At 35.6% G+C, this 513,313-nt stretch overlaps 9 protein-coding genes and 1 long non-coding RNA gene across 23 annotated transcripts in view; 6 read left to right on the top strand and 4 right to left on the bottom strand.

Moving 5' to 3' along the window:
* Positions 1 to 1,174, top strand: part of LOC138706286 (girdin-like) — a 17,078-nt gene extending 15,904 nt beyond the window's left edge. Inside the window, exons 9-11 of the mRNA XM_069835391.1 lie at positions 1 to 151; positions 321 to 459; positions 575 to 1,174. The exon at positions 1 to 151 is cut by the window's left edge and continues 61 nt beyond it. Of these exons, the coding sequence (XP_069691492.1) occupies positions 1 to 151; positions 321 to 459; positions 575 to 704 (420 nt within the window). The 3' untranslated portion in view covers positions 705 to 1,174. The remainder of the gene's footprint in view (positions 152 to 320; positions 460 to 574) is intronic.
* Positions 1,175 to 6,632: 5,458 nt separating this feature from the next.
* Positions 6,633 to 58,916, bottom strand: edl (ETS-domain lacking). Its single transcript, XM_069835390.1, has 3 exons — positions 58,854 to 58,916; positions 47,520 to 47,617; positions 6,633 to 10,966 (listed from the first exon to the last, which is right to left on the bottom strand). Exons 1-3 carry the CDS (start codon positions 58,880 to 58,882, stop codon positions 10,749 to 10,751), a joined length of 345 nt encoding a protein of 114 aa, XP_069691491.1. The 5' UTR covers positions 58,883 to 58,916; the 3' UTR covers positions 6,633 to 10,748.
* Positions 58,917 to 112,453: 53,537 nt separating this feature from the next.
* Positions 112,454 to 305,639, top strand: LOC138706280 (serine/threonine-protein kinase SIK3-like). Of its 3 annotated transcripts, XM_069835381.1 has the most exons (19): positions 112,543 to 112,658; positions 155,698 to 155,822; positions 250,098 to 250,214; positions 256,036 to 256,099; positions 258,833 to 259,119; positions 261,298 to 261,421; positions 262,721 to 262,812; positions 264,020 to 264,151; positions 264,545 to 264,692; positions 265,176 to 265,294; positions 266,547 to 266,690; positions 267,662 to 267,827; positions 267,938 to 268,050; positions 271,758 to 271,912; positions 272,874 to 273,046; positions 278,808 to 278,981; positions 288,026 to 288,231; positions 288,635 to 288,815; positions 289,992 to 305,639. In XM_069835381.1, exons 3-19 carry the CDS (start codon positions 250,173 to 250,175, stop codon positions 291,542 to 291,544), a joined length of 3,873 nt encoding a protein of 1,290 aa, XP_069691482.1. In that variant the 5' UTR covers positions 112,543 to 112,658; positions 155,698 to 155,822; positions 250,098 to 250,172; the 3' UTR covers positions 291,545 to 305,639. The 3 variants fall into 3 exon arrangements, with proteins under 3 accessions (XP_069691480.1, XP_069691481.1, XP_069691482.1); XM_069835379.1 differs by lacking the exon at positions 155,698 to 155,822 and having other exon boundaries at positions 112,454 to 112,658; XM_069835380.1 differs by lacking the exons at positions 155,698 to 155,822; positions 278,808 to 278,981 and having other exon boundaries at positions 112,454 to 112,658.
* LOC138706284 (uncharacterized) lies at positions 267,824 to 314,318 on the bottom strand. Of its 2 annotated transcripts, none has more exons than XR_011333948.1 (3): positions 313,535 to 314,318; positions 280,999 to 281,172; positions 267,824 to 268,024 (listed from the first exon to the last, which is right to left on the bottom strand). It is a non-coding gene; the product is annotated as an uncharacterized lncRNA (long non-coding RNA). The 2 variants fall into 2 exon arrangements; XR_011333947.1 differs by lacking the exon at positions 313,535 to 314,318 and adding an exon at positions 288,065 to 288,198.
* MFS16 (major facilitator superfamily transporter 16) lies at positions 312,567 to 375,224 on the top strand. Of its 6 annotated transcripts, none has more exons than XM_069835383.1 (14): positions 312,567 to 313,145; positions 325,441 to 325,619; positions 335,225 to 335,303; positions 338,775 to 338,910; positions 340,453 to 340,534; positions 340,873 to 341,069; positions 342,355 to 342,447; positions 354,393 to 354,437; positions 358,961 to 359,059; positions 361,907 to 361,997; positions 366,883 to 367,031; positions 371,693 to 371,894; positions 372,303 to 372,400; positions 374,291 to 375,224. In XM_069835383.1, exons 1-14 carry the CDS (start codon positions 312,979 to 312,981, stop codon positions 374,351 to 374,353), a joined length of 1,680 nt encoding a protein of 559 aa, XP_069691484.1. In that variant the 5' UTR covers positions 312,567 to 312,978; the 3' UTR covers positions 374,354 to 375,224. The 6 variants fall into 6 exon arrangements, with proteins under 6 accessions (XP_069691484.1, XP_069691486.1, XP_069691489.1 ...); XM_069835385.1 differs by having other exon boundaries at positions 312,568 to 313,145; positions 342,355 to 342,435; XM_069835384.1 differs by having other exon boundaries at positions 312,569 to 313,145; positions 342,355 to 342,435; positions 358,958 to 359,059.
* A 15,782-nt stretch (positions 375,225 to 391,006) lies between these two features.
* On the bottom strand, positions 391,007 to 396,716 carry pen-2 (presenilin enhancer). Its single transcript, XM_069835389.1, has 3 exons — positions 396,455 to 396,716; positions 395,698 to 395,802; positions 391,007 to 393,389 (listed from the first exon to the last, which is right to left on the bottom strand). The coding sequence occupies exons 1-3, from the start codon at positions 396,513 to 396,515 to the stop codon at positions 393,250 to 393,252; spliced, it is 306 nt and encodes a 101-aa protein (XP_069691490.1). The 5' UTR covers positions 396,516 to 396,716; the 3' UTR covers positions 391,007 to 393,249.
* A 2,389-nt stretch (positions 396,717 to 399,105) lies between these two features.
* Pex19 (peroxin 19) lies at positions 399,106 to 414,850 on the top strand. The gene is made up of 8 exons (XM_069835378.1): positions 399,106 to 399,249; positions 402,251 to 402,355; positions 405,976 to 406,155; positions 407,797 to 407,969; positions 409,288 to 409,446; positions 410,199 to 410,375; positions 413,139 to 413,327; positions 414,168 to 414,850. Exons 2-7 carry the CDS (start codon positions 402,253 to 402,255, stop codon positions 413,274 to 413,276), a joined length of 930 nt encoding a protein of 309 aa, XP_069691479.1. The 5' UTR covers positions 399,106 to 399,249; positions 402,251 to 402,252; the 3' UTR covers positions 413,277 to 413,327; positions 414,168 to 414,850.
* A 12,934-nt stretch (positions 414,851 to 427,784) lies between these two features.
* Pgk (phosphoglycerate kinase) lies at positions 427,785 to 448,261 on the top strand. Of its 2 annotated transcripts, none has more exons than XM_069835377.1 (8): positions 427,785 to 427,993; positions 428,087 to 428,290; positions 439,619 to 439,763; positions 441,655 to 441,854; positions 444,113 to 444,251; positions 444,860 to 445,116; positions 446,469 to 446,668; positions 447,959 to 448,261. In XM_069835377.1, the coding sequence occupies exons 1-8, from the start codon at positions 427,932 to 427,934 to the stop codon at positions 448,006 to 448,008; spliced, it is 1,257 nt and encodes a 418-aa protein (XP_069691478.1). In that variant the 5' UTR covers positions 427,785 to 427,931; the 3' UTR covers positions 448,009 to 448,261. The 2 variants fall into 2 exon arrangements, with proteins under 2 accessions (XP_069691478.1, XP_069691477.1); XM_069835376.1 differs by having other exon boundaries at positions 439,565 to 439,763.
* Positions 448,262 to 457,273: 9,012 nt separating this feature from the next.
* LOC138706277 (U-scoloptoxin(16)-Er13a-like) lies at positions 457,274 to 498,883 on the bottom strand. Of its 3 annotated transcripts, none has more exons than XR_011333946.1 (3): positions 470,339 to 470,535; positions 459,690 to 459,819; positions 457,274 to 458,711 (listed from the first exon to the last, which is right to left on the bottom strand). XR_011333946.1 is itself a non-coding variant. In XM_069835375.1 (3 exons), the coding sequence occupies exons 1-3, from the start codon at positions 498,840 to 498,842 to the stop codon at positions 458,600 to 458,602; spliced, it is 264 nt and encodes an 87-aa protein (XP_069691476.1). In that variant the 5' UTR covers positions 498,843 to 498,883; the 3' UTR covers positions 457,274 to 458,599. The 3 variants fall into 3 exon arrangements, 2 of the variants coding, with proteins under 2 accessions (XP_069691476.1, XP_069691475.1); XM_069835375.1 differs by lacking the exon at positions 470,339 to 470,535 and adding an exon at positions 498,821 to 498,883; XM_069835374.1 differs by lacking the exon at positions 470,339 to 470,535 and adding an exon at positions 463,990 to 464,161 and having other exon boundaries at positions 457,278 to 458,711.
* Positions 498,884 to 499,178: 295 nt separating this feature from the next.
* LOC138706276 (natterin-4-like) lies at positions 499,179 to 509,723 on the top strand. 3 transcript variants are annotated; one of them, XR_011333945.1, is made up of 5 exons: positions 499,579 to 499,818; positions 500,418 to 500,626; positions 503,108 to 503,251; positions 509,011 to 509,209; positions 509,315 to 509,723. XR_011333945.1 is itself a non-coding variant. In XM_069835372.1 (4 exons), the coding sequence occupies exons 2-4, from the start codon at positions 500,468 to 500,470 to the stop codon at positions 509,399 to 509,401; spliced, it is 390 nt and encodes a 129-aa protein (XP_069691473.1). In that variant the 5' UTR covers positions 499,179 to 499,333; positions 500,418 to 500,467; the 3' UTR covers positions 509,402 to 509,723. The 3 variants fall into 3 exon arrangements, 2 of the variants coding, with proteins under 2 accessions (XP_069691473.1, XP_069691472.1); XM_069835372.1 differs by lacking the exons at positions 499,579 to 499,818; positions 509,011 to 509,209 and adding an exon at positions 499,179 to 499,333; XM_069835371.1 differs by lacking the exon at positions 509,011 to 509,209 and having other exon boundaries at positions 499,583 to 499,818.
* Positions 509,724 to 513,313: the final 3,590 nt, after the last annotated feature.

The following is a 513,313-nucleotide window of genomic DNA, read 5'->3' as shown; positions in this document are numbered from 1 at the left end:
GACACTCTTGGACTAACAGATGTGCTTTCAGTGCTGGAAGCTGGGACATCCACGTGTCCTCAGGGCATTGTGCTGCGACTGATAGAGAAGCAGCTCTTTCTGGTCTTCCTTAAGACAATGCAGTTTGATGTCAACTGGAGTTCAACTCTTGGTGAGTGTCTCGAACTGTAGATGGTGCTGTTTCGCTAGTTCGTGTTGTTGTTGTTGTTATCTAATGCCGGGCTTTGGCAACGAAGCCATTAGTGTTTCGCTAGTTCGTTGAATGTATTATTGTGTGTGTTAGTGAGTGTCATCTGATGAGATTGTGAGTTTCATTTCAGTGCCTTTGGATATCTCTTCTGTGAGAAGCACTGAAAATGGAGTTTTGACATCAGTGACAGAGACTGTGGGTATGTTGGAGAAGTCCCTTGAAAGCTGCAGACTAATAGCAGAAAAAGCAGAGGACAGCCTCAAAACATGGTATGTAGTCGTCATGAGTCCATCTGTCTGTTTAATCTAATCTACCCATCATCTCTTTTTTCCAAAGTTGTGTTGCTTGTGATGTACCATATGCCTAAACTTTTTCTTTTTGTAGGATTGAACATCCAATGCAATGTGCAGTGCCCAGCAGCCTACAACATGATGGGAAGAACTTCCAGCAATGGAAGCAAGAATTTGATGCTGCACTGAAAATACTGAGTGAACTGGAGGACCAACAGCTCTAGATTTCACTTAATTGTATCTTCCTTAAGCATGTGCTGTTTAAATTGTGTTGTCATCTATTGGAAGATTAACAATGGAATCTTCTTGCTTTCCACTATTTCTCACAAATCATCGCTTAAGATGGAGACCTCATGTCGCATTTTGTCTGAAAGTGGCTATTTGACTTTATTGGATTTTAGAATGATAATATGAATAGGATATAAGAAAATTTGATAATGTCATTTAATGCCCAAAACATAAAAACAGTACTATATTCAAATTTACAGCTTCATTTTTTAATTTTTTGCAATAATAATGTTTTATTATTTGTTTTTGCTGTAAAATCATGAAAATGTTGTTACAAGGTCTCCATTCTGAAGCAACACATTTTATAATTATAAAGTAAATGACATTTAGCAATAATTATTTGTTCATATAAGATGTGAGGATCATCCTAAAGCTTGTTTTAGAAATAAACACTTTCTTCTTTCATATATTACTTACTTACTTACAAATGGCTTTTAAGGAACCCGAAGGTTCATTGCCGCCCTCACATAAGCCCGCCAGCGGTCCCTATCCTGTGCAAGATTAATCCAGTCTCTATCATCATATCCCACCTCCCTCAAATCCATTTTAATATTATCCTCCCATCTACGTCTCGGCCTCCCTAAAGGTCTTTTTCCTTTAGCATTTTTAAAGTAATAACAATAATATTAAAAGAGAAATGACAAACTTGTGAAGAAAATAGCTATCAGGCCGTATGACGGCATCATTAACAGAATTTATGTTAGGAAGCAAATAGAGGACATTACTAGTTCATCATCTTCTGGCCTTATATAGGGATAGATCAAGAGAAATGACATGGGAAAAACAGGTATAGTGCGAATATAGGTCATAAGAATTTAACTTGATCATTTAAAATCTATGTATAAGAAATGTGAAGGTACGGCTTATATGATGAGTTAGGTTTATATGTTATAAATTTATTAGGCTTAGGAGAACAATAGAATGTCTCATTATAGCCATTCGTCAATTGTGGTAAAACTTAAAATATTTTCCAATTTTATCATTTTAAAACAACGAGAGGTAATGGATTATTACCAGTGTAACACTTACTTATTTTAAAGAACCCAGAGGTTCATTGCCGCCCTCATATAAGCACGCCATCGGTCCCTATCCTGAGCAAGATTAATCCCATCTTTATAATCATATCCCACCTCCCTCAAATCCATTTAACACCAGTATAACACAAAGGGAAATATTTTATACATTAACTTGTACTATGCAGAAAATTCACCGAGAGGTGACATACATATTCACTACAGCAGATGGTTTACCTATTTGAGCAGTTTTGAAGTAATTTTATTGTCTGTAATTTATTTATTTTTTCCTCCTTAATTTGTTGTACAAGTTACTACTTAATATTAGAAATAAATTTCATCTTTATTATTTTTGTTAGATATTGCTTTCAATAAAAACCATAACTATAATCATAAAAAAACTAAGTATAAGATTGGTTGCAATATTCTACTTATCAAGTACATAACCTAAAAATAGTGAGAACTATTAAACAATGAGTAATTTGAAGGATAACTACAATGAGAAAGTGGTCTATTGTTTTCTAAAACCTACTGAATTCATAAAGATGAACCACTCAACACACATGCCATAACTTTATAAATTGTTTATATATTTATTTTAAATAGCATTGTTATTCCCTATGCCCTACATTCAGAAAAGTCACGAAAGATTTGAAAGTCATTTGATTTTGTTATGAAGTAAGTTTATAAGAAAGTAATAATATAGTTTTGATCATAAAAGAATGAGGTTTATTCCACAGAAGAACAATATAAAAAAGTGTATGCTGCATGTTTCGACAGGGAAGCAGAGAACTACTGATACACTTCTGGTGGCCTGGCTGTGAAGCTTGACAATTGAGCATATCAGCTCGAAATTGGTCTTGTTGAATACTTGATTTTGCGAGAAGTTGCAGACTTGTAAAATACTTGCGAGATCAAAATAGTAATGATGATAATAATAATAATAATAATAATAATAATAATAATAATAATAATAATAATAAATGAATATAATATAATAAGAAAACAGCAATGTGCTAATACTGACAAACAACTCTTATGTCATTAATGTACAATATATACAGGGAAAGGTAAAAAATTTAGGATACGATATCTTAGGCCATTTAGAGTGAAAAAGTTCATATGAACATAGGTCCGTTTTTGAACGATGGCGGAGCTAGATGCATTTTTTTGATAAAACGTCTCGCTCCAATGTGAATCAGATGTTACCATATGCTGCTGACATGAGACAAAATCAAGTTCGCAGTGAATGATGTAACATTGGAATCTGCATTGTGAGCGATGTGGATAAGAGAAACAAACCGAGTGGTGGGGCATTACAAATGTCCAATCGCCTGCCCTTGTCTGATGTAATGACACAAAACCCGCAGATAACACAAATAACCTACACTATCATCAGTTCACAGCAGTTCAGTCAGCTATCTACAATACAGTAGTTATACAGGTACAGTTATCAGAAGTGTTAAGTTGTGTTTTTCAAGATGCCTTATAAATTTTCGACTACAGAATATGCCGATATTGTGTATGTTTATGGTTTGTGCGATGGAAATTCCTTGCATGCCGTCACTGAATATGAACGTCTCTTTCCGAACAGAAGGGTACCATATCGAAGAGTACTTACTGTCTATGGGGTTGGATGAAAGACTTGGTATAGCAAAGGAAGGGGGAAATGAGAGAGACACTAATCGACCGTATTTTGGATGCGGCATAAACAACAGCTACATACGTGCAATTCTCCCAAGCAATGAGCGCGATTCACGTCCTAGCGCAGCAGTGCATTGAAGCAGAAGGAGGTACCTTTAAAAATGTGCGAAAACATCGTATCCATACATGAATATAAACTTTAAATTTGTCCGTTATCTGTCTCTAAATGCGAGTTAGTACAATGGAATCTCAGAAGTTTTTGTGAAATCAAAGAGCCATATCTCCGTAACCATTCGAAAACGGACCTATATTCATATGAACTTTTTTACTCAGAATGACTTCAGAATTCACATCCTAAATTTTTTACCTTTCCTCGTGAATCACCCTGTATAATTTTAGTCTACTTAACAACTACAGTACTTTCATGCTCTGAAACCCACCCTCAAGTAAACTAGACCTACATTTTATTTTACTTTATGTTTTTGCTGAAATATAATATTAGGATTATTGAACAAATAGAGAATACGTAACAAATGAAATGTAGGATAAGTATTGAATGGGAGGCTAGTCCGAGTAATAAGAAGGTACATAGTGTAAAATGGAGTATTTGTGTAGACGTTTACTGCAAAGAATGTGTTAATGATGGCACCATATACAAGGAATGTGAAATACACCATTACATGTAAAGAAATGCTATTGACGTAAATAGGCCTATACATATATCATATCATAATGTGTGTTTTTGATATGAAATGTCTTTAGTCAACCTACAGGAAGGGAAAAATTGTGACATGAAAGGTTTTTCTGTAAACTCTGACATCACTCGTACCATGGAAATGGAAGTGTAAGATGAACTTCATGCCTCATCTTGCTCAATGCTGTATTAATTTTAATGTGCCTCGAGTTTTTCACATGATCCGTTTCACTCCATTATTATCTTATTTTTGGATAGGATGTACTCATTCTTCCTGTGACAGTATTTATTTAATCCTTATATCCATTGTTACCTAACCTAAAAATTAGATACTGATACAAAAATTAAAGATGCTTCACCCAGTCAAAGAGAATGCGAATTGGTCTTATTCAGTGTTCGAGGTATGGATCCTCCAATTTGTTGTCGTTGTGGAAGCTTGTAAAAAATTTGAAGAGACCAGTTCCATAGCAGATAAACAGTGTGGTAATCCAAAGTCCGTAGAAAATGATGTGAATGCTGTTATGGTTGTATTATTTAATCGGTTTATACCTAAATTAATCCTATTTTTATGAGTAAAAATGTATTTTTCTGTAAACTTATTTCTTAAAGTTAGAGGACGTCAAAATTTTTCCTGACTTGGATAATCTTATGAAAAGTTTCAAACCGGACATGACTAATCCACATGAAATACTCAAGGTTTATGTACAACTGCGAATGGTTAAATTCATATGCTGTCAAACTTATCTCACAATTGCAGCCTTTAACTTCCCTACCCCTTAATCTCCTGGCTTAGTTGTCTCATGAGTGACGTCTTATTGCAGTGGTCAGCAAATGTAGTACAGTACATTTAGTACAAGTGGAATGTGACTTCTCAACCCCCACCATCTAGTTCACCTGTACAGGTAGAATTGGTTGACATTTAGCATACGAGATGAATTAGTTAGGTTTGCTGCAATTGCTGTAGAATGGCTGAAGGCATAAAATGCTGACTACTGCCTTATTAGTATCACTTAATGAGGTTCAAACCTGCCTTAAGACAGGTGATTAAACAACAACAGTTAAATGAAACATTTATGCTTACTACAAAGCAGTGGCGAAGCTACATTCATGCAACTGGATATTCTGAAGTTCATACCTTATATTTTTTGTAGATAAACTCCAGTTGTCGCGTTTTTCGCTCAGCAAAGATGTCAATGATGCGTTTTTTGAAGGTGTTGTCCCTGGAAATACTGTTCAACAAACCCTTCTCAATAGCCAGAGTACTCAACTTGCTCAGTCTAGGAGTTCCTTAAAAATGTCTTAACTCTCTTCAGTGCACTCATACTTCCTTCACTCGAAGCAGTAGATACAGGGAACATGAGAATCAATCTTATGAGCCGCATGTTTCTTGATAAATTTTTTGTAGGCCATTGTTAAAAACATATTTCAGCAACAAACCTGCAAGGAAGTGCTTTGTTTGGTCAGAATATATATCTGTCAGTTCATTTTGAAGCTGTTCACTGTCAAAGTATGAATACTTTTTATCAATGCACTCAAACTGTTTTTCATCGAATAATTCAACAAAATTAAAGTGTTTAAAATCTTCAAATCTCGATTCCATCTGTGTCACTATGGTATCAATTATTTCAAAAGCTAGGGCTTTTAGTGTCAAATGATCCTGATCCTGCCTGATTGTTCAGTGACTTGACATCTTTGATGCACACCTCAACAGTTTCCTGATTTCTAAGAGATTTTACATTTGTTACAACACCTGGTCATTCCATCAGAATCTGGGTCTTCTCAGAGATCTCCTTTCATCTGGTAGTTTTTTCCAAGTAACTTTTATGAGGGATTGTTCTTTTCTTCTTATTAGATATTGTAACTAGCCCAGTTTTCTACTTTTAGCTGTTGCTACAACATCTGGTTCTTAAATATATGCTTCTTATTTCCCAATTCATCACTGTCCAGTGGGTCTTAAATGGGGCCAAATATTTTTCTCATTATTTTGTTTTCAAAAATTATTAGTGTACTGTCTGTTTTCTTTGTTAAAATCCAAGTTTCTATTCTGTATATTAAAATAGGATGAATTATTGTTTTGTAACATCTTATTTTTGTAGCTGTAGTAAGAATTTTGGAAATCATTAATGATTTGAGATAAAAAAAAATCATATTTTTGCTTTTGTGATGCGATGAAAAATTTCAATTTAAATTAAATTTTTTATATGTGATTTTATATCCCAGATATTGGAATTAGTTGACAAATTTTTATAAATTATTTTGGACAAAATGGGAGATGAACAAATAATTCAGGATTTTTTTCAGAGTAGAAAAAAGTCATATCTGTTACCGTGAAATGAGCCAGAGTATTTTATTGTCTTTTCATAAGTGTTGAACTCAGTGCTGAATAGAAGGTGTATCAATATGGTGTTGAGGATACTGATAGGTTATTGTTGTCTGGAGAGAACCTGCAGGTAATGGGTATAAAATGATAATTCCATGGGTAGGTGATGTGGGTTAATCATAATGTTGTAAACCATTGAATAAGGTAAAATTTAGGCTATTAAAATGTACAATATTTTTTTATTACTTTGTCATATACATAATACTGTTATACATGCTTACTATCTACGAAAGCTGAAGATAATCTTACATATACTCTCTCAAATGTGAAGTCGGAACTAATAATTCTTAACAATGCTAAAATATTTTGTGGATAAAGATATTGATGACATAGGCTTAAGTTTCAAGTGCAGTAACCTTCCACGAAACATGTGAGTTCAGAAAGATGTTAACCCTTTGTGATCGTACATTCAATTCCAACATTTTCTTTCCAGCAGTCAGTTGAGCAGCAGCTTATAGATGTCGATGAGTTTTAAGTGCTGCTAACTTCTAAGTTATTCTCGTCACTTTTTTTTTTTATTTGAACAGACTGACTTTTTAGATTAAATACTGAGAAATCAGATTTTCCAACGAAATGAATGTCATTATTCCTTGTTTATTGTGTGAATTATACATATTATTTTTTACCTCTTTCATTTTCCAAAATATAAATTTAGTTGTAACATTTCTTAGTTCGTATGAAAACAGATCACTAAGGGTTAATGTCTTACTTTTATGGTTAATATTATGATTTGTATTCATATGCAAAATTCATGAAATACACACACATTAAGTGTCATCATCGGTGGTCTTGCAGTTACCATGTCAGTAGTTCTCAGATTCAAACCAACCTAGAGTGATTAAATCCTTATCATGCTTTCACCATAAATCCTTATCATGCTTTCACCAGGACAGAAGTAATGCTGTGAGTCTCATGTAGAGTAATGACATGTTAAAGAACTCTGTCCCTGATGTCTACAATCAAATTTGTTAGCCATTTCTCGTCCACATTGAATTTCCACTTTGACATGGTATGAGATTTTAGATGGCTGAGTGATTAGACTGTGAGGAATAATTTGGGATTATTGGAAAAAGGTCATAATCATTTTAGACTTTGGCAGCCCTGCTCTTTCTCTTTGTGTCATGTAAAGGTACCAATAACATTTTGTGGCAGAACATTTTGGTTGTACAATACATTTAGTGATATAAAACTTAACAGCGACTTTCATCACATACTGCTACACCAGAGAATAAGTTGTATTCATATTCAAGAGATCCATGATATTAATTATTGTAATTGCGTATTTATACTACCGGTACATATTTCACTATTTGATTTTGCTTAAATATGTTTGGGCTGTCAAGTGTACCAGCAATAGGCCTAAAGTTGTCATCACAGTTACAACCGTTCTTACGAGATTATGTAAGCTAGCACATAGCATGATCAAGAGTGGGTCTCCGAGCATCATGACAATTTCTGCCACTAGAACCTAGCCTTGCAGTCTTATTAAATGATGAATAGTTCCATTACTAAGCATTGTGTATCGTGAAAATTCTTGATTAATTTTGCATTACTGATCAAATACGAAGATTATAAACATGCCAAGCATATTACAGTCTTCTTTGAGATTTATTGATGACTTGTTAAATAACAGTATGCCTATGCAAATTTTCAGTGTAATTTAATGGAATTTACAATTGTGTTGCCTGAAAGTCTGGATTTGTTAAATTAAAAATTTTGCTTTCAAACTACATTCTTCATCTGGTTCATTTACTTTGGCAAGTTGGTTGTTTTCAGTTCCGTGTTTTTCCTTCAGATTTCTTTCCCTCTAATTCGTTTTAATTGCTGAAAGTGAACTACCGGTGTCTTCTTCTTTCAGATATTATTATTATTATTATTATTACCATCATCATCATTATCATTAAAATAATACAGTAGAACTTGGTTATAGTGACCTCGTTTTGTGCGACACCTCGCCTATAACGTCAAATATTCTGTGGTCCCAACTAATTCCCCGTAAGACATATGCTTTTCTACCTTGCTTAATACGACAAACGCATATGCATCTACCTCGCATATAACGTCATTTTCAACGTCAGTTTGGAATACAATTTTTTAAGAACCAAAGTATTTTAAGAAATATTTTGCTGAAATCTTCAAATCCTTTACTGTTCCCTTCTATCACAGACCTCTGGAATGCAGGCAGATTCCCCAGCCCATTGTAACCTGCCCGAATTCATGCGGTATTAATGGTATCTGCATGCGGTCAGTTTCGACAGGAAGTTTTCACTAAGTTCACGCATTTTAACGCAGTATGGCCACTAAAAGAAGTGAGTGACACTTTAGAAGCCATTAGAATTTTGAACATTTCTATGAAGCTAGGAGAAGGAGCAGTGAAATTGCAACTGAAATAATGAACATAGAATTTAATTTAGAAAGTGTATATTGGGCAAGTAAGAGACAACAAAGTAAAATGACTGATTACTTCACTCCTCAGTAAATAAGTTTGGAGAGTAATGAACAAACTGTTTTAATACAGAATACTGTATTTATAATTGTACATGTATTTTATTGTGTTCATGGTATGCCTAAAAGTGAATACATAAATCTAAAATAAGCCTAATTATGTTTATTATTTTTCATTTTCCACCTCACTAGACTGATAATATGAGTCTCGGTTGCTACGACACTCGTTTATAACAACATAATTTTCAAGATCCCTTGGATGTCGTTATAACCAAGTTCTGCTGTACCAGGTCTTAGTTTGTCTTGCCTTAAGGCAATCAGTAGCGTTATTCAATACTTTCGAGAAAAGAGTATGATTAAAAATCATTTGTAATGGCAAAATATTCTACGACAATGCTTAATTATTACTACTGAATATTGACACATGCGATTTGCATTATTTAGGATACAACATACGCAGCAATGTGATGTTAATGTTGCGCGTGCCGAGTTTAGTGTAACTTACTCCCCTCATCCTCCAAGCCAAATCAAATATTATTACGACATTAGGAGTAATAAATAATAATTACTACAATATTATTCGTTGTGATAAGGTACAACTATTGCCATTGGTACCAATGTCAAGCCAAGTTCAAATCTTGGAATCCTACATTCAGAAGAGTAAAATTTGGAATTCCTTTATTATTCTTCATTTGACCAAAAAAATATGCCAGCCAATGTCAATGAACGAGCATTTTCTGAGTGGTTACTTCAATTAAGAAATGGAACACATCAATCTAATAATCTCGGTGAAAATATTATTAACTTAACATTCCAAATAATTTTATATGCAAGGAAAACTCGGTTGTCAGCCACATTTTTTGGTACTACATTAAATACTGGTATTTTTGATGATTATTCGACCCAATTTATTGCGTGACGATAGCCCACACCTGTGGAGTAATGGTTAACGTGTCTGGCCGCGAAACCATGATCTATTACCAGTTTCATTTTCATGCAGAAGTTACCATCCATCCTGTATGTGTATATGTGTGTGTGTATGTGTATATATGCGTGCTAAATTTAAAGATGGCAACAAGACCACTCGTGATCAATTGATCATATTAATGTGCTGATTAATGTATCGGTACGTCTGCGCTACACAATATGGGAGCAGAGACATTAAACATAACAAAAAAACAACGCTCACATTTAAGTCACTATGATGTATAGGTTGTAGATAATTTGTCTGAACAAAATTTGATGGATTGCATCTCTAAGCGGTTTTCTGTGTCAAAGAAATGAACATAAATCATTTGTAACAACATTGTGATAAAGATGAGTAAGAAGAATCACAATTAACTGTCATGAAAGCTGATGTTTTTCCTAAGAAAGTGATGTTACGCATCTGGCGAGACTTCTTTGAAATGAACTTCAAAGAACGAATGAAGTTGTGGTACTGCTCGCAATTGGAGAAAATGAAGGCTTCAGTTTAAGAAAAAAGTTCAGCGTTAGTCTATATAAAATGTTATGGTTTTCATCAGGACACTGCTAGGCCTCAGTTTTGTTTGTTTGCTGGATTTTGATTGGGATGTTGTACTGTACTGCCATATTCATCAGATGTCACATATTTAGGTTTTCATTCTGGTATCAGTATTTACAAAATGCCACTTTTTAATAAAAACTGGCTAGTACTTATTTTCTTAAAAATCGGCACGAACTTTCCTGACTACTTCAATATTAATATCTATTTCAATTCTTACATGTTACATCTTACAATATTAAAAGCTCTAATCTAGAGCTCTATACATTTCGAAAATATATGTTAACTTGTGTACATTGCTTTTCCTAACCGAAGTTGAAAGTCTTTATAAAGTAGTTTTCCACCCAGAGGTACTCTTCCCAGGAACATGTCCATGCTCATGAGACATAAGGCCTTTCCGTTCATGAGAAATCTGTCTGTTGGAACTTGGGGTAATTGATGCAATGCTGCCATGTGCCTCAGCCATGTTGCTACATCATCACGTGACCAGCAGCGAGGATCTGGAAGCAAATTGCATGTAGAATCAAATTAGGAATTGCTGCTTACTCTATGTGTAGCAGATTTATATAAATATAATATATTTATTTATATATTTGTATCAAATTGGGACATTTCTTAAATGCATATTAATGACCAAAATTTTTCATGACTATAATCTGTCATGAACAACTCAAGAAATAATGCAGTAAAAGCCTGAAATATAACAGAGCCATTTGTATTTATTTACCAAATCTTGAAACCAAAACACTAGAACAACAAGAGTCCACAAAATGTAGAAATTGACCGTAGAAATGCACATGTAAATAGAGAATATTGTGGTTGAAAATGTACTTATAGTAAGACTGAACTTCTGTATTAGTAGAGCTTGTATCATTTATGTAAATAGCAAGAATTAAATTAAGTACCTGAGAAAAACAACACGATATCTCAGATTAAACAAAAACAACAACAAACAAACAAATACACGCACTATTCAGGAATTAAACACTGTACCATACCACATTTATAAAATACGGATGCATACATCAAAATTCGATGGAAAGCAGTGGGTCTAGTTATGAAGGTGTATTAAAAAAAAAAAGGAAGTTTCACAAGCATACAGAATAACTAATCATATTAGAGTTCTGTACAGTTTTTGCGTAACTTAATATGACTTGCAGTTTTTTTCTCATTCCATACTAGCATTGCTAGCCATTTTAAACTGTTACTTTTCCAAATGTTAATATTATTACATGATATTTTAAAATATTTTTACATGTATAAATCTGCACTTGGCTATATTATCATTTCAGAGGAAATCACACTAAAAGATTTCCATCACCTCTTAAAAATTCATTACCTTCTCCTGATTCTGAACTCGCAAACTTTTGCATCAAAAAGTGGAAGATAAGTTACAGACATGCCTCGTTTGTCTTGGCATTTATAATTAATGATGCATTATATTTGCTTTGTAATTAATTATAGCATCAGCACACACTACTGACTACGTAGATTGCTGAAATTACTTATGAAACTTTCGTCCTTTCTCATGACTTCTTTCACGTAAAATTCTAAACTGATTCTTGGTGAAAGGAATTGCAAAAAAATAATAATAATTTTGTTGTTTCAACGAAAATACACGGCTTATGCTTGATATTTTTGTAAATATTTTACAGTGTTCTTTGTGATCTCGTGTGACTAGAGGATGAAATCTGGTGATCATGAACTAGACGGAGAGACAACCGTTTCCTTGTGCTTACCACTCCTATTCTGTGAATGATTGGGTAGCCGGACGGCCGTGCTCTTGTACAAGTACAGCACACCACACTGTGAACTTAACCCGGGCTATTGTATGGATGATGATATGTGAATGAATCCGAGGTCCAACACCAAAAATTACCCAGCAATTCTGCTTCAATTGGTTGAGGAGAAACCCGGAAAAATCCCAACCAAGTAACTTGTTCCAACCAGGATTTGAACTGGAGCCTGCTTGTTTCATGGCCAGATGTGCTGATCATTACTCCACAGCGGTGGACCAATTTTACATTTACTTTATCTGTTTATTTAAAAAGCAAGATATCATATGAAATGTAAATTATAATTATTTTATTTAATCTCGTCTTTAAGTTTACACTTTATACCAGGATCACTTTTCTTTTTTCTGCATTATTGTGCAGTATGTTATTCATATTTCTCCAAGTGGCTGCTTGAACACCTGCAGAGTTCTAACACATCTGTACAAGCTGTTACAAAAACATTACAGTGCTTCCATTCCTCAAATGAGGTATAGAAATTCTTATACATTCAGAAATTTAAAATAAATATTATAGTCCAGACACATGGTCTGAAGATATTAATTCGTCAATTTAAGCACAGAAGCCTAATCATAAGTAAAAGCAAGAAAAATCTTCAGAATTCACTATTTTCTAACGTTAATAGAAAAAAAAAAGAGTTAGGTCAAGTTTGGGGGGGGGGGCAATGCTCCCCATAACTCTGCCTGTAGTCATGGAAACTTAAAAATAAAATTGCCCACAATTCTTTTAACTCAATATTGAAGACTTTTATTGAACTATCTACATCTGATGATTTTTTGATAAATAGATGGTCTGAGGGCCTCTAAACACGTTTTATCTAATTTCATAGCGATGCCTGTGGTCACAATAACTGAATATACTAGTTAATTGCAATCTTGTAACTTTGTATTTAACACTTTCATTGAAGTGTTCAAAATGCTGACTGATTTCTGGTACATTCACGTTTTGAGTTCCAGTGAGTACTTTCTGACTATTTTCGCAGCTATGCCTGCGTGTGAATCTGTAGTAGTAGAAGTAGTTCAAAAATATTCGCGAACTCTTATATTAGGTTTATCGAACACAGCTAATTGAAGGGTTCAGAGCCATAGTGGGCCAAGCGCCATTTATTAAAAACTGAGAAAGCAAGGGTTAAAGTTAAGTGAATACCATAGTTTAATGAAGATTGACATATCATTTAATTTGAATGTGTATACTTTATATTACTTGCTATATGTTTCCATTAAATTATGGTGATAACTTCATTTTAACCCTTGTTTTCTACTGTTTTAGTAAATGGCACTTGGCCCACTATGGTTCTGAACCTTTCAATTATAAGCGCCACTTATCCTCGGTGTTTTATTGGCTACCATACTTGATTTTAGATCCGAAACTCGCGCGTTCAAATCTGATCGTGGACAAACGATTTTTAAGAAACAATAAAAATCCGTACCGTGCCAGATAGAGTAAAGGTAAAGTTATGACATATGAGGATATGGACGCAGAGCTCACATGCTTTCTTGCATTAGCACAAAAAAGAGATGATCCACGCCGTAGCGTCGTGGTGTAAGGCATGCCTAGACGTGTGTTACGGAACGAACGCTGCTTTGAGTGCTCACGAGGAAAGGAATCGGTGCCCGTCATCGTGATGAATTTGGGGAGTTATTCTAGGTAGCGAAAACCAATTATAACGAGAAGACCATCGAGCTGACCATATGTTACTCCCGTACAGCAGTCGGCTGGTCAGCCTTGGAGCTTCTTGAGCTGTCGCGTCACGGATTACAATATGGAGGTGGTGCGTTTTCAGTCAACATCACACCCAAGCCATCTTTTTGCCCCCGTAAAGAACTACTTGTAGGCCTATCAATTTGATGGGAGGTTGAGTGTGTAGTTTTGTTATTCTTAGATCTTCTGTATAGAACAGGGGAGAAAGGAGAATATTCGCAGAGTTTGGACGAAAATCCACCACCAAACATTTGTAGTTCATCGACTTGGTGCTTCAACCACGTACGATAATACACCACCGTATCAGTGCTTGTAGTTATTTATGATGAAAGTTCATAAAGGCTCTCTTTATTGACACGAGTATAAAATTTGTTAAATGAGGCTAAACAAATACATGAGAGCCGAAAAGATAACTTTAAGAATGTGTATCATACAATGCCTTTTTTAAATAGCACAGATTTGCATTAAATAAATATTTAAATTTGGAGAGGTTATAAGATTACGATTTCACGGCCGTCTAAACTCAGAACGACTAAAAAAAAAGTATCCCTAGAATTAGTCTTGTTTTATTCGTGTTCACGATTTCATGGCCGTCTAAGCCGGCCATATAATCAAAGCAGTTAGGAAAAGTTGAATGTTAAATCTTGTTACAATGAGTACTACAGATGTAACTTCAGAGTCATAGGGGCTAAATGTAAATATGAATGTTAAATTTGTTAGTTCGGCCTATTTGTGTTACATGTAATATTTACGTCACGAAAGATCGAGGTAATGCATTAATTTCTTATTGAATGAAGATTTTACATTGAATATTGCATTTTACTTGGCATTGCATAAAGTAATTATTTATTTTTTAAGCATTAGTTTTTAAAGGCTCACTTTATGCACTGATAACAGTGGATGAAAAAAAAAATTATATGGCCTTTATACTCGTAGAAATTGTCTTATTACACTCCCGAGGTACTGACGCCAGAATATGTTAAACTTGGTGTAAATCTCTCATAGCTAATCGCCAATCCTGTAGATTTATCAAGGGAATCCTGACTTGTGTAAATTAGTCCCTTTTCGTAACCTTAACACTAAAGAAAAAATGGCTCGATTCCAGCCAGGTTACTGAAATATTTTCTAAAATATCAGTAGGTATAAAGTAATGTTCTGTAGACTGTCTGGTTAACTACGAAAGTGTCATACGCATGCAGCTGGTTCCAAATGATGTTAATCCTCAACTTCAGTCCGTTTAGATCGAATGTGTTGTGTACGCAGTTTTGATCCAAGAAAATTCGGTACTAGCCCAGATCACACATATAATACATTGAGCAAACTTATGGGCATTGAAGGCAACAACTTTGATCAATTTCACTATGCTGCCATCTAGTGACTGCAGAAGAAGTCACATTATAACTCTTAGGTCTATTTGAATTTCATGGAGCAACTGTACTTCCATCTAGCGGTCGTTACCAATCAATAGTAGTGATCCTGGTGGTTCTCTTCTACATGGGGATGGCCAATCTGTTATAGGTACAGGATGTAACTAAAATATATGTCAAAATTTTAGAAGCATGTTCCTCTCATATAGAGGATGAAAAAATGTTATATGAACATTGATCCGAAAACGCTTTATTTCCTTTTTACAGCCATTTTTATAGAATTCTGTATACATTGTATGACGCGGTAAATTATCGAGGAAAAAAATAGCAAACCACATAGAAATGTCATTTGTTCCGGGCGTTGTGGGTTACGTTTTGGTGGGACCTCATGTTCTTCCACCCAGGATCAACAGAGAAAAATACAAAGTGTTCTTACAGTGCACGTTGCTTGTTCTGTTACACCATGTGTTGTTAGCAATACGACGAAACACGTACTTCACGCATGATGGAGTTTCTGCTCATTTCAGTGTCAATGTTCGTTGGTTTCTAAATCAAAAGTCCGTGGCAGATGGACCAATTCTTTGGTCTCTGCGTTCTCCGGACCTAAACCCACTAGACTTTTATTCTTGGGGTCATTTAAAAGAGTATGTATGGAATCCCGGTGCAAACTGAAGAGAGTATTCGAGTCCGTATTTTGGAAGACGAGACAATACAACATTCTCCAAGGATACATTAGCATTAGCGCATGCGGGATTCAATGAGACGGCGCGGCGGGTTGATGCATATATCCGTGCTAATAGCTTTTTTGAGCACTTCCTGTAAGACAGATTTCATTACAGTATTTCATAATGTACGAATCATACAATGTAAGCAGAGTTGTAGAAAAATGGCTGTAACAAGGAAATGTTCATAGAATATTTCTTCATCCTTTATATCAGTGGTCATCAGCACTCGCTTAAATGGGTATCGGGTAAGGAGTGTACATATCGGAAAATGCACCGTGGTGCAAGAGAGAGGGAGAAAACAGCCATAGCTTGTGCGGGCGATCAGTACTATAGCTGTAGAAGAGAACACTATTTGTCGCACCGTTAAACATTATCATGTCGTAGCTCCTATGATAGTCAATCAATAGTGCTGCAATTTTTAGGATTCATAGATAAATGTCTAAGAAAATATACTTTATATTCATATATGAGGACCTCGCCGTCTTCATTGAATAATCAATGACTATATGTAGTCATTCATGTAGATACCTATTATTGGAGAAAAATTTGTTCCGGCACCGGGAATTGAACCCAGGATCGCTCAGCTCTGCGCGCTGAACGCTCTTTCCATCTATGCTATGAGAAAAAAAATACTAACTTCGAAGTGACCTGTTCAAAATAGATACTGACACCCTCAAAAGTTGGTAAGCGGCAAACTTTTTTTTTCTTCCTCCCCCCTCCCACTTTGGATGTGGGGTCAAAGCGAGAGAAATGTTTAGAAAGAATGAAAATTAGTTTTAAAAGTGGTTGCTATTCAAAATATTTATTAGTTTCTGTGTTACGGCGAGTTAAACAAAGGAGTATTTTCGTTTGGCGGACTTCCGTATGCAGAGTGACTAAATTTTTGTCTGTTACAACTGCGAATTCTCATAGAAATCATCGCGGTGATTTCAAATTTGTTTTCGAAATGTTTCCATTGCTTAAAGTTTTCGAGTTAATCGTATGCTTTTAAATTTAATAAAAATAGTTTTATTACATAAATAACATTTATGCTGATTAAACACATACTTTAAACTAAGAATATGGCAATGCCTACCGCCAAAACTAGAAACATTCCTCAAAACATATCAATAGGAGATATGACGTTTGAAGCAGTTAAACAATTTAAATACTTGGGCGCCATAATTGATTACAACTGCAATATGAGCGTAACTGTTAAGGACAGAATACTGGCAGGCAACAGAGCATACATTGCAAATGTTGAATTGCTTACTAGTCGGCTAATTACGAGAACAACCAAACTAAACATATATCACACTTTAGTTCGATCGGTAATAACATATAGATCTGAGGCATGGACACTAACTACAGTAGAAGAAGATCTCCTACGGTGTTTCGAGAGAAAAATTCTAAGAAGAATATACGGACCAGTATATGAAAACAACGAATGGCGGATACGTTATAAAGAAGAAATCAATCAACTGACTGGGGGACAAGATATTGTCAAATTTATAAAATCCCAGAGGTTGAGATGGCTGGGACACATACAGAAAATGGACGAAAACAGAATTCCCAAGAGAATACTACAAGGGAATGCCCACAACAGAAGAAGGAAAGAAAGACCTAAGAAGAGATGGCTGGATGGGGTCATCAGAGATCTAGAAATAATGGGAGTGAGAGGTTGCAGAAAGAAGACTGAAGATAGGACAGAATGGACTGTTGTACGAGCGGCCAAAACCCACCCAGGGTTGTGGTGCCAGTTGATGATGTTGATGATGAAACACATACTTTGAAATTCAGAAAAATGAAAAGAATATCGTAGCAGTTTTTATATTTATTATTGGTATTACTGTTACAACAACAACAACAACAACAACAATAATAATAATAATAATAATAATAATAATAATAATAATAATAATAATAATAATAATAATAATAATAATAATAATAATAATAATGTGGAATGAAGCTGTCTTGTTTCATTTTCCTACCCTAGCACAAGAGCCATTCCACTTCAAACCTATCAAGATTTCATAGTGCTATCTCCAATTCTTTTTCGGGAACTTTTAACTCTAAAATAAATTTGATCTGTGTATATTTTTGCCTAGAAATCTAATTTCGGTAGATATTAAATTACGAAATTAAAAAAAAAACAACCTTTTGTACTAATTCCTCGGATCTATCTATCTCCAGTTCTAATCATTCATATTATTTAATCTTGGACTCAGATAAAAGGTAAAAATCTCAGATATTTTACATATCAGGATTTGTGGCTTGTCCACTTCTTTCACTGGACCTCCCAATAATTTCAGAAGAGATCTATATTTTTAGGTTATTGACATAAACGAACATGCTGAGTATTATTAATTATATAAAATATGCTTATTTTAATGCATACGTGAACACAGTGTGCATCAATAAACTATTATTGCTGACGTAATTTGTGGCACGAACGAAACCTCGCCACTGGAACTCTGCATACCCGCCAGCAGCCACGGTTGCACTAGCGTGCATCTCTTACCCGCGGGTAAAGACGCTAGCCCGAGGATGCACTGTGCTTATGACTGCTGCTCTATATGATAGGAATATGTCCATAAAATTTTGACATACATTTTAGTTAACACCCTATGTGATCAGGGGTACTAGTTAATCGTAAATGGATGCTGCAGCAGAACAACGCGCAAACCAACTTGGATAAAATCCGAGTACTGTGCCGAAATGCAACGAATAATTTCTGCATACTTCTACCTTGGTGTAATGGGAAGCGTATCAGGCTACATGGTGTTGTTAAGTTATAGCGGAATATTTTAAAAATATAAAACTAAAGTACTTTCACTAGATAAACCAAATAGCTAAATTATCTACTTATTTTTGTGTAAACTTACAACTGTGTTGATGGTTCTGATACTTTAATCTTTAAATATTCTAAATGAAAGTACCTACAGTGAATATAAAACAATACTATAATGTGAAAGTATAAGTCACAATCTCTAGCTGTGAACAGGCAAACTACATTTTCTTCAGCAGATGACAGTGAAGAAACGTTTTCTTTGTATAGAAATGAAGACACATAAAAGTAAATTTAGTGTATTCAAGATAATATTGTATTCATACAAAAGTTCGTAGCGTTTTTTCATTGAGACAAAAGTTTCTTTTTGGTATTAATAGAAGACAGAAATTAATCAGTAATATGAAGGGTTCAGAACCATAGTGGGCCAAGCGCCATTTACTAAAACCGTAGAAATCAAGGGTTAAAATGAAGTTATCTATAGTAATGTCACGAGAGGTCTGAGATCTGCCGATAAATCCACGAGCGAAGCGAGTGGATTTATCTGGGAAATCTCAGACCTCCAGTGACATTTATTAGGACTATTTCGTGAATAAAATAAAAATTTAAATAATATATCCCTAAAATTCGATCACAAAATGTTAATAATTGTATATTAACGAATACTTAACCTATTCAGACATTGTGAAGTTGAAATACTCGTAGATGAATATCGATTATTGCAATAAAGAAATTCGATGTTATTATTCAGTAATGCCAATTGCGAAAAGCGAAATACAGGTTTAACATTGTTAATTACATGTACTGCACTTTTCTCTTATTATTATAACAAATACATTTTCATTATCTGCTGAAATCATAATTTAATTTAACAGTAACAGTGGGGACAGCTATATACCAATGCTTATGTATTCACAGTGAGACATGTTGCTACAGAGTGAAGCCATCTCTGTATAGATAGGCCTAATTAAAACACGAATTTTATTACGCCATACGAAAGGCAGTTTGATCAAAGACATTATTACTATGCAAGGTCTTTGAGTTTGATATGCGATGATGTTACATAAATTTGAACGTCTATTAATTGTTTAATTTCAATACAAATGTTATAGGCTACAATTTTATAGGTTACGTTAGGCCTACCTGTGGAAGCAGGACCAATGTCAGCTGTGCCTTGTTTCGACCGTTACTTACAATGAGTGCTACATGAAAACATTTTTTATAGCTCGACAAACGCATTCTCGCTGTAGTGTGTAACGGAACTAAAGCTGCATCTACACAGTTCAATATTCCAATCGCGTATGCGTGCAATCTGGGAAGAATAGAATCAAGTTTAAAAGGTACGTTCAATTAAGATGCATAAATACTTTGTGTCTACATGGTGCGCCGTTTTGAACGTGGTCTTCACTGCGTAAATATATTAATTAATATTAAATATCAATCTTGCATTCATTGCTTTAAAGTTGAAAGAAAAGTTTAACCGTGTAGTTGCATCTTAATGTATTCATGATCATCAATTTACGGGGGAACAGTTGGCGACAATGACTAAACAAAAGAACGACCATGCGATAAATTGATAGCGATAAATCTAGCTGCAAAAATGATCGCAAAGTGTGACTGTGATTGGTTGGAATTCAAAATTTCATTACACTTCATTGGTCGAAAATGGAATGACGTCATATAAACGAAATAGTCACCATAATTCAATGGAAACATTATAGCAAATAATATAAAGTATACACATTCAAACTAAATGATATGTCAATCTTCATTAAACTATGTATTCACTTAACTTTAATCCTTGCTTTCTCCGTTTTTATTAAATGGCGCTTGGCCCACTATAGCTCTGAACCCTTCATATATTCTCGTACATTATCTATGAGACTCTGCCAGCGCTGGTGTGGTTTTTCGATTCCGCGTCTGAAGAAGTCTGCTGGTTTGGAGTCAACGTTTATGAAGGAAACATTTTTGCTCGAGGGTAAATTGGTTAAAATGTTACGAAAGTTTCAGCATCTGACGTCCCTTCTTTAGCAACGACAATGAGTTACATAAATGACACTATCCTGACGTTGCTTGCTTAGCAACGGATTAGATTTTTGCATTGATATGGTATTTGCTAGAGGAATAGACTTACTTTCTTGCACGAATTATATTTCTTATTTCTCTTATCATAAACCCACACTAACAACTCCCGAACAAACCAATTCAGATGAAATACACTGATTATGTTGCAAATACTTGTAGCTTACATAATTTTATGCTATAATAGTCAATAAATAAATAAATAAATAAAGTAATCACTAATAAAACACTTAAATTGCATTGAATTTATTTAATTCTTAATCATATTTACAATCCTTATAAATGGAAAACAGTTGCTTAAAAATGTAAACATCATAATGAAACTCACTCAACAACAAGTGTTTCACGCAATTAAAGGGATCCTTGTAACTTTTCTTTTTTCATTAGTATATGACCATTTTAACATGATTTTACTTAATAGTTTTATATTCTCTACGTAATGTGTACAGTGCGAGAGTTATGTGTAATTTACATTGCACTGTTTCATAATTTTCACCGGCAAAACGGTTTTGTAGCAATCAATTTGATCTGAAAGTTTGTGGTATGTCTTCTACACGAGGAAATAATTTTATTTCTGATTACGAATTTTCTCTAAGAAATATTATTTATATTTATCGTTTTAAAATTTGTATTGGAAATCTCAATGATAGGCTAATTCACAAATATTAAATATTATATAATAAAACGTATCTGTAACAAGGGGTTCGTCGTTAAATAACTAAGTAAAAAAAGAAGGGGTTATTTTGTATTATCCAATAATATGTGATTACGTCAGGAAACACGTTCTTTTGTTTTGTTTTTCTCCCTCCCTGTCTGCTTTGTTGTCCTCTTTGTGTATATTTGCCTGACTTTTAATTGCTCCGTACGTTGGGGTCATTTTATTATATCGACTTCCGTCTCATATAACACTCGTTTCCGTTCGACGTCATCGGTGCGTCACGACGCTTTGCTCTGACGTCACGCGCTAAGGCACTGACGTCAGTGCTCTACCGCCATATTGATCTGGAAATGCTGATAATACGATTAAAACGTTCATAATATTTCAGAAACACTACCAAAATGTTAGAACAGGATTTCTGAATTAGACATCGATAATTTGGAATAGAGTTCAGTACGTTTGCAGAATTCTGTGAACTAGAATAACAAGTCGTTGCTTGAAAGCATGCAAACCACGTGACGATAACAACTTTTACGCTGATCTGAAAGTAGTATACTACTATGGGATTCAGTGTCTCGATTTTCACGAGTTTGCATGTTTTAATAAACTTCTCCCCAGCAAATTTGAATCAGGTGTCAGAAGTACTGGATTTTCATTCAGTGATAAAATATATTATTTCTGGTAACTTGTAACTTTTTAAGCAGTAGTAATAAAGAATGGCCTGTAACTATGCATATGCAGATATCTTTCTCAGATGTTCTTTTATTTCCAAAGGATTACATAGTTTCGCTTTCTCTGAAACGTGACCTCTTCATTTTCTTTTGCCTTAACCATTTCACTAATGATGCCAACGAATTTTGCATTTCATTAAAACAATAAATTTGAATCCCACTCTTTAAAAATATTGTGCAACCCGGGCACTTTTTTTTGCATCAGTAATATAGTCTACTATTTTGTGATCATTGATACGACACAGAAGTTATTAGTTGTATACTACAATAATATTCCTTAAACAGATTTAATAACTTAATTTAGTTATTTCTGTTTATTTGCAAATAATTGAACTCGCTTTCTTCGCCTTCTTCTCTTCCTCCTCCTCTTCATAATTATCATCAATATATTATTTTTCTTTTCAGTGTTATTTTTTCCTTTCTCTAAACTTCTGTTTCTTCTTCTTCTTCTTCTTCTTCTTCTTCTTCTTCTTCTTCTTTTCAGTATCCTCTTTCTCATTTCACTTTCCCTCCTGATTTTCACCTTCTTATCGCAACCTTCCTTCCACTCTCCTTTCGCCCTTTTCTCCTCCTTTTTTCGCATCTTCTTGATTTACTCATTCTTCTTTTTCTTTGGTTTCCGAAAATCGAACTCTTCCGCTTGCTCCTCTTTGATCTAAATGCCATTTATGCATCAATATTATTAGGCATTCATAGATAGGGACATTTCTAAGTCATGTAATTAGCAAAGAAAAGACCAACTCTTGAGACAACATAGAACAAACAAACGAGCTTAAGTCTTCGTTGTCGCTATGGACCTCTGTCCAAATATTCTTCATAGTTTCTCTTATATAATTTACTCATGTGTTAATAGGTGAACCGCTCATCTTTCTTTTATGCATTTCATTTTATATACTGATTAATTATTTATATTATATTTTCCTTACATAATCTCATTTAAACCCTCTTTTTTATCTTATCCAACCAAATCTTGCAGAACACTTGATGTAATTCTTAGAGTACTCCTATAGCTAGTACTTTATTTATATGTGTTTCTGTTCTGCTACACACACCCGCACGCACATAGACCTACACAGTAGCGCCAACTTTTGTAAACTTTGGGTGGGCTCAAACACTTGAGTTATAAGTTTACAAAAAAAAATAATAAATCTTCCTTTCGATGTATCGTGATATTAATTTTCATAATATTCCTATGGATGGTGTATTCATGTAATTTAGAGTGCTCAAGATAACAAAATGGAGATCTAAGAGCGATTTTTAAATGTGTTTGAAGCTTTTTAGTAACTACATACAAAAAATCAGCGCATTACATTGTGCGTAACTGTCCTGCATAATTACCCAGTTTATTAATTAAGCAGAACTTTATAATTAGTACTTTAAGCTTTTTTAACTAGGGGACTTCTTTCTAAAATAAAAAAATAGTTGTAGAAAGTGGGGAAATAAAATGCCCATCAATAATGCATCTTTACGTATTAAAAAATGTTATTTGCTGATTTCAATAAGTAATCAACCATGAATCACAACAACAAAAGCATACTAGTAGTAATAATAATAATAATAATAATAATAATAATAATGATAATACGGCAAATTATTGAGTGAGCTCGTGGCGCCACTGTCACATAGGTCTATACGAGTGTAAATATTGTCTACATATGAATCCTAATTTATACGACATTCACTACTAATGACATTATTTATTTAACAAGACATGGAATAAAAATGGTATATATTCGTAAGATAAGTTTATTTTTGTCAATTAATGAGCATTACCTTTATTTGTATAGCGTTTTCATTATTTCTTCAAGAGCGATAAGGGGGGATTAATAGTTTCCATTGAAATGCCACCATATCTCTGGATCATATATGGTAGCCTACATAAGTAGGCCTAATAGTAGCATTGCGGCAACAAGCCACAGGCATAACTCAACGAAATAGACTCGTGCTCCAAGATTCTACTCGGGCGTGGGTTCAATTCTCACTTGGATTGATTACCTATCGAGTTTTCTCCTAGATTTTCCAAATTCAAGGTAAATATCAAGTAATCTCATGATGAATCTTTGGACTCATCTCGCGAAATACCATCTATCACCGTTCCATGGCGCAGTTGATACAGCATCGTTACATAACTAATAAAAATGTTACCAACATACTATCAATTCAATGATTTATGTAGCCAGTTTATTAAGAACTTTTTTCTAAATATAAACTTACGATGTTTTATTATAATATTAGTTCTCCAGCAAAAATATCGAACAATAGTTGCTTTTCTCCAATAACGGATCATTCTACAAAATTATTCTCAGTCTAGTCACTAGTGACAATCGCGCTGCATCTATATCAAAGTATCGTGGTTTGAATCTCGCCTAGGAGCGATGGGTTTTATTAAAAAAAAAAAACTTAAGTAAAACTTCCTTCGGATAAGAAAATAAATCCCTTAAAGAGATTTGTACATAAAATCGTAGAAAAAATTGTCATAAATTTGCTAAAATTTAAACTGCAAATGCACAAAAAAGGTAGTCATAATTTGTTGTAATTTTCACAGCGCTGTAGTTATAACGGATGATATATGAATATTTTAAGGTGTGAGACACAAATCTCAGTTGTAGGCTATAGCTTTCTCTTTACTCACTATTACGTACTATGAGAAAAAATGTCTTGAATTTGCATAATATGCTAATATAATATTATAGTATGCACACCATAAAAACAAATTATGTTAGAAAGCTGAAATTTTGTATACACTTTTATATCTCAAGTGCATTAAGAGTAGACTATTAGTATATTTATAGAAATTATAATTTTTTAATAGTTACTTTTATAAAACATGTTTTTCAACATAATTAATCACAGAAGCATTGGTATAATAGTCTATTTTAAATATTACCTTATTAAGAACTACCAGCAAAAAATCCAAGCTCATTACATAATTTGTTTTTTTAGATGTTTGCATTCATACTTATGTACAAATTAATTTTTTTTTCATATAGTATGTAATAGTAAAAAGAAACTAGGCTTTTGAAAGTTACCTCTCAACCCTTAAAATATTCTAAGTTATCCTTTCTAACGTGTAAAAATTACATCGAATTATGACAGCAACTTTTTGTGTATCTGCAGTTGAAATATTAGCACGTTTATAAATATTTTTCATGCGTTCACATGCAGACCCCTAACCTAATGTAGTAGATTCACTGCAAGTTAAGCTCTTTTTGCTAGTAATAGAGGTGAATAAGGTAACATTCAATATTAAGGCATGTAACTAACGCGTTTTCAATTCTTGTCAACATGACAGTGTTTTTAGAAGTATGTGGTAGAAAAGAGTGTGAACATGTATATTAATAATCTTATGTAACGGAATCTGTCGACGTACATATACGAGGTGCCCAAATTGAATAAACATTGCCTATATTATTCAAGTGAAGCAAAACAATTCACTCTTCAAAATTGTGTGAGAAAAGTTAGACATAAGGTTAAAATACATAGCAGTTGGGAAGAAACGTAGGCAAGCTTTCCTGGTCAGAAATCAATAATTTTCTTCTATATTCAATGAATTGGTAGATACTAAGCTACAGCGACACAATGCTTAAAAAAAGTATAGCCTTGCACACAATGCTGGAGAAAAATTAGTTGATTGCCACTAAGGGACTAAAGTACGGTATTTTAAAATGCCAGATGGAAATCTGTAGGCCTACATATTTAGAAATTCGGCAATGAAAATTTTGGAATGTGCCTCTGTTATTTTCGACATATGAATTTGTCAATTACATAAACGGTACACAGACACACAAAAAATATAAGACACACTATGCTGTATTATATATCATTGAAACTCGACCGTCACAATATCATGCACAGGTCTGCCTGCCGTAGTGGCGTGCAACTTGAAAAATGGATCACAGTCCTGCCATCTATGCGCAATATGCGGAACCCGAATCACGCAAGTGAAATATGTAGACATTGCACTTCGTATAATGAGAATCTTTAAACGGTACGACCGTACGTCCGCGAAAGTAACAATAATTCAAATTAAAATTAACAATTACCGCAGCTATAATGTTCACAACCAAATATCTGTGTTTTAATAAAGCCATATTGCATGGAAATGTTGTACAATCGAGTGTATAGTGTTTTAAATATTTTTGAAGTGAAACTTCTTTATGTAGGGTACGAGTCGAACGCTGTGAAACAAAAATTCTGCGACGGACGTTTAAGAGGGCTTTGCTTCCTTTTTTGGGGGAGAGGGTTAGTTTACGGCGCTTTATCAACTGCGATGGTTATTTAGCCTCTGAGTGAAATGAAAGTGACTACAGTATAAAGGTAGCATGTAGACAAACAATAAAAGTTTATAGGCAATTACAGGCGTAGCTGCTGATCCGTACGTGTATTCGAACGCAGGTTCGATTCCCATTTGGGCTGAATATCAGATTTTCTTTCCGAATTTTTTTTTTTCCAAATGTCAGGCGAATGTCACATGATCTATAGCGAATCCTTGGCCTCATCTGAGCAAATATTATCTCGCTATCGCTAATTCCATCGACGCTAAACAGCCTAGTAGCTGATACAGCGTTGTTAAATAAATAACCAATTAAAAATCTTTTACATGGTATGAAGATATCTTTCGTGTATATCTTCTCATGCTGTATCTCTGTAACAAAGTCGTATTAGTTCGTACCGTTTGTTAGTTGCACTTGTAAAGTGCACGGTTACAACGAAGGCCAAGAAACATTACGTGTTGCTCTACATTTATTGTCTATGTGTGTCCCTGAAAAATCGCTAGGCATAAAATGGTACGGTTTAGATATCCTACTACACAAAGAGTGTTTATGTACTATTGATAAGTGTTAACATAGCTCGGCCTTAAAATTCAAAGGCGAATTCAGGAAAGATTTCCTGGTATTAGCTTCCTAAGTTTCAAAACGATGCATAATATGTTTGGTTAATTTCTTGATGCATGAAATGAAGATAAGAAGGGTAGACAGCGGCGTGCAGTCATGATCGAAGTTGATTTGGATGACATTCCGTATCGCTTGGGGATTTCTCTTAAAATCGTTAATGTTTCACAGGAAACGGTTATATGTTGCATGGTTCTTTGCAAAGAGCTACTGACTATTGAAGGTCAAACCATGCAAAATTACTGTGGTTCAAGAGCTCCGAAAAAAATTACTCATCTCCATTAAGTGTTCCCCCATTATGCGGAAGTGGGAGCATGGTGCGCTATTAGAAGCAAGGGAATAGTAGATCTATTTTTTGCACAGAACTTTTTAACATTAATAGATACATAATAATGACCTTCCACCTCTTTTCGCAAACTAAGCGAGAAAAGAGAGGGCGTATAAACGATTCTGATGTTGAAGATTGTGTGAATAAATTTATTTTACTTGTAATGTTTAGTGATATTCTGATTTGAGTCCCAGACAACGAGATAGAAAGTGTTCATTCGTTCGTTCGTTCATTTCGCTCCTTTAAATGTTTCGTATCTTTTCACTTTTCCAGCGTTACACTTCTCCAAGTCGATAATTTTAGCCACGTGCAGTAATATCCTTAAGATGCTAATGTATGTAAATAATTAGTGTAAACTTGTCAACATTTCAAGGGCAAAATAATGTGATACACATCACACGAAATGCAGTAACTCTATTTTTACTCAAATTAATAAGTTATATTGTGACTGCTTGCATTTTGATAAGCTACGCTGTACCCAGAAATAAGTTGTGCGGTCTTATACATTGGTGTCTGGTGTCTAGTCGTTACGGTTTTCGCTGTCGCAATGTAAATTGTGTCAGTTTCGCTATACAGTTGTCAGTTTCTGCCAGTTATCAAGACACATTATCAAAATTCGTAGGGAAATGTTGCTACTTTCTCCACTTTTATCACAGTATTCATATTTCTCATTCTGTCCTCTAATGTTATAGGCTGATGACCTAAAATTAGAGAACTTCACGTTCTAACTAATTTATTGATTTATTTAGCACTTTTTCAGTACCTTGGACATCTTTGTGCGCTAAAATTTTACTTTTATTGCATTTCTTTTCATTTTGCGATATTATTTTGTAATCATTTCCTTCAAACCCTTCTCTCTCTCTCTCTTTCTCTCTCTCTCTCTCTCTTAATTTCCATTTGACATCCAGACTATTTTCTCCCTCCTATTTCTTCTTGATGGAGTCCATCCGAGTACCGTCTTAGGAATACTATAATTATCATCCTTATTTCTTAACCAAGATACAAAATATGGAGAAATGTATTGCAATCTTGCAAAACAAATAACGGCGGAACCTCGGTTCCCAAGTTACAGTTCAATAAAATGTTGTATATGTTTTGAAGTATATCAAATATCAGAGTATATTCACGCTTGTACTCGGCATTCTTGCCTCGCGTCGACATATCTTATCTGTTGGCCTAGTTGAGGTCATAACAGACTATGTAACAGTAATCAATATAAAAAACTTAATTAACAAATTGTAACAAAACTCTAAAACGATAAAATAAATTTAAAGGAAATCAATGCAAAAATAATAATAAGTATTCAAGTGAATAACCTGAAGAACAAGAACAAATTCCAGAATAATATACTCCATGTTGACTATAAGAATATAAATATAAAGTATAAGAAACACTAAAAAAAAGACAGAAAAATTAAAGTGTATATAGTTAATCATGCTCAACCAACCAAATCATTTAATAGTTTGAGTTTTTTCTTATAATCATAAACATTTACTTATTACGTTATTGAGTCTAGAATTTATTGTTTTAGCATTATTTTTAACACTATATATTTATTCAAATGGCTTTAATTATATCATAAAATCAAGCTAAAATCTGAATACAGGTAAGAAAAGTCCGTTTACTCACGTATTTCACTCTTGTACTTTGGTCGTGAAAAGAGATTGAAGATACGGAGTGAGCGAAAATTGTTGCATATTTTAAGTAATTATGTAAGAATGTGTAAAATATTCATTCTTATTTAATCAACTGTCCGAAGACAGGTCTGAACCTCACAAGTGATATCAACAAGACACCAATCATGAGGCAGCTAAGCCAGGATGTAATGGGTAGGATGGCCAGTTCCTTTCCCTCTCCATTGCACACATCACCTACTAGTTACATAATATGTATTACGCTAATCAGACTTTATATGTATACAAACACTTTATTGTTCTTCCTCTGACATATAAAGTGAGGTGTACTGTCTTGTAATAGATTTATATAAAAGTTCAGAACCTCAATCAGAGGTAAGATATTCACTATAGAATAAAATAAATGACACAAATAGAAAGCCCTTTATTTATTCTTTAATCTACATACAAGTTTATGTTGCCTGTCTTTCACAGGCACTGAGTTATTGACATTTAAAAATATTACGCGTGACTTACAGTTTGTGTCTAGTGAAGCTCGTAGACAAATGTTATTCAACAAGAAGTCAATTTATTCAACAATTATCCACATACAATACAACTTTCAATAAAAAACAATTCCTTATCTAAATCAAACAATGGTTATTTATTTAAAATGAATGCTAATCATTTTTTGTGATTTTTTGTGGTACATACAATGTACTGTATATCTAAATGAAATGATATAGTTCACATAGAATGAAAACGTATTTTGTAAGAGAACATTATTATATACAGAACTATTTATATTTTTTCGTTGGAGTTTTTTTCAAAGTCTTTACTTTTTCCGCTCAGTTTATTTCTCAGATAGATAACCCCCTTACATAAAGGATTAACGGCCACTGATTGTAAATGTCTCTTATTATGCTTGCCTTAATTTCCAGGAAGCAATTAAGACATAGTCTTCAAAAGATCTGTCCTAATAACAGTGTAACTCACATAATTTATACACCGTAATATATATATATATATATATATCAAATACTGTATCTTAATTTTTGTGATTATAAAGAACGCATTTACAATGCAATCCAGAGATCGAAAATACAATATATCCCCTATTCTGGTGAATAGAACATTATTTCACTTATGTAGACCATGTTTTTTTACGTTCAAGTTAAAAAAAATCCACCGCTAGGGATAACGGTTAGCATGTATGACCGTGTAACGACCGGGCCCGAGTTCAGATCCTGGTTGGGACAAGTTATCTGGTGGAGGTTTTTTTCCGGGATTTTCCCTCAACCCATTAAGAACAAATTCTGGGTAACTTTCGGCGCTGGATCCTGGGCTCATTTCGCTGGCATTTTCACCTTCATTTCACTCAGAAGTTAGATATACATCGCGGTTTGTAAAGCGTTGTAAAAAATAAAAAAAATACTACAAATAGTCATATCATTCGTATCATTATAAAGGAGCTAAGTTGAATTGTTTCAAAACGCGTAAAACGTAAAATGATAAAGTTTGTGTTATTTTCGTAACAAATTTCCTGACTGATCGTATTGTTTCGGATTATGGCCCTTTTAGGAATCCCCGCTGATCGTTTCAAATAGCAATTTGTGTAGAAAATATTAAGTTATTTTTCTGTCTTTTCCTTCAAAAGGATTGCTTATGCTTCTTATGTGACACGGTGTCTAATTATAGTACCACAAATGTTTAAGTGTAGTATTTCGATTCCAGAAAACACTTTAATTTTGACATTACTGACTTTCCCTCATTTATTTACAGTCATATTTTATTTAGTCAACTATATTTAAGTCGGAAGGCTGTTCCGCAATCTTTTCTCTGAAATCTGTGCAGTCGGAATTCTTTGTTATCTGTGCAGTAACTGTCATGCAACTCATCGTATGTAAAGGTGCAGAGAAATTTATGACGACAGCCTTGCATTCTGGAGAAAAATTAGTTAGGAAAACAGCTCTGCACTTAGCGCACACAAGAGATTATTAATTCAGGTAGAGAGGAGATAAGTGTTTTTTGTATAGTGTACAGAATTCTGAATTGGACGAATTGCTACAACTTAATATTGTCAATATTAGAGGAAAAGCTATTAAGTTTGATGTGTTAATTAACCGAAAAACGTTTTGAAACTTTATCACTGTATTAAATTCAAATTTTAAAATTGTATTACTGGTACCTACTCTTAGTAAAATCGGAACATGTCTCAGGGTCTACACCGAGTAGGAAGTTATTATATTATTTTGAATTACGAGTAATCGTAAAAAATGAATTAAATCCACTCATCACATTGAAAAACGCGTTTCGTCATTTAATACATGATAATGTGTATTTTCGTCAAAATTCCAGAACATAATTGAAGATCTGAATTGACAGATATCCCAAGTCCACTGAAATTAATTTTTCAGGAGAGCAAGGAAACGACAAACGCTTGCAATATGATTATTGATATGAATATTTATATGATCCAAAAACACAGGCTTAGAGCCAGACTTTGGATGTTCTTTTTCACAGGATAGTAGCCTATTTATTAAGTTAATACTTCTATACCGGTATGTATTTTTCTGTATGTGCTTTGATCCTGGTTGAGTGGAAGAGAAGGCCTTACGGCCTTAACTCTAAAATTCTGTCAATTTTGAACTCAGATGTTTGTCAATTCATTTCCTCAGTTATGCTTCCTTTCTCTCTTGGAGTAGTCTGTAATAAGGTCTGATAACGAACAGAAAAGACATGAGACTTGTAAGTAAACCACGTATGACAGCTCAATGTTGAAAATAACATACGTAATTGACATTTAGAAGCACTAATGCTGCACTATGTAGACAGGTCGGCAGAAGAGTGCGATATAATATAAATATACAGAATGAAGATAGCCTATTACAACCTTGAGGATATCCTATACAATGCTGTTATTTATTTGCTGTTTCCACGAATTAAAGGATAGAATAGTATGTTACCAAGGGAAGTAAATTATGCAGTATTTAATTTTAATGACAAATCTTAAGGGAGATTTATGCGAGGGATAAGTTTATGTGATAAATACAGAATGTGCTGAATAATAGGCCTATACCACATTTCTGACATAATGTACTTTCTGATTACAGCAGTGACCAACTTCATACTTTATTTCAAAATTATATGAAAGTTGAAATGTAATCCATTAAGCGTCTTAAACACAAAATAAAAGTATCGTTTCTTCATTTATTTTTAATAGTCTTTATTAAACATAATGGACACAATTTCCAGCCAATTTTTATTTGTTCTAAAGCATGGGTGTCCAAACGCCTATAGAACCAGGAGATATTGCACGTCAAGCGTGCTCTGCTAAGGTCAATAACATTCCACATAAAATAGGAAAAACGACTTTAAAGAATATGCGCTGCGGGTTGCTTACGCCAGGGGTTACCTCGTACGAGTTAATTGGACATCTATGTTCTAGAGCCCTTGCTCGGGACTTCTCAGAGTGAGAGTGATTGCAGAGTCTTGATGGAATGATGATAATTGTGAGGGGAAACGGGAGAACCCCGAGAAAAACCTCTCTTGCCCGTTTTGTACGCCACAAATTCCTTCATGTTCCAGACAGAGATCGAAGCCGGGTCACCGGGTAGACGAAAGGCAGGGAAGCTAATCACTCGGCCAAGGACGAGATTGTTCTTGTAGTTCTAGACACACATAATAAAATTATTTATGACAGCAAATAAGCACGATCAGCAAATTTATGTAGAAAAATTGGCAGAGTAAAGGTAGTTTACAATTGCCGACTTTCATTTCATAAGAAAGCCGGATGTCTATAGGCAGGGTAAATGACCGGATAAAATCACTACCGGTAGCTAGCTGAATAGGGAATATGTCAAGTATCACCTGTATTCAGTGGCAGTCACCACGAAAATTACATGTGTAATATTTATTTTAAAATATTAATCAAGAACATTATCACAGCGTAAACTGTAACAGTTCACTGAATCGACATAAGTCCGAGTTAAAAATATGACTTTAAATCATTTTATAATTCGCATAAAATGTGGACACACATTTTTGTCTTACTCGTTTATCGTTTAATAAAAAAAATAGTTTCACAGATAGTCATGTTTATCCTAAATTTAAATATCTAAGTTACAAGTGTTATTATTATTATTATTATTATTATTATTATTATTATTATTATTATTATTATTATTGTTATTATTATTATTATTATTATGATTACAGTTTTAATCGAGTAATGACACATCATTTATTTTATCTCTAAGTCTCTCTGAATGCAACCTTCGAAATGTCATTTATCTCATAGATAGTTACCGCAATGAAAGTATTCGAAAGAAAACACTTTTCTAATTACAAGCCATTGTTTTCGCTATTTAAATCGAAGTTGCCAGATATGTTATCTTATATTCTCCACAGCCTTTGACAGTAAAAGTAGCAATATTCTATAGAGTTCTTCATGTATGTGCGAACGCTCCTTCAAATTTTGCTTATTTCATGTCGTGGCCTTTGCATAACTATTCTAGAACGTAAATCCTAATACTTTCATGCAGAAAGGGTTAATAAAATTCAAGCTGAAATAACGCGATAGACATATCGTGCTTGAAACGGCGTGGCCTTCATTCACAACAATAAACGAAAATACGTCAAGCCGCTGTGACGTCAGCCGTGGGTTATAGGCAGTCCCGCGAGGCAACTTGTCTATCTATTATCTGTGAACGGCATGCAGCGCCTTGTGCATCTATTCGCGTGATTAAGCATTCCCGCATTTTAATATAATTTTACTTCCTCGAACTGTTCCTATCTGCGAGACGCTATAATTTACTAAAGACATGACGTCACTAAATAAAACTTGGTTACGAGTCGATATAAACATCTGCACACAAAATCTTTGCTGTATAAAATTTAAAAAAATCGTTAAAATGCTTACAATATTCTATCGTGAAGAAAAAGTAATTTAATTTTCTATTAAATCTCTATTCAATTTTTTATTATTATTATTATTATTATTATTATTATTATTATTATTATTATTATTATTATTATTATTATTACTCATAGTACAGTGTAACGCAGGCAAAAGAATGAATCTGCGGTCTCAAGTAAGGAAGGAAGCTATTTTGTCATTTGTGCCGTCGTAACAAAACAGTGATATTACCATATTGTCGAATCATGCGTGGGCGCGATTGTTCTACACTCCAAGTTAAAAGTACCACGTGCGATCCGAGTACCGATGTATCATATAAGATTACAAGAGCACTGCATTAGCAGCACCAACACGATCACTTGATCAGTGTGTTGATTGTGCGCGTTATTTACTGTAACAGCTCATGTTGATATGTCTTGCTTACAAGCAAACATTCTGATTGGGGCAGATAAAAAAGTTAACATTTTTTCTTTTACCATGTTATAATGTCAAAAGAAGTGCTTATACAAATTTTTGGCCACTCGACCGCAATTACGAGGGCCGTAAAAAATAAGTTCGCCAGGGGCCGTTAACAGAAACAAAACACAATTTCATTAGAAAAATTTATTGGAACAGACACAGCAATTGTTGAGCTATTTTTCAACATATTCCCTACCGGAATTGATACATTTGTCATATCATGGGATCGATAGAGAGGTGCAGACGGCTGTCAAACGCTGGTTACGATCCCAGGCGGCTGACTTCTACGACACAAAAATTGATCCCAAGGTATGACAAATGTCTCAATTCCAGTGGGGAATATGTTGAAAAATAGCGCAACAATTGCTGTACCTGTTTAAATAAATCTTTCCACACAATTGTGATTTTTTTCTGTAAACGACCCCAAGGAAAATCACTTTCTGGACGATCTCGTAATTGCGGTCGAGTAGCCAAAATACAAAATATGTATAAGCACTTCTTTTGACATTACTAACATGGTGGAAGAAAAAAAAATAACTTTTTTATCTGCCTCCATCAGAATGTTTGCTTGTTGACTGCAAGCTATGATTACGATTTCATTCTCTTCTCTGTCAGTCAGTATTAGGCTATAAGTCAACATCAGACTGTATTGAAAGAATTTTCCTTACACGTTTTAATTAGCCTGCTGTACGGTTAAAATTTACTCACTCGTAATCTCTGGTACTAGTACAGAGAATATTGTCAAGACACAAATCATTACCCTCGGTTGGTAAATATACAGTGAGCCTTTCAGATGTTTCCATAAAAATTGATAGGTGTAATATCAATGTTAAGTTACTATGGAATCCCAAGATGGTCTTGAACATTCCATCGTTTCATCAATCGTCCATTATCTCGCCCAAATCTTTCTAGATACCGATAAGAGATAATAGTCGTCCATCTTTACCATTATCACCAGTGTTCCGTTATCTCAACTACACTATTGAGCACCTTTCTTTTCTCGCGAATATCAATATTTGATCCCTATAAAATCTGGTTAAGCCGACTAATAAATCTCATAAATTTAATTTTCTTACTGTATCAAATTGTTTTACTTTTCTTATTTCGATTCGATTTTCCTTCCCCAGATGTCGTTTGGTAACTCAATTTTATTATATTTTTAATTTTTACTTTCGATATTCTCCTCAAAACCACTAATTACATCATTATAAATGATGCGGATTAAATCAAAGGTCTCTACTGGAGACAAAAAGATCAAGAATTCTTTATTGTGTTATTCTAGCTTCTTTTGAAAGTCTGAAATTTTCATTCCTCCGAGTCTGTAATCAAATAAATATACAAGGTGAGTATAATAATAATAATAATAATAATAATAATAATAATAATAATAATAATAATAATAACAATAATAATAATCTTGTCATTGAATGAAAAACTTCACTATAGACATTATCAATGTTACAGTCTTACTGAAATACATTTCATAAATATACAAAAATAAAATTTAATTATTAAAACAATGTAGATATTTATCAAATTATATAATATATAGTTAAAAGTACTATATTTACTAGATAAAAGACAGTATCAAGTATTAATTGTCATATGTTTAATAACTAATTAAGAATACTACAACAGAAGTTAATAATAAACTTTGAAAATGCAACATAAGGTAGTGCAATTTGCTCTGTTCATTATTACATTGAATTTAAATATTAATTGATTCACTACAAGGTTTCATTCGAAATCTCACTACTAAAAAAAACATTAAAAAACAACAACCATAACATTTAAAACTGCATTATTTAAAAATGTATGTCAGTTTCAAAGAACTCATTGATTAAAATGGGTTTTTAATTAACCAACTGTACAATTTTGTTTTATAACTTTCAACAGGAAGAAGTTGAATGTTTATAGGGAAGTTATTGAACAATTTGATTCCAATCAACTTATAATATTTTTTGTCACACTAAATCTACAAAGTGAATAATCCAATAATTGCCTGTTCCTCGTTGTGTGATTTTGTACGTCACTTCTCATGTTAAAATCCTGCAAATGTTCTTTCATAAACACTAGAAATCATATATGTACAGATTTATGACAGTCTGAATACCTGTCTGTATGAACAGGGTCTACAGTGTGTTCTACTAGTTGAAGCTGTCAGTATTCTAATAACTTTCTTTTGGATTAATAAAATGTCTGTAATATCACTAGAATTTCCCTACAAAATAAGTCCATATCTGAATACAATTTGAAAAAAATCAAAATATGCATTTCAAACATATTCAAAACTAACAATGTTCACAAATTTTTTTAATAACTAGGTTACATACAGATGACTTAATGCATACATACCTAATATGTGATCTCCAAGATAGATGTCTATCTATGAGGAAACCTAAGAGTTTAACATCCTCTTGGTTACCCTCACTAATATCTTTTTTTAGTAAATGTCAGCATTTGTGTTTTTTCATTATTGATAAAAAAACAGTTTTATGAAACCAAACTTTACACTGATGCAATGTGCTTTCAAGTATGAAGTAGGCTATGGAACATTGCTTGTAGGCTAGCTTTCATATTTTTAATTTTTCTGAAAAATGTTATAGGGAGTGAAAAAAAGAATGTTTTGAATATGTTTTTAAAAATTATGTCTTTTATTTATAAGGAATATGCTAAGGAATCTGTTTTTTTAAATGTCGCGATGTACTTATTTTTTCATTTTTGGATTCTTCAGATCAGAAAACGTACAAAATATAGGAACTTTTTTTTTTCGTAAATAAAAGAAAATATTGATGAATATCGTATAGTTGAACAGATTGTGAGTATGCAGTATACAGTAAAATGCTCATTTTTTCCACAAGATGGGTTCGATCCCCGGCGCTAACAAGACCTGAAGATGACACTCTTTTTCCTGGGTTCTCCCACCTATAAGTTTTTTCATTCATTTCGCTCCTCTACTTCCTAGGGATGGTATGCATAACAGACCTGCCTAATTGATCTATATGTGAAAAGTTTCGTCGTTCTTTCCGGGGGGAGGAAACAATCCTTTCTGGGATGCAATGTATAGAAACGATGCTCAGCTGCCGGTCCACAAAGTTACTGAATATTACGCGAAACTTGCTGAGCATAAGAGAGAACAGAATGCCATTTGACTGATAATAAAGGAAATGTTGAATAGTTACGGCGTTAATGTTGAAATTTGCGCAATTTCCTATTTGTACTCTTATTTTAAGTGTTCCGCATCTCGCCGAGACCTTTTCCTTTCTAAATAGCTTTTTATAAATTCCTCCCTCGGGAAGCGTCATCTCCGTGCGTCTGTACGCGCTTCATTCATGGCTGCTAATTGTGGCCGCGTGGGTTTAAACGCTGCGGCCGCTTTGTTGTTATATTGATTTATAGAGATAACAGCGCCTATCTCTTCGGTGACGTGACGGATCCTGCGTCTCCGGATATAACGACGTCGCCGATATTGGGAGAATGACCGCGCCCAGCCGTGCTTCAACCCCAGTTGCATCGGGCTTGCCCACGTCATTTGCGAAATAGTAGAATACGAGACTGTAGACTTTCGGGAGACGCTGTCGTAACCTCTTCAGAGCTAATGACAGTGAAGGCAGCCTGTTAGCTCTGTATTTGTTTCGTTTTCAGAAGTAAAATAGACACATACACATGAGCAAAGCTTCGCTACACCGCAAAGCGACATCGTTTCTGTCTCCTGTCACAGAGTAGACGCTCTTATAAACAAGCCATAAGCGAATAGAACAACTAGTTTTGGGACTATACGTTTCTTCTACTGGTATGTTTGTGTTTAATCATAAGAAATGGCTACAGCAAATTTGATTAAGTATATGAGTTTATGAGAAAGAGACAGAAAGAAAAGGAAAGGGGCGTATTAGCCAAATTCCTAATGCATAGATTTTTCACTAGTAAGGTAATATTCAATGTAATGTACGAATAATAATTATTATTAAGGTATGAAACCAAAACTTTGATAGCGTCTTGTTAAAAGTTAATTTCAATGCAATTTAACTGTCACTTTTAGAGTATGAAACCGAAATTTCGATAGCATCCCGTTCAAAATTAATTTCAGTGTAGTTATTAACTTTAATTAACCAAGTCTGGCAATATTTATCCGACTTCACCTGCACGCTACAAGGTTTTCTTTTTCTTAAATTGAAATAGCCTATATCGTCTATGGCCATGGTTTGTGAATATATTAATAATAATTTTATTGTTACTGTAATACACATAATAATTTTATTGTTACTATCATACACGTGGACAAATTATTTATTAGCGACACTGACACTTTTTGTGAAATTTAACATTTCATTGGTGGCCACCGACGCGTAGCTCAGTCGGATAAGGTGCATGCCTGCCGATCCTCAGTTGCGCTCGGGCGCGTGTTCGATCCCCGCTTGGTCTGAATACCTGGTTGGGGATTTTCCGAGGTTTCCCCCAATCGCCAGGTACTCTATGGCGAATCCTCAGCCTCATCTCGCCAAATACCATCTCGCTATCACTAATCCCATCGACGCTAAATAACCTAGTAGTTGATACAGCGTCTTTAAATAACCAAGTTTAAAAAAAAACATTTAATTGGGACGGTAACTGACTTTCTTTGCATAGTTCCATTATTTTAGTACGCCTATTTATATTACCCTCCTTTGTAGTTACTGAGGCATTAGTTCTTGCAGACATCCCTTGAATTAATGTTTTACCTAAAATAGACACTTCTTCATAGTGCCTCGAAATAAGGATTTTGTATCCTACGAGTTCTGCTTGAATTGTAGATTTTCTCTCCTTCAATTTATTTGTCCGCACGTTGCACAAGAACATATATATTTGGGTTTATATCACAATTTTCGATAGATGGAAAGGTATTCCGTCATGCATAAATATTCCATCCCAAAATGAAAATCACTCGTTCACTACTAGCGTTACATGGCCCTAATCCCTGAAGACCTCTTTGAATTTGTGCATTGCTCATATTCCCCTTTACATTATGTATTTTTGTCTATTATACTGTATAAGATAAATAGCTTTCCAGGTAATGTCAAGTATTTTACACTTTGCAATACTAATTTCTTCTTCAGAGCTTCTCCTGGACATCTACTCGTGTAATATGTAGACATTTTCCTTCTATGTATAAATATTGTTTTCATCACTGAATACAAGCTGAAAACAATTAAGCATCACTATCGTTAGTTATTTGTAAGGTACATAGTGATAATACTTTTTTCTTTTGCTTTCCAAATATTTCCAAAAGCAAAATGTAATCTACTCTAATCAAAATCTATGTAAGTTAAAATACATTAAGTTATGTTCTAATCCCATTCTACTGTTTTACGGGTCAATTCTTGTATAATTTGACCCTTCTGGTCGCTCTTCGACATGACCGAGATAAGTTTCTGTTTGTTTCACGGATTTCGCGACTTAAACCTCACATTTCTAAGCGTAAATTATGCACCATGTTCCGATATTTTACAGCTGTGTATACTTTCACGTGCTTTTCATAGTATAAAATGGATAAGAATCTTCATTCATCCGCATTTTGCCTTCTGATTTAATGTTATGCAATTCTTACTTTTTTAGTTTTGTCAAAATCGTTTAATGTAAGACACGGTAACTGCGTGGGACTCGCATTCAGGAGGTCCGTGGTTCGATTCTCGGACCGACTAACCTGACTGTAGTTTTTCTGTGGTTTTCCACAGTTACTTAGGCAAATGTCGGGTAGGAATTTTCATTGTCACGGTCCATTTCCTTCTCCTCCAGTGTAGAAAAATAATTTAAATTTCAGATCATCTATCTTCTTCATTTCATTCCATAGACATATTCAGATCAAGACGCATGTCTTCGCCCGCTTACGGGAGGGGGGCGTCCTCTCTGCAACCGTTCCTGCCTTCCATAATATCTCTGCCAGGATTCATTCCTTAAGAGCACTTCCAAGGGCGCTTCGACACCTTGGAAGGACCATTGGAATAGATCCTATGCTGCTTGGTCACCTTGGTGGTATGAACTTGGGCGGAAGGGTTAGAGGGACCCCATTGAGTGAGCGGATGACGGGTCACCTGCGGCCGGTGGGCTGGTGCACCTCAATCTCATTCATCCCATAATTCGGGGTGCACAATAGGCCTCAGTATGGCCTACGTGCAAAAGCTCGTCCCTAACTCGCCCTAGCCACCGTTACCTAACCTAACCTAAGACACGGTAATTATTATATAATTACACAGAGCGACCTTTGCAATTTTAATGACTAATGAGTAATAATTTTCCTCTGGAAGCTAGTATAAACTTGAAATTGAGTTTCATAACCTCAGTGGCTCTGGCATAATCTATATTGGTACTCCTATATTGTTGACTATGACTATTGTTGGCTAATACTAATTAGTTCGCAGTTTCTAGTTTTTCCAGTCACAACATGTACCTCTGATTGAAGTTGTACCTGATATATACATCTATTATCAGGCAGTACATCTCATTTGACGATATGTGTCAAAGGAAGAACAATTATTGTTTATATACATCTGAAGTCTGATTAGTGTATTATGTAACTAGTCAGCGATGTATGCAATGGAGGGGAAAGGAACTGGCCACATGGTGTCACACGGTCTAGTATATACAGTCACGAAGCTCAATACTTAGGGAATATGCATCCAATGAACTTTAGTTGCTAGCCACTAGGATCGCTACTGTCGCCTTATCACAGACAATGCGAAATAGTACCGACACAGTCTATTGTTCTTAGTACTGTCAGTTGCTAACCGCTTGGAGCATTGTATTGCGAGAAATGCAAAAAATCACCTCAAGCTTCGTTTTTTTTTGCTTGGTCATTTAACGACGCTATATCAAGAGGTTATTTAGCGTCGCTGGGATTGGTGATAGCGAGATGGTATTTGGCGAGATGAGGCCGAGGATTCGCCATAGATTACCTGACATTTGTCTTACGGTTGGGGAAAACCTCGGAAAAAACCCAACCAGGTAATCAGCCCAAGCGGGACCTCAACCTTCGTGACCGTATGTACTAGAATGTGGTGTCACTTATGAGGTTCAGACCTGTCTTCGGGCATTTGACTAAAAAACAACAACGACAACAACAACAACAACAACAACAACACGCACATGCAGTTCTCAATTCGACAGCGGGATTTTATTGTGAAAATGTAATGGAAGACAAATTCCTGATTCAGACATAACGGGCATTTCGAAGAGGATTTGTGTACAACAATTTTATCGAAGAAAGAGAGAGTGAAAAACGCAGACCTGCAATGGTTCAAGATTGTGTTGATAATGTTCGAGGATGTTTAGTGAACTCACCAAAGATATATCATTGCGCCGATTGGGCCAGGAGACAGGCTACTCATATGACACATGTCAGAGAGCTGCAAAGAAATCGAGGATACACTTCGGAGAACGTCATGGAATATTGTGCGACGAAGTTGTATATGGATGCAGATGGAAGATATTTTCAACATTTACTCTGAGGAATATTCCACAATTACTCTGTAATTCAGAACAGATTGCACACGTTTGCTATTATTGGTTCAGAAACTGTAATTAAAATTGTAAAGGTTTATATGGATCGCTCTGTGTGTGTGATTATACTGATCATTTCGCCTTGAGATTTTATCTCATACTTTTCTCTTTTCGTGGAGAAATACTTCTAGCTTTGTCTATCTTCACATTTTTACGGTAACATCAATAGCACTGCTATTTTATCAATGCCTCCAACCCATTCGTAACTCATTTCCTACTTGGGATTGTGAGGTATACACTTCCGTATTCATTATGAGCAGATACAATTACCGCTACAAAAACAGAAAGACAGAAAGTAATATATTTTCTCTTAGGCTAGCTAGAGAATACAAATTAAAATTATAAAACAAAAATGTTTTTAGCCACTATCATAAGAGCCAGGCTCGTGTATGGTGTGGTTTTAGCCAGTAATATAACATAAAATTTACAAGGACAGTTTACTAAATACAGTAATTAACTTCATTCAAACCAATAAATAACACACAAGAGGAAAAAAAAGAAGAGAAAAAGAGAGAAAAAAACACATTTAATATAAATTGACAATCAGACAGAAACCAGTAATATTCAATAAAAATATGTATAGGCCTATAGTCGACAGAAATAAAAGGTAAAAAAATACACACATTTGTTAATATTATATATCATGAATAATTTTATAAATTTCTTTTTTAAAAGCTCCAATTTTAAAATATTTCAAATTTGGAAAATGGTTTGTAATTTTATTATAAATTCTTGGGCCGAAACTAGCACCATGTTTAAGAGTTGCACTTGTATGACATTTAGGCTCAATTAATGGGAAAGTAGACTTTTGTCTTCGAGTACGATATTCATGTCGATTAGATTTATGTTTTATTTGATTTCTGTGGTAGTAAGTTAGTAAACTTATATTTATAAATTTCTTCAATAGTTAATACTTTAAAATCTGCATAAATTAAATTTGTTGGGTAATCCATATTTTTGGTTAGACAAATTTTTATTAATCTTCTGTGTAATAAAATTAACGGATTAAGTACAGATGATGCTACTCCACCCCAAATTATTATACCATATTGCATTAGTGATTGTACTAAAGCTAAAAATATTATTCTCAATGTGTAAAGTACTGTTAAAATACGACAGCGTTACTAAGCATTCCTATAATAAATGTTCAAATTTTCACAGTTTGACATTTTATGAAGTGCGAAGAAACTATTTCAGAAGAAAATAACAATGATATTCAAGAAGGTAGTAAGTTTCACTTGCAAAATAGTATAATAATGTGTCCACGTAGGTATGTTTAAGTAGTAATAGTTAAGAGGCAAGGAAGTAAATAATGCTGCTAGATAACAAAACTGCAACGCAAATTACAATAATATAGGGCTTACTACGTCAAGTCAACATGTGGCGGACTGGGTGCACCGTACGTCAATTGTTCTATCTTCTGAACGGCTGACGTAGTACTTAAGACATGTCTTCGATAAATTTCAGGTGAAGGCTGGAACAACACGTGCACAATTCAGCCATGCTTACGGGCTCATTCCAGAATTGAATGTTCACATGGACAACAAATGGCTCATAATCATTATTTGGAGTTAGGGACAGATTCATTTTACGTATCTTCCATTCTTACTTCTCTTTCGAAGAAAACTATGCTAAGTTGTCTTATCGTCCTTGAAAATGTATCGTCGTAGTACGGGTTTGAACCCGAGAATCTCGGATCCATTGGTGAGCATGATAACCATTAAATCGCAGAGGACGACTTTGTCTTTTAAACAACTGAAATAATGCCAAAATTGTTCGAAACAATTGATGTAGATATCTTTGAACCTTACAATTTTTGTCGGAAAATATTTTCATCTGTAATGTTTAAGTTTTCTGAAACAAATGTTTTGAAGATAATTTGTCCGTACTGTTCATTTGACATTTTGTCTTATTTATTACAAAAGTGTCTGAAATCTACATAGATGATACAGCTTAGCATTGGCGATGGCATTTAGAATACTTTGGGCGACAGAAGATATTTTCCGAACACTTTGCCCCACCACGCTTCATTTGTTGTTTGTTAAGAAGTTATAAATTAATGAATGTATGGATTTTATTGTTGGTTAAAAATTGTTGTGCGAGATCTGCGTATTTGCTTGGTTTCCGCACAAAACCAATCCGCGGAAAGTCTAAAATTCCAGATTCAGTATTCCCAACCTACCACACATAACAATTTCCCTCTTCTTACCGCTTAAATGACATATTGATTTTACTGCTTTAGGCTTTTAACATATTATTTTTAGAGACGTTCAATATAGTAATTTCATCTAAATTGCACTGTTAATTATTGTTTTTAAATATTTGCAAAAATTAAGTAAACTCTACAACTCCACTAAAGTTACTGCTTTCGTGATGCAAGTAACATTAAGGAAGCCGTGAAAAAATCAACAAGACTCCAGACTCATCATAGACTGGGGGGAAAAAAAGACAGACGTATATCACGGCCTGCTGGAGTATAGTAAACACAGAAAACATTTTAAAGCAACAATATTGAAGATAGATATTTTTGTTTTGCAAATTTGCCGTCATTGAACAGAAACCAAGATGGAGATTTCATTGCAACTAATTAGAAATTCCTCTTTCAGGTATGTAATAAACGATCTTCGCACAAAATAATGTACGATACACGAGCGGTATGTTTTCTTTCAATTCTCGGAAATTAAAAAAGCTCAACTACGTTTCGCTTTTTCAAACTTTTCCTCGAACATGAAAACTTCAACATACCGCTCTTGTAACGCATATTACTATTAATTCACTGCTGTGAATAAAGCCATTGTTTAGATTGCTAAGGACGACCAATTATTATTAATGACCCGTTTAGATACCAGTAATGGATAAATGATTATTTTTCCTTTTTATATTTACTGAATATATACCATACCTATATCTTATAAAAGTGCGTACGAATAGCTGTATCATGTAAATTTGTACGAAATTAATTACATCTATTTATAAAGTACAGTTTCTAAATTAAATTAAATTTCTAACTTTTGAAATTATAAAGAATGTCTTATATGTGAAAGCTAATCTTCTTATTTAAATGCATAATAGTCTATATTATGTGTGCCTGCGTGTATTAATAATTCAGTTTAATAAAATGCATTTTAAACAGTAATATCATTGGCAACATAAAAAAGTACTACCTAGATTATTGATGCGAAATGCATAAAAAGTACAGTGAGAAAGTTCATTTTCGTCACACTCATTTTTTAATTATTGTGTTTCATATCCATCATTCTCGGACGAATTGACTGGTAGATGCTGAATATAGACAAAATTAGGTCAAATAATCTACAAGAAAATAGCTAGTCTCAGACAGATCTAAAATAATTATTTTCTCGCTGTGATGGGTGCAAGAAAATATACTTCCGCGAAAATGTCAAAATTGTTATTTGCAGCATCGTATTTCTTTCTCTTCATATTTAGTGTAATAAGCAAGAAATACAGTTGCATATAGGAGTGCAAAGTGCAAATACAACATTGAACTGCAAAGGCCGAGGTATGACAGCAGGTGAAAAGCACGCAGACCTTGTGACGTACGGAGTCTTATCACCTAGGTAATGTGTAATGGCAGAATAACCGAATAACGCACGCGCAATACAATCGCAATCATAATTTCCGCATTGTTCGTCAAACGAGTGATATGATACGTATTGTTTGAATTTCGTCATCGAAAATCTACGCACTCATTGTTCATATTTTGTTCTTATGACAATCTGTATCAAATTGTGAAGCATTAAGACACAAAATGTCTGTTTATGTATTAGAATTTTATTAATATATATTTTCTAAATTAGGAACGATATTTTTTATATAGCTAATTTTATTTTCTCCAATAGGACTTCGCAGTTTCTATTTGAATATAATATAGCCTATGCTACATAATATCTTTTATGAGATTCAGTTGACTCACGATGATTCAGGCGTTCATGCCGAATGTAGAGATTGTTCAGTCAACTGTCCGAAGACAGGTTTGAACCTCATTCATAAGTGACACCAATAAGGCATCATTGATGAGGCAACTAAGCCAGGAGATACTGCAGTAGGTTTGCCAGTTACTTTCCCCCTTCATTGCATACATCGCTGACTAGCACAAGTACCTTTCAGCACTACACTCGTTTCGCCGACAACTCACACACTGCACTGGAACTACGACACATTTCACTGATTCTATCCTGATTTCACTAACACTTCAAAAACATTTCATTGTTCAAATACTTTGCACTGCCACTATAAACTATAAAACTTCATTGACAGAAACACACTTCACTGACACAACACACTTCTTCACTGATACAACATTTCAAATAACAAAATATCAATTATACCCTTTAAATAGTGTGTATAATATACTATCGTCTATTAGTAAAGCCTATTTTTAAATACATTTTTGGTTATTGGTAAAGCCTTTAGTAAGTCTGCAGGTAAAGCATTCCAGTCCCTGATAGTACGATTGTGAAAAGAAAACTCTCCAGTGTCCGTCCTCTGTCTTCTTTCCCTCAATTTATATGAGTGGTCGTTTCTTGAAGAGTGCGTACATACATACATAGGCCCTACATACATACATACATACATACATACATAGGCCTACATACATACGTACGTACGTACGTACATACATACATGCATGCATGCATGCATGCATGCATGCATACATACATACATACATACATACATACATACATACATACATACATACATACATACATACATACATAAGTGTTCTGTCCATGGGCAGGCCTTTCACTACAAGTCCACCATTCTCCAGAAGCTGCAATTTTGCTGCTACCGGTGGACGAGCTTCTAACACGCTGTTCAAGAAGACAGTGTCATTCGACAAACTACAACTATTAATGTAAATTGTTATTAAACATAAGCACTTACAACATCATTTACTCACCCAAATTAAGGAAGAAGATTCTCAAACTGCCTTCTTGCCCCCATTGTAAGTAAGAATCTGTGGCTCTCGCGAATTTCCTGCCAAGTTATCAAAAACTTTTATAACTGGTGAAATGTAAAAGATAAAGTACTATATAAAATAACCCCATATCCTGAATGAACTAAAGAAATAGATCCGTGGAAGTATCACCTCCATTTCTCAAAGGAATACGCAGCGAGTGATGCGTAATTTTTCAAGCAGGTGCCTAAAATGTTTGGAACAAGGCAAACATGTGGTTTATCGAATCACCAACACTGTACTGTCTCCATAATCAATCAGCATGTGGAAGCACGCCCGCTAATAGCCAAAATGTTGCCGCTGTCCGGACGGGAGATAAAGTGTTTATCCGATATAATAAAGTTTCACAACCCTGCTTGGTACTCCGTCAGTGAGCCAGTCTTGTAGCTAACATTAAATAAAGGTCAATGTACATGAGGTCCTCGTATGCATCGTATCTGGAATTGGGTTTAGTGTTTAAGTTAAGACTTGAACTGCATTCGCACTGAATTGCGGCTCAACTTACCTTTTGGGAGATGTAAAGGGTCGTGTGCGGAGGTAGGAGGGACTCTCCACTCCAGTCTCTCTTGGTGATGTCCGCATATCATCTCCGTCTGCATATCACTACAACAGGAACAAAATCTTCATGTCTTAAGTGTATTATGTAATAAATTTCAATTGGACCGTCTATGCTTATCTTGTATTACAAATAATTTTATTGATTTGTTACATTAACGTTTTCGGTACTATAGTGTACCATCTTCAGATGTATACGTGATACTAAATACAAACCTGGCCAATAGATGTATGTGTTGTGGACTTAAATGACCTGTGTTTATGTACGTGACATACTGTACCCATGATCAATTATCCAGGTTTATATTTAGTATCACGTATACATCTGAAGATGGTACACTATAGTACTGAAAACGTTAATGTAACAAATCAATAAAATTATTTGTAATACAAGATAAGCATAGACGGTCCAATTGAAATTTATTACATTATAGTTAGCTTATCGGAAAATCAAAACAAGATGAAATTGTTAAGTGTATTAGTTCACTGTGGAGCAATTAGCAATTAGGTTACATATTTTGAACTTTTTCGTGGATGTAGCTATTCGGGACCAGAAAATCATGCTCCATAAATCATATGAACTTAGATCTGAATTTGTCTTGTTTGCAAGCCGTTCTCTTCCAACAATTCTTCCCTCAAATATTTAGCATAGTTGTCCGCAATCGCATGTTTGCAAACAATGCTTGAGATCTCATAGAGGGCCTTTCCATTAATAGTATACTATAGCATTTATTTGTTTATTTATTTATTTTTTGTCATTTCTCTTGATACGTTTACAGGCGGTTTTCATAGCTCTTTGCAACCTTACCTTTAACCTATTCTTTTGGGTGGGAACCTGATTAGACTTATATAAAGAGAGACTCCGTAATGTGGAGTCAGTGTCAGTGCACAACAGACATCAAAATTATATTCATCATAGTCTGATCTACTAACTCTTTCCTTTTCGGGGAGTGAAGAGGATCTTCAACCAAACAATAAGAAACAGATAACAAATTTTTTCCCCTTGAAATTATTCAAATCTGCTTTACAGGGAGCTTTACCTGAAAAACTAGATTTGCATAATATATACGTTACTGTAGGCACGTTAACAGAAAAACCACAATTCCATGTCACACAGAGATTGTGTGCACTCGATGTGGGTCTCTGGCGTCTCGTCAGCCCAAGCGAGTTGTGTCGATACGAAGGAAAAAATTGAGAGGGTGTCGGTTGGAATTCCTGGGTAGTTCAGTTGGTGGAACGCTGGTACGTTCAACCAGAGGTCCCGGGATCGATACCCGGCCCCGGAACAATTTTCCCCTTGAAATTATTTAAATCTGCTTTACAGGGAGCTTTACCTGAAAAACTAGATTTGCATAATATATACGTTACTGTAGGCACATTAACAGAAAACCACAATTCCAAGTCACACAGAGATTGTGTGCACTCGATGTGGGTCTCTGGCGTCTCATCAGCTCACGCGAGTTGTGTCGATACGAAGGGAAAAATTGAGAGGGTGCCAGTTGGAGTTCCTGGGTAGTTCAGTTGGTGGAACGCTGGTACGTTCAACTAGATGTCCCGGAATCGATACCCGGCCCCGGAACAATTTTTCCCTAGAAATTATTCAAATCTGCTTTACAGAGAGCTTTACCTGAAAAACTAGATATTTAAAAGATGTTGTTTAGTCAACTGTCCGAAGACAGGTCTGAACCTCACAACTGACACCAACATGACACCATCTTTTAAGCAACTAGGCCAGGAGATAATGGGGTAGGGTGGCCAGTTCCTTTCTCCCTCCATTGAATACATCGACGATTAGCTACATAACAAAAGATGTGAAACAAATTAATGAGATATAAGTATAAACAATTGAATACCTTTTGAAATTTAAGTATCAAAGTATTGGGGTACCATTTGAAATTTCATACTGGGGGAAAAGGGATGCACCCTGAAATGCAATTAACATTGGTTTTGAACTTCCTCCCAATATCTAATTAGACGTATTTTTGTTTAAATTAAATTTAGTTGAAATAAATAGTTATTTAGACAGGGAAATTTTTGAAATGAAAGCCTTGCATATTTAAACCAAGCCGTTATTAAATGGAACAAAATTCACAATACCGGCTTTTTTTTAACTAATGACAAGACTGCAAGTACTTTCCTCCTCGCTGATGACCAAGGTATAGTCACAAATTCAGAAGACAATTTACAAAGGGGAATTTTTTAAATGGAAAACATAGCAAAGGATTTCGGATTGAAAATATTACCAGAAAAATCTAAAATAATGACATTCTGAAGGTCTAACAATCAACACTAAAACAGTACTAACAGAAGTTTGGAGAAAGTATACCAATTTAAATATTTAGCCTGTGATATATCTTATGTAAACGAAGCAATATTAGGGATTTTAAACAACAATTTAAAACTTAATTTGGGAGCCGCCACGCCGGTCCAGTGCGCTCATAATCCTGTGAATCCAGCTTCGATCCCCAGCGTACTCCCGATTTATGACGTGTTGGGTAAACCCATGGTCCAGATAACACGGGGTTTTCTCCGGGAGCTCCGTTCTCGTGTGACATCCCAGCAAATCTCCATCATCTTCTCAACTGATTGAGGTTGTTGATCAGCCTCCTATGGCGCAGCCTGAGCAACGACTTTGTCGGTAAATTGGTCTACACAACTGGCTTCATATGGGTGAATGATGAACAGTCAAATACCCGCCATTAGTGAAAAAAACTTAATTTGGAGTAAAAATTCTCTAGAATCAGAATCTACAACCTATTGGTCCTTTATGAAAGTGAAATTTAGACACTTATTCAATGAGACAAAAAGAGAATACAATCAATAGAAATGATTTTTTCTTTACTAAAAAACAATAGAATGTACACGTTTTTATCGTAAGAGGAATGAATAAATAGTAGAAGAATTTTATTAGGAGTTGAATCAGTAGAAGCGAACACACAAATATACAAAACAATTCGTTACAGCAAGGTCTCAGTAATGAGTGACAACAGAATCCCAGAATTAATGTTAAATTACAGACCAAGAGAAGGGGTAAAACCTTTGAAACGACGAGGTCGAAATGGGTCTGCAATAAGGCCTGCTTCATGAATAGAAATTATTGTTATTATTATTATTATTATTATTATTATTATTATTATTATTAGTAGTAGTAGTAGTAGTAGTAGTAGTAGTAGTAGTAGTAGTAGTATTATCATTATCATCATCATCATTATTTCATTATCAGCATCATCATCTCTTCTTTCCATTGACATGTAGCTATAGTTTGTCGCTTATACAGTACATCGAAGATCCATTCCAGCTTGCATACAGCTTCTTCACACGAAGACAAGTGATCTACTTCTACGATATTTTTTCAAAACACAAGAGCAGTTCAAACAATATATTACCGTACTTGGTATTTTTCCAAATTTTTCCTGTCCTATTAAGGTTTGCAATTTCGTGTAAACGTTTGTGGTATAAAAACCAAGAGATCTATATACTGTATATTTGGCATAAAGTAATTTTCCATATCTCACATTAGGCTTACAATACATTACCTGCGAACTTCTTGTAATACATTTCTGTTGTTTTCCTGGCTCCTTAGTCATCAAGTGGTTCTGATCGCAACATCAATCAGTTGGCACGATTTCATATCTCAATTATGGATTACAATATCTGACTTATTAGCTGTGACTTTGCTATCAGCGTTAATCTGTCTTCTCATCATACAAAATTACGTAAGTCATTGCATACGTAGCCTATTGTATAGTAATAATAATAATAATAATAATAATAATAATAATTATTATTATTATTATAATAATAATAATAATAATAATTATTATTATTATTATTATTATTATTATTATTATTATTATTATTATTATTATTATTATCAACACTATCTGAAATTTACGTACTGGTACCTCTTTTCCAAAGAGATAGCATAGCCTACGTGTCCTTCATCGTATATTTATTTTGTGTTGTCTTCTATGGAACGTTGCGCCGTATTGACCATATGACATGAGAGTTTCAGTACTTCTAGATATTTAATTTAATCAGCCATTTCTTAAAGAGCTTTATTCCGAAAACAGCAATCACATCTCCATAAAAATGGCTTTATTCCAGGAATAGGGCCTTTTCAAAAGTGCTGCGAATATTGTGAAGGTTCTGTACATCTTAATAAATGTATGGAATATTGTCATTTCTTAATAGAAAGGCGTATTCTAATGAGACGAATGCGGCAGCGATCTTAACTTAGCAAAAATGATATAAAGCCCTTTCTGAAATGTCTGATTCAAATATGATTTAATATCCCCATAAGAAGACTAAACATGCAAGACATCTCAGTCTTTGAAAATACATGATGATGATGATGATGATGATGATGATGATGGTGATGATGGTGATGATGATGATGATGATGATGATGATGATGATGATGATGATGATGATACTTTGGTGTAAATTTTACTTGAAATTTTGCCTAATTTTATCTCTATTGTAAGAAAGACATACAATTTTACGCTTTGATAACCTGAAACAATAATACAAACAATGACTAGTGCCCTCCACGATGAAAAATAATGACTAATTGACAAGTCCACACCTCGATGGATAGTCCACGACTTTACTTTGACATGTGGTATTCGAATGTCGGTTTCGTAATTAGCACAGGGTTGACATAAACAATCTCCCTTCATCTGTGTGTTCATGTTATGGGGAAAAGGAGGAAGACTAATAATGTAAAATAATGTTACCTTTAATATGCTATACGGGAGTTAACATCTGGAAAATATTGTGCATTTATAAGAAATGAGAAAATATGCAGTTATACGCACCATAACACAATGTTTAATGAACTTTAAAATGATAATTATTATTTCGCACAGATAATTTTCCAGCATATCGTCGTTGTTCCTGCAGTAACTCCTATGTGGAAAATATAATTTTTTTCAATAGGAAGAAAAAACACATTTATGCATCCTATGGCAGCCGTAGCCTATATAGGAGACTGTGAATTCTTACATTTTCGAAACAAAGAAATATAATTACATATAGGAGATGTTATTATTTGTTTTATCACTATTTAAGTTATTTAACAGAGCAAAAATCTGAAAATCAATAAATATGTCACATAGGAGTTATTGCAGGAACAACGACGATATACTTACAGGCTATCCATAAAAAATGCAAATTAATGAACTTCAGAGACAACATACATCTCATGAAATAAGAAACAGAGAAAGAGAATTTTGATAAATTAGCACAATCAGGAACTCGGACGAGGTCAGGGCGTAGCTTGATCCCGTCACAGTACCGAGCATGCAAGCTGTAATGGCGAGAAACGTTGATGCAGTGATTTGGTACGCACAATTCGGATTGGAATCCATTACAACATTACTTACTTTTATTAAAACTTTTTATATAAAAGTGCTGACTTAGTATTTTGAGCCAGAGTTTTGATTCTGTTGTGTTATTTAATATACAGAAAAATTATGAAATATGAGTAAAACATTCTACCGGAAGAGTGAATTAAACTATTTTGTTTGCATTATATCTTATCTTTCCAATAAATATTTGAATAAAATGTTATCTAAATTGTACCGTATCATTATCCTAATCCTAATCTTCACACCTTATGTAACTTATGTTGTTACTGTCTTAATACATCGTTTCTTGAATCACTCTTTTCTTCCTCTCTGTTAAATATGTTAGATCTATTTAGTTCTAGGTCTATTAGAATTCTGACATTCTCGATATGAAATTTCCAATTTCAATTATTTCCAAAATTGGATGTAGTAGACTATTAATTTTATAAAATATTTGTCAGTTATCATATAAGTATCTCACCTTTGTCGTTTCCGGTATTTTTTGACGTGCAACGTTTATATTCGACCTATATTAATAGCACAGTCTAGTATATACAGTCACGAAGCTTAATACGTAGTAAATATGCATCCATAGATAGTTGCTAGGATCGCTATTATCGCTTCACTACTGACAATGCGAAATAGTACCTGCACAATCTATTGTTCCTAGTACCCTCACAATTCAAGCTTCGTGACTGTATATACTAAACTGTGTTAATAGACAAAATGAGAGGATTTGTTACAGGAAATTGTACTGGTCGTCTTGGAAATGCTTACTTCATATTCGATAGATCTTACAATGTGAACGAGTACATTCTTATACACAAGGGAGTTCACATATATGCATAACCTACTTGGAAGAGCTTATTATAATTCATAGGGGTGAAGGATTGCAATATAAATGGTGCCCCAACAGGAACACGGGATTTAATAATGTGAATAAATGTTACAAAAACAGATAACAGTCCCGGCAACGCAACAAGACAATGGCGTAATTTCCCAACCATGTCTTGTTGTTGTTGGGTTGGCGGCACTATTCTGTTATCTGTTTTGTTGCATATTTATATTATTAAATCCGGCGTCCTTATTGGGACACTCTTTAAAAATATTGTTATTGTTATTTGATATGGAAGCGAAACAGATTAGTGCATTCTACTTATTATGCAACCGGATTTAATAATGTGAATAAATCCAACAAAACAGATAACAGTCCGGCAACGCAACAGCAAGACAATGGCGTAACTTCCCAACCATGTCTTGTTGTTGTTGAGTTGGCGATACTATTATCTTTTCTGTTATCTCTTTTGTTGCATATTTATATTATTAAATCCGGCGTCCTTGTTGGGACACTCTTTAAAAGTATTGTTATTCAGTTGTGCTTTGATATGGAAGCGAAACAGACTAGTGCACTTTACTTATTATGCAACTATAGAAAGTAAATACTCGTATATAGATGAATAAATAATACGTAATAACAATATATGAGTTTTAAGGCTTTCACTGTAACTATGATCACAATGAGGCTTTTGGTTATTCCACCGTGTCCTGGAACTTAACATTTACAATTTTCCGGAACTGTGTATAGGTCTCATCATCAGAGCAAATAGGTAAGACCCAAAGAGTTTGTAATACTTACTAGAGACACATACCCGTGAGTGGCAGGCAAGAAAAATGTCACAAATTGAATCGGCTAGCATCCACCATTAAAGGGAGTGTTTGCGGGGCAAAATTCGAAAACAGTACCACAATACATTGATGTAGCCTGGTGATAGACACTGTTTTAAACATCTTTTACAAAGGATGAGTCGTGATGAAATATGAATGGCAGAGGAGCGCTATATTTATTAAAGTATTATAATGGTTCATCTTTGGCGATATTCTAAAAAATAAATTAAATCACCCATATACACTCGGGATAAGTATGTGAAATAGTGAATAATGGCAATGTCAGCATTAATTTTCAGTATTACTAGTATTGTTTTAAGGACATAATAATGGATATTTACTGTAATATTTCAAGTGATCTTTATTTCAGTCCTTTCATGCAACGGAAGAGGAAGGTATATGTTGCTTAGAAAATATTTAGAGGTGAAATATGAGATCATAAAAATTCTGGAAACAGATTTAAAATATAATGAGAATAAATTTGTGTAGTTGATGACCACCAAGTTAGAGGTCAGTACAGACTTTTTAATACAATTAGTAGCGGTAATAGTAGGCCTAGAAGTAGTGGTATTAGTAGGCCTAGTAGTAGTGGTAATAGTAGGCCTAGTAGTAGTGGTAATAATAGACCTAGTACTACCGGTAGTGGTAATAGTAGGCCTAGTATTAGTGGTAATAGTAGGCCTAGTTTTTGTGGTAATGGTAGGCCTAGTAGTAGTGGTAATAATAGGCCTAGTAGTAGTGGTAATAGTAGGCCTAGTACTAGTGGTAATAGTAGGCCTAGTAGTAGTGGTAATAATAGGCCTTAGGAGTAATGGTAATAGTAGTCCTAGTAGTAGTGGTAATAGTAGGCCTAGTAGTAATGGTAATTGTAGGTGCAGTAGTAGTAGGTCTAGTTTTTGTGGTAATAGTAGATCTAGTTTTTGTGGCAATAGTAGGCCTAGTAGTAATGGCAATAGTAGGCCTAGTAGTGGTAATAGTAGACCTAGTAGTAGTGGTGATAATAGGCCTAGTAGTAGTGGTAATAGTAGGCCTAGTATTAGTGGTAATAGTAGGTCTAGTATTAGTGGTAATAGTATGCCTAGTTTTTGTGGTAATGGTAGGCCTAGTAGTAGTGAGATCTAGTTAATAGTAGTGGTAATAATAGACCTAGTAGTAGTGGTAATGGTAGGCCTAGTTTTTGTGGTAATGGTAGGCCTAGTAGTAGTGGTAATAATAGGCCTAGTTTTTGTGGTATTAGTAGGCCTAGTAGTAGTGAGATCTAGTTAGTAGTAGTGGTAATAATAGACCTAGTAGTAGTGGTAATAGTAGGCTTAGTTTTTGTGGTAATGGTAGGCCTAGTAGTAGTGGTAATAATAGGCCTAGTTTTTGTGGTATTAGTAGGTCTAGTAGTAGTGAGATCTAGTTAGTAGTAGTGGTAATAATAGACCTAATAGTAGTGGTAATAGTAGGCCTAGTAGTAGTAGTCATAGTAAACCTAGTAGTAGTGGTAATAATAGGCCTAACTAGGCCATCAGCTATATTTTCACTAATTTCTTTGCATTTAATACAACCAAAAACTAGGAGCACATACTGTACAATACGGAAATTACATTATTAATTCATTTATTGTGAAACAAAACAGTTTTAGACAGATATAGTCTGAGGATTTTCTTATGCACTCTGCTATTATAATCCACTGTAATATGATGGCACCTAACCGTTACAGACACTGTTGAAACCAACCTTGTAAACCTGATTAATTTATTTCTGGAAAAACTTTATCCAAGAAATATTCCGACATTCTGTAAACATATTCAAAGGAGGAACGGCATTTGGAACATTCTTTCAAACATTAAGATATGCATGCTTTCCTGGGCATCCTACAATAGTAGCTATGTTCGAACAATTATTTGCGGCGCAGTATTTCACCATTTTCTTATTATTTCCCTTCAAGTGTACTTATATTTATTCGTACTCCTCAATAAGCACGAACTGCTCGCACTCCCGGCGAAGCATCAACTCCCTTTAATGGCGGCCGAACAGCGGTTCAATTTTGTACGCGAAACTAGCGCCGTCGGTGTCTCTAGTTATATATTACAAACTCTTTGGTAAGACCAGAGGAATCGCCTACTCCTTTGGGCATGTTACGCCAGGCTAATCCGGACGACTGAGCCCAGAGTCTTCCCTGTCTGCTCTGATGATGGAACCTGCGTGTAGTTCTCAAACGTTGGAAATGTCGAGTTCCAGGACACGGTGGAATCCCCAAAAGCCTAATTCTGAACAATAACAATATTTACGGGGTATTTTTGGGACGGTGGTAAATTGCACTGGAATTCAAACTTCCTGTCTGTAAACTGCACCGATTTTGCATGTGATAAATTGCACTGGATGTTGTAAATTGCACTTCTTCTCATTTTATTAAGTTTAGTCCAACAGTTTTTTCCCGGTCTGTACACTCTCGACAATCGATATATCGCCTTGTTTGAATTTGCCATTTCTAGCACATGTGAGGAGAACTTTAGTATGAAATTTGAGCCTGCTACAGTAATTTCAGATCTCGAAATAGCTATTCATGTTGCAGTGAAAAACGTGTGAGCAAATACTGAAAATTTTCTGCGCAGGTTTCTTTTAACCAATTCCTGATGAAAAAAAAATCAGGGGTTAGATCCGGCGTGTGAATACAAAATCAGGGATTCTATCACTGGACAGTGGTTACACTATGTATTCGGGCTTCTTCACTTACAACCGGATGAAGTAGGAGATGCTTTTGTGCATGATCTGATTCCCATACAACCTGAAACTGAGTCTGTTATATGATTTCCTTCTTATTTAGTTGACAATTACATTGATGATGATGATGATGATGATGATGATGATGATCATGATGATGATGATGATGCGCTATTTCCACAGAATATGTGGGCAAGTACAGACTGCGGACACAGATCACGCAACGAATGGGTGCAAATCTTTCCATTCGCATTTCAACTTTTCCTTCATTCAGTGCAGTGTACATGGTAAGTGATTAACCGTTCGATTTCTTTGCAGTGCGGTTTACTATTTTCCAGTGCAATACAATCGCCCTATTTTTTGTGCTTATAGACAGCATATCAGGTAATTCTTAATTTCTGTGGCTCAGAAATGGTCATTTACTTGTCTTCTTAATGTTATTTTATTTTAATGAATTATTATTGTTATTGTTATTATTATTATTATTATTATTATTATTATTATTATTATTATTATTATTATTGGGAAATTGACTGTTATTAATATTTTATTTCATTCCATTCATTAGATACACTTAAATCTTACAGAAAATTGTATTTATTTATCTTGATTCCATTACCCTAATTTTTTGCATAGATGTTACGCGCAATAATATCAAATTCCCTGTCATTGTTTTCGAGATGTTTTAATAGTCTATGCCTCGCTTCTGTGTGTTAATATTTTGCAGATCTTGAGTTTCATTTTGTGCTGAAAGAAATGAGTTTAAATAAATTATGTAGCACAGTTAACGTACTTTGAATACATAACAGATCAACAGGCAAATTACAACATCAGTATTGCCTTGTGATTCTTAAATTTGGTCTCTAACAAAACGTCAATGAGAATGAATGTCATTGGTAATCGTCTTGAAAAATGTGATGTTGATCGGGGCTTTACTCAGCCGAAGACGAAGGTAGAATCAATTGTTGAAATGTCGTTAATTCCTTCATCATTAATCAATAATTCTTCTGATCTATGCAACCACCACTGCTTTCTCCTTTTTTTCAGATCAACATATGGAGTCATATTATGCTATAGATGGCATTAAGAAACATAAATGAGTTTTATTTTTAATAGACAGAAATGATAAAACGAAAGAAACAGATCTTTCTAAAAATTAAATGCAGCTAACATTGAGTAATACCGGTACCAAGACAAAAACCGTACCACACAGTTGTTGGTTCAGTTGAGAATATATCGCTAATTTCGAAATTATTACTTTCACATTTTTGGTAGTTAGTTTGCCTTTATAATAGCTGAACAGAATCTTCACCACACGTCGAAAAGAAGTAATAATAATAATAATAATAATAATAATAATAATAATAATAATAATAATACAAGTGATATATTCATTTTGCATACTCTCTCGAAATTCATGCCAACATTTACGTAAGCCGTAGGCCTACAGAACAAATTATTGTTCAATTTTAAATGCATGTGTGTATTATTCCTTGAACAACACATTAACATAAATATTAGAAATAGCTAATGCAATAGGTGTTTAAATTGCGCTTTACCTTGCTAGTGGCTCGGGACACACGTACATCTAGAACAGCACCATTCCACACCCCTAAAACTTCTGCTTGTCGCTTGTGTGGGAGGAAAGATTTATCCCAACTTGAAATAGTGACGGGAAGTGGTGGGGCTATTGATGCAGTGGAGGGGATAGTTTTGACTGCAGCTTCAGTTGAATGGGTTTCCGGTTTTTGCAACTGAACTCAGAGGTCCAGTCATTACTTCCGGAAACCCCACGAGGGTATCACGTCGTATTCGTGTTATTCATGTCCCACCCTGCCACGTGTTCCCTACAAACATCCCTTATAATATAACTGTTCTCTTCTCTTTGTCCCATTTTTGTTACATTTAACGGATATCCGTGAATCACTTAACAACCCTCACATGCTGCTTGGGAATGGAGCCTTAGAATAACAGATGATATTCATTGTTGCGTTATACTTGGACGTAAATCCCGGCAATTACGGCTAAATGTTCGTCGTCTGATGCCCACTGTTTGTATTCGTTGATCTGATGGAAAATGTATGTGGTGCGGTAGTTTCCACTTGCTTTCTGCACACGTGATAAGTTCAAACAATTTTTATGCTGATGTTTTTTTTTTTTTTTGTTTGCTCTTTGAACACTACTTTTTTCGACTTTGTTTCCTGCTCTGTCTGCGAAAAACCTCACCGATTTTACTCGACACTTCCGCAGAGACGTCTATACTCAATCGAGACGATGATCCCTAAACCAAGGGACGTGGTAGTGGGCTAATTTTTCATATGGCACGGTTCATTCAAGTGTCATAAATGTAGCCCGGATGTTATGTAATTACATATTTAATTCGTAGATGAGAAAAAACAAAAATGTCGGCGAATCATACTAAAAAGATCCTTATTCCGAAGTATTAAATTACATGTTTTCACATATTTTGATGTATATTATTTATTTTGATGTAGTATTTTTAAGATATTTCCTATTTTGAAGAATAACACACAGAAATGTACGTTTCTTTTTAATATTAACCTCGATCTCCTCAATTGAAGGGCTCAGAGCCAAAGGCTACTAACCCACAATTACAAAATGAGTAAATAAGGGTTGAAATTAAGAGGATCCTGACAAAAAAAGATTGGTTTCATAACGTATTTTAATTGGTCTACATTGAATAAATACAAAAATATAGCATGAATCTATAAGAACAATGTATAGTTTTGAAAAAAAGACTTAATAGTGAACAATACAAAATTGTGGGTTGGTCGCCTTTGGCTCTGAGCCCTTCAAATAATAGTATGACTTTTGTAATAACAGGCCTAATTGTTTTTACCGACTATCCCTCTATTTCCCGTGCATGACACAGTCAAACATACATTATTTTTGCGTCACAGTAGATTCAGATTCTGACACTTAAAGACTGGTCATCCTTTTATCACGTTGATTGTATATCTCTTAAGAGAGTAATGGTAAATATGTTTTTGTAAGGAACAAATCCCAATGCGGACAATGGATTCTATTGTATAGTTACTGTACTGCTACTTAAATGCATTTAATTAGCTATTAGTTGCGCTTCCAAAGAATCAACTGACAGCATTGATGCATGGAGATGAATTGTTCATTCTTGTCCTTTTCACTTATGTAGTTTTTGTTCCATTTTGTGGGAATAGAACTTTGTTTTCTTTGTTTTGCATCTATAGATTTGTCACTAATGTAAAGAAAGTTACGAAAAATACAATAAATATTTGTCCACACCTGTGGAGTAACGGTTAGCGCGTCTGGCCGCGAAACCAGGTGGCCCGGGTTCGATTCCCGGTTGGGCAAGTTACCTGGTTGAGGTTTTTTCCGGGGTTTTCCCTCAGCCCAATATGAGCAAATGCTGGGTAACTTTCGGCGCTGGACCCCGGACTCATTTCACCGGCATTATCACCTTCATCTCATTCAGACGCTAAATAACCTAAGAAGTTGATAAAGCGTCGTAAAATAACCTACTAAAAAAATAAATATTCTGATACGTAAGAAATTCCTATGTGGGCTTAAGTGCTTAGGGATGCTAATTTTCCATGTCGATAACCAAAATCTACAGGTCTACTAATACCTCATATAAAGAGAAAGTGAAAATCAATAGTCCTTGAACAACAAGACGAATATATTCCAATAAACAGAAACGGGAACTTTACAACAATAAAACGGCCTGCTGATATAACTATCCAAAGATCCTACACACGCATTAGGATCACAGATATTAAAGCGTGTGTAATAGTACATTATGCAACGAGCCTATAATGGTAGTAATTAAGACGCAAGTATGTTTGTTTATGAAACGAGCGCAAGCGAGTTTCATAATTTTTTATACGAGCGTCTTAATTACGACTTTTTATGCTCGACCATAGTTCTAACTTGAAATTATTCAAAATTAGGTCTTCTTATGGTTATGTGCGAACTGACCTGAATTGTGAGACGTGCGCAGACGCGAAAGTATTGATTTTTTCCGAGGCCGAATGTCATTGACCTTGACAGAGAATAAGATGAACATTAGTCTGATATAACCTGTAAATTGATTTAGAATTGAAAAACGAGATGACAAAGTGAATTTATTTGAATATTATTTACAATTAACGCTAATTATTATAGTAACAGAACATAACCTTCTGCGACAGTATTGGATTTCCAGCCTCCGTGACTTTTCGCTAATTGTCTTTCGATTGCATATCCGAGAATAATCGATACTTGCGGTCTTATAACGGTACAAAGCTGACTTGTCATTGGCTGAACACCTGAACTTTAATGAATAGGTGTACTTTAATGACATGCATTAAAGGACTGCTACCAGGTGTATAATTACTACATTTCGGCATGGTCGAACATAAATAAATTTAAGAGAAAAAACAGCTACATAATTTAGATAAATTCAAAATTGAACCTGTGAATAACAGGATAATGAATTAAATGAAATGGGCATAATAATTTTATGGAGGAAACCTGACAAATGAACAGAATTAGAGATTGGAAACCAAACGGAAAGAGAAGTTCAGCACGCCCAAAATTGAGATGGAAAGATACGTTAACGCAGCACTGATGAATGCACGGAACAAGCCGAAGGCTTAATGCGAAAGGAAGAAGAAGAAGAAGAAGAAGGAGAAGAAGAAGAAAAAGAAGAAGAAGAAGAAGCAGAAGAAGTCACAAATACAGAATGTTCCCTGGTCACGTTGTGGGCTTGATGCAAGGCCATGGCTTGAGACCGCGTAGGACTACACCCAGACCTATTGTTTCCATATCCGTTGTCGGAAACTGAACTGTGATCCGCTGATTTGTTAGTTACAAGAACTGTCACTGATGTTCTATATTTTCCCTTCAGAATTCTTTGCGGTTGACGTGGGTTGTGAGTGGAATTTATGGCGGGGGCGCCGTAAATACTGTTGTGTCGCACTCACAGGATTTACGAATGCACCCTTCCTTCTTCCGACATGCTCACTTTTCTGTCTTCTATTTTTAGGCGCTCCAACAGCAGCCATTGTACTTGGTTTCTGTCCTAGAAATTGCGTTAAACCTTTCACTTATTATTGTTATTATTAGTATTATTATTATTATTATTATTATTATTATTATTATTATTATTATTATTATTATTATTATTATTATTATTATTATTATTGCTACTTATTTACTTACTTACAAATGGCTTTTAAGGAACCCGGAGGTTCTTGCCGCCCTCACATAAACCCGTCATCAGTCCCTATCCTGTGCAACATTAATCAGTCTCCATCATCATATCCCACCTCCCTCAAATCCATTTTAATATTATCCTCCTATCTACGTCTCGGCCTCCCCAAAGGTCTTTTCCCTCTGGCATCCCAACTAACACTCTATATGCATTTCTGGATTCGCCCATACGTGCTACATGCCCTGCCCATCTCAAACGTCTGTATTTAATATTTCTAATTATGTCAGACGAAGAATATAATGCCTACAGTTCTGCGTTGTGTAACTTTCTCCATTCTCTTGTAACTTCATCCCTCTTAGCCCCAAATATTTTCCTAAGAACCGTATTCTCAAACACCCTTAATCTCTGATCCTCTCTCAAAGTGAGAGTCCACGTTTCTCAACCATACAGAACAACAGGTGATATAACTGTTTTATAAATTCTAACTTTTAGATTTTTTGATAGCAGACTAGATGACAAAATCTTCTCAACCGAATAATAACAGGCATTTCCCATTCTGTGTTTAATTTCCTCCTGAGTGTAATTTATATTTGTTACTGTTGCTCCAAGATATTTGAATTTCTCCACCTCTTCGAAGGATAAATTTACAATTTTTATATTTTCATTTCTTATAATATTCGGGTCACGAGACATAAGCTTGTCTTTTCGGGATTTACTACCAAACCAACCGCTTTACTTGCTTCAAGTAAAATTTTCGTGTTTTCCCTAATCATTGTTATTATTATTATTATTATTATTATTATTATTATTATTATTATTATTAGTTTTCATGTAACTGTAGTCGGCCTGAATAGCGTAGTCGGTATATCGCTGGTCTTCTGGTCCTGGTCCAGGTCAATGGCATTTAAGTGTGTTTAAATGCGACAGGCTCATGTCAGTAAATTTACTGTCATGAAAAGGAACTCCTACGGGACAAAATTCCGATACACCGGCGACGCTGATATAACCTCGGCAGTTGCGAGCGTCGTTAAATAAACCATAATTTAAATCATGTAGGCCTAACTGTAAGCAGCGAAAAAAAAAATAAACAAACGGTATCTGAGAATGAACCACATTCTTACATAGGCCTACGACTACAATTAGACAAGCTTCTTGGAATTATTGATTAGTAGGCTACCTAAAATCGTTGTTTTTTTTTAATGAATTCAAATCTGGCGCTCTAGGAGTGGTATGAATATATTCAGAAAACCTTTGTCAGCAACTTCTAGACCACTAATGAAATGGACGTGATGATTAGTGTTCGCAGCTTACTATCCAGTATTGCTAGAATGGCATGAAGTAAACTGGCTTGCGATGACGTAATGCGCTGTAGGGTGATGACAGGACGCAAACACAATCATGAGCGAACAGTGTAAGTCTACGAAACCTTGTTTATGCCAAATATTACAGTAAAGTTATTGAAATTATTAACACATCCGCTAGCAGGGATTCTGCTTCTATCTAGATCGTACAGTGCCTAGTTTCAGACAGCTTATTAGAAAATCTGACATTCATACAAACTAAATTTGAAGATTACCAAAAATCATTAGGCCTACCCTGTTAGATATCATAGGTCTGGAAATGCCTGAAGTTTTACAATTAGTAGCTTATATAAAATAACGCAAAAAAAATTAATCGAGCGGCGCCAGATACATCCGTCACTAAACGTGTGAAGCAAAAATGGAATTTAGTTTTAAGCAAGAAGGGTGGATATTCTGTTTTTCGTGAGATCACGGGTATGTTTCTATGTAAAAATGCAGGACAGTCTAGTAGTGTATCTCAGCAACATTACAATGATATTCATATTAGTTTTTCCCCCACCTACTACGTCTTGCGATGTAGAGAGAAACTTTTCCCAATATGAGTTTCTCTTAAGAGACCATCACCACAGAAATTTTCGCTTTGAGAATTTACATATAGGCCTATATATAATCGTGCAACGCCACTATCACGACATTGTATTTCAGGAAGAAACACAGTAGCAGATTTTATTTCACTGTAATTTTCTTTGTTATAAATTTTATTTTCAGGGTATGCAATATCGTTGGCTAAGAAGTTATGCTTCATATGTGTACGTTTCCGGGTGAATAAAATAACTGTTTCAAAAATTAATTTTTCTCGAAATAGACACACTTTTTGTATATGTGTTTCTGCTTTGCAAGATCTTCTATTCGAGAACAAAATATTTACTTGAGGACAAAACATTAGTTAACTGTCCAATTTTCTCAATATAATAGTAATGTAGTTCATCTAAATCAGCGGTCATCAGCATAGTGCACTCTCGGGCTAGCGTCTCTTACCTGCGGATAAGAGATGCAGTAGAGTACATGCATGGTTGTTTCTCCCTCTCCCTTCTGCACGATGGTGCATATTCCGATACACTCCTTACCCGTTACCCATTTCACCGAGTGCTGACGACCACTGATCTAAATAATAATGTAGTTAAACTAAATGATCATTTTTTTGTAGAAACGAGGTATTACTTCTTAGCAATATATAGGCCTATTGTAAGTAATTTCTGTTATTGATATAGATAAAGTGCATTTCAGAAAAGTATATTCTTTCCTCCTCCCGCCTCTACCCAGCCAAGTCTTCCCCGTCCCCACCGAATCCAGCGCAGCGATGCATTCCACTTTTCTCTACTGGCAAGTCAGGCTGTTGTATCCTAGAAGAGATCGGATGTTAAGTTGCAAACACTAGTAATGATAGACTGTACATTCCAAATGAGTTTTTTTTATGTTTCGAGATCCATATATTTCAACAGTTTTTCTATTTCCTTCTTCATTATATTCCCACCAGGTGGTATACGAGTAGGCCTATTTATTTTTAAATAATTTGACAAGCCTTAGTAAGTTATTTATTATTATTATTATTATTATTATTATTATTATTATTATTACGTGTTATGATATAGATTCGCGCAGTAATACATTTGGGAAGTTGTGATAATAGCGAAATCCGGTTACTACAACCAGTTATGTAACGTTCTAACACACGATACCTCCGTTCTGGTTGGATGATCGTTCGCCTCTGCGGAAAATGTGGACAGGCTAGCAGTCGCTGGTCGGCTCTGGCTCTTAATGGGCTGTTGCGCCGCGTATTTTTCATTTTATTTTAATATAGCTGTTTCATTTGTTTCTATTTTTCTGTCAGTTTGTATTAGAAAGTCCAACAATATGGTGATGTTATTTTTGTAATGAAGATTATTATTATTATTATTATTATTATTATTATTATTATTATTATTATTATTATTATTATTATTATCATCATCATCATCATTATTTTATTAGGCCTATTACGTCTCATTCTTGATCAGATCACATACAAGTTACAGTCTACGCATCGCAGGTAGTCTTCAAAATAAGTCGTATCCATCTCTTCAGGAGACTTTTGGCGCACAAAGCAGTTGTAACACAGATTATCTCGAAGTAATTCAGTTTCTCTGTCATTCTCTCATGATAAATGCTCCATCATTGCGGTATTATTGTTTCAAAGTAGCCTTTATAGTCGAAAAAATGAATTAAAGAAATAACATTACCAACAACGAGTTCTTTGGACTCTATTTCCGGGTTCGAATCGTTACGCCGAACTGACCACACATGTGAGCAGGGAGTTGTTGAAGCCGCCCTGCTCTAGGGGATGAGGACGCACTCGGCACCTGGTAGGAAGGAAGGGTGGGCGAACCGAGCTCCTGAATCGTATAGCGCCCGGCTGACATATTTCCCAGGAAGTCTGTGACAGTTCCTCTCGCGGAAAACGTGGTTAGACCTTCGCTGATGCGTTTCGTCTGGTACTTAAAATTATTGTTGCTCTTTTTTCTTTAACCGTGTGCTCAGCTCTCGTGGCTGTTTGTCGGAGAATATGTTACTGTGTAAACTGGCTTTCTCATAGAGCGATGATTATGTGGAGATGATGAAGAATTGGAGAACTGCTTATCTTGATAACACCCATTGTAATAGCCTACTGACTTTGTCTACCATAAATTCCATTTGGACTGGTTAAACTTGAACCCGAGTCATCTATATAGAAAGCCGGCTGTAGCTACACGGCTTAGTTTTGTATCTACGCCTTTCATCGAGTTTGCGACAACCCGCCAAGCATGGTGACGTATGGCCATCTAGCAGACTTTGTATGTAACCAGTGGTGGCTGATGCAAACCAAAGGTATCATCTTAGACACAAATAATGATCAGGAGCCATAGGCTAAGTCCCCTTAGTTTCACACGTGAATGAATGTATTATGGGACGGGAGAAATCCAATAATTATTATAATTTGTTGTCATTGTTTCAAATGACACTTATCGTAAGAACTGTTACTTCGAAACCCAGGGTTCACGCGTCGGTTTAATAAAAGAGAGAGTGTGAGTGCATTATTATTATTATTATTATTATTATTATTATTATTATTATTATTATTATTATTATTATTATTATTATGCAGCACTACTGTGGCACCAAACTCCAAGAAGTTGCCGGAGGGCTATAGCCGTCACGCCACTGAAAATAATTAATATCGGTTAGGTTCGCAGATAAACGCAACCAAACAAACTATATTTCATACAGGTAATGATGTCGGAATATAAATTAATTGTTTTGACAGCACACAGCAGCTCATATTTTATAACTCAAGTTCAAGTCAAAGTGTTCGGAAAAAAATATATAGGCTATACTATAGGCCTATATAAATGCCCTTCATACCAAACAAAAGACATATTGGGGGCTCTAATTTAATAATTTAGCTAAATTACACATTATGATGTAGCACATACCTGGATTTACAAATTCCATGTGAAAGAAGAAAACATAATTTACTGGCCATTAATGCGACTTTCAACAATACGCTCTCTATTGCGACTGAGGAGTGTGGATTCAATACTCTGCAGTTATCAATGTTTACGCTACTCTAAAACAAATAAATATGCGCGAGAAATACCGCGCAGTGTCTTCATGAGATGCCTCGTACATTCAGAGACATATATTCAGAAAAATATAGTGAAATCAAAAATGATTTTTGTCCGGCTAGATTGAGAAAATTGGACACTGTGCACCGGCCGAAATTTCATGATAAAATTCCTTTACCCGTGAGGTCTCGAACCAGCGCTTATTCCGTATAGCCCTAGCTGCTTTTCCATCCAGATTGCCTGAATTCGATCCCTGATCAGGTCGTGATTGAATTTATGGTGAACAAAGCAGACGTTGCAGACGAGTTTTCTCTGGGTTCTGCCGTTTCCACAACACAGGTATCGATCCATTCCTCAACGTTTCTCATTTCTCAATTATAAAATCAATTCATTAGCATTTTTCCGATCACCTGTCGGCGATGTGCAGAGGATGCTGATTCAGGGTGTATGTAGATTACTTGTCTCCACCTAGACATACAGCTTGCCTTAACACTGTCGGCCAGAGTGAGCAAGAATGCATCTTGCTTAGGGATTAGCGTAATATGCCAGCGTGACTAGGCATTCACGCAAGTGCAGCATCTCTCTAATTAACAATATTATAATAATAATAATAATAATAATAATAATAATAATAATAATAATAATAACAATAATAATAATAATAATAATAATAATAATAATAATAATAATAATGAAATAAATGAGGGGCTCAGAGCACAAATGGTGTAACTGAGATACTTATGAGAAAAATAAGTATTTCTAAATTGTGAATCCTGTATCTAGAGAACATTCAGTAAACAAATAAAGTGCTGACATTGAGCACTGTGATAATCTGTATATGTATTTCCTTGTAACATTAAAAAGCAAGATGTTCTTGCTACGAAATATGCCAGCAACTCCATTTTCATTAAGTGAAGTTCTCTAAGTCCCTCAAATATGACGAGAGAATTCAAGTAGGCTTACTTGGAAGAAACCTGTTTCAGGCAACTCATTTTCAGACAAGTTCACAAAAAAGAATGGTACATTAGAAAGAACACAGTTTTATTATGAACCCTGAATATATTTAATTAATTAAATACTTAATTTTCAAAGATGGGGTGATTATGAAATTGCGAAAACAAAGATCTCTGTTACAGACAATTCATTTTGACAGAAGCTTAATTGAAAAAGATCGTATATACTGTATTACTTAAAAAGTTGTATCAACCCTGAAGTTATTATATGAATGAATGAAGGGTTTCAGGAAAAAGTAAATAAGCAAAGAAAAAGAGAAGGAAATAATAAACAGAGAAACAAAGAAGCACACATGATAAGGATAGAAGAAATGAATAAAACAAAAGGTAAGAGAGAAAAAAACATAAAATTAATAAATACGTGAAGAAGCAAACAAACATACAAAAGAAAGATGGAAGAAAAGAAGGAGGAATTAAATTTTTAGCAGGTTATTTTACGACGCTTTATCAACATCTTAGGTTATTTAGCGTCTGAATGAGATGAAGATGATAATGCCAGTGAAATGAGTCCGGGATCTAGCACCGATAGTTACCCAGCATTTGCTCATATTGGGTTGAGGAAAACCCCGGAAAAACCTCAACCAGGTAACTTGTCCCGACCAGGATTAGAACCCGGACCACCTGATTTCGCAGCCAGATGCTCTAACTGTTACTCCACAGGTGTGGACAGGAGGAATTAAAGAAACAAGCAATGCAAGAAAGAAAAGAAGAAATACAAACATGAACCAAGAAAAGAGTGAAGGAGTAAAAAAAAAATAATTATGAACTGTAAATAAACAAAGGATGGCGAAATAAACACATACAAAATTAAAGAAATAAGAAATTAATGAAGAAATAATCAAAGAAGACACAAAAAACGGAAGAAAGGAGACAAAATAAAAGAGATACAAACAAAATAAGGACAATAAAATAAGTGAGGAAACAAAAGAAGTAAAAAATGAGACAAGGAAAAAACCAAGAAAGACGCTAGGTTCTGAATGAAATCCGTAGTGAGAAAGTAGGTCCATATATTATATTATTCACTCAGCACCATTTATAGTTATGAACAACCTGGAATTTGGAAAATTGCGTCGAATGCCTTTCTATGGAAACATGAACTGATAAGTTGAAGTCTGGAATTTGGAAAATTGCATCGGCCTCAGTAGCTACGCCGCGGATGTACTATAATGCCGCACATGTTCCTTCCGTTTCCGGATCGCTTCCAATTCAACACTAAACACACACATACTGCACCATTTCCGCTTCCTGTCTATTGGAAAACGTTCGAAATTTTTGAATCAGGATGTCCGTTATCCTGTTGCGGGCTTGGAGGGGCTAAACATGTAAATAATGACTGAATGAAAAGTACGTAGATAGGACGACAAACACGCCCACGTCTCATCTGCGGGTCGATGCTAAACGTTTGTGCATATGTAATGCGTGAATGAGGAAATTGTCTTGGGAATAGGCCCTAAATGGCTTTTATCTTCAATAAGAGTCTTTCTCGGTGGTTGAGAGTATACCATCCCAATTATCACCGGTTCAATTTCGGCCAAAATTATGGACTTTTTATGGGGTGAAATCATAAATCGTTGGCTTACCTTTAAAAACGTCGTAACTGCATTTGAGGAAATCGTACAAAAGAGGAAAATAACGTCTTATCCTTTGTATATCCCAGCTAACAACTGGCCCTAAGCCTAGCTTGTCCTTGTGATTAATCCGTCACTGGTGTCAGCACGACACGAGACGCAATCTGACAACACAGACCATCACATTCACAATATGTCCCGCGAAAACGCGCGACCGTGTTTCCACGCAACGTTAAAGTTGCGCGCCTCAGTTGTTATGCACACAGGAGACGGTTAGATAATATTAATTAACACTAAAAAAAGTATCAAAACAGAAATCATTACAACATTTAAATATAATGAGATATTACTATCTTTCTATGCGCACACTGCATTACAAAACAAAAGTGGGGAATTGAGAGCAAATGTAGGAAGCTATGAAAAGGTCAGCAAGCATGGAGAACATTTTTAATGGGGACTGAACGGACCAAATACACACGCCTTAAGTTGATGATTTATGGTGATACTGATAGTGATTATGTGAACACTGACAATGATAAGGATTGTGAGAAGAATAAATGCTGGTTCACAATAAACCGGGAACGGAAACGACAACGAGAACGAGAACTGAAATATTGTTAAAATAAATGTATTGTGAATGCTCACATTTAAATACATTTATTTTAACATTATTTCCGCTCTCGTTCTCGTTGTCGTTTCCGTTCCCGGATTATTGTGAACCAGCCTTAAGAATGATGATGATGATGGTAACGACATAAGAAGACGAAAAAGAAGATAATGGTGACGACATTAAGGTTTTGCAAAGAAGGAGTAAGAAGAGAATAACGATAATAGGCAATAGTGATAAAGGCTTAGGATCCGAGACAACCTAAGAATGAAGTGAAGTTACAGTGCAACGGAGTACAGATGGAGTGAGGTGGCGAGTTGAGTTTTGTTTACCTGTGCGTTACTGTACAATCCGGTTCGCGATCAGAGGTATAGTATTCTTCCGTCTCTCCCTACGGAACGAACTCAGGCCATCACAGTGCACTTTCAGTTCATATTGAATAGATTTTTTGAACTAATTGCAAGAATGTACATGGTTGTTCATTGTAACGTTAACGCCTTCAACGTCGCCGAGGGACACGAATACTTGTGAGGTATGTATCCTACTTCATTTTCCACTGTCACTATATTGTACTATTAACATAGAATATAACGCAGCACATTGGCGTCGTTGTTTACATTCAAAGTATGTCTGTCTACTATATTCAAGGAACTCTGTAGTCAAGTTATGCGTGCATTGGTAGCTAAAGTGTCCCGGATCCTAAGCCTGATGATGAAGCATTGCTTTACCTTTATTTGTATTATTTATAAGCAGTCTGTAATTCACACAAGTGCATGACAAAAGGAAACAGAGCGAGTGAGGGAGGGTAGAAGGTCACATTGCATTAGATGAACAGCTGTGCTTTATTTATTTCTCTTAATAACTGTTAGGCCTACTAAGCGAACAGAATTAGAAGGTATACTTAGATACATAATAATAATAATAATAATAATAATAATAATAATAATAATAATAATAATAATAATAATAATAATGTGACTAGATATTGGAGTGTCCTGCGCCGTGGCGTCGCGGTCTAAGGCATCCCGCGTAGGACTCGCGTTACGGAATGCGCGCTGGTTCGATTCCTCATGGGGGAAGAAATTTTCTCATGAAATTTCGGCCAGTGTATGGGACCGGTGCCCACCCAGCATCGTGATGCACTTAGGGAGCTACGATAGGTAGCGAAATCCGGTTGCGAATACCAGCTATAACGGCTGGGGGGATCGTGCTAACCACACGATACCTCCATTCTGGTTGGATGATCGTCCACCTCTGCTTCGGCATGGGCGTGAGGCCAGCAGACGGCTGGTCGGTCTAGGCCCTTCACGGGCTGTAGCGCCACGGATTATAGATATTGGAGTTGGATAAAAATTGAAGATAAAAAATAAAACCAGTGTTGTCGTTATCATATGTAAATCAATGAGTGATGTTGAATCTGTCGGTAATTCTGGGAATCACTTTTATAACGAGCGGATTTACCTAGACAAGTTCAAAATTATGAGTTTTAAATGTTTGTTACCTATTTCAGGAATAAAACGAGCTAATAGAACTAATGAAACCTATAAAATAATCTAATATTTCAAATACTTATAATGATCAGAGCTAGGAATTTGGTACCAAAACTGTTTAGTGTGAGCTTGGACTATATCTGTACCGAATGAAAAGTAATAGTGCAACTCTCAATGTCACTGAACCAGAAAGACAAATATGTACAACCGGGTGGTAACCAAACATGTGCTCCAATCGTCCACAGCCTTAGAACAAGAAAATAATAAATTAATAATATTTAAAAGGATAATTTGTAATTATAAACTTCGTAACTCCCAAACTAAAATAATAATACATATAAAAATAACACACAAAGTATACAATTATGACTCTAGCCTCATTATAACAAATAGGAGTAACAATGAATATTTTCATTTTATCAAAAGAAATACTCCTTTATGTTCAGAAAAAAATAAAAACAATATTTACACTCTGAAAATATTCCTTGTACGTCACAAGATATTACTGGAGCAAATCTGAAATATGATATAGTATATCTTACTATCATCTGGTGAACAACTACTTTGTGAATCTATCTATAGTGTACCTCATATATGTGGTACATAATATTAAACCCATAATTGTTTTCAAGAAATTTTTTAATTTCTATTGTATTGCCTTGATGTGGCACCACGACGTTGAGAAACGCTGTTCTAAGAGATAACAGAAACAAGTCGGCATAATAATAATTATACTATATTACCGTCTCTATGGAAATGAGATAAATATGCCGATAATCGAACTCACTGGAGTTTGAACTGATACCATGTGAACCACAATGTTAATTTGCATTCGTCGCTGTAATGCGACATAGAAAGCCTTATGAGCCATCCATTCACCGCAGTACGTTGTTTAGTTGCTAATTAAAATTTGTCTGTGTACTGTATGTAGGTATAGTGTTAGAGGAAAATCACTATCGCAACTGAAAACAAAGGCTGTATCTTATCTGCCCTCAACACATTTTGCAATTTGTGCGATAAGGAAAGTTTTGAATGGAGAGTCAAGAGGAAAAGTATCTCTAGATTATGTGAACCACCATTCTTGCCATTGAATCTAAGCTTCACGGGTTTAAACCCGGTATAGGACAATGAATTTTTAAGGAAAATAAAAATCCTTAGCCTGGCTTTTTTTCGGATGGGAAGCAAAACTGATAGGCCCATGCCGTAGATAAACGAAACCTAAACGAACTTCATCCCTCAATGAGAATACTTCGGACAAAATTTACTTGCCATTTCTAGCCCACGTCAAAATTGAAACATATCACAAAAGGTTTGTTCTACTTCCCATACTTAATCCATACCATTCACGATTTAGTCACATTTTAGTGTTATCATTGATTTGCACAGGCCGTTCATAAAATCTTAATTGGTCCACCGCTGTGGAGTAACGGTTAGCATGGCTGACTGTGAAACGAGCGAGCCCGGGTTCAAATTCTAGTTGGGACAAGTTACCTCATTGGATTTTTTCCGAGGCTTTCCCTTAACCAACTGAAGCAGAATTACTGGATATCTTTCGACGTTGGACCTCGGACTCATTTCGCCATCATTTCTTCACATAGGCTATCATTATTACTAGGGGGCGGATGTTGATGACCTAAAATTCTACTTAAAGTGATCATTAAATTGCCCTTAAACTAATGGAAAAATGACATGAAATTAAAAGAAAATGACATTTAAATATTATTCACCGTACTCGCACCACAACTTCTTAAAAATTAGTCACCTTGTTTCAATGACTGTCCTGCAAATCTCAGAGAGGATGTAACTTCCTGCAATTTAGCTAAGATGAAGGAAAAGAACATGCAACAAAATAAAGGTTTTAAGGAAAAACTATAGATTTTAATGAGCGTTTACAATGTGTTTCAATCAGGGGTGGTCAGTCAAAGCCCTCACTTAAACTAAGCTGTTGTCAAGCATTTATATTACTTCCGTTGTGTGAAGTGAAGCCTTCAGTGAAATGAGGGATGAACTTTAGAGTCTGTTCCAAACTATAAAACTCAAGCTTCGCTGTTATTCACCTATTCAGTAAGTAATTACTACTGACCTATTTGCTTATAAAATGATTTAACAGACCTATCGGTAAAGAAGAAAGTAAAATGCATTCCAAATGATCTAAAAGTTCTTCAAAGTATTAAAAATGACCATAAAATGCAGAAAAAATATAAAAATGACCTATTAGTTCAAAAACGTCAAAAAATGCAAAGAATGCAATATGAGAAATTATTTTTTTACGTTGATATTAACATAGAAAGGATTTCTATATTAATAGGCATCGTCCTAATGTGAAAAATAAGAAAATGACTTTCCATCAACATCCGCCCCCTAATTATTACGTACGTATGGAGTGAAGCTGCACAAGAAATAAAGCCTCCAGACGCCTCTAAGCGCGTTAATTAATGCCTGTAGTTTCGTATTTTCATTTGAAACAATGCAATGTGGCCACTCCCGATTTAGATGTATTTCTCAGATGAGGCATTGCTCTATTTCAATGAGTACAAAAAGAAACGTTTGTAACTCAAGAATTTGATCTACTATAAGAACGTTTTGTGTGCTGTATACGAGAATGTCTTAAGAATAGTGGAAACTCTGTTTTAGAACACTACGTTGAATGTTATATGTAGAAAAACATCGGAACCGTCTGCCGTATTTTAAGAACCCTATAAACGTTTCTGTTGGCTTCAGCAAGATGGTGCAAAGTGTCACACTCTAATGAAACTATTGACATACTCGAATTTTTTTGGAGATTAGCGTAAGCCCCGGATTAGCTCATATTCAAAAATCTTTGATCGACAAGTTTCCCTTATTTAACTTCACAACAACAACAACAACAACATCAATAATAATAATAATAATAATAATAATAATAATAATAATAATAATAATCTGTACTAATAATAAATCTGCAACCAAAATTTTACTGATAATTTTCGTTTTTCAAAAAGTAATTAGTGTTAACATGTATATTTAACCAACCTGACACCAAAAGAATTCGTTTACATTTGGAAGTGTAGTTTCTCTAGATGGACGTAATGCTACATGCCATTACGGTAACTCCTGAGTGAATCGAGGATTGAGGTAAGATTAAAATAGATCCTTACGCACAGAAAACTTGATATTCTGTCGCAATATTGTATGTGCTTGATTATTTAATCTTTATTTGGTCCACTTAAAATACTCTAATTTTTTATACTTCAGTTTCTTTTTGTCCACAGAACATAATAGTATTTTTAAGAGTTTTTCCGTAAAGATGAGTATTTTACCTGGACCAAAAATACAGCAAGTATGAAGTAAAAATTATTATTTTACCGTTATACCGTTAAGCTCACTGGAGCTGAGTTATTTTACCAAGTGTCACGACGTGGCGTTCTTGCGCTCATAATTCACCACCGCCTCAATTACCAGTATGATAAATATTAATTAAAATCTATAATCAGTTACATAAACACAAGCCATCTACAACACACAATAGAAACAGTAACTCAACAAGAGTAAAACGGCCTACTGGTATACACACATTCTAAACATGCGACATGACCACAGATGTTAAAGCATATATAAATAAACTTATTAAAGAAGAGAAAAAAGATGCACAGTGAGGCCAACATAAAAATTATCTTCGTACACAATCTACTCTATATTGACATTCATTTGGAGTGATTTATTGAAGGATGCATTCAAGACTAATTTAGGAAAATGTTAAACGAATTATCCTTGTACCAAAAACGGATGTTCCCTGGACCAAATGATCCTATTATAATTATTTGCATATAATGACAATTAAGAAACATGTTAAAGGATTTATCCTTGCACCAAATGAGTGCTCTCTGGACCAAATTGATCGTATTTTAATTATTTAAATACAATTTCAATTAAGTAACATATTAAACGATTTATCCTTCAATCAAACACGGATGTTCCCTGGACCAAATGTCCTATTTTAATATGTAATTTATTTATTTCTAACAAGTTCAGCGAAGCGCAAGGTTATGGCTAGTAGTAGTAGTAGTAGTAGTAGTAATAATAATAATAATAATAATAATAATAATAATAATAATAATAATAAGAAGAAGAAGAAGAAGAAGAAGAAGAAGTGCAACAACATTACATATAAATTAAATATTAAGTCAATGGTATTTCGGCTTAGGCCTAACTATATGACTCAGAGATCTGGTAATTGACTGTTGGAAAGAGACGTAGAATAGACACAGCAGAAGTGCGAACTTTCGAACCTATTTCAAGCTACGAGCTAATTGACTAACTATAAAGCAAACAAAAAATTCGTCAAGAATTACACTAATAAGCCTGAACTTGGAATCGCAAAGTACAAAAATAAATAGCGTGATCACATTCCAAGAACAGAGACAACCAGGCTGTCTCGTAGGCTATTATACTCGTATTACCTGCCTAAATGTTGGAAATAAGGTGGGAATCCTAAGGAAATTGCGGTCAGACAATATTAAATTCGCTATTTGAAGTGAATACTTTTTATCTTAAGTAAGTTTTTAAACTTACGACTCATTGAGCCATAAAATGAAACATAGCCTTGTTACGAAGATCTTGAAGCATTTTGACGAAATAACCAGTTTCATTATCGTGCATGTGTAATCGGAAAACACTAAATGTGCATTATGATGATAACGATGGAAATGATATTAAGCAATGGTCTGACACTTGAAACTGGGATCAGGAGGGATCAGTGGTTTAAGTAACTCAAGAAGGAAAAAAAGAAGCATTGATTAAAGAGTAAACTTTATGGTGTTCAAAATTGTTTCCTACGTAGCGACATTGAAAAAAAAAATTGTCACTGAATGACACATGTTTTCTCATTATATGTAGCATATTAGTGACCTGTGAAAATAATCACTATCTTATTCAGTACCTAATTAATGTTTGTGTTATCCACGATCACATTTTTACAGATTCATCTATTTTGCAAAACCTCAAACTTTTCTGTGTTGGTGTTCTTTACCTGCCCTAACCCTATTCATTCCAATAATTTTGTGGAAATATGTTTCGTATTGTTTTAGAAGACATTATTTTTTATGTAATAAAAATTTTAGGAAGAAAATCGTTAAAATCGATTTCGAGTTAATCGCCATTTTTTGCAATTTGGATAAGAGCTTCGAATAATATCCAGATGTTATGCTTAAAATTATGTTTAATGTGATGTTTTCAGGATGAATTGATCCGTAGACAGTGGCGCAGGCAGGGGGGTTCAACCGGCTGAAGCCCCTCCACCCTCTTTATAATAACTTTTGATGAGTCTAAAATTATATTAAAAATCATAGCATTAAACAATAATTATTACCTTTCAAATACGGTGCATGTAAGTTAAGCGCAAATTTGCAGAGTGATGATCCCAAAGCATAGCCCCCTCACTCACCTTGAATTCCTGGCTACGCCACTGTCCGTAGGTAAGGGGTATGAACAAAATTCGTTCATTAACTTACGAAGAAAGGCTTATACATGCATGCATACACACATTCATATCTATATAGTATATATATAAAATATGTAATTACATTATCTATGCACGAAGACCGGTCTACCGCTATGGATTAACGGTTAGCATGCCTGACCGTGAAATAAGTGGACGCGGGTTCAAATCTTGGTTGGGACAAGTTACCAGGTTGAGATATTTTCCGGGGTTTTCTCTCAACTCATTAAGATCAAATGCTATGTAACTTTCGGCGCTGGACTTATTTCACCATTTCAGTCAGATGCTAGATAACCACAGCAGTTGATAAAGCGTCGTAAAATAACCAATTGAAAACACCAAGAGGAGGTGGATAAATAGCCAGACCTGCAAAACTTTTGTTTTATGAAAATTTTATGTAGGATTGTAACTTGTCAGGATGATGATGATGATGATGATGATGATGATGATGACGATGACGACGACGACGACGATGATGATGATGATGATGATGATGATGATGATGATGAACATGGGTTTAGGAATGCGATGCCTGTTTGACAATTGGCATTACAAAACACAATTTTTGGTATCAAGAACGTTGGAAACATGAAAATCTCGTACTTATATTTCGTTTAATGAGAAAGTAAAACGTAGTTTAATGATCATGGCAGAGGGAAAAATGTGTTGATGTGTTTTTGTAAATATCTATTTCTTCAATTGTACCTATAAAGCTACTGCGCACTAGTGGACTACAGTGGCGTAGCATGAAATTATGAGCAGGGGAAGCTAACTCAAGTTGTCTTTCATGCAATATGAGAAAACGTATTACAAAAATACAGTCTTAAAATAAGTAGTCAATGTCCAAGTCAGCAGTCGAAGATTGGTTGGAACATCGTAAGTAACACCAATAAGGCATGACCTCAAATGATACGTAGTAAAATATGATTTCACGGTTTACACATATCTCTTAACAAATAGACACGTATACGTATAACATTAGCTCACTCCCTGTCATACTTAGAGACATCACAATATTAGTATCATTACGTAAGTATGCGTCTGTCTTTTGGTTGTGTCCTTCATTGACAGCAAGGGAGTCGGTCATTTGTTTTTTAAATCACACTTTTGTTCGTAAGTCAGTCTTGATAATACAATTGTCCTAAAAATTCAAGTAAATTAGGTCAGGAACTGCTATTTCGCTCATTATTTATTATATCAGCCACAATGCACACTAACACTTCAACTGAATACAACTGACGAAAAGGGATAACTCGGAAACTACTTATTTTAAATGTTAAAGCTAGCTTCTTGCAAGCCCTGCGACTAGGGTAGTTTAGTTAGAAAGGGATAGAAAATCTGCGGGGTGGATTACACAGAAGAAACCGGTCTGCTTGGAAGCTGGCGTGTGCAGGCTTCTTGTTTACTGCTGCATCATAAATCATCCTGAGCTGCCGCATCACAGTATTTAAAGCGTAAATATAAATTCTATTAAAATTAATAAATAATTTTCTCCATAAACAGCAGGTTTATTATGAAATTATTATTAACTGGGGAAGCTAAGCTTTTTAGCTTACATTGACGCTACGTCACTGGTGGACTAAGGAGCTTATCTTCTGGACTCACAAGCATTCTGATTGGGGGGAGATAAAAAAAGTTAATTTCTTTCCTTTCATCATGTTAATAATGTCAAAAGAAGTGCTTATACAAATTTTGGCCACTCGACCGCAATTACGAGGACCATAAAAAATAAGTTCGCCAGGTGTTGTTAACAGGAAGAAAACACAATTTCACTGGAAAAATGTATTAAAACAGACACAGCAATTGTTGAGCCATTTTTCAACAGATTACCCACCGGAATTGAGACATTTGTCATACCATGGGATCGACAAAGTGGTGCAGACGGTTGTAAACGCTGGTTCCGATCCCAGGCGGCTGACTTCTACGACACAAGGATACATTGATCCCATGGCATGACAAATGTCTCAATTTCAGTGGGGGATATGTTGACAAACAGCGCAACAATAATTCCTGTATCTGTTTCAATAATTCTTTCCATGCAATTGTGTTTTTTTCTGTAAATGCCCCAGGGATGATTATTTTCTGGACAGCCTTGTAGGCCTAATTGCGGTCGAGTGGTGAAAATTAATATAAGCACTTCTTTTGACATTATTAACATGTGGAAGAAAAAAATTTAGCTTTTTTATCTGCCCCCATCAGAATGTTTGCTTTCAGACGTGAGTTAAAATCCCTCTTGGGCTCATTATCTCATTTATTTAAGATTTTCCTCAAGTGTAAGACGAATGTCAGATAATTCATGGAGAATCCTCTATCTCATCTCTCTAAAATACCATCTATTTATCACCAATTCTGTATAACCTCACAATTGATACAGCGTCGTTAAATAATCGATTAAAAACTGAATCTATAAGCTACAGAAACTATTCGGAGGCAATGAGGTTGTGACATACGACAGGGAAGACTGAAGAAGGCATACTCAGGGAAAACTGCGTCTATAATAACTTTAACTTTTGGTGGAAACTTTTTGCGTTCACTGAGTGAACTACAGTACATCTGAATCACGATAGCCAGTGATAAAGTCGCCCCCTGTTACCTAGCAGCAATCCTTTCTGTGTGAAAAAGTGACAGTCTCGAAAAATCTCCCGCTCACAATAGATTAGAATGAGTTGTGAGGAGCATATTGTGCTATAAAGGGACAATTCATGACTGCAGCCCAACCTTCCTTCAACCATACAGCCTTCAGGGGTAATAAAAACCAGCACGTTGTTAATACGTTTACAGTAGACCATGACTTCGATAAAGCCAATATTCTTATCAGCTATTTTTAGGCTTGCCAACTTTCGTAAATAAAAATTGGGAACACAAACATTACTGACAGTTCTATTGTACTAATTATTTCCATCTATCAATTCATATATTCAACAGTAGTACTTTTATAACAGTATACATACATACATACATACATACATACATACATACATACATACATACATACATACATACATACACACACCTCATTTCATATGTAAAAAAAATACAAAACTTACCAAAATGATCACAAAACAAGATGAAAAACAGTATAAATAGATCATTTCTCCATTTCGTCTCATATTAGAAGCATGCCTGTATGAGACTGTGAGATCCAGACTAAATCCAACAATGAAGGATGAAGGATGGGTGGAGCGGAGAAAAATTCTCTCCGGAACCGGGTTTTCAGCTTTATCCACTAAGCAACACCGGATTCCAGTTCCGATACCGGATTGAATGCTCTCAGTTTAAATTCCACCTCTTAGTTACTCTTTAGTGGCCAACCCTCATGCACTGTGTTACAAATGTGTGACAGTGGCACAATGTCCAACACACTATGTGCAGAGGTGCACTCATTACGAGTGGCTAATTGGCCGGGATCCGATGGAATGAGCGCCGTCTTAAATCACTAAGTGATTATTTACGCATATCATATTATTGTGATGTTCCGAAGTACATAATGATATTACCGTGCAGGAATTCTGCATTATCATATGATGAAGAATGGGTAGAGCGGAGGGTTGGCCACTAAAGGGAAACGAAGAGGTGGAACTTAAACTGAGAGGATTCAATCCGGCATCGGAACTGGAATCCGGTGTGGCTTAGTGGATAAAGCGTCAGCACATAGAGCTGAAAACCCGGGTTCTTGTCCCGATCCATCCTTTATCGTATGGAAATGCAGAATTCCTGCATGGAAATATCATATGTACTTCGGTACATCACAATAACAATAATAATATAAATCCAACAATATGATAATAATGAAAATCAACTGTATCGATAAATGTCTAATATGCCATGAAATTGGGACATTTTGATGCGTGTGCAAATTATTTCAGAACGCGGGACGTAATAGTCGAAATCGGGACTGTTCCGGGAAATACGGGACGGCTGGCAAGCCTAGTTATTTTACATTGCTTATTTTAAACTTCTGCAATAATGGTTACAATATGATATGAAATTAATAATTAACTTAAATTATTACTTCCTGCTTCAAATCCACATGATCCGAGTACAATTTTAGGTACAAAACTCCATAGCAATAAGTGTATATGAAGGGTTTAGAGCCATAGTGGACCAAGCGCCATTTACTAAAACCGTAGAAAACAAGGGTTAAAATGAAGTTATTACCATAATTCAATGAAAACATATAGCAAATAATATAAAGTATACACATTCAAACTAAATGATATGTTAATCTCCATTAAACTATGATATTCACTTAACTTCAACCCTTGTTTTCTCCGTTTTAATAAATGACGCTTGGCTCACTATGGCTCTGAACCCTTCATATTCATTTCTGTGTTGTATTAAGCTTTATCTCTGTGTCATGATAACAACATGATTAGCGAGTCCCATGTGTGGATATCTAATGTTGATCATTATCTTTAGAACATAATTTTTTAAATGATGATGATGATAATGATATATCCATGCCCATATGGTTAGCATAGAGGAAACCCGCTGTTTAAGACAACAAAGTCAATGCAGAAATGGAGAAATTCAGTCCCAATGGGACATATAGCAGACTCATTCATCAGTACTTGAAATTATGACTAACGAGTGTGTTTCGTCCCGCGCTTTTCAAGTTTCAAACCCATGATTTTCTGTCATGAAGGTGAAGTCACGTTAAACTCTGTTGCTGAATTTAAATTTGGAAAGTAATAACAAAATTGCTTGCTTATATACGCAAGAAGACGAGGGATCTGTTGCATGTTGTGAGACGATATTGGTCAAGCTTCCTCAAGGCATTTTCGTTTCCCCTGCCATAATTTGATTTGTACCCCACAAACACCATTATCGCCATCATCATCATCATCATCATCATCATCATCATCATCATCATCATCATCATCACTGTCACCACAGATTCATGAGAGTAACGAGGATATGCCCAGAAGTGCTATCTTCTCAGCAACATCTTCTGATGCATAGTATAGATTTTCTCTTCTTTCCGCAATAATTTATGGCCTATTACTCCCTTAAGTTCATCAGCCAAATCGTATTTGTCTATCTTAATTAATTCCTGCCTAACTTCGTTTGCACCTCAGTCCACAGTACCTCATTTTTAAAACTATTTTTAGAGTTATTCATGCTGTCGAAGCGTTTGCTTAATTTTAGTCTGTTATTTATTCATCTATTGAAGGATACGGTTTTGCACTCCTTCCTAATAGATCTTCTTTTCATGACATATTTTTAATGTAATGTCGCGTAATAAGTAATAACCTCATTCCCACGGTTTCAGTAACTGTTTGAATGCATTTCGGTGTTTTGGATCTATTATAAGCCTACGTAAACTAAAACAAGCCCTACAAGCAAAGCAATTTTGTCCAATTTGTAAACTCTATTTTTTAAATTGCGCTGTTTAGCCAGCCGGATATTTTATTCGCTTCATTTACTCAATTTATTACTTCATCTACTATTATATTGTTACTCTTGCTTTGTAAACCCAAACAATTAAACTTAATTACATATTATCTTACTACGTTGCCTTCAAAATCTAATTTAAATGTGCCATGATTTTTATTTAATTGCGTATCTGGATATACAGTACAGTAGATTATAAGCTATTTAATAACGCATTGATATCTTAATTTTCTTCGCGATTAAAATAATAATAATAATAATAATAATAATAATAATAATAATAATAATAATAATAATAACAAGAAGAAGAAGAAGAAGAAAATAATGGAACGAGATTAATAGTAGAGAGTATTTCTTCGTAGTTTAATATAGACTATCACCTTCATGTAATTCTTTTATTAACTTCCTTCTAAAAGTAACAGAGGTTATTCGACGATACAAAATGATACTGCGTTGATGGAGTAAAGATGGAATAAGGGTGATAGAGACAGGAGCGATGATAAAAAACTTTCCCATAGCTAATTTTTTCCGTTACAAATTTCTTACGGAATCTGCTCAGAATCAAGGTCCTATTCCCTTTACTGACAAACTGTCTTTTGCAGACTCTGTTGCAGCTGGACCTGTACTTGGATTCGATTTTCGGAAGAGCATGTGAGAAATTTAGAGATAAAAGCAGCGGTGAGGTAGATTTCCTCCTTTTCCTTGTTTTCCTTCTCCATTCTCAACCCACTATTGCTCCATTTTGTGAACAATTTCTTTGTTTTAAAAGAGCCGTTAAGATAAATAACCTACGTATTGATCCATTTAAGAAGCTGAATGTCATGTAAGACCATTCAGATGACAAGTTAAAACATGACTTCACTCACCTGGAAGTGGTCCGAGTTGCTATTGTTTCACAAACATATGACAACCAACGAACTTAACAATGCAGCGCGGATTCGTACTTGTCCGAAACAAGCGACGATCGAACATGCGAATGAGCGAGCGCACTATTCAGACCTCTTTTTCTTCTACCCTTCTTCTCTACACATACACGCACATACATCCACCCCCACCCAAGCAATCCCCCCTCCATCCACCACTTCCTCCTAGTCAGGACAGCTGACAGATGTGCCGGGTTGTCACGGCAACCGGCCACGTGCTCAACGAGGACTCCCATTTGTTTCAGATGAATGTCGAGTGTTGCACACGTCATGGCGATATTTACACGGAAATGAGTTTAATTTTCTTTCTTGTATTCTCAACAATGTGATTATGTTGATCGTTCATCAGCTTTCAGAATCAAAAGATTCAGTGTGGGAGTAAGTGTAAGGTGAAAGGTGTAAAAACTGTATTTTCTTCCATTATGCAATTTAAAGACTAAAAATGTGTTACGCAATCCTGTATTAAATGATCTGTTTGCGGTCACATTTCCATAGATTCTATACATAAATGACAATTGTCTGTCTATCACACTCTGGTCTTCGAAAACGGTACGTCATAGAGAACGACTCAAACGACCAAAAACATTCCATTTTGAGACACTAACCTGGGAAAATATTTGTTCCTTTCTTAGCCCACTGTGGGCCACGTGTAAATTGGAAAATATTTCAACCATTTTATTTCGTTGCAAGGCCTCATTAAACGACGTTAACAATGATGTAATAGGGTAATTCTATGTAGTAGCAAGCCGTGGATTGAAAAGGTGCTTTGCTTTAAAATATTTCTCGCATTACGCCTATTACGTTCATTTATTTGTTTGCAAATGTCATGCATAAATGAAGATATACCTAGAGTTAAAAAAGTCCTGCACCACCTAAATAACTTTTGAAGCATGTGGCTCAGTGACATGAAACTCGGTATGTGGGGATAGCCGTATACTAAGAACTCAATAATGATATTATCGAGTTTCTTCTTCTTCCGGTTTAACCGGAAGTAACTCCAACTGCCTTATTTTAAACGAAATACCCAATATATTTTTATGTTTTCGAATAATGCTCATTAAGAGTTTTTCAAAAAGTACCCACACTACATACTTCTGTACAAATTTATTGTTGCTAAATCAAGAAAACAGAAAAATGTAGGTCTAAGAAATAATACGAGTAAAACGCTTCTTTTGTTTATTGTGATTTGACTGTCCTTCGTTTATGTCCATGGAATCATGTTTATTGATACAACAACATCTTATTTAAGGGATTGCATCTGACATCTAGTGCGTTAAATAATTCTATCTGATGCTGAGCGAAAAGAAAAGAATTCTACCCGGCCCCGGAACAATTTTTCCTTGAAATTATTCAAACCTGCTTTACAGGGAGCTACTACCTGAAAGTCAGATTAGCATAATTCTAATTTTAATTATGGTTGCCTATGAAGACAGGCAACGATCTCATCGAGAGGCTGAGAATTGATGTAATATGCATCCGGATCGCAATCCCATTCCACATACAACAGTGACAAGAATCGTAAGGACATTTACTGAAATTGGAAGCGTAAAGGACTTATCGAGGTCAGGTCGTCCGAAAAGTCCTACTGATGAGAATACTTCATTGGATGTTCTTCGTGTGCAAGAAAATCCCAAAGTTTCTACTACAAATTTGACGTCAGAATCCAATATAAGCCAAAGTTCCGTGATGAAAAGTTGCACAGTAACCCTAAGGCTGGGGTACTGGCTTTCGGGCCCTCCACCGAAAAGAAAGGTTCTTAATACGTTTTCGCCATTTTTCTCTGTCTTCCCAGACCTTCTCTCTTTGAAAGTTGATCATATTCTCTATTGCCATGTTCTTCTTAGTATCCTATATATATTTTTTTTTACTCTCTGCGGATACCCACTCATTCGTTTTTTATTTTAGATGATCTTTCACACTGGTGATTATTTTTAACACGCTGTAGGCTACAGCAATCACACCATATGTCAGCCATCCGACATGCAACAACAAAACAGCGTATCGAAGTAAACTTCCTGCGATTATAAAATTAATACGAAACAATGAAAATATTAAAATAAGAGGACTGTTCAGAAAGTAAGGTTCGAATGATCACTGAACAGAAATAAAGTACAAAGCAATTTTTTTTTATATTTTAACCTTATTTACAATAATTACTAATTTCTTTATACAATCTAATCCCCTTCACCATAGAAATTGAAACATTTCTCGTATGTCGTGCGAACTTTTGAAAACCTTCGTCAGAGAAGTTTTCCGTCAGCAAAATTAATATAGCCAATCTTCATCGTTGTTTTCAGGTCCTCTTTATTCACGAAACGCTGTGAGGTCATAGAAACTGTTGTGGAGCAAAAAGAGCTGGTAATCGCTGGGAACCAGGTGAATGATCTAACAAGTCCTACTTGAAATGTCGAAGCATTTCAGAAGTGCGTTATGCGGTACGGAGGCGTACGTTATCGTGCATGAGGTCACCACGTCTTTTGTTTTTGACTACCTACAGATCACTGCTCGAACTTCACAACTGACGGGATCCTCGATCACATTACATGTTCCCAAACCAACAACAAATAATAAATAACACTGCAGTGAACTCTCGATAACTCGAACTTCGATATCCACGACTTTGAATAATTAGGAACAATTTTCCGAAAAATAAATTTTATTTGATAGCACGCAAGCTACTTGACCAACTAACAGAACGTAATGCTGATATTGTGAACGTTGTACAAGTATTCCGGGCCTCGTAAGTTCAAGAATATGCTGGATGCTCTGCCTGTAGGGCCTATATTATATCAACTTAAAACATCCATGGATTTCACAATAAACCACGAACGACTGGTTCAAAAAACAGTTCGTTCTTGAAGTGTCGTGATTCTTGGAGGCTCTGAAGATTGTCCTTAGTGACGTTAAGACTTTTTACTTGTAGACAACGGTCCATCCCATACAACTGAGATGTGTAGCAGCGACAGGAAAAATAAAATGACTGGTATTGCTTTACTTATTCGTCCTAATTGATCAGAGAGATATTTTGATGCGCAAGAGAATTATATAAAAGGAAATCTCTTGATGGGTGGTAATGGAAGAACATCAGGATAAAGATATAACACACGAGAGCAGAGAACATTACTGAGAATCCGTAACTACAGTATCAATCTTAGCTCTCTGCTTGGAGAAATAACTGCTGGAATAAACTGGACAAAAACGGAGAGTCAGACTTTGAGGATTATAAGGTCAGTGATTACTAGACAGTGGATACGGGATGACTTAAAGAAAAGTAAAGTTGTTTCGTATCAGAGTATATGGCACGTGCCACGCCGGTCGTCTTTTGTGTACCTGGCGAGTACAGCAGCGTACAAAACGAAGGAACCCCGATGCGTTCATAGTGACATTACAACGCAATGTGTGCAGTTGTGTTATCCTGCTCAAGTATTTAGTACGCGTTGAATATATTGTGCTGATCCATTCATAATGGCAAAACGTTAAATTCGCTCAGAGATACGAAATGCAATTAAGAAGTATGAGAGTGACATTTTATGTATTAATGAAGACAATATCGTGTGTAATGTATGTAAAATTGAAATAAAAACCAGAACAACTCAGGCTATAGAGAAACATTGCAACAGTACATCGCACAGGAAATGCGTTGAAATGAAATCTGAGGAACCATCATCATCATCATCATCATCATCATCATCATCATCATCATCATCATTATTATTATTATTATCATCATCATCATTTAGTTGTGCGGGTCTAACGACACGTGCAACATGGTGCTCAGTATAAATATTCCTCTAAAGAAACTGAGTGATCCCCATTTTAGAGGTTTTCTTCAGAAATTCTCTCGTTACAAAAACTGTTTAAGCGATAGGCGAAGACGATTCAGCTTCGAGAAATTACGAGAATATATCGTCGTTTACTGCAAAGCTGGTAATTGCATCAATGATGATGAGGACTGAACCTTGCAAGGTATATACTACAGTACGTTATTTTTCTTTTCCTTCTGACTGTACGGAGATACAGTAGCATGTTGACGTCGTCTGTTTACGTTTAAAACCTGTTCAGCCAATGGTTTGAGTGAAAAAATGTAACATATAGTAAATGTGCACTTACATTCAACGATACGTCATCCCGCATCCACTGTCTAGTGATTACCATCAGATATTGTTAGCAGGAGGTGTATCTGGGCCCACTGAAGAAGACTTTTTCGAGTGGTTAGTTGGAGAAGAAGGAGATCCTGGTTGCCAGATCCAGACAGACGAAGAGATCGATGAGATGCTCTGTCTCATTACAATCTAGTATATACAGTCACGAAGCTCAATACATAGGAAATATGCATCCATGGATAGTTGCTAACCACTAAGATCGCTACTATCGCCTCACCACAGACAATGCGAAATAGTACCTGCACAGTCTTTTGTTCCTAGTACCCTCACAACTCAAGCTTCGTGACTGTATATACTAGATTGTGGTCTCACTATCACAGAACAGAATAGGGCGAAGATGAGGAATTAATGGCCTTTCTTTAAGCCGAAGTGGTTAAATGCTCGAGAAGCTCTAGACATGCTCATTGGTGTTTGGATTCGGCTTCAGAAACTGAACTACAGCTACTCTATAGGCAATTTACGTCTTCAAGGAGACAATTATTCGAAAACATAAAACATATGCACAGAAGAAATTTGGCAGCAGCTTTAAGCCTACACTGCCCAGCAAACTATTATCACAATTTTATACCAGTCTTCATCATACTCTTTTAACAACGGAAGTGTGTGTCAAACTAAAACATTGAGTACAATGTCAGTTTTTATTTCAACTATTCTATGGAGTGCTACTGCTTCTTCTTTTTCTTCTTCTCCTTGTTTCGATATTTTATCGTGTCGGGGTAGAAAAATAATGGAATCACGAGTTTTGTAAAAGGCTGAAGCTTAGATAGTCATTTCTGGGAGTAGCACAATAAGCCTTGAGTCTGGCGTGCGAGAGTCAGTAAGGATTTAAATAATTCTCATTTAATACTACTACTAGATAATGTCTATTATAACGTAGGCTACTTATGTTAGCCTCCAACGTAGATCATTCTGCAGGAGCTTTTTTCTCCTGATCCGAAGCTGCACCAGGCGTGATTTCGATAGCAACTTGGGCTGATTACTTAGTTGACTTTTTCTGAGGTTTTCCCCACATATAAAACGAATATCCGGTAATACTATTTTGGATTCTCTGTTTGATCTCGTCAAATGCTACATCGATATCATCAATTCAATTCCATGGTAAATGTTAAATGTTAGTTTTATTTAACGACGCTCGGAACTGCAGAGGTTATTATCAGTCTCGCCGGATGTGCAGAAATTTTGTCCCGCAGGAGTTCTTTTACATGCCAGTAAATCTACTGACATGAGCCTGTCGCATTTAAGAACACTTAAATGCCATCGACCTGGCCCGGGATCGAACCCGCAACCTTGGGCATAGAAGGCCAGCGCTATACCAACTCGCCAACCAGATCGACTCCATGGTAGATGATATAGCGTCGTTAAATAACCAACTAAAATATTCACGGACAATGAAATTGTAATCTGTAGATAATAGAAAATTGTGAAATAAAAATGATAAAGAGAACCGAAGTGCTAGAAAAAAATCAGCCTTGATCTCCTTTTATGAGAACTTGTCTCAGTACGGGTAGAAGGTAAGGAAGACCTTGTTCTAATTAAAGGATGGGTATTACTGACCACAGAATTAGTTTATTCTCAATAGTCGATCCTGTGCAGCAGACGTCCATTTGTTTAACATAAACTGCATTGATTGTCCTCATGTCTATATTTTATTCATCTCTTAATTTGGCAACGATCTATGAGGTCGATAACTGATTCCAATGAGTCTCCACTTAAATTATTTAGTTTTTCACAGTGAAAAAAACAGGGCCGTAGGAATACGTATTTATAATTCGGTCGTGTTTACTTATTCATCAAAGAAGATTCCATTAGTCATTTTTAAAACATACTTTAAGGCAAATTCTCACTTTGCCTTTACTACGTAGCAGTAGCGGCCGGTGATCGAAATCCTCGGTGAGGCCAGATGCAACTAGTTTAATTGCCTCCGATAAGAAATGTTTATGATATTAATTATTATTGTTATTATTATTGTTATTATTAATATCATTATTACTGTATTATTATTATTATTATTATTATTATTATTATTATTATTATTATTATTAATATATTCTTATTATTATCAATGAAAAATAATAATTTCACTCACCAAATAAGCTGTTATGTTTCAGTGATTGTTTCAGTGTGATGAAGCAACCCATATGTGTTGAAATTCCTCTTTCTTTCTTTTCTTTTTCTTTTTTTTCTTTGACAGCAACAAACAAGGCCAAGAGAAGTTTATTTTGCACCACATTACCACATAACCATTTATGTTGCCCATACCAGGATGCAATAGAAACTCGCGTTTTAAGATTATGTGTGAGAAAAATTATCAGCGATCTCGTAGGTACCTCGGTAGTCTCTCTCTTTATTTGAAACTTCCTTTCTTTCAGTATTATTTCTTCTCAAAATAGGACACTCTAACAATGAATTAACTGCACCAGCATTATTTCTCTCATTTGTTTCTGTTTATATTTTCCCGAAATACATAACAACATTGGCCCACATTCACTATTGTACTACACCCTCGCTTATATGTCATAAACTGAAACATAAGGGGAGAGAATCGAGTGGGTCTCTGCCTGCCAAAGAGCTGGAATTTTGTTATTTATGGCCTAGTTAGGAAGACAAGTCACCACTGCTATTCCCACCCCACTCTACCCTTGAGACCGGCCCATGGATGGGACGAGTGAAATCTGACCAGGCCATACGAATTGTGCCTCAGCTACAACGTTTTAAGAGCAAACTCAAAGCCCGCGAAAGGACATGAAATGCATTAAGCGAGACCCGGCACGAACGATTCTGGCCTCAGGAACAAATTTTACTGCAAAACAGGTCTATATACATCACAAACCAGACCCGGCACGAGCAATCCTGGCCTCAGGAACAAATTTTACTGCAGAACAGGTCTATATACATCAAAGTTTTCAAATGCTTCTACAGCGATATATGTTTTCTTTCAAATAACTAATACATTATATGAAAACACAAAATTTGATTTTAGTTAAGCCAAGTGACTGAGGCCCGGCCTCACTTGCCTCAGTCAATCAGCCGCCACTGCTATGTAGTCAATTCGTGCATGGTTATCTGTATTTTGAAAATTAATGTTTCAACCTTGAATTCATGCAAGGTGCAACTGACAGTAAAAGCTCGTTTTTACGAAGGGAATTACATAATTTTCTTCCTTTTAAATGGACGATTATGTATTCATAGTTTTTAAAAGGCGGAAAAGTAACTTATAAAAATATTTATTTTGATGTTCTTTTCTTTTCTTTTCTTTTCTTTTCTTTTCTTTTCTTTTCTTTTCTTTTCTTTTCTTTTCTTTTCTTTTCTTTTCTTTTCTTTTCTTCTATTTACTTTCAAGATGCTTCAAAATAAGGTGTAATTATTGTTGTTGTTGTCGTTTAGTCAACTGTCCGAAGAGAGATCTGAACCTCACAAGTGATACCAACAAGGCACCACTTATGAGGAAACTAGGCAAGGAGATGATGGAGTAGGGTGACCAGTTTCTTTTCCCTCCATTGCATACATCGCCGACTACCTACATATTACACTAATCAGATTTCAGTTAAGGTGTAATTGATACTGAAATATGCATTAACAATTTTATTGCTAAAATATGTCTGTAAATATAAAATTACATTTAAAATTATTTTAATAAAATAGACGTCATGCTATTCACATATTTATAGAAACTGCAAAGAATAGAATTTGTAAATTTGCATCATTAAACCTACTAAAATTATTAATATTTTTTTTCAGTAACCATTACGTTAGAAAAAGATGCCTATTTTCTTATTAAATTTGTGTTTGAAAGCGACAACATGTAAAATTATACCAAACTTATTCTTGTACAATTTCAAAATCACATCTAATGTAGGCTACTTTTTTCAAACATGATCACTACTACAATTCATATTTGCTGCTTCCGATAAATTCGTGATATGAAATTAGGAATAATGTTAATTTTCACTGATATAATCTATCATCTGTAATTGATTACATTAACAAGTAATACGCTTTACAATGTACGATATCTATTGTATATCAATAATATATCTATAAAAGTTTTCGCCTAGTATTGGCAACTTCAGATACATTAATGGCAACATCTGTTACATGGCAATTTGACGTCTGGTTATGGTGTAATTTTGTTGATATGTTTGTGGTGTCTTGTTGTTATATGTGTACAAAACATTTAAATACAATAAAGTTAAAATACATTAAATAGTACGTTAAAATATAATTTGTGACATTGATATAATATGTCACTTGTAATATTTTTAAATTAAATTATGTTTTATTTAACGACGCTCGGAACTGCCGGGATTATTCAGCATCGCCAGTGTGCCGGAATGTTGTCCCGCAGGAGTTCTTTTACATGTACACTTAAATGCCATCGACCTGGGCTGTAATATTGTTAAAATTTAAAAGTTAACTATAAGGAACGATGTTTATAAAACTCATGTTACAAAGGTTTTTACAATGCATTTATATACTACGCCACGAAATATCTGGTTAATGTATGATTGCTATCGATGTTGGATTATGTTATTATTGTCTTATACTTTTAAAGTTTATCTATGAGCTTTGTGTTTATGGATTTTGCTGTCCATATTATGGTGTATGTATATTGCTATTAAATGTCATCGGTAACATGTTGGTACTTGAAGATATTCGACGAAACCACTAAGAAATCTTCTTGGTTGTCCATGTGTTAAATTATTCTGTAAAATTTAGAATATGTTCAGTGGAGTTGAAATATACGCTATGTTTACTAAGTATTGTATTTTAGGTATCATTGAAAATATGTATTAAGTAACTTACGTATCTAGGCCCAGTTGTATAATTCTTTTGACTTTAATCTCCTTGATAGTTAGGTCTGTGGTAGCTTGTCTGAAAGAATATTTGGATTTTTTCATTAATATATTAAATATAGGCCTAACTTATCGAAATTATTAAGTTTGTAATTTTGGATATTGATTGTAAAATGTGTACTATATAGGTGACCTTACTTATGTATAACTATGACGAGTCGTGTCGTAATTTCGACCATTAATATTTAAATCAGCTCCTATTTGAACAAAAATTGCTATTAGAACCACAATTTCGAGAGGCCATTTCTGTGCATACGTCTACTAAACTTCAGCTGGATTTAAGAAATGTAAAAGAACATAATGTATGTTTGAGAGAATAAGTGTATTTTATATAGGCCTATTATGTTTATTATAGATCACATTATTTTTACAACATAATTACATTTTATTTTGATTTGTACCAGAAGTAGAATAAGGAGTTGAATCTGGTAGCTATGATCGTATATATTCCCATTAGAGATTAACAAAACTAACTGCCGCTCTCGCTCGCTGTGTTCGTTGCATTTGTCTTTCAAGTCTCGTCTCTTAACTCTCGTGCTCATAATTCTCGAAATATCATTTTGTCGACGTAGAAATATTTCATAACTTTGAATAACATACGTCATTGAAATAAATAACATTTGAAATGTTTAATTGAGACAAAAAGACAAAACAAAACAGTATCTTACTTATCAAAATGTTCTGGTTCTATTATATGATATTGGCTATGGTTATATAAATAAAAAAAAACAATTCTCAAATAAATTTGCATTTCTAAGAAACATAAAACATAACGTTAAATAAAGCGTTAATATCTTTTTACTTGAGATTGAACACTTGATCTCAAACATACGAAAAGAAAATTCCTAACATTTTAAAAGGGCCTAGTAATTAGAACGGATTATTATACACTGAAAGGTAGAGATGATGTTTAAAATAGGCTACTTGATTGTTTATACATATATAGCAGTTGCCAAAGTAGATAAAAAATTTAGTCCGGTATAAACAACTGTGGCGATTCAAGGCTGCTTGACGTTCTAGAGTTGATCACTCCCGAAGTCCCGATGTCTTGAAACAATCACAAGCAGTCTTTCCGTCAACGACGCGACATAGACAACATTGTCGTGGGGGTTTTCGGCTTTGCTGGCACTGTTAGTCTTGCTTTCTCGATCGTTGTTCAACTCTAATTCCCATGAAATGACAACATAAAAAGGGAACAACCATCAGAGCCTCCACTGTCGAAAAGGCATTTTATTTTATAACGATCGCTAGATGGAAGTACAGTTGTAAGCTAATAATCCATGCAATTCCATAAGGGATATAACTTATAACGTGATTTATTTTGCAGTCGCTAGATGGCAGAATTGTGAAAGTGATAAAAATTGTCTTTAAAATCCTTTAAGCTGATCAATCTGTTATAATGTGATCAATGATGGTAGCTAGAGTACGTATGTAACATAGTTGATAGTTGATAAACATTCAGCGTTTTTAGCCAACATTACATCAATGCAAGACTTGGATCTAGTAGCACTGGCTTTGTGGTTAGATAATAGCTGCAAATCAAACGTTTCTTCCATAAACGTAGCGTGTTTGTAGATTTAGAAGATACTCGCTTTCGCTTTACATATTCTTCAATTCGCGCATAGCCTAATTTAACAACTTCAATATTTTCATTTAACTCTTCTTGTCTTTTACATAAATAACAACCGAACATAATGTAATGTCGATCTTACTAAGTTTATTAGCACGTTTTTTACACAACTATTTTTTTAGATAGAGGAAGACTGAAAACTTTATTTTCTGTGCATTTTACATACAGGTTTTGCTCTTTACAACTTAAACCATTGTTGAGCTATTACGCTTTGAACATCTTTTACACTTTCACTTTATCATCCTGGCTTACACAGAAATCTACATTAAACACTGCAGTTACATGTATTCAAGTAAAAAATAATAGTAGTGTAATGTTAAAAGTATTCGCAAGACAATTAGGCGGTATTCATTTCATTTGTATTGATGTGTATTATAGACTGATTCCCAGTGACGTACGCAGAATTTTGTCAAGTGGAGGGGTTCACTATTAAAATTGTTTATAATTTAAGTTGTCTGTATTTCAGATTTTGTATATTATTAGTATTATTATTATTATTATTATTATTATTATTATTATGTTATGGTATATGTATTAATATTAGGCTATATTAAGTTCTAAAGCATATTCATGAATATCCTTATAAAATCTCTGAAACGTAATTTTTTTCACAGTCATCCAATTTTTAACAAATTTTAACTTCTGTTTAATTTTGTAAAATAAAAAATTCTTGTATCATTATTACATTTACGCAATAATCATTTATATATATTTAGTCAACAATTATTTGTATATGATAGACTAGGTACACGATTATGAATAAAAAAGTACTCAAATATAAATATGTATTTTTGTTTAAGTTCAAAGGGAGGGGTTCAAACCCGATAACCCCCCTTGCGTACGCCCCTGCTAATTTCATATAACATTAGTTAATATGCGTACGTCCTCTGAATCAGCAAGGAATGGACGAATGTGAAACGTTATGAAATTCTTGTTTCTCAAACGGTTTCTAGTAGGATACTCGTATTTGTTTCTAAAAAGTGTACTTGAGTTTCTTTTCTTCTAAATTTGGTGTCACTGTGCTCCAAGGGTTATTTATTAATCCCTAAATTGTTTGAATCCTGCATTGCTTCACCCTTTAGTCATTTCGTTCTTCAGAAAAAAAAATACCGAATCTTCTCAAACGACACTATTTATAGACGGCATTTCAAGGATATTTTTCTAACGCTAGAGACTATTCGGCTCCAACTTTGAGAGAAGAGAGGTCAAAGGTCTTCGAGAATAAGGTGCTTAGGAATGTGTTTTAAGCTAAGAGGGATGAAGTTATAAGAGAATGGAGAAAGTTACAAATGTAGAACTGCACGTATTGTATTTTTCACCTAACATAATAATTAGTAACATTAAATTCAGACGTTTGAGATGGGCAGGACATGTAGCACATACGAGTGAATTCAGAAAATGCACATAGAGTGTTAGTTGAAAGATCTGACGGAAAAAAGACCTTTGGGGCCGAGAAGTAGGTGGGAGGATAATATTAAAATGGATTTGAGGGACGTGGGATATGATGCTAGGGACTGGCTTAATCTTGCTCAGGATAGGTACCAATAGCGGGTTTATGTGAGGGTGGCAATGAACCTGAGGGTTCTTTAATAGCCATTTGTAAGTAAGAGACTATACGGTGACCTTTATAGATATGATGGCTGATATTTAAGATCTAGTTTGATCGGAAGGTCTAATCGATAACTAGGTCTTCCGTTCTGAACTAGTTTCGCTTTTGCTCCATTCGTCAGCTTTAAATATTCAAAGTCTTAATGAAATAATAACTCAGAAATGAAAGAGGTGTGTGAATTGAATAGTGCTAGTGGGATTCCTAAACAAATATTAGGTCTACGCTTCACATCATATGAAAACATTTCACTCATCGAATGTCGCAGACGGAAAAGGTTAATACATGATGCAGAAGAAAGAAAAATAAAACTGTTTGTAAGATTATTAATACAGTATATTGTATTTCAAAGTAGTAGCCCATTTTGATATATAGAGAAGGGTTATTTTTTTTCTAAAAAGATTTTGTACACGTTGTTAGATAATTTCACTGATACATTATCATCTTCATTTATCCATTCATTCATTCATTCATTCATTCATTCATTCATTCATTCATTCATTCATTCATTCATTCATTCATTCATTCATTCATTCATTCATTCATTCATTCGCGCGTTCGTTCGTTCATTTACTGTAGTCATCCAGCTTACTCGTTAATATTCTTTACCTTTACTTTAATTTCCTCATTTCTGTTTTCTTTCTTTCCTTCTTTCTTTATTTCTTCTTTCTTTCTTTCTTTCTTTCTTCCTTTCTATCATTGACCAATTCACTTATTCCTATTGTTTCTTCCTCACTCACTCACTCACTCACTCACTCATTTATTAACTCATTTCTTTGTTATACGTTTCTTTATTTACTTATTCGTTCATGTGTTCTTTCCTTTTCTAAATTTATTCGTACATTAAACATTTATTTCTTCTTTAATTCATTCGTGCAGCCGTCCATCCATCTATCTATTCATCCACTACTTAACTATTTTTCTTCCAGTACTTTTTATTTGTCTACTTCTTCCTTGCTTTATTCCATTAATTATTCGAATCAGCATTCATATATTCATTCATATATGAAGAGTTCGCGGGAAAAACGATGAATGTCACATTTCTGTTAAGGATTAGATAATGATCTAATTGAGCCTATAACTGCAAGATGTAGTGCTGTTTCTACAGAAAATAAAGGAAAGGATTACTGTATTCGTGGTGATAATTCTCCTTTTTACATTTTTCATAAGAACAACATTAAATTTCGTAGTGATCCATTGAATTAGAGAATGACATCAACCTTAACAAAACTGTGACATTCATCGTTTTTCCCGCGAACTCTTCATATGCATCCATTCTTTCTGGTTGTCTTTCCTTGCTTCCTGCACATTTTCTTCCTTTAATATTTTTCTCTATCTTCCTTCTCTCTCCTTTCGTTTATTTCTCTCTTTACTTATTTACATTTTTCCTTTGTAGCGTAGCGGTCGATAGTGTATTGTTTCTAGGTCCCCGTGCCCTACTTTCGGGTCTCCTCTATCTTGCAGGATGGTCGATCTTCATCTGATCTGAATTTCGTGCTGATAGGACTTGGATTAGCTGCGATGGTTTCCATGGAGATGGATCGCTCGGGGTTTCTTATTTATTATAGTGAATGCAGCAACTTTACTACAAACTTCCGCTCATTACTCGTGTTTCTTCTTTGAATTGCACTAAACTCATTTCCTGCCTCACTGAGCCGGTTATTATATAAGCGTTATTATCCAATGGGCCGTGCACAAAGGCGGATTGAGCGGTTCACGACGTTTGAATGCCCCAGCCGGAAGGCGAGCGGTAAGAAAGACTTGAAGGTGGCGAGACGGGGCTAGTCAGCTATTTACAACTGATCCGGAAGTCGCACAAAGAGGGCCGTAACCGCCCCGTCGCGCGAGGGTTAACTTTTTGTCTATTGTCCCACAAATCTCACCGAATCGTATGTGCGTTAAGGTGATCCGTGATGGATTGGTTTTAAACCTGTCTTGCTTTGTTTACGGCTGTGTAAAATATTTTATCTCCTACTGGTCTTCTTTTGACAGCAGTGAGAAGCAAAACACGTCGAATGGACTATGATAGTGGTGGTCTTCTTTCAGACTTCTTAAACAATGAGCCATTCCAAGTCTGGTGCGTCATTTTTCTACTTTGTCAAACATCTCTGAGGTATTACGAAACATCCTGCAGATTCTGAATGAGTAATTTTGTCTAAGTTAGGGTTCTTAAAAGTTCCTTAATCTACAAATCAGAACCTCTGATTTTATTTCTCTTCTGAAGGTAGTCAAGATAGAGATTTTGATTCTCAAATTTCAGATTCAGTGACAAATAAACGAGTAGTTTTTTTCATTTCATTTTATTTATTATATTCCATAGATCTTACATTATCAGTAACGCTTTACGATGTGGAACAAGTAAAAAATTTACAAGATTACAATTTTCCAATTTTTTGACGAGATGAAGTGAGGTAGGAGCCGAGGACTCGCCATAGATCACCTGCCGTCCGCCCCACAGCTGTGGAAAATCTCGGAAAAAATCAAACAGGCAATCAGGCCAAACAGGGATCCAGCCCAAGCCAGAGCACAGCTCCTGATCAGCAGGCCAGCGAGTCTGCCGACTGAGCTACGTTGGTGGCTCTACAAAAAATATACAGTACATAGCAGTAAGATTATTAAATTTACAAACAAATAATTACTGAAACTTGGTTTGCAAACTTCTTATACACTCGGACCAAAGAGATAGAGGAAAATTTCGTGTGTCAGGGTGATAGAAACAAAAATTTCAGTAACTTCTCTTTTCAGCATTCAAAAACTGTTCTTTTTCTCTCTTCCGAAGGTTTATTGTGTTTAACTAAGATAGATGGTATTTAGCTCGTTGAGTCCAGTCTTGCCATAGAATTAGCTAACATAACAAAATTAGGCTAATTATTCCAGCATATTCTTCAAAATTGGTATGGATTGAAAAGAGAACAGTCTTTATATGAAACGAGTCAAAGTCAGGATAGGAGAAGAAATGCCAGTGGGAAGTGAAATAGGGATGATGCCATTTATCCTTAACCTTTTCAATATCTACTTGGAGAATTTAACGAGGAACTATTTTTAGAGCATGGGAGGGATAATAGTAGGAGGAAGAAGATTAAAGTGAATAAGCTTTGCTGTTCATATGGCGTTGTTAGAAGAAGAGATGATACTAACAGATATGCTACTGGAGCTGACAGCTGGGAGCAGTAAGTTATGAGAAGAAGATAAATGCAAACAAAACGAAGACCATGGTTATCGGAAGAAAAATAAAGAAAGTAAACTTGCGAATTCGAAATAAGGCAGTAGAAGAAGTGGACAGCCTCAGATACTTGAGATGTAACTTACTATAAGGAGTAACATGAGCTGATGCCAGGAAGTCAAAAGAAGGAAGCATTTAATACAAAAAGAAGCATCTTCTGCGGACTTATGGAAAAAAAGTAAGCAAGAGAATAATGAAGTGCTTTATGTGAAGTGTAGTGTTGTAGGGTCAGAAACATGGATGTTACGACGAAGTGAAAAGAAACGATTAGAAACATTTTGAAATGTGGATATGGGGAAGAATGCTATGGAATGATGACAAAATGGAGAAATGGTGACGGTATGATGTAGATGCCTAATATGTGGTAAAGCGGGAGAACCCCGAGAAAGCCTCCAACTGCGACTTTGTCCGCCACAAGTGTCATTATGGATTTTTCAATGAAAAACCCAGACCTGACCGGGACTCGAACCCGGGCCTCCTGCGTGATAGACTAGAAGTCTGACCACTCAGCCACAGCACCGCAGCGGTCACTTGCCTAGTTTATGCCCGGCCAAGGTATCTAAATACAAGCGTGCATTGCATTTTTTGCACTGTTACAGTAGTACCACAATCTAGTATATACAGTCACGAAGCTTGAGTTTATGAGGGTACTAGGAACAATAGACTGTGCAGGTACTATTTCGCATTCTCTGTAATGAGGCGATAAGTAGCGATCCTAGTGGTTAGCAACTATCTATGGATGCATATTTACTACGTATTGAGCTTCGTGACTGTATATACTGTATAGACTGTGGTGGTATCACTAAAATTTGCAAATAGATCGTTACAAGTTGGGACTGCAGCAAATTTAGTGAATGAACGAATAAATTAATATTGAATATGGCTTTAATACACAGGCACTTCCGCCAATGGAGGGAGTATTTAAATATCCCCAAAAGGGTTCGCTAAACTACTTTTAAGTTATGTTACAAGTTACAAGTTATAACTTATAATACTTCTTGGTCGCTTTAATAGTTCAGTTGGCAGTACGTAAGCTTACGACTGTCACGGAACAGACTTCATGTCCCGGGGATGGTGGAGTTTTATTTTTTTGGTAAGCAAAGACAAGGCTATGGGAGTTTATCTCATGGTTCTCCCGTTTCCCAACACACTGCACAGTATTCCTTTTATTATCAGTTCCATCTCGAAAAGTAAGACACCGCTTATGTTTTCGTGACGCCGAGTCAATCATCCGTTGTGGTGAGTGTTCCTCTCTATTCAAAGTTTGGTAGACGACAGTGGTAATGAATTTTAGATGACTCATAGATCTATATAATAGGCACTGGAGCCCTCTGGTTCTTGCTTGCCTCACGGGGCTGTGATGACTCAGGTAGATCTGTGAGGTATAGTATACTGATTTGAAGAGGAAGTCATTAGTTGGCGGATGGTGGAATCGGTTTAGAAGGGCAACTCATTCCATCACGGGTGCAAAAAAGAAAAACATTTGACTCGAGTGCTTAGCTATGCTCCACCTCTCTTCTGATACCTCTCTAATAGGCCCTACTAACTGAATTAGTTTCTAAATTAAATTTAATAATATTTCTTGAGCACGCAAATAACAGTTAACTGAGTCTACATACTTGATGGGAACGTTGCACTATAGGCCTACTACCGAAAATTATTTCGGAAAAGTTGTATTTGTTTTGGCTTGGGTTTTGAATGCTGGATGTGGAATGTAGGCTATCCTTGCACTTAGGTTTGCTTTGGCACAATATGCTTCCTATAGGGTTATACAACGGTTAAAAGAGGATGATGCAAAAAGAAACGCCTGTACCCTGTAGTGAAAACAGTAACCGACCAGCGATAGAACAAAATGAAGGAGAAAGGACTTAATTTCTTGCCTGTAGACGTACACATTCCCCCCCCCCCCCGCTAATGGCGTTTTGTTAATCCGACTTTGGCAGGCGGATCATCTTTCCTCAGCCCTGACACAATCAGATCCTATCCTCAGAGGAGTAGCTAACCCCTAGGGTCCGGACCCTGAAACCATTTCTATAACAGCATCGGATCCACCGCCACGGAGTAACGGTTAGCATGCCTGAAGCGAGCGGGCCAGGGTTCAAATCCTGGTTGGGACAAGTTATGTGGTTGAGGTTTTTTTCGAGGGTTTTCCCTTAACTCTTTAAGAGGAAATGCTGGGTAACTTCCGGCGCTGGACCCTGGACTCATTTCGCTGGGATTATCACCTTCACTTCATTCAGACGCTAGATAACCTTAGTATAGTTGATAAAGCGTCGTAAAATAAACCAATAGTCCACATCTGTGGAGTAACGGTTAGCACGTCTAGCCGCGAAACCAGGTGGCCCGGGTTCAATTCCCGGTCGAGGTAAGTTACCTGGTTGAGGTTTTTCCGGGGTTTTCCGTCAACCCAATACGAGCAAATGCTGAGTAACTTTAGGTGTTGAATCCCGGACTCATTTCATCGGCATTATCACCTTCATCTCATTCAGACGCTAAATAAGCTGAGATGTTGATAAAGCGTCGTAAAATAACCTACCAAAATAAAAAAAAATATATATATATCAGCAGAAAATAGGAAAGATTGAAAAATGCTGGGTTTGGAGTGAAAGAACTTCCATTGGGCAGAAAGCTACGAATGAACATGAACATCGGAAACTCGTGCTATCCCAGAGACTTCATGCCAGCATTGCAGACTATTGCAAGTATTGAAGATGTTAGATAAACTGAGGAGCAGGTTGAGAGTGTTTATGGTAAGATAGAGGGAAATTGGAGTACCTTGAGAAAACCTTCTGCAACGTGTACTTTGTCCACCACAAATTCCATCACAACATGGCCGGCGATCGAAGCCGGGCCACATGGATGGAAGACCAAAGCGCTCGCGCTTGAGGCACAAACGATGCAAGCTTGTATATCAATAAGTCTTTATTAAGTAGGAATGTGTACAACCTTCAGACATTTTCTTTTTATTTATTTATTTTTTTAAGGCCTGGACCTCACAGAGTGAGTATGATTATGGAATATACTAGGTATTGGTAGAATGATGATAATGGTGAGGGAAAACTGGAGGACCTCGAGGGAAACATCTCAGCGCCCGCTTTTTCCATCACATATTCCTTCGTGACCTAAAAGGGACTCTAACCTGGGTTGCCACGGTGGAAGGTAGTGAAAATTCTTCACTCTGCCACGGACAAGCAAGCCTTGTACTGTACAAATAGTCATTACGTATCAAATATGAATGAGGTCTCACCCACCTCATTATATTTTGCTCGACTAGTATGACTGTTGTTGAATATGGCCATAAAGTCATGTAATATGCGCTCCTGTACATATATGACGTGTAACGTCTCAAGTGCAGGCAGTAAGGCCGTAACACGATATTACGAGAGGAGTTCGGCCGGCGTCGTGAATCGGGTCCCGGTATAGCTCAGTTGGTTAGAGAGCACTCAGCGCGCACAGCTGAGAGGTCCTGGGTTCGATTCCTGGTGCCGGTACGAATTTTTCTCGTACTTAATGGTATAAAAAAATAGTCATTACATTTATTACTCTCATATTTTTTTCTTTTTTTTTCTTTTGAATAACCCTTCCGATCAAATTCGTTGTTAAATATATATGTGGAGGAATAAAGCAAGAAACAATAAATAAATGAATGGATAAACAAATAAACAAATAAATAAATAAATAAATTTGTAAATAAATAAATAAATAAATAGCGATCTATTAAGTCTAACCTCTTGCTCCAACGAACATTCTCAAACCTGTCCCTTGTAACATGTAATTTAGGTCAGCAACATTTCGAGTGCTTTGGGGAAAAATCTAATCAACTAACGTTTCTGTTAGGTAACTCTATGACAAGTTTTTGTGAAACCCTTAACATGCGAAATTTCGTTGCAATTCACACATTAACATGAAGTATTGAAATATAAGAAAATTGTATTCAGAGGTAGGGACTGCCATTAAGTATAGAGCTTTCATAAAATATTAGCCTATAGCTGTTTCAGGTCTTGCTGTCCTCATTAGGGTTTGTTTCTACTTTATACAGGGTGTTTAAAAATACGGGGCATAATTTCAGGTATGTATTTCCCACATGTAGACATTCAAAATAGTTAATTACAACATGTGTCCGGAAATGCTTTATTTCCGAGTTATGGCCTTCACAACATTGAAATTCACCGGAACGTTTTTCTTTCCGCAGGTCGTTGCCGTCAAAGGAGACATTAAGAGGGTACTCTGACAGTTCATTCCGAGGCGAAGGTTACATTCAGTGTTGCGTAGGCATTAGACTGTGCGACATGTATTCAAACAAGAGCTGGCAGAGATACACTTCATGTACGATAAGGCGGACGGCAATGCTGCGCTGGCTCGTCGTTTGTACCAGGAGAGGTACCCACACCGACAATGTCCAGATCGGAAGACATCTGTACGTCTCCATTACCGTCTGTGCGAGTATGGAAAATTTAACTCTCCTGGTTTGGGAAGGGGACGATCAAGATCTACAACTCCAGAAGTACAGGAGGAGATTCTGGAGGCTGTGAACATGACTCCTTCTATTAGCACACGAAGGGTAGCGTTGCAAGTCAATGTTCCTCATACGACTGTCTAGAGACTGTTGAAAGAGTATCAATTGTATCCTTATCATTTGCAACGTGTACAGGCCCTGTCACCAGCAGATTACCCTGCACGAGTTAGGTTCTGTCAGTGGTTCTTGCAGCAATGTGGTGTAAATCCGAACTTTCCTGCCTTAGTATTATTTACAGATGAAGCACAGTTCACACGAGATGGCATAACAAATTTCCACAATCAGCATGTATGGGCGTATGAAAACCCACGTGCAACTGTTCCATCTCATCACCAGGTGCGGTTCTCCCTCAACATGTGGGCCGGTATCATTGGTGATCGATTAGTTGGACCCCATGTACTTGTAAACAGACTTACGGGGCAGGCGTACACAAACTTCCTGGAAAACACCATACCTCATGTTTTAGAAGACACTCCACTGATCAATCGTCAACACATTCACTTCTTGCATGATGGCACTCCTGCACACTTCAGTCGTACGGCTCGCAGGTACTTGGATCGAAGGTTTCCTGATCGATGGATAGATAGAGGTGGCCCAGTTGCTTGGCCTCCACGCTCACCTGATCTGAACTCTCTCGATTTCTACTTGTGGGGCCATTAAAAATCATTGGTTTATTCGTCTCCGGTGCCTGATTTGGAATCCTTTCGGAATCGAATTGTGGCATGTTCTGAGGACATACGCAATACTTCTGGAGTTTGGGATCGTGTTCGCAGGTCAATGAGACATCGATGTGAGGTCTGTATTCAAGCAGGAGATGGACATTTTGAACATCTTCTGTAATGACAACGACCTGCGGAAAGAAAAACGTTCCGGTGAATTTCAATGTTGTGAAGGCCATAACTCGGAAATGAAGCATTTCCGGACACATGTTGTAATGAACTATTTTGAATGTCTACATGTGAAATTATGCCCCGTATTTTTAAACACCCTGTCTAGCTACATTTTTTAACATTTGTAATTAGAATTCAACGCCTTCTCGTCCTTAATATCGAAATCACCTTTTTGCAGTGTCTCAGGTATCACGGCGATGACATGGTCAGAAATATCCACAATTGACCTGTGTGGAGACATTTTAGTACTATTATTTTCTTGTCTTTTTAAACTACTACGGTTGTTAAGAGGTGATAAGATAAAGAACATCGGTGCAATCAGTATCTTCATCATAAATATAATGGTCGTCTCCGAGTTGAGTTAGTCTTTCCATCCTGTCAAAATTTGACTTAGCAAGCTGAAAGTAATAGAAACAGACATTTAATATCTCAGAAGTTGCATCTGTTACTTCATTTCTTACTTTCTCTCTTGCTGTTAGAATTATAAACACTGACTACTGTGTACTTTCATAAAAATGCTATAACTGTTTTCGGTCTTAAGTTTCTCTTTAGGGCTTGTTTCTGCTTTCTATAATTTAGCTTTGTTTTTACATTTGCAACACCTTTTCGCCCTTAATATGAAATTACGAAATTCATTTAATCAAAGGAATTAATTTTACTTTTCATGAGATCAATTCCTTCAATGCAGTAACTTAGTTTCTTGCATAGAAATGTTTAGGTGTCCTTCACAATGTTAAATAAATATTACAGTGCTTTTGGAGATTATTTTCTGTGTGAACAAATGAAACTTCCTGATTACAGAAGAGAATCATACAAGAGAGATTTTAATCGTTAGCCAATTTTTGTGACTTTGTCAGTGTATGATTAAGAACATAGACGACGTATCGGATGATTTTTTTTTTTGTTCCCGTCAGTCAATTTATACACTTATCTTTATTTATTTTTAATCGTTTATTTAACGGCGCTATATCAATTGCGCACTTACGTTATCTAATTTCGCTGGAATTGGTAGTAGCGAGATGGTATTTCGCAGGTTGAGTCCAGGAGTCGGTATGCGAATATCCGACATTTGTTTTACAGTCTGGAAAACCTCCAAACAAAAAGTGACAGGGGATTTGAGGAAATTCTTATTATTGAGTGTAACGTCTATACTCGAATTGGGAGTCGGACTGGATGGCGCAGTCGGTAGAGTGCTCGAGATTGTGGCTTCGATCCCGGCCCAGATAGATGGCATTTAAGTGTGCTTACGCAACACGACTCCGCTCAGTTTTTCCTTTGTTACTGGCTGATATAATCTCAGCAGTTGCGAGAGTCGTTAAATAAAACGTAATTTACAATTTTACTCGAATTGGGGTAGTGAAATTAGGATAAATACAAGCAATTTGTTGTAAGATTTATGTGTGTCTAATGGTCTAATGATCGGAATGAAATGAGCTATAAATAACATTCCATCAACAACAGCGATAATAATAATAATAATAATAATAATAATAATAATAATAATAATAATAATAATAATAATAATAATGCATTGAAAAAGAATGTGCTATTATGAGAACTGATGAAAAACTGTTTTTGAGCCATAGACAATAATATTAACAATTAACTGGTATAATTATATGAAGCACATAAGAATATCCCGTAAATGCTATTATTATTATTATTATTATTATTATTATTATTATTATTATTATTATTATTATTATTATTTAACCATCTGTAGGTCTAAGTACAGTATACATTGCCAAGCTTGTATTTACTTTGTGATAGTTACGCACGAGTCTATTTTATATCCATATCAAAACACAACTGAATAAATTTATTTTCAAATATATTGTAACGTTAGCATCCCTGACCGTGAAACGAGAGTGCCTGGGATCAAATCCTGATTGGGACCAAGTTACATAGTTGAGATTTTTTCCGGAGTTTTTCCTCAACCCATCAAGAGCAAATGCTGGGTAGCTTTCGGCGCTGGACGCTGGATTGATTTCGCTGGCATTATCACCTTCATTTCATTCAGATGGTAGATAACCATAGCAGTTGATAAAGCGTCAGAAAATAAACCAATTAAAAACCCATGGAACCGAATTCGAATTTCCGTTCCACACAATACTTTCATTTTTTTTCTATTAAATTAGATTGAATATAGATATTACACGTCAAAAAATTCTAAGCAGGTAATTAGGCACATCTTTCGAATCATGTTGCCTGCTCGTTACCTCTGAAACTACACTGATGACCTTATTTCTATTCCCATAATATTATATAAATTTTGTGTTATTTTCATAATGTGTTGAGTAATTCAGTTAGCTATCAAAACTTGCCACAGCTTCACTCGATAAGTTGTGTCAAATGTTTTCCTCAGTAAGTTGGAGAACAGTAAATAGAGTAGTCATGCAAAGCCTATTTTGTTGAATGTTAAGTTAAATAGATAAGAACATTAAGAGAAAAAGTGACTTTTACACGAAGCAACGTCTTTTATCGTAACAAGTCGTCGGCTGATTGTGCTACAGTTTTCGAGAATTGATAGTTTACAACAAATAAATGGTACGGCAAGATATCGATTATTGATAGAGGGTGGAATAATCCCACATTCACTTAGGCCACTGATGTGGGCCCATTGTGCTACCTCAGGGACAGGGTTCTTTTACGTGCCATCTGAGGTTGTGGCTGATATGTACAGTCTTAGACAAAAAAAATGACCGGCTGCCATACGGTAAGTCCCCTTCGGAAGACTTCGGTTGATTCCGTGAGAGCTTAGGTTTACACGTGAAAGAATTTCTTATGAACGACTCCACTCAGTTTTTCCTTTGTTTGTTTGTTGCTTTTTCTGTCTGTTTATAGGTCAAGTGTTATGAATAATGTATAACGAAGATATATTCAAGGAGTAAATTAGGTGCAAAATAAATATCCTTGCCCTCGTCGTGTGAACCAAGCGCTGCACGAAGTGGACTTAAAACAAATTCACGCTACAGCAGAGCGGTCATTTTTTGTGTCTAAGGCTGTACAACTATTATCAGGTAATACATCTCACTTGACGATATGCGTCAGAGGAAAAACAATAGGCCTAATTGTTTTTATGCATCTGAAATCTGATTAGTGTAATATGTAGCTAATCGGCGATGTATGCAATGGAGAGAGAATGAAATAGAGCTGGCCACCCTACCCCATTATCTCCTGGCCCAGTTGCCTCATAAGTGATGTCATGTTGGTATCAGTTGTGAGGTTCAGGCCTGTCTTCGGACAGTTGACTAAATAACTGAACAACAAAACAGCTTCAGGGAACTCCCAGCTTTATTTTACACATCCACGAGATATTCTGAAGTATTGATAAGACTACTAAAACCGGCATATGAAAGATATTCAGGCGTTTCACTACTTATGAAATAGGCTATTAGTTTTATTAGGCTACCGTTTAATATGAACCATAACTGGCGTAAAAATCAATGACGTTTTTCGGGATTAAATTTTCGATATATGGCATATACAGGGTGGAAGTGAAATAACCTTGCAAACTGAAAGGTACGATAGGGGACACGTAAATGAATAGAAAACCTATATTACGTTTTGTGATTAAATGCACGTTTAATTAGAAAATTAAGTTTGAAGTTTCAGCAGTCCGGCAACATCGTCGCTAACACACTCTACTCGTGTTACAGATGTAAGAGGTCAACGAACTCGGTGAGTGTCAGTAGGTAAGCTGCTCTCTGCCAAGACGTTGCCACTTGCTCGCTTCATGTAATAACTTGAATTTAGGGGTTTTTAAAATTAAATTTACACGAAAATATTGCACGCTTTTGAAATACGCCAGAGTAATAAATTATTCTTTATTAGATTTTCTATCAATATGGACAAAAATTACGATCCTACTCGAAATGGTTACCGAATAAGAGACTGTTAAACATTTGGAGGAGAAAAAAACATTTTTTTCGCTCTGGAAATCTGCAAGGCTATTTTACTTCCACCGTGTATAGTCTATTAGTTAATGACCAAAATAAGCAGAGCCTTTACTAATCGTTATTCGCCCTGACTCTACGAACTTCTCATAGATGTCGCTAATGCAGAGAAGCATAGACCACTTAATTCGTCAGAGACTATCCAGAGTGCACTACAAGCAGTAGATCTATATTACACTCATAATGGATGATGATGATGATGATGATGATGATAGTAGTAAACTATTTTGGACGTCACAGGGGAACCGGAGTATCCGGAGGAAACTCCTGTGTAACCTGGATCACGGGTTTGCCCAACACAAGTTATAAAGGTCGAGCTGGATTTAAACCCAGTCCCCATGATTTATAAGCCTAGCTGTTTATTACTGAGCTGCCGTAGCGGTTTAATTTAAAATATTTTCTGTCAGAATTTTAGTAATACCTATTAATGGACTTTTAGTTGGTTATTTAACTAATAACGTTGTGTCATCTACTAGATACGAGTATTTTAGCGTCGATTATATTACAGTAGTAGATAGCGTAATGGTTTTTGGCGAGATAAGACTGAGGATTCGCCGTAGATTTCCTGACATTAGTCTTACAGTTGAGAAAAGCCTCGGAAAAAAACCCAACCAGGTAATCAGCGCAAGGAGGAATTGAACTCACGGCCGAGCGCAACTCCGGATCAACAGACAAGCGCGCCAACCGCCTGAGCTACGATGATGGCTTTTAATAGTTATTTTAATCATTGCTAGGCCTTCTAACCAGAATCTCATATCTCTCATCTATGTAGGTACGAAGCATGTCTATGCTTATGATAGTACCATTGCCTGCTGGATCGCATCCTATAGATGCGTAAACTGACTGCTCAATCAAAGTTATTTTGCCGTTAGGTGGCAGGCAGTGTCCACCGCTGTTAGAGTCCGTGGATACCCTGACCACTATTAACATTATCAGTATTATGCAAAGTCACTATCTGTCACCTAGCGGCTACTCGCGCATAAATGTTGATTGGGCAGGCAGTCATAGTATGTGATCCAGCAGGCAGTCATAGTATGTAATCCAGCAGGCAGTGGATAGTACCATAATGTTTGCTTGGCAACGATTTCAAAAGAGAAGAATAAAAGTGTGGAATGTGTACTGATATACAATTTGAAATGCATTCATGTTTTAATATGTAACTATTTTTTACCGTTCTCACCATTTTGTTTAAAATGGCTCCAAGAGGATGACTAGATGTGAAAATATCTTTGGAGGACAAAATGATGGAAAAGAAGGACATTTTATTCAAAAGAAAGACAAAGATTAATTCCACAGTATTCTCATCTTTATAACGACACTGTTTTGTAATTTAACGTGTTCCTTCTGTGTCTATTATTGTTTCCATGGACCTACTGTTCATCAGATAATACTGTGTAATGTATTAATTCTCAATGTAAACTAAAATAATAATACTAAATATTGTCCTAGTTATGAGCATTATATATGATAAATTTAGTTTAGTGATAAAATTACGAACGGAAATAAAGAGTTGCTACCTCTAGCCAAATAGATAAAAAAAAATACTCTTTTCGTAAAGGACAAAACATAACACGTGTTATGAAGAGTTAAACTATCAATAGTCACAGATTTTTAAAATGCCGGACATTTTGTTATATTTTTAAATGCCTGGAGGACAGGAGGACAAAGCTTAAAAAGGAGGACATATAAAGGGTTCAGAACCATAGTGGACCAAGCGCCATTTACTAAAACCGTAGAAAACAAGGGTTAAAATAAAGTTATTACCATAATTCAATGGAAACATACAGCAAGTAATATAAAGTATACACGTTAAAACTAAATGATATGTTAATATTCATTAAACTATGGTATTCACTTAACTTCAACACTTGCTTTCTCCGTTTTTAATAAATAGCGCTTGGCCCACTATGGCTCTGAACCCTTCATATCCTCCAAAAGCCGGACGCCTGGTCACCCTGATCCCATACTACTCGTAATATCTTCTTATGTGTACTCACTGCACTGCATTTTTAATACCTGAAAAGGTAACGTAATTAATTGTAACATTTTTTACTTTAATTTTTACCCTACAACATATCCATGATGTTATATAATATAGCGTTTTATTTTTATAAAGGCTACATAGCTATACTTCGTTCCATAATGTTTGACAGGAGAAGTAAACGTTGCCGGCAGAGTAGAAGAGAAGTATAATTGCTATGCAACCAATGACAGAGGTCTCATTCCACGCTTGTCTTGAAGTTGAGCGGGGTAGAACGATTCAGACCTCCCAACTTCAAGTCAAGCGTGGAATGAGACCTCTGCCATTGCTTGAATAGCAATTATACTTCTTTTTTATTAATGGAGAAAAATTCGCTCCGGCGCCGAGGATCGAACCCGGGTCTCCCAGTTCTACGCACTGGGCGCTCTAACCACTGCACACTAAGCTACGCCGAAGTTCAACCCACCGCATCGGATCGAATCTTTCTGCTTTGGTAGCTCAGTGGTTAGAGCGCCCAGTGCGTAGAACTAGGAGACTCGGATTCGATCCTCGGCGCCAGAGCGAATTTTTCTCCGTTAATAACAATAGGTAACCATCACAGATAATTCTGTAGGACCAAAAAATTAATCTCTACATAAATAATTATACTTCTCTCCTCCTTTGGTGACAATGTTTAAATCTCCTGTCAGACACTCTGGAACGAAGTATAGTGGGGTAGGTTTTGTTTCGACATAGCCTCAAAATAGTACAGTAGATCTACCTTCGATTTCCAGCTATTTTGTTATTTTTAATTTGTTAAAGTCTTCTTTCAATAAAAGATGTATTTTATGGCGCTCACATTGATTCACTAAGCCGCCACGGCGCGGTCCAGTGGCTAAAGAACAGGATTCATAATGTTGTGGATCCGGGTCCCGGTATACTTCCGATTTATGACTTGTTGGGCAATCCCGTGGTCCAGGTAACACAAGGACATCGCAACAAATCTATCATCATCTCACCTCATCTCATCGCTAGTATAGACTATGGTAAACTAACCTTTTATGGCGCACGGTAAATTGGTCTAACACAACTGGCTTTATATGGGTGAATGACAAACAGTCAAGTACCCACCATTAAAAAAATTATTTCCACAATTCGGCCATTTTGTCACGGTCGGCATAAATTGTGATTAGGCCTGTGACATAACGTCCGCTACAAATTAAATTATATTCGTCCGATTTCCAATTGTTATTGAAAAATGCAAAATCCCATTAGCTGATATCTTCTAAATCGGGAGGTGGGGCCATGCCTTTTCCCGTATATAATGATCTCGTAACATTATAAACAAATTGCCAAAAATTGAAAACATTGTTATTAAATGAAATAAATAAAACATTAGAACATCCAAGCTTGTTTTTAAACTGTATAAATATATTTTGTTACTTTATATGAAAATTATTTCATCCTGGTTGCGTGGTCCAATGAACAAATATATTCATGCACTTAGTTCGGATTTCATGGTGCATATTACACGCAAATTATACAGGAATAGAATGTCCCACAAACGTAAGTCCTGAAAACGTAATAGAAGTGCTATTAATGTCGTGATAAATTGTAGATTATCCCGCGTGTTGGTGAATTATTGCTCATATGTTGGACGTCATGAGTCGATCGAATGTAATCGAATGGAGCGCTAAGTGGAAGTGCGCGAAGCGATAGTCAACTTTTCACTCGCACTTGCAAGCTAGCGCTCATGCGACAACTACAGCCAACTAGTAGACAGTCGACAGTAGTCGACGGAAAAGTGAAAATGGCATCTGTGCGGAGTAAAGGTGCTTCTGGAAATCAAAATTTAACCGCAGATAGACTAGTGAGAGTTGGATATTATGAATTAGAACGGACGATTGGAAAAGGAAATTTTGCAGTTGTGAAGCTAGCGACACACGTTGTAACGAAAACGAAGGTACGTTGGGTTGTTTCATATATAGTTGTTTCTCAGAAAGCCATCCTTAGGAGCATCTTGCTTATGATGTCAAAAAGATTAATCTAATTGGAGGGTGGCGTCTTATAATTAAGCCGTTTATTTGGGTGTATAATTGCTTAAATATACTTATGTGTGGAAATATGAAGTGAGAACAAATCAACAACAGTTTAGTAACATCCATATCTGTAGTTTGACCATCACAGAAGTTAAGACAAAAACATGATAAGCATCCTATTCATTACAGGTGTAAGGGTGTTTACAGATCACTATATTGCGAAACTGATATGGAGATTTGTTTTACTAAAACATATAAGTACTTTTGGAGAAACTGACTTTTTTATTATAGACATAAGTATTCTAAATGTTCCTTTTTACGGATCCAGCAACAAATTCAAGTTTTATGTTTACGATTCTTATATTTGGTGCTTTCTCCATTTCTTACATATGTATTTTAAGCACTGTGTATCGGTTATACTAACTGTGCTGCTCGAAGAATGGATTTGTTTGTTTCATCGTAATGTGACAAAACAGCCTTGGTGGGTTATCAGATTTAACCTTGAGACATGTGGAACTGGCTGCTAATGATAAGCAGTGCTACATTTCTCTTTTAACAGTATATCGTATAGAATTCATCATTACACATTTATCTGCCTGGTCAGTCTAATCTAATGTAAAGATTTTTTTTAATTCTTGAAGCAGTTGGTAATAGTGAAGGGCATTGGCAAAATAGATTTATCTTCCACACTATTTTGACGTTAAATATATCACAGTGAAGTTGTTATTTAGTATTTATGAATATAAATATGTTATTAAAAAGATTATGGTGCACTTCTAGCTTAGCTATTAACTTACATGCTATTAAATTAATATTTTGACATTCCATCGTGTTCATATTTAAATCGTTTTAACAGTGTTATCCCATAGTGAGTTTCATCATTTAAGTATTTAACCACTCAACATGTGGATACCTATTGAATATATTTAACCAGTGTTTGGTTTTTTTATTATTTTTATAATTGGCGTTAAGATTTGGGAAAGTTGTTCCATTTTCAGTGTTTTTTAATCGAAATCTATACAAGCTTAGATATCTTGTGTGTGAACACGGTCATTAAGAAGAAAGTAACAACTATTAGTGCTCACTCAAATTACAGTCACGCTTTGTTATGAACCATGTTTCAAGATTTACAACTGGAGTTTAGTTAGTTTGTATCCAGCACTCTGCCCTCTGGCAATTAAATCATTTACCGTCTTACATATCTTAATTATTTCTTTACGATAGAATTCATAAGCGTTGATAATGTACTACATCCGTTTCTTCTGGTTCATCTAGTGACATAATATTATATGTAGGCTATAAGTATATTATATCCTATAACTTAGTTTCAACTTATGCATAATAAATTGGCTTGTGTTACTTTGGATGTGTGTTTCTGCATTGTGCTTTACTGAAGACATCGTATAGAGATTAAAACACTTTGAGAAGGTTAGGATCACATTTGTTAGGACATAGATCAAAACCAGAGTCTAAAATTTAATACCTTTAATTGAGATGGCGCCTGATAACAAAAATAAATGTGGTAAGCCACCTGCAGAGAGAAGAAGAAACATAATCTTAATTATTTTTGTTTAATAGTGGAAATTCTGGCGCTATGTAGTGTTTTAATAGGTTTGCCATTTCTCCATTCTCCAGTTATAATCGTACACTATGATAATCGTACACTACAGAAGTGTTATGAAAAGGGATTGAACTTAACAATCAAGGAGTTGGGTTTCCATCTGGATTATGATTAGGTCAAATATGAGAGTACTTAATTCATAGGGATGTAAAACAATCTGAAGCACTTAGAATACTAAATTGATCCATTTTTCTTCCCATTCTTAGGGATTGAACAAATAGCTCATAGGAGAGTACAGAGTTGCATAAATTAACTAGTTTAATTCATATCCGTTATCCACTAATATAGTTTAATCCTCCTTATGCTCGCAAGAGCTAAGAGCAGTTCCCAAGATATTTGTAACTGATGCCATCTCATTCAGAATATTGGAGCAAGATACGCAAGGAAGTTAATTGTTCCTTTCCACCAATGTTGGCAAAAAAAGTTTTATTTAAAAAAATCAAACGTATTTTTATTTTGTTTTAAACTGTTTTTATACATAAAATAGTGCGTTTTTTAAATATGTTGTTATGGTTGTCGTTAACTAATGCTGAGTTCTTGGCAATAAAGCCATTAATTTGCTTGTTCTCCTATATTTATGCCACAGAGTGGGTTTAGGTTTAGAGAAAAGGGCTCGACATGTGATTCTGATCCATTTCTTTTTGAAGACTGCACAATGGACAAAATGGTGAAAAAAAATTTTAATTTTGTTCAAGTGTTTTGACAACAATCATGTCCTGTAAGGAGTAATCGAAAGGATACATCTGCACTTTTCTTTGGATACTCAAGAATTATATTTTGTACATTGAGATTCTCCCAGCTTTTATTATTTGAAATTTCGTGGAAATAGTACTACATCTTGACATTTTGAGTTCATTAAATCTTATAACTGTTGAAAGTGATAAAGTTAACATGTTTTTTTTTAATAGAAAACATGTTTTATATATAGGGTTGCCAGATGGGTATTTGTAAAAATTAGCGAAATTCCCGACTTTTTAAAGAAAAATTCGGAAAACGACATTTCAGACATTTAAAATTTATCACACTGTTTATTAAACTAAATAAGGTTATTTATAAAATTAATATCATACTAGCTGAAAAAAATTATGAAACTTAATGGTGAATTTCATATGAGTGTTTATATTTCTCTGAAGATCTAGCATCTATTAACAAGGATAAATCATTTTTTACAACATTATTAAAAGCTTAACAGTCCAGTTTTGAATTGGCATGAACTTGTAATTCTGATTTCATTAAAACAGTGGGACATATGTTCCTGCTGTTTGACCATTTGTGAACTTACGAAGGATTGTTCCATGGGAGCACATTGCCAACTATATACATCTTCCCATTTCTTTAAATGAACACTTTTTTTTTTATTTAAATGCAGGATCATTCTCATCAGAATTTTATTTCCCCAAATATTTAGAGAGCATAATTGAAACACCGATTACTTTGAATGTAGGTACTATTTATTACTTGCATCACAACAGAAACACAAAGACACATTTCCAGTCAAACTGAATATCCGGATTTCTGCTTACTTATAATGTCACTACCTAGTTTCGATTAGTGAGCAAGTGATCATAATCAAATGATTACTTGTACCACAGAGAAGGCTGCCAAACTTGCATGTTTTTTCGTGCACTCAACAACCGAAATATTTCATGAAGTAGAAGTGGTGTTTGGTGTTTTAATGACTCAGTGATACAACAGAAAAAACTGATAGCTTGTTATGTAGGCTACTTTTCAAGTTTTATTTTATAGTTCAGTTTTTCATTTTGAAATTTTAAGCTAAGTTTGTAGGAAAATAAAGACTAGAATATTTTATAAAAGCATCTTAAAATTATTTTCAGTGGATTTCTTATAAATATAATAATAGACAGTTGGCCTATATAGTACAGGTATCAGCATTCAGATTGTTTGCTCTGTATATCCTACAAAAATTCTTTATATTACATTTTTCAGGAGTACATACTTTTATGTTGGAATCAGAAATAAGCGAAATACAGGCCTATCAGTTTAGAATGCGGAGTCATTTCCTTGAAATTGTTATTGTTTTCTCACCAGTGGCATCAGGCTTGCAATGTTAAATCATTATCATCCAGTATCCCAGTATAAAACTCTCGTCTTTTCCATCTATGATTAAACATTCACATGTTGGTGATTCTTGTTTGTTATGTTGGGTGTGCATACACAATTTAATCAAGTGCTCTGTATTTTATATGAATCGTATAGCTCATTCAGAAGTGTACCATGTCACCTAAGCTCTGTATGTATAAGAACGCTGTGCCATCACTGGGACTCGAACTCTGATCTCCAGCATGATAGCCAGACACATTACTCATGTGCTGCAGAACAGCCCTGAGGAAAGGGTTCAGATTCAGTGAGTTCCTTCCGGTAAACAGTATTGCTGAAGCAGTAAAATAATATAATTCGTTAATTTGATAACAGGTCTGTTATTTGAATGGAATATCTCAAGTTTCAGTGGTTTGCTCAGTCATTTTTTAACCTGTGTGAATGCAAAATTCTGTTTTTACAAAAGTTCAACAATAAGTTTATGTAGGCCTACCATTCTGAATGTTGCAATTGTTTTTTTATTTGTTTTATAAGGTTTTTCTTCCATAATTTTTGTATTGTAGACTTTTTTCTCCCTTGAGAAGATAATGTATGCCATTTGTACTGATCAGTTAGTGTTGTTCAAGGCGTACATGCAAAGTAATATCCGGATGCGACCAGTTGTAATAAAATTGTTCAATACGACATTTCACTCGAAGGGGCACTGATAAAATTGTGTTGATAATTTCTTATCTCAAGGTAAGAAAAGAAGTAAACTCTTGTGAATTGGAAAAACATACAAAATGTTAAAGTAACAGTTCAGGTAGCATGACATTATTTTATTTTGCTATTTTATTTAAACTTGGATTTGTTTCCTATAGTGTTTTTATTGTGGACAGTTATTTACATTTCATTTGAATGTGCAGGTACAACCACTATATTACGACCTATCTCATTTAATAAAAGTGGTAAGAGCGACAGGCGATGTGTAGGGCCTACATATTCTAGAGCTAAAATCGTCTTCACAACCTCAAAAAAATTACAATTAAATCCAATTTAATACCAAATTTCAATCAATAATCCATAATAAATATAAATGTAATCCATCTCCACCAAATCAAGATCGTGTGTTATAACTGCTCCATGTTCATTGAATTTATTAGGTGAAATTGGATCAATAAATAATTTAATGGGTTGGCCTGATAAAAATGTGTCGATAATTTCATACCTGAAGTACCTACTTGAAGAATACAGAAGAAGTAGATGAATTGGGCAAACATGTGAACTGGTATAGAGAAATCCCATAGAAGGATAGCTGTCTTTCATAGGGTAACCCAAAAGATTCAGGCTAGTAATATAATCTTGGAAAATAATTTTAATAACAAAAATATTGTTTTGAATAGAGTTAAAGAAAACGTAATTATTTGCCCTAAAAAGAAATAAACTACTGTTTACAGAATAGGATAATAAATTTGATTAACAACATTTTTACAGACTTGTTACAAAAATACATTAAATGATGTAGATATGGTTTTGTACTATGCAGTGTATAGTGAGTCACGCAAAATTTGCAACCCTGTTTTTTCTAGGTCATTAACATTTAAGCCATAAGCTTTTAAAAATTGACTCACTAAAGTTAGTAATTGTGCCATGAGCATCGAATAGAAGACCTATGACTTCCCAGCTGTTCATATCCTAATAAATTATCTTTACAGCATGGTTCGTAATGCTGTTTCTTCTTCATATCCACATCATTTACTTGGTTTGCAGATCTTTCGAATCATAAAGTTGGATCAGTGATGTTACCTTTGTTCTTTGCTCCCTCACTTCTAGGGTCTAGCAATATCTACTCTTTCAATCGAACCTGTGCTCGAAGTGCAACTTCTTACAGACCTCATATATCGTCATCTTGAAAGAATTAGCAATGAAGCTTCTTACTCTGTGATGCCTGACATTACTTTATTATGGTATTTTTTTCTTCAAACTTGTATTTGTTTCCTATAATATATTTACTGTAGACATTCATTTACTACAGGGAAAATACATAGGTTTTAAGTTATGACAGTTTGGAATGGATTTCTCTCAAAATATCTTTCTCTACAATTAATTTTATTTATTTATTTTTAATGTTTAGGGAAATGTTATTAAATATTAATAAAAGTCAAAAGTTAAGTGAAAAAGTAACGTGGTTAATTTTTGAAGACAGCCCATAAAACTGCATTATTTACTTAATTTTTTATTTGCTTACAGTCGCTTTAGCTAGTAGGTCATATCGCGACTTGCCTGCAGTTTACTATTAGGAGTGCTTGTTACTGTTGTTCTGAATCTCTTATTCTGCAGTAATTGAGGTCCAATCCGGCATTCGCCTTTATGTAATTGAAGATTTGTTATACATCGTGATTCAAACGGGATGGTGCAAAAGTAATTCAAAAGTGAACAAACTAAAAACAACTTCATTGGCTCGAAACAACACATCAACTGTCGAATTTTTTTTTTTACCTGCACTACCAATGTTGAAACTGAAATTAAATTATGTTTTATTTAACGACGCTCGCAACTGCCGAGGTTATATCAGCGTCGCCGGTGTGCCGGAATTTTGTCCCGCAGGAGTTCTTTTACATGTCAGTAAATCTACTGACACGAGCCTGTCGCATTTAAGTACACTTAAATGCCATCGACCTGGTCCGAGATCTCAACCTCGAGCACAGAAGGCCAGCACTATACCAACTACGCCACCCAAGACGACTACATAGGTCTTTCGCAGTCAGTTGTTTTCCGTTACTTGCGGAAGATATAGTATATTATGTGTAACCGAAGTTGATAAGATGTATAGTTCTATACGATTTGACGAATACACAAGCCGAAGAATAGGTAGAGATCTGTTGTCAGCGACTCTAAAATTCTTTATGTAACCGATGTTAGAAATCATGATATTGCAATGAAAAATTATTTTTACGTAATCTAGGCAGGCCTACCAACGATAGCTCATTGGTAAAACACTGAACTCTCTTTCGGGAGATTCCGAGTTTAAATCCCGGGGTCGGCCAATCTGATCCGACTCTTTAGTGATTTTCTCATTCGTAGTAACTATGAATCTAGTGCTTTCAAGAGGCAAATTCCGGATTTGTTCGCTTCACACTACAACAAAGATACTGATAAAGGACACCAAAATGGAAACCCAAGGTGTCAAGAATGTACCAATTCCAAGAGACAATGGCATTACGACCTCGGAGTTAAAACGATTACAAATAAATGATGATGATGATAATAATAATAATAATAATAATAATAATAATAATAATAACAAACAATAGGTACAGACCGATTATTTAGTCCTGACAGCTCAGCGACGCGAAAGAGAGGAAGTAATAGGAGTAGTGGGGGGAGTTCCGAAGTAGAGATAAGGGTGAGCGGTCGGTAAAGGAATGCAGTACAGCTTAACTGTACTGGAAACACAACGCTATACCGCATGCGTGACATCCGATCGCTCTGACTGCAGGCGACAGACTAACCTGAACATCCCTTGGCGTAACTTAATGGACTCGCCTGACCCAGGCGCAAATTGTCGGCGACTGTCAGGACTAAATAATCGTACTGTATTCCGTAACCAAATTGGAAATTTATCCTTTCAAAAGGTGGAAAAATTCAAATATCTTGGGGCAACATTAACAAATATAAATGACACTCGAGAGGAAATTAAACTCAGAATAAATATGAGAAATGCCTGCTATTATTCGGTTGTGAAGCTTTTGTTATCTAGTCTGCTTAAAAAACTGAAAGTTAGAATTTATAGAACGGTTATATTACCGGTTGTTCTGTATAGTTGTGAAACTTCGACTCTCACTCTGAGAGACGAACAGAGGTTAAGGATGTTAGAGAATAAGGTGTTTAGGAAAATATTTCTGGTTAAGAGGAATGAAGTTACAGAAAATGGAGAAGGTTACACAACGCAGAACTTTTTGCATTGTATTCTTCATCTAACATAATAATTAGGAACATTAAATCCAGATGTTTGAGATGGGCAGGGCGTGTAGCATGTATGGGTGAATCCAGAAATGCGTATAGAATAGTTGGAAGACCTGAAGGAAAAGTACCTTTGGGGAGGCCGAGACGTAGATGGGAGGATTATATTAAAATGGATTTGAGGTTGTTGGGATATGATGGTAGGGACTGGATTAATCTTGCTTAGGTTAGGGACCGATGGCGGGCTTATGTGAGAGTGGCAATGAATATCCGGGTTCTTCAAAAATCATTTGTTAGTAAGTAAGGTGTTCCGTAACCAATTAGCGCAACCCATAGTTCGACAAAACCACTTTGAATCCAGGATTATGTTATGTGTTTTACTTATTGAATTTTGAAGATACATTTTATTTTGAATTTACTCCGGATGGTTGGTTGCTAGTACCGAACTGTATTCTCAACTACTATATCATGTACAGTATATGATTATTTTCTCATCGCTATCCGTCTTAGCAGGAAGCGAATTCTTTAACAACACCGATCACGTTTGGCACACGATTAAAGAATTGGAAGGATTGAAATTTTACTGCATGCTTTCGATTAGTGTTTATTTCGGTCGATGGCACATATTTGCGCGGACGTTACTTCAGTAATTTTTACGATTTTGCCTGAAAGTCAAAAGAATGATATTGCCGCCAAATTGAATAATAGACAGGAAAGAAAGATGATAGACGTCACGAAAAATAATAGATTTGATTTCAAAGAATGATCTGTTTATTATTATTTAAATTGCTGTTATACAGGGTGATTCACGAGGATTTACCGTCACTTACGGAGCTTATTTCTGAAGACATTCTGAGCAAAAAATGTCCTAATCTCAATATTTTTAGAGTTACACTAATTTGAAGTTGTTTGTAAAATACCATTGTTCTTGAGTTTTAAGGGTAAAAGAATATTACAGATAAAGAATGAACTATTCAGGAGTATCATTTCTTTAATCAACTAGTATTCTGAAGCTGAAAATGTGTTGTGAAATCCATAGTTGCTTCGTACATTTTTTTTTTCTGATTTTTAACTACAAAATTATATTTTATTACGCATTTATCACAACAATTGTTGCAAATCACGCCACTCTTTTAAATTCTTCAAGACTGTGCAGTACATTAGGATACATAATTAAACTGTAAAGAATCAAGCTCCTAAAGTCGCATGATTTGTAACAATTTTTGTGATAAGTGCGTAAGAATGAGGTAATTTTTAGTTACAAATTGAAAAACAAAATCTGTACGAAGCAATTAACACATTTTTAGCTTCAGAACACTAGCCGATTAAAGAAATGATTCTTCCGAATAGTTTATTCGCTATTTGTAATATTTTTTTACCCTTAAAACTAAAGAAAAAAAGTATTTTACTAATAACTTCAAATTAGTGCAACTCTGAAAATATTGATATTAGGACAGATGTTTATATGACTTTTTTGCTCAGAATGTCTTCAGAAATAAGCTCCGTAAGTGACGGTAAATCCTCGCGAACCACTCTGTTACTCTTACAAGTTATGTTATGTTCACGAGAAAGAGCTTTAAAACAAAGATAGCTTGTGTAATTTTTATGTGCTGATGAAAGTATTATCAATATATAGTAGAGACTCAATTTTAGGCAGTTTGGTTTCAGGCAGTTCGATTCTAGGTTGGAGCACATCGACTCAGAGTTCGGCCACCTTACAGGGTCTGCAAGAACAGTGTTCATTATTTCAGTTTCTCATTGTATATCGTAATTTTACCAACAGAGAATCCAGGCAATTTCGTAAATTAGATCGCAAGAATGTAACAAATAGGTAAGATATTTTAAAAGAAATGAATTTATTGCGGTTGAATTTTTTAACATTTGATAAATAAATGGAAGATTATTAAAACAAGGAAAACTTTTTAACTTTTGTGATATCTTTTTTCATGGAAGAACTCTGCACTCTAGAGAATTAAAAAATACTCATGAATAAAATAAAATTAATTATTGTTTGTGCCACCGCATAAAATATACTTCCTTTATATATCACAATACATACTGATCCTTTTGAGAGAGCAAAGAAAGAGCATAATCTTTCCATTGTTTATAGTTGGTCTCTTTACTGTTTTTCTATTTTCAAGAATTGAACTGGATATATTATCAAAATCACTGTTGCCAGTAGTACTCATCTTCCACTTCGCTGATATACTCTCTGATATGGACAGTTCTATAGCTAAACTTGCCACACTTTCACCTTTCTTTAGTCTCTCTATCACAGCGAACTTACATAGTTTTCATCAAGTACGAATATATATATATATATTTTTAAGCGTGGTTGCGCTCAATAAGAAACACTCGACTATTACCAAGACAACTGTACATGAATACCTCACCTTCGTTCACTTACTCCCCACCCCTTACTGTCTTATAATTATAAGGAAAGGATAAACAAAGCATTTTACCTGCCTAAAATTGAGGTTCCAGTGTATTCATAAACAGAGGTCGCATGTGAGAGCATGCTCTGAAAATAAGTAAAAATCTATTTTATGCCCCTCTTGCATTGGAGAAGTTGCGTACGGCATGATGAATTTTTCTCTGAAATTAACAAATAATATAATACACACACACAGTGATAATGAACACAAAAGAATCCTGATTTTGAACTATCGAAACTCACATTGAAATGAAAACTGCATTAGTTTATTTAGTAAGAAACTCCGTAGCCTAAGAACGATGTATACTGTATAAGAAATGTGGTGAACAGTTTATTAATTTATTTATTTTTCAAGTTTACTTGAAATAGCACTTTTTAACTTACAATATAAACCGTATAATGAGAAAAATATGTTCAATTTCAGGTGACACTATTTATCGTATTTATTTTGTTTTCTGTTTGTGTCTTTGAGTCTTGTGTCCGTAGCTATTAATGTGATAGCAATAGGTAATAGAGGTCTGCCGTACATACACGAAAAAACTGCACGATAACTGTGGTACAGCATCCTAATGAATGATGCTTGTGCATACATTCAGATGACGTGGCCTTGAATAGGATCTCGTGTTTAGGCATCTTCTTGAGTCTGTAAATATTTGAACTCGTATCTTTCTTCCCTCTCCTTTTCTCTTAACTGTCTTAACCTGTAATTTCTTCGTTAACTTTTTTTTTTGTAATCCGGGGATTTATATTAATGTAAAGTATTGTGTAAGATCAGTTTTCATATTTAATCTATCACTTCCTACATATAATTAACCATCCAATATCTAATATGGTGGTTTTTTTAACATAGTTATAAGAATTCAGACATTCTATTGAAAATAATTCTTCATAAAATCATAAATATAAAATAAAGTATATTACAGGAAAATACGTCATCAATATTGAATTTTAAACGCTTTGGGGATCTAGTGGTTGCTACTGTACTGTAAGATCTTGGAAAAATTACTGTGTGTCAAGACAAATGTTTATTTATTCAACATAATTACCTTCTAGCTCTACACATGTAACACAACTGTCACAAAGCAATTCGTGTGTGTGTGTGTGTGTGTGTGTGTGTGTGCGTGCGTGCGTGCGTGCGTGCGTGCGTGCGCGGTTTTTTTTTTCTGCAAACCACTTTTCCACAGCACTTATGACTGCTTCATTATGAAAACTTCTTTCTTTTCAATATTTTTATTTTAGTTTCGGAAATATTGTTAGTCAGAAGAGGCTAACTTTGTCGAGTATGGGGGATGATCAGTCAATTCAAAGCCGTCTTCATTAATTTTCTGCAACGTAATAAGGGGCCAGTGAACCGGGTGTATTTCTTGCAAGAACAGCACACCTTCGGAAATTTTTATGTTTCTCCACAATTTTTCCCCGAAACTTAGTTAATTTGTAGGCTATTAATAGTTTTATGTTGTTGTAAGTAGTTTTTTCATAATTCCGTCTTTGTGTTTTTATTTGATTATTTTACGATGCTTTATCAACTGCTGTGTTATCTAGCGTCTGAATGAGATGAAGGTGATAATACCAGCGAATGCCGAAAGTTATCCAGCATTTGTTCTTAATGGGTTGAGGGAAAACCACGGTAAAAGCCGCAACCAGGTAACTTGTTCCAACCAGGATTTGAATCCGGGCTCGTTTGTTTCACGGTCAGACATGTTAACCGTTACTCCACAACGGTGGACTCCATCTTTGTTCCAAAAAACATTGCTACGAGGACATTTCCTTTAGATTTCTGAACGCGAAATTTCTTTGACTTGTGAGAACTAATGTGTTTCCATTCTTTTGATTGTACTTCTGTTTATGCATCGTAATAATGGATCCATGTTTCATCCATAGTTACAATGCGCTCCAAAAGAATTGGAATATTCTTCTTCAAAACGGCAGCAAAACTGCTTTGAAATTGCCACTCTGAGACATTGATCAGTGTTCGGACATTTTGGGATTCATTCAGAATTTAATTTTCTCGTATCGGTAGGTCTGCCAGATCATGATGTACGATGTGAAAAACAGATTTATAGGAAAATTTCATAGTCTTTGATACACGTGTAAGGCTGGGTCTACACATTGCGATTTTGCAGGACTCGTTTTATTACCTCCTGCCTGACGGGATGCCCTTCATCGGTCTACACATTTCCCACAAAAATGCAATCCCTCGTTTGGGTGATCATAAATTTGAGGCCCAGCCGAAGGTCCGTTATTGTAGTCTGACAGCTAGTCATTCAAAACTGCAAGCTCTGTCTGTGAAGCTGCTAGTTTGCGTAAAGGAATCAATAGAAAGAACATCCTGGGTTCATTCTTTTTTGTGTCAATGAAGGGTTTGTTAAATTTTAAAATTACTCAGATAAAACAATATTAAAACAAGTTTTTTTTTTTTTTAATTTGATCGAATATCCAATTTCTTCGACGAACTCTTGATCATCATCTTTACAGCACTATGTTTCAGAATATTGTTAAGAGTTCTGGTCATCCTATTATCAGTAGAACAATCTCGAAACACATTTTAATTAGGTTCACAGATTTTAAATTCTATAATGTTTGCAGATGAACAAGTGATATTTGCCAATTTAAGATGATGAGTTACAGATAGCCGTTCAGTATTTATGCAAGGTTACTGTAGAATATAGTTTAGGAAGCTCAGTTAAAAAGACAAAAGTTATGGCAAGGAAAGTATCCCATACGATCAAAGATAATAATTATGAACACAATAGTCAACCATTTCAGTTACTTGGGCTGTAGTATAACATATATAATAAAAATTTACAAAATAAACTGAATAAATTGCAATATAACTATGTTGTTGTTTAGTCAACTTGCCGAAGACAGATTGGAACTTCATAAGTGACACCAATAAGGCTTTACTCATGAGTAGAGTTCAGTATTTGGTCACATCTTCCACCTGAAGAAAAAATACTGAATCTGTTCTCGTCTGTGAATTTCGCTTTGTTCCAGAACGGATTAGAGGTGTTTTGCATATATATAATTTTCTCCGCGAATTTTAATCTTTCTTCCTAAAGATTTCATTAACAAATATTTTCTTCTGACTATTACGATATTTATTGTTTTTCAAATAATTACGAACTGTGCTGTCACTTACACTTAGTTGTAGTTCAAGATCACAGGCAATTTTCGGTGCACTTAAACAGGATTTTTTTTTCTTAAAATTGCTTTTCCATTTGCTTTAGACATTTTTCTTGAGCGGCAAGTTATTTTCATGCTTTCCAATTTTTTTCTTTGGCCACTGGAGACTGAACCCCATTGTGATAAGAAGTTCCCATGATCAGACGCGTAGGAGTCACAGGTCTAATCGTAACTGGAGTTTAAACTGTTCGAATACTTTTTCAATTTACACAATTACACATCTTCCGTCATTTGTTGCCATGATGGAAACATATTTTCCCCCACAATAATCCAGTTCTTCTCCCTCACATTTTTGTCCATGTAATCTTTACACCCTTTCTCCCATAATGATGGGTGTTCTTGAACACACTGAATAAATCTTCTGTGTCGAATATCACGCACAGGATCACAAACAAACAGATAACAACTGAACTGTGTGAACGTCACTACCTGAATGCTTGAGTTGTAGTTGTAAAACTCCCCGTGCGGGATCCTGCAAAACTGCACTGTGTAAACGCCACCATTTGAATCCATGTGTTGTAGTCCTACATCCCGCCATGCGGCGTCCTGCAAAACTGCAGCATGCTGTAGTCCCATCCCGCAAGCTCCGATTCTGCGGCAATGTGTACACCTTTCCATTTAAACCAATGTGTTGTTGTCGTCCAGCAAAATCGGTCCCACAAAATCATTCCTGCAAAATCGCAATGTGTAAACCCAGCCTAAGCCGAATTCATCGATCCTAAAAAATCATGTCATGCATAGCATTGATGTTTCTGGAGTGGTCACAGAAATAAGTCTTCCAACACGGTGTTTGCCTTTGATCTCTGTTTTTCCTCTCTTGAATTCTGTGCTCTTAACCCAGTTGTTTTTGGTGACGTATGATGGACAATGATACCTCACTGTATCCACGGTACCCGCATAAATATCCTTGCCGAACAACCCCTTAAAAAATAAGTCCTGCTTTACCACCGACAGACACTCAGTTTTACTAAAATTGAGTTTTTTATGTGACATAATTTATATAAAAATTCACAACATAGAATCGGCTAATCTTGCCGTCACCAAAGATGGAACTTTGTCAGGCAACTTACTCATGCTTTCGATTTTGTTGATAACGAAGCTCCAAGATGAAATGCATATTAATACTCCTTTAGTATGTTGATGAATTCGAGATTTGCTGGTTGAATAATCTGTTGATCCTGCAAGATTTGTGGTAAACAAGACATATGTGAGTCAGGTTTTCTGGGAATACTTCGCTTTTAGATTTGTTCTCGTTACACCGTTGTTACCCATATATTTACAATATTAAGTTACTGTATAATTATTAACATTTATGAATAGTCCTTATAATCTATGAAGGATGTTACGTGAGACATTAAAGTAATATTTACAGAACTTATCTATCATTCAAGCTTGAAGTACCCATTGAGTGTTTGAGTTTTACTATCACATTTAAGTGTAAATAACCGGATACACACCAAGATTCCTCATTGCGTCTCAGAACCTTAGGAAAAGTTGAATGGACGATCGTAGTTTTATAACCTAACATTGATAAGAACGTGCCATTCTGTGATATTGATACCATAGGGAAAGTACTCATTGTGAGAGAACTGCCATATTTTCGATACTTTTGCACAAAACTACTATCCCGATCTATGTAATTTTAGCACATTCCCGCGAACTGAAAAGGGCTCTTGCGGCAGAATTACAATCAGACTTCTCCACGATGTTAATTCAAAAGATGTTGGACGTCCTTAGTTTGAAAATAGTGGCCCTTACATCTGATTTCTTGTGAATCTCTCCCGGCAGATATGTGAGGTGTAGGACTGTGGTTAGAGGACAATTGTACAAGAATGCTATGGAAATGCACGTTTTTAGTATTTCTGGTTCCGGAAAAGTGGTTTCTGACAATCCGTCCATCCTTGTCTGCATGCATGGAGCATATTTCATAAAATGTGACAGGCTCGACAAATTTAACAGTAATTCTAAAATGTTGTAAAAGATTTGCATGCAACTGGTTTGTTTTACTAACCAATAGTTCGGACGCTTGCCTGCCGATCAGGAGTTGCGCTCAGGTGCGGTTTCGATTCCCGCTTGGGTTGATTAGACTACCTAGTTGGTTATTTTATGAGGTTTTCCTCAACCGTAAGGCAAATATCAGGTAATCTATGGCGAATTCTCGGCCTCGTCTCGCCAAATATCTCGCTATCACCAATTGAATCGACGCTAAACTACCTCGTAGTTGATACAATGTCGTTAAATAACCAAATAAGAAAATAATTCGGACATGCGTGACAGGGAAGAAACTGTAAACTGTAAAGTCCGTTAGATATGACGGTGATATAATGACGTATCATAACATAACATCGTAATGATTATAATAAGATAATTATCTTATTGCCGATAAGAAATAGGCAGGTTAAGTTCTTTGATCGTTGAATCTTTTGTTCGTTGACACAAATCACGAGCTGTGCAATGTGTGACATATTAAAAGCTATAGGTATAGTGTACCATTTTTTAAATAATTTGCATCACTCGAAGACTACCGAATGTGATACATAGTTTTCTTGCAACTGTACTAGATGCCTTCTATAAATATCATTACCGCCGATCCCTTTCGCATTGAGAAACTTTATGTGCTGAGCAACAGCATTCGAGACAAGATAGGTATCTTCCTTGACAAACACAGAAGATGCGGAATGGAAAAATAAAAGCTTACATAATAGTCTAAGGCTGTATAGAATTAGTATGAGTAAATATTATTTAATGCAAGAAAAAATTGTCTGGATCACATTTGAATCACAGCATACGAATAGGAATATCGTTGATGACAGAAACGAAGTTGTTGCGGAACATGTAGATTGTATAATGATGCATATTAGTAGTAGGTCTAGTTTATTTAACGACGCTTTTAAATGCAGACGTTGTTCAGCGTCGAAATATAACGCGGAATACAAATTGCCGACCAGTTCTGTTTACAGCTCGGTATCAGGGACAGGGTTCTTCTACGTGCTTCAACTCCATGACACTGGAGCCACAGCTTTACTTCTTCCCCGAGGAGTTCATGCAAAGGATTTTATCAGCTTTAAAATCCATCAGCCTCGGCCGGGTTTGAATCCACGAATCTCGGATTCAGAGGGTAGCATGGTAATCACTAGATCATCGATGATGACTGTAATTGAGACGCTTCCTGGAATAACAACTTGACGTACGTTATGTCGGTTTTCCGTTACCAGCATATATTTGACAAATAGATAGACAGGTAGGTAGGTAGATAGGTGAATGGTAGGATGTTTGGATAGGTAGGTAGGTAAGTATAGATAGGTAGATAGGATTAGATGGATGGGTAGATTGTTTAGATTGGATAGCTGGATAGATACTTTTATTGCTTAGAACAGTTATTTTCGCAGATGAAGCTGGCTAAATCGAAATCGAAATTCAGACTTAACAGACGAGAATTTGAAGAATCAGCTCACAATTGCAATAACTGATATTCTCGATTTTAGACTACTAACCTTACACTTACGGGATGACGATTAATTTGATAAATTTGATGGATTTGTTTTCTAGTAATCAATTTCCTAATGGTAACTTTGCATTATTTTGAATTTGTTTCATACTGTATATTGTAACATGCATTTTGAATTTATAGATTGGAATGAATACGGGGATTATTTAATTTACACTGTTGCAATATGCACTCTTCGACACAAAAAAAAATACCTATCTCCTTTAGCGTGAATTTCTCTAAGTCCATTTGGACAGCGCATGGTTCACATGACAAGGGAAAGGATGTTTATTATGTAGCTAGTTTATATTTAGTATATATCTTTGTCCTAAATTATTATTTATAACACTTAATGTATAAACACAAAGAACAACAAACAAACAAATCTATGGAAAAATAAAGCGTAGTCTTTCACTCGTAAACTCTCTTTTACTATGCGGCCAAGTTAACCCTAGACTGTGAGTTTGGAGGGAACATTTATGTGGTTTTAAGAGTAATTTGAAACTTTGTCAACAAATTATTGGAACTCTCCCGTTGCATAAGACATTCATTCACGTGTGAAGCTAAGCTCTTACGAAAGCACACGTTGTGTTCCGAAAGAGACTTAGCCTATAACTGCCGATCATTATTTGTGCCTAATATGATACATTTGGTTTGCACCAGCCACCACTGGCTACATATAGACTATGCTACTGTTAGGAATTCATAACGGAATGAGAGAACTCCGAGCAAAATTTTGCAGACCGCTTCTTGTCATAGTCTTTCGTTCATTCTTTATTTCGCTTATTTTTTTCCTTTAATTTCCTTGTTTCCATCCATACACTCACTCACCCTTTCTAGCGTTCCCACTATTCTTTTCTTTCTTCTTTATATCTCTCTCTTTTCTCTTTCCTTTTCTGTTTGGTTCAATGCAGGAAAAATGAAAGTCTGTGTAGGGCGATTCAGAAAAACAGTAAAATACGAGTACTTCATTACAGTAGGTAACAAAGAGATGCGTTATGTCATAGCTCATAGAGGACCAAGACTTTTCAGCCGACTGCTGGCCTCACGTTCACATACCTCAGCAGAGGTGAATGATCATTCAGTCAGTACGGAGGTAACATGTGGTTAGCACGATTACTCCCTCTCCATTCCAACCGTTATAACTGGCTTTCGAAACCGGATTTGGCTAGTAACTATAGCTTTCAAAATTCATCACAATGCTGGGTGGGCACGGTCCCATACACAGATCTAAATTTCATGAGAACATATTATCTTTCCTGATATAGACTCGAACCAACCAGGGTCAGAATAGGTAACGTACGTAACACCTACACAAATATTTTGAGATGGGAAAGAGTGGTTGGCGAATCGTCAGTTTTTCTCAAGAGCGCATTAAAGCTGCAGATAATTTCTGAAAGGTATGCAAACCCTTTGAATTTTGACATCTATTTATGAACTAAATAATTGCCTTTTTGCTATTATGAGGCAGTACTATGTACTGATAGTATTTTGTTAAGATTTGGTGTAACAGTGTCTATCCAGCAGAATCGGATTTGAAAAAAAAATAACGCCATTATGCTTTATGTCCTTGTGACAGCAGAATGACTGTCAGATTAGCTGTTCGAACTGGAGACTTCTCACATATTTACAAACTTCGTAGCGACGCATCCGGAATTCCTGACTCATAAAGATGCGTAATAGAAAGATCATCAGCTGATAGATAAAAGTCAAAGTGTAGGAGGTGTTGCATTTCTTCCAGGAGATTCTGAACTTTAAAGCCCTTTTGATAGAAACCGTAGTTTCATCCACCACTAACTTCCTACCTCAGAATATTTGTGTATATGTTACATGTGTCTAATAAAACATTTAGACTAACTTTTTCTTGGTCATTGTTTAATTTGAACATATTATTGCATTGTAACATCATAATGACGTATCATTTTTTTTTAAATTCACTACTATCGAGTACTTGACTTCGTTTCATTCATCCAAGTGTTCCTCTCTAAGAGTGACGCGCAGAAAGTCTTTTTGCCGCCATGGTATTTCTCTCGTTGCACCATGGGAGGCGATCGTATAATAGCACCGCATGATGAGTAATGAAGCAATAGTGGAATAGCGATAGCAGAATAATGGGAGTACGTCGCGAAAAACTCCCCTAAGCATCTTATTTGTCCATCACGAATTCCGCTTTGAACTGCCGGTATTCCAACCCTGGTTACCAGCGTTCTAGCCGACTATTTAGCTTGCTCTCACATCGGAGCAATAGACTTTTGAGTAACGGTGCACCATAATGAACGAAATAAAATAATGTATTTAAAAAGACTCGAAAGATACTGGAAGACCATTAATTTCAACAAAACATTCTATCGTATTTACCTTTTCTGAATAAAATCCAAACCCTTAGAATCAAGACTACTGCGTGTTCAGTTCAATGTGTGTCATGGCTCGCTGTATGTCGTCATGTGGCTAGCCGATGAGCCTAGAGAATTCAATCTTCCTACACTTCAGCAGAGGCGTATTACCTATGTGACAGAGAAGTTGCCTGGCAAGCACGGCGTTCATTCTGAAGAGTACTTACTGATACGTACCGTAACGCCGGTAATGGTAGGAATGTGAACTGTTTGCAAACACGTACTGAGGTGAGTTTTTTTCCTTACTGTCGGGATATGGGGAGAGGGTTAAGACGATTACTTACGTACAGTATTTGTTGACATTAACTTCGACGGTCAACATGGACATGGAGCATTTGATTTGTGTTGTGGAATGTTGCCGTACGGAACCGATGATAACAAATACCCTTCGTACGACTTGCCCGCGCAAAACAGTTCGAAAGAGGTTATGGTAGCACACAGACTTTACAGACCGCCATCTGTTGCTACGACGTTCAAGTTATACCGTACACGTTCTCAAGTTCAGATTGAACGCCTTGATTAATAGGCAACTTCTCTGACATAAAAGCTGAAACTCGCTTCAAATCGCTGACTCACAACAGTGACGTCATGACACACTTTGAAATGAACACCCAGTATATTGCGTGTTCAGTTCAAAGTGTGTCATGGCTCGCTGTATGACGTCGTGTGGCTAGCAGATGAGCCTAGACAATTCAATCTTCCTACACTTCCGCAGAGATGTATTACCTATGTGCCAGAGAAGTTGCCTAGCAAGTACGGCGTTCATTCTGAAGAGTACGTACCGATACGTACGGTAACGCCGGTAGTGGCAGGAATGTGAACTGTTTGGAAACACGTATTGAAGTGAGTTTTTTTCTTACTGTCGGGATATGGGGAGAGGGTTAAGACGATTACTTACGTACAGTATTTGTTGACATTAACTTCGACGGTCAACATGGACACGGAGCATTTGATTTGTGTTGTGGAATGTTGCCGTACGCAACCGATGGTAACAAATACCCTGCATACGACTTCCCCGCGCAAAACACAGTTCGAAAGAGGTTATGGTAGCATACAGACCGTACAGACCGCCATCTGTTGCTACGACGTTCAAGTTTTACCGTACACGTTCTCAAGTTCAGATTGAACGCCTTGATTAATAGGCAACTTCTCTGACATAAAAGTTGAAACTCGCTTCAAATCGCTGACTCACAACAGTGACGTCATGACACACTTTGAAATGAACACCCAGTATTACAGCGATCATAAGTTGTTATCAAAGGTTGCAGTTTATAAGATTGGAGTTATGTTGCCAAATATTCACCACAAATGAAAATATGCAACGCTTTTTGCCTTGCTGTGTGAAGATGATCATCTTTCTGCTTAAAGAAAATGCAAGTGCACAAAATTCTTCACTTTCTATGATAACACCACGAGAAGTTGAGTGGTATCACGATTCGACCATATTTTATCTCTGCAGGAAAAATTCCTGGCACTCATTGCATAGAAGACAGTACACTATACGGACGTTAGTGACCGGGCATCGCTTAGTCAGTTGACTTTATCTCGCCAAAAAGGATCCAGTTTGTTTCCGGACATATTTGTGGTGAACAAAGCCCTTGGTAAATCTGTCATCACCGGTCTGTTGGTTACCGTGAATGTGCCAATCGTTGCTGTATGACCCTCGGAGTCCACATCTGTGGAGTAACGGTCAGCGCGTCTGGCTGCGAAACCAGGTGGCCCGGGTTCGAATCCCGGTCGGGGCAAGTTACCTGGTTGAGGTTTTTTCCGGGGTTTTCCCTCAACCCAATACGAGCAAATGCTGGGTAACTTTCGGTGCTGGACCCCGGACTCATTTCACCGGCATTATCACCTTCATATCATTCAGACGCTAAATAACCTAGATGTTGATACAGCGTCGTAAAATAACCCAATAAAATAATAAATGACCCTCGGATACGACCGTAGGCTATGAAGTTAAGAGGCACGTAGCATATGTTGGAAAAGAAATAAAGCCATAGTCCCGTGTCACAGGTTTATGACACGTAGAAGAGTCCTCATATTGTTATGGAATTAGTTAAAAATTTCGCGATGTTGAACGAGATGCGATTTTATATTATTTTGTTACTGTGTCCTATATTTTCTGACTGGGGTTCTGTTTGATATAATAATAATAATAATAATAATAATAATAATAATAATAATAATAATAATAATAATAATGTTTTATTTTAACTGGCAGAATTCTTCTCTTCCACTCAACCAGCATGATAGAAATTTAGTAGCCTACATTGCTGTAAACAGAACTTGATTACAATGTCATCAATGATCAAGCAGTGCATCTCACTTGACATGTATCAGAGGAAGAACTTTCTTTCCTTCTTTCTTACTCTGTTTCATCTCCACATTTTCCGACTTGCATACCATTGCGGGTTGGAGATGGAGATTCTTAAGATCGTACACTAGACATCTCACAAGTGCCGGCCTCCCTAGTCATGAGATCCACATGACACAGGACCATCACAGAGACATCAAAGGACACCATAAGACAATGGACAAACAGCCAGTCTCCTAGACGGAAGATAAGTTTCTTCCATTGCCCACGTCAGGAATAGAACATCGGACCGCTTGCTTAGGAAACGCTATTCACATAACCACAACGGCGAAACAGAGGAAGAACAGTAAAATTATTTGTGTATATCACAGTCTAGTATATACACTCACGAAGCTCAATACGTAGTAAATATACATCCATAGATAGTTGCTCACCACTAGGATCATTATTATCGCCTCATTACAGACAATGCGAAATAGTATCGGCACAGTCTATTGTTCCTAGCACCCTCACAACTCAAGCTTCGTGACTGTATATACTAAACTGTGGTAACATGTTGGCAGTAAGCGATGTATGCAATGGGGCAGAAAGGAACTGGTCATCCTATCCCATTATCTCCTGACTTAGTTGTCTCATTAGTGATGCCTTATTGGAGTCACGAGGTTCAAATCTGTATTCTGACAGTTGTCCGAACAATTGTGTCGTAATGTTCAGTTCTGGGGAATAGCTCTTAATGACAGATTCAGGAGACTGATAGGTCAGTTAGCAGAGGGTTGGCGTACAACAATCTCACACCCAAGTTCAAATCTCGGCGATGACACAATTGTATTTGTGGTGGACAAAGTCAAGATTTATTTCCTTGTCATTCCATCAACAGTCTTCACAATAATTCCCCTCTCATTATCATCTCCGTTTCGAAATATTGAGCACCTCCTGTGTTTGCGTCTCGCCGAATCAACCATCATCCATGTTGATGTTGCGTATTTCTCGCGATTTGTCCAACTATTGGTAGAGTAGATGACAGTAGTGGTGGATTCTAGACGACTCATAGATGTGCATAAGAAGCACCGGAACGCTTGAGGTTCTTGCTTGCCTGTCGGGGACATGACTCTTGTAAATCTATCAGACACGGCGGACCACCATCAGAGGTATGGTATAGGAATTGATGGCTGGAGAGTAATGCGTAGCGTGGCGGAAAGTGGAACAAGCTTAGTCGGGCAGGACGGTAGGCACGCAACTCATTCCATCGCAGGTGCAAAAAGCCTTAAGGTCTTAGGGATGCTTTAGGCCTACGTTCCGCCTAGTAAGTACCTCTAAGCTTTTGTAATAATTATTCTACCTTTTACCCTCATCTCGGCTATTGTAATGACAGAATTCGCGTTCCTACTATCATAGCTATCAGTTTTTCTCAAAAGGAACATAGTTTCGTCCCCTATTACAGTATATTACAAATGTATTTGAGTGGTACGTAGCTTTATTCTTCACTGTTTGTTTCCTCTTGTATTCCTGATTTCATCATTACTTCACCTTGCATAGCTTTTGTAGTATAACATATTTAACAGGTGAAGTTCCTCTGCTTTTGAGACCAGATGTACTTGAACAGTTGCACTTTTCTTCCTCCTTCCACAACGCTATTGTTTCCATGAATAACGTAATCTTCCACTTCATCTGTTACGAGTGCAGCGTGATGAGACTCCTGTATTCCATATAGCAGGCGTACTCGTGTGATTCAGTGGTTTCCATGCTTGCTATTAGATCAGAAGTTCGCAGAATCAAACTCGATGGAAGGAGATGCATTTTTGGATATGATATAGATTTTTAGCACGGCTTCTTTAGAAATAAGGTGTAGTAGGGGTTCTTGTATCTGAAATTTACGGGACATAAAATAACTCTCTTTCGTAATTGGAAGAGATCCAGAATGATCCCCTCTCCACTAAATCCTCTATGAATGCTGATGAACGTCTCGATTGAAACTGCAGAGAAGAATAGGAAGACAAAGAGAACAAGGGGAGTAGAAAGAAAATAAGGGGAACACAAGAAGAACAATGGAAATACAAGCAGAACAAAGAGAATACAAGGGGAAAGGGGGAACAGAAGGAGAACAAGGGGAATACAAAGAGAACGAAGGAGAAGGTTACATTTTTATGTGACAGTCAATTGGCAACTAACCCCCTCCCATATCTAGTGAGGAGAAATATGTAGTTGTCAAAAGATCGCATGGAAGCAAACTTACGTAAAGCCTAATATCCTTTTATATGTTGTTTTCTTGCATGGAGGTTTTCCCCAGCCGTGAGACTGATGCCGGGTGGTCTATGGCGAGTCCTCGGCCTCACTTCACGTCACCCCCGTTTGGTCTGATTACCTGGTTGGGTTTTTTCCGAGGTTTTCCCCAATCACAAGGCAAATGCCAGGTAATCTATTGACGAATCCTCGGCCTCACTTCATCTCGCCAAAAAATTGTAAAAAATTGAAATTGTAAAAATTGTAATTGTAATCTTGTAAAATTTTGACTTGTTTCACATCTTAAAGCTTCATTGGTAATGTAAGATTTATGGAATACAATAAATGAAGTGAAAATGAAATGAAATATCCGAAGACTTAAATTGTCGTTGCTAAATCTAGAGTTTCCCCGTATTTACTTGCCGTGTATAACTTTCGTCCCATGAATCCAGAGAAGTTGATTTCCAGAGAAGACGGTTATGAATTATGGAGAAATGATAAACTAATGACGTTGGGAAAGAGTGCACCTAAACTAATGACGTTGGGAAAGGGTGCACCTCTATATCTGCAGTTACGTTGTCTTTGCCCATCACAATTTCCATTTGCATTGCCAGGATTTTGACAGAAATTTGACGGAGTTAAAAACTGATACTTACGGGCGACTTTCAGCACAGAAGATAACAGGATCTAATACTAACACATTTCTTCTCGAACACCAACATCGAGGGACATCACTAATTATCTACCGGCAGTACCAGGTAGATATCCTGAACCCACCAGTATCATTCATTAGAAGTCCCTGTCCGGCTAGGGCATAGCCGTGAATGTTGTGCAGAGGAGCAGTAACTGGTTTTCACTCTGCAACACCGAAACTCGTGCACTTTACCTTGAAGCCATATTTTATTAAATGAAAGGAAGCGTACGTCGAAATAGGTTGAGAGTAAGAGAAGAACGCTTAGAAAAGCCTTAATCCTCCAGTCTTGTCCACTACGATTATTTATCACTCCAGTCAACGCGGGAATTGAATCCGAGTTTGTGGAATGAGAATCTCATGCTGTAGTACTGATCTACCAATAAAGTGAGACACGTAAAACTACCATCTTAAATACTTAAATATTTTTGATATGAGCTGTTAATTGTTATTGCAGTAAATAAAATAACATGACCACTTTCTGTTATTGTTTTTCTTATGCCATACAGACATTTCATCTGAAGGAAAGAAGTTCTTAATAGCGATATCCCGTCAACTATCTATTTGCGTTAGAAACATACGGTAAACGCAGTTATCATCCTAATTGTATTTACTTTAATTTGGGCTACACTTATAGCTATTGCTCCTTTAAAAAAATAAAACTCAATATTGAAAATACTCTTTTTTTCTTTCTTATTAATATGCATTCTCTAACGGGTTACATCAGCTGCTTGTTTATGCGGATAACGTGAATGTTAGGAGAAAATCCACATGCTATTAGGGAAAACACGAGAATTTTACTTGAAGCAAGTAAAGAGATACATCTGGAAGTACGAGTAAATCCCGAAAAGACAAAGTATATGATTATGACATGTGACCAGAATAGAGTACGTACGAAATGGAAATATAAAAATTGGAAATTTATTGTTTGAAAAGGTGGAAGAATTCAAATATCTTGGAGGAACAGTAACAAATATAAATGACACTCGAGATGAAATTAAACGCAGAATAAATATAGGAAATGACTTAATATTCGTTTGAGAAGCTTTTGTCATCCAGTCTGCTCTAAAGAAAACTGAAAGTTAGAATTTATAAAACAGTTATTATTACCGATTGTTCTTTATGGTTGTGAAACTTGGACTCTCACTTTGAGAGAGGAACATAGGTTAAGGGTTTTTGAGAATAAGGTGCTTAGGAAAATATTTGGGGCTAAGAAGGATGAAGTTACAGGAGAATGGATAAAGTTACACAACACAGAACTGCACGTATTGTATTTTTCACCTGATATAATTAATTCATTTAGTTACCTGCCCAAGGACAGGTATTTCACTGCAAACGCAGCTTTTTCCAATCTTTCCTATTTTCTGCCTTCCTCTTCGTTTCCGCATATGATCTATATGTCTTAATGTCGTCTATGATCTGATATCTTCTTCTACCCCGAACTCTTCTCCCGTTCACCATTCCTTCCAATGCATCCTTCAGTAGCCTGTTTCTTCTCAGCCACTGACCCAACCAAATCCTTTTCCTCTTCCTGATCAGTTTCAGCATCATTCTTTCTTCACTTCATTTCTTATTCTGTCTGTCCACTTCAGACGTTCCATTCTTCTCCATATCCACATTTCGAATGTTTCTAGTCGCTTCTCTTCACTTCGTCGTAATGTCCATGTTTCTGCCCCCATACAATGCCACACTCCACACAAAGCACTTCACTAGTCTCTTCCTTAGTTCTTTTTCCAGAAGTCCGCAGAAAATGCTCCTTTTTCTATTAAAAGCTTCTTTGGCCATTTCTATCCTCCTCTTGACTTCGTGGGAGCAGCTCATGTTACTGCTTATAGTACACCTCAAATATTTGGAGCTGTCCACTTGCTCTGCTGCCTCATTTAGAATTCGCAAGTTTATCTTCTGTATTTTTCTTCCTATGACCAAGGTCTTCGTCTTATTAGGAATATTAAACCCAGACGTTTGAGATGGGCAGGGCATGTAGCAAGTATGGCGAGTCCAGAAATGCATATAGAATGTTAGTTGGGAGGCCGGAGGGAAAAAGACCTTTGAGGAGGTCGAGACGTAGATGGGAGGATAATATTAAAACGGATTTGAGGAAGTTGGGATATGATGATAGGGACTGGATTAATCTTGCTTAGGATGGGGACCGATGGCAGGCAGGATTATGTGAGGGTGGCAATGAACCTCCATGTTCTCTGAAAATCATTTCTAATATCCATTCTCGATTGGCTAGATTTTTGAACTCTTATCGTGTCCTTAAATCTAACGGAAACAGCTCGTCGATATCAAATATAGTAGATATTTAAGCTGGTAATTTTAAGTACATTACTCTGTATAAAGTTATGTTTAAACGATAACTGAATTGTGATGCAAAAAAATACCAGTTTATTTATTGTAAATATGTAATTACGGGAAGTGAATCGATTTCTCACGCCGGAAACCAGAGTTCAAATCTAGGCGAGGTCAAATGAAATTTTTGGTGAGCAGAAACTGTGTTCAGTGTGTTTCTGAGAGCACTCCTGCTTCTCCTGCTACCATTTCACGAATAATTATTATTACTCACAGAATGTATGGTGTTTCAGCGGGTTTGATAATAGACGGAAGGCGCAAGTTGATCCTTCTAGAGAGAAACTTCGTCCATTTATAATTATTTATATAGCTACACGTACATGCTTTCTGATCTAGTAGCCATTACCGTAAAAGTTAATGTGGCTTTCTTAACATATTCTTTCTTGAAGGATACAGAATATATGTAACATACAGGAATAGTGCCTATACGCACACATGCAAGATATCTTCCCATTGAAAATGTTTTTGTATGCAGAATCAAACTTACGTAGAATCTTTGACTGAAGCGTAATGGGCAATAAATATTATTTCTACGCAAAATAGCCTGTGTTCCGGAGTAATACGTGCAAATTGCATTCTGAAGATTAATCCAGAATCCTGGTTGTGTTTATTAGGTACGAGAAGTAGGTAGGTAACAGCGTTATTACGTAGAAATGGATGCCGATCTCTAAACTAATTAATCTAATTAAACTGTAATTAGCGCTATGTGTACACATGTATAAGTCGTGCATTTTCTTAGACGCCATTTAATTATTCCTTCTCATTACCATGTAAAAATTTGGCCTTGAGCAATTTTACTTCTTGCTTTATCTTTTGTGTACTTTTGCTGTCACCGTGCACACCTAACAATTGATACCAAAGACGTCTCATTGTTATTCTGTAGACGAAGTTTTCATTTACCGAATAAAATGTTCATAAATAATATACGTAGTTATTTTAGAGCTATGTTGAGACCATGGTAGTGCGTTCCAATCTCGCCTCAGACATCGATGTGTATTTGTTGTTAATGTTATATCCAAATTACTTAAGAAGAAATCATCGTCGTGGTGACTTCCACATCACGATACTCATTCATTTAATCAAAGACTTTACTACCTTTGTGGACCCTGGCCTTCAGAAGAAGTTTCCGCAAACATTACACTTACATACAGACTGCGATACTTCCGTAATGTGATGCCAGTACGAAACCTGGCCTCCGCTGAGATAATCAAGACATCACACAAACGGTGGGTGGTCAAACATCCATGCCATACATGGGATTCGAACTCACGATCGTAGCTTTTCCCACAGCGTTAAGGCTGCGTGTGTTAACCCTGCGGCTACTCCGATCGGCATTGATATGATGCTCGTATTCGAGGTTAAAATCTGCCTGGTGCTAATGTCTGAAATACAGGGATGAGCCAGAGTGTTAGCTGTTTACTGTTCAGTGGTCACTACGGCCCAGCTCTGAGAATTAGTGGATCTGTTGTGCTAACCTTCCAGGTAGGCGCATTTCCAACTCTCACCAACCGATTACACTAAGATTTTCCATGTTCGAAGCAGGCAGCCCCTCTCCTCCCTAGTCCAGCTCCCACCATGCGTCGCCAACTGGCAATCGGGGAATGATACGAAATTGTAATGAAATGGAAATCAGACGGAATGATTTGATGCCTAACGCAGGGAAACGTGAGAGCCTCGAGAAAAGCCAATTGCGATCGTGTTCCCTATAAGTGTCACTAGGGACTTTTAAATGAATTCGAACCCGGACCGGCTGCGGGACAGGCCGAAAGTTTAAACCCCTCAACCACTGCAGGGATAGCTAGATACACACACACGCACGCACACATCTTAATGCGACACTTTCACGGAGTTTACAAAAGCTTGCTAAGACAGAAGCGTGCCACGCAGCCAAGTCTGTAACTCTGTATGTCAATATCCGATGAGATGGATTCTGGATCGAGATTTACGGTCGGTCGTCCCAAAACCGCGCGAGACGCGAAGAAATGAAAACGGACGACTTTGATTGGATGTGAAGCGCGTGAGAAAGACACGGAAACTAAATTGTAGTGGGGGTTCTTCTTCTTCCAGCCGCCTTGCTACAACACTAATTCGTTTAATATAGTTCTTGTTAGCATGTTAAAAAGTTGCGTACAGATCCAGTGTTTGTTATTCTATCCATCAGCTTAATATAAACATGGGTCATAGGTCGTATATGCCTATACCTAACAAGTCCGTGTTGCCACGTCTTGCTTATTTTAACTTGCATATAATTACTCAAGTACTTGTAATATTCAGTCTCATTTGTCGTAAAATATTCATTATCGCTACATCAATACTACACTCGTACATAACATGAAGATTGTTTCATTATTTCGAGCCTAAATTTTGAATGTGCTGCTTACGGTAGTTTCACTTAAAATAACATATTTAGATAGATAATACGTTACAAACAATTCTTTATTAAAATTAAACATCAAAGTGATCTGCTGTATTTAGATTTAGTAGCTGTCTTTGTGCACAGAAGGACCAGACTCTGGTTCTGGTTCTTTTACTATTTTTGAATCTCTATTGGCTCTGGTTCTTGCACTGGTTCTGGACCTGGTACTGGCTCTAGTTCTTTCTTGTTCATTTGACCTATTTTCTAGATGTAACTATAGTACGGTCGAAAAACCCAATACTACTTTTAGTTACATTTAATAAAGCTATCATCTCAACGAGACTCGCCAATGAAGACTTGTCTTGACAACATAGCTTTGTTACGCGCAGGTTGTTTACAATGACTTTTGTTTGTACGGCAGCCCCAAATTAACATACACTGAGATTGAATCTGTATATAACTTGACGACATCTATGTCTATGATGGAAATAGAAGTGCATTGAAAAAATTGGTTTTAACGAGTTAAAATTCTCGTATGTTTTTTTTTTAATAGGAATGAAACTGAATAACAGGATCATAACACTTACAACATAATAATTAATTATAATATGGAGAATTTACTTTATCGTTGGCATTACTATCATCATTGTCCCCCATTACCAATTCACCACAACTACCATTGCAAGATACTCCCGTTTCTAGTAGGCCTACACCTTTTATTCTTCTCTGCCCTTTTTTTTATTTCCGTGGTATTCAAACGCTAGTAACGGAATGCGAAATTTAGTCGTTCTTTAAATGAGATAAGGCCTGTGTATAAATCTGTATAATATTTGAGGAACGTTAATGGACGTCACCCCTATCCACAAGTCTAATATTATTGTAATGTTAATTATTTAAGCACAATTGATAATACCAATGTACAAAAATTGTCAAATAAAAGAAAAAAATATGCATGTTAGAAGATATCAGATGATAAACGACATTAAGATATATGGATCATATGAGGAGACAAAGAGGAAGGCAGAAAATAGAAAAGACTGGGGATTGCTGGGTTTGCAGTGAAAGACCTCCCTTGGGCAGAACACTATGAATGAATGAATGAATATATTATATGAAAGATTCCTTTTCTAATGTTTTCTCCTCTAATGTCCAGTAATTAAATAATTCATTTCTGCATCTTGCATATTTCGTATCATATTGTTTATATTATCTTATCGTTGAAAAGGTTTATTGTGTGATTTTGGTGGGTGCTGGCTGTAGTACTGTCCGCATTTCACGAGAAGATCCGAGCAAGGAATGCAAGTATTCCCCCCACTCTTCCAACCTACCCCCAACACGGAACCGGCCGGCCATTGCTGAGTCTTGTTTGTCCCAGCCTGCCAATGACATCACCCCATCCACCTTCTTCTTCAAGAACGCTGAGTTACTGGCTTACTCTTCTCTCACTCCGCAAGGACCATACTCCCCTCGCAGGGATCCTCTCGTGAAATTTGGACAGTAAGCCTATTGGCTATGAACTATGAAAGATCGATCTTGGTTTCCAGTCCAAACACAGAAAAATCACTGTGCTTTTGTTTAATATTAGGGCAAGCACCGATATTAGCATGAATACCTTATAACAGTGGTTCCCAAAATGGGGGTTGTGACCCCCAGGGGGGGGTGGGGTCGTGTAAAAAGCTGAGGGAGTCGCGAGATAAAATGAAACAAAACACGCTTCATTAACATACACTTACTGTGTGTTCAGAACATAAACAACATTTAACATAAAAATTAAAAAAAAATATATCAGTAGTTAAGCCTGTACTCTGAAGTAAAAATAATTTTATTGATGCGACAAATGTGGCTGTTTTTAGAAAGTAGCTCCGGAATCTGGGGTCTGTATTGAACATACACACAGTGATATCACTTTCAAATTCAATGAGATTTCTCCTAATTGTTTTGATAACGCTCATAGACAAGAAGTTTATTATTATTATTATTATTATTATTATTATTATTATTATTATTATTATTCAAATACACTAAAGTGACGTGGATTTGTTCAGATATGTAATAATATTTATTTCGTAGTGTAACTTGTGAAATATCATCTCATCGCAGACATGTACGCAATTTCAGATACCACAGGTATGGAATTATTTCTGCGAACCCCTGCACTTCGAACAGTGCAGCAAAGTTGTATCGGTGTATCGAGTGTTAGAAGCAATAGTGTGATTGTGGGAATTCAGCCATGGTGTGTTGTTCAATATTGACGTCATTCTGCGTACTGCAATTTACTCTGTACCTCTAATTAGGACAGGAAAGCGATCGTGCTGTTACTGTTAGGACGAAACTGTGTAATCCCTTTCGGTCGCATCGCTGAATGGTAGAAAGACTGACGCAAGCTTCCGTGAGTCTGGTGTTCTTTGAAAAGCGAATTTGGTCTCATTTGAAGACCGTGTTGAAGAAAATTATGCGTAGTGGCCTGTTAAAAAATACAATTGATTGTCCTCCGAGTTGGAGTCCTCATGATTTCAATGACATTTGTAAACAAAGGCGGTATTGGAGCATGATACCATAGAATACTATCATTTTGGTGCCCATAATTTAATCATTTTTCATTTACTGTCATCCATAAAGTGATATAGGTGGTCGTAATCATATTATCACCTTGATGTGTACAAGATTCTGATGATCAATGTCAGATACAATGCTATTCGCGAACTTGGTCGACTGACCTGAGGACAGCTCTCCCCCCCCCTTCTCACTCTCTCTCTTTCTCTCTCGCTTACAACTGAGTGAGCAAACCCTCCGAGTTATAAATCTTGATTTCTGTTGAAATTATTCTTTTTTATATTTTAAGGGAGTTCACAATGTAGAACCAAGCTAGCAAACAACTACTTAGAATAAACAGTCATATCTTGCTTAGAAGAAAGTTCAGAAGAGTGAACAGGGCTAAAGCGATATCAGATTTGATGAAAACGCGTTTCCTTTAAATCTTCGTCCATGGCAGTCTAGCAGTTACTGTTTTACGTTCACCATTGGATCTGACGTTCGCGGATCCAACTCCGGTCGAGTGTAATGGATTTTTAAGAGCATTGTAATCCTTATCGTAGCATCCTTCGTCAGGAAAATGAAATTTACGATACGTGAAAGAAACCTGCCCCTAAACGAAAGGATTTCAGATAAAATTTACTGTCCTTTCATTCTCGCATCAAAATTCAACTTTGGAAGTAAATGAGAAAGTTAGATGGCTAATCGCCACATTAGATTATATTCAGAAGCACTGATTCATAGAAATAAATTTTGAAGAGAGCTTTTGTCATAGTTTGTATATAAGATATAGTAACTGATGGGTGGTGATGCATTGTTTATCATGTGTGGCAAAGTTAGAGAAGAAACCCGTTACATAATTGCAAACCACTTCGTTTTAACTTGTCATAATTCTTTAATCAGATAAGATCATTTTAGTAATTACACATTGAACTTACTGAATCACTATTGCTGTTCTCTTCGTGAAGCGTTTTATGGATTAGGCTACTTCTTGCTTGTGCTACGCGGACACGAAGTGCATTTTCTTATCAAAGTTTTCAAACACTATCGAAGTTAATCAGTTTATCACTAAGGCCGTGACAAACATGCCAACGCACTGAAAATGCGCCCGTGTGGTTCTTGCTTCGATCATTGCGACAACTTCGCTAATATTCAGAAAGTGATCAAATCCTTTAATAGCGATGACGCAACTTCAATAAGTGTGTTACAAAATCTTCTGAGTGGCCCAGGCATGGAAAGTAAGTTAAAAACATTGAGTCAAATTATGGATTCTACCTTCTTGCTTTGAATGCTTAGAAAATTCAGGGAAAACTAGTCAGTCAAATTACACGTATGGAAGGAAGCACATAAACTTACTAGCGTGCAAGATGGAACAGGGAAACTTGTACAAAACAAAATTAAAACAATATTGAACAAAAACTATGAATGATTATTAGAGGATAAAAATTCACTCCGGCGCCGGCGATCGAACCCGGGTCCTTGGTTCTACGTACCAAGTGCTCTAACCACTGAGCTACGCCGAAGTTCAATCCACAGCACCGGATCGAATACCTCTCCTCTAGTGTTTTTCCCTTTGTGGCCTGACTCCAAGTTCGACATATATATGTTGACATATATTAAGTCAACTGTCATTATACAAGGAGCGCACTCAATTGAGTGACTTGGTGGCCGGGATTCCACAATAATATGCACTGTTGCTACGTAGAACCAAGGACTCGGGTTCGATCCCCGGTGCCAGAGCGAATTTTTCTCCTCTAATAATCATTGTTATCATAACATATATTCTGTAGGACTAAAAATTAACCTTTACGTAAAAACTATGAATACAATGTTTTGCATAACATTTCTAATCTTATTTCTGGTCAGAAATGTGCATTACTTGAACTCGATTTAGTTATTAATGATGTAAAAATCTTCACATAAGCACCGAAGCTTATCAGCATACGAAAATGTTGTATCTGATGACCGGCAGTCATTTTTGTTTGTGGCTTGTTATGTACAGTAATGGCAAAAAAAAAAAAAAACAGGACCGACGGAATAATCAAAAGTCCCCGAAATGAGCCACTGCGCATGCCACGCCCGCATTCACAAGATAGCGAGTAATCTTTTGAAATCGTTGTAGTTTCGACTTCCGACGTAGCCCATTTCGAAAGGCATTAGAAAATAAGCTGGTAAAATTCATGCTCTGGGAATAATAAGTTAATTAAGTAGTAAAATATCGGTGCAATTGAAAAGTATTGGGAGTAAATTTGAATAAGGAACAAAATAAAGTTTCCTTCCCAGGCAGAATTCGAACCACAAAAGTCTTACTTACCAGTCTATCGTGGCTCTGGAGTAAACAAGGCTCTGAAATCAGCTACAAGGATCTCTCTCTCTCTCTGCAACTGGAGAGGTTATATCAGAGCCGCCGTTGTGCCGGAATTTTGTCCCGCAGGAGTTCTTTTACATGCCAGTAAATCTACTGACTTGAGCCTGTCGCATTTAAACTCACTTAAATGCCATCGACCTCCGCCGGGATCGAACCCGCAACCTCGAGCATAGAAGGCCAGCGCTATACCAACTACGCTATCGAGGGCGACTCTCCACAAGTATCTATGATCCTATTCTGACCGGGACTCGAACCCAGATCGCCTATGATGGCGCACGCCACGCATGCGTCGCAGGATAGGTGTAGCATAGTGCTATCGTATGTAATTTTGTATTTCTGTAAGTTATTAATTTGTTACTATACCGTATTTTAACTTTCATTTAATGTGATTTTACTGTGTTTAGTCGCCTCTGTGACAAGGCTTCACATCTGATTGAGAGAAGGGTGTTATTTTGACAGATCGCTGTTGCTTCTGATGAAGGTAGTAATCTGTCTTCTGCACTGGGTATACTACTTTCTAGTGTGCAGGATATGAAGGGATAGAGAGGAGTATTAAATCCTTGTGGGAGTGAGATAATGCTTGTTTACGGAAGCAGACCTCCAAGCTATCAACGACAGCTCGGACATCGGACTACTCTCAACTTTCTCTTTTTGCGACTTTACACCCTCTGTTTCTGCATCCCTTTTTCTCATTGTCTCTAACACCATGATAGTGCAGTAAATTACAGTTAATTCTTGGCGTGTTGATCTTCGTTCCCGCGTTCAAAATATGTTCTGTTATTTGCTCCATTTTATTTGTTAGTGCGATCTGTTTGGGCTGTATTCTAGTGCGCATGTTATTTTGCTCAGTTTATTAGTTAGTGTGAAAGGAAGACGTGAGTTACGTAAAAGCGTCTAGAGTTTTTTTTTTTTCAGTTAGTGTGAACTGAATATGTAAATTGTTTTCCCTCTCCTGTTTACGATTTGCATCAGTTTATTTATTAGTGTGAACTGAACGCGTGTTACAGTGAAAAATATTATTAAGAGTTTTAATTCGTAAATATTCTTCTTTGCGGATGCAGACTCAAAATTATTTTTTAAAAACTCTGACATCAAACCATAACCATAAACTCGACACACTAAAACATGCAATAGAGTATAGATAGACCGTGAAGTGTGTGCTGCTTGTACTTCTCGTATATCTTCAATCTTGGATCCTTCACATACTTATTTATTAGAATTCACGACCGTGCACAAGGGGGATTTTGGGGATTTAAATTTATTAGAATCCACGACCGTGCACAAAGGGAATTTTGGGGATTTAAATTTATTAGAATCCACGACCGTGCGCAAGGGGGATTTGGGGATTTAAATTTATTAGAATCCACGACCGTGCACAAGAGGGATTTGGGGATTTAACCCCTCCCCCCCCCCCGTTTAGGAAGAAATAAGCTAGTTAGAAAGTGAAATTGTGAAATAGTCCAATGTAATATACAATACCGCAGGTCCCCGTTCAGTTCTCCTAAATCTGCTTTGTTTTGTGTTACTTTATATTGTAATTAATAAACAGTGTGGTGCTCGGGGAATGCTTGTGAATTATTTTTGTCGCCGAACGGTCGCGTTCTTGTAGTACGAATACAGCACGGTGCACCCTCAACTTAATCTGAGCTGTGGTAATGATGAAAATGATCCACACCTGTGGAGTAGCGGTTAGCGCGTCTGGCCGCGAAACTAGGTGGCCCGGGTTCGATTCCCTGTCGGGGCAAGTTACCTGGGGTTTTTTCCGGGGTTTTCCCTCAACCCAAATGCTGGGTAACTTTCAGTGCTGGACCCCGGACTCATTTCACCGGCATTATCACCTTCATCTCATTCAGAAGCTAAATAACCTAAGATGTTGATAAAGCGTCTTAAAATAAGCTAAAATAAAAAAAAATAAAATATGATGATAATGTCATGTAAATAAATTACCGGGGACATGAGTCCGAGATTCAGCGCCGAAAGTTAACCAGAAATTCCACTTCAATTGGTTGAGGGAAATCCAAGATTTGAACTCTCGTTTCACACTCAGGCATGCTAACCGTTTCTCCACAGCTGTGGGCAATAAACATTTGAAACAGCTGATTAAAGTTCATTGTAAACTACTTTATAAGAAATGTTTTACCTCCTTCGGCCTTCCACCCTGTTTTAACCCCTTCAGTCCTGATGTGCATTATAGTATACATTGTTTCTTTTTTTTTTTTTGAAATGTCTTCGATACTTTTAAATATTTTGAAAAAATCAATGTGATAGAAATGGAGAATATTATTTTTGAAATAGTTATATACCTGAATTAAAAATAAAATTTAAAATTTTGAGATCCTCAGGGGTCAAAATAGTTCCCAGATTTTTTCTGTGGAGACTTCATTTGGGAATTTTGGATCCTCAGAATAATTGTGACCAGTTTTTTTCTTCAATATTTTTTAAATATAAATTGAGGTCTGAAGGGGTTAAATATCTTGTGTATGGTCCTGTTAAGAGTCCATACCTTACTGTATTCAAAATGGTGGACTTTTTACAGAGCCATTAAAATATATTAATGAAAGTAGATAGTATATAAAGTGGACATTGTTAGATTTATAATCTTGTACGGGAATTTTAATGAGCTTATGTCGAAACCTCCCACATAGGTCTCTACAATAAGTACACGAATAAAAAAAAATAGCTGCCAATACTGACTGTAATATTCAGAAATTAAAGCTTGAATAAAAGCCCAGATCACATATGATCTAGGATAAAAGATTATCGAAAAATTGAATAGCCTCCAGCCTTCCATAGAATGTGTTCATTCATGTGGCTTAACGCTTTGACTGCACAGTCATCTCACAAGTCACATGGCAGCACAGGCAATCCCGTCGGATAGCAACTTACTACCTAGTCTCTCTGTTGTGACATTCCAACAAGGTTCTCTTATCCTTAAGTTAGCTTATATTTTGTAGTTATTTATCTGCTCTGAAGATCTCTCTGCTCATTTTGAGGGGAGGTTTCGACGTGAGTTTATTAACAGTTTTGTTATATTCATATTCACGATATGGATTGACCAGACAACAACGATGACATCAACAAGACGCGAGTAGAGCAAGTTCACACCAGTCTAACTTGTTGTCAAAACAGTCTGTAGCAGTTAGTGAAATCATAGTTAACAAGTTTATTATCTTGTTAAATTCGCTGGCTCATCGAAGGTCAGTGGACTGCAAACCCAGAGAAATATCGGTACTAGGACGTGGAATGTTTTCGTTTGCTCCAACCATATGGTGATTTATATTTCGTAAAAGTTAAATGGCCATAATCAACCTGATCGGAATGTCTTCATAATGTGGAAATAACGGGAGGTTATTACTTGTAGAACGGAGCGCGTGTGAAATGCAAGGAAGACGCTGATAAGCTACCGGCGAATGCCGCGGGATCCGCGGAGCGGAGTCCCGCAGTACAATTATCTCCCTGTATGACCCAATTTTAAACTTTGGGGAGGGGAGTCAAAAGATCTACATTTGCTTAAAGCCTGGGAATGACCTTGAAATTGTGTATTTATTTGAGGTAGACCCTGTAAGGGTGGTCCGGTTTAGTTTACTTCTGTTCTTATACATAGTGATGTGTCATGTCATGTACCATCAGTTTCATTCAGTTGCCCGACTCTCATGCAGCCACTTGAGTTTAATTCTGCTTGATTTTCTTATTTATATACGCACATTCTTTAAAGATTGTACATTTGTATGCATTTTTTGTTTGTTTGTTCAATCAACTGTCCGAAGAAGGTCTGAACTTCACAATTAAAATTTATTATTTCAATTCAAATTCAGTGCAATGAATGTAACATTCTTCAGAGACTAGCCACAGAGAGAACGTAGTGCGTTTTACACACATTTCATAACCGATATAGGTCTAGGTAATTCGGTTCCAAGCGACAACTAAAGCATATTTGGCTCTGGAGATCATGTGGTTGTGTATGCGGTATCGCATCTGGAAAGAGTTCTCAATCAGACCAGACTGTAGATATTCTCAATATTGTGTGTGTTTTATAAGTTTGAAAGGAGTAAAGAATTGTCTGTATGATCTTACATTACATAACTACATAAGCTATGTATTAATTAAGAAAAGGGTATCCTTTAGCGTGATTAGTTGAAAGATAACACTGTTATGCAACCATTTTGTTACAGAGAAACTGTTTACATTTTTCATTTCCCCACTGTGGATATTTATAAAGCCCATAATATTTAGCTTCGTTTCATCACGTTCAGTTTTCTAGAAATGTCTAAATGAAAATCAGTGAAAATGTCTAAATACTGAAAGTAGTATATAATATATTCGTAGATAAATTATTATTATTATTATTATTATTATTATTATTATGATTGATTGATTGATTTATTGATATAGTTCACAAGTACAAAACTTAATAATATAACAAAGGATCTATAAACAAATGTAGTTCTACATACTAAATATACAATTTCCTAGACTCATTATTTTAACGCAAATCTCAATAATTTATTGGTTCAAATTATTATTATTATTATTATTATTATTATTATTATTATTATTATTATTACGTTAAAACTGGTAATTTAGGCATAATGAAATCACTAAAATGTTATAAAACAACATAAATTAAAAATTATGAACAAAGTATCCCTAAATTTCATTTTTCTTGCTTAATATTGTTAGAAACTTAAAAAAAATACTTCATTTCTGCATTTATTCGTATGCCGTTCCTTGAAACTGATAGCTATAAGCCTTAAATGTGTTTATTTTGTAAAAATAAAGTCTCTTAAGTGGTGCAATAAAATTATTTCTTCTGCACCGTCAAAGAGCAGAATTCCAAAAGCAGGTAATGAATCCAGGTATCAACCATAGAGATGTATTCGTTACCTGCGTAATGCATTTCTCTTTCATAACCATTTTTATGTACTATATGTCTTCCTGTTTTGTCAATCAGTTACATGTAGGGCTAATTTATTTTTAATTTTTCAATCAGTGTTTAAGCTTCTTTGAAAGCAGAAGCAAAGTAGTTTGCGAACAAAAGTTCCGTTTTCTACAATGTCACTTCGCGACTGTGTTACCCGTCCCGACTCATTTTGTTATACCTGTGATAGTTATATAGTGCGTTTCAAAAGTCACGCATATTTTCTGCTAAAGCTGAATGGAAATGTTTTTCGAAAAACGCTGGTACACGTCAAACAGTATATTTTAAAAGACACTTTTTCACAAAAACAAACCATTCTTGATATCATTGTTGTACGAGTTATGACGTCATCAGAAACACTTTTAAATGACACCCTGTATTTTTCTGCATACCATCTGAAAGATTTTATTATTCTACATGCTTGCACAAGCTATCAATTGTTTTATACAACACACATTGCTAGGGTAACAAAATAAATAGTTGCCCATTTACGATCTGGCAATGTTAAAGACGCAGGACAAATTCCTGTTTAACATTTTCAGTGACTGCTGGTGGTATTTCTCTACACTGCACTCGTATTCTTCTTTTCAACTCATCAATGTCAGCAGACTTCGTAGCAAATACCTTACATTTCAAATAATCCCATAGAAAATAATCAAGATGGGAAAGATCCGGCGATCTTGCAGGCCACTCTAAAAATCCTCTTCTTCCGACCCATCTATTAGGAAACACTTCATTCTGATATTGCCATACAGGAGCAGCATAATGAGGAACCCCGTCTTGCTGATACCAGATGGAATCATTAGGTAAGTCTGGATTCTGGAGGTTTGGGTGAAGAACGGCAAGGGCTGGTATTAACTTTTAACGCAAAAATTCTAAATACTGACCAGTACCTGCAATTTTGTCTGTTCACTTCTCCATTCAGACAAAAGGTAGATTCATCAGGGAAAAGCAAGCTCGATACGAAATTGGGGTCTCTATCGCAGAGGTTGGTCATTGCCTCACAGAATTGCAATCTTCTGTTTTCGTCATCTTCCATTAACAAGGGTTTCACTTTATAAGGGTGATATTTATTACGGCCCAGCAGTCTCCAGATGGTTGTTCTCGATACATCAAATGTAGATTGTAATTCAGTAAGTGAAGAATGTGGATTATCTTTCGCTGTTATCAAAATGTCCAACTCCAATTTATTCTTCATAGTTGATTATGGTCTACCAGATCTTTGGACATCTCTCACATGTCCATTTTCATTGAATTTGTTTTGTATTCTGCTCACAGTAGGCCTAGATCGATAAATAGGAGGTCGATTTGGATGTGTTTAATTGAGAAGTGCACATACTTCATCTTGTGTACGTTTCCTGTCACCATTTCAATCATCGTTAAAATCTCAATTCTCTCACTTTCACTTAATAATATCGTTATTTTCTGTTAATTTCCACGAATAAACAGCTTCCTTAACACCAGGAAATCCAACTATCTATTTTGTTACCATAGCAAAGTTTTTGTATAAAACAATTGATAGCTTGTGTAACCATGGAGAATAAAAAACTCTTTCAGATTGTATACAGAAAATACACGGTGTCATTTAAAAAATGTTTCCGATGATCTCACAATTCGCACAACAGTGATATCAAGAATGGTTTGTTTTAGTGAAAAAGGGTCGAGCGTTTTTCGAAAAACATTTCCATTTAGCTGTAGCAAACAAATATGCGTGACTTTTGAAACGCAGTGTATACTTACGAAGCAAAGAATAAAATTTACTGACAAACATATATAATATTATTGCAATATAATAATATAGTATTATATTGATTATATTAAATAATATTTATTAATAACAGTTGTTATTGTAATAACAATTATTTTTATTAATAATTTAAGGTTTAATAATTAATTTTTTTACTCTCGAATGTTATATTATGGCGTTAAAAAATGTTTAAAAAAATAATATACCTCGTATGACGTTTTTTTTTTTAAATTCTTGTTTAAATTTTGAAGTTTTTCGTTATTGCCTAAAATTACAGAAAAACCTGGTGCGATAGAGAAAATCTGAACACAGGCTGGGATTCAACAACCTTCAATGCCTAAAAGCAGTCATGTGTATTAGATTATCGTATTAATTTTTTTAAATCATGAATATTGCACCAATTTTGAGGTTTTTCAATTTTATTTTCAAAATTACAGAAAAACCTGACGTGAACAGATGAATAGTCCTGCCGATTCGGATTCAGGGCACTTCACTGTTTGTTTCTCTTGTAGCAGAAAACATTTTTTGAAATGCATATCAGTGTAATATAATAATAGTACTTCTTTCGCTTTGAATAATCGTTGGAACTATATTATAGCTCAGTTTCTGCTAACGACTTCTTTCTTACCAGTGGATCGAAGTTTAATATTCGGTGGCCTATATTTTTTGCAAGAATTTTACTTTCTCATTATATGAAATACAAATAGAAAGTAATGTGGTGTTGCGAAATACAAATAGAAAATATTCTAATGTTGCAAAAAATCGATTTTGATATTTTTACGGAAATATGTTTTCAGAATTCCTGATAACCTAAAATATTTTCGGTGTACCATCTGCCTGCCCACCATTTGCGATTGTTCCTGAAGTATGGAACGGATTTTGTTGAAACTCGATATCTGGGAATGATTCACATTAACTGCAAACATTTTAATTAAAAACTTCGAACAGTGTTTATTAGGAAACAAACATTGATTTATTAAAAAGAGTGAAAACTTTTTTTTTTAATTCTGCCTTTCGTACATAAGATACAGCGATTAAAAAATTATATACGTAAGCAGTATGTCCCCAGAAATTATTTAATGTCAGATGGATGAATTATTGTTGTTGTTGTTGTTGTTGTTGTTGTTGTTGTTGTTCTTCTTCTTCTTCTTCTTCCTCCTCCTCCTCCTCCTCTCCTATTACGTATTAAGCCGGGTGGCCTATTACGGTCTCACTCCAGCGTTTCAGTGGAATTATTATTTACAGTGAGTGTAGAAAGTATTGATACACTTAATATTACAGACAGAAGTAATTAATATAATTAGTTACAGTAACAAAAATATGCACTTATAAATTATACTCTACAAAGTCAAATAAATGCAGTTTCCTCTGTTTTAACACAAAAAATAACAAAAATCAACGAACAAAAAAATTGATATAGTCCCATATTATGGCTTTTTTTTGTCCTTACATTCGGAGTTCAATACTTGGTTGGGAGTCCTTTGTATTTCAAGATGGCTTCCAAACGGCGTGGCATCGACTCGACTAACTCTGAAGTTACTGAAGCAGGGATATGTCTCCATTCTTCTTCGAAAGCATATTTCAGGTCTTGCTTGTTACAAATTTGCCTTGAATGAATTCTTTTTTTCAGATGTTCCCATAAATTCGCAATGGAATTAATGTCCGGAGACTGTATGGACATTTCCATTTGGTGTGTTATACAGAATCCATAAGCGCGTATTGAAAGCGGTGTGCTTGGGGTCATTATCTTGCATAAATACAACATCTTGTCTAATCCCCATTTTCTCTGCAGATGTATGAAAATTGGTCTTTTGTTAAGATGAAACATTACTAGTTTGAAATCTAAGTTCGTTAGCTATTTAGTTACTTCAAAAAAATCTTTATTTTCTGGTCCAAAACGGCAGAAAATTTTTGATTAAAGAAACACAGTTTTAGAATTTATTGTACTACAGAATTTCATAAAATAATAAGACAATTAACTATTGTGAATGTTCACATTTAAATACATTTATTTTAACATTAATTCCGTTCTCGTTTCCGTTCCTGGTTTATTGTGAACCAGTCTTTAAAGATAAAGGTTCCCGGACTTAGTTCATGGCGTCCTTGGCGTCTCAACATTTTTTTTTCATGGCGCTCCTTGACGAAAAGAAATACTCAACAGTACTGTATATTAGTAGTTAATCGTAATTTTATTTTTTTAATATGTATGACCTTACAAAAGTATTTATTGAAAATGACTTGTTTTGGCTTTAAATTAATAGGCTACATACTCGTAATATAGTAAACAATAATAATAATAATAATAATAATAATAATAATAATAATAATATACATTTTATTTCCTTAGCACTAAACGACACTTCCATTATTCAGCATTGATACCGACTTCCATCATGCATCCCTCAACATGGTCGCAAAAGAATGTCGTGGACCATCACTCATCACTAATTGTTAAAACATTAATGATTAAAGGTAAAGTACATAACTTTATTTAAAAATTTCTTACACGAAGTGTTACATCATTCGGTTTTAGGATTTCCTACTTCAAAACATGTCGCCTCCTTCCACGCTTTTTTCTGGTACACTTCTAGTCTGTGTAGATTTTTTAAAAGATTGTGCAGAACTTGACAAGATAGAACTTACACACCTGGAAAATTCCCTGTAGACTTTTTTTATACACACTTATCTACATGATAACATAAAACACTGTTGTATAGTAAACCGAGAAACATCCATTCCAATCATATGAACACCACAAAAGATTGACAACCAGACACAGCAGGAAACTTGATCCCTTCCATAAGCATTGGGTGACTCGAGCTGTCTTATGTGTTTATCATATTGTTATCTCAGGCATTGATTTCAACCGGTGTACACAATGTCTAGCGCGTTAAGGAAACTCATATCAAGGAAAATAAGTGTAAAGAAATAAAATGATGTATAAACTATGCCGTAGGACACCTGAACATATAGTTTGGGAAGTACTGCATTAAGAAATATCGTCTGCCATTGTGGTCCTGTGTACAGCGCATGCGTTTTCAAACCAAGCAGTCCGAGGTTCGATTCTCAGCGTGGGCAGTGACGAAATTTACCTTCCGTCCATGGGACTGGATGTTTGTCCGTTGTCTTGTGTGATTGTACTATGATATGTCAGCGGTGGTTCTGCGCAATGCCTATCCCATGACCAGGGAGACCCGCAATTCTGAGATTTCTAGTGTATGATCAAATGAATGTTCCTCCCCTATCCGCAGTGGTGTATGCCTGATAAAATGGGAGGTTAATCAGACTAAAAAAGAAAGAAAATAAATGTTATATATAATTAACTCACTTCCGAACCAAACTTGGACAAAATACTAAGAACGTGCTAAACCATTTTTAGTAACACTTTACTGAGAATGTAAGTAGAAAATTGGAAATCATTAATTTTCGCTTCCATCCGAAACAGAATTGTCGAAATCGATGATTCCAAAGTGTTACTACTGAGATCAACGTCTGTCATGCAGAAATAGTGTAGGGTAAAGGTCGGTAATATCACAGTCTAGTATATACAGTCACGAAGTTTGAGTTTATGAGGGTACTAGGTACAATAGACTGTGCAGGTACTATTTCGTATTGTCTGTAATGAGGCGATAGTAGCGATCCTAGTGGTTAGCAACTATCTATGAATGCATATTTACTACGTAATAAACTTCGTGACTGTATATACTAGACTGTGGTAATATTGTGATACGACCAATATTGTTATAATTCTTTTTGAGAATTTATTACAATTTTACTGAGCGTGAGAAAGACTGGTTTTGTGCAGAAACTTGTCCATGAACATTCTCTTAAGACGTTGACGCAAAAAACCGACCTTCCTCTCGCTCAGTAAAATTGTAATAAATTCTCAAAACGAACTACCACATTATTCCTCATATTACAATATTACCAATACTGTACTCCAACCAGGAGAAAGTCTCAGGGGAATGAGACGCAGCGGGGTAATGCTGTGAATGAATGTTGATGTCATAAGATGGTATAAGGTCACACACGTGGGTACACGCATCTCCATTGGCTGACTTTCAAACCACAAACGATAACTCTGATACACACATACTTATACTACTCTAGTTACAAAATTAAATCACGGTTAATCTCCTGGGGTGTTATGCATAGACATTTCGCTAGCCCGCGCCACGAGCGTGCTAAACTAGGCCCGGCTATGGACTGATTACTTGTACAGGATTCATATCATATCATATCGATAACATAGGTTTATGAATTTCGAAAAACGTTACTTCGTTGATAATCCATCGGAAGCCCGCGCTAAGAATGTCTATGAATATGGCCCTTAGTATTTTAATCCCTCCAGTCAGGAAATAACATATGCAGGAGAGCGCATGGTTTTTAAGCTGACGTTATAACGGTAATATTCTCTATCTACTTCGCTCCAATAGATGACTCAATAGTAAGCACATTCCTTTCGCGGTTAATCTCCTGGTTGGAGAACAGTATATTATTTGTACAGGGACATCATTTTATTTTTACTTCAATTTTTATTGTACCTGAGTTTTGGAATGTACTTCACTCCCACCCCTTCTACTAGTAAACTTCCAACCGTTCACGACACAGAGCCGAGGGCGCATAAGCAGTACTGAGTTAGCGAGTACAGTACGTTCCAGAAATATGTTCTCGTTTACCAGTCACGAAAGAGCTTTCAATATTGAATGACATTTTTGCACAGGTACTGTCGTCCGTTTGCCTACGTCGTATCCTGGTTTCCCCCACCTGCTTCTGTTCGCCCCTCTGTAAAGTCTAGTAGTTGGGCTGTCTTAGCTCTTTTCTGAAAAATTTCTGTTAGGAATTGGACGTCTACGTAATATTATACAACTGTTTAAAATAACTTAAATAAAAGGGCCTCGTTAAGTAATTAACTGTCACATGACCCCCCCCCTTTTCTACGACCTTGCGACAAAACCACTTGAACGGACAGTAGATAGCATTTCTGAGTAATTTTATCTTTCGGATCGGGCAGAAGTGAAGATTGAATTTACAGTACATAAGGTACTCTTTTATAGAGTAGGTACTGAATTATTTCAACATGAGCTACTAGAACGAAGGAGGAAACTGGTAATTGGAATTAGGTACAATAGTCTATAGTGTGATAATATGCACAAAAGAACTGAAGCCTGTATCGAAATGAATGGCCACCATTTTCAAAAATGTGTTTAAATATCCATATTATGATTATTTTTCAATTTAACTTCATTCTCTATATTGTACGCTAATGTGCTGTAACAGTACAATATACACTGCATAATTAATACGTCCGAATGGATAGATCAATTCGTGAGTAAAAACACTAAGTGTTAATACATTACTGTATTTTGATTAAACAAAAACCTAATGAAAATTATCAAACTCAAAATTGCGATATTTCCTAGTTTACATAAATGGATGAACTACTTTTCTTCCCTCCTATACCTAGTAAAGTGATTTGTATTTTACGCCAGTATCATCGAACTCCAGTCGTGGAAGGGGGAGCAAACGGTGTTTCCTGTTTCAATGGTTAATAGAAAGGTATAGCCAGGTTAATATTAAAAGTGTTAGTAAAAATAAAATGATGTCCCTGTACATCCATTGCGTTTCGCGGTGCAGTGCATAACAGAGCCACTGCATCACTGATCCACGAAATTATTGACTGTACCGCATATTTCACCTTTGATGTTTAAGGTGATGCAGTTTTCTCTAAAAGCATGTAACATTGTACACTGCCAACTTCACTTTTTCTTGGATCTTAATTTCCGGTTTAGAACTCAAATACAGTAAGTAGTTGCTGTACTGTTTCTCTCGCTAAAATGAAATGGAGCTGTTATTCTTCCACCATTGGCTCTCAGGTGAGTGAAATATTAACGCCGCTGATATGATTGCTATTGAGAGGACTGTACCTCCGCGAACAGCCTTGAAGTATTAGTTAGAATCACGAGCCGATCTCAGTCCTGCCTCGATAAGAGCGTTATCAGCGCAGGTAAATGACATTGAGCCAAGGACTGTTTGTTACTGTGCCTTCTGACCACGCTATGCCCTTCTTACCAAATTCAAGGCCCTCCGGTTTGTCTTACGATCTCCACTTCACATTGTTTTAAAGTGTTTAGTTTCCAGGACACAAAGGACCGGTTTCGCTTGAGAAACGCGCAAATGAATAATTATTAGTGCTGTTGATCGATCAAAATATTTAATCGATTAACTATTGGAATTTAATCGATTATTGTTAAATTTAACTTGTGTTTGGTGTTAACATAAGTATTAAATTAATATTGTATATCTGTATATATTTTATCGTTATATTACAAAACAACTACTTTAATTACTTACTAACATATTTATTATGAGGCTTATAATTTATTGTATCAAAATCTCCGGGAATTTTTGAGACAAACATAAATAACAAAAGGTATGAAGACTCGCCTAGTTAATACTGCTTCATCCATGATTTTAAACATGTGAGTGCATTCACATGCTCCGAATTAAGTGCCGCTCTATGTTTAGTAACAATGTTTCCTGCATCACTAAACACGAAAACAATTTTTTTCTATCAAGCACTTCTCCACGATCGTTCAATTTAAATCCAAACATTTCACCGAGTTTACCTCTCAAATTCTCATATGATATAATGGAGTTTGCACTTTTCATAAACCACAGAAAACTGATTTTTTTTTTCTTTATCAAACTAAACACACAACCTTCATATACAAACTCAGTAGAGAAACTGAAACTGCAAAACTATAGCGGTCGAAACAAGACTGACCCCTATTGTAATCGAATTACCAGATTTTAGAAAGAGAAGAAGGTAGTTACGCTCTCACTTGCACACAGTGTAGACATGGCTATTTATAAGGGATGAGGGGATGAATCCCAGAAAAATATGTATTTCGTATGCTAGGAAGATGAGCTGACAACGAGGTGGAAGTTTTCTTGGAAAACCATAAAACTTAATAAGGGTTTTGCATTGTGTTTCACCTTTCAATAGAGGTAGACTAGGTCTCTGTCCTCATATCTCCATCTCTTTCTGAAATGTTTGTGCAAAGATTTTCCCCACGCTACCTGGTTTACAGCTAGAAAATAACAGTACTATTGTGCTTTTAAGTAAGCAATTTCCGAGAGAGAAATATTGTCAAAATTTTTGGTATGAGTTTGTATTAACAAAATAATATTTAATATCAACTACAATCGATTAATCGATTAAATTCCACAACACTAATAATTATTATTAGTTTTGTAACGTCTCAAAGTCAGAATTGTCATAGCACGAATAAAAATCGGTTGCATGCAAATGCACATACAGTACTTTCTGATCACACATTTAACGCAGTGACTGATAAAGCTGTGACTTTACGCAGCTGTCTGTCAAATGAATTATACTTTTCTCTGTGTAAATTCACAAGCCTCGCATGATTTTAACACTGTAGGCTATGCCAAAATGGTCATTTGAGTTCAAAGAAACGACAATAAAAAATCATGTTGCCACTGATTTGTCCGTTTGTAATTTATTTTCTTAAACTAGGTAACTCAACGCACATTACGTGAAATAATTTACAATGTATCAACAGGTAGGTCTATATAAAAAGATGACTGTTTTCTGGACTGCACACAAAAGACATTCTTTGTGAAAAAAGTAAGAAACTTCACTTTCACAAATTGTACGATTTAAGTATCAATGATTTTCTTCTTAAATTTACACAGAGTAGCCTATATGTTTGCATATTGTAATCATTTGTAATGTTTTTATATTTACGGCAACATGTATGAATGTTAAAAGATATTAATGGTTAATAAATAAATAAATAATAGAGAGATTCTAAGCATATTTCTTTCTTTTCAAACAGCATCACTCTCAGGCACACCGTTGTGAAACAATTTCTCAAAAGTTAGCTACGTAGAGGTTTAGAACTAGTGATCGCTAATCATTTAAGAAAAAACTGCCCTCGGCAGGGTACGTAAACCATCACATGGTAACTTTTCTATATCCGGATGATAGGTCTTAATTGCTAACGAGAGTAGTAATAGGAGCAGTAGCAGTAGTAGAAGTAGAAGACAGATCGGAAACTCATGACACCAGTAAGGCATCATTCATGAGGCAACTAAGCCAGGAAATACTAGACTAGGGTATGGTTGCGAGTTCTTTTCTCCCTCCATTGCATACTTCGCTTTTTAGTAGGCCTAACATATTTCACTAATCAAACTTAAGATTTATTTTATGTGATACAAAGAACGAATTTGTTTTCGACCATTGTATATTCATGATTTGAAACAAAGATCCTTTAATTTTTTAGCAGAATTATATTTCATGTAGTTACTGAATGTTAATCAAATTTGACCAGTAGGAGAAGTCGCTTTACACAACATAAGGACGGTATGACCAAAACCATTTTCTTTTTATAACAGGAATGTTGCAAATATTTATTTACGTGACAATCTCTAAATTTATTTTTTACAACATAAGTACCGGTATGCCGTAGGCAGTAGGCAGTTTCTTCTGAGCCAGTGACTTTAACCAATTCCTTTTTCTCTTCCTGATCAGTTTCAGCATTATTGTTTCTTCACCCACTCTTTCCAACACAGCTTCGTTTCTTATTCTGTCTGTCCATTTCACACGCTCCATGAAGCTAAAAATAAATAGTGCCATCCGAAATACCGCATTGCACATTTTACGCAGTAATAAAAGACTTAGTGTTAAATAATCCGTATCTAAATGTGCTAATTCTGAAAGTAGACAAGAAGATAAGAACAGTCAGTATGTTTTCATTGTATAGTAAGTGATACGTCAGTTTAAAGTCACGGTTATTTTCCGTTCAAGAACGTGTTCTTTGTTGACTTCATAGAAAAATGTATTAATCATGCGAGACAAAGATGTGTCCGGTGTAGAGACTAGCATTCGTGCATAGAGTAATTTTTTCTTTATTCTCAAATCCTGCTTCTTCGTACTTATCAAAGTACTGCATTATTAAGTTTTTAATCGTTATGTTCAGTATATTACTTTTCATGAAAATTGACAGTTAATGTAAGTACAAAGAAATGCCCTTTTTACCCGTACAATATTACACTAATACTGTGAACTCTGTGTCACTTCTTACTCTGTCTCTTAAAGGTTATGGTTTCACTGTCAGAGTAACAAAATCTACAACGACATAAGGCGTAGTCCTCCTACCGCTCCTTCAATATAATTCCTGTGCTTGATGCTGCGGCGCGTTCGTATTATAGCAATGCTATCTTTATTATAGAAAGACCTACCGTCTAGTACCGACCTTGTAATAAAATGATGCCGACTTAATATGAAATTTAACTTGTGAAACTTAGGCCTATTGAAAAAGGTCGTTTTGACAGTTCTGCAGTGCTGATGTTAAATATTGTGCATTGTCGATTTTAAACTCATTTTAAGATTGGTATTCACCCGTTCGTTCGAGTTCTGACTTTACGTTTAACGTTTTGTGCATTTGACAGTTCATATGTTTAATATAAATATACCGTAACATAATAATAGTAATAATAATAATAATAATCATCATCATCATCATTATTAAAATTTAATATATAGTCTACCGATAATGTAAATTGTAAACACTTTTAATAATGACCCCTTCTTTGACAAAATTCTGCGTACGCCACTGGCAGAGGTGAACGATAATCAAATCAGAAGGAAGGTAATGTGGTCAGCACAATGATAGTTATAGTTGGTTCTCGAAATCGGATTTCGCTACCTACCGAAGCTTCCCAAATTCGTCACGTTGCTGAGTGGGCATGACAAGTCGAACCAGAGCCCAATCCGTAACGAGAGTCCAGGCATTGATGCCTTCTTAGAATACGACGCTAAGGCGCGGGACGGTTTGTTACCACAGTCTAGTATATACAGTCGCGAAGCTCAATACGTAGTAAATATGCAAACATTAGATAGTTGCTCACCACTAGGATCGTTAATATCGCCTCATTACAGGCAATGTAAAATAGTACCGTTACAGTCTATTGTTTCTAGCCCCCTCAAAACTCAAGCTTCGTGACTGTATATAGTAGACTGTGTTGTAAAAGGAGTGGGAAAATTGTTAAATTCGATTTTTAGGAAATCGCCATTTTGTGTATTTTTTAAAATTAAGATTTGTTTTTATTTTTATGTAATTATTTTTATGCTCGACCATGCCGAAATGTAGTAATTATACACCTGGTAGCGGACCTTTAATGCATGTCATTAAAGTACACCTACTCATTAAAGATCAGGTCTTTCAGCCAATGACGACTCAGGTTACAACTGTTCAGCCAATGACAGGTCAGCTTTCTACCGTTATAAAACCTCAAGTATCGATTATTCTCGGATATGCAATCGAAAGAGAATTAGCGAAAAGTCACGGAGGCTGGAAATCCAATACTGTCGCAGAAGGTTATGTTCTGTTACTATAATAATTAGCGTTAATTGTAAATAATATTCAAATAAATTCAATTTGTCATCTCGTTTTTCAATGTCTAATTTTATTTCAATGTTACCTCTGTAGGTTCTTATGCCGTAGCAAGGTCAATGTGCACATCTGTTCCTCGGAAAAAATCAATACTTTCGCGTCTGCGCACATCTCACAACATATGGGACATTGCTCCAGGTCAGATACAATAAAATTAATAATATCAAGTTAGAAATGTGGTCGAGCATAAAAAGTCATATGAAACTCGCCTATAATGGTAATTAAGAAGCTCGTATGAAAATTATGAAACTCGCTTGCGCTCGTTTCATAAATATCCATACTCACTTCTTAATTACCTTCATTATATGCTCGTTGCATAATGTACTATTATGCGTCATTTCCAACTGAATTGTATCGTAGATAACTGCCCGTACAATAATTTAGGAGAAATCGTTGTACACTTACAAAGATCATGCCATTTTTTTTTTCGTTATCAGAGATACAGATAACGTGATTTCCGCGAAAATTTCGAGTGGATATTTTGCAGTATCACAATATTTTCTTGTTAGGCATATACGAAAGCAAAAGAAACAATCTTCACAATCTAGATAAGATCTTGAAGCAGAGCATGTACAGTACTCAAAGAAATTGTTGCATATTATTTTATTGAAAACTTACGAGGAAATACAAATTTATTTTTGTGCTCAAGAAAAAATATTGCATATTTCTTCATAAGTTTACAATAAATATGCAACAAAACAGCAAAACAGAAAAATTGCCGAATATTTCATAAGTTTGCAAGAAAATAATATGCAACAATTTCTTTGAGTACTTTGTCTTCCATAGAAGCAGAGATTTCGATGTAGATATGCCCTGATTGATCAGTTATATATTAATAACTGACTACATATTTGTTGGAAATAAGTGTTAGGTTTTTTTGTATATCAAATGTGAAAATGAACGTAATTATTTGGAGGATAGACACATTTTGGAAATTAAAAGATCTACGAAAAATCCTGATGAATTGGGAGAGAGACTACATCTCACTGTTAAAATATATGTATTGAAATACCAGCTTCCCTGCTGTTTTTTTTTTTTTTTTTTGGAAAGTCATTTTTTTTTTGTAGAGAAATAAATTCTATATCTATTCCATTAAAAGTTCAGATATTGTAAAAAATTAAGAAATTTAGGAAGTTAATGCAAGTTTGAAATCAGCAAAAGTGCACTCATTTGAGATTCATGCTAATCAGTAACCATAGTTGGTTACGTATCATTAAAAACACTTGACTGTATTTAACAAAAACAGTTGTTTACATTAATTGTGTGGGACAATGAGCGATGTGAATACAGAATTTAATACAGATAAGCTATTTATAAAACATCGGCATAATATTACTTGTATTATTTCCACCAACTTTTAGGTATACCTAATAATTCAAGATAAAACTAAAAATTATGAAATTACGAGCAATTCATCTTATACATCCTATACTTAGAGACTATGTGTATAGTAGTGGTAGCGGTAGTGGCAGCAGGAGCAGCAACAGTAGCAGTAGTAAATCCGTAACGCGACGGGCCATGAAGGGCCAGGGCCGATCAGCCGGCTGCTGGCGTCACTTCCACATGCCTTAGCAGAGGTGAACAATCATGCAATCAGAACGTAGGTGTCGTGTGATTAGTACGATGATCCTCCCAGCCGTTATAGCTGGTTTCGTAACTGCATTTCGCGACCTATCGTAGCTTTCCAAATTCATCACGATGCTGGGTGGGAATTGGTACCATACATTGGCCAGACTCGAACCAGCGTGCATTTCGTGGCACGAGTACAGTCCTGTTATGTAGTTCATGATATTGACACAGTAATTGTGTGTTCAGTGCAAAGCGTGGCAAATTATATCCAATGTTATTAGCTGCATTATTTGTTTATATTTTACCTCCCCCCAAATTGCTTATTTATTATATTAAATGATTGAGTGATAAAGTGAAACTCCTAGGAAAGAATCTCAGTTAAAATATGAATTTTTATCATGTTTACACAATTGTGTAAAAGTGGAGCTACCTCGTTTTTAGAGCCCTTCAATTGTAATGTCAAGTATACAAACTATATTTTTAGCATTTTTTTTAAATGCTGAGATATATCTGAAACGTGTCACAAATCTGCAACCCGAATATCCTTTATAGGACCAATGCACAGCAGTTGCTCTCGACTTCTATTATTTTAAACAAATAAATTTCGCATTTTTTTCTGGCATTACATCTTGTCATGCATTTCTTCTTCTGGGTGATGAATCGGTAAATATACCTCAAGTCTTGCAGTGCTAAAACTTATATATTGACATACTAGGTTCCGTAATGATTGCATCTGGTGGAAAGGATTATTATTTTTTATATAAAAAATGTTACATTGATTTATTCTAGACCTATTACAAGTAGTTTTGGTTTATATAATGTACGAAATAAAAATATATTAATACATGATTGTAATTAAAACTGCGCTCTTTTCTGATGCATGTTAATGATTATAGGTTATGGATAATTAAAAAAAAATGAGTGGATTTAACAAAAGTTTATGTTTACACTGTTTCTGTAATGTGACACAGTGGTATTGCACGAAAAAAAGTACAAATTGTTAGGGTAAACGCTAAACAGTACTGTGCCGGAAAACGTGCAGATAATGCATGTGAGATATTCATTCATTCATAGTGTTCTGCCCAAGGACAGGTCTTTCACTGCAAAACCAGCTTTTTCCAATCTTTCCTATTTTCTGCCTTCCTCTTTGTCTCCTCATGTGATCCATATATCTTAATTTCTGATATCTTCTTCTGCTCCGAAGCCTTCTCCCGTTCACCATTCCTTCCAATGCATCATTCAATAGGCAGTTTCTTCTCAGCCAGTGGCCCAACCAATTCCTTTTACCTCTTCCTGATCAGTTTCAGCATCGTTCTTTCTTCATCCATTCTTTCCAACACAGCTTCATTTCGTATTCTCTCTGTCCACTTCACACGTTTCATTCTTCTCCATATCCACATTTAAAATGCTTCTATTCGCTCCTCTTCATTTTGTCGTAATATCTATGTTTCTGCTTCATACAGTGCCACACTCCATACAGAGCACTTCACTAGTCTCTTCCTTAGCAGAAGATGCTCCTTTTTTATTAAATGCTTCCTTGATTATTGCTAATGTCCTTTTGACTTCCTGCTTATAGGCTAGTACACTCCAAGTATTTGAAGCTGTCCATTTGCTCTACTGCCTCATTTAGAATTCGCAAGTTTAGCTGCTTTATTTTCCTTCCTATGACCATGGTCTTCGTCTTATTTCTTTTATCTTCATCTCATACTGCTCACTGCTGTCATTTAGCTGTATAAACTTTGTGGGTTAAAAAGAGACTGAGTGACAAATAATCTATGAATATGATTAACGTCCACACCTGTGGAGTAACGGTTAGCGCGTCTAGCCGCGAAACTAGGTGGCCCGAGTTCGATTCCCGGTTGGGGCAAGTTACCTGGTTGAGGTTTTTTCCGGGGTTTTCCCTCAACCCAATATGAGCAAATGCTGGGTAACTTTCGGTGTTGGACTCCGGACTCATTTCACTGGCATTATCACCTTCATCTCATTCAGACGCTAAATAACCTAAGATGTTGATCAAGCGTCGTAAAAAAACCCACTAAAATAAAAAATATATATATTTGATTAACTCTCAGAAGATATCAATTGCTTGGTATCGTACTTCGTTGTTTTAACACGGGTGCACTGTACCCTCGAGAAACAATTACGTAGGCTATGAATGGAAAGCTTAAGTATATGCTTTGTGGTCTGAAAAAAGAGAGTCCTATTGAGTAATTATTTTGATTTATGAAGACACAAATAAACTGTGTTGTTTAAATCCGGAACATAAAGTGCCAAAAGAAACTTCTGAAATGAATGAGCCTTTGTGCTGTTTAATTTACTCCGTCCTTTCGATATTAATGAGGTTTACAGTACGCACAATATTAAAGGGTAACTTAATCTTTCTGTAATTCTTTCTTATTTCTAGAGGCTACTTTTCTTACAATGTAGAGCACAATGGCGCATGCTGTCATGTGTCGACTTGAATATGTATTTCAATTACGAGCAGTATATGTGCTTGTGTAGGTAAGAGAAATTATAGTACGAATAATGATAGTAGTTTTCGAGTACTGGTCAACTAGGATATTCGATGTGCAGTGACTGGTTTTGTTCATTTGTTGACAAAGTTATCTAAATGAATGACCAGTAAGTAGCAAATGTAGTACAGATTAAGTTATAATGGAATATACAAGCTATTTCATAACGTGTTGAATACACTTAGGAATTGAATTCAGGACATAAAGGTGAATATCATAAGCAAATTTATAATGCTATTCGATTTCAAGTTTATTTTTGGCTACAGGCAACAATATTTTTACGTTTACAGATAGTTATTGACGAATAATGTTGTCCTCAATTATCATAACGCTCCACCCCAAGATAACAGTTTAGTGTTCATTTATGGGCATGAATAATAATGACTGTTTGGTCAGTCCTACTGTTCTGGTTGAAAGATCGGTAAAAAATTCTATTTTAAATTTTGAGAGATAATTCAAATGAATGATTAATTGCTGGATGAAATACTATTAAATGTAATTCGTCGCATGTTGCTTATGCATGATGATGCTGTACCTGGTTTAGTCTAGTTGCTAAGAATATCTAGGTTGACAGATTTTTAAATAAATCTGTTTTGGATAACCCATTGTCTGAATACAGTTTTACTTATGGGACCACTTTAAATCCATTATTTACTCAACATCATTTGAAAACTCTGGAATGCTCCGAAAAGGTGTTAAACAGGATTGTGAACGAACACTTCGAATTTTTGAACGACTGAGATGTGTAATGAACTAATGACTAATTTATGTAAAACATATCAGACGGCACTTCGATCTTGAACATAAAAAGGATTTTGACAAACATAAACTTATAGGTAAGACTTTAAAATAGGATTGTCAAAAATGGTTCATATTAGTAAATTATTGTTCTTACATGTGATAAAACAATATGTTATTTTAATTTAATATGTTGTGGAGGTTGAATTAATGAGAAAGTTTGCAAGGATCTTCAAGAATAATTTGTTAATAGAAAAACCACACAATCACTACAAATTGAAAATGTAGTCCGATCAGTTTATTGAATTTTAAAATACAAAGCCGAGCCATAGAGAACACTATCCTTTATCAAGTGTCAGCTGAAACCGGCAAGGAATTGTATGAATTATTACCAGGCAGCGCATTTGTGTTCCCAAACGTACAGCGGATCGAGTAGTTTCTTCTGGTACATCTTTTACGTAACGTGGATGCACAAGCAGGGTAGAATTTTATTGTAAGCAGGTACGAACAGACTATGAACCATAGTACAATACAGGCGCTCCATCGTCAATGTTGTATATGTAAAACACCAAGTTACGACTACATCGTGATCTGATTCTAATACTGAGTAAGTTACATTTTCATTCAGACTTTTGTGTTAATATTATTTTAATTTATCAATCTATGTTATTTTGTATTTCATTTTGATCTGTATTTTGTATATATTGTGTAAAATGTAAATATTGTTAATTTGTATATTGGTTCTTGTTATAATTGTGTCCCTGCAACGTCTTATGAAGAAGGAAGAACATTTTCTTAGCTTAAAGTTTTACTGACAGTTATGGTAAAAGATATGAATTTCATAATCTCAGAATATATATATTTTTTTACCGTAACGGAGTTAATTTTGTTAAATGAATTAATTGTATATATTGTATTTATAGAGTATAATATACAATTTACTATTACTATGTTTATTATGTTCTATAATATATAAGTTATATATATTATATATACTAGTTCAGTATTATCATCGATCTAATTGTATTTCCTGTCACATGTAGCACTAATATTTTGTAGAGCGCTAGTTTCGCAGTGTTAGTGCGTTTATGTGGTTAAAAAGTAGCTGGACAGACCATTTCAATGTAGTAGCAATTCCACTTACAGTTGTCATGCTCCATTATTATCATCTACCGAACTAGGTTTTATTTTTCGTAGCATTGTGACGTAAGCATTTAAGGTTCGAGTTTGAACCCTCAAACTCAAGAATATACTAACCGATAACTTTCCTAACTTGTTTGGGAACGAAAATGCGCTGCCTGATTATTACCTAATGACAAGTTCTCTAACTTATGTAATTTCGCAGCTAAGATACTGATAATCTTTGGATCCACGTACGATATGCCTGCGAACAATTTTTTTTTCTAAAATGAACCTAATTAAAAATCTGTTTGTACACATATAACAGTCTATCATGTCTTATGTGCTTCACATTTATGTAGTAATAGCATTCATCCTAATATAGACAGACTCGTCCTGACCAAATAACGTAGGCGATCTAGAGCACGTATGTGATTAATTGATTATGTATGATGAGAGCAAAGCCATAGTGATCGTGGAATGCCTGCGTTACGTATTGACTTGATTTAAAATGTTTAACGTAATGACATGCAGCATTAATTTTGCACACTCCTAAGCGGAAGAGAATCCAACTTCATATGGTAGTTACTCGTTCATGTACACAAGCAGCTACTACCGGCAAAGCGAACTTCCGACGCGGAAAATATGTCCAACGCTATGACGTCTTTGTATCTTGACATAAACAGACACCTGGGGCCCGTTTCGCAATGCTAACAAATTACAAATTAACAATTTACAAATAACAAGTAAAATATTAAAAATGCTTGTAAACTGTTTCACAATGCAGTCTTATTATTTTGTAAAATTTAACGAACTTTATAAAAATCAGCTAAAGAAATTTACAAATAAGCGTTATTCGTTAAACAATATCGCCAACGACAGTTTACAAAAATAGCTAAGAAGCAGAGCTAAAGTCGCTGTCATTTTACAACTTTGCTATCGAGAGAGATGTTTATTTTTTGTTCTAAAATAGATTATTATAAGCTTGCTGAATCATATTTCACCAACATAAAATAAAGTATTGTTAAGAAAAATTTAAAGGTATCTAGAAATTGCTATATTGGCGACAATGGAGTTTCATGTGATGTGTTTGGTCGAGTAGACCAATGCGTTAATTGACCTACGACTTAATGGTATTCATTTACTCAAAAATTAATTTAATAAATACATTTCTATTTTTTTTTTATTCTCAATTTGTTGCGATATTAAACTTTACACATCTCAGAACTATTGTAGAAAATGTGGTAACTTTACAGGTAAAGTTCACACGTTTGTAAAAGTACTCCTTGATTGTGAAACAAAATACTTGTAAAGTTCAACATTACAAACAAAGATTTTGAAACAGAAGTTCGCAATTTACAAAGATTGTAAACATTGTTAAACGTGTCCCTGGTTTACTGCAGCGCCCTGACATATAAAGACAAGTCGAAGTTCGCCTTGCCGGGTTATACGTCCGAAATATTGTGGTAGGAGTGAACTCGATGATCTATACTTCCCTTCCCTATTCCCCTTGCCTGATCTAATAGCTGTACCCCGAATTTTGTATAGTATTGTATTAAAAATTACGACGTTTATTTTTAACCTAATATAATAAGTCTTTATTGGGTTCTGGAATTAAAAAAAACAACAAAATTACGCCGAAAGTTCAAAATTTTCTGCGGCCGGATAATTAATTTATTGATCCAATATTTACTTCGTAGAAAAATACAATATTTTCAGATTGTTACCTCTATTTTTAACTGCCAATGTAAATACAAAAATAATTTCTTTTGATCTAACTAAATGTAATTTTAAGCGTACAGTAATTGTTAAAACTGATTTCCAAGTTACTTTACCACTGGAATTTTTTTTAAGTTATCATAGCCTTTAGTCATATGTTTTCTCTTCACACCTTCTAATATTTAGCATTTCAATTTTGTTTGTTTGTCTCTCAAGCGCAACCTTGAATGTTAATAAATCACATGCTTAATTTACTTTCTAAATTTATTTTAACTTAATTACAGTTTATCTCATTGGAGTTTACATTAAGGAATAGTGTTTTCAGTAAAAAAAAAAAAAACAATCAAACATAGATCACGACTCAACGTGTTTGTGAGCACAATGGTTGATCGTGCTTAGATATCCTAAAATATCTATTTATGGAATAATATTGTTGCAGAACTATTTGCATTATGTATTTAAAAGTCTATTATGTAGCCAATAAGGAAACATATCGATGCCCTATTCTTACTGATTATCGTGCTTTTTAGTGGTTCAAATAGATAGAATGTATAAATAGTAAACAGTTTTATATCTCTCCTGAAAATTTTGGAAAAAATGACATACGTGGTATTAGATCTAGGCCATCAATATGCAGCTTTATGAAAAATATGCTTGAGACAGATCTTGTCCTTTTCTCTTTTCATGCCTGCTAAGAGTGTCTGTGTTATGGTTTACGATTTGGAATAAATTACTTGTGGATCATGAAAAATCGTTCAGACATGGAAAATTAGTCTGAATATTTTATACTGTATTTGATTTGCACACTGTTAGAATTACATTGAAATATTAACTCTCCGTGTCAAGATATTGCTTTCGACAAAATACGTACGAATATAAAATTATAGTATAATATTACATTTTGTGCTTTTGCTTAAGTATCCTCCGTTATTCATGTGTGTTGCCAAATTTAAAGCATTTTAGTGATTAATAGGTTCGCCTTGTGTTCGGAAGGCAAGGAATTCGATCCCAGGGGTCAGCCATCCCGACTTGGGTTTTTCGTGGTTGCCTAAGTCTCTCTAGGCGAAAGCTGGGATAGTATCAGTTACAAGGGCCACGACCTATTTCCTTCCTAATCCTACAATCTTCCATAACATGTCGTCAGCTCCTTATCTTCTGCGACAGGCCGGCCATCTGTCAGCGAAGAATGGAACTGGCTAAGTGTGTTCTCTCTATCGAAAGGAAAGAACTTTAGAGGTAAACGCTGAAGAGTGGAAAGATCGTAACAAAAAATTACTATTGAGGTTATCGTATTTCCATTGAACTTTTCCTTGATGTTAGATAACTGCGACAGTAGGTACAGTAGTATCATTTTAGTAAAGGCATTCTGGACAGCTCATTAAATATTATACAGGGACATCACTTTATTTTTACTAACATTTTTAACATTAGATTACAGGAGTTTGGAGTTGCTAGTGCAATATGTAAACAAACCATTTTACTAGCTATAGGAGGAGAGAAAAGTAGTGTATCCATTTATGTTACAGGGAAATATAGTATTACGATTTTCAGTTTGGTCATTACTTTACAGTATTTTACTAAAAAAAAAAAACAGTAGAATAGTAACATTTTTTTTTTTCACAAACTCAAGTCTTCAGGCGGTTATATACATTATGTAATGTCTACTTTATTCAGCATATTACTAACCTAATTTATTCCTGAGAATTTTGTGAACACTTCCGTAAGAAACCCCAATTTTTCTACAGCTAACTTCTTGACTGACTTATTAGGACTTCCCTGCATCCTTTCTCTAGCATCTTCTACAGCTTCTTCTGTCACCTTTGTTGGCTATCTTACACTTTTCTTCCTTTCTGTACACTCTGTTGCTCTAAATTTATCTACCAGATTAATGACATTTCTACGAAAATATTCCGTAATGATATAATCAGGAAAAAAAAACTGTTGTTCACATTCGGTTACATTGTAATTCCACTTTCCATCATTATCCTTCATACCTACAAACAGTAAAACAAAACTCTTGTTTAAATAATGCTGTTGAGTACCGTACCATATTATAAGGTACCGTACTTTCGATAACTCTAATCTTCACTTGTGCTCAATCCACACAGATAAATTCAGTTATGCTACACACCATACTTGTGTGAAAATAAACTTCAATAATATAAGCTTTTTCTTCTATAGCAAATGCAACATATTTCTGAAACACACTGTACTCTGTACTGTTTATTTCACTGCTAGCAACAGCGGCCGTAAGTTTGTGTGACTGACGTTAGCAAGGACATTAGTGAAAGGGGTGGGAGTCAAGTACATTTAGAAACGCAGGTACAATAAAAATTGAAGTAAAAATAAAATGATGTCCCTGTATATACAATTTAAATATATTATTAACCAATATAACAGTAGTTTTCTTTAATATAGACTATAGCTTGTTCTTTAAACTGTGGTTTATTGCTTGTGAATAAGCATTTCCTTAAACGAGCCTAAGTTGCAGGGTCTGCCCTACATTATTTACACTATTGACAAAGATAATAGTACGTCAGTTCATAGTCTTGTTTCTGTATATATAATATATGTCGAGAACAATCTTTTTGAACATCATGAAGTGTTCATCTGGTAGATTTGTGGGGCTAAGTTTCGTGTTATATATCAGTGTTATTAATGTATTTTGTGACACTCTGCAACTTTCCACGATGAAGAAGATAGACATTTGTTTCTGTTCTTAATAAGAGAAAAGTTTTTATCACAAAAATACAATTTGAGTAGTTATTTAGGGCCTACTGTAACAAAGTTAACACCGTTACACGAACTTCTAAAATGTTGTCTTTCCACGCCGGGGGTCCTGATTATAATCTCGGCAAGACTAATTTAATTTTGTGTGACGCAAGGGCTTCGCCTCAGACAACATAGGACATGCATAACAAGGAACACACATTTTTTTGTTTTTGTAGAGGTAGTTTGTCTTCGATGATATAGTAGTGATATCCAGACTTGCCGTTGGAGCCGAATTATGTAGGTTCAAATGCGGCAAAGGAAGATAGATTTTCAGGAGACAATAAAAATCCTTAGCATGACTTCCTTGATAAGGAAAGTAGAACTAGAGACCTTGTGTTACAAATTATGACATGCAAAGGAACCCTGGTTATGTGTCACTTTCCCCACTAAGTTTCTTGCTTAGCGAACATGTAGGCCTAGTCTCTCTTAACACTACAGATGTCATTAGTTTAGGACAACGTGTAGTTAGACCGTACAGACCTTTTCCAGAAAAAGGGGAAACAAAGTAGGAGCAGAAAGCAATATGGCTTGGAAGCCTACAACTTTTAAGTTACCTAAATGGAGACATTTTTCAAATCAGCGTTCACTGCATTTATAGTCTTATGTATGTTATTTTACAGTGGATATTATCGATGCTGGTAGATTTTTCAAATTTTTTTTTTTTTACTTTAATTTCATAGTTCATAAACATTTCATTTATTCCTTTGAGCAGTGCATTAAGCAACAGGAAATTGCTACATCAAAGTCCCACGGGAAAAGTGGTCACAAGTAGCCCTTCCGATAGTAGCCCTTCTTACCAACTTATCTTCTCTCCAAATCATACGCATTTCAGCCTCTATTCTGTCAATCAGAATTGATATGGCCGATCTCGTCTCTGTATGTAATTCTTTAAACAAACACTTTTCTAAATGCGGTAGCGGTGGCGATGGTGGTGTAGTGAGTTGAGAGTGGAGTTTTGTGAACTTTTATAACTAGCATTAAGTTACTTTATTAAAAAAATTAGAATGTTTTGTTCTTATTTTGTTTCGCCTATTATATAAATATGCTATCTAAAAGCAGCCGGCGTTGCCCTGGTTTTCCTTTTTGCTTCAGACTTAAGGAGATCTCGGCAACTAAATTATAGAAAATCAAAACGAATTACTGTCTTTACTAAACTTTCTTCAAAACATCTGAAGATCAGGCACCGAAAAGAAAAGATGCCATCATGTGCCTTACTGTTTTTGTTTTTAATTAGCTTTGTCTTGTAGTTTAGCTAAACAAAAACATCCCCTTGGTCCCTTTACATCAGTTTAGCATAGATGCAATGTTCTACATTGATCTAAAGCTGTGCTGACACAAATTTAATGTAATTTCCTGTGTGTGTGCGCTTTCACTTGACATTTAAAGACGATTGACGATAAATAGGGAATTCTCTTATTCCCAGTCTGAACCCTTGGGGTATCATGGTGAGTTAAAATTTACCTTTTTATCGGTCGTATCAAAGAATTAATATGTAAATAAAAAATGTATATAATAGGATGGGAGGAGACGGCCTCCAGATATGGAGGGTAGCTGCGAATATATTGAATAAGCAGTCGTGGACAGCCGATAAGGGGTGGTCCTCCAGCTTGGGGGTTGGGCGAAGGGCTAACAACCCATCACCGTAAAAAAACAGCTTGTTACGAATCCCTACAATAAGCCTCGGAATAGGACTGATTCTCTGGCACGACCACAGCAAAGGAATAAGGTTTTGAGATTTGACACTTGGAACGTAACTAGTCTTTATAGAACAGGAGGGGTAACATTAGTAGCAAAAGAACTAGCTAGATATAGAATAGACTTCGTGGGAGTACAAGAGGTTAGGTTAGATGGGAATGGCATATCACAAATAGGAGATTACTTGTTGTATTATGGGGAAGGAAACAATAATCACCAATTAGAAACAGGATTCTTTGTTCATAAAAAACAACACAGAACTGCACGCATTGTATTCTTCACCTGACATAATTAGGAACATTAAATCCAGACGTTTGAGATGGGCAGGGCATGTAGCACGTATGGGCGAATCCAGAAATGCATATACAGTGTTAGTTGGGAGACCGGAGGGAAAAAGACCTTTAAGGAGGCCGAGACTTAGATGGGAGGATAATATTAAAATGGATTTGAGGGAGGTGGGGTATGATGATAGAGACTGGATTAATCTTTCACAGGATAGGGACCGCTGGCGGGCTTATGTGAGGGCGGCAATGAACCTTCGGGTTCCTTAAAAGCCATTTGTAAGTAAGTAAGTATATAATAGGATTGGAGAATTTTGTACCCCTTCCGGCCCTTGTTCGCTTTACGCCCGTTTATGTCATACCTCGTTTCTTAAATATATATGACTTGAAAAATGACGTCTTACAATACTCGTACATAATACTGTATATTAATTATGTCATTTTCATTTTATGTACAGAATACAGTATAATCTCGTAATACGTCATTTTTGAACTCGAAGAATAATATTTTGAGAGAAGCGTATTTAAGAAATTGACAGATTGTTCTTTTCAGTAGGCTTAACATACATACTACTGTACATTCACGACATGATATTCAAATATAATTTAGCAATAACACATATTCGGACATGAACAACAATATTTTGAAAGACATATATTTTAGAATTAATACACTGTTATTTTCAGTGAGCTTAACGTATGTACATTTGTGCGAGATCGTGCGTATTTGCTTGTTTTCCGCACAGAACCAATACGCGGTAAGTGTGAAATACCACATTCAGTATTCCCAACGTAACACACATAACAATTTCCCTCTTCTTACCGCTTAAGCGCGACATTCATTTTACTGCTTTAGGCTTTTAACATATTATTTTTAGAGACGTTTAACATAGTAATAATTATAAATTGGAAACTTACCACTGCAATTTCACCTAAATTGTAATGTTAATTATTGTTGTTTAAATATTTGCAAAAATTAAGTAAAGTCTACTACTCCACGAAACTTATTGCATTCCTGATACAAGTAACATTAAGGAAGCCGTGAAAAAATCAACGAGATTCCAGATGCCGATGTTATTACTGCAATATGTTATATAAATAATATTGTTAAAATATTAAAATGAAAAATAAATCATTACATAACCTTACCGTTTGTTTTAAGTTCGCATTTATAGACTGGGGGGGGGGGGGGGAAGACAGACGTATATCACGGACTGCTGGAGTATAGTAAACACAGAAAACATTTTACAGCAACAATGTTGAAGAAAGATATTTTGGTGTTTCGAAGTTGGCGTCATTAAACAGAAACCAACATGGAGATTTCATTGCAACTAATTAGAAATTCGTCTTTTCGGTATGTAATAAACGATCTTCGCACAAAATAATGTACGATACACGAGCGGTATGTTTGTTTTCATGTTCTCGGAAATTAAAAAAGCTCAACTACGTTTCGCTTTTTCAATCTTTTCCTCGAACATGAAAACGTCAACATACCGCTCTTGTAACGTATATTACTATTACACAATTGTATGGTAACTTTGAGACAGCATAAATAAAATACTACGGATATATTATTTATGTAGTAAAACCCGCTTTATGTCGGGTTAAAATAAAATAACGTATTTAAAATAATGTAAATAAATTATCAAAATAATACAAAAAAACATTTGACCTCAGGTTCGAACCCGGGTCCCCCTACACCACAGCCTCTACCACTACACTACAGAGAGCTATGTACTAAAGTGGTTGAATTTACGTGTTATGAATACTTTCATGTTTGCTGCCTATTATGTTTGATTTTGAATTCTTGAATATTAAAAAAAATGTGTTTTATGCCATATTATATTGTCTATTCATGCCACATGACACATTCAATCAAGAGATCGTCCCTCATTTACGTAATTTTAATTTAATGTTATTTAATATTTCAGTAGGAATGTGGCCGCCAACGGAGGAACAGAAGAAAGATGCACATCACCGTGTTTCTGATTCGTGATTGGATGACGTCCAACTTATATTGTACATGCATGGTTGAACGTATTTCTTTATAATTTCTATTGTTCCAATTTTAATGTAGCGTATGTTCTTCTCCTGGTTATGAAGGTTAAATGTGCAAACTTTGGTAAATATCAGTCAAAGCGTGTAGATTTGTATAGAGTACATACATACATACAAACATACATACATACATACATACATACATACATACATACAGTCCACAACCGGTGGAGTAACGGTTAGAGCGTCTGGCCGCGAAACCAGGTGGCCCGGGTTCGATTCCCGGTCGGGGCAAGTTACTTGGTTGAAATTTTTTCCGGGGTTTTCCGTCAACGCATATGAGCAAATGCTGGGTAACTTTCGGTGCTGGACCCCGGACTCATTTCACCGGCATTATCACCATCTCATTCAGACCCTAAATAACCGAAGATGTTGATAAAGCGTCGTAAAATAACCTACTAAAATAAAAATAAAAAGTACATACATACATACACATATTGATTTTTATTATATGAGATAATATTTCTTCTTTATCGGTTTTGCATCGCCTGTAGTACCGACGTACTGACCACTGCGGTGTAGGGGAAGGAGTCTAATATCTCTGAATCCACTAGACATTACACATTACGGGGCTTCCTAGGTGTAGGATTGGCATAACGCAGGACCATCGCCGAGATATATCGCAGGTCGATCACAACGGACAACCTCCCGTCCCGTAGGCTGAAAATAAATTTCTTCCTTGTATATTATTCTGGCAAACAAATTGTATTCTTGCTGTTCTGTTTGCAAGCTTAGTCGTGAATGAAGTGAGTAAGTTTCTCCGTTTTTTTTTCTGTTCACAGTGCCATAATCGTTCATTATCACTATATTGTAATCCATTTTTTCAGCGTTTTCGTAATTAAAAATTATTGTTGTAAACTACAGAGTATCTTCAGAGACTGTGGGTTGATAAATTTACGATTGTGGACATTTTGGAATGTAAATGATAGGGGAAACAATTGTTTCGAGAAACAAACATTATTCCTTTTGTTGAGGAGCCGTCAAGTGACTTGACTGATTGACCGACCGACTGACGTTTCATAATCATAATCTTCGGAACAAATTCATTAGACGAGTTGTGTCAATAATCACATAATCGAGACTTCATTTTTATTGTTAACGTTTTTTTTTTTTTTTTTTCAGATCAGGTTACTGTTTTTTAATATCATTTTTATAAGGTATACAGTAAGATTTGGTTGATTAAAAATAAAAAGAATATTAAGTTAATTAAGTGTAAAATGTATTAAAGTTCACAGGCGCTGTTATGGGCAAATTTTCGTTACAAGAATATAGGCAATAAAATTATTAATAAGGAAGCGTGTGAAAGGGGTTGAATGCTCTCCAGCTCAAGTAATAAAATAATTTGACAGTCAGTTTCAGCGACCATGACTGGAAATAAAATATATCGTCCAGTAAAAAATGGCGATTAGTACTTTTTTGGGCGATTACATACATAGGAAGAGATATGAGTATACTTCAAATTTTCTAACGAATATAAATCCTTCACGTTCTGTTAACTGGTCGTAAAAATTAAAAATGTATTACTGTTTTTGTTATATCGGATTTTAATTTGGAATGATTATTATTAGTCCAAATTAATGCTATGAAACTATAATCGACATTAGAAGGCGGGAATTTGGACTATTTATTACGTTTTTATCAATGCTTCACATTTAGAGGCTTTTCCCAACTCATTTCATATTACGGCTGTGCATAAAAGTCGGGCTCTATGTATTACATATACCTCCACTATAAATGCGATATGATGCAAAGGAGATCGAAGTTTGATTTATTTATTTATTGAGGAGCTATCAGTTGACTTACGCTTTGCCAGCTTCGGTTGAAACTGGAGCCACGCTGTACCAGCAAACCCCACGAGTGCTAATGTGTTGAGAAAACTGACAAAAAGCGCAGAAGCTCTAATCGTGTCCAGTTCGGTGCAGTCCGCTCGCCTGTTTATTGGCTCCATTAGTCGGAATTGAGACTGCAAATTGTCAGCACGGCCGTCGCCAGCTGCTCTACTACCAGACATTTTTCTTCAAATTACCACTTGCTAGTAATGCGGTTTTGATAGCGGCCGAGTTACGCTGTAGACTAGAGGGTCGTTGTTTCGATTCCCACCAACACGAGCGGATGGAGAGTGATAGGTTAATGTCCACCACAGAGGAGAACTACAGACTCGTGGATTTACAGTTTCGTCAAGGGAGGAAACTGAAGAGCCGTAGATTTTATTCCCATCAAGGGAAAAAAGTGATGGCCTGCGGGTTATATTTCTATCAGAAAATCGCGGGGTAGATTACTATTAAAGAAATCTGAAGGGTTAACTGGTTTATTTTACAACGCTTTATCAACTGCGATCGTTAGTCTATATAGCTTGAGTGAAATGAAGGTGATAGTGCTAGTGAAATGAGTCCAGAATTCAGCGCCGAAAGTTACCCTTAAAGCTCTTAATGGATTGAGGAAAATTTCTGGAAAAACCTCAAGTAGATAAGTTGTCCAACCAGGATTTGAACCCGGGTCCTCTCGTTGCACGGTTAGACATGTCAACCGTTACTCCACAGCGGTGGACTGAAACTTAAGTGCTGTAGTTTAAGTTTCCAGAGAGGATCTGGGAGGCATAGCTTGTTTCCAGCAAGGGAGAAAACTGGAGAACTACTGTTACATTTCTTTCGAGGGAGGGAACTGGAAAGCTGCGATTTACATATTTGTCAATGGAGGAACTGGTGGGCCGCGTGTTTCATTCCCACCAAGGTAAAAAAGAAAAATGTATGGCCACTGTTTACATTTCCATTAAAGAGACCGCAGATTTGGGAGGAAACTAGAAGATCGGATGTTTGATTGGTACCAAGGGAGGGAGCTGGAAGCCGAAGGTTTGATTCGCTCCAAGCAAGAGAAGACATTGGAGAGTCATGAATTCAATGTAGGCTCGATTCCTACCGGGGCGGGGGAGGGAAATGCAGGACCCTGGATTCGGTTCCTTGCAAGAACAGGGACTTTGTTTTTTTTCCATTCCTAAGATGATTTTCATATATATCTGGACTTCTAACATACAATTATAACGAGCCAGCCGGAGCTTCACACTCACATAATCTGTGATCGAAAGGATCTCGGTCATGCCATCCAGGATAACTATGTATGCCTCTCCAGTAAAAATGGTTATTTATTATTTTGTTCTTATTTGTCTTTTCTCTTTTTGTCTTTCTTAACGATTTCTGACGAAAGGAATCGGAACTTGCTCACCACAAATCTAAAATTCGCGGTATTAAGACTGTATTTGATAAATTCCCTGCGAACATTCCTCTTAGATTGCCACCCATCATCCATTAATTGAAGAGTTACACCGCAGGTACATAATAATAAGACTATGAACAGCTGACTCTCTTTCTATGAAATTGCTGATGCTGGCAATCTAGAGACTTCACAAACTTTGTGTTACGAGTAATGGGCATATAACTTAAATATTCTTCTAAATATTTATAGTGATTTAGAGCTATCCGTCGTTTTTATTATTAAGTTATTCAACGACGCTGTATCAACTACTAGGTTATTCAGCATCGATGAGATTGGTGATAACGAAATGGTATTTGGCGAGATTAGGCCGAGGATTCGCCATAGATTACCTGGCATTCACCTTACCGCTGGGGAAAACCTCGGAAAAAATCCAACCAGGTAATCAGCCCAAGCGGGGATCGAACCCGCGCCCGAGCACAACTTCAGACCGGCAGGCAAGCGCTTAACCGATGAGCCACGCCGGTGGCCTCCGTCGTTTAGTAGTGTTTCTTGTGTAATAAAAGTTCAAGAAGAATTTGACCTTGAGTAAATCATTGTTTTGTGCACTTTTTGGAGGTAGAACTTTAAATAATGTCTCAATGTTATTCGAGTCATTTTGTTCATGTAAATATCTCCCGAATAAATTGACTCAAAATATATTCAATATTTCAAGAGTTTGCACACCAAAAATAACTTTTGCAGTGTCAGACCTTCCGAAAACGTATTTTAGCTCAAATATCCAAATCGATATTTTTTAACGTTGACATTATTTCTCTTTATTGTGTATAAGAAAGTAAAAAATACTTAAATGCTTATAAGCTCATCAGAATTAACATAAAAATAGATGTTTACAACATGTCGCGTTAATAGTTACGTATAATCTATAGTTATTAAGTAAGTGTACTTTGCCCATTTCATTTTACATAAATGAGGCTAATAGTGTAATGGTTCCTGCATGGTGAAATATGTTTATTTATATTAAAATTGTTTATTTTCTTTATAATAAAGATATCCTCTTTATACGCCATGAGGGCCATGGAGATAGAGCTTTCATGGCCGCGGTAGTAGTCGTTTTGGAAGTTTCGGCAACGGAAAATATTTGCCATCACCTGGGAACCCGGTACCTTCTAATCGGTGGCCAGTTGCTCTATCAACAAAGCTAATCTGCCGTCTATTTTCTTTTTAGTCACCAAAATAATTGTTCTTAGACGGATGCTGATTTTCTCCTAGATTTGGTTCAAATCGTCATTTTCTGTTCGTAGAAAATTAAACTCCAAATCCAGTAATCTGACATAGAGAAAGAAAAAAAAGGTTAATTACCATTCTTTAGGGGGGATTGAGTATGTAATTTGTTATGTTAATTTTGTACAGTATCGTCTTAAAGCGGTAGTCATGCATCATCCCTAGCATATGAGCAGTAAATCCTTTTTGTGAGTATGTAATATTGGTTCAGGAATTCTCACAGGAATGATGAAGCGGCCAAAGAGCCCTAAACTTGGAGTAGAGTATATGTTTCAAATTGTGAACCATTGTGTTGAGAAGAATGTTTGACCCGATAGCTGAATCCGGGCCGCATTGATAGGAAGGACATTCGCCAGCTGCGCGTTCCTTTTCGAGGAATTAAGTATAAACAACTATATAAATAAGTGAAAAATAAATAAATCATTCGTTCCCAGTAGGGTCTGTCGTACTTCTCGCTGTGATTTTTAAAATCATCATCCTCCTTGAGTTTTTTCGACTTAAGACCGATGAGCAGACAGTACGAAAGAACATTTCGTGATGTAAGTTTGACTCGATACCCAGCCCCTGAAGTAATCTAGCACTATCATTTGACAAATACAAAACAACTGTGCCCTTGACGAAGTCAGAACCTACGATTGTGGCCTCCACGATCTCTCAGAATTGTACGTTGACTATCTAGAAAATTAAAATTATTGACATAACGATTTACTGTATTACCAGACTCCAGACGAAATACGAAAGTGTATCAGATAAGGGGCCTTGTGCCGGAAATTACGAGGAGAGTTATTCGTTCCAGCTGTGATGGATTTGAGTTTCGCAAGGTTCTCTTGCGTAAATTATATGATCTATTGCGAGGACCGTCATATTTACACAAGCTTTCTTGCAGGTATATTTTATGAAAACACCTTCACTAGCTCGCGTACTCACTTACTCACTCGTATACATAACCACCCACCCATCCACCCATACAGTTATCTACCTACGAAGTTACCCATTTCAATCGCAACCAAATAATTTTTTGACACATTCAACCCACCGACTCAGTTCTCCATCCTCGCTTATACACTCCCTCGACCACTTATCCAAGACCGAGTCACCTACAAAATTGCTTACCCAATCCCAATCATATATCTCCAACCACTCACCGACCCACTCATAACACTACCCGTCCGCCATTCAACCCAATCCCTCAAACGCTCATCAATACTTTACCCACCCACCAACCAATCCAAATCACCAAAACCCCAAAACTAACCAACCGCCACCCAATCCAATCCACCCAAACACTCGTCAATATTCTACTCATCAACCTAATAAAATCCACCCTCTCACTCATCAACACTACGCACTGTCACCCAATCCAATCCACTCAAACACATTTCCATTTATCCAATCCAATCCACCCAACACTCATCAACATACCAACCCCCTATTCAACCCAATCCACCCAAACGCTTATCAACACTCTAGCCACCTACCCAAATCTAATCCACCCACTCATCAACACTTTACCCACTCGCCACCCAATCACTTGCGTTTATCCATCCATTTATCCATAGCAGTGACCCTAATCATTCACCGCGACTACCCATCGACTGAGACACCAAATCAACCACCCTTTCACGAGAGTGGATGAGAGACCGTCTATTAAACCACCCAATGATTTTGTCACTCCAACCACCTGTAGCCAGCCAGCTACAAATCATAGTCATCCAAGGACTCTGGGATTTCGCTCAGATACATTCGAACTCCCGTTTCTTCGATATAACGAGCTGAATTCTTTGTGAGAACCAGAGCCCTACCTCGTAGCGATTATGAGAGATTTATGGTGAGCAAAGCGACTATGAAACAGTGGATTTCACTTGTTATCATTCTGTTATTGCTCCATCATGCCAGTTCATTGTTGACTATCGTTTACAAGAGTCCCTGCAGTATAAAACGAATCTGACTGTAATGCCTGGTAGGAGTAGTATCTGTCATGTCAGTGACGTCAAAGCCTTAACACCGGTGTAGTTGCAAATCGAGCAGATAACACCGAGTAGGCCTACATGCTGGGGCTTATACGCTGGAGAAGGACGCTACTCACCGCCGAGATTTTCACTGTAAGAAATAAATTCGTGCTTTGTCTTTATTTGTCTCTACGGTCAAGAAAGAGACAATAATTAATAACTATTTTGACCTGGCATGTACCATATGTCTCATTACCAATCTATCGGCCTCGAGTTCGACCCTCAGCAGAAAAGAGTGCTTTTCTTTTGTCAATTTCGTAGGTTGTGTGTACTCTTTGTTGTCTTAAACGTTAGCAAGGCTAACAATATTGCCAGGGGTTCCCCTGATTTTGAATTTTCAATTTTGGTTTAGAAGCTGCATAGTTAATGGTCAACAGAAAGAACCATATCCTAAAGTTTAGTAGTTGTAGTAACAGCAGCAGTAGTAGCAGCAGCAGTAATCTGCAAGAAATTATACTTTAGAAATACATTTTAATCTTACATCAATTCAGAGAGAGTTTCTCAAATATATGTATAATTGTGAGAAAGTTCTGTTAGTTGAATGACACGAACTCTTCACTCCCTTAAAGGATGTACACACGTAGATATTAGAGGGGTTAAATACAAATAATTAGTTGCCAATATGAGCCGCATTGCACGAAAAACAGTTTCAAAAAATAGCTTAAAACCTGCATTTGTGTAGCCTTTTTATTAGCTCTTTGAACGCATATACTTTAACATTGTTCTCCGCAGTTATCACCTAAATCGGGAAACCAAATATAAGCGTTTATCTTCGAACCTCTATGTATATCGGGTGGTTCTGTGACTGTGTTACAAACTTTTAGGGATGTTAGAAGATGTTATGGACAACACTCATGAAAGAACCCGTGTGCGGAAACGTTTCGCTTGGTAATTACAGAGCGTAATGTCTGTTGTCAAAATGTTTTCTCTGACCACAACAATTTAGTGTAAAGGGTCATGGTAAATGGTAATGGTAATAAAAGGTGTAACGTACTTTTCCATTCATTATTTTCTTCACAGATAATCCTTTATGTATTTATTTGGTCTATACATGATCTAGTTGCTTGAAATCCAACATGTTCTTTGCTTACCAATTTATTAGGTCTATTATGATTACTATTCTACTACGCGTATAATTATATTGTAATTCTTGTCAATATTTTGTTTGGAATACATAATAATAACATTCTTCTCCAATTATTACAATTTGAAGCTTTACCTTTCTTTGGTATTTTGACTGTTATCCTTTCCTTCCAATGATTTTGGAAAACTTAATTCTCCCATATCTATACTAATAATAAATCTGTAGGCGAAATTTTTCTGGTAATTTTCGATTTTCCAAAAATAATTGGTCCTAACATATATAATTAACCACCCTGAAACCGAAAGTCGCTTTTTTTTTTTTAATTTTTGTATGTCTGTCTGTCTGTATGTTTGTTACCTTTTCACGTGATAATGGCTGAACGGATTTCGATGAAAATTGGAATATAAATTAAGTTCGTTGTAACTTAGATTTTAGACTATATGGCAATCAAAATACATTATTTAAAAGGGAGGTTATAAGGGGGCCTGAATTAAATAAATCGAAATATCTCGCTTATTATTGATTTTTGTGAAAAATGTTACATAACAAAAGTTTCTTTAAAAATAATTTGCGATAAGTTTTATTCCTTGAAAAACTTTGATAGAACTGATATTTAATGAGATAAATGAGTTTTAAAATTAAAATAACTGCCATCTAAGGCAGTGTAATGAATTAAAAAACAAATGACTTCGTCTATAAGGGGCCTTGGACAGCAACAATGGAAAGCTATGAAAGATAGCCTACAGAGAATGTTTTTTTGTTTATATGAAGTAATATCGGAAGCTAAATTAACCGATTTGTATAATTAATTATTATTTCACCATTGGAAAGTGTAGTTTCTCTAGATGGACATAATGCTATAATGTTATTACAGTAACTTCTGATATAATATAATATAATATGTAATATTATATAATATAATTTAAGTTATTTGAAGGGTTCAGAACCATAGTGGGCCAAGCGCCATTTACTGAATACGTAGAAAACAGGGGTTAAAATTAAGTTACTACCATAATTCAGTGGAAACCTATAACAAGTAAAACAAAATATACACATTAAAACTAAATGATGTCAATCTTCATTAAACTATGGTTGCATGTAATAAAAATTAAGAAACATGTTAAAGGAATTGTCATTGCACCAAATGAGTGTCTCTGGACCAAAATGATCGCATTTTAATTATTTGGATGCAATTTAAATTAAGTAACATATTAAACGATTTATCCTTCTATCAAACACAAATGTTCCCTGGATCAAATGTCCTATTTTAATTATGTAATTACTTTATATTTATTTCTAACGGGTGCAGCGGAGCGCACGGGCACGGCTAGTTACATTAATAAGTTTATGTGAAGGATTCAGAATCATAGTGGGCCAAGCGCCATTTACCATAACCGTAGAAAACAAGGTTTAAAATGAAGTTATTATCATAATTGAATGGAAACTTATAGCAAGTAATATAAAGTATACACATTGAAACTAAATGATATGTCAGTCTTCATTATACTATGGTATTCACTTAACTTTAACCCTTCTTTCTCCTTTTTTAATAAATGGCGCTTGGCCCACTATGGCTCTGAACCCTTCATATATAATGTTTACTGTGATATTAATATCTCTCTTTAAGATTTCGAGAGGGATACTGTTTGGTCCTTTGGACTTCCCATCATTTTATTTGTTTTACTGTTTCTTTCATCTCAGTTTTAGAAGGTATAGGTAGTTGTCTCAAAATTTATAATTGTATGACTGTCATTCCCTTCTTATTCTTCTTCTTCATTACTATTCATTTCATGTAATTATCAACGTTTCACCGAAGTGTTCTTGCCATTCAACTGCTCCAAATTACCTGTAAGTAGGGTTCCTTCTTTGCTCTTTATTAGACAGCCTTTGTATGTTTTCTTTCCTATTAATTTATTAATAGTCTTACAGGCCTATAGGTCTTTCATGTCATTTTACTTTGATGCTTCCTCGGCTTGTTCTGCTGTATTATTACTCCATTTTCTTTTATCCTGACGAGAACGTTCCTTTATTCCATTATTTACCTCCGTATATTCTCTCTGAAGCTCTTCCCTTCTTGGTCTAGTTCTGCTTAAGTTCAGTATAGTTTTTACTTTAAATGATGCTTCCTTTATTGAGGATGCTCGCCATATTTTATTATTATTATTATTATTATTATTATTATTGTTATTGTTATTGTGAATTTAATTCTAATTGCAATTAATTACACTATGAGTGTAGCACTGTTACATGGTGTTTACTCATTTGGAGTGTGAATACATACATACATACATACATACACACATACACACACACACACGTAGAAAATCATTAGCCACGTATTAGATAAGCCCGGGTTCAGGTCGCAGGATCATTCAATCTGATCTTGGTTTTTATTGGTTTCCTCGTACATAGACTAAGTAAGAACCTAGCTATTTCAAAGGACAAATGCCGGATTGGTTCTCACTTTTACTGTAAAAATGTCACAAATTTGATATTGATACGTGAGACCCGAATACATAGTTTTGCACGGTGGTCTGTAGATAGCAGCAAAATGGAAATCCTGTATACAATTGTACTTCAACAGTGTAGGACCTACCATTTCCAACGGGCAATCACGATATGATCTCGCAGATAAAGCGACTATAAAAATAAAACATTGACAGGATTTAGGAAAATATCAGTGATGAAGTGAAACGTTTGTAGGCGACTAGAATCAAAGTAATAAAACACATTAATATATACTTTCTGAAGTTCAGTACAGTGCATTAGTTTCAGTTTCTGAATGTTAAATTGACGATGTTTAGAATTATTGATTAATTCAATTGCTGATTATAATGTGAAGCTCAGTTCTGAGATCTATTTTAAAGAAGCTTTGAATTCTCTCTGCGCGTTATTTGAGTCGCATGAAGAGAGACTGGCGATGTTTGCGTTGCAGATTTTTATATTTAAATTGTTTTGAAAGTATGTTGATGACAGTTTTTAAGACGTAATTGGAACTGTATGACTCAGGCTACAACGATTACTTACTTTGAAGTCGGCACATAAATAATTTGACAGCGATATTTTGAGATTTCTTTTGATGTGTAAAAGAAACACGCACCGGCACAGTCCACGACGGAAGTAGAGTCTTGTTTGTGGATAATGATCAGTAGATTGTAGAGTGATGGAAATTTTTATGTCCGGTACTAATTTTATTATAGGTTGCGTACCGTCGTCATAATCGTAATCATTGTCGTCATCACTATCATCAGCACCTTCTCGTCCTGTTTTTCTTAGTATTTTCCTTAGTCCTTTTTTTTCTTTTCTAATTTTCACCGCTTATGTTTTCTTCATCATGTTTACTTCTTCTTTCTTTCTACTCTTTGTCCACTACATTTCAGTGCCTTCTTGTTTTATTTCTTCGATCTTGTCTCTTTCTTTCCTTTTTATCTTCTTATTTCGCACCTCTTTTTGTTCTTAATTTCCTTCAGTACCTTTCCCCGTCCTCCTTCGTATACTTTTTTGTCTGTCTTTTCCCTTATCTCACCCTGTTTCTCCGTATACTTAACTAGGCCTATATACACTTTTCTTACATTATCAACTTTCGTCTGCTTTATTCGTTCCTTTTCTTTCTTCTCCTCTTACTCGCACTCCACTTCTACTCTTACATCTTCTGCTAGTGCGCATAATGACGTATACATCGGCTCTACTTGAGAATAAAAGTAATTATACTTCATCTCTGTTACAGGCCATGGAGGCCCACAGAGTAACGAGAGATTGAAACTTCAATTTTTGCAGAAAATCTGAACTGAAAGCTTTAGTGATCTCATTCCTACGTACTTGCTGCCGTTACTTCCCTGATACTCATTTCTTTTACAGGCTGAGTGGACCTAAGGGCCATAATGTACTCTCTCTGTTCCAAAATATGGTATAGAAAGATGTCATAAATTCTGTTCCAAAATATGGTATATATTTGTTAAAGTTCTCAGTAATATAATGCAACTTTAATACATCTTCTAGATACTTATTTGATTCATAAATTAACATAAGAAAAACATAAAAATTAGGTACATTTCATTCTGTATGATGTCAAATTAATAAAATAAAAAACAAAAATTGTTTTGAGAGAGGCAAATTAAGAAAAAAACTGTAATAAATTATAATCCGTTTTTGTACGACTGTTGTGCCTTAGATGTTATATTCAAAATTGACTGGCTTGGTGTTACGTTTTCTGCAACAGGAACACCGCAGCAGGTGCTCATTTGATTTCTGTTCCTAATGAACTATTTAAATATTATAGTTTGATGCACAACAGAAGATTAGAAACATTCACAACTGCACTATCTGATGGTCCCTTCACTACTGAACAGAATACCACACCGCGAAACATTTCGTGCGCGCATGCGCAATAATCAAACGTGTTTTGTTTCTTATTATACCATATTTTGAAACGGAATGAGTAATTGGAAGTGTTAGATCAATTGGAATAATCCATAAACTCATCGGAAATCGAACCCAAAACCTCCGATTTTGTAACAGAGAGCCTTAACCACTAGCTACCGCGTGCCCCCATATGCCTGAAAGTAGTTAGAACCACATAAATTGGCGTATGCCATTCGTACCAAAAATAATTTGCAATAATAATTATTATAATATGCATAAATCGAGTATTTAATTCATAATTAAATGATTTTTAGTATTTTAGTGAATTACTTGAGTAAAAATACATAATTTTAAATAGGCTAGCTTACTGCAAACAAATCGTACGCTTTCAGATGACTCACTGGAGACAAAATACACATTTTAGATCACTTACTGCCCCCGGCGTAGCTCAGACAGTAGCGCGTTTGCCTACTGATTCGGAGTTACGCTCGGGCGTGGGTTCGATTCCCGCTTGGGCTGTTACTTGGTTGGGTTTTTCAGAGGTTTCCCCAACCGTAAGGCGAATGTCAGGTAATCTTTGGCGAATCCTCGGCCTCATCTCGCCAAATATAATCTCGTTATCACCAATTCCATCGACGCTAAATAACCTAATAGTTGATACAGCGTCGTTAAATAACCAGGTAAAATAAATTAAAAAAATCACTTACTGGAGACAAAATAATTTTAAATTAATTATTGGAGATAAATACACACTTTTAGATAAATTATCGGAAAAACACACACTTTTAGATAAATTACCGGAAAAATACACAATTTTAGATGAATTACTGGAGACAAAATAACTCTTAAGTTAGTAATTTAGAAATAGAGGGATAATTTACTCAGCACCACGAGTATAACGTTTACATATTTTGACATCTGCTGACTGTATGTCGTAAAGCGTTCCTCCGTTTGACATGCATGTACGGCACAACTTTATATAAAATGGCGATTTTATTAGGAGTCATGCTTTTGAATAATTAAAAAAATATATGTTCCATTTACATGGTTCTGTTTATTTGTTTATTTGTATCATGCTGGTGGAACAGGCATTGAAATTCATTCCAAGTGGCTGGAGCTGTAAAATGGACCACATGAACTTGTTGAATCGTCTCCAGTTGTGGCCATTGATGTAGAAAATGGTCCATTAATTATCTAAGTCACTGGGTTGTGAAGACGTCGGTAATTCGATAACACCAACTGTATGCGTGCAAATATGACACTCGCGTCGAAGTGCATCCAAGGTGTTTGTATGATGGATGGCTGAATTGTAAACAGTCTGAAATATGTCGGTAAATTCTTTGTTGTTAATATTACAACTAAGCATTCAGCTGACCGAGCTGTACACGGTGATTGTGACGTAGTTTTGCAGCTGCGTGAAATCCACATAATAGTTTGAATGTTGTATAATAGTATAACATTCATGGTGGTCCATCCTGTATGTCGTAATCTATATTAGGCTATCTCAAATAGGGACTAGATGTGTCGAACCCACGTCATGCAAGTACTACCATGTGTCATTCCGGCTGTCATTGTTGCACATCATGAAGCTATCATAATGGATTTTTTCATAAGAAAGCCATGCTAAGAATTTTTATTATCCATTAAAATTATATCGGCCGGGTTTGAACAGCGAATTTTGGGCTCAATGGAAATCGTAGTGATCATTTACGTCGAGAACGACTAACTGAAAGGCTAGCAAAAGAAACCATTAAATATTGGGATGTGTCGGTGCTATTTACTGAAGATGTTTGTTACAAGTAATTATGTTATTAATTACACTAGTCTGCGATGAAATTCCTGCCTCCAAAGTTTTAATGTTTTTAGGGTATTTTTAGCATGCTGAAATCAAATTCAAAGCCAAAAAGTTCCTATCACGTACCATTTTTTGTTATTTTAATTTTCTTATAATATATTACGACAATTTATAGCGTAATTATTTAAACTGTAATACTTTAACATATGTAGGTTTAGTATGTTAGGATATGAAAACCAAATGTATTCAACATATTTTTAAGGTGTTTATATTGAAAACCAAGGACACTGGATGTTTCTTAGCAGATAGGGGGTGCTTGCGCATAGGGAAGTTAGGGCGAAATAACGTGCAGCCTTGTCATTATTTTTATTTGTGAAAGATAGAAATGTCAGCCACTCCTTGGTCAGAGACTGAACTCAACTCGTCTAGTTTCTCTCACATTTCATTAGTCTGCGTTTCATCTGGAGACGAAACGAAATCAGTTTGACGCTTTATTGTGGAGTAGAATGTTGAAAGTTTTTAGTTCAGTAAGAAAGTATTTACCATGTTGCATCGAGGATATCTAAATAATCCAGACCACTTTTGTTATATAACTTATGTAGGATATACACATTGCCTAAGCAGAGGTGTAATATTACAGATTTTGTGAAAAAGTCATACCATGCCTATTTTGGAATCAAACTTGGAGCCCAAAGTAAAGCTTGGGCACCACACAAAGTATGTAGAGTATGCACTGAAGAACTTCCGTCATTTGATCAATTGGAGAAGACCGTTGCCATCTTTTGGAGTACCTATGGTTTGGGGAGAGCAGTCGAACCATAGTAATGACTGCTACTTCTGTTCGTGTGATGTGAAGGGGGCGATTCTAAACATAAAAATCAAATCGTGTATTCAGTTGTTCGGTCAGCCATTTTACCTGTGCCTAATGTACCAATCCCTGTGCGACCAGAAAATCTTAAACAGAATCATTCTATTGGTACTGACAACGTGAACTAGGTTTTAAATACTTTTTCTTCGAAGTGATAATCTTGTATATTGCAGTAATGTGAAAGAATTTATGCTAAAACTTGGACTTCCAAACTATGACCTAAGTGAATGGAGACTGTTCATTAATGCTTCCAAGCGAAGTTTAAAGGATTTCTTCCTTCATAACGGAAACATTTTTGGTTCAATGCCCGTTGCCTATTCAGTGATCCTCAAAAAATAATGCACAAATTTGCAACTGCTGTTATTGCGACTAGACTATAGGAACACAACTGGCAAGTTTATGATGATTTCAAAGTTCTTACTATGTTACTGGGTCAACAATCTGATTTTACCAAATTCCCATGCATTCTTTGCCTGTGGGATAGTAGGACACGAGTTGACCACTGGACTATGAAAGACTGGCCACCCCGACAAAATTTGGAAGTCGGTTGTAAGAATGTTGTGCGCCAAAGCCATGCGAGTTCTTCTAAAGTTGTGCTGCCATCTCTCCATATCAAGCTTGGCTTAATGAAACAGCTTGTAAAAGCTTTAAATAAGGAAGGAGGCTGTTTTAAGTACATATGTGAGAAATTTCCACTACTATCTGAAGCAAATTTTATATATATATATATATATATATATATATATATATATATATTTAATGGTCCTGACATAAGAAAACATATCTGGTGCAGCATTTAAAAACAGTATGGATGCAAAGGAGAAATCAGCATGGATGTTGTTTTGTGAAGTTGTTTTAAAATTTCTTGGCAACAAGGATCCTAATTACCGAAACACTGTGGCTAACATGCTTGAAGCATACACTGAATTTGGTTGTAACAAGAGTATCAAAATTTTCTGTTTTCCCAGCTAGATTATTTCGCCGAAAATCTAGGATTTTTCAGCTAAGACTAAGATGAACGATTTCACAAGGATCTGCAAGAGTTCCAAAGAAGGTACCAGGGACGGGGGAGCATCAGCATGCTTGGTGATTATTGTTGTATGTTAAAGCGTGAAATACCTGAAGAGAAACATAAAAGAAAGAGGAACAGGAGGACTTTCTCAACTAAGAAGCAAGTGGTGTAATTTTTTGTGTGATATATTGTGCTAATTTATACATCCAATAGTGAAGTAAACAAGACAAAACAAAGCAAAAACACTCTAGTGGCATATATGAACAACCATACACATAATTTCAGCAAGTTGTGTCTTTTAAATATTGTTTTTGAATTTGAAATAAAAAAGTGAAATGAAAAAGTTTGTGATGAAATCCACTTAATTATAAAATACATTTAAAGTGATTTTGCAAACAAACCTGACGTGATAGAAGCAAACGGATTGAAAATTCGGATTCAGCACATCGACATTATATAAAATCACATTACTTAGTTTAGGCAACAAACACAAAGTTGAAATTCGCAGGCTAGTGTTATTATTCTCTAATGTAAGAGTACGATGTATAGGAAGAAAATACAGTTTCTGAATTGAAACTTCTTTGGGCAGGCTATGAAACAAAATAATCAAACGATGAAAAAAGGTTTTTGTGTTGTTACTACGGGATTGTGTATGTTGCTACGTTATCGCGTAAAATAAAACTGTTGATGTATGAGGTCTTCCACCAATTTACCCAAAATTGATGCATAAATTAGTGGAAATGGGGCTGCCGCCGTGTAGTGCGTCTCCTGTGTAGTGTTGTAACGCTACAGTGCGTCTTCTGTGTAGTGTTGTAATGCTACAGTGCATCTCCTGTGTAGTGTTGTAACGCTACAGTGCTTGTTCTGTGTAGTGTTGTAACGCTACAGTGCGTCTTCTGTGTAGTGTTGTAACGATACAGTGCGTCTTCTGTGTAGTGTTGTAACGCTACAGTGCGTCTTCTGTGTAGTGTTGTAACGCTACAGTGCGTCTTCTGTGCAGTGTTGTAACGCTACATAGTCGAAGCCAGTGAGTAAAATTACAGAGTAGAAAAGGTTCTTGCTACAAAATATGCCGAAATCAGGGCTTGAACGAACGAGCGTGACGTGAAAGAAAATGTACAAATGAATCGCCTGAAGCTCGGAAGACTGAACACTGAGTTGGAGGCATTCAGTTCTAAAAATACTGAGTTTTACGATCCACACGCTCCTTCTTACTTGCAACGTTTTGAATGTGCAAGTGAGACGTCAAGTAAGCTGTTGCGTGTGGACCGGGCTTAAAGTTGAGCTAAAAATGAAAAAGAGTACTAGATTAGAACGAGTGCGAGAATGCACGGCAAGGAAAAATACATTTTCTAACCTCTCTTCTGCAGTTTAGTTACAAAATGCAACCATTTAGTGAATGTTCCTACATCGTATTCGACGAACAGTCAACGAGTGCAGTACTTGATCCAACTGATGTCAGTGCTTAGAATTAAATCGTGGTTCACAAATGAAGTTAAAGTGCTCATAAAATATTAGAAACCAATGCAGTATAGAGTTCTCATATCTTATTTTAGCTGTCATTAACCAATTCTTTCATTTTTAACTCCTGAACGTTATTGAGTGTAAAAGTGTTAAATTTAACCCTAATGTATTGTCTCTCATTGGACGAACATTTAAAAAGATTGCTACACATTTACATCTTAAGAAGTTTCATTCCTGCCAGTCGTAGATGCGACAAACACTTTTTTTTTCGTAGAAACATGAAATCATTACATGCCTAGCAGAAAAACACTGAAAAATTTAAACATTATGAGCAGTTTCAAGCGACAAGATATCACGGAAATTACACTGAACAACAAATTTTTACTTTTTGTCTTGCTCCGAAATAAAAGTAGGTGAATATTACTAATATGTGTGCCCTAAATCTGAATTTAAAATCTAAATTGTCTCATCACGTACCAATTTCCGGGGAAAGTGAATTTAATTTTTATGAAAAAAACTTCATTTCTTTAATTTTCACGGCTACTGGTAAAATTACAATACACTAGGGATTCAAAATGACTCATAATACTTGAAAAGTGTATACTGGGTACAAAAATGATGTTACATAGTTTAAAACACGACAATAAAAATATTTCATGCGTATAATGAGACAAATCTCGGAATTTGAACTTACATTTAAAAGAATTTTCTGTATAATTTCTGTTTATAACTAGATCTGGGACTGTCTTTTGCAAGGAACCAACATTAGTCTGCAAGCATGCTGGATGATGATCTTCCTTTATATCGCCTTTCCATTTCAGATATTTCTTGATGAAATCCTTCCCCATGCTCGTCGCTTACCGATCCAAGGTTAGGAGAAAAGAAATCCAAATGAGAATGTAAAAAGTGTATTTTGAGAGACATATTACGCCCTATTTTGTCATATGCACTTAACATGGTTTCCACAACAAGTTCTATGTAGTTGTCTCCCTAGATTTTCAAAGGAAATTTAAGCAAACATCTTTGAAAGCGCGCCATGCCATTTTTTCTGTAACGGAAAGTTTTTCCTCCCACAAAGAGTCAGCCATAACTTTGTGAATTTGTGGACCAATTAAAATGCCATCTTTTAATTTGCCTTCACTCAAACTGGTAAACTTTTCTTTTAAATACTGAAAGCCACACCCTTTTTGTTCATTGCGTAGACCTCACTTTGAACTGTTATGAAATTTACTGAATAGAGGGGACCAATATCTGTTTGTTAGAAGTACAAAAGAATATGCTAACAACCATAAGAAACCGGAAATAAGCCATAAACTCCTAAAATGAATTAGCATTTGTTTTGATTTGCAACCCCCAATCCGCACCAGATATTTCCTTGGGAGCGCTTATCGGAAAGTGAAATCATATTATATCTTAAAAACCTTACATGATACGAAGAAAAGAGATGTGTTTTCGGGTAAGGGACACATTGTTTTAAGTCGGAGCAAAATTCTTGTTGTTCAGTGTTATCAACTAACACAATGTAAGTACAGAACCATAGAGCAGAGGAAGAGAAACGTATTGCTTTTACTTTCTGAGTGTCAAAAACGTCAATTAGTATTGGAATCGAAACTGGAATCGTTGGATGTGTAGCACATACAGTGAACTGTTTAGTCCTAGTATTTGTCCCCGATGGAAAAAATCGAATCTTGAAAGCGGAGACTGTAATACGAGTATTAATGTTTGTTCTGCGAGTTTAAGAAGTCTTCTACAATTGCGGCTTGAAAGTTTGGCTGCAGTTTAAACATTTTGGGTAGATAATAACTTACATATTTATATATGAGGCTCTCAGAATACAAGTGGTGCAAGTCCAAAAATTAAACATTTACTAATTTAAAGTTTAATAGATGTAAGAGTGTAAGACGACGACGATGCTCTTTCTGGATGTTACTGTTATTGTTCCGGCTTCATGAAGAGCCTTGACAATTCATTCATTTTCTTTAATAATGATAAGGTCAATTACGATTCAGTGGTTAACTCCTATGGACAGGTGTTCAGATCTCAGAACGTATGTGTTGTAGGACCCATGTTTATTAGACATTATTTTCTTATTTTGATGCATACTATCACCTCCTAAAATATTGGATACTTTTCTTTTTAACATCCTGTATATCAGGTATGAGATGGTGGTTGAAAATATATTCTTGAAGTCTTTTTCATAGAATTCTTTCATATATTTTTCCCATATGTTCAAAAGGCTAATTGGTTTATTATGTGAAATAAGACGTGGAGATTTTCCAAATTTGAGAAAGGTTATTACGGTTGCTTCTTTCCAAGGTTTTGAGAAATATAATAATATTTGTAAAGCAAGATTGATATTGTTGTCAAAATTATGATAATGTTCCCCGGTACATTTTGTAAATCATGGTTCTTTATTCCATCAGAGCCTGGCGCTTTCTTAGGATTCGATTTTTTATTGTATTTTCTAAGTTCTGAGACCGTAGCTGGGCGTAATTGAAACTGATGTTGTTGACGTTGGAAATTAAGAACTGTATTATTCATAAGTCTGTGGTAATTTTTACAGCAATTATATGATTGATGCGGTTTAAATACATTTTCAAGTTCTTCAGCTATTAGCTCTGCCTTTTCATTGTCCGCATATTTAAGACCCGTAGAACTTAAAATCGGAGCATTACTCTGTATTTTGGCTTTGTTGAAACGTCTGCTTATTTCCCATGGTGCATTTGTTTCTTCTGTTTCATTTTTAATAGCATCTTCAAACTTTTGAGCTCGGAACTGTAATAATTGTGTAAGTATAGTTTTAGAAATTGCGTTTAATTCCCTCTTGTCTGCTGGATCCCTTTGAAGTTGCCATCTTTTACGGAGTTGTTTCTTTTGTAATATTAATAATTCAGCATTTCTTGGTTTGTCATTTTAAATATGAGTTACCGGTATAGGTTGAACAGCATTTCTTTTGGCTGTTTTAATAGTTTCTGTAATAGTTTCAATATGTAGAACCAGTTCTTCTGGAGTACGTATATTGGATTTCATAATACCAATAACCTATGAGATAAGTAATATCGAAATGATTCCAGCGGATAGTGCGTTTGAGTTGTACCATAATAGCGTCGTTACAATGACAGAGAATTGTTTAAATTTTGTAACCAGTGAAAGTCGCATACAAGTGATTATTCTAATGCACTGACAATAGACCTATTGTCATGTGAATTATACCAACATTTTCAGCGGTCAAGTGAAATAAGTCCATGGTTTATTTGTCATTATTTAATTTCAGCCATAAATTTTATTTCGAGTATTTATATTCCTATGGTGTAGGTAAAAGAGTATTTTGTGTTTATAAATAAATGTACATTGGACAACAAATTATGCTACTGATTTTTCTATTTGATTTTTTCTAAAACAATGAATATCTCAGTAACAGTTTCTTTGGGCTTGCACCACTTGTATTCTGAGCGCCTCATATTATTATGCAGGTTGAACCAGTTGCCTCTTGTAATTCTAGACATCATGCACGTTTTTTCCAACTGAGCTGCTTAGATACTTGGCACATAGGCTGCAGATTACAGCCTCTCCAATACTCTTTGTATGGTCGCAATTTACATTTTCTCTTGCACATACGTTTCATTCGCATCTGTGACCGTTTGGAAAGTGCATTAATGGTTTATTTTATTGAATAATACATGGAATAAAAGAAGTCTTCTGTGTGCTAGGTCGTACATGCAAACGTATCAGTTTCTTAAGAATTGCGTACCAACAGTAAGGAACTGATGTTTTTAGCTAATTTATAAATTGCGGGTTGCATGAAATAAATTATAAGGGGCTTCTAGTTTGTCCTATATAAGCACTGTCATGGTGATGTTGATGATGGGGTCAAAATAAAAACTAACCTACAAATTCACAGTATTTCATATACACTAACACACTACAAAGGCTTTTATCGATATGGGCACAGACACTGCAGGATAATTTCAATACATGACATAATAATTCAAGAAATTTGTTTCAATTTAATGGATCTCAACCCCAAGTTCCCTCATTGCTCGCACTATGCCCACGCGATTTTTCTGATGCGCGGAAAATATGATTACATATTCCAAATAAAATTACTTCCATAACTCTGATCCTGAAGTCTTTCAAATCTTGTAGAGACGTGACAGGTGTAGCGTACACTTTATTCTTTACTTGATTCCAGGGAAAGAAATTCACTGAGTCAGATCAAGCGATTGTGGAGGCCAAGCAGTGTGTCCGTGTCTTCCGATCCATCGTACAGGAAGAGCGTTATCCAAATACTGTCTGAAATCTAAGCCACAAAGTTTCTGTAGACGTCATTGTTGTCTTCCGCTTCTTAAGCAAGAAAACTTACAATTCACTTAATAATTTCCCTTTTGAAATTGTTATGTAATCTGGACTTTCTCATGAAACTTCATGCGTTTATGCAGCATATTAAGCTATGTAGTGAGAGACGAGAAATGTTCCTAGGAATTTTGGGTTTTCAATAATTTTTAGACTTAATTTTGTTTCGGAAATACTTTCATCATCAGGATAAATCACCAAGATCAGAAGGGTTCATTATACCATCTGAAATGTTTAGGTCTCAATTCGCTCTGCGCACAGTGTACATACTTTCTGAATCTGCGAAGAATTTTATTGCTTATCGGAAAACTTCGACGTTATCCGGTGATATCTATTTGATGGTTTATCCGGACTCCTTAATTCCGTCAACAATCGGTTTCCTTGAATTGATGTACCAGTGCTGAATACTGTTACGAGGAGGCTTTCACTGTATGGCGTACCAAACTTCCGCCATATACTGGAAATTTGATTTAATTTCTGCGATCACCAAACACAAGCAGTTTTGAAATGTATCGTATCAGCGTTCTCGAACGCGGTGTAATGCATAGTTTACAATGATGCGGCACGACAGAGCAACGCGACATTACATAAATTACGGCCCAATAGGAATTCAGAATTTCATGACGTCACGACGCAGATCGCGACGCGACGAAAGTTGAAATTGAGTTAACTTTTACCGCGCGACGTTACCGGAATGCGTATGTGTTTTGTTTATGATGACGTCGTCTGCAACAAAATTGAATAATTTTTCAGAGGAGATGTTGCTAGAATTGGTTAAAAGATACCTTGAATTATACAGAGTTAACCGTAATTGCAAGGGGTTATTCTGTGAGATATTTCAAACAAAAAAGTTTAATGCAATTTTGCTCGTTTTTGTTTCATTTTCGAGAAAAAAATTAGTTTATATGAAACATTTCATTGCGTATTTTGGGAAAGCCATTGAATTAACTTAATTTCCAATATGCTTAGTCAATTTAAGAGAGCAGTGTATTATGATAAAAAGAAGTTTAATTTTTGTCGTTTAAATATGCAGAAATTTCATGTGAACAAATGTAAATTTTCGTTCTGAAAAGGAATTTTAAAACGTTACATTTTTAGGATCAAATATCTGCGTATTTATTATCATAATACAGTACTCTCTTAAATTGACTGAAGATATTGGTAATTAAATCAATGGTTTTCCCAAAACACTGTAAGAAATGTTTGATATAAAACCGTTTTTATCTGGAAAAGGAAGCAAAAAACAATAATTGTATTAATGTTTTTGTTTAAAATATCTCGAAGAATAATCCTCTGAAATTAATGACATCACTTACGGTTCAACATTTTATTACGGTTTGTTTACCTGAAATAAACAATGCTTTCCAACCATGGCATGGCCCCCATGAAATTTGGAAAATTAAATTTTTTTCACTATCCTTCTTCCACCTTCGTGAAATTGTCCTCAGAGAGTTTCCACTTAAGGAGGTGCTTTTCAATTTATCCCAGATTACAGGACTTGTTCCTAAAACTGTAATGGACATTGTGGAAGGTACAATACAAACATCGTAAGAGAGAGAACGTAGGGAATCCCCTGCAACTCAGTTCTTGAGAGGAAGACACCAACTATTCCTCAAAGTTACGCTTAGACGCTCTGCTTGATGCGTTGGACGCATTTGTATTTGCGGGCCAATAATATGCAGGAGATTATCAAATTGCGAATTAATAGCCTAGAAAGGCAGTTTCAATTGCTCAGGAACTGGGGATCAATGTTGACCACACGTTACTTACGTATTGGTCAGATTATCGTCGTCTGTTGCGAGTAAGTGATCGGCTGGTAGATATTGGTTCTATTAGAATTGTTGCGCGAAGGATTATTACTCTTTTAAATTCATTCAGCAGTGATTTTATGTTCACTGAAACTAATCTCATCAGTGATGAAACTAAGAACTCATCACTGTTAGTCGAGTTTGAATTTGTGAACTTCAAACTAGCCACAAGTATGGTTATTATTTAAACACGGATTATGACTTGAGAAATTGGTTGGTTTATTAATAAATTTGTTGTTTTACAAAGCCTCAACATATAGTCTATTAATTCTCTAAGATAGTGGTTTGCGAACTTAGCGGCGCTGCTCCTTGATGCATCTTGCATGAACTTACCTAATTTTAGATACAAATTTTATATATTTTTGGGCAAAGTATATCCATTAAAAGAGACATACATGCACATGTGAAAAATTACATTTTGTTGTGAAACTCTGTTCTGGTACGGGGAGCCGAGGAAATTTTGTGTAGTCTTCAAGGAAGTTATGGACCCAATAGTGTCGAAAACTGCTTATTTAGAATATTCTGGCTGTGTCGAATTCAATTTCCTAGGTTGGACATGTATGGATCCTAATTATTATCTCATATCTTGTAGGATAATGATATTGACTCTCAGTGTTGACATGAGTACGAAACTACCGGTAAATTTAGCCAAGAACCCTCTCACTCAGATTTTTTTTATGTGCGGCATGGAACTCCCAGTCATACGTCTCTTGCGAGGAAGCTATGCTGAAGAGTTTTATGATTTTAAGAATTCAAGTTCTCAGGCGGGCTTTAACCCACAGACCTGGGATCTAGTGATAGACGTGGTAACACAAGAATACCGAAGACGACTTGAAATAGGGTCTGGTTGGGAAAAAAAATAACTTACAGAAAGTGGAGGAAAAAAATAACAGATGTATTGTGATCAGTGAACTGTTAATTCTTGGCTGTTTCATTGATTATATGATTGTAGAGAGGTCTGTACATTTATAATTTAATTTGTTTCATCATTCATTAGTATACGTTTCCAAATAAAATTATACATTTTCAAAGAAAAACATTGTTATTGTTTTCCCCCCACATATTGAGAAACAAAGAAAGGGTGTTTTAAGGGTTGCTAGCAAGAGTGAAACATTATTTCAGTTTAAATTTATAACCCATGAAATTATTATTGTCATAGATAGACAGGAAAAGAATGTTTTCGTTTTGCCTTCAGTTGTTATTGTTTTCCCCACATATTGAGAAACAGAGAAAGAGTGTTTTATTTTCTTATATACGCCCATAGACCATTGTCTGTATGCATTATATATTAAAGGAAATTGAAATATTTAAGCTCATTCTTGTTCATATTTTCCAACCACAATAGTATTTCAACTTTATATCAAAGTATGGGTTTTGTTATTTTCTTCCCCACTCAGACCTTGTAAGTTTTGCTTGGTGAGTTGATCAGTGAAGAGCTGTTTCGACTCTGGTAGCCAGTGTGAAGAATCTAATTTTTGTGGTGGAGATATCACACCTACAGGTATATTAGGTTAATTATTTGTAGAGATGAAGTTTGATGTGGATTAGAAAGTAAATCAATTTTGCCTGGAATCCCTCTTTCAGGGACAGTTCATCACATTCTGAAAATTTATTGTATCTGTCCCCTTCAAAATTCATCTCCCTCGGTCGGGATTGAACGCGCTAATCTCAGATCTACAGACAACATGGTAGCCACTTGATGTCCGAGGACAACTTACCTGAAAGGTAATATTCACTAATTTATGTTTAAATTAAACATAAAATGTAAATATAAAGATTAAGTACAGGATACTGACATAAATAAATTAAGAATAAAAATGAAAAAATAAAAACACATTTTTCAATCTGATCAAAATGAAACAAAAATAAATAAATAGTAATGGACATACAGCGAATTGCTTACTCCCCTTTAACATTAATACTAACTAAATAACACTAAAAATGCGGTTTGTTAGATTTTTTGTTCTTAAAAACAAGATGGCACATCAGACTACTCTGAAGAAGAAACTGATTTGATCAGAAAAGAGGAGACTGTCTTCAAAATTTTGTGTAGTTTTTTTTTCTAGGTACATTGTTTTTATTCTCTTATCTTTTCGGTGTTAAAAGTTTCCATGTATGGCTGGAATTACCCTGCATGCAGATTCTTGTGAGGGACGTCAGTGCAAATATCTGGACCGAGTAATTGTTTTGCCGTAGACAAATGCTCTGCTGTGACGTGTTAATCACTCGGCGTACACTCCGTGTCAAAACATGCAACATGTGGACGCTCTCGTGTAGAATTTTATGTACTATTTGATATCTTACGTGTCTTGATGATATTTCAGTCTGTAGGCTATATTTCGTAGGCTAATCGACTGTTTTTTATGTATAGATATCGTTTATTAAATGTTTATAATGTTGATGTTTATGTATGGTTTTCTGTCCATTTGTTAATGTATGTTTTATTTAAAGTTTCATTATTAGCATTAAAATATTTTCTGTTTTTTTTTTTTTTTCGGAAAAATGTTAATTCCTGCGTTATTTCCTTATTCTGTAATCGTAAAAGGTTGGGAAATAACGAGAGTTTTGCCTGATAAAATTTGATTCCCTTTATAGTAGAATGTTGCTTAGTCCTTCGAGCGGACTAGTAAGCATAATGACCCATAGAATTACATTGTATTCCTCAATATAAGGACTCCAAATGAAATAGGCTTAGTCTTTTGCGTTCGTAGTAACACATGTTGACCGGGTTCGATCCCCGGTCATGTTGTGATGGAATTTGTGTTGGACAAACAGACGTTGCAGAGGATTTTCCTAGGGACACTCCCGTTTCCCGCTATCATTCCACAAATATTCTCCATGTCCTCATTTCATTATCATCTGCAATAGTAAAAATAGGATGGGGTGAAGTCTTAGGGGTAGTACTTCGATTAACATTGTTGCAATATTGTTTGAAACTTAGAATTACATGTAACTAAACTTATTTTAATTTTGATATTATTATTATTATTATTATTATTATTATTATTATTATTATTATTATTATTATTATTATTATTATTAATGGTATACTTATTGCTCCTGTATTGTTGTCATTTTTATATTTGCTATTGTTTTTATACTGATTGAGTGGAAGAGAAGACCTTATGGCCTTAACTCTGCCAGTAAAAATAAATCTTTTAAATAAATAAAATAGTACAGGTTTCCGATACTGATACAGAAAGACCTCGAGGCTTGGGGCTCCAGGCCCATGAGGCTTAGCTATCAGGCTACTCGTATGCGGAGGGGACCTGGTTCTATCAGGGGGGTGAGGCAGTATGGCCTACCTGTCGACGTCGGATTCACGAATGCAATATCTCACTTGACGATATGTGTGAGAGGAAGAAAAATTGTTTGTATACATCTGAAATGTGATTAGTTTAATATGTAACTTGTCAGTGATGTATACAATGGAAAGGAACTACCCGCCATACCCCACGATCTCCTGGCTTAGTTGCCTCATGAGTAATGCTTTATTGGTGTCACTTGTGAGGTTCAAACCTGTCTTCGGACAGTTGACTAAGCAATAACCCAGGCCACGCGTAGGACTTCGACAATCATCACATAATTATATAGGACGCACAATGGATGTAAGCATGCCTGAGATGTATCGGATGTACGGACTCGTACTGGCCACCCCTCGTAAAGCCAGCCAGTCAACACTGTATTGAACCATATGATTTCTCTGCTAATACCCGAAACGCAACGATGTAGGTTGTAGTTTATTTCAAGCAATATAGCTTCTAACTAATCTAGCTCTTGGTGTATGTCGCCATTTTGTTAGTTTCGAAGTGTGCTACAGTAAAGGCTGGTTCACAATAAGCCGGGAACGGAAATGAGAACGGAAATAATGTTAAAATAAATGTATTTAAATTTGAGTATTCAAATTTTTCCGTTCTCGTTGGCGTTTCCGTTCCCGGTTTATTGTGAACGAGCCTTAAGAGTAATCGAATTTGCGTATTTCCATTCAGAATCGTGTGTTGTATTGTGGTTTTGTAACAATATAACCTCATTTTAAAGCGTCTCATTTACGTCTTAGGAAAATATGCACACGTTTCTATCATATCACATCATGAACGGTATTATGGACAAACATGTTTTCTTTATTTCGAGTGAACGTCCTCCATTCAGCCGGAATGTATTGCATTAGCCTACATTGTTTTACATGTGCACTAATACTTTGCGTTGTTATTTCTTGTGTTGTCTGGTGTGGTCTCTGGAGATTTTCAGTGTGTCACTACGTTGATTCACACACACATCAGTCCGCAAAGAGTAAAATTTTATATGAAGAGAAACATCTGACCGGTAAATTTGCTACAACACTGTGAATCAGAAATAGGGTTACTTTCAGGACACATCTTTGCGTAGTCTTTCAGCCTTTCCTTGAGTATTTGGAGAAATAAATGCCTGGTTGAAGATTCATATTTCATCGTTGTATTCATTTTTAATTAATATTTTTAAGGAACTAGGCATAGTAGATCTATTTATTGAAATAAATTAATCAAATATTACATTAAATGAAATAATATACAAAACAACTTTGTGATCGCGATTATTAGACCATAATGTGCGAAAATTCCTGGTATCCTCGTAACTGGAGTAGGCCTACTCATTTCAAACCCGTGAGCCATATGTGTAATAAGTGTCTGATTTTATTTGGGTAGGAGTAAAAATGTCTGATAAATGATGGTGACTGCTCACCGTTTAATACTATCATTATAAAAGAGTATGGTAGTCGCTTTCGGTGATGTAGTGGTTACTATGCTGGACATCGGATCCATTACTCGCGGATTACCCGGTCGAGGGTTATAAGAGTTATAGCATGATTTTCGTAGGAAGACACAATTTGAGGTCTCGTGTCGTAGATTTAAGGCAGATTTTCATCCTTAATGCAGGGCTCCAGGCAATCAATTTGGAGGCAGCGCAAGTGGCCATATCGGTGATAATGTATAATTATGGGCTTGTTGCATCTGTAATGTAGTCCGTTACATTTGAAGACCTGAGAATAAGTGGATAAAGACTATTTTCTTAATTTTTTTTCAACATTCAATAAATGTTTTAATAGTCATTGAAAAGTTTCGGACATCTTTTAACATTTTATACCATTAAAGTAAATATTAATTGAATCTCCAATGAACAATTAATAAAAAAATGACGATGGAGTTATCCGGTTCTCACTCTCAATCAAAATTCTGAATTTCTTTCAATACAAAGTGACAAAAATGTGAACTTAAACACTAGCTACATGAATGACTTTACTTAAAATGTATTTTAACATTAAAATAATCATTTTATGCCATTATAGTAAAAATTAACTAATTCTCTTTATATTATTTTTAACAAATATAAGATAGTTCTCACACTCAAAGAAAGAATTCAAATTATTTCAAGACAAAATGTGTATGTAAATGTAAATACTATTCGCTAAAATAATGTCTGCAGTTATTTAAAAGAGTAGGAAACATATCATATTTATATGCTAGTATTTTGACTCTGAGTGCATCTCTATGTCCTTTTTATTAATATTCACACCTACTCATGAATATGATTATAGGCCTACCACAGTTTATACACTGGAATGAACTTCTTAAGCTTCAAAATATCACGCAATTCTTTTCTGATTTCTTGGTAATGACGATTCATACAGATTTCCAGCTAAATCCAAATTAATTTCATCCACATGCACTCTTTTCTTTATAGCAACAAAAGTATCAGATACGAGCATGTTGTGTCTCAGATACTGTAATATTTTCACCTGAATATACAAACATTTTACATATTCTACAACTCAAATAGTAGAAAAATGGTAAAATTGTAAATTATGTTTTATTTAACGACGCCCGTAACTGCCGAGATTATGTCAGCATCGCTGATGTGTCGGAATTTTGTCCCGCAGGAGTTCTTTACATGCCAGTAAATCTACTGACATGAGCCTGTCGCATTTAAGCACATTTAAATGTCATCGATCTGGGCCGGGATCGAAATTGCCATACTTTAGACATGCCTGATGTACAGTAGTGGCAAAAAAAAAAACCGGACCGACCCTTGTAGCTGATTTCAGAGTCTTGTTCACTCCAGAGCGTCGGTGCATATTCCTTGGACCCGGAAGCACCTGTGCAGTTGAACAACAGCCACGCAGCTGGTTACTATTTTCGTCTTCATTGAATGGCTCAGGTGCTTGGGGCAGGGATATTTTACTACTTAATTAACTTATTATTCCCAGAACATGAATTTTACCAGCTTACTTTCTAATGGCTTTCGAAATGGGCTACGTCAGCAGTCGAAACTACAACAATTTCAATAGATTACTCGCTATATTGTGAATGCGGGCGTAGCATGCGCAGTGGCTCATTTCGAGGACTTCGATTATTCCGTCGGTTCGGTTTCTTTGCCACTGCTGTACATACCACGCTACTCTGCTGTAACATTGGGAGTGAGAACAGGATAAGTCTGGTCTTTGTCCACTTCTCCTTCTCAACAAAAGTGGAAATCTAGAAAATGATAACATTCAGAGGCATGTAGTTCTCTTTGTACGAAGTATTTGACTACCATTTCACACCAGTAGATGAATTAAGGGTTATAGTTGGGTTTGGCATTAAAATCTCAATTTCATAAAAAAAAATGGTCTTTATCCTCTTATCATTCTCAGGTATTCATTTTAAAGTACGAGTCTTAACTCCGCGCATTCGCATACCGAACTTGAAAAAGGATTCAATCGTAGATTAATTAGAAAATAAAACTTATATTCCTAGTGGAATATAGTGAAGAGAGAGAGAGAGTCTGTCTGTCTGTCTGTCTGTCTGTCTCTCTCTCTCTCTCTCTCTCTCGTCTTTACATTTTTCTTTTTCTTTTCTCAAAAGATCGTATTCATTATTCTTTGCTACCAGCCGTAGCTCAATCAGTGAATAGACTATATGCCATCCTGAGTCAACGATTATCAGGAGTCTGTCAGTGAGTTGGTCATTGGTTGTCTGTTAGCGGTTCGGTTACAGACAGTGTCAGGTAGTCGATCACAGGCATCTGTCAGGGAATCAGTCACAGGAAATCTGTGATTGAAGCGGTCAGGGAGACAGTGAGTGAGTGAGTCGAATAATCAATCAGGCAGTTAGTGAGTCAGGTTCGTTTTTTATAGATGTGATTGATTTGGAAGTGTATTTTGCAGTTACCAAACTAAAAGACCAGTTCAAACAGAAAAAAACAGTGTTTACTGAAGGAACCAGATTGGAATGAAACGGAGGTTGAACTTCTTTTTTTGTGAATATAAAGATGAACTGTTACTGAAGTTTAATATATCTAAGTGATAGTATTTAGCAAGTCGGTACTGTATTTACTTGTATTTTGTAATCTTGCACATATTAATAATTCAGAGGCGTTTTCAATACTTGTATAATGTAGGCTGCTTTTGCACTCTGCAGAGAAATAAAAAAAACTCCTCGTATTTAGAATATCCTCCTTGCTCCCTCTTATTTAACAGCACAGGATAAACTTCTTGACATGCAAGTGGGAATTAAGTACTGCATTATTATTGTTGTGTGCGTTTAATGTAAACCGCTAGTAGTTACCGAAGAAGCGAACATTTTAATAGCTCATGCGTCATTATAGAATATGTTCCATTTAGTCCGTAAATTCCCACCTGAAATGCTGTAGTGGTTATTGTTTGTTCTAGGAATGTTTCGTTCGCAGTAATTCTGCTCGTCTGGTTGGCGTTTATCTCCTAAAACGACCTTGAGGTAACTAACGGAAACAGTAAAAGTTATGTTCTCGGAAGCCAATAGACTCCCGAATGTGAATATGCGTAAACTGTTGTGAGATCTTGTAGGCAGAAGAAACGTCAGTTATGAACACACACCTGTATGTCACTTTACGATCTATACACAGAAATAAATCTGTTTAACACTAATGATACTGAAATACAGATTTTTAGCCAATCGCGTAAAGAAAATCAGCATGTGAGTGCTAAATAATTTCTGTATACACGAACAGATTTTGTTAAGACTTGATAGAAATATAATACCACTCAAAAACATCAACGGCACAATTTGTTTCTTAAATTTAAAAATTGGGCCACAGAGAAATGGTTTATCAATTTTGTCTAAAGCACAGTTATTATGCGAGAGTGTTTCTGAATATAAGGAAAACTTCTGAAGACCTGTGATTGCAGCCTATGAAAGTGACCCATCAGTGATGCAGGGAAGATGTTTGCGTTCTGTAACAAATAGAACAAGCGTGTCTCGAAAAACAGCAGATTGAGACACAAAAGTTATTAAATTAGTCTGTGAACACAACTAATACTATATTAAATTTGAGAGTGATCTAAAAGTGGGGGAAACTTTTCTCTCCTTCCAAGACATAGGATAAGGGTGCCTTAGAAAGCAACTTCCTTGAAAGTTCACCAGTGAGGTGAGTAGAAACAGTCATAGAAGTACGAAACATCATACCTAATACCAACATGCTATGATCACTTCCAGGTCGATTGAAGATACGTACGTAATAGGATAATCCATATGCAATTGACAAAAAACAATAAGACTCGCTTTGCGCTAGTTCCATTAATAATGTTGAAATAAAGATGATGCCTTAGCCATCCTGGACATTTAATATTTTCCTCTTTGGCCAGAACCCTTTAATGTGTACTGAAAGCACAGAAAGATCTCAGGAAATTCAGAAAGGCTTGGAGCGAGGCACCAAGTATGAGAAAGACTAAATTGACGATCCACGCCTTGATTTTAGTATCTTTTTAATGAAATGGAGGTGTGTTAAATATAGTTATAGAGATGAAGAAACATCCCAGTCGTGGATATTATTTACGATAGCATGTGGAAATGAACTCCCTCACATAATCCTGCTTCAGTGTCTTAAACTGGATTTAAATTCCTTTACAACTGCATTTTAGTTCCTGAGGATTAATTTTTTTTATTTTACGACGCTTTATCAATTGCTATGGTTATCTAGCGTCTGAATGAAATAAAGGTGATGTGCCAGCGAAATGAATCTAGGATTCAGCGTTGAAAGTTACCTAACATTTGCTCTTGATAGATTGAGAGAAAACCCCGGAAAAACCTCAACCAGGTAACCTGTCTGAGGATTTAATTAAGGACTTGGAGTGAGGCACAAAGTATGAGAAAGACTAAATTGACGACTCACGCCTTGATTTTAGTATTTTTTTTTAATGAAATGGTGGTGTGTTAAATATAGTTACAGGGATACTGAAGAGAGGGACCAGTCGTGGGTATTATTTACGATAGCATGTGGAAATGAACTTCCTCACATAATTTTGCTCCAGTGTCTTGAACTGGATCAAACTAGATTGTAATTCCTTTAGAACTGCATTTTAGTTCATGAGGAATAAATTTTTTAATTTGTTTATTTTGCGACACTTTATCAACTGTGATGGTTATCTAGAGTCTGAATGAAATGAAGGTGATAATGGCAGCGAAATGAGTCCAGGGTCCAGCGCTGAAAGTTACCCAGCATTTTCTCTTAGTGGGTTGAGGGAAAACCACGGAAAAACCTCAGGTAACCTGTCTGATGATTTAATTAAAGAACTTTAAGGGTAAAATTTTTTTGGAAATATTCAACTTTTTTTTCCCTCCATTACTGTATCTTGTACAATAATTAATGAAAATTGGTATGTGTGAAACACTGTCTTTCTGATATACGAAAAAAATATTTTTACGGTTTAAAAGTATTATTTACACTTTTTTTGTGCTGTACAACTTAGAGCGACCCCCATCTTTACTTTCTTTCCTAAAGAAGCTGTCCTAAGGATCTTCATATCTTCATCTAAGTTCATAGCCCTCGATTTTCGGATCGTACGGCAAACATCAACGATTAGAATTTAGACTGTCTAAGACTAGGCCTGTAAGTGTAACTGCGCCCTAACGCTATCAAATTTCGAATTACTGGCAGTTATACATATTGTTCTTAAAGTGAAATGGACAGACAAAATAATAAATGATGCTGTGTTGGAAAGAGTGGGTGAAGAAAAAATTATGCTGAAACTCATAAGGAAGAGAAAAAGGAATTAGTGGGTCACTGACTGAGAGGAAACTTCCTGCTGAAGAATGCACTGGAAGGAATGGTGAACTGAAGAAGAGTTCGGGGCAGAAGAAGATATCTGATGATAGACGATATTAAGATACATGGATCATATGCCGGAGACTAAGAGGAAGGCAGAAAATAGGAAAGATTGGAGAATGCTGGATTTGCAGTGAAAGACCTGCGCTTGAGCAGAAAACTAGAATGAATTGAATTTTGTTAAATTAATGCAGAAGCACATATTTGTATGTGTAATTAGGTTATTTTGTAAGATAGTAGCCTACATAGCTACGTTATTAAATAGAAGAAACGAATACAAGTAAACGCAGATTACATTTTACAAGACTGTGGCGACACTAGCACGAATGTGTGATTCAGAAATTTGAATGACGACAAAAAGTGTGAGCAAGTAATTGAGAAAACTTAATTTAAATTTCATACACTCGTTAAATTATGCACTGGAAGGGATACATTTGAAAGTGAAACAATATAAAATCAATTTAAAATGTATTAACAACTCAACCCGGTAAAAATATGTTAATCGAATGGAAAATTTTAAAAGAAATTAAAACGTTCAACAGATAAGCTCCGGGTTGATCTGTCAATGTTTTCCTTAGAAGCCGGAAAAGACTGAGGCCTGCATCGTGATAGGCCTATAAGAGGAAGAAAATAAAAAAGATGATGAAATAGTGTGGGGAAAAATATTAAAGTTCGTACAATTATATCCTGTGATTCATTGCGAGCGTTTCACGTGCGGTCAGATATTTTAACGGAACGTAAATGAAGATAAACATAAATCTAGTCGCATCGCATTTCGATACTGTTTCGAAACCAGTCTGAATGTGCCTTTCATTTTATTATAAGTGTAAGGAAATTATTGCGAAAAGACTGAAATGTGCAAATACACGTTCCTAGATGCAGGATATCTGCGTCAATGAAGGAAAACTCACGCTGCTTCACTTCTTGACGCGCTCTTGCTCAGTTATCAAAGAGAAATTGTTCTGCTCCAGCAGCGTGAAACGTGCATAACAGCTGGCGTGTGCTTTACTAGGATGTGGAAACAGTGATAACTGCTTGACTGAATGAATGAGTGAATAACTGAGCAAGCGAACGAATGAACGATGAAATGTATTGAAAAATGAATGAGAATAAGCCAATGGATGAGTATATGAGTAAAAAGCGAACGAGTGAACGAATGAATGGATGTATGAGCAATCGAATGAACAAGTGAGTTTATGGAGGAACGAATAAACGAGTGTATGAGCGAACAAAATAACGAGCGACATAAAAACGAACGAATGTACGAGAGGCGCATGAGTGAATGAGGGACTATAAAAGCTGATCAGTAAGTGAATGGATGAGTGAATGAGTATAAAAGCTGATGAGGAAACGAATGAGTAAAAAAGCGAATGAGCAGACGAACGAATGAGTTCATGAAGGAGCGAATGAACGAGTGAGTGTATGAGCGAACAAATTATCGAGGGGCATGTAGACGATTGGACGAGCGGCGTATTGGCGAACGAAGAGACGAGGAGCGTGTAAACGAATGGACGAGAGGCGTATGACGTATATGGATGTATGAACGAATGCACGAGAGGCTTATGTGAGAGAACGGATAAACAAGTGAATGTATTAACGAACGAATGAACGAGTGGTCGTAGGGCGAACGAATGAAAGAGAGATATAGGAGTAAGTGAACGAGAGGCGTCTGAGCGAAAGAATTAACGAGAATCATATGAGCGAATGAATGAATGAACGAGAGGCGTACTTGAAAGAACGAATGAGCAAGAGGCGTAAGTATATAAGAGAACTAGTGAACGAGTGTTATTAACGAACGAATGAACGATTGGTCGTAGGGCGAACGAATGAGATGTGTATGAGTGGACGAATGAACAAGAGGCATCTGAGCGAACAAATTAACGAGAATCTTATGAGAGAACGAATGAACGAGAGACGTACGTGAGAACGAATGAACAAGTGAGTGTATGAACAATTGATTGTATGAACGAATGAATGAACGAGTGAATGTAGGAGCGAATGAATGAACGAGAGGCGTACATGAGAGGACTAATGAACAAGTGAGTGTGAACGAACGAATGAACGAGTCGATATATGAGCAAAAGAATGAACGAGTATGAACGAAAGAATGAACAAGTGTGTGGAACGAACGAATAAACGAGTGGATGAGCGGATGTATGAGCCAGTGAATGAATGAACGACGTTTGAGTGAATGAATGAATAAGTGAACCGAATGAGTGAATGAATAAGCGTAGAAATGAGTGAATTTATGGGCTAACTAATGAATGAATATGTGAGCGAACAGATGAATGTATAAGAAGATAAGTGACCGAAGGAATGAACGAATCAATGTATGATCGATGAAAGATTGAAATTATGCCTGAACGAGTGGAAGTATGACCTAACGAATGCACTATTGAAAGTATGACCGAATGAAGATTGAAAGTGGCCTATAACTGAAGGAATAAAAATGAGTTTATAACCGAACAAATGATTGAGGTAATCTATGACTGAACGGATAAACGAGTGAAAGTATGACCGAACGAATGGACTATTGAATGTGTGGCCGAACGAATGAAATAATGAAAGTATAACCGAGCGATTGGACTAGTGAAAGTATGACCGATGGAATAATGAAAGTATTAAGTAATGGAATAATGAAACTATGACAGAACCAATGAACGAGCGAAAGTATGATCGAACCAATAAACGAGTGAAAGTATGACCGAACCAATAAACGAATGTATGATTGAACAAATTAACGAGTCAAAGTGTGACTGAACGAATGAATCTAAGATCGAACGAATGAGTAGTTAGTATGAATGTGTGATCGCACGAATGAGTAGTTAGTATGAATGTATGGCCAAACGAATTAACGAATGAAAGTATGACAGAAGAAATTAACAAATTAACGTGTAAAGGTATGGCCGAAAGACTTAAGTGAAAGTATGGTAGAGCGAATTAACAGTGAATGTATGGCTGAACGAATGAACGAGTGAACGTATGGTCAAGTGGATGAATGAGTGAATTAATTAATGACAAAGTGAAGGAAAGAGCTAGAGAGTAGGCAAATGAGTGGTGAAATGAAGTTATGACTGACTGACTGACTGACTGACTGACTGACTGAACGGGGACTGCTTACAGGTTCGTCGTGAAGTCTGCTTGCGACTTCCTGATGGAGTCGCACTGACAGCCTCTGCTTGTTTGCTTTGCGGTGCAGGAAGTGTTCGCTACCCTATCTTATCAGCCTGTACCTGTACAGTCGTGTGCACAAACCAGTGGCGTAACGTCCCCTTGCGCGCGATGATCGCAGCCTGACCGACTAACGTAGGAAATCAGTGGAACAGTTGCGCCAACCTTATTAGCTAATACATTTATTAAATAGAACATTATAGAAGATGCCGTAGATCTCCATTTTCTTTTACTGCTTAAAAATTGTGTAATTTTCCCGTCGCCGATCGAAACTCTCCTGGCCAGTTTATTTTCAGACATTTTGCTTCAAATCAGGAAGTAGAGTGTTCATTTAATTTGTAGTAGTTTACTCATATTAAAAGTAGGTGCTGCAAAAGTGGATTTCTTGATAATACTTTTTCAACACCCGTCATTCCCCCCTCCTCCAAAAAGTGGCTTTTGGTATACCATCTGCTTTTCCGTCAGATTCTCAGTGTAGAATATTTTCTCCTGAACTATTCGGCGGACCTAATTCGTACTCATTATCTGCGACCAAATTCATTCAAGAAGTTTGCGCATGAAGTACGTAACAATAATTTCGACCAAAAAGTAGAAACGTGATTTTATTTGAAAGCTTTAATGCTAAGTTGTTAAAAACGAAGGTTTACTCAAAGTTAGGTCTACTTTCTTCTTTAAGGTTTTTATTACGCAATAAATAGGACTTGGGTGAATCTGTTCAGAGTGTAGGCTTATATACCCCAGAAATATTTGGTTTCGAATAATTATAGCACATAGACCTACATGCTAGTTAGATGACAAAGTTTTTCGCTGATAGTGAAGCCGATGCACAGCTTCGGAATATTGGATGTTTCTGCATCTGTGACAATGGAAATACCTCAAAAGTCTCGCACCATATAGCTATGTAAGGCACCATGAAAGTCTGAAATCATACTTCAGACTATATTGAACTTAATCGGTTTCTGATTGTTGGAAAAGGCTGAGTACGGGAAGAGGTAGATCTTGAAGCTCTGCGTTAATATTGTGTGTGATTTATCTCCAAGGTAAGGATTAGAGCGGGCAGTTTAAAAGTCCCGAAATATTGCTCGGCCGGTCAGCGGCCCGAGCTCCAGGCAATCGCTGACATTCCCCTCCATGAAATCGTGGCGCTCTTTCCGATTGTAATCAGTCGTAAGTGAAATTTCATTGGAGTAGGACAGTTTTGTTGCACAGTACCTAAGATGTTAATGTTATGTTTTATTTAACGAAGCTCGCAACTGCAGAGGTTATATCAGCGTCGCCGGATGTGCCGGAATTTTGTCCCGCAGGAGTTCTTTTACATGACATGAGCCTGTCGCATTTAAGCACACTTAAATGCCATAGACCTGGCCCGGGATCGAACCCACAACCTTGGGCATAGAAGGCCAGCGCTATACCAACTCGCCAACCAGGTCGACCAGTACCTAAGATTTTATTAGACAGTACAGTAGTGTTATGCATTGCATGGTGAGATATTGATTGCGTCGTCCTGTATTCATCTTGAAAGCGTATATCAAGTGCAGAAAGCAGCCCAGTTTCAACAAGAAGAGTAATATTAAAATTAGTGGACAAGTTCTGTAACTGACCGAGAAAGAAAACGAAGACGCCATGGGCTACCAGAAAATTTACATTTTAAATACTTGTTTTATCCTACTACAAAACTTTCTGCACTTGATGTACGTCTTCAAGATGAATGACGATGCACTGAATTTATCATTGCACAACACTACTGTAGGTACTCCCTAATGGAATCTTTCGACTGCACAACATAACTTACTGTCCTACTCCGATTAAATCTCACTCACGACTGACTGCAGGCGGGAAGAGCGCCGCGATTTCATTGTGTTCGTTCCGCCGACCTGCTGAACAATGTTTCGAGATTTTAAACTGCGCGGTCTGTAGCAGTAACAATGTGATAGTGGGTAATTTTACAAAACCTTACTTAATATGGTTGTTACTTTAATTGCTGCATATTACTATGTAGCTAATGAGTAAATGCGTCGCACATTTATTTTTAATTCGCGAGAATGCACTTTCATACTATATTTTACTATATTTTATACTTCCTTTAGAGCTACTGGAATCCTATGTCCAAAAAAAAAATATATATTCTGAAATGTTTAATTATTTTTCAGCCTTTTTTCTTGCGAAATTCTTATAGGTTCCTTCAGTGGAGTAGCGACAATCATTAATGCCATAGAATCCACATAGTTACTCAACAGACTCGAATCTCCTTGAGAGAATGCGCGAACTTCCTATCTGGTTGTCGTCGTCGTTGTCCTCATTATAATTATCATTATCATCATTATTATATACTTTGAAGATTGGGTCCTCTTGAATGTTCCAGTCATTATTGGAGGAAATTATTGATGGCCATTTTCTGCGTCAGAATTCGATTTTTACCTACCATCCTATCATAAGGTTGTAAGAATCCTACTGACACATATTTTCATCTCAGTAATGGAATTCTTCACATAGACATAGAAGTGAAGTCCGGAAAGGTGTTCATTGACTATATTGGAGGTGTTAGCAACCATCCTGCAAACGAGAAATTAGATAATTTCGGTAAAAGATCGTACTCTATTGGGCCACATTAAAACGCCGGTAAGGCGAGAACTAGAAATAGTCTTAGTAAACATGGAAAGAGAAACAAGTTCGAAACAGATTACGATCTAAACCATGCAGCGTGGAAAAGAAGAAGAATAATTTTTGTTGCCGATGATTAAACTCGCACGTGTGACAGCCTGTAAACAATCTGGCAACTGAGGCGTCACAGAACTGCACTTGGTTTTACCAATCATATTTCATGAACACTCGGAATCGTCCGTCGTTGTGGTTGTGTAGATAGCGCTTGCAGTTCTGAACCAAGCTGTCCGAGGTTCTATTTCTGGCGTAGGCAATGGAAGGAATTTACCTTTCGTCTCGGAACTGCCTGTTTGCTGTTAATCTGTGATGTTTCAGCGGTGGCACTGCGTCATGCCGATCCCTTGACCAAGATGAGATAATGATGGAGATTTGTTGGGATGCCACAGGAGAACCGAAGCTCCCGGAGGAAACCCCTGTGTTACCTGGATCATGGGCTTGCCCAACACAAGTTATAAATCGAGGGTACATCGGGAATCGAACTCGAACTCCGCAGGATTATAAGTCCAGCGTTCTAGCCATTAGACCATAGTGGCGGCACTATTATCAAAGCAGTTACGAACTGTTACACCAATTAGAGTGTTAGATGCAAGTAATGGACGTTATTCTGACGGACTGTGTAAAAATCGTAAATATTTGTTTGGAAAATTTCAGAAAATTTTAATGGTAGGAAATTGTTTATACACACACGCGGGTCATTCAATAATTAGTGGCAACATTTGAATTAACGACAAAGAAAACATTTTTTGGAACAGTCACATTGTTGCAGTGCTCAGAAGTAATCTCCTCCAACAACCTCTCTCCACACCTCAGGGAGACGACGGATACCATCCACAGCTAATCTTCGAACAGACTGCTCTACTGCTGCTATAATTGCCTGTCTGGTTCTAAAGCGAACTCCTCTAAGTGGTAATTTCATTTTCGCGAAAAGGTCAAAATCACATGGACTCGTATCTGGAGAGTATGGAGGATGCTCCATCTGCTTCCCAGTTCCATCTGCGAAGTAAATTAACCACAGGGGCAGCTATGTGAGAGCGAACACCATCATGTAGCACAATAGGATGAGAATTCAAGAGATTTGGACGTTTACGGCGCACCGCTGGTTGTAAATGGTGTTTCAGAAAGTAACTGTAGTATGCACCATTCACACGATTTCCGACAGGAATGAGTGAGAAGGATTCCGTCAAAATTATAACCAACAACGGTGTTTTTACAGCGTTCACTTGCCGATTACGGTCAGCTTGTTCCACGCTTTTGACGAACATATTCCCTCCCGCTGCGAAATGCATTCGCCCACCTAGTCACGGTCTGATATGATCAAGTCTCTCTACCACAAGCTTCCACTAATGCTGTATGGCATTGTCGAGCATTCTTGCTCTTGCAATCTGAATTTCAATTAAGCATTTTTGTTCATAATTTGCTAAACATTTTAGAGCGCTACAGATAACAGTCTACAAATTAAACTTATTACAAATATCTTATAAATGAAATTATTGTCTTCAAACTCACAGACAATACACATCAGATGCTCTTCTTTCTCATTGTTATCAGCTTGCCTCGTTTACCGCTGATAGCGCCACGTACAAACATTGTTGCCACTAAGTATTGAATGATCCATGTAGCCTATATATCTGCAGTGCCTGGGAAAAGTGACATAAGTCAGCTTCCACAAACCTTTTTTGATAATTTATTGACAACTTACACTGGTTTATGTCGATTTGATTTTTTTTCTGTAGCCTATGAATTATTGTAATGGGAGAAATACTTATGTCTCTTTTCTCAAGCGAGCAGATGCTCCGTAAGTTGTCAACAAATTATAAAAAAAGGTTTGTGGAAACTGACTTATGTCACTTTTCCCAGGCACTGCAGATATAATATGCGAATTCTCCTTTATTAGAAAGAAGTTGTCTCTACGACTGCTACTTAAATGGAAGTCCTAATAAAATGTTGACAAAATATACCTAAGTTGTATGTTGTTATAAATGGAGCCCGGAAGTTGAGGCATTTATTTTGACTAAAATAGGCAGGCAAATAGGCACTTAATATTCAGGTAACAGGAAGTAAAATAATAAAAATTGATATTTAAAAACTACGAAAGTAGAGAGCAAAATCTTCAAAATAATAATTTAATATACTGTAGGTTATTTAGTAAACATGTGTATCACATTTTCAGTAGACTACTTACTCTTACTTTTCTTAGTTACGTGCCACAACAAGATGTTTTTTTTTTTTTCCAACTATCATAACCTAATGTCGGAGAGAATGGTTTTTGTCATTGAAAAAAATCTTTCTACTTTCACTGAAGTCATTGGAGCTTCTTAAAACATTTGTGAATGAACTCTCATCGGTATCTGCTAATCGCTTTCAATACGATCTTCTCTCTACACTGTTTTCTTGGAATCCGTAGAAACTGAGCCTCTCAGACGAGAGAAATCAACTGCCTTGGAATATGAGATACAGCAGCAACTGGTTCCACCAACCCTCTCGGTGGACTGATCAGCTTTGGGCTGGTTTGTAGGCATGCCACCACAAATATAATTTAAATGCATTAATTTAGAGTGAAATTCTCAATAGATATCCCCGTTATGCAAAAATATTGCTTAATTTTTGTAACAGGTGGTTAATTTATAAAATAAATAGTTTTCATTTATATTTTTAATGTATTCGGAATTCGTACAATTTTTTTCCTGGTACTGATTATTTAATATATACATAATAGCAGAAAATATCCAACAAATGACCCTTAAACTAAGCAACGGAAGCTAAAATAGGCAACAAAAGACAAATAAAAATTGACCTTATCGTCCCAAAATGTGCGGAAACATATTTTTCTCAGACTCTTTCGTGTAGCTGTCGAGTTAGAAAAGGCATTTTGCCTAACTCCCGGGCTCTAGTTACAAAAATAGGTCCTGTACCACTTATACAGCAGTTTTTTTTTTATTTATAAACTTTCTCGTTCGGCATCTTCCATAATGCTATTCATTTTCACAGTTTTATTTCTGTTTAAGAGTGCACGGTAGGACGTACTGTAATAGATCTTGCACAAAAGCAAGAGTGAATATTTATTTATAACAATTGCATTTGATAACGCGCACAATTCCTAGTATGATTGATCATTAGAACTTTATTTTGAGTAGTATATTAAGATACCCGTACTAATAGTTCATTTAACGTTATTAAAGTGAAACCTACGTGAAATCGGTCGTTAGATAGAGTTTTTCCGCTCTCCGCCACTGCTATAGGATAAGGTTTAATCTAAGTCAGTTCGTGTATGTGACGGCCAGCGAGATTGCACACCTTCGTCGTAAACAATTTAAAAAGACGGAAGGTCGCACAATTACGTAAGAAGCGGCTTTTGTTTATACGCAACAGAATGCCAGTGCAGAAAATTAGTAAGTCACAAAGAGTGCAAATTTGCTACTAGCTTATGTATTTGCATTTTGTGTACCCTGTTTATTAGATTGCTTTCCGAAAAGGAAAACATACCTTCTCGAATAATGATCCGTATGTGTATGTAGATGTGTAAGAGTCGACTCTGTGTAATAAGAACCAATTATGACTGATCTTGATACACACGCAAACACATATATACAAATGTTCGAAAAGTCTGAAACCAATAGTAAACATGATTGTGTTATAACTAGTTTTGAATAAGAACATAACGATTCTGAATGATAATATTGTGAATGACTACTAGCGAAACGAATGTTGAAAACAAAACAATAAATAAAATATGATAAAACATTTTTACTATTGATTTAATTTTAATTTAACTTCCTGTAACTAGTATAGACTTAACAGGTGGACGAAGTTGTAAATTCCAGTGATGCAAAATAGTCGCTTTTGATCTAGACTTTAAAGAGTAAATATCATAGCTGTCTCTGCATGGTCTAGACCATTAGTCTGACCTGGGATTTTTTTCTGGACAAATCAATACTGATATTTGTGGCAGACATGATCTCAGTTGGTGTTTTCTCCTAGTTCTCCGGTTTCCCCCCACATTAGCGACATCATTCCGTCTTGTGTCCATTCCATCATCAATTATACCTCATATAGCATTCCGCGATAGCGACGCGGAAAGAGGCTTAGTCCAGGAAGTAGTGGGTTTGTTTGCTGGGAATCCGGATATTCAGTGAACCTAAGCGTAGTCAGCTGGTGTTGTTGGGAATGCGCCTAACTGGGTGTTAGCGTAAGTTTTCTCAGATGGTCGCTAGCGTAGGAATTGATGCTTTAAGTATAACATTGAAAACATAATATGGTCATTGTAAAATATGAAAAAAACATACTGTACTCGTAATACCATGAATGTGAAGAAATATCGCTAGGAGGAGAAAGTAGATAATTTCCATCATTATCCTTTTCAACATACAGAAAATAACACAACAATTAAATTTGCATCTGACTAAAATATATTATTCTAAAGTATATTTATGCTCTAATTTCGAAAGTAAACTCGTTTTGCGATATCACCTAAAGTTTTGGAGAAAATCGATTATGAGCAGTTTGCTGTCGGCGCGGTGAACCACGTACCGTATATCTTGTACTGCTGTCAAAAAAAAAAGTGACCGCATTCGTGAACAGCGAATATATTCTAAGTCCACTTCGGGTCACGGTGATGTTACACGATGCATCCGCTTGTAGAATCGCACTTGAAGCAGTTTTAGAACTGTTGTGTTTAAGCAGGAGTCATTCAATATATCTGCGTCTCGTAAAGCAGCGATAGACTGCTAGGTTAATGATTCGAAGGTTGTGAGTTCGAGCCTTGTTCAAGTTATCATTTTATTTTGTTATCTTTCGTTAGCGATATAAATAATATTCAAGTTATCATCTATTCTGTTATCGTTCTTTAGCGATATAAATAATATTCAAGTTATCATTTTTATTTTGTTATCGTTCTTTAGCGATATAAATAACATTCAAGTTATCATTTATATTCTGTTATCGTTAAATAATATAAATGTAATGTTAAGTTTGGGACAATTCAGGTGCATAATACTAGCGTTAGTTTTTTCTTATATTATTGCATTATACTATCCTGTAACACAATAAAATGAAAAGGAGTGACGATGATTTGAACCTGAGACGTTGACATCTAAATTCCGACGTTCTTCCGACTGAGCTACGGGGGCACAAGTAAAGAAGGATATGCGGAAAAATTGGCCCAATCCCTCTTCAAGACGTCCTGATGATTTGTGGAAGCTTGTCCAGGATGCCTGGAATGCCGTAGCTGAAAATATAGTCGATTCCATGCCCACTCGAGTGCAAGATGTGATAGAGATGGGAGGAAGATGGACTAAATATTGAATCGTGGCTTTTCTTTTTTTCTTTTAATTGTTTGAATTTTTTAAGACAGACGCTAGTTTGTTTTGTTTATGTCACGAAAGATATATTTTTGTTGAGAATAAAAATCTTTTTTTTTTCCATTTGCAGCCATAATGTTATAATAAATAATGAAGTCGTGGCATAATACATTCATGAACCTGATGTTATTTACTAAGACAGTCATACAAGAGATAGGAGCAAATATATTTTCTCTCTCTCTCTTAAAAACAAACAAAAAAAACATAAGAAACAGTAGGTTGAGCTTGAACACATGACCGGAATGCTACCACTACTCTAAAATATTGATATGCAGAAAACTTCAATTATAACTAGATATCAGGCCACGTGGTCCAACAACATGTAACATCGCCTGTCTCTAAAATCCCGACTAATTAGACTAAAGTGATGTTTATTGTGGTCAACGCTCTTGGTATGTTTTCGCAAGGTAATGCATTTTTCCTGCCACTATCCAACAATTTCTCCGTACTTTACAGTCAATGCGAAAACTTATTGCAACAAACCGTTCTCTCTTATTAGCAAACGAGAATCCATGAAGTTGGCTCCGTCGCTTGAATATGCTTGTATACTAACATAAGCTACTTATTCTTTATCTTTTAACAAACTATACCAGATAAATGACACATCCTTTCATTACACATTTTGTACATTATACTAACTCCGAAGGTTTCCGTGATTGCTTGCAGCGCATGGAACGTTCGCCCGAGGACCCGAGGAGTTGATCTGCTGACGAAAGTGATACAGTACAGTACTTTACCGTTGTCGTGGATCGGTGTTAAGGATGATAATGAACTATTACTTAAATTGACGATCTGTGTGAAGGTTATATAATTCATGTATAATTTATTTAAGAAGTCTTGTATATACAAGTAAAGATTTTAAAGTATGGAAGTCTTCCGATTTATGTGTCATAGTATGTAAGAATCGTATTCAAATCATACAGCAGCAAGTGTTCGATTTTTGATGGAATACGACTATAAAAATTATTAAGGACATTTCAACGAAGTTTTCTGCAAAGCAAAAGACGAAGGGTGGTAGTTTTAAATTTTACAAAAGAAGATATAAATTGAATTGGAGAGTGTGGATAAGTGACTCGAAATAAATCACTTATGTTATTATTATTATTATTATTATTATTATTATTATTATTATTATTATTATTATTATTATTATTATTATTCTACATTTTTGTTTGCATTTTTGTGTCTTTGTTTCTGACATATAAATTTATTGCGTACACAAAGCTGTTAGCGTTGCAACACGTCTTTTGAACCGATACTGAAGAAAACAAAATTTCATTCGCATCATGAACAGTCGAGCTCTTGCTCTGCCTATAAGATTTGGTAACGTTGGCTTCTGTCATCAGGAAACAACTTGAGTTGGTCCCACTCTAGTTGGGGCCACTGGTGTAGCTCAGTCGGTTGAGGCGTTGCCTACCGATCCGGAGTTGCGCTCGGGCGCGGGTTCGATTCCCGCTTGGGCTGGTTGGGTTTTTCCGAGGTTTTCCCAACCGTAAGGCAAATGTCAGGTAATCTATGGCGAATCCTCGGCCTCATCCCGCCAAATATCGTCTCGCTATCACCAGTCCCATCGACGCTAAATAACCTCGTAGTTGATGCAGCGTCGTTAAATAACCCAATAAAAAAAGCTCTAGTTGGGATTGCAGGTTGCACAGGCGAACTGCTGACCCTTCCGTTAAGACGACATCGGTTTTTTTCAGCAACAGGTTCAGCATCTCTGCTATCCATCTCTGAACATGCACCACGCTGTTGCGGTAGTTGATTGCGGTATGGGAAATTCTCCCCACCGGAGAAGTTGGTAATCTGGTTTTGAGGTTATTGTCACTTCAGAGTTCGTATTATTCACATAATGATTTGTCGGTAAATTGTTTTTGTTTTCTATTAATCTCTTTTCTTTTCGAATGGTAGGTCAGGTGTGAATGTAGGTTATCTATTTGTTGGTAAATTGTTTTCTATTAACCTCTCGTCTGTTCGAATGGTATGTCAGTGTGAAGACTTTATCGTATGTCAAAATAGTGATATGTTAATCCCCTATTCAACGCCTCTTTTCAAATGCAGAGGGTACCAGAAATATTATAGTAAGAGAGGTCATATTTATATGCATTACACATTGCATGTAAGTCTCAAGTATAGGTTATAAAATACAAAAGTACGTAATACGAGTATCCTTTAAAAATGATGTTTGGGAATCTATAAAAGAAGAACACACGGTGTTTTAGGATACAAAAATTGCCTAATATGTATGATGTTTAAAATATGACTTAAATAGAGGATAAGATAGTTTTTTTAACTCGAATAGGTGGAAAATAGAAAAACGTGGCTATATAATATAACCTATATACTGTATTATATATATATATATATATATATATATATATATATATATATATATATCACTTAGCTATACCCTCATCCAACTCATTCTGACCTTGGTATAGTTCTCGCATCCCGTCACTTAGCTATCCCTTCATCTGACCCACTCTAACCTTGTCACTTCTCGCTTCGTGTCACTTAGCTTTCCTCGCGTCTAACCCACCCTAACCTTGTCACAGTCCTCGTCTTCGTCACTTACTTACTATCTCCTCATCTAGCCCACTCTAATCTTGTCACAGTGTTCGCCTCGAGTCACTTAACGATCCACTCGTCTAACCTACTCTAATCTTGTCACAGTGTACTCCTGTCATTTAGTTATCCCTTATCTAACCTATCTAATCTTGCCAGGGTGCTCTCATCATGTCACTTAGCTAACTCACGCTATAACCTTGTCACAGTGCTATTCTGTTATTTTGCTATCCCTCATCTAACCCACTTTAACGTTGTTACAGTCCTCGTCTCCTGTCATTTATCTATCCCCTCATCTAACTCACTCTAACCTTGTCACAGTGCTATTCTGTTATTTTGATATCCCTCATCTAACCCACTTTAACGTTGTTACAGTCCTCGCCTCCTGTCACTTATCTATCCCTCATCTAACCCAATCTAACCTTGTCACACTGCTCTCCATCTGTCACTCTCTTCTAACTCAACAAAATTTGTCACAGTTCTTGACATCCTGTCACTTAGTTAACTCATCATCTAAACCACTCTAATCTTGTCACATTCCTCGACATCCTGTCCTCTTCTAATCCACGCCAAATTTGTCATAGTCCTTGACATTCTGTTATTTATCTATCCCCTAATCTAACCCATTCTTACCTTGTCATAGGCCTCGGCTTCCTGTTACTTAGTTATCAGCGCATGTGCCCATGTCGCGTTGTGTGGAATACACTTATGTTTTGTGGATGATTTTATGTACACTCAGTTGTGCATGTAAACTATTATTTGCATAAAGAAATAGTTTACGTGCTCATTTTTATTTTTGTGCTAGCTATATAATTCATTATTTATAGATATTTTTGTCCCTTCAAAGCTAAGACTAATTTAAAGCGTAATTTTGTTACTGTATGAATAACTATTCGACGAAAATTAGTAATTATTTTAGTAGGCCTACTTAAAGCTTATGTTAATTTGACACTTTTCTGCTTTTGTGATGTGCAGTATGTACGCCAGTAGCGTGTAGGCCTATGTTTTGGATTATGAGTGGAGGGTGGACAAGGGTCGTGCATAAAAAGGCCACTGATATGGGTCTGTTTATTGTATTACCTCAAAATTTCTACATGGACTGGAAATGTTCGACAGATTTCGCCTAGAAGGACATACTGTACTGCCTCTCAGCTTTATTCGTACTTACTTTCCGGAAGAAGAAACACTAAGGATTTTTATGCTTCATAATGCTTCGGCCGGATGTGAACCCACGAATCTCGGATTCTGACATGGTAACCGCAAGACCACTGAGGATTGCACCGATACTCTGTATGAAACAAAATAATCGTAACCAACAGACACATTAACGTTACTGAGGAAAACTTTGGGATATCTTCCATTGTTAGAGAAGAAGTTATATAGAGTACTTTTGTATTATACGTATCCTGGAATTTTAATCAAACTTCGTGTATATGATGTACATATGTTTGCTTACTGCGACCCAGCACTACGATCTAATAGATAGCTTACCCTCCAGCTATGCGCATTCGCAACCTGCAACAGCTGACTATACAAGGTTCGCTGAGTATCCACTCGTCCCAAGACCAGCCCCTCCTCTCGTCAGCAGCCGGCAATCGGGAATGATGTTGAATTACAGTGAAACTGAGATCGGACTGAGTGATGTTGATGGCTAACGTGGGGAAACGGGAGAACCCCGAGAAAACGTCAACTGAAACTTTGTCCCTCACAAGTGTCAGATGGATTTTCAATAATAAATTTCAGACCTGACCTGAACTCGAAACCGGACCGCCTGTATGACAGGCCGATTGTCTAACCACTCGGCAACTGCAGGGACTCATATACTCACTTCTGTGAATATTTTGAATCAATATTAGACATTCAAAAGCAGAAGTCCCTGATCGAGTATAGCGTAAGGTCACCGCTGAGCAAAGCACAGAAAAAACAGAAGTTGTTTGTGAATCGGAGGGAGTAAATCTGCACTTCCCTGTTGGAAGCCTAACTCGTCCACTAGATCTGTAAATATCACATAGGTATGTCACGGCAGGGAACTTCATACTGTTACAAATAAGATAAGTAGTTGGATATTTATAGTGTGTATATTGGCTTGTCTTTTTGAGGGCCGGACCCAAGTGTCATGATTGCGCCCTGTATATCCTACAGGGTGGACATGAAATAACCCTGCAGCTTGAAAGGGGCGATAGGGTACACTGAAATGAATAGAAAACCTATATTACATTTTGTGATTAAATGCACTTTGGCAACATCGCCGTTAACACAATGGTCTCTCTTTCTCGTAAGAGATCAACGAACTAAGGTCTGTTTCCCTAGGTCAGGCATGTCAAAGTGAACCATAGAAGGTATTTGCCATAGCCGTGGTTCGACTTTTCTACAATAGCCCGATGATTGACAGCTCATCTGAGAGAACGAATGCTCGAAAATCAGTTGCTTGCTAGTCTCTTGTTATAGTAAACATACTAAAAGCTTTGGCTGTAGTCTGTTTTAGAAGATATAAAGTTTTTTTGTTTTACTGTTGAGTTTACTTTTTTTTTTAAGTGTATCATTATTGCAGTATTATAATACAGTTTTATAATGGAACCAAGAAGTAAAACATTGATAATTTGTGAATATTGGAAGTTTTTATTTCTAGTACAATTACATGGTATACAATATTTCGACCGAAGTAGATATTTTTTGTGCAATATTTGAAGGTGAGGTAATGTAATTTTAGCGATTTTAAAAATCGAATGTTTATAAACCTGTTTCCCATACTTGAAAATATTAAAAATAGCATTATTCATTACGTGAGGGAAAATATGTAATTTAGCTAAATATATATTTTTCAATGAGCATGTTTAATATTACAGTTTCGGAGTAAACTGCTTGTATGAATTTATTTCAATACGAACATATTGTACACAGAGTTCTGGATTTTACGTAGAGTATCTTAAATTTAACATTGAACGTAAGAACGTTGTAACATATGCAAGTATCCCAAGGTTGTAGTTCGTAGTAGATTATTTTTTATAGGAGACAGCTACTACAATTGATACGCGAGCCACAACCCTCTCGTACTTACTACTGACCGCTAGGTGAATCGCTCTTTCTATGGCTGCAGTGTTGCAATCTGTTTCGAATCGTTCAGAGGCTTGAAATTAGTAGGTTTTAAATTAAATTTACACGAAAACCGTCCTCGCTATGGAAATACGTCAGAGGAATAAATTATTCTTTATTAGATTGTCTATCGATGTGGACAAAAATCACGATCCTATTCGCAATAGTTACCGAATAAGAGAGTGTTAAATATTTGGGGGGGGGGGACTATGAACTTTCCACCAATATGGTATTACACTTTCTCGTTACATACAACATGAGCCATTCGCTGCAGAGTTATTTCACTTCCACCCTATATAGACCTACAGGTGGGCAATCCTGCCTCAGCCCTGACAGGACCAAGTCCCATCCTCAGACGAGTTCCTGATAAACGTAGGTCCCGGAGCTCCAAGCCCTTCCTATTTCATCATTCGAAACCTCTACTACTTTCAAGACTTCACTCCAGCCTATTTTTAACTATTGCAGGCGATAGAAGAAATGAGGGGAAGATGGAGATTGTTGACAGAAGGATGAAGGGAAACGGGTATACCCCGAGAAAAGCTCTGCAACGTCAGCTTTTTCTGCACAAATTCCATTACGACCTGACCGAGTATCGAACCCAGGCCACCTGGATAGAAGACCAGCGCGCTAGCGCTTGAGCCATAAACGCGGCAGTGTGTATTTTGGTAAATACCGAGGATAGCTATGTGGCTAGAACGTGTGTTTGCTTACCAAAAAGTCCGGAGTGGCCATGGAAGAAATATATCTTCCGTCCACGAGACTAGGTAGGCCCTATTCGTCCGTTGTCCTGTGATTCCCCTGTGATTTCTCAGCGGTTATCTAGCGTTGGTGGGATTTATACCAACGAAATGATATATGGCGACATGAATCCGATGATTTGCCATGAGATTATCTGACACTCGCCTTACAATTAGAGAAAAAAACCCGTTCAGGTAAACGGCCCAAGTGGGATTCGAACCACGCCCGAACGCAACCTAGGACTCCAGACAAAATTTATGTAATTTCTGCAATATTTTCTCCCTCGCAAAGAATGAAACTTATGTAAGGACGAGGGTATCACTAGTTTTTCATATTCATATGAGTGCAGGAACTAAAAGAAACTGATGTAGCCTATTTCCCGAACGCCGACTGACGACACACGAAGGACCCTGGCCTAGGTACGAGTGAGATTGCCTGCTCGAAACTTGGCAATGCAGCGAACCTTAGGGTAGTCAGCTGGTGTGGTTTTGGGAATGCGCCTAGCATGAAGATTAGTGCAATAGATCTTAAAAGTTCGCAGAGCTGGGTCGTAGTGCCCCTTCCCGAAGTTCCATTCCATGCTGTCCCTGGTGTTGCCTTAAGAGGATATCCATAGCAGATTTTTGGTAGGGTGCGCCAGTTCCCTGCTAACATTTATATCCAGCTATCTAAATGTAACTTTAACTTAAGAACAACACAAACACCCAGACCATACACAACATTTTTGTATACGGATAGGCACTTCTTTCCTAATAAAATCCTATAGTTTTAAATATTTATGTTACTGGGTTGCAATGTTTTTGTAATGTTCTGAAAATAAAATAAGATAATCGCACGGGGATTAAATTTTGTCTATGAAATTGACCATTACTTACAATTGACGTTGAGAACCTTATATCTAATTTATGTTCACTTTGGCCGTCTGATTTGCAGACAAACCACAGACCACACAGCCGGAAATGAACTTCAAGCTTTATAAATAAGGAAGATATTTTAATTTTTACTTTTTATTATTCGTGACATAGCTATGCTCTGTTCGCGAATTTCATTAAACGACTTGATATTCGATCCAGGGGTCTCAATTTAAGAATGTGCGTACATTTCCACACATTGGGAGTATTCTATAATGATACTATTCTGCTTGATTTTGTATGAATTGGAGTATGTAGTATATTTTCGACTTCTTAGGATCTGCGATGTGATGAGACTATTGATTATATATTTTCTGTCGACATTGTAATGCTTTAATATTTTGATGAGATTCTCTTTATTAGGTAAGTTATGTGATGTGTTTCAATTGTTTTGAGTTCGTAACGAAACTGTTTGCTTTAGTTTTGTTACAAAACTAGTAGCATAATATTAAGTTTGTAACAAAACTGGTTGCTTAAATTTGTTGATTAAATTTTAATTTCAATTAATAAATGCCACCAATAAAAAAAATCCGCGGTAGATATGTAATGGAATTTTGTAGCAAACAAGGAGCTAGTAGTATGACTCCAGCAGTTAGATTGACTAGATTGACGGTTCCAGACAATAAATGATAGTAACAATCAAAAGATTATTCCTTGAAAAAATAAATCATAAGACACTGGTGCTGCCAGTACTGTCAGATGGTGGATACTATGAAGAAATTTATTTATGAGTAGTGTTAATGTTCGAAGTTTTTGGGTAGTTGGTTACATGTTTGGAAGTGTCATTTTGTTGGTTGTTTGGATTGTCGCTTAATCTGGTTTCTTCGGTTGTGCGCGTGATTTGTTTATATTTATTAGTTTGTTTATTGCATTTTTTTATTGACTCACTACTCAGCCTAGTACACGACATAACTCTTCACAGTTACACATCATGCATAACGTAGCCTACCGAAGTGGTGTGCAACTTGAAAATGGGTCACAGTCCTGACATCTGTCCTTAGTATGCGGAATCCGAATCACGCAGAGTGAAGTGGGTAGGCATTAGACACACACACACACACACACACACACATTATTGTTCAGATGTTTTTATGGTTTGCGTTTCTTGGTTTGCTTGTTGATTGGATTATCAAGCAATTGATTGCATTGTTGTTCGGCTGTTTGTGTAGTATATTTATTTTCTTTTTGGTTTTATTTATGACTGGATTGTCGAATATTTGGTTGGTTTGTTTTTCAATATTTTTGTATGCTTTATTTGTTAATTGAATTGTTGATCTGTTGATTGTTTTAGTTTTCATTTGATGCTTGTTTTTCTTCATTATTGGCAGGAATTTTTGTTGGTTAGATTGTTGTTCAGGTTATTGTCTGCTTTCATTATTTCTTGGTTTGATTACTTCGCTTATTCATTGGTATCTAACGACCAGTTGCAATGTTGATTCTTTGGTTTGTTGGTTGGTTGTATTATTGCGTGGTAGCTGGGATTTTGGTTGTTTGTCGGTTTTCCGTGTTCCCAGATATTGTCATCTTAGACCATATGAAATCTGCTTGTCTGTGTTTAAGTTGGGGGCATCTGTAAGTGGACCCAAAAGTGAGATTCACTGCGCTTATTTTTTGAACTTTGAACTATGACATTTAGTTGGAGCGTGAATGACGTTCAGTGTTCCCCCTCTCACCCTCTTGTTTGGAATTGATTTAACGGTTGAGCCCCCGGATGGGGAGGGCTGGCACCGCGTGGCAGCGGGATGCAGATTCCTCTGCTCTGAAAGGTCGCCCGCGTGCCGGATTCTTCCGCCTCCCACTACACCATTCAGGTAAACAGACGCCGCTACCTTCTGTATGATTAAATCTGCTCTTGCGTCACACATGAGCAGGCGATAGATACTAAGTACTTCTTACCTTAACTTGGAATAGATGACGAGTTACTTGTAAATGGTTCAATTATGACAATTATGTGATTGTTGTTTTTGGTTTTGGTATGACTGTTGAGTAATTAGTTGTTTAGTTGGTTCGTTGATTTGGTTTGAATTGTTTTGGTTTTGTTGACTGGTTCATTCGTTGCGTAGTTATTTCATTCGTATAATTGTTGACTAATTTAGAGGCTGATATTTGGTTAGATTTTTTGGTTGGTTGTTTGCTTGATTTTTTTTGTTTTTTTTTTTAGATCTTTTTATTTAATTACTAGTTCGGTGGTTACTTGTTTCATTTGTTTTTATCTTTTTTCTTGATTGACGAGTGTATTGATTGTTAGAGTTGTTGCTTGCTTGCTTTTTTGCTAGTTTTATTGTTAATTAGTTGGTTCGTTCGCTGGCTTTTTAAATTGTCTCTGATTGATTTGTTAGCTGATTGAGTTGTTATTTGATTGTCTGGCTTATTGAATTGTGATTAGTTGTTTTCTTGCTAATTGGAATTGTTTGATTAGCTGACACATTAACTTTGCTAGGCACATGCCCAAAGTTATGAAGTGTTTTAAGTTATATAGTGGGGATTTATGAGTCCAGTAAAGGCTAAGAATGATACCGAGCGGTGTCCATTATGAGTAATTTTAGGTCTGGTTCAGAAGATTCCGAACATCTTAACAATATTAATAGAGAACTGAACCACAAGGACTGGGGACTGCGTCGCGTAAACCGCTCGCTGACTTGTAAATGGTGATCGAGACAGCTAATTGTACGCACGGAAGCGAAATACTACTGAATGACAACAGTGGCGTTTAAAAGGTGTGAGGTCAGTATATGTTTATATGTGTGTAACCAGGTACAAAGTAATGGACCCACTAAGAAATTTAAATGTGCTGTCTTCATAAAAATTAGAAATTTATCCTTTGAAAAGTTGGAAAAATTCAAATATCTTGAAGCAACAGTAACAAATATAAATTACTCTCGAGAGGAAATCAAATGCAGAATAAATATTGGAAATGCTTACTATTATTCGGTTGAGAAGCTTTTGTCAGCCAGTTTGCTCTCAAAAAAGCCTAGAATTTATAAAACTGTTATATTACCGGTTGTTCTGCTTGGTTGTGGAACTTGGACTCTCACTTTGAGAGAGGAATAGAAGTTAAGGGTGTTCGAGAATAAGGTGCTTACGAAAATATTTAAGGCTGAGAGGAATGAAGGTACAGAATAATGAGGAAAGTTACACAACGCACGCATTGTATTCTTCACCTAACACAATTAGGAACAAAAAACCCAAACGTTTGAAATGGGCAGGAATGTAGCACGTATGGTTGAATGCAGAAATGCATATAAAGTGTTAATTGAAAGACCTGAGGGAAAAAGGCCTTTGGGGAGGCCGAGGCGTAAATGGGAAGATAATATTGGAATGGATTTGAGGTAGGTGAGATATAATTATAGAGACTGGATTAATCTTGCTCAGGATGGACCGATAGCAGGCTTATGTGAGTGCAGCAATTAACCTGCGGATTCTTTAAAAGTAATTTGTAAGTAAATAATGTGCTGTCTTCTTACCTTTAAACGAGCATAGCCAAAGCCAGAGCATTGCTGTAAATTACCGTCCTGTGTGTGGTCTAATTACTGCCTTGCTTGCGTGAATGCGTTGGAGGATTCAGACTAGCTACGGCGATGAGTGATAAAAATTATTATAATGCCTCCAATCTAAAGGAAAACAAGGTCATGATTTCTGTGCCGTAGATTTATGGCCTGTTAAAGAACCGTACCTTTCGATAACAAGTCTTAACGGCAAAGTTACTGACCGTTTCTCACCCACATCAAAATTCAATTCCTCTAGTTATTCTCCTCTATTATTCTATCATGAGAATTAATTTCTCGTTACGGATGTATTACTTTCGAATTGGAACTCAATTCAGCATAGCAGTAACGTCGTCAACGACTGCTTTTAATTAAGTCCGGGAAGTACTATGTCGTCAAAATTCAAATTTTCTACTATAAATTTAAAAAAAAATGTTTATGCATTTCGTTTAATAAATGGAGTAATTTCTCTTCATATTTTTATATCTCTAACGTTCTTACTCTTATTTTTGGTATTCGAAACAAGGAACTTATAATGTGTACGTTTTTACGGCAGAAAAATAAAGTTTCTGCATTCGCCAATAAATTACAATTTTGAATTATGTTATAAATCTACGACTTTTTGGACTTCGCTTATCACTTGAACCATAACGTATAATTTATTTGGTGACTTTTTCGTTTATAAATAGCTTTGTAATTGTTAAGTGTAGTGCTTTTTTCTGGAGCGTCCCGGCACCTTTTTATTGTATTTTTCATCATGTAACCGACAATTATGTTAATAATTATGTTTTCAACATCATTTTTCTTTGAACTCCACTTAGGCCTTGAAAGTCTTGAAAAGGAGGTTAAGAAAGACAAAATTCCCGTGTGCTGGGTAGTAGGCTAATCATCTCCCCTTCCGCTATATTCTACACAGAGTTCCACCACCCTTTTCTCCAGAAGAAAAGCACTGGTTATGTGTAATGTTTTAAATGTATATAGTCGTACAAAATTTTGAAGATGAGATAGGATCACATTTTTTATGTCGAAACATTTCTGTGATCACGCTCAGTTCGATCAATAGAAAAACTTTTGCAGAACCAAGCTAATTTGGAGTGTAGATAAATTTATTTGCAGCTCTGTAAGCTCCTGAATAATATTAATCGCCCGTCATTTCCCTTTATCATACAGTCTTGTTTATATTAGACGGTATTGCTGGATGAGTTTTAGTTAGGAGAAAAGTTGCTAATTTTGTCTAAATTAATTTAATTTTGCCTAAATGCATCCCTATAGGGGGTATTTTCCCTTACACAAATGTAATCATAGTTTATATACAAAGCAAATATACTACCTATAACTACGTACAAAGTTTCATGAAAATTTGTTACATAGGAGAAAAGTATCAGTTTCTCTAAATGTACACTCCTATAAGGGGTAGTTTTCCTTATACAAACGTAATCAGAGTTTGTATACAAAACAAATGTACAAATACGGAATTACAATTTGGAGCAAGTCTTGGTGGAAGTCCACCTGTATATAGGCAACAATTTCTCACGACTGTCCACAAATAGCATATAATATATTACTCGACCAAGGCGAGTGGAGCCGCGGGCGTAATGTGAACTATCGTGATGCTGTATTGCGAACGCAGGAGCGGTAGCGCCACGGCTCCGGGCTGCAGGACTCCACTGGCCTTGGTCGAGTGCTTACTGCACATGCGCAGTGTGTTGTAAGCGAAAATTTCACAATAAGGTAGCTCCAAATTTTGTTTCCGTATCTGTACTACCTGTAACTACTGTACAATGTTTCATGAAAATCTGTTACATAGGAGAAAAGTTATTAATTTTGCCCAGCTAGATTTGCATTTCACTGTGAAGCGTCTCGATTGAGACTTTAGTGTAATATGTCACGTGAGATCACGGAAGTCTTTCACGGGAAAAATAAGATAAAAGTAGAAAACATGAAGCGCAGTAGACTTTCGAGCCGCGGTGTTTAAGAAACAATAAGTCACAGAACCATTACTTTCTTTTTACTTCTGTTAATCTCCTAATTTTCGTACCGACTTACAATCCAATGCAGTGTACGGGACCAGCACTTAACAGGCGCACATTGCGGGCCTCTCTGGTTGTGTGGTCAGCACGGCGCAAGACTTATTGAGACAACACAGGACATTACATGGCAAACACCCAGCCCAATGAACGGAAGATAAATTGCTCATTGTCTTCGCAGGAAATGGGACCACGTACTGCTTGTTTGAGAAGCAAACATGCTATGCACATAGCCACAACGGCGGACATAGAACCATTATAATTTAGAATTATAATGTAGTTACTTAGTATTGCAATAATCGAATTATATCCTATCGTTTCAACTCTATTTAACGACAGATACGTTTGTCCATTATTTCTTAGGGGGGTTTTGTGTGTATGTGTGTGTGTGTGCGTGTGTGCGTGCGTGTGCGTGTGCGCTGATATAGGGGGGTTCCGGGCCCTGGGAATTATCAGTGACTCGGAGCGTGGCTTTGTCAGGGCTGAGGCAGGACGGCCCACCTGTCAGCCATCACCCAAGCCACCTGTCGGCCTTGTGACATTCGTCACATAAGGCGCACAATGGGCCAAAACAAGTCTTAAGTGGAAGGATCCATTTCGGATCAGCCAAGTCTTTCTACAGATACCTATTTTCTCAAATAGCGTCGTAAAATAAAGTCAGATATCTTTTTACTAAACACCACCACCATGTTTATTTTATCATTGTTCCATTGTATGTAATTGTCTCATTTATTGTACTGCGTTGTGTGGAATACATGTATTTTTTAAAACATTCTCGTAAAGATCCAATATAGTCGGTTGTCTGCAGTAGCTTTCCTTTGTTGTAACACTAGTATTGGGATGATTTTGAATTAAATAAAAATGATGGAATGCTAACGTTGAACACGGAAATATTTCGACAACATATACCTCAACACAGTCTTAGTCAACCACAAATTCCTCTTGAGCTCGCTGGTTATGAACTCGGGTCTCAGTCGTGGAACGCTGACAGTCTAACGAACCGTTCGGCTAACGATTATCCTGAGAAAATCACTGTGACACAAGAATTTACCTTTCCCTAGCTTATATGCAACACGCTGTGTAGTATATTGCTTGGACCTCCATCAGCTGATTAGATGCGGCTTTCAAGTCGATGACGTCATACGTAGACTTTTATGTCTTATTTATAGACACACAGGGTTTTGGGTGGAGCTGGACATTGAAGTTGGTGATTGGTTGGTTTCTAGTGTCAAGTACTTGACAACAATGTCATTGGTTAATCTCTAATTTATGTCCATTTTCAATTTGAATATCTCATACCATATGTTTATTGGGAATATCATTACATATACACGTCATATTGATATTTTCCTCACTGTTCCTTGCCAGAGGTCTTCACAGCCGTTACCGTAGTGACATGTGCCACAGTTGAAAGCAGAGTAATGGAGCACATGGGCGTACATTTTCTATATTACACTCTGCATTTTAAAACATTCTTTGCCATTGTATAACATGTTGCAAAATATTAAATTTTTGAAAATAAAATGTCAATAATACATAATAATTTTTAAATAAGTTTGGCTCGCGCATTATGTGCAAGCAACAATAATTTTGTATGAAAATAAGTAATTTGAAAAACTTTGAACACCTGAACTTACCTTTTGATTCCTGCGTATTGAATAGTTTAGTTACTTTTGCAATTGTCAGTGTACAGCGTTAATCAAATTGACATTCACTTACTGTGATACTTTTTATTTATTTTTATATTTTGGAGAGAATTCTTTCTTCTTGCTCGTCATTTAATGCAATTTTTTTTTTGGCTACATTATACATGGAATTGCAAGGAACCATTTTAGTATTCATGTTGCAGTCCACTTTCTTAAATTGTTGTAGCATATTTCGTACAGTTTTTTATATCCCAAAACTAATTCTAAGTTACGTTTCAGAAACTTTAAGACTCAATTTCTCAGAACTATTCCAGACGGACTTGGTCCACTCTGGTTGTGAACCCCTCAAATAAAAGCTGTGAGGAGTACGGTATGAGATGAAGATATATGCAAACAAGGCGAAGACCATGGTTATCGGAAGAAAATTGAGGAAGGTAAACGTGCGAATTCGAAATGAGTAGAACAAGTGGACAGCTTCAAATAATTGGAATGTGCTAGTAGCCTATAAATAGTAACATGAACTGCAGCTAGGAAGTCAAAAGAAGGATAGCAATGGCAAAGAAAGCTTTTAATGGAAAAAGGAGCATCTTCTGCAGACCTTTGGAAAAATAACTAAGGAAGATACTAGTGAAGTGTTTTATGTGGAGTGTGGCATTATATGGGGCAGAAACATGGACATTACGACGAAGTGAAGAGAAACGACTAGAAGCACTAATTGAAATGTGGATATGGATAAGAGTGGAGCGTGTGAAATGGCAGACAGAATGAGAAGTGAAGCTGCACTAAAAAGAATAATCCTGAAACTGAACAGGAAGAGAAAAAAATGGCTGGGTCACTAGCTAAGAAGAAACTGTCTACTAAAGAATGCACTGCAAGGAATGGTGAACGGGAGAAAAATTTGGTGCAGAAGAAGATATCACATGTCAGAAAACATTAAGATACATGGATCTTATGCAGAGACTAAGAGGAAGGCAGAAAATAGGGAAGATTGGAGGATGTTAGGTTTGCAATGAAAAACCTGCCATTGGGCAGAAAACTATGAATGAATGAATGAATGAATGAATGAATGAATGAATGAATGAATGGAACGTGACAGAAAATACTACAAAATATTTCTGAAAAGGGAAGGAATGTTAATGGATGGAGGGAGGACAAGTCTTCACGCCACTGGTATTGACCCATTAGGAGCAACATCAACAGTCAATTAAATCACAAAGCAAAAAAAAAAAAAAAAAATCTAATGGTTTTCCTTAGCTCTTGATGAGTCGACAGGCGTCACTGATACTGCACAATCTTGCTGACGTTTATTCGAGGAACCAATGCTGACTTTGAAGCAACTGAAGAATTACCTTCCATGAATAGTCTCCATGGAACAACTACAGGTGAAAATATTTTCAAGGAAGTTGAAAAAACGTTAATAGAGTACAATGTATAAAGTAAAATAATTTTAAATGTGTGACAACTGATGGTGGTAAAAATGTGTGGAACAATAAAAGTTTTAGTTGGAAACATTTGCAAGAGTGTTCAAAGCCTTTGGTTATTCACTGTATTATACCCGTAAGTCTGATTTTCTTAATTTATTATTTTGTTACCTGATTTTAAGAATTTACATTACATATTTAGTTTTCTTCTTCAATTTAAAAATTCATCTCTTCCGGTCGGGTTTAAATCCGTAATTTGTAGTTCAGGTGTAAGCAGTAGACCACCCAAGACGACATGAGCAGTGAAGGTAGGTAGGTATAAATTTTCCGTATTCGTTTTTGATGAATGTAAGAGAAAATACGTTTTCTTTTCGGGAAAAGATCTACATGAAAAAATCGTACGAAAATATTCGTCAGTATCTGCATGGGCTCTGTCCCATCCTGTCGTCACGCCTGTTCGCAGTGATGATGCAGTAAGATCCTTTTAAATAACTACAAAATTCATTCGAATGCGTTTCTAGTATTACCACCGTCTGCTGGTGATTTTGTTACAGCTCATAATATCCTTGAGGCTACAGAAATATTCACGCAGTTTCCTGCATAGTTTTGTGACCTACGTAGGAGAAAAACCTGCATTTTGAAGCTGCGGTCGTATGAATAAGACGCATATGCCTGGGGCTACTTCAGTTCTGGGTAAAATCTCAGTCATATGGCAAAGGTTTTCGTGTGTAAACTTCCCATAAATGTTCTTCAAAACTGTAACTGTATTAAGGCTTCAAAGTATATGAAGTCCACGCACTGACCACAAACGGTAGTTCACGTCTAATAAATACAATAGCTTTCAGAGAGAACAGCACGCAAGGACTTATTTTGGACCTGTCAGTTCAATTCGAACGTCACAGAGGTCAACCAGAAGAGGTGAACCAAGAAAGGAGGAAAAAACTATATGTGAGTCTACAATTCTGTATTTGACATCCAAATACCACCTTAAGAAGAAGTAATAAGGCTAGTGGTTGACGAACGCGGTACCATACTTCAATCCACCCATGGATAGTGATAATGGCGCTATGGGGTTCGATTAGAATTTTGAAACCACTCATATACTTTATGAAAACCTTTCGCACGATAAACTCATTTAACATCAATCTTTATTACATATTGAATGATGGTCTCATTTTCTTTCCTTTTATTAAAATCCTTGTTTTTTACTTTGTCTTCAGTGGAAGCCTGTAAATTCAGGAGATTGTTTTTTAATGAAAAATTATTAGATGTTAAGTCTACCTTTGTGTCCTTTCTTATCTCGAAAAAAGACTCTTCAAAATTCTTTAGAAGAGGAAAAGCATCGAAAAGAACTAAAATTACACACACACAGATTATGTATGTATGTATGTATGTATGTATGTATGTATGTATGTATGTATGTATGTATGTATGTATGTATGTATGTATGTATACAGAGTGTATCTCTTGCTTCCAGTCGTTTTAAAGTTAGGGTAGTCCCATACATCCTCAGGAAATGTAAATGCTTTCTGTGCTCTCCGAGTCAGCAATCATGTCACGATCGGAGTCAGTCTCTTATAATTAGATCCATATGTACAGTACGACTGTTCGCTCGTTTGCAATGGAAATGATCAGAAGTAGGTCTAACTGTTAAGAATAATACCTAGAAGCAAATTAAAATAATGCGAATGAGAGCAAGGTTAATTCCAGTAATTCGAGTAGAGATAGCTGTAAAAAGAAACTTTTGTTTTTCAAATAAAAGAAAATTAGTATTCAACTGCAAGTTCAAACACTCGTACATTTTCCTTCCCATCTCCTCTCCAATGGGGATTACAACAAGTATGAAAAACAGAACTAAATACTCGTATGTAAGCAAGAGCCCTGCTTGAGGATAAGTTTTAAAACTCACTTAATTGATAGACTACTAGGTACATGCTGTGCACTGCGCATTACGTCTCGTCACGATCACCCTTTATTGTACCCAACGGATTGGCATTATAAAAAAATACGCATGTGGTGGGATTCGAACCTAAACTGTTCAGTGTCCATGACCACGAGATACATGGCGTCATCTTATGTACGGTAATTTATTATTGCAGTATTCATGCTTGCATGGAACCACTCCTTGTTCGAAAGAAACCTTCTGTTGTTACCTCATAAAATGTAGTTTTGCCTTCAAGCCGACGACTAGGGACAAAAGATAGTCCGGCGTATACTTGTATATTTCCCTATATATGATGATTTACGAAGGTTGATCCGCACATGTGGAATTTTTTTCTGAGGTAATTTTGAGGGAAAGACGTTCGCGCAAACATGGGTCTAATTTCCAATAATTATGTTAAAAGATGGCAGTACCAAGGGAATCTGGAAGTACAGTATTTCTTTCAAAAACTACATAACATGTTTGTGCTTTTTAGTCTGAAGTAATTTTTATCCCTACATTATTTCACAGATAATTAAATAGAATCAGCAATAGAATTTGAGTAGGTATTTGTACCTCGTATTTGTCTTTATCTCTTAGAAAAAACTGTATTTACAATAGACTTTCAAGAATCTCAGGAGTCTAATTCAGCATGCTTGTCAAGTGTGAATCGCTTCAGCCAAACAGCTGATCATAGGGCCACGTTTGATAATGATATGTAGACAGAGATAATTGAAGGTCTACATTACAATTTAGAGCTGATGTCGCTAGCATTTTTAAAGTTGCGCATTGTATGTTTCATTGTGACTATAATATTATTGTGCGTGAAATGTGGGTGTACAATTACAACAAAAGACTCGTGTTCTTTTGTCTCTAATCAAAGCTTGGTCGACCTACATGAAACGTGGTCCAGAGCGATTGCATTGAGTATTACACGTAGTTGTGTAACTATTCAGAATGACACCCATGTTCATATGAGCCGTTTTTTGTTTAACGTGGAACGTTTAACTGGGCACCAATTCGGAAAAAATGTCCGTTACCATTTCTGTATTACCCTGCGTACATTTTGCTCTTTAGCGGAAGCACGCCTATGCAACCCGCAACGTACAGTATCTTTACTTCTTAATGGCAGTGGGCCGATGCAACTCGCAACATGATATTAGGCGCAATGTACAATTTTGAGATTATTTGAAAAGGCAAAAGATCACAAGCAGCGACGAGGTTAAAATGGTGAAGGAAAAAGAAAATGAACAAGTAGATTAAAATAATGAGAAAAATAAAGTATTAAAGGGAAAAGGAGGACATGAAAGGAAGACTGACCGAAGGAGAGAATAGAATACAAGAAAGAAAGAAAAGAAAGAGCATTTCTGTCCCTAAGTACCTAAAACTAGAAACTTATTTCAAAATATTATTATTGATGTTTAGTCCACTGTCCGAAGACAGGTCTCAATCTCATAAGTGATACCAAGAAGGCGACAATTAGGCCAGGAGATAATGGGGTAGGGTGCTCAGTTCCTTTCCCCCTCCATTGCATACATCGCTGACTAGCTACATATTACATTAGTCAGATTTCAGATACATCGTCAAATACGATGTACTGCATGGTAATAGGTGTATATATCATCCAGAACCTCAATCAGAGGAGGACATTATTATTATTATTATTATTATTATTATTATTATTATTATTATTATTAATTGTATTTCGTTCTAAGGTATAGGCCTACAAACTCTTGGCTTATGAGTTCATTTTTTTTTTTTTCAAACCGTTTCATCACGACAAATCATTTTCCAGTAAGTAATATGAAACATTGTTAATCGGAATATGTCTAAAAGTAGCTTTTCTGGTAGTAAATTCTGAAATTCTTATCCAGTATTTCTTCTGGAGTTATCACGGACTCAGTTAATCTTGTAAGTCGTCTTGCTTTAAATTAGGAAATTGTTGGCACCTCTATATTTATGTTCATGTTAATTTTTTTAATTCCGGTTCTCTCCGCTAGTCGCCGCAAATTTTTTAATAATTTTAATATAAAATATATATTAAATAAAATAATAATAACAAGCGGCTATAAATGAAGAGAAATTGCAATGCAACATGTTATTACAAAATTGTGTGGAGTAATTTATCACAACACCTAGGCCTACTGGCTTTGAACATCTGACCACACCGACGAATTGTTTGAAACATCCGAAGATGCATCTCCACATGCACTTATATCTTCCATTATCAAATGTATTTTCCGAACCACTGTATCATCTATTTTACGTTTCTTAGGCGTACTTACCACTACAACTAAAAAAAAAAAAAAAAAAAAAAATTGCTAGAGCGCTTTGACGCTTCATTGCAGCACGGCTACAGGATTACGAGTAGATTGATTGCTCTTTGCCAATATTCGATAACAGATTTAAACATAAGCGGAGCTTAAATTATACCGAATGCTACCGGCCTAATGACCAGTAAATAATAATAATAATACTCGTACATGTAGAATTACCAGTAGGCCTACTCTTAATAAGAACAATAATTATATTCAAATGGAATAAAAAAAAACTGTATTAAAAGAGGAAAACGAAGTACTGTATCTTATTGTTGTTGTTTACTCAATGTACTGTCCGAAGACAGGTTTGAACCTCATAAGTGGCACCAGTAAGACATCACCCATAGAAGATACTGAGGCAGGGTAGTGAGTTCCTTTCCCCCTCCATTGCATACATCGCTGACTAGGTAACATTACACTAATCAAACTTCATATGTATATAAACAATTGTTCTTCCTCTGACACATGTCGTCAAGTGAGATTTACAGCCAGAACTCAGTCAGAGGTAATATCTTCCTGATCCTATTAATGTGCTTAATAGTGTATTTTGTAGTTGAAAGTCCATTTATTTTTTTATAAATTATGTTTTTGATTACTACGTTTCATTGTTGTGTATGCGATACAAGCATTGATAGGGCTAGAAGATAGCCGAAGTAATCGAAAATGGTTTCAAGGTTGCACCCGTTGCAGGCATATCATATTCCTGTTCTAATTGCCTGCACAAATGGACGGGAAATAGCAAAGCAATATAATAAGATCACTTCGAACTGTATTGTCATTTATTTTATGCATTTTGCCTACGCGATATTAAAAGCTAGAACATTTTGTGTTGTATTAACGTTCTTCCTTTCTTATTATTATTATTATTTTTTTTTACAAAATTTAAGATGTAGTTCTACAAACTTCGACAGATTTAACAAGTGGTTCGGGCGGATTGACTGGATCAAACTACTGACTATGTCATAATGTAGGCATTTTAAATTAATTTATGTAAGCTATGTTAGTAATTTCACTTTAGTTGCATGAACATAATTTTTCGTTGCAATAAAAGGTTAGTTACTAAATATAGAATGTTTCGAACTTACAGTATTCGTTGCAGCATTTTGATATATATATATATATATATATATATATATATATATATATATAATTATGGTTTATTTAACGACGCTCGCAACTGCCGACGTCATATCTGCGTCGCCGGTGTTCTTGTCTCGCAGGAGTTCTTTTACAGCCAGTAAATTTACTGACATGAGCCTGTCGCATTCTTCCCGAATAATTTTTAAATACATTTCTTACTTGAGCTGTTGCGTAGCAATGCTAGTATGACGTCAGAACTGTGTGTTGCATTTCAAGACATTATTTTAATTAATGTACTTGTGTAGTGTTTTCTCGGCTGTCCGCAACGAGATATTAAAAACCACATCCTGCTGCTCTATGCAACCTACAATCTCTATCTTGCTATACAATAAACACTCAAAGCGAAGATAAATAAAGAAAAAGAAATGATACTTTGCATATTTCTGTCATTATAGATAGCATTGCTTAAGGTGTTCTATCCTTTTATGTTATACGTGGCGTGTCTTGCTCGTGGTATGAACCACGTAGCAGAACAAGTAAGGGTAGAATTTCCTAGGGTCAATAAATTAATTTTTACGGCGAAGAAAGTTTTAGTTAAGGTATTGTCAAGGATAATCTTTCAGAGAAAAGCTCCGAAATATTCCTCTGCAACCTCAACCAGTTCTTACCCGATGGGTTACATGGTGCAGCAGAGTACTACAGTGAACATTTCTTAAAGATCCAAAAAGTCATAAAAAAATCGACCCGAAGATGCTGCTTGTGTAACTTCGGCAAAACAGTTACTCGAAGATCCTTCCGTTCCCCGTGATTTGATTTAGGTCTCACTGTATGTTTCTTGTGGCAGTCATTTCAACATTGGAAGGCTCGGGGATACCGATCTATGAAAACTTGTCTTTATTGGAGGAGTTAAAAAAAAAAGTCAAAGAATCTCCAGGAGTGTGAGAGAAAATGTGCGTACAAAGTGGAAAAAATTTTACAAAAGAACAAGGGCCTGAATGAACTGTGTGCATCAGTAGATATTCTTTTGAAAAAATTCGGCGTAGTTGAATGCAACCTTACGATAATTTGAACATATGCCGAAATTGAAGTATGCCCTCGTCACGTCTTTTGATGTAGAACGTTCTTTTTCTGCTTATAAACTGATTTTCACCGACAAGCGCCAAACGTTTTCTTTTTTTTTTTTTTTAGCTAGGTTATTTTAGACGCTTTATCAACATCTTAGGTTATTTAGCGTCTAAATGAGATGGTGAAATGAGTCCGGGGTCCAGCACCGAAAGTTACGTAGCATTTGCTCATATTGGGTTGAGAGAAAACTCCGGAAAAAACCTCAACCAGGTAACTTGCCCCCACCGGGAATCGAAACCGGGCCACCAGGTTTCGCGGCCAGATGCGCTAGCCATTACTCCACCCGAACTTTTTCTATAGAAACTTAGAAAGATGTTAGTAATTGATTGCAAAGCCAACTATGGTTTGAACAGTTGAAACAATTTTTGTGGAGTTTCAAATGTATATATAACTCAGGTGTATACATATCATTTTAAGTGGCAGTATCGGTATCTTTGACAAAGTTTAATCTTTTATATAAACACATTTAGGACACTCAAGTACTATTTCCTATGTATAGGTCTAATGTTGGTTTCTTTACCTTTGTCAATATATTTGCTAATTTTTGTTAACATTGTACTATTTTTTATATCTATAGTGTTTTTCTGTCCTTTACATTTAGAGCCTATTTTATATTATTTTCATAAAGCCTAAATGATGTACTGAAAGAGCTTATTTTAGGCAGGCATCTAAAATATATTTTAGGAACTAAAAATTCGCGGTCTAATAATAATATATTAGTTCTCGAAGTGTGTGTGTGTGTCTATATATATATATATATATATATATATATAAAATTTTGACCCTAATACTCAAAATTGCAAAACTATATTCGCCACAACCGGTTTTCTGTGTTAAAAATGAAAGGCGCGTGACAGTAAACTCCCGCCGATATCGATATTAAAAGCCGCAATGAAATTTATCGCGCAGAGTTTGGAATTGATTAGTTCGGACCTGACATTATGAGAATCAAAGGACGCACGTTGAAGGGCGACGGATTTAGTCGTGATTTTAATTATAAATTGTAGTTCATAAAATAGAAGTTTCACATTCAGATTGGTCGACTTTCGTGCCATGCTTACCGCACTTGATACGGGAGTTCCCCGCACTGACGTCAGGGTCTTGACTCTGACGTCATAGCTCCAAAGATGTTCGATCCGAACAGAGATCACACATTCTCCCAATGACGTGAGTTGCAGGATAGCGTGCTCCGCAGCGGAGGTTTTTGAAATGAGAGTTCAAAATGTATGACGTTGGTGCCAAAGATAAATTCTGAAGTGTGTGGGAATAGTAGAATTGTCATGCACGAAGATTCAGTAGTGCGCCGAGGATAGCAAGTATTGCTTTTTTTTTTTTTTTTTTTTTTACAAATAATGATAGTGCAGCCAACACGATCAGATTTATTGTTACGTGGAGATCGAGTTCAGACGGGTTGTGGTTAAGCATGTAGCGTGTTTGTGGATGAATAAGCAACGGCATTCATAACTCTTATATGTGTATTAAGTATGGGAAAAGTATTTTCAATAATATATGTAGCTATAACTAACACTTTTTTGTTTTTTGTGATCTGTTGATGTATCTGTGCACACATTTTTTCTCACGTAACATTGTAAGTTGCATTAAACATTCCTAATTTATTTATTGATTTGTCCAGAAAATGTACACATAAAATGTAACAATGTTAGTCTGATTTTCCGCCATGGCTCGAGCGGTGATACTTTATATAAAAAATCCAGTAGACGCGGGTTCGATTCTCAGAGGAAGAGTGGAGATAAATCTCCCTCCAAAGGGGACTGGGTTTAAGTCCCTTGCGCTTGTGTTGGTCTTTTTGTCTTAAGTTTAAGCGGTGGTATTACGCCATGCTGACCACATTTTCAGGGAGTTTCGCTGCTTGTGAATGTGTAATTTTTATTCATATGTCTCGCAATAATGAGGACGCAATGATCCACAGGTCTCATCCCTTGAAGGTATGTAATTATTTTACTTCATTAGATGCAATAACAAAATGAGGATTAATTCCAAATAAAATGACCATTTTCACCTTGACTTCTACGTACATATTGCAGAATAATACATTGTAGTATAAATAATATGTCTCCAAAAGTACTTGATTCAGAGCAAAAATTAGCATATCGGTAAGTTCTTCGGTTGAAAGGTGTTGGGTATTTTGAGATAAACATAAATTAGCTGGACTATATGAATGAGACGTAACTAGTCCAGGATTCTGTAGATCATGATGTGCGTATGAAAATTAGAAGCTATCACACGCCTCATGCATTCAGGTAACAGAGGAAATTTTGTGATTGTAGTAATTCATCCCTACTGTCAACTTAACGCAATTCATTTTACTTGAGTTTCCTAAAATGTAACAAGAAGTTAAACTTTGTTACGTTCACGAACTTTACTTATTGATTGTCTGAGGATTTATAAAGTAGTAACAGATGCCTAGGAAACAGCTTGCGTCATAAAAGTTATTTGCTGAGGGATTTTTGTTGTCTCCCTTAGTTCATGGAAATAAATGCACCAAATAAAGTGTTACTCAGTATTGTAAGAGATTGTCAGCTGATGATTTTTCACCAAAGGAACTTGATGTATGAGATGTATTTTTGTGATGCACAAAACAGGTGTAAAATTTTCCCTCCCCCACTCTTACTGTTTTCCCTTCCGTTCTTACTTCTCACTTTTGTCATAGCCTATCTTACTTACAGATATCGTTAAATAAAATATTACGTTGTAAAAACAAGTGCATGAGACCGGTAATTTATTATCTGGCAGAGGCATTCGCCTGCTGATCCGATGCGCTTGAGTGTGGGTTCGATTCCCGCTTGATCTAATTACTTGGTTGGTTTTTTTACCTAACACTAAGACGAATGTCAGGTAATAGGCTTATATGGTGATTTCCTTCATCTCACCACATACCATCTCGCAATCATCAATTCCATCGACGTTAAATAACCTAGTAATTAATACAGCGTCGTTAAATAATCAACTAAAAATTCCATTGTATACAGTTTTACTTACTTTACAAAAATGTTCACATAATGTGACGCTGGCAAATACCATCTTCAAGATTGTTATGGAAATGCATGCTGTCAGGATCTCTGATAACTAGAGACCGGAATCTTCGCTACTGCACTTTGAAGTTAAGTGAGTACGGAGTTTATGCAATGAACCAATGACTAAAGGTAGTGACGCGTGGTGATGTACGATGTAAGACTACTCCCACATCAAGGACGGGACTGTGTTGTATATTACAAAAGAATAAATATATCTTTGCTGTAAACTTTTAACTTAAAATGTTACTGTTACTACTCTTAATGAAATGTTTAAGCCTATATTACCAACAATCTTTGATGTAAAATTTTAACTTAAAATGTTACTGTTTCATAGGTACCGCTCTCAATGCAATGTTTAAGCCCATAATACGATAATCTTTGTTGTAAGATTTTAACTTAAAACACCGGTACAACTTGCTGTAAAATTTAACTTCATAAACATTGCTAAACAGAAGTATACTGTACTCGTACTTGTTTAGGAGTAGGGAGTATGTTGTAGAGTGACCCTATAGTGAGCGTTACATATGTTTGTGAGCAGGGTATCTACTGAAGGACACGTGACGTAATGTATATCCCGTGCACTCTTATACTCATTCCAATGCTGTTGGTCTAAGAAAACGGTCTTTACTGATAACTAAGAAGCTGTTTCCGGCATTCCACCTGTCCATTTGTACGCAGCCTTTTCTCCTGAACTATTGTATGAATGTTACTCAGAGGGATGTAGAGATTCTTAACGGGCTGGAATAAAGCACCCTTACTTACTTTAGTCCAATGAGGCTTTTTGTGCGACCGTGATGGGATGGGTTGCGTGTCATTTGTGTTTCTTGGCTAAGCCGGCACAACTGCACGCCACAGTACGCATTCCTTCCAGCTCTCAAATCCGTATATCGTACCTCTGGTGGTGCTCTGCCATATATGAGCCGTTGAGAGCAGAAGTGGCGTAAGTCAAAAATGGGTAATGAGAGTTAAAGGAAAAATTCTGTAAAATACAGCGCAAAGTAGCAATTAATATTCAATTTATTTAAACTATTAGTAGTCAGTGGATAGCACGAAGGACATATTAATTGTTACTTTGCGCTATATTTTACAGAATTTTTATTTTAAACCTCATTACTCAATTTGACTTACATCACTTCTGCTCTGAACGGCTCATATCATACCGGTATATACATATGTAGTATGTATATGAGTCGGCTAGAGCTCAACACCACTATCCTATACCTACCAATCTTTGGACAAACCGCGAGGTACACCTTTGCGGCGGACGACCGATTCGGCGCAGTTTTTATTTCCAAGTTTTGTGGGAATAAAATCAAACTCGTCATACTTTTTATGTAAAGGTCTTCCTGTGTAAGACATATTTTCAACTTTTATTTTTAATACAACACAGTATATACAGGACCTTACCAACTTCAAAATCATTGATTATAAATTCTTACTGAACGCTTCAGAACTGTGCTGTGAACTGAAGTTGATTATGTCATTTCTTCCTTTTAAAATTTCTGGTCTATAAGATCACAATATGATCACGAACAATTTAGAAACGTCTAGTAAAAATTTTGTCTTGGCAGGAAATTGGAGTTAATCATTTTGCTGAATATACGCAGACATAATTATGTCTGAAAGAATCGTCTAACTTCTTTAAAATGGGTTTCCTTACTAAAATTGAATGTAAATTACGCCAACCTAAATGGAGTTCCAGGTAATAATGGAGGAAGAAATGGCACTTTCCTTTGCAGAAGATGTGCGAATGAGATTGAAACTCCAAGTCATATGTTTGGCGAATTATTATTATTATTATTATTATTATTATTATTATTATTATTATTATTATTATTATTATTATGTCTTTGTGTCAAGTGTTGTGGTATATACCGTAACTACTAATTCATTATTCTTCTTTGCAGGTTGCAATAAAGATTATAGATAAAACGAAACTAGACGAAGATAACCTTAAAAAAATATTCCGAGAAATTCAAATAATGACGAAACTGCGTCACCCGCATATAATAAGACTGTATCAGGTGAGTACGCAATACGAACACTAGATATTAGATAGTAGATATTATTTGTAATAATTTTCATTAGTAGTGGTTATGGCAGCAGTAGTTGTAGTAGTCTTGGTACGGATGGCAGTACCAAGTGGTAGTAGTAATAGTAGTGACTAGTAGCCTAGTATGAATCAGTACTTGTAGTAGACGTTAATAGGAGCAGCAGCAACACAACTTCCAGGATCAGATACAAACAATGAAATTTGTTTGTAAGGCAGGCAGGCAGGATATCTTACTATCAATTGAGAAACTCTGTGCATGACCCTGACACATGTGTGATCTCTTAACTTCTTTACCTTGCAAATGTTGCTGTCCTATCTGTAAGACATATCTAAATAAGACTCACCGGAGGCTTCTCTCATGCAAATTTATTCCTCTTTGTATTTAAAGATTGTTGGTTTCCGATGGCTCCAGATACGATTTTTCGTAAGAACTTTCTCTATCCTGCTAGTCTGGCATGTCGAATTACATTTCTGAAGTATGGACCATTGTAAGTAGGAATGCATTACTCCTGATGATATGATGATAAACGAGGATGAATACTGGTAGAAATGACATTCGTTATGAACGAAAAATGGCGGCACTTTTTTCATGTAGCCCTGTTATTCAGAATAGGGTTTTTTATACGTGTCGTAAATAAATATGACACGGACTTTTACTTCCCTTGCGAGGATATCATATTAAGACTATTATCGTCTTTAAAAATGTTCCCTTGTCTGGGTTTAAACCTTTCATCATTTGGATTCAATGGCAAGTATGATAACTAGAGTCCTGCGTTTGTTATTTTGAGTATAAGTTAGATGCACATGGATCATACTACGTAGCTTGGAACAGAGAGCTCTGACTCGTCTTCCCGTTCCGTTTCGTATGTTTACATCTGCTTATTCGTGTAGGACAGAATAGGCACTGAACAATGAGAATACTCACGTAACAAATAATGTACCGTCACGTGGATTTAATAACAAACAAAATATTTGTTTAAAGCCATCTTATGGGCAACAAAAGGTTATAATTACAATATATTTTTCACCCAAAAAGTAAAAACCAATGTTCATTATTTTTCTCCTATTTACAGAGTTTTTAATATTTAAATCGCACTTTTTAAAATAAACATATGTTTTATCGATGTGAAAATGAGTTTAGAAGTAAATAATATGATAATTTATTGCAAGAATTGAAATTTTAATATTCACAATTAAAATGAGTTAATATTGAAATATGTAAAATATATTTCGGCCCTGATGTTTCAACTTTTGTTAATTTAGAAATGTTTGTAGGTTGTTTTTGTCTCCACGTTTTACCAACCGTCTATAATGCCAGATTACAGAAATTTTGTTATGAAGAGGCCTACTTGTTTTACACGTGAATGTTGTAACTGGACACGACCTATGTATGTACACATCAATAAATAAATAAATAAATGTTGGAAATTACAATAATACAATAAATCACAGTAAAAACAAAGTTATTTACACTGACTACTTGTTTTACGAGTTTCTGATATTACAACGAGTAACTGTAAACCTTTTAAGTGTTTCAAAAGAAAAATTTCTCCTTCTTTCTGATAAAATACGTTTTCTCCTTTCCTAATGAAGTGCTCGATACCAAATTCCTCTCCAAGGGCCATATTCATAAACATTCTTAGCGCGGGCTTCCGGTGGATGATCAGCGAACTAACGTTTTTCGTATTCATAAACCAGTGTTAGAGATATGACATGATATGAATCCTGTACAAGTGAACAGTCGATAGCCGGGGCTAGTTTAGCACGCTCATAGCGCGGGCTGGCGAAATGTCTATGCATAGCATCCCAAGAGCCTAGCTTTGTTTTGACATGAACAGCAGATCTAAAGTGTGTACGCCGCGCTATACTCCGTACATACCTACACTGTTGCGGGTTGCTCGGAGGCTGTAGGTAACCATACGTAAGCTGACTCTATTAATAACCAATAGGCTAAACCGGCAAAGACGACGTGCTTAAGAAAGTATATAGCAGTAGCAGTTTCTTCTAACACTACGAATCTATTTCGTTGACCACGACCACGAAATGGTGACGTAATAAAAATACAATCCTCCTACCACTATTGCAAAGAGGGGTGGAGTGGGTATCTTCTCAGGTATAGTAGTGAATGACATTGCACATCATACCTGAATAGAGCAGGGGCCCGTGTCTCGACACAGCTTTTGGCGAGCACTGTTGTATATAGCGTGAAAACACAATTTTGAAGGGAGAAAACTGTAATAGAATTTTATTTGGCAGGAGTTTTATTTAGACTGTTTCTATTGTTACTAGGGTATGTATGAAATTCATATTTCGAAATATGGATTTAGTAACTGGTCATCACCATTCTGTGATATTAGATTGGACTTTTGGGCATAATTTTATAGATCTTTCTGCACTCAGTTCTCCTGTTTAAGAAGTAAGATGTGCGACATCGAAGATTTTTCATGCGATATAAAAGCATACTGTATTTGGTGAAAATCTGTATAATGTGCGACATGATTCGCGTAGTTTAACTAACGCTTTAAGGGACTGATTTTTTAACTGATTGACGTAGAATAAATAAATAAACAAACAGAAAAGTTCATATGAATATAGGTCCGATTCATTTGTTTCTTATTTTGCACTTTAAACCAGGCTTTTGTAGGTCGACCAAGTTTTGATTACCGAAGGAAGGAGTACGAGCTTGTTATCGTTGTTCCCACGTTTTACCCTCAAAACAACCACATTGCGACATATAAGCAATTGCGAACTTGAGAACACACAAGTCCCAATCATAAACCTGACCCTCCAATTTTCTCTGCCTACATAGCCTTATCAGCATGACATGATCAGACATAGGCATTGCTCTACGATCAACTATTTGGCCCGAGCGATTAACACTCGTGTGGTCAGCTGCAGTAAAGCGAAAACTGAAATTATTTAAGATAATGTGCCGTCGTTTTGAGCGGGGTAATTTATCCTACCGCATAAAAACACGCCATTCATAAAGTGATATAGCGTATATACTGGGTGTTCATTTCAAAGTGTGTCATGACGTCACTGTTGTGAGTCAGCGATTTGAAGCGAGTTTCAGCGTTTATGTCAGAGAAGTTGCCTATTAATCAAGGCGTTCAATCTGAACTTGAGAACGTGTACGGTATATCTTGAACGTCATAGCAACAGATGGCGGTCTGTACGGTCTGTGTGCTACCATAACCGCTTTCGAACTGTGTTTTGCGCGGGCAAGTCGTACGCAGGGTATTTGTTATCATCGGTTGCGTACGGTAACATTCCACAACACAAATCAAATGCTCCGTGTCCATGTTGACAGTCGAAGTTAATGTCAACAAATACTGTACGTAAGTAATCGTCTTAACCCTCTCCCCATATCCCGACAGTAAGAAAAAACTCACCCCAGTACATGTTTCCAAACAGTTCACATTCCTGCCACTACTGGAGTTACCGTACGTATCGGTAAGTACTCTTCAGAATGAACGCCGTACTTGCTATGCAACTTTTGTGGCACATAGGTAATACGCCTCTGCTGAAGTGTAGGAAGATTGAATTGTCTAGGCTCATCGGCTAGCCACATGACGTCATACAGCGAGCCATGACACACTTTGAACTGAACACGCAATAGTACCTATCTGTATATGTTTTGTGTTTAGTGCGAAATAATAATAAGAATTATTTTTCCAGACTAGAATACGCAAAATAGGGCAGCTTTAAGAAGGGAGCTCTCGCCCCTGTTATTTTAACGAATTAATGATATACCCTACTAGTTCTTTTGCAAACGTTTGCTCTGGTATTCTGTACTTTTTTTTTACAGTCACTACTTCTTCCCTTAACATTCAAATTATTAGGAATCGGATCCATGTTCATGCGAACTTTTCACCCAAAATAAGCTGAGGATAATATACCCCTTAAATGCAATTCAGACTTTGTGAACCACTATGTTCGTACGCAATGAATAAGCTGATTTATAACGCGGAGTTCAGTAGACAAACTTGTTTTATAATGTGATCCTCAGATTCAAATCTCCTTTTCTTTTACTTTTACAGGAAATTTAAATACATTATGTACTATAAACAATTAAAATTGCCTACAACAGAACACAGTAGGTCATTTATACAGTGCATCAAACTAGTAAACTTACGATAACTAGCGAGATTGTGTGTGTATCTAATGCCTACCCACTTCACTTGCGTGATTTGGGTTCCTCATATTGCGGATAGATGGCAGGATTGTGACCCATTTTCAGTTTGTACACAATTTTGGCGGTCCACGCTGTACAAGTGTAGTATCTGTGAAGAGTTATGTCATGTACTAAAGTGAGTTTATGTGTAAATGTTCGTGTAAGTGTAGTGTAGGGAATGGGTGAGGATGATGATGATGATGATGATGAGGAGGGAGAAGGGAAAACTCGGAGCCGACACGTAACCTACTCCTATCGAATAGCACCAAGGGGGCCGCCAGGCTTAACGTCCCCATCCGACAAACGAATCACTATCAACAGTGACATATGCCTGCTCTTCATGTATACTGCGGAGAGATTTGGGGATTTAACCCAGGCATATTGTTACACAATTTAGTGATTAGAAGTTGTGCACCGCCATTTCCCCTAGTCCCGAGGTAGAAATTTTAAATGAAAATCTCTGGAAATCAATCTCGGGTCGGCTAGTCTGGAGACAGACGCGCTACCGCAGAGCTAACTCGGCGGACATTATCGAGATTGTTTACCTTCACAATTACTAGACTGTGGTATAACCACTATGTCTCTCTTTATGGAATATAATATATAAACTATATAATTAGAGTTGAGCTTAAAAGATGGCACACACACAAACAAACATGACTATTTTATAAGTAAATCCAATGTTTACTTATAGGCTATGTAAAATTCATGTTTCATGTAGCATCCTGTGTCTACACAAAAATTATATTTTTGAGATATCGCCTTCATTGACGATTTTACAGGATTTGATATTTATATAATTTTATATTCCGATGGAAAAAATGAAACATTAAAATACGCACTTTTACTCACATTTGCGACATTTAAAGCTCATGTTTATGAATGAAGTGGCGTTTTGTTTTAATGCAAGGACAGAAATCGTAACCATTTGTTATTTGAGGCTTACGTGAATTTGGCAACTTTCCCTTTCCCGTTTCATTAGCACAATCAACAGTATGTGACATGACCTCAATACATTATACACCAAACAGACTTAAGAGGTTCGAGTGCTACATAATTAACTACTATCTTTTTGTAGCTGCCGACAACAAGATGGTGTTAGTTTCAGATAGATGCTATTATTGTTATTAATTTCATGAATATAATTTTTATTTAACTAACATACATATTTCGGCGGCCGGGTAGCTCAGTTGGTAGAGCAGCTGGCTACGGACTGGAAGGTCCGGGGTTCGATCCCAGGTGGTAACAGGATTTTTCTCGTTGCCAAACTTTCAGAATGGTCCCGAGATTCACTCAGCCTCATATATAATTGAGTACCGGGTCTTTCCCGGGGGGTGAAAGGCTGTCAGAGTGTGGTGCCTACCACACCACCTCATTTTAGTGCCAAGGTCATGGAAAGCATGGGGCTCTACCTCCATGCCTCCCAAGTGCCTTCATGACATGTTACGGAGATACCTTTTACCTTTTTTTTAACATACATATTTCAGTGTTTATTCTCTCATACATATCTGAACTGCAGGCATAAGATTTCTTTCCTACCTATTGGTATTATTTTCTTTACATCGGCTCCACTTAATCTTGAAAATGTTGATTTGATACGGATATTCTCTTGTTTTAGGTAATGGAAACCGAGAAAATGATTTACCTAGTGACCGAGTATGCAAGCGGAGGTGAAATTTTCGGTAAGTATCTTCCTGTTTATTGTAATTCAATTTGTTTTACTCGTATGTATACTTTGCGAAACAATTTTATGATAATTATCTTGGATGTTTTCCCAGATATTTGAGAAATTATCGTTAATCTGGAAAGCCTTTTCTTCTTCACTTACATGTTAGGCCTCCTGACATGTTTCAGTTCCAACTCCATTTATTCTACATCTTGATTACACAACTTTTAACACTGTATCACTTCGGAATATGTATTATATGACTTTCTTGTGTTAAATTCTATCGTACCTGGTTTACACTCAACACTCAATTTCAGTACACACACACTCTTTGACTCCATATTACACTACACAAACACACCACCACAGGAAACAAAACAAGAGGCGCCAAGACCAGCAACGACCAGTTCTGAAGAAGATCAGTAACAGATCGATACATGTAAACCACAGGTACGATAGAATTTAACACAAGAAAGTCATATATTACATATTCCATTTATTCTTTGGATACCGGTATATGTGATAATTTTTTACTGTTGGTCTAAGAATTGCACTTTTTATTTATTTATTTATTTATTTATTTATTTATTCATTCATTTATTCATTCATTCATTCATTCATTTATTTACTCATTCATTTATTCCTTTATTCATTCATTTATTCCTTTATTCATTCATTTATTCTTTTATTCATTCATTTATTCCTTTATTCACTCATTTATTCCTTTATTCATTCATTTATTCCTTTATTCATTCATTTACTCCTTTATTCATTCATTTATTCATTTCTTTATTCCTTTATTTATTCATTTATTTATTCCTTTATTTATTCATTCATTCCTTCCTTCCTTCCTTCCTTCCTTCCTTCGTTCCTTCCTTCCTTCCTTCGTTCGTTCGTATGTTTCTTTATTTGTTTGTTTGTTTATTTATTTTGCTAATAATTGTAACATAAAATATAATATATACAGAAAAACATTAGCTCGCCCCTGAAAGAGTAGAACTCGTGCTTAGTTGTGATATTCTTCCTGTATCCATTCTATGTGAAGATTTCCTCTTACCTCAATTTCTTCTGTAATTTTTTTTTTTAATTAGATACTGTATATATCAATGATTCGTAATTTAGCAATAAAATGATACCATCGTGCCTTATAATACTGTTCATTGTTCCTGTTTACCTCCAACATGATTTTAAATTCTGGAGGTTCATGGAGTTAACTGATGTAGGGATTCAGGCTATGTTTTGTGGTACGATAATGCATTAGAGAGTGGTTTATGGAAAGTGTTATGCCGGAAGTTGTGGAATGAAGTTCCTTGCTCTATTCCTGCACTTTTGGTGGCGTTTTCCTTTCAGTGAAATGGATTCTCGAGACATTTCTGTCTTGAACAGTAACATTATGTTGTAGGACTGTTGGGAACTACACCTTCCACGATTCCAGAACTGTACGAAGGTACAAGGGATCTGGAGCCTACTCAAGGAGACCAGGATCAGGCTCGTAGAGTTTGGGTTGATCAGATCCTACTGCTATAATTTCTCCGTGACTGCTGCGCCACCGTCATTGAACCTCAAAATCGACTCCTTCAAGTTCGAAGAGTCAAAATAAGCGAGAGACCTGTCCGAAGAAGGTTAAAACAAGCCAATATTCTCTTCAAATGAATTGCCAGTCCAAAACTCACTTTACAGCATCGTGCAGCTCGACTGCATTATGCAAGAGAACATTGTGCCTGAACAATGCAACAGTGGAAGAAAGTATTCTTCACTGATGTCAGGATTTCTGTCTCCGGTTGCGAAATGGCAGAGAAAAGAGAGTGGAGCACTGAGAAAAGATATTTCCCTGAAAATTTTCATCCAGGACTATATTCCAGGGCAGTTCTGTGATGGTATGGATGGGAATAAGCCTGACAAGGACGGAACATTTTTATGGAGCATGGGACCAGTAACCTGCTCATTGATATATGAAGAAAATCCTTCAGAAGCATGTTGTGCCTTCTGTTCCATTTATTGTTGATGGTTTCATGCTGATGGTTTCATGCTAATACACGACAGTGCATGGGCACATGTAGCCCAATGTGTGCAGCTGTGCCTGGATTATGTGGAAATTCATGTCATGGCATGGCTTACTCAAAGTCCGGATTTGAATCTCATCAGGAATCTGTTTGACAAACTGAGAAGGCAGGTTCGCCAGCATTATCCACCAGACAGCCTACAGGATTTTAGGGAGACCATTAAGAAGAATGGGAACTGATTCCTCAAGAGGAGATTGCAGCATTAATCAGGTGCATGCCTGAGACGTTGGAAGGCGAGATTAATGCAAGAGGTGGTAATACGCGATTCTGAAGGTAAAAGAAAAGTGTCAGTGGAGTTTTGTAAACCAAACACAAAAGTTAGAGTGAATAAACATCAATCAGTTTAATACAAAACAGTGAAGTATAAGTAGCGAATATGTGTTATTTGTGTCATTCATGCACAGTTCTATCAAACTCTTATAAAAATCGCCCTTTTTAAAAGAAAATGATTATAAAATCTTCAAAACTCAATATTAAACCATAAAATACAGTAATATAGTACCCTTCATTAAATTCACAGAAACGTAAAATAAATTGTATTTTTTGTTTTAATTTGAAGTGTTTCCCTCCTCTCTCCCCAGTCAGTGTAGAAATTATTAAAGAGGGCCACCTTTTAAGTCGTGTTTTCTCTCTTGAAAACAAGCTAATATTTGTGTGTTGATTTAGCATGTTTTGTACTGTTGCAGACCATTTAGTAGCGAACGGACGCATGAGTGAGCCAGAGGCCAGGAGGTTGTTCCACCAGATCGTGGCAGCCGTGAACTACTGCCACAGGCACAACGTGGTGCATAGGGACCTTAAGGCAGAGAACCTTCTGCTCGACTCCAACATGGACATTAAGCTGGCTGATTTTGGGTTCAGCAATCATTACCAACCTGGACAGATGCTGTCAACATGGTGTGGTAGCCCTCCATATGCAGCCCCAGAGCTCTTCGAGGGCAGAGAATATGATGGTCCCAGAACAGACATCTGGGTATGTCAGATATGTTGCGTTTGTTATTTTCCCCACATCGCTATATACAGTGCGACTGAGACTGATTTTTTTTAACAACCTCTAAGGGAAATAGTACATGATTATGGCCAGTACAGAAAGAGAGAGTGCGAGTGCTTGTGTGTTGTACACGTGTGGGTAATGTAAGTATTAATTTTATTACCAACCAAGTAAGTGTGTTGAGGAATGAATTCACAGGGGTCCCAAAGAGGAGAGAATTCCTCTCTTGCTTGTTGCTCATGAATTTCAGGCTCATTCAAATTATTTTAGTTTAATTTCAAGCATTTATAAACAGTTGAACATCAAAAGTTAAATAAAAAATTTAAAATGAACCTTTTGTTTTTCAGTTATATATAAATAAATCTGTCGACCTGGTTGGCAAGTTGGTATAGCGCTGGCAGGCTCATGTCAGTAGATTTACTGGCATGTGAAAGAACTCCTACGGGACAAAATTCCGGCGACGCTGATATAACCTCTGCAGTTGCGAGCGTCGTTAAATAAAACATATTTAAATTTAAATAAATCTAAACAATATTGAATTCACTTTAAAAATAGTGGATTAACATAAACTCTTATGTACCTGTGTGTTATTGTTTTCCTATCCTTATCAAATTGTGATATATCTCGAATGCTTATGTCTGTGTTCATTAATTAATTAATTAATTCATTCATTCATTCATTCATTCATTCATTCATTCATTCATTCATTCATTCATTCAGTGTTCTGTCCAAGGGCAGGTCTTTCACTTGCAAACTCAGCTTTCTCCAAACTTTACTATTTTCTGCCTTCCTCTTTGTCTCCTCATATGATCCGTATTATCTTAATGTCGTCTATCATCTGATATCTTCTTCTGCCCCGAATTCTTCTCCCTTTCACCATTCCTTCCAGTTCATCCTTCAGTAGACAATTTCTTCTCAGCCAGTGACCCAACCAATTCCTTTTTCTCTTCCTAATCAGTTTCAGCATCATTCTTTCTTCACCCATTCTTTCCAACACACCTTCATTTCTTATTCTGTCTGTCTGCTTCACACGTTCCATTCTTTTCCATATTCACATTTCAAATGCTTCTATTCGCTTCTGTTCAATTTGTCGTAATGTGGATGTATCTGCCCCATACAATCCCACACTCCACTCAAAGCATTTCACTAGTCTCTTCCTTAGTTCTTTTTCTAGAGATCTGCAGAAGATGCTTCTTTTTCTATTAAAAGCTTCCTTGGCCATTGCTATCCTCCTTTTGACTTCCTGGCAGAGCTCATTTTATCTCATATAAGTTAAGTGTATTTCTAATTTTTTCTAATTTCAAATGTCTCACTGATCTTCTTAAAAAATCCATTTCCATTGTCATGAATTTTGATGCTAACTTTTTATTAAATTTCCATGTTTCAGCACCATATGTAATAATAATAATAATAATAATAATAATAATACAGTAATAATAATGATGATGATGATGATGATGATGATGATGATGATGATGATGATGATGATGATGAGGACCACTTCCTTGGTGTAGTGGTTAGCTTGTCTGACTGTGAACTAAGAGACCTGGAATTTAATTTCCGGCTGTATTGAAATAATTTTTAGAGGTTATAGAATCTGTAACAGGATGCACCCAGTCTCACGATCAGAAAAATTGGGGAGCCACCATGGCGAACTCTGGCCAATGAAAACTTATTAATGACATCTGCGTGGGGTTGCAGCACCCCTATCCTGTCTGGTAGTTAAGCTGTTGACTATTGTAAAATGGCAGGTCCTCTGCTGAGCTCTGCCCTGACCTTTCATGTGGCTGTAGCATCATGAAGTTTTTAACAACAGTACTAGTAATAATAATAATCCTGGCTGCTGGCCTCGCATTCACATGCCGAAGAAGAGATGGGCGATCATCCAACCAGAATGGAGGTATCGTGTGGTTAACACGATGATCCCCCAGCTGTTATAGCTGGCTTTTGCAACCGGAAGTAATAATAATAATAATAATAATAATAATAATAATAATAATAATAATAATAATAATAATAATATCAACTAAGTAAGACTGCCTTGATCAAGGTGGTTTAATGAAGTATACTAAATTGTTTATGTCTATATAATTTTATACAGTTGTGGATGTGCACGCACATGCATAGTATTTATATTGTTGTAAATTATTTTATTTTCAGAGTATGGGCGTGGTTTTATATGTTTTGGTTTGTGGAGCGCTTCCGTTCGATGGCTCAACGTTACAATCGTTACGCACAAGAGTGATCTCAGGAAAATTTCGAATACCCTTCTTCATGTCAGCAGGTGAGTATTGTTATAATTACTGCTACGTGACATAGAGACATCTCTGTGTTCGCAATTACTCTTGGCATCAGTGATACCAACATATTACTTGGCGAACTGTTATATTATTGATTCTTTTAATTAAATTTATGCTTTTGGTTATCATTGGCTAGCTCGCAGGGTCATCTGCATCAGAAAGTATGAACTATATACGGACAATGTGGCAGTAGTAATGAATCTTAAATTAAGCCTAAAAAGAATACTACAGTAGACTCTTGCTAATCCGGCCATTCCTTGCACAAATGGGTGCCAGATTACTCAGAGTGCTTAAAAATGTCTTTTAAATTTAGTTATGTAAGTTGTGCCAACCACTCCTCTTGCACTTATAAATCGATACCAGAATGTTCCACATATGGCCAGTGCATGTATAAATAGGCTATATAAGTATATAAGTAATACATTATAACACATGTCACTGGTGAAAATTTCCCAGGAAACTATTACAGTAGAAGTGGTAGGAAGTAGACTAGAAGGAGGCCGGATTAACAATAGTCAATATACATTTTATAGAATCTGTATCCTCGAGAAATTCAGCATTTTGTTCATTTCTTGCTTCAGTGTAGGCCTATTCACTCATAGTGTTTTGCTCAAGGGCAGGCCTTTCACTGCAAACCCAGCATTCTCCAATCTTTTCTATTTGTTGCCTTTCTCTTAGTCGCCGCATATGATACATATATCTTAATGTCGTCTGTCATCAATATCTTCTTCTGCCCCAAACTCTTCTCCCGTTCCCCATTCCTGTGTATCCTTCAGAAGACAGTTTCTTCTTACCCAGTGACCCAGCCAATCCCTTTTTCTCTTCTTGATCAGTTTCAGCATTATTGTTTCTTCACCCACTCTTTCCAACACAGCTTCGTTTCTTATTCTGTCTGTCCATTTCACATGCTCCATCCTTCTCCATATCCAAAATGCTTCTAGTCGCTTCTTTTCATTTCACTGTATTTCATTTCCTCTCTGACAGTTGATTAGACAGAATGGTTTTCGCATACACACAATAGTTTACTTTATTAGAAATAGCTACATAGGAAACTGAAGCTTATTATTTCGCTTTCAGAGCAGTTTCACTTTGTTGAGTCATTCATTCTACATCCACTATTATGGCCATCACCACTCCATCTCCACCTTCTTTAAAGTTCAAATGAGGTGTTTCAAATAAAGTTACTTCTTATAAACCGCATTTTCTTATTGTAATTCAGCCTTAAATTAAAATGGGTTGTGATAGTAAAGAACATTAATTTGTACAACATTACCCTCTTTCAGACTGTGAACATCTCATCAGACATATGCTGGTCGTAGACCCAGAGCGAAGGCTAGGTATTAAACAAATACTGCATCATCGATGGATGAATCAGGTATGGTCATAATGATACTTGAGTGACTTTGTGTTGTAACAGAATGCGATTAGAAATGTGGTTTTCGCCATAGATTACCAGACATTCGTCTTAAGGTTGGGGCAAACCTCAGAAAAAATCCAACCAGGTAATTAGCCCAAGCAGAAATCGAACCCACGCCTGAATGCAGTTCCTGACCAGAATGCGAATGCCTCTGTCAACTAAGCTATGCTGGTGGTATCCTAGAAATGTGTTAAATCAGCCCTGAACACTTCAGTTGTGTTGGGCCTATTGTGTTTTTGTTGTTCAGTGAACTGTCCAAAGACAGGTTTGAACCTCGTGACACCAATAAGGCATCACTCATGAGACAACTAGGCCGATTCCATACATCACCGATTAGCTACATATTCCACTAATCAGACTTCAGATGTATACAAACAATTGTTCTTCCCCTGACACATATCGTGAAGTGGGATGTACTGCCTCATAATAGATGTACATATCAGCCAGAACCTCAATCAGAGGTAGTATATTGTGTGTACATATGTAATATCATATCGTGAAGTGAATGCACTGCCTGATAATAGATGTACTACATATCAGCCAGAACCTCAACCAGAGGTAGTCTATTGTGTGTACATCTGTTATATCATTTTAGAATCATAATTAAACAGGTCTTTATTTTTATTTTATTTTAGTAGGTTCTTTTACGATGCTTTATCAACATCTTAGGTTATTTAGCGTCTGAATGAGATGAAGGTGATAATGCCGGTGAAATGAGTCCGGGGTCCAACACCGAAAGTTACCCAGCATTTGCTCATATTGGGTTGAGGGAAAACCCCGGAAAAAACCTCAACCAGGTAACTTGCCCCGACCAGGAATCGAACCCGGGCCACCTGGTTTCGCAGCCAGACGCGCTGACCATTACTCCACAGGTGTGGACTAAACAGGTCTGAACAGTCAGTTCGTGATATTCCTTGGCCTGGTTTATAGTCTCTTTTCTAACCGATAATGATTGCTCTTGGAGTTTCTATTATGTGCACGTGTACTTTAAAGATACAGGTGCATTATCACTAAGACCATCGCATTTCTTTAGCCATTTATTCTGAAGACCAAGACGATTTTACACTTTGTATAAAAATAAATTATAAATACAGCACCTGCAAGGAATATGATAGTATTAAAATTTTATTTCCGGAATGCGATAAATTGATTTCTGTTTTTGCAGGGTGACGTAGATGCTGGTGTGCAGAGGATATTGTCAGATTGCGACAGTATGGAGGCTCCTCTACCTCTCAATAATTTAGTTCTAGAGCACATGCTGCAGCTACCTGGTCTGGACAGAGAAATGATTCTCAAGGTAAGTTGTAAATCATGTAAGATAAATAAGAACGTTTATTATTGGATATAGTGCAGCCTATTCACTTAAATAGACACCTTAAACTTTTTAACTGTTGTAATACAATGAGCTATATCAGTTCTTATAAACCTTCCCATAAATGCTTGGAGCTATTTTATTAAAATTGTTCGTGTTAAATTTCTTATAAATATTAATTTTACACTGTGGCCTACCAAAAAACAACTCGAGGATTATAGTTGTCCACAGATCATACTTTGAGAAACAATAGGTAGTTCAAAAAGTTAAATTACCAATATGGATATATTAACCCTTGTTATTTAAAGAGAACTGGAAAAATAATGCATGATTAAAATTCTAGCTACAGTGACTGAAATGCTGATTTTTATGTGGCAGTCCGTGCATTCCAACAGTTTTGGCAACATCAGTGCCATATATCACCTGCTGGTGGATAAGTTAGAGCGACGAGACCTCAAGAAAAGCACACAAAACAGTGGCAGCATTCCTATGGTGGCTACGCAACGTAAAGCCAGCATCACAACAGGTAACCAAGTTGTAGATCTCTGCATTGCCCAACTAGTAATTTACAATGATAGTATTATAGAAAGATTAGGATTAATGGTGAATTATATCCATGAAACGAGTCCTATGTCACATGAACACATGGTTTTATATTTGAATGAAGCAATATCATCTGGTTTCACATTGGACTGCTTCACTGTATCCCTGCAGAACAGAAGAAATGTTTAGTGAAGTTTACAAACCTGAGTTATGTTGCAGTGACTTTTCAAATTTTGATACCAAGTTTTTCCGTGCTAGAGTTTTTTTTTTTACATGCATAGCTGTGTTTTTGCGTTGATCAAGATGGCATTTTTTCTCACATTTTATCTGAAAGAATGAAATGTATTAATGTAAAAATACACAGTTGGTGCTGCATCACTGTCAGGTTTCAGATTTACTGCAACAGTGTCATGCACACACTGCTGATACCAATATCTGTAAAGTATTGCACTATTTCTTTTAACAGGTGTAGTTGACCGCAGTCCTGTTAGTGACTTGGAATCGGAGCAAGGCGGCTCACCATTAGTTTCTATGCCAGCCATTCCTGTTGTACACCTGCTAAATGACTCCCAGTTACTGGAGAAGGTACAAGATGTGTGTTTGTGCATGCGTGTGTTTCAGTGTATGAACTCCATTTCACAAATGTGAATTTTCTTCATATCAGTTTTCCTCATCTTTATTTATCAGGACTGTCACAGTTTAATCAAATTTAAAGTCCAGTATCCACCCTAAAGTTGACCCAATTAGAGTTGATTTCAAATAGAAGATATAACTTTTTCAAATTTTACTTGTAGGAAGTGCCTTCTGCAGCAGTATTTTGTTAAGTTGCTTGAAGGTGTGGAAGTACTATAATTACACTTACATTACGAATATTATCTAATACAGTTCTCCTGGCACTTCATAATCATCTTATCATAACATCATCGGGGCACCATAACTCTTCCTTCCAGGCACCCCAACCTCAGAAGTAGGTTACAAATAAGACATTGGCAGGAGAGACCAGAAATGTCCAATGACATCCTTCATCATATGGTAATGCAGAATTCCTGCACGGAAATATCATATGTATTTCGGTACATCACAATAATCTTCATAATAGTTACAAATATTTTAGGAAAAATCAAATATTCTTATTTTGTTTGGGGATTAGCTGGCTTTCTCAGTAAACATCTCAGGTCACGATTTCCACATATTAATGTGCCGATTGAGAACATATCTCATTGCTGTAATGTGCTCTAAAATAAAAAGTAAGAGCATGATCCTTTTTCTTTTACATTGATCGATACATATGTCTAGAATAATAGAATAAGGTATCATTGTTACAAAGCTATCTGTCAGTAGTTCAATTTTTTTATTTACAGTACTTTAATGATTTTAATTGCAACAACATTATTTCATTAACGTATTGTAGTTGGAACAACTCTGCTTTTAATTATCAATTTACATAAAACTTTTCTAAAGATTTTGGCCAACACGCCGAAAATTTTCGAAGTTTAATCCTGTACATGTGCTTAAGTAAGAATATTTTATCTGAATAACACGAACATGAATCATGAAATGTTTGTGGGGAATAGGAGTTGTGTCAGTGTGTGGATTGGTGGAAACTAGATAAATAGATGACGGGAATACCAGAGGATTTTGAAATGTTTGATTCTTTCTGGCATTTTATAATTCATATGTATTTTTTAAGGATTGACTAACCACTAAGGCTAATATTTAAGTCTTTTCATTATACATTTCTCTCTCATCATCATGAGGCGTTTTATTCCAGTTGTAAAGCAATCTTCTGAAGTTGAAGTAAGACTTGAGGATTTTTAAACCTTCACTTTGTTTTCAGTTTGGAGATGTGGACTTGCAAATGGAGTCTGAGAATGAAGAACTGCAGAGGCGATCGAGTGGTGGAGCTGGTGGAGGGATCGGAGACAAATACCTCACAGCCAGAAGACACACAGTGGGCCCAGGAGATACTGCTCACGAACAGGTACAATTTGTCTGCACTTCGTTCTCAAATGATATGCAAAACACCAATTGGTGTAAACCATGTGGATTACAAACAAGATTATTAGTTATTTATATTTTACCATCAGCTTGTCACGCAGGCAATCCTGGTTTGAGCCCCGACTAAACTTGGGATTCTCCATTGAAAAATCCGTAAGTGATACTTGGGGCATACAAGATTGCTGTTAGGGGTTTTCTCGTAGTTCTCCTGTTTCCCCTTGTTAGACATCATCATTCCATTTGAACTGCATTCCCCAATTGCCAGCTAGTGACTTATAGAGGAGAACTTGTCTAGGGAAGAGCAGGGTCATCTGTTTTGAAGCCTAGATACACAACAAATCTCAGTGTAGTCAGCTGGTGTGGGTTTGGAATGTGCCTAGCTGGGAAGATGGCACAAAAGATCTACAAGATCGCAGTGCTGAGTGGTAGTGATCCCCTCCTATAGTAGTAGTATCTGTACCTGTATTTTATATAATTCACATTTTTAAGCAAAGTCTTAAATAATTACTTGATTAAGTATTTGTTCCCGTTTCTCCTCTCCTTTCCCTTTTCATTCACCTCTTCGTCTTCTCCCTTTCCATCCGTCACTTCTTGTTTTCTTTTCAATTTCCCTCTTTTTTCCAGCTTCGCCCCTTCTCTTTCTTTTCCTCCCTCCCCTTCATTCCTTTACTTATTCTCTCTCCTCTCTTTTTTACTTACTTCTCCTTTTACTCCATTTTATTTTCTCCTCCTCATTTTGTATCAGCTCTTCTTTCTCTACATTTTCGTCCTCCCCTTTGTCTTCTTCGTCATCGTCTCTTTCTTTCTCCTTCCTCATATTCTCCTAGTAATTTTTTTCGTTATAGGAACGTGTTTTTGTGTATATCCTACATACAGTATATTACGTAATTTAATTATGTTAGGTGTGACATCTAGCAATTACAAGATGTCTGCACAATATTCTTTGAAATACAGGTCCTGGAAGCTCATTACATCAAACTGGATGGAGTCGGCCAGCCTCTCGACATCCTTCCGAACACGAACCTGCCACAGAACCTTCCACTCGTGCAGCACCAGCCTCCACAGAACTTTTCTGTCAAGGATCAGCACCTCTTAAAGCCACCACCAGTCATGGGTGCAAGTGAGTTTGCTTACAAGTACTAAAGATTTCTCTCAAAGTCGTTTCTGCAGTCTCGGTGACTTGTTCATTCGTGAATATTTCTTAGCAACATGGAAATTTATGTTATGCAGTTGGTGGATTTGGCAGACGAGCTTCGGATGGTGGAGCCAATCTTCAAATGTTCTTCAGCAGACAGTTGGAGGGGGTGTGGAGCCAACCTGGAAGTCAAGAACAGTTACAGATGGTAAAAATTGTCAAAATCATTTACAATAACTCTGAAAACACCATGGTGTCACAGCCACACGAGAGACTAGGGCCGATCCGAGCACCTGCTGTACATAGTCAACTGCATAACTACGAGACTGGATAGGTAAATCGAACTCGTGTCTTCCTGATTCATAATCAGGAAAACTAAACTGTACACCAAGGAGAAATTCAAATGATTTATAATGATGGCATTGAACTCCATCCTTCAAAGACTCTTCACTCCCACCTTTACATAGTTTCCTGATATGCTTGTCAGTCTACTGTAGCATCACGAAATATTATCTTGCAGATTTCTGTGTAGTCTCAAGTGAGATATAGGTCTACACAGACATCTTATATATAAAAGTCAATGTGGCTGTGTATGTATGTATGTATGTATGTATGTATGTATGTATGTATGTATGTATGTATGTACTCTGTACAAATCTACACGCTTTGACCGATATTTGCCAAAGTTTGCACATTTAATCTTCATAACCCGGAGAAGAACATAGGCTACATTAAAATTGGACAGATGGACGTTAAATTATTGAAAACAATAAAAATTAGAAAGAAATACGGCATGTATGATATTAAAATGGTCTATTCTACAGTCAATTGTCTTCTATTAACGTCATCCGATCACCTCTTCTTCAGTTGTAAAAGTGGCCATATTGTTACTGAAATATTAAATAAAATAACATTAAACTAAAATTACGAAAATGAGGGACGATCTCTTCATTGAATGTGTCATGTGGCATGAATATACAATATAATATGGCATAAAACACATTTTTGTTTAATATTTAAGAATTGAAAATCAAACATAATAGGCAGCAAACATGAAAGCATTCATAACTCGTAAATTCAATTGATTTACTACATAGCTCTCTGTAGCATAGTGGTAAGGTGAAAGACTTTGGTGTAGAGGAAGCCAGTTTCGAACCTGCTGTCAATTCATTTTTTTATTATTTTTATAATTTATTTACATTATTTTGGATATGTTATTTTGTTTTAACCTGACATAAAGAGGATTTTACTAGTACATAAATAATATATCCGTAGTATTTTATTTATGCTGTCTCAAACAAAGTTACCATACAATTATGTGAATTTACGTACGTAAGATCACTGAAAATAACAGTATATTAATTCTAAAATATATGTCTATCAAAATATTGTTGTTCATATCCGAATATGTGTTATTGCTAAATTATACCTATATTATCATGTCGTGAATGTACAGTAGTATGTATGTTAAGCCTACTGGAAATAACAATCTGTTAGAATAATTTGCATGAACAATCTGTTAATTTTTAAAATAAGCTTCTGTCGTACGCCGGTCTCCGTGGTCATTCCTCTCCGGCATGTAGTCGAGGTGGGGAGGGGAAACGGGAGTGACGAGACAAGATGGTTGTGGTTTGTGGGTGGGGTGATGCGAAACTGTGGTGAAGTTTAAAGGAAAGACTGTTTTAAAGTGACATTTGTTTATTACAGAAATAACAACAAAAGTATAACAGTGGTTCGCTCCTAGTTCTGTGGTAGGGGTAATAGGGGAGTCACGATAGAAATTGATAATTTAGAAATTCATCCTGAGGCTTCAATGAGGGGAGAGTTATGATGGACGATAGTAAAGTAAGATTTGAGTTTGAGGGCGGTAGGGGTAACGGGAGTGCCTGGGGAAAATCGGCTTGCTCTCACGTGTGTTGTGGGAGGGGGCAGGATGACGAGAGCGATGGAATCTGGCTGCGGGTTGATTCTCTAGGTCGAAGGATTTAACACAGCGTACTGTGCAACTTATCGACGTTCGAGAACACACCCCTTTGGATTCGGAGGATCAACACAGCGCACTATGTGACTTACCGACTCCAAGAGGGGGAGGAATGGTGGCCTCTAGCGTTCGGAGGATCAACACAGCATACTATGCGACTTACCGACATTAGAGAGGGGGGGGGTTTGGTGGCCTCTAGCGTTCGGAGGATCAACACAGCGTACTATGCGACTTACAGACACTAGAGGGGGGGGGAGTTCAGGAGAGGACTGTGGTTTATGAACAAGCCGGGATAAGTGGGGAGTCGAAGTCAGGAAGAGAAGTGGGTGGGCTGGAGGTGGTGATGAGACTAGTAGCGAGACGAGAATAACATGAGTTTAGGATACATAAGAAGTGAGGAAGATTCGGCTGGTGTAAGAAAGAATACAGGAGACAGGGGCGCAGCTTGGTGCCCTGTTCCTGGAGTGGTGGCCGTGTGTAGACACATCCGAATAAAAGACAACCATAGTGTAGGCCTGGTTGGAAGACTGCTGCCAGTGGCGGAGGACGCGTTAGAGCTACCTCTTTGCCATCTGGCGAATGAGTGTCTGAAGTCGCGGAGATGTGGTATATTTATACCCCTCAGAACAATGGTGGTTGAGGACGCCGTTGACGTCACAGTGCCTGGGGGTATTTCTACTGCCAACGTGACTTGTCGCCGCGCGATCTTTGCTTTCTCCCTCACAAGAGGGGGAAAAAAGCGAGCCAACCTGCTTTCTGAGAGATAGAGAGCAGTGACTCTCGTTTGCGCGGGTAGGTTTGAACCGTTTAAAGTAGGACGCACGGGCATCAAGAATTGATGTACACAACAGTTCTCTCAAAATGTTATTCTTCAAGTCAAAAAATGATTTATTGCGAGATTAAACTGTATTCTGTTCATAAAATAAAAATGACATAATTAATATACAGTGTTATGTATGAGTATTTGTAAGACGTCATTTTTCAAGTCATATTTAAGGAACCGGATATGACATAAGCGGGCGTAATGCGGGCGAGGGGTACAAAATCCTCTAATCCTATTATATAATATGTAATATATTATATTTTATTTACATATTGATTCTTTGATGCGACCGATAAAGAGGTAAATTTTAACTCACCATGATACCCCAAGGGGTTCAGCCTGGGAATAAGAGAATTGCCCACTTATCATCAACTGTTTTAAATGTCAAGCAAAAGCACACATATACAGAAAATTTCAATAAATTTGTGTCAGCACGGCTTTAGATCAATGTAGAACATTGAGTCTATGCTAAACGGATGTAAAGGGACTGAAGGGATGTTTTTGTTTAGCTAAACTACAAGACAAAGCTAATTAAAAAGAAAAACAATAAGGTACATGATGATATCTTTTCTTTTCGGTGCCTGATCTTCAGCTGTTTTAAATTGTGTTAATCTTGGCAGGCGTTTTGGCTAAGAAGGTCATTGGTTCATGTAAGTGACGCAATGTAAAGATTCATCTTTAGGGACGAGGAAAGCTTAGTAAAGATAGTAATTCGTTTTGGTTTCTATAGTTGATCTGCCGAGAGCTCCTTAAGTTTGAAGCAAAAAGGAAAACGCAGGCAACACCAGGTGCTTTTAACTAGTTGTCTATAAAGAGAACTTGACTGTATGAATAAAATTATTTGGCAGTTTTGTTTACTTAGTTGTATTTTATATACTGTGTGACCTCTAGTTTTAATTCCTTTCCAAAGGAGACTACGTAAAGGGTTTTTGTCACCTTTAAAAGTCCTCTGTCTTCGAACAGGTTTAAATCTAAAAGACTGCAGATCAAATGGAAAGCTTTCTAACCACTCGGTGAGGATCATTTGTGAATATAATCTTACGGAACATGTGATTTATTGTCTTTTCTCGTTGCAAATATTGACATTGATTGAAGTTTATTGATGTGGCAGCTTCAACCAGGGAGTCCGACTTTGTCACAACGATCTCAACCCATTCCTGCTGGCAGTACACAGAACGGTGGCGAGGCTGTGTCACATCTACCACCAGCTGACAACACAGTGCCTGGCCCTGGAGAGGATCTACCAGACCCTTACGCAGTTGCAAAGTGAGTGCATGTAGTGATTAGTAGTGCTGCTTCTTGTGTCTATGGTATATACAGTAAAATTCCTTTTAATGAATCTGAAGGCGACTAATTATTTTTTCCTTAAATGTGGCTTTTTTTTTTTAAGGGGATTTTCAGTTAATATAAGCAAGAAACAGTTGAGAATATAAATTAAAAAAAAAACTATTTAACGACATTATACTTACATATTCTTAATACCCATTACATTTTCTATTAGCATACACAAATTAATAATAAACTTCTGCAAACATACAATATTGTTTTTCATAATCACAATAATGTATTTGTAAGTACTTTAATTAAATTTACAATTTTCATATCCAAACACAGTAACATAGTCGAGATATTCACTCACTCACTCACTTATTCGTTTATAGTTTTCTGCCCAAGAGCAGGTCTTTCACTGCAAACCCAACATTCTCCAATCTTCTATATTTTCCTCCTTTCTCTTAGTTTCTGCATACGATCCACACATCTTAATGTTGTCTGTCATCTGTATCTTATCTTGCCCTGAATTTTTTTCTTGTTCACCATTACTTCCAATGCATACTTCAGTAGGCAAGTTCTTCTTAGCCAGTGACTCAGCCAATTTCTTTTTGTTGATATATATTGTTGCAATACTTCCATAGTCTCATGAAAAGAGTATTCTGCTCTCTTGGTCCACTATCCTTGAAAACTGAATATCTGTCTTCTCAAATTAAATCGAATCAATGAGGATAAAAGAAGGAAAAATAACTGAAGAGTACACGAGCTTGTGTCCTTGCAAGGAGATTTGGGGCTCTGAGAAAGAATCTATGTAAGCTTGAAGCTGGTAAGCCACATGTCGTCTTACTTCCTTTAATCTAACTTCTACCGCCAATCCTTCTATATTGACAGCCTTACTAGAGTAAACTTGCCTCTGCATCACAGATTTACCTTACTGCAATGTGACTTGCTCTGACAGGTATATGCATGGCCGTGGCAACACGAAGCGCCACACATTAGCAATGGCAAGTGCGGAGGAGGTGCAGGAGGCCCAGCGCAAGATGGCACAGCAGCAACAACAGCAGCAACAGCAACAGCAGCCTATGAGAACTCGGCGCACTGGCCTTCACACTGTCATGGAAAGACCCCCAGGTTAGCAGCTGTACATAGCCTTATCATTATTATCCTTGTGGCTTGTTTCTGTTTCTTTCACTGCACGATACCTGTGTTACAATTATTATTGTAAGTACTCCTAATTTTTTGTCGTATTTTATCATCAACATATACAAAATTTTGGTAAAACAATTCCTACAGCTAGTGGTAGGGTAGGTGGAGAGTGATGGTATTTTGGATGAGTCATAACATGATGCTAACAGGAAAAAAGTCTTTCATTTTTGTTTTGATAGTGTAGTGATTGTCATGCTTGCCTTTAGACCCAAGTATCTTGATTCATTCAATTGATGTCTCAGCAAAATTAATAATAATAATAATAATAATAATAATAATAAATTTATTTATTTATTCTGGTGGTGTTACGGCCATCAGGCCTTTTCTTCCATGCCTCTAGAAAAAAAAAATATATATATATATATATATATATATATATATACATACAGCGAAAAGACAAATGAATAACATTCATTCAAACAAAACAAGAACGTTCACAATGACAGTAACACAAAACAAAAAAGATAATCTTAATTAATCAAATATAAGAGTCTGACTATGCTTATCTATATAGGAACAAAATAACTAAAAGTTATTTGTACACATTTTAATTAAAATATCGACTTGATTGAATCATTTTCAGATATACATGCCAAATGAATACGTTAATGAAACTGTTAGAGTGTAAGTGTACATGTGTATAAGCAAATGCAATGTGAACCACTATAAAACAAGGTGCATGCATATGCCATGAGTTAATATAAGTTTAAAACATATCGATAAATTAACCCTGAACTGGTATCTATGGGTCAATATAGACCCATATTGCTTGATATCGTAATGTACACTTAAAAAGCGATACCAGTTGAGGGTTAACAATATTATACATGTGTAGACTATTATACAAGTTAAAATACACAAACTGTAATGTACCAGAGGTTGAACCAGAGCATATAAGTCCATAGGAAGCCCCATGTGGCAACTCCTAGGGAGGTTAAGCATAGCTGTAAGAAAGTAAACACAAAGTTGCATGAGAATATGTATGGTTGCCACAGGAACAACCAAATCTCGTGTAGTTAATATCTTATCAACAAGTCAAAGTGCGTAGATCTAGATGTTACGAAGCCACAGTATACAAAGTGGTGGATGAATAGCAATCATGTAATATTTTAAACAGAGTTGCGTAGAAAATTATTATGTGGTATACAATCACAATAAGTACATGTGGTGAACAAGTAGGTTGAAATGACAAATTCTTGATACAAGTCTTCACGAAGCGAAGTATGGACATAAGTGCACATAACAGTTTACTATCTTGAATGAAATGAGCGTCGAGGTTATGGTTCCAGTGTCTTTGGTAGGTAGACAGTAACTTATTTCATCAGAAAAAGAAAGTGAAGTGTGCGTTTTAAAAGAAGTTCTTCATGAGTTAACCTTTCTTCATAAAACACTGAGCACTCATAGATATCTATGACTCATCTGGGAACTGTCACTTCTGTCTATTCGAAATGGAATATTCTTCCTTCATTGCTTTTTGTGAACTCTATCTCTATTTTGGTATAAGACAAAACATTATGTTTGTATATGTTTAGTAGTTTATTACTGTAGTGAAACGAGTTTGATCACTGTCTTTCATTATTTAAAATCCCATTAGGTAAAATAAAGGATGTCTCAGTCTAACATGGACCATGCATGAGGTTTCTCATTATCTGTTATGTCCTAGCGAATGAAGTTCAAACTGTATCACACACGTGCAGCATGTTCTCAATCACTCTAATCATTCAACTGTAACAAGGTGTGTGTGTATTTAGGGTACAGTATGTAATATGGCTGAGCTTAGGTTTCCTTTAGAACATTTTATGTTCATATGGATCTTAGACACATATAGAGTCTGCTTATCTAATTCAAATTCAAAGACTATTTGCAGAAATATTTCATAGAATGAATGTTTATCTCTTGAAGCAATCCGTAAATTAGAAACTGGAAGTATTACAGATAAGAGTGTACAGAGAAGGAAAGGATTTTTATGGAAGAATCATTGGATGGCAATGAAAAATTCCCATCGAAAATCCAGCAACTTGCCTAACAAGCAGGAATTTCTTGTTCTTTCGAAAATCAAACCATGCAAAGTTAGTATGTCATGAGCAAGCCCCAGATTCTTAGATTCGAATCTATTCTGTTGCTATCTCGTTACTCTCGAAATATCACTTTTCTTTTTCCTTTTATGTATCAATGAATGACATACTTAAATTTTATAGAACCTAATTCGTAGGTTAGGACTTAAAATTACCTATTTTGCTTGTCAAAACCTAAAAAGGCCTAATTCGTTTTATTTAGGCTATACATCTGTATTTTATTTATTTTGAAGTAAATGTGGAACTCACTGAAATAATATTGTCGTTCATTACAGTGTATTGTAGGCAGCATTCTTTGAAAGGAAAACTCTACATTGCAGCGACAATGTATAGACCTATAGAGGACGATTGTTTGTAGAAACATCGAGGAAATTTTAAAAGAAAAGGCACACATTTCGTACACAATTACGTGATCATGACATAGGCAAAGAATAGCCAGTCCCAGTGTTCTCTCCATCTAAGGTGTGAGAAGTTTGATCTCATATCGTTAGTGAACTAGTGGTACAAACTTCAACGTTGTTATTTGTTCACTATAATTCAGTTTGCTGAATTAAAGTGATTTTTTTATCAGGCATGTGATCCCTTTAATTGAGAAAACTGAGTTATATTATACGAATAGCAATCCACTGTCGCAGTAGACCACTTCTTTAGGATTTATATGAGGAGGTTTTACTCCTGAAAATCTGTCGAAATATTTCATTGTTCAAAATGTCATGTTATGAGTACTAATCAAATGAGTGTTTTGTGATTGTACAAATTTAATAGAGATACTAGACTATTAATAGGCTTATGTATTAATATTGGTAGATAGTTCTATATTCATCATCACCAAATGAACCATCAAGCTACTTTTTTATACTTAGGCTTATAATGTCACAATAATTAATATTTTAATATAAGTCGAATAGTAGACCTTATTTTTAATTTTTTTTATCCGTAAAAATCTATAAGTTCCAAAATAGAAAATCTAAAATATGGATTGAAAAACCCTAATTTCGGTTTTTTAAAAACTAAAAATCCGGGGCTTGGTCATGAGCTACAACTGGGCGATCCTTGAAAAAGGCATACGTGCATATGTTATATAATTCTCTGACAAAGCTTGGGTCATAAAACTACCACCGCTGGTCCACAGAAAAACCAGACATTATTTACGAGGTTCCCCTACATGAAGAGAAAGTTGGTGTAAGTGGAGAAAGAATTGTTGTATAATTTTTTTAAGAACTAAATGGAATTTGATTTTACTACATTTTTTTTCCGAGATATAACGAAATTACGCATTTTGTCAACAGGGTTACACCACCACTCATACAGCAAATATTTCTTTACAAGAAATTAATCAAGTGTTCTTGGATGAAGCCATTAGTGTTTAATTATTGTTTGTTCAGTCCTCCAATCTGATCCCTCCCCTTGTGATCTTTATCTTTGAGGTTCATTGAAAGATCTCAAGCATAATATCCATAGGAGATTGCTTTTATTTCTCAATTGAAACTCAAGCGATTGATGGAGAACATGTTGAGTGTGTGCCAAAAGTGTATAGAAAAGGATGACAGGTTATTTTAGCATGTTCTTGTCATATTGGATGAGTACTTAACACATTACTAGTGTTAACTCAGCACACTGCATGATCAATTGGTGTACCATTGGTACACATACGAAAGCCACCATGCAGGCAGGCAGACCATGTTTTACCAAGACATCCTTTATTTATTGTAGTTGAGTGTAGATGTTTTAACATCACTGTGAAATCTTTTGCACTGTATATAATTAACATGGTTTATTTTTATCTACGGCACATAATCAAATGGAAATGAGTTATTTATGTATTTTCATGTTACTTTACATATTTCATAAAAACAAGATAACTTGCTATTGTTCCAAACATGCATAACTAGGTGTGACTTCATTAATTTGTCTAGAATCAGTTCCTGTCTGCTTCTCAAATCAAATAATGATGATGATAATAATTTTAATAATGATAAATAAAATAAATACCGTATTTACCCATGTAATAGACGCACTTTTTCTTTTTCGATTTTTATAACAAAAAAAACTAGAATGCATCCTTTATGCGAGGAATAAATTTTAGTGAAAAAAAAAAAAAAAAAAAAAAAAAAACATGTATTAAAGTTGTGCCAGTTCGAATGCTGAAATAATCGATAGAATACATAACGATATATGGGCTGCGACAAATTTATATATCAGTTACGTCGCATTTAAGACTATCGATAGTTAGCAGCAGTTGTATAAACAGATAATAACTTGTAACAATGAATGCAGCGACAATAAGACAAGACAGTTTATTGTTATTATTAACACTAGCCTTACCTCATTCCCTGTCAGGTTCAGCATCACTGCTGTCATTTGTCACAGATTCACATTCCTCTATGCGACTATTATGCGGGGATTTTTTTTAATTTGATCGCGAAAAATTGGGGTGTGTCCATTATGTGGCGGCATCCATTACGCAGGTAAATACAGTATATCCTTCATATATTTAAACAGTAGTGATCAAAAATGGACGAACACCACATTTTAGAATATTAAAAAAAAATTGGAAAACCAATAACTTAAGTGGTCTGTACTAGGAGACAAGATATCAAATGGGCTGAATGCACCCAAATGATTGAGTCATTGGAAACCAATTGACCAACCAACCAGCCGTATTTAATTCACTTCAGAAGTTGGCAAGTTTCTAATGCCAAGCAGGTAGATCATTGGCTTTTGGTGAATTGTCTTGACTTACTGGTAGTTAAATTTACGGAGCATAAAAAATTATATTTGCTTCAGATTGCATTTTATATATAAAATGATTATATAATTTTCTCGTATATTATGAAATATAGTGTAGTAAACAAAGAAATTTAACTTGTAATGTTATAATTTTTATATTTAAATTAACTAAACATTTGGAAGTACACATTTTCTCTTAAAATTATAAAATTTTCATTGATCATTGGACCACATTTTGTTTCTGGGTCTGTACAATTAATTTCATATAGGCCTAGACTTAAACCATACATTGTTATGAAGTTAAACTTATTGGAATTATGAAACTGCATTTTATTTGGAATCTAGAAAACTAAAGCATATCATCTTATTTGGATGCTTAATAATGTTTCCATTAATGTACGTCTTTTGAACAGTAGTTCAGCTATGAACAGTGATATCGAAGCATGGTAAAGGAACTGAATTGTGCGCAATGTGTGAAACACATATGTTATCTCGGTGACATTAATTTTTATTTATTATTTTTCATTTTTTATTGTTTTTATTTATTCGTACGTTTAGGGAAATGTATCGAATATTGAATATCAAATGTTAGATCTTCAGTTTTTAATTCATATCAGTTATTTGGTATCATCCAGTCTCTATTTTTCGTATCTCATTAGCTAATATGTTAGAAATGAGAGACCTGCAGAAACAAAGTAGGAAAACACATTCTGTCCATTTGATTATGTTCTATGCACTTATTTGTTTTGTTGTGTGTTTTAATTTCGCCTTGATTATGTTTTTGTTTTTTTCGACACCCTGCCACCCGGTTGTTTTGGGCTCGCTCGGTTTTTGGTTGTTGTTGTTTACGTTGTGTGACGCACACTGCATGCCGCTGGCAGTGATAAGCCCTGAGCTTATGATGGAAGTGGAGGCTCGGATGAACCGCCAGTATACGCCCCCCAACCTGCACCAAGCAGCCACCATTCCTGTCTCTGTGCCTCGCAGCAAAGCTTACCACCCTCGGCCCAAGAAACCCTCAGGCCTACCCACAGTCCAAGAGAACAACAGCAGAGGTGAGTACCACAAGTCGAGAAGAAGCAGCATTGCATCAATTGAATGCCCTGGGAAGTGACATAACACAGCATTTCATAGCTGTTTCTTCTTCTACTTCTTCTTCTTCTTCTTCTTCTTATTATTATTATTATTATTATTATTATTATTATTATTATTATTATTATTATTATTATTATTATTATTATTATTATTATTCACTTTTCTTTTTCATCCTAGTAGTTATCCTACTTCTCGTTCTCCTTCTCTCTTTTTATACTTCTTTCTTACTCAAATTTCTTTTGTATACCACACTGCCCCTCTTTTTTTCCCTTTTACTTTTTCACGTGCTTTCCCCTTTTTTTCTTTCTCTTTATACTTCTTTTTATGTTTCTTCTTCGTCATCTTCCTCCTTTCATCACTCCTTAAACTTCTTTTTCGTCATGCTCCCTCTCTCTCTTCTCCTCCTCATTATCGTATTTATTACATTTCTCGTACATTTCCCCTCCTACAGAGCGAGTCAAACCTAAGGACTGGCACTACAGTTTGGCAAACAGATCAGCAGCTCTCACAGATAGTGTTCTTACCATGTCATGGTACTTCAGTATGGCAAGTGATCTTAAGATAACTAGGGGATTATTATGTATTGCCTGAATTATGGTGCAATTGCTCAAAATGTTTTCCATTATGTCCTAGACACATATTCCAGCTATGTATGAAGAAGCTCTCCACTATCACCTGTCCTCTATAATCTTGCAGTAGATCATATTCCAGATGAATTAAACGAGAACGATCTCTCAGGAAGTACAGAAAATCTGTAAACCCTGCGTCATCACCTGTGACACTCATGGGCTTCGCAGACTATACTGTCATCATCAGAAGAAACAAAGAAGCAGCAGCTGAACTTACACACCTGGCTTGTAGAAGGTTTCAGATATTGGATTGAACGTTAAAACCCAGAAATGCATAGAAATTTGCCTGTTCTGAGGGATGATCACAAAGGACTCTCACTGTGGAGGAAGACTAAAATCGACACAATAACAGATGGCAACCAAATCCATTATCTCTGTGCTGCCTTCAGTGACACACTACTTTTTGACGAGAGTACTGTAATGAGAGACCTGCATAAGAAACTACAGCTGCTAATATGCCTGGGTTAAATCCCAAATCTCTCCGCAGTGCATATGAAGAGAAGGCATATGTCACTGTTGATAGTGATTCATCCATTGGACGGGGACATTAAGCCTGGCAGCCCCCTTGGTGCTATTCGACAGGAGTAGGCTACATACCTGCACCAGGTTTCCCCTTCTCCCTTCCTCATCATCATCATCATCATCATCATCATCATCGTCCCCACTCATTCTCATTCCATACACTACACTTACACGAACACTTACACATACACTCACCCTAATACACGACATAACTCTTCACAGATACACATCATGTACAGCATGGTCTGCCGATGTGGTGTGCAACTAGAAAAAATAGGTCACAGTCCTGCCATCTATCCGCAATATGCAGAACCAGAATCACGTAAAGTGAAGTGAATAGGCATTGGATACATACATACATGCATACTTCTTCACCACTCATCAAGGAAGATCAAAAGTTCACAGCCCCAAATGCATCCATCTGTCCTAGCCTAATATTAAATATATCCCTTTCTGACATGCGATTTCAAGAAAATCCCCAGGAAATTTTTGTCTGACGCTGATAAGATGATTAAAAGTTCAACAAAAGAGATTCTACAATTGCCAATAGATAGTATGGTATATTGCGATAAGAAACACAAAGACCTTGGCCTTTTCAAAACTTCGTGGGAAGGCTACCTCCAACATATAAATGCCTGCAATATACTCATTAAAGCTAACAACCCACTAACCCTCGCTTATGGAGATTGTCGTGTGAAAATTCAGGAATGTTTGAAATTTCTTAAGATCACAGATATTGATATCAATAAAGTCACCAACTCCCAAAGCGGTCTTTACAACAATAAGAAGAATTGCCAATAGTCAAAACTCTATCAAGAGTACACACCTGCAAATTTTTGGTTAAGGAACTATACTGGATTGTCGTCTACCGTGTGAAAGAGGCCATAAAAATGACTGCATATTTTTCTGCTGTGCACTCCGTGCCAGGCAGATCCCTGGACAGCTATCTCTGTTGGCACTGCCATGGAGGGGAGGAAACTCTTGCACATGTCCTGGAATCCTGCAAACATGAGAAGATTCTGAGAAACACGCAGCATCATGAGATAAGATCTTATATTGCAGAAGAGATGCGAAAAAAAGGACTTCAAGATATATCAAGAAGTCCACAGTCTGGCCACAAATGTATTTCACGTCAAATAGACATGATTGCTTTAAGAGAGAACAGCAAACAGGGACTTACTCTGCACCCATCAGTCTGATTCGAACATCACAGAAGAGGTGAATCGAGAAAAGAAAAGCATATATCAGTCTACAGTTCTCTTTCAAACATCCAAATACAGTAGAATTCCTCGTATCCGGCAACTGTGAGACAAAGCCAGTGCTGGATAACTGATTTTGCTGGATAATTGGAAAATACGTTTATAGGTTATGTAAAGATATACAGTACTGCACAAACATTTTTTTTCCATGTTGAAATTTAGTAATTTTCATATAGATATTTAAAAATAAAGTTTTGAAATACGTACAATGTTTATTTTTAGTACTGAATATGGTAATGTACATTCATCAGTTCAAAATTATTGTAATACAGAAATACGTAATAGCATAAAAATACTGAAAGTTTTCGTAACCTTATGACAATTTTTAATAGCAGTCATGTAAGTCATGTGACGTGAAGAGTAGTGTAGCCAATGTTGCAACTATGAAGACAATGAAGTAGCGCTCGATGATTTGAGCGTAAAAACATTTCGTTTTCATTGTGCAACAGCAGCACTTAGCGGTAATAGCCATGATACTATCTATTACTCTAATGAAATTTTGTGCGCTGCAGGAACAGAGAATTTCACACTTTTCTATTTAGACTCATTCAACACCCCTTCAAAACGAGCGAGTTCAAGTGATAAATTTAAAGATATCGTCTCTGCACATTGTTTGCAAGGTCCAAGTGACAGCTTACCGATGCTATTTGATCTACTCCAGGGACATAACGAGTTTTTTGTCTATGTTTTCACACGTGAACAATGTAAAGAGTAAACACAATATGTGGCATGTGCAATTCACGAAAACCACCCACATCTTCATCCGACTCTTCCATTTTGCTTGAATGACTTCTTTTCTTGTCTAGCTAAAAGTGCCATCGTTTGATATTGCCATTTATTTGGGTGCTGGATATGAGGGATTTTACTGTACCACTTTCAGACGATATAAATAATAGGGCTAATTGTTGGTGCATGTGGTATCTTACCTCAACAGTTTGCAGATATATGGAGGTGTCTCGATCTACCCATGAGGAACATGCGTGAAATAGTACTTATGGGTAGGGACCTGAAAATTTCGCAATTGCGAATTTTTAAATTGTGGGGTAGAAATATTTTTCTTCGTCTGTAAGGTGATTTAGCATGATTTTGTTACAGAATTAAAAGTGCGAAAAATGCGAATTTTCTATCAAATTGCGAAATCACGAAAAAAAAATGCTATTTAATAGTGATTTATCAGTAAAATACTATTTTACAAGCGAAAGTACATTATATATATATATATATATATATATATATATATATATATATATATATATATATATATATATATATATATATATACAACAATTAAAGATACTTTTTAAATACCCAAAACATGTTGATCGATTATTTTGATATCAGTTATTGTCCACTCGATTCGATAAATTTCATATATTGATAATGAAGGTCAGATGATTGATATACATATCATAATATCGATTATAAAGTTCTATATTCGATATGGGCTTGGCTAAAATGTGTCGTGTCAGTTTACTCAGCCATTTGCTTATGAGATCGCAGCAGAATTGGATAATTATTCTGCTTATATTGGCAGAGTCGGTTGAATTTGTGAGACATGTGTTCCTTCGTAAAATGGGGCGAATAACTATAACTGCTCATGATAGAGCCCAGTAGTATTCCGTTCATGGACTCTATGCTTTAGACATGAAGACAGTTTTTTTGTAAATTCTGCAGTTGCTGCATTGGAGAATAAAGCTTTTTCAGAATGTTGTTTGCAAGTATTGTGGACACCAATAAACAATGTTGACAGTGAACATGTTTTGTCACAGTATGGTGCTGCTGTTTCAGATAGGCGATGTCATTTGAAAGATGAAAATGCTGAACTGTTCACAATGTTATCTTTTGAGAAATGAAAGGTAGAATGCACAAAGTTTCCTTTGGAAAAAAAAAATAGATGTTTTTTTTTTTTTTTTTTTTTTTTTTTAAGTAGATGCTGATGGTATCACCGGACCACAGCACTGCAAATCAAATTGACCATATAGCAATAACAAGGACCTTCAGACGATCCTTATTAGATGTAAGGAATAAAAGAGGAGCCGATGTTGGAAGTGACCACCACCTGATGCTAGCAGAGTTCAAGATGAAGATAGTTGCTGCTGGTAGGAAGTTCAACAGGAGAAATAGGACATACGATATTAACAAATTGAAGGTGATAGATAGAAGAGAGGAATTCAAAATAGAACTTTCAAGTCGTTTTAAAGAATTAGAAAATATTTCTGAAGAAGGTATTGAAAATACCTGGGAAAAAATAAAAAATGTGTACCATAATACTAGTGAGAAAGTCCTTGGTTTTAGAAACAGATATAAGAAGGAGTGGATGCAAGAAAGTACTTGGAATCTGATAAATGAGAGGAAAACTATTAAAGCTAAACTAAATATGAGCAAGACAAGAAACCAAAAAATTCAAGCACATGTAGAATATGCAGCAGTGGAGAGGCAAATCAAAAGATGTGCCAGAAACAATAAGAGAAAATGGATAGATGACTATGCACTGAAGGCAGAGGAGGCAGCAAGAAAAGGATATTCCAAGGAACTATACAAAATTACAAACATTTTGGCTAAGAAGAACTTTATTAAAAATAAGCCAATAAGAGACAATAAAGGGAAGCTTTTAACGAATCTACAGGACCAGTTACAAAGATGGAAGGAACACTTCCTTGAAATTCTCAGCTGGACTGAAGAAGAAATAGAGGAAGAAGAGACCGACTTTGAAATCCACCCTGACTTTAGAACACATGCTCCAACATGCAACGAAATAATAGATGCTCTCAAAGATATTAATAGTGGTAAAGCACCAGGGATAGACAACATTCCACCTGAAATTTTAAAAGTTGATGTTAAAATGTCAGCGGAATTACTACAACCATTAATGAGGAAGATTTGGAATGAGGAAAAAGCTCCAGAAGAATGAAAAAAAGGACTTATTGTAAAGTTACCGAAAAAGGTGATTTGACAATGTGTAAAAACTGGAGAGGTATTACTTTACTATCAGTACGTAGCAAGATTTTTATCAAGAATTGTATTGAATAGCATCAAAGATGTCATAGAAACAAAACTTAGAAGAGAACAAGCTGGCTTTAGACAACATCGTAGCTGTACAGATCTAATAAATACACTTCGTATAATTTTGGAACAATCTTCAGAATGGCAAAATACACTCTACTTAACATTTATTGACTTCGAAAGAGCATTTGACTCTGTCAATAGACATGTTATTTGACAAACCTTAAAGGAGTATGGCATTCCACCAAAAATTATTAATATTATTAAAGACATGTACCAAGGTTCCAAAGCACAGATAATACATGAAGGTAATCTCTCAGAACCTATAGAAACGAAATCTGGAGTAAGACAAGGATGTATTCTCTCCCCAACATTGTTTCTGATGGTGTTAGATAGAACTATGAGAAGGGTTATAGGAAAAAGGAAAAGAGGAATTCAATGGGATATTAACAATTGTCTGGAAGACCTTGACTTTGCAGATGATGTTTGCTAGCACAGAAATTTAGGGATATGGAAGCTAAAGTTGAGAAATTACAAGAGGAAGTAGGAAATGTTGGATTGAAGATGAACAGATGAGGGTAAATTGTAATAATAAAAATAAATTGATAGTAAATGATATAGAAATAGAAGAAGTGGATACTTTTCTATACCTGGGAAGTGTGGTTACAAAAACAGGTGGAGCGGAAGAAGATGTGAAAAGACGTATTCAGCTAGCAAATGGAGCATTTGTACAGCTGTATCCCATATGGCGGAATAACAACATCTCATTGAAGACAAAGCTCAGACTGTTTACCACAAATGTAAAATCAGTCCTCCTCTATGGTTGTGAAACATGGAAAATTACGGATGTAATAAATAAAAAGATACAGACGTTCGTCAACAGATGTCTGAGATGTATTCTAAATATAAGATGGCCGGAAATAATAGCAAATGAAGAACTGTGGAGAAGAACTAACGAATCACAAATATGTTACCAAATAAAACAAAGAAAATGGAATTGGATAGGCCACACGCTGAGAAAGCCAGATGGAGCTATTGACAAGACTGCAATTGACTGGAATCCACAAGGAGTAAGGAAGAGAGGACGGTCTAGAAAAACATGGAAACGATCAATAGAGGGGGAAGTAGAGAGATGTGGGAAAAGCTGGAAAGAGGTGAAACAGATGGCTGGCGACAGAGTACGCTGGAGGAACTTTACTGCTGCTCTATGTTCCACCTAGGAACAACAGGATACAAGAAGAAGAAGAAGAAGAAGAAGAAATCTACTGACATCAGCCTGTCGAATTTAGCGTATTTAAATGTCATCAACCTAGGCCGAGATCGAACCTGCTACCTTGGGCACAGAAGGTCAGCACTACAGCTGCACCAACCAGGCCGACTAGTCAGGTCTTAGAACTCTATTGAGAAATACATATTTTAAACATGGTTAGACACACAGTAGGCCTACAACAATGAATTTTCCTCATTGAAACATATCTACTGAAGAAGAAATAGTCGTACAAGTTATGTTTACGCAAGTTTCGGTGATGCTTTCCAGAGACTACACAACTCGAAACATTGTGTTGTTAAATTTTTAATAAGTGACGAAAGACAGGGTCCATTCTCTGTAAGAAGAAACACTGTACGTAGCTAAATATGCAATACTAGTGAGGATAAGCTCCAGCAAGTGCCCCAGAACTTCGTGCACTGCTGTACAATTGTCTAGAACGTAATTGAGGACATTTGTAGCAAATGCTCTGAAATTCAGGTTAGAACCTCTCCATTTCCTTAAATAAATAACTCATTGGTTATACGCGAAAGATCACTAACCACACTGTTCTCATGGCAAGAATGTTATCTGTAAGAGCTGGCAATCTGCATCCCAGTCTGTAATGCCAAGAGATAGCAGGCATGCCGGGCTCTTTGATTTGACTCGCCCTGTACTTCTGTCTTACTTCAATTCTTTTTTTTTTTTTTTTCTTATCTCCCCTTTTTCTTCTCTAATAACATTAAGAATGTCTCAGCATGGTCTATTATTTTGACCAGCTGTATGTTTCATCAACTGGTTTTAAAAAGACAACCTAGGAGCAAGTAGAAAGCTGCACAGGTTATTCGTTCAATCCTCTCTAAATCCTCAGGTGTGATGGAGCAGTTCCAAAGATATTTATTGTACCTTGCTTCATCCAGTTCAGGACATTTGAATTAATTTCTTTCTCATTTCTATGCTCAGAGCCAAGCACTTGTAAATACATGACGACTGAGTACTTTAATATAACGAAAATGCAGTTTTGTAAGTTATATTATAGCATACTGAATGAGTGTGTATGGAATTGAGAAAGTACGTCTTTCAAGTACCATGCTTTTATTGTACAAGACTGTAGCTTTTTTCACAAATTTCTATCACAGTTTGCTAGAACCACGTAGTATAGATTTGCTTTGTGTTACATTATGGCCGTTTCATAAAAAGAAGGTAAGAGAGAGCAGTGTTATATTGAAGTGTATATGTCCACTATGTTGTGTTCTGTATATTCTGTAGATTTAATGTATTTTTCAGCATTTTATGTCAGATGTTAATTTTATTGTATATTTCATTAACAGTGATTTCTGCCTTTAATGTGTGCTTGTTTTCAATAGCAGCCTTTGTTAGTTACAGTAGGGTTTTCAATAAAAACAGATTTAGCTATTTGTAATGATCCCAACGAGTAGGATACCCTTATCACTCATATTTTTATATGAAGACAAAGGTAGAGCTAATCTGAATTTTTCTTCTCCTTGTCTTCCTCTTTTCTACCTGAAATGACACTGTTTCGTAATTTTAGACAGCAATGGTATTATAATTTATAGGTGGTCGAAGTTAACTTATATCTGTAAATTTTACATTCAGAAAACAGCCTTCAAACCATGCAACATAGATTTAACCTCGACAGAAAGAAAGAAAGAGAGAGAGAAAGAAATAATGCAATATGAGAAGAGGGGGGGGGGGTTCTTTTTACAATAAAACTACGAATAAAACATAACTTTGTGTAGGATCAGACGTTATTAGAGATACTGTAATTAAAATACCAGATAATACTGTACAAATGTTAAACATCTTCCTTGAAATCACTTAAAGCTTGAAAAGAAAATCCATTCTACATTGTAAAGCTTGAGCGTACTTATCAATAATTTTCTGGTTTAAATTGGAAATGTTCATTATAAGGCTTTTTCTAATGAAAGCATTGCTAATTGCCGAAAGCCTCTCTTTCCCAAGGTATTTGCTAAGTCTGCTCTGTGTCTGGAATTATAAGGGTCATCCCAGAGTTTTAATTTCTGTCAGAGCAAACTGAAGGGTTTTAACAGTAATCTGGACACTGAATTCATTTCGAAAATGCTTCAATTGAGTCACTGTCGAGTTTCAGTACACACCACTAACAGAAACAACATTCATCATTTGTCACTGGCTACCACCAGAATTCTCAATACATATCATAATAGCTCCAGTTGTAAAATAAATAGGCCTTTAATTGATTTAGTACAAATAATCGTATTTTTGTTTTGAAGGTCGTAGTTTTTTGTTGATAAAACTTTTCTGAATAACTTAAGTTTATTGGTCAGGTTTTGGCGGTGTTGCAGGGCGGGAGAGCTTCAAGGAAGTGAACAGTCTACACCTACCTCTGGAGCGGTACAGCCCCGTGCGTCGTGCCAGTGAGGGTTGTGCAACGAGTCTGGGCTCACAATACCGGTCTAGTCCTCAGCACCACCACCACGCACAGTTCACTATGGGGGATAAGGAGGGCAACGTGAAAGCTCTGCAACAGGAATACCAACAACTACAACAGGTGAGTTATGCAAAGTGCTTTTTTCTCTGTAGACATATGAAATAATCTTTTGTTAATATTAAACGAGAACAAATTAATATTAAAATTATGTCAAACTTTCCAGAGATTAACCTACTCTTTTTCCCTCTTAGTCAATACTGTACTTCAGAATTTAGATATTAATTTATTCTTGTAGTATGCTGTATACAGTTATGTTGTATTTATTAATTTTTATTGAAAAATTGGTGTACTACTACTACTTCCTGTCTTTTAATACTCGAGATCGTCTCTGAATACTTGAGTTTCTTGCACTCTAGAATCCAGCTAGTGAAATGTCATCGAAGGGACACGAAGTAAGTCTCCAGCATATTGTGGTGAATGAAGTGAAGCAGATTTTCTCTGAACACTTGGGTTTGTTCCACAGAGGCATAGTGGCAGTGTGGCAGACGCACAGGCTCAGGCAGAGCTGCAACTGCGGCACTCGCTGCACATCCAGCACATGCTGGGTGCTGGCACGCCCACCAGCACGCTGTCGCCCCTCACTACGCCGCACATATCACCCACACCATCCCCGCCTATTAACCAGAGCCCCTCGTCCATACCAGGTGAGTAACAATTTAAGACAGGTGACTTAATGTGACCAGGGTTCTTCATGAACTGTAGTACCAGGAGAATGAATGACTGTTAATGCAGAGTACTAGTTTTTTTTTCTTTGTTCATTTTGTTCCCATTTCTATTTTTTGCCTACTCTTTCTCGTCCTTCTGTTTCTCTTTCCCTTTCTCGTCCTGTTTCTATTCTTTTTTTTTCTTCCTCCTTTTCTTCTTCCTCGTTCCTTTCTCTCTTTTTCTCTTCTGTATTCTTCCTCCTATTTCTTTTATTCCTCTTCATTTTCCTCTTTTTTTCCCTTTCTTCTCTTTGTTCCATTTTCTTTTCTTGCTCTTCATTATTTCTCTTGTCCTCATCCTAATCTCTCTTTCTCTTTCACATTATCTATTTTTCATTTTGCATCTGTTGAAAACTTTTATGGTATTAATGGCTATTAGAGAAGAAAAATTCGCTCTGACACCGGGGATCGAACTCGGGTCCTTGGTTCTATGTACCAAGCGCTCTAACCACTGAGCTACGCCGAAGTTCATTCCACAGCACCCGATCGAATCCCCCTCCTCTAGTGTTTTTTTCTTTGTGGTCTTACTCCATGTTCGACATAAATGTTGACTATATTAAGTCAACTCGCAGGGGGATTCGATCCGGTGCTGTGGACTGAACTTCGGCATAGCTCAGTGGTTAGAGTGCTTGGTACATAGAACCAAGGACCCAGCTTTGATCCCTGGCACCGGAGCGAATTTTTCTCTTCTAATAACCATTGTTACCATAACAGATAAATTCTGTAGGACTAAAAATTAATCTTCACGTAGATTTTATGGTATTTATTTTTGTTTATAATTATTTCATTTTACTGTAAGAAATATTTTAACATCTGAAAAAAATTAAATTCTCTGCATATGTCTGTCTCTCCTGGAGATGGGTTTGACAATTGGAAAGATCTGGCCATGGACAGAACAGAGTGGAGGCACTTTGTGAAATTAGCACGGAGTCGATATGCTCAATAATACCTGATTGATTGATTGATTGATTGATTGATTGATTGATTGATTGATTGATTGATTGATTGATACAATCTCATAATGCGAGAGTAATTAGTAAACTATCTGATGGTTAGATTAAAGCATTAAGAAGCCAAGAGATGGGCAAGTAATTACCTGCTGTCTTTATGTTCCAGGATCACCCATACACCACCATCATCATCATCATCACCATCACCACCAACAGGCTCCTGGCAGCAATGAAGCCACAACCTCAAACATGTCTCTCACACACCACCTGCAACGACTGCAGCTACAACAACAGCAGCAGCAACAACAACAACAACAGCAACAACCTGGAGAGTCTGTCATGCTGTACCAGCAGATACTGCAGTCCCCTAGTGGCTCTCCCACTTCGGCAAGCAGTGTGACGTGCATCACGCAGGGACTGAGTGGTCTGTCCACCAACACGGGTTCTATCACACAAGGCACACCCTCAAGCAATGGTGCAGCCGTGCCACTTGACCTGCGGGTTCAACAGTCATCGCCACATCATGCAGTGCACCTGCACCACCGTTCGCCTGCCTCCACGCCTCTACAACACTCCCCATCCAACTCACCATCTCTTGGCATGATCCAAGAGGAGCACCATGAAGCAGTGTCAAAAATGAGACTTCGCCCCTTCCGACAACCTCCGCCTATATTCAGCCCTCACCACCCACAGATATCAGTGACTGACGAGCTGGGAGGCGAAGTGACACTAGTAGCATGCTCTTCCTCCTCTAGCAACTCCAGTAGTGACCTAGCGCGTTCTGACGGTGATGAAATGATAGTGGAGTGCTCACCCTCTGCAGATACCTCTGCTCCTTTCCAGACATGTCAATATCTGTTTGACTCGACTTCGAATCCAGATACATCGTTTTTCACTCCTTCATCTCAATCTTACAATGCGCCGTCTAACACCGTTTTGCCTTCTTTTCTTATCTCTGGGCCTTGCGACTTTTCTAGACCTTCAATAGTGCGGGGGATAGGGAAGCAACAGCAAGTTAGTAAGGGAGAGGGGGAACAGCCTTCACAGACAGCAAATAGTGAACACAGTGTAGATAGTGCAATTAACTCGCAGCTCTGCTTTACTGACTCGAGAACATCATCACCATGTTCGATAGAAGAGCGTCGTGATGCTTATGCTCAAAATAAAAACATGGCTCTAAGGCATACCTTCCCACCCGCTTACTTCTTCACAGCGCATGCACGGAACATAGACTACTATTCCAGTGAGGACTCATCTTCAAACGACACGGAGAACTTCCAGCAGGTTCATCGGAATCACCTAGAAGATAGTAGCATCGTATATGAGAATGGAAAGAACATGGATAATGCCGTGTCACTGTCAGGCAGTGTCCTGGCATCAGACCTTTTGCAAAAGACTTCAAGTGGTTCATTCAAGTTGACTCTCTCAGATGTATGTTCACAGTTGAATGCATCTGATATTTTAGGACGCATCAAGAGACTAATTGACGAACGTGCCCCTCCAAAATGTTTTGCTTTCTCACACAGTGAGGGTGGTGACTCTGGTGATAGAGAGGAAGGGGGTCTCGCCCTGGAATATCCTGGAGGTGTGCAGATAGAGTTAAGGGTTTGTGAGGACGTGGGGTGCGAACTAAAAGGCTTGAAGATGAGGAGGATATCGGGAGACCACCTCCAGTACAACCAGCTGTGCCAGGAGCTTATATCGTGCATGACGGTATGAACAAGAACCTCTCATGCTAGTATTATCAACCTGCTTTTGTTTGATGGTATATGAGTTGTGTCTGATCACAGCTCATCGAATTCCCATAGTATTAAGTTGTGAATGCTGTTGAAAGAGGAGAGAAGGGAGAACAGATACACAGTTAGGAATAGTATTATGTATTGCTAAGTCAAAAGTATTGTCATAGCTATTTAAAATTGAATTCATTTTACTTTATAGCGATTATTATGTTTGAATAAAAATTATATTTTTAATGTGCTCGTCAGTTTTCTCCAGATAGTAATAATTTCTCGGTGTGAGAAAATTTGAAGGCTACTTCCATTTTTATTACTCTTATTACCTTCTTAGCAAAGTACAGAAACAGCCTTGCATTGTTTGTGGTACTTAAAGGGAGAAAGAAATCACTAGCGTCTTTGAGCACCTATATAGGGCAGAAGTTCTTAAAATGTCCTCTTCAGCATTTCAGAATCTGATAATGTAATGCATTCCATATACATATATTTCTGTCTCTCTCTTACATTTCTTTCACTTTCTAATTTTACGAGGTATGGAGGAAGTATTTCTATATATGTCTTTGTGTTACAGGTGTTACTTAATTTTATTTTACCTCAAATTTTACAATTTTCTTAGATATGGAGATGGAGGAAATTTAACTAGTAAGTGAAAACAAATATTTCCTTTGTTTTAAAAACGTTTTAAATTGTTTCATATAATTTTACTGGCTTCCTCTGGCAGAGAGTCATTGAGTTGGCAGTTTGTGTAATCCTTGTTTTGACTGTGGAAACTCTGATGGACGCTGGTACGTCTTCATAACTCATTGCTTCCTCTAGCAACTCTCATTTTAAAACATTTAGTGGACTATGTATCGTCACTAGTTTTATTTCTTCTTTAAAAAGGAAAATGTATAAAAAACCGTATATTTCTTCACTTTGGGTGCAAATTACATTTGCAATAATTATTTAAACATAGGGAAAAAAGTAGATTGAATGGACATCTTCTTCTGCATGAATAAGAATGAAGAAAGAGTATAATCTATATTTTTCAAATATATATTTTTGTATCAATGATTCTGTGGTGTTTTCAATTGCAGCCTGTTATATACTTCAAAACATTCCTGAAGGTTGTTGAATAATTGTATCATGAGTGGTATTTCAATGCATAGTTGGTTGTAATGAAGCATTTGGCACAGACTGTCAGCACAGTAAATGGATGAGGGTCAGTATATCGCAATATGATAAGTTTTCCCCTGGGATCAGAATTCGACAGAAGTTGGATTAGAAAGTGTGAGTGTGAGTGTGGCCATATTTTTATAGTGTGGATAGGACTGGTTCTTCCACGAAGCCTTATATCTTGAGTAATATAAACACATGAACAGTCTGAGTGTGATATCCATGGCCCTCCGTCCCACAGGAGTTAGAGTAACTCGTCACAACTGGTCACATCTTAATTTTCATCACACAAATATTACTGCTTGCTACATTATGTTTCGTAACTACTTTCTAATATTCATACCATCCTTACTAGTCAAATGGTTATTATGCTTGTCATTGGATCAGAAAATAGTTTTTAGTGCAATGACAGGCTCCTTAACTTGCCATTATTCGCTCTGACTCTACAAACGTGGCTCGTAGATGTACTGAGAAGCATAGATCACTTAGTTTTTCAGAGACTATCCAGAGTATACCTCATGTGATTGGTTTACATCAGGCATGCCCAGTTGGGGCAGTTCTAGCCTTCAAACGAGGTATGACAGTGATGTAGACTATCTTTTATGGTTTACTGAGGTAAACCATAAAAGATAGTCTACATCACTGTCATACCTCGTTTGAAGGCTAGATCTGCCCCAGCTGGGCATGTCTGATCTACATTGTACTCATAATGAATTATGGATGACGACGATGACAATATCACACAGGAACCAGAGTACCTGGAGAAAACTCTATGTTTCCTAGACTTTAGGTTTGTTCAACATAAGTTCAGGGTGGAAGCTTATAAGCCCAGCGTGCAAGTACTGAGTCACTATGGTGGTCAAATATGTAGATGATTTTTAATGGGATAAAAATTCTCAGTATGACTTTCTTCACAAAAGAAGTGAAGCTGGTTATTCCTGGTAGCAGATTTATAGCACTTGAAAAAACTCTGGCCCTAAATGAGAAGGGTGTTGACTATTTCTCGCCCACAAAGCTGTCTGCTTTGTGAATAGATATCTCTGCAAGCCAACATCGTGTTGAGGTTGCAAATATCCTTACAAGACGTCAACAGTAATACAGTCTATCTAGATTCTCAAGTTTTTGTGTGTTTTTTTAGGTATCCCAAAATTGATGGAAGAGATACGGTACATGAAAAGAAGTTATATTTAGAAAGAAGCTGGACTTTCCGAAAATTGTGTGGTATAATTTTACTAATGTGGGCTGATTCTCACTTAAGATTCGAAAAAGAGCCTCCTGTTACACAAACAGCAATATTATGCATTCAAGTTACTCGCACCTAACCTTGCAACGTTTCTGCATAAACTTTTCCTGCATGTAGCAATACAGTAATTACTTTACTAGAATATCCTGTTAAATTATAACATCATTCTAGTGCTTAGTGGTTTCTTTGATAATAGTTTACAAATTCTGAGGGAGTGATAAAAAGAAGACTATTCTCCAAAGAAGAAACAGTCATATTTTGATCTTATTGTTTTATAAATGTAAGTTCTTAGCATAATATACAATAATTCGAATCAAACCTACTCAAACAAGCATAGTCTTAGCGAACCTTCATCCAAAATCTATAAAACATGAGATAAAATGTCGATAACCAGTGCCAAAAGAGTACACCGAATTATAGTGGCTGTGTATTCAGATTATAAGTCGAAAACTGTGAAAGGACTGGTAATGTTTTTGAAAATGGCCAAAAAATAACATACTGTAAAGAGTATGAATATGTGAACTGGAACAAATTGTGTGGTGACAAATAATGTGTGACGAGTTGATCATGTAATTTGTACAGTAAAATGTGACGAATTCACTGGGGCAGAGCTCGTTGTTGCGTATTACTTTTGTGTAGTGTGTTTCTTCCAACTTCACAAGCGTAAGTGGAGTCTTGACTTCCACTATAAATATTTTTAAAATGACTGCAGAGAGATAGAGAGTGAAAACTTTGTGTTTTAAAATATGGTGAACTCTCTTTCAAACCATTCCTTAAGGGTGATTTACTGAAAGTTGATGTTTGAAGTCTCTGTATTTGCTTCTTTTCTGCATGTTTATATGCTGTGCAGAACTTTTACACAACAGTTAAGATAGGAAAGTTTATAATGCTCAATTGATATAGTTGTGTTATAAAGTATTTGTGATGAGGATTGATGAACATTATGCAGAGTTTTACGATATCAACTTTGGTGATCTACCTATTGTTTATTAACAAGAAACTTAAACAGTATTCACATAATGATACGGAGAAAAATGTAAGCATTCAAGACTAATCATTATAAAATTATTTGAGAAGTAAATTTTTTCTTGAGGTTAGCTCCACCACTTCCTATTAACATTTTTGTCATTTATCTTGCAGAGTTTTAAATTAAATATTTCGTATAACAATTAGTTTCACTACAAAATTAATTTTTTTTTTTATATTGCCATTTAATTCTGAAACTAATGAAATTCTTAACTTCTTTTAGAGAGTTTTGGGCTACTAGGTAACGGGACTCAGGTAGTATTGAACTCAGGTCTCATGAATGTGATAATTCTATGCTAGAATAAACAGCCATTTGTCTTAGGTTTCATTGTTGGAATTGTAATTTGACGTAATTGTCACTGTTATTCTTATATCACTTTCATAAATTGCAATCTCTTGTGTAAATAGAAATAGATTCTTGCAGGTGCATTGTCGTATAAAATAATTTTATTGCTTCTGTCTGTCTGTATCTTTATTGTAAATCTGATTCACGCGTATTATAAAAAGTGCTAATTTCTTTCATAATATGCATAATGGACAATATTTTGTTTTTGTTTAAGAAATATTTTATGCACTTTATTATGTACATGTATAAGATATTGATTTCACAGCTTTTTTCTCCCTGTAATAAGATTATTCTGCAGAACAACTTTCACTAGTCTTAGAATTAGCACAGTTATTTTATTTTTACGGTCTCCTCATTTTATTGGTGGGGGAAGTTGTTTTTAATTTCATATCTCAATACTAGGCTTGCTGGCATTTCCAATACAGTCAATATTCTGTATTGACTTCTTCACATAGCATGAAATACAATTCATTGTGGTGAAACAGTACTTTTGTTGCAGGCATTGTGGAATAAAAATGAAATTAAAACTGTTTTTTAGGGATAAGACTACACAAGAATTTCTTAATAGCTCACAGAATTGTCTTGAAAATAGCAATTGTCTAATCAATTGTTGTAGTTAATTTTATTTCATCTCGGATATCACACCTGCACTGCTAGAAGTTTTTCTGTTTATTGTTTGTGCAAATGTATCACTAAGAAAACAGCAGTGGATGTTATTAACTTCAAATAAACTAACTACAGTGTTCAAAGTGGAAGCAGTTGAGTATTGGAAATGTATCAAGTATATTCTGATCTTCTGACGAAATGCCATACTGAAAATTTTCCATAGTTTCACTGTATTGAAAATATTGTTCATTTCTTTCTATATGTTTCACAGTTAACTTTTTATTTTTGTCACTCTGTACCATAAATGGGTGATCTGTATAGACGTCCGAATATAAGTAATATTTCTTCACATTGCATTGTATGTCTTTGATCATGTTATAAATTTCTGTTCTCATTTTGGGTTCCCACTTACAGTGACCTTTCTAATTATTTTGTGTTTGTTCACAAATTAAAGCAGTACTAACTTCTGATAATAGCATTTTAATAAAATGAATATTTAATTTGTCAAGAAATGTGTAGTGCGATCTGAAGATCTTCTTACCCATCATGCTACTATGATTAATAGATGTCTGTTCTCTGAAAGTGTTAGGCCAGTCATGTCTAGTCTTCAGTCTGAATTTCGCCACTGCTTTCTTTATTAGATTTTTCTTGTTTAATTCCCAAAATTCATGGATGTTTTCCCATTTCTTTTCTTTCGATAGCTGGAATACTTCTTTTTTATGCAATTCGGCTGTTTTGTTTTTCAGTGTATATGGAGTGGGAAATTTTTCATTTGTGTGAATTTTGATCCCTTTCTTGACTAATGCATCAGCTATTTCATTCCCTCTCAAACCAACATGTAATGGGATCCACTGGAGGGTAATTTGTTTTAGTGCTTTACATGTTCGAGAGCCTGTTTTATATTATTTCTTGTCATTGTTTGTAGTTTTTATTTGAGAATACAGCGTGTATGATGGCTTTGGAGTGGACTAATAGAACTGCCTTATCAAAACACTTGGGCTTGTATGCGAGTTGAGATGATATTGCTTCCATTTCTTCTCAGAGTTTATCTTATTTGTACCAATAGCAGCATACTGTGAGAACAGTTTGCAAATACTCCTGCTCCAGCTACATTTGATACATCAATCTGTGCTCCATCAGTGTATACTCTTAACCATACCTTTTCCAGAATGTTTTAATGATCAATTCCAGGGCAGAGTATTTCATTATTGGGACAGGTATATCATTCTTTAGCTCTTCTGATATTAGTAAGGTATAGTAATAGACTCTAGCAGATTGACAGATTGTTTGATAATTTCTGCTTGTCTTGAAACATTTAATTTCTTCAGATAGTTTCTATATATGTCTGCTAGTGTGGACTGAGTTTTGCAGGTTTGTTCTATAGCTTGTTGGAGAGTCCAGCTAGCCCGCTGGGAAGCTTGTATTCTTATAAAGGACGATGCTGCTTGTTTTTTTTAATTTCTGAGCTTATTGGTAGATTTCCTAAATATTTTTCAAGGGCTGTTATAGGTGGTGTTTTGGGCCTTTTCTAGTTTGTTTTGACGAGCAGAATTGTTGTTGTTATTGTTATTAGAGGAGAAAAACTCACTCTGGCGCCGGGGATCAAACTCGGGTCCTTGGTTTCACATACCAAGTGCTCTAACCACTGAGCTATATCGAAGTTCAATCCACAGCACCAGATCGAATCATCCTCCTCCAGTGTATTCTAGAGCGAATTTTTTTCCTCTAATAACAATTGTTACCATAACAGATAAATTCTTTAGGACCAAAAAATTAATCTTTACGTCGAGCAGAATTGGTTATAGCCACTACTTCACTTCCGTATCTCATAATCAACTTTACATAGTGTTATATGTTATTTTCAGTGCATCTTGTGTTTTCATCTCCATTTTGCTCCTGTTGATGTGATGTGATTCATCCAACTAACCTTATTGTCCAGATACATTCCGAGATACTTTATGCTGAACCTCTTTTATAGCAGTTGGTCTTTAACTTTCAGCAAAATCATTATTACTATGTTTTAGTGTGACAAACTGGTACCGTATACAGATTTAGTCTTACTGATGATCATGTTGTTGATAATGGCCCATGAGTTGAGTACTTCTAGAGCATCATTCATCCTTTTATGAAAATATTTTTTCATATGTGTATTGTTTTTGGCAGGTACAAATCATCACATCATCAGCAAACACATTGACTTTGATTTTTTCTATCTTTTTCTGTTTTTCAGAGATTTCATTGATGTACACATTAAAGAGCGTAGTACACTCCATACAGCTCAAGTTTACTAATAGTTTGCTTCCCTACACTGTATCATTTATGCACCATGGAAGTCTGTAAATACTGCAAGCATGCTTTTCTTTTTATTTAAATTTTGTTTCATGTCCTGAACGAATTTCATGAATGAGTTCAATGTTGACATATTATTTTGAAAGCCAGTCTGTTCCCCAACTGTTCTGGATTTCCAGATAACCATTTTAATTTTGTGGTAACCATTTATTCAAAAAGTTTGACACGGTTGCTATTGCTTATACTGTATAACAATGTTAACTCAGTGCCAATCCATACAACCCACGTTTCAGCTGCTTCATTCTTTTAAAATATTCCGTATTTTTAGAGTATGTTTCGCAGTCAAGTGTCTATGCAGAATTTTTGTTACTGTAGATAATTTCAAAATTGTTTCCATACAGACATTTTAAAGTAGGATATGCCTTAATTATTTGCATAAAAGTATCAGTCTAATTTATTAATTCTCATCCTACATATTTAAATTGAATTTAATCACCTGTTCTAATATATTATATGCTGAGCAGTGCTTATTTTTGCTCTGATCTCTTGCCTATAAAAGTCATTAGTTGATTTTTAGTAAAGAAATTTTCATATTAAATTTTGTCATGTTATTAATCTTAACAAACTATTTATTATAGTCAATCTCCAGATTAAATTATTAGCACTTGATTATTCGCAAAAACAATATTTAAAAATAAAACATACATGATTTCAATTTACGATTTTAAGTTTTTAAAATGCCATCATATAATAGTCCAAGATTTTGTAATAAACAGGAAATGAAAGCTAATAATGTGATTGTTAAAAAAAAAAAAAAAACATATTTGCAATATACTTATGATTCTGAATTTTTGTAAAAGAAATGTTAGATGGACGTGATCAATTTCTGTTAAAACTACCTACATGCTGTGGAGCAATGAAATGTTGGCAAATGTAAGGTAACAAGTTTGACTTGGTCATAGAGATCCAATATGAACTATTAATAGTAGGAGATAAACTTCTATGAAAAAATGCCCTAAAAATTATTTTCGTTATTACTTTGAATGTAATAATTTAAGTATAAAGTTAAAGAAGACTTGAACTTCTTTCTTATGCTTTCAAAACATATGCTTTTCTGGTATTCCAACACAAAGAAGTCAGTTCTTTTCCATCTTATTTGAACCACAGTCTAGTATATACCAGTACAGTCACGAAGCTCAATACGTAATAAATATGCATCCATAGGTAGTTGCTAATCACTAGGATCACTACTATCGCCTCATTACAGACAATGCAAAATAGTACCGGCACAGTTTATTGTTCCTAGCACCCTCACAACTCAAGCTTCGCAACTGTATATACTAGACTGTGATTAAACTTCCACTTATGGTCATTGTTCATTGTTTTATTCAGTAGTACCACTACATATAAGTGAATCCAACACTTGCATTTTAAATACATTTTCGGAATTACCAGCACTATTGTGTAATATTTTCAATGCGTGTTAATACTGCTTCGTTTCTGGGTTTCTATAGGTTTTCCCTACATAATATTATTGTATTGTGGATCTTCCTCAGGTGGGAGGAGGGAGGAAGGGTTGTCTTGCAATTAAGTATTAAATTTTATGTGATATTGTCACAAGATATTTGGCATATGTTAATGGTGGTTTTGTTTTTAGTTTTATCTTATTTCTCTTTCTCCCCCTCTTTCTCTCTATATATTTCACTCATCACCCCCCACTTCGTTAAATTGCTAAACTAAAATAGTTTAAACTTAGATAGAAATCCTGAGCATTATCTGAAATTGGAATACAGTAGAATAATTACCCCATTTTCATCACCACATCAATGATAAGAGAATTGCTGTAACCATAATGAATCTAGAGCTGACCATCCATGTTTGTTTAAAAAGAATTAATATTTTTTTTATTGACATTATGGTTTCTGATAAGTAGGGGGCGGATTCATATGCACTAAAAACAGAAAATATGCATAAACGTATGCACTTGAAAATCATTATATATGCACTAAAAATAATAAAATATGTAATCTTAAAATTAAAAAAAAAAAAGCATTTGACTGTGATGATGATTTTTCTGTTATATATAAGAATATTGAGACACCATCATTGCTAAAGTTACATGTCCTTCTACCCACTGCTTAAGCAGTACACATCTAGTACATTTTTCGCTAGGCATCATTGATAAAACTAATTTAAAATTAATATTTTTTTTGCAGCTAAGCTGTTCTAAAATACAGTGTATTCTACATACTGTCGAAGTTTCTAAGTTTATATAATAAAATGAAATATTCTGATTTGCCAGGTTGGTAAGTAAAAAACAGAACATTGCATTATTATGCCTGTATTATTGTTGACAGGCAGCAAAATTCGAGTTTAGTGAGTGCAAAGAAGCCTATGAACACTTCCTGTAACTTCTGCTTCAATCATATTGCAGCATTCTAGTGACAGAATCTTATGCACGTGCGGAGTAGACAATAAGGTGGCATAACTGTTCTTTTAATCATACCTTTCATCCATCATAACATCCCAATATTGTAAATTTGCACAGAATCATCAATGCAGTTAAGTAATTGAGTGCTTTATTGATTGCCAAGGATTTGTCCAAAATGGTTCACTGACAACAGTGGATTGCAATACATAATATATATAACTCCTGTAATGCGTTTCATTGTTTTGAGTTTCTTCTGTATTCCATTTTTCTGATTTTCTGTATTCTTAATTTTAGTTTAAGTACCACATTTCTCAAAAAATAACAAAATACGTTTTTAAAGCTGAAATATGCTATATATATATATATATATATATATATATATATATATATATAATGCACTATAAAATCTTGACCTTTGGTTACAAATAACTTGAAATGCATTTATACAATGGTAGCATATGATTTGCATCTAAGGAATAAAACTTGCAAATATGCTAAAATCCGGCCCCAACTGATACTTGCTTATTAATGGCTTTTAAGGAACCTGCAGGTTCATTGCCGCCCTTGCATAAGCCCACCATCGGTCCCTATCCTGTGCAAGATTAATCCAGTCTCTATCATCATATCCCACCATCTTCAAATCCATTTTAATATTATCCTCCCATCTACGTCTCGGCCTCCCCAAAGGTCTTTTTCCCTCCAGTCTCCCAACTAACACACTAAATGCATTTCTGAATTTGCCCATACATGCTACATCCCCTGCTCATCTCAAATGTCTGGATTTAATGTTCCTAATTATGTGAGGTGAAGAAAACAATATGTGTAGTTCTGCATTGTGTAACTTTCTCCATTCTCCTGTAACTTCATCCCTCTTAGTCCCAAATATTTTCCTAAGAACCTTATTCTTAAACACCCTTAATCTCTAGTTATATGAATTCTTAGAAATTTATGATTGAGGCTCCATCAGTAATTTGTCATTTCTTACAATTATTGCTACATTAATAAATAGGACGAACGTTTTCTCTCTTCAAGTACTTACATAAAATTATACTTGAACAATAATCACACATATTCATTCACAGTATATAAATATAAAATCCTATATGAATTGCAAAACTCGAAGTACAGAACATATAAGTTACTTATTAATCATACATACTTCAAAATTAATTTTCAAAATGTAAATGTAAAATTCAACAAGAATATTTCTCTTCATGTACTTAACTCGTACCTTTGCAGCACAGCCACAAATAATATATGCTACAGTAGACTTTATTCCTAAAATACATATTACAACTTTCTGTTATTTATTCTTCTTCGTCTTCTAATGGCCAACATTGGAGGATAAGTCCATTTGTTGCCTAGCAGTCCAATAGAATGAATTGATATTTCCCTGCTTCTTGTAATTTTCTGTCAAGACTGGAACTGATTAGATGATTGTTGTCCATTTTGCTGTTGGGTATTCTGCATGTGGTGCATTTGTGCTTTTAAAGCGAGACTTCTGTTAATAAAAACAAATGTTCTAGTTTTATTTCACCAATTTTCAGGTACAACAAAATAATTTGTGGCTGTTTCTATTTCTCCAATCTTTTATGCAATATAATATTCATTAAATTATTAAGAAAATATTTATCTGAATCATTTGTAACTGTAATATATTTTCGGGTACTTTAAATGCTGCAGCATTTGCAGCCTGTTGCAATACATTTCTTGCCACTTTGTTACCAGTATCTACTTGCTTTGTTTTCGCAACCTCAGCCAAGACTTCTGTTAATGAATAGGAAGCTTGGTGGGAAGAGAGACAGCTGATACTTTCGCCTGATCAGAGTTTTTCTATGTGCCATCAACGAGACAGTCTCTACAATTCTACTTCCCTTCCAAAGGAAGCCATGATTATTATTTTCATTGGTCCTTAAAAAGCCTGAAAACTTCAAATACAATAGCAAGGATGGTAACCACTCTGCTATGTACAGTTATTTAATTATTAAGTAAACTATCTCTTACTTCTAAATAAAATTCACAGTTTATACAATAAAAGCTGAAGTAATTACGGGATTTGTTTTCTGTCTCGACTGCAACTTTCTTTGTTATTATTTCTGTTGGTCTAATATAAATGTCTTGCCTAGTCTTCTTACTCCTCTTCTGTTCAATATGAAATTAAGATAGGCTAATACAAATGTTATTCATAAAGGAATTCTTTAAAGAAAAAAAAAATCTTTAAATTACATCATAAGCAAAAATAATGGGATGGGTATTTTATTAAATGTCATATTTTTCATAATTATTAATAGGTATGATAAACTAAGATACAAGTACAATACACAATTGCGTTATAATCAGTTACTGAAACCTAATTACTGGCACTCATTTATTTGTAAACTTTTAGCCAGTATTTGACTGGAAATTGATATGATATTAATTTTTATTATTTCTTTATTAAAAGAAAAGATTTTACTATGAATAGTTATTGCGTGTTGAAGGGCTGCTAACTTAAAAATCCAATCGATCAGTCCATGAATATTCATGTAAATAAATATTGTTTTTTGTTCCAGTATTGAACACTTGTAGACATACATACTTCATGTTTGTGAACACTTTGTACGGGGTAGAAATGTTAATAATAATATAAATCTGATTATATTTGCTGTGATTTCTCGGTATCAGTTTTATGTTCATCCTTATATACTCGTATTTCATGTTATTTACTGTTATAAGTTGAGTTAATGTGAAGTGTTGGAGCAAAGATAGTGTTTTTGTTCAGTCACCATATTTTAAATTAACAAGAAAGATTGGTTGTAATTTGTTAACTTTGAATTATATATAATGTATTTTACAAATTTTATTAATATTATTATTTTCTTTAAGATTTTAATTTATACAAAAGGTTTCTCGGTGAAGAGAGATTCAAAACTCATGCCCGCATTTGATTTTACCTGCCAGTTAAGTGTATTCTCATGGCAGGTTGGCTGCATTGAGCAGAATTCTCTCACCAGAGCCTTCATATTCTTCGTACAAGCATTTTAGCATTGTATTTTGAAATAATATAATACCAACATAATGTTGCACTATACTGTATGTGTATTAGTGTGAGCCTAAAAGGTTTCTGAGGGTATGACTGTTAAATGCTGCAAATTTTGCTTGTGGGTCCTAACCTCACATTAATGTGTGCAGTACTATAGAATTATTTAACTGAGATCAGTGTGTTGTCAAATAATTTATTAAGACATTCTATGCCTTTAATGTTACACGAACCATAATTTTCTGACTATTAATTTATACCTGAATATGTTTTTTAAAGCAAAACCTTGTATGAAATTCTAAGTCAGTGGAATAAACATACAATTTGAGGATATCTTTACAATAAATAAACACACACACAAATACGAAGTTTAACCAGCAATTATGGAGTTTATTAAATTTTATGGGCTGTTTTGAGTTTAGAAAAAACAATCTCGTATAAATATGGGTCTGATTCCCAATAGTTATGCATTTATTTCCCATTTTGAAGAGCAGATATATTACCGGTACTCTGTATTTTATTTAACGATACTTCCTACTACAGAGATTATTCCTTGCTAAAATTCAGTGTGGATGAGAGATGGCAGACGCATTTTGCCTGAAACCCTCTATCAGGGACAGAGTTCTTTTACGTGGCATAAATCTACCACACGGGACCCACAACTTTACTGCTTTGCCTGAGGATGCCATGCTAAGAATTTTATTGCTTTTGGTCGGGTTTCAAGCTGCAAACCTCAGACCACTGAGGACAACATATTACTATGACCAGAAGTGAAGCTCATTTGCATGAAACACGAAGTCGTTTCTTTTATTGATAATTGTAAACGTCGTTTCACAAATGAAGAACAAAATATGCCAGATAGTAGTGTACCTTCCATTTCCAAGGCATTTTTGCTCTGTGACATAAAATATTAAGAAAAGTATTTTTTTGTAGACAAAAGTACACAAAAATGTCATCATCACTATCACCATCATCGTGAACTGTCCCGTTTTAGACTATGTGATCTGTGACGGTAATCTAAGAAAGATGGCCTTGATCCTTTCACAGATTCTCTTTCTTTGGATTCTTTCAAGTACCGGTAATGAGAAGTCCCAGGGTTAGTTACTAGCAATCTGCAGAGCAAGACTAGTGGTAGAGTAAAATTATTGTGAATCATACCCATGTTCACTTTTTTTTTTAACTTAAATGATCTCAAGAATAAGCCTGCAACTGCCATTGTAAATTCAAATCTTACTACGAAACAGGTTCTTTTATTAAGAAAAATATATTAACTTAGGAAACTATTAATGCTTAATACAACTTATATGTTGTAATTTGCAAGTTCTAAAGAATTTAGTGCAGATTTAATTTTAATTCTGTTCAACAGAAAATCTGAAATGCATTTAACTTCAGCTGACTGAATTCACATAAAATATCTTAAAGATAAGCTCTTGATAAAATGGTCATTATAAAAATATATTCAGGTACATTTTAATATATTTGTTGTGCGAAGTATTGTTACAGTGCAGAGTGACGCCTATATGCACACCGTCTGTGCGTTTCTGTTCCCCCACAGCACAGGCCATCTTGTTAACATCACATACCTAGCCTTGGGATGGATGCAGAACTAGAAAATTTAGTAGTGATATCTTTGTTATAGGTACACTTGTTAAAAACAGATGAAGTTTTACATTAAATTTTGCTGTATTATATTTGCTTGTTTGCAGTCTATTTTTTGTTTGTTTGTTTGTTTTTTGTTCAAATTGAGAGATGCAAGTATGTATAAAATGAATACAAAGTGATTTTACTAGTTAGTGATAATGTGAAACCAACATTATTTCACATGTTTTCATGAATTATAAATATAAAATTGTACATTACTATTGTAAATATATAAGAAAAACTATAGCTTGATGCTGTCAATCTAAGGTAAGACTGTGATTTTTATTGTTCAAAACGAATAAATTACCACTCTATTATGTTCATATTTTACAGAAAATTTTTCATTATTGACACCCACATCCTCATCACTTCATTCATAGTTTTCTGTCCAAGGGCAGGTCTTTCACTGCAAACCCAGCCTTCTATCTTTCCTATTTTCTGCCTTCCTTTCAGTCTCCGCAGATAATCCAAATATCTTAATGTCGTCTATCATTTGATATCTTCTTCTGTCCCGAATTTTTCTCCCTTCACCATTCCTTCCAGTGCATCCTTCAATAGACAGTTTCTTCTCATCCAGTGACCCAGCCAATTCCTTGTCTCTTCCTGGTCAGTTTCAGCATTACTCTTTCTTCACCCACTCTTTCATCACTAGTGCAGTTTGAATCTCACTGATACTTCAGAGACTTGGACTGGAATTTATCACGATCAGTTGCAGAAATTTCAGAGTTGTTCAGAAAATTATAAATAATTTGGAATAATTTTATGAATCTATTTAATAAGATTCGATAACAAAGATATATACTACATTTTATTTCATGGAGTGCAATTTCATAGAAAGGACTTTGCCGACAGACCTTCTACTGCCCCCTACTAATTGGTTGTCATAAATAAATGTCTGTGATGGAAACCTTGTCTTCGCCTGTTAGTAACCTCATTCAGAAGAATTTGCAGGCAGAGTTGCCACTTCTTTTCCGAATTCCAAGAATCCCGTCAGTCTCACTGTCTCATTTCGAGGGTCACCAGAATTGTGGCAACTGTGAAATGTTGGGACGAGAGGACAGGATGGAATTGTCAGAGATGTTTGTGTAGGAAGTCATAAATCTGTAAGTGGGTGTCCAAAGAAGCCACCGAACTGCACTCCATGAAATAAAATGGAGTACACTTGTTTCCTAGCCACCACATTTCCACTATAGAGTCATTCCACGTCAAATCGCATAGCAATAAAACACGACCTTCTCGGAAATGGTCGATTTTTTTTTCATGAATTCCAGACATCAAATAAGGAGACCAGTATTTTTTTATTTTCACAATTATTAATTATTTGTGTAGTTATGAATATTTGAAGTTACGCAAATTATGCTCACACTGTTACATAAACTCGCATGGAACTCTGTGTCTACATATAATTGAGATTTTCGGTTTGGCGCATTTGAAAGACGAAATACAACACTTTTTATTACTTTAGGCCTATCCAAATAAATTTAAAATTTGGCCTATTTTTTTAATCGTTTCTTTTTCAGAGCAAAATTACTATATTAAACAGCCAAGTTAAAAATCTGAAAAAAATATAGACTTGTTCGCTGATGTATTATCTGTAAACTACTGCATTTATAAATATGGGATCGGCACCCATACATTTGTAACAATTTATTTTCCGGAGGCATGCACGCCCTCGCGATGCCCAGCTAATGAACTGCTTGCAGCCATAGGCTAGAAGGCTGCCCGTGGAAATTCCCCGTTGCATCTGATGTCACCATACTAATCATCAAATGATTAATACCTTAAGGAACAGTAAATATCTTATCTAAAATTATTTTATTATTGTCAGCTTAGCTAAGAGGGGAAGCCCTTCACAGTTTATACTGTAATATAGCCAAGTGTTTGATGATAGCAAGGCTGGGTAAGGCAGTAAACTTTATGGCAGTAAACAGATGGCAGGAGAGAAAAATAATCAGTTTGGGTTTGAATTTCGCGCAGTGACGTGACTTCTATACAACATGAGTGATGGTAAAGATCGCGTAATATATAACAAGTGTTTAAATCCATTTACCTTCCTAATCACGCTTTTAAAAAGAAAAGTACACTAAGACGCGTAAGTCGCGACTTATTGATAAAGCTCAATTTAAAGGAGTCTTTGAGTGTGCAAATATGTGATTTGTTCCGTAAAAATCAATCAATTTCCGCATAGGTCAGGTGAAATTATATGTGAAGCTGGTAGTTCTTGTGATATTAATAAACATGAATCAAATGAAAGTGCGGACAGAGAAAGTGATTATCCCAGTACTTCTTCTAGCAGTTCTATGGATACAGTGCTAGAAATCAGTAATATTGTGGAATTAAACAAGAGTTTGATGTCAATAGAATCCCCTATCGAGAAAAGAAAGATACAACAAAACGATACCCCCATGAAAAGTTTCAAAAGTAAAAGGCTCCCTAGCTCCCTAAGTTTTTCATGTAGAAGATGCATCATCATCATCATCCATTCAAAAGTCAGCCATATTTTATTTTTGACGGAATGCAAAGAAAGGTACAACCTGAAAATTACATAGTTATTGCAGACTTTTCTGAAAATTATTCATTTGTAATACAAGATTCAATACAAGGTGCACATTGGAACATATGCCAAGCCACAATATACAATACAATTTTAATTTTACTTCCTACTTTATTTTATTTTATATTCTCTTATAGGCCTATTAATATTATATCAGAATTGTGACCGAACACGAGCGCTGCTCATTTGGTCTCAAATTTTGTTAATACTACTGCAGCTCCTTTTTTATATTGATTGTATTATTTTATTTCTATTTCTCTTGTTTGTAATTATATTCTTTATTCTGTATATTTAAATAAATAAATAAATCCTTTCGTAGTATATTTCAAAGGAGATACAGAAATTCGTTACAAAAGTAATGTCATCTCAGAAACCATGAAACATGACACCGATCCCTTTCACTTTTTTCAGTCCGAAGCAATCAATTTCTTAAAGCAAGAATTCAACAATATGAAAAAAATCATCTATTTTTCCAATGGATCAAGTTCAAAAAAAAAAAAAAAAATTTAAATAATTGCTTACATAAAGACGATTATGGAATTAGTGCTTAATGACACTTCTTTGCAATGTCGCATGGTAAAGGTCCATGTGTTGGCATTGGAGATACTGTTAAAAGACTTGCCACGAGAGTTAGCCTATACAAGATCCTATAACAACACCAAAAAAAAAACTGTTTGATTAGTCACAAAAAACATTTCTAACGTGTCATTTATATTTTGTCCATTCAATAAGCAAAAAACTACACAGAAAATTTGCAGGCCAGATACCATAATCTAAAACCAATAACTGGTACATTAAAATTATATTCTTTCATTCCGTTGTCAAAAACTGAAGATTTAGTAAAACAATTTTCTTTCAAGAAAGAAGGTAGGCGAATGAAAATTTAAAGTGTGAATGAAAAGAAACATTTGAAAAGCATAATGTACAATTATTTGAAGATATCATAATAAGTAAATTAGCAGTGTTTCCTCGAGTAACTTGATCCGTACTGGGTGTAATGTTGCAACTTTCAGTCAATTATCCAGCGCCGATAAACCTCTTAGCGCGCTTTAACGCTTCCCGTCCACTGCTGCTGCGCCAACCGCTACACATTCTGTCATAAGTAATTAAATTTCCATTAAACTATTGGAGATCCCACTCTGATTTTTTCTGGAATTATTAAGAATACTTCAGTGCACCTAGTAGGCATTTTTTTAGATTTTTAATAGGGCTATTTCACATTGATGTATATGTTTTAAAAATTGAATTATAAAAAAATATTTGAAATAATTATATTAAAATTAGTTAGTAAATATTTAATAAAAGACAGTACTTTAAGCTTTTAAATGCATTTTTCAAAAAAATTTTAACATCAATATTGTCAGAAATATGACGCTTTAAATGTTGCATTGTGTGACATTTTTAACGAATTTTAACATGTAATATTTTAAAAACATGTGGACTTAGGAGGAAATAAAAATACACTTGTTGGTTTATGAGACCCATAGAGTTGATAAAAAAAAATATAAACGCAATCAGAAATATGAAGGTCAAAATTTGTATAATTTTGTGCGATTTGACGTGGAATGACTCTATACTAGCTAGAAGAAATAAGTGTAGACAATAGTCATTGAAGTTCCACTCTTAACTCGTAAACAGTCCACCACTGTGAAGTAACGGTTAGCATGCCTGACCATGAAACAAGCAGGCCCAGGTTCAAATCCTGGTTGGGACAAGTTATCTGGTTGAGGTTTTTTCGGGATTTTCCCTCAACCCATTAAGAACAAATGCTGGGTAACTCGGTCCTGTACTCATTTCGTCAGCATTATCACTTTCATATCATTCAGATACTAGATAACCACAGCAGTTGATAAAGCATCGTAAAATAACCCACTTAAAAAAAACTCGTAAACAAAAGCTCTGACAAGAGAATGATATGGGGATGTTATTTGTCTCTTTTACAAAAGCAGCCACAATCTGAAATCAAGTTTAATTAGGAAAATATTCAAAGTTGGCTTTGAACACTCCTTCCTTTTCACACTGAAATAATTTACTTTTGGACTATGGTTTTGTTTGTCAGCATTTCAATTTATTGTCAAGTGTATATTAATAAATATTTATTTGCACAAGTATTTTCCTTAAAATTCATACCAGTATTCAATAGTCTTAATTACAATATAGCCCAACTACTGCAACAATAAATTGTCAACATCCTATGACATACGAAACATGAAGTGTCAGAATTTGATGACAATTCTACAAATACAATATGTAGAATTGTCACAAATGAATTGACACTTTTCTGTTTCATAAAATGAAATATGTCAGTCTTGACAAATTGTAAAATTTTGCCTGTCATGGTAAAACTTTTATGAAACAGGCATCTGACAGAGTGTCATGAAAATTCTACAAATTGTCAAGATTTTTCGTGACAGGTCAAATGTTTTATGAAACAGAAATTTGACAATCTGTAGAGTCGTCATTTGTTACTTGTCAGAATGACATTTTTACTATTGTCACAGTCTAGTACAGTCACGAAGCTCAGTACATAGGGAATATGCATCCAGTGACAGTTGAACTTTAGTTGCTAAGTGGCAATGCTAACATACTTAGACCACAGTCTAGTATATACAGTCACGAAGCTTGAGTTGTGAGGGTGCTAGGAACAATAGACTGTGCTGGTATTATTTCGCATTGTCTGTAATGAGGCGATATTAGCGATGCTAGTGGTTAGCAACTATCTATGGATGCATGTTTACTACGTACTGAGCTTCGTGACTGTATATACTACTGTGCTTAGACTTCAACAAACAAAATTTGATAATACAATCTCAAGGGAAAAAAATGGAACTCTCTGCATCATAATCCACAGTTAATTCCCGATTTACCACGAAAATCATCTGTAGCTGCATTTAGATTAGCAACAGGCCATGACTGTTTGGCCAAACACCTGTATAGAATTGGAATATATCAGTCCCCTAACTGCTCATTGTGCAACTCAAACAAAGAAATGGATTCGGAACTCCTCAAAAACTGTGCTTCAGTGGCTGACCATGATAATATCTTTGAAAAAATTGGAGTGCAAGAGGTCAAATGCCTGGCATTAGAAAACAACAACAACTTTAGTTGCTAGCCATTAGGATTGTTATTAACGCCTCATCACAGACAATGCGAATTAGTATGGGCACAATCTATTGTTCCAGGACCTAGGTCCTGATTGTTCCTAGGACTCTCAGTTACCGCTTGGAGCGATGTATGGCAAGAAATGCAAAAAAAAATCACCTCAAGCTTCGTGACTGTATGATAAGACTGTGCTATTATCACAGTGTAGTATATATAGCCACGAAGCTTGAGTTAATGAGGGTATTAGGAACAATAAACGATGCTGGTACTGTTTCACATTGTATGTGATGAGGCGTTACTAGCAATCCTAGTGGTTAGCAACTATCTATGGATGCATATTCCCTACGTATTGAGCTTCTTGACTGTATATACTAGACTGTGCTATGATCAAGTTTTATGAAGGTAACAATCTGTTTTCAGAGCCTCCTAAAAATCCCTCCGAACATTCTCTGCACTCCAACCAAAAACGTTTTGACTCCCACAGTCGTAGGGGCTGTGGGTTTGTATCTCTGCTGTCTGCCCAGCGAATAGGGATTATAAAGAATGGACACTGAGCGAATTTTCCTGTGTTTTGTTTCTCTGTGCGCCAGCTTATAGTTCCACTTTCAAGCGCTAGAGGTTATTGTAATCGAGCATATGCTAAGATAATAATTGAGAATAGAGTTGAGGCACAGGATCCAAACATCACCTACCTTATTGCATAATCCAGTAATGCTTTGCTTCAAATAAATTCAAGTTAACAGCCTTTCCTTATTTCTCCGTGACAAACTAGTTGTAATAATAATATTTTATATTTCAGATATCATAAATTATATTATAAAATAATATAATACATTATAAAATTAAGTATCGAATTCGTTTAATATTTGTTTATAATACAATATAAGTATATGGTTTTACTTCGCGTAAGAGTTTTGTTTTTCCATTTTCAGTGCTATCAAATCATTACATATTTTAATTGTTGTTGGGTTCAACGTCTCAACTCTTATCATAAAGGAACTCTAGAGTCTAGACATTACAGTTAATGACGGATTTATTATTTTATGGATCCAATTTATTTTATTTGAGTACATAATGTGCCTAGATATATTAATTATATGTGTTATATTTCTGCTGTGTCGACTGCTAGCTGGTGTGATGTCAGCGCCAACTCTAGGGAGGAAGCAGAATCTCACGCTTTAGCTGGCTTGAAGGTCACTGAAATCAGTCCTGCTACTTCAAAGGTACCGACGTGAAGTGTCCATTCTTTATAATCCCTATTGGCTGGTCTGCCCTGATGTAGTGACATGACAGAAAATATTAAAATAAGCCGTCCCCATCAAAATAGTAGCTACTTCTAATTTCTTTTTCGTATTTCCCGGCAAGAAAATTATATCATTTTCACGCATTGATAAATAAATGTCGAAAGATACGCATGTAATATACGTCACAGTCTAATATCTATTAGACTGTGATATACGTATTGTATATTGCATTATAATATAGATTATAACTCTGTTCTTCTTTGTGCCCTTCTATGCTGGATGAGTCCGTTTGTATGTTTGTTGATTTTGAGGCAATGTAAACTAAAACGTATTTGCATGTAAATAAGCGCTGTACAATTATTTAACGACTGTTTCCGTCAGACAATAAGTATGTTTACTTTCTATGACAACAGATGTCGTTCCATTCATTCACTATCTGTTATTTGTCTATGCTATAGTCCACATTGGAAACGTGGGCGGATTGACTCAGTCTTCTTGAGACTTTGTGTGTGGGTTGCGGAGATAAAGGGTTAGGTTAAGAACATAAGATTACAGACGAAGGCAGTAAGAAACCGATGGTTGTGTTATCAATTGTCTGTTGTGAATGACAATGTTAGGTTAATTGTGTGTTTAACCTATTTTCACAATTAAAAAAAAATGACCATAACATTGAATGTTGTATCCAGTTTACGATTTCTTTATGGTCATACATCTATGAATCATGATTAGCAATTGTGAAAAAAACTTCAAGACATAAGAAATGAATGACGATACTTTTTAACGTAGGAAGTTTATACTTTTGTATTTTTATTCAGTATTATCGTGTGTACAAAATGTCTTTGCAATCAAGCAGCGTACCTGTTGGAATTAGTCTTGTTCAAATAGGAAGTGATAAATGTTGCCAGAGAGCTTTTGTGAACAGAACATTATGGTAAGTAGAAACGACGACATTCATAACTTTTTGTGAGGGTACCGGTACTGCCTTTCATGTGATTTCTTCAAATTGCATACCGGTAGGCTTATTTTACAAAATGATCCTAGGCTACAGAGAGGATAAGTAAGCAATGTCCCAGTCGTAATTGAAACCATAAAACACACATAGGTAGTCAATAGGCCTATATTAGTACGTTTTCATGGAGTATTCAAATCGATTTAAATACCGGTACTCCATTAAAATGTAATAATTAAGTATGAATACTAAAGATCACAAAACCTTTTAACAATTGGAGCCAAGCTGTCTTGCTAGGTTAGACGTTAGGATATACGTTTTAGGGGGTTTAATTTCTGGGAGATGTTTTAATACACGCACACATAACTTACCTTGTTGTTTAGTCAGCTGTCCGAAGACAGGTCTGAGCCTCACGAGTGGTACCAGAAGGCACCACTTATAAGGCAACTAGGCAGGAGATAATGAGGTAGGATGATCAGTTCCTTTCCCCCTCCATTGCATACATCGCTGACTATACTATACTCGGGACCTTCGCGATATACTCAGTTTCTGGAATCTTTAGAGTATAGGAGATGAAACAAGCCCTTTGTGCAAATTGTAAGTGGAGGAGGCCAGTCCAATAAACGCTCTGGGGGAAAACATTTCTTGAAGACGAGCGTCTAAAATACCACCTTATCTATCACATGCCACGCGCATCTTATCCCTTAGCGGCCGTGAGCCAATGCAGTCTGCAGCACACTCCCACACTGATAGGCTCCGTTCATTTGTTTGTCATCGGCTCCAGCCAAATGCGACAACTTCCTGTACAGATTCCAGAAACGGAGTGTAACTACATATTACACTAGTCAGACTTCAGATGCATGCAAATAATTGTTCTTCCTCAGACACATACCGTCAAATAAGGTTACTGCCTGACAATATCGGTACCATAGATGTAGGCTTACATATCAGCAAGACCCTCAATCAGGGGATACACATAATTTAATATGTATAGCTACTGTATACTCTTACTATAACTCTAAGCCTAACGTGTAGGTTTTAGGAGTGTAAATTCTGGGAGACGTTTTAATATAAAATCACTGTAATAGCCTAGGCCTGCATCAAGGATCACTCATAATTTATGATTAAAAAGAGAAAGACGGAATTCATACTGTAGCTGCACCACATACTGAGCTTTATTCAGCTGCTAGTTTCTCTTGCTTTGAGTGGTAATTTAAAATACATTTTTCGAGTTATTTTTTATTTTTCCATTACATTAGAAAATCAATAATTTCGACTGAAATCTGAATGTATTGCATACCTTGCATTCAAGGAGAAAACGCCACTGAAAACAGACGTTTTCTTGGAATGTTAACGCTAAAATCAGTTTCTTTAGGAACAAGTGCATACTGCCGGAGCCACCACCTTTTCACATATAGCCTATGCCAGTTATGCATTAACTCATGTGTCTTCCACGATTGTGGAGCTAACAGGATGGGAAATAAAAACTCGTAACTTTTATCTACCGGTACTCTTTTCATTGATTAAAGTTCTCGTTAACACTTTGTTAAAAACATAAAATTTACTCTGTCACACGTTAAAAGTGTTAAAATTGTTAAAAAGGTATTTACCTTCGACAGACGGCCCGTTTCGACGCTATTTGTCGTCGTCTTCAGTGTCTCTTCGTTAAAAGTGTTAAAATTGTTAAAAAGGTATTTACCTTCGACAGACGGCCCGTCTGTCGAAGGTAAATACCTTTTTAACAATTTTAACACTTTTAACGTGTGACAGAGTAAATTTTATGTTTATACTCTTTTCATCTCTTTTTCTCCGTCTCTTCTCACTTTCTGTCTTTAAGGGCGTTTAAAGTACAGGTAATTATTTTCTTCTGTGTCAAATTGAACGTTGGTTACTATGACGGACATCATTGAGGATCAGTGACAGGTTAGGTTTGGTTTGTTCAGGTTTTTTTCGCCTTGCATAGGCCTATTATACGTTTTTTTGGAAGGTATACCAGAAACCTGAATAAACCAAACCTAATCCATCACTGATCCTCCAAACCTAATCCATCACTGATCCTCGATGATGTCTGCCATACTGACCAACGTTCAATTTGGCACAGAAGAAAATAATTACAGGTTTTCTTATAATCCTACAAAAAATATAGGCTATTTTATGGGTTAGTATGAAATATTACATTTTTATAAAAAAATCCATTCATATTTCAGCAAACTGATCTCAAAATTTTTAGATGAATTATGTAAAATGCTGACTGCTGCATATAGGCCTATACGATTCATGAGTACTATGAACAATTGGCGAAAGATACCGAGAGAAGAATAAAGAAGTGTATATAGTGTTTGTGGACCTAGAAAAGGCATTTGACAGAGTGGATTGGAACAAACTGATGGACATCCTGAAGAAAATAAGTGTGGATTGGAAAGGCAGGAGGCTGTTCAGTAATCTATATATGAAACGAGTCGGAGTCAGGATGGAGGGAGAAATGTCTGAAGGAAGTGAAATAGAGGAGTACTGGTACGACAAAGATGCCCTTTATCATCTACCCTGTTCAGCATCATCTTGGAGGATTTAGTAAATAACTGTTTTCAGGATATGGGAGGAGTGATAATAGGAGGAAGAAGAATAAGTGCATACGATGATATGGCGTTGTTAGCAGAAGAGGAGATGATACTAATATCCAGTTGCAGAAACATTATGATCGGATTTTGATCGATGGTTAACTGGAGTTTGACTGGCAATCAGTTGCATTCTTGTTGCAGAAATAGCAATCTGTATATATACACACAAATTTTTTGCTGGTCAAATAGGCCTAATGATTCTCCAATCAAGTTTATTCTCTGTTATGTTTAGCGTATATAGCCTATATCCATTTGTTATTCTTTTGGAAAATATTCTGCTATGGATTCTTCAGATGAAATTTTTTAAATTTATGAGCAAGAAATATTGTTAAGGCAACGGAATATACAAAGACAAGATGAGTTGTTATATTTTATGTTTGAAGAAAAGTTTGAAAACGATTTAGGTTAAGTAAAGAATCTTGTTGTTTGGCACATAAAAAATTAAAAGAAATATATGTAGACAAACTAAAAGAAATTATCCTCTGTCTCTAATGAATTAGCTTCTAATTACATTAAGAAATTATGTAACTGGGACCTTTCAGATAGTCTTGGATGATATTGTTGAGGTGCATAAGTCTGCTGTCTGCAGAGTGTTAGAGAAGTTACCCATGAACGTTCTTTATTAGCAGAGACTTATATAAAGCCTCCATATTCTGAAAAGGAACGTCTTGAAATTCACAGAGAATTTTCAGCCACACCTGGATAGGGAATGTCTTGAAATTCACAAAGAATTTCCACGAGTAGTTGGTTGTATTGACTGCACCCATATCCCCATTATATTACTTGGTAGAAATAATGCCAAACTCTACTGGAACAGAAAAAGTTTCTTTTCGATAAATGTGCAGGCTGTGTGTACATCATCATTAAAGTTTTGTAATGTAGTAGCCCTTTGCCAAGGTTCGACACATGATAGCACGATACTCCTCATGTGCAGGTTACGTGCTGGGTTTGTGATTGGGGAAATGGAATCCTATTAGATGATAGCAGCTATTCTTGCTCTATTTTCTGCAGACATCTCTGTCTAATCCAAGGACTGAACCAGAGGAACTATACAACACAATTCACATAGCCTAGCCTATATGAACATGGAACTGTAGAGAAGGAGCATTTGGGGATGTGAAAAGGAGAGTTCTATGTTTATCAATGGGTCTTAGCTTCAAGCTGAGTAGGAAGCAATCAACTATGCTTGAGTGTATTATTGCATAATTTCTTTATTTTGAATAATGTACCTATATCCATCCACTATATTTAATATTAGAGATCTATCAGGGAGCTAAAATTTGGGTCTCTTGGTTTCTTCTTATTGAAATCATATCATCTTGATCTCCTAACCTCTAAAAAACATATAATAACAAATTTAATGTTTATTTACTGCCGTTAAACAGTTGAAGGTTGTATTGTGAGCTGATTTGGCGCTGTTGCCATATTCATTTCTCAGTCAAATCGACAATCTGTTGACCATAACCATCTGATTGTATATTAACTTTCCTGCAACTCAATCTGTCAGTCAAGTAAACGAGACATCAATTGATATCCGATTACAACCTGATTTGATCAACGTTTTTGCAACTGGCCATATGGAATATGCGACTGGAGCTAAATGGCAGCTGTGAGCAGTATGGGATGAAGATAAATGCAAACAAGACGAATACCATGGTTGTCACAAGAAAAATAAATAAGGTAAACTTGCGAATTCTAAATGAGGCAGTAGAGCAAGTGGACAGCTTCAAATACTTGGGATGTACTATAAGCAGTAACATGAGGTGCAGCCAGGAAGTCAAAAGGAGGATAGCAATGGCAAAGGAAACTTTTAATAGAAAAAGAAGCATTTTCTGCAGACCTCTGGAAAAAGAACTGAGGAAGAGATTAGTGAAGTGCTTTGTGTGGAGTGGCATTGTATGAGGCAGAAACATGGATGTTAGGACGAAATAAAGAGAAACGAAGAGAAGCATTTGAAATGTGGATATGGAGAAGAATGGAGCTTGTGAAGTGGACAAACAGAGTAAGAAATGAAGTTGTGTTGGAAAGAGTGGGTGAAGAAAGAATGATGCTGAAACTGATCAGAAAGAGAAAAAGGAATTGGTTGGGTCATTGGCTGAGAAAAAACTGCCTACTGAAGGTTGCACTGGGAGGAATGGTCAACAGAAGAAGAGTTCAGGGCAGAAGAAGATATCAGATGATAGACGACATTAAGATATGTGGATCATATACGGAGATTAAGGGGAAGGCAGAAAATAGGAAAGATTTACAGTGGGTTTACAGTGAAAGACCTGCCCATGGGCAGAACATGTATGTATGTATGTATGTATGTATGTATGTATGTATGTATGTATGTATGTATGTATGTGTGTGTGTGTGTGTATATATATATATATATATATATATATATATATATATATATATGTATGTATGTATGTGGTGGAGTTTTGTGTTTTTTGCATCTTGAACACTGATGAAATGTCAATATCATGAAAGAACTTCACATTGACACAATTGCCGCTTGTATCAAACAATACCGTCAAAATTGAAAATTATACTTGAAAAGAATGCCCTCAGCCCACTAGAATGCCTAAATAGATTCTATCATTTATGCTTCACAAGCTCTCAAGAATTTGGGACTCTATGAAACTATGGTAGGAGGCCATAATGGATCCACTGGAGTCTAATGCTTGATTTGCAAATGTTTATTGTGGTGATGAATTGAGGATGATGATGTAAAACATATTGCATTATTAATATTTTTCTATTGCATATCATATAGAAGCTCATTAAAACATCTTTCAGTGTGACCTCTTTCAGCACTATATGTAAGAGTTGTGGTTCAGAATTTCAAATTTTGCACATGACTTGTTGCTTGCTGAGTAAATCAGTAAAAATTTTGTTAGTTAGGCTGAAGAGAGGACCGATGGTGTATGCGGTTGTGTGTAGACTTGATAAGATACTGTACTTGACAACTGAAATCATCCAAATGACACAGACGTGACAGACTTGTTGTTGATAATGTTCTGTCATACTTCCTTTCTCAGATTAGATTCCGATAAAAAAAAAAAGAAAAAAAAAGATTAGGTATGTGTAAAGATTGCATCATTTTTATTATTTTTTTTAATGTGGATTTCTGATTGTTTTATTGTTTAGCTAAAGTCCTTTCCAACCCTTAGTCTATTCAGAACACACATGGAGATAAGACTAATGGCCCAGTTGAATGAGAATGCAGCAGGAAATCAAAGTTTTCAAATCAATTCAAGTTATTGAATTTAATGAAGGCTTTATTTAAAATTCCGCTATTTATCCTATCACAATATCCAATTTTGTCAAGTACTTTATTATAATTACTCATAGAAAATTTGCTCTGATAGCATCTTTGACCAACACAAATCTCCAAACACCTGTTAGAAATTGACCATTTCTGACTAGTGGATTCACACATAATTTTCTCAGTAAACTTCTGGAATTTATCATGTTTTACGAATTAAGGGAAATTAATGATAATACGTCCTCTGATTGAGATTCTGGCTGATATGTACATCTTTTGTCAGGCAGTTCTACATCTCATTACTTGACGATATATGTGAGTGAAAGAAAAATTGTTTGTATGCATCTGAAGTCTGACTAGTGCAATATGTAGCTAGTCGGCGATGTATGCAATGAAGGGGAAAAGGAACTGGCCACCCTACCCCATTATCTCCTGATCTAGTTGGCTTGTAAATGGTGCCTTCTTGGTATCACTTGTGAGGTTCATTGTCTTCATACAGGTGACTAAACAACAGTGATAATACAAAAGTTAATTTCGAAATAATCTCGGAAATAGGCCTACATTTTTTTTAGCATCCCTCTTGATCGAAAAAAGTAAATGTATAGCATGCCGTCTGTACAAGGACACACACTTGTATGTTGTGTATTTACATTGTATATGAGCACTAACTGTCTGTACTTAAAAAAGTGGTAAGGAATGGTATTAAAAAAGTAAACATTAAAGTATAGGCACATAGTGTGTAATTCCAATTCTAATTTCAGGAACCAAAAGATTAACGATTTCATACTTTTTTTTTATTTACAAGGTCGTAGCCTAATTACTTTTAAGGGAGAAGTCAATAATGTTTAAACAGTTTAGTTTGTGCCATGTTTAAAAAGCTTCGCCTATAATCAATAACCCTAAACATTAATAACAGAGAATGTGTTTAAGATAACGAAACCAATATCTGATTTTATCTTCATGGAATGCAAGAAAGGCATATATTTGACTACCGGTATGGGTGTTTGTCTTCTAATGTAAGTAATACAATGCTGCCATTTATGAATGACTATATGCCAGTCTTGTATGCGCTTTGCAAAGAATAAGAAGAAAGAAGTGGCAACTCTGTGAGAGCAAGATTGGATCTATGTATTTCGCTATATACATTTCCAGATTCTTCAGTATGGCATACCATTATGGGGCACAACAAGTAAAATTACGGAAATTTTTAAGCTACAGAAGAAAATTGTAAAAATTATTAAACAAGTACCTATAAGCTTAAGGTCGCATTACAGAATTCAAAATTCTGCCTGTGCCTTGTATATACATTCTAGAAACAATATCTTTCATTCATAAAAACAAAGCAAAATTCAAATTGAATTCAGACTACCACATGTATTAAACAAGAACATAAAGTCATATCCATTTCTCCGCTCATAGAATTACCACAAGTCTTAAATGTATTTTACATAGAGGCATAAACATGTATAATAAAGTTCCAAGCGCAATAATAAGTAGTAAACAAAATAAATTTAAAAGCATAGTCAACAGGTTGCTGCTGCATCATATGCCATATACTGTAGAGGTATTTGTCTTGCATGAAAGTATTAATATGTAATTGTGAAGGCATGTAGGTCGTTGTTGTTGTTATTATTATTATTATTATTATTATTATTATTATTATTATTATTATTATTATTATTATTATACTATCTTAGTTGTAATTCTTCTTAAATCGTGTCAGCAGGAGCCTGTTTCTCAAAACTCATGGACTAGTAATACTAGTCTGTACAGTAGTAATATTAGTTTATTTTACAAGTCTGTGTTTCTAGAAACTACAAGAGTAAAGTAGTAGTTACCAGTTCACAGACTAGTAATATTGGTCGATTTCACCAGTTCATAAGTGATTCTGTTTCTCAAAATACTAATCTAGTTGATTATACTAGTATTCAACAGGAATATTCCTACAAGACTCTAAAGACTGGTGATTTCTATATTATCAGTTACCAGTGACAACCTTTCTCAGAGAATCAAAACAAAATATTGTATTTATTTTTTTAATACATGTGGTTTAGTGATCTGACTGAAGTGATGAAGTTGTTGTGAGAAGAGCTAAAACTATATCGAGAAAGAACAATTATTATTCCTTACGGGAATGCTGAAAAGCTTGGAGTCAGCCTCGGTAGCGTACTTGGTATAGCGCAGGCCTTCTATACTCGAGGTTGCAGGTTCGATCTTGAGCTAGGTCGATGGCATTTAAGTGTGTTTAAATGCGACAGGCTCATGTCAGTAGATTTACTGGCATGTAAAAGAACTTCTGCGGGACAGAATTCCAGCACAACGGCGATGCTGATATAACCTCTGCAGTTGCGAGCATCGTTAAATAAACCATAATTTGAATTTTGAAAAGCTTGGAGAGTTGTTAAATATAGTGGAACCTGCCATAACAAGACATATAATAGAAGTCATGCATTATCAGCAAAGCTTCAAATACTCTACAAATTGGGATGTTGATTATTTTCCAATGTCATCAGGCCTTTCTGTCCTAGACCAGCAACACATGCAGAATATTTTCCTAATAATCTAATACCAATTCATCAACTGCAGTGAATTTTGCTGGCTTTTCTCCTCCACTGCCAGTTCTTCTGGCATTGTCAACTTTAGCCTACATTTTAAATATAAAACGACACTAATTTATGAATAGATCAAATATAAAACTGAAAAAAAAAAAAAATTAGCGAATTTTTCATCAAGTTATAAGTGACATTCATGTCGGCAGTAGACCCACTAACTACATAATATGTTTATATTATGATACCACAGTCTAGTATATACAGTCACTAAGCTCAATACGTAGTAAATATGCATTCATAGATAGTTGCTAACCACTAGGATCGCTAATATCGCCTCATTACATACAATGTGAAATAGTACCGGCTCAGTCTATTGTTCCTAGCACCCTCACAACTCAAGCTTCGTGATTGTATAATATACTAGACTATGATGATACTGTGAACTTGAATTGGTACTGATCAAAGTTGCTTTCTTAATGTTGGGCCAGTAAGTGTCCCTAACGTATGCATAATCTTTGTTCTGAGGTACCGTATCAGTTCCACAGCCTCACATATTACAACATTTTTTGTCCATTCGTTTACTTTATAATTTTTTCTTATTCTGCTTGAAAAAGCACCGAATAGTAAGTATATCCTTTGATTCATTAATCATATTGAGTATAGTTAATTTGCTTTCAATTGATGGAATTTTAACCGAAAAGAGAAATCAAAACCAAAACACAAAAAACTGAGCCTTCTAACCTCAAATAACAATACCTACCAAAGATTATAAACAAATGAACTCAATCAGCTGACTAGTGAAAGAGATCATGTGACTAGTGAAAAATTGTCACAAGTTACTAGACTGGTAAAATAGTTTCAGAAACAGAATCTACTAGAGCTGGTGAAATATACTCTGGTAACTAGTAACTGGTGAACTACTAAACTAGTATTTTTGAGAAACAGGCCCCTGATGTCCTGCAATAACAATGTTACACAAATTCATAAATATGCTTGTAATACAGGGTGTCCACCATGAACCTGACACATTTGGAATTGCTGTATAATTCATACTGCTTGGGGTAAAAAGAAAAGAATGCATGCAATATCAAGAGTAACTCACCAAGTTTTATTAAAAAAATCAGTACACCTCAACATGAGATCCTTTCGTTGCACGAAGAGCATCTAGCCTGAATTCAATTTCCTGTCAGGTCTTCTGAAGCATCTCAGGCGTAACGGAATTGACGGCATCTCTTATGCAGCCGCGTAGCTGTTGAAGATCACGAATTTTGTGCCTGTATACACTTTGTTCTTGACATATCCCCACAAGAAAAAGTCTAGAGGGGTAATATCCGGTGATCGAGGTGGCCATCTTGTCGGTCCATCACGCCCAATCCAGCGACCGGGAAATTGTGTGTCGAGAAATTCTCGAACGATCAGGCTCCAATGTGGTGGGGCGCTGTCCTGTTGAAAGATGACGTTCGGCTGCAAATGCATTAACTGAGGCACAACAAATTGATCCAACATGTCGAGGTAGGTATTGCGCGTAACTGTTTGTTCTGCAAAGAAAAAGGAGCCGATGATCAAATTGTGCATCAATCCGCACCACACATTTAATTTCGGGCTGTCACGAATGTGTTCCACAATGCAGCGTGAGTTTTCTGACCCCCAAATACGCGCATTATGTGTGTTGACTTTGCCCGATAAATGAAAGTGGCCTCATCAGAAAAAGCAATGCGAGTTAAAAATGTTGGGTCTTCATCAATGTGCTGTAACATGTCGATAGCAAATGCCTGCCTCTTATTACCGTCATCTGGCTTCAGTTCATGAACCAACTGCAATTTGTATGCATGAAACCCAAGAGAGCAATGCAGTATCTTATGTACTGTGGACTTCGGCATCTCCAGTTCTCGTCCCGCTTGTCGAACTGACTTGCGTGGACTTCGTTCATACGCCTGTCTCACTGCTGCTACACGCTCCTCTGATACGCGCACATTACCGCCACCATGCAATTTCACCACACTTCACGTTGCCAAAAAGTGCTGTTTCTATGTCTTAATGGCGTTCCGTGATGGTGGGTCCTTCTGGAACACGCGCCGAAAGTTGCGTTGCACTTGAATCACCGAATTTGTTTCAGCATACCACCAAAGTCTACTATATACAGTCGCGAAGCTCAATACGTAGTAAATATGCAAACATTAGATATTTGCTGACCACTAGGATCGCTAATATCGCCTCATTACAGGCAATGTAAAATAGTACCGTCACAGTCTATTGTTTCTAGCACCCTCAAAACTCAAGCTTCGTGACTATATAGTAGACTGTGATACCACTAGATCGCTTGTGCTCGCTCTTGCGCTGTTGCCATTTTGACTTAAGCTACCGCAGCGCCACGTACAACCTCTCGCGCGGGTTTTTAAAAATAGCCAACGAAATTTCCACAGTTTCTCTACATATTGCAGTGCATGTTACCAACTTATTTCCATTCATTGATTTTTGGCAGCCAAATGAAATGTGTCAGGTTCATGGTGGACACACTGTATAATCAGAAACTAGATTAAAACCTAGAAATAAGATTGATGAAGCCATGATTTGTAAAAATCTTTATGGTGAATAAATTACCACTACTACTACTACTACTACTACTACTACTACTACTGCTACTGCTACCACTACCACTACCACGACCACCACTGCTACTACTACTGCTGCTGCTACTACTGCTGCTACTACTACTACTACTACTACTACTGCTACTGCTGCTGCTACTCTTACTCCTACTACTATTGCTATTGCTGCTACTGCTATTACTGCTAATAGTACTACTACTGCTACTGCTGCTACCACTACTGCTACTACTACCACTGCTACTAGTAGCTACTGCTGCCACTGCTATTACTGCTACCACTGCTGCTACTACTACTACTACTACTACTACTACTACTACTACTACTACTACTACTACTACTGCTGGTGGTGCTGCTATTATGATAGTTAAAAAAAATGCTTACCTTTTCAAAGACGATGTTTAAAGTGTGGAAAGATAAAATGTATGCACTGTACATACACGAATACAATTGCGCGCGCCCACGCACATACATACATACATACATACATACATACATACATACACACACACACACACACACACACACACATTCGCGCGCGCATATTTGTCAAATAATGTATGAAATGTAAGGTTTATAGTATTCGTATTCATTGTTTAATAATGGGTATATTATAAGATTTCTGCGACCTTTCCGTCATTTTTGTCTGCCAGAAATTCCATTTGGACTATGTTTATCTCCAGCATTGAAAACTGATACTCAAGCTACATATTTGGCTAATCGTGCACATCATAATCTTACCCACTCTGTATGGTTTATTAAAGACATAAAAATACTTCTTATCTAATTCCAAATTAATCAGTGCTTAAAGAAACTAGGAATTGCTATCTGATTTAGGATATTATTATTTTTGTTTAATTAAATAGAACACATGTAATGAATTCATTTATAGGTAATTATAAAATGCTTTAAAATAACTACAAGACCAGTGGACTTAGGTTCGATTCGATTCCTGGGTGGGAAATGGAGATTCATTTCTACAGGAACTGGGACATGTTCTGTTTCTTGTTGAGAGGACAGAATGGGCCGAATGTCCTTCAAGATATATTGGATGGGTGATGATGTTCATTCATTCATAGTTTTCTCTGGTGAACTATTAAGTTATTTAAATTAAATAATTTTCTGTTCAAGGGTAGTTCTTTAACTGTAAACCCAGCATTCTCCAATCTTTCATGATGATGATGATGATGATGATAATAGGCAATAATAAAGATGTAAGTATTTTGATTTGTGTTTTTGATCTGCTAGGTATCGTGCAAGTGTGTTTATTCTAACGTATGCGGCCTACTCATGCTACCACCTGTCTCGCAAACCAATCAGTGTGGTAAAGAATGTGCTAAATCAGAATTGTAGTGATGTTACTCCAACACCTGGTGTGGTCATTAATGCTTCAAATAAGAGCAATTGGTGTGATTATGCTCCATTTGGTAAGTAATATTTTGCATATATCGTTTTGTCAGTAATTTATTATAATGTTAATTTATCAAATTCTGGACAGAGACTTCGTAAAAGTCCGTGCTTCTGGAAGAAAAAAGTGACGATATTGTAAATGATTCATCATAAGCTAATTTTAACATTCTAATGGAAAGGGTTGATCATTTCTGTACCTCAGAGGTAATGTATGATAAGTCCAATTTTTTTCAGTTTTGAGATTCTAGCACCAGCTTACTGGATTCCTTAAGGTGAGATCTGTCTGAAGGTACAAACTCTGTTAAGTCCTAGGTACAACTGATTTCGGATTTAATACATTTTTTCAAAAGAAAATGATCATATATTACAGGTATACCACGATAAGTCTTGCATAACTCTGTTTACTTCTGTGCTTGTCTTATAATTTTCAAGATAAACTGTGGTTCCACTATACCGAAAATAAAGTGAATAGGTTTGTAACTTTATCAGTTATGAAAGAAAAACATAACTGATATTTATGTGATATTTATGTTTTTGCCTGTGTCCTAAAATGGACTTATCATGTTACAGTACTCTCAGATACAGATTTTAAAGTAGGGTAGCTATTCAATACTGTCATACTACTTCTTTTCATGCTGTTCATCCTCAATTTCTCCTCTCTGCCTTTGCTTTCTTCCCCTTTTCTTATTTTCCTCTTACTTCCTTTTCTCGTTTTCATCTTATTTTTCTCTTCCTCCTCTTTATTTTCTTTATCTTTTTCTTTCTGATTCTCGTATCTCTGCATTATTTTTCTTCTCCTCTTCCTGATCCCTTGTCTCCCTTTCACGTTCTTTTTCCTTTGTTTTTTTATCCTCTTCCTTCTCCACTTGTGCTTTTCTTTCACCACTTGTTCTATCATTTCCACGTTCCTTTGTCACTTAATCCTTTCCTTTCTTCCTCCTTCTCCTGTTCCTACTTACTTGCTTATGTCTCTTTTTCTTTTTCTTCTCTGGTCTACATTTCTTTTATCATAGTCCTCCCTTTTTCTTTTCTATTTTTGTCTCTTGCTCTACTCCTTTCTGCCCTTTCTCCTTTTCTTCTTTCTCTTGTAGCCCGCTTCTCTTCATTCTTCTCTTTCTTACGTTTTCTTCCTGTTTTTCCTTGTCCCATTTCTTTATTCGTTTTTTTTTTTTCATTTTTATTATCAACTTTTTCTTTGCTTCGCTTTATCCTCGTATTTCTCACAATCCTACTTCTTCCCATTCTCTTTCATCTCTTTCTCTATGAAATCCTTATTATGTACTTGATGCTGGCTAGGGTTGCCAGATTTTAAAAATATAAAAGAGGGACATTTTACTGCATTTGATATAAAGGTGACTAATAATGTATTAATATAGTGTAGTCTATGGGTGATGTGAATAAAAATCAGTAATTACTTTTACTTTCTGTATGTAAGTAATTACTTATGAAGAAATAAGTAAAATATAAGTACCTAATTAGTAATCTTTTACCTTAATAAGTATTTCTTTTACTTACCAGTAAGTCTTATTTACTGAAGTCTGCGTACAAGTACTTAAGAATTATCAGTAATTACTTAAAAGTGTGTGAAAAAGACAGTTTACTGATACTTATAAGTTAATAGTGGTTTTGTATTTTGTATGACATTATCTAATTTAAATTAATATATACTTGCGATCATTGGCGGCTTGTGACCAATTTTCTTGGATGTTCAAATAATTCAGAAAAATTATTATTATTTTTTTATTATTAAACTTATTGTAGGCCTAAATACACTGCACAACTGCAGTTTTGAAATGCGGACTGTATTGGGTGTGATTTTTTGGAATTAAAGAAATACGCGAAATGTCTGACAACTTAATTTTATTTGCAAAAAAAAAAAACATAAAAATATAAATCTCACGAAGGTAGCCTAGAAAATGAGTGAAATGTTGCAAAATCTAATAATTTCAATGAAAAGCTTCAGTCACGAAATGGAACATTTTTTTTTTTTGCACAAAATACTCGCGAAAACAAACAGGCAATCGTTTCAAATAAAATAAAAAATTGAATTTGGCTGTCTTCTGAAGCTTTACATCAGCTGTGAACAGCGATCTTACAGCGTCTTTGCAGACACCAAAGAGTTTGCATATTACTTCTAATTTATAAGTTCTCTGAATCAGACGAGGATCACAATAGTTTCGTTTCAACTTGTCTTGTGCTGTGGTTTTCTCTCATACATTGACAGTAAGCGCCCCTTCACATGAAGCCACCATGGTCGCACCATCAGGTGTTTGCATTGTTTCAAATTTATAACCTTTGATACGTGGTGGTGGCCGCATGTCTGGTGGCGCAGCCAGAATTCCTGTTGGCAGACAAGGCGATTTTTCAAGCGGCCAAATTCAAACCTAGCTCTTCAGATGAGACGTGACTTTCTGTGCGGCCAGAAGCATATTGCTTTTTTTCTAAAGTGTTGAGAAAATGAGTACAGAAGAATTAAATTGAATTGAATTTACGGGAGGGGTCAAACCCAGCATTCTCTAATCTTCCCTCTTTTCCACCTTCCTCATAGTCTCCACAGATGATAAATATAATATATCATATCATGTCATGCCATATATCATATATCACATATCACATCATATCATATCACATATCATATTGTATAGCACATCTTATCATAGCCATGTCATGTTGCGTCCTATATAATATATTCATATATCATATATGTTTGAGATTTTCAAAATTCTCTGATCTTCCCTCTTTTCCACTTTCCTCATAGTCTCCACAGATGATAAATATAATATATCATATCATGTCATGCCATATATCATATATCACATATCACATCATATCATATCACATATCATATTGTATAGCACATCTTATCATAGTCATGTCGTGTTGCGTCCTATATAATATATTCATATATCATATGTGTTTGAGATTTTCAAAATTCTCTGATCTTCCCTCTTTTCCACTTTCCTCATAGTCTCCATAGATGATAAATATAATATATCATGTCATGCCATATATCATATATCACATATCACATCATATCATATCACATATCATATTGTATAGCACATCTTATCATAGTCATGTCGTGTTGCGTCCTATATAATATATTCATATATCATATATGTTTGAGATTTTCAAAATTCTCTGATCTTCCCTCTTTTCCACTTTCCTCATAGTCTCCACAGATGATAAATATAATATATCATATCATGCCATGCCATATATCATATATCACGTCATATAGCATATCTTATCATAGTCATGTCGTGTTGTGTCCTATATCATATATTCATATATCATAGCATATGTTTGAGATTTTCAAAACTCTTCTGTAGAGTGATGATTGATTGATTGATTGATTGATTGATTGATTGATTGATTGATTGATTAATTGATCGATCGATTGATTGATTGAGGGAGAGTTGGAAACATCCAGACTCCCTTTCACCATCCTTACGAGTTCATTGTACTTTCTCCAGAATTACATTTTGACAACGAGAAATTACCTATAAATTTTTCCTGGAACCCTTTCGTTCAGGAACAGGTTTCTTATATGTACTGTAAATCTACGACATGGATGTCCCATCTTTACTTCCCTTCCAAAGAAAACTATACTAAGGATTTTTATTGCTTTATGAAGTTTTGAAGTCCTGAACATAAGATCCATTTGGAAGCATAGTCAGCACTAGAACTAGGTCATCGAAGACAATTAATTCGCAACAGTGCGCAGAAAATTTTAATTGAATAGATTGTAGAATGTATCCTATAAAACTCCCATTGCTGCTATTTGAATTAATCTTTGAGATGTTCAGAAATAACTTTATTTAAACACACACGTTGGTATACAGTATATTTGTATTTTAGATTTCATGTAGGTTGGAAAGATGGCTGGTTTGCTCATATCTTCAGACATGGTGAATTAAAAAATGTTCTAGGTTTCTGCTCATTCATTTGTGAATTGGGGGTATATCTGTAAGACTTAACAGTTTATCCTGCATGTTGTAATTGTAGACGAAGATATCTGCTTTCGACATGGGCAGAAATTACCCTTGAAACATTTTGTATGAAGTTTTCTCATTTGGAAATTTTTTTTTTGTCGTAATCTGTAATGTTTCACTTCCTTTCCAAAGAAAACTATGCTAAGAATTTTTTATCGCACTTAAAAGTTTATCTCAGTTTGCTAGATTTGAACCTGCAAATCTCGGATCTAATGGAAAGCTTTACAGAACTTTGAACATTGAGGACAACTAGTTATAGAATATTGATCTGAACAATTTCAACAATAATGAAAGAAGGAAAACCAACGTAATGAAATCTAGTCTCTCTAGATGAGCTCTTCCTGTTTTAAATAAACAAGCTATGTGTTGTGTAATTTATTCATCCTCTGGAATCTTGTGACGTAAGAAATACCAGAAATACAAGAAAAATAGTTGATTTGAGATATGGTAGTGCAAAGTTTGATAAACTTTTGTGGACTTTACAAGCAAAACTTCTAAATAGAATGCAAGTTGAGCATTAATAAAATTGCACACTTATATTCTGTATTGAAATTGTTTCATTACATAAGTAAGAATCAACGGAATGTGTATATTTTCTGAAGAATAGATAATTTTTTACTTCACGTCTTCTGCTAGTAAATGTGTACAGTATTATATAAACGTTTAAAATGCTGTTATACTGGATGAATAACAGTTGACCCATAACAATATAATCACTGAGATTAAAAAATTTAAGTTGAGTTATGCAATATACTTATGTAATGAAAACCAAGTAGGCCAAGTATGTAGGCTAGTATGTGTGTGAAGCAATTGATATCATGGGTTTCCTTGTGTGTATTACGAAAGCCATTGGATTCTGCTTTGAAGGTCATGGACTTAACTTCTGCCTCCATTATTTTGACGCAGATTGTAAATAATAAATTGGTTTAGCGATTTGATTGATTGCTAACACCTTCAGCTGTAATCGACTTCAGATATCTAATTTGGAGGATTCCATTTCTGAGGTGTAGGCATTTGTAATATTATGATAGATGAGGATGATGAGTTGATGACTAATAGAATATAATTTTGATGGGACTGGGAAATTTTGTTTGAAGTTTCTGGATAGGATAGGATAGGATAGGATAGGATAGGATAGGATAGGATAGGATAGGATAGAATTCATTCACGTGCCATAAATCTAAGACACGAGATCCCAGCCTTGAGACTTTATTTCTATTCCAAAGCATAGCTATCATTCCACTGCTTAAGAGGCTAATTCAGTATTTTTATTCATGCATTATTCTTGATAGTTAAACCTGTCATTATATTGGTTACTCACGAGATTAAAAAAATTGATAAAAATATTCAGTAAATAAAGTTAAAGTAAGAAGTCTTATGTAGGATTTAAGCATTTATAAAATAATACATACCTGAATGAGAGGTAAGTTTAAAATACGGTATCCATATGCCATTGAGGTGTACCCATGTATAAGAGACAGAAAGGCAGAGCTTCCATGCTTTCTGGACTTCGACAATAGAAGGATATGAATATAGTTAGCACCACTCAATTTTGTAGGAGGCTGGGTAGGCTGTGGAGCAGTTCTGAAAAACATAATTTCCCCTCTATTTCAGCTTAAACCCAGACTCTTCCAATGCGTAGTCATTCTGATAACAAAGATGACTCTAGGAAAAATTGATCAGTCAATGTTAAACAAATTTCTACTAGTCCTTATCACAGTCTACTATATACAGTCGCGAAGCTTGAGGTGTTTTTTTGCAAATCTCGTGATAAAGCGCTCCAAGCGGTTAGCAACTAGAAACAATAGACTGTCCATGGTCGCCTTTGGACTGTGGCGTATTTCTATCGAGTGCTAGCTCGTTGCGTATTTCACATTGATGCTTGTGAAATGTTCGTTATTGGTTGTAATGAAAATGTTAATGGCTAATATATAATAATTTGAATAATAATATGGGACAAGGAGGAGACGTTTGTAGTGCTATAAATTGTAGCAACAGTAAGAGAAAGAGGCCAGAGTTATCCTTTTTCCGATTTCCGAAAGATTCAGAAAGGTCCCTGGGTTTCCAAAAGAATGCTGTGCAGAAACAAAACTCTTAATTTTGAAGTTCTTTGTGGCTGTTAGAATACTTTATATCCTTAAATTTCACAATGAAATGTTTCAATCTCACCGAAAGGACATTAGATACCAGATAAAGTTCTATCACTTAGGCTGCTAAATTTCCAGAGAAATAAAGGTTAGGTCTGCTTTTTTTTCAGAGGATATATTTTTAATTGTAGCTATTAATTTTGTTATTATTTTTATGTGTTATTTTACTAAAGACGTAGAAAAATTAAGTTCGTTTTGATGAAATTTATTGATCACGTTTTATTTTCAATTATGGTGGGATTATTATTGCTTAGGCCTACTTTTTTTTTTTCAAAGGATATGTTTTTAATTATAGCTGTTAATTTTGTTGTTATTTTTATTTTTTGCTTTACTAGAGAAGTAGAAAAAGTCTGTTTTTTTTCAAAGGATATGTTTTTAATTATAGCTGTTAATTTTGTTGTTATTTTTATTTTTTGCTTTACTAGAGAAGTAGAAAAAGTCTGTTACAATAAAATTTATTGATCACGTTTTATTTCCAATTCTGGTGTGATTATTATTGCTTAACCTTATCCCACTTTGTTAACTACGTAAGCCTACACTACAAGTACCGGTACACGTAAGTTACTCCATTAATTCATATTTCCATTATTATTGTTGTAAAGGGAAATGCAAATTAATATTTATTGGTTTCATAGTTAATTATCGCTATAATCTTGAATGAGTGAAGCTATTATAGTAAATTTCAGTTCGTTTTGCACAAACAAAAATTATATTAACTTATTTCTTGCAGGTATCTTCGAGTTTATGGTGGAATTTAATATACTTCATTAAAATAATAAATTAACTTTATGCATTTAATATTTCAATAATGGAAGGAAGGTGTTAATTTTTCCAAAAGAACACGACAACGAAAGTGTAACATATTTTGTCATCTGCTAGGAGAGAGATCTGCGATGATGAGGCGATAGTAGCGATCCTAGTGGTGGGCAACTACCCATGTTTGCATTTTTACTACATATTGAGCTTCGCTACTATATATAGTAGACTGTGATTACCTGTTAAACCTAACACCTACGAAACATGACAACTTAGTAGTTGCTCCAAATTTTTTTATGCATTCCCTAGATGAAATTAACTAATCCTAATGTATTTTTTTGGATGGACACAATTTTATTATTCAGTCATTTGTTGTTGTTTATTAAATATTATTTTTTCCGTTAATTTACTTGCAACTTAATATGAAAATCGTTATTCTGAAGATTCTATAAATCGTGGACATTTCATGTTTGTATCATTTTAAAGTGCAAGAATTGGACTACTGTACACAATTTTTAAGGTTAAATTAAAACATAAAATTGGCTCCTTTTAGGGGATTACATTTTTAAAATATGTTTTTATATAGCAGGAATTTACTTCTGAAAGGAGGGAAAAAAATCATTATATTCTTTGAAATGTTTTATATAGAACTGTGTTGGTAGCAGAATTGTATTCGAATGAGAAGTACAGTAGAACCTCTATTATCCGTGTAATGAAGGGAATGGACTGAACAGTTAATCGAAAAAAACGGATAATCCGTGCCATGAAAGATTCTAATACTTAGGCCTATAATTTCGTAATCTTCTCCGTGGTCTTGTGTTTAACATGCTAGTTAGTGGATCAGAAGTTCACTAATTTAAGTTCGGTTGTCAATAACGGGTTTTAAGGGTCAAGGGAATCCTGATGGTTGTATGTGGAAAGATAGAAGTCGTGTTGTAGATATACTGTACATTCTAGTACTTTATACACTTTACGACTGTTTTTATTGTATTAAATCGAGCACAGTTGTAATGTCAGTCTCGTATTCTCATTTGACATGAACTACAGTTTCTCCTTTCTCAAACCTCTCAGTTATTTGCACTTTTTTCGATACTAAGCACATCATGTTTTCTTTCGACAATCATGGTAGATATTTTGCATAGAAGGTGAACAGTACAGCCAGTTGAACAGTAGAAAAAAAAAGACTGATTGGCGCATAGATTTACAATTGTGTGAAAGTTCTTGGGGTCATTTCTTTGAAAGCGGATAGTGACTATTTTACAATTTGGAAAAAAACCTTCCTCACAAATAACAAGTAACTACGCCTGTTACTTGAAGTGCGTGGAAGCCTTCTTACTACACACTGCGCAATGGTAAAGGCTTCTAATAACTCTTTAAAGAAAAATTATGTCCTAATAATCTGCAGGATTTCATATTTTGTTCTGCAGTAGAGAGAGAGAGAGAGTCAGATAATCCGCCGATCAGTTAATAGGGTGACAGATAATCGGAGTTCTGCTGTAACTGTACAAATAATTTACTGATGGCATGTTGAGGGTGGAAGGCTCAGATTGAATGAAACCTGTGCTAGCCAGAGTGATGAGGAGGCTACTTCTCAGCAAAAGGCGTGTTATCAGTTGTGGGGTATTACTATAAACAAACAGATAATCTCTAGTTTTGAGATCATATAATGTCCCCTCAGCACTTAAGTATCAGCAGTTGCCCTTAGGTGATACCAACAAGCAAAAGCCACCAGTGTAGCTCAGTTGACTGAGGTGCTTACCTACTGATCCGGAGTTGCATTTGGGTGTGGTTTCGATTCTCACTTGGGCTGATTACCTGGTTGGTTTTTTCCGACGTTTTCCCCAACTGTAAGGCGAATGTCAGGTAATCTATGGCTTCATCTCGCTATCACCAATCCCATCGATGCTAAATAATCGAGTAGTTGATACAGCGTCGTTAAATAAGCAACTAAAAAAAACCGTACAAAAGAAACAAACAAGCAAAAGTAGTATGAGGCATTTTACAACTGCATTCTCTTGTTCCAGTATCAGTATTGCAGGCCATAATTAAAAAAAAAAAAAAAACTATTACATTTAAAGCGAGGGAGAGTTGTGGACATTTAAAATTATTTATCTGATAAATTATTAATTTTAAAAGCAGTGTGCCGTAAAAGGTAGTGACTGCTTTTGTTAAAAACTTAATATTTTTAGGAATGATTATAATGTTAATTAAATATAAAATGGCATGTTGAGTTCGTGTAAAATTAAGTGATGAACGTAGTAAATAGACTGTAAAGTATAAAGTGATCAATGATTTATCTACGCATCCAGAACTTCGACTTTCTCCACATTGTGGCACGACACTGCACCGTAACATGGTGGTAGACTACTAATGTGAGCCAGCCAACCAATTCATGATGCATGACTTGGTAACTTGTTTAATTTCTCAATACCTATTAGGAATACCATTTTGATTTTTTCTATAATTGTATAAATTTATTCGAGGTAGTCTTGGGATTTTTTCTGGAATTTTAAAGCCAATTTCTGGCACTGAAAACAATGTTTGTAACATAGTTACCAAAATAATCAAAAGGGAGATTAATAAAAAAACACGTGTTACATCTTTTCACTCACAGAATATGTGCCTATATTTGATTTCAGCGAAATCAGGGACATGAAAGTCAAATTTTCTTTAAATTTGTGTGATTTGACGTGGAATGACTCTTGTGTTTTATTCTTTTTCCAGATGGAAACAATGCTGAAACTCTGTTGGGAGCCTTGGATTCTGCTTACTTGTTTTCTTATGCAGCAAGCATGTTTCTTAGGTGAGAAATTAAAACATGTTATACAGAGTTGGACAGATAAGACTGGCCCATCTCATTTCATTTGATTTGAAATTATGCCGGTTTTATCTGCCTAATTCTGTATACAGGATGATTCACGAGGATTTGCCGCCACTTACGGAGCTTATTTCTGAAGACATTTTGAGTAAAAAAATGTGATATAAAAATGTCCTATTCTCAATATTTACAGAGTTACACTAATTTTAAATTGTTTGTAAAATACGTTTTTTATTCAGTTTGAAAGTGGAAGAATATTACAAATAGAGAATCAATCATTCAGAAGTATCATTTCTTTAATTGGCAAGTATTCTGAAGCTAAAAATGTGCTGTGAACTCCTTAGTTGCTTCGTACAAACATCTTTTTCAATTTTTAACTAGAAAATTACATTATTCTTACGCACTTATCACTGATTCTATGCAGTTCAATTTTGCATCCTAATTTACAGTCTTACAGAGTTTGAAACACATTTTCAAAAATGATTGTCGAGGCTTTGCTCCAATTAATCGTTTTTTTTGTAGTAAGAATATATTTTTACAATCTGCAGAATTTCCCCAAACTATTATTCTGCAGGACATAATGGAATGAAAAGAAGCAGAATGTATTGTCTTTAAGATACTACTGTTTAGAAATTGCTGTAACGACCTAATTGCGAAGCATGTTGAACTAAGTTTGAGGGTTATTTCTCTAAAATCATATTGATATTGAGGGAAGAAACATTATACCTGTTAATACAGGGTGTTCAAAGTGCAGGGATGCTTCAAAATTGTTCCAGGGGGCGTCTGATATTAGGAATGATAAAAGCATTTCAAAAAAGAAACACTTGATTACATTGGATCTTACAATCAAAATATTGGCAGTAGAAAGTGTTTCAGTACTATAATGGGTATATCTTCTTAGGAAATGTGAATATTGTGACTGAGAAAGATAATGATTGCTCTGCTGAATGAACAGAATTGAAAAAGCAACTTCGTTTTGGCAATAGTTTTGAAGTTCTTAATATAGACCAGTCTGTTGCTACAATAGGACCTCATGTTTCAGCATCTGATAAGGACAGCCCTGTTCATATGAGAAAGAGGATGAATATTGAATGGGGAAGTGCAACATGTTGCAACTCCCTTCGGCACTAATGGCAGTAAACAGTGCAATCATTTCTTGCATTTTCGATTAAAATGTGACAACTTTTGAAATCACTCAAGACTTGATTAGAAATAAAATTACTTCGAACAATGTGAAACAAAAAATTGATTCATATTTTTAAATTCAATGATGCATCCATTTAAGACTGGTTTTCAATGTCTGTTTTTGTTTCGTAATTTTTTGTTCTTAGAACTTATTCACAATATATCTGTAAACTAAATTAAACTGCAATAGTCTTATTAATTTGATATGACAATTTTATGTGATTAATTTCTATTGTTTAGTAACTGGAGATATTTTAAAGAATTTTAATGGATAATTTTGCAATTGTTTTTGCTTTTTTTTTTTAATTCGAAGTTTGTTGTTTTTTTTCCATAGCTACTTCGAAAGAAATAATTTTTTTCTGTGCTTTCAGATGTATGTGAAAATTGGTATGCAAAATAAGTTATGTTCCACAAATTACAGATTTGAAAACAATTCTGAAACAAACGACTTATAACCTATAATAAACGAATTATTCACGAAGTAATAACAAAACTGTATTTGAAAATATAATAGATTTAAGTCAGTGGTATTTATTTATAACAAGTGCAGCAAAGCACACAGATATTGCTAATATAAAATAATAATAATAATAATAATAATAATAATAATAATAATAATGAAGATGATGATGATGTCTTTTAAAATGGCCACTTTCATTGTTCATAGTTATGACAAACGCAATTTATATTGAATTGACATGGAAAGAATAAGAAAAAATAAAGGAACAATTCTCGTGATACCCGGCCCCGGAACAATTTTTCCCTTGAAATTATTCAATTCTCGTGAATTTTTATTGCTATTGCAGTCATTATCCTCATTGTCATTGTAGTCATCACCACACCCATTACATCTGCTGCCATCACAATCCACCACCACCAGCACCATTAGCACTTCCTTTATCTCTTTAGAACGAGAAATTGATCATCATGAAATGGTGTGACACGGATTGAATACAATCAAATATTCCTAAAATACTATTACTTTCACTAGGAAATCTACTGATGATAAGTTTATATATTAATAATTATTATGTCTCTTCAAGTATTAGATTATAGTCTGTTACGGTTTTTGGTAATCTTTTTAGCCTTTTATAAACCCTTGGAGTATATAAAAACATAATATTGACATTTGAAGATGATCCATTCTTTGAATATATTTTCGAGTTATGTTTTGTTGTTTTGAGCATAATGAATTTTCAGAACTAACAATAGTACTGAAACTAGGATTTATGGTGCAAGAATAACCCCTCTGGGTCAGTGTACTACTGCTTTCCAAGCTGAAGTATTTGCTATCTTAGCTTGTACTCATGTAAACCTAAATAGATCATGCATAGGCATGGACATCTACAGCTGGGCTGCTCTGGGTGTTATAAGCGCTCACAGAGTAGACTCCAGGATGGTTGCAGAATACAGATGGAACTATCATCCAATATTCTGGCCCAAAATTTTTTATCAACGTTCCTAAGTGCACAATCAAATGGGCTCTAAAGGGCAACCTGGCAGCCTGAAGATCTATGCCAACTCATTGGAGAACCAAGACCTGAGTTAACCAAACAACTCCTAGCCCTAGAAAGGAGAATCTTAGGATTTGCTACAGGACTCTCTCTCTGCACACTGCCACTTGAATAAGCATCTACTATCCATCTGAGTGGTTATGTCACATCTCGGTTTCCCCCTGCCCATTTCTTCTGCCCCTCTGTAAAGGCTAGTGGCTGGGCTATCTTAGCTATGTCCTGAAAATATTTGCCATTCAGAATTGAATGTATACGTAATATTATACAAATGTTTAAAATAATTTCAAGTAAAGGGCCCTGTTAAATAACTGTTATGTGATTTCCCCCATTTCGATGACCCTGTAAAATAACCATTCATACAGACAGTATGTATAATGGGAGAAAAGTTGGCTGATATTGTACTCTCTTTGTGCTAAAACTGGGCATGTGTTATTATTACTATTATTGGTATTATTATTATTATTATTATTATTATTATTATTATTATTATTATTATTATTATTATTATTATTATTATTATTATTATTATTATTAGCGTGTGTTGTTGATGTTGTCGTCGTCCTGAGAATTGAGGGATACTATCATATCTTGAGTCCTGAATTTTAATTTTTGTTATCTTTGTTGAAGATTGGTGTATTGAGAGATCCTGATATTGATCCCATTTCTGTATGTTTACTTTTAATTCGTTACTTCATCACATACAAAATTTTTGAGTTGATGTTAATATTTTCTGCAGTGTATGGTCTTGATTTTTCAGTGGCTTTGTGGCAGAGAGGATGAATCTGCGATATTTTCTTGCCATAGGAATGATCACATCTGGAATATTCAGCTATCTTTTTGGTATAGCGAAGTCTTATGAAATTCATTACTTATGGTACTTCATAATAGTACAGGTAAGCAAGATTAATTTATATTGTGTGTCATCATCTCCCTGACTAGGAGGACAGTGTTTCCCCAAGGATGAAGTCCATAGTTTCGAAGAACCTCTTCAGAATATGCAAATCCACGAATATTGCTAGAATGTAGACATAATTCTCGCGAATATTTGTTGTATTCTTTTAATATTTGAATGTATGCATCCAAATCTTAAAATGGAACAAATAAACAAAATAAAAACTAGTACTTCTATCCTAAAACATTATGGTTCAGATAGTTGTTACAAAATTTCAGTAATATCTACGGTAAGTGACATATTCATTTGCATGTAGATCTTACTTATGGTGATGGTGTAAATTTGTTGAATGGTAACGGAAGGAATATGAGTATCCAGTGTTCGAATTGATGAAAATGTCGAGAGCAGAAATTACTAATTTTTTTCTTTTTTAAGGTATTTATATCAGTTATAATATATTCGGTTTTAAAGTTTATTGTTATAAAGTTATGTGCTATTATTGTTCGTAATATTACTGTGGCACCTGACATGATATTTTGAATTTATGGTACCATGATAACTCTCTCTATCCTACCTTTTGACTTAATAGGCGCTATATAATTTAGAAATAAATTACGAAATCGTTTTATGAAAACAATAGCAACAAACATTCATGAAAACAACAAGCATAATAGTATTTCTGGCATAGTTAAAAAAAAGACAAAAGACAGTCTAAAATTCTATTTTTATATCTGCAATGCTTGGGAAAAGTGACATAATCAATTTCCACAAACCTTTTTTGATAATTTATTGACAACTTACACTGGTTTATGTCAATTTGATTTTTTTCTGTATGAATTATTGTAATGGGAGAAATACTTGTGTATTTTTTTCCAAGCGAGCAGATGTTCCTTAAGTTGTCAATAAATTATCAAAAAAGGTTTGTGGAAACTGACTTATGTCACTTTTCCCAAGCACTGCAGATATTAAAGGATAACTTTTTTTAAATGTTGAAGTCCAAGTGCTATTTAAAAGCAAAATTCGAAAGCAAACTCACTCTAGAGGAGAAAATGTTTTTTCTGCTGAAAATAAAAGTAAGTACTGTATTTAGGAAGCAATTTTAGGAAAAATATCGCTGTTCACGCCAGTGTGGTACTAATTAAAACATAGGCTATGTAATGTATTTGCCATTAAGCAATTCTTTCGGCGAGATGGTACTTCATAATATTTAATTGAAACATATATTCAGAGGGAAGAATTTTCTTTTTTCAGTTGGGAATAAACACAGGAATGCTGAATGCTTTGATCCGAACATGTAGTTTTGTTCATGACAAAATCCATTATCCTTAGCTGGATTTTAACTCACTTTACTAATTAGATGAACGCACTTTTAACACTGTATTGCAGACAGTGAAATCATATTTCGTATGTTGTCTCTCTCTCTTTCTCATTTGCAACTTCAGTTTCATTAGAGGAGACATAGTTTAATTAAATTTTAATCAGTTGTATATTTGTGTTTCATTTGCAATTCTCACTACATTATAACATTTTTTCTGGCATTCAGATTTTGGCAGGGGTTGTTCAGTCCACTGGCTGGCCAGGAGTGGTGACTGTTGTTGGAAATTGGTTTGGCAAGAAGAAGAGAGGTAAGATGATACCTAATAGTCAAGAACTTATCACGTTGACAAAGTATCTTAAAATATTGTAAATCCCTGCTCTTCTTCTTCTTCTTCTTCTTCTTCTTCTTATTATTATTATTATTATTATTATTATTATTATTATTATTATTATTATTATTATTATTATTATTATTATTATTGTTAAAGTAATTAAATTCAAGTAGCTGTTGTTTCTAAATATTATTCACTTTTAAATTTAAAAACTGTATCAGTTGTCCCAGAATTAATAGATAATAAACACCCAAAACAACAGAATTAAACTAAAGTGAAATTCGGAAATCTAAGATTATGTTGTGCTATTACAGGCATCATCTTTGGTCTCTGGAACTCTCACACATCAGTAGGAAACATCTTGGGTTCTCTGATAGCTGGTGAATATGTGGAACAGGACTGGAGCTTGTCTTTTATTGTGCCGGGCATCCTGATAGCTGCTATGGGCTTCATTATATTCTTGTTCCTAGTCTCGAGACCATCCGATGTAAACTGTCCTCTGCCAGACCAGGTTTGTGACAAGATACAAACCTCATGTAACATGAAAATCCATTGCAAAGTTTATATTAGGAACTAAAACTTTAATATAGCAACATCTTAATGTCCTTTAAGCACCTTGGGTCCACACCTGTGGAGTAACGGTCAGATATACAACTGGGAGGGATGGATTTTAAGGAGCAATGAAAGTCCTTGTCATGGCGTTATTTGAAGGGAAAGTAAAGTTGACTCGTTTATTTATAGCACATTTGAATGTTTGAATGAGTGTGTTGAGGCAGAGTTTATTGACTGCTGTTTCTTGTTCATGAAGTTTTGTGCCTTGTAGACATATGACTCTGAAGACAATATTTATTTCAGATTTCAAATAACTCTGCAGAATGTATTATGAAACTTAATCGAATTCTGATATACAAAGTAGAAAGCGTTTAGAAAATGAGATCGAACAGAATTTAGATCAATGGGTCGCAGTATTTTCAGGACCAGATGACTCCTAAAAAAGTGCTGTAATTATTTACAGTAGCTGTTACCAAATCAGCGATTTTTTGACTGATTGCAGTATGTAAAGATAAACTGTTAGTCAGCTTAGGGTCAGAAAGAATCCCATATATTTATCAGCATAAGTAATAAAATTTCTGCTAAATCAGTGGTCATGACTGCACTGTATTAATGTGGAAAAATTATCTACAATGGTGTGTAAAGTACTATTAGAACATGATGCAGCTCTTTCTTACTGCTATCCTTGTTTCTTAGTGCATAAAACTTCATTTTCCTAATGTAAGCGTGATATGGCTACTGGCAACAGATGCTTTGGTATTCATTTTCATTTGCATAAAAGCCCTTAAGGCTGCTATAACCTTAAAGTAATATAAAATGTTAAGGATTATTCTCGGTTGAAACTTACTCATTAAGCAAGTGTCTAAAATTTATATGTCATTAAATAACAACACAATAAAATGAGTTTTTCCGAGTTTTATTTTACAAAACTTGTTTATAAAAATGTCCTAATATGACATTTTTCTATTTCTAGAGAATATTAATGTATTTACCAATCAATTCTGTATTATTCCAATTCTGTCACAGAGAGAAGTGAATCTAATATTTTTAATAAGATATTTGATAATTTATTAATGCAAGATTGTAATATATTTTAAATTTTCATCTGTAGTAATCTATATAACAGGTGATGGAGGTAATTTGATGACGACGATGATGAGGATGATAGTGGTGATATGATTATGGCAAAAGGTTAAGGTTCTATTTCTGTCATCATGAAGTTCATTGTCTGCTTTTGCTCTCAGGTGTCTCCAGAGAGACCGCACCCTCATGGTTATGAGAGGGTATCCACAGAGGAGCCTGTCGAGGATGATGAGAATGAGATGGTGAGTGATGAGGTGAGCGTGACAGATCTCATTTAAACCTGCAGCATGCAGCATGTGGCATGTGCATAGCTGGATTACGGTTCAGACACTGTCGTGCTTCCTGCATAATACTATATAGATGAAAAACAGATTTGTAAGTTTAAACAACATTTAAAGGCAATTTTTTTCATGCTCACTATTTGATCCGAAATTTACAAGTTCAGATCCATTTCAGGAGGACAGATATTAAGTGTGTTAAAGATTCTTAGCATTACGTGCTTTGTACAGAAAGTAAGTTAAATTAAAGACACATAAAAGAATGATGTCCTTGAATTAAGGTTTCAGACAAAATTTACCGGCTATTTCTCATCTACAGTGTTTCATGCTTTGCTGACATATGTCTCTACAGTCTCACAGTCTGCAGAAACTTTTAGAATGTGATATTACTGTGAATATCCTGAAGGCATTAAAACACTGAAAATTAATAGGACACGTAGAATTGGGTTAATAATTAGTTGTCTAGTGATATACAAAGAAATAAAAAAGATCTAAAGGATTTATTGTATACTGAGTGACATATACAAACTTCATTATTAGTGCAGATAGCGAAAAATGGAAAGAGGAGAAAGTTGTTGAAAATATGTAGTTTTTGTCTAATGTGCTTGTATTTTCAACGTATAATCCACTGTTGAAACTGTACACTGGTACGAGCATCATTGAGAATGGAAAATGCCCTGTTGTTAATTCAGTATTGCCAATTTTGTGGTTTTTCCACTCGATCTAACAGATTGTACATACTTTCGTGGAGAAAAATGATAAATTTTGTATTGTTGGTACTGTAGAGCAGTGGTTGTTCAAGAGCCGCATTGAATTTTTAGTGTTCAGACAGAAGCCAGAAGACAAAAATAATAATTTAATACTCATATGCTTGAGTAAGAAATTGCATAATGTCTTGAAAATATTTTTGGTGATACGTAATATTTACTAAGCAATAACTCTTAATTTCTAAAAACTTTGTTAGCAAATGTTTTTACTTCTAAATTTATTATTATAGTAATTGTCTCAAGAACATTAATGCGAGATTTAGACGCTATTTTCACTGGAGATTTTATGTAAGGGAGACGTTAATATCAGAAGGCAGCTGCCTGACATTCCATTTCTGTAACATTTTTTATATTACTTATGTTAAAGAAGTTTGATTCACATTTACAAGTTGATGCAGTCATTGACAAAACAAAATTACGCACATATTTTGTCCAAAAAGAGTAATATCATTAAAATTATTTTAAGTCCTGAGTATAATAAATTTCAAATCGTAAGCTTTCTTGGTTAGGGTGACAAGATTTATAAACTTAAAAAAACAGGACATTTTACAAAACTTGTTTTAAAAAACGGACAAAACAGGATACTTCAATATCAAAGAGTGCAAGCATTCCTTCTATCCCTAAGGATCCCTTCAGACGAGGCCACTGGTGCTGCGAACGCGCATTAGTGGCACTTTGAATGCGTGTTTGTGGCACTGCTTAATATACTGAAGTTTTGTAGAGAATTTTTCAGTCTTCCAATGCACATGGACGTAGAAGGAGTTATATTTTTGGCAACTTTGCTCATACAGAGAAAGAATAGACATGAAGATAGAAGAGTCTGGGTTCATCCATTAGTTTGAAAAGACTAAACCGAGACTATTTCATGCCTTGTTTGATGATTTACATCAGGATATAAAAAAAAATATTAATTTAAAATTATGCAAATGAGGGACGATATGGCATAAAACATATTTTTGTTTAATATTTAAGAATTCAAAATTAAATATAATAGGCAGCAAACATGAAACCATTCATAGCACATAATTCACCCAATATACTACAAATCTGTTTCTGTAGCATAATGGTAAAGTCAAAGATTGTGGTGGTGTAATTGAACCCAGGTTCAAAACTGAGATCAGCTAATTTCTTTTTTCTCTTAATTTATTTACATTATTTTAGATGCGTTATTTTATTTTAACGTGAAATAAAGGAGATTTTACTACATAAATAATATATCCGTAATTCGCACTAGTCCAACTATTTAGTTGTCTAGTCCATGGTTATATTATTATTATTGTTCTATATTTTTTCTGTCGTAACATAGCTTGTATACTGTCGTGAACAGTGTAGGTGTAGGGAATTGGTGGCCCAACAGTCGTCTGTTAGCAATACCACTCAGGCACCACTAAAATAGTGGCCTGGCTGTGGCTCCGTCTGAAACCTACCATTTAATTCTACATATCGCGACGAGAAGCACCACTTTTAGTGGCCGCCACCAGTGGCGAAGCCAACCACTCAGACCATCTGCAGCTCGACTATTGTGGTTGTAGCTGTGTCTGAAAGCCTCCATTTAAATCCGTAATTCACAAGCGGCAACACATTAACAGCACTTCTAAAAATGACAACTTATTACTATAATGAGACTTCATTCTATCATCAAATAACACTATTTAATAGTGACTATCATTCATTAAAAACATGTCTTATTGTTGAAGTGGAACAACACTGTATCAAAATCTTTTTACGAATGAAATTTTAACATTTACAACTACCAACAGTTATATTTATTTCACACATATAAACATAGAGTTTTAATCTGTTAAACATGAACTGGTTCCTTCAACATCAGAAACTTTGTTCTTAACCTTATATTTTTCAGATGATTTTATCTCCTGCAAAAGTTTAGGATTATTCAATAACATATTGCAAAACTCTTTACAACCGAGATCCTGAAAATGAGTCTTAACAGTGATAATAGCTTGTACAGTTTCAGTTATGAAACGTTTCTTTTCATCAATCCACAGGCTGTTCATAATCGACAAGATTCTTTCCACAACAGCATTTGTGCCTGGTACAGCCAATACAAAGCATATAACAACTTCTATGTTTTTAAACTGAACAAATGCATTTTTAAGTGCATCAAAAACGTCACACTATTTTTTTATGTACTTCATTATTACTGCTTTTCCATTCTTCTAGTTTGCAAGTTACAATATTGTTCACATGCACAGTTTCATCAAATAGTTCATGTACATCTATCTGAACTGATGAGCCTGAATCTATTGCTTTTAGAACATTAAGAGATTTGGAAATTTCATCCCAGGATATAACATTTTTCAGTGTCATCCAATTTTAAATGTTTTCATAGGTTCATATGGAGAAACCCACTTTTCAAAATAATCTATGAAAGTATCATAAAATAAATTTGCTATTTCTTCAAATTTTGATTTTATGAAAAACCTTCATTCTCTACCTGGGTTCAAATTGAACTGACAAGCGAAGTTGTTAAGTTGACACATTTTCTATTGATAATCTTTACTTTAAGTAAATCTAATTCTTCGGCTGCTTCAGTTGCTGAGATGTTGGCTCTTTCTAATCTTTTAATTCAATTTGAAAATATTTTCAGCTGACTTTGGATGAAGTGAAGCCAAAGGAGTGACTGTGGGTTTTCAAAAAATTGTTTCATTAAAGTAGGGCACCTGTCCTGAAACATGAAGTATGCCTTGAGGGGGTCAAATCTTCCACCCTTGTAGTATAATGTGGAAGTATTGAAATATTTTGTTAACTATTGCTTCCACATCAATGGGAAGAATATCTGCACTTGTCTGAACAACATTTTGTACCACATGTGCAGCAAAATCAATCCCTTCAATGTTCATTTTAAGTTCATTGTTCAATTTATGAAAAACATTGTCCTTTCCAGCTCTCTTATAACCTCCAAAATTCATATTGCAGTTATCTGCACAAAAAGCAAGAACTTTATCAGTTAAATTATTTTTCTTCAGAATGTCTAGAACGTGATTAGCTAATAAATCAGCGCCACAAATATTGTGGAAACAGATCACTTTACACTTAACACCGTGATCAGGATGGAAATATCATACAAGAACTGGTACTAACTTTGAACTTTTATGGTTAGCTGCATGAACAACATATTTAGCATTTTTAAGTTCTGCATGGATTTCATGCATTGCGTATAGTGATAGAACATTACTATTATAGACTCAGGATATTGAGTGCTATCTGGTGGTAATCAAGTGAATTATTGTGAAAACATTATAAAAATAACTGAGTTTTACTTTCCGAATCTGTATGCATTTTTTCATCTTGAGAAACCTGTATTTAAAAATAATAATCTGTCATATTATAGGAGTAGAATACTTGAAAAAATTAAATCTCATAAATTGAACTTTGTTTTTGTTGTAAGTTTGGAAAGAAAAATGGGACATTTGGCATTCTGTTAAAAATTTGTCGGACACCAGGATAGATCATGAAAAAGGACAGTCCTGACAAAACAGGACGTCTGGTTGCCCTAATCTTGATATATCCGAGGTAATACGGTTTTGCTTTACAGAAATACTATTTATCAGTGAAGGCGTTAAAATGTCCACCAAGTCACTTCTGCCAATAAAAAGTATTTGGAAAATTGTGGGAAGACTTCTATCTAATTCCTTATTTTTGGACACAAAGTTAGTTTGTGTAACTGCTTGATCTTTCTCTGTTCACTGTTCGCTCTGTGGGCCAGGACTAAATCTTTGGTGAGCCACATGGTCCTCAGGTCGCCTGTTGGGGATCACTGCTGTATGGTTTGGCAGTTTTTTTAACTTCTCACACTGGCAAAGAAACATTTCTTTACATTGAAAGCATAGAAATTTAGAGAACTTTCATTCATGTCTGACAGTTTTTCTTGAACTTGTATTGGCAACACTGCTATTTATAGTCGCCAATTCGTAATTTACCCATACAGTACAGTAATGATTGTGATAACTTAAATGCCCTATGGAAAAACAGCATTTTCTGTTCTCATTGAGGCTCATACAGTGTACAGCCTCAGTGGTACAGTCTATGTTGAAAATTCAAGCATATTAGATTTAAAACTATATATTTCCAACAACTTTCCCCTCTTTCCATTAATAACAGAGTTCTTCAATTGCTCAGGACCTTTATAAAGACTTAGATCTATCTTCATGCTTAATTTAATCTAGGAACGTCTGCATTTATTTGAATATGTGGAATGTGGTGATCAAACTTTAGTCATAATTATTTACCGAAATTCTTGAAACTGCCCAATGAAAGAGTCAATACCCCTTATGTACTGGTGTTATATATTTTGTCTCCTCTGAATTTATCTTTTTCTTTTTTTTTTTTTTCCTGTTTATCATTAATCTCCTCTAATCTACCTTATTCCTTTTCTTTTATTTTGGCCCTCTCTCTTCACCGCTCTCTCCTACCTCCACATCATCTTTTCCACTTCCTTCCTGCTTCACACTTTCCCTCACCACATCATCCTCTTTACTATCACTCGCCCTCTTTCCACTTCTCCCCTTTCTTCCTATCCCATTGCTCTGTTTCTTCCTCCACTCCTCTACCTTTCCTTTCTTTCTTCTTTTTTTCTTCTTTGTTTATTCCATTCTCTTCTCCTAGTATTCTCATTCCATCTCCAACTCCTATCCTCATCTCTTTTTAATTCCTCTACACTCTGTCCTTATTTCTCTGGTCTCTTACACACTACCTTCGATCTCATACACTTTTCCAATCTTATTCTTCTTCCTCCTTGTAATTTTCTTCCGGCTGTTTTTTTCTCTCTTCCAAACACACCGTAACCTGAAGGTAATTGTACTCGTTGCTGGATAGGGAGTAATATTGACGAGATGAATCAGACGATTCTCCATGGGATTACCTGACATTCACCATGCAAGTAGGGAAAACCTCTGGGGATAAAGAACAAACAAAGAGATCAAACCAGGTAATCAACCAAGCGGGATTCGAACTCGCGCTCGTGCACAGCTTCAGACCTTGAGTCCACGTAGCTGTCTTGAGCTACACTAATGGTTCCCCGCCACTTTAATCATTTTCGTATCTTTTCAGTTTTCTTTTTCCCCCTTTCTTGTGCTCTTCTGCTGCTCTTCAATATCCCCATCTCCTTCATTTCTCTTGCTTCTTTATTTCCTTCAGCTTTTCTCTACCTTCCCATCTTGTTATTTCTTCGTATCTTCTCTTAATGTATTTTTTTCTTCTCTTCACTCTCGGCATTCCTTCTTAAGCTTCCTTCACTCTCCATGTATCCCATCCACATGCAGACTTGTGGGATGACACTCCGTGGACATGTTTGATATTGGCTGAAGTTCGCTATTCCCATTAAAGGCCTGCTCCCACGTAGCAAAATCAAATCGAATCGAAACAAAAAGTCTACTGCCACTCACATCTAGTGGAATCGAACCCAACAGTAATTTTGTGTTTTGTCATACAAAAGAGAATAATTCTACACAAGATTTATTAATTTTTCTTCGTTCATATTAAATTGTGATTTTTGTAAACATACTATTTCAGCAATAACTTTCAATAGTAAATGAATTAAACCACCAAGAGTGGTTATGATTCATTTGTTTTTTCACGAAGGCTTCACGAGAACTTACGATCATACCCGAAACAAGAAGTTCTGTTCTGGAATAAATATTCTAGCTCTTGAATTCTGTTTGATTCGCTTTGATTCGATGCGCTGCTTTCTGCTATCTTTCATTTAAATACATTGTGAAGAGAAATTCTGTTCGATTCTATTCCGCTAAGTGGGAGTGGGCATTAAGACATTACACAGCTTATTTGATCCACACTTTCGTAACACAATAGCTAATTAAATATACGAGGAAACAAGTGTAATCTGCATTTTACTAATTTTATTTTCCTGAAGTGCTGTACATACATAGCTTTGTAATTGCTTAGACTCTCTTCATGCTTGTTTGCTTGTGTAGCATTTGACTTGAACTGCTTCAGCCAAGTAGAATGAAAGTGAAAGAGAATCTCTTGTATATATACTTTATACTATGTATATAATTATAATGACTCACCTATTATAGAACTTTATTTTCACGTAATACTCTTGTAACTGTCATATGTATTTGGTTCTCGAAACATGCATAACCAGGTAAGTGTTTCAGAGTCAGTTGTCTGCAGATAACTAGTGGTTCTCAAAAGTAGCTTCATAGGTCGCAACTCTTTAATTAAAGTGAGGGAATTTTTAATGTAATAATTGAAAGTATTTACACGAGGCTTTATAAGAATTGAGAAAAATATGTTGTATGCCTAATAGTTAAATAATTTCTTTGTTCACACCATGATCCTTACTTTCACAAAGCTTGAGAAACACTGATGAAGGTGTTAAAATAATGAGAATGTTATATAGAGTGGATACTGAATGCTGTGTTTATTATACCACATCAAAATAAGAATTTGCTCGCGTAATTTGCGCACTTTTTAATCTATTTTGGCTGTTTGAAAATTTGGGGTGCGTAAAATATGCGAATTTTTTTTAATTAGACTTCTTGGTCTGGGTTTTATTCAAGTATATAGTAAACTAATTAAGAATACAGTACTTTTCTCACCTAAGACTACTGGTAATCTTGAATTATAAATAATTAAATTGGGTATATGACAACCATAATGAATGCAAAGTACATAGCAGACGTAGCATTCTCAATAGATAGTCTTTAATTGAGCACATTATACGAATTTATAGGCTTATAGGTGGTTGATCAATGCATTCTTCATGTTGCAGTGACAACTGCTCGATGTCTGTTAAACAGTAAAACAGTTAACAGTAAAACTTAGGAGTAATTTACAAGGACAAGCATCAGTGTTGAAGTAACATTATTTAGGGTTTCTTTGTGAAGCAGGTAGTTGAGTTGGGTACTGGTCAATGAACAATGCCGTGGAATGCAAATATTGGCAATGGAATTTAGGGAAGGAAAATTCATACTACACTGAAAAAAAAATTGTAGGTAAAATGTGTGCGGAAAATACACCGAGCAAAATTAAAGTTCAAAATAATCCTTTAAAATTTAGGGTGCGTAAAATACGCGGTGGCACAAAGTGCGCGAGCAAATACAGTAAATAAGTTATGAACCTATACATTTTCTCAGATCATTGATCATACAGCATATCATTTTATTGAGAATTGTCTGTCCTGTCTGCTTGCCATGCATTCTACTACATACGATAATTCCTGCTTGTCCCAAGATCGGGTGCATATTACAACACATCATACAATTTTGTAAACACTGCAGGTAATAAGAGTCTTGAGCTTTGACTCCTATAATTATATCATTCTTTAGACCACTATACTTACTGTATTGCCCATTTAATTGCGGTTATTTTACTTCAGTATCTCCTTAACTACTGATATTAGAATAATAGGTACTTCTATTTTCAGTTTCATCAATGCTGTGCCCTATAAAACATAAGCCATATCTGTGGATGAAGTGCTGAGCTTCTATTCATGCAGCTCGGGTTTGATCCCTGAGCATGCTGTGATGGAATTTATGATGGTGGACAAAGCAGACGTAGAGGGTTTTTCTTGGGTGCTCCCATTTTCCTCTATAGTTTCACAAACATACCCACCTTCCCATATCATTTGCAGTAATTAAAAATTGACTGAGGTGAAGTCCTAGGGCTAGTACAGGTGTACAATATTAATGCATGAAGGATTTCAGGCTGCAGGCTCTTTGGTTTACTAGATACTTATCTTTGGATGAGACCTACCTCTGTCAGGACTGAGGCAGGATGGCCCATTTGTCAAGATCGGATTCACAAATTTCACCTGTCGCACATGGAATGTGATCACATTCATAGTGAGCACAATGGACTAATGTAAGCCTAACCATTCTGGGTCTGACCTTCGAAAAGCCAAACTAAGTTACTATCAGGTCCTGATGGGTGTTCACAGCCAGCAATTAGTATGCACTTTGTATACATGTAAGTTGTATGTCTGCAGGTGTCCTTCTGTCTGTCATTGAGCGTATACATGCATGCATCTATTTCAGTGCATATGCTATATAATTATTTTGCTAGTTTCCACATAATTTGTCTCCATTTAAATATACAACCAGTGAAGTACGCAGTTCATAAATTTTCATGAGGAATTTCAGTTTATTACAAGTTTATCTTTTAAAGGTAAGATGAACCATTTTTTCTAATTATGCATAAGTTAAACCATTAAAAACATTGTGCTAATAACAAAAATTTAATGCTACAGTGAAGTTACTGGAATTTTTGTTTGTATCATAGTTCACAATACAATCTTAATATTATCACCATTCAAACAAGTATAAGACCCAAGACCTGTTACAGTCTCAGTGAGTCATTCTTGGTCAACCTTTTTTTTTTGTCCCGAAGATTTGTTGCCCTGTGGAATAATAATAATAATAATAATAATAATAATAATAATAATAACAACATAACAATGATAATGATAACAGTAATGGTGACTAATAATACTGATGAAAGCGATAACAGTAATGATCTTTCTTTATTAGTCAAAAAATATTTACAGATCTAGCAGGTTTCGTCAGTATAATTAGTGTACAACATAAATCACTTACATTGATACCAGTATTTTGAGATTTTTAATTTATGAAGCCAAGATGTCGGAATTCTAAAAACTATTTTTCTTGATAAATGTTTGTAGCAATATGATGCAACAAAGTGGGAAGAAAATAAGTGTAATCTTCATCTTACGATGTTTGGTGACGTATACACGTCCGTTGATGTGACATATTAATGAATTTAAATACTATTATAGTCACAATTATGCCATGGTATGAAAGATGAAGATTACATTTGTAAAGTTTCTCTCAAGCCATAAGCAGTGCTGACTAGATCAGACGCTATGGACAGTACTCTATAACAGAGTCGCCAGTATGAAAGGATAATTCCAAGCCTTTGGCGTGAGACGAACTCGATAGCTCAGTGGTAGAGCGCCTGACCGGAGAACAAGAAGTCGCAGGTTCGATTCCCGCTCGAGGTTGTGAAATTTTTCTTTCATACCATGGCATGATTGTGACTATAATAGTATTTAAATTCAGAAAATAAGTATTTGACTTCATGTTTTTTGTTACAATAATAAGTATGGTAAAAATCATTCAAAATACAGTTCTTTTAGAGGCAAGAAAGGGGCATATTGCTTATGTATATTTTAATAACATTTAGTACTTAACGATGCACTATCACATTGTCACTTCGTGAAACTTAAGTGGTTAAATGAATTTTTTTTTTTTTTTTGTATTCTGTAATAAATCTGCCTGTAATAATTCTTCATAATATGCAATAATCTATTTATTAATTCATTCGTTGATTGATTGATTGATTGATTCATTCATTCATTCATTCGTTTATTTATTTGTTTATTTATCGGTATTTATTGAATATTATAATGTCTTAATTCCTGAATCATCAATATTAACAATTTATTTTTATGGATTTTAAAACCTTTATGTTAATGAATCATACAGAAAAAGTATTGTGATGTAAGATTAGCATGGAAATCTCTGACCCGAAAAAGTGGTTTCTGACATACTGTCTGTCATTTGATAATCTGACCATCTGTCTCTGCCTGGTACTTGTCTCTCTTTCTGTGTAAAACTATTTTTCCAAAATTAGTGGACGGATTTTAATAACAGTTAGTATGCACGAATTAATTCACCTCGGATTCGTGAATTAATTGGCAATTAATTACAAAAATGACATAGAATGACGATTTACTCAAAATCAACTGAAATTATTTTTTCCTTTGTTCTTTTATGTTACTTAATATGGAGTGTTAGGTAAAAGTGTGTGAACATTGTTTCAAAATGTATGTTATTGAGAAATGATTTACTACCTATAAAAGTATATTTCTCCTCGAAAATTTCTTCTTAAGAAGAACCTTGCAAAATTGATCAAATTCTAAGCATTAGGAAAATCTAGAAAGAAGTGTCATATATATTTACAAAATCCTATAAAGGCTTTTAAGATACTACCTTTGTATAATTCTTCCCTTTGTGGCTGCTTGTACACCTAGCACAGCATGAGGGTAAATACTTATATTACATCTTTTTCTTTCACAGCTTGAAAAACAGAAGTCATCATTAATTTTCACATTATTGTTGGTCATTTTCCATACAATGTCATAAACAGCTAATACTTTCTAATTATTAAATAAATAGGTAAATGATACAATTAAAAGAGAAATGTACGTGGAATATATACAATATAAATTTTAAATCCCAATTTTTACAAATTGCAAACAATACTAGAAGCAGTTATGATATATGACAAGCTCCTATGTAAATTTGTACTAAATAGATGCGTAAATTTTACACTTTACAAATGAAGCCAGATACACGACTTTTCAGCACTATAAAAATGTCATCTGTGTACCATGGTAGCAACGAAAGTTTATAATTCTGAATGTACCTGTATAGTGTCTTTTGAATAATGGTTGAAGAAAATGAAATATAAACGAAAGTAAAATTGGTTACTAGATAAAGAAACTAAATAGTTATGGAATGCAAAAATGTATGAGAAAATGTATTTAAATAAAAGCTTGACGACAACAATAAGCAAGCAGCAAGCAAGAAAATATCTTGCTGAACTGTACTGGGGCGTAAGAGGAATGATGCAAATCAACCACCTCAGTCACCATTAGAGAACAATATTCAGAAAAATTAACTGAATCCCAGTATTAGGAATTATAGGATCTCAGTCTTAGCGTGTATGGTAGGTTGGTGCTATGTTTGTGTATAAAATATTTATGTTATGTTGTAATAATTGTATACTTTCCGCATTTGCATGTTTCAAGAATAGTATTTTTATTGTTATAGCAAATTCCTGTAGTATAATTATGTTATAAATTAAGTGTAAAAATATTATATTTTTGTATCTGTGTCCCAGACAAAATATGCTTATATACGTTATTGTAATCCTTAAAAGGTTTTTATTCTTGTATATAGATGAAAACGTGCTTACTTAGGTTATTGTAATCCTTAAAGGGTTTTTATTCTTTTACATGTTGATGATTTCTTCAAACTACTTTATTTCCAGTTTATTTTCTTTCTTTCTTTCTTTCTTTTTTTTTACCTTGATTGTAATGCATTTTCTTCTTATCTTTATTTATTTACTTTGTGTTTTTGTTTTCTAAAGGAAAATTCCTATCATCATTGGAAATATGGGAACCGCCATAACAACGTAAGTGAATGGTGATGGCCATCTTACTTTCATTTACTGCTAGAACTGTATTGTAACAAGGTAAAGTCTCTGTCACGACTTAATCTGATATCATTATGTTACCTGTTCAATAATTATGGCAAGATCTTCAACTTCCATTTCGATTTCATCTCCGGATAGCTCTGGTACCATATTATTGTGTTATTGTAGGCTATAAGATTTAGAAATAACAATCTCGAATAGTAGTTCAACAGTCCGCCATTAGGATGATTTAATAATTTTATATTTTTAAATCGTCATATCAGGTCATCAGGCGATCCTTGAGGCTTTCGAATAATATTACCCTGAGGATGAAACCTATAAAGTAGTTTCGAAGGAATTTAATCTCATATGGTTGCAGAACTCAGATACTTTTCACACATTAAAAGCCTGGAATATTTCAGGTCTGAGATCGTACTTTCTTCAGTTGAGAACGAAATGAAGAAGAATGAAGTGGAATAGATTGCATTCTGATTATCCCATTGTATTAAGGTAGAATGTCATTAATTGCTAAAATATTAGTTTTACATTTAAGTTTTTCTGATGTGGAAATCCACTGCATGTTCCATCTGTTGGAGGTGGTGGGTGTTGCATTAAATTGGGACAAGTGCACCAAGTTTTCTGGTTATAGTGCTTGTGTGACCACAAACATTGATTTTGTATTTGGATTGTGTTCACTAGGGCTCTTGTGTGTTCCCCCCCCCCCCTTGATGTGCATTGATGTCTTTTTATCATTGTTGCCATATCGGGATGTTGCAGCAGTAATTAAATGGCAAGTGCAGCAGTTTAGAAGTTTGAGATATGGGTTCAAATCCCAGTAAGTCTCGAAGTGAGATATGTAGTGAATTGTGACAGGTTTTCTCGGTGTACTCCAGTTTACTTTATTGTTATTTCATTATCTTTTTCTTCAATGGCCATCATTCATAAAAGAAATTGTGGGTAAAATCGTACTGCCACTGTGTTGTGCTCACGGATCTGGTGGTCTTGGGCAATTGCAACAATTACCCATCTGTGACAGGTACTGGTGGACTTGGTCCAGTGGATCTAACTATGTATACTAGGTCTTACAGACACATATACTTCTCGAATGTTTGAGACTGGTAGGGAGCTGTAACATTAGTATCATGAAAGATGCTTATTTACTAAATATCGTGATCAAATTAAAGTAGATTGAAAGTATTCAATAAAGCACAAAATCATAATCAAAGCTATTTTTTTCATGTATTGTAGGAAGTGTGTATTCTTAATGTAATTCAATATTATCAGTAAAGAAACTATAGTAATAGTCACTTCAAGGAAGAGAGAAAAACCTTGATTTTGAAAAGTGAAATGAGGTAAAATTTCCATTGTTGAAGAAAGAAAAGAAAAAGGAGATATAATTTATTTTTTTAAATACCTACACAAAGGTCTAGGAACTGTTGTTTCATATTATTAAAGTTTAAAAAGACATAATATATTCAGATTTTGTGAAATCAAAAGGCAAAAGATAATTGAAGTTAATTTTAATTAAGTATTGTACCATATTTACCATGTTATATAAACTTTTTTTCTACAATAGTAATTGGTTTATACTTCCCAGGTTTTGTAGCTATCCTTTAAATGTATAAAACTTTCTTTAAATGTATTTATATTAATGTTCTACATTGGTTTTTCTCTCCCAGCAAAACTTATTCTTCTTTTTTTTTTTTTAATTTAAAGTTCTTTTCAATCAATATCGACAGACAATATCAAATTGTGGGAGTGAATATTAGCGTAATATTTGAAATTGAGGATCTTGTTCATTAAATCTGCTAACAATCCACTTTTAAATTAAATTGTGTGTGTATAAAAAAAAAACCAACATATCTGTATTCAGAGATTAATAATATACTAATGTGCCACATATTCGTTCATATCTGGTGTTTGCTTTCCCCGATTGAGACTCTTGGTTGTATAGGTTGTGTGAGACAAATCTTATGATAGGTCGGTCATTGAATAGATCATAAAATAAAACTATCAATCCACTTTACAATCCTTAATCATTTTTTGCACCAGTATGATGATAACCCACAAAAATATTAAAATCTTACAAATGGAGGAACCTCTGACATATAATCATCAGACCTAACATCATTTCAGAAACAACAGTGGTCCCAAAATCTGCATTAGAACATCTGAATATCTTGCAAGTACGGCACAGTTACTCAAAATAATAAAATAAACATTACCAGACGCCCGCCATCCTTGGAAGAATCATGTTGTTAAGACTTCGATTTGTCTAATTAACAGTGTATCAGATTTTCGACGACGACGAGGATGATGACAATGACGACAATGAGCATCATTCTTACGGAGCCAGGAAGTTCATTTTTGATGGGTAGCATGTTTGGTTTTCTGAGTAGTTTTCTCTAAGCCTGGTGCAAGGCACACTGTGTGGATTTTTCTTCTTAACTGTTTGCACTAAGTCAGCGACACAATTCTGCTGACACTTCACATTGATAATCTCTTTTAATAAGTTATTGTAATGAGAAATATATTCAACCATAGTTAGATATACAGTATAACAACGCATTTTCCTTGTAGAATCGTACTGTATCTACTGAAGAAGAAGAAGAAGAAGAAGAAGAAGAAGAAGAAGAAAAGAAGAAGTCATAAGAGTTAGTTTATGCGAGTCTCCACAATTCTGCTAAGAGATTACATAACCATTAAAAATGTGTTTTAAATTATTATTATTATTATTATTATTATTAAATAAATGGCGAGAAACAGGTTCCATTCTCAATGAGAAGAAATGCTGTTCGAAGTGCAAACTCAACTTGTACGCTGTACTGTATATCTAATTATGGTTGAAAATATTTCTTCTCATTATATTTCAGACGACTTGATGAGATTGACAATGCAGAGTGCCAGCAGAATTGTGTAGCTGTCTTATTGAAAACAATTAACAAGGAAAACCCAATGCAATGCCTGTCAAAAAGCAACCTGCAACCTCGTAACTTGATAAGAATGTCAGTAACTTAGGTTTGACTCACTCTATATTACTACTACAATTGCTGCTGCTAGCTCTGGGGTATGTAGATTGTAGTATCCTGATTTTACTCGGTGTGGGTTCGAATCCCACTTGGACGAATTAGCTGGTTGTTTCTGCTGAGATTTTCCACAACTATTAGGTGAATTCAGGTAATCTATGGTGTATTCTCAGTCTTCTTGCTGAAAAATCATTTCTTTATCACAACGTCTACTGATGTTTTGTAATCTCGCAGTTTATTCAGCATCAGTAAATAACCGGTTTAATGATAATTACATTACAGGGGTTAGAGAGGTGGACTTGTACTCCAAGACTGCACTTTAGCATGGTTGAAATCATGCTTAGACTGATAGCCTGTTGAATTTTTTCTTCCTGAGTTTTCTCCCAACTGTAAAGTGAAGTGTCAGAGACTTTTTACATTCATTTAATCAAATTCCAAACTCAATTTTCTCTTCATCCTGCCAAGCTCTTTATGTAACCCCAAAAAAGAAAATCAAGGGATGTTAAATCTAGAGACCTGGCTGGCCATTCTACTGGTCCACGTCGACCAATCCAATGTCCAGGGAACTGTTCGTCCAGTCTGGTGCAATATTTCTGTGGCTTAACCTACCAGAATGAAGAATGATATCAATTCTTTCCTCTTTCGATAATGCCATCACGAAAATCAAGAAAGTTGTTATAGGAAACCTTTAAATAATCACAACAATGTATTGAAACTGTCACAGGTTAACCAAACAGTAAAGCAGAAAAAGTTAATTACCAGAATTGCATAAAAAACACCTTTTCCAAAGTCCCCTTAGTACCATACCATGTCACAAAATATCTGTAGATGCAGTAACTAATGTTTGTGTCATTATGAAGTTGTCTTTAAATAACTTGAAAATGATTAGAGAGATCTCAAAATGGATTGCACCATTGTTTTTCTCAGAAAACTTCACATGATTCTGAGTACCTACATGACCCCCTTTCCATTTAAAATTTCAAAGTTGCATTAAAAATGGCGGCTTTTGAGATAGCTGAGGGCTAGAATCTAATGTGTCACTGGTAGAGCATTTGGTCTTACAAATACTGGTAACGCCTACAGTAATCGAAAATCAAGCATATGGAAGATATTTATATGGTTTCAGACTTTTGATTCACTCTGTATAATCAAATAATAGTAATACTACCTAGAAGCACTGTATTTTCGTTACAAAACGTAAGAAGATATCTTTGGACTTGTTAGGTTACATAAATACTAATAATATATATGTTATTTTACATATTTAAAAGACTCAAAGTATATACTGGTACTGATGTTCTTATTCAACATTAATAATATAAACATGAGAATCTTCATATACACTTGTCATCAAACTATTTAAACCTCTAAATGCAGACATTTTATTTGTAAAGTTATGAATACACGTAGCAGGTTTTGGGAACAGGCTCCTCAATTTTCTTTGTTCAAGCATTGGTTTTTCTTGAACTGACTTGCTTCAACTTGGTATTTCAGCAGGAATTGACACGGAGGCCTTATAGGGAGGACAGCCCCATCATCAGTACTCATCCAGTGTCTGAGCAGCCTATTGGTTTCATTGGAGCTCTGAGAATACCGGTAAGCACAAGGAAGTCTGTCTGTGATTTAAAAAAGCTCCCTGTCGATGTTTTTTTGCATACTATAACTTCATTCCCTTCTGCCACTGTTTATTCATAAACCCTATGTTATAACTAGAGGGCTGATCTGTGTGCGGTGTCCCTCCACATGGACTGTGTTGCTACTGTTCGCGTCACATGGAGTCTAACCTATTTCATTTTCTAACTGCACACAGGTCCGTCCTCTAGTTATAACATATAGTAGTACTAGAAAAAGGGAATCTACAAGTTTTCGCAGAAATTGAAGTTTTCTTCATTCCTGATAATGAAAAATTGTTTTTTGTCATGCTTTTTGTATGCCTGTCTGCCTGGTCCCTTACTTTCTTGTGCAAACAGATTTTTCTCCTGAAAAGTTTTCTTTTACTTGATTTATGCTGAAACAGTGTCTATGAAATGTCTGGATATTTACTAAAAGAAATTCACAATATGATAAAGCTAATTCAAAATTGAAGTAAAAATTTAGTGCCAGTACTGCAATGGATTACAGTCCACGTGGAGCATATGGCAATGAGAAGCTAACATATTAGCAAAGAAATGACCTAAAAAGTCAAAATTAAAACAAAACACAATGTTTCTTATGAGCTTTTTAAAAGAATCATCAAAAGGACAAGTCGGCCTGGGTAGCGTAGTCAGTATAGCACTGGCTTTGTTATAGTTTTGTTCACCTTAGAGAGATCTTATTGATCACCAGATTTCCTTCCTTAAGCCACTGGAGGACGATTTTAGTGCCATAGCAGGTCAGCACTAGGAACAGAAAAGTAGAAAGAGGAGGAAGGAAAGTGAAATGAACCCCTAGGTCTCGAATGCTCTAATGCCGTCGGGGTCGAAGAAAGTAAGAGTTCAGTCAGAGGACTGGATAGGAAACAGTAAAGAGGGAATTAGGTATTGAATAGAGGAAAATTATACCAAATTCAGTCATTAACTCATCAAGCTGACCAGTGCTGATTGATGAGTAGTCTCTCCCTTTAGTTCAGCTCGTAAAATTATGCTTACTAACAGCTGCACCACGGGAAGGTAGGAATGGGACATTGGGTATTTGTCCAGGTTGGTTCCTTAAAGCCTTCAATGGAAAGGATTAATGGCTCTCCCCCCTGTATCTGACATATACCCTTTTGCAGCCGTTACGAAAAAAGTAAAGTGTACTTTCTTTGGATTCCATTAACATATGTGTCATTCTAACGGATAATGAAGATGGTAATCATTTCTGTCCAGTTATTTGTTAAGAAATTAAAGAATACTTTTCCTTAAAACATGTATGCTTACTAATTTGCAAGAAATATAAAGGAATACACTTCCATAATATATGTTTACTAGTTTCTGAAATCTAATGTTTGAGTGAATAAACAAGTGTGTTTTTAATGTAAGATTTGTTAATATAGTATATAATTTTGTGGTGGTATAGTGGTGCCATTCTTGTCATTGGTTTCAAAGTTTGTGGATTCAGATTCAAGTGAGTTTGTTTAAAATCCTTGATATGACTCATTTTAAAAGGAAAATAAAATAAAAAATTCTGTGTTATTGATACATGTCATATAAAAAAACTCTGCCTAGAGAACATTGTAGTCAACTGTTCGTTTTATTATAAAATTTTCCTGTTCTGTGGGCCAAAGATTCGGTTTTCACTATAATGTTTCTGCAAGATAACATCTCATAAAATCACAGAAGTCTGTATTGGATGAATAAGGAAAGAAAATATGAAAAGAATAGGGCGCACTGGTCCTTCAAAGCTTTAGACAGATTATAAGGGATTCCAAAATAAACCACTCCTTACATAAATTTAAGTTTAGAATACCTGTGTGTGCGTTTCAATATAATTCGTTTTTATTCTGTTGCTTGTGTGGTGTCATACTTAAATATTCAGGCATTGATGCCAACTTCATTGATTCCTGCATTTCTGTAGATCATTTGTCAGAAGAATCCCATGTAAGATAGCACAGTACTGTAGATTCCTGTTGTTATGGAACTAGTGATGAGGGTTTTGTGAAGTATAGAGAATTTATGTTTCATGGCAAATTCCCGGGAAAATCATCTCGAGTACTGCCTTCATCCATGAGAGATTCCATTTAGCCTCACGGGATTTGAACTCAGGTTTCCAATGTGAAAAGCCATCTAATTAATGTTGTATTACTTACTTACTTACTTACTTAGAAATGACTTCAGAGAACCTGGAGGTTTATTGCCACCCTCATATAAGCCCGCCATTGATCCCTATCCTGAGCAAGATTAATCCAGTCCTTACTATTATATCCCAACTCCCTCAAATTAATTGTAATATCACCCTCTCATTTACTTTTCAATCTCCCCCAAGGTCTTTTTCCCTCTGGCCTCCCAACTAACACACTATATGCATTTCTGAATTCGTCCATATGTGCTACATGCCCTTCCCATCTCAATTATCTTAGTTAATGTTGTATTAGTTGTATTAGGTTATATTATTCCATTATAAAATATAAATGTTTACCTGTTAATTACTGCAGGCACTCGTATACATTAATATTATCCTTGTAATGGTCTCCTCTGGCATATTAGTATGCAGTTCTACTCCATAATGCATTAAAATAATTATCAAAGTTTACCATGGTTTAGAAATCTGTATTAGTATATTCCAAGACAGCCCATTATCTTTCAATAACTTCCTTTCCATTAATTTCAAATAGCTGCATAGCAGAACCTCTTCCAGAAATGTGTCCTACAGTATTGACCCTCTGTTCCTGTTCACATGTTCTAACTCCCAAATTATTTGGTTTTCCTAACATAATAGTCATTGCTGCCCTTTGTGTTATGTTTTCCTGCATCCTTTTTGTTTCAGGGTGTTGTAGAATACTCCTTGAGTCTGTTTTTTGCAAAACTTGTGAGCTACACATTTCTTTATTGGCTTCCGCATTACATCAAATCGTCAAGTAAGTGCAGAGATTTATCTGTTGACTGTGTTTGTTCTGCCGTGATAAGAAAGGATCAGGTACTGCAAGTAGTGACTGCTCTTTGAATAATGTTGAGTCAGTATGATGGACAACAGTTGAGATGAAAATAAATTGTCACGTTTCCATGTGACTGGCACATGTTCTAGGAATAGGAGTAGCGTAGCTGCCATATTTGCCCTATACAAGGAGTATCGCAAGACATTATAATGCATCTATACATCTTGATTACACAACTTTTAACACTATCACTTCGGAATATGTATGATAAGAACTTTCTTGTGTTAAATATTAACGTAGCTTGTTAACATGTTTCGACCTATTTTCGTTCATCTTTGGACCTGGTCGTTGTTGCTCTTGGCGCCTCTTGTTTCCTCTGTAGGTGCATTCGTAGTGTAGAGTCAAAGAGTGTATGTGTTTTGAAATTGAGTTGTGTGTTGAGAATATCATTGGGGTGTGTTTTCATGTGTCTGTATATTTCATATTCTAGTGTGTTGAGTTTCTGGCTTTTTGATTGGATGTGCAGTATTTCCATGTCTGTGTTGATGTCTCTGTAGGTGTGGTTGGCATTTGTGATGTGTTCTGCATATGTGGAGGTGTTTTGTAATTTTGTTATGGCTGTGATGTGTTCTTTGTAACGTGTTTGAAATGATCTGCCTGTCTGTCCTATGTAGAAGTTGTTCAGGTGTTACATTTGAGTTTGTATATGCCTGTGTGGTTGTATTTGTTTGTGTTGTTTGTGTGTTGAGATGTTTTTGTAAAGTGTTATTTGTTCTGTATGCGATGTTGTAGTTTAATTTCTTGAATGAGATTGCAATTTTATGTATCTTTTTGTTTTCGTATGTTAGTATGATGTATTTTTTGTGTTCTTGTGTTTGTGTTGTATTCTTCTGTTTTTTGTTGTTTTGTTTTGTCTTATGTATTATGTTGTCTATTATGTTGGGGTTGTATCCGTTTTCTTGTGCTGTGTATTTGATTGTGTTTAGTTCTTCGTTGTAATTCTGTTGGTTCATTGGTATGTTGAGTAGTCTGTGTACCATTGTTCGGAATGCAGCTTGTTTGTGTTATGTGAGGTGGTTGGATGTGTTGTGTATGTGTGTTGTTGTTGTTTTTCTGTATACTTTGAATGTGTGTTTGTTGTCTACTTTTGTTATTGTGATGTCTAGAACATTTATGGATTAATGTATAAAAATACAACTGACAACTGAATGAAGTGGCAACATAACAGTATTTGAACTTTGTTGGAAAACAATGTGATTGGCACAGGAGAACTTAAAAGGCCTGTGGGCCTTCTTTACACTAAATTCAAAGTGCACCACCTGTCAATCATCATACTGACTGAATTATACTAATGAGCTCAGACCACTACTAGCACACTCTCAAGAGTAAGATGCCTGTATGCTCTAGATTTATAAATAGATAAGTGTCATTCCATGTGAAATGACCCTGAAGTTTTGGAAGTGGGGGAAATTACATATTCCTAAAATGAAAGACTACAAACTAGAGAATAATATGCCATTAACATGAATTGTAAAAATGACTAAATATTATTAAAGTATATGAAATGACCAGAAAAATGCTGGGTTTGATCAGAGAATAACTTTCGTATGAGAGTACATTAATGATTACTTATAAAATAAAAACTTCTAAATTGTTAAATATAGGCCAGTTTTTATTGAAGAATATCGCTGAAAGACTTGGAACTGTGTTTATATACTACTGGGTGTTCAGTTCAAAATGTGTCTTGGCTCGCTGCATGCCGTCATGTGGCTAGCTGATGAGCCTAGAGAATTCAATCTTCCTACACTTCCGCAGCTCAGGTGTATAATCTAAGAGGCAGAGAAGTTGGCTAGCAAGTACGCCGTTCATTCTGAAGAGTACGTGCCGATATGTACGGTAACGCCGGTAGTGGCAGGAATGTGAACTGTTTGGAAATACGTACTGTCGAGATATGGGGAGAGGGTTAAGACGATTACTTACGTATTTGTTGACATTAACTTCGACGGTCAACATGGACACGGAGCATTTGATTTGTGTTGTGGAATGTTACCATATGCAACCGATGATAACAAATACCCTGCGTACGACTTGCCGGCGCAAAACACAGTTCGAAAGAGGTTATGGTAGCACACAGACCGTACAGACCGCCATCTGTTGCTACAACGTTCAAGTTATACCGTACACATTCTCAAGTTCAGATTGAAGAACACCTTAAATAATAGGCAACTTCTCTAACATATAAACTGAAACTCGCTTCAAATCGATGACCCAACAACAGTGACGTCATGACACACTTTGAAATGAACACCCAGTACTATGTTAATTAAATAATTATTTTGAATGGAAACTAAATATAATTTGTTGTACCTCAATCGTACTCAGGGTGGTGCAATTTGTAAACTGTGTGAAATGCATTTAAAAATGGTCTCGAAGCTCTACAAAAACAGGTGGGGTATTCATATCATTATCGTTTAAACATTTTAAGCAATTTATGTAAAAAGGACACTTAACAATGACTTTATGTGATAATTTTACACAAAAGGGTAGTTACCTGTTCATATTAATCATATTTCACATAGCAATATTAACATTTTAAAATTAATGCCTGTTTTAACATTAACAATTTATTCTTGAGAGATTATAGAGATTTCTGACATATAACACAATGAAATGCAATTAGTATTTTTGAAACTTAAAGGACTTAACGAAATAGTGAGAGAGACAGAGAAATACTACATTTATAAACTGTTTAGATTTAGATTAAAATATTGCTCAATTTTAAATTAAACAATGAAGCGACATTGAAGACCCAGGAAAACTTCCCTACACATAAAGAGAAAATAAGCAGTAGCAACACTCAAAATTATATACAAGGCATAATTGCGTTTCACCTTCTCTGCAGAAAATAGGACTCTGATACACTAACCACTGTACTGGCTGCAATGAAATGAATTAAAAAAATGGATATAACATGCAGTATGTCCTTGTCTGAAAAGAGCTAAATCAAATTATGAGAAAAGACATTACCAGTTTATATTGTGAAAGAAGATAGTGACTGGAGTAATATACAAGGTCAGCCATTAGAAACCAATTAACCACTTCTGTTATTGGTTATAATTTTCGGCTCCCTATCTCCTCGTAAAAAAAAAAAAAAATTGTAGTGAAAATTAATATGATGCTTTGTTGTTGCATTTGTGTGATTTTCGTAATTTCTAGACATAGGATGTCTGGTCTCTAATCATTTCCATTTAAGTTCCTTAAATGTTGCAATTTTTTAAGTCCTGTTGTGTATAAAATTTTCTACTTTGTTTCCTGCTTTCCAATCTAATGAGATGTCCTGTAGAGACATTGGCAGTCTCAGTCGAGATATTGATCCTCAGAAATATTTATTCGCAAAGTAAGAGAGCTTGGTGGGGTGAGAATAGTTGTGATGTAACCTCGAACAAGGGTCTGTGTTACATTTCGAAAGTTTTGAGAAAAGAGGCACTGAAGTACATTGTTACATGCAGAGATGGGATATGAACTGTGACATAACATAAATCCTTGTTCTGTAGATGAAACTGCTGAATATTTTACCACAATGTGTAACAAAAGTGTAATAAATTTTAAAATTAGATTGTAAATACTGTTTCTCAACAAAGAACAACACTGAAGTATAATCAGAGAAAAATCGGGTGTAAAAAAATGGTTAGTTATATCACATTGAGATAGATCATCTGGAAAATGTAGCGTGTCCATTCTACATGTGACATGGATTTTGTTCCAGAGCTGCAACAGCTCACTTCACTTTATGCTATTTATTATCAGAACCCAAAACTAAATGAATGAAAGGAAGGAGGAAACTTCATAGACCTTCATTCTGCAAAATAATTAAATGTTTACATAAATATAACACAGGTCCTTGTTTGCTGTTATGCTTTGTTTCTCCTGTAATTTTGCCTAGGCCTACTTGGTTTGTTTCATGTGCTATAAAATTACGACATGAGACATCTAGTTTTATTTCACTTCCAAGGAAGCTAAGATAAAGATATTTGTCACCATTAAATGTATTGTCCTTTGGGCGAGTTCTAATCTGCCAACTTAAAGCTCTATTGGCAAACATGATAATAACTTCATCACAGAAGATAATCCCTGGATAGGATGGTTTAGAGCAATGTTTCTCACACTGTCATTTTATCGTTAAGATGTTTTTAAACTACAAAGTATGGCAAGATTATGACAGGAAAGCAGGTGTATCCTGAGAAAACCTGATCCATCACTGTTCTTTTCCACCTTGAATTTCACGTAGTTTTGCCAAAGCTAATACACTAGCCGTTCAACATGTGAGTATGCCCAAAGTATAAATTAGAACATTCTTAATATCCTTTTTTGTTATATAATTTTGTTTTATTTTCCTCCTCCTCTTCTTCCTTTCTTGGAACCTTCAATATGATCTAAATCCTTTTACCTATATAACCCACACTCTACTATCAGTTAGTCAATCAATTGTTTGTAACAAATCGATACCCTTCTCATTCACTTTTTTTATCTAAAGACTAAGATAAATCCAGTATCGAAATGTTGTTAATTCCTTATTCATTAACAGCAGTGGAGAAAGTCCAGTCTGTTCCTCTTCTTAACAACGAAACATTGATTGCTCCTCCTATTAGATCATCATTAATATAAATCCTGAATATACAGTAATGATTGAAATTTCACCACGAGGTTGAGATTGTAATAGACACTCGAATCTTGGTGTCCAGCTTAATATTTCATCTGTCAATGCAAATTTATCCTTAGCTCCTTTCACAAATCCAGACCATTTACAAGAAGTACTGATTGGCATTACAAGAGTGACTTGGATATGGTGATAAATGTTTTGTTACAGCTACACTGAGTCCTGCGGAAAGTGCGCAGTTGTCGACATTGTTTGATGTTGGTGGAATTGGAGGAGCCATCGTGGCAGGTGGAATCAGTGACTACACTGGCATGAGTGCCACAACGTGCTCAGGCATGCTGTTACTAACCATTCCAATGGTGAGTTTCAGACTAATGTCCCTCCTTGCTTCACTGCAAAAGTAATGCCTTGTAAGTACTAAGAGAGCCACGAAAATGAAATTTGAGTCTCAGGGAGCCACTTGTCAACCTTAGTGATAGCGTCAATTGCAGAAGCACTCTCCTCAAAGTTCATCTTTCATTGAACAAAATATTTAATAGCAGACACAGACTGAATGGTGGATATGGCAAAGACAGTAATAGAAATGGTCAGTTTCTCATGTTATAAACACTTTTTCTTTTTAACTAGATCTAACTTTCTATGTGTGAAGAATAGTGGGACTATAACAGTGTTGCAAAACAAAATTTCTGTCTTTTGACGAAATGTCCAGAATCCCTTCAACCTCTCATTCTAATTCCATCATTATATCATTACACTGTCATCACCAAATGATAGCATTGGCTATAAATAGCCTTTGTATTTTAAAATACATTACCATGAACTGGTTTGCACTGCTCAAGCATTTTTCTGTGCCAAAATTTTTCTTTTTCTCTCTTCTCTGTTTTCCCAGTTTTCTCCTTCTAATCATTTCTGTTGCATTTTTTTTTTTTTTTACAAATATTCTCCTTCCATGTAACCCCTGATTTTCCCCTCTTCAGTACAGGCTACATAATCGATCCAACTGCTCAGTTTGAGTCCTCCAAGAACCAGCCTGAAGAAATTCAGACCGAAAAGTGGCGTATACAGGGCATTAAAAATATCCAATATTTTAGGAGGTGCTAGTATGCATCAAAACAAGAAGAAAATGTCTAATAAACATGGGTTCTACAACACATACTTTCTGAGATATGAACACTTGTTCATAGGAGGTGCTCAATGTGATGTCCATTCATGGCAATGCATTCCTCTGCCCTTCAGCATAAGGAATCACGCTCTCTTTGAAATTGACCTGGTTGTCCTTGATAACCAAAAGTCTAGGGGGTTTAGGTTTGGGGAATGAACAGGCCAAGGTGTGGGGCCTTCCCGATCTTTGCTGAAGTGGCACATACACCAGCAAGGTAGGCAATATGTTAATAAGAAAGTCCTGATAACAAGTCCCAGGTAATCTCTGTGGTAGCACGTATGGCCCTATTAATCTATCACCAAGAATGCTTGTCCATATGTTGATTGAGAATCGGTGCTGATGCCTTATTTCTTCAACTGCATGGAGATTTTCATCAGCCCACACATGCTGATTACGAAAATTCACAACACCATCTCTGCTGAACCCTGCTCATATCCGCAACAAAACTTTTTTGTTTTCAGTATTCCTTGCAATGTATCAGTATTCCATCAACTACGATATGATTATCTGGTAGTCTGCTGTGTTATAGGGCAAAGGAATGCATTGCCATAAATGGACGTCATATTGAGCACCTCCTATGAACAAGTGTTCATATCTCAGAAAGTATGTGTTGTAGAACCCATGTTTATTAGACATTTTCTTCTTGTTTTGATGCATACTAGCACCTCCTAAAATATTGGATACTTTTTTTTTTAACACTCTGTATATGAGCCAACTACTGGGTGTTCAGTTCAAAATGTGTCTTGGCTCGCTGTATGCCGTCATGTGGCTAGCTGATGAGCCTAGAGAATTCAATCTTCCTACACTTCCGCAGCTCAGGTGTATAATCTAAGAGGCAGAGAAGTTGGCTAGCAAGTACGGCGTTCATTCTGAAGAATACATACGGTAACGCCGGTAGTGGCAGGAATGTGAACTGTTTGGAAATACGTACTGTCAGGATATGGGGAGAGGGTTAAGACGATTACTTACGTATTTGTTGACATTAACTTCGACGGTCAACATGGACACGGAGCATTTGATTTGTGTTGTGGAATGTTACCGTATGCAACCGATGATAACAAATACCCTGCGTACGACTTGCCGGCGCAAAACACAGTTCGAAAGAGGTTATGGTAGCACACAGACCGTACAGACCGCCATCTGTTGCTACGACGTTCAAGTTATACCGTACACGTTCTCAAGTTCAGATTGAAGAACGCCTTAAATAATAGGCAACTTCTCTAACATATAAGCTGAAACTCGCTTCAAATCAGTGACCCAACAACAGTGACGTCATGACACACTTTGAAATGAACACCCAGTATTTCTATCTGCAGGAGTACAATTTTTTACCATTGACGTCATTTACTTGATGGATGGAGCCAGGGGAACCATCCTTAAAATTTGTTCATAAATTTCTATAAAAGATTTAACCTTTCCACTGATTTCATTAAGAACATCTCTTTAATCTTAAAGGATCAAGCACTCTCCTAAGAAATCACTCAGGTGATGAACTTTATTTCATGTAATCTAATTATGTATTTTTGTTTTATTTAATCTTTCTTATTTGTTCTATCATTTAGATGATGCCTTTGTAAACTGAAATTTATTATGTAGTATCTTTGTTATTTATTGTATATTTTTTATAGTTTTTTATTATTTCTCTGAAGACTGTAACTGTCCATTCTATTAATTTATTAATTGTACATTAAAATTGTCTAGTATACTTTATCTCTCAGGCAGACTCTGTTTAGGGGAAGTATGTTAAAATTAAAAATATTATAGCATTATGTAGAATTTCTTATGGTTTTATTTTTTTTTCATGACACACACTTGTACGACTTTTCTGGATCACTAAATAATAAATGTGGTGTTTGATTTTGTGCAGAAAATATGAACAAGAGTTGACCTTCCAATTCTGAAACCTGTTTGTTCTTAATTTTCCATATATTTATATTCTTCCAGATAATAATATTCTAATAACTTTCCATATATTCTACTAAATGTATTATTAACAATAATCTCTCTAATTCTTGTACTCATCTCTCTTCCCCTTAATAAAATACTTTCCTTCTTTGAAACATAAAATTAACAAAAAGTACCACATTCCCCCATAAGAATATACATAAATATACTTGGACTCCTCCAGATGGAATGACACAGAACCAAATAGATCACATCTTGATAGATAAATGAAGACATACTAGTATAGTAGACATTCGAACCTTCAGAGAGGCAGACTAATTCTGACCATTATTTGGTAATTGGAGAATAATTAAGAGAAAGACTATCAGTAGCCAAGCGAGTAGAGCAACAAGTTAATATTAGTAAATTCAGTATTCTGAAATTGAAGGACGAGGAAACTAAGCAACATTATCAGGTCGAAATTTCAAATAGGTTTGCCGCTTTAGATGTTAATAGCATGTGGGAAAATATCAGAGATAGTATCAAAATTGCAGCTGAGCAGAGCATGGGTTTTTATGAAATTAAGAAAAAGATTCCGTGGTTTGATGAAGATTGAAGAAGGGAACAGACAAAATTGCAATTCTTACAGGATCTAGTTGAGGTGAATAGAGATAATTATTTCAATGAAAAATGGGAAGCAAGTTGTACACTTAGGAATAAAAAGAGAATTACTTAAAGGAGAAACTGAATGAGGTAGAAACAAATAGTAAGAATAAAAACATTAGACATTTATATAAAGGCATAAATGAATTTAAGAATGATATCAGGCTAGGGTAAACGTGATCAAGGATGAGAATGGTGACTTGCTTGCAGACTCTAGTTCAATCCTGAACAAATGGAAAAAACTATTTTGGGCAACAACAAAATGTACATAGGCCAAATAGAAATGATCGGGACGAAATTCAAATACAAACTGCTGAGCCATTTATACCCGAACCCACACTCTCTGAAATCGAAATTGCAATAAAAAATCTGAAAAAGTCCAAGTCTCCAGGTATCAATCAAATTCCAGCAGAATTAATACAAGAGGATGGAAATCATTATCTAGCGAAATTTATACGGTAAGCTTGTACTTGCTGTTTGGGAAAAGAAAATTGTACCAGAACAATGGAAGGAGTATGGTTGTGAAACTTGAACTCTCACTTTGAGAGAGGAAGAGAGATTAAGGGTGTTTGAGAATAAGGTTTTTAGAAAAATTTTTGGGGTTAAGAGGGATGAAGTTACAGGAGTATAGAGAAAGTTACACAATGCAGAACTGCACGCATTGTATTCTTCATCTGACATAATTAGGAACATTAAATCCAGACGTTTGAGATGGGCAGGACATAGAGCATGTATTGGTGTGTCCAGAAATGCATATAGAGTGTTGGTTGAGAGGCCGAGGGAAAAATACCTTTGAGGAGGTCGAGACGTAGATGGGAGGATAATATTAAAATGGATTCGAGGGAGGTGGGATATGATGATAGAGACCGGATTAATCTTGCACAGGATAGGGACCGATGGCTGGCTTATGTGAGGGCAGCAATGAACCTCTGGGTTCCTTAAAAGCTGTAAATACTGTAATAACATTTGATGCTGATTCATAATTAATTTGTCTTGTTTGCTTCCTTACTCATTCATATGTCACCGGTTCATTCGCTCACTATCAAAACTAATAAATGACTGGCTAATTGTTTCTTTCTGTCATGCTTTTCGTTTTTGAGTCATGCTTTGTCTAAATCATTTAGTCACTAAAATACTGACTCACTGACAAACATATTCACACTAGTGCGCCCATTCACAAACTTTCTTTCTTCAAATAAACAAATCACTTAGTCACACATAAACTCGTTCATTAACTCGCATTCTCTAATCATTTGCTGTCATTCACTAACTCAATATCTTCCTCATCGACGTCCTTTATTCTACTTTCAGATGTTCCTGTATGAAGACTATGGCACAAATGGCTTCCTAACTAATGTTGTGCTGCTGATTTTGGTGGGGTTCTTAGTGAACGGTCCATATGCCCTCATCACAACAGCTGTATCTGCCGACCTTGGCACACATCATTCACTAGAAGGCAACGCAAAAGCTCTCGCCACAGTAACGGCTATCATTGACGGAACTGGCTCAATAGGTACGAGATAAATTGCAGAATTTCTTGGTATGGAATTCTTATAGTGAGAAAGTTAATGACAAAGCTTATCATATGTGACAGTCACCATTTAATCGTCTTAGGAAGAGTAGCCTAATCATTTTATGATGTTTAAAAATGTAATCTCAGAAACAAAACAAAATTACCAGTGTCTGTAGGTTCAGACTGCCTGCTAAATATATCCTTAACTCTGCCAGAAAAATTGAAGTATTATTATTATTATTATTATTATTATTATTATTATTATTATTATTATTATTGTTATTATTATTGTTATTATTATTATTATTATTATTATTATTATTATTATTATTATTATTATTATCTGACCATAAATTTTGTTCGAGTGTTAAGGATAGTTCTGTTACATTTGTATTGTTCAATGTGCAGGTGCTGCTGTGGGACCACTTCTTGCTGGGGTGGTGGTAAACACAGGTTGGGAGAACGTATTCTACATGCTCATGGTAGCTGATGTGTTTTCGTTATTGGTAAGAGTTGGTTTGAATGAGGCATTAAATTAATATAAGATACAGTATCACCACAGTCTACTATATACAGTCACGAAGCTTGAGTTTTGAGGGTGCTAGAAACAATAGACTGTGACGGTACTATTTTGCATTGCCTGTAATGAGGCGATATTAGCGATCCTAGTGGTGAGCAACTATCTAATGTTTGCATATTTACTACGTATTGAGCTTCGCGATTGTATATACTAGACTGTGGTATCACAATGATTACTGATTAAGTTGTGTTTTAGTTCTAGAGAATTTAATATACGTTGAAATGTAATCTCACCAACATTTGGAGCCACTTACGGGTTCCATTTTCAGTGATATGTCATTTGTGAATTAGAACTTCGCTTACTCATTTGGATTTGTTAAGCCTGCATAGACATACAATGAAATATAAGTTTGTTTCCACTATCTCTAGTTATGGTCCGCTAAGATCTTTCTGGAGTTCTGCTGATCTGGGAGAAGTGAATTTCATTTCTGACGTGGAGACACTAATAACAGAATGATAGACGAGTAGAGTATTACTAGAAAAATGTTTTATTCTTTATGCGTTTTTAGATCAATGTCAAAGGGGGAAATGAGAGGAGGTATGTGAAAACACGTCCTTGCAATGAAGTTTGGGCCTGACAAAAAACTGAATACGTGAGCACCAAGCCTGTTGGCCACTTGTCTCACTCTGTATTTTGCCATTCCACTCTAGGAACTTTATATAATTTTAAAGGAGAAGCCAAACAGCTACCACATGACGGAACTTTTTTAGATACTTTTTTAGATACGAGATAGTCACTGCATCTGAAAGTAGGAGCTGTAAGTGGGCAATGCAAAGGTAGTTGTGAATTTTGCTTACAACGTTACTGATCTATGTCAAAACTTTTTTTTTATATATGCTAGATACGCAACATGTTAGAGGATATTTTTTATATATTATATTTTCACAGGAAACCTTACTTAGGAATTTTTCGTCTGAAAATTCCATTGCCATCTGCAGAGTTTAAACCTGCAGTGCTCAAATGCAAAGTGAACATGTTAACCACAATATTACAAAGGATGAGAGTTCTGAGAAAGAGATTATTTTTCAACATAACGTCCAACATCACTGTTAAATTAATAGTATATTGCTTTGAAAAGGGAAGCATTGGTGGTTGTCTGATTCCGTTGCGAAAGATTTTGTTTCTATTATGTCAGAGTGTTTCCTCTGATTCTGGTTATTTGGGTTTGTCCATTATTGAGTTCGTAAGTGGATAAAGAAATTCATTCTAATACGTTTTTATTTTCTCTTTTTATTGTCCTATGTCATTTGCTGTCGTCATATTCAGCAGAAGCTCACTGTTTTTTTTTTCCCCCATGTTCATAGCATAAAAAAATCTTATTTGTCCATTGATATTGGCAAGTTCAATGAAAAAGAATACATTTGCGTTGTTTTATGTTTTCTAAAGGCAGAGGAAGTAACACTAATCGTGTTTTGATCTTGAAACTTTTGAAATTTGTTTTTAAGCAGTTGTTACTACCTTTCGTTATGTTACCTTTGGTGACTAGCTATTAGGAGAACCGAACAGAGTAGTCTTCATCCTGGAAGGAAGACTAAGATGGTTATGCCTTGTCAAGTTACCAGAGGTTAGGTTACATAAGCGAGCAATGTACGATATCCAAGAGGAGCTAAACAGAGAGGCACGCCTAGACTTAGATGGCTTCAAGATGTGGAGTGTGATTTGAGGGGAACTGAATTTAGGAAATGGGAACATTGAGTTCGTGATAGAACAGAACGACTTCCAAGTACTGGAGAGGTTCAGGATCTTCATGGGTTTTAGTGCCAGTTATGAAAGAATGAATGGATTTGTATTAATATGTTGTTGATTTCTGTTACAGCTTCTGATTCGTCTGGTGAAGCGTGAAATCCAAACAACGAGGTCCCATCGTTTGATTTTATAGTGCACACATCACTTTGAGAAGTATCTTTACATCATACTCCACAATAGGAACTGCTGTTTATTAATAATTATTTGTGTATTTAATTTTTGCTAAGCCTGCATTGCTCGGGCTTATCATTCCGTGTGAGGCATTTTTACCTTAAATATTACGATTTTATGAAACTGTTTATTCTGGAAAGAAATCTTTTATCGATTTTTATTTCCAACGTGAATTTCACTGACTGCTGTGTGACTTGTCAAATTTCTCAGCAAATTATAAAAATAAATTACCTTAAAGGGAATAATTTCTAGTATTAATTTGCTGTAGAAGAGATCCTGAATGAAATATTTTCAAACACATACAAATTGCAATGTTATTTGTTTTTATTATAATAGTAAGTCTTTATTATGCGTGACGCACATCATTATAATCACTGTTCAAATCGAAATTGTGTTCTATCAGAAATTTTTCAACAAGACTATTTGTGTTAGTTATTTCACATTTTTCATATATATATATATATATATATATATATATATATATATATATATATATATATATATATTTTTTTTTTACTTATGTTTAATCTTGTCAGCCAGCATAGTAACGTATTTTTCACAAGTTGAACTGGAATAATTGAACAGAGAATTAAAATTTTTATATTTTATTTTTGTGTATGAAACAAGCAAAAATTATTTTCTTTGATTATCTTTCATTTCATGCATTACACTTCATTCGTGTGTCAGCTTGGTATTTGATAGTATTTTCTTTGTTCATCGTCTTTATTTTTTTTTCTCTCTTTTTTTGTGTTCTTTCATTTAACACATTATGCCTTACGCTTGTCCAATGCCATTATCATCATCATTTAGAGCATCTGAAAAAAAAAAAAGAACACTAATTTTGGCATTCAGAGAGGGTCATTTTGAATGTGTGTTCCCTCAGTTGCTTTTGTAATTTAAGTTTATAATATCTAGAGATTACAGCACATGCATGTGCGCACGTACACACACACACACACACACAGTTACAAATTTTGTTGCCTGTAAACTGGAGTATAATTCATTTCTATAGTTTTCATATTAAAGTATATGTAACTGTAGCCTTTTCTGTGTGCTTCCTTATTAATTTTTAGGTTCCACTCTAAATGCTTTTTCAAATTAAAATTCAGCAAGTGTGGTTAGAATGTTTCCCTCTTTCTGGGGTTTATCTGGAAAGGTACCTAAATTGGAATGATATCCAATAAATATTAAATGTTTTGTTTCTCTTATTTTGTAACTGATTTATTTCCTAAGTTTGGAAATTTTCACCCATTGTATATGTAAGATGTTTTTCGTTGATTATACTCAAACTGTAGATACTGTTAATCAACGATTTCGTAAATTTCAACATAATTATTATTATTGCATGTTTCGTTGTGAGATGTAGACTGTTAATCAACGACTTCATGAATTTGAACATAATTATTGCATGTGTCGTTGTGAGATACGAACATGATATACAATAGAGTGACACATTGTAAACCATCTAAATACTTCATGTGATGGAGGATTAGAAAAAAGAGGTAGCCTATATATTCTGTATTATAATCTTCATAATCTTTTTATAGGCTACACACACACACACACACACACACACACACACACACACACACACACACACACACACACACACACACACACACACACACACACACACACACACACACACACACACACACTTCTTGCCACAGTTTCCTATTAAGAGAAACTATATCTCAACATTACAAGTTCAACACGATATATATTCTTCCCTTGTTCCTACTATCTTTAATATGGTACCTGAAGTTTCTGACTGGCCTTCTTGGCTTGTGTGGCACTGTTATATTTAACTGATTTTCGTTCCATAATTTTAATAAAATACCTGTTCAGTATGGGTCCAACATGTATTTCTCTAACTTTTAATCTTACATCGAATTATTTGGTTAAAGATGATTTTAAATCTCTTTTGAGTAATATTATGGAGTAAACATTAGAAGAATGGAACATTCTGTGTCATTGTCGATAAACTTTCTTTAAAAAAAAAAACCTCGATTCCATGTTTAAATTACAGAATTACAGATTGACATAAATTACAGCTTCATTTTTAAGTAAGCTATTTTTATTTAAAATATGTTCTTTTCGTGATCCAAAAGTATGAATTCTTGTCTGTATAGGTAATTTGAGTTTAAATAAGCATTTTTAAGTAAGTTGTGTGAAAATAAAAAAAATGCATTAAATGAATTTGCCCCATATAATCTGTGTTGCCATTTTTCTGTAAAGTAGCATGTTAATTCGCCTACATTTATTCTAAAGTCAATCTTCTTGCCACCATTGACTGGGTCCTGTGTACAGATTATAAATATATATTAGCAATCCTTTGTTCTTAGACTGCAAAGCGTTTATCATTTATGTTGGTAAGACTGGTAATAGTATAATACCGATATTAGTGGTTTAACACTTCGCATATAATTGAAATTGTAGTTTTCTGGATAATAGGTTTACTAATTTGTAAATACTTAACTATGAACTTAAGAAAAAATGACTTAGTTATTTTAGTTTAGTTTTTGACATGGCCTATTTCATGTAATATGTTGAATGGCGATTTTGGTATCCATGAGGGGACATGGAACAAATCCCTTGCAGATATTGAGGGTTGACTATAGTTAAAAAAAAAAAAATCCTTCTCAAAATTTGAGATGAATTACTAGTTTAGACTAATATCTGGCTGTTAGAAAACAAATTTTTAAGATTGGAGAACTTGGCAAAAATTTGGAAATTACAGGCTTCTTATTCTTTCACTTTTATTTTTAAATTTAATATGTATTTTTTTTATTACTGTCAATAAGAGAGCAGCTAGCTATGGACTGGAAGGTCCGGGGTTCGATCCCAAGTGGTGACGGGATTTTTCTCCTTGCCAAACTTCCAGAACAGCCCCGAAGTTCACTCAGCCTCCTATAAAATTGAGTACCAAGCCTTTCCCGGGGGTAAAAGGTGGTCAGAGCGTGGTGCCAACCACACCACCTCATTCTAGTGCCGAGATCATGCAAAGCATGGGGCTCTACCTCCATGCCCCCCAAGTGCCTTCATGGCATGTGACGGGGATACCTTTACCTTGTTACCTTACCGTCAATAAGTTTCGTGAATTCTCTGTGAAGTGAATAGAAACATTAGTTTTGTGAGAATCAAGTAAATTGGCACCTCCTTTTGTTAATAATAGTTATGGGGTCTTAATTATCAGTTACTTTGCCATATCTAATTTAGTGGCTTTCTTTTTAGTGTCCTTCAGTTCATATACGCTTGCATAATTCCATAAGTTTAATACTGTACCAGCAAGTTTTAAAGGAAAGCAATGATTGATCATCGACAATAAGTTTTTAAAGACAAGAATGATATAGTACATAAACATTAGCTGAATATTGACATTTCATCATCATAGTCGTTGTCATCATCATCATCGTCGTCGTCGTCATCATCATCATCATGAATTGATTCTTTCTAGATTATTTCTGGCTGTAAACTTTTACCAATAATTTATTGGTCCCATCTTTTCAATTGTCTTCCCAAATGTCTCCTTCCAGCTGATGTATAGTGTAGAATTGCCTTTGGTAACCTGTTGTTCATCCATTGACATTTTCTAACATCGAAAGATAATTTATTGGGAATATTGATGAAAACGACATATTCATTAATTCAGGGTGTCTACCGATAACGAAAGTAGGCCTAACTAATTTAAGCAACTGGTAATGAAAGTAACAAAAAAAGTAACGTATTTAAAAGACTCAATGATCGTGGATAACGAAATTACGCACTTATTTATTCTTGGCTAAGGTGGAACTGAAACAGCTGCAGTTACAAAATCAAATGTTATTGAAAGAAAAAACCTGAGGAGTTGTAGTCTATTGAACTGAAGATCAGAGAACTTAAAAAAGAAGTCTGATAACAGATCGTAAGATGACTGAAATGTGATTAGTGTTTTGTTCATCATACTTATGAGTAATTAATTAATTGTGGTAACTGTAAAGTATCTAATTTTTGTTTCACATTTCTGGTAGACACTGTTTTGCTGAGGACAAAATATAATTCCCTGTTATTCTTATTTCAATTAGACCTAGACCTAGTGAACAGTTTGAGGTTCCATCCCATAAATACATTTCAGGTGTAAAAAAAAATTTAAATTTCTGTATAAATATGACCTGTATCTATTGCAAGCTCAGCTTAGCCTAACATACTGTACATACTAGAGCATTGCTAATAAATATGCATATCAAATAATTTTTATTCGCAATCCTGTAACTATTTAATTCAAACTTGAATCTTATTATTGTAGTGAAATGAAATTTAAGGAGCTTAAACTTATCTGCAATATTTTGGTACCTTTGTCTTAATCTTTGATGAGGCAAATGCTTACAATATAATTTGTTTTGTTACATGTTTGCTATTGTTATTGTTGTTTTTGTTATGCATTTATGAATTAATATACCAGTATGTGACTTCTTTCTTTGCTGCAGACTTCACAGTGTTGGGGCATTAATGTTTAGTTAAATAGTAAATGTTTCAGTTACATACTTCAGGAACTTCGAAATTTTCTTCTAACTTATTACAGTAATTTTGTGGTACATTTTCCACAACCTTCTTAAACCATGTTCCCTAAGTAGATTTTATATGACGAAACAATTTAAGGCATTGGGTTTTAATTTTGGTTATAAAATCATGCACCATCATTAAAATATTTATCTATATTGCCTAATTTCAGAGCTTTTTGTTATGTGAAGAAATAGGAACTGGATGAGAAAGAAAATAATATGTCCATCACATGACAGTGTAGTAAAACTGCTTAATTGGTAAAAATATGTGCCAGTACTTGTAATGTGTGGAGGCCTATCTTAAAAATTGCATAACTACTTACACATTCTTGTTCAGTATTATAATAATGTTAAAGTGTGTTTTTAATACGACTGAAGTAATGTGGTATTTCCAAATTGTAATTTTAAAATTATTTCTGTTTTCAAGAGATACAGAAACTCCCTTAATATGAAAATACTCTATTTTGCAAACCTTTTGTCAGTGTAATTGTTCGTATATTGACATTTTACTTACATCCAGTGTTACATGTACCTTACCTTTTTATTATGAACTGGATGTTTCTGTACATTATTTTGATAGACTGATTATTGTAAAATAATCGAGCACTTGAAAGTCATTAGCTCGTATTACAGACAAAATGTTACTTAATTGTAATAATCACTTGATAAGGATGAATATCAAGAGGTGAGAGTAATAAGTTTTTGTGGTTTAAGTTATTGCAGGACAAGTTTTATAGCATAAGATGAAATCCCTTCAAGATAATTGAAACATGAGGAGAATTTTCTAATTTTTAGTATCGGTATTAGTAAAAATGGACAGTTCTGAAAATATCATTTGATGTCATATGTAAGATTCATTCCTCTGAAACACATTTTAAATGCGAAAATATGTTTGTGGACTACTGAAATATTTTATTCCATTTTTTTCTTAAAACCAGAATCATTATTTAAGTTGTAATGCATAAAATATTGCAAGTATTAAGTATATATAAAAGAAACTGATCATGAATTTTGATACACAGTTCCATCTGAAACTGCAAGTAGAAATATTATTGTCTCCTTAAACTGTGTAAAATTTATATTTCAAAATTTGTTGGGAAATTTGAAACACGGAAGTTTGCAGCAGGCATAATAATCAGTTGAGCCTCTGTCATCATCATCATCATCACATTTCATTATAGCATATTATTTCATTGTTACTGATTTCTTTCCAGTGTTATAGCATAATTATATTGCTTAAAAGTGCATTTGTATTCCTTAACATGTCCGTACTTCATCTCATGGCTTGCACATATCTCAGGTACATTTGTATATGAGACCATAAGAATTTGAAATGTATGTTTTGTCGCCACAGATATTAAAACAATACCAGTGTGTGTTCAACCAGTTCATGGCCTCTCATGCCAAGAATTTGAAAGTATGAGTAGAGCAACGACCTGGTGTGCACTGTAGGGAAATAATTAATCTGTTAACCTCGCTAATACTCTTTATGAGGTATCATATACAGTATGTAAAAGAAGAATCATTATCCAAATGTTGAAAGCAAATAGATGCACTAACAGTAAGATTATTTTGTTTTCTCGCTGGTATAATATGGTATACCAACTCCAGAAATTCCAGTGGTTACTTGTTTTCTAGAATTTATGCTGTAGAAAATCCATGGAGCTGGTCTCTTGGAGAAGATATTATGACTTATGGAATAATGATCGAAAAAGAAACAGGAGTACACAAAGGAAGTATGCTTCATCCCAGTACTTGCCAGTATTTGAACTCGAGTCTCTAGGATTAAAAACTGATGCTCTAGTTGTTGGTGTCACAATAACTGTGGCTGTCTTCTTGGAACCAAACGTTAAAAAAAAAAAAAAAAAAAAAAAAAAAAAAAAAAAAAAAAAAAAAAACATATTTACTTAAATTTAAATCATGCCAGTTCTCATTGCACTTAAAGATGAATCTTACTAAGCAGGCAAAAGTTACTTCATCATATTTAAACAGTAGATTAAATGATGTTTTGTTATTGTTCTCATTTGTTAAGAGAGTGTATATATCATAACTGCACGCATTGTATTCTTCACCTGACATAATTCGGAACATTAATTCCAGACGTTTGAGCTAGGCAAGGCATGTAGCACATATGGGCAAATCCAGAAATACATATAGAGTGTTAGTTGAGAGGCCAGAGGGAAAAAAAACCTTTGGGGAGGCCGAGATGTAGATGGGAGGATATTAAAATGGATTGAGGGAGGTGGGATATGATTGTAAAGACTGGATTAATCTTGCTTAGGATAGGGACCGATGGCAGTCTTACGTGAGGATGGCAATGAACCTCCAGATTCCTTAAAAGCCATAAGTAAGTTATATCATAAGACTTGTTAACAATACAGTATATTGTATTTGTCTTGGTTTTGCTTTGAGATCTCATATAAAGCCTTTGACTCAACAGTACTGGAGGCAGTGTGTTGTCATCATCATTCAAGACTCTGTTGCCACATCATGGCTTGAAATTAAAAGTTTATTATGCGCTTTAACGTTGCCACCAGTATATTTCATGAGACTTAATGTACAGGTATTGTGGAAAATATTGCTTTAATTTAACAATAGTAACGGTAAAACGGTAAAAATTCAATAACAGGCGAAATTACTACTGTCACAAAAGGCATGCATGGTTAACATACAAGATACGTTTGCTACTCTCTCGGAGTTTATGATGTTAGTTTATTGATAACTGAGCAAGGTGGCTCAGACGGTGACGTTTGAGACTCACATTTGGAAGGTCTCGAGTTTGGGCCTGTGGCTGGCCAGTTTAGGATTTTTCATGGTTTCCCTCAATCACAGGGGCAGGTGCCAGATTGGAGATTTGCATACCATGATTCATTACCATCTTAATAATCAATATTACAAGCATTAAAACAAAATTTTAATGTGTTATATGAATGAAAGCTATGATGGTAGCAATAGAAAGTCTACAATTATTGGCGGCCTACTGATATACCCAAAGATCCTACACACTCAATATGACTGTAGATGTTAAAGCATGTATAAATAAATGCATATAAAAAAGTATTTGTAAGACAACATTTTGTAAGAAAAAGCCCAGTGAATAGCTCATTTCTTGTAATTTTTACCTTTCTGATTCACTATTTTTTCTCGCATATAGAATTACTTCCTGTTTTATTGGTTCAAAGATTGAAAATCATTATAGTTGTTTGCCTATTTTACTTATGGCATGAGACTGGCTTCCAAAATGCAGCTGGCAAGTGATCATTAACTGTAAGAATACATTCATACTCATATTATGTATCATTCTGTCTTAATGTGATACGGTACTACATTTAGTACAAACCACTTAAGATTATACTGGATAAAGTAATTGTTTATATCTACAGAGAACTACTTTTTAACAGTGACGAATTATATTTCAGTGAATAATAATTTATACTAATATCCATAACAACAAATACAATAGGCCTATGTATTATTATTATTCTACTTATAGAATCGGATGTCCTTTATGTAATAAAATTGTATTGAAAATGTTAGCATTAGGGACAAATTTTAAGTAAATATTCAAGGTAATTAATATTAATTTAATTAAACAGTTTTGTTGTAAATTTTATTTACTAAAAAAATAAGTGATTAATTCGAATTCATACTTCAGTGTACTATGGCTCTAAAGTTAATTAAAAATATTGTGTAATGTGTTATTTTGTATATTGCCACTTACAGAATCACAAACCATTTTTTATTTGTTGAAGGTAAATAAGATTATCAAGCATAATAATTTGATAGTATTTTCGTCATAACTTTTTAAGCATTGTAGAAGAAGGTTAAGCCATCAGACAAAAAATGCAGTGAAAAGTTTGCAAATTGCAGTAAAATAGAATAAATGGAGTAATTAGTGTAATTTTGGCGCATAAAAATTGACGAGGAATAAATTAAATATCTGGGCATGATTTAGTACACTATGTACGAGAAAAATCCTGATTTGAGCTAATATTTTAAATATTTAATTATCAGAATTTACCTTGAAAGAAGTCAATAGTTATATAATATTAATATACAACTTATGCCATGTTGAGTTTAAAGATTAAATGTATACTAATTTTTCTATCTTGTGATGATCTCTGAAGGAATTGAAACTTGGTACTGTTTTTTAATAACTCATATACAAGAAAAGACTTAATGACTGTAAACAGCATTGAATGAAGGCCTATATTTTGTTGTAATTTCCGAATTCATGAATGCTGTACGATAAAGGTATGCCTCATTATTGAAATAACTGGAACCTCACAGTGTTGTAGAATGAAGCCCTGAAAAAACATTTCCTTGTGGGTGAAATTGTCGGGAATTGAAAATTTTTTTTAAATTTGTAAAAGACAATGTATTTTATTTTTTCATGATACATGAGAAGACAGTAACACTGTTGAATTTAGTGAATTGTTAACTTACATCCATAATGAAATACATGGATGATGAAACAGAATTACTGTATTGAGTGTAAAATATGCACAGTGTGTTTTCGAATTCAGCTAAAAATGTTCGAAGTTTTGTATTGAAGTGTGTGTTTCAAAGTAAGGAACATATGGGTAGTGAAGTCTCCTTACTTAATAATTGAATGTATTAGCCATTAAATTTACAAAATGTTTGAATAGTTACGGATTAGTTTAAATGGCACTGCAGTATGACCATCTTTACCTGTCTTGATATTTTTTGGTTTATTCATTTTAGGGTAATTCGGTCATATCAGAAGTTATATATATATATATATATATATATATATATATATATATATATATATATATGAGACATCTAATAGAACGAAATGGACCTCATGTTACTCATGTCATGACAGTTTGCAAAATGCACACTCTTGGAGTGCTAAAGCTTGTATGTCAGTAACTGGTATGATACTGTACTATAATCATCAATATTTGGGTAATGTTTCTCGTATTACCGAAATGCAGTGTAATGAAATTACTCTCTCTTATTGAACTTTGTACAACCCTAGATCATATATGTAACAGATAGGTCATTGCTATGTTAAAATCGTTTGCACTTTGAAGAGAACAACTGCCAGGATTGCCACCCGTCCGCCATAAACGAACATGAGATGGCAGTACAGTCGCTAATGCAATTCAAATGGGAATTATGACATGACTCCTTATGTAACAACTAGATGGCAGCATAGTAAACCTGACAAAAGTTGTTAACGTTAAAGCCTATAAGGCCGACCTATCTGGGGTATATATGATCTAGGGTACAACCCAGTGCAGTATTCATATTATGTTTGATTACACGATAGGAAGATTTTACCACCCATAAATTCTTTATCTCAAAGCATTTAGATTTTTCATTGGATACTGTTCCGAAGTATATGCTATGTTTTAGTACTTGGCTATTACAATTATACAAACATGTATTTTAAGGAATATTTTAAGCATAAGGGATGTGTGTAGTTTGAAGACGAAACATCTGTTTTGGAATGCGAATTTTTAAATCTTTTTATTCATTGTCACTATGTGGTGTATTTGCAATGAGCAACATTCGAATAATATATTTATAGAAATGGAAGATCTAAATGCTAGAAGAAAAATATCGTGTCACTTTAATCTGACGTAGTTTTTCGATTCCGTTTGTGAACACTTAAAAAAAAAAAAGTTGAACCAAATGTGTTCCAATTTTGTTAAGGCAAGAGAGACAGAATTTATGAAGGCGTTTTTAGTTAATTTTTGTTGAAAAGTTAATAAACTCACTGCTTCTCAAGTAAGATACTGCAAAGAGTGAAATGAGACAAATTTGATCATAAAATACTTCCATTGTACATTAATCTTCAATTTGAATTTAATTGATGTGTAAAATTTTTTTAAATTTGGATCTCATTCAACTTATTCATTAAAATTTTAGTAATCAGTTTTAATTATTTATATAGCAATTTATAATTTGCAACTGAGAGATCTGGACAGGCATGAAAGTGGCAAGAAATGTTTTAGTTGTTTTTTTACCATATACTGTAGGCAAAAAAAAAAAAAAAAAACCACAGGCTTTGACAAATTTTATCTTTGGCAGTTTCTATTATTTTTAATGTAATTTTCACCATTCAAAAGTTCAAAGCATCTTCATTTTTATAAAAAATTAAGACTATTAACAGAATAATTACATAAACCAGTTCTGAGGTGTATTATAATGTGATGCAAACAAATCCATCTGCGCAGTATGACTGTGCATCAAGGTTGATTTCCTTTTCTATGAAGATTAATTTAGTTTGTCTGCATTTGAAATACCTACGAAATTATCACGGAATCAGAGAAATGTGATTTGTCACGGAATAATAACTCAGATGGAATATCTTTCTTTACAGCCACATCAACATAAACTCTGTCATTCTGAGTGTTTTTAGAAGCTTTAAAAGTGAATTTTTTCCGATGTGTGAACTAAATTTTTTTAAATTTCTGCTCTGCTTATGAATTTATTTCAGAATTCCTTGGACCTAGCTTGTCGTTTTGTCTTGTGACTTCATTTAGTAGTTACATTACATCTTTTGAAACATTTTAACTACAAATCTAATTTATTAATATGCCTGAAGCTTAATCTCCTGGCAACATAGCAATTTTATTAATAATGCACTTCTGGTATATATCCTTGAATGTGAACAGAGCGAGGTCTTCCACTTCCAACTTTATGGCTGATGTTGCTGGTTTTCTACATTTTGATGATGAAATATTATTATAGAATATGCACGTAACATTGGTGAATGTTCTAGTTCACAAGTTTTTGGGTAAATAAGTTGTCATCTTTGTGTAAATGCGTAATAAAAATCTTGTTTTGGATTGTTAAGCAACCCATTCCTTAAACAAGAACTCAGTGTAGAAGAAAACAAGTTTGATGATTAGACAACAAATAGCAAAGCCACTAAATTCATGTAACATAATTTATTGGCCGAAAATGTGAGATTTTGCACGATTTTCTAAAACATGAAACATATGTGATATATTTTGAATAACAAAATATTCAGGCATTTCTTCAATCTACAAGGACAGGGAAATCTACCTGGGGAAGAAAAATTTAAATGCATGTGTTAGCATTTGAAATATGAACATATAAATTTTGTGCCTTCTCTCTTTTTACTCGATATATAAATATGGAAGAAATATGGTATTACTTTAAGAATTAGTCGGCCTGGGTAGTGTAATTGGTATAGTGCTGCCCTTCTGTGCTCGAGGTTGTGGGTTCGAGCATGTAAAAGAATTGCGGGAGAAAATTGCGGCACACCGGCAACACTGATATAACCTCTGCAGTTGCAAGTGTCGTTAAATAAACGATAATTTTTACACTGTCCAAATTTTTAAATCAAGATATATCTGCTTTTGGCTTCATTTCATTGAACACCAAATTCGTTTCACAAAATTTTGCCAATAATTTAAAAATCATGATTTAATAGATGTGGTACTACATAATAAATTACAATATTTTGTACATATTTTCTTTTCAACAAACGATACACGAAAGTATCACATATAAAACATTTTGTTTTAAAGTATAAACCATTCACTTTAAACTCCTTTACACTAAATAATGGAACACAACCAATGCATTACCGAACTCATAGTAGACTAAACATGTTATAGTGGATATACTGTGTTATGTGCAGTGGTTAATATACAGAGTGATTCACAAAGATCGTGAAAAATTCTAGGAACTGATTTCTGATGTGAAAAGTTCATATAAACATATATATTTTTTTTTAATTTACTAAGTTACACTCACCTGACAGTTGAACATGAACAAGGAAGGTATGAAGATATAAGCATTGAAATATCTAAGATAATTGTACTGGGTGTACTATAAATTTATTAAAGTGAATTCACATTATTATCCACTTGAATATGTTGTACTGAAGCTGGTTTCCAAAAACCCAGCCTCTGCAGCAACGCATATAGTTGCCACAGTGGACTGCACTCTTTGCAGTGTAACTTCCATTCTTGGCCACAAATAAATACAACAGTGGATCCAGTTTGCAATTCGTTGTGAATTTTTATGTAGTACTCTGTTCCTTGTTTCAACCGGTGTGCATTATTTACATTACAGTATAATTCTAAATTCTAAAGCGAAGTTCACAAAGTATCTATGTTATAGAAGCAAGAATCGTGATTATTTACAAACCTGTCAAAATCGAACAAATGTAGACCTATATATGAACTTAGTTTCTTCACAATGATATCAGGAATCAGTTCTTAGAGTATTGCACGATCTTCGTGAATCACCCTGTACATGATATTAATGCAGTTATTGAACCCATTATTATTATTATTATTATTATTATTACTATTTTATTTAAGAAATAAGCACGTTTGTTTTTAGTATGCATGCAACAGTTCTTATTACCATAGAGAATTACACTGCTAAATGTGGACTTTTATTACATATCTGTAACAAAAATGATATTTGCATTCAGTACGTAAAATTGTAGCAATGAAAACACTTAGAAATGTTATAACATCTTTTGATTGCAGTGGACTGAGTGTCTCACATTTCCAGATGTACACATAATATCAGAAAAACAAAACTGGTGAATTAGCTACACCTTGTTCTTTTTGTGGCTATTAAATCTGAGGCTTATGAATTCAAATGCAGAAAAAGAAGATGCAACTTTAAAAGGTTAAGGTATATCCTATATATGCCATGAAGACGCTTGGTGGGCATGGAGGTAGAGCTCTGTGCTATCTTGATCTCAACATTAATGAAGTGGTGCGATCAGTACCAAGTGTACCTGGGGGCTGTGCAGAAAGTTTTGGCAATGAGAAAAATTCTGTTACAACCCGGGATTGAACCCAGGGCCGTACAATCCGTATCCAGCCACTCCATCAGCTGAGCTACTTGGCTGCTAGGTGGAATTTTAATAAATGAAAATCTGCAGCAATATTGATAGGCCATTTTTCGTCCATAAGATATCTGTCATGTCTCTATCGATCAGAAACTCACTCTGTAGAGATCTCTTTTGGCATAGTAGGCGACATCTGGAAATATGAGAAATAGCAGAATAAATGACTAAATACTGAGTTGTGTAGCAGGCTGTGAAAATTTGACAAGTGAATGAGTTGTGACAGCAACCAAATGTCATACATTTTCTTAATCAGCTTTATTATACATCGCCTAAATATAGACAGATTAAATCACTAAAATTTATTTAGACGTTTAAAAATGTGTTATGATGCCAACCATAGATGTGAAATTGTAATTAATCTTGAGTTACAAGTATTGGTCGTAATTTATGTTGGAGATAAAAATATAGGGGATCTTTGGCATTGTAAAAACTACACTGAGCCTAAAATAAGCTAGTGTTGTGACAAGCCTAATGTAATTACTGCTAGTGTTCATTAAATGCAATGTCATTTATTCCTGATACTTTTATATGAACTACAATATCTTTGAGGATGTAAAGTGTATATATTACTACTACTTTTAATTCCACTGTGATTCTTGCATTATAATTTATTTAAACTTAGTGTGTATATTACCAAAAGAATTGTGATGATTAAAATTTGATCTTCTAGTTCTCACATCGTCATTGTAAATATACCCATCAATGCCACTATTAAATAATTGATATAACGAAAGAAGAAATCCATACACAGTCTGGCCAGTCATTCTTGAGTTCTGTGACAGTACAGTCACTTTTAAAAATACACCTCCTTCTACTCGAATTTCTATCCCCCTCTACTGCTTTCTACAACTTGTCTGCAACACCTGTTCTGCCTGCCAAAAGCCCTCATCAGGTGTGTGTATTTTTGGGGCAATAGTAATGGATTGTACTGTGTAAGAGATGATTCACATTATATATGTAATACTTCCTTTACTTTTCCCTTCCATTTCTTATCTGTAAGTTATAATTTCGGAGGTTTAATTGCATATATACACACACACACACTTTACATTTCGCATATGTCAGTTATGTAACTTATTTAAAACTCTAGAAACTATAACTTACTCATATGGAATGGAGGGAAAATGGAAAGAAAGTGTTATGTACAGAGAGTTCCTATGCAGACTGGTCCCACTCCAACATCTACTTAACAGTATCTCTTGTCAGGCGGTGAGCAGTTATATGCTGGTGTACAGATGGGTCCGTACACACTTCCTTACATAGATCAGTCCCACTCTACCCCTTACCACTTAACTTCCTTGGGATAGATGCTCTGCACTACCGTCATTAAGATGATGGAACATTACTACCTGGAAAGAAATCCATACACAGTCTGGCCAGTCATTCTTGAGTTCTGTGACAGTACTGTCACTTTTAAAATACACCTCTTTCTACTCGAATTTCTATCCCTGTGGTCTGCACAGGAACTCGTATAACGAGAATCAACCCTATCTTCATATAATTTGTTGTGGTGAATAGGGTAACTGCAGCTGCTGTTACTTGAATGGGAGAAAGATGAAAGGAAGGGAGGGAACTTGTAGTTCTTCTCCTCACCAACCTTCTCTTTGTTGAATAAACAGAGTGAAGTATCTAATGCTGTCACCTTGAATATCCCTTAAACAAGAGCTGCTATTTGTTTTCTGTTTCCATGAAATTAAATGGTAGGTAAGGGTTCACAAATTTAGTATATATAGCGTTTGTGGGAATTATAGGAAAGTGTGTATTCTTCCTAAAGTATTTTTTTTAATTGAATAAAATAAGAATCCCTAAATAAATAATAAATTAAGAGAACATGGTGAATACGAAGTAATGAGGAAGTTCAATGTCTTTCTATGGAAGGATCTACACAGCGTTGCCCTAAGTGGCACAGTCGGTAGAGTGCTTGCTGGCCTTCTGTGCCCGAGGTTGTGGGTTTGATCCCGACCCAAGTCGATGGCATTTAAGTGTGCTTAAATGCGACAGGCTCATGTCCCTCGATTTAGTGGCATGTAAAAGAACTCCTGTGGGACAAAATTCTGGCACACCGGCAATGCTGATATAACCTCGGCAGTTGCGAGCGTCGTTAAATAAAACATAATTTAATAATAATTTTACACGGTCTGCTGACGTAATAATTGACTGAAATAAAAAAAACTGGTCTCATTCTTAGGTTTGAAATTAATGAAGATCAAAGTACATGAAGAAAAGTGCACTGTTATTTATCATGCTGTGATGATCTCACTCATAAATATAATATTCAAGATTGGAACGTCATTGGACTTACGTTTGGTGCACGAGGAACAATTCCCAAATTTATATTGGAGATTCTCAGAAATGATTTATATGTAGGAATATCAGTTTCTAAATTTTGTGTCGGTACACCAGTTTGGTTAACTAGTCATTGTTCTTGTATTATAGTTATATTTTATTCTGATTACTCATTAAATTTTACCTTATTACTACAGTCTAGTACATACAGTCACGAAGCTTGAGGTGATTTTTTGCATTTCTCGCAATACAATGCTACAAGCAGTTAGCAACTGAGGAACAATAGACTGTGCGATCCTAGTGGCTAGCAACTGAAATTCAACTGTCATTGGATGCTATCCCCTATGTATTGAGCTTTGTGACTGTATGTACTAGACTGTGTTATTACCTTAAATCTTTATCAAAATAATAACCAGATTATGATTAAGATTTATCTCCAGTGTGGTATCATGACCTTAGAGGATCCTCTGTCCTGGTTTCTCATGATTCAAATGGACTCTGCAACAAACCAAAATTCTGTATTCTCAGTTGTCACATTATTATACAGATTTTCTTTCTTCATCATATTTCATCTCCTTTTTTACCTATTTACAATCCAGTAGTGTAGAGGAGGGTATATCTTTTGACAAATACTGGACAGACACAATCTGGGCATTCTTAGTCATGTGACTGTAAACTTACAGTGTGTAAAAAAAAAAACTCTTATCAGTCAATTGTTCCGTTACTTTTGCTTGCAGATACATCTGCAGAATGACGCTTCAGTTTGATGAAAAAAGTATGGAAGAAAACAGACAAAAAAGTCATGTAAAGACAGTAGTATTTGAGGATGCTAAGGAGACAACATTATGAATTATTTATATTTTTATATTCTTTCTTGAAGGGATAATCAGGCAGAAAAATTTAACTGAAGTTCGTTATAAAACTTGTTTTAATCAAATTTGTATTCTTTAAATAATACATAAATATTACCTATAAATGAATTACATACAAGTGAAATAATTTATATGGAACAGAGGCATAATGTACACTCAAACACTGATGTACATCGGTTCAGAATTAAAACGGTCATACTAAATTCAACATTACAATGATAAAACAGTCAAAATACTCGCGGCAACAGAATTACAATAAATTAATTGTATTACTAGTTTTCATTTATATTTGTAGAAAAAAAAAATCACGACTAAATTACAATGTGAATTATAATACCTATGTAAATATTATAAATTGCAGAATTTGTATTATAAACAGCAGTTGCAGAAAGGGAACTCTGATGTATTTGATCTATATAGACACAATTATAGTTATGTTTATCTGCTCAAACATGAAATCAGGAAATAATGTAAAAGGAAAATTACACAATAATCAAGCCTCAATCGTCATTGAAAGCAGTTCATGCTACCACAATTTAAAGTAATAATTTTATTCTTACTGTACTTCCTTTATTTCATAGCAACATTGTTGACCAAAAGTTTTCATTTGTAATGGAAAATCACAACACATAATTTATATTTCAATAAACAAATATTTCCATTATCAGAACCAATTTTGGAAATTATTCTGGATATTAGTCTGGTTTTTTGTATCTCACATCATGAAAGTTTGATCTACAGGTTAAAATCGTGTAGTGAAAACTGGTAAATATGTAGCAAAGTCAATAATTTGGTGAAATGTTGGCAACTGCTGTGCACTGTCCAAAAAATTCATTGACCTTACAAGGATTGCCTCCTGCACACTGTTTATCAACAAATACCTGACCTATGCATTTAGCTGCGAGAACATCATCATATGAAAACGATGTGCAAGTATCAAAATTTTTCACATGTCTGTTTCTGTCCAAATGGATTTATTAAATGAAAAACCATATTGTTGCCGCATCCTTCATACTTGATGACACACCAGCTTTATTGATATAAGTTCTCTCCAGCACAATAAATAATCACAGCTCAATGTGAGTCCCTCAGTCAGTTCAGAAGTGTATCATAGCTAGGTGAAAATTACATGAAAGATAGAACTGGATAAGGTGCAATAATTACGTCTTCAGTGTTCAGGAGCCAAAATGCACGCAATTATTGACTCTACTACGTACTTGGCACACAGCTTACATCTCTTGCAAGTCACACTTTGAATGTAAGGTTATAATACCTGTTCTTGTTCACACAAAATTATATTTAAGCTCGTTCTTGTTTAATTACAGAAAAGGATTACATTCATCATTAATCTAATGCAGCGGCTCAGGGCTAATATATTTAGGCCAAATACACTGACTCATGTTACATTTTTACATGAGAACCATGCAGTTAAATTATTTACAATACTTTTGGTCTTACAGGTGTAACAACTACAGAAGTAATTTCTGAATTACAGACCAGGAAAATATAATAAAGATTTTAATTTGATTACAATTAGGCCTTACGGTGACAACCTCTAAGATACAGTAATGATTTTCATAGGATTAACTGGAAAAGATAACTAGCGAGTTAGATCGACCCTGGGCACTTCAGTCCCAGTGAGTTCACTCTGCTCACTTTACTAAAAAAACACTAGAGTTAAACAAATTTTAAACATTAATCAATTCCAAAAGTATACTCATAATCCCTTTTTATGTTTTGTTCCCTACATTTATTATACCAAACAATTGATTTCTGGCGAGACTTCACAGATTACCTACCTAAGTGGTCTCTTCTTTTAGTCTTCTCTACTTTAATCTGCACTTTAGGATTTCCATTCATGATTGAGTGAACACATCAAAAGTCAGTGAAATAAATTATTCAACGATTCAGTGTTTAACAAAAATGTAATTGTTAAATGATGTTTAATTATTTCCTGAACAGTATATACAGAACTGTGTCGAACAAACATTTTTTCGACATGTGGCATTATGTAATGATACTGAGAGATGAAAAAAGATTTGATCAAATGACAATGTATGGGAATTTTATTACATAAATAGCTCTGGATATAGAGCTGTTCAGACTTAATAATACAGGTATTATTAAAAATTTATTTCGTGGAGAATGTTTGACCTTGACTTAAAAACATTAGCCAACCTATCATCAGATGTATTATTTATTCAGTTGTTACCTTCATTTGTGACCGGATTTCAATTACATTAATTTTGAATGCAGCCAAACTATGTTATATGGTCTACTGTTATGGTATCCCTGTGGGTATGATGAAAGATATCTGGTCTGCTGTTTTCCCCCATTCTGCCCTGTTCAACTGGAAGATTGTTATCCATGCTGTGAGACCTGCTGTCCAGATTATTGCACCAATTCCGGACATTATGACGTCTGCAAAAAAAAAAAAAAAAAAAAACTTTAATTCCACTCAAATATGACAATTAAGCCTATATTAATGTTATTCAAATTACAGTAAGACATTAAAGGAACTATCTTCCTTTAGAATGTCACATGATGAAATGAAAGACAGACAATATCCAGTTCATACACTACTGCGTGTTCAGTTCAAAGTGTGTCATGGCTCGCTGTATGTCGTCATGTGGCTAGCCGATGAGCCTAGAGAATTCAATCTTCCTACACTTCCGCAAAGGCATATTACCTATGTGCCAGAGAAGTTGCCTAGCAAGTACGGCATTCATTCTGAAGAGTATGTACCGATACGTATGGTAATGCCGGTAGTGGCAGGAATGTGAACTGTTTGGAAACACGTACTAAGGAAAGTTTTTTCTTACTGTCAGGATATGGGGAGAGGGTTAAGACAATTACTTATGTATTTGTTGACATTAACTTGGACGGTCAACATGGATATGGAGCATTTGATTTGTGTTGTGGAATGTTGCCATAAGAAGCCGATGATAACAAATACCCTGCATACGACTTGCCCGCGCAAAACACATTTCGAAAGAGGTTATGGTAGCGTACAGACCGCCATCTGTTGCTACGACGTTTTTCAGGTTGAACGCCTTGAATAATAGGCAACTTCTCTGACATAAAAGCTGAAACTCGCTTCAAATTGCTGACTCACAACAGTGACGTCATAACACACTTTGAAATGAACACCCAGTATATGCAAACACTGACTGGGGAAACAAAAAAGAAATAGATGAACTGACTGAAACGTTTTTTTTTAACAAGTCATGGAACTGCCTTAAGCATTCTTAGGTATGTTAATAACTGAAGTTATAACTTAACCCAACCTAGGATCATTACAAAGCATCTTTCCTTCAAATCGACATCATGTAGCCAATTATACGAGTAGCCTTGTTACTAAAAATACTGAGTGGGCAGATTATCTATGAAACATGAGTGCAGCATGGAGTTCATGAGCTGCAGAGTGTATGCTTCTGGCTACCAGTTAAACTCGTGATACTAGACTCCACTAGAGTGACTGTCTAACAAAATACTACCACTTATCTTATTTTTAAAAAGTTATATATTTACCCATGTCATGCAATGTGGCGCTGGATCTTTGTCCTAGGTCTTTTTGAGAAATTGAATTAATATTTTGACTGTTATTCTTTAACTCATCTAAGGTGTATGAATTTGTCCTATATGCGTTAGCTTTTAATGTTCCTCTGAGATAATAATCGTAGGTGGTCAGATCAAGGGATCTTAATGATGACTTTATCATGGAATACTTCATGAATTGCCTGCAAGAAAACGCTGGTTGTATGTGCTTTCGCGAAGTCTTACTGAAAAACCGCGAAACTACATTCCCTCATAGTTAATTTAGCAAAAAAGGGTTTCATTATTCTGTCACCACTAAGTGCACATCACACTCCAATTTTTTCGCTCATGAAGGAGTTCCTCATGGAGCAGATTAGGTTTTTGGAACTCCATTATAGGAAGCTTTGCGTATTAACATAGCCATGTAAGTGGAACCAAGTTTCATCCGAATACAAAATGAGATTAGGATCAATTTCTCCATCATTCACTTTTACTGAAAAATCTATATTCACAAAATCTACTCCTAATACTGAATCATCCGGTTTTTAAGTTGCCAATTGAATTGAATTTAATTTAAAGAGATGAGAAATGGGAGGAGAAATTCAAAAGTACGCGAAAACGAGTCCTTGCAAAGGAGTTCAGGTCTGAGAGAAAATATGGAGCTCCAAGCCTGTTGGCCACTTGTCTCACTCCGGGTTTCGCTGCTAAACTGAAGGAGCTCTAGAAAATTTTGAAGGGGAAAAGCCGGAAATGGAAGAACCTATTAGTACCACATATGGGAGGAGGAGGAGGAGGAGGATGCATCTAAGAAGCCGACCGCAGAGTCGTAAGAAGAAATGCCAGAAGATAAGTCTGCACATTGAAAGGTACTTTGTTCTTTCGCAGTGCAAATGGAGTCAACTCGCTCGTGTAACAGGTGTGATGTTAGATGGCTAAGGAAAGTCTGCTGGCAGTTGTAATTCTGCACATTGAAAGGTTCACTGTCCTTTTGCTGGAGTCGACCGTAATTTCGTAGCCTCCCATATGGAAGCATATGAAATGTCCATTTGCTGAGAAAGATGCCGAAGATATTTTTTTACAGGAATTTTCCAGCCGGTATTCAATATCATCCAGAGTTTCATCTGTGAGCACTGTACATGAAATTGATATCATACAGACGCTTCATACGAGCATATACTAATGCATAACTTACATTTTTTTATTTCTTTCTGTTCTTCATACTGTGGTTTCCTAAACGCTTCTGAGAAGAACCAAATTGCATTGACACACCACAAAAATGGTAGAAATGCAAATCCAGCTGAAAAAGAAAGTTTCCTAGAGTTAGATGTTTACAAGGTTGACTTCAGCTTGCATCAAAGGAATTATTTCACAATACAGTGTTTAATTTACACAATCTGCTTAATCCCATAAAATCCTGATCTTGACTATATATTTAGAATCATGCATAACTTATTCTATCTATGTACAAAAGAACTGAATGAAAAATCAAGTAGTTAGGCCTACCACACCTACAGCTTTCAAATTAGAATCCTATTATTTTAACGCTTCGTCGCAATTATAACTTCAAGTAGGTCTACCTAAAATACAGCCTAGGAACTTTATGGAGCTATCTGCAAATCTGAGTACAGACAGAAAATATTCATCTACTTCTGCAAATGAAATTATTAGCGAATATGGGTGATTAATTGAACACTGCATACAGTGACTACAGTGTTATCATTTTACTGCATGAACGTCATATTATTGCGTTTTTGTATCATACCAATAACCTGCCTGACAATAAGTATAAACACAAACGATCAGAAGACAGGCTCACTACTTTTACAATCACTCTAACCTACCGTAGTCGTCAGACTTTCTAATGTCCTTACAAATAACTTATAATAGAACTTCACGAAATTACGTATAATTATATTAATCCACCATAATAAGCCTACAAATTTACTAACCGCGATAATACCATCTACAAAGATAAAGTTTCTTGTCATTTTTCATTTTTGACAAATCCATGCTTGAATTGAAAACCTTAAATTAATGAAAACTATAATTCACATTAATATTATTGTAATATGTGAGTGCACTAATATGCTAATCTACAAACTACAATGCACTAATATATTTGTAACAGATTAAAGAGCCCTTATCACTTGTCACTAAAATTTATAACATCTGTCATAGAAAGCTCATTTCCTGCTTGATCGTAACCAGACATTAGCACTGTTGCCAACACGATTTTTGAAAAAAAAACCCGCTTCGATACTGTGCAGAAACAGGTAAATTGCTATACTGTAGATGTAAAGTGAAATTATTTCCCCACTGTGACCCGCTAAATTCCTATATCAGTAATACAAATTTCATAAATTTTACCCGCTAAACTAACAGAGAAAAACGCCAGATCTAGCGGAAAAACCGCTGTGTTGGCAGCTATGGCCATAAGATGCGATCCAGCAGGCAGTGGAAAGGCTCGCCGTATCAGCATTGCCAACCATGTCAGATTATCTTAATCTGTATGAACTGTAGCAAAATTAAAATAGAGGCCATCCCCACTTTGGAAACAAACAAAAGAATCTCCAAACCATGGTTCAACACGCTATGCTACGCCGAAAGGAGGTTGGCCCTAAAAGCACTCCATATGACCAAAGAATTCCCAACAGATTCAAATCTACGCAATTACAGTGAGCTGAGGAAACAGTACAAGAAAACACTGAAGGCAGCCAAAGAAGCCTACGAAATCAAACAAGAAATGGCCATGATAGAAGAGGCAGAAAGAGACCCTTTCAAAGCACTGAAACCAAGAAACCCAAAGTTCCCCAAGAACATCCCAATGGAAGTATGGATAGATCACCTCAGTACCACAATATGTGGAAAAGAAACAAGGCCGCCTACTACCTACTCAACATCAGAAAACTTCCAACCAATCACAAAACAAGAGATTATGGAGGTAATAAGGACATCGAAAGACCAAAAAGCACCAGGCCCAGATCAAATCTGTAATGAACATCTTAAAGCAGCAGCCCCAACAATGATTGAAGCATGGACCGCCCTACTGAACGAATGCCTAAGACAAGGCCGTATCCCTACCAAATGGAGAACATCAAAAATCAAGATGTTGTATAAAGGAAAGGGAGACGCAGGCAACCCCAACTCGTACAGAGGCATTGCTTTAGAAAATACCCTACTTAAGGTACTCACGAAAATACTAACACAGAGACTAACGCAACTGGTAGACGCAATGCTACCCGAGTTCCAGTTTGGATTCAGAACTGGAAGATCCACAATACAGGCGGTACAATGTCTAAAACAGGACATAACAGAAGCTCTGAGCCATGATAAAGGGAAATTATATACAGTCTTCGTAGATTATACAAAGGCGTTTGATCTCCTGGACCGAAGACTCATCATACACAAATTGGAAGAAATGATCGGCAGGGAACACTACATCACCAAGATAACAAGAGACATCCTACACAATAACAATATAACAATAGACGATGGCATCTCCATATCAAAACATATCCAACAAACCATCGGGGTTCTCCAAGGAGACCCCTTAAGCCCCTTATTATTCAACATAGCCACGGCAGATATATCAGAGATCATCACAAAGGAAGCAGTAAAAATCTATGTGTACGCAGATGACCTAGCAATATCCTCCACTTCCAGAGAAGAACTCCAAGAGACACTCGATCGGTTAGCAGTATGGGCAAGAGAAAGGGATCTCAAAATAAATCTGGAAAAAACAGTGTACCTTATATTTCGGAAAGGCGGTAGGACAGCCGCAGATGATACCTTAAAAATGGATGGAATACAACTACAAAAAGTAAATAAATTCAAATACCTAGGAATAACTTTTCAGACCCAGGGAACTGTTTTCAACACCCACATCAGGGACAGAGTAACACATGCCACAAGAGCAATGCAGGACATACATAATATCAACAAGCTCTCGCTCAACACAGCCATCAAGCTCTTCAAAACAAAAATCAACCCCATAATTACATACGGTCTGGAGATCATCTGGGAAGATCTAAATAGAAGCAATCTTAACCAAATAGAAAAAGTCAAGGCAACATACCTGAAAAGGATACTCTGCATCTCCAAATTTTCCCCATCGCGCCTAGCTTATGAGCTCGCCAGAGAGACCTTTTACATAGAGGACCTGCGCCACCAACTGCTACTACCGGCAACAGAACAATATGTGACACTACGATCGGAGCTAAGAAGCAAGAAAAACCAGATCTGGGACGATTTCTACACCACACATGCGATGACATCACACGACTGGAAGAGGGCATCCTACGATCTCAGGCATGTGACCACACGCCTGGCAATACATGGTTTCCACTTCAAGCTATGCAAAACCAAAAGCTACCATGATCCAAACCCCATGTGTATATGTGATCTTTGCGAGTGTTTCTGTGACAGATACCATGTACTTACGTGCAAACAAAAGAAAGAATCACTGACACAATTCTGTAGTGAGTGAACGGCAAGACCAATGTGTCAGATTAAGTAATTTGTGCTACAGTGACATCTATGCACATTTGTGCGCAATTCTCTCTTTATTATTATCTTAATAGGGAAATTTAAGTCTTACAGACGACCTTGCGTAATTTGTACTTCATTTGTTTTCTATGCTGATGTCTGCTGTTTATGCTTGTAATGCAAGAGTAGCACCGTGAAAACTTGTGAAAGTTCGAAGTTCAGTAATAAGTTGTTTCATAAGAAAATTGAGTAAAAAGAGGTACGAATATTTGTTGTAATACCTGTACATATTTGTAGATTAGAATTTAACCGCAGTCATTATGGCTGCATTTACCGTTCGATAAGTTAAATGAGGATGTCAGGTCCGGGTGGGGTCTAAAAACTGGACTAATGTACAAAATGGTAAACCAGTGAAATTCTTTAAAATTATGAATTCCTGCATACGATAAATGGATAAATTTCAGAACACGGATTCCTTCCTTTCCCACAGTTCAAAATTACAATCTTATGCACACAAAATAAATTATTGACACTGAAAAGTGCCTTTTCGTAAGCATGATGATGCGAATCCTACAAACGCAGACAAATCTGCTCATTTTAGTATTTTAAGATATAATTGTCAGTGAAGAATCCGTATACTGAACAATTACTAAATGTTCAGCATATGACTCACTTCGTAGCAACGTTGTATTTTACCGGGTGGCCTTCTCGAATCTCAAAAGAAAACGGAAAATGCAAGGACATTTTTTATTGGAAAGTAGCCTACAACTCAATTTCTTCACAAAAGTAGTCGGTAGTAGGTTTCTGCATGATCCTCCTTAGTGTCACGAACAGTATCCAAACGGTACCAGTGCAGTACTCATGTTCAGTCCAGGTTGTCTATCTGTAGTATATCTGATGTGATAATTGCTACTAGGTACTTTCACAATGCGATCACATAAGTTATTGAGGTGAGTCACATTGGTGGGATACACACTGTCCTTGATATAGTCCCAAAGAAAAAATCTAGCCTACTGGAATAAGGTCAGGAGAACGAGGAGGCTATGTTATTGTACTACTCCACATCCAATATATCGGGAAAGTGTTGTCCAGTATTATACGCACAAGGGTCATGCCACAGTAACTCACGTTACATTCAGACACATTTATCAACTTATTATATATAATAAAAATGAAGAAAGTTTTTTGGTTTAAATATAAATTATGTTTTATTTAACGACTCTCGCAACTGCCGAGGTTATATCAGCGTCGCCAATATGCCGAAATTTTGTCCCACAAGAGTTCTTTTACTTGCCAGTAAATCTACTGACATGAGCCTGTCGCAATTAAGCACACTTTAAATGCCATCGATCTGACCTGGAATTGAACCCGCAATCTCGGGCACAGAGGGCCAGCACTCTACCGACTGCACCACCCAGGCCGACTTTTGGTTTATTTATTCCATTTAGGAACATTCTTCATTAACCAGAAGCTAATCAGGAATATAATTAATAATTATTTCATCAATAAATCACAAATAATTAATTAGATTTCCGATTACTGCCATGAAGAATGTTCCTAAATGCAATAAATAAGTCAAGGAAACTTTCTTTTTTAGTAGGATCTAATAAGTTCATAAATGCTTCTGAATGTAACATGAGTTACTATGGAATGACCTACAACGATGCTTCAGTGAGCCAGTGCTCCATCTTGATGTTGGGCTGTTTATATGCAATCTATGAAACATATTCTTCTAGCATGTTTAGACATGGAGATGCTGTGACAGGCTAATGAAAAACAAAGATCCATTTATCATATCCTGCATAAGACCATACCATAAGTTTAGTTTAGAGCTTCTCGAATATGCTGCATGATTATATGAGGGCTTTGAGAGCCCCATATTCGAGGACATTGTGCCAATTAATTTTTCCAGACAAATGGAAAGCTGCTTTGTCAGAAAACTTAACATGACTCAACAAAATTTGGTTTTCGTTATTGAGTTCTAGGATCTCAAGTGCTAAAATTCTTATTGCTGAGATTTGTTGGTCGGCTTGATTTATTGAACAGTTTGTACCTTACAGGAGTGGGCCTAATTCTTATGTTGCGTAATTTTTGCATCAACAGACAATAATTACAGTGCCATCGACATCAGTGTCGAAAATATTTGAGTTGAACTTTCCAATAAAATGATGAAAATTTGCCTGCGTCTTTGGTCTTCCTATCCTTCAGTCAAAATCAGTGAAGTTCCTGAAGGCCACTCTGTATTATTGATCTGGGGAAAATATTTGTCTCTCACAAAAACACACACTCGCGTCTCACAATACGGCATTGCTATGAAGTGGCAGGAGTGAGTGTTTTCGCAAAAGACGAGAATTTTTTCTGAACCAAAAATACAATATGACAATGCTACGAAGTGGTGGTGATGTGCTGAACATTTACCAAAATTCTCATAATCTATATGAATAACTTCCCATACTTCACAGAAAAGTTATGAGAATTCGAGTGAACTACAAAAATGATTTTAAAATGTATACCATAATGGACATTGAAATGTGGGACGCCCAAAAACTAGATAAGAGAATGTTGGACCTGTCTTGGAGGAGAAGAATAAGAAGGTATTTCACAGAGTTTTTATTATTGACAGTTCTGTGTTTGATTCTTCTGGTTAATTTCTCTTTAATGTGAAGGTATTATAGCCATAATCGATTTCTCTTAGCTGTAAATGAGCCAAGGACTGAGATATTAAGAGGTAAGATTAGGGTAGGCTAGGTTATATTATTCAGTTTGTTTCTTTCCTAAATAATTTTTGTTTTTGTTTACTGTGCTCCATCTTTCCAAAAATTATTTTGTTTATGAGGCATAAATTATAAGGCAGCAACCAGTAAATTTTTCCTATTCAGTGATAATAATTATTAGTCACTTTCGCTTAGAAATGAGAATGGTAGTCTTGTAACTTACTATGAACATAAAATGCGTGTTCAGAATGTATGCATTGTGATTCATATTGAATTTCCGAAAGTGTCAATTCTTATTAATAAAATTTCCAAACGTAGAATACATTGATAACAATTATATGCTGATTCTGTTACACTGTAGCCTAATTTAGTATCAAAAAATTAACATCCTCATTAAAGAGCGAAGATATTGAACCAATTGCTGTAATAATAATAATAAAAAAAATAACAGGGATTAATTAATTCACTCTAGATGTATGGACTGTGAACTGGTTTCGTTTGTTCATTTTGTTGAGTTTTGAGTTGATTATTTGCACCATGTTGTAGTAATGGCTGAGAAAGATAACCAAAGCAATGCGACGGAGAGTGAAGTGACTGCAGCGGATGCGACAGAACCAGAACAAGATGAAGAGCTTGACGCACTCTTAAATAGTAAGGATGTCATGTCCACCTTGCAAGTAATTTAATGATGGAACTCTAAAACTGGTGTTTGAGGGATGTAGAACTGGGGTTTCCAGTTCGTAATACATAAAAACAAGGCATGTGCTCCTTTGTTGCAGCAGCAAAATCTTGCATAAACACTTGCATAAAAACACTTTATTTTAGACTGATGCCACAGATAAAAGTTTTCTTCACACAAAATACGTTAAACAAGCCAACAATAAAACTGTTCTCATAGCAACCAAATGTTTTGTATGAAACAAATGAAACTAAATAAATAAGATACCAACCTTTCAGAAAAAAAAATGAAAAAATAATATGTTGCCATTTAAAAATTTGTTGATGATATTACTCAACTCTTAAAGTAAACATCAAAACCACGGAGCAAGAAAAAAAAAACTGAAGCATTAGCCATTGGTGTATAATAAAATTATCTCTTCTCTTTAATAGTAACAGTATCCCTGTACAATAATGGCTGAAAATTTTGTTTCTTTTTTGTAAAAAATTTCCTTTCAAAATATTAAATTTGACGTGTCTGAGCATTTAAAAAAAATGAGTTAATTTTAGTTTTATTTTCATTATTTCTTACTTATGAAAAACCCTGCATACATACGTAGTGAAGATGACGTTCAACACGTCACATCATGTAGACACGAAATCTGCATTTATCTTAATTAAATGTGCGTTTTCAACTTCTTTCAATATTGGAAAATTGAATTATGTAGATCAGTAGTGTCAGAGTTGTAAGCTCCGAAACCGGTTGTGGTGCTAGAGACGTCCAGTTGGAGCGTGAACTTGCTTATGTCTGTGGAAGCACTGGAGTACGCAACGAGTTATAGTGGAGCGCTCCGCTCTGTTTAGGCTGTGTCTGACAACGCTGATGTAGATGCAGAGCTAGAGAACCATGAGACTACTCTGTGTTGTAAAATATTGTGAGTTTCATGTTCATTGATTCAAATGCTGTCTACTGAAACTGTGAATTGTAAATGTATTTTATTGCATACTGTATAAGATTTTAGATTTTGTGATTATATGAGATTGAGCTTCTCTGATGATTAAGTTCCATTCTCAGGTTAGTCATATTTTAGACTTGGAAAGCCCATCTACACTATTTGGATTTGATCTATTATGTTTGGCTATTCCACACAATTGCATAAGCTGTTAGATTCAACATAGTAGTAAAGCAGTATGACCCAAAAGATAGTACCTACCTCCCTGTGAATAGTTCAGAAACGTTGGGAGAGTAAATGTCACATGGTTGCAGTAGAAGATTGCATAAATATACATGAATGTTTTATCGTATTTATTTTTATTTCTTATATTTACTTTAACCCCCATTTGTCTAATTTTAATGTATCCTATGTTTTTCTCCTGGTTATGAAGGTTAAATGTGTAAACTTTGGCAAATATTGGTCAGAGCATGTAAATTTGTATAGAGAACATACATACGTACAACAAGTAGACTGTTTCCATCTTCTACCTTCATTTTCCCTGGAGTGATGCCCTCATCCGTGGCTCGGATTCTCCTCACTGCCTTTCATTGTTTTTGCTGGAGTCATGTCCTCACCCCTTGTCCTCTGTTACTGATCTGATTCCTAGTTCTCTTATTATTTGGCTTTTTACTTTGTCTCTCAGAGTAACACCTGCAAGAGATCTTATGAAGCACATTTTTGTGCCGCTTCCAGCCTTCTTTTTTCTAGCGTTATTATTATTCATGGTTCACTACTGTACATAAGTGCCGGTTTAGGAGTATATCATACATTCTTAATTTTAAATCTTTAATCATATATTTCCCAAAATTTCTTTGTATACAACCATTCAGTTTGTTGCATTTCTGTATATTTTCCTCTACGTCTGTATTATATTTCTGTAGCGAGATGGTGCTGCCTAAATATTTAAACAAGTTAACTTGGTCTATTGTGTTATTATTTATTACTATTTTACATCTCGTTATGTATTTACCTTCTATAGCCTTAGATTTCGTTTTCCTATGTGATATTTGCAAGTTGTATTTTCGTAATATATTGGTTAGAAGTGTGACATTTCTTTGTAAATGATCTTCTAAGGCTGCAATAAGAACCTGATTATCAGCAAACTGGATAGAGTTTATTGCCTTTCCATTTCCCACTTTAATGCCTCCTGGATTTTTCCTTTTCCATTCTTCTAATACCTTGTTAATATATCGATGAAACAATATCACTTATAATCTCCTATCCTGCTTAAGGCCCAGATTTACTTCAATTGGCTGCAGTTGTTATTCAAGATTGTTATCTTTGCATTTTGTTATAATGATTTTATTGCACTGAGTAAATTTTTCGGTATTCCATGTTCTGCCATAATTTTTCATAATATTTGTCTATTTATAATATTTGTCTGTGTGTCTGTACCATAAGCTTTGTTATAGTCTAAAAACAAAAGGTAGAGAGTAAATTATATTCCCTTTGGCTGCAAAAGGGTATCTGTCGGATACAGGGAGGAGAGCCATTAATCCTTCCCATTGAAGGCTTTAACGAACCAACCTGGACAAATACCCAATGTCCCATCCCTACCTTCCCATGGTGCAGCTGTTAGTAAGTATAATTTTACGAGCTGAATTAAAGGGAGGGGCTACTCATCCATTAGCACTGGTCAGCTTGATGAGTTAATGACTGAATTTGGTATAATTTTCCTCTATCCAATACCTAATTCCCTCTTTACCTTTTCCTATCCAGTCCTCTGACTGAACTCTTACTTTCTTCGATCCCGACAGCATTAGAGCATTCGAGGCCTAGGGGTTCATTTCCCTTTCCTTCCTCCTCTTTCTACTTTCTTGTTCCTAGTGCTGACCTGCTATGGCACTAAAATCGTCCTCCAGTGGCTTAAGGAGGGAAAGCTGGTGATCAACAAGATCTTCCAGCTAGGTCCAATGGACCCGTCGACCAACAGCAGGTGTGGTCCTCCAGACATTCTGGGGGTTGTGTGTGAATGAAGTAGCCATCAAAACGTTAAAATATGGTGTTCACTTAAATCGGCTATAACTTGCCATTTAACACTCAAACCAAGAAATGGATTCGGAACACCTCAAAATCTGTGCTTCATTGGCTGGTCATGATAATATCTTTGAAAAATATTGGAGTGCAAGAGGTCAAATGACTTTATTGTCAATCGCCTGGCATTAGAAAACAACAACAACATATTCCCTTCTCTTTTCAATTATCTGTTTTATGGTAAATATTGTATTAGTTGTTGATCTGTTCTTTGTAAAACTACATTGCTCTTCTAATAAAATCGCCTTCGTTGTTGGCTGGATTTTATTTTTTAAAATTGCTTAATATATCTTTATGCTGCATTAAGTATGCTTATCCCTCTACAGTTACTACATAATTCTTTGATTAAATTTCTAACTTCTTTACCATGTTAATATTTAGGATTTATATTGCTTGACTAGTTTCGAAGTCTTGTGCTTCATTGTCCAAAGCCTAGTCAGAAATTAGAATTTTAATCGGTGATCTTAAGTTTAGATAAGGTCATCTTGTTAGATGCAGGAAAGATAATGTTTTCATTTTTGTGTAGAAATTAATAGTGTATTGGATATTAGTAGTAGTAGTAATGATAGTGGTTCTTGTTTTAAGGTGCCCTGGATGACTTCGGGAAGCCTCTACCCTCCAAGTCAGCTCCCAGCACAGTTGAGCAGGCAGACAATACTACAGAGAATCTAGATGACGGGCTAATGGACGCTCAGTGGACAGAGGAGTTCATTAAACAGGCAGCTGCACAGTTCGAGCAGAACATGCAAGCACTCCTGGCACAGAGTGAGTTTAGTGCTCGCTTAGTGGTATTATTTTATAGTGGAGTGATTAAAATAGAATGGAGATCAACAGCAACACAACAGTGTGTATCAGTTTTCATAATCTGAGATCAATTTGTATTTAGCAGACAGGTGGATGCAGACAGATTAGTGGACAGAGATATGTGGAGTTAGATGGAAGGAGGAGCGAGTGGGCAAATATACCAGGGCATTCGAAAAATAATGGGAACATAGTTACTGTTTCACACTACATTTATTTAGGTTATTTTTTGACATTACACACTTCAAATATAGTCCCTTGCCATGACAGCTATAACTTGCCAATTCCTTGGAAGACGGCAGACTCCATCTGCAACATCATTTCTGAATCTCTATCTCACTGATCTATCTAAAGCTCGTTGGATGTAACCCTTGATTGAAAGCGAATGTCTCGTCTTCACCCATCTTGCAATAGTTCGTTATGGTTGAACTTCTCTCCCACAAGCTTCTTGCAATGCCGTAAAGCACTGGGTTGCAGTTTTTCCTTTTGCAACTTGTATTTTTATGAAACATCTTTGTTCATACCTACTGAACATTATTAGAGCAGTATTACTTAATACAAATCAGAAATAGTCCCTGTATTCACAAAATATGCTTACTTGAAGACTTTTAATATTCCACATTTATTCAACAATTGCTCGTCTATTATGTACTAAAAGATTTCGATGCTCACCACTGGGAGCGTTGATTTTCAGTATTGTTGCCATTACTTATTGAATGCCCAGATGAATGAACATAGAAAGATGGAGATATGAAAGAAGCCTCCATGGTGATCTAGTGGCTAGGGTGCCAGACTTATAATCCTGTGGACCCAGATTTGATCCCCCAGCATATCCCTGGTTTATAACTTGTGTTGTGCAAGCCTGTGGTCCAAGTAACATAGGGTTTTCTCCGAGAGCTCTGGGTCCCCTTTGGCATCCTAACAAATCTCCATCATCATCTCATCTCATTGCAGGTGTAGTGTAGACAAGCCCTTGTGCACCCTGGACAATGACTGTCAGTAAATTGGTCTACACAGTTGGCTTCATATGAGTGAATGACAAACAGTCAAACACCCATTATTAAAAAAAAAAGAATGGACAAAGACGGACTAAAAAGAACAGAGAAGGATGGGGACAGATTAGATAGAGACAGGCGAATTGAGACATGAATGGAAAAGAGACTGGAGGAGACAAACATAAAGGAATGGGTCGAGACATACAGAGAGAGACATGGACAGATTAAATCTGAAAATGCATATTTTCTTTTCCTATAATGTTGAAATCTTTTCCAGCGCCACACTAATTTATATATATTTTGTGTACCAGTAACAAAAATACAAAATATAATAAGTGCTCTGAACTGTGTTAAGATATCTTAGAAACTCAGATATATAGACCTAATATATTTTTTAAAACTAATTTAAGTAAAAGATTTATTTATATTTTTTTTAATTACATAAACAGTTTTATATATATATATATATATATATATATATATATATTTTTTTTTTTTTTTCCCCTCGTAATGGAACTTTTGTGAATTTGAATATTTAATAATCAATAACTGCATAACTGTCCTCTATCTGTCATATGCTTCTCTTAAGAACTTGTTTGTATTGACGCAGGTGGTAACTCGTCAGACTCTATATCACCTGATCAGCTAGGTGCCAACTTCCAGAAAATGGCAGAAGCTGCAGCCAAAGCCATGGCTGATGAAGCTGGAGGTGGTGACAGTGAATTTGCGGCAGCTATTTCGCAGACATTGAAAAATCTCTCCGAAGGCACAGAAAACATTCAGGTTGATCTTATTCTACTATTGCCCCTCTGGCATCATCAGCAGTTATTTTCTTCTTCTTTTCTTCAGCACCACCACAATCAATTATAGTCATATAGCTGTCAGATCTTTTAATACCATCTGGTGTCTATTTCTTTTGAACAAATTATAATTTTAAAATTATAAGTAAAGTTTTATTTTTGTATAAAAATTTCTCTCCACCTTTTGGATGGGAACCCTTCTTCTGTGATTACCAACTTCCAGATGATTTGTAGTTGCAAGACATTTTTTTGAGATTTCATTATTGGGAATCCTTTCTACTTGACCTAAGGACTTCTCTCCAGTATTATATCTGCATTTGTATCAGTTATGCTCAAGTCATTTATGATATCATGATTATGATTGTTATGATTGCTAAAATCTTAAGATATGGTGGATGAAGACCTGAAATGTAATTTGTTTTATTAAATAATACAAATGTTAATTCATCGATCATATCGTATGTGACATATTATCGACAATATTGCAAATGAACCGCTAATATATTGATTGATGAATTAATACTTAAATTGATACTGTACTAATTCTAAGATAAATTATATTTAAAAATGTTGTTTTTTTTACTTTGGTGGATGTTTCTTGCGACACTGGTGGCAGAAAATAGAAAGACATCAAAACATTTCTTGGAACCCTTGTGGCATAAAAGGGATACATTTAAATGCTCCAGGAGAATAAAGTACTTAATATTTAAATATTGCCACAAATATTACCCTCGATGATATGCGAAGATGATGACTAGCATGCTACAATTTTTACGTGGGTGAGAAATTATCTGCATATTTTTTTTAGACTTTTCTCATTCATGGACATAATTCTTTTATCTGTTATAAATCTATGATATGGGCCTCATGTCTTTACTTACATATTGAAAAGAGCTATGAAAGAAATGTATTGTCCTTGAAAGTAATTGTGCTCAATTACATTTGAGCCCATAAACTTCAGGTTTAATAGAAATTATTAACAAAGCAACCAGTGAGTACATTTAATGTTATGATTATGTTTATGGTCTGTTCTGTGCAGTTGGTGACCACTTTCAGGAAACGCATTTTTTTGCTGTTTCAGGCCTTTCTCTCTCTCTTTCTTTTTACGAAGTCCATAATAATATTGGTACAGCAATATATGCACTTGATGTTCTACCAGGAGAGTTTCTTGCAGTGTCCAACAATTAATATTGCTGAAATTTTGTAATTTGTATGCGAGCTATCTTTACTTCCAAATTTGTAACTTGGGGGTAGTATTTCTGTAATTCAAAATAGTTGTTAATGAAGAATTTTATTTCCAGACTCAATTCTCTGATGAGGACATAGCCAACATGTTCAGTAACCTGGGCGTGAGTGACAGCTCAGAGGGTGGTGACTTCCTACCATTCATGCAGCAGATGATGCAGTCACTGCTTTCCAAGGACATTCTCTACCCAGCACTCAAGGACATTGTGGATAAGGTAGATTCTCTATTCACTAGATACTGTTGTGAATAACCATTTGGTCTCTGAATGAAGACTCCTTACTGGGTAATATATTTTGTGACTAAATGGGAATTTACCATATCTTGATTTTTTAATATCTGTCTTTGTTATATGGGGTTATGTCTTGCATACATTTCTTCTTGTTGTGTTTGTGTTGAAATAATTTCACGGTGTTGCCTGTAAATTTCTTCTGCTATTTTTCTTAATTTTGGGTTTTGATTTTGGTGAAGCTGATCTCTCTATGGAATTAATCCACTTCTCTGATTTCGTTTTGAGAGTATTTTTTATGGAGCATTTTATTAAGAGTTTAGTTTCTTGCTAAAATGTTTGAATTTTTGTCTTTGTGGTCGAAGTTATCACAGTGTGGTTTACCATAGTAGATGGCCTTTGTTTATCATTTCCTCCTCCTTATTTACAGATGCTACAATTAGGTAATATTGTTCATACATAAACCTGTTGTCTTAAACCTATTTGAACCTTGACGAGGATGTAAAAATGAATAGTAAATAAATGAATTATTTTATTTAATAAGGAATGTATAATATATAAGTATGAATGGATTTTGAGTGAGTGAATCAAATATTGGATTAATTATGGCTGAAAATGGATGGATGAAGAAATGCATTAAGGTGTATGAATGATTGAAGAAAACAAATTAATTATAGGCGAATAAATGAATTAATTAATGATGGATGAACCCTTTATATGATGACTGTCATGTGTTTCAGTATCCTACATGGTTAGAGGAGAATCGGTCCAAATTAGAGCCATCAGAATTCGAACGGTTCAGCAAGCAGCAAGAGTTGATGCACCAGGTGTGCGTGGAGCTAGAGAAGGAAAGTGAATCAGACAGCCCAGAGATCAAAAAACAGAGGTTCGATGTCATCTTGGACCTCATGCAGAAGGTAGTACACATTACTTTACAGGACAAGTGAGGATTGGCTCATTTCTTTCCGTTCATAAAATGATGCAGAAGTTCTTTACATTTCAGCAAGAGATATTCATAAGGTGACAAACTTCACATGGGGAAACCTTGAAACTTTGAGTCATTATTGGGACTATGTTTAATAATTCAAATTGAGTATTAATACCATTTACAAAAAATATAATAAATATTGAAACAACTAGAAATATAATTCCACTTGGAATAGATTTCTCTGTGTGTTTAAGTAAATTTGAAATTCCAATTTACCTTTATCCTGTACTAAAATAACTACTGCGAACATTTGAGAGAAATAAGTGTCTTTTCAATTTCTGTGATTTAAATATAAATGCCATAATATAAGTAGCATAAACTTTCTAAGGAAAAAGATTGATTAATTTATTTTATTCGTAATTGCTTGCCCTTTCTTGTCTATTTCTTTCTTATTATATCGATATTATCAGTAAAGATCATGGCACCACTTCTGACAGTTGGGTCCCAGACACCTACACCAAATCAGAAAGCTACAACTGTCGGAAGTGCTGTGCAGGATGTTAGATGTGTGGTTTGTTATGTCTTCAAGAAGCATATAACTTGGATGAGCTATTATTTAGTGTCTTATATCACATAAAGAAATGGATTTCAAAGCATTGTTTCTGTACCAAATGAAATAGAATGGTTTTCTGAAACAATGGCTTACATGTCAAACATATGTTTATAATCAGCCCTTCACCAAAAAATATACTTCAGTTATATATATGTATATATATATATATATATATATATGCATACACACAGTATATATATATATGCGGGAGGGGGGGGGTGCGTGCGCGTGCAGTTTTTTTTTTTTTTAGTACGTTTGTAGAATAGACCTTTGTAATGGGCATTCAACTACCACATTGCAGTATAACTATATCCCTTTATTTTAACACACACTAACATCTTTAATATTGTTCAATACTACACAGCTTACGTACAGACAGGGCTGGGCAAAATACTGACATCCAAGTATTTCAAATACAAATATAAAATACTTCAAAGAATAGTATTTGAAATACAAATACAAAATACTTTAAAAAAATTAACCAAAATACATTTGTATTTCAAATACTCAAACTACATTTGTATTTCAAATACCCGATACAATATATATAAAGAAATAAGAATATTACCGAAAATCTAAAATATTATATTAACATTAAAATTATTTTTATCTCGAAGTTTTATATAAACACTGTAACTGAACATTCTTCCTTTTCCCAACCAACAGTGAAATTGTGCTATATATGAATAATTAATGCTCCCTTTCAAAAAAAGCCTGTTTCTCAAAAAGTTCATCAGGTAAGGATTCCCTTGCTGGTGAATGAATACATCCTGCAAAACAGAACAGTCTTTCTACAGGTGCAGAGGAACACAAACTTGTATTATACTTTATGAAAGCTTGTTTCATTGTTAGGTATTTCTCTAGAGAGCACAAGGTTGTCGCTTTGCCATTGAAGAATTGTATGAGCTCATACTCCGCAGTAGACAAGTTCTTTTCTTTTTGCTTTTCAAAGTCTGTTGTACTTGAGTTGAAAACATAAAAATTGTTTTCGTCGTCTTCATCGTTTGAACTGACCAAAGGTCTAGCGAGAACTGCTCAGCTGATTTCACACACATATTCTGTATCCTCTTCTTATCATTTGGTAAGACAGTGTCAGGTAGCTATCTCATCTTAAATGATGGGTGGAAGCAAGCTGCCAAAATAGCTCAATTTGCTTCTGGGGTCAGATCAAACATCGCTTTTAAATCTTGATGAAAGCGAACTCATTAGGATTGGAGTTAACTTGGAATAGATGGCGTAGATTACTAGATAACATAATATGTAATCTGATAATCTGTTTTTGAGGGAAATTAATGTGGATAGAAATTGGCAGTAATAGCACATCTTCTCATTTTGCATTAAATCAAGGGCTACGGCACTGGGTTTCAGAACTGCACAGTATTCTTCAAGGTACTGAAACTCAACATCTTTGAAGTTTGGCAATCCCAGTTTTTCACATATACTGTTTATATTATGTTTGAATTACAATATTTGAGAGATTGAGTCATAAAGAAAATTCCATCGAGTTAGGCAAGTAAACTTTAATGAATATTTCAAGACATCTGATATTGGGTCTCCTAGACGCATTCCATAATGCTGAACATTTAGCAAGTGTTGGGTTATGGATCCTTGATGCTGTTGGAGATTTCTTTATGGCATTAAGGAAATCAGTTGTGGCAAGAAAACTAGGTGTATGGGCTAGCACATCTGAAATGGGTAGGCAAATAAGACAGAAGTTCATTCTTCAAATACAAATCCAAAACTTGAAGGACAAGAAGAAGAAGAAAGTATTTTGAGTATTTGAAATACAAAATACATCAATTTTATGTATTTAAATACAAAATACTTTCTAAAATCCTTGCAAATTACAAAATACAAAATACAAATGTATTTCAAATACTGCCCAGCCCTGCATACAGATCACGTACATGAAATACATGCATGCATATTTTATCCATTGAAGTGGCCTGTTTACATATGGTGGCTTCTCCCATGCATTTATTTACGTTAGAAACAACCTTACTTGAGGTGAACCTCATTAGGAAGCTAGACAAGTCTCCTAAGCAGAATGTTGAACTATATAGCCACCTGTTTCTTTCTGTAATAATGTTGACATAGACATGCATGAATATTATTTAAATGAATGAATACATTTTCCAGATGCAGGACTGCGGGCAGCCTCCAAAGGATCTGGTAGGAGATCTAGGTTCGGTAGTGACTTTTGATGATCAAGGGAACCCCCGTCTTCCAGGACTTTCTCCGGGAGCCACAGATCCCTCGCAGTGCTCAGTTATGTGACGCAGTGTCCAGCTGACTGGGCTCGTAACTAGTGGCTGTGTTTGCCTAATGGTAATGTCCACTTTATTCTCTTTAGTCTGTCTATCCATCTATCTCTCTCTTTCTCTGTCTGTCCATCCATCTCTCTCAGCCACCAGCATGGCTCAGTCAGTTAAGGTGCTTGCCTGCCGGTCTGAAGTTGCGCTCGTGCACGGGTTCGATCCCTGCTTGGGCTGATTACCTGGTTGGGTTTTTTCCGAGGTTTTCCCCAACGGTAAGGTGAATGCTAGGTAATCTATGGCGAATCCTCTGTCTCATCTCGCCAAATACCATCTCGCTATCACCTATCTCATCGACGCTAAATGAATTGCCCCATGCAGAAAGGACTTCAGTCACAAGTTTTGAAAATGAGATATCAATGGAAATCATATCTCTATAAGTGGCACCATCAGCCTTCCAATGATTGGAAAGATAGAAACTGAAGCGTCAGGTTCAGAGTTCTATGCAGAAAGGAATACAGTGTACAGAATGTTTTCTTTAGTTTTCTCAAAACTAGGTCTAATGGACTGAAACCCTTTCTGCATGGGGTGATTCAAATAACCCCGTAGTTGATACAGCGTCGTTAAATAACCAACTAAAAAAAATCTATCTCACTCTTTCTCTTTCTGTCTACCTACCTACCACTACTACTACTCGTGCTGCCGCCTTTGGGTCTGTTCTTGTTCCCAGCCACCACACTGATATTTGGCAATTTTAAGTCGTCAGAATTAAGTTCCTCATTATTACATTGACTGAATATCTTCTTCTATTTTGGTGACATTTGATGAATGACTGTTCTTTATTATCCTTTCAGAAGTCATAATTGAACTTGTAGATTAAAACTTATATGAGGTTTTTCTGTTTGTTTTTCAGGCCTTTATTATTAGATTGGTAGAATTGCAGTTGTTTTGGAACCTGACTCAACAATCAAACTTAAAGAATTGCTGCTCTTTTGTGCCAAAAACTGAACTGTGTACCTCCAGCATGCGAAGTGGGTCTGTAGATAGCTGTGCCAACATCGCGTCAAATTTGGCACCACTGCACCAGTTACATAAAGAGATTTATTACACCTGTTTTTTATTTTAGCTGTGCATTGATAATTTTACGCTACTGCGCGTTCAGTATTAGTGGAAAAGAAGAAAGGTCACTGTAAGACATATCAGCAGTTCTCTTTTTTATACTTGAAGCTATTCATTTAGGCATTTTGAATGCTGATGAAGCATTTTTCTCAACATATTTAAGGTACAGTCACACGTCGCTACTTTTGCTGCGCAACTTTTGTACTGCAGCTGCAAAAGTTGCGTGTCTTGTTCACACGTATGCCAAAAGTAGTGCGCTGCACGCTACTTTTCGTGCTGCGCAACCTGAGCGCTGCAAAAGTTGCAACTGGAGGTTGCGAGTCTGTTCACACACAAGGCGATACTTTTGTAGCCGCAATATAGCTGTAGGTTTCCATCTCCGTGTTGACTTTTCAATATACATTTTGTGGTTATGTTTGCATTATTATGAAACTCATGCGATAGCTTATTTATCTATTATTTGCTTTTCTGTCCTAACTAGTATTCAGAAATTGGCATTATTTTTACTATAAAGCTATTAAAAACGCCTATATACTTAAATTATAACCAACAGCATATTCACGTAATCAATGTTGGTAACCTTCTTGTTTGAAACTTCGCTACGGAAAATTAAAAAAATGAATTATATCGTCAGCAAATATACTCAGACTGTGTTGTACATTTAGTAACTGTTACAAATAATATATTTTCATTACATCTAACATTAAAATATATCCAAACAATAAAAGTATCATTGGCACATTTGGGTGGCAACACTGGTCGCAACCGCAGCAAAAGTTTCAACAAAACCGATGTCAAAAATGCTGCGGCTGCAACCCTGAGAACCCTGTTCACACGTCACTACTTTTAAGCAGCGGGCAGCAGGTTCGGCAGCTGCTACTTTTCAGGTTGCACCATTGTTCACACGTCCCAGTACAAGAGTTGCGTAGTTTTTTGTACTGCAGTGCTGCAAAAGTAGCAACGTGTGACCGTACCTTTAGGTTCCATTTTATAGCTGATTGTCCTAGACCATATTTTTTTATTTATTTATTTTTTACCCTTAAGAGGTAGAGTGGAATGACTGGTTATAGACTGAAAGGTTACAGGTTTCATTTTAGGTGAAAGCAAGATGTTTTTCTTTCTGTTATAATTACAAATTGGCTTTGGTGTTATCCTGACCTTCTTAAAATGAATGCGGAGTTATTTGTCAGAGGTAAAGCACTTATAGCTTGATACTGAGCACTCACTTCCTGCTAATGCTGATATTAGAAAAGCAGGAGTTATACCTCCATGTTATTCATTAGGACTTTCATGTCCCAAATGTGGTTCATTTTTACCATGAGTTGAATCTTTGTTAATACTGTATTAATTGTTACAATTATCGAAAGAGCTTGGGTATATTGCTGAACTCATTTAATTCTACTCATTGATAAAATAATATAAATGTAACAAAGATGATATAGATTACTTCAACAAATTGTTAAAAAGAAGTAAATTAGGTACATTCTTTCATAAGAGTGATCCACAACACTACCACTTATAGCACTTATTTCTGAGGTTATTTTAATTAATAAGTTGGTATAAACATGGATTCAGTCCCAAGTAGTTATGTATGTAGCTTCTTCTCACTTTTAGAAGAACATCGCTGTGAACCAGGTCAAACAGGCTTTGAAACGAGCCTCTGTTATTACTTTATTTTCATATAGTACACATGACAACCACAGTTTCTCTTACTGCACATCACGCACTGTGATCTATAAGCAAGTGTCCATATACTATTAGCAGCATCAGCTGAAAACACTGTTTAAAAGTGCTCCTATATTGTCTTATCAAATGTAGCCAGACCAGACATGAATGTAGTTTATGATTACCTGATTCACCTGCAGTTCTATGAAGACTACATCCAGTTCATGTGCATGTGACCAGGTGCATTGAAGCAGAAAGCGAAATTAAAGAAAAATTGCAGTGAATGTCATTTTGCATAGAGAGAACATATTCTATCAGTTACGAAGATAGTATTCACAATACACTTATTATTTTCTGCTCTGAAATTACTGTATATATATTTTTTTTGCAGACAAATACATAAAAATATTGTGCAAATTTACAGCTGCTTGCTTTAATGTTTTGTAATTTAGTAAACATGTTGAACCGACACGTTATATATAAATAATTTGTTATGTAAAATCCTTCATTGTCTGTCCCAGGATGAGTAAATCACTTACTATATATGATTAAGCTTAAATTATATGAAGTATTGACGAGCACTTTCACTCCTTCAGGCATCATCAGGTCACATTAGATAAATTAATAACTTCTTATGAACATTAACATGATAACAAAACAGATTCACTGTCTGTAAGACTGAATATATTAGATACAATAATTGTTTAAATTACATTGAAACATGGAATTAAGTTAAAAACAATAAAGTATGAACAATATTTAGAAATGATATGGTCAAAATTCTTACAGTGATCATTGGTTCAATATAAAGTATGAAGTTAGAAATGTTATAACATCAAAAGATTATAAAGTGCATGAAACTTCATCTTTATGATCCAAGAATAAAAGATTAGAAATAAAGAAGAGCATATCAGTTAAAAAGTTACGGCAATTGAACATCTAAAAACTTAAATGAGTTGTAATCAAAAGGCTGTTCATTTACTTATAATAACTGTGCGAGGTAGTTATGTGCAAATGATTTGATTGAATATACAACACCAATATGTGGCCAGTAAAATGGTGCAGTCCTGGTGCACGGTATTGAAAATGTATATTCTGTGAAAGTAAGTAAATAATAACTGTGTTTGTTTATTAAAATATTACTTACTTACTTACAAATGGCTTTTAAGGAACCTGGAGGTTCATTGCCGCCCTCACATAACCCTGCCATCGGTCCTTATTAAAATATTGAAGTACCTAATGACTGTAACTGACTTAACACTGAAATTTTTATTTTTACGCGTTTTTTTTTATTTTTCTCTACGTGCTTGATACATGTTTTCTCAAATCCTCAGTAAACAACTCAACAAAAGCAAGTGCTTTAAACTATGAATGCGTGCACAAGGTAATTTAGATTTCAGAACTGGCTATTTTTCATGTTCAATTTTCTCTCTCCTCGTCCATCCATTTCGTCTAATTTTCTATCTTGCTACCACTGAGATTGGATCCTGCAGACACCCTTGCATATGTTTGCTGTTAGTTGTTTCTAGCAACGTCTCCCAATAGCTGTGATTCAAAGACGACCCTGACAAAGTGATGGCCCACATTATGTATGTACATTTGGAATGGCGTTTGTATTGATAGATGCAGAAATCTATTGGCTATTTTGAATAAACTGTGAACTTGAAATAACTTCAGAAATAGACTCTGTAAGTGCTGGTATAACTTGGTGAGTCATTTATATTCCTCAGTTTTGACCATCAAAGACTTTTGCAAAGTTACAGTTGTGAGAGACATCTGTTCACGGCATAGCAAATTTTATGGGCGGAAATTAAGGGTCGAAATGCAATTTTTAAGCATTACAGTAACCCGCATTTTGCTCCGTATTGATTGCAAGGGTAGAACCTTCTTGATACTAAAATTGTATATTGGGTTTGAAGCATCGTGAAACTCTGATATTGCCCATTATGTGCAGTTAGTTAGACAATGATTGATCACTTCCTTGAGGCCTGAAATATACAGTATCTTAAGTCCATTTTGTTAAGAGCTGGATTAAGGAGACATCGAATTTAGATTTAGTCTGTTGTTGCGCCAGTACTGTTTCCAAGAAACTTAAGTTGATACCTTTGACACCATAAGAGTACAGTGTTTGACTAATGTTTCAGCAACCCTAGTTTGAGTTCTGATGTTGGTACTTTTGTGTGTAGGTATTAGCTGACATTGTACATTTCAGTGAGTGTCAAATAGTAATTACAAAATTTACAGCATTTGGTCATTTCTAGACTAGCTGTACAAAGACATAAACTGTTTATGTATCTACAAGCTTTCAGCTGTTAAAAGGTTGAAAGTATTATACAATTGGTAAAGTTTTTCTAATGCTTTTAAAATTAAAATAACCTCCCAAAACTATTGAATTTCTAAGTTTGTTGATAATTTCTTATTAGACTATTGAGATCATGGGATGAAAGTATCTCTGAAAACAATGACATTTCTAAATTTATGCATGGTGTTTCATGAAACCAAATCATTCAACATAAGTTTTTAAAGAGACTGCTGAATTTCCTACATTTTAAATTCTTTTGTATAATATATACAGTGAGGAAGTACATTTACAGCCTATATAGGTAAGAGCCTTGTCCTTGAATGAGAGGACCCCATACAATACTTATCTGCCATTTCTTACGCAAATTAAAATTAAATTCTTCTGTTCATCATCCTCGCATAATATCCAGTTATTATAGGAATGAATTGCACCTTACATATCGTTGTTTATTTTATTAAACCTCCTATGTGACAGTACAGAGCATCATTTTTTCAGGAGGAAGAAAAAAGTAATTAAATATCAATATGCCTATAGAAGATTATTAGATAATTCGGTAGAGAATGTTGGTGAATATGATGACATCATCGAGGATCAGTGTAGGCCTATTGATGTTTAATTACTTCTTTCTTCCCCCTGAAAAATTATGCTCTGTACTGTCACATAGGAGAGATTTCATAAAATCAATGATGATATGTTTGCTGTGAGAAATGGAATTATTGTCTGCCAGACTAGCAGTCATCACCATAACTGGAAGCACAATGTGCCTACTTTCATCAGGGAAGGATGTCGAAGTCGTTATACTGGCTATTTCAGTATACTGGTAGAATTGTCAGCAAGTTGGTACTCTTGTTTCTCTAAGGTAGATACAACCTTTAAGACACACTGTTTTCAAAACATTTGTCATCGTCTTTATTTTTCCCCCTTATCAATTATATACCACGAACATTTAATATCTGCTTGATATAAGTGACAAAAGGTAAAGTGTTGTGTATACTCCATTGATGCATACAAGAGAAAGGGACGTAGAACTCGTATGTTATCTGAATCTCAGCACTAGGTGAAGGTGATATCAGTACTATGCTCTAATTAACTTTTACCCTCAGAAAGATCAGGTACTCAATTTTATAAGAGACTGAATGGATCTTGGATCTCTTCTGGAAGTTATAACGAGATGAAAAATCCTGCTTCCACTCTCCCAGTTAACCTAAATTTTCCAGCAGTTTGTAATTTGTCAGTTTATCGAAAAGAATCAACTGCTTCTTTCTGTAAGTGGGCTAGTACAATTTATTTATTTTTTTTTTTTCAGAAAGAAGTTTAAATGAATTGGAACATATTAATAAAAAGAAAAAAAAACTATAAAAAGAGATTGGTCCAAAGAAATCGAACAAAGAAATTATTAAATCAGTTATTCTGACAATAGTTAATGACAACCAAGAAAGTATGATGGAAAACTTTAAGACAGAAATGCATGTTCCTCAAGTAGAATTTGGATTTTATTACAGTACATAATTTATTTGCCAGGCACATTTGACAAAACACAACAAATGCTACAAAGCACATTTGCAATGCAGTTCCAAACATACAAGAATAAGATTTTCATTGCACATTTATTAAACATATACTTTATTTGTTGGATTTATATAGTTTATATAAAATATTAGATGTCTATTTCTTCACCAACATTAATGATATTGAAACGAACTATGGGAAGGATTATATAAATGAATTGAAATAAGCATAATCTCTTTGCCTACTTCATCAACATAATTTCAGTAGTAAATTTCACTATTTTGAAAGACTATAACTGTGAATTGTTTTAGGTTGTATTACATTGAGTTATCAGTTGAAATTCAGAATGGAACTCGACCGCATTTCAAGCCAACCTTCACTCTCAATTATTAAAATTTCGAAATAAATAACATCACATAACCCATATCATCAATTGCTGAAATTCTGAGGTTTTCCTGAATCTAGAAGTTAATTAGGTATAAGTTAATAAGTGTTTTTGTATTGCGTTTGGTGACATGTGAACTTATTTTGTAGTTGAGGTTAAGTGAAGTGTTCTATATTATGTGTGCTCTTATATACACTTACAATAACATTTGTTACTTTGTGTTACATCAGCACTTGAAATCACGATGTCAGCAGGATGAGGAACTGGGCCAAAGGCCATCATTGTTGAAATGGGTTTTACTTATAATTTAGTAACGAAATAAATTATTGTTATGTTTCAGCATTTGTGTTATTGATCTAGAGATCTTGTTTATCTAATTGCTGCCACGTGAACAATCATTACTTTTTATCAGTACCTATTCACGTACAATTTTAATGATAAAGTTTCCTGCTAATATTGTTGCAACTTCATTGAGATAGTGTTTCAGTGATAGTGATTTATCAGCAATTTTACTTTTATTGCACTGAGTTTCCATGGGACTTATGCACCAACAATAATCTGTAACTGATTATGGCTGCTGCGAAATAAGCATTCTACCACTCATGTTGTAACAATTCTGCCTATTTTCCATTACATTCCTATTCACTTACATTTATTCATCACTTGTCACTACCAAATTTCCTTTGTAATGTCAGCTACTGTGACAATATTAATTCCGGTTATAATTGAAGACTTGAAGTAAATAAGGATCTAAATGTAATTTTCAAACTTTCCAAGAAAATTAATCATAATATACATTGAAGGTATTGACACATATATGTCCCACCATCTATAAAGTCCTAATAAAATGATTAAAGGAACGAGTCTGGTTTTTATCTTCATGTTATAGGCCTAGATACTTAAATTGTCACTCCAGTAAAAACACAGTTTTCACAAATATGGCACTTAGATACCTATTTACATCAAATCTTCAATTTCATTCACATGGTAATCTCCTCTTCCAATTTCGCAACATCTGTATTTATTTACTAGTTTGGCGAATATTATCGCACTAATATTATATATATACAAAAACAACAGATTAAACTCAAGAATCTCAGGAAGAAAATAATATTTCAGTGGATGGCTAGAAATGTAGTTGACATCACTGCAAAACAGGCAACACATTTTGCAACCAAGACTTATAAGTGGTATCATTATCCAGAGTCTTTGCTTCAGTCGATTATTATTGTAAAAACCCATGGATTAACAATTGACTATCTTCTGACAAAAATAAAAAGTTACAGGCCATACAAATGAAACCAAATGACTTGAAAATGTGCAAAACTTGTCAAGACTTTCAAATATTTTAACAAGAACCAGAACAGTTCACATTTTCGCACAATTATATCTACACCAATTTCATCTTTCTGATAGCTAGTCTTGTTTGTCTATAGTGTAATAATCACGAAAATCTGGAACACATACTTTTATATTACACATTCATAAATTCTAAACGAAGCAAATTAAAGTCATCAATAATACCAGTCACACAAGACTCAGCTCTGCAACACATATTGGTCACACCCCAATTCTGCCTACTGGCAGTAAACATCTATAATGAACACTGATCAAAGTACCTTTATTCGTTAGAAAAAAAACCCTAACTGGATACTACAGTGTGAACTACAATGGGCTTAACGTTATCAGCATCCAGCTGGATTTATTAAGAAGAATGATTGATTATTAATTTTACTACGCCTATTTTTTTTTTTTTTTTTTTTTCAGTTCATAAATTACATTATCTGTTAAAATTATTTTTGTTTGTTATTTTATATTTCAGTGGTTTTAGACTTGTCATTTCAGACATTTTGGCTTCTATTATTGCAATATAACACATTTGGAACTGTTACATGTTGGTAGATAGTTCTTGTTCATTGTTGTATTGGAGGCATGCAGCTGAATACAAAATTCCTGTTTTGTATGTTTGGCAAGACAGCCATACCCTGTTTCTGAAACTTATGTTGTTACTACTTTTTTTTTGTTTGTAAGGTAGATTTTCTTCCTGTAATTCTTCTACTGTTGAGATTTATCTTGTAGTTTTTTCTTTATTTGCCTGATATTGTTTATGAGATGTTTGGTATCTGTTAATGATAATTTTTGTGTTTTGGTTTAGGGCCTTTTGTCATAGTTCAGCTCATCACCAGTATAGCTTGCTAGAGATAACTCGTCACACATTGTGACTAATCACGCAGTATATTGTCACCGGTCATAACTCATTGCACACTTCTATTCGTCACTTATGCTCTCATTACTGTAGCAAATGAAACCAGGCGAACATACTATTAGGATAATTAACCAATAAATTGGTTGTATGAGTAATACCCTAGATCATATATGTAACAGATATGTCGGGGTTATAGGCTTTGAGGTTAACAACTTTTGTCAGGTTTACTACGCTGCCATCTAGTTGTTACATAAGGAGTCACGTCATAATACCCATTTGAATTGCATTAGCGACTGTGCTGCCATCTCGTGTTCGTTTACGGCAGACGGGTGGCGATCCTGGCGGTTGTTCTCTTCAAAGTGCTGCCGATTTTAATGTAGCGAGGAGTTATCTGTTACATATGATCTAGGGTAATACATTGCAACTTGTTAAGATGCGGTAATATGAAGACAATGACTGGTGTATATATGTAGGTAATGTTAAAATAAATGTCTTGTGAGGTTGTGAATGATTGCTTGAAGATAGAACTGGATTTCTCCATCAAAGTGTTGAGCCTCGTATGCCAAGCCTCATTAATAGTTCTTGGAAGATTATGGAGAAAAATAGATAGGGGGAAACACTGTTGTTGCCTTCCTCTTCCTAACATAGTTCTCCTTGACATAGTCGAAGATAGGCAGATCATCGTCAACAGTCTCCTGTATGTCATTGAAGACACAACATCTTTCTCTGGAATGAAAACCAGAGCTATTAGCAAATGGAACCTTGCTCTCATTTCTTTATAGTGTAATTTTTATTCTCTTTAACCACCACACACCCGACAACAATGTAACTTTTATTCTTAATAATTCACCCTACAACAATGCATATTCCACTCAACACAGCAACACAATAGTCGTTATTGCACTCCACACGACGACAATGGCAATACACGATGTGTATTATTGAGAACAACAATGTACTCCTAATTTCAAATAATGTTCACAATGCACTATGTGCAGAACAAAACTGTCAGTTCACAGTTCGCTCGCCTTTGCTAGTTCTTCTAGCTCACTGTTCAAGTTTACTGCATATCGAACTCAGGTCTTCCGAACTACGTCGCACTCACCTGGTGGACATTGTCACAGTTACTGATTCACTCAAGTTCACTGCACGTCGAACCCCGGTCTTCCAGCTACGGTCCACGACACGTCGAACTCAGGTCTTCCGGCTACGGTTCTCTGCATGTCAAACCCAAATCTTCCAGATGCTCTCAAAGGCTGGCTTCCTTGCTCGCTCGAAGACTCACTTATAGACTGACTGACTCCTATGTCGGCACTCATGGTGTTATTTATTAAATCACATGTTCTGGAGTCTTCGATTTGCATGCCTTTCAGAATCTCCGAGAGAAATCTGCTTCGAGATGCTTCCTTACTTTCTCCGCTCCACACCATCACTGTAGTTCTCCCCCCCCCCCCCCTTGCTCCTTACCGCAGCTAGCGTCAGGAGTTCATGTTTCTGTTTCCCCGCGCCTTCCTTCTCGCTAGATGCACGCGCAACTCCCCGACGCGACCAGAACAATACAGAGTGGTGCCACAATAGTTTTCAGCCTGATATTCTTTGCTGAGTCCCTCTAATTGTAGACGTGTCAAAAAGGCAATCTGCTAGCTGTGCTCTTGGAAATGTAGTGGTGACTGCATTCGCTCCAGTCAGTTTGTAGTCGATGGAAATGAAAGGTGGATTCAATTCCCATCAAATGCATTCAGATACTTGAGGCTTCAAAACATTGAACAGCAATTCAGAACGCTTGGATTTTCTCTGGATGAGAACAAATACACTTGAAAATCACAGCCATCACAAATTGATGTTTGTGGACATACAATTGCAAAAATCTTTTGCACACCAATTTGAATGTACTAATCCAGTACTGACTCCATTCCAAGCATTCAAGCTTTTTATTAGTTGCAAATATTATCATCTCATTTGCATCAGGATGGAAATGTAGTAGACACTTCTGCTATTTGCAGGTTCCTTGTAGCTTACTTATCGGCATTATCCTCAAAATTGTCAAAGGATTGTGGATACAGTGGCAAATGTATCTTATGGTTAAGGTTTTTATTGCTGTTTAAAAATCCATCATCCCTTGCCGATCTTGAACCCTGGAATCTGATTCAGTGGCCAGCATGGCAACTGTAAAATTACACAAGCTTAATGGATCAAACAAAATTTGATAATTCAATCCCAAGGGAAAAAATGGAACTCTCTGCATCAAAATCCACAGTTAAATTCCCGATTTGCCACGAAAATCGTCTGTAGCTACATTTAGATTGGCAACAGGCCATGATTGTTTGGCCAAACACCTGCATAGAATTGGAATATATCAGTCCCCTAACTGCCCATTGTGCAACTCAAACCAAGAAATGGATTCGGAACACCTCAAAATCTGTGCTTCAGTGGCTGGTCATGATAATATCTTTGAAAAATATTGGAGTGCAAGAGGTCAAATGACTTTATTGTCAAACGCCTGGCATTAGAAAACAACAACTTTCAATATGGAATACTCTACATAATGTCCCATTATGACTTATGGACTATCACTACTTAGAAGGTCACAATCACGACATGTAGCAGAGAAGAATGAAAATGAAAGAGAGATTAGAAAATTACTTCAAGGTAAGTATATTTCAAAGATCATATTATATTAACTAAAGTTTAAGTGCTTCTGAATGTAGAGTTTGGGGCACACGGTAACATTGTGCTTAAGGTGGAACGTCATGGGTTCGACTCCCAATATGGTCATGAATATTCTTCATTGATTGACAATTATCCTGGCAGCACCATGACCCTGGAGTTCATATTAAAGATAATCATATTGAAATAGGTTAATGATAGGAAACAGTAGGAACAATATACGAGTAAACTACTTACTAGTATGTCATGAAAAATAGATAAATTTCTTTCAAGAATGTCAATGTCCAGAACAGTATTCAAAACTTCTGAAATTGTGTAAATATTTGATTGCTGTTCTTTCTGGCAATGGTAATGCTGATACAGTATTTTCGTTTATGAATATTCAGTGCACTGAAGAAAGAAGTAGGCTGGAAGTGGACATTGTCTGCAGTACCGGTACTATATAATTATACCATGGAACATATGGAATTACACAAGTATGTGATAAAGGAACCTGAGAGGATAAAAAAGGCAGGAAGTACTGGGAAATACTCCTAATTGAAAGAATAAAAAAAAAATTAATCATTGTTTCTAGTTTGGCCTTTGATGCAGTATGTGTATTTACAAGTGTGATAACCCTACTACCTAATATTCTACAATTATTTTTTTCAGTGTTAGTTTTATTATGTAAAGTTAAGGTTACAATTTTCATGTCAGATGTCCTGGATTTTTTTACCCATAAAATTTGGTCACCCTACATTAAATTACCAGAAAAGCATCACTTTCATGATACAAACATATTCTAAACATTGAATGTTTGTATAATGACAACAAGAATAGAATTTCTCTTACTGGTAGCCTACTGCTTGGAGATGGACAGTGGAATGGGAATATAGAATTTATAGCCTTCTATGTTGTCGTTTAATCAACTTTCCAAAGATATGTCTGAACCTCATAATTGGTACCAATAAGGATCACTCGTGAGACAAGTAAGTTAAGCCAGGAAATAATGGGGTAGGGTGGCCAGTTCCTTTCCCCCTCTGCATACATTGCTGACTAGTACCGTAAGTAACATATTTACCGTTATTACACTAATCAGTCTTCAGGTGTATACAAACAACTGTTCTTCCTCTGATATATATTGTCAAGTGAGATCTACCTACTGCCTGATAATAGATATAATACATTTCAGCCAGAACACCCAGAACCTCAATCAGAGGTAACTTAAATTGATCCTATAAACTGTGTTGTTTTTCAAAATGATGCTCAACATTTTTGGTAAGTTTGGGATATTAAAGGCATGCATATGTAGATCTTGATTAAACAACTTATAACACTATATCACTTCGGAATATATATTATATATCTTTCTCGTGTTAAAGTCTATCGTACATGGTTAACATGTTTCAGCCTGTTATGGGCCTTCTTCAGAACAGGAAACAAAACAAAAGGCGCCAAGACCAGCAACAACCAGTTCTGAAGAAGGCCCATAACAGGCCGAAACATGTTAACCACATACGATTGAATTTAACACAAGAAAGGCATATAATACATATTCCGTATGCATATGGTTAAAACTTTTTCAGTAGGTACCAATATGTTTATCAGTACGAAAAAATGTGAAGAGTTTTGATGCAGTTAAACACATTTTTTTTAATCATAAAGTATTTTGTAGCATTTCACTAAAAATGTAATTGGTGTATTAACTCTTATTGAAGTTGGAGATAAAAGTAGCATTCGAACTCGAAAATATTTTTTATTTGAAGTTGGAGATAAAAATATATTCTAACTCAATTAAAAATATATTTTTTAATCATAAAAATGGAAACATTAATGGAATTTCCAATCAAAGCTAGACAAAATTATTTACCGGTAATTGGACAATTTAAATTTAATTTATTATTGAAATACTAATGTGGTATTAAGACATTCGATTAGTAAGATTAAACCAGGGACGTATTTTGCGGGCTACCGGTGGTAGCCCAAGGAAATTACAAAAGAAAAAGTTTATAATATAACATAATGTAATAATTTTGTATTATTAGTTTTACCATAGTAATTAAAATTAAAGTAATTGTTAGATATATTTTGTGTAATAATAGGGTCAGCGGTAGCCCAAACCCTTTAACCAGTATACGCCACTGGATTAAACCACTATATTTTTTGTTAGTGTGATTGTCTATTTCGGGTTTTCTGAAAGTTTCCTAGTAACCGGTACTCGTTACACAAGGTGTTAAATCAGCCCAAGTCAACCATTGTTGTATAATCATAAAAGATGTATATTTTTCCTGGACCAAAAATATATTACAAACTGACTAGAATTACTTCTAGAAACAAACTATTATAATTTTATTCTTTTCAGAAAGGAGCCACTATGTAAACATAAAACCGACCTATGTAATAAGTACCGGTTACTAGGAAACTACCGAAAGAAATTATATTGCGGTAAGTCTGCTTTCGAAAGCAAGTTCGGTTCCACAATAATAGTGAAAATTATTTTCATCTCCGTGTTAGGGACATTTAGGAGAGAAGATCGAGAAAGGGAATTTAATCTCCTTGATATTGGTTGCCTTATTAGGCCAACCATATAAATCGATAAATCGACTGAATTATTTTTCTTAGCGTATTATGTGTTATAAAATTACTTTGGTGTCAAATATTTGTTTTGTATTTCAACGAAATTATAAGGAAGGTTCTTTCCAGTGTGGTGTTTTCCTTTAATTTGACCTAAGTGACTTGAGTATGACCTTCTTAAGTTCAAGGTGACTTCTGCCGGAGGTTCAATTTGTGTAGTCTTTCGATCTATAGATTTTATTTCAATTAAAGGTAGTGTAAGAACTTAATTATGGCATTTAATAAATTAGCAATCGATAGCCTCAATTTGGCTGGGAAGAGAATTTTGATGAGGTTAGTAGCTTTATTACATTTGATGTTAATTTTTTTTATCTCTTCCGATATTACACTTCCTTCAGTGTTATGACCTGACATATTAATTTACAGAGTGGATTTTAATGTTCCTCTGAAAGATGGAGCGATCACTAATAATCAACGAATCGTTGCTGCCTTGGATACTATTAAATATGCACTTGATAAAGAAGCAAAATCCGTTGTACTGATGTCTCATCTCGGTCGTCCGGATGGGCAGAAAAATTTGAAGTACACCTTACAACCTGTAGCAGCTGAACTACAAAAACTCCTTGGCAGGTTAGTGAGGATTTGTCTGTGGCCGAGTATATAATTAATTAATTTCTTTCTTAGTTGTGTGAATTGGTATATTCCTACCGTTTAACATTGTTGTTGTTGTTTAGTCACCTGGCCGAAGACAGGTCTGAAGCTCGCAAGTGATACCAAGAAGACACCACTTTTGAGGCACCTAGGCCAGGAGATAATGGGGTAGGGTAGCAAATTCCTTCCCCCTTTCCATTGCATACATCGCAGACTAGCCACATATTACACTAGTCAGACTTCAGATGCATACAAACATTTGTTCTTCCTCTGACACATACCGTCACGCGAGGTGTACTGCCTGATAATATACATATGTACATAGCCTATAGCCAGAACCTCACTCAGAGGATCGTTTAACATTATATAATGAAAGAAATGACAGGCAAGAGCACTTATAGCTCTGTTGATGACAGTAGAAGTAGGCCTACAGGACCGAAGGAATCTGTCAGCATTACGGTCTGGCAAGTAGATCACGAACTCTTGCGAATAATGTTCTTGCCGTCTCACGATACTAAAATCTGACAAGTGATCTTTCGCTTAACTTCTATAGTGAATTTTTTATTTATGGAAATGGAAAGAATTTTACTAAATTTAATAGCAGTTGCTGAAAATGTTCTCCATTAGCCTTTGTTCTATTACACGTCATTGCAGCGATTTATAAGTTCCCCACTAATATTTCGTGCCTATTAGTCTGTAGCCTACAGTGTTTCTTATTATTGAGAACGAAACCTGTTTCTCGCCACTTACTAAAATAATTTAGTAACAATGTTTGGATTGTGGAATCTTAGGAAAGCGTCGCCGAAAATTGCGTAGGGCCTAAACACAACTTGTACGACTTACTCTTCAGTAGATATTACGTTTCAACGAGAAAAATGCTTTGCTGTAAGTTATTGTGTATCTAACCATTTTTAAAAATACGTATTTCTCAATATGGTAGCCCTCAATAGATGGCTAAGTGGGAGCGTGATACAATAAATTACAAGGAAAACAAACACATGTTTTAAGGGAAGGCTCCACTGAAAATTATGAAAATTTTTCCAAATTTTTTTTAGCTATTTCACTTATTCAGAATTTATATTTTCATGCCCCAAATGGATTCAGCTCAATTCTGATTACAAATACTCGTATGTTTACACTTTTTAAATTAGGCTGGAAGGGGGCGTGGAATTTAAAGAGTTGTCAAAATTGTTTTTCATCGAAGAATTCTTTTTTTAAATTTCTGATTACAAAGCTAGTAACTTTTTGTTGGCTCCCTGAAGTTACTAGATGAATGTAGCGGAGGAGAATATTAATTTACATAAATATTCATTTTATTTTCAAATCTATTTTTCTGTGTTCATTTTTGTTGATTCAACACCAACTTTCTTATGCCAATCTGGATGAAATTTTTACTGCAAGTATTTATGAGGTAGCTGCATGTTTTTATGCATTTATTTTGTGAGAAATGCTGCTAGTTTATTTTATTAATATTTTTCTTATGAAAAATGCTACTAGTTTATTTTATTAATATTTTTCTTATGGAAAATATTAATAAAATAAACTAGCAGCATTTCTCACAAAATAAATGCATAGAAACATGCAGCTACCTCATAAATACTTGTGATGTAAAAGAACTCCTGCGGGACAAAATTCCGGCACATCCGGCGACGCTGATATAACCTCTGCAGTTGCGAGCGTCGTTAAATAAAACATAACATTTAACATTTGATTAATATTTGGCATAAGAAAGTTGGTGTTGAATCAACAAAAATGAACACAGAAAAATAGATTTGAAAATAAAATGAATATTTATGTAAATTAATATTCTCCTCCGCTACATTCATCTAATAACTTCAGGGAGCCAACAAAAAGTTACTAGCTTTGTAATCAGAAATTTTGAAAAAGAATTCTTCGATGAAAAACAATTTTGACAGCTCTTTAAATTCCACGCCCCCTTCCAGCTTTAATTTAAAAAGTGTAAACATACGAGTATTTGTAATGAGAATTGAGCTGAATCCATTTGGGGTATGAAAATATAAATTCTGAATAAGTGAAATAGCTAAAAAAAATTTGGAAAAATTTTCATAATTTTCAGTGGAGTCTTCCCTTAAGTCAATATTAAAGCAACCGAACAACCGAAGTTGCCTGCATTCTTACCGAGCTTCGGGATTTGTGTGTGACAATTAATGCTTAGAGTTTTCCAGATTTCATGTATAGAGTGTCCATAACTTCATACATAGCCGCAACATGTGTGTAGAACGTAATGGAAGACCCACTTCCTTAGTTCCTTTCCTCTTCCATTGCATACCTCACAGACTAGTAACATATTACACTAATCAGATTTCAGATGTATACAAAAATAATTGTTCTTCCTGTGACACATATCGTTAAATGAGATATGTATTGCCTGATAGCAGATGTACATATCAACCAGAACCTCAGTCAGAGGTACGCTGTGGAGTAATGGTTAGCATGTCTGACCTTCGAATGAGCAGGTCCAGATTCAAATCCTGGTTGGGTTTTTTTCTGGCTAAGAAAAATAATTCAGTCGATTTATATAGTTGGCCTAACAAGGCAACCAATATCAAGGAGATTAAATTCCCATTTCTCGGTCTTCTTTTCTAAATGTTCCTAACACGGAGATGAAAATTCTGAAACCGAACTTGCTTGACGCGAAATTGGTAACACACACAGGGACAGTCTTCAAACTGTTTTCTTGATTATGAATTTCCAAAGGTAGTATTGCTTTCAATTGTAGCAAACACAAAATATTCTTTGCCCCCAAATTCTGTAATCACTATTGCATTACAGTAGATAATTAGAAGACATAACATTCTATTGTAAGCTCTGATATTCTGCCAGGATTAAAATAAGTTGGTTGCTTACAGTACCATTTATTCCAAATGGTCTGCAGTGACAACCTAACAGGACTGTTGAGAACTCAATTTCCCATAATAAATTAAAGTTTTAAAAAATATATTGACTTTACATTTCCCATGTTACATGCTTTAGCACATTAGATATTATGCTACATTTTGGTACAGGGCAAGTCTGAAAGAATGAAACAACTTCACGTATTTATTATGAATAAAGTATGTATTAAAGATAGCATACCAGTAACGTATAAGTTATCAATAAACAGCACAACTCTCAAAGTTTTAACTTACCTTACAGAGATTCAATGTGGGAACCATGTATCACACAGCATATGTCCAGGAATAATAAAGTTCTTGCCATACATGAAACAGCATGTCCATGTCTATGGTTTCGATGACAGTGACATCATGCTGTTGTAACTGTGCCAGAGCTTGTAAAGGTGGCACATATACAGCGTCCTTCACATAACCCCATAGAAAAAAATTACAGGGATTAGGTCAGGTGACCTAGGTAGCCAATTGCGACATGCCAAGTCATTGGCAGTAACACAGCCAATCCAGTGGTGAGACAGATGTTCATTCAGGTAATGCCAGACTGCATTGTGATAATGGGGTAGTGTCCCATTTTGTTTAAACAGGTAGTCATTGGAGTCCTCATCCAGCTATGGGATTAGCCACTGCTGCAGCATGCGAAGGTAGGTCATTCCACTTATGATGCCCTCATCGAAGAAGAATGGACCATAGACTTTCCTTTGTGATATGGCTTTAAAATGTTGATCTTAGGTGAATCCCAGGCATGGTTAATAATGGCATGAGGGTTCTCTGTGCCCCATACTCGTCGCATGTTATGACGATTAACCTTCCAATTAACATGCAATGTTGCTTGTCAGAGAAAACTAGGCGGCCTTCAAAATCTTCATCCTCTATGTTCGCTTGCATCTCCACACTCAATTGATGGTGCACGATCTTGTCATTTGGTTTCAGGGCTTGCTTGTACAGACTCAGAAACAAAATTTGGGCCACCTGAGTTTTCCAAACTGAGCATGCACAGTATAACTGGAACTTGGAAAATTCAGGTGGCCCAAATTTTGTTTCTGGGTCTGTACTTTCTGCAATTTGTATGGCTTGATGACCAGTTCCTTACGAAGAACATGTCATACAGTTTTTTTGGAACCTGATAACTGGCTTGGTATATGAATTTGTGGGTTTGTTGCGGAAGCTTCTCTGATTCTGTGAACATTCGCATTACACGTGGCTGCTGCTGTGTACTCTTCCTTTTACACACAGAACCAGTCTCTTAGAACTGATGATACCAATGGTAGATGTTCTTCCGAGATGGCGAATCTTTAACAAAACGTGTGCGGAAATGCCGTTGTACTGTTGTGATGGAACTAACTTCAACACACAGAACACCTTCTCCCGATCACTTGCCATTGTTACACTAGCAGAGCGCACCAACGTAGCAATATAGGACGTGTGCTAACAATAAGTACCTACAAATAAAACTTGGAGAGTTGTGCTGTTTATTGATGCCTTGTACATTCTCCTATCATTAATAGTTCATTCATAATAGATACATATAGTTGTTTCATTCGTTTAGAGTTGTCCTTCATTATGCTATAGATGTTATGGTACATGCTGCGCAACATAAATTCTGCTAGGTGTAGCATAATTATGCCATTGTTGGCCACACTGTCACTTGATTTGTAGGAAGAAATGGTGATAACATGACACTGGTTGGACCTGTCAGGTGGATAGACAGTAATTTTCCAGCCAAGCTCTTGAGTCACAATATGATAACACGCTAGAAATACCACTCCACACATCATCTCTTTATTCTTCATCTTTCACTGTTGCTACTTCTCGTCACTGGAATTCTCTGCCGCCTGAAGTCAAGGGCTGCCGAACTTTAATTTCCTTTAAATGTAAATGAGTTGCCAGACCTAACGCTTTGCAAATATTTAATGGAATGTGTTCCACTGTATTTAATTTTATTTTTTTATTTATTTTTTTTGTTTCTTATTTGTATTGTGTAATCATGTAAATCTTGTTTATTTATCACTTAACGCCAATATGTATCCCACTGTGTTGTTTTTTTATTATTAATCTATTTTTTGTGTACATTTTATTCAATTGTCGGTTTCTGGTTTAATTATGTGAATCCTACTTAATTGTAATCTAATACTAATATGCATACTAATGTGTTTATTTTTATTTCTACTGTGTACATTTTTTATTGAATTATCGGCTTCTGTTTTTATGTGATTTGTATTTGATTCTAACAACATTAATATGTATTCCACTATGTTTATTTTTATTTTATGAGGTAAATTTTTATGTAACTACCTCTTTTGATATCATTATGTACCTAATTGTATCAGTATGTAATTACTTAATTCTGATCCAGTTTTATGTTCAACTATGTAAGCATGTTTTAATCCTGATTGATTGTAAGAGAAGGCCTTACAGCCGTAACTCTGCCAGGTTAAATAAAGCCATTATTATTATTATTATTATTATTATTATTATTATTATTATTATTATTATTATAAATTGCTATAGAAAAACACAATATACTTCCATTTGGTAAATCTTTACAATAGCATTACCAAAGGAAGGTGGATATCAAGAACTAAAGACACTACAGGATAGTATGTAGGAGAGGTGTTCGGATGGGATAATGACATTCTTCGACAATTGTGATATATGCAAGGCATATATATCTTTTTTATTTGATTAAACTGAGATTATTTTATATGATATGTATTGTGAAATGTGTTATGTGGTGTTCAGTAAGTAGAAACAAATAGAGCTTTTGTTTAGAAAAATACCTACACATTTTCATATCTTTTCCAGTATCAACTTAGCCTAGTGTAACATCCTCTATGCTTCTTTAATCTCTTCATCCACTTAATCCTCAACTAATTATTTTGCCATAATCATTAAATAATTATGAAACTTCTAATTAAACTCGTATTATATTGATCAGATTAATACAATTTTAATTACCAGGAACCACAATGACTGTTTAAGTTATACTGAAACAAAAGGTTTATTCCAGCATGCAATTCAGAACACATTCTGAACTAGTACTGAACTTCTTTCGACGCATGCGCCAGTTGTGTACAGTGTCAGAACTAGTTCGGGATTTTACATTGTTGGAACGTTTCCTGAACAGAACTGTTCTTTCAAGGCCTTCAGAGTTTCTTTTCATATTAAAATTATAGACATTTTCCAAACTTCGTCATAAAATATATCACTGTCACCTTCCAAATCACTCATGATCGACAATTTTTTGTATTTTAACTTGCCTAGTTTCGAAGCATTTTAACCATAACTTCAGATTAAACCATCTGCGCATCCATCAACAATTCAGAATTCCTAGTTCTGCTTTTAATAGAGAGTTCTGAAGCATGTTGGAACAGGGAACTGGGAGTTCAGTATCAGTTCAGAATCAGTTCTAGTCTTGTTGAAACACACATTGGGCTACTGCGCATGAACAGGCAGTTCAGAATCGAATCGATTCTGAACTGTGCTGGAACAAACCTAATATAACCGACTTACTACCTTGGCAACGACATTCATATTTTTTTCATTGGAGACATTTTTTACATATCAAACAAATTTATGCAATGTTCAAAATTAAAAACAAATTTATTTAAATGACGATTGTCCAAAAAATGGTATGCAGTACAAGTGCATAACAGAATCTCGGAAACTGAAAAAACTCTTACTTTGCCTCGTTTTTTCAAACTGTTTTTTTTTCAGTTCTGTTATAGTGCACTTATCACATTTTTATCGCAATATACTATAAAATGTCCTCTTATTTTGTGTTTAATATCTGCTTACATCCACATGAGGATATGTCTTCTCACAATTTATATATATATATTTTGGGATTGCAACTTTGGAAAACTATTACAGAAATAAAATAAATCAAGTATGATTTAAGACTTTCCTGGTGTTCAGCATGGTGCAAATTTTTTTTTTTTTTTTTTTTTTTTTTTTGTCAGATGCAGAAACATATGTTTCAGAGCTGCATTTTGACTGCATTTTCAAGGTCCAGTCCTCGAGAATAGTTCTTGATAATGGATCCAATATACAGATTCTCATCTTGCCTTTCCTGATTATTTGAATTGTTTACAGAGTAGACTTATCAATTAAGACAATTTAGGGAATATTTTTTAATGCAATATATAGGAATTCAACTGTGCAGATTATATATTCTATAATTAAGATAATGAATTCCACTTTAATGATGACCCTACTTCAGAAATAAAGAGTTATTTTGATGTTTTGAGACTAGGTGTCGTGAAGACCAAAAAGTTCGTACTTGCCCATGTCTGAAGGTGTTAATGATCAATAACTTACCTAGTGCATTACATTGCATTACAAGTCTTGTTTTTATTACAGTAAATACATTGTAGTTGATGAAGTTGTTTTGTGTTATTCTTTCCTCTACTGTGAACTCCCTCGACCTATCATTGTCAAATTCGTCAGCTATAGAAAGAGGGCTGAGGTATTCAGAAATAAAAAACTGTTAAAGGGTAGTCTTGTTACCGTCCGTGAAGACCTGACTAAAGCCAGGCATAATCTGTTAAAAGAGTGCATAAGTAAATACAGCCTGAAAAACGTATGGACTCAAGACGGAGACATTATTGTCAAAGTAGGAGAACACAAACACAGAATTAATTGCCCAGAAGACATGATCTGAACGAGTCGGCTGCGTAAAACTAGTAAGGCAACTAATTTATATACACTGTAATATTCAATCTAGATTAACTTTTACTCTAACCGTAACTTTACTTAATAATTAATTCTTTTTCATTCTTATTCTTATCATTTAGTACTGTAATTTTAAGTTACTTTAACTTCTACTATATAATAATGTTACTTATTAATTAATTATTTTTCTTCTTATTCTTTATCATTTAGTACTGTAATTTTAAGTTATTATTGCTAGAAAATAATTTAAAACTTGAATTGCATTAGGTTGGTACCATTGAGAACAAAAAGCAGCATGTTCACCCGACAGTCCCTGAGGTCAGTGTACAGAGACCGCTCCCTTGTAATAACACGAACACCCGCTCACTACCCTGTACTGCAGACATACTCAAGGCTGCGCTTTCTTCCTCTCCTTTGTCACTTAATGTTGTTCACGTGAATGCTCAAAGTCTGTTGTGTCATTTTGACGAATTTTCTTCTATCTTTGCACCTTTAGACATTCACGTTATTCTTATCTCTGAATCTTGGTTACATCCTAATCTTCCTTCCACTCTCGTAAACCTTCCTGGTTATACACTTTGCCGTAATGACAGAGAGGGCAAGAGAGGAGGAGGGGGTGGCTGGTTATATTAGATCCAATTTGCGACCTAAAATTATTCACCATTCACCAAGCCAGTATTCTGCCAAACCCGAATTTATGTTCATTGAAATTTGCACCTTATTTACAAAATGTCTAGTGTGTGTCGTATATAAACCCCCACATATATATGACGTAGATGATTTTGATACCTCCTTACTAAACGTAACGCCACAATATGAGAATGTTATAATAATGGGGGACTTCAATTCAAATTTACTTGCCTCACATTCTAGCATGACTAAAAGACTTCAATCATTCTTCCAGTGCCTTGATATGGTAATCTTACCCCTAGCTCCTACACATCATACGGAAGGTACAGACACATTACTGGACTTGATAATTACTAACAATGCCGACAAAATACTGACGCATGGACAGTTGCCTACACCAGGACTATCAGGGCATGATATCATTTATCTATCGTTTAATCTGCAGTGTCCTAAATCGACTCCCAGAGTAATTACTTACAGGGATATTAAAAGAATAGATGATATTGCATTGAAAGAAGACGCTGCACAACTTGCATGGCACATGATCTGGACATTACGAACTGTAGACGAGAAAGTAGACTTATTCAATACGTTAATACTTCAACTTTATGACAAACATGCACCATTAAAGACCAAACATACCAGAAAAACCCCAGCCCCTTGGATGACGACTGAAATACTTAGCCTGATGTTCGAACGCGACTTAGCCTATAGACAATACACCCGCAACAAAAACGACGAATATTTTAATTTCTATAAACACCTCAGAAATAGAACGACTCAACTAATAAGAAATGCTAAACTCAAATACTCTTACAAACTTATAGAGCCCAACACAACCCCTTCCGAGTTATGGAAAAATCTGAAGATTATTGGACTTGGAAGGGCTAGTGAACAAGCAGACATTCCCATCCCACTTGACCACTTGAACGAACACTTTGTAAAGGACCCCACCTTAAATGACACAACAAAACAAGACACAGTTTTGCCTGAATCAGCTCCCCCAACTCGAGACAAATTCAGTTTTACCGACATCACTCCTATTGACGTAATGAAAGCCATCCGGCGCATCAAGACGAAAGCTCAAGGGCCAGACAACATTAGCATATTACTCATACAGAAAATACAAGACATAGTAATACCTACAATTGCACACATATTCAATAGTTCCTTAATCACTTCAACTTTCCCTAAAATATGGAAGCAAGCTTTTGTTCTTCCTCTTCCAAAAGTCAAAGTTCCACCGACCTGAACAACTATAGACCAATAAGCATCCTGCCAGCCATATCAAAAGCACTGGAAAGAATCGTACACAGACAAATTACTAACTACATGAACGAACACAAACTATTCTACAAGTATCAGTCAGGTTTCAGAGCTGGACACAACACAATAACTGCTCTACTAAAAGTGACCGAAGACATTCGTGAAGCAACTGACTCTAATAAAGTAACAATACTAACACTTCTTGACCTTAGCAAAGCTTTCAACTCTGTAAATTTTGACCTGCTCACCCTTAAATTGAGAAATCTGTATTTGTCAGAGACTGCTGTGAGTTGGTTCGAATCTACTTACAAGAAAGACAACAATGTGTTGTATCCGGGAATCAAAGCTCTTCCTGGCTTAACATAACATCAGGTATACCACAGGGGTCGGTACTCAGACCATTGTTGTTCACAATATATGTCAATGATTTTACATCTCTTGTAAGGCATTGTAACTATCACTTGTATGCTGACGACCTTCAATCCTACATCTCTTCCCACTTAGACTGAGTAAATGACGCTATAGACAAACTGAACGAAGACATTGACTCGATTGTGACGTGGACAAAGAAATTCCATCTTAATATAAATCCTGGAAAGAGGCAAGCAATTATATTAGGACACAAACGGCAAACATGCTGTAAAGCACCTCGACATTTCCCCCGTTAAAGTAAATACAGTGCATATCCCTTTCAGTTCTTCGGTAAAAAATCTTGGCATTCACATGGATAATAATCTCAACTGGGACATGCAAATCACAGAAACCTGCAGAAAAGTAGCCTATATTCTATTATCCATGTGCTAAAAAGGATAAATGTTCATCTTCGCTCTTGCTTAAAAAAGTCCCTTGTGCAGACGCTTGTATTTCCCTATTTTGACTATGCTGACATTTTACTGACTGACCTTTCCAGTGACAACAAAACGAAACTTCAACGTGCTCATAACTTGTGTATACGTTTTGTAAGCAATGTTCGTAAATATGATCATATTACCCCATCCCTGGAAACAATAGGTTGGCTTAAACTAGATAAGAAAAGAAATTTACATTCACTTCTCCTTCTCTTCGAAATCTTGAACTCCTCTATTCCTTCATACCTGTCGTCTCGCTTCACTTACCTTTCTTCCTACCACAATCTGAACACACGCTCTCACCATGAAACAATACTAACAATACCATCCCATCGCACCTCCTCATACTCATGCTCTTTCACAATAGCCCTGCCAAGACTCTGGAATTCGCTACCTGCTAGCATCAGGGACTGTCGAAATAAAATTGAATTCAAACACAAACTTACTAGGCACTTGGTCAGTAATTAAGACTCGTTCAGACATGGTTTCTTGTAAATAGATCTCTTAATCTATCATAAAATATTTCAGTATATGGTAATTTCATCACTATAGAATTTTGTTATTCTAGGTTTAATTTGTAATTCAGTAAATACAAAAATATTCTTTGTTCTTAACTTCTATGATAAAATGTCTAGCTTTCATTAATCAGGTAATCTTGTAGTACTTTAATTTTTATTGTAATTGTAAATTTAATATTAATTGTAATTTTATTTTTCATATTATAGTTATAATCCCCTGGTAGAGGGGCAGAGAAGGTCTGACGGCCTTATCTCTACCAGGTTAAATAAATAAATACTACTACTAAATACTATTACTAAATATTACTACTAAATACTATTACTAAATACTACTACTAAATACTACTTCCTGAAGCTCTCCTCTTCTCTTCTCTTTTCTTTTCTTTTCTTTTCATCTGTCCTTTATAGAAAATTGTCATGTGGAGTAGAATATGGAAGTATGCGTCAGTCTTCTGTTGCCAGGGAAGTGATCTTCCTTAACGACTGCGTGGGACCAGAGGTGGAGAAGGCATGTGAGGATCCCAAACCAGGATCTGTGTTACTTCTTGAGAATTTGCGATTCTATATCGAAGAAGAGGGCAAAGGTGTTGATGAGAAGGGCAACAAGGTAAGGAAGAAATGTTACATTTATAATTATTTCACTAGTTATTCATAAAAGAAAGACATAAAGGGAAAAGATTATGATTGGCAACAAGAAAAAAACCATTCACACAGAAAAAGTACTTCTAATTCATTAGTTAGCTCGAGAAAGGATTAAGAATAATAACAAATCTTTATTTTCCGATAATACGAAATATTTTGATATTTTTACAGAATTGCACATTCTTAGCAGCCCTTATATATGAAATATTTTTTTGGTATATTCTTTGTCTTTCTATTCGTCTATAGACAGTTTTTCGACTTCAGTACTATTGGACAGATTTTATGTCTGTCTGTTCTTAAATTATGAATATGAAATATAATAATGCTGTAATTTGTACTCAGATATAATGATTGCCTCTGATTTTTATTGCATAAAAATAGTGCTAAATAAAACATAAGTCATTTGTCTTCAAAATGTTTCATTCAGGACATAATACCTAATTATCCTAAATAATATCCAGAGGGGGATTTGAAACTTTGCTTGCTATTAGTCTATAAACTGTATGCTGCCCTTTTCTTGAAGTGATCACACATTTTAAATTGAAATTTTTGTGAGAGCTACGAGAATTTAAAAGTTAGTAAGTAATACGTCAGTGTATTGATTTAACAATAGATGAACAGATAAATTTGTTTTTAAAGATGTTTGACGTCATAGGTAAAGCAGAAAGAAATAAAAGAATCTTTCATTTTATCTTATTATTCTTCTTCATTGGTCATTTTTTTGGGGTCCTAGCCCATTTGAAAGCTGGCATCATGCAAGTTCTTCCTTTGTTTCTGAGGACCAATTTTTCCACAGGAGAGTTGATGTTGTTTATTCATTGGATCTTGTTTATTAATCAGTAGGTTCATGCTTCATATTGGATTCTGTTTAAGTTTTTACGTTCCTCAATCAACAGGAGAGGGGAGAAATGTGACATTGTTGAGAGACCATCTTCACTATGGGCTGGGGATTAGAACAGTGGACAGTGGCAGTGAGAATGTTGTGACTTAACAAATAATGGGATTTATAAGAATATGATTGTGGAATTGCTGTATATACAATATATGTACAAGGTGCAGGTGCAGGTGTTACGTGCTGTCTCTTCTCACTTTATAGATCTCTTGGATATGGAACAACAAGTTTTGATGGAGAAATCATTGCAATAAGTGAGTCTCAGGAATCTTCTCTGCCACATCAATAAATTTAAAAATGAAGTTATATTGTCAGACTCCAAAGCAGCTATTCTATCAATTGTCTCTAAACACACATCTTCATCTCAAATAGCAGAAATAAATAAAATGCTCTCTCAACTAATAACACTCAATAAAAGAATTGTATTCCAATGGATACCATCCCATTGTGGAATCCTAGGAAACGAGAATGTGGATGCTTTAGCAAAGAAGGGCAGCACTGCTATTTACAGACCTGTTACTAAATCTATATATTACTCTGTGAAAAGATTTATTAAATCTATGTACATACTTAGACTTCAACAAACAAAATTTGATAACACAATCCCAAGGGAAAAAATGGAACTCTCTGCATCATAATCCACAGTTGATTCCTGATTTACCATGCAAATCATCTGTAGCTGCATTTAGATTAGCAACAGGCCATGACTGTTTGGCCAAGCACCTGCATAGAATTGGAATATATCAGTCCCCTAACTGTCCTTTGTGCAACTCAAATCAAGAAATGGATTCAGAACATCTCAAAATCTGTGCGTCAGTGGCTAACCACGACAATATCTTTGAAAAATATTGGAGTGCAAGAGGTCAAATGACTTTATTGTCAAATGCCTGGCATTAGAAAACAACAACAATATATGTATTGTAAGAAAGAATGTGTCATTTAATCACACTAATTTTTTATATAGGTTAAAGCCTCTTCAGAAGATATAACCAAGTTCCGCAAGTCCCTTCGGAAGCTGGGCGACTATTATGTGAATGATGCATTTGGAACAGCTCACCGTGCTCACAGTTCCATGATGGGTGAAGGTTTCACAGTGCGTGCATCTGGATTTCTGCTCAAGAAGGAACTTGAATACTTCGCCAAGGCTCTCGATAATCCTGAGAGGTAATTGGGTAATTGTTTGTTAGTAGGTGTTTTATGATATCCAACCATCGTTATATCTCACTTGATAGGCATTATTAAATTACTCTCTGAAAGATGGATATTTTCTGGTGTGATTTTTAGAGATCCTTGCATTAAATTGGCCTGTAGAAAAACATTCAAGTACATCAGAGAACTTACTATTTCTCTGTTAAGTTCATATGCAGTGTGGAGCACAAGAAGCACTGCAAGAATTAGCACATACATTTGATGACATTATAAAGAAAGGAACAAATCTACAAAGTAAAAGGACAGAAGTAATCATGTAACTTTGTTTATATACAGTCATTCTATATTTTTAACTAACTTACATTAAAGGATAGATTTCATGAAGATATTTTACGAGGAAATTGTTAACTTTTTTATGAGGAATGAAATTTAAGTGTGTTGCATTCATTTCCAAATTTGTGAGAGTTGCTTTCTTTCTACAGATTGAAAAGCAGTTGTGGGGAAGACAGTCATTATAAGACTGGAAAAGCGGAATATAATATACCTAAGAGCACTTGGATCACCCCTAACTTCTTTAATAGGGCGACAGTATAAATGGTCTAATCGCACTCAGGTCTAAAAAGTTGGCTAATTTTGCATCCCTTGTACAGAGACAATACAAACAGTTCAGAGGCAAGTGTGAACTTGCATAGATTGTTTAATTTTAATCTTATTTAAATCCTGAGGAATCACAGAGCAGTTCCCACGATATTTGTCGGGAAATTTTTTTTCTTGCTATATTCCGTACATACAGGGTTAGTAGTGAAATCCATGCTTTGTAAATGTCTCTTCAAGGAACAGTGACCTTAAGTATTCCTCTCACCATATTGATACTCCTGTTAAGTAATAAAATGGGTTTACTGAAGTCATGCCATGATCTTCAATAGGGACTGATGGATTAGATTGGATTGAATTGGAATGCTTTGATATGCTAGTTAAGCTGTATGTCATTTTGCATTTCAGTATAGTATTTTTTTGTTATAGCCTCAGAGGTTGCTAAAGCTGTGCAATTGCTCGTATGTTCCACACCCATTTCCTTCTTGCTCAATATATAGCAAACATTTTGGAGACTTTAAATTTCCTAGTTCGTATAAATACAGTATTTTGCAAGGCAGTTAATTGAATCGGTTATTTGAGAAACCACATAAGAAATGGATTCGGAACACCTCAAAATCTGTGCTTCAGTGGCTGGCCATGATAATATCTTTGAAAAATATTGGAGTGCAAGAGGTCAAATGACTTTACTGTCAAACGCCTGGCATTAGAAAACAACAACAACATAAGTCCATTTTTAGCCAAAAATGTTTCTGACATTAATACATGTATTTGCATGTCTGTAGGAGAAAGTAGACATGTTTGCCTTATTTTAAGTGATGAAGTTATGACAGTATTTTTCTGAAGAGTATGAAATTAAAAGATTTTATGAGAATATATTTTTCTGGGCTAGTCGTAAACTCATAGCTAAAGATGTGTGATTTCTTAAATAACCAATTCATTTATGTCTAATGAAAGTCTAGTCCACACCTGTGGAGTAACGGTCAGCGCGTCTGGCCGCGAAACCAGGTAGCCCGGGTTCGAATCCCAGTCGGGGCAAGTTACCTGGTTGAGGTTTTTTCCGGAGTTTTCCCTCAACCCAATATGAGCAAATGCTGGGTAACTTTCGGTGATGGACCTCGGACTCATTTCACCGGCATTATCACCTTCATTTCATTCAGACGCTAAATAACCTGAGATGTTGATACAGTGTCGTAAAATAACCCAATAAATGAAAGTCTAAATTTTACTACAGCTGAACTAATGGCGTAATCAAGAATTAAATGTGGGTAATGTAGAAGTTTCTTTCATTTTGGACTTTTTGCAATCTCAATAGTTTTTACATTTTTCCCAAATTTTAAGGGCATCAGTGATATAAAACAGAATATAGCAGTTTCATCTGCATAGAGGCAGTGCTTTATGTTGAGGAGTGATGTTAAACATGAATGCACATGCTAAGTTATGGCCAAAAGAAATACTGTAGCTTTAAATTCATATTTTAAAATCTTCTACATCGATTTTAACTTCATAAAAATCGTAATCAGAAAGTGCATTTCAGCTCCAAACATTTCGCCAATTCAGCGAGATCCTTTTCAACTAATTCTATTTTTACTCCAGCTGTTTTGTGTGTTTTGCGTTTCAGCATAACATTCTTGATGTGTTTAGTGTTTGTGTGTGACCTTTGTTGTTTCTTTCTCCAGACCATTTTTGGCTATTCTCGGTGGTGCTAAGGTTGCAGACAAGATTCAGCTGATCGACAATTTGCTGGACAAGGTGAACGAGATGATTATTGGTGGTGGAATGGCATACACATTCCTGAAGGAGCTGCAAGGTGTCAAGGTAATGGAATAGATTTATGATATAAGTGTACCGAAAACAACATGAAGTGAAATTGTGATTACATATTATATAATTGCAATAAAATGTCCGTATAACGCTCTCGAAAGAATCAGATGAAAAGTGTATTAAAAGTGAGAATACGTTATAAGTCGGAAATAGATTTTCTTAAACACATGCTTTCAGAATATAGCGCTTATTCTATTTTATTACAGAGTGTTAAACATGATAGAACTTATTACATGAAAACAATTATTGGACACTAATTAAGTGTTCTTTTAATGACATCATCGCATCTCTTCTGTCTCTGTATGTACAGCGTCTTTCTCAATATGGTAGCAATTACAAAATAAATCTTCTGATAAATCAGGGTGAGAAGTCAGATATGTTTACAGTGGATAATTCATTCAGCATACCTGACTTCGACAGTTGCTGTGTTTGTAGTACTTATGTTCATTCAAATCCTTTTAGTCTTAAACAATCTCAGGATTGAGCTCCATGTGCACTGGTGTAACTTATTAAATTATCCTCTATGTTTATATGTATTTGTGTGCTTGTTCATGCTTGGGCGACTTTACTGGTTAAGTGTCTGAATTTAATTTGTATTTTAGATTGGGAGCTCTCTCTACGATGCTGAAGGTGCTAAAATTGTGCAGAAACTAATGGACAAAGCTAAGGCGAACAACGTGCAGATTCATTTGCCAGTGGACTTTGTGACAGCAGATAAATTTGCAGAAGATGCTGCCGTTGGGAGCGGTGATCTCGAATCTGGGATTCCAGATGGCTGGATGGGGCTAGATGTGGGTCCCAAGACAAGAGAGCTGTTCAAAGAACCAGTGAACAGAGCCAAAGTTATCGTGTGGAATGGGTGAGAAAGATTTTGAGTAGACCTACGTATGTTCTAGACATAATGCATTTCAGACACACTTATTTTCCTATTTTGGAAAACTCTCAATCTCTACGAATTATTTAAGATTTTTCAAATGAAAAAAAAATATAGGACGTTACTCATTCTTCAAGGTTTATTTTAACATTTTTCGGAACTTTATACCAAAAAAGCTTCGCCAGAAAATAAATGAAACGTGTGTTCTGGACTTGACAAGAGAAATTCATTCCAGACATGACGTCCGAAAATGCCCTTATAAAAGTTATATAAAATTGTATATATTTCTTAAGATTCTGCTATAATATTGCATAAAAATTACACTAACAATATGAAGGACCTGACCCAGGTATGTACCATTTTAAACAATAACAAATTAGGTACTTAAAATACATCGACTCATTAATTTCAGTTACTTTCAATAGCTTGACTCCATTATATTGTAATTAACTTGTATACTCTATTATTTTCAAATCTCATTCCATCCTGAACAGATAGAAGAACTATTTTGGACAACTACTAAATGTACATAGGCCAACGAAATGATCGGGACAATATTCAAATACAAACTGCTGAGCCATTTATACCCGAACCTACACTTTCTTAAATCGAAATTGCGATAGAAAATCTGAAAAAGTACAAGTCCCCAAGTATTAATCAAATTCCAGCAGAATTATTTAATAAAAGAGGGTGGAAATGCATTATCTATTGAAATTTATAAGCTTATACTTATCTGGGAAAAGGACATTCTATTGACAAGGAAATGTTTAAAGTTTCTTGTGAACTTGGTCTCGTTATTAAATCATAATTCCTAAGTATTATATTATGATTAATTAAACTCAATGCATTTTTGTCAATTGGGGATTTCATAGATATATCGCATGATGCAGTTTGAATAGTTTCGAAAATGGACATAGAGCAGTGATCGTCAGCACTCGCTGAAATGTGCAACGGGTAAGCAGTGCTGTCCGTCGTACAGCAGCAAGAGATAGAGAGCATACCCGCTAGCAGCTATGAGCGCACCATAGAGCACTGCGTTTTCCGTGGGTAAGAGAGGTTAGCCCCAGGGTGCTTTGCGCTAATGACCCCCTGACATAGAGGTTGATATTTTCGTGGAATGACCCATAATTGTGCCCTTGTATTCTGTAACAATGTCTTTTTGTATAATAGTATATTTTATTTCTAAATTAATTTGTTATTTGTAACAATATTATGAATATATTATTATTATTATTATTATTATTATTATTATTATTATTATTATTATTATTACTTGTACTACTTGTATCCTGCTGACTCTGAAGCAGCTGACAAATGTTAGATTTGTCTCTTCACAGGCCAATGGGCGTATTTGAGTTCAAGAATTTCGCAAGTGGTACTAAGTCTGTGATGGACAATGTGGTTGCTGTAACTTCGAAAGGCGCCATTACTATCATTGGTGGAGGTGATACAGCAACATGCTGTGCGAAGTGGGGCACAGAGGACAAGGTTAGCCATGTCAGCACGGGAGGTGGTGCCAGTCTGGAGCTTCTGGAAGGTATGTTCTGTATTACAGCTTACCAGAGTTTATAAGACTTCAGACTGGTTTTGGAATTTTCATGAATAGAGGGTAATTATATTTTATACTTATACTTTCTCGTTAGTCATTCTCAGTTGAGGATGATTGTCATAATGGTCGTTAGGTTTGGAATTTAAGCGAATTTAAACCTGGTCTCGAGTAAGTAAATGTTAAGAACAATTTAAATTTCAATATGATTTCCTCTTTAAGGAATGTGATGCTGAGAGAGCCATATCTTTGATATTGGTACACAAGAGAACAGATAAGTGTAAAAATACGAAGGTTAGGAAAATGGGTAACAAAAATGGAAGAGTCAATTATCACGCATTACATCAAACAGGATTATGAGATGTGTACAAGACCTACCAGGAAGGAGAAAACCAGAAAGATCTAGAGAGATAAGCTCCAACTTCATAAATAGACGAAACACGTTAAATACCCATGTATAGAAAAGACTAAAAATGAGAGGGAGCTAGATCAATTTATTTTATTTTATTGCTTTCTCAAATTTTGAGGTTGCCCATAGACAAAGCATACCAGATAATATCAAATTTATATAATGCATTAAATACAATGTTCAGTTAAAGAAAATTCAAGTTTACAACAGTGAAAAATTCAGAAAAGTTCAATAATTAAGGTAGATAATAGCAATGGTATTTTTTTTTTAATTTGTAGGGAACCCCTGATAATGTCAATAGTTATTTCTTTTAAAATAGATGTTGACAGGAAAAGAGATTTCCAAAATTTTGCTAGAAAGCTTGGAATTGTTCCTTTAGCACCAATGAGTGGACTTCTGAAGGCTGGGACTGAAGACTTTCAAACCTGATGGTTGAGTCAATAATGTAACCTTTGCTTTTGTTTTTAAAGATAATTATATCGATTCTTCTGTGGTTTCCATTTTCTGCTAGGCTGTGGACTTCTTTGAAAACCTTGAAGTCATTATCTCTTAGTGCTGCAGTTATAATGGAGCGAATGTTATTATGTTATGAATGTTACTGATCTTATTTTTTTCATGTGTATTGTCATCACATCAGATTCAGATCTCTGCACAGAGTAAGGAAGAGTGCACATAAGGCACTCTCTTCCTTCCTCTGGGACATTACGCTTGTATCCTTGCAGTGAAATAGTATTTAGATTATATGGAGAAAGAGTAACAGTGATAGCATTGTAGATTTTATTTTTTCGTATATCAGTCTTGCAATGTACTAAGTGCTGTCATTCAATTTTATGTCAGACGCATAAAATAAAAGAAACCTCTTCCTTTTGCAGGCAAAGTTTTACCTGGAGTAGCAGCACTATCAGATGCCAGTCAGTCTTAGATATACACAGGAATATTACAAGAAATTACTCATGTCCTACAAGCACATAGAATTGGAGACAATATCTACTTCAGGTGTTTGTGTTTGTGACAGAAATGGGCCCTTTATATAGAGTAAATGGACACTGCCAAAACTGTACACTGTATCATAGGGAGAATATTGTTGTCAAATTGTGTACTGTTAGTTACATTTTTTTTAATGTAAAAATTGCTTTTGTGTTACAGTGAGAATATAATAAAATGAAGTTAATATATGTTTATATTTTTTATGTTTTATATACATTTAGTCCACAATATCACGATATCATATGTGCACTTTGGTATGTATTTGTGTGGAGTTATGAGTGACATATATGAAATCGTATCATTATTATGCCAAGTCTACCATCAGTGCTGAAAAGCATTGTGTCATCCACTAATTGGTGACTGATTTTCCAGACATAAAAATCAAACTCTAACTTACTTTAACTTACAGCAGAACATCGAAGCAAGGAACAAATTCAGCATATGCCTCACATCTGGTAAGTATGTTTCCAACAACACAACCAAGTTTATGTTTTGTGGTGTTGGAAAATTCAACATGAAAATTGTCTTTTATTTCTTTTGGCATGTGAGGATTGTTCTTAGACACTCTGACTATTCACTTTCTCTCACAAATAGAGAACTGAGAATCAGAGCAGTAGAGCTCTGCACAGGCTCAATCAAACACGCGAACTGGACTTTGGTTGAAATTTACTTATGCTTGTTAGGTTCGAGCTTGGCGCAGGTCTTAAAAAACGCAAATCCTTTTTCCTCCTCAAATTATATATTGATTAAATAAATAATAGGACGATTTTAAGGCATGCACTCACTATTAGATGTCCACCTAACCCCATCAAGAACAGTAGATTACTGGTATCGTAAGTTATTGTTTAGTGCAACTTCATATTCATAATGGCATTTGTCTCATCTCTGCTGTGTCATTGACACAGAACATTGATTATTTGTTTTACTTGGGAGGCTGGCAGATTACTCTTGCTCATGCTCCATCTGGAGTGATATCTCTCGCAGCTGTTCCTGACCCCTGTGGCCTCTGCCATATCTGTTAGTCTTTGGGTTTGTGGTTGCGCTGTGTGATAATTATAAGCTAATCTCGGGCTTTGTGCCAGATTCGAGTCTGGTTCAGATCAGGCCTGGATATAAGAATTTAGACCTGTGCAGATCTTAACAGAGCAGCCACAATTGTTAACTGATTACTAGGCACAGATTTCTAAATTTCAGCCTATTTTTACGTTCTATTTTTGTAATATAAAAGGTAAAAGGAGAAAGTATTGTGATTCTGCAGAAAACCGATTGAGAATTTCACGAAACAACACTTTTTTAGCATACCAAATACCTACTGTAAAAATGGGTATCTGTCTCGGCAAAGTGATTTCTTCTACAACGAGTAGTTCATAAAGTGTTTCTAGGGCCGTCATATAAAGAGCTGAGGGTGGTTGCGAGATGATTTACAAAATAAAACAAAAAACTCCTTATTAACATACGTTTATGTTGTGTTTAGAAACGTAAATAATGTAGAACGTAAAAATTGAATGTTTGACTAAATATTAAAGTAAAAAATAATGCGATAAATATACCTGTTTATGAAAAAGTAGCTTCTCAAATTTAATCTTTATGTTCGATGCACACACATTGATATCATTTTCAATTTCAACTAGGAACTTCACCTTCATCATCATCATCATCATCATCATCATCCTCAGGTTGTAATCCTTTGAAGAACGGTTACAGTCTACCAAAGTTTTCTTTCCAACATTTTTGAGGATGTCCTAACGACCTTTTACCTGTTGGATTATAATTCAGGATTGCTTTTGGTATTCTATTATTTGACATTCGATTTACATGTTAGAGCAAATTGCTTTGATATTGATGTACGAGGCGCGTCCATAAAGTAACTTTCCCACTCGTTCCACAGCTAGCAAACCATATGTTGCGCGAAGCGACTGCGTGTACGTGATAGAGTAATGTCCTGGCATGGCGTATGCGCTAGCGGAACTTCCCGAGTGCTCTCAGTAGCTTCGTTGCATTGGTTGAAGATGAACGCTCTTATTCCGGTATTATATTATTAGTCCTCTTGTACATGGTATGCCTAGTATACAGTTGTGATGAGATATTTTAAAGACAAAATGAAGCATTTAATTTCGGGTACATTTTAAAATCTGCCAATTAATTAATCAGGATTTCAGATAGTTTAATGATAAAGATAACAATTGTGCGATTATTGACAGCGGACAGAAAATTCAGGCAGCTAAAAGAAAAGTGTATTGGCAAATTTATTGATAGTATAGTGATGCAGAAAATTGAAATAAGTTTTACTATATAATATATTATGTTCTCGGAATTGGAATGAATGAATATTGTAACTTTAATACAAAACAAGACTGTAACTTTTATTCAAAAGAACAATAATCATTTTCTATAATAGTTTAAATACTCCCGTCAACAATGGGATTTCTACTCCACACAGTAACACAGTATTCGTTATTGCACTCCACAGTCGACAGTGACAATTTACTTGGATTATTGAGAACAAAAATGAACTGTTAATCTTAACTAATGTTTACAAAGCACTATTTACAAAACAGAGCTGTCAGTTCTTAGTTCACAGTTCGTTTGCCTCGGCTAGTTCTTCTAGCTCCGTCACTCAAGTTCACAGTATCTCGAACCCCAGACCTTCAGAGACAGTCCACTGAACTTCGAACTCAGGTCCCCCAACTGCGGTCCACTGCACTCGAACTCCGGACTTCCGGCGACAGTCCACTGGCCAGGATGCTCACACAGCTGTGGACACACTCAAGTCGAACTCTGGTCTCGAAGCTGGCTTCACTGCTACACAAGACTAACTGGCTTGCTGTCCAAATCTGAATCTCCTCTCGGAGGCTGGCTTCCTTTTATTTGTTAGGCAACGCTTTGCGGGCCTTCCGGACGTTTCCGTTACTGGACAATTCGTTTTCGAGAATAATCTGTCATGCTGCTTCTCCCCCTTCACCTCGCGCCGCAGTTGGCTTTCTTCCCCTCTCGGCATGCACCAGCGTGCCGTCCTTCCCCTTACGTCGCGCCCCTCTAGTTTGCGTGGCTGCAGCTTCCTTCGCCATGTCGCCCGATCCTTCCACGCGCACCCTGCCCTCTGTGGGACGCGTGATCGAGTCTCGACGGGGCTGTTACAATATGAAAATCTAGTAGGGAGTACAGAATTGCTGATGAAAAGTATCAAAAAGATTCTGGATTTTAAATGAACTAGAAGGCCATTGAAAGAAGAAGAAGAGATTCTGGATGGATGTAGGCATTGTAGGCCTACTGCTTGCCTAATGGGGAAGTTTTTTAATCTGTTATTTAACGATGCTGTGTCGGTTAAGGCTGGTCCGCAATAAACCGGGAATGGAAATATTGTTAAAATAAATCTATTTAAATGTGAGCATTTCACGTTCCCAGACTCCAGCAAGCTTCTCGTTAATTGTGAATGCTCACATTTAAATATATTTATTTAAACAATATTTCCGATTTATTGTGAACCAGTCTTAACTAGGTTAGTATTAGGAGTAGAATTAGTAAAATAATTTATTAACGGAGCGCATCGCTATGTATGGTTATTTACTCTCTTGACGAATAGGTAGGCCAATGCAGCAGCCATGAATAAAAGCTTTGCTTAATTCATGACCTGTTATTTTCCGTCGTGATAAATTAATATAGGCCTACTGAAGCAGTTCTCTTCGTTATGTACACATACATTGAGATCATAAATTTGAGACAATTTTCGTAAAATAATAGTTTATAAATGGTAATGAAAAAACAAGTAGGCCTACTTGGTTTTATTAAAAGAAAAACAGACTCTTATACTGCATTCCATAGTGTCTGACATGCGAAATAGGCCCTAAACATTGCCGGCAAGTAAGGGAAAAGGATAATTAAGTTACTAATCAACCAATGGCAGAGATCACGTTCCAGGCTTATCTTGAAGGTGGGCGGAGGTAGAATGCTTCACACCGCTCATTAGAATTATCCTTTTTCCTTCCTCAGTCGGCAATGTTTACATTATGGAACGTAGTAGGCTATAGGAACACTCTTTGTAAGTGAAAAACATAGTTTTTTTAAAACACGTTCAAAATATTAATTTTTTCACACCCTAGAACTTTTTTCTATAGAGTTTCTTCAAAAAATTAAAATAGAAAAGTTACAAGCAATGTTCTATACTTTTTACTCACTTGGTAGATTGGTTTATTAAAGCAGCATAATTGATGTACTACAAAATAATTTCTGATATGTAGATATGCAAATCATTATCAATCATTTGAAGATATCTCTATGCATTTTACTGTAAATAGCTATTTGAACGTCCAGAGCAGAAGTGGTGTAAGTCAAAATTGGGTAATGAGGGTTAAAGTAAACATTCTGTAAAATACGGCACAAAGTAGCAATTAATATTCAATATCTCAAGGGAAAAAATGGAACTCTCTGCATCATAATCCACAGTTAATTCCCGATTTACCACGAAAATCGTCTGTAGCTGCATTTAGATTGGCAACAGGCCATGATTGTTTGGCCAAACACCTGCATAGAATTGGAATATATCAGTCCCCTAACTGCCCATTGTGTAACTCAAACCAAGAAATGGATTCAAAATCTGTGCTTCAGTGGCTGGCCATGATAATATCTTTGAAAAATATTGGAGTGCAAGAGGTCAAATGACTTTATTGTCAAACGCCTGGCATTAGAAAACAACAACATATTCAATTTACTTAAACTATTAGTAGTCAGTGGATAGCAAGGACATATTAATTGCTACTTTGTGCTGTGTTTTACAGAATGTGTACTTTAACCCTCATTACCCAATTTTGACTTACACCACTTTTGCTCTGAACGCCTCATTTATCACTGTTCACTTTCGTGTTGCGTCTTTTTCCTTACCCATATGTTCTTAGTCTTATTATCTCATTAAACATTTCTACTGCTTATGGGATTCATATATTTTACTGTAATAGACGTGGAACGATATACGTTATATTGAAATATTCGAGATAGGTACCTAACAAGAAATAAAATAAATAAGATACTAAAATTTCGAAACAAAGTATTCAGCTAGCTACAGCTACGTAGATATCGTTCATTGCCATTTTGACTTTGACTTTCATGCCATGGTGTTTCTCATTAAATGTTTATATTAAGTTTTAAAATTGTAATAGACGGGAAGTATGAATACCTGCCGCTAAAAAAGGATTAACATGTATTGTTTTCCAATGCTTTCAGCGTGCCGTTTTCTTTTATAGCTTTTTTAATGCAGATGTAATGAATAATAACAGAAAGATAGGCTACTAGCCTATAACCAATCACAAGGATATATCGATACTAACAGATAACAAAAATTCAATATAACTATCAGGACATAACAGAAGATTACAATAGTTATAAAAATTAATATCCAGTGTAACCATAAAGAAATAATCATATTCATTAACATATAGAAATGGCACAAAGATTAACACCCAGGAGAAGTGCGGAAGATCAAATAGTTTTATTAAGATTTAAAAATTGGAATTTCAAGAAAATTAAAATAATATCTTCCGAAATACTGTTAGGCCTATGTTTCTCACCCTGCAATAAATATAGAAAGAGGAGTTATCACTGTAACACATAGGCCTACTATCCTTTATGGCAGCCATCGGCAAATTTGTACTCACGATATCATTGGACGCAAGCTGCAGTAATATCAGTCGAGGAGTGTAGAGCACTCCGTTCGGATCCCAGTGGCGGACTCTCAACACAAGCATCTGACGTAAACTACACGTTAATGATTTATAGATGGACAAATTATATTTTATTTCACCTTAATTTTTACTGTGCCACAACAACCTAAGAAAATACGTCACAATTTGCCACTCTTAATACAACATGTAAATGCTCGTCTGTTAGTCACGATCTTTGTTTAGATTTTACAAGTTTTCATCCAGAAAACAATTGTTCGGAAATATATAAGGAGATAATAGAGTCAAACTTAGCAGCTATGGAGGGTAGCAGCAGACGACCTAAGATAGGGCTAAAGGTATTTTTCTATGGAGAGCATTTTAAAAAAGTCTAAGCTAGTCTGGTATGTTATACAATGGCAACGTTCTATGTCCCCACTTATTTACAGCTCTTTTAAATAACACGTTAGTCCACCTAGTAGACTTTTTTAAAGTCATATTTCGAGTCCCGTCTCTTACTACAGATACAAGTTACTTTATGTTGAGATGCATTATATTTTCTTCATGCTTGGAATAACTTTTCTTTTGTTGTATTTCCTTTAAGTCCAATGACATCGAGCAAATATTCTTATATATGGAGAAATCCTTCGTAAATCTCCAAGTGAATATTACCATTTCTACTGTATCAAAATCTGTGTTTCCACCTGAAGCGAGAGAATAGACCATAGATTGATGCATCTTTAATTTTATTTCTCGTTCAGCTAGTTTTTCAATATTCCTTATCCTCCTTTGTGTTGTTCGTGTGGATAATTTCACACTGTTAAAAACATCAGATTATTCGGGACTAATAATGTTAGGAACCTTATTCAGACATGTTTTAATGAACTCTCCTTCACTATAGCACTTCAATGATTTTGCGATTTCCAAAGCAATAACATAATTTATATGGAGTTCTCTTTCACTCATATCTTGGTTCATCATTTATTTTAGTACCTGAAATATTATTTGAATTTAGTTTATTTATAAATGTTTTAATTGCTTTGCCCTGTCCAGCCCTACGAGAAGAAAGTTATTTTTATCCTTATTTTTCTGCTGTATACATTTTCGTTTACAATTTACATTTGATATGTTCATGCTTACCTATGATTACGTAATAATCATTATGACACGTGTTGTAATGTCGCTCGATGTTTGGTTTATAAATGCCTGTTAGAATTTATTATAGAACACAAGTGGCGTCAACGTTGTCACCATGTACACAACAAACACTGTTCCTCCCATTCATTCATTTATTTTATTCCATAGATCTTACATGAGCAATGAAGCTTTAAGATGTGGAACATGTCAACATTTTACAATATTACAATTACAATTTTTACAAATTTTTATAGTTTTACAATTTAGTAATTTTCTACAATTTTTACAATGTTGTACAATTTTTTTTTCTTTCTTAAACACATGCTTCCGAACAGATGTTTAAGGTTTCGAGAAAGAAGCAATCTAGATCTAACCAGATAACCCGCCGCTGATAGATGCTTGTGTACCAGATTTGTAGGGGATTTGGACGGAAGGGAGGGGGTGAAGCAAAGACAGTTTGCTGCGCTGCCACTGCGACTTCACTATTGCTAGTGATCACGATTACATTTTTGCCGATCCCTGCTTTATGGCAACAAATTTAGCGATATGTACAGTCAACCGTACAATCGTGATACAGAACATAGAAAAATACAGCGTTATGAATTGGCCTAAAACCCCCAGGACAGTGCTGTAGTTGGACCGGTACGGGACGGTACGCCGTACTGTCTAAAATAAAAACTCGCTGTTACCGTACTGGCAAAAAATATAGACTCGAAGATATATCAGGTTTAACTAGTCTTTAAGGGTGCTATTCATAGACATTTCGCAGCACGCGCTACGAGCGTACTAAGCTAGCCCCGGCTATCCACTGGTTACTAGTACAGAATTCAAATCATATCCTATCGTTAACACTTGTTTATGAATACGAAAAACGCTGATAATCCACCGAAAGCCCGCGCTAAAAATGTCTATGAATACGGCCCTAATAGTTTACATCAGGAATCTTTTACCGTGGAAAGACTCATCATGCCATGTTTGCAGTTTTTCTAGGGAAAGATAAATGTGGTAGCTTCCCGTTGTTTTCCGCACACCACTCTCTCTTTCACATCTTAAAAGATCTCAGGGGGCCACAGCGAGGAGGTGAGGAGAGTGGATTTGACTAATTACGCCTCCGTACTTCACCGAAATTAACCGCAAGGACCTTCTGCGGACCTCTGGAAAAAGAACTAAGGAAGAGACTAGTGAAGTGCTTTGTATGGAGTGTAGAATTGTATGGGACAGAAACATGGACATTATGACGAAGTGAAGACAAGACCCCGGTTCAATTATTCCCTTTTTACCCACATACCTCAAGTGGGTTGACACGACATCAGAGACCCAACATTGAATGCACACTTTCTGTGTGACTTAAATGTGTGGTTTTCTGTTAACGAACAGTAACATACATTATACAAATCTGGCTTTTCAGGTATACTGTAAAGCTGACTATTCAACGGAATAATTGTTCCGGGGCCGGGTATCGAACCCGAGACCTTTGACTGAGCGTGTCAACTCTCTACCGTCTGAGCTGCCCAGGAAATCTACCAGACCTCGACTCAATTATTCCCTTTTTATCCACATACCTCAAGTGGGTTGACAAGATGTCGGAGACCTAACATTGAGCGCACAATTTCTGTGTGACTTAAATTTGTCTCGGGTTCGATGCCCGGCCCCGGAACAATTTTTCCCTTGAAATTATTCAAGTCAGCTTTACAGGGAGCTATAGGTTATCTGAAAAACCAGATTTGAATAGTTTAGGGCTATGTTGTAATAAAGTAATTAAAACAGGAGTGTAAAACAGCTAATTTCCGATATTTAATTGCTGTTTCTTAGAAACTAAGGAATACAGAAGAAAGCAGATTTAGTTGGGAAAAAGACGAACTTGGCAACACGATTCCAACGGTGATACTACATACCATCTTTGGTTCTAGCATACAAGCTAACACGAAAAATAGCAAGCAACCAAATCTTGAAATCCAGCATGATAGCACACACCGATCCGATGCCTTCCATGTCTTCCCGAGAGATCGACTTAGAGTGTAATTATGTCTGTATTATTTTGTATAACATGTACGAAATCTATAAATTTTGAAGAAGAAGAAGAAGAAGAAGAAGAAGAAGAAGAAGAAGAAAGAATATTTCAAAATCTTTATTTTTTTCGAACTTTTTTGACCCAAAACTACGTAGTTTTCTTCGCATGAACTATGTTGACGTAAAGCCTTACTTTTTCTGAACTGACGCATGCGACGTGCGAGGTGCGAGGCCCGCCTCGCACAAATCCTGATTATACGAGAGATAGTGAGTGGTTTCTATAGTTGCGAGTTGCGCAGACCTCTCATCTCGCAGTTATAGAAACCACTCACTACGTCTCGTGTAGTCCGGATCTGTGCGAGGCGGGCCTCGCATCTCGCACGTCGCATGTGCTGGTTGAGGAAAACCAAGGCTTAATTCTACGCCTGGAACCCCGCGGACCTTATATTCCTCACTTCAACTTTTCGGAACTATGTATATAAGGGCTTCTTCTTCAGGGCAAATTTGTATGACCTGGAGGATCACATGCTCTGTTGGACCTGTTATGCCTAACCAGTTGTTTGGAGTAGACAGGCTTAACAGTTCCAACATAGTAGATGACCCTCCAAGTTCTACTAATTTCTCCTAAAGATGGAACTCTTAAGTAGTTCAGAAACGTTGCAGATGTTAAGTTCCAGCACACGGTGGAATACTAAAAAATCTGCTTCAAAACAGCCACTATGAAAGCATAAAATCTCACATTGTAGTTTTCATTTCATCAACAATCCTAATCTGACGAAAGTCAGTCGACATTCAAATTTGAACGTTGATTTTTGGCTTCTCAACTGATCAGCTGTTATCAAATCAGTAACGAGTCCTTCATGGGCTGTCGTGCCTCGGATAACGAAGCAACAATTCTCAGTTTGTTAGTGTTGTTCTAAGCCGTTACGAATTTCGCACTCGTCCCTACATACCAATTTTTCTTGACGTTTAAGAAATCACAAAACATGTCAATCTCAAATGTTTATGTTGGCAATAGCTTTTGTCATGTAAGTTATTTAGAGTTAATATTTTTTTCTAAATATCCTGCGAAATGAATATCCTGAGAATCTCTTAGCCATAACCATACAACGTATGATAAAATAATAAGAGTGTACTAAATGAAAAAAAATGTCAAAATATGATCAGCTTCCAATCAAATTTAATTCTTGTCAGGCTTGATATTACATTCCCTTTTTTCTGCGTAATGCTCATTTTCACAGTTTACAGTTAGACACATCGAAGGATTTCATGTCTTAATATGAATAAACAATTAATAGAATACTGCTTCCTTTAAAAGTACATAACATTAGATACTCTGCATATTAATTAATTCATCGTAAAACTCACAAATTATTTATCAATATCCTTCGTTAGCCTATCGGTGTTGGTGAAACAGTAACTTTTTACAATTAAATATAATTACAGTCTAGTATATACAGTCACGAGGATCGCTACTATCGCCTCCTTCCAGATAATGCGAAATAGTACCAGCACAGTCTATTGTTCCTAGCACCCTCACAACTCAAGCTTCGTGATTGTATATACTAGACTGTGATATAATCCTATTAGAAAACTCTTGTTTAATCTGTGGTCGCCATGGCAACTCGCAGATATGTGCGCTTTGGTTTTATGGTGACACATACTATATTTCTTTAAGGTCGTCCACATATTTTCTTGTGCGCTTGTGAGATTGGTACAACAAGCAGTCTAGTCGTCTTTGCAGACGGGACTAGGGCAGCAATCTGGATATGTTGCGCCTGTTTTTCCAGGCTGCACGTGGCAATTCTTCATGTCAGGAGGTATCTGGAATTCACTGCATCTGCAACAGATAGCACGCATTTAATAGAAGAACTTTCGGAGCACATTACTGCTTGTCTACTGCTACTTATTACTCACTTTATGAATATATATTATTAAAAAATAAAAATTAGTTGTAGACTTCAACAACTTTCGTCTTTGTAGAGAATTTCTTTTATGAAATCTAACGTATAAACTCCATTTATTGTGGGTCCCTAATACCACGGCATGGCGCGTCCTCAGGTTGCGGATAGAGGAGACGGCCTCCAGATATGGAGGGTAGCTGCGAATATATTGAATAAGCAGTCGTGGACAGCCGATAAGGGGTGGTCCTCCAGTTTGGGGGTTGGGCGAAGAGCTAACAACCCATCACGGTAAAAAACAGCTTGTTACGAAACCTAACAATAAGCCTCGTAATGGGACTGATTCTCTGGCACGACTGATAGGGACTAATGGCGGGCTTATGTGAGGGCGGCAATGAACCTCCGGATTCCTTAAAAGCCAGTAAGTAAGTAAGTAACGTATAAACTAAAATTCGCCTTCTTATTTGGGTGCATGTTCAGTGATTTCATTTAGTTATGTCATTTGATATTGTATGTACCGTCGGATGATCCCCCAAGAGAGCGAAAACGTTCGTATTTGTAACAAATTCATAACAAATGTTATATAAATATATTTAAAACAGTTATACTACCTATGTAACTTTTTTGTATATTTTGATTGTTAAGTCATTAAGATTGATAATTATAGAAATTTAATATAATTATACAAGTTTTTATTCATGTGAGTGATTGTGTAGGCAGGGTCCAATGCACTGCTTTGTCTGGGGGCCTGTAATGCTGTTAAGACGGCCCTGCCTAAGGATCGAGATGTGTTGATTCATCTAGGAGACGTATTATATTGCGTTGCAAGATATAGGATGTAAGAGCAACAGATTTGTTGTATCCTTTAAGCTTATCAGTTATGACAGAATGCTGTCCTCCGCGTCAATCTTACTTACGGCACCGCAGAGTAGACAATCCCGTCGGAGGTCTTGTCGCACGCGATGCGGGCGCAGAATGAAGTGGACCTCCCAGCCCATTTTTCTCCGATTGCGTGTGAGTCACAGTCGCCACATTCTTTCGGACAGTCTGAACAAATGGAAACAAATTAAAACGCGAATATCTCTGACGATTAATAGCCTCATAAAAATAGAAATAGAGCAATGTGGATAAAGTTATACAGAACAATTCGTATTAAAAAAAATTGTGACAGGGGATTCACAGAATCCCGGTGATTTTGTAAATATGTATCCGTATTTGTTTGTTTTGTGTTTTATTCTTCTTTAGGCCTCTCCGCTTATGTGAAGATACGTAGGTTGCATTTTCATTGTCTTTTAAGTAGCTAGAGTCCTGCAAAACCGGTTGAAAGCCGAACACTCTTGCATAGCGCTACTGAACGCCTGGCTTTATAGGCAGTATGCGAAGTACATCTGCTTGCGTACTGCCTGAGTATTCGGTTTAACGTGTATTCGAGTTGATCCGATCTCTCTGTGGGTGGACGGCTCTGGCGTATAAAATGAAGATCACAGTGAACCATCCAGATATTATAGCTGCGGATCATCAAGAGGAACAAACATCATGCAGCGTGAAACTACAGACGTTGTAAAGCGTAAATTGCAGAAAAAAATTTTCGGTATCCACAAATTACCAAGGTTGTAATTTTTGCTTACACTAGAAAACTGAATTATAATATTACAATAATGACACACTTAAAAAACAGTAAACTCGATCAATAGTAAAACTAAAACAAAAATAACTTTATATCTTCTGAAACCTACTACACCCAATGCTTTTAGTATGTTTACTATGACTAGAGAATTAAACGTAATATAGGTTTTCCATTAATTTAAGTGAACCTTATCGCCCCGTACAATGTGCAGGGTTATTTCACTTCTACCCTGTATATGAATAGCTACTGTTTTGGAGGAATGCATTTAGAGTTAATAATTATTTAATTTTATGTTTTGTGATTAATTGTAATTCTATTTTGGATTTATTTACTTATTATATCTCACATTATACATTATGCTCATTTCATTTTCTACATACTAAATTGATGGAAAGATCACCAAACAACTCTAGCCTCTCTAGCAACACATGTGAAACGAATATTGGCCATTCCATGAATAAGTGTTTCCACCGAGCGTAACTTTAGACTAGTAAAAGAGATTTATTAATACATAAACACAAGAAGTCAACTCTGATCATGTAGTCTATGATAATAGGCCCTAATAATAATTATGAACATCAAATAGTTGATCATTGGGTTATACAAATCGAACAAGATTCAGTCAATATGTGACGAGAAAGAGTTACGACGTAATCAAATGATGAAGTTATGACGTATACTGTTTAACACTGGTATAGGAAAACGCCAGCTATATAGCGTTTATTGGTAAGAAAAATATAGGCCTACATGGCTTGTGCACGTCTTGTTCTGTGAAAAACTATAACATTGTTTAACATATTTATAAGCAACTTTCATTAGTAAAACTCTAAAAGTTTAAAATATAAACGATACTTATAAAGTTGCTGCAAGTTCAGAATAACAAAGAAAATATATGTGTTATAGTGTCGAATGAACTGTAAGAATACTTGCAAACACTTTTTTTTTTCAATAAGACAACGTAAATTTCCTTGTTACTCCGGTTGTGTACTCTAAAAACGTTATTTTCATGTAAATGCGCCTGATGTTCTGTCTACTCTGCAATACATCAGGCGTAATCGCTCGACAACCGAGTTATTCGGCCCGATGTTCATCGTAGCCGGTTGAGCTCCGACTGGTCGAATCTAAACCTGTTGTGTGCGCAGTTTTGCAGGTTTCTATTACGTACTTTCTTTCGTTTGCAATACTTACGCAAGTACGCCGCTCTTGACTGTGTCCATGACAAAAGAATAAAAACGAATTAAAGTAATAAACTATTTTTAATCTACCATTTGGCATAAGTAATAAGCTCTTCCATTTTCAAAATTCCCCTCTATTACATGGACTCATCCAGTGGCATCAGGGCTTTCTTGTCAGTATCCGGTTACATGCAAATAACACTAGTTGCTTGTTAGATAATGCTTGTCGCTTGTAAATAGATTACGCAACACTCGACAGGTATCAAACGCGTGTGCAGCATCTACCGGGAACTCCTTGAAATTTTTGTTAGGCCTACGTTAAAATCTTACTTTTACATTTATATATATATATTTTGATGTACCGAAGTACATATGATATTTCCATGCAGATATTCTGCGTCATCATATGATGAAAGAGCGATGGAACGGAGAAAAATTCTCTCCGGCGCCGGGATTTGAACCCGGGTTTTCAGCTCTACGTGCTGATGCTTTATCTACTAAGCCACGCCGGATACAACCCCGACGCCGGTTAGAATCGTCTCAGATTAAGCTCCATCTCTTGGGTTCCCTCTAGTGGCCGCCCTCTCCACTACGTCATAGATGTCTATGAACGCAGGACCGAAGTCCATACATGTGTTGAGGTGCACTCGAATGAGTAACTGGTTGGCAGTGATTTAAAACGGCGCCCATACCGTCGGATCCCGGCCAACCAGTCACTCATTCGAGTGCACCTCAACACATGTATGGACTTCGGTCCTGCGTTCATAGACATCTATGACGTAGTGGAGAGGGCGGCCACTAGAGGGAATCCAAGAGATGGAGCTTAATCTGAGGCGATTCTAACCGGCGTCGGGGTTGTATCCGGCGTGGCTTAGTAGATAAAGCATCAGCACGTAGAGCTGAAAACCCGGGTTCAAATCCCGGCGCCGGAGAGAATTTTTCTCCGTTCCATCACTCTTTCATTTTACATTTATATTTTCTCATGAATTGTACCGTGAATGAAAACGTGTGACTCATTTCAAAAACTGTGTCATGAAGAGTACACATAGGCTATTTTATCATGTACCTACTTCTTAGGCATTTCGTATCAGTTCAGTTGCTTTATCACTCTCACGGCCGTGTGTCACTCTGTAAGTTAAATTACCCATAAATAGGCCTACTGCTTATGGTTTGTATCACGCAAGTCTCAAATCAGGAAAACAAAGTGAAAATCTGGCTGCCGGGGATCATGCACTCAGCGAACAGAGGCGTAATCATTACTAGCTGAAGGGATGTACCAACGAGTTAGAAGAGAGATTAATCTCTTTCTAATTCGTTGGGATGTACTATCAGCAAAACGTTTCTTGATCCTTCTTTTAACGAGACGACGGAGCGGGAGGGAACTATTCCCACCCGCCATGGTGGAAGAATAATAATATTTTTCCACCATGTTCCCACTAGAGGTGGGGAAAAAATAACGTAACGGTTATTTGGGAAAAGTTTCTTGTTTGGAACTGTTCCATAAAGTAACAGCACCTTGGAATACTACGTTCCAAAATAACAGTGTTGTTCTGAGCTATTTGTAGTGAGTGGTTTCTGTAGTTGCGATGTGCGCAGGCCTCGCATCTCGCAGTTATAGAAACCATTCACTAGAAAAAAAATAGTTCGAATTCAGAGAAACCAAGGTTTAAACAGGCCAAGCGATCCGCCGACTAGAAGGTCAAGCAAGGCCATAACAAAACCACGACTCCAGCTATAATTAATAAGTAAAGAAAAAACTATGCACTTTAAAGTTATGTCTCAGATCTTATTCATAAATGGTCCATTATAACAACTAATTTTGGCAGAAACTTTCTGTGCATCGGCAATTTAAATTAAATTTAAAATGATTTTTCATTGCGTTCGCATACTATGTAAACCTCAAAAACTGACACCTGCGTTAAACCTATAGCCAGCGTTGTCAGACACAGGCTAAACGGAACGGAGCACTCCACTATAACTCGTTGCGTGCTCCAGTGCTTCCACAGACATAAGCAAGTTCACGCTCCGACTGGACGTCTCTAGCACCACAACCGGTTTCGGAGTTTACAACTCTGACACTACTCTATAGCCTATCCAAGCCAAGAACCGTATTAGACCAAAATAATATGTCATTAGCTGATCTGCCATTGGTTGAAAGCCAAAATCAATATAGGCCTATGCTATAAAATATAGTCACGTAAATATTTTATTATAACTAACGTTTTTACACATATTATGTCAATACAAATCGTGCAATGTAATTAATCATTAACCTATAGATACATTAATGCTTACTTAATCTTTTCTGTTTACCACGGCGTACTGATACTTTAGTATGGTTCTTGGCTTGGTTAGATAATAGACAACGAGTTAGAATTCTAACTTGATCATAATTTGTTTTAAGAGAATCCGTACCTGAATTTTGCGTTTGGTTGGTAGTTTTTTCGGTCACTTCAGTGAAGCTCGTAGTTAGACAGAGGATTACCACAAGAATGAGCTTCAACATGTTTCGCAAAAAACTGTCCATTTCACTGTAGCAACCAACTTTAAACAAGTGCATTTGTCACTCGTGTAGGCCTATATTGTCCGCGAACTTATCTGGGCAGCTAAAAGAGAGGGGCGCGGGGAGCAGAGAAGTAGCTTCTAGCGGAAGCGAGGCAGAAGAGGGGAGGACAGTCTACGAGACAGGTAAAATACATTTGCTTGCTTGCTGCTAAAGATACCTAGGCAATAATAAAGAAGTGTATACAGTATTTGTAGACCTAGAAAAGGCGTTTCACAGAGTGGATTGAAATAAACTGATGGGGGATCCTAAAGAAAATTGGCGTGGGTTGGAAACAGAGGAGGCTGTTCAGTAACCTTTGTATGAAACAAGTCAAAGTCAGGATATGAGAAGAAATGTCAGAAGGAAGTGAAATAGAGAATACAAGGATGTCCTTTATCACATACCCTGTTCAACATCTATTTCGATAATTTAGTGAAGAACTGTTTTCAGAACATGGGAGGAGTGATAGGAGGAGGAGGAAGAATAAATTGTGTAAGATTTTCTGATAATATGGCTTTGTTAGTGTTAGCAGAAGAGGAGACGATACTAAAGGATATCCTATTGGAGCTAAATGACAATGGTGAGCAGTATGGAATAAAGATAAATGCCAACAATGTTAGTGTTAATGTTATGTTTTATTTAACGACTCTCGAAACTATCGAGGTTATATCAACTGGTGTACCAGAATTTTGTCCCGCAGGAGTTCTTTTACATCCCAGTAAATCTACTGACATGAGCCTATCGCATTTAAGCACACTTAAATGCCATCTACCTGGCCCGGGATCGAACTCGCAACCTCGGGCATAGAAGGCCAGCGCTATACCAACTCCGCCAACCAGGCCGACTAAATGCCACCAAGACGAACATCATGGCCATAGGAAGAAAAATAAAGAAGGTAGGCCTAAACTTGCGAATTTTAAATGAAGCAGTAGAGCAAGAGGACAGCTTCAGATACTTGGGAAGTGTACTATAAGCAGTAACATGAGCTGCTGTCGGGAAATCAAAAGGAGAATAGCAATGGCAAAGGAAGCTTTTAATAGAAATTAAACATCTTCTGCGGAACTCTGAAAAAAGAACTAAGAAAGAGACTAGGGAAGTGCTTTGTGTGGAGTGTGGCATTGTATGGGGGCAGAAACATGGTCATTTACGACGAAGTGAAGGGAAACGAGTAGAAGCATTTGAAATGTGGATATGGAGAAGGATGCTGTGTGAAGCGACAGAGTGAAAAACGAAGCTTTATTGGAAAGAGTGGATTAAGAAAGAATGATGCTGAAACTGATTAGAAAGAGGAAAAAGAATTGGCTGGGTCACTGATTCAGAAGAAACTGCCTTCTGGAAGATGCACTGGAGAAGAGTTCGGGGCAAAGAAGATATCAGATGATAGATGACATTAAGATATATGGATCTATGAGGAGACAAACAGGAAGACAGAAAATAGGAAAGACGAGGATGCTGGGTTTGCAGTGAAACACCTGCCCTTGGACAGAACACTATGAATGGGTGTACATAGACGAAGAAGAATGCGATTTATTTATATTTTTGTGGATCCATACACCTTAACCTACCATATCCAATGGAAAGCGCTGAAAATAAATACCGAACGATGTTTTTGTAACTGTACGTACAACTGCAGCATCGACGGTCAGGTAGCTAGCAGTTGGCTACGGGGCAGCGAGAGAGCACTAGGGGACCCAGCTGCCTAGATAAGTTGCGCGAACAGTAGTATTCACGTTTCACCGTGACAAATTTTAACGACAGGTAACAAAGTTTAACAGTTTTAACAGAGTGTGCATAACGATTGGCGGATTAAAAATTGAGTGATGTTTTTTATGATCTCGTAGTTCAAAGAAAGTTTTATTGCACATGAATGCATAATGTTTTTGTGTTCGTACGCAAATGAAATATAGGCATAAACATTTCTTTATTCTCGAATGGCTTTCAAACTTAAAAATACGTAAATGTGATTTAGTGTCGTTTAATTTTTGTTGTTGTTTTTTTTTTTTTGTTTACTGTACAATATTAAAATTCATTTTGTTTTAGATTCTGAATACTAAAAAATTCGCAACAATATGAGTAGAAACTATATATGAGACACAATTAAAATTGTATAACTAATCAACGAACGTATTTACAATCCCATAAAATTCTACCTAGCTGTAATTTAATACATATTCATTTATTCATTTTTAAATCGTTTACCTGTACAATATGCACTATACAACATGGAGTTCACGTACTAACTAACAGAAATGTTATTTTTACCTGAATTAGCCGCTTCTGATTTTCTATCCAGGTGCTCCGAATTCGAATCCCTGCCAGATCGTGGTGGAATTTGTGGTGAAGAAAGAGAGTTGAAGAGTGTTTTTCTCGGGGTACTCGTATTTCTCTCTATCATTTCACCAACTTTTTTACTTTCTTCCCATTTGATCTATCATTTTCAATAGTTAAAAATATAATTAATTGATGAACTAGTGGACTTACTCGTGTTAAATATATAATATTTGTCCGGCTTACAGCTGTTTGTATACATAGCACAAGAAAACGGCTACAATCCAAACATAATAGACAACGTCATAAGGAAGACAAAACAAAAACTTAACAAACACAAAAATACACAAAACACAACACAAACACAAGAACACAAGCAATACATCACACTAACATATGAAAACAAAAGCACACATAAGATCGCATCTTCATTCAGAAAACAGAAATACAACATAACATACAGAACAGAAAACACACTACAAAGACATCTCAACACACAAAAAACACAAACAAATACGACCACACAGGTGTATACAAACTCACATTCTAGTGAATGTTCTACATAGTTCTACATAGGACAGACAGGCAGATCATTCCAAACACGCTATAAAGAACACATTAAAGCTATAACCAGAGGACACAATACATCTACATACGCCGATCACATAACCAATACTAACCATACATACAATAACATAAATACGGACATGGAAGTCCTACACACACAACCCAAGAACCAAAAACTCAACACACTAGAACAATACGAAATATACAAACACACTAAAACACACCCCGATCAAATCCTCAACACACAGATCAATTTCAGTACACACACACTATTCGACTCCACACTTCAACACATTCCAACAATAAAACACACCCTCTTAACAGGCAGAGAAGTTCGAGATGACGCCGCGATCTAGTAGGCTCTGATGATGGTGTGTGAAGCACTGAAACAGCTGTAAGCCGGACAAATATTATATATTTAACACGAGTAAGTCCACTGGTTCATCAATTAATTATATTCAAGTGTTAAAAGTGGTGTACGCAAGATTCAAAATGGAGTTAAAAATATGTTGGGGTGAAGTCTCAGGTGTAGAAGGCCTTGATATAGGAAGAGCAGGGGCTTCAGACCATGATGTTCACCAGGTAGGCCTACTTGTGCGACGATAGAACCTGGCTCTGTCAGGGCTGAGGCAGGATGACCCACCTGTCTGCGTCGGATTCACAAATGCCACCCAGGCCACCTGTCGGACTTGGACAATCATCGCATATGTAGGGTTTATATTGGAGCAAAGCAAGCCTAAGTGCAAAGTTCATTCCGGATCGAAAAGCCAAGCCAAGCCAACACTTTGAGTCAATTTCATCTGTATAATTTTTTTTCTGTTAGTAGGCCTAATACTTTCAATCACTTTCGTCTGTAAAATTTTGTTCCTTAAGTAACACTTCCGATCAGTTTCGTACGTAATATTCTGTTCTGTGAATAACACATAATCCCTTTTGCTTCCTGTGTTAAAAACCTTGGAGTTTACTTTGACATGCATTTAAACTGAAATTACCAAGTAACCCATATTATCAGAAAAGTGCTTTCCATACTACATTCCTTAAACAGCATTCGAAAATTCCTCCCGCTATCACTCAAGAAAATACTAGTGGAAACACTAGTAATGCCCCACTTCGATTATTGTGATTCTCTACTGACCGACCTCAATGTCAACCAGTCGCAAAGATTACAACGTGTTCTTAATTCTTGTGTTCGCTTCGTCTGCGATGTCCGTCGCGCTGACCACATTACCCCATCCTTCCAAACTCTAAACTGGCTACGGCTTAACGAACGTAGAAATTTTCATTCTCTTGTTCTCCTTTTCCAAGTCCTTCATACCTCTACACCTACCTACCTTACCTCCCGTTTCAGTTACCTGTCATATCATAATCTCTTCACACGCACGAAAAATAGCCTCATACTAGCCATACCAACACATAAGACATCATCGTATTCATCATCATACACAATCTCGCTTTCGCGCTTGTGGAATACCCTACCCAGTAGCATCAGAGACTGTCGGAATTTAGTAGCGTTCGAAAGCAAACTTATTAAGCATTTTCTTACTGCGTAGAGTAGGTTTAATTTTTACTTAGTTAATAATTTTTTTTTCCTCTCTTCTTAATTTTTACAATGAACTGTCTAGCTTTTATTAGTCTGTTATTCTTTTAGTACTTTGATTTTTATTGTATTTGTAAATTCAATATTAATTGTAATTATAATTGTAATTGTATTCTTAATATTGTAGTTGGAATCCCCTAGTAGAGGGGAAGAGAAGGGCTGATGGCCTTATTTCTACCAGGTTAAATAAATAAGTAAATAAATAAATAAATAAATAAATATGAGGCGTTCCGTAAGAGAAGGGCGGGCCCGCCAAGGGCCGAATTGTTTTTTTACTCCTCCGAATATTTAAGACACAACTTAGGCCTGGCAGACGTTGGCGGTCTCTCCCTTACTACACCGAAATTATCATTGTCTGTAAGGTTGGAGAAACTGCGTAGTCAGTGACAGGTTCATAATATTCATATTAGGCTACTCCGTACGAGAAGGCCAAATACGCCACTCCGCCTGAAGCGCGCGCCATTCATTGTCAGTGTTGTAACCACGCAGACGAGTACAACCGTAGCGATGAATTACGTGTGTTTATGGCCATTGTAATAACTTAGTACGAGTAATAGTGACAGTGATAACCAAACAGGCATATCTGGTTATTGTAGGAAACGTCAGAGGCATGTCGAAAAAGGATAAACGTACAAGCAAAGATTAAAAGGAACAAAAGTGAATCGTACATTAGTACGAAAACATCTCGACATGTGCAAGCTCGCGGTACAGGCCCGCCATGTACTTATAGGTGCTTCAACGCATTAGGTATGGAGAACGTACAGGGACATCATTTTATTTTTACTTACATTTTTATTGTGCCTGAGTTTTTTAATGTACTTCACTCCCACCCCCTCTACTAGTAAACTTCCAACCGATCTCCACACAGAAGCAAGGCCGCGTATGCAGTACTGAGTTAGTGAGTATAGGCACCGTGCAAGCTCCTCTGGTGGCGACTGTTGTTACTAACTGCGGGACAGCAGCGATAGGGTTGTGCTTGAATATGAATATACTTAACATCTCAGGTTAAATGTTTAGAAATATGAATAATCCTAAAAAGCGGAAAGGTAACGCAAATTTCTGTGTTCTTGAGTGTAGTAATGCTTATAGGCACACACCAACCGATATTGTTTTTATTCATTCCCAAAACAGAAAACTGAAGCGCAACGACGCTAATTGTGGATCCGTGCAGTACGCAGACGAAAGTAAATAAGGCTACACTGCTTGTAATCATAGCAGTATTATATACTAGGCCTGATATAAAAAATATAATTATATAGTATTATGTTTATAAATAACCATTGAGTTAGCAAAGACAGGAATTTACCATTTAAATTTCAAATAATAGATAATTACTGAGTTCACACACACACACACGCACGCACACAGATATATATATATATATATATATATATATATATATATATATATACACAATATAGTATAACATTAGCAACAATAAATAATAATATACTTATTTTTAAATGTATTCATATCGATATTTAATTCTTGATTTCAAGTGCTGAAACCAACACCAGCAGCAAAAATTTGCGGTATTCATTTTATTGGGAACGAGATCAGAACACCCCCACAACTAGCATACTGTTCCCTGTATTTTTATAAAAGATTACAAGAAAAAGACTCCCTCATCTCAACTAGCTCCGGAAAGGTACGTCATGACATCAAATATAAGTATATCAGTGTTTTAGTAATATGACTGACATTGACTGTTCACCCTCATTCAATGGTCTGAAATCTGATTTAAATGCCAAACAACTTCACTGATATTTCAGGAACTTTGTACTTACATTTTTACACTCCTCTAGCAGTATTGAACTTTCCACTGAGTCTATAAAATAATTAAAGACTGGAGATTGCTGGGATTGCAGTGAAAGACCTGCCCTTGGGCAGAACACTATGAATCAATGAACCCATTCTTACTAATATTACAACTTTTTATCGGCAGAAAGCCGCAGGTAATTTCTATATCACACGTGACTGGGGAATGACTGCGAGCCTGTAGTTAATTAGGAATTGAGACACTGCGCGGCGCCACCAGTACGATTTTGAGACCCATGCACGGTGCCTATAGTACGTTCCAGAAATATGTTCGCGTTTTCCAGTGATGAAAGAGCTTTCAATATTAAATCATATTTTCGCACAGGTACTGTCGTCCGTTTGCCTACGTCGCATCCTGGTTTCCTCCACCTGCTTCCGTTCGCCCCTCTGTAAAGTCTATTAGCTGGGCTGTCTTAGCTCTTCTCTGAAAACATTCATTTCTGTTAGGAATTGGACGTCTACGTGATATTATACAACTGTTTAAAATAACTTAAATAAAAGGGCCTCGTTAAGTAATTAACTGTCACGTGATTCCCCCCCCCCTTAGTACACCCCTTTGACAAAACCCCTTGAACGGACAGTAGATAGCATTTCTAAGTAATTTTATATTTTCGGATCGGACAGAAGTGAAGATTAAACTTACAGTACCTAAGGTATTCTTTTATAGAGTAGGTATAGAATTATTTCAACATGAGTTATTAGTACGAAGGACGAAACTGGTAATTGGAATTAGGTACAATAGTCTATAGTGCGATAATATGCACAAAAGAACTGAAGCCTGTATGGAAATGAACGGCCACCATTTCCAAAAATGTGTTTAAATATCCATATTATGATTATTTTTCAATTTAACTTCATTCCCTATATTGTACGCTAATGTGCTGTAACAGTACAATATACACTGCATAATGAATACCTCCGAATGGATAGCTCAATTCGTGAGTAAAAACATTAAGTGTTAATACAGTACTGTATTTTGATTAAACAAAAACCTAATGAAAATTATGAAACTCAAAATTGCGATATTTCCTAGTTTACATAAATGGATGAACTACTTTTCTTCCCTCCTATACCTAGTAAAGTGATTTGTATTTTACGCCAGTATCGTCGAACTCCAGTTTTGGAAGGGGGAGCAAGCGATGTTTCCGGTTCTAGACCTCTAATCCGAAGATATAGCCAGGTTAATATTAAAAATGTTAGTAAAAATAAAATGATGTCCCTGTACAACCTGTATTTCGTAATTTCTGGGAGTTGGGTGATTATGACCTCCAGAATGCCTATATGTCTAAGCTCGTAACCAGTGTTGATGTGAACAGATGTCGCATTAAGAACAGGCCGACCTCTCTGAGCTGGTTTTGCCAAAGAGGTACTATGTCACGCCAATAAAGCTCACTTCTGATAAAGTGAAGGATCTGAAAGCTCTCCTTATTTATGTGCTACAGAACGTTTCTGGATGACGTGATCAGCAACCAAAACGTGCAACTAGCAGTGACCGACTCAGAGGAACATCTTCATGAAGATGATGTAATGGATTATTAGCACCTCTGTTCCCAGAACAATTGAGACCACTTTTGATAGCAAGGGTAATAACATGACAGGCATCTGCTTATTTTTGTTTATTAATAATTTCAGACACTTTGTAAATGTCACATCACAGTGCGATTAAGTGTTTTTATTATTATTATTATTATTATTATTATTATTATTATTATTATTATTATTATTATTATTATTATATTGTTATTAATGTCTGCCACTATTGAGTTCATTCTATGCCCTTTGCTTTTTCTAATATACTGTTTTCAAATGATTCCCGTAATATTGATGAATTCATAATGTAATCTATGTTCACTATTAAGTTGAAATATTAAATTGGACATTTAATTGCAATTTTCAATAAAGGTATTCGTTTTTCATTGTACAAAGTAATCATTATTATTTACAGACGTGTCCTTGGCGGCTTCGCCCTTATCTCGTTTACAGGTAAAATACTTTGAACAGCGATTATCTCTAAAGGTACATTTGGCGGGTTCGCCCTTCTCTTATGGAACGTCTCATATTTATTCACAGTTTTCTGCCTAAGGGCATATCTTTCACTGCAAACGTAGTATTTCCCAATCGTCCCCTATTTTTCGTCTTCCTCTTGCTGTTAGTCTTCACATACGAGCCATGTATCTTAATATTGTCTATCATCGAATATCTTCTTCTGCTCCGAACGTATGCCATATTTGGAGTTTTTCTTGAGAAAGATAAATTGTGTAGCTTCCCATTGCTTTCCGTACATCACTCTCTCTTTCGCATCTTAAAAAGATTAAAAATAGTTATCATAAATGAATCTACATTGCACCTTGCTGAATTCTTCATCAGCCGTCGCCAAGAGGTCAACAATACAATCAGAAATGTTAAATGTTATGTTTTATTTAACGACGCTCGCAACTGCAGAGGTTATATCAGCGTCGCCGGATGTGCCGGAATTTTGTCCCGCAGGAGTTCTTTTACATGCCAGTAAATCTACTGACATGAGCCTGTCGCATTTAAGCACACTTAAATGCCATCGACCTGGCCCGGGATCGAACCCGCAACCTTGGGCATAGAAGGCCAGCGCTATACCAACTTGCCAACCAGGTCGACTACAATCAGAAATAAAGCATAATTTAAAGCACGGTCAATAAGATGGTTGTGTCTGCATGTAAGTGTGTTAGGATGTCACATCCTTTTCTAAAATGAATCACAGAAACAATTATATAATTCAGTATTATTTTCACAGGATACTTTTTTATTTAACCATGTATTTTTACCTAATAAGAATAGCAAGAACGAATTCTTTATTTTATTGTATTGTATTCTATTATACTCGTATTTATTGCTACATACTATAATAAAATCCTCTGATTGAAGTTCTAGCTGATATGTATCTCTATTATCAGACAGTGGCTACGTCTCACTCGACGATGTGTAGGAGAAAAAACAATTGTTTGTATGCATCTGGAGCCTGATTAGTGTAACATTTATCTAATCGGGAATGTATGCAATGGAGAGGGAAAGGAACTGGCCACTCTACCCCATTATCTCCTGGCATAGTTGCCTCATAAGTAGTGCTTTTTGGTATCACTTGTGAGGTTCAGAGCTGATTCAGGAAGAATAGTAAATATTTTAGGGGTTGGTAGTATGAACAATTCTGAGTAAGAAAGTTCATATAACAATGTGTCCAAATTTCAATAGGTGTGGAGATACAACTACTTGAATGTGGCAAGAAGGAAAGACAAATGATTTAATGATTACTTGTATTGCTTATTTACTTTGTATTAATAGAGTTCAACAGTTCAATTCATTTTTTTCGCTCTGTTGACAACAATAGGCCTAAATGTTGCTCTTCTAAGGTTTTCTTGTTCGATTATGAGGACAGCACTATTCATAATGCGTGTGACCAATCTTTTCCTTATGTTTACTTTGTTTTTGTACACTTTGTATTTCATCTCCACCCCCACAGACAAAGATCGACAGAAGTATGGTCTGGGGACCTTGGTGGCCAATGCATATGACCACCACGGCCAATCCATCGTTCAGGGAATGTGAAGTTTATATGATATGTCACCTGACGGCTAAAATGTACAGGGGCTCCGTTAACCTTGAATAATATGTCATCCTTGTGGCCAAGAGAATTACAAACAGCTGTTTCTCTGTACCCATTATGAACAGTGCTGCCCTCAGACAATCTCAGAAGGGCAACACGTACCTTTCCTTTGTACGTAGTCGATAGTACGTACATATTTGTCGTTCCTTCATACCGTTTGTTATGCGTAACATTGAAACAGCTATATCTCCACACCCAATGAAATTAGGACATATGTTTATATGAACTTTCTTTATTCAGAACAGTCCATACTACCACCCCGTAGCTAATAAATTTACTATTCTTTCTGAATCACTCAGTAGATGTAGAAGAATGATTAATGTATTCGTAGGCAGAAACGTGTTAACATAAACCATTGAGCTGCAATTCAATACTGGCAGCGATTCTGTTTTATTTCTTTCTGCATTTAATTGAGTACCGACAGAATGTTTGTAGCTCATAATGGCTTCGTGCCCAGAGGATAAATTTTAAATTTTATATGCATGTCTGAGCGATTCTCAACGGTTGTGCCACTGATTACTACAAATCAAAGCATTACATTAGGTAAGTACTTAAGACGTTCGTAACTTTATACCGGTATATGAATCGTGACTTTTAAATCTTGGCCATATAAAAATCTAAGCAATAAGGTCCAAAAATTGTGCTGTAAAATATTAGAACCACCACACTTGTAATGTTTCTTTCCTATTGTAGCATGGAACGATTAAATGGTCGCCATATTGTAGGCCTACATCGATCTTTCATTGCTTGAATGTTACCGGTACATGTAACACAGATAAATAAATTACAAAGTTAACATTCATATTTACGAGTACATTTTAGCCCTTATTATTCTGACGTTACATGTAGTACCAGGGCCATCTTCAGTTACAGCCGGAGCATGGATAGGTTTGGCAACGCTGAGAGGAGGCGGGGGAGGCGAAATAAAGGCATGACGTTTGACGTTTTAGTGTTTTGATTTCGTTGTCACATGGACATTTTCGACATTAATTGATATAAAACTAAGTGTATATGATCAAGATTCAGTGTATTGATGTACGTAATTTACAGTATTACGGAATCCGAAATGGTATTTTATTTGTTTCAGAATATCGCGTAAGTACTGGAATACAGCCAATTACAACTTAAAAAAATTAAAAGCATACGTGTTTTTATTGATGGTACAAGGGAAAATAAATACCTAAAGAAATATTACTTGTACCAAAAATAAATGAAATAACGATGTACTTACGCAAAACCTTATTCCAATCAATTAACCATTGTGTGACTAGTAAATTGACAATGTTTTGCCGCTTTATGTTGTTTCACCTCTGACGTGAAACGTCTAGGATATCATATAGGCTACATTTTAATTTCATGTGATTATCTGTCGTGCTTTTCTATAAATATTTCACATGCCCAGGAAGCCAGTTTTAGTTTGAACCTCGCCAGTCACCATTGCAATACTGTTATACTAAATTATTTGTTATAAACTTTTTAAAATATAATTTTAAATAGGCCAAGGCCAAGTATAAAGATCTATGAAAAAAATGAAGAAACATACCTTCAACATAATAGTAACGAAACACATCATTATCTATTATGTATGTGGCAATTAGCGTAAACTCAGTGAACTTTAAATCCTGTAAATACGAAGTGAAAAGAAACGTGTTTATAACTAATTTATAACAAAAGAAATAATATTAATAAACAAACCTTGAAAACCAACAAAGTGAGTGTATGCATGTACAAATTATAGGTAGTTCTGACGTATAGCAGGCATCCCGAATCTTCAACAAAACTGCAACATTTATGGGATCACAAAACAGCTCTTTAAAATGAACTTGAAAATCAACGGCGTAACTTTATTGATATAACAGGCGAAACCCAACAATTTGGCCAGAATTATGATACACCACAAACCACAAGTAAGACTATAAAAATGAAGTTTATACCATATTTTTAATATTCAGAAGTATTGTCAATCGCTTCGTCATTATTAATAACCATTTAAACGTGTGCGTCTTGTGATTCGCTGAAGAAGACGTTATTCATTTCTTAACCCTTTCTTACCTATAGAAACCATAAGGCAATAATTAACTTTATAGCATTTAACTTGTGTGTTACATACCAAGGTAAATTTTGCTGGTTAACTTCTATTTCAATACATTTTCATCAATATAATTTTGTTTCAAATGTTGCCACTCCCGTAACTTGGTCCTAATACAGCTATTTGTTTCAACCAACGAGATAGAAAGAGAAGACTATAGAGTGGCCATGTTGACCTGTACAGCGCTCTTTGCGGTGCCACCGCGAAACACGGCAGATCTGAGCTAAGCGCCCACCTTTGTAAAAATTCGTCTGCTTACAATGTTGTTTAACGGAGGTAAGGAGTACAAAACAACGAAGAAAAAACATACCTGTTGTGTGTGCTGCATATAACTGCAATGTTAAAAGGAAAAAGACAACTGATATATCATATTTCATGTAAATTTTATGAAGTTAAGTCCATAGATTTTTGTTAATTAGCAGCATTTTTTTTTCTTGCATAAATGTGTAACAACGCTCGGCATAAACAAAATAAATGGTTCACTGGTAATGTACTTAAACTAAATACGGATAAAACCAATACAATTCCGTTTCAGACCCAGTGAAAAACAAATAGCAATACAATATTAAAACTGTATTTCGTCACCGGCATCCTTTATTTCTGCTCCTTCTGTCCTTACTGCTTATACAAGAAGACGATGAGCTGTAGCTTATAAGAAGTAGGCCTATTTCGAAGACAAACGATTAATCGTATAAATGGTTCACTAGTAATAAAGTTAAACTAAATACGGATAAAACCGCTACAATTCCGTTTCAAACCTAGTAATAGCAATCAAATATTAAAATTGTATTTCGACACTCGCATCCAAAATAACGCAAAACTCTTGGGTAGGTCGTATTGTTGTTAGTATTTTGACTGGAAGGACATGAAAGAACATAATTGAGCACCCACTTGCAATAATGGGGTAAGTATGAATATATTTCGTAACTACTTACCCCATTATTGTACGTGGGTGCTCAATTATACACTGATAATTATCTGTGGTGCCACAGCCCTTGAAAGGCTTAGACAGACAAGCCGGCTGTTGGCCTCTCGTTCACATTTCGATAATAATTATACTTTACTGTAACAAAAAAAACTGAAAGCGTGTTTTGTCATGTTTCACCCACGTTACAAGCTTGGAGGTAAAGGTTGTTTACTACATATAGGGCCTACTTTCATTCTATATCTTATGGTATAGTAAATAGTTTTGCAACGTGTAGAGACTGGGAAAACAATTTAATAAAATCATCCGAATCATACTCGTTCATTTTATAGGCAATCTTGCAGGTCGCATTTAAAAGAACCTAGGAATATTAACATTTTCTTCAGTATATTTGCTAGGACTTCTTGTCATACTACATGACAATTTTGCTTAGGTTATTCTTTTAAGCATTCCTGCTAGGAATAGCTCAAGTGTTTTAAATTTAGCGTACATAAGTTTAGATTAAGTTCCTAGCACGTATTAGGCGAAATACTAGGTTTTTCCACTTCAATTTAACTGATTTATGCAAACGAAATTAAGACAGCTGACGGTTCTAATGTCAGTTATCACCACGCCCACTTTGTTTTGGGCGCATAAGTTCATTACCGACGGTCGTTCAATTTTCTTCAAACATGGCGGCGCAATGACCACTCTATATCTTTCTCTTTCTAACTCGTTGGTTTCAACCAACGAGATAGAAAGAGAAGACTATAGAGTGGCTATGTTGTCCTGTACAGCGCTCTTTGCGGTGCCACCGCGAAACACGGCAGATCTGAGCTAAGCGCCCACCTTTGTAAAAATTCGTCTGCTTACAATGTTGTATAACGGAGGTAAGAAGTACAAAACAACGAAGAAAAAACATGCCTGTTGTGTGTGCTGTATATAACTGCAATGTCAAAAGGAAAAAGACAACTGATATATCATATTTCATATAAATTTTATGAAGTTAAGTCCATAGTTTTGTTAATTAGCAGCATTTTTTTCATGCATAAATGTGTAACAACGCCCGGCATAAACAAAATAAATGGTTCACTGGTAATGTACTTAAACTAAATACGGATAAAACCAATAAAATTCCGTTTCAGACCCAGTGAAAAACAAATAACAATACAATATTAAAACTGTATTTCGACACCGGCATTCTTTATTTCTGCTCTTTCTGTCCTTACTGCTTATAGAAGAAGACGATGAGCTGTAGCTTATAAGACGTAGGCCTATTTCGAAGACAAACGATTAATCAAATAAATAGTTCACTAGTAATAAAGTTAAACTAAATACGGATAAAACCGCTACAATTCCGTTTCAAACCTAGTAATAGCAATCAAATATTAAAATTGTATTTCGACACTCGCATCCAAAATAACGCAAAACTCTGGGGTAGGTCGTATTGTTGTTAGTATTTTGACTGGAAGGACATGAAAGAACATAATTGAGCACCCACGTGCAATAATGGGGTAAGTATGAATATATTTCGTAACTACTTACCCCATTATTGTACTTGGGTGCTCAATTATACACTAATAATTATCTGTGGTGCCACAGCCCTTGAGAGGCTCAGACAGACCAGCCGGCTGTTGGCCTCACGTTCACATTTCGATAATAATTATACTTTACTGTAACAAAAAAAAAACTGAAAGCGTGTTTTGTCATGTTTCACCCACGTTACAAGTTTGGAGGTAAAGGTTGTTTACTACATATAGGGCCTACTTTCATTCTATATCTTATGGTATAGTAAATAGTTTTGCAACGTGTAGAGACTGGGAAAACAATTTAATAAAATCATCCGAATCATACTCGTTCATTTTATAGGTAATCTTGCAGGTCGAATTTAAAAGAACCTAGGAATATTAACATTTTCTTCAGTATATTTGCTAGGACTTCTTGTCATACTACATGACAATTTTGCTTAGGTTAATCTTTTAAGCATTCCTTCTAGGAATAGCTCAAGTGTTTTAAATTTAGCGTACATAAGTTTAGATTAAGTTCCTAGCACGTATTTGACGAAATACTAGGTTTTTCCACTTCAATTTAACTGATTTATGCAAACGAAATTAAGACAGCTGACGATTCTAATGTCAGTTATCACCACGCCCACTTTGTTTTGGGCGCATAAGTTCATTACCGACGGTCGTTCAATTTTCTTCAAACATGGCGGCGCAATGACCACTCTATACTTTCTCTTTCTAACTCGTTGGTTTCAACATGGATTGCTTGTAAATTTAATTTGGGTTAGAAACAACGAGTTAGAAAGAGAAAGATATAGAGTGGTCATTGCGCCGCCATGTTTGAAGAAAATTGAACGACCGTCGGTAATGAACTTATGCGCCCAAAACAAAGTGGGCGTGGTGATAACTGGCATTAGAATCGTCAGCTGTCTTAATTTCGTTTGCATAAATCAGTTAAACTGAAGTGGAAAAACATAGTATTTCGTCAAATACGTGCTAGGAACTTAATCTAAACTTATGTACGCTAAATTTAAAACACTTGAGCTATTCCTAGAAGGAATGCTTAAAAGAATAACCTAAGCAAAATTGTCATGTAGTATGACAAGAAGTCCTAGCAAATATACTGAAGAAAATGTTAATATTCCTAGGTTCTTATAAATTCGACCTGCAAGATTGCCTATAAAATGAACGAGTATGATTCGGATGATTTTATTAAATTGTTTTCCCAGTCTCTACACGTTGCAAAACTATTTACTATACCATAAGATATAGAATGAAAGTAGGCCCTATCTGTAGTAAACAACCTTTTCCTCCAAGTTTGTAACGTGGATGAAACATGACGAAACACGCTTTCAGTTTTTTTTTGTTACAGTAAAGTATAATTATTATCGAAATGTGAACGTGAGGCCAACAGCCGGCTGGTCTGTCTGAGCCTTTCAAGAGCTGTGGCACCACAGATAATAATTATTAGTGTATAACTGAGCACCAACGTACAATAATGGGGTAAGTAGTTACGAAATATATTCATACTTACCCCATTATTGCACGTGGGTGCTCAATTATGTTCTTTCATGTCCTTCCAGTCAAAATACTAACAACAACACGAGCTACCCCTGAGTTTTGCGTTATTTTGGATGCGAGTGTCGAAATACAATTTTAATATTTGATTGCTATTACTAGGTTTGAAACGGAATTGTAGCGGTTTTATCCGTATTTAGTTTAACTTTATTACTAGTGAACCATTTATACGATTAATCGTTTGTCTTCGAAATAGGCCTACTTCTTATAAGCTACAGCTCATCGTCTTCTTCTATAAGCAGTAAGGACAGAAGGAGCAGAAATAAAGGATGCCGGTGTCGAAATACAGTTTTAATATTGTACTGCTATTTGTTTTTCACTGGGTCTGAAACGGAATTTTATTGGTTTTATCCGTATTTAGTTTAAGTACATTACCAGTGAACCATTTATTTTGTTTATGCCGGGCGTTGTTACACATTTATGCATGAAAAAAAATGCTGCTAATTTACAAAACTATGGACTTAACTTCATAAAATTTATATGAAATATGATATATCAGTTGTCTTTTTCCTTTTGACATTGCAGTTATATACAGCACACACAACAGGCATGTTTTTTCTTCGTTGTTTTGTACTTCTTACCTCCGTTATACAACATTGTAAGCAGACGAATTTTTACAAAGGTGGGCGCTTAGCTCAGATCTGCCGTGTTTCGCGGTGGCACCGCAAAGAGCGCTGTACAGGACAACATAGCCACTCTATAGTCTTCTCTTTCTAACTCGTTGGTTAGAAAGGGTTAAGGCTCGATAAATACTTAATATAATCGCCCGCCATTTTGGCTCTTTCGTTGGCGTTCGCAGAAAGCACACGAAGACGTTATTTGCCGCTCAATTATTTGCTAAATTACAGTAAGCTTGATTTATTATCATAGGAGCTACGACATGATAATGTTTAACCACAGTCTACTATATACAGTCGCGAAGCTCAATATGTAGTAAAAATGCAAACATGGGTAGTTGCCCACCACTAGGATCGCTACTATCGCCTCATCATCGCAGATCTCTCTTCTAGCAGACGACAAAATATGTTACACTTTCGTTGTCGTGTGCTTTTGGAAAAATTAACACCTTCCTTCCATTATATAAACATTAAATGCATAAAGTTAATTTATTATTTTAATGAAGTATAATAAATTCTACCATAAACTCGAAGATACCTGCAAGAAATAAGTTAATATAATTTTTGTTTGTGCAAAAGAACTGAAATTTACTATAATAGCTTCACTCATTCAAGATTATAGCGATAATTAACTATGAAACCAATAAATATTAATTTGCATTTCCCTTTACAACAATAATAATGGAAATATGAATTAATGGAATAACTTACGTGTAACGGTACTTGTAGTGTAGGCTTACGTAGTTAACAAAGTGGGATGAGGTTAAGCAATAATAATCACACCAGAATTGGAAATAAAACGTGATCAATAAATTTTATTGTAACAGACTTTTTCTACGTCTCTAGTAAAGCAACAAATAAAAATAACAACAAAATTAACAGCTATAATTAAAAACATATCCTTTTTAAAAAAGTAGGCCTAAGCAATAATAATCCTACCAGAATTGAAAATAAAACGTGATCAATAAATTTCATTAAAACAAACTTAATTTTTTTTCTACGTCTTTAGTGAAATAACACATAAAAATAATAACAAAATTAATAGCTACAATTAAAAATATATCCTCTGAAAAAAAAAAAAGTAGATTTAACCTTTACTTCTCTGGAAATTTAGCAGCCTAAGTGACAGAACTTTAACCGGTATCTATAATGTCCTTTCGGTTAGACTGAAACATTTCTTTGTGAAATTTAAGGATATAATGTATTCTAACAGTCACAAAGAACTTCAAAATTAAGAGTTTTGTTTCTGCACAGCATTCTTGTCGAAACCCAGGAACCTTTCTGAATCTTTCGGAAATCGGAAAAAGGATAACTCTGGCATCTTTCTCTTACTGTTGCTACAATTTATATCACTACAAACGTCTCCTCCTTGTCCCTTATTATTACTCCAATTATTATATTTTATCCATTAACATTTTCATTACAACCAATAACGAACATTTCCCAAGCATCAATGTGAAATACGCAACGAGCTAGCACTCGATAGAAATACGACACAGTCCAAAGTCGACCATGGACAGTCTATTGTTTCTAGTTGCTAACCGCTTGGAGCGCTTTATCACGAGATTTGCAAAAAAACACCTCAAGCTTCGCGACTGTATATAGTAGACTGTGGTTTAACGGTGTGGCAAATAGATTCCTCGTATGGTAGCTCGACAACGAAAGAACAAAAATGGTGAACGATACTACCTACCTCCACTTTATAAAGCCTTCACTTCCTAAGACGTAAGCAAAGAGGAGGAGTCACGCCGGGAATAACAGCGTCGCGACTATAGTTTATAATACATCAACAATTAACGTTTGGTACGACCGCGAATATAAATTCCATCGATACACACTTATATTGTAACATTAATTTACATTGAAAATCGGCATTAGCACCAACACATGTTATAGATCATAGGCCTCCGCTTGACAGTTAATTACAGTGTTGCCGACGTATGGCTCCGGCTTGTAACTGAACCGGTAAGTAACTATAACGTCATTGAACTAGAGATGGGTAAAAAATAACACAACAGTTATTTTGGAACTGTTCCGGTCTCGGAACTGTTGCAAAAATGAACAGTAGGTCGGAACCTCCTGTTCTGAAATAACAGTGTTCCGACTCCGAGCTGCTCACTTGCCCAGCTGTTGCGAGCTCGCAGTACCGCGTTGCACAAGGTATGTTCCGACCAAGCCCCTACAGTCTCGGCTGCGCGAAACTAGGAAACCGGGGCAAATTGAACGCTGCGCTTGCCGCCATATTGTTGGAGAGCAGACAAATAATAGCAGTGCGTAAATCACGCAATTTAACGCTGTGATGATCTAAAATTGACATATTATGGCCATTTTCGACGTTTAACGTAAAATTAGGACGAAATAAACATATTCAAAGTTTTATTGATATGTGTTAGAACATTAAAGAAAAGAAAATACGTACGCAGCAATTTATAGAAAACATACTGATACATCCATAAATAGGCCTACACAATACACATTATAGATTGTATAATTTTACGATAATCAGCAAATTGTTAGGTTTCAGAGAATCTAAAGTTATATTAACATATTAACTCTTAGATCACAAGACATAAATATATGCACCTTGATTACACAAGTTCTTGTTATAATCAAATTCCTAAGTGAAATAGATATGCGATAATCAGTACAGACTTGTTAAGTTTTAGAGAATCAAAAATTATATTACCGGTACTTTTAGACCACAGGACATAGGTAATCTGGCAAAATATAATGTGCGAAGGTAGCCGAATTACATTGAATTCAGTCTTCAATTAATAAAGGGAATGCTATCAATTATAAAAAGTATCGGTACCGGTACCTAATAAATTGCAAACAATAGGTAACGTGAAGACCTAAAAACTAAACAATCACTTTATGCAGGATAAAAAAACACATAGTTTTTATGTGTGGATTTTTTACATATTGTATTGTTATTTTAAATAAATAAAATAGATATATTATCATTGCTTGCGGAGTGATGGTACATAATTTTTATGCACATATGCAATATCAATAAGATGCCATTCCTTGCTTTTGTTTATAAAATATATCCGGCAAAATGTAAAAGAGTTATTTATAGGTGAACTCTGAATCATAAATTCACAAAGGAGGCTTAGCTATTATAGCTATTTATTTATTTATTATCTGTATATTTATTTATCCATATATGGATCTTGAATGAAAGTTTATTATCTTGCAGATAAATTCATTTACATAATAAAAACAAAAAGTTATCTTTCCACTAATGTTTTAACATCTGATGTGTAAGTCTAAATAATTCACTCAGTGGGATTTCTCTACAGTCTGATATACCTGTACTAACAATTAAGTATTCTTTATTGTCGTAAACTACTGATTGATTTTTAATGATATTGATATTGTAACAACAGAGATAATATTATATCGTACCTTTTGCAAATAGCTTGGAAAATTAAACAGGGATGGTATTATCGCCGCGCTCTCATGGTTAACATTCGGCAGGTCTTTGAGCGGCCTCATGCGTTCGGCAGGTCTTTGAAATTTAATTGTATTATTGTTTTCAATTTCTTGTGTCGCCGCTCCAATCACTCGCCTCAATTTCAATAATGCAACCAATAAGCTGCTTCAATTATTATTAAATGACACTTACTTGTCTAATCCACGTAGACTAAACCCGAGGTTGTAATGTCTTGTGCTGAGGACGAACATTAAGGTATGTGATTAAAAATTATTATTAAAGAATTATTATTAAGAGTTAAGAAAGCCAACGTACTCGTATATGAAATAATAATAATAATAATAATAATAATAATAATAATAATAATAATAATAATAATAATAATAATAATAATAATAATAATAGCCATTTAACAATATAACAAACTAGTGCTTATTCTTATCGAGAAAGTAGACGTGACAACGTGACGCTTAGAGTGAAACCTACAGAGCAACAATCGGTCGGCAAAATTATTTTTTTAAACCACACCGCACGTTATTGTATGATGCCGACATGTTAAGCATGAGTCCGCGGCGATAATATATCATCTTTCAAAATTCTATTGCCATTACTTTCACACTATTCACTAAAAACACCCGAGACAAAACAAAGGACAAGTATGACAATCGTGTTGACCGCTCTATTTCTACCAGTAGCATGGCGGCGTAAACATGCGCAGACTGGTTTCAATTTTGGACAGCACACCAGCGCTCTGTGTGAGTCTAGTATACTATTATAACGTCTTTGGTTCCGACTCCCTCGGAACTGTTGCAAAAATGAACAGTAGGTCGGAACCTCCTGTTCCGAAATAACAGTGTTCCGACTCCGAGCTGCTCACTTGCCCAGCTGTTGCGGGCTCGCAGTACCGCGTTGCACAAGGTATGTTCCGACTCCGAGATAACAGTCGGAACGTCGGAGCTTGTTCCGATGAACCAACGACAGCAGCAGTTACACTGTTCTCGTTGTTCTTTATGTTGTACTTGGAACTTCGTTGGATGAAGTTGGTATTTGAAACTCTCACGTGGTTGGAGGGGGGCGCATGGAAATTGAAATCCTTGCGGTGGCTGTATGTCGTTTGTTGAGGTTAAGTCTGACAAGCACAAGTTTTTGTGCTATCTTCTCTGTTATCAAAGAACGACAAAAATGTTGTAGCATTATTTGTTGGAAACTACCCATATAAGTACTGATTTGGAGAGCGATGTTTAATGCGAAGTTTAAATTACACTTTGGTAAAGATGCGATTCCAACATTTTACTAACCCACTGCGGGGTTTCCAGGTTTCAGTACTGCCAATATATATCTTTTTTATTTATGAAATTATAATATTTATTATTATTATTATTATTATTATTATTATTATTATTATTATTATTATTATTATTATAACTGTGCATTAAGAAAAGTAAAAATAAAAATTAATGATTTGTCTTTTTTTTTTATTATGTAAGAGAGAGAACAGAAATTACATACCATATGTTTTAAATGTTATGTTATTTTTTTTTTAGTTGGCTACCATGTCTTTATAACTTTATGTACGAAAACAAAGTGTTGTATTCTGTCCTTGTAGTCAACAGCTGTGTAATTACTAACATTAAGCTTTTGAGTTCTGTCCGCATGCACAGCAATTTTCCAAAATCGATTCGAATGTGCATTGCAGTGCCATCTATAGATAAGAATGTGTACTATGTCATGCCTATGAGTGCTCCAGTGTGAGCTGCATGGTGTTTTTTGTCTATGGTGAAGAGGGAGGGTACTGTACCGTTCGTTTGAACGACTCAACGACTCCGACTCATCACCACTGGTGACTGTTATTTCGGAACTGTTATTTGGAACATAGTATTTTTTCGGAACCGGAACCGTCGGAACTGTTCCGGGAAAAGAACAACTTCGCCCATCACTACATTGAACTGAACATGGCTCTGATAGTACTCATTGTAACAAGATGTATCATTCAACTGTTCCTAACCGCTTTATTGATTATATGGCCAGTTTAGACGGCCATGAAATCATGAACATGAATAAAACAGGCTGCAATTCCCAGGGTATTTACTTCTTAATGGTTCTGAGTTTAAATGGCCATGGGATTGTGATCTTATAACCTCTCCAACTTGAAATATTTAGTCTCGTTTCACAAACTTTACACTCGTGCCAAAAAGAGAACCTTTACGAACTTGTCTAATAAATAACTATCTGTTGTATAGGCTACTTTTGATTTTGCATTCACTTTGCTTACTAGCTAATAAATAGGCAGACAGATAATATATTAGGTTTGGTTTGTTCAGGCTTTTGGTAGGCTATGCCTAACAAAAAACATAGACCTACATGCGAAACATACCAAAAGTGTGAACAAACCAAACTTAACCTGTTACTGATCCTCGATGATGTCATTGATGTCCGTCATAACGGCAAACGATTTCTACCGAATTACCTATTCATTTTCGAAAATTATATTGAACTATTCTCCATTATGTATCAAAAGATTCTATTTTACATGAAATAGCTTCAATTGTAAAAAATTTAAATTATGGTTCATTTAATGACGCTCGCAACTCAGAGGTTATATCAGCGTCGCCGGTGTGCCGAAATTTTGTCCCACAGGAGTTCTTTTACATGCAAGTAAATCTACTGACATGAGACTGTCGCATTTAAATACACTTAAATGCCATCAATCTCGGCCGGGATCGAACCCGCAACCTCGAGCATAGAAAGCCAACGCTATACCAACTACGCAACCGAGGGCGACTCAACAGTAAAATATTTCTCTGTGGTAAATATACATGGTGTTTCAGAAGTGCTGGTAAAAAACTGGGGGTGAAAAGTAAAAACGAAACGAAGCAAAGCAAAAAAGTTCCAGTAAACATGGGTCCGCAAATTAACCGTTTAAGAGATAATGCCATTTTGTTCTGTTTGGAGTCCGCTGAATACCTACTAAGTACTAATTCCAACAAAAGTAGTGACAGTTTTATTTAAAGTATCAATCGCAGGAGAGTAAAGTTCAAAGTTTTGGCTTCAACACCACATAAATGTGATTAAATATACACAAAAAGAAACTTTTTTATTTGAACAACAATACATTTGTGGATAAACTTGGTACAGTACAGTATGAACATGTTAAATGAAGAATTTTACAGCAGGTGTTCAAAATACTGACAATGCACTTGAATGCATCTGTCCAGTCTTCTCCGCAAAGACCCAAGAATGCGCTCGGTAATTCATTTCCTGAAAAGCGTCCACAATCCGATGCTGTAACTCTTCAGGTGTGGTGATGTCTTTCGTGTAAACTAGGCTTTTTGCATAACCCCATATTTAAAAATCCGAAAGATTTAAATCAGGTGATTATAGGCACAGGTCCACACCTTTGGAGTAACGGTTAGCGCGTCTGGCCGCGAAACCAGGTGGCCCGGGTTCGATTTCCGATCGGGGGAAGTTACCTGGTTGAGGTTTTTCCGGGGTTTTCCCTGAACCCAATATGAGAAAATGCTGGGTAATTTTCGGTGCTAGACCCCAGACTCATTTCACCGACATTATCACCTTCATCTCATTCAGACGCTAAATATCCTAAGATGTTGATAAAGCGTCGTAAAATAATCTACTAAAAAAACTATAGGTACAGGTCCTCCTCTACCTATACACCGTTCACCATATCATCTGTTTAGATATCGTCTCACACTTAGAAGGAAATGGGATGGGAAAAGTGCGGCATACATACGAAGCATGAATGTTGCCGCTTTACAATATCCGGGCGCTTGGTTCAATGGCAGCCCCAACCAGCATAAAATTAGCATTATCTCGTAAACAGTTAATTTGCGAACCCATGTTTACTGGAATTTTTTTCCTTCTTTTCGTTTTTATTTCTTATCCCTAAATTACTGACCATCACTTTTGAAACATCCTGTATTATGACTAGAGTAAATGATGCAATAGTATGTAACTGTACAAAGTTTCCAGTAAATGTTTCGTTATATCTTGCATAAGTGATTCAATTAGCTTGAAATTACTCGTATTTTCTTCTCTCATTAAGGACATTATGCATGACTTTCTCCTAAGGCCTCGCAAGCTTAGATCCACAGCCCTTTCAAAACAGTCATGTGCTTATATCTCCGAAGAGAATGTCAATAACAATAATTATGAGGACACAGATCTCTGAACCAACATACGCGACAAGGTTATCCATGCACGACCTCTGTTATACGTAATATGGATTGAATGTTGGTGCTGACACAGCAGGTCTCTCCAGCGTATGATAAAGTATTCTCTTGCGTTGTGTTAAGAATAACACTTCTGGATATTTCACTATGTGCTGCAACTTAGCATCTACAACTTTTTTGAACTTCACACAGGATCCATATTTAGGACGAGATAGAAAAACTGAAAGGTCAGGTACTCTGTTGCCCTTGTTATGCCTGTGTGCTCCAAAGAACACGGCAATAGTCTAGAACGAACTAAAGAAGCATGAGTGAAGTATGATGGCTTCAGAGTATTGTCTCTCTGCCTCTATATTAATTTGGAATCAATGCAGTCATTAGAACCAAATACCCAGCTTTGAAGCCATTTTTCGATTTAGAAATTTATATTTCACTCTGTTATACATATTATAAGATTGGAACTGAAAATAAATTAATCTCCATTCCTCTAAGTATAAAATACTATCTTGGAAATCAAAATAAAAGTTACTTTAACACGGAAAATAAAGGAATTGTCCTTTTTGTCTCTGATAACGGTGAACACAAGTAAAAACACAGCACAATTTTGGTCAGTTTTTTTGCTTCAAACACAGTACAATTTTGGTCAGTTTTTTTGCTTCAACAAGCAAAGTGGTCACTCATTTGGTACTTCGCTGGCTTTCCTTTTCCTTACACCTTATAGGCCTATTGTCCATATACCAAATGTCCATGGGATCAAAATGTCTTACACAAAACGTCCATGACATCAAAATGTCCATACACAAAATATCCATGAAATCAGAATGTTCATAACACTAAATGACCGTGAGAACAAAATGTGAAAAGGATATTTATTTCTTCTTTTTTTACTTGGTTATTTAACGACGCTGTATTAACTACGAGGTTATTTAACGTCGATGGGATCGGTGATCGCGAGATAATATTTGGCGAGATGAGGCCGAAGATTCGCCATAGATTACCTGACATTTGCCTTACGGTTGGGAAAACCTCGGAAAAAACCCAACCAGGTGATCAGCCCAAGCGGGAATCGAACTCGCGCCCGAACGCAACTCCGGATCGTTAGGCACGCGCCTTAGCCGACAGAGCTACGCCGGTGGCTGTTTATTTCTTTGTTGCCTAAATTTGCCAAAACTGAACTACTGTTCTTCATCTTGGGGCACAGCTCCAGATTTCAGGTGATATCCAATTCCTCGTAGATATGTGAGAATTTCTCCATTCCGTGCATAAGTGTCATACTTCTTAACAATTTGGAGTATTTGTCTTTGAGATTTTATTTAGAGGTTCCTTAATTTGTGTGTGTCCATCTCTTACTTGAGTGATTTGCGTCCATATTTGGTTTTCTTCATTTTTTAAGCATTGTAGAAACCTCCAAATTGAAGATTGGTGCCGGTAATCATAGAAGCATCACAAATTTTTCTTTCGCTACACCTCCAGTAAATTTTTGTTCTACCTCTGTTGTAGTCGTGGTAGTGGTATAAGTATTCAGGATAGCTTAAGAAAGGCTTGCCCTTTTGTGAATTCAAGATTTCAGCTGGTCTATCATTGCACTTGACAATTTTACATAGGTTACTGTAACTACCATGGACAATGGATATAGTGGACATTATAGGGTATAGTGGACATTTTGGCTCTGGACATCAGAGTGAAGTGGACATTATAGAACTATGCACATTTTGACCCTGGACAATTTAGCATGGACATTTTCAACATGGACATTTTTTCATGGCCATTTAGACGCATGGACATTCTAATCCTGGACTTTATGACTGGTAACATCCCTTTTCTGTGAATAACTACCTTAAGCCTGTTTTTCTGAAACCAACAAGCTTACCAGTGACTTCAGCCGCTATTTCTTGCCATTCTTCCAGAAGAATCTCGTTCAATTGATGGCGTGCTTACGCACTCTTCTGCCCAATTCAGCCCAAAGATATTCGATGGGGTTAATGTCTGGTTTCTGTGGAGGAGTGTGAAATTGATGAGGGGTGTTGCAGACGATCCACAGACGAACAATTTTTGCAGTATGTTTAGGATCGTTGTCCTATTAGAAGTACATAGTAATTGTCTGCCAGGCCCAGTTATTTGCACTTTTCTCGAGATTGTCTTGCAAAATACCTTTATATTGTGAATTTTATTAGTTACAACAATGTAATTTATTCGTCACAACAGTAATTCCTTTCTACAATTCACCTTAAACGCTCTCGTCAACAATTGGATCCTCACTCAACAAAGTATTCGTTATAGCATTCCACCGACGACAATGACAATTTACTTGGACTATTACGCACAACAATGAACTGTTAATCTTAACTAGTATTTACAAAGCACTATTTACAAATCAGAACTACCAGTTCTCAGTTCACAGTTCTTCTATCTCAGTCACTCGAGTTCACAGTATCTCGAACCACAGACCTTCAGAGACAGTTCACTGTACTCGAACTCGGGTCCCTCCAACTGCGGTCCACTGCACTCGAACTCAGGTCCCTCCAACTGCGGTCCACTGCACTCGAACTCAGGCCTTCGGATGCTGACGCAGATGCGGACGCACACTCGAGTCGAACTCCGGTACACAAGACTGGCTTGCTTGCTCTGGCTTTCTCACTGACTGGCTGACTAATCAACTGAACTGGAAACTCTAGTTCGCTGGCGCCTGCTCTTTTATAGCAAAATCATAGTTGCGAGAACCTTCTACAGGTGTGTAGAGAATTATCTCGATATCTCTACAATGACAGACTTCTGGAATAGTCGAGAAGGTCGTTCCACATTCACTGCGTTAGTAGCAGCTGCGCGCGCAGACTCGTCGCGTTACGTAATACACCCTCTCTCTTCTCTCCACCGCGCGACGTCACTCAATGTTCCGTGGAGCCTGTGCGATCTGCTTTCATTCGGGACGCTGGTCGTGAGTTCGATTCTCACGTCGCTGTCACAATATATAAATGTATCCACTGTCCCATCAGTAAACACAAGTTCACGTACCCCATTAGCTTCCATACATCCCCATAACACCAACACGCCCTGTTTTATAGTGGATTGGATATTTACCAAATCCAACTCTCTATGCTTTGTTCTCAACACCAAAATTCGTCTTATTCTGAAAAATTTTAAATTTGTTCTCATCAGAAAATAGGTAACAGCACTCTCTTCTTCATATTAAATGTTGCTTTATATGGCTTGTTTCTTGCCACTCTTGCATGGTATTTTTGTGTACGTAGTATTCTTGTTATTCTACGGGGATGTACGTCTTTTCCTAAATATGCTTTTAATTCTGCTGCTATATATTTGTGTTGATTTTGTTAACCAGTTTCATAATCTTTCTCCTCTCGCTGTTGTCTAGCTTAGATGGCCGCCCTGTTCGCGTCTTGTTTATCAGTGTTTTTGTTTTATTGAAATTCCTGATTACTGATCTTACCAGTGACGTCGCCAGGATCAGGGCAAGGGGGGTGCGGATGGGGTGAGAGATTTAAAAATGGGGTGTGAGTTGTAAAAATGTGGTACATAAAAAATGCAAAATTTTCTCTCATGCACTTGCTCGCATACTATACATGTTTATTAATATTACTATGTATTATTATTATTATTATTATTATTATTATTATTATTATTATTATTATTATTATTGGTCAGTATATCCACAACGATATATTAAGGGACGTAGTTTTTTTTCACATCCAAGAAATTGTTTGTTTTTGTTCTTCAAAATAACTAATGCCTAGTATTTTTTTAAATAAATTGCCCTTTGGGGTGCGGAAAGGGGTGCTCCGATTTTTTATGGGGTGCTTGCGCACCCTTTCGCACCCCTCTAGCGACGTCCCTGGCTCTTACTGTAAAGTGGATTCTGTTCAGAACTTTGCCTATTTCACTATAAAATGTTTGTTGTTTATAATTTTGCTGCCATAATTGTAAACTCTTTTCCCTTCTTTCTCATTGTGCTCGGTAATACAGTGTTTGTTTATGAATTAATAACTTGCTGGGGTGTATTTCACAGCAACTAAGACAGTATTGATGTCCGTTTCCTGGATTTAGTTTGCTGTGCCTATATTTGTGTCCCATCATAAAGCGCCCCTAACAGATATTTTAATGTACTATTTGCTTTGGTGTTTTCTATTTGTTTTCTCTGTATGTAGTATCTTGCACAACAAAAGAGTGAAGTGTCCTAACAGCAAAATTTTTCGATAACTGTATATACATAAACGTTAGCACAACTCGCACAACAATGATAGGCTATCAAGAATGGTTTGTTTTTGTGGAAGAGTGTCTTTTAGAATATACTGTTTGACGTGTCCGAGCGTTTTTCGAAAAACATTTCCATTTAGCTACAGCAGAAAATATGTGTGACCTTTGAAAGTACTGTATGCATTTTAATAAACTTTCATCTAAACATTTTTACAACAATGTAATTTCACCATCAAATGGTCTACGCCACACATGGTCAAGACTCTAAAGCAAAGGCAAAATAATTTGCGAGTAAATATCACGACACACATAAGCGTCAAATAAAACCAATTTTTATACTCACATCTGCAGTTTGTGCAAGTAGTAATGAGGAGCTTAAAAGGAGGAGAAAGCTTAGAATAAAGACTTCTTTCCGATAATGTATTCTCTGGTTTCTGGCTTACACTTCGAATTAAAGCTTATGTAGACAGTTTTGAGAGCTTTTTTTTTTTTTTTTTTTTTTTTTCCAGAAATTTCGAAGTATTGTGAAATTTGCTCCTTGCGGAGCTACCTCGCATTTTGTAAACTTAATTTGGTTGAAGAATGGAGCGGCCAGCCGTCACGCTCCATTTTACTTGAGAGGACGAATATGCAGCCCTTGCCATTTGGTCTTGCAATGGCCGGTTACACTTCGCCGCCGAATGGCAGCACTTTGCAATACAACCCATAGACTTACTAAATAATCGATACAACCCTCAGGCATTTGTTTTTGCTTAAACTCGCAAGGAAGCGCTTCTACGTAAGCTTTCTGCCCGGCGTGACATCACTAGTCACGTTGGGGGGGCGCAGGCGTGTAAGTACAGCCATCCATGGTACAGATCTCGACGGATTCGCGGCGTCTCTTCTGACGGCCTTCACCTGCCTTGTCATCGAACAACAGACGACCGAGTCTTCTCGACTCCACTTGCACTGCGAAATGGCAAAGCTCCTTTCAATGTACAAGCTTACTCCTGCCATCCGAACAGCAAACAAACGAGTCTTCTCGACTCCACCTGCACTGCGAAATGACACAGTTCCTTTCACTGTGCAGACCTACACCAACCATTCCTTTCTCGTCCTGTCCCGTAATCACTTTGATCACATTTCCCTTCCCTCGCGTATGTGTTACCTAAGAGGTTATGTCCATTTTCGGCTCAGAATTTTCTAGAGCTCCTTCAGTGGAGCAACATAACCTGGAATGAAGCAAGTGGCCAACAGGCTTGGAGCTCACATATTCAGTTTCTTTCAGCCCCGAACCCTTTGCAAGAACGCTTTTTGCGTACCTTTTAAATTTCTCTTCCCACTTCCCTCTTTCAATTTAATTTAATTTAATTTAATTCAATTCAATTCAATTCAATTCAATTCAATTCAATTCAATCGAGACTACTCACCTAAGAGCCAATTGGCTAGTCTTCTAAATTGAGACAACTCATCCTGCCTAACGTTTTTCCGTGGTTTTCCTAAGACGCTAAGACAAATGTCGGGATGAGCCCTAAAAGAAATGGACAACGAACTTATATCCCCTTCCCCATAAAGATTCTGGTATTTTTCCAATCAAATTTCCAACATAGGTGCCCTGGCTCAGTTTTCATACATTACTCAGTTACATGAGCGATGTTACTCGACTCTACTCGTACTGCGAAAGGCCACTGCACCTTTCAATGTATTGTCGGACCATCGGATCTGTGCCCCCATAAGATATGCGAACTGAACCCTAATTCCTTCTCAGCCTCGGTAATTCATTTCTCTCCCTGCATTCCTATCTCTGTCTTTTCTAGCTCGCTCTCTTTCTCTCTCCCACTACTCACAATTTTGAGCCTTCTTGCGGGACAGTTTATTTGCACTTGCAATCTAGTGTTGTCAACTCAACATGAACACTGTAGCACGGAGTGGCGAAAGAAATATTATTAAGCAAGTACGTAATAGCATTTTGCGATGAAGAGAAACAAACAGGTCAATATCTGAGGCGTCTAGAATCAAAACCCGCTAAGTCCATCGAAGAAAAAAAATGAGATAAAGTTATTTTTCTGTGTACCTTCGCATGGCCAATCCGATGCTGCATTATTTTTCTGCAATATCTGCTGGATTCCTCTGAAAATGCTGGACAAAAGTTAGGGTTAGTTTCAATATCTGCTAGATCCAACTGAATTTCGGCCATTGTTAGTTTCAAAAACCTCCAAGTCCCTTTCTGCCAATCAGGTTGTGGGGCTGCTTTACCCAGCATTCCTCAGCTGTGCGATGTTGATTTATTATTTGTGTGGTTAAGCTCTTGTTAAACCTTATTAAGTTCAATTTCTACTCTAATAATATTCAGTAAAATGGTGGATAGAGTGAGCAGTGAGTTACAAAAATGTTCTTACCAATTAATAATTAATTACATAATTTTGTCGGTACTCCTCTTGTGCCCTCTATACCAGCTTGTAATCATGCTGTTGGCAGTAAATGGAAATCCAACAGTTTAAGTTTGTAGGACATAAAGAAGTTCCATTCCGTTTACTACTCTTCATCAGATAATCAGCAATAAGACAATTTTATTACTGCACAAAATAAAACTACAACAATGATTGGAATGTGCTCTAAATGTCTACTCACTGAAGCACCTCTAACTATTAAAAAAGTGTAAATTACATTTCCTGTGGTTGGGCATTCATTTCTCCCTCCCGATCACATATTTGAAGTAATTGAAAAAGAAATAAGGAAGTGATTGTAGATCCCCAAGAATATAAAGATATTATTGGCAAACATGGAACAGTCTTTAATCTTGAAAATGAAGATGTAGGCTTACCTCTTCAAGACTGGAAGAAAGAGGCAGACATAATTTTAAGATCTCCTCCTATTTTAAGTTCAGTGCCTGTAAAAGATTTATTTTAAGACGATCTGCATTGAAAGAACAGATAACAGTGCAAGATGAGTTTAACTATAGAACTGACACCGTTGTTGCAAAGGTAGTAACAAGAAAAACAATAGAATTGAACGTGAAGAATAAGAAGACGAAGAAGAAACTGTTAATCTGGAGGAAGAGGAATGTGACAATATTGTGTAAAATTTGTATGAACTTAAAAAGTGTAACATATATTCAAATTTATACTGCTGTTATGTTTAAAGCATGTGCATAATCATACTTCATGTCTGGGTTTCATTGCCTACATAATTTGTAAGGTTTAAGTTAAAATGTTTTCCTTTTTGACTCATTTTTATGCTTAGAACTAATTCTCTTACTTTCAAAAGCCTCCAAATACACTTTTCAGTTTCAAAATCAGTTAGGTGCTAATTTAACCTCACGAATTTGTTAGTTTCAATGAAGGGGCAATCCTGTAATTTGTTTGAACGTATCTAATGATAATAAAATACTTGATAAAAGCATTGTTTATATCCCAAGAATGTTTATTTATATGGAAACAGTTTTTTCCATTTTCCCACAAATTTTGTTTTATGGACTTGGAGGGTTTTGATTCTAGACGCCTCATCTGTTTCCTATAAATCGGGCAATGATAAGAGCAGCTGCGATCATAGGTGGGGCTTATTTTATTTCAATTGATTACGTATTAAAATTACTTACTTAACTACAGTAATGTTAATAATACAACATTTTATGTAACTTATATAGGCAGGTCAGAGCGCCTAACAAAGAAAATCAGGAGAGAGGGAGGCTGTGCAGCGATGAAACGCTAGAATCACCAGGGAAGAACAGACCAAGGGAACCTTTAATTCTTGTAGATGATATGAACCGATGTATTTTGAGAAGAAAGATACAAGAATTTTATACTGTGTAGAATGAAGTTCCGACATTGAAGAAATTACTGAAGACTGCGAGAGACAATATTTTTCAAGCTTGGAGAGAAACGCTGCGGAAAGTGATTCGAGACATGGGATTTGGGTTTAAAAAATGTAGAAATACAAGATGTATTTTGATTGAAAGAAATGATATTGTAGCATGGAGGACCAGTTATTTATTATACCGTTAGACGGAAGTTTGGCAACATCCCTATTCCGTAAGGTTCGTGGCTTGCTGTTTAACTTGGTGGGAGGAAAGCGGGTGGAATGGAGTGAGTACAGGCGTTAACTTTTTCAAGAACGACGACAGCGCTGAAGGGGCGCAGATCCAATGGTCCGACAATACAGTCTTACAACTCCGGCATCCCTTCCGGTGGTCTTGGCTTAGCCTTTGAACATCAAACCTGTTTCACGAACGAGTTTACTCGACTCTACTCGCACTGCAAAAGGACAAAGTACCTTTCAATGTGCAGACTTACACCTTCCGGCAGAGTCGGCCTGGGTAGCGTAATCGGTATAGCGCTGGCCTTCTGTGCTCGAGGTTGCGGGTTCGATTCCGGCCCAGGTCGGTGGCATTTAAGTGTGCTTAAATGTGACAGGCTGATGTCAGTAGATTTACTGGCATGTAAAAGAACTCCTGTGGGTCAAAAATTCTGGCACACCAACGACACTGATATAACCTAAGCAGTTGCGACCGTCGTTAAGTAAACCATAATTTTTTAACACCTTCCGCATTTCTTCTTCCATCCTGCAGTCGGCTTGCCTTACGCCACCCGCTCCCCTTGTTATATAAAGCTATTAGGTTACGTCCATTTTCAGCTTTTTCTCCTTCAACATTTTCTAGAGCTCCTTCAGTGGAGCAGCGAAACCCGGAGTGAGACGAGTGGTCAACAGACTTGGAGCTCACATATTCAGTTTTTCACAGCTCCGAACTGCCTTGCAAGGGCACCCCGGTTCCTCCTTCGAACCCCTCTGCTATCGAAAAGTCCGAAGTTGGGCTCGGTGATCCCTCGACAGTAGAGTTTACCCGTTTTCCCGCTCCTGGCGTCGAAAATTCGCGAAGCAAGGATCGTTTGATCCGTCGACGCTTGGAGCTTGTTCTCGCTGTCGAAAAGTCGCTAAGTTCGATCCCACGATTGCGAAAACTAACCTCGACCTCAGTTTCATCTCTCTCTTGTTCTCCTATGCCCCATATCGTCTCCTCCGGGCAAGCCTAACCAGGCTTACCCCTGTCTCTCTTACATACAAATTGTATCTCATTGTCGTAACTCTTCACGCATCGACGTCTCAGGATGAATTTATAAATTACCAATTTCTACCGCGACTCTCCTGTTTCCCCTACCACAGAACCAGGGAGAACATATTGTGACAGCGACGTGAGATTCGAACTCACGACCAGCAGAAGGAAGTGCAAGGTCGGCCGGCGCGGAGGTTGCGCGCGCATCTGCTTCCTGTGGCATGTGCTGTGGCTTAGGGAGTAGAGTGGAGTGGGGAGAAAGCGGAGAGATATCCGGATGATTGGAGAATGGACACGCGCGGAAATCTCGAGGTCGCGAACTCTCCAGAAACTATGGTTTGCTTATAAAAGACAAAGCTCAAGTGAACGCGATTCAGCCCGTCAGTAAGCCAGTGTTGTTACAGGCAGATTTGGACAGTAAGCGAGTTAGTCTTGTCCTAGATCATATATGTAACATACATATATGATCTAGGGTCTTGTGTAGCAGTGAAGCCAGCTTCGAGGCCAGAGCGCGACTTGAGTTGTGTCCGTAACTGTGGAGCCTGAAGCCCGGAGTTCGAGTGCAGTGGACCGCAGTTGGGGAACCTGAGTTCGAAGTGCAGCGGATCGTCTCTGAAGGTCTGGGGTTCGAGATTCTGTGAACGCGAGTGACTGAGCTAGAAGAACTAGCCAAGACAAACGAGCTGTGAACTGAGAACTGATAGTTCTGTGTTGTAAATAGTGCTTTGTGAATCTTAGTTAAGATTAACAATTCATTGTTGTTCGTAATAGTCCAAGTAAATTGTTATTATCGTTTGTGGAGTGCAATAACAAACGCTGTGTTGCTGCGGAGAGCAAATCCCATTGTGGACGGGAGTGAAATTAAATTGTAGAAAGTGAAGAGTTATTGTTGAGATAATAAAATTACATTGTTGTTCAGTATAAAAAGTTATAATATAATATTTTTCTTGTTATTTTCAATAAACAAATATTGTTAAAACAGTCTTCCTTTTCTTCAACATAACACATCATCCCTCTTTAAGCTTCGGCCCTCTTGTCCCATCACTCCCGTTTCTCCTCTCCACAATTCGACGATACGCCAGAGGGACGTTAACAGAGACCGGCGTACGACAAAGGAAAGTGTTAATAAATATGTAACTGTAAGTTCATCCATGTTTTCAAAATCAAAGAGGTCAATTATTATTTTTACTATTATTATTGTTACTATTATTATAGCTATTATTATTGCTGTTATTTTATTTTTCACTCAAAGTGCCCAATTATTACCTTCGCTGGGGGCCCATACCATTCTTGATTCGCTCCTCACTCGGAATAATAATGCACTACGCTTTGAACTCTTTACTGCGGTACCGTATTTATAGTATGTATTATTTATTCTGAAATGCGTAGTTTTAAAATATCCATATCTTGTTACCGTATTTAAATATCCATGACAAATAATCTGAATTCCTTCGTAACATCAGTCAAGATAAAACGCTCATTAATAGCTCATATTTACGTCTGACGCCTTATTTGTGATTGGTTCGTGTTAACCCAGAAACTTCCGAAGTTGCGTTGTTGACAATAATATTGAGTGATTACTGAAATATGTTGACGTCGCTCTCATATAAAATTCCAGAAACAGACTAGTGTTGCAGTGCAGTTTATGTCAGTGTGGCATTGCATTTCTCAAATTAGTAATGGATAGTGCGTACATGAAGGTAATAAAAACTTTGCTGCTTGTCCTGCTTATGTCAGCTCTGCTCTAAACAGGTGTCACATTGTACGGCAATATAACAGGTAAGTTAATGGTAAAATGGATTATAATATACATTTTTGTTTGTTCTCGATACCAATATCAAAATTCAAGATCCGGAGGAACAAATTTTAATGTTCTCTGAAGGTTTGAGGAACACAGTTTATAAACCGTAGCTTATTTGAACTTAAAGCGATTTTAATCCAAAGAATCACCATACCGAAATAGGATGATTAAGGACAATAGCTCCATCTCGTAATTGAAAAGGGAATCCTGTTTACAATCGATCCACCCAATTGTTCGTATCGTTTCCTTCAACGCGCAGGGATTTCCGTGTTGTAATCGGTTGCATTCACGTTAAGTGTCGCATTTAGATCCGGTTAGTCATTGCGCTTTTTTCATAATAAAAAGGAAATTTTTCCGTTTTAATTAGTTTGCATTGAGTGTGTGAAATCATAACATATGTATACATAGCATATTTTTCCGTTTAAGGAACACAATAGAATACAACTTAATAACGTAATGCCTTGTAAGTATAAGTTTGTAAACATTAAGTTACGTCATTTCATAAACAAATATTATTTTAGTGCACCAAGATAAGCATAATACAGATTGAAGGTAAATGACGTTTTCGATGTGTATCATAACCTCAAGTCCTGTTGTCTCTGTCAGCTGTTATGCACGTGGATCCTCTGTATGGAAATGAAACAAATTTTTTAGCTAGTTTCCAATTGATGTAATAAAAGTTTTTGAATTTTGTCTTTTTATCGACGAATGGTCAGGGTTTTAATTAAATTATGTTACGAAATATTACTGTTGCAAGCAGTCTTGCGTTGAAATAATGCATATTTAATGTTTTCAAAGGATGTGCGCAATTTGGACTTGTTTGAGGAGATCTTATGGGAATAATTTATCGACATTGATATAAATTAGAGTCGCTAGTTTTTTTTAATACATGTAGGATGAGGTGAGGTCATATTTGTAGCAATTTTAATATTAGAATAACTATATTTAATGTCTAAATATTTCATGTTCCATTCTTTAATGCAGTAGGCCTATATCACATAATAATACAAGAAGGCTATTTGACTGTGAATGAAGTGTTCGTATGTGTCGATTAATCCGCAGCCCTGATAACAGAAGTGACTTGGGAGAAAAGCAGTGATGGGAACGTGCCCATGGGTGCCCTTCGCTGTGGGCGCGATAGAGACGGTGGCCCCATTTACTTGGGCCGCGCCTACCATGCTGGGGATTTGCTGCCTGCGAAAGTGGTGCCGAACAAAGGTTGCGCTTATGTCTGCTGGAACTGCAGCGAGCACGTCAAGTTGCAGTACGAGGTACAGCCAGTCTGCTGTCTTTTATTTGTGAGAATATTTTCTAAAGTAAGACAACAAATTTTCTGGCACATCTTTCCTTCTAGTCTTCAGCATTTATCGACCTATACATACCGGGACTTATGAAGGAAAATCGGAATTACTGAAGAATACGATACTGCCGCATTATACCAGACTGAGAAAGCAAAGATGGTAACGATGACGTAATATTATATATTCAAGGCATACCAAAAGCCTCAACAAACCAAACCTAATCTGTCACTGATTCTCGGAGTCTACTAAAAACATATATTTCCGTATTGTATTCTTCAGTAGCTCCGGAAAATCAGTAGGCCTAATATTAGAAAAGCCTACGATTTAAATGTAAATATCCAAACGTACCCATAAGAAGTCGGTATAGGTCTATTGTTCGGTTTTGAGATATGAAATTGGTCTCACTTGCGTTGTTGATTCTTTGTAACGTAAAAAGTGCTGTGAGGGGCTGCCGAACTTAAAAAAAAAAATCCTTTTTCTAACCATCTTCTGTTCTAAAGTTTTGCTACCTCCACAGTGTGTAAGTAGGCCCTACATTCTAAGAACAACATGTATTTTTTTCTGTGTAGTGTTCGTTTTCCTGAAAGAGCTACAATGCTAGCTTGGAATGGAAAATGTGAGATGTGTCCTGTATGATTGTGGATTCTGCAAGAATTCGTGCATTCCTTCTTGGTATCACTTGTGAGGTTCAAACCTGTCTTCGGACAGTTTACTAAACAACAAGTTCCAGCACAGAATTAACACGAGAAGAATACATCATGGTTTCCATGTAGTCCCATAGAAAGAAGTCTGATGGAGAGAGGTCCTGGTACCTTGCAGGCCAATTTACAGATCCTCCCCAGTCTACCCGCCGACTGTCGAAAGTGTTTGTTATTACTTCATGGACTAGTTCTTCAATGTGAGTTGGTTACCATCATCAATGTGTTACTTCATGGACTAGTTCTGCAATGTGAGTTTGTTACCATGAATGTGTTACTTCATGAACTAGTTCTGTAATTTGAGTTGGTTACCTTCAATGTGTCGGTTTCTCCCAATTGATCATGAATTGCAGAAAATGTGCGATAATGAGGAAAACTTCGTCCAGGAAAACATTCTCTGCACTCTTCGCGCATTGCCTTCAGCCACACTGTACACAAAGTGCATGTCCTTAAGTTCTCTCCATGTGCAGCTCTTCATGTTGATACTCAACCATGACTGACTTACTAGTGCTACACACTGTTTACTTACTGAGTATGTAATGTCTTAAGACTATGATATCACAATGTAATACGTACTGTACATCAAATCAGCATGTAGTGTCATGATTTGTAAATAGAATCATAGTCTACCACTGTGGAGTAATAGTTAGCTTGCCTGACCATGAAATAAATGAGCCCGGGTTCAAATCCTGGTTGGAATAAGTTACTTGGTTGGGGCTTTTTCCGAGGTTTTTCCTCAACCACTTGAATTGCTAGGTAACTTTCGGCATTGGAGCTTGGACTCATTTCTCCTTTATTAGCATCACTTCATGTATCATTTCAATAGTTAAGGTTGACCAGAGGATCATGGCAGGCGCGGTTCCAGGAGTCGCCTATAGGTGCCATGCAAGGAGTATAGCTCCCTCGGATAGCTGGCTCCTTGGTGAGTCGTGGAGTCTACGGTGGCATGGGCTTCTGATCAAAGAATGCAGTAGAACGCAAGCATATAAATTGCGAACAGATGCCATATCTGAGGAGGGAATATAGAGGGGCATTGCTGTTCCTGCAGACTCCAATAGAACTGGATGCCATGGCCGAATCGATAAGATGGTATCAAACAGTGAATCATATGCTTAAACAGCAGTCTTAATGACTTCAAAATCACCCCAAATAAGGAGATAGCACTATAAGCCTAAGACTGCGGTGCTTACCTACATAGCCTCCTCTGAGGCGAGGGAAAGGAACAGAATTATATGTTTTCGTCGCCTCCTTCACTCTTGTATTTCACCTGCACATGGTCAGTACCTCTATTTATTTGTCTACGGTTCTATTTATTTGTCTATGGTCTGTACTCACTCAATAATTATGGTTTCCGATCCATGGTTATTTAACAAAAAAAATATTTGTTCTGATTTTGTGTGTGTGTGTGTGCGTGCGTGCGTGTGTGTGTGCGTGCGTGTCCCCTACAGTCCAGACCTCGTGAAAAAATTCCTAGGAGGTCAACGCCTCAGTTTGGCTGGAGAAGTGAAATTGATTGTGCACAGGTAGCTATATATCCAGGAAACGAAGCTCTCTGAACAAGGTATACTCAAATTGGTGTCACAATGGGAGAATATGTTGAGAGGCTTTGTTCATAAGTCGAAAAATAGGTGAAGCCTGTAGTGATTTTGTGCATCATTTCTTTCTTCTTACCTATTAAATTGAGATGTTTTATTACATACCCAATTAATGGTCTTGTAGTGGTAATACATTTGAGACTTGGGGCTTCTTACAGGTGTTGTGTCATGGCAATTTAGCCTGGGAGATTGCAAGCAATGGTTCTGTCCCCATCTCGGCCATCAAAGTTGGTAGTACTGAGACAGGCGAATGCTTGTATGCTGCTCGTGTTGAGCATGATGGCATCATGACACCTGGGAAAGTAAGTTGATATTACATTTACTAGTTTTTTTTTTTTTTTTTTTTTAAACTAGTTTGTACCGGTATTGTCTGCATTGTGCCTTCCTAGTTCTTAATGGAACACCATCTTTAAGTCTTTCGAAGAATGACTCTTGACAGTTTCGGTGAAACAGGTGATTATTCACAAAGCAAGTCTTTGGTGTGCAGTTGTCAATGTGCCTGGAGGCTTTTGGTTTTTCTTTTAAGTAGTTGAAAGTGTAATGTTATTACAGTGTACAATGTTTTAAGTGCTTCTTAAACATAACATTAGATTAGGGTTACCAGATAAAAAAATTTAAAAGCAGGGCATCTTATCTGAAAAGCAGGACATAAGTTAATACATTAACTTGATACTTGACATGATGCTTTTTTTCAGTACGTTATAATATAATAGGTAATTTGTTAGTATTTGTACAATAAAATTGATACAAAACTATTATCGTGAATTGAATGAAGTAACTAAATTAAGTGTAAGAGAAAGCCCTATGGTCTTAACTCTGCCAGTATAAATAAATAATAATAATAATAATAATAATAATAATAATAAATTATACAGATTGTAAATAAACTTTTACTTTGTGTAATTATTTGATTGTTAATACTTCTCTGATGACCCAACTCGTTTGAGCAAGGAATGTTTTTTATCCAGTAAATACTTTTGAAAATCCATATGCCATAGTTTTCTTGAATTAAAGTGTACAAACATAATTTCTCTAATGGACCCCAGATGAAGACTCTTTCTCTCTTTGTTCCATTCAGAATTGGCGAGAAAGAAAAGCAGGACAATTTCTGATTTTTTACAATGCCTGGCCGGACGTAGGACACACACTTAAAAAGCAGGACATGTCCGATGAAATCTGGACGTCTGGTAACCCTTATTAGACAGAAACCATGGAGAAATGTCAGAGCTATTCTACACATACTGACATTGCCATAGTTGTCATTCCCTGACTTTTATTGCTCTGTTTTATTGCCTTTAATGTATTGTTTGTTAATAATTATCTTTGGTCCATGAAGGGTAAAGGCCAACCAGCCGAATGCTAGCCTTAGCCACATGCCTTAGGAACCAGTGCAGAGTCATTCCATAGTGACACACGTAACATTTTCGAAGTAACTATCTATGGTCTTCGTAGGATATTTAATTAAATACTTAGTAGTTCGTGAGAAAGACATTATTGTGTTTTAACATAAGCATTCCTAAATATAAACACGAATTCTTAATGAAAATAAATAATTACTAATGTAAAAAATATGAAATATTGTATGGTGTGACTCACGAACATTTTCTCGCCACTTAATTTATTACCAAAATGGAAAATGTTCATATTATTGTGCCAAATGACATTGTTGTTTTCCAAATAATTAAGACACTTGTGTAGTACATGTAACTGCTAAATCACAAAAAAAAAAAAAAAAAAAAAAAAAAAAAAACCTGGTGCCATTAACAAATAAAATATTGCAAATATGTTGTGAGACACGAACATTTCTGTCATGTTGATTACCAATTTTGTTTTAAATACACTGTAATAGGCCTACATCACTTCTTCTGAAAGACACTATGCCGACCATCGGTGTGGCTCAGTCGGTTAAGACGCTCGCCTGCCACTCTGAAGTTGCACTCAGACATGGATTCGATCCCCGCTTGGGCTGATTACCTGGTTGGGTGTTTTTTCGAAGTTTTCCCCAACCGTAAGGTGAATGCCAGGTAATCTGTGACGAATCCTCGGCCTCATCTCGCCAAATACTATCTTGCTATCACCAATCTCATCGACGCTAAATAACCTAGAAGTTGACACAGCGTCGTTAAATAACCAACTAATAAAAAATACACTATGCCTACAGATCTTATTATACAAAACAACACTTGATTACACTAAAATACACTTTCAGATTTGAAATATCCACGGTTGTTTTGCTACCATACGTGGAGATATCTCCTGTATAATGTCATGTGACGAACATACCAATATGTCCACTTTTTCTGTCATTTATAGTACTTCCTTGAACATCACAGACACTTTAAATTCTTCGTCACCACAAGCTTTGTACCTTCCCTGTATATTTGAAGTCTTTTTTTTTACTTGGTCATTTAACAGATCTGTATCTTTTTTTTATTAGGCTATTTTACGATGCCTTATCAACATCTTAGGTTATTTAGCATCTGAATGAGATGAACGTGATAATGCTGGTGAAATGAGTCCAGGGTCCAGCACGGAAAGTTATCCAGCATTGCTCATATTGGGTTGAGGGATTATGGTACTAGATTATTTAGTGTCAAGAGATTGGTGACAGCGAAATGGTATTTGGGGAGATGAGGCCAAGGATTCATCGTAGATTGCCTGACATTCGCCTTATGGTTGGGAAAACCTCTGAAAAAACCCAACCAGGTACATAATCAACCCAAGCGGGAATCGAACCTGCACCTGAGCGCATCTCTTGGTCAGCAGGTAAGTGCCTTAGCCGACTGAGCTGCGCCAGTAGCATATTTAATTTCATCATAGGTTACAGCGCACCAATCTCTTCCTATCTTCAATTGACCTTTCGTGATACTGCAACCTGCTACATTTCTTACTGTGGACTGATTTGTCTGAATGAGTGATAAAACCTGTGGTGAATGATCTCCAGTGTTTCTAAAGAACCTACCACGAGATGCCCCAATTCGCGAATGCAATGAGCATGTTATATTCCACTAATTGGTACAATCTTTTGAAAGAACTTTCTGTCTACAGTCAGGTTAATGTAGTTTTTGTCTACAAAAATATATTGCACATTAATGACTTTAAAAATCATTCTGGTGTTTCACAACACTTTTTCTATTTAAGATACGTTGCCAGACATATGTATCTCTTGAGTATTGCTCCTTTGCCATCATGTGCTCATTTGCCATGATAAGATTTAAAGAAGTTCCGTGAATCATAATGGATGACATCCTGATAGTTATTGTTCGACATGGTTGCCATCATATAAAGTATCTATTCTTGAAATGTGCGACTGCATCATCCCTTCCAAGCAGTTACTTACTTTATCATTCTGTTACTTAAAAAATCATCAAGTGTTTCTTTGTTCAAAATTTTTGCCTGAGATGTATGTGTCGAAACATTAGATATAACTGTGTAACATTGAGAGCATAGTTCATCATTTTGCCCGTTGTTTTGTAGTAGACTAGATCTACTGCAGCATTTATGGTGACTGGAGAAGTTGGGTCAATGATCCAATGGGCTGATATTACTTCATTTTTTGTACTACCTCAGACTAAATGTATCTAACTTAAATTCTTGAAAATACTATCACAAAATGTTCAAAATGTATAAATATTATGATATCAATAGAACAACTAATATAGATTAAAAAGGGCTCTCTTTTAGAATTGCTAAATGATACGTAGGATAGGTTAATTAATGTTATTAAATAAAACAATTTTAAATTAAAATCAGAAATTTAGTATCATTTACCTAATGTGCAAATATATACATCAATTTATTTATACATAGCCCTATTATGGTGGCTACCTACTTACCATAAATATGTAGTATAAGCTTGTTTTTTTTATATGAAATAAATTAACATAACCAATTTTTTTAAGTTTTTAATTTAAGGAATTAAAAAAATATATTTTATACGAACTTTGGGTATAAATTAAATATTTTATATGAATTTTAGGCCTACATACTATATTTTTATAACAATTGTTGTTCAGCCAACTGTTCGAAGACAGGTGTGAACCTCACAAGTGATAGGTACCAATAAGGCACCACTTGTGAGAAAACTAGGCCAGGAGATAATGGGGTAGAGTGGCCATTTCCTTTTCCCCTTACAACACTTATGAAACACATATTTTCAAGAATGTTTGACCTACAGTATATGTATATTGAAAAAAAATACACAGGCTCATGCGCGCACGCACACACACACACACACCAGATTGTAAATTTTAAATTGCAGAAAATCAATATAAATGCAGCATATATTTCGAGAGAAATAAGTGAATGGCAAAAACAAAATCAACTGATCTTCAAATTAGATTGTAAACTTTGAATTGTTATAGATGATTGTAAATAACTGTAATATTATAAGAGAGCTCAGTGCATGTAGTATTACTCAGTGTGATGGAACATGCCGTTTTTAATAAATACAAAAAAAAAAAAAAAAAACACACACCACACACACACACACACACACACACACACACACAAATTATCTAAATTAACAATTAGTATTTGAAATCCCACTGCTAATGATGTTTAGGCGTAAAGACTTCCAATAACAACAAAAATTGTAACTGGATTTGAGGATAAACTTTAGTGACACACAAACATAACATTTTTGTTCGTGTGTCACAGTCATTGTGTTACGTGTGTCACGTGTTTTTCTTGTAAAATTTGTACATAAATCAAAATGTTGTCCATATAAGAAGTTGATTGTTATGTGATGTGTCTCACTTTCCCATTTATGAAACATTAAAAAATGAAATGGTTTTGAAGAAATATAAACAAATGTCCATTTGAGCATGACACACGAACTCTCAACCTTTCTTTGTAATAATTGTAATCAAGCACGAAATAATCATTGTATTATGGTTTCTATGCATTATAATTATTAAAAAAGGTCAGCACTTCATAATTAATTGAATTTAACATACAGAAGTAATGATTTATTTGCCTTAAATGTGCTTTCAAATATGTGATTTGTAATAGATAATTTCGTGCTCTTAAACCAGACTTCTTTATGCTTTTTCTCCCACATACGTGTTGTTACACAATCAGTGTTGTCAGATTCAAAAAATTCGGATCATAACGAAAAAAATGACATATAACAAACAGAGATTCGTGAGATTTTTCTTTTTCATGCAAATGTTGCATTTTCATGGAATGTGATAATGTGTGATCAGCACATTTCCTCATACCCTTACAACTGACTTAGAAAACCTGATTTTGCTACTCATTGTAGCTCTCAGAATTCATCGTGATGCTTGGTGGGCACCGGTCATACACACTAGTCGAAATTTTATGAAAGAATTTCTCCCTTCATGAGGACTCGAATTAGCACTCATTCCATAGTTATTACATATAAATGCTTCTTTAGGAGAAAAAAGCCTGTCGGTGTCCACGTTTCCATATTTATGTGTTTTCTAGTTATTAATGAAAGGCTTTTATTAAATCAGGCCATGATCTCTGAATTGAATGAGGAACATCGAAGTCATGTGGAAGCACTTTTAGTGCTCAAGGTTCAGTACTTTTAGAAATGATGGTGAGGGGCCTTTGTATGAAAGGAAGTGTTGCAGCATTGTGTTAGCTAAAATATATTCATCATTACTTGTGACATAGATCTCTTAAATTGGTATCTTGATGGGACTACAAAATGTATTTGTTTTTTTTTTAAACACATTCATGCAGTCGTCCTTGATGGTCAATTAATTACCGGTACCATGCTTGTCATTGGATTTTGGTTGTACAGAAATACGCATAAATTTTGCCTTAAGAACTCTCACTCAGTTACAGTATTGTTTAAATGTCATAAATCTACGGCACAGAGCTTCTGGCTTAACTTCCCATGTGAAGGAAGTCATCCATGCTGAGAATGATATTACCCTAAAAATTCTGACAGATTTTGCCTGCAGTCTTCTGTCAGGAACAGGATTCTTTAATGTATTCTAAATTTGCATCACAGGATTCTACTTCCCTCCCAGAGAAAGCATCTATAGGATTATTTTATTGTACTTTAAATTTCATGTCCCTCATCCAGATTTGAACCCACGAACCTTGATTCAGTGGCCAGCATGGTCAACTACAAGACTGCCGAAGACAACTCCCCTCTGCTTTGTGAGCAGATGTCTTTGGTGACCATATCTGGATTGAAACTGCTGATATCTTTAGAGAACATCATCTCATAAAATCGCAGAGACGTATGGAAGATAAAGCAGAATAGAAAATAAAATATAAAGGTGGTTATATAGCTAATAATAGCCTGCAGTGTATTGGGCTTGCTAGTGTATGGATAAAAAGAAAGTTCTTGGTGAAAAACACTTTGTCTTTTACTTCTTTCACAGGTACATCCAAGCCATGGCGTGTGCTACATTCCATATAATGGGGCAGAACTCAGTTTTAAGAACTACGAGGTTCTTGTATCTAAGTGAAGCAAGCCACTAACTGCCATAATAACGCTTGTTTTATCAGGGATGGTAACACCAAAACTCTTTGTGATATTCTAGCACTGCAGAGCAAGCTAGAAGAGTTGTTGCGTAGTTGTAGAAACGCTGTATAACATCAAACACTGCAAGTGTGCATAAGTTAAATGTAAAACTAATGTAAAAACTGTAATAATGAATGTTCCTCGTTGATTCATTCTAATTATTATAATTTTGAATTTCTAATCTTCTAAATGCCACAATTATAAATGTACAGTATATAAATCTATGTTATGCAAACTCAGAATATAATAAAAACATGAATTAAAAATCTTGATATCTTCTTATCTTGCAGTGGACTGGGCATAGTTGCCTGTCACATTCTTGTTTTTTTCATTTTCTTGTTGATGTCCCAGTTTTCTGCTCCTTTAGCATGATATTTTAAAACTGTCCTCTTGAAATTATCTTCTCATTTATACATTTTAGATATTCCATCCATTTGATGTTGTTTTGATATTTTGAAATTATCTTCTCATTTATAAATGTTAGATATTCCATCAATTTTATTTTGTTTTGGTTTTTTTCTAATATAGTGCATGTCGAGGCAATTTTAAATTTTAAATTTCGAATCATGCCTATTCTCCATGACAAATCCGCTGCATATGAGGAGAACCAATTAGAGATCGCTGTGGTGTTGTAATATAGATTGCTTGTGTGAAAGAATGATGTCTCGTGTGAGAGAGAGAGAGAGAGAGATATGGCGATACTGGAGCCAGAAGGAGGAAGAAATCAGTTTCTCACTGCATTAAATATTTATCACGTTGTAGCTCTTAAGATAATCACGCTGCAATTTTTATGTTTGATAGGTGAATGTCTGAGGAAAGCATAGAAAAAAATTCGAAATCAAAATTTTTTTTTAGAAACTGAGAGAAAAAAAATAGTAACTTTGGTAAGCAGCAACTTTTTTTGTTTTTCACGTTAGATGGGGGATCAATGTGAGTGAAATGTTGAAAAAGAATGGAAATTATTTTTTAAAGTTGAAAAACGCTGGAATATTAAAAAAAAAAAAACTCGTAAAAACTAAATATGAATTGTGCAAGGTGTACATAAAACACAACCTTTTGTCTCTCTTTTATCACTACCACTTGCTTTACTGAATGACAAGATGTAGCAGAAATATTCTTTCACATGAACGAGAAATAACCTGCTTTTTATGCAAATATAAATACAGAGGAAGAATGATAAGTGTGTGTCAGCTTGACCGTGTGTTAGTTTTCTATTTTCTTGTATCTACGTGTCTTGAGTGATGCAGGCATTTTAAACAATAGCGCTATTCTAAGTATCTAACAATCAAAATTTTCCGACTACTTCAGAGCACATTCATGCGCCGTAACTCATAGTAAAAACCTATGGTGGGGTAAGTGAGCTAGCTAGCTTGCAAGTTGAAACGTAGCGAGGAGGAAAGCTTCTCAGTCCACTTTTTCCTTTCCTTCACATGCAGGTAGGTTTCACAAGAATACCGAATGGGCTATGTGCAAAAATATGTTTATGAAAACAATTTTAATTTAATCTTAATTAATTTTATTAATTCCTTACAATAATAGGTAAAAGTTCGCGTCACATCTTTCATCTTGTGAAGGCACACTGGTTGTGAAACATTGTGGTAGAGGGCCAAGGTCTAAGGATTTTATTGCCCTCTAGTTGGGTTTGAACCCTCGAACATTAGACCGATGACTGATGTGATAACCACTAGACCACTGAAAAGGTCAAGAACAAATGAACAGGCCCTTTCTTAGTGAACACTGGTTTCAGTTTGTGATGCAGTAAATACTGTTGGAAACACTATTCCTCCATTTTTTATCTTTCCTAGATGCAATTTCAAGGATTTCATGCTTGCAGGGTCACCAGTAGGCACAGGAGGGGCTTGCAACCCCAGTGGTTGAATGAATGCTGAAATTTTTGTTCAGTATTTAAATCACTTTGTTAGACACACCAGATGTTCAAAGGACAATAAAGTACTTCTGTTGTTGGACAACCATGAGAGTCATGTCTCCATTGCAGCAATAAATTTTGCAAGCGATAATGAATTGTTATGCTCACTTTTCCTCCTTACTGCAGCCACCGGTTACAGCGACTTGATCTTTCTGTATGTGGAGCCGTCAAGAAACATTTAAACTGAGCAACTGATAATTGGTTTGTAACAAAGCCTGGAAAACCCATGACCATATATAATATTTGTGAATTATTGGGCAAAGTTTGCATCAGCTATCAGCATGAACAATATTTTGAGTGGGTTTAGAGTTACTGGGTTATTCCCATTTAACTCCGAAATCTTCTCAGATGAGGACTGTCTGACATCTTACATAACCAATCGTTCTGAAACATCAGCTGTAAGTGGTGATTCAGTTTTCACACATTTTCCTACAGTTTCCAGTAATTCTGCAACATCACTAAGTTACATGGTACAATTGCAACTCTTTCAGCCACTTCCGAAACACCTGCAGAGTCCTTCTCAGTTTCAAACATTCCATTGAAATGCTTGGTGCAGGAATCTGCTTCTTCAAGCAGTAGAGCTGCACAAGTTACTCCAGATCAGGTTCGGCCCTTTTCTAAAGCTGGCAAAAGGAATGAGTCAACCAGAGGAAGAAAAAGAGCCAAAAGTACAGTATTAACAGATATGCCAGAAAAAAATACAGATTGAGCAGGAAGCTGCAGCATGGCTGCTTAAAACCAATAAAGGGGAAAAAAACTTTTCAAAGCAGCTCCAAAAAAAACGAAAGATTAAAATAGTAGTAGGAATTTGTTCTGATTTGGACGATTCAATAACAACTCACGACTCATCTTCAGAATATAAAAATATTATAAAATTCTTTATTTATTGATCTAACTTCATCATGGTCAAGTATCCTCTGCCATATGTTAAAGTCTCCTCAACCCTGAGGACATTTGAACCACTTGAAGCAATCATATAAAAGAATAAGTTTTTACATTTATGAAAATATTTTAACTACAAAATGTATCTTAAATTATAAAGGAATGTTCAATTCTGCATAGGATTGCTTTAAAAAGATGTTATATTTGATTTAAGATTTGGGAAAAAAAAAAATAAAAACCAAAAATATGTTCAAGTGTCCTCAGGCTCCCCTACTGTTATTCCTTAAATAATTTATTAAAGGGAATGAATGGGCTATTATTCTTACAGCTACCTGGTAACAATAAGAAGATTGATATGTAAAGATCGCTGTTTGCCCTGATATGTAAGGATTGCTGATGTTTGCCCTCATCACATTTCCATTTCTACTGCTTTGGACTATTACAATTTCTTCATTCTAAGCTTAGAATTTGGTAGCTCACATCTGTTTAATATAATATTAAGTTTAAGAAAATATTTATGATGTGAATAATTTTAAGACAGAATTTATAATTACTGTATCTAGGTATGGAATTATTCCGAGACAGGAAAGGGAAATTTGACTTATAAGACATTAAATTTATCGGAAGTGCCCACCAAAGGCGATCACATCAGTGAGTCAGACAGTAAAAATATCCTTGTCATCCTCTGCCGTTATCATTCCACTATTGCTCCATTCTTCTATCGTCAACTCATTGACTGTAATTCCTCTGCTTTGACAGGACCATTAAAGAACTATTAAATTGCATTTGCAGTCATATTCTTATCTTTGCCACCACTATCATAATCCTATCTTTAAACTATATCAAGCCGAGTATATATACTGGGTGTTCATTTCAAAGTGTGTCATGACGTCACTGTTGGTGAGTCAGCGATTTGAAGCGAGTTTCAGCTTTTATGTCAGATAAGTTGCCTATTAATCAAGGCGTTCAATCTGAACTTACGAACGTGTACAGTATAACTTGAACGTCGTAGCAACAGATGGCGGTCTGTACGGTCTGTGTGCTACT

This window comes from Periplaneta americana, chromosome 9, assembly GCF_040183065.1.
Source record: "Periplaneta americana isolate PAMFEO1 chromosome 9, P.americana_PAMFEO1_priV1, whole genome shotgun sequence".
In the NCBI taxonomy this organism is placed as follows: Eukaryota; Metazoa; Arthropoda; class Insecta; order Blattodea; family Blattidae; genus Periplaneta; species Periplaneta americana.
The sequence above is the reverse complement of the archived record's forward strand: the minus strand, read 5'-3'. Positions and strand labels throughout refer to the sequence as shown.

Coding starts and splice junctions, on each gene's coding strand:
- edl (XM_069835390.1), bottom strand. CDS start 58,882: ATGTACGTGTGTCCCGAGCCACTAGCAAG. Junction 47,618..58,853: donor TGTCCCGAGCCACTAGCAAG/GTAAAGCGCAAT, acceptor TTCCTGTTGTAG/TGATATGCAGACGGAGATGA. Junction 10,967..47,519: donor CCCTTTACATCTCCCAAAAG/GTAAGTTGAGCC, acceptor ATTTGCTTCCAG/ATCCTCGCTGCTGGTCACGT.
- LOC138706280 (XM_069835379.1), top strand. CDS start 112,506: ATGGCATCTGTGCGGAGTAAAGGTGCTTCTGGAAATCAAAATTTAACC. Junction 265,295..266,546: donor ACTCCCAGTTACTGGAGAAG/GTACAAGATGTG, acceptor CTTTGTTTTCAG/TTTGGAGATGTGGACTTGCA. Junction 288,232..288,634: donor AATACCAACAACTACAACAG/GTGAGTTATGCA, acceptor TTTGTTCCACAG/AGGCATAGTGGCAGTGTGGC.
- MFS16 (XM_069835382.1), top strand. CDS start 312,979: ATGACGATACTTTTTAACGTAGGAAGTTTATACTTTTGTATTTTTATT. Junction 340,535..340,872: donor GTTTGGCAAGAAGAAGAGAG/GTAAGATGATAC, acceptor GTGCTATTACAG/GCATCATCTTTGGTCTCTGG. Junction 359,060..361,906: donor TTGGAGCTCTGAGAATACCG/GTAAGCACAAGG, acceptor TTTTTGTTTCAG/GGTGTTGTAGAATACTCCTT.
- pen-2 (XM_069835389.1), bottom strand. CDS start 396,515: ATGGATTTGTCAAAAATGAAAAATGACAAGAAACTTTATCTTTGTAGA. Junction 395,803..396,454: donor TTGTAGATGGTATTATCGCG/GTTAGTAAATTT, acceptor TTTCTTTTTCAG/CTGGATTTGCATTTCTACCA. Junction 393,390..395,697: donor ACAGAAAGAAATAAAAAAAT/GTAAGTTATGCA, acceptor TTTTTTTTGCAG/ACGTCATAATGTCCGGAATT.
- Pex19 (XM_069835378.1), top strand. CDS start 402,253: ATGGCTGAGAAAGATAACCAAAGCAATGCGACGGAGAGTGAAGTGACT. Junction 402,356..405,975: donor GCTTGACGCACTCTTAAATA/GTAAGGATGTCA, acceptor TCTTGTTTTAAG/GTGCCCTGGATGACTTCGGG. Junction 406,156..407,796: donor GCAAGCACTCCTGGCACAGA/GTGAGTTTAGTG, acceptor GTATTGACGCAG/GTGGTAACTCGTCAGACTCT.
- Pgk (XM_069835376.1), top strand. CDS start 427,932: ATGGCATTTAATAAATTAGCAATCGATAGCCTCAATTTGGCTGGGAAG. Junction 427,994..428,086: donor GGGAAGAGAATTTTGATGAG/GTTAGTAGCTTT, acceptor ATTAATTTACAG/AGTGGATTTTAATGTTCCTC. Junction 446,669..447,958: donor CAGTCTGGAGCTTCTGGAAG/GTATGTTCTGTA, acceptor TTCCTTTTGCAG/GCAAAGTTTTACCTGGAGTA.
- LOC138706277 (XM_069835374.1), bottom strand. CDS start 464,134: ATGCACTTGTTTAAAGTTGGTTGCTACAGTGAAATGGACAGTTTTTTG. Junction 459,820..463,989: donor CAACCAAACGCAAAATTCAG/GTACGGATTCTC, acceptor CCATTTGTTCAG/ACTGTCCGAAAGAATGTGGC. Junction 458,712..459,689: donor ATTGTCTACTCTGCGGTGCC/GTAAGTAAGATT, acceptor TATCTGTTGCAG/ATGCAGTGAATTCCAGATAC.
- LOC138706276 (XM_069835371.1), top strand. Junction 500,627..503,107: donor ACGTCAAGTTGCAGTACGAG/GTACAGCCAGTC, acceptor GGCTTCTTACAG/GTGTTGTGTCATGGCAATTT. Junction 503,252..509,314: donor GCATCATGACACCTGGGAAA/GTAAGTTGATAT, acceptor CTTCTTTCACAG/GTACATCCAAGCCATGGCGT.